Raw genomic sequence first — 523545 nt, 5'->3', positions numbered from 1 at the left:
GGGAAAGGAGAAAAGGGAGAACGGGAAGCAAGGAGGAGGGGAGCTGGAGGGATGTCACAAGCTTAAAACGTTCACCTTGATGGGCTGTGACAGCTTTAATTTCCAGAGTACAACCATTAAAGTGATGGATGGGAGGCGTCTGTCCCGCGCCTGCCACACGCAGGGACTCGGTGGCTGCAGGAGGGGTTGTTTTGCTGCTGTTATTTATGAGATTGTTTTTGCAGGAGCCAGGCACTCATCCAGTGCTGGGGGACAGAGGAGGGGTTGCGGCTGCAGGAGGGGTTGGGGTGCTGATTTACAGCTACTCACTCGGATGACTCACGGTGTAAACACCGACAAATGCCATTAAAGCTGCATCTCCTCCCTGCCTATGCCCCAGATCCAGCAGCCCTGCTCTCTGCCATGCTACACCCTGAGGGGTTGTACAGGTGTTCCTGATGGGGACATGAAGGTCTCCTCTGTCCCTTCACCCATTTTCATCCAATTCCGGAACTGCTTTTGGCAGCGGTCACAACTTGTTGCTTGGACCACAGGGTTGGCTCTGCCCCACTGAAGTGCAGTCCCATCCCCACGCCAGTGCCCTCCAGCCTATTGCATCCCACACAAACGAGGTACTTCCACACCTGAACCCCACAGCCCTCTCTCCCACTCCTCCTGTGCATCCACACTTCTTCACTGCACCTCTGCTTTCAGCTTCATTCCATCTTTGCCCCCTCTCCAGCACCTACCCTCATCTTCTCTTTCCCTTAGGCTCTCTTGGACGCCCCTCCACCCTCCCTTCACCTCAGCACCCCTTCATCTATCCTCGCTCCCATCTGCTCCCTGTTCTCCCCATCTGCACTCTGCACCACCTGCACCCCCGTCTGCCACCATATGCATTGTGACCCCCTCCATCTCCATCTTCCTGTCCTATCTCCTGGCCTCCATCTCCCCTCTGCACCACCTCCCCTCTGCACCACATCCCACATTTGCACTTCCTTATCTGCCCCTGCACACTTTGCATTTCCGTGTATGCCCCCTAAACCACCTGGGCTCCCAGATACGCTTCCTGCATCCTCCTATCTGCACCCCCCTAGTTGCCCCCATGCATCCCCTATCTGCCCTCTGCACCTCCTATTTGTCCCCATGCATTCCATCTGCACCCTGAACCCCTATATTTGCCCCCATACACCCCTACCCGGGCCCCCTACATGTCCCACGCACCCCCCATCCGACCCCCCTCACCCGTCCGACCCCCCCCGCACTCCGTACCCTCTCCTTGTCCCACTGCTGCCCCCTGGCGGCCGCAGACGCGCGCAATTTGATCCGGGGCGGCCGCCGTCGTTGCTACGGGAGACGACGACGCCGCGTCCGGTTGCCATGGCAACGGGAGTGATGCTACGTGGCTCTGAGCCGGAACTGGGAGGCGAGGTGGGCTCAGGCAGAGGGAGCCGAGCTGTGCTCCCGAGCTGTAGGGAGTGGGGCCCTGCTGCAGAGCACTAGACAGGACTATAGAAGCAGTATAAAAGCCTGCTTTCCAAGCTGAGAGGGGCCCAGCTGGGAAATGGGGGGTGTCGGGGATCCCCGAGGAGGGGTGGTTGGGCCCCGGGGGCTCCCGGGTGCTGGCAGCAAGGAGCCTGGCAGAGGAGCAGTGTGTGCAAGGATGCTTTCCTATCATTCCTCAGATGCCGGCTCAGGTGCAGGAGGAACCTCCCAACCCGGACCCTCTTCAGAGGCGGTGCTGCGGCTGTGTCAGGAAGGTGAGTGCTGGAACAAAGGGTGTCGTTGCCATGGGTGGATTTACCAGAACGGCAGGGGAAGGGAGACAGCTACCGTCTCTTTAACCCCTGCTGCTTTAGTTTCTGACATCCAGGAGGACCCTACAGAGCTTTGGGGACTCCTGGGACCCTGCCACGGGGTGGCTCTACATCCCTTGCCAGGGTCACAAGCTTTTAGAGCAAGGCAACAGCTGTGGGGGTGACTTCTCCCCCTTTCACAAGCTGCTGATGTTCCCCTTGCAAATTCCTAAGCCATCCTCAAGAAAGGCAAAGAAGAAAGGCGTATTCTGGGGCATTGAAGTGGCAGAAACACTCCAATGGCGTGGCTGGGAGCTCGGAAAAGAGGTGATCAAACATCTGGTTCTGAAAAACGTTCATGAGAAAACCCAGAAGCTGAGCTACAGGTGTGTGGGAAGTTTCTTCTCCTTTTCCTCCTCACTCTCTCGCTGTATCTTCATCCCTCTACTCCATCCATCACTTCAGCACCTGCTCTCCGATACATCTGCCCCTCTTCCCCTGGGCTATGCACTGCAGGCTGTGTGCACGCTGGCGCAGCAGGGCAGAAACCCACTAATTCAGATGCACAGCCCTTGTTCCCAGCAGGAGTATTTAAAATGAAATGCCTTTTTAAAATTCGGTTTTGCTGATACTTCTGTCTGTGAGGCATTTCCAGTCTAGTGAGATTTGAATTGTGGATGTATGCCAGCCAGCCACTGGTGTGTCCTGAAACCATGGCTCCAGGGAGTCCTGCTGAATGTCAGGCCATGCCAGCACTCCCTGTGACCCTGCCTGCTCTCAGACTCAAATGTTTCTGCCCTTAGTAAGAGTTTGGCTCACACTGTGTGGCCTGGGAATGGAAAATACTGTTTAAGGAAGGGGCAGGTATTTAGAGCTGGGAATAGATTTTCAGGACACCTGGGTTCTGCCTCTATTTGCTGAGTGACTTTGGGGTCAGGTTCTAAGTCACTTCTAACGGTGGGGCTTTGGAACCTTTTAATACTTCATTGTCTTTTCTGCTACCTAATAGAACAAACAGAATGTTCAATAGAACTGTATGGCATCAAACAAAATGTCCTGTTTTAATCTCGTTATCCAGATGTCCTTCCACACGGTTCTTCATCACTGTTTTTCCCCAGCCAATTGCCCTGAGCCCTGGCATGTCCTTAACCCTGCCCATCATTTTCCGGCCCACTGAAAAGGTAAAGTGGCAGCATCACATCTGCTCTCAGTGCCCTGCTTGGCTTTCAGGGAGGGAACCTGTCCTTTTGGGAGGTTCTAGTGTAGGACAGCATAACCCTCCTGCAATCTCTATGCCTCCAACAGCTGGGGGAGCAGTTTGCCTGTGGTTATGACTGGCAGTTAGGAGAGGGCTCCTTGCATAAAGTATTCCCAGTTTTCCCATACTGCCTCTCACCAATGTCAATAAAATAAGGCATTTGAACTACTTGTCCCTGGCTTGATCCCAGGGATCAATGGGATGAATTCAGTTCAGAACTCAGCTCGAGGGAGCCCATCTGACTGCTGTCTCCCCTCACTTCTCTATGCAGAGGGATTACGAAGACAGCATCTGCTTTCAGAAGGCTGAGGGTGAGTTCTCTGTTGCCCTGCGCGCTGTGCTCCCACGCCCCTGCCTGTCCTTCCCAGATGCTGTCCGGTTGCCTCTCTGTGCTGTGCACAGCGCCGCGGAGACGACATTCACTGTGCGCAATGTGGGGTGAGTGCTGTGTGGCTGAGCTGTCCCTCTTGGTTTGGTCAGATATATGACCACCTTCTCGCTCTTCCCATTGAGTACAACTCCCCGATGTGTTTGGCCAGATGCATTAGATGTTCTGACGTTCACCATTGCTTGTTTCACATCCTAACTGAGCAACCCATAGGGAAAGGCCATCCTATGCACGACTGCACAGGCAGAATGGCTCCATTCATCTTCTCCAAACGTCCTTGCTTCCTAGTGATCTCATCACGGTGTTTGCCTGGGAGACACCCAGCCCCTTCTACATGATTCCTGAATACGGTGTGCTGAGCGCAGGTGCTGAGTGCACCATTAAGGTGCTCTTCCAACCCAAGGCAGCTGCAGTGTGCAACGTAATAGCAACGTGTTGGTTTGGTGTTGAAGAGAAGCAAAAGAGAACCATGCAGCTTAGAGCCCAGGGTTAGTCATTCTTGTGTTTAATGCTCATTAACATATATTGTCTCTAACCTTAGGGCAGCATCCCACAGGGATACACAGAGGTGCTGTGCTTGGAGGTGATGCTGCGTATTATCCTCTTTAACAGCCAAATACCCCCATCTGCAAGTGAATGTGCCAGGGGAACAGCACAAAGGTGGACAGCCTGGCAAATTACAGGATGTGCTGTACTTTGGATCGGTGCCAGTGGGCACAAGAGTGGAGAAGTGTGTAGAAATCCTCAACATGTCTGCGGTATGTGAAGAGGGAGACTGCTTCTTGTAAGAGGATGACAAGTTGGCACGTGTCCCTGGGGGATGTGGTTTGGGAATTTCCTATAATGCTGTGAAAATAGCCTAGGTGGGAGTGTGAATAAAACATGATGAGCCTGTTTCTTGTCTGCTTGCAGGTTGATGCACCATGTATGATAGAAAGAGCAAAAGACCCTTTGCTCCAAGATCACGTCTTCTCCTGCAACATGTCCCATGCTGTTGTCCCTGCCAAAGGGAAGCTGGCCTTGTGCATACGGTTTCAGCCACAGGCAGTAGGAGAGCACAGCACGGATTATTTCACTGTCACACCCACTGGGTGCCTCCAGCAGACCGTTCTAAAGATGGTTGGCTCATGTAAAGGTGAAAGCTTCCCACGTTTCTGACTTCCTCTCAGCTCTGCAGGGGAAGTACTAGTGCCTGGGGAAGAGCTAGGGACTGTCCCAGCCCTCGTAGATGTACCTTCTATTGCCATCCATGCCATTTCTGGGGCACTGATTTAAGTTTACACTGTCTTGAGACAGATGGGAGATAGTTGGAGGTGAATGTGAAGCTGTTTACTGGGACTGGTAGGTTTGCTGGTGAAGCCATGCTGGCTGGAAAAGATTGGTTGTGTCTTGTTGTTGTTCTAGGCCCTTTGGTGTCCCTGCACCAATCCTCTGTAGACTTCGACTGGATCAACCTTGGGGAAAGCTCAATGCAGACACTGAAAATCAGCAATGTCTCAGATGTCCCTGCGTACTACCAGTTTGATATTGATGGCAGGGGGAGCGTCTTCACTTTGGATCGTCCCTGTGGGGTCTTGGAGGGCACAACAACCCTAGTGCTGAAGGTGATCTTTTGCCCTGCTCACCCCATCAGCTACCACAGAAGAGTGGTGTGCCTTGTTCATCACCAGGTAAGGGAGCAGCGGGCAGTATCACCACTGTGAGAGCTCAGAGGGTTTTTGCAGTGTAACCCACCAGGGCTCTTGAAGCTAGTAGGAAATCCGTATGTCTCTGTAATCTATAAGGTAACTTTCAAGGTAATCATAGAAGGGCAGCTTACTTTGTACAAGAATTCCTGTTGTTTTCCCTAGGGACCCCTGTATGTGGACTTCTTTGGTACCTGCCATTCAGACACCACTAAGCCAGCCATCCTGCAGGCGAGACACCTCTCCTGGTACCGAACCAACACAGTAAGGGGGCTGACCTTCTATCCCCCTGATATCCTGAGCGCGATGCTGAAGGATGGGAAGTTGCAGATGGATGAGAAGAGGGCCCTCATGCTCCTTCCTGAGGTATGAGCTGCCCTCCCTGAAGTCCAAGGTGCAACCCTGCACACACTAAGATACTCCTATCTTGTAGATCCCTCTGGACGAACCCCCCAAGGAATACACTGAAGCCAGCTCCATGAGTGAATATTTCTGTGATGGCATAAACAGCGACTTGGCCTTGTTTCCACCTCACGTTAGTGTCAGCCCCAGGGAGCATGATTTTGGGTGCTGTGTGCCACTCCACAAGGCAGAACCACTTCCGCTCTGTGTCACCAACCACACCAAAGGAAAGATCACCGTTGTCTGGACTCCAAGCCACGGCAGTGCTTTCCAAGTGACCCCCGAAAGCTGTGACATCCCACCTTTGAAGTCTTCAGCCTTCCGTGTCCTTTTTCAGCCCACCCAGCTCAACAGCCTTTACGCCGCAGAGCTGGAAGGTTTTGCCTTCTACAAGGTTAGTAGCAATGGCCAGGAGGTACCTTGCTATGCTCCTCTCCCTCATGCACTCAGCTTTGTCTCCTCCATGCCTGTAGGTTCTGAGACAATACAGCAATATTGAGGAGGATGCTACCATCTGCCCACCCTGGTGCCTGACCATCAGGCTGAGGGCGCACACATATGAAGCAAAACGGGAGCATTTCATCCCACAGTACCTCCTAGATGTCCCCAAGGTGTGTGGACTTAAAGAAATTGGAATTTTGCATAGATGCTCAGTGTTTACTCATGAACTTTTGCTTTGCCCCCATTGCAACATCCTAAGGCATGTCTTGGATGATTTACTATGATGGGGAGACTCCTGGTTTGGGAAAAAATTGGAAGTCTTTTGTCCTGTGTTACTTTCCCAAACTTCAACATGACAGGTTGCATGCAGCATCTCGTCAGCTCTGAGTGGAAAGCTCTTGGAATCTCCTTCTTGCCTGTTTAAGTGGGTGTAGGCACTGACAAGAGTGCTTAGTCCCCTCTCAGGTGCCTTAGGCACTCCACACGCACTTAGACAAATGGAGAGCGGAGCACAGAATCCATAGTTTTGTAAGAGGCTTGCAAGGTGGAGTGGAAGTTTTCCTGCTTCTCCCTGCTGCATTTGTATCAAAATAAATCCCATAAGGTCAAACAGTGATCCCATAAGATCAAACAGTCCTTCTTGTTTGTTTCCTCCAGACTTTTCCTCCTGTAGCTTCTGACACGGACACCTACTGCAGTGCTCTGCTCTCAAACACTGGCACCTCAATGATAACCTTCAGCATGAACCAAGTTGCTTGTCCCACTGTTTTGGTCAAGCCCAACTCAGGACACATCATGCCAGGAGGCCACCAGATTTTCTTTCTTTCAACTCGCCCACTTAACACTCAATCACAGCAGCACACCCTGTCCTTGCAGCTGAACTCCTATCCAGGGTACACCAAGGTAAGCAGAGGGTAGGATAAGCTTCTGAGGATGATTTCTTCCACTGTACTCATCTTCTTCTCAGTTCTTCATCCACACTACAGATGGAAGATGCTCATGATGCCAGATACTCTATATCTCCTCTTTTCTTGTGTCTCTGTCTCCTGGAAAGCATTATACGATGCTCAGAGCTCTTTCCAGGGTCCTTCCCTCCTCCTTCAGCCCATTTGTTCTGGATTCCATCTTGGAAGAAGCAACCCTTTTCAAGGTCCATCCAAAGGTCAGCTGAGACTTCTGGCTAACATCTATTGTTTTTCCTTAAACACCACAGGAGATCATGCTCCAGAGTTGTGCAGAGTCCCTTCTCTTGCTCTTAGAAGGTAATGGGAATCTATACTTCAAGCCTGTTTGCATAGGGACCTCCTCAACACAAAGGTATACCATAAAGAACTGCACAAGGCTGCCCATGGCCTTCACATGGAAGATCCACCACTCTGACAGCAAGCTTCTGTCTGTCAGACCAGCAGCAGGGCTCCTCCAGCCCTATGAAGCCATGGTAAGCTCAGGTTCTATCAAAATAGCATTGTAATCTCTATAATACAGCTCTGGAACTCTCATCAGTGTTATCCTTCCCTTTGTGGTTTCAGGCTCAAGCATGGACTTTTACCCCTGACAATGTGACCAAGTATCTCCTGCGAGCTGCAGTGTTTGTGGGTTGGGAAAGCCCAGCACCCGTGTCACCCCAAAGCATCCATTATAACTTAAGGATTGTTGGAGAGGGGGCACTGGGCACCATCAGGGTAAGGAAATGGGGCCTATAGCGGGGGCTGTGGTGAGATGTGGGTCTTTGGCTCCTCTAACACTCCCAGCTCTCTCCTCCCATTGCCTGCTCTCCTCTGTTTGTTCTGCACATGGTCCAACGTGGTGGCCAAGATCCAAAGCGGTGGCTACATTCACTGCTATGCTCTACATTTAATGGTGACCTTTGCATGATGGACTTGTGTTTCAGGCACAAAAGGAACACCTGGACCTTGGAAATGTTCTGGTTGGCAACCTGAAAGACTGCAGCATGGTACTTCTGAATGATGGGGTCTGTTCTCTGCAGTATATCCTCAGTGTGGAACAGCTGATCACTGGGCTTTGTGACCCCAAGGAAGTCTGCAGTGATCCGATAGGTACTGGGGGAAATTAGCCTGGGATGGGGCCTTGTTCTTCCCCACTTTTCTGCAAAACGGTGCTAGCATGTGCTCAGAGGTTGAACTGCTTGCTGGCTAACTTGCAACCATTCTCATAAGCTGTGTACAAAATATTTGTATGCTTTAGGATACACTGGTGATGCCCAGAGCCCATACCATCTCCTTTCTCCTACAGCTTTGGAACTGGAACACTCCAGAGGGACAATCCCTGCAAGGTCAAAAGCTTTTGTGCGAGTAACAGTCAGGCCAGCCCGGCAGCTGCACTACACCTGGTCCATCAGCTGTGCAATCTGCACCCCCGCAGGTGAGAAATGGGTGCTTGGGGGAAGGGAGAGAAGGTGTTCCCTCCCAGCCAAGCAGTCTATGCTATAATAGACCAAACTGCAGGACTGTAACCGTCCTGACAGCAGAAATCCCTCTGCTGAGCAGTCCATCCTCTCCTGCACACTCTCTCCCTTTTGCTTTACTTTTGTCCCCCAAGTTCCAGATCTTGCAAGTACAAAAGCAGAGCAGCAACTCCTTTGCTGCATAGAAGCAACAGGCGTCCACCCAACGTTCCGCATTGCTGACGCCTGCTCAGCAGGGAGTGCCAGCGGCATCAGCAGGCTGCTCCTCTGGAGGCTGCTTTCCCTGGACACACTGAATGAATACCTGCAGCGAGACCCAGCTCCCAGTGAGCTCACCTGCAGTGTTCCCACCAGGCACAGGTGAGGTGAGGGGTAAGCCAAGCAGTACTCACAGATCCTCCATGTGTCCCATACATAAAAGATCAGAGAAAAATCCAAAGGCGTTCCTTACGCACAGCATTCTTTCTCCAAAAAGAGCTGAAGGATTAAAGAAGAATTATAAGGAAGGTAGATAGCACAGAATCATAGAAGGGTTTGTGTTGGAAGGAACCTTAAACCATCTGGTTCCAACCCCGCTGTCTCAATTTAACCTTTTCTTTCTCCCTGCTGATCAGCACGTGCTTGATCCCCCCCATATACACACCTCTCCTGCTTGATTTCAACTTTGGAGCTGCCCCCGTAGGCTCGGAGCCCGCCCTTGTGATGCTCCTGCTGGTGAACAACGGTGTGGTGCCTGTGGAGTGGTAAGCGGTGCTGGATGGAGCTCATCCTTCTCTTGGGCTCTGCATGTGGAGATGGGAATGCTCACAGGGGCCATGAGATATTAGAGAATGAATGGAATTATGTAGTTTGTGTTGTGAGGCTGTGAATGAGGCCTGTTAGTGGGTCTGGGTGAAGAAGCCTGGCTGGACTGAACACACTGACCTGGGCAAGCTGTCCGTTCCTGCCACTGACCAGCTCATTGCGTTCCTAGGGCCTTCCTCTTTCCTTCTGACCAGAAGATGGATATGGAGCACTGGGCAGAGGATGCAGATCTCAGCCCGCAGGAGCTGCATCAGATGAGAATTCAGGATAACCAGCTCTTCAGCATTTCCCCTAAGTCAGGGAAGCTTCTTCCAGGACAAGAGGAAGCTGTCCAGCTCTCACACAGGTGATGGCATCATCCTGCATGCCAGGACAGCACCTGCTGGCAGAATGCCCTCCTTTTCCATGCCAGATCCTTTCCCTTCATATGCCTCTTGCCCAGCAGACATTGGGCAAGTGCAAAGTCCCTAAGCTGTACTTTCTGCAGTGATGACTACACAGTGATATTCTTGTCTTTGCCATGAGCTAGAGCCTTCTGTGCCTGTGGGAGGTTTGCAGGCAGTTGGCCAGCTCTCCTTCTATAACAGACCTGATCTGAGAAGCACTGGTGCTTCATATGGCCTAGAATCTCAGGTCCCTGCACTGGTGTATGATTAAAACCAACACTGCACCGCTTGTTCCCACCCAAGCACAACTGCCCCCCTCCCTTTCTCAGAGGCCCTTACGCAACAGTGATTCTTTAGCAGGGAAATGAATTGTCTCTAATGTACTGTGTGACCCTGATTCTACCACCCTGGGCTTAACGTTGGTTTCTAATTTTTTTTTTTTTCCCTATTCTTCTTACACTGCTAGACACGATTTCATTGGCACTGATCACCTGCCTGTGTTGCTGAAAGCTTCCTATGGCCATGAGATTCTGGTAAGGCAGCAGGTGTCTGCTGTGTGTGTTTGCAGAACAGCATCAGGTAGGAGGGCATTCCTCCAGGAGCTGCATGGGCCAGGAGCCTGGGGCTTTCTCCTGCACTCTGAACCAGACAAAACAGAGACATGAAGCCAGCATCGTGACAAACTCCAACCCAGTAGGCATTCTCTGCACTCCTGGTTGGCTGTTCCTGCTGCAGTCCCAGCCTTAGTCCACCCACTTCTTCCTCCTTGCCAACAGCTGAGGAGCCTCCCACTCATTCCTCCTGCTTTGCCACTCGCTAAAACATCCCAGAGCTGATCTGTTGTGTGTTATCCCATGGCATTTCCTCAGGCTTGGAATGAGTTTTTCTCTCTCCCCCTGTCTCAGACTGTCAGTTAGAGTCAGAGTCACCTTGTGCTCTGCTAGGCACAGCTCATGCCCATCTGAGCCTTCCTGTCTGCCTCTGAAGTTTCCTGTGAGACCATTGTGTTCACACATCTCTTTTATTTTTCTTTTCTTTCAGGACTATTGTTAGCTGAAAATCCAACCCTTTGACCAAGCTGTTCAAACAGTGGCTTAACTGTGCCTTCCCTTAAAGCCCTTGGACGGGCTCCCTGTGTTCTGCCTGCCTGGCACAGAGAGTGGCAATGAGCATTTCACCAGCTGGCTACTGAGCCATTAGGCTTTGGGGGGAACAGGTGCCTTTAGGTTGGATAGAAGGAAGTTGTTTACAGAAAGGGTAGTGAGGCACTGGCTCAGGCTGCCCAGAGCAGCAGTGGGAGCTCAGTCCCTAGAGATGCTCAAGGTCAGGCTGGAGGGGCTCTAAGCCCCTGATGGATCTGTGGGTGTCCCTGTTCATTGCAGGGTGGTGGACCAGATGGCCTTTGAGGTCCTCTTAAGTGATTCTCTAATTTTGTGACAGCAGCAGAGACCTGAAGCAGTACAGGTGACTGCAACAACCAAAAGATGCACAGCGCCAGAGTGCCAATATCTGAACACAGGAGTGGGAAAGGCTCTTCCTTCCACAGAGAGGGCAGCTGAGGGGCTGAATGCAGAGTGTTCTCCTTCCTTGCATGGATATGGAGTGTAGAGCCACCACCCCCAGGGCAGAAATCACCATAATCCATTTGTACAATCAATAAGTGTACAGAGGTGTACAATCAATAAGTGTACAGAGGTTAGTCTAAGTAGGATTACTGCAGTGGAAAGATAATAAATGAAAAATGCTCACCAATGTTGTAGGCTCCCAATAAACTCCACAAGAAACAATTTCCAGAAAGAGATCCTTCTTTAGTGGCAGTTGGCACTTAAATGGGATCTAGGAGAGCCTGGCCAGGCTCCACCCCTTTTGGTAGCACAGCTGAATTGCCTTCACCTGTGCTCCCAAGGCTGACTCATTGCTTGCCTCAGATGGTCAATTAGAGGTTCAGGCAGTGATCAACAGTTCCCATACACCCACTGAAATCACCCTTGCCATTGCTGTTCTGATTCTCATCTGGAACTCAAGAGAATCTTACAGAATATATGCTAACCTTAAGGGAAGCAAACGCTGTCAAGTCACCCCAGAAGTTAGGATTTGGAAATCTGATATAGCAGTGACACAGAGGTGGAGACCTTCAGGCTAGCATACTGCCTGGTCCTTTGTCAAATTTCAGACTGCTTCACCTCAGAGTAATGATGTTATCCACCTTCAAGTAATATAAATGGGTGCTTCGCTCCCAAAGTGCAGGAGGGTTTCTGATCCATTTCCCCTTTGCAGTTTGGAAACAACAGCTTACGTTCTCCTTTTACTTGCACGGTATCTGGCTTGTTGAGGGCCCTGGGAGGATGAATGCTCATGTAGTGCTTTGAAAAGATGAAATAATGAAATCCCATGCAGGTTTTTGTTAGCTTTGTATTTCTAGTCCTCTCTCCTTTCTTACTTTGCTTATGGATCTGAACTGGAAGGAGCTCTTCTGGAAGAATCAGCATTCTCTGCTCTTGTTTAAGCTGCTGATATGCACAGCATCTCCCTCGGATGTCCATCCAAGCCTTCCAGCTATCATCTCTAGTGTCTTCCTTATCTTCTGTGCGTGCACTTGGAAAGTAGCCGTGCTTTAGGCTAATGGCAAATTGCAGTGACTTATCTCCCTTTGTCCATGCAGAGACATTATGAGCTCTGTGATTCCATCTCAGCCCGTCTCCAGGCAGCAGACAGCTTGGGGGTGCTTTGAGGTGATCCTGCTGGAAACCTTGCACCATGACTCATGTGAGCCTAGCCACAGCTTTCTCAATATGCAGAACCCATGTCTTTTCCTTTCCATGAACCAGCTCTGTAACTCCATCTGCTTTGCACGATGTGGTGGCCGCTTTACGAACAGGATTGAGTCATTACTCAATCACCTGAAATTCAGCTGGGAACTTCAGCAACCTTTGGGCTCCATGTTGGTACCTGATGTAAGAAAAAGAAACGCGTCATATGTGATACAACCTGCAAGCCTTTCAGAGAAAAGTCAACAGTTGAGCAATCTCTTCAGCTCCTTGCCTTTGCTCACTGTCCTGGTGTTACCAATGTCAGGCTGTGAATGGATTGCCCTCAGCTTGCAAAGTATTTGTGTCATCAATGCTGATGGGGCCAAAGCTTTGTGTGACTGCATTTCTTTCTGCCATAGCTGAACTTCAGAGGTGTGACGGTGGAGAGGGAGCAGCGGTACGTTCATTTTGCTTCCTCCAAACATCTCTTCATGCCCATTGCCATTGGGACATCCCACCCCCCCATACAGGTGAGTATTCTGGGGCCAAACCCAGCAGCAGTTGCCTGGAACTGGGTGCTGAGACGGTTGCAGGGGAGGCGTCTCTCCTTACCTCCAGTTCTATGAGATTTGGCATTGGCTTCAATCAGAATGCTTATAGAGTGTGTTGGACTCTTCCCCTGTTCTTTTGTGTTGGATCTGAGTGATGACTTGCCTAGCTGCTCCAGGCACTCTGGAAATAAATCCTAATTAGTTTCTTAGTAAATTAATTAAACTTCCTTAAATACTTATTCAGCAAAAAAAAAAAAAAAAAAAAAAAAAAAAAAGGAGGAGCTTTGATTCTGTTCTGCCTAATTTGTTTGGGAAATGAGCAAGACTGAATTGAATTAAAATCACTTTAGTAAGAGTGTTCTTGCATTTCAAATAATCCCCTTTACAGTGATTCCTTTAGCTAACTTGTATTAATTTTTTCCTAGACTAAATTCACAGGGCACCACTTGGAGAGGCATTGTAGTCATCAGCATACATGTGCAGTGATAAACCTTCAGCACAGAGCATATTAGAGCCTCTGTGATAACTCCTGATGTTACGAAGTCCCTCATTCTTAGGAGATGGGCTGACTAATTAATTACTAATTCTTATCAGAGTCCTCTGGGGAAGTGTTAACTGGTTTAACTTGTGCAGGGTTTTCATGAGCATTCCACTCTGTGATTCACATTAGATTTATGAACTTTACAACGGGAGCTCCATGACAGTGATGTTTGAGGTTCAGCTGGACAGCATCATGAGGGTGCAGAAGGACAATTATCAGCATTGTGTATTTATCTGCTTGACTCCCAGAGGAGAAATCGCCCCTGGCACTACAGGTCATATTGAGTGGATCTTCTCACCACTGGAAGCCAGAAAATACTTGGTAAGGCCTTTCTCATAACTGCCAAGTACCTTTCTGCTGTCCTACACCTCACATTCTTTAGATTTTGTACTGATTTTTGGTCTGTGCAATGCTACAGCTGAATTGAGCTCCATCCCTCCAAGAAGCAGAATCTGAGAGCAGGTAGATAGTCTCATAAGCATCTCCATCCCAAAGAGCACATTTCTTCCACAGCCAGAGGCATCACAATATATATTTTTTCAAGGATCTAACAGTACCTAAAGGGTATAAACAGTATCTGGTCGGATTTGTGGTTCACTGCTGGCTTCCAATAACTCCCACAAAAGAGACTGAAGCTGAAATATTTCATCCCTACAGTGTGCACTACTGAAAAGAAAGTAAAAGAACCTGGATTTCTCTTCACGTATGAGTGTGATTTACATAAACCAATTGTAGTCTGTTAGCCAGAGCACTGCCTTTTTGCATATCTTTTCTGATCACAGCTATGGACTTCATGCTCTTATTTTGTCCACGGCAGGTTGATGTTCCCATCCACATCCTGGGGGGTGAGTCAGCTCTGATCACCTTCCAGGGAGAAGGCTACGATCCAAAAGCCACAGAAGAGAGTGCCACTTTTGGAGAAGTTATGTCCCCTTCAGTCCTTCTGGGTTCCACCAAACTAACTGTGACTGGGCAGGTAAGTCCAAGTGCTGATATGAGCAATATGGTCAAACCAAAAACATGTGAAAGATCCGCTTCCCCAACACCAGCAGAATGTCCTGCTCCTTGCTTCCTCAAATCCACTGCAATAGGTCCGTTTCACTCTGCTTCCTGCAGGCTGCCTCCTTATCACACCACAGGATTTGCATTGGGAATATCCCAAACTGCACCAGAGCCAGCCGACTGGTCTTTCTCAATAATATCTCAGAGAACAAGGCAGTTGTGTTCACCTGGAGGACAGGCAGCGTGAAAGACAGTGAGGCGAGTCCTTTCTTCTTTTTCCTCTACCCTTCTCTACCCTTCTTTACCCTTCCTCTACCCTACCTTACCTAGAATAGCATGAGGAACCCCACAGATCTGAATTTCCTGCAGGGAGAGGCACATAACAAGGGCACAGGACAAAGAAACAAATCCTCTGTGGCTTTTTTTATTTTCCCCACAGGTATTGCAGGTTGCCCCAGAGCAGGGAGTTGTGCAGCCTGGAGGGAGCACCCCCTGTTTCATCACTCTGCAGCCTTCAGGGAGAGTGTCCTTCTACAGCACAGACCTGGTGTGTGAGGTGAGAACCAGGAGCCCGTGTGCTCCTGTCACCTGAGCTAGCCCAACAGTCTCCACCTTCAGGCTCTGTCATTTGCAGCTCCTTTCCCTGCTCCTCAATCGTGGTGTGCTCTGTAGGTGTACATCCAGGAGTCCCTGGTTCAGTACGAGAGGGACCTGCAAGAGTGGGAAAGGGAAAAAGAACGTCAGGCAGTGGAGTTCACCATCACAGAGCAGGACCTCAGGGCTGAGAGGAAGCCCAGGCCATCCGCTGGGGTAAGTATTGCAAAGGGAGGAGCTTGAAAATTACTTTTCTAAACGCACTGCAAACTCTGCATTTGCTAACAATCATCTGAAATTTGGAGGTGTATGAGCAGCTTTAGGAAAAAAAACAAAACCTGCAACTCTGGAAATTGGTAGTTGAATTTGTAAACATGGGTAAACAGTGGCATAAAGCATGTAACTACCATGAAGAATGTGGCCAGTGCAGAATGGGAGGACTGGGTCATTGGCTTTCAGCTGGGGCAAGGTAAAAGAGAATCCTGAAGTCTCATTCAACTCCTTATCTTTCCATACACTGTGATTTCTCTCTCTTTCTTTCCTTTTGTCTTCTTTTTTCTTTTTAGAAATCACCAGATTCTGCTGAGACAGAAAATTTCCGTGAGCCCTCAGCAGTGGTCAGGAAATTCAAGGTAAGTCAGGCCCGGCTCAGCAGCTGCAGAATCAAACTGGCTGTGTTAGCACAGAGGCAGATGCTGTGTGGGAGCCCGGGCAGAAAGCACAGGATTTGTAGATTCAAGGCTTTGGGACACAGACTGTTTGGAAGAGCCAGGAGAATCAGACTGTCTGGCTGTGCCCCATGGACTGTAACTTTCCAACTGAGGGGAATGGGAAGGGAACTTGGAACCCTGTATGCACCCACAGCTGCAGCAACCCTTTTTGAATAGATTTAGAAGGTTTTGAATAAGCAGAAGAGCTGCATGTGGGCAGGGCAGGCAGCACCTGAACTGCTGTCACATTGGGGCAGCAAGGCTATAAGATCAGGGCATTCTCTGGAACAAGCATAAAGATGGCTGGGGAGACATGAAAGTGGTTCCACTTAACCCAGTCCCGTGGCTGGAGGAGCAGTAAGAATCTGTATTTCTTGCTCTCTGACAGACGCTGCCCCCCATTAAGAACCACCCTGTGGCCAACCTGCCTGCAGGACACTTGCAGAGGAAGCTGCTGTCAGACAAAGAAGCCAGCCATGTGTGGGTCAAGCCAGAGCCTCCTAGGCCCATCCTTTTACACCTTGATGTGACAGCAAGGTCCCACTCTACTGAGGACTTCTTCAGCAACTTTGCCTCGGAATTCCCCAAATACTTCTTGCCCCGGTAAGGGACTGGGATGAGAAGTGGCCCACTGGGAGATACGGTCAGAGCATAGTGCTCCTCTGGGAAAGTGCCTCCCCAGAAGAAGCTCCCTGCTTCCTGTGGTGCTGCTGTTCAGCCAGGAGGCTGCAGGCCTGCAGGAGCTCACTTAGGAAGCGTGGCACTGATGGAACATCTCCCTGGTTCTCAGCCCCAGCATCCACCAGCTGCCATTTGTGGATGGGAGTGTGGACAGAGAGAGGATGGAGATGGACCACAAATGGCTGTCCCTAGCTACTGCTTCCAAAGAGGAGTTGCAGATAGTGATGGACATGCTGATGGGTGTTATCAGGTGTGTTCCCCTTCATCCTCACCCATTTTGCAGCCCCTATATTCCACATTCTCCCTCTGGCTTGCTCTGGCTTACAATGACCCTCTGGGGTCACTCGGATACCTGATTTTCTGGGACTCATTCTTTTCCTCCCCCCAGGGGCCTCTTGGAGAACACCCAGTTCCATGATGCAGTGAGGAAATGCCTGCAGGAGCCCATCCCATATTTCTCCCAGTTTCAGTGTGAAGAAATGGCAAAGACCCAACATAGAGGACAGTGCTCCACCATCTCCTCCAGGCTCTCTGCTTCTCCAGATCTTTTCACCGAGGAGAATGGAGAGAAAAAAGAAATGAGCCAAGAATCCTCTCCCAGCAATGATTTTCTGGGCTCCTGGGAGGGGCTGAGTGAGGTTTTTCATCATGAGCAGCTGAGGGAGCAGAAGGCGATGATGAAAGGGTGAGGAAGATCTGCACACACAGAGCAACTGTTTGTTGGCCTCAGCATGTATAAAACTGTGTGCTCTGCTGCTGTGCCTGTTGTGTGCTGGGAGGAGCTGCAACAAGCATCCTTCCTTATCGACTGTCTGATAACCCCCAGGCAGCCAGCCTTCAGGAGTCTGGTGGAGATGGTGCTGGAAAACACACTGCAGAACATCCTGGTGGAAGCCAGCTGTGGGGAAGTGGTGCTGACAGCCCGGCCCAGGGTCATTGCTCTGCCCCCCAGCCCCTCCCGAAGGTAAAGGACCTGTCCTTAATCTGTCAGGCTGAGGCACAACCCATGTTCTAATTTAGCCAGGTTGAAGTCTCAGTGCCAAGGCTGCCTGTGCAGAAGGTGGAATCCAACCGCAAAGCCTCTGCCTGTTGTTCTATCCCAAGCCTCCTGTGAGCCCAGATCTTCCTTGGCAGCATGCTCAAACAGCTCAAGGAGCAGAAAGCAGGCCAAGCTCTCCTGGTCTGAGATAGTGTGGGATCCAGTTAGGTGGAGGGAATGGCCACAGTTGAATAGGAAGATGTGGGGCTGAGGGCAAAGAATGAGGGTTTGTTCAGTCCTGGGGATAACTACAGGGATTTGGGATCAAGGGCATTACTGAATGGAGATGTCATCTCCAGAGCTGCAAAATTCTTGTGCAAATGGAGGTGGGATATTCCCTGTGATCTCCCAGAGATGGATGGTTGTCTGGGGGTAGGTGGCAGCAGACTGCACTCTCCTTAGCCCAAAGGCAATCTCTTCTCTTTCAGAATTGCCAGTCCAGCACCCTAACCTTCAAGAGCACAGCTGTGGCACAGCATTCTGCTTGAGCTCTGCAAGCACATCGCATCTCCACTCTTCATCCCATCCCCGTGATGGGCAGAGCCGCTCCAACCCTCTCACCCCAGGACTCGATGCCAGCACGCTGCCTGCCTCCAAGGCTGTGCATCCTGACCATGTCCCCAGCTCCACTTTGAATCTTCCAGCAACTCTGATGGCTGCACTGCAGCTCCTGCAGACAAGGGCTGCAGCGTTCCCATCCACCCAGCAGCCCAATAAAAGGAGCTCAGCCTCTGCAGGCACAGACATTGGTGTGCAATAGGATGTAATCAGCGCGTCTGGGTTTAGTTGTGCCCTGGACGAGTTCTCCCCTTATAAATCTACGAGGTTCTCACTGGGGGAACAGGGTGCCTCTCAGCTTTGGCTTCCCGTATGGCTGTGACTGTCCCTTCCCACATGTCGCATTGTCACAGCCGGGAGGTGGCACTGTGAGTTCTCAGAAAGCTCCGGTGCCGGCACAGGACTGGAGCCGCTCCTTCTCCCTTCGCCGTCCCCAGGAAAGCCACTCACTGCGGGGTGCTTCAGCCCTGCTTGGCAGAAGGCAGATGCCGGCTGTGCCCGGAGGTGCTGCAGCTCTCCCAGAGCTCTGCTCGCTGCAGGAGCCCTGCGTGCGTAACGCGTACTGAGCCCCAGGGCCAAGCTGTTCCCGCTGTCGGAGATACTGCGCTGCCAGCTCAGAGAGCACACCTCCTCCTCCCTCCCCAGCAAGCTGGGTGCCAGATCTTCCACGGTAGCTTCTCTGTTTTCCGGGCCGGTGCCGAGCAGGGGCTGGGTGCCACATCCCTGCAGCCCAACAAGGCAGCAGCAGCTGTTCGGTCCGTTTGTGGTGAATCTGCCAGGTATAGGCCCCTCACTAGGATCTTCTGAATACAGGTCCCACGCTGGCTTGCCAAATGGGCGGCGTGAGCAGCAGTCTCACCGTCCTCCTAAAGCAGATGGGATCCAGCTGCCTGCAGAGCCCCGGCACTGCCCGGAGCAGTGGGGATGGGGTAGGTGACTGCATACGTCCCTGGGCCCACTGCGTGATGATGAGGTCTGGGAGCTGTCTACACATCTGCAAGAGAAATGTCTCTTCCCCTTGCAGTGAGATGGTTGTGTGTTCCCCATGGCTGGGATGCTGGGGCTGGCCGCCAGGCTGACTGTAAGGATGTGGTCAGAGGGAAAGTTTGGCAAACCACGGGTTCCCCGGTTATCGGGAGTGCTCCATGGGTAGGCAGTTTGTGCAACACACAACAGCCCTTTTCTTCTTGGCTGTTCATCCTGGGAAGGGTGGAATGGCCTTGGGGCAAGTGGGCGACAGAAGCCATCCTGAATCCCATTAAAACATTTAACACCTGCTGAATCGTGCCTTTGTCTGGGAGATAAAGGGAGGGGAACAAAGCTGCTGTTGGTCTTCCCTGCTGCGGTGCCTGCAAGGCACGGTTATCCCATTTCCCTGAATTCCACCTCGTGTGACCCCACATCCAGACAGGAACAGTGCTGGAGAACAGTCCCTTGTGTCCCCTGCTCCTAACATTGAGTATGAGGAACCTGGGCAGGTTCTGCCGTGAGCAGCCTGCACAGCCGGAGAGAAAAGTGGGCATGATAGTGACAGGTTGACAGCTGGGCTTAAGAATCATAGAGGTCTTTTCCAACTCTAATGATCCTATGATTCTCACAGCACTTGGCAAAGCAGGGTAGGGACCCTTCACCTCTCCTTTCACGTGTTTGAGATACCAGGCTTTGCTGGCTCAGCTCTGTCCCCTCAGTCACTGGGGACTTTTCAGTCCACAGTGAGGTCAGGTCAGGACACCGAAGGTGGCTCCTGTGGGACAAGAAAGAAGCTGCCATGTAAGCCAGTCACTCTGACTCCGGTGGGAGCCCTGCTTGCTGCCTTTCCCACACCAAGACAGGAGAGGCAAGCAAGCTCCATACAGTGTCAGGAGGAGAGGGAGCATTGCCTCGTCTCTTAGCATCATACCCAGGGCAGTGATGGTTCTGCATTTCCTTTTCTGGCAAAACTACTGGGAAAGGGGTGAGGGCCACCAATGCCAGTGCTCTGGAATTTCTCCAGCTCCTGGCCGTGCCAGGCTGGGCCAGGCAGAGGGCTGGGCAGAGGGCTGGTCTGGCAGCCTGTAGGATCAGAGCCCCAGGCAGGAGGGATGGATGGAGCCCTCCTTTCAAATCTGGCTGCCAGGGACAAGGATGAAGAGCTGGATGGCAGCAGCTGATAGGGATCTGCTGCTATCCATTTACATGTGAGAATCCATTTACTGCAACCTCCAAGTAAACTCTTGGTATGGAAAGGGCGAGAGTGGTGGTTTCTAACGCACTGCCGGGAGATAGGATATCTGTGGGTGTCTGTTGTGGGGATTAAAGCAGCACCCACAAATGCCCCCATCTGCACAAACAGCCCAGTGCACCCGCACAATGGAGCTTCTCCTTTCACCACAGTTGTACTTCATGCTCTGTTATCCAGGGAGCTGCGAGTGCCAGAGAAACTCAGATCTATCCTGGCTCCTGCTGGCTTGGAGTGAGATCAACAGAGGCTGCTGAGGCCAGAGAGCACACCTACGCTGCTCCTGTGGGCTCTGTATGGGGATGTCGGTGCAGGTTCCCCACTGGGGATGCCTTGCAGGCTGATGGATGCAGGAAGCTAGTGCAGCTCTGGAATGGAGTGACCCCAGGGTAAGGCATATGCACAGGGAGGGAATGAAACACATCCTGTTCCCAGCGCTGCACCTTGAGGGCTGGCTGCCAGAGAGAGAGAGCAGAGGTGTTGCTGCTGAGCTCTGCCTCCTGTACACGCGTTGTATATCGTCCCATCCCAGGGCAGGGTATCCTCACACCTTCCCCTGCCCCCCCTGCTCTGCCAGCCTGCACTCCCCTCACCCCCGGCTGCAAAGTGAGCAGGGCAGGTGGGTGGAAAAGTGACAGCTGGTGTTGTTCCAGTGCAGGTTAATGAATGTCTCCTCCTCTCCCCCCCCACACCTCCTCCTCCCCACCGCCCGCCCCAGCACCCAGGCTCCTGGCTCCTATCAGACCATCAGGCTCCCATTAACAAAGGCAGCCCTGGAGAGTTTGCATAGAGACCTGCTCTGCCTCTAATCGAGGTGGGCTAATCGCCTCCCTTGCCCAGCCTGCCTTCCCTGGGTCAATATTTGCTCTGAGCAAACACAGAGCTGTGACAGGTGTGCTGGGAGAAGGCTCGCCACGGCCAGCCCAGCCCTCTCGCCTGTCTCTGCTCAACCCCATCTCTCCGGCCCCCCGACCGACAGCCAGCAGCGCTATTTTTATCAGGGCTATAAAAGCCCCATCCTGCCGGCGTCACCCTCATTTTCTGCTTGTGAGCCAGCAGGAGAAGGAGAAGCCACTCACCTGCGAGCTGCCAGCGTGTCAACGGAACCAGGTGAGGAGCTGCAGCCCAGCACTGGGCCGGGTGCTGCCTGCCTGGCGGGAGCAGGTGCTGGGCATGGGGTCCTGTTGGAGACAGCAGGAGACAAGCCCAGAGGAACCCCCGCAAGGGGAGGAGATGGGCTCGGGGGCACTCTCCTGGCTGTCCCTTAACTCATCTCTTCTCTCCCACCTGTATTTTCTATTCCTTTCTGATCCCCTCCCCTCCTCCCTTTACTTTCTTCCTTTCTTTTTTCTTTCTGTTTTTCCACCATCTCTCCCCACCCTACGGTGCCAGCTTAACCCGCCCCACTCTGTTTGGCTTTCCCAGGCAGCAGGTGTCAAGCATCCAGCCACCTCTTGGACTTTACCCCCGAGCAGCGGCTGCAATGAGGACACCGGCTCCCAGCCTAGAGGGACTTGGCCGGGAAGGAAGGATGGGAAAGGGGCATTCTGCAGCCTGCAGCATGGAACCTCCCAGCCCAGAGCGACTCTGCACTTGCCTGGCGTCGAGCCCCACGTGCAAGACCTGACCTGAACGTTTTGTTCGTTCGGCTCGCGTTAGGCAGGTCCAGCCTGTCTGCAACACGGGCACCTGCAGCCCACCAAAAGCGCACTCCTGGCAGGCAATATCTGTGCAGGATAAATGTGCTGGTTTGCAGCACATGTAGCGTGATGAGTGCACATGGGACGATGTGCACACGACACACAGTCCTCGCACAAATGCACAGCGTTCAAGCCATGAATGGAGCTCACACAAAACTATCAGTGTATAGAAGGTGCAAGTTGAATGCGTGTGTGAGACCATGCACATGTGCAGGACACATGGCACTGATGGCACTCAGCACTGCAGGCAGTGACAAACAGGATGCACAGTACGTGTGTCTATGGCACTGTGGCACACAGGCACAGGGCTGGCTGCCCTGCACAGTCGGGTGCAGCTGCAGGTAGGTCTCAGTGGTCTGCTGACACCAAGCAAAGCCACTGCTGGAAATGGGGAAAGACAGCAGGCGCAGGGCAGAGGACTGGGGGATTGCATCTTTTCCCTGCCTGTACATCTGCATGTGGTGTTGCTGCTGCAGTCCCTCTGGCCATGTGTTGTGGAAGGGTCTTGGGGAGGAACTGGGATTTCTCCTGCAGGCCAGCACAGAGCCCCGGGCTGCTCCTTGCCTCATTCAGACAGTACGGAGTCCTGGAGAGATGAGAGATGAGGCAGTGTGAGAGCCCAGGAAAAGGGCAAAACCAGACCTCAGAGCTGTACCTGTGCAGCTCCAGAGGGAACGGTAGCAATTGAGTGCTCAGAGATGCTGTGATTCCTGCTGCTTCCCCCATCCCCATGCATATAGGCTCAGCACCCTGTGCTCCAGCGCAGGTCGGCTACATCCCTGCACTGGATGGAGCAAAGGCACATACTGGGCTTCCTGAGTGAGCTTGGAAAGTTTCCATCACATGGTGTGGGGACGAACCAAAAGCTCAGAGCAAAGAGCCCCCCTGGAGCCAAGTCCCCTACACTGCTCCTGGGCCCCCCTGGAGCCAAGTGCCAACCCTGGCTTGGGGACAGCCGCACACAGTGTGTGACACTACACAGAGCCTGGCCAGCACAGCCCTGCAGCCCTGTGCTCTGTCTGCTGCTGCCAAACATGGCCAAGTGCAAAAGCCAAGAAAGCACTACACACAACCCGATGTGCACAGCCCCTTGCAGCCACCCAACCTGGGATCAAACAGAGTGTGATTAATGGTGCTGAGCAAAGCCAGACCCTGCTGCCCGCATGCTCCAGCCGCTGCACATGTCCTCCGATGCAGATGCTATCTGGCACAGTGAGGCACTGTATGCACTGGAAATGCTCACCCCGGTGTCTCCATGTACCATAACGACACGTGCTCCCATAGCACAGCCTGGGGCTATTTGAGCCTGTGAGACCCTCCTTGCACTCTGCAGGTGGCTCAGGTACTACAAAAAGCCTTTGGTTTTGTCCCAGCAAGAGCTGGAGGCAGACTTTGTGCACATGTCCCAGTGGGAAAAGGGGACACCTGAAGCATCAGCAGGAGCAGCATCCAGATGAGCCCTGGAGTGAGCTGCTCCCTGAGTCCCATGGAGTAGGGATCTGGCCTCTGTGCTGTCACCTTGCTTCTGGGTGAATAAAGCAGCTCAAGCTGCTTATGCTCTGTGCCCAGCTCCATGTCCAAGCCAGCAGTGGTGAATCAGGCTGGCAGGGGACAAAGCACAAGAGTCCAGTGTCACCACCACTGTCCCACAGCCCCATTTACATCACGTTGGGCTCTTGGGGCCTTGTGCTGGGGATTTGCATGGTGCAGCTCTGCACAGGGCCAATTTGCATGGGGAGGGCAGGGTGCAGGGGGAGCACTGGGGAACAATGTGTGCTTCAGCGTGCATTTGCATACAGGTGTGTTTGCATTCAGATGTGTGTGCATATATGCATTCATGTTCATTTGCATATGTATGAGTATATGCACAGCTCAGTGTGTGTGTATGCATTCTTGCTGACCTAAAGCTGTGGACCTGGTGATTCCCCTGCCACACTCTCTGCTTCAAGTGCCCAGAGTGCAGGTGTGGGTGTGCACTGCTGCTGTTTCCCCATGGGGTGCTGCCAGCGCACTACATGTCCTGCCCAGCCCGGATGCTTTGTGTCATCCCAGGGCAGGTACCACTTTGCTGCAGGATGTGGCAGCTGGCTGCTGCCCTGTGCATGCCAGTGTGACAAAGGGGGACAAGCCCAAGGACCTGCTGCTTTGTACAGAGCCATTGGGGCTGTGTGGTTCTGCCATGCCTGGACGAGACACTGAGGCTGAGCAGGGGCTCCCTGATCCATGAAGGTCACCATGCCCCTGAACTGGCACTGCTGCGGGTACCCAAACAGCTGGCACAAGGGCTGAGCTAAGGAGGCTGAGGCTGTTGTGTCCCTGAGATTGGATTAATGTAGGAGGTGCACACTAAGGGAACCAGTACCTTCCTCCAGGACATGTAACTATGGGGAGCCCTGAGGATTCCAGGCTGGGGACATATGGGGCAGTGGGCAGGAGGCTGATACCAGCGGGCTGTGCTTCAGGTCAGGCTCTGCACATGAGGACAACCAATTCTCCTGCCTCACTGCCTGGCATCCCCATGCAGGCAGGGTGGGATAGGTTTGGGGTACGCCTGAGGCTGGAAGGACCTGTCACCCTTTTGGAACTCACCTGTTGGTCATTGTCATTCTCCCATAGGACAGAGCTGGTGCGGAGATGCAGCACTTGCCACCTGCTCACACCCAGGCTGTAATCCACAGGCAGGAGGCGAGCAGCTGGCGGAGCCTCCCTGACCTTCAGGTGGGATTAGTCCCCATGGGAACAGCAGGGAGCAGGCAGGTGAGGCCACTGCTCCTGCAGCAGTGTGGGGACCCAGCAAGGCTGCAGGGTGACTGGACATCACCCACAAAAGGCACAGCCGGACCCCTGCTGTTGGGGTCCATTCCCAGTGCCAGGTGCACTCTCACTATTGGGCTCCATCTCCATTGTGTGTTCACCCCAAGACCCATTCCACACTCAGAGCACTGCAGAGGATCTGGGGCACACACGGGGACCAGCACAACCTGGCAGTGCTCCGGGGACCCCAGTACCTTGGGGCAGTGTGTGTGCAAGCTGTGTGTGGGAGCTAATCCCAGTAACATCTGCCAGACTGCTTGCCATGTTTCCGGCTGTGGGCAGGGAGCAGGATGGCTGTGCAGGGAACACGTGTGTGAGGGCTCCTGCTGGCAGGGGAGCCTGCAGCACCTATTGGCCAGCCAATTGTGTGCTGGCGCAGGTGCCATCCACAGCCAGCAAGAAGCAGAGAGGCAACAAATGGCACTGAGGAATAATGAGCCTCAGCTATGGGGTCTGGGTGTCTTTGGACCTTGGTTGGGGTTTACCCATCCTCCTTGTTCAGGAAGATGCTTGAGGACAGCAGGACGTTATATGCATCCTTCCCAGAGAAATGAGTCTGTGGGAAAAAATGAGGAAAAGGGAGCAGGGAGGCTGGGTGGGCAGATGATATGTTGCCCCCGATCTCATCAGCCAGCCCCTGCAAATAAAAGCCACCTGTTTCAGCCCTGGCAGCAGGAAGCCATCTCCAGAACAAACAGAGCACCAGGCAACTGGGAGAAAGGCAAACAGGGGCTGGCACCAGCTCCATCTGCTCCCTCACAGTTCCAGTCCTGGACCTCTATCCCCAGGCGTGACAGTGCAGCCCCCACAGTGATGGGGCAAGGGGAGCCTGGGGGGACTGTCCTGGTCCACTAGCCTGGTTTCTTAAAATAACAGTGGGAAAGGCTGCCATGAGCCTCAGATGTGCACCAGATGTGGCAGATACCCAGGCAGAGCCATGTCCCCTCCCTTGGCAGGCAGCCGATACAGGGCACGGGCTGTGCCCACGCGGATGGGGAGCACAGTGGGGGAGCGACCCCGTGCTGGGGCTGGTCCGGAGAAACCCGATCTGTTTTGCTCCTGCAGGGAACAGGATGAGCCGGGAGGGACACGGGGCCCTTATTAAATTAGCCTATGCAGCAGGCCCTGAGCGAGTGTTCAGCAGCTCGCAGAACCAATATTAGCAGCTGCCCTTGAGCAGGCTCACTGTCTGCCCCCGCCTGCCTCCCCCTGCCCATATCCCCATCCCAATAGATGTTGCAGGTGACCAAATGACATGTGGGGATGCTAGTGGCAGGGACCGACTAGGGCCACAGAGGATGCCTGGGGCAGGGAGGGGGGGGGGGGGGAACGTCAGGCAGTGTCAGAACCCTGGGGTGCAATGGGGAAGGGCTCTGACCATGGGGATCCGCTCAATCTGCTGTTCCCATGTGGGGCTCACATATTGCTGTCCCAGTGTGCAGGGATGTGGGAGGGAGCAGAGAAGCAGGGATGTGGCACAGCCCCTACCTAGGGGTCAGTTTCTCCCCAGTTCCCTCCTCCTCCCCCTGGATGCTTTTGTCTGAGAGGTTGCACCAGGCTTCCTGTTACGGTTACATGCCCATAAGATCGCATCAGTGCTCAACAGATCCTATAGCACAACATTCATTACTCCCTACACACCTCATCCCATATGGGATGTTCAGCCTGCATTCCATACACTCCAGCGCAGGGGCAGGGACTCCATCATATACCCCACAGCACTCCATAGCCCCAGGCTGTTCTACAATCCCATCTCATCCCACCCCATCCCAAACAATCAGTGCTCCACGCTGTATCCTGACATAGAGCGATGGGGCTGCTCATACCCAGGCTCAAACACTTCGAGGAATGTCCCCAGGCCACCTGAGCAGGTGGAACGCTGTCACCCCACTGTGCCCTGCATAGAGTCAGCAGTGCTTTATACAGCCAAAAGAACTGCTGTACAACGCTGTCGCTGGGCAGGAGCCGGCTCCAAGCGCTGCCAGGCTGCACCCTCTGCTGGGACCTGGAGGCATCGGCACGGCACGATGGGGACAACGCTGTCCACGCTCCACAAGGCGGCCGCAGGGGACAACGAGGCTCCGCGGGGGCTCCGCACTGCCGATGCACGGAGGGGGACAAGAAAAGCATGCTGGGTGCTGCCACCCCTCAGACCCCAGTTCTTGCCCAGAGAGACAGGGATGCTGCAAGAACAAGGCCACTGGGAGGCTCCGTGTTGTCCTCACCCAGCCTCTCCCAGGATGGAAGGCCTTTTGCCATGCTGGGGCAATCGTGAGCAAAGAGCGTGGAGCACTGTGGGGACATCAGTTGGGGGTGCTGCCCATCTCCCCAGATGGCTGAGCCCCAGCCATACCAACGCTGCTGCTGCCCGCCACTACCATCCCTGGCACAGGCTGCGGGTGCCCTGGGAAAGGCAGTGCCCCTAATCCCCAGGCCAAGCGGGGACATTGTCCGGGGGCAGAAAGCAAAGCGACGCGTCAGGCCCTTTGCCCATTGTGCCCTGAGCCCCTGTGCAAACACAGCCCAGCGTTTTCATTGTCGGCGGCGGGGGGTGCGGGGGGGCCGCTCTCGCCACACTGCCTGAGTGGAATGGACAGCGGCAGCCTGCCCGGTGGGTGCCCTGGCCCCCCCGCTGACACAGCGCATAGCCCCCCGGCACAGCCCCGCTTCACCGCCCGCCTATATAGGGCTGGGGAAAGCCAGCACCAGCACCACCACCTTCGCCTCTCTGCCCTGCGACCAAGTAAGTACCAGGCTGTGAGCCCCCGAACCCCAATGCACCGCTGCTGTCTTCGCCCCTCGCGTGAAGCCCCCATGGACAGCAGGAGGGTGTGGGGTTCATCCTTGCAAGAGATGTGCCATCCCACGCGGGTCCAACAGGCACCCAGTCCCCTCAGCAGGCAGGGCAAGGGGCTTGGGAGCAGCCCCACACAGTGGGCATATCACATGGAGAGAGAGGGAATTGCAGCTGGAGGGGCCTTGAGGTCACCAGAGACCCCGCAGCTGTAAGGGAATGGGATGGGAGGTGTCTCCTGACCAGCCTGGAATGGGCTGGTGACACGGGATGGGATGACAGCTGGGTGACACCGGAGCTCTGCCCGCAGCTGAGCTCCCCGCATGACCAGCGAAGCCATGGACACTCTGGGACAATACAAGATCACGGTGTGGGAGGAGGAGAGCTTCCAGGGCAAGCGCTGCGAGTTCCTCATGGAGTGCCCCAGCATCATGGAACGCGGCTTCCGCAAGATCCGCTCCATCAAAGTGGAGTCCGGCCCGTAAGTGCCCCCCAGAGCCCTCTTCACCACCCCTTTCGCAGGGGCTGCCTGAGAGATGTGACACCCAGGTCCTTCCTCTGCATCCCTTGCGTTGTGCCTTATTTTCCCCATCTGCAAAGCAGGGAGAGAAGCCCTGCAAAGCCAAGGTGTTGGTAGGGAGAGGCTTTGCCTGCAGAAGAGATGTTTGATGCTGGCAAGGACCTGCACCCTGAGTACCCACCCCCTCCTCTCCCGCAGCTGGGTGGGCTTTGAGTACCCCGAATACCAGGGGCAGCAGTTCATCCTGGAGAAGGGTGACTATCCACGGTGGGAGGCTTGGAGTGGGAACAGTGGATACCGCACCGAGCACCTCCTCTCCTTCCGACCCGTCAAGTGCGCGGTGAGTTATGGGGACAGACGTTTGGGCCAGCAAAGGACAGCGGGGATTGAGGGTGGACGTGGGATGCATGGGTGGATGGATTACATGGGGATGTGGGATGGAGGGGTGGCTCTCACCTCCCTGCAGGCATCCTGAGGTGTGCACTGGGCTCATGTTTAGCCCCAAACACTGCCTCAACTCCTGCTCTGTGCATTGCAGAGCCACCCCCAGACTGGGTACCCCAAGACTTATCCCATTAGCCTGGGATAGGGAAGCAGATTCAGGGAGATTGTCAGGAGTGAGGTTCATCCCCTCCCTGCCAGTACCCAGCCTCAGCACAGCCGCAGCCACTATCACTCCATCGCGGGGCTGTGGGTGCTTGCAGTGCCGGCACGTCTGTGCCTCCATGTGCCCCCCCACAACTTTTAATAATCACCAGGCAGATATGCTCGGGCTTTAATAAAGAGGACACGATAAGATCGCTCCTCGCTGGCAGGACCGCTCTACAGTGCAGATGGATGTGCATGGGGGCTGGGCATGGAGGGGGGGACAGTGCCGCATCGGGCTGTGTCCCAGATATTAACCCCTCAGTGCCCAGCATCTAACTGAGCCCCACAGAGATGGAGAGGCACTTCCAGCAGCCTATCTTGCCCTGCAGCCTCAGGGAGGGTGAGGATGCTGAGCAGGAGAACCACAGAGACAAGAAAGCAGCATCCTCTGGTCAGCCCCAGTGAGGCTGAAGGATACTTCATGGCTCACAGCCCTGCACCCTGCTCCCCCATGCCACATTCCCTCCCCATGCTAGCTGCTGACCCCAGCCCACTCATCCCACAGAACCACAATGACAGCAAGGTCATCCTGTATGAAGCGGAGAACTTCCAGGGGCACAAGTTTGAGCTGAGCGACGACTACCCCTCTCTGCAGGCCATGGGCTGGGGCAACAAGGAGGTGGCATCCATCAAAGTGAACGCTGGAGCGTGAGTCCCACTGCCTGGGGGTGGCAGAGGCACAAGATGGGTGTTGTGGGACACTTCCAGCCCAGAGGATAGGGGACCCCAAAATGTAGGGGAGTCCTTCCCTTGGAAATCTGTGCCATGCTCACCATGGGGCCAACAGGAGGAGAGGATGGGAAGCAGGGGTTTAGGCTCTGAGCCAGAGATGTCCCTGCAGGTGGGTGGCATACCAGTACCCAGGATACCGGGGCTACCAGTACGTGCTGGAGCGGGACAGACAGAACGGCGAGTTCAAGAAGTACAGCGAATACAGCAGCCAGGCCCACACCAACCAGATCCAATCCATCCGCCGCATCCAGCACTGAGCGGGGGCAAAGTGCGTGCCCTCGCAGCCTGCGGGCTGCCGTGCCATAGACCTGTACCTGGTAGCAAATAAAGGCATTTGTCAAAAAATGACTGCTCCCCTCTCCGCTCTGCCACAGGGCAAGACACTTGCCTCAGCCCCACTGTTCCCCAGCATCACGCAGCCCAAAGTCCTGGGTGGGGTTTCCCATTCCTCCCCCCCCCAGGTCTGGCCACGCCAGCACATCCGTGCCAGCATCCGGCTCCAGCTCCGCCTGGGCACACCACGAGCCCCACCCTGCCTCCTCCTCCTGCACCCTTTCCAAGCCTCCTCATCCTCCTGCATCCTGCTCCAGCACCCCCAGCTCTCCTGGGGGGCATGCCAAAGTTCTCCCTGCCCGGGGGGCATGCTGAGGTGCTCCCTGCCTGTGGAATGTCCACTGCAAAGCCTCAGAAAGGTGGGGCACTGGGTGTTGGGTCCCCAGCACAGCTGGCGTTGGGGCTGGGAGGCTGGTGGGGAGTCTAGAATGGGGCCACACCTGTCTGTGTGCAAACCCTGCACCCAAAAACCCTAGCCCTGGGGTCTATGTGTGTGCGCATGTGCACTGAACAGGAGCTTGCACCCAATGTACACGTTCAAACCTTACAATTCCACACTCCTCTCATTCCACAGCAGTAAGACCCATGTAAATACCCCCTGCACCCATGCAGTCTCCCAGTGCCATGCTGCAGGGTGTCCCCACTGAGCCTCTCCCAGCCCTCTTTTGTCCCCACCCCACCACGGCCCCACGGCTGCTCGGCCTCTCCCCCTGCACAAACACATTCCTGCACAGCAGCCGGGCTGCAGGGAGCCCAAGGCCACGTCAGCTTGCCACTGCTTTCCACGCTGCTCACCTGCAGGTGAAGACCTTCTGGGCACCGACCCACAGGGCTGTGATGGGGGGAACTGCAGGGTCACGGAAGATGTGGGGACTGCTCTGCCCTAACCTGAAGGGGTGAGATTGCTGGATTGGGGTTGGGGGGTGAGCCATCTGCTATTGCCAGTGGGGTGCTCCAGGGGTCCCAGATCCCTCACCAGGAACCCTATGGACCCGAGCCCTTATCTCCTCCAGACATCCCCCGTCCCCTGATTGCCCCATGAACTTGGGCCCCATCCCCTTTATTCCTCCTCATCCCATGGGTCTGTCTCAGCTCATATTTGTCCCTGCTCCACCATAAACTCAGGACAATGCCTCTTGAGTCCCCAAAGCCTGCCATCCCTTGGCTTCCCCAAGGACACAGAGCTCCCTAAACCCTGGCACGCCAATCCCCCTGCCCTTCTGCACCCCTCGGGACTCTCCAGTTCCATCACACCTTCAGCCCCATGCTCACTGTCTTCCCCCATCCCATCTACCTCCCCCTGCACCTCCTGCTCACACAACCCTAACGCTGCCTGCCACATGCCTTTTGTGATGCAGGTTCATGGCTGCAGGATCTTCACCACCAGGGAGGCTGCCAGGAGAGAGAGGCTCATGGCTCTTCCCCCCACCCTGCTGTGTCCCGGGCTTGTTTTCTGTTGCCTGCGGTGTGTTGCAGTGACTCAGGCAGCGAAAGCAAGTCTGGGAGGCTGTGGAAAGGCTGCAGGGCAGGCAGAGGGGCTGTGGTGGGCTGGGTGAACAACCAAAGTTGTTTGGGGATGGAGGCACTTTTTAAGGGCTGTTGCATCCCAGCGGCCCCCTGTGGCTGGGGGAGTTTCGTGGGTTGTGCGGTGGATCGAGGTGGACAGTGAGGGTGGAGGGTAAGAGATAGCTGAGAATACACAGTCCCCATTTCAGCCTATGCTTTGGGCACCCTCAGCCAGGAGGAGCTATTGGCCACCAGCTGTAGGATGTCCCAGCCTAATCCCACCCTCCCCATGGGCTGCATGGCTGGACTGTGGTGTCTCCTCCTAAATGGCACATTTGGACTGCAGTATGAATAAAAACCACAGGTCTGGCACTAACACATCCTGGTTTCCATTGGATTTACACCTCGTGATGAAGAAATGCTACTGGGTCCAGAGTGAGAGCTTTAATAGACATCAATGGAACAGCAGAGGAGAGGTTGTGGCAGATGAGCAGCTTGCTAGGTGGCTGTGCAACGCTGGGACAGGATGGACAGCAGCACCTCTGGGTCTGTTGGGAAGGAAGGTCCATTCTTGGCTGAGGGGACAGAGATGGCACTTGGATGCAGCACCTGTGGCTGTGGGTGGTGGGGCTGATCTGCCCAGAGGAGTTCTTTGGGATTGAAGTTGCCCCAGCTCCTTCCCCACTTTCAAGCCCTTTCCCTCCTTGCCCTGAATCTCCCTCCAGTCTTCACAATGCTTGCAGAGATTGAAGGCACCTGGAACACCTGTCTCCCAGTGCCAAACTGGGCAGCACCAGCTCTGGGATTCAGCAGCCAGCAGAGACTCCCACAGGCTGATGGAGACACGGCCGTGCAGGTTGGGTGGGTGCACAGAGCCCCCCAACTGCTCAGAACCTAATGAAGATGGGAACAGATCCGTGCAGCAGAGGGGTGCCAGAGCCGAGCCACATCCCGGTGCCACGAGTGCCTCGCACTGAGCTCATCCTCCCCAGGGCTCTGGGACCCCCCCAGCTGCACAAGGGTCCCAAGGGGGAGGACACGGTGGGACCCCGCTTACCCACGCCGCGGGGGCATGGGGTGGTGCAGCGAGGGGAGCCCGGGGAGGGCCGTGGCCCGGCGGTCTCCAGGCAGTGTCCGAGCCCCGCTCGCAACCGGGATGGCAGCGCCGTGTTTGCGAAGAGTTAAGGAGGCGGAAGAGGCAGGAAGCGGCCCGAGCCTCTCTCCATAGAAACCCGCGGCCGTGATTAAAGTCTGATGCGGGCCAGATAGCGGGCTGGGTTGGGAGGGGATGTGGGGGGGGGACGACAGCGCCCGCTTTAATTACAGCGGAGGAAATTGCTGGAGCCGGGGCCCCGAGCCCCTGCGAGTTGCCTGGAAACTCCCCCTCCTCCCCGCCTCCCTCGGCCCCTGCCCGTCCCCTGCCCGTCCCGCTGCCATTTATTCGCCATCAGCTGCTCCCTGATAAAGTGGAATAATAATAATAATAATAGGGGCAGGAATATTAAAACATGCAGCCCGCGGGCCGCCCCCACAGCTGCCATGAGACACGGCGCCGGAGCGGTGCCACTGCTGCTCAACATGTACCTGCCAGGTACGGGCGGACCCCCCCGCAACACAGCGCACCCCGGCCCCCGCCCTGCCCCGGCCCCTGCGGCACCAACCCTGCCTTCCTCACGTACCGTCCCTTCTGCTCTTGCAGCTTTTCACACCTGCACACCCTTCCTTTCTTTCTTCCTTCCTTCCTTCCTTCCTTCCTTTCTTCCATCCTTCACCCACCTGCCATACTGCTGCCCTTCCATCCAGCCAGCCACCTTTCTGTCCTTCCAGCTCACCTTTCCAACCCATCCTTCCATTCACCCACCCACCCCACCCACTCGTCCCTCTTTCTGTTGCCTCTGTCTATTCACCATCCCTTCCATCAGCCCATTTTCCCACTCTTATCCATTAGCTGCCCCTTCATCTGGCTCTCATCTTCCCTTACCTCCCTCCCTCCATACAGCCATCTATCCATTCACCCATTCATCCACCCATTCATCCAACCACGCACCCCTCCATCCAACCACCCATCCATTCATTCACCCACCCACCACTCCTTCTTTCCATCCACCTCTTTCTTTCTTTCTTTCTTTCCCTTTCCCCACTCCCCAACACCCTTCCTTCACTCCCATCCACCCGACCCTCCGCTATTCCATCCATTCACCCATCCTTCCATCCCATCCACTCCTTTCACCCTCCCCTCTCTCCCTCCCATCTCCCTACCTCAGCCTGTGGGATTTTCTATTCCTATATAAAAGCTTCCCCAGCTCTGTCAGAAATCGGATTTCCTTTTTCCTGGACGCGTTTCCTGGCTTCACCACAGCGGTGAGGTGGGCGAGGGGGAGCGGCTGAGGGGTCACAGTCCCGCCTGGCCCCAGCCCTCCCCACACCCGCACCCCTTTTTTTCCCACAGATCCAGTGGGGGAAACTTTATTCAAAGACGGCAAGAGCCAGGCGTGGGGATCCCTCAACCCGGGTGTGCAGAAAGGTAAGAACCCCCAACCCTTTCCCTACTCCTTGTCCCAAGAACCTGCCTCTCTCCCTGGCATCCTCTTGCAGCAGGGATCCCTGGGACACTTTCCCCTCTGCATGTCCCATCCACTGGGGTTTCCCGTATGGTACATGATGCCCTGGTGCTTGCTGCCTCAGATTGGAGCTACTTCACGGGGAGCTGAGCTCCCAATGGCTATCCCAATGCACAGGCGTGGAATCCCAGCTTGGGTCCACACAGCACTTTGGGGACACCCGATGGGTGTGTGGAGCCCATTTGGGGAGTGGGGAAATGGGGGAACCACCAGGGAGGGAGCTGCTGGGGCTAGGGCATGGGATAACCAGGAGAGGATGGATTTCATGGGGTCCACCCATCCTTTGGGAAAAGCCATCCAGGGATGCAGGGGAGCAGCCCCAGAGTCACTGGACATAGGGCTGATGTGAAACAAGTGTTTGGGACATGTTTCACCCTCCTGGCAAGGAGATGGATATCATGATTTGGAGGGGTGGGAGATCAGTAAAGCTGGGGCTGAGGGTGTCCTTTTGCCTCTGCATTGTGGACTCTGCGCAGCTGTGCTCTGCACACCGCACTGCGTGAGAAGGAACCTTTTGGGGTCACTGGACGTTTCCCTGGGGAGGCACAAAGGATGAAGCCCTGCCACACCATCTGGCTGCTTGTGTGGGGTGGGGCACACTGTGGGGTTCACATATCAGCTTTGCTCAGAAGTCTGCAGAGAGGGCTGTGGAGATGGGGTGAGGACTGTGAATACGGCATGGAGATGAGAAATCACCCATTTTGTTCTGCTGGTGATGGCAGAGGGGTCTGGAACAACACAGTCCCTGCACTGGGCTCTGGGTGTCTGCAGGGCTGAGCCAGGGCCACCATGTGCACTGTGTGAGATGTGAGTGCCAGGATGCAGGGGAAGGAGGAACACAAAGGAGTGCAGAGAGCAGAGGTGTGGAATATCTTGTGCCAAAAACACAGCCTTGGGAAAACCTGAACTCAGTTGCTTGGGTCAGGATGTCTGAGTGGGGTCTGACGGGCAAGGGTAGAAGAGGAACAGTTTCTCCCTGGATCTGAGGATGGGAGCAGGAATGTGCAGGGGGAACTGCATGGGTGTGAGTGTGGGGGAAATGGGGTGTGGATCTGCAGGGTGGCTGTTCCTGCTCATCACCCTAGGGCTCTGGGACCCTTTCTGTCCTCCCTCAGTGCAGCTGCCTGTGTGCCTCACTGTGGGCACACCCAGGTGTGCCAGGCTCTTTTGGGCACCGGCATCCTCAGCCTGGCACAGGGGCATATTGGGTATCCTCAGTGCAGCCTGGAGGTGCAACATCCTCAGAGAGGACAGTTTTTACTTGGAAACAAGGAATGTTTGTACCTGACAAACCCACAATATGTACTACCCTGTGCTGGGTTCTCTGGTCTCTCTTTTCATGTGCCAGGGTTCAGCTCAGAGCGCTGTTGCACCATGACATCACTCGCCCTGCAGGGATCTCTGTCCCTGGAGATGGGCAGGGCTGTGCTATGGCACCAGCCTCATTTTGGGGCAGAGTACAAGTGAGAAATATGGGATAGGAGCTGAATATCCAAGCAAGCAGGTACCCACTGGGAAATGGGAAGGGACAGCAAGGCAGCAGTGAAAGTGGTTGGGACATTTCCTGCTCCCCCTGCTCTGACCGGGAGCTCTGACCTCTCTGGGGCAGGCAGTGGGCAGATCCAGCTGTGGCAATTCCTGCTGGAGCTGCTCTCGGACCGGGCCAACCTCAACTGCATCGCCTGGGAGGGCACCAATGGCGAGTTCAAGCTGATCGACCCCGATGAGGTGGCACGGCGCTGGGGCGAGCGGAAGAGCAAGCCCAACATGAATTACGACAAGCTGAGCCGGGCGCTGCGCTACTACTACGACAAGAACATCATGACCAAGGTGCACGGCAAGCGCTATGCCTACAAGTTCGACTTCCATGGGCTGGCACAGGTCTGCCAGCCAGCTGCCCCTGATCACACCCTCTACAAATTCCAGGGCAATCTGGCCCCACTGCCCTTCTCGGGCATCTCCAAACTCAACCTCATGACCTCTGGGGTGACGCCGGCTGGTTTCTCCTACTGGCCTGGCTCCAGCCCATCTCTTTACCCTGGGCACAGCCTCCAGCCCTCAGCCCCGTTCAGCGCCATGGCAGCCTCCCACCTCAACAACATGAACAACCACTACCATTAAGGCTTGGCAGATCCATCCCGTTGGTGTGGGGTTGGGGAGTTTGGTGGGGAAGGGTGGGGGGTGGGATGCTGCCCTGCTCCAGCTGCCCCTGCTGAGGTTTAAAGAGCAGTGATTCCCTGGTATGGGTGGTTGGAGGGCAGAAGGTGTCTATCTACATTTAGATTGAGGAAGGATCTTTCATGAGGGAATGCACAGGGATGCTTAAAGTGGAGGTAAATGGGAGGAGAAATCATGCCCCATCCCACAAAGCCCCCTCGTGCTCAGCTCAGCCTCTAGCCCACCCATCTCCGAAAGGAGAGGGGTCAGGAGCTGGAGACCCCAGAAAGCCTTGCCCAAGGGCGAGGGATCCTCCTTGCAGCTCCTTGCTTCCTGCCTTCATCCTTACCTCAAGGTAAGGCTGGGTAAAGGCTGGGTAAAGCAGGAGTGACAGCAATGCTGGGAGCCCAGGGCACCAAGGGGCAGGCCTGGTGTCCAAGGAAGTGCCCCCACCCTCCAGAGCAGGACTTTGGCCCAGTGGATGGAGAGGTGCTGGGCTCTGCCAGCTGGGGAGGGATTTGTCTTCAATAAAATGGAGAGGTGCTGTGAGCTGTGTCTGCTTCTGTGTGCAGGGGGCTGCAACAGGGGGCACTAGCCAGCAGAACCCCCCCCCATCTGAAACTAGAGCACTGTGGGGCTGGAATGCAGCCACCCTGACTCATCCTGCAATCCTTGCTTTCCTCAATCACCACCTCTGGCTCTTACATACAAGAGATAGAGGGAACAACTGGTTTCTTTGAACACCCCTCTGGGGCAGCTGCAGGTGGAGCAAGCCAAACCTGGGGGTCCTCAGTGCCATAAGGGGTCTCTGGGAAGGTTGCAGTGTTCATGGAGCCAGGGCTGAGGCCAGATTGATGCCATGCAAGCACATGGGGGAGTGGCCAGTCCTTCTCCCTGTGCCCCCCAGGTCACAGCAGACACAGGAGGGATGGCTGTGCTGCCCTCTGCATTCCTCCAGGGTCCAGTCACTCTCCTGGTAGCATCTGCTCAGCCATATCCTCTCTCCTCTAATCAGCTTAAGAGAGGGGATCTGACAGTAGTGTATCTTCCAGGGAGGGCTCAGGCTGCAGTGTGGGGAGCCTTGGGGTCGTGATGCAGGGAGCCCATGCCTAGAGGGGTCGAGGGGAGACCTTCCTCTGCTGTCCCTGAGCCTTGCACAGGCTGGTCCAAAGAAGTGAACAGGGGGAAGAAAAGAAGCTCCCTCCATTCCAGAAGCAAGAAGAACTCATGCTGGAGACTCCCCCCTCCTCTCCAATTTTGGCCTCACAAAGGTAAATGGTAGGGAGGGGCAACTGGACATAGCTGGCTTCATCATAGCCAGAGCAAGGATATGAGTCCTCACTAGGGGAGCGGACGTCAGGGCTTAGGAAGAGGCATGACGCAGGGGCAGGACTGGGATTAAGGGATGTGGGTCACTAGTAGCTCCTCGCCACCATACTACTCCTGTCCCTCTGCCAGCACCTGCAGCAGGGAAGCCCAGGTGAGCCCAGCTCCTTGCTCATTCCCAGCCCTACAAGGACCCTGCTGGACCTAAGTGTGCTGGGAAATGAAGAAAACACTACCCACCCTATGTGACAGGCTGAGGGTGTGCTTGGCTCCGCTCTGAGCTCACCCAGGATCCCCTTGTTTGGATTCCCCCTACAAGCAGGGATCATGCACAGAGGGGGGCAGACAGGAGGGAGGTGGAGTACCCATGCAGGACTCTCCAGCTATGGAGGATACAGTGCTGTCACCGTGGCAACCTGGAATGCTCCCATCCACAGACCCCACTGGGCACAGTTCACTCCATGTGATGCTCAATGGAGAGGTCCAGAGCATTGCCCCCCACCCAGCACAGCTGCTCTTCACTCTGCATCCCCCTGCCCCAGCCCTGCAATAGCATTGCTCCTTTCCGTCTCCAAAACCATCGGTTCAGAGCAGACTGCAGCAAAATCCTACCAATGGCTGAGCGGGGCTGAGCCCAACACGTGGCACCGACCGTCCCCAGCCCTGACCGGGGGTGCTCAGCCCAGGGGAGTGACGTGGAAGCATCATTCCCAGCAATGGGCTGCAGGCTCCAGACTTACCTGCTGCCTCAGCTGCCATGCTGCCCCTTTCATTCACACACAGCAGAAGGAGAATGAGTACTGCCTGCATCCATGAGGTTGAAGAGGAGCTGGAGGGAAACACAGCTGCAGTCCATGCTCTGCTGCTCACCAAATGCAGCCCCAACCCTGGGTGCCCTGTGAGGAATGAGGTGGGGAACAGGGTCCCAAAAGGCCTCAGTCTGCACATAGTCTCAGAGCTGTTGGTGCTGCCTCATCATTAAAGGCAGGAGGAGGGTTTTATTCTGCTATCATTTTTTTCGTCTGTTTTTTCTTCCTTCTGCTTAAGCAGCAAGAAGGAGGGACTGAGCCCTGTCCTTGGCAGTATAGGATGTGGACCCCCCCTGCCCCAGCTCCCCCACATTCTCACAGCCCCTCTGTAAGGGATGGAGGATCCCTCTCCCATTTTAGACTCATCACCACGTGTCTCATTTCTCATGCTGGGAAGAGCCTTTGCAGCACAGCTAGGTGACGTCTGCCTTCCTGCCCACACCTTCACCTCCTCTAGCTCTCCCTCTTCCCACCTTTTTTCCCCTCTCCACATGCCAACTGCTCTGCCAGCACTCCTGTGCTGAGCTGTTGACTCACATCCTCCCTCCAGACACACAGCCTTCCTTCAGCCTTGCTCTCTGCATGGACTGCATTACTCCTATCATTGCTTAGGGGGCTCAAGCCCTGGCAGCAGATCTAGGGCTGTGCCCTGCTGCCAAAGCCACCCTGCATGCCAAGGACACCTTTTGAGCCTGGCCAAGCGATGTCTCCATGCACCTGTTCTGCAGACACCCTGAGGAAAGGAAGGAGCCAGCCAGCCCCCAGGTGTCCAGGCTAGGAGAGCATCTCCTGCCCAGCTGAGCACTGAGACCTTGGGCCGGATGCTGCAGAGGGCACAGGCTGGGCTGTGGGGAGGACTGGATTAATGCGCTAATGCCAGATTAAGCTGTAATACAGGACTTCTGACGAGGGAGCCCAGCCCTGTGCTCCCCCCACAACCCAGGGTCCTGCCCTGAGACAGAGCTGAGTACCCCTGGCTGTGCATCCAGCAGCTGAGTGACACAGACAGGGAGGCAGCAGCATCTAGCAGACCCCCTAGACTCCTGCAGCTGTGACCTAGCCTCACCTGAACCCATAAACCCTCCCCACTCAGTGGAGCAGCAGCAATTCAGAGCCACAGTGAATCCAGTGTCCAGACAGCTCCCACAGAGGCAGGAGAGATAGATCCCATTTCCATCTGCCTTGAGGAACACATTATCCATCATCCATCGTTGCAACCCAAGGCTGCAAGGCAGCAGGTGTTGCAGAGTACTGGTCCCTACCCAGCCACACAGGCTAGAGATGGTTTCTCCCAATAGAGCAGCTCTGAGGAATGCTGCCAGCTTTTAATAGCTAGAGCACATTTTCTTTGCTGTCTGTCCATCAGGAGGCATAGCTCACCAGGCTGGCTGCTGCCACAGCACCCCTCCTCTGTACCCTGTGTCATTGCCATGAGCACATCAAGCACACGGAGCATGCACCACAGGCAGAGCAGCAGGGCTGGGGGAGCACACAGAGCTGTTGCTTTGTGAGCGGTAGGCAGAAAAAAAAAAACCTTCGTTGGTGATTACACAGCTTGGAGGGGACACGTTGCACACTAGTGGGAAGCAACAGAAATATGCTGCAGTCTCAGGAGGAGCTGCACCCAGCAGCCTGTCCCTTCCCAGTAACACCCCCGTGCTGGTCTCACCTCTATCCCAGTGGGAGCAAGGTGGTATCTGCATTCCCTGTTCTCCCAGCAGCCACACAGGTTGCTCTGGGGGAAGGGAAAACCAGACATCTCCTGTCAGCAAGGCTGAGGCTGAGCCGGTGATGCGTATTTAAATGCACAGGAGCATCTGAGCTTGTCTCCCATTCCTTGACATTTCCAGAGACTCCAAGCTGTCTTCAATTACCAGTCTGCAATTAGCTCTTCCTAAATCCCCCAATGAGGCCCAGCACTCTTAATCAATGAAACACAAGGGAGGAGGAGAAGGACACAGCCTCTCCGCAGCTGGGAGCATTTTACATGCCAGGACTTGAGGCTGAAAGGACTCTGTTAGTGGCCCTATGGGGGATCTGTAGGGTGGGAAACCTTGGTGAGCACTGGCACCTTGTGCAGCTCTGAAGCTCTGCAGTCAGGGTAGGTGCCCTAAGGTCTGCAAACAGCCTTGGCTGAGGATAGAGATGGCTGGTACCCTTGGATTGCATCTCCCATGTGGTTGAAAACCCTTCTTGCTAGACTTCATCACATGCTGCTTCATCACACTGTACCTCAGTTTCCCTCTCTGTAAAATACCGGTAGAGAAGCATCAGAATTCCCCCTGCAGCCCCATAGGAGCTCTAATGGATCTGATTCCAGGTCAGTTTGAGACAGAGCAGGTCAGAGCTGCCCCCCTCCTCAACACAAAAAAGGGGTATAGCCAAATTCAGGGTTAGATGAGGTTGTGAGTACATTTTGGCCAAGACAGCCCCCCACAAGGTCACACAAATGTCAGTATAAAGAAGGGATCAGAGCACATAGTAGGGACAGGGAGGATGGGAGCAGCAGAGGTCTCAGTGGGTGCATGCAGCACAGAAAAGCTTTGCACAGCACCCTGCCAGCTCAGACCCCGTCACAGGGACATCTGTGCTGTCTTCCTGGCTGCACAGCTTTGCCTGAATGAGCCAGATTGGGCCTAATTAGCAGCTCTGCTGATGCACACAAAGGTAGGGAATCCAGCTTACCCTCCATGACCTGCAGAGCCAGCACAGCTCTTCCTAGCTGAGGAGAACCCAAGGGTCTGGCTCAGAGGAAGTGCTAGATGCAGACCCTGATACAAGGGCACACGCAAGGGATCCTGCTTGAGGAGCCTCCAGAAAACTGAGCAACTGGAGGCATAGCAACCAGCTCTGAGAAACTCCACCCTGCTCCCTGGGGTCTGCAGAAGTACAGGGCTGTTAATCGGGCTAGCAACACAGCTCCCACAGCCTGCTGCTGCCAGAGAGAGCAGTCTAGCCCTGCAGAGCACAGGCAGGAAGGAGGGAGGGTGGGGTATCTTTAGGCAAAAAAAAAAAAAAAAAAAAAAAAAGGAGGTGACGTGAGCTGTGGGCTCCTGGTTACATTCATTGCAGCAGACAGCAGGCATTCCATCTGCAATGGAGGAGGCCAGGATTGCTCACAGGGAGCCAAGGGCAGACACGGCAAACAGTGGTGAAATTTTGACCCCCCCTCCCCAAATTGCAATGGGGAGGAAGGCTCCCTCTGAGAATCAACCTCCCACATCCCCATGGGGAAGAGAGGGGACACCCCCAGCTCCCCTTTGCACCCCACAGCCCAGCAAGTCCAGGGAGGCAGCACCAGGCCCATCCAGGCCACCTCTTTATTCTCCAGTGAAGCAAAGCAAGAGGAGAGGACCCCTCCCTCCCCAAACCCAGAACCCCCACCCCAGCCCCCTAGGCCTCCTCTGGCACATACACCATTCCCCACAGCAAGTCGAGGTGGGGAGGGGGATAATAAGGGTAAAGGGGGACGCTGCTCACCCCACAGGTGCCCTTCTTACGGGGCTATACCTTGGGGAGTTGGGGGGAAGGGAGCAGGAAGCGTCCCCTCCCAGCCGCTCAAACAAAGGGACGAGCAGGTGGCCACCCAGCTGAAGGACCCACCACACCCGGGGGACTCCCACTCCCTTGGAGGACCCCCCCCCTCCCCATAACCGGGCAGCGAACAGCGCCGGTGACACAAAGGCCCGCGCCCCCCCCCCCCCCTCCACCCCCCAACCCGCCCCCCTCCTTCCCCGCCGCCCTTTGTCTGCTCGGCTCTGCCTCGGCGGCGGATTCAGCACCACGGACAGCTCCAGCAGCGCGGGGCCGTGCGCTGCTCGTGGCTGAGGGGGAACGCGGGGACACGCAGCGGCTCCGCAGCCCCCACGCCCTCCTCCCTTCCGGGCGGCGTTGTTGTTGTTTTTGTTTTTGTTTTGCTTTCCTCTCCTTTTTTCCCTAAAGAAAACATATCCAAGAGCCTCCGCACCTTGGCAGCCCCCCCCCTCCCCGTCGTGCAGGCGGAAGGCCAACCCCCTCCCCCCGGTCTTCGTCGCTGTCTCGGTGTCCCGGAGGGCAGAAGGGGGGAGGGTGGGGAAGCGGCCGGATCCGGAGCGGGGAGGGTACAGGCAGCGTCTCCGCGAAGGGGGTTAGGCGAGGAAGATTGGGGTTGGGGGGGGGATCCAGCAGTCTTTCGCCTCCCCCGCCCCTCGGTGCGCGGCCCCTTCCGTCCCCGGGGGCCCGGTACCTCCCTAGCGGTCCAGGCTGATCGTCCAGTGCTTGGACCCGTCTCCGCCCTCGCCCTCGCTCTTGAGGTCCTGGAAGAGTTGCGTGAAGTAGTGCGGGTCCGCGTTGATTCGCAGCATCTTGGCGCTCAGGCGCTGGATGATGCCCAGGCAGCGCTCCCAGAAGCGGCCCTTGTCGCCCTCCACCAGGAAGGGCTTCAGCGGGTAGGAGATCTCGTTGCCCATGTAGGAGTAGGCGAGATAGAGGCAGGTGAGGAAGGCGGCCTGCAGCTCGGCCTGGCTCCCGATGTCTTCTCCCCGCAGAGCCTCCCGGCACAGCAGGTACACGAACACCAGGTTGGCCGGGGTGATGAAGCCCTGGTCCTGCCAGCCCTGCAGCAGCAGCGAGCGGTCCACGCTGCGGAACCAGGAGATGAGCTCGCCGGGGCTCAGCTCCTTCAGGCGGTAGCAGCGGCGGCACACGAAGTCCCCCAGGCAGCGCAGCAGCTCTCCGGTGGACGCCTGCACGACCACGCGGCGCGGCGAGCCCGGGGCGCGGCTACCGGGGGGCGGCGGCGGTTTTCCCCCACCGGAGCCGGGGTGCAGCTCCTGGGGCGCCGAGGGCACGGTGGGCACCGGCACGGCCAGCGGGCCCTGCTTGGCTCCTTCGGACGGCCCTCCCAGCGATTTGCGCAAGTTCTCGCGGTTGCGCTGCACCACCAGCGGGTCGGGCTGGGTCCCGGGAGGGGGCCCTCCGCCGGGCTTCGGCGTCACCTTCTTGGTGCTCTTCTTCTTCTTGGCCGAGGCGGCCACCAGCCGCTTCCAGGTGAGCGCCGAGATAAGCACCCCGGGCCTCTTCAGCCGGCTCTCGCCCTTTCCCGGCAGTCTGCCCGGAGCCTTATCGGCCAGCAGCCCCCCGCCGCCGCCGCCCTTGCCCGAGGAGGCGGCGGGGGACAGGGAGAGCACCGTGCCCATGCTAACGCCGAGCGGGACGGGCGTGTGGGGGCCGGGACGCCGGCACCGCCCATAGGAGGCCGGGGTCTGCGGGGGAAGCGGCCCGTACCAGGGCCGCGGTGCCCGAAGGATGCTTCGCCGCGCCCGCTCTGGGCTCCGCGCCCTCCGCTGCAGCCCAGCCACCGCCCCGCCGCTCCCCGCCTCCCCTCCGACAGCCAATGGGCTCCGCACGGGGCTCCGGTACGGCCCGCCCCCTCGCCGGTGGGCGGTGGCGGGGGGGTTGGCTGGACCGGCGCGTTTCCTTTGGGCGGCGGCCGTCCCGCCGTGACCTTCATCGCCGCCACGACGGGTCCCGCGGGTTCCAGACTGTGTTCTGGAGCCGTGGGGAGATGGCTGGGATGCAGGGATGGGAGAACGAGAAGGTGTTGGAAGCCCTCCAGGATGCGGTCGCCCCCCCCGGGTCCTGCTCCTTGCTCGAGAAGGCAGGATGGACCAGCCCAGCCCAGCCCAGCTCAGCTGAGCACCCAGAAGTGGTGCTGGGTGGAGATGCAGCTGGCCACAAGAGTGGGGAAGAGCCCTGTGCGATGCCAAGGGGAGAGGAAGATGGGAGATGCATGCTTGAAGGCAGATGGATTAGGTTTGGGAATGGGGAATGGCTGCCCACATAGAACCATCATGGAGGGGTTGGGGGATGCGGTGGGAAAGCCCCAGGCTCAGTGAGAGCCAACCTACCCCCTGGGTATCTCTGTAGGGTGCTGCTCCTCACTGCCTGCTCCAGGCTGGCGAGAGTCCCCCTGCACCAGCTGCGCAACAACACAGTACATCTTCTGTCTGCCTGTCCTATCCCCATTCTGCCTTTTCAGCCACAGAGGGGAGATTTTCAACCTCTCTGACCATCACCAGCATCAGACAAAAGTCAGGGTGCTTAGAGATAGAGGATGGAGGGGGAGAATGCTGCACTTCTGCATCACTGCAAAATGGTGTGCGATCAACCAGCCGTGTGCACACAGCCTGCTTCCCCCCTTCTAGATCTGAGCACGGCACGGATGGAGCCTGCACCCCCTGCCTCCCTGCCCATCGCGGCTGGATCCTGCTGTGTTTCTCTGGAGCTGGAGGACAGATCCTGCGGCTCTGATGGCTCCAGCTGGTGCCAGGCATCCATTAGGAACACAACGCCCCAATTGCCTGGACTGCTCCTGCATGTAAATTGCCCAGGAGCGACGGCTGAGAAATGGTTCAGGGAGAATGTATCGATGATGCATTTTGATATAGCATTTTATCCGTGAAATTAACACGTCAGTGCCAGGATGTAGCTCTTGCCAGATAGATCCAGGCTAACAGGCAGTAATGAATTATCAACCAGGAGGAGCTAAAGCAGCTCCCCCTTCTTCCTGCAGTGCTGATGCTGGAGGTGTTTGAAATGGAAGCACAGGCTCAGAGCTGGCTTCATCCTCCCAGCGGGGCCTCCACATGCCTAGGGCTGATGTGCCACACTTGTGACCCTCTGCCAGAGCAGAAAGAGGGGTAAAGTCCCATTCCTACGTATCCCCTGCTGTGGCCAGCCATGTGCCTTGGTGGCCTATGCAAAAACATGCACGTGTACACAGACACACAGACCTGCTTCAGGAGCAGCCAGAACCCAATTAGATCTGGGTCAGCATTGCCTACCCAAGGCCTACTGAAAACAGACAAACAAATTTGGATAATTTGGTGTCAAAAAGGGAATACGGGATACAAATGAGAAGGAACAAAGCCAGGACAAGGTTTCTGAAGAAGATTAGATTCTCCAGCTTCAGCCTAGCAAGGATGGAAGGGCTCCAGGCCTATGGAAGGGATCATTCCTTGTCCTCTTTCCATGCTTGAGGATGGACTGATTTTCCAATTGCACAAACTCATCAGAAACCACAGCTGAATTTTGCAGGTGAAGCAGCAGAGCCCTTCCTGCATGCTGTTCTCTCCTCCTGGAGCAAAATCGCTCCCAGATTGCTTCATCTGAAATACATGAAGCCGCCCCCACCCTCCATGCACTCTCCCAAATTGGCATCCCTGAACTCATTAAGCAGGGCTATTTGTATTCGGCAGCCATGAGCCAGGCTCTGCAGCCTCTCCACAGAGAAGCAGGCAGAGGCTCCCTCAGCCAGGTCTGCAGTCATTGGCCCCAAGCAGCAATGCATGAGCTTCCCAGGAGAGGAAATGGGGCTGAAGCCCGTACAAACCCCAGCCTAGGGCCAGCTGTTCCCCTTCCCTGCAGCTGCAGCATCATGCTATGGAACCAGCTCCCAGAGGAACAGCTCTGAGATGCAGGTGGTTGGTGAGACCTTGTCCTTTCCCATCCCATGTGTCACGCAAACACCAGGGAATTACCCTGCAAGAACAGAGGGACATTTCTCATGCAGGTAAAGAAGCGGCTTTGCAGCTTACTTGGGAGGCAGCTGCTCTTCCACGTGAAAGAGGAGAATCCTTTTCCCCCTCTCCAGTTTTATTCTTCAAGCTTCAGGCCTGAGACTGACAGGCAATGATACAGCACAAACCACACACCATGGCTGGTCACCTCCCAGCGGTTTTGGGCAGTAAGGAAGGCACAGAACAGAAACAGAAGGCATTAACAGACCCCCTGCTCCAAAAGGTCACCCCAGTTAGGACAACACATACATCAGCTATGTGCCTGTGCCAAAAAAGGGATGTTTGCTTGCCCAGGCCCCTAATTTTAACTGTGTTAGAAGTACCCCTATTCCAAACCAGGGATGATCTGGATGGGGAGCTGGAGCACACTGGCAGCCCCACTGTGATGTAGTCCCCTGCTCCAGGCTGCAGAGCTACCAGGCACGAGCTTTCCTATGCGTCCCGACAGAAGGCAGTTGGCACGTCCCCCTGCCTGCTTCACAGTGATGAATGAGCGACTGGCTGGCTGGAGCTGGTCTCTAATGGCTCACTTGCTGTGCCGTGGTCTGTCTGCACTGGCAAAGACAGCATAGTACAGTCCAGGGTGGGGACAGCAGCAGGTACCGGGAGGGCCTCGTGCAGCCCCTGCTCTGAGGTCAGTCATGGAATCACAAAGCAGAGCACAGCCCCCAGGGAACAGCTATTTCTGTCCTGCTGTTTGCCAAATAGCAAAGGTAGAAAAAGTTCAGGGACCCTGAGAAAGACTGCTCTTCCAAGTGGAAACCACAGTAGAGAGAACTGACAGGGAAAAACATCAGAGGATCCAGATTGCTGGGCAGAGAGAGGGGTCCTGGAGCAGCACGGAGTGGCAGAGGGCAGTGCCCAGGCTCCGCTTTGCCGATACAGAGCGAGAATGGGGATTACTGCAGCACCTGTCCTTTTCAGGGCTGCTGCTAAAGCCAGCACTGGGAAAAGGTTTCAGCTGTTTGCGGGACGACCCAAGCACGAGTCGTTCCTTGTTAGGGTATCCATGTAGTCCTGCAGCAGCTAAAAATTCGGGAGAGCTTAATGAATGGGCTAATTACTTCCCCCCTTCCCCCCTCCGCAGGCAATTAGGAAGTGTGGGGCTCCACGGGCTCGGCCTCCGAGCTGCACCCCGTGCCGGTGCTGCCCTCTGGCGGCCCCGGAGGCTGCACTGTGCGGGGGGCAGATCGCGGAGTCCCGGCGGGGGAAGGGCTGCTGCCAGGCGCTGTGTCCGAGGAGAACCCCGGAGAAGGGCTGCTCATCCGCAGGCTGACCCTGCCCCAGGCACCTCCAAACACTGGAACAGTTCGAGCCCTGGAGTGAGGCCGCCGGCCACTGGCCCCAGTTCCCAGAGATTCCCCACTGATGGGGAAGGCAAAGCCATAGGCTTCACTTATTGAGTCCCGGTGCTGGTGACCGTGGGGACCCAGCGACACACGCGGGGAGGATCGCTGCCCACCAGGTGGAGCTGCACCCCGCGTTTTGCTGCTGCTGAGGTGGCTCCGGATCAGCTCCTCTCTCCCGATGTTTTTCCCTACCCTGGCCTTCCCCGGCCGTCTGGGTAGTGCGTGGATGAAGGACATGCGTGTCCTGTACGGATGTTCTGGAGACAAGCCCCCAGTGCACACCTCATTATCTCCAACAGCTGAGCAGCACAGTGAAGTCGTCCAGTTCCACTGGCTCAGTATTATGGGAACCTTCTCCCCAACAACCTGGACAAGGGGAGTGAGCAGCAAGAGAATGGCCTTGGTGCTCTTCTGGCCTTTAATTTTCCCAGTACCCGGGGTTCCCTGCTGCCCTATGTCCCTTTGGTAACATGCTGCTTCCTCAAGCTTGCATCACATCTGTTTGGGGTCAGAGCTGTGTTTGGAGGAAGCAGAAGTAACAGTTGGCACCTGGTGGATCCTACACTGCCAGTGTAACCTCCAGAATTTGACAGAACCCCATGAAGCTGGGTCTTGGAAAGCCCCCTGGTTGAGCAACCCAATGCCTTCCCCAGATTCTTTTCTCCCCTGATATCTGCCATCCCCAGTCAGGAGTCCTGTCATGAGGGGCCACGGCCCCAGGCAGTGCAGGATCTGCTGAAGCTCCCTTGGTCTCAGCCAGCCTGCAGGTCTGCTCCCTGCCTGGTGCGATGCTGTCAGGCCAGGCCTTTAGTACGAGGGAGGCAGCTGTACAGGAAATAATCATGGCTTGTTCAAGATTAAATCACTGGCGGGAGTGTGTGAGGGGATAAAAGGAACCGTCTGTCGTTAGAGGGAATATTAACCCGGCAGCAAACTGGGAGGGGGAAGAATTTTATTCCCTATGCTTGCTGCCTGCCAACCCCACAGTGTGTGCTGACAGCAGCTCTCAGCGGGATGCGCGGCTCAGCCCCGGCACAGGGATGAGGGAGGACTGGAAGGAGAGCTGCAGGGGAGGGTTGTGGGAGCAGCAGAGAAACTGAGGCAGCATATGGCACAAGTGCACCGTGTGCCTTGGAGACACTGAAATCCTGCTTTGCCCTGGCCAGGCTTTTGCCCGGCTCCTCCAAATGAGCTCAATGTGGCACAAAAAGGTTCTTGTTTGGTCTGGCCCTTATCAGGGATCCTTGGGGTCCTTCAGCATGGGAGCCGTGCTGGGGCTGCAGCAGGTGGGGCTGGGAAGTGAGGCAGCGGACAGGGAGAAAATAAGAGACCAGCTGCAAGGGGGTGAGCCGGCAGGGAGATAAGATAGAGGGAGAAATGCAAAATATGACGGGTGCCGGGCGGGAGGGAACGTGGGAAACTGCAGGGCACCTTGGGTCAGAGACACATCAGGGATGCCAGCTGTGGTGACAGCTCCCAGCACCACTCCTTGTCCTTGGACTGGGACCTCCTTTGCAGCCTGAAGTGGCTGAGACCCCAGAGCCAAGCTGTCCTCTTCCCCTCTAAGCATGCTGTATAAGTTCCAAGTGGGGCTGTGAGAAGCAGATGGGGGGACGGGGACACCTTCCCTGCAGCCCTGCTGGCTGTGACCAGGCCTGGGAGCCCCACTCCCCTCCTTACAGGCTGCCCTCCCAGCCCCGCTGCTGGGGCGGCAGTGGAGAAAAGCCGCACTCTGCAGGCTGGCTCAGGACTGCAGTTTATGGGCTCCCCCGTGCCAGGATAAACAGACCCACGGGGGCCAGGGTTTGCAGCGAGTGGCTCATAAAAGCCTGCAGCCCTTCTCCTAGGGCTTCCTTCCCTTTGATGGAAAAGCCCCAGTGCTTTCCCAAGCTAGAATATCCCAGCTCCTTCCCCCTCACCTCCTTTCTTCCCTGCACCAGCCCACTCCCCTCCAGCTGAGGCTGAGATGGGAACATCAGCCATCCTTGGCTGCCTCCCCTCTTCCAGCCTTGAGGTACTCAACAGAGCTGAGCCTCGGACTGTGCAGCCCATGCTGGCAGCACCAATAGTTGCTGGTGACTGCCCCCAGCCTGTCTGCCCCTCTACTCCAGGCGGGGTTCCTGAGATGGGTGGAAATCCTAAAAACTCCCCTGGTGTCTCCCACAACACCTGGGGAAGGTTTGGCCCCACTGCACACACACCCCAGGACGCAACCGTTGCCAGGATGCTGCAATTTCCAAGCTGACATCAAAAAGCAGCTGGGGATTGGCTTGTGAGTGCTCCCACACAGCATATCCTGTGTGTTTTATGAGCGATGTTTTACAACGTAAGTGCTGCTATATTAAGCCATACATTCAACTGGAAAAACAGGAGACAGTGAGGCGAGCATGGCTACCTCTGTGCATGCTTCTGTAGTGCTGCATGAGCAGTCCTCTCCCTGCTCTGCCTCATGCAAAATGGGGACCGTCCCCATCCTTTAGGGCGAACTCCTGCCTGGCAACAAGATGTCACAGCCCTTGGGCGGGGATTTGGCTTCAGCTGGGTTCTGAGTAAGGGATGGGCACAGGAGGGAGAAGGGGCTCTCTTCCCCCAGGAGAGGGTGCTCTGTCCCCACAGCATCCCAGCATTCGGGGCGCCCAGCATTTCGGGGTGCCCTGGCCTGGCAAGAGGGAAAAACTGGGCTAAAATACCCTCCTTTTGCTTTCATTCTTTGCTACCCCCCTAGGCAAAGAGGTTTGCAGACGGAGGTTTGATTTTTGGGAGCTCCTATTACCATACATTGGGATGGTAATGCATTCATGGGGATAGACATGAGGCTGTGCCCTCCCCAGGGAAGACAGGTCCCTGCCTCACACCCTCTGGTGAGCCAGGACCCTTGTGAGAGCAGTGGAGGTGATTTATGCTCCTGACATTTCTCTCCCGGTCGAGCAGGGCTTTTAATAAAGAGTGAGTGATTTATGACTCCTTTTAAGTGGGAAGGAATGTTACCTAAGGCAGTCCGCCCCCTGACACCCCTGCCTCACCGTCTCACTGAACCCCCAGCATCTAGGCTAGTGGGAAGAGACAATCTGCCCTTATCTTCTCATGGAGACTTCCTATAGCATCCTGCCCCATCCCTGCCCCAGGATGCCCTTCTACCCTTTGGGGAGTGGCACTGCCCCTACCCCAAGGCCCAGCAGCAGCATTATGGGGTGTACAACAGTGATTCAAAGAGTGATGCTGGCCCAAGACACCTCCACCAGGACCCCTGTGGTGGCTGGCCTGGGGACAGGATGACAGCTCTGCTCCAGTTGTCATGGTTACTGGGTATTAAGGGATGCAGGCATGAACGCTCTGCAGTGATGAGCAGCCCCAGAAGGGAAGAGCTGCCCCTCCCAGGGGGCTCTGCCATGGGGCTGCCTTCATCCCCCTCCCCAAAACCAAAGCCTGCTCTGAACCCAGTTGTGTCATCAACTTGCCTCTCAGCAGGCTTCTCAGGGCCTTAAAATGACTCTGAGGTCTTCCAGAGGGAATAAAGAGAGGGACTTGTCCTGTCCTCTCCCAGTCATGGGGCTGGGGACACAGAGGCAGCAGGCCTGGGGATGTGGCAGAGGTACAGGACACCACCAGCCAGCCTCTTTCCCTTCCCCTCTCCAAAGAGCTAATGAGTGAGGACAGGGGATAAGAGCAGGGGCGGAGGAAGCTTCGCCCAGACAAAAGCCGCCCCAAGAGGCTCCCAGCTGCTAATGAAGATAAAGTGCCCAGTTCCTTTTTCTTCTCCGAGTGAAATCTGGTGGCTAAGGGGAAAAAAATGCTTTCAAGTGTATTCATCTATAACACGGCCTGGGAGGCAGGGATTCCAGCTGAGACACTGATCTCACCATGCACACACGTGCACACATGCATGTGAGCACACACACACACACACACACACACACACAGATGCAGCGTGCGTGAAATACCTGCAGAGCTCAGCATGCACCCGCGTGCACGCAGACATCAAAAGCACGGCCTTTCTCTGAATCAAAACCGCAGCTGCAGATGAAGGCATGTGTTGAGCAAAACACGCCCAGCCCACGCAGAGCACACGCACCACACTGGGCCGCCAGCTCGCACACGTGCCCTGCCATGCACATGGCAAGCACAATGCAAACACAGGTGCACGGAGCGCCAAGGGTGCCGGCACAGCTGCGTGCATGCATGCACGCATGCACACACATCTGTGCTCTGTCCTTTGTGCAAATGCAGCCCCCAAAGCAGCGTGGCTGTGTCTGCAGTGCCTGTTGCCAGGTGCTCTGCAGGATGCTCCAGGCACAAAAGCTATCGCAGTACAACGAATGAGATGAACCCAGCACGGCCCTCTGACCCTGAGGACCTGTGCCACGGAGCAGAGCAGACCCCCTCCAGGCTGTTAGACACATCCTGCAAATGGGTGGCCTGTCCACTAAGCTCTGCTGGCACTGTCCCTGACCTGGGCTAGCTCCCAAACCAGGAGCAAAATCTTGCCCACACTGAAATGACACAAGGCAGTGCTAACAATCCCACGCGGACAGTCACGTTGCCGTGTCTGGGAATGCCCTGGGACTGTTTGCTTTAAAAGCGCAGACGTAACCAGAGATTTCCCCCTCCTTCCTTCCAGAGGCTCTGAATTAAGCAGCCCATTTACAGGCTGGCCATGAGGGAGTAGAATAAAAGGCATGGTGGGGATGGGGATCTCCTCCCCAGCACATCTGGATGTATCTCAGACCCTGTGGAGGGTCCATGGGGAGCAGAACACTTGCTCACAGCTCTGGGTAGACAGGGGTGCTGCAGAGAGGCTGGACCCAACTGCAGGGACACAGTGCTACCCTACGCCTATCCATGCAGCACCCTGTTCCCAGCACATGGGGCCTTGCCTGGCTGCAGGGATGTGGGGACAGAAGACAGCTGGGGTGTATCAGTACCCCCATGTGGGATAGATGGCACAGTGAAAGGAGGCAGTGATGGAGCCTGGGCCAGAGGGAGGCAGAGCACCAATGGGGGCTGAGCTGCTCGGGCAAACTCAGCAGTGGGCAGTGAATGTACATACACATGCACATATATGTGCACATCCTTGAACACTTGTGCACTCCTGCACCTGCATGTGCATGCAGGCACAAAGGACCCTCCTACGATTTGTCACACGTGCAGCCACATCTTGTGCCATGCCACCAGCACAGTGACACTCTGTGCTGCAGCCACCCTGCAGCCACAGCAGGGAGATTAGGCTGGGACCCCATCCCAATCAGTGCCAGGGGGCAACAAGGAAAAGGGAGAGAAGGAGCATGGAGTCCCCTCGCTGTCAGAGAGCTGACAGGTTTCAGGCACTTTATCCCCCTTGGGGGCAGTTCTTCAGGACTGTGACCACCCTGCACACCCTGCATGACTATAGGCACTTGGTGCTTTGTATGCTGCCTGCATGAGGGTGCACAGTGCCCTGGGACCCCCAGCCCTGCACTCAACCTCTCCCCCAACAGTCCCAGCATCCTGGCCCAGATGTACTGAGGAGAGGGAGTGGGCAGCCCTGGCAGCTGTGGAGCATCCAACCCAGATGTGCCAGACACACTTTGCATTGCAGAGACCACTGAGCCCAAGAGCTGTACTTATCCAGCCACAACATGGCACAGGAAGAAAGGACATTCCTCCCTGAGGAACAGCTTGCATGCATGGCGTCATTCCCTCCTTACTGAGAGGGAAGCCACAGGGAGGGTGTTCCCAGCCCCCCTCCTTGGGCCAGGGATGCTGCCTGTGCCATCCCATCCTTGACAGCCTCTCTGCTGACTGTGAGGGCAGGAGCCACCCTTTCCCATTTCGGCTGACTCAGCACTTAGGGCTGTCACTAAGCCCAGGCAGGCGGAGTGCACCGGAGCAATGCCAGATGCTGGCTGTGCATGCCTGCGCTGGCTGCACCGTGCTGGTAGCTCTTTGGCAATGGGCATGAGCCTCCAAGATTAATTTTTTCAGCTAAGGGACAATGGGGCAGGGAAGAAAGCTGCCCCCCAGCTGGGCTTGGGGGACTGTTTGAAGCTGTGTGGAGATGGGGCGTTTGCCCTGCATGGGATGTGAGAGATGGGACAGAGATTCAGAGCACCAACGAGGAAGGGAAGCTTGGCTACACAAGCACTCCTGTACACCCAAGGGATTGCCTACAGCCAAAGGATGCTAGAGAGCTGTGGGACAGGGAAGGGCAGAGCATCGCTGCTCTCCTGGAGCCGGTTTGGTCCTGTATGAATCAAAGCTGCCTCGGTGCTCTTTGTGAAAGCCCCACGTGTTTGGTGTCTCACCCTGTGAAGGGCAAACCCTTACATCAGTCCCGCAGGTGGACGCAGCTCCCAGCTGGTGTGCGGGGAAGAACAAAGCCAGCCCCTGCCCAGAGACCACAACCAGTGGCAGCGCTGGGTGTCGGGAAACATCAGAGCACGTGTCTCCTGTCCGCACAGGCGAGAGCGGTGTGTGGGTGGTGGGGCACACCTGGCCAGAAGAATCCCAGCAAATTGCTTCTCCTTGATGTCTGCCAGCTCTTCACTGTACGAGAAGTTGAAGCCGAGGCTGCTGCCAACTCACCTGTCTCTGCCCGCGCGCCCCAGGGCTGGTGAGATGGGGGAGGCAGCTGGAGGAAGCTGGCCACAGCCAGGCTCTGCTCCTGCAGATGCTGCTGGGCCTCAGAAAGTGCAAGATGCTTCCATTCTCACATGTGTTTTGGGTTCCCATGGGAACTTCACTGTGTTGGAGATGGGGAAGTTGTCTCAAATTAGAAAGAAAATGCAGTGGATGAGTACAAGGGGCTGCACCACAGGAGCAGAGTTGGTCACAGACCCCAGGGTGCAAGGCATACAGATGCCATGAGATGCTATGCAGCCTCTTGCAACTTGAGAGGACATTGCATAACACAGGCCACTCCTTTCTGCTTCTCTATTCCATGTGAGCTAGCAATGTCATGGATCAGGGGGACTTGGAGGAGCTTCTGCACTGCTCTGCAGCCATACAAGGAGCCAGGCTTATACCAACACCGAGCACAGAGCCCACAGCAGCTCCCCTGCACCAGGACCTCCCCTATGCAGCCACAGCTGAGGAGCAGATGGGGACTGTGCTGGCAGAAAGGTCCTATGGTGAAAGCTGTGTCCCAGCCTGGCTTGGCGGGGGCAACTGTGTGAGCTGGCCCCTTCCTTGTCCTTTTTTCTTTTTTTTTGTAGGGTTTTAGCACAGAGGATTGTGTCTGGTTCATGGCAGGGGTGCGCTGGGGATGTGACTGCAGCTTGCAGCAGGAGGTCAGCAAGGCAGTGCATGGACCCCTTGCTAGTGTGTCCCAGGGACACATATGAGCTTACATGCAGGAAGGTGACAGCCAAGTCAAGTAGGTGACGTGCAGGCTGGCAGCTGCTGGCAGTGAGCAACAGTGAGCAGACAAGCATGGCGTGTGTGCATCAGTGCTGGGGGTGAGGATGAGGGCAGGTTCTACCTGTGGGACAGGAGGTTCTGCCTCATGGTATGAGGCTCTGGGTGCCTGGGAACCAGTGCGGTGCTGTGGGTCTGCCTGTGGACAGTGTTGTTGGAAAGGTGAAGGCTTGGAATGGTGACCCTGGAGTCACCTGTGCACTTGTATATAGCCTGGGTGTCTGCTGGCTGAGATCTGATGCAAGGAACCTTCTCTTTTCGGCAGTGGTGGGGATGTTGTGAGTCCTCAGGAGCCCTGTGTGGGAAGCCAGTGTAGACCAAAACTTCTGCCCTAGGTGATGTTCATGCTGCAGCCAGGACTGTAACCAAGGTGACATCTCACAGCGTGGTACTTCTGCCCCAAGGAGAAAGCAGCCCAGGACACACCAGGTTGTGATGGACAGCTGCAGCCCGACTGTGCCCCTCCCCCTGCCACAGTCTGACTGAGGCAAAAGCACTGGGGAAGGTTTTGCAAGGCTCTGCACAGCACCCTTTAATCAGGGCAGCATGGGCTGTTAACTCATTGCCACAAAAGCCTGGGGAGATAATGAACAAAGCCCAGCTTGTGTAAACCACGCCAACCTTGGTGAGGTGTCTGCCACCTTCCTGGCCTTCTGCCCTCTGCACTCAGCCTATCTCAGCCTGCATTTAACAATTACCTCCTCTCCGTGCAGTTCCCAAGTGCTCCCAGTTCTGCGGGCCAATTCCCCGCTGGCAGCTCCCAGCACTGACGTCAGTGGGGTGCCGGGCATATCCTCCCCACAGCACCTGGTGGTGGCACCCAGATACAGCCAGCACCTCCTCAGTGTGCATGGGTGGGCATTCCTGGGGGGCACCAGCTTCTCTTGTCTCCCTAGATGATGAATAGCAAAGAAGGGATTCTGACAGGTGCAGGTGCCCAAGCTAGTCCTGAGCTGTGGATTTAACACTGATGGATGCATGAGAGCAGTACCATGGCTGGCTGTGGCTGTCTTATCCCTTGGCCTCTGCTGGCATCACAGGAGAATCAACCATATTCCTAGCCAGGCAGGATTCATGTCACCTCCTTCCCCAGAGGGAATGGCTTACCCCTCCTCTGGTACCCAAGGGACATCCAGGTAGAGTTGGAATGGGAGCAGAGGACAGGGTGGGGGACACGGTATCATGCCTGTGGGAGAGGTGAAACATTCTGAATGTGATGGTCTGGGCTTTCTCTGCAAGAGGTGACACCAGTGAGGAGGTCACCTTACATGGGCAACCAGACCTTTCTAGTTGGTTCCAAATGGTGCCCATCACAGAGGTATGTGATGGACACCTGCTCCACTAGCTCTAGAGCAGCCACAGCATTGGAAGGGATGGTGCAAGGTCACCCCTGGAGCTCCAACCTTCACCATCTTTTGCCGCACCTTCACCCATCTCAGCTAGGGAGAGGGAGCCAGAGGCTGGCCTAGGGGCTGGGAAGGGCAGAGAGGCTTCACTCCCCACTGAGGGGTTGGAATATGGAAAGGTGTGTTGCTGCTGTCTGCCATCTTCTACCCTGCTCTGCATCAAAAGACCGAGATGAAAGCCTCTGGCCACAGCCCTTACTACAACAATGCGGACCCCCTCCCGAAATTACTGCTCCCCTGAAGGAGGTTGTTTCTGTGGTGGAGGAGAGTGCCGTGTTTACATGGCATGGCTAACCAGCTGCCTCACTGTAATTATCGCCATGAGGAGGGGATGAGTTGCTGCGGCTCAGTGCTTGGGTGGTGGTTTGTTTGTTTGCAGCCTGACACAGGCAGCTGGCGAAGGAGCCCACTGAGCCAGCAGCTGGAGCTGGGCTCGCTCACGCAGCGTGCTGCTTGGCTGAGGGATGCTGTGGTCCATGGACAGTGCCAACAAGCCAGCCTGGGGCTTCACAGAAGCTGTGGCTGCAAAGAGAGGTGCCACATGGAAAGGGCATCACCACACAGGGACGGGGAGGAGCTGAGTCACGAAATCCTAAGGAGTTCCAACTGCTGACTGGTGGCATCCCATCATGGGTACCCAGAGTGGGCAAGGATATGTCGGAAGGACATGGCTGGAGTCGGGCACGAGGAGAAAAGCAATACTGGCACGGAGTAACTGGAAGGGCTGGGACTGTCTCCTGAAAGGCTGTCACCTCCATTGACTCAAACCCCACCAGTACTGCAAGCTCCCAATTGCTGGCTGAATGCACTCCATCGTTCTCATTGCTGGGAACATGCCTTTAGGATGCCTCCAGGGATATATTCCTGGACTGAAACTGCAAGTGAGCAGAGAGCCTGGGGCCTCTTGGGACAATATGCTCATGATCCGGTGCAAATGGTATGAATGAACAGCGGCAGAGGGCTGCAGACTGTCACATCCAGCAGGATCCTGCAACAGCAGTGAGCTGTGGGTGGGCAGCAGGAATGCAGGTTGCATGGGTGGGTGTCACATGGATGTGTCCCCATGCTTGTGACAAGCATGCTGTCCATGGTGCCCAGAAACTTTTATATGCAGCAAGGCAAGTTACCCAGCACTGCTATTTGTGCTGCTCTGTCTTAGTGCTGCCACACACACCTGCTTTCTGCTCCTATCTCAGCAGCCCCATGGCAATTCATTCAAGCAGAGATGCTAAGTCTGGAGGGACCCAGTGAGGCCACCCAGCCCAGCCTGCTGCTTTGTGCCAGGCCAGTGACACCCATTCGCCAGGGAGAAAAGGAGCATTCCTCCAGTGAGGCCACGCGTTGTGTGCAGGGTGTGATGGGGAAGGGGGCTGTGGCCTGGGGGAGCTCACCATTCCCAGCAGGGGTGGGAGGGTGAAATGGGATGAGCTCTGCTGCAGCACCACCGCCCAGACTTGATGGGGCGTGTGCTCCCGCGCCACCTGAACACGCCTTGGGTGCCTCCAACTGCCTGGGACAGGTATTCGTGGTCCAGTGGAGCATGCCCTATCATGCCACTGTGCCATGGCACTCCAAGCACCTCCCCTCCCTGCAGCTGCAGAGCATTGAACTGGGGAGGGCTGGCTACCCAAGGTCACCCCCTGCTCCATGGGTGCTCTGCTCATCCCTACCATGGCATACCTCTTCCCACTACAGGGGCTGGCATTTCACCACTGACAGCTGGCAGCGATACTGGGACTCCTATGCAAGTATAGGAAGTGCCCAGGAAGCTGCACACTTCCTTTCATGTGCATGGAGCCAATGGTTGAGACTCCATGACAGGTGCAGAGCATGTAGGGATGGTGTATTAGGGTCGGGCAGGACCTTGGTGCCCCACAGCATGTCCCTTTTTTTTGCTGGAGGACAGACATTCTACAGAAAGCCAGTGCACTTTCAGAGGTACTGAAATAGATGGGGGTTGTTGGGATCTCCATGGAGATGTGATACCCATGGAGCTGAGATGACAGAGCTCTGTGAGAGGCTTTGGAAGGAAAGGGTCCTACTGAGAGTGCAATTCTCTCAAGGGACTCAGGGGAGATGTGCTGCCAGGCATCCATCTGCTTTTGTCTTGAAGAAGGGAAGAGTGCAGAGGTCAGAGGGCGGAGGTGGGTTCTGGTGCTCCCCATGCCCAAGGTCCCCTCTAGATGAGCCCACTCAAGTCACACAGGCACACAAAGAGGATTGGCACAGCAAACCTTAAACAAAGGGAGCGGACTGCCACGGGAATGAACTCTGTTGCCCTGCATGCCCCAAACTGGAGAGTTCGTCATCTCTAAGGAGACATACATCCTCACTGCCCGCAGCGTTCAACGGGAGGCTGTCCAGCAGCACCATCCTTACAACTAAGTGCCCCACTCCAGTGGCCTGAACTGGGCACAGAGAATGGAGATATCCCAGGTCATGTATTTACTGGGAGGGCTGCTTCCACAAAGTAAGTGACCCAGTGGGATGGGTGCTTGCTTTGTCTGTTAAGTCCTGCTGCACACTTGGTACCCCATGCCAAGCCTGGTGGCCAGGAGGTGCAATCCAGCACTCGATGAAGAGAGAGGGACATGTGGCCCCCACACCCACACCTGTGCCCTAGGATGCCTCTATGGGGCCTCTATGGAGCCATGAGTGATGCTTGATCCAGGCGCATCCCACCTGCTTGACATGTGCGTAACCACCTTGGAGCACTGCCTGTCAGGATGCTCCCTAGGGCAGAAGACAACACCCCTGCGGCTGGCCCCAAACCCAGTGGGATGCACACTGGGGTGCCCTCAGACCCTGCATGCGCCAAATTTCGCAGGCGATGGTTAAGTCATGTGTTTTGTGTTGGTTTCTCCCCCTCCTGGAAAGTCCCTCTGTGCGGAGCAGTGGGGCTGAGCCGACCGCACACAGCTGCGGGCCACCACATGAGAGGAGGCAGCTCCCCGGGGATTACAGAGCCCCGGGAGCCCCAGGGAGTAGGCAGGAGCACCCGTGCCGTTGCTCTTTCATCTCTCCCCTGCCTCACTCCCCCTTTCATGTCTGCCTCTCTGGACATGCTCTCTTTCTCTCTACCGCCTTTGCTCTCTTTGCACTTGGCCTCTTTTCCCTGCCTTCCCCCCACTCCTTCTCTGTTCACCTGGCTGGCTGCCTCCGCACCTCTTCCGTGTCCTCCTCCCCGGACCCTGTACTTTCATCCCCCAGCTGCAGTCACCTGCTCCCACCTCCCCAGCACTGGCTGCCCTCTCCTGTGCCAGTTCTGCCCCGTGTGATCTCCGTCTCCATCCCCAAACTCTCTCACCTTGCCATGGTGGGAAGGATGGCAGTGGCACAGGTGGAGTCCCCCCTGGTGTTCTCCATTCGTATCAGAAAATCTTTTCTCCTTTCTCCCACCTGTCCCTGCAGGGCTACCCCCATTCCATGTGTGCCCCACACTGTCACATCCTCTTGCCCCTTCCACCTGCCTCATGAAAGGAGGGCACTGGAGATTCTGGGGGACCCTGACATACTTCCCTGTCCATGGCACCTGCCTTCCTCTTCTTAAACTCTGGATGGTGGACCAAGAAAAGCCAGTGTTGCCCAACCAAGGCAAATCTCGGGTCAACAGATAAGAAAAAAAGAGGGTGCTCTATTCTCAAGGGTCACAGGTCTGTACTGGAGACTGTTGTGTTCTTCTGGTGTTGGATGATGGGATGTACAAGATTGAAAGCATCTCCCCACAACCATGGCAATGGGAGCACATAACAAGGTGGTGCAATGCATAGGGCATTGTCTTTGAGTCCACAAACTGCCTGTGTTGTGAATGTGTGACACAGCCCTATGTCCCAGGCCACTCTGTCATGATCTTGTGCCATGAGGACTGAGTGTGGTTGAAGTACTCCCAGGGAGTAGGGGCAGTAGAGTCAGGCAGCTGCCGGCCTCCCTGGTCACTAAACCAGAGTCTTTGTGTTGGGCATGCCTCCTGCTCTCACCTTGTAGGCAGTGTCACTAGGACACCATGCAAGGGGGTGGCTGGACCTGGAGTGGTGAGCACAGGGCTCCTGGGTTCCTCTCCTGAGCCAGCAGCTGCCTTGCTGTAGGTACTTTGCCTTGCCAAGCAGGTCAACTAGGGCCAATTTTTTTTTTTTTTTTTTTTTGGGGGGGGGGTTGCTGGGGGGGGGAGTTGCACGGGTGCTAGTGCCAAGCACGACATGTTGAGGCTGAACTCCAGGAAAGCCTCGGAGCACTTCTCTGCAGCTCAAGTTGCAGCATGGTGCCAGCCAGGCTCTCAGGAGAGTTCTCAGACTGTGGCCACCTGCCTCCCACCCAGAGAGCTTGCTGGGGGCAAGCTGTCCAGAGCAAGGCAAGGAAGAAGTTGCTCCCCTCAGAACAGCAGACTAGCAGCCAGGATTTATTCTCTGCTTGCTTCCATAGCTCTGGTGAGGGTTGGCAGCCCAGCATGCTCTACCTGCCAGCAGCAGGTGCTGGTGTCCCTGCTTATGCCACCTCAGTGAGGGGACGGGATGGTGCAGGGGTGCCAGAGGGCCATTCCATCGTGGCTCTGCTTCATGTAGGCTCTGCTGGGAGCAGCAGTGGAATTTCGATGGGGCTGGGCGTTCCCACGTAGTGATTCCCCCAGGCAGGATCTGGCTGTGATGACTGTTCTGTGCAGGGAATAAATACCAGAGGAGTTACTCACGACTCACTGGGGCATGATGTAGCAACTCCTCGCTGGTTCCCCCCACCCTCCAGCCAAAGTTCCTCCTGTGATCTCCTGGGGAAAGTCCCAGCCCCCCCATTCTCTCCTGCCACCCCCCGAGACCTTCCCCACCCTTGATGGAGCTTTCCAGAATCAGGAGACATGCTGGGGTTTGGGGAGAGAGGAAAGGATCAGCTCAGCCTGCCGTGCTGCCCCCATGGCTCTTGCATGTTTTGTCTGGCAATGGGCACAAAGCCAAGCTCTGAGATAACATCAGCATGGGGTACCCACACCTGGGCAGCCACACATCCAGCTCCAGACCTGGCAGAAGTGCAGAGTGATCAGCTCAGGTCTCTCGATTGCCTTGTTGGTGGTCACGCTAAGGTCAGGTTTCCCATTGCTCTCCACAGTTGCGTGGACAAGAACTGAGATTTACTTTCAGTTTGTTTAAAGGCACTGGAAGGCTTTCCTGATTCTGGAAATGGGGAGTTCAAACTTTGAGAAAGCCACCAGCCTTTGCATGACTCCAGCAAAGCCACCCAGCTGATGGTCCTTCTGCAGCAATGACCCCTGCAGGTGGAGGAATCTCTGTAATACATACAGCACTGGGTAAGTTCCACCTGTTCATATGGTTGGTTGGGAACAGTCCCTCCATGCAAATGTGAGGAAATCTGACTCTTTGGTGGGACTGGGACCAATCCTATCTGCCAGCCAAGAATGAAGCAAATTGGGCAGAGGGACATGGGGAGAGCCCCCCGTGACAAGTCAACCACATTGAGTTCCCCAAGTCAAGGGAGGATTGCATTTCTGTCCCGGAGAAGGAAGAAGGCTGCACTCAACCTGAAAGAGATTGGGTTTGAGATACACAGTGCCCAGGGAGCCCAGTCCTGTCTAGAAAATGGCTCTGGGGGCTCAATAGTTATCATGGGAGAGGAGGTGTCCTGCAGGCTTCTTGTGTGGTTGGAAGGATGGGTGCTTGGCGGCTGGTTTACCAATTAGGGAAACACAGGGACACTGTCTTTGCAACCACAGGCTCTCTGGCATCTTGCCTGTGGATCCCAGATGCACAGCAAGGGAAACTGCAAAGCAGATCCTGAGTGTTGGTATTGCTCATGGGATGGTCCCATGAGAAAAGGAGCTTCTGTGATAAGGCAGCACACGCGTTGGAGCTACCTGCACCCTGAGCTGGGGTACGAGTTATGTCCTTGGGAGAATGGTCCACACCTGCAACCCCTCTCTGCATCTTTAAACACATCTTGTCCCATGACACATTTCATGCCCAGCCAGCAGCAGGGCTCAGGGTGCCCGCAGCAGCATTATGAAACTAGAACATAGGGCTCCTCCCTGCTGCACCCGGGGCACAAGCTTCCTCCCAGCCTGGTATTTTCCCCCTCGATTTTTTTTCTATTTTTTCCCCTTCATTTATTATTTTGCATAGCCTCAAGGGGCGCAAAGCTATGGGAGGAGCAGGGAAGCTATCAGCCGGGAGATACCAGCGGTGTGATTCAGCAGGCTGGATGGGTGCCCTCCCTGCCACTGCAGCGGGGTGCCTACAGGAGGGATGGCTGCAAGTCTGCAGAGCCTCGCTTCTGTCCCGACCCTGCCCCAGGCATCTCCCAGCAGCACGGGAGCAGTAGCAGGGCTATGGCGCCATTATCAGAGATTTCCATGGCTGGATGGAGTCCAGCATTTGCCCAAACAACTCCCAGGGCTGTGATGCCAGCAGGGCACCGTGGGGGGCAGTCCTGAGGGCCCCAACCATCCTGTTGGCACACGCAGGAGCAAAGCCCTGGACAGGAGGAAGAGCATTCAGCACTGTCTCCAATCCACTTTTATTCACAATCAGGAAATAACTTACCATACAATAACACAGGCACGCACAGCACAGTCCCGGGCACCCTCCCCTCTGGCTGCCACTGCACTAGAAGAGGCAAGACCAATCTGGGGGGCTGTGCCCCCTCCATCCCATAGGATGCTCCATCTCCATCCCAGGGATGCTCCGTCTCCATCCCATGGAATGCTTCCATCTCCATCCCAGGGATGCTCCATCTCCATCCCACTTGGTGCGCAGCCCTGCACACAGCCAGAGGAGCCTGTGTGCGATGCCGGTGCATCCCCCTGCCCTCCCACCCCATGCCCCGCCATTCCCATCCCACCCCACCCCATCCCAGCGCCCACCCTGTGCCCCCCGAGCGGTGCTGGTGTCGGCAGTCTGTACAGCGTGGCTGTGCGCTCCCGGTGCTGCGGGGCTGGGTGGGCACAAGCAGCCCCCACCCTGGGTGACAATGACAAAGTGCTGGTTTCGGAGGGCCCTCGTGCTGAGCGTCTCCGGAGCGGAGGGAAGCGGCAGATCCATCACTCCCCAGCGCCAGGGCGAGCTCGTCCCAGGCACCCTGGGGCGAGTGGGCAGCTACTTGCAGACGCTGACCCACTCGGTGATGCGGCACTCCTCGCACGCCACGAAGCAGCACCAGTGGAACTTGCAGTTGCAGCGCTCGCTGCGGGTTTGCCGCAGGATGTTGTGCCCGCGGCCGCAGCACAGGCTCTCGCAGTTGTCCATGCCCGGGCTGGTCTTGTTGCACAGGCGGCCTTGGGTGCCCAACGAGTCCAGCGCTGGCTCCCGCTCACAGAAGTCGGGTGACTTCTCAAAGTAGACCAGCTCGCTAATGCCGGCGCGGCGGCGATGCCGTGCATGGCCCGGCTCCAGCTGCCCCGCATTGCGGTTGTGAGGCCGGATGAGAGTGGCCCCGTAGAACCGGTCCTTGAGGAGGGATCCCACCAGGCGGAATTCGGGTGTCACCTGCCAGCAGGTCTTCAGCTGGCAGCTCCCTGAGGTGCCGTGGCATTTGCACTTCCTCCTCATGTTGTCCATCACCACCTGCAGGATGGACGGGAAGGCAGAGGGGTTAGCAGGGAAGATGTGGCATTTGGGGGATGGAGAAAGCAACACAGAGCTCCTTGGGGATGGGCGATGTGGGAGTACCATGTCACACCAAGAACCAAATTTCAAGCAGAAGCCAGAGATGATCACGGTCCCAGCCTATGATTTGGGGAGGCCATTGCCATGTGTCTGCTCCCACAAAAGTCAGCACTCTAGGAAAAAACACTTCTCAGAAAGAACGGTGATGCACTGGCACAGACTGCCCAGGAAGGTGACGAAGTCACTGTTCCTGAGGTGCTGAAGAACAGTGGAGATGTGGCACTGAGGACATGGTTAGTGGGTACAGTGGGGATGGGTTGATAGTTGGACTAAATGATCTTCGTGGTCTTTTCCAACCCTGATGATTCTATGATTCTATACAGTTGTGTTGGTTGAGGAATGTGGCTAACCAAGAGACAAGGAGGACCACGGTAGCTGTGCCAGGAGGAGGGGACAGTGCCAGCAGCCAGGGTCTGCCATCCCAGACAGGGATGCTGCTTTGGCCACGCCAAGACAAACAGCTCATGCCCAGTAATCCATGGGCACAGAGCTGCTGCAAACCTCAGATAGAAGCAGCTTGTGCCGCCCTAGGCTCCATAGGCTCCATCCCTGGCTCGGGGACGGAACATCTCCTGCTGCTACCTCAGAAGCAGTGAGGAAGTTAGCAAGCCAGTCCCCATGCCCCACTTTGCACCCCTTGGCCCAGAAGTAACTACATAATAAGGGAAATTAGCTCCAAATTACAAAGCACAGAGAGATGGAAGGCACTTTGAAGCACTTTGCCACCAGCTTTGTCGTGGTTGGGAGGCAATTTCCTGCACCACCTCAACCTCAGCATGCGGAGAAAGAGTTTCCCTATGGGGTTGCCTGCCCCCAGCCCCAGCAAATCCCCCTCCCACGGGGACATCCCAACTCCTCTGGGTGCCCAAGCCACGCTGAGGCTGCCACACAGCATCCCACACATGCTAATAGGATCACATGTTTATGCTCCACAGGGGCTTGAGGGGACACATGGCCCCATGCGAGGCCACATCCCCTGATGTCCCAGCTATGTCCTGGCCACCCTGCTTTGTGCTAGGTGCACTTTGTCTGTTCCTGCTCCATCCCTGGGGGAGATGCGTGCACAAGGAGTGCCTTGTTTTGGTAGGGGTGGGTATTTTTTGCAGCTTGTTTTCTTGTTTTTGAGTAAATCTCCCCGTTGCTAAGCACTTATGGTAATGAAGGTAGGTCAGGGAAACACGCCTGGAGCTCGGGGCACATGGCACAGAGGTCTGGGCTGGGCTGGAGGTTGGCTTTCATCCTGCAGAGAGACCTGTCTCCTGCTGAGAACAGCCTCTGCCTCGCAGGCCATGAGCTGTGCCCATTCGCTTGCCATGCCCTGGGTGTGCCAGCAGGGAACACCAGCTGCTTCTGCCATCCCGGGAACATGCTGTCATCATGATCCCTTCCCTCTCTTTCCACCTCCTTTCCCGTGGCTGAACCAGGAAAAGCCATATGTAAAGCTGTGGTCCTCGTGGGGAAGGAGCGTGGATGACCCACCATGGACCATCCAAGCCACCATGCCGGGCATCCCAAACCCTGCACGGCAGCATCACAACCTGCAGACAGCTGCTCCTCCTTCTGCATGGGGAGCAAAAGCCCACTGCACTTATAAGTCCCAGGAACACCTCTGCCACCATCTCTCCATCACACACCCCTACCCTGGCCAGGTCCTTCTTCCATCTCACAGACACCCGCGTTCAGCACATGCCCAGACTCGCTGGTGCTTTCTTTCACACATTCCCAGCTCCTCCCAGACACGCTCATAAGAGCTTTATCGTAGCCCTTTGTTGTGAGGGTAATGGGTAGTTCCAGGCTGCCTTTCATCCTCTTGCTCTGTGATCTGGCGGGTTAGGAGGGCTTGCAGAGCCTCCTGCATGTTATGGGCTCTTCAGTTTGCACAGGAAGCTCCAAAGCAACCAGTTTCCCTTGGGCTCTCTATACAAACTCAAGGGCATGATGACCAGTGCCCATATGGCTTGGAGGATGCTGTGCTTCACTGCTGGATTTGAAAAATGAATAGGAGTGTTTCTGCCTGGTTTTGAACCAGGGATCTTCCGCATGTCAGGCAAATGTGATAACCTCTACACTACAGAAACCCACATGCCACTGCCACTGACAGTGGCCTTCTGTGGATTGTCATCTACCCAGGCAGTGCAGGGTGTGAGCTGGTAGCCAGACATATGCTGACCCTCTCTACATGCAGAGAACCCTTGTGATGCACGTGCTGAGCATCCTCAGTGGTGAAGATGCAGTGGTTAAGGCTGGTGCATGGAAAGGGACAGTACTCTGCACATGATGGCCAAGCACTGCTCGAGGGATCAGAGCTCAGTGTTCCCACCCCAGGAGAGAAGACCGCAGAGCTGCTGCACCCAGCACTGCCACTCCTTCCTGGGGAATTCCCAGCAGATTGCTCCTTATTTGTGCAGAAAGATATTCCTAGGAGTGAGGGCATGGCATGGCTTTGTGGAGGTCAGTGTGCAGAATCCATCCCCAAGCAGTGCACTTGGCTAGACTCAACCCCAGCAGGAGCTGTGGCACCCAGGGGCAGTGGCCAGGCATGGCATCACCATCCTGCTCCCGTTCATGGCTCCCATGCACAGCTCCCACAGTCATTAAACTCAATCTCTGAAGGGCCTGCACCCTTATTTCTCCAAAGATCTGGAGCTGGGCACCCTGCCTGACCAATGCTGCCTCACTGCCTTCCCTTCCTTCATCCCTTCAGCCCTCCTCTTCCTCTTCTTTCAGCTCCAGCCTTCTCCTGCCCACCCAGCTCATGTCTCTGAAGCCATGAAGTGAGTGATAAGGCCATTGCCAGTCCCGTGCCACCATCTGCTTGCATCTGGAGACAAGCAGACCCTACAGCCCAGATCCCTGAGGTGCTGTATGGTGTCTCTCCTGTCTGTGGGCATCTCCTCTGGCAGTGAGGATGAATGCCCAGGTCGGGAACCGGAACCTGGGATTGCTGTCCCCGCCACCATCGCCCTGATGCCGCTCACCTGCCGCCCCACGCGGTTGTTGTGCAGCCTCATGCGTGAGTGGATGTCCCTGTAGGTTTCCCGAGAGTCAAGGAAATCCTTGGAAAACTTCTCCCCATAGTCCACGTCAGGGCTGCACCCGCCCCACTCCCAGGAGTCCTGGAGGCCGGGGGTCTCAGCCGGCATGTGCTCCATGTGCACACCGTGCACCATGCCTTTGCCACGGTTCATGGCCTCCAGCTGGAGCCGGTGCAGCTTGCGGCGGAAAGCCTCCTCGTCGCCCCGTCGCTTCTGGTCACAGCCACATGCCTGCAGCTTGCCGAGGGCGCAGGCATTGGAGACAGCATGCACCACACCAGCGGCCGCGATGGCGTAAGCGAAGGCGCTCTCCCGGAAACCTGCACGGATGGAGAGAGTGGGGCTCAGGGTGGGCTCATGGAGCACCAGCAGAACCCCTCTGGGTGTGCTCGTGGCCCATCCCTGAGCCCCAGCACTGGGAAGCGAGGAAGGGATGGACCCGAAAGGATGGTCACCCCCCTCCCAGCTGCAGAAATCTCTTATAAATGTGATACAACGCTGGAAAAATTGCGCATCCCCACTTTTAGAACGTGCCGTGACCACACCATGCCCTGCCAGGGCAGGCAGCTGGTTGTCATTACACGCCGGGGAGTGAGGACGTCCACATGTCATTAGCTGCAGATGGGGCGGCCAGGGACAGGGACACTGCCCAACGTGTGAGCTCGTTGCTGGTGATGCTCGCCAGCACGCATGCCTCCTCCGTGGTTCGTGGCCGACTGCTGAGCAAACGCTATAATCTTATTAAAGGGAAATGAAACGCATCTCGGAAACCTGCATTTAAAGTCGTGCTGCTCTTTTGTGTGCTAATTTGACACCGCTGCATTTAAAAAATTAACGAGGTGCTGCTTAAAAGCAACCGGGAGCCTCTCCCAGCTTCTCTTCAGTCGGACAAGCTTGCTCTGAGCCAGTCCCTTCCAATGCACAAGTTGAACAACATTTTTCATCAGGCAGGTAATGGTGCAGCTCCCAGGGAGGCAGTGCTGGTAACACATCCACACCCGAACAGCCCTGTGCCCCTCTCCATCCCCCAGCCCCTCTGCCTCCTCCCCACTCTGTGCTCCTGCCTGCCCCTGCCCATGCCCAGCTCCTCCACCTAGCACCACGCTCTCCACCCCAGCCTTGCCTTTCCGTTAGCCCCATTCTCAAGTTCCCCCAACCTAACTCCCAATTTCCCATGCAGCATCTCCTTAAAATGCCTTCTGGAGACCAGACAGAAGCACTACCCCACCCATTTTGTCTACCAAGCCTGTCTCCTTGCTGGTGAAGAGGCTGAGTTGGTTCAGTGACCTCCACAGCTGGGAAACCCATGGGGTTGAGCCCCAGCTCTTCTCCATCCCTTGCTGCCCTCCAGCCATGCAGGAGCTGACGGACGAGGCTGGGGGGGTCTCTGTCTCCAGAGCATCCATCCCCCAGGCCCTGGATAGTCAATGCTCTGGTCCCCAGGCAGCAGCTGAACCAATATGTTTCTGCATCCAGGGTCATCTCATGGTCCTTGCTCTAAGAGCCCAGATGTGGCAGCAAAGCAGTGAGCAAGGTGGCTGAAGGTGACAACCACAGACACCACAATCTGGGCTAGGGAGGATTTTCCAGGAACCACAGCCAAGCGTGGTGTGCATCAGCCCTTCAGAGGGAGGCTCTCCAGCTGCCCAAGCCACCTAAGACCTTGATGGTAACAAAGCCACCAGATCCCTCCAGGAACTGCAGAAGAGGCTGTAGCCATAGGAGAAGCAGGGAGAATGGCTGTGGGAAGCATTGTATCCTTCTGGGAAGAGAGAATGGAGGTCAAGACCCTGACAGCACGACCAGGACCCAGCCTGCCATGTACTTAAAGGACTGTTGGGCACCCACTAAGAGATCTTTCTTTACAATGTGCAAATGATGGGTCCAAAAAGTTCAGACCTGGGATGGGTCTCCATGTCAAATCCCAAAGTGGCTTCCTTAGCAGGGAAAATTCTCCATCATGGCTCTCTGCCTCTGGGCACCTCAGAGATGGGGGGCATTTAGTGGGACCCCAAGATGCACTCCGCCATGAGCACAGCAGCTGCTCCATCTCTCAGGAGGGTGTGGGACCAAGGAGGTGGTCACAGCCCAGAAGTGGCCATGGGCTCCATGGGCTCCTGGGGCAACGAGAGCTGGACGCTGTACACCATAAAACTCTTCCTAGCTCTTCTCCCACCACCTCCCACAAGAGCCGGCTGGTCCCAACATGCCGCCTCTCCCCCAGTCCCGCTCCCTCCCTCCCTCCCCTTTCCCTAATTAAACTGCAGGTGAACCTGCCAGGCTCTGGCCCCTCGCCAGGTGCTAAACGGCTCCCTGCAGATCGCGACTTGCCTCCCTGCACCTCCCAAGCGTGCCAGGGACAGCCTGGAGCCCTCGCTCCGAGCATGCAGCTCCCATCCGCCCGTGGCACTGCCAGCCAGGAGCTCCATGGGCTGCGGGAAGAAGAGATGCTGCCCATTGCCAAGGTCATTGATCATGCCCATCTCCTTGGGGGAAGATCCAGGGACTGTGGGCACCCACACAGATGCGGCTGAGCAACCATAGCACCTGAGTGTGCTTTAGGGCCAGGTGGGCAAAGTCCTCAGCTTGCTTGAGGGTAGTGAAAACCCAGCCAAGAACCCAGCTGCAGCTGTGCCTGGCCAGGCACTGTGGTCTGCGGGCACTGGTGCTTGGCTGGGGCTCTGCGTGGCCGGGCGCCGGGGTCCCAAGCTCTGGATGGCCATAACAGCACCTGCCTGCCGCACGCTGCCTGCACCAAGTGCGGCTCACAGCTGGCTGTTCCCCAGCACCTGGCTCTCCCAGCCTGGCAGGGAGTTCTCCCCTCCTTGCTGGGTGAATCAGGCTTTGGCTGGGCCCCACAGCCCCCTTGGCACCTGGATGTCTTTCCAGGGAGGACACAGGCTTGCAAACCTCACCAAGCCTCCAAAGGCTGCAAAGGAAATCAGAGGGACACTGCGCTCCAGGACACTCAGGGTGTGGTTCCCACTTCTTTCAGAGCTGTAAATAGATGGGATTGGGATGAGCCAAGAGCACAGAGAAATACTGGACTCCTCAGCACCCCTCAAGTAGCCTCTGCCCCACAGCCAGGCAATGCCAGTGTAGCACTGCGCCATGGGTGCATTGGCATGTGCAGGACCAGGACAAGGGTCACCTGCAGTGAAGCTTCTGGCATACAACCATGCATGGTGCAGCCCAGCCAACAGCCCCTGGGTACCAGGGACAACCCACAGCCCATGGCACATCTCTGTACATCTGCCCCTGCTGGCCATCAGCATCCTTTTCCCCACTATTCTGTCCAGAATAGGATTCCCACCATGCCCAATGTGAAGCCTCCCTGCTCCTTCCCAGCTCCCCAGGACTTGCATCAAGTCTATGGGACCAAGCTCCAGCTCTGTGGGACTGAACTGGGCTGGATGTATGGTGCTGAGTGCTGGGGAGATGCGTGAGATGTGGGAGGACAGGGCGGAGCAGGGAGAAGCGGGGAGAGCAGGAGGAGAAGGCAGCTACAAATAATTTAAAGTGAGGTTCACGCACGGCTGAACTGATGGCAGAAGAAGTGGGAAAAGGAATGAAAGATTAAAGGGGTCTGTCACTTCAGGTTACAAACAACGATCCTTCGAGCGCGCTGCGTTCCCAGGCACGGCAGGGATGGGGCAGAGACCTGATCCCTGCAGACCAGATGCATTAATGCCTGCGGCACGGAGCTGCACACCTCGCTTCGCCTCTCCTCCCAGCTGCAGGTGGGAGATGCACCCTACATCCCTGCTCCAATGGCTGCTCCATTCCTGTGTGTCTCTGCAAGGCAGAGCCCAGAGCTCCAGCTCCAGTATGAGGGATCTGAGTGGGCTGGAAGCAGATCAGGGCATCAGCCTTGAGACTTGCTCTGTGCCAAAATGATTCTGAGCAACCACATAGGATGGTGCTCAGAGCTCATCCTGCATCCCAAAGAGGTGCCCACCTCCCAGCATCCTTATCTCCATCTTTCTCCTGGATCACAGCAAAATGCTGGTAGCAGGAGACAGAAACATCTCCATGCCTTCACAGATGGTGTCCTGGGGCTGAGGACCTTGTGGTGCCTCTTTGCCACTTTCTGCTGGAGATTCTCACCACCCTGGTGGGATGCTAGTGGCACCTCACCTGGGTGCAGGAGCAGCTCAAGCCAGTGAGCCTGTGTCTCTGCCTCCTGAGAAGAGCAGAAGCATATGCATTCCTCCAAGACCTGGAAAAACCATGATGCTTATCAGGATTGCTGGTCCCCACCCTCCCTGCCAGGTGCTAACCTAGGCACTGCTCACTGAGGCACTGGCACTGCCACCAGTTCTGCCTTGGTCTCTCCCATCCATGGCATGGACCAACGAGCACCCTGCTGTGTGCTGAGCACCAGCCCCCATGTACAGCAAGAAGACACACTTAAGTCCTACAGATGGTCCCACCGTCAGGCCACCAGCCTGAGCTGCACTGTGCAGGCAGCAGAGCTCCCAGAGGAGCCTGCCTGTCCCCAGTGATCCAACCTCCATGCCCCACAGTCCTACAGACAGAGAGCCCTCGCTCTGGGCAGCCAATGCCAAGGCAGGACACCAAGATGATAGGCTTACAGACCTACATCTCATTGCTTCTGCTCACCATGATGCACCAAAACACTGTTCCTGTATAGGAGTGGGAGTGAGACAGGACACTCAGTCCATCCACCGAACCGAATCCCAGAGTGAGGCATCCACCTACATCTATGGGGGGGGTGGAAGCTGGAAAGTTTTGGGCAGCTCAGGACAAGGGCAAGAATGAAGACACGTGCAGAAGAGCCCAGATTTGCTGCTGCTTGCACTGGCAGACCTTCATGCTTCTTCATATCCCTGCTTTCACCTGCAGGATGCTGACCTGGTCCCCTGGGCTACAGAGGAGATGTGGAGTGCCCATGGGGAGTCTATGAGGCTCCTGAGAGCAGTTTCTGGGCAAAGAATGAGGAAAAGGAGAGAGTCCCCTTGGCCCTTACCTCTGCTGAAGATGATGCTCTCATAGGGGATCTTGTTCTTGGTCTCGAGGCTGGAGCAGTTCCAGCGCTGGTCCCGGAACTGGTGCTGGCACTCGTGGATGGCGATCTGAATGCCCTGGATGGCTGAGGCTGTCACGTCAGGATGCCGCACGCACACCTCCAGCTGCCTCCGCGTCAGCCCCGGCAGGGTCAGACACACCGTGTTGGCGTTCAGCACCGGCTCCGATGGCAGCTTCAGGCCCAGGATCTCATTGGAACAGGAGCTTGGGGGAAAAGGGAAATGTGTGAGCATGGGGTGAGCAAGGTACTGAGAGCTTGGGGAGGGCGGACACCTTGCGGGGACACATGGGAGGGGAGATGCTCCTCTCCCCACACAGTGCCTGCTGCCTGCGGGTGACAGCAAATCAGCAAGCTGCAGGTTTTTCCCCAGGCTTGTCCATCCACAGAGACTCCAGAGCACAAGATCCATCCCAGATCTGTCTCTGTCCATGCTGCACCCCATATGGCACTGATGCTCTTCACAAGGGAGGTGACCAGAGGGACTAGCCTTTTCTTGGCTGGGAAAATCGGAGATGAGAACCCTGATGCATTACTCACAAACTTCCAGCAGTCATTCCAAACCTTTCCATAGTCATATCCCAGCCCCACTGACCATGATGGCAGTCACTGCCAGAGCAGAAAGCACTGGCAGGTGGAATGGGGACAAGGTAGTGGGGTGCAGGTACTTCTCCAAGCAGAGATGCTGTCTTGGGAGACAGGGAGGTGGATGAAGTGTGGGAGACAGGAGATGAGGGTGGTATGGCCAGCACAGGCAGATGTGGAGAAGATGGGTAGGACCCATAGTGTTCAAGCTAAGGACCTGCAGGGTGCACAGCAGGTGGCAGGATGCCAAGGAGCACCCTGCACCTTGCACCAGGGTTCAGCACTTCTCCTCACTCAGGACAGCTTAAGTCTCCAGACAGGGATCCCTGTCCCCCAGAACAACCAGGAGTTGGGATCTTAGGAGGAGCAGGGTGCAGGAGCCCTTTGAAGCTCGGTTACAGAAGTGAGACTTGGAGGGGAAGCGCTGCAGGAGGGACTGCAGTTCCCACATGAAGCAGCCAGGCCCTGGGATGGAGGGCTGCTCTCCCTCTGCTCCCTCAAACCCTCCAGGTGAGGGAGAGAAGCAGCATTGGAGGCAGAGGCTGACTCCCCCAGCCAAGGAGGAAGGGCTCAGCCTGGTGTCCCTGCAGAATTAAAGCTTGGTCAGGAGAAAGGGAGCTGTCAGCATCAGGCTGTTGCTGTCTGCAGTTTCCCATCCCACCACTGCCATGGAGTGATCCATGGGTCTGCCCCAGCACAAATCCACACTGACTCCAACAGGGAGATATAGGGCAGGTGGGAGCAGAGAGGAACACAAGGGAGCACATTTGTCCATAGCACACAAGAAGGACCCTCTGCTTGGCTCTAGCTTCCATGCACACTCCCTGGCTGACACCAGCTGTGAGCACATCTGTGGCCAGCACCATCCCCAGGCCCAGCAACTTCTTCCCCAAGCACAGCAAGGACCTTATCCCCTGGTGTCCTGAGCCAGCCCCAATGCCTGCCACCTTCGTCCAGCAGCACCCTGGAGGACGGATAATGTTGTCACTCTCCCCATAGCACAAAGGGGAAACTGAGGCAGGGGCCCTTCTGTAGGGCATCAGGAGAGGAGGGCAGGTCCTGCTGCCTCTCGCTCCTCCCAGAGCTCATGGGAGCGAGGGACCCGCACGGGGCTGTCACTGTCACCGTCCCTAGGAGGACACAGCGCTCCCCCCAGCTCTCTCTCCCCTTGAAATCAGGATTTAAACTTGATTTCACGGTGACAAGCCCCCGGGTCACAGGCTGCAGCGGCTGCTGCTTTAATTAATACAAGGCCCAACGTTAACAAATTATATTTAAAGGGGCTGGAGGGAGGGGGAAGGGCGGGGGACTCCCCCCCACCAGCAGCAGCGTTAACCCCTGGCTGCCTGCAGCGCACAAGTTTCGGAGCGGGCAGAGGGGAGCTCCCACTCACCCCGAGGGAGATGGAGCCGGACGGGGGCGGTGAGTGCTGGGGGGGGCCGCGTTCTGGAAGGCAGGCGGCCCCCAGCCGTCCCAGTTCGCCTTCGGGATCGGCAGAGCCGGGTTGGGGGGGAAACCGGCCTTTTCCCCCGCCCCGGTGCGCGGTCCCCGGGTGCAGGGTCCGAAGGCACCGATGCCGGCGGCACCTCTCCCTCGACGGCGGCAGCGGCCCCCAGCGCCGCTTCCGCATCCCCCGACCTCCCGCGGGGCAGAGCGGGGAAACTGAGGCAAGCCGGGCAGCCGCTGGGGCGGCTCGTGCCGGGAGGATAACGAGAAGCACCCGGAGCGGGGGTAGCAGCGGCCCTGACAGCGCCCGGAGCGCGGGGAGCGGGGCGGCGGGGCGCGTGGGGCGGCGGGGGGGACCGCACCGGGGGGAGGACCGCAGCACGGGGAGGACCCGTGGAGCCCCCTCCGCGGCTCGACCCCGGAGCGGGACTGTGCGCGGGGGCTTGCCGGGGGTCGGGGCGCTGGGGGTGGGGGCAGCTCCTACCTGGGTACCCAGAGGCTGAGCAGCAGCGAGCAGAGTCCGTGGGCCAGGGCCGGGCGCATCTTCGCTGGGGCAGCGGCTGTGCGGGCTGCGGGCGGGCGGGCGCCTTTGGGGCAGGGGCGGCGGGGCTCGGCGCTGCTCTCTGCCCGCTTTGTTTGTTGTGGGTTGTTTGCTTGTTTGTGTTTTCCCCTCTCCTCCCTCTCACTGGCTCCCTGCGCGCCGGGGCTCGGCTCGCCGGGGCGGCTCTGCCATCCTCCCGGGATGCCCCCCCCGCCGCCTCCCGCCGCCCCAGCGCCCTCCGAGCCCGGCGAGGGCTGCGTGCCCCCCGCCCTGCCCACCGCCGCCCCGCCGCGCTCAGCCTCCCGCCTCAGCCCCCCATAGCGGCGCGGCCCGGGGGGCCGGGGGGGCCCTCGGCCGCCGCTCCCCAGGGCGCCCCGAGGCTCCGGGGCCGCGGCGGGCGTGGGCAGGGCGCCCGGGGGGGGTGGCCGGGCGAGCGGCGCGGGGGCTCCCTCGGGGCCCGCAGGCACATGGGGAGCCGCGGGCCCCCCCGCCGCCCCCCGCCGGTGTCGCCGGGCCGAGCGGGCAGGGTCGCGGCCGGAGCGCCCCGGCAGCGCTGGGCGCGGAGCGGCGGCGGCGGCGGCTCTGCCTGGGATCGCGCTGCGCCGAGCATTACTCAGCGCCCGGAGCCCGAGTCCCGACACGTCCAGACAGGAGCCCGCGGGGGAAGGACGGGGCAGAGAGGGTGGCAGCGGGGCGGGGAGGCGGCGTGTCGCACGCAGCCTGGCGGGGAGGGAGCGGGGGGAGCGGGCACGGAGCGGGGAAGAGCGTGCGGGGAGCCAGGATGGGGAGTGCGGGATGGGGAAGGGTGCGTGGGGAGCGAGCGGGGCGTGAGGGGTGCGGGGGTCGTGTGCACAGACGTTGGTGAACGGGGTGCAAGGTGAGTGTGCACGGTGCGAGGGGATCGGGGAGTGCGCATAGGGCAGGAAGCTGTGGGCATGGGTGAGTGCACGAGGAGTTAGGTGAGTGTGCAGAGGGTGTGCATAGAGCGTGGCAGAGTGTGCGTGGCTTGGGATGAATGTATGCAGAGTGTGGGATGAGTGTGCACGGTGTGAGTGTGCACAAAATGCATGTGAGTACACGGGGTGTGGGTGGGTATGCATGGGGCACGAGCAGTGATTTCATGAGTACAGAGGAGTGTGTGTAACACAGAGTGAACATGCATAGGGTGTGGGGGGAGTGTACACAGCACGAGTGAGTGCATGGCAAGAAGTGTGTATGCTGCATGGATTGTGCATGGTGCAGTTAGTGTGCATGGTGAGTGTGCAAGGAGCGTGGAGAAAATGGGAGCAATGGGGGTGAATGTGTGTGGAGTGTATGGCAGCTGTGCACAGCTGGTGGGGTGAGCGTGTGCTTGGTGTGAATGTGCATGTGTGGGGCATGCTGTTCGTGCAGAGTATTGGTGAGTGCAGTGTGAGTTGGGTGTGTGTTGCATGGGGGAGCGTGTGTGGCAGAGGGTAAACAACTGGGCCATGGAGTAAGCACGCACAGAGAGAGCTACACACAGTGGGCTGTCAGTGGGCACCGTCTGCTTTAGCGCGTCTCAATCCTGGCAGTAGAGACAGTGCTGTCCCCTGAGCTCAGTTCCCTGCCACGAAGCCCCTTGGGAGCCAGCAGGTGCGGGTCGCCGGGAGGGGCGGGCAGTGCCCCGCAGCTCCCGCTGTCCCCAGCCACCACAGCCCACGCCACGCCGGCAGCAGGCTGCATGCTTCCCCCAGGCGGGCACCGCGTGTCTCTGTGCCGGCACAGCTGCGCTGGCGGGGGCTGCCAGCTTCGCCGGCGTGTCGGTTCCTGTTTGCACCGGGGAGGAAAACGCATTTCCTTTGGGCAATGAGTTGCGAGCTGGTGCTGGGCCCCAAGGCCGTGCCGTTTCCCGTGGGGACTGTGGGAACCAGGGGTGGCATCCCCACCGAGGTCCGTACTGCAGCGGCAGAGCCTGTAGAAAGCGTCTCCCGCAGTTCCAGGGTCCCCAGTGCATGGGCTGCGGTGGCGCAGATGTTTGTGCGCTCGCTGGGATCCTGCACACAAATCAATGCCAAGGCAAACCAGAGGGGGGAACGCTTTCATCCTCCTCCAGCCCCTAACGACATAACTGCTTCCAAGAGTGAGCGTCTCACCCACATGTTCCCACTGACTGCGGGAGGAGCCCCACGTCCCACCAACTCAGTGCTGGCAGCAGAGGTGGACGGGGGGGAAGGTTGATCCTCCTGTCCCAACAATGTCCCTGGGCTGAGAGAGAGCCAGGTGAGCCAGCAAACCCCTTAAACACAGAATTAAGCATTTGTCATTGGCTTGGGAATCATGGATAAGAGCCCATGGAACTGGATCGGGCCTCTCTGAGCAGGGCTGTATGCAGAGGGCACAGGGCTGGCAAGAAATGTGGTGGATTGCTGGCACAGGGCATTGTGGGCTGCACTGCCTGGGCTAAAACACTTCAGCAATTTTTGTGGTACATGAACAGGTGCTCTATGCAGGGGCTTGGAAACAGCTATCCTCCCCTCACCACACACAAACCGCCCTCCCTCCTTTCCTCCCTCCCTCCCTCCATCCCTTTCTGTCCTTCCCATCCTCCTGCCCAGTCAAGCTGTCCCCTCCTTCCCTGCTTCTTTCTCTTTCCCCTTTGGAAGGGACTATGAAAATCTCATCCAACCTCAATGCCATGGGGAGCATCTCTCAATAGATCAGCTTGCCCAGAGCCACATCCAGCCTGGCCTTGAGCACTGCAGGGATGTACATCCACAGCTCTTCTGTGCAACCTCATACTCTTTAGCCCCTTCTACTTTGGGACAATCTATCCCCAAGCCGTACAGCTCAGAAACCAGAACCATTCCATGTTCTGGCACTGGACTCTGTGGAACCCATGGGGATTTGGGATGTCCATGGACAATCTCATGGAGGTCAGTGCAGGAGGGAGCACCAGGGAATCCCTGAGTGTGGATGGATGGTGGTGAAGAAGCACCAGCCTGATGCCAGCAGCACGGGGACCTGGAGCAGGAGGAGGAGGAAGGAACCCATGCAGCTCCTCAGCATCTTCCTACTTCCCCTGCCTATGGGACTGGAGTGACGGCTGCATGAGTCAATGTTTGGGGTGGGAACAGGATGACCATGCCCCTGGCAGTGGCATTACTCACCACAGAGCCTCCAGCATCACTGCCCACCCCCTGGCTCATGGCCGGCGACCTGCCTGGGGCTGCTTGCCATGACTCAAGTGCGAGCCACCCGGTCACACAGCCAGCCCAGCCTGTCTGCCCAGCTGCCAGGGGCTGGGACAGCCTGCAAGTTGGGGTGTTGGTGTGGCTGGGAAGAGGACCCATGTGGCGGTGAGCCCAGAGCCCTGCTTCTGGCAGGGAGAGCACGTCCCAAAGGGCCATACTGGTGGCTGGGGTGGTGATGGGGACATAGGGCTGGGCATGTGCTGGGCAGCTCAGAACGGATGGGATCCCATGGCTGTACAGGTGACATCTGTCCCTGGAGAGAGCAGGGACAGAGCAGGGTGGTGGGAGCAGCTGCCTGGAGGGGCTGGGAGGATGTGGGGACCCCCAGGAGAGCAGTGCCAGGGTGGTGGGAGCCCTGGCTGGGACTTCTCAGAGGTTGTGGATGGATGGTTTTGGGTGCTGCCATCTGAGCTTTCCCTCAGCCAAGCCAGTATCCGGGTTTCCCATCCTCCCCCTATCTGTATTACTACGAACTTTCCTAAAAAGCCTTTTTTTTTTTTTTTTTGGCCAAAACATTCTATTTTTTGGTCTCTATCCAGAGGGGATTTTTTTCCCCCAAGTTTGATTGAATTAATCTGTCTGGCTGTTTTCAGCTCAAGCAATTGAAGGGAAAATTGTTCTCATCCCATTTGAAAAACAAATAAATAAAAATGAAGCCATTAACATTACAGCATTTGGGCATTGTTGTTATTATTTTTAACCAAAATACTGTCAACTTCCCTTTTTCCCTTGGGAAGCTTTGTAGTTACACTGCCCAGCACCAAGATCTGGGATCATTCCCCCCCACACCTCACCATGTCCCTCCATACACAACCAGCCCGTGCCCACCCTCATAAGCCCCCACGCACCCCAGCCCCCCCCGCCGTGCCGTGGCTCCCCCTAGCGGCCGTCCGGCGCCCCGCAACGCGCCCCGTCCCGCACCGCGCATCCCGCGTTGCCACGGCTACGGCAGGGATGCTGCGGGGGCTATGGGGGCTATTGGGGGTCTCTAAGGAGGGTCTGGAGAGGAGAGGATCTAAAGAGCCCCGGGGCACTGCTAGGCGTCTGGGGGCTGCTAGGGAAATTAGGTTTCCCAGGACGCTGGGATCTCTGTTTTCCAGGTTCCTCTTCTTCTGGCTTTTGGGGTTTTCAGCCTCTGGGGAAATGGCAGGAAGGACACAGGTCAGACCCCATACAACAATTTCCTGCCTTCCCCAGGCTTTAGGTGGCATCCAGTCTTCCGGTGCCATGCATGTTCAGCCCACTGTGGGGAAACTGAGGCAGCCCCCAAGGAAGCAGATTGTGGAAGACTGGGATGGAGCCAAGGAACAGTGCTCCCAGCCCCAGCACAGCCTCTGCACTCTGACATCTCCCAGCGAGTCAGATTCAGAGCAACTGGGACAGTGTAGAGGGAGAACAGTGGTGACACAGAGCTAAGATACATGCAAACAAACACATGGGGTCACCGACAAATGCATGCTGACAATTTGCCATGCACTGACGGACATGCATGGAGCCACATGGGAGAACCTTTCGCACACACACAAGATTCTCACACACAGAGCAAAGGGTGAATGCATGGAATCGGATGCCCACGTGCAGGCATGACCATGTGTGGGCGTGCAACCTGAGCGTGCACACTGCAGCTGCCTGCTCACACACGCATCTTGGCACACACACCCATGTGCTCCAGGGCCGTGCGTGCGGCCGGGAGTTCCCGGGAGCCCCGTGTGCCGCCCCTCTCCTGGAGCCAGGAGGGAATTTCCAACTCTAAAGCTGCAGTTGACATGTAGATGCTCCCGCCCCAGCGCTCCCTGGGCCAATTTAATGGTTCGTCGGCACCCTGATTTCTGCTTGATGGATGGGGCAGACAAGGAGCGTGCCGCCAGGATCTGCTGATGGGCATTGCTGCTACTCCTCGCCCCGCGTTTGCCCAGCAGGGTATGGGCTGCTCAGGTTCCCCGCCTGGCACTGTGCCGCCCAGATGAGGCTGCACGTGGCCAATGGCATGCCAAGCAAATGCCTCGCATGCCACCAACCCCAGGTGCCAGCGGCACTGCATGGGGCTCTGCCATGCCAGGCCCTGCAGCAGAGGTGACTGGAGACAGAGTGAGAAAAACAGGGGATGCCGGCAACATGCACAAAGCCCATCACCACCGTGTTGGGGCGGGTGGCAGTGCCTGCTGCGGAGAGGCGAGCAGAGGGCACACCGGCTTTAAATAGCTTTATTAGACGAAGCTCCGAACTGCAGCCCCACTGCAGGGCCGTGGGGATGCTGGGTAGCGTCCCCACGCTGCAGGGACATCCAACCGCAGAGCTGGGCTCACAGTCCTCCATCCCATAAGGTCCCACTGCGTCACCTCTCTGTGTCCCTGTGCCCTCGGCACCATCCTGGGGGCGGCTCCCCAAGTGTCCCCGCCCCACGGAGAGGCCGTCAGATGCAGAGGCTGAGCTCCTGGCGGACGGAGCACTTGCGGCACTGCACCACGCAGCACCAGTGGAAGCGGCACAGGCAGTTCTCCTCCAGCACCACGGTCTCATCGCGGTGCCCACGCCCGCAGCACAGCAGGTCGCAGCCGCTCGTGTCCATGGCCGTGCTGTTGCAGACGCGGCCCCTTGTGCCCAGCGAGCCCGTCTTCCGGTTGGCAGAGCAGAAATCGGGCGAGTCGGCCGAGTAGATGAGGTCCTGCTTATCGGGAGGTTTGATGTTGTCGCCCACCGGGATGAGGGTCTTCCCATCATTGCCCCCCATCACCTTGAAGGCGCCGTTGAAGCGCTCGAGCAGGCGGTCGCCCACCTCGCGGAAATGGGGCATCTTGCGCCAGCAGGTGCGCAGCGTGCAGGAGCCCGAGAGCCCGTGGCATTTGCACTCTGTCCTCATGTAGCTGCGCACTGCCTGCAGACAGACGGCAGTGCTGAGTCCCCATTATTCCCCTGGTACCCACCTCTCTACATCCCAGTATCACTGCATCTCAGTATCACAGCATCCTGGCATCCCAGCATCCCTGCATCTCAGCATTCCTACATCCCTGCATCTCTGAATCCAACACCCTTGTATTCCTTCATCCCTGCCTCCCTGCATACCCAGTCTAGTGGTATCACCCAGGGAAGGATGGACAGAAGTCCCAAAGGACTTCCAAACCATACTGGGGTCTGTAGGGATGATGCTCTTGATGCTCTGTTCTTCACCCAAAGGAGTGTAAGGTGATGCTAAAGGGAGCAGGGAGTGCATAGAACCTTACCAAGCGCCCAGCCTCGTTGTTGTGCAGATCAATGAGTGCACGGATGTCATTTTTCCCCTTCTTGCTCTTGGCGTCCATGAACTGCTGCGACTTCTCATAGCCAAACTGCACGTCGTCCCCACAGCCCCCCCATTCCCAGGCTGTGCCCTCGGTGCCCGGCCCAGCTGTGGGTGATGGGGGTGCCCGACTCCGTGTCAGCTCACAGCCACATTGCAGCAGCTCGCCCATGCTGCAGGCCTGTGTGATGGCGTGGCTGACACCGGCCGCTGTGATGGCATACACGAAGGCTGTCTCCCGGATGTCTGCAGGGAGACAGAGGAGGACAAGGTGCGAGGTGACAGTGAGGATGCCATCCTGCCTACTCGCTTTGCCATGGGGCTCTGCCCGCCCTCCTCCCTGCTCCAGCACAGCCTCCACCCCGCAGGATTATTTATTATTAGTATTTGCTCTTGTCTCTCTCTGCTCCGGGACACAAATTCCAAGCATCCTTCCCCTGCCCGGACCTGCCGCTCGCAGCCGCAGCCAGCGGGGGATTCTGGCAGCGGGGGTGCAGCACCATGCTGGGGGGCTCATGGCTTACCCTGTGCCAGGTGGGTGCCAGGACAGGGCTGGCAGGGGGTGGGGACACATTTAATTAGGGTGGCATGGGGACAGAGGGGAAGATCAATGGCAGATGTAACTCTTTTTGCAATCCATATAGAGAGGGAAAGGGGACTTGGGGAGGTGCATCGGTTTGGTCACTGGAGTCAACTCTGATAACAGAAGCAGGAACACAGTGTCTCTTCATATCTGTGGCAAAATTTGGGAGCCTCATCTTGCCAGGAGCAGCCCCAGCACCATGGCTGCACCATGCCCCACACGTGTCCTGACCCACCAACATATCACACATGTGATAGAGATGTGTCACACGTTCTCACAGTGACCCCATCCCTGCACACATGCACAGCTGCTTGCTCACTGCAGCTCTCAGGTTGCCCCTCAGCCCTGCACTGTCACTCATTCCCTACAGCTGGGACACAGCTGGCCAGGGGATGTGTCCTTGCAGTGCTGCAGGGGAGTGCTGTGTGGTGCCAAGGATGGGCCAGGGAGGGAAGGACAGCACACGTGGCCTGCAGGAGGGCTGTTTCCACATCCCACGCCCTGAAATGCTCTCAGAATTGGGGGAGTCTGTGGGAAGAAAGGGAACTGGGCACATTGATGCTTTTCCAGCTGCACCACCTAGGAAACAGCTGTCCCTCCTCTCCCCAGCAATCAGCTCCAGGGGCAGATTCCTGGTCTTGCACTAGCACCCATGTTCTCCCCAGCACAGGGACTGATGTGGAACTGGTGCCCATGGAAGTGATCCTGCTAGCACAGCACTCTCCCCTCCGCTTGATCTCTCAGCCCCCCACCCTGGTGTTGCACTGGCGTTGGGTTGGACCAATGGATGGGTTTGGCTCATCCTGCCCTACAGCCATGCCTCAGGCACGGGAAGTGCACACAGAGGTGATGCCCCAGGGGCAGGACAAGGGGTTTGCATGGTCTAGGCACCTGCGGGGCCACCTCCCACCCAGGCCCCCTCCCCTCCCCACATAGCAGGGTCCTGAGGGAGCAGTAAATCACTGCCAGACGAGGGTGCATTCTTGGGCTGTGTGCAGCCCCGCGCTGTCTGGGAGCATCGCTAATTGCTTCATTACAACACAGGGAGACATGTCCCGGCAGCCTGGCTGCACCACAGAGCTCTGAGCAACCCCCTCTGCGTGTACACACGTCCGCACGCTCCGGCTCTGCCCCAGCTGTGCCAGGAGGTGCAAAGCCCAGGGGCTGCAGTTTTTTAAGAGTTGTGAGGCTGGACCTTACCCTGCTGCAGGATCTTGCCGAAGTACTTGCTGTGGCTGGTGCAGTTCCAGCGGCGGAAGCGGAATTGGTACTGGCATTCCCGCACGCCCAGCTTGGTGCCCTTGGCCACCTCTTGCACGATCTCTGGCTCCAGCTGGCACAGCTCCGCCTGCTTCCCTGCCAGCCGCTTCGTCTTGCGGCAGATGCTGTTGGGGTCCATGACCAGGGGGCTCCCCACTGCCCTGCAGGAGGGACAGCGAGCAGAGCAAAACCAGCACCAGGCATGGCCGGATCCACCACCGGGGATACCCAGCATGTGGGGGATGCCGTGCCCTGCAGAGCGGGCCAGGGATGGGGCAGAGCCCAAGCTGTGGGGCTGGAGGGTGGTGCTGGCTCTGCTGATCCCAGCGCGGGAGGGCAAGTCTCAGCTGGGGCCCTGCCAAAAGCAGCTCCTCGCCAGCACAGCTGGAGAGCCGTGCACGCATCTCAGGCTGGAAGGCAAAGCCTGAGCACAACGGCACGCCGCCGGCTACAGAAATTCCTGTACTTTCCCCACACATTTTGCCCAGAGTGCCCTCACGCAGCTGCACAGCTGCCGGCACCGTGCCCCGTGCCCCGTGCCGGGGTGGGCAATGGCCCAGCAGTGCCTCGGGCACAGGGCGGGCATGCCGTGTGCTGACAGCCTCCTGCCCACGCTGCCTGTCCCGCAGTGCCGGGTACCTCTGGCCAGCACGTGGCCCTGGGCCACCTGAATTGCAAAGGGAAGGTGCTGTGCCCCAGTGCTGCAAGCCAGATCCTCTCAGCCTTGTGCCAGCAGTGTCCCATCCCAGGCACTGTGTGCCATTCCCATCCCCTCCTGGTGTGGAAGCTCCCAGGCCATGTTTTTGGGTGCAGCCCCGCTTGCTGCTGAGTGCTTCTTCCAAACCCAGACAAGCCTTTATAGTCTGGCCAAGCCCCAGGGGCTCAAAAATCACAAGATGAATCTCTGTGTTTAAGTATGTCCTGGGTTTCCTTTTTTCTCTCCCTCTCTCAGCTTGGGGGCTGTGTATGGGACACGAGGCTGCAGGAACCACAGAGTCCCTCCTAAAGCCTAATTTTGGGGTGCAAGCTCTGCGCAGGCTGCCCTTGCCCCACACCTACTCTGGACCAGGCTGACCCATCCCTGGAACAGATAGGGACAGAGGTTGGGATGGGGACATTGCGAGCAGGGCTGGGTGTGGGTTGACATGTCCTCTCAGTCAGGAAAATGGGCCCTGACAGTTCAGCTGAACGTTTAAAGGACTAAAGCAATGTACAGTCTGTGAATCTGGCTGCCAGCAGAGAAACTGAGGCAAGTCCATGGGCCTGTGGAGGAGCTTGCAGCCCACAGTTTGGTGTCCTTTTGGTGGGCAACTGGAGGAGCATCATGGGACAAAAAACGCCCAGTTCCCTTCTAAGTCATCTGCAGATGGGGAAACTGAGGCATGTGGGCAGCCTGTCTCATCCAATCCCACCCCGTCTCATACCATCCAATCCCATCTCGTCCCATCCCGTCCCACCCCATGATATCCATGTGGCCATTCAAACTCTCATCCCAGGCTGGGAAGGCTCGCCTGGCTGATCCAACGGGGTGGGGAAGAAGGGGAGCTGGGGATGGGACTTTCATTAAGCGAGGACTCTTTGTACATCTTATAAAAACGATGCACGAGCCCTCGGGCCCTCAGATCAAATGCTGAACTGCGGCTCACCCCGGCCGTGCCGGATCAGAGGGGCCGGCAGGATGGGGAGCGCTCAGCCCCAGCGGCACCGCGGGGGTCCCCACCCCTGGCCATCAGCCCCGGCCGACCCGGCGAGGCGTGGGGTGGGCTGCCTAAGTCCGGTGCAATATTAATTTCCGCTGGGCTCTGCTTTTTCGTGAGGGGAGGCTTCTGGGAGCCCGAGAGCTGTTTTCCTATGTGGGGCTGGGGGGGGGGGGGGGGGGGGGAGACGAGGGCAAGAAAAATGCTGCCAAACTGCTACTGCTTTGGCAAGGGCTCCGGCGCGGGGCCCAGATCTGCCTGAGCTTGTCCTGCTCCAAGGCCTCCCGCATCTACAATTAAGGTGCCCCACCTCTGCCGCCGGGCACTCCTCCCCCTGCCCTGGCGATGAAGCTGGGTCGCCAGCGTGCCCCCCCAGCCCACCCAGGGCACTTCAGTTCTGCAGCCCCTTGCTGAGCTCGGTACCCCCATAGCATTCCTGCGCCCACTACTGGAATGGCACATAGTGGCAGCCCCTCAGAATGCGGACTGCAGTGATTTCTGCAGTGCTTCCTAGCAAGGGATTCAGCCCCCATCGCCAAAAGGGGAAAATGAGGCATGGCAGAGGACCTGGACCTGCCCTAAAAACCTTTCCTCCATTGACATGCAGCTGCCACCCTGTTGGCATCAGGAAGCCCAAGTTGCAGCTTCTGGTGCAAGCCCTGTCCTCAGGGTGACGGAGACTCCAGCCCAGTTCCGAGCCAAAATCTTAGACTGAAGGACCTGGCACAAATCCCGCTCACCCTCAGGCACCCTGGGCAGCATGGAGCAGGGCTCCTGTGCAGGGCACTATGCACAAGGAGAGCCCATAGGGTCTTTGTTTGCATGCAGGTGATGGAGGGATGCTCCAGGGATGCTAAGGTGCATCTCAGTGTTGCATTTGGCTTCCCTGCTCCTTTCCAAAAGGGCATATTTCCATCCCACTGGCCTGGGGCTGTGCTGCTGACATGCAGTATGGAGCAGGGGCATAGGGATGTCTTCTAGCAATGCTGGCTGTGCTTTGGGTTTCAGTGCACCAGATAATGTGCTTTTCCATGGAGGAAACGTGGGACCCTTCTGCAGGGTGATGAAGGCACAGTTCGCCTTGCACCCATGTCTCCATCCCAGCTAAAGGCTGCAGCAACCTGTGGTGCCCAGACAAGCCCCTGAGCCCAGAGGTGTTGCTGCACCTGTTTGCGGAGAAAAGAGCTGTGGGATATGAGCACTGAGAGCTGAGCTCCTGGAGCACGCACCCATGGAGGTGGTGGCCACAAAACTGTGTCCAAGCCTGGAATACCTTGGGATGGGAAGAAAGGGATGTTTGCTCAGTGTGACTGCCCCACAGGACAGGGCACCCACGCTGGCCGTGCCAGGGTTGGGGCATGCCCGGGATGGCCTGCAGGCACTGGGGGGCTGAGGGCAGCCGGGTGGCGGCTGTGGGTCCATTGAGCTCAGCAAGTGACTCACAGTGCTCACTCAAAGCACTGCCAGTCCAGCAGCCTGCCCTTACAGGCTCGGCCGTGCTCTGTACCAGTGTGGTGCTGGTCAGGTGGCTGAGCAAAACAGGAGGCTGCTGGTGCACGGAGCCCACAGTGTGTGGCTCTGGGGAGAGGGACCACAAATCCCTTGGTAGGGTGTAACAGGGGGAGCCCATGGGTGCCAGACAGATCAAGGCACTGCAGGGATTCTTTTCTTCCTTGCTCTGATGCTGGGGCTGTTTCTTTTATCTCTTGACTTTGTTTACCCCAAAGTGCCTCTATGAACAGCTTGGTCAGGCTGGGGGGGCTGCAGGTGAGCAGGAGCTAGCAGCAATGGTGACACATCAGCAGGAACAGCTGTGAGAGTGGCCGGGGGCAAGCGCACAGACTGGAAACAACCACAAATCCCCTCAGCCAAAATCTTGCCCTGAATATGCCTTCGGTTCCTAAGACCACAGCCTGGTGCAAACTGAGTGCCCTGCAGCACGATGGCACAGCTTCCCTGTTGACACCACTCTCCCCTCTGAATGCGGAAGGTCTGTGTGTCTGCCTGTCCCTCTGTCCCCTGCCTCTCCTCAGACACAGGGGTGCAGGGCACAGGGGATGAGCGTTCCTGTATCTTCAGCGATCCCTCTGAGGACACCCGACTGCAGTAAGGATGCTCTTTCTCAGCTCTAAGAGTTCTTGTGCCAAGGCATAACGCCGAGACCCCCACGCACGGGGGACAGCAAAGAGAAGCTCTCCCGCCGCCACCAGCCCCCGGGACGGATGGAGGGACAGCCTTTTGCGTGCGCAAAGCAGCGGGCTGAGAGCGAGCCAAGGAAATAACGCAGCTCTCAGCCGGCGGGAGGGAGCGTGCTCCGGGATGGCGCAGATGTCCGGAGGCGAGCGGTGGGGAGCAGGGAGCGCGGCACGCACCGTACCCTGCCGGGGCTTTCTGCACCGAAACGCCACGACCCGATTTAACCCCTTCCCCAGCAACTCTGCCAGCACAGCGCCGGCACCATCCGTACCCACCGAGCCCCCCCCCGCTTTGCCCCGCGCTGGTGGAGGGGATGGAGCTGCGGAATAAATCAGTGCCGGGCGTGCGGGGGAACGGGAGGGGAAAGGCTTACGGAGAGCTTTATTTTAGGGGTCAAAAGAGTGTGACAATGTGGAGACGAATAGCCTCAGATAATGAATGATAGCCCGGACGGCACGCCGGGGAGCTGGAATCTAAGCACTTAAAACCGGATAAAGACAGGCTGGGTGAAATTCTTAATAGATTTAAATAGTTCATGTTTCGACAGATACCTGGGTTTTCCGAGGCTGGGTCCCAGCTCTGTAATGAATCCCCCACCCCCTCCGGGATCCTGCGAGGCACCGTCCCTGCTGCCTTTGATGAAGGCACCATTACAAACGGGGGTTTTGTCCCCGCTGCGGCCAGGGGACGCCGTGGGGACCCTCGGGCTTTTAATTAAAGTTGACTTACTGGAGGGGTCTGGAGGCCCCTCCCTGCCCCGAAGGCACTCAGTGCTCGGGGTGCGGGGAGAGGCTGTGGGGGAGAGGCCTCGTCCCCAAAGCCTCCGCAGTTCTGACCCCAACACCGGTTTTGGGGATCCCAAACCAGGCAGCGCACACCCCATAGGCTGGCTCTGTCCCACCGCTGTCTCCACCGAAGCGGTTACCCGAGGGCTCAGTCCCCGAACCAGCGAAACCTTCGGCAATCCCCCTCCCCGTCCGCCCCCCCAGGATGCCCTATACTCACCACCAGAGCCCGATGATGTTGGCGGGGCAGAGGAGGATGAAGAAGAGCCCCAGCTGGGTCCGAGAGCGGTGCAACATTCTGCCAAGGTTGGGGGCCAGTCGGGAGAGCCGAGCCCCCTCCGAGCCCCCCGGAGGGCTGCGGGGCTGCCCGCTGCCTCCCTCCGCCAGCCCGGCGCAGCGGGGCCGGGGGGGGGCCGGGCTGGGCAGGCACCTCCGGGCGGCTGGAGCGCGGCGAGGAGGCTGCTCCGCAGAAGGAGGAGGAGGAGGGACAGGGCTGCGAAAGCATCTGCCTCCAACAGGGAAACCGGAGCCCGGGGGGACGGACAGGGCGGGCCGGGCGGGGGGACTCCGGGATGCCAAGCGCAGATCCGTGCACGCAGACCTTCGGCACGGCGTGGGCACGGACGGTGGCAGCGGCTTGCCTGTCACCACGTCCCTGCTGCCGTGCTCGGCACAGCCCTGCCCGGGCTCCTAGAACTGCCCTGCCTTGTTCAGCCTGCCCTCGAGGTGCCCGCTGCCACCTGCACCCGTTCCTGGTGCCTACTGCCCACACCTGGCAACCCTGCGGTGGCCTGGTTTCCTCTCTCCTGTGGGGTCTGCCTGTCACAAACCTGGCACTACTGGCATTGCATCAGGCTGTCTCATCTGGGGACCATGACAAGAGACACCTCCAAGCGCCTCTCAGCACCCAGATCCACTCCTCTGCAGAGCCACCCCTGGGGTAAAGGGGTGACAGGGCAAGGAGCTCCCCAGGAGCAAATAGTGCAGAGAAGGTGCAGGAGAGGAGCGTGGGGGGGAGCAGCTTGGTTAAGGTGATCTCATTTTAGGTGCAGCTGGGGCTGGGAGGAAGGCAGCCCCAGCATGGCTCCAAGCAGGCAGCAGGACCTACCCAGGGGGAGGTGAGGGGTTGGGGAGGGAGCAGGGGTGCACAACAGGGCTGGAGATGGGATGATCAATGCCCATAGGCTGCCACCTCAATTTTAACTCCCCTAAACAGCCTTGGGAACAGTTACCCGGGGTTCAGCCCAGGCTCCCCCTGTCCTTTTGCCTCCAGCTCTGCACCCCTGGGGTGGTGACCAGCCTCGAGTTCTCCTCCCTCCATCCATGGGGACACAGGGTCCTGAGCTGGGGAATACGTCTGCACTTCAGCACCGTGTCCACCTCCTGGAGTCTTTCACTTTCAGCCACCAACTTCTATCCCATCTGTCCCGTGAGTTCCTTGTTGCCTTGAGTTTAGGGGGGACACATGGATAGGCAGCTCCTGGGGAGGGGACATCCCTGTTGGGCTGACACTGTGCTGCAGTGACACACAGCTCATCTGCCACTGTGTTGAAAACGTCTGTTGTCCCCCTCCCTGAGCTCCCTGCTGCCTTCATCTGCACCGCAAAGGGAGCACGGGGCAGGTGAGAAGCCTTTATCTGATTTCCTAAGGGCAGAAAAATCCCTTTGATTTCATCCCGAAAAGGGGGGGCCCACCCCGACAGCAGGTGCGTGCCTGGCACACAGTGACTCGCCTTGTCACGTCCCCACTGCCATGTCAGACATGGGGTGAACTGTCTGTCCCCTGTGGGGGTATGGGGCTGATGACTCACCATTCAGAAAGGGAAACTGAGGCACAGTGATGCTGAGACCCACGCAGGGAGCCGTGGCACCATGCAACCACAGGCCACCTCCTCTGTACTGGGACCCAAAGGACCCCATCCTCTGGGGGACCGCCACCAAGAAGCAGCCCTCTTTGCCACAGCCAGCCCTTTGTCTCAGCCTTCCCTCGCCTCTCACAGCTCATCGTTCCTCCCCCCCCCTCTGGCTTTTGTGTTATTACAAATTATAAAACAATTTTTTCCTGCCGTCCTGCATTCTTCTGCCTCCTGCAAGAATTTTAATGTATTTATTTTTGCTATCAGGGGGAAAGCGCTGTGTTTCTCGGCCACCCCCCCACCCCCCCGCCCTGGACCCTCTTGGCCACTGATGGAAATTAATGATGGGAGGTGCTGGGGGGGACACAGCAGAGATGGGGAGCCCAGGTGCTCCCCCCCTGTTGGCTGTGGGTCCCCAAGCGGTGATGCCGTGGGCTGCAGAGGCACATGGGTGCTTCAGTGTCCAGCTGTAGGGTGTTGACATCAGGGCCCCCCATCCACAACCAGGGGGCCCATGGGGGGGAACGGAGGGCACTGGCCCTCCCTGCTGAGGAGAAAGTGTGGCCATTTCCAACCCAAACAGCGCGGCGCGCAGCAGCCGCATACTTTTCCCAGCATCCCTCCCCGCCTTCGCTCCCGAGGACATCGGTGATCAAACCCGGCCTGGCCCCATCTCCCACTCCTGCAGTGAGGTCATCGCGCTGTGTTTGTGACATCCCGGCATCCCCATGGCAGCGCCATGTGATGTCATCAGCCCGGGGTTGCGACCTCACGGCGGGAGGAGAATGATCTTATTAAAACAACAAGGTCCCCTTCTGCGGATGCGGAGTAATGGTGTGGAGGGGCAGGCAGGTGCTGGGGGGACACAGGGGCTGCATAGAGACAGAGCCCAGTCCACGCCTTCACATCTGTGCATACATACCCCTAAGAATACCTCAATGAGGGCATCTCATCTCCATGTGACAACATTTTGGGCACCCATGGGCACAGAGATTCTCACAGACTCCTGCTGTGGCCTTGGGAGGCCCCAGAGATCCTCACTGCTGGGTTTCAAGATGTTTCTGACCCTCCATTGCCAGCCTCAGGGATTCCTGCACCCCAAAAGTGTGAGAGCAGCTGGATGTCAGACAGAGGGGACAATGATGGATGGAATGATGGAGGGATGGAGGGATGAATGGAGGGATAGGTGGATAAAAGGATGGATGGATGGATTGAGGAAGGGAGGGATATATGGATGGATGGATGGATGGATGGATGGATGGATGGATGGATGGAAGGAAGGAAGGAAGGAAGGAAGGAAGGAAGGAAGGAAGGAAGGAAGGAAGGAAGGAAGGAAAGGATGGTGGGCTCAACACTCTTTAGAGAGCCCTGTGGCTCTGGATGCTGTTCTTTTTCCCAAGAGCCTCAGTTTCGTGCAACAGCACAAAACAGTTCTGTCTTGGGAGAGACAGGAACATCCATGTCCCAGAGGGAGAAAATTTGTCTTTCACTCTGAGCAACAACTTGAGGAGGGCCTGACCTTGTGCTGCTGAGCAGCCCACACTCAGTGCTAGCACAGCCTCTATTCTTCACACTCCATAGGGAAAAACCAAGCCTGGAGGGTCCAGCAGAGCCGAAAACACCTCTTCCCAGACAAACACAGTGCTGGGGCTGGTCCCGCTCCCCCAGCTCCCTGTGTGCCATTCTGCCCATCACAGAGGGCACAAGATGCTGCCCAACATCAGGCCAGCAAGGAAGCACATGGCTTGGGCAGGCTGGGAGCAGTGCCGCTGGGAGGGGATGTCCTTGGGCCCCTGCGGGCCGTAAACATGATGTCATGTGGCAGTGTACACAGCTCGCTCTGTGCACGGGTCCCCCAGTGGGCTTTACAAGTCCTGCGTAGGAGGAATCAACTATGGCCCACAGCCAAGGGAACTGCAGTCAGGAGATAAAATCAGGTTTGCTCTGGGCTGGAGCAAACAGCCTTTTGCAGCGGGAGTGAGGGACAGAGAGAGGCAGCTGGAGCAGGGAGCCCCTCATAGGGCCACTGGGAGCCGTGGGGAGCAGAGGTGATGGGGAACCAAGTCCCTCGCCCGACGCCGGTCCCAGGCTGGCGAGCTCGGATCCCTTCACGCCCACTTGACTTAGAATAACTCCGTAGGCACTTGAAGGCACTAATCAGCCTGGCCCACTTAAGAGCAGCCCAGGCTGCCTCCCGTCTCCCCGATAACAACCTGCCTGTGTGCCCGCTGCCGGCTCCAGCTCTGCTCCAGCCTCTGGCCCCACAGCCTTTGGGGCACGGAGGTCAATGAGGGTGCTGAGTTCTACACAGCTGGGCTATCCCAGTGGTTGGTGCAAAACTCAGCTCTAGAGCAGCTGACCCAGATCTGGGACATGTCCCCTTCTTTCTGGATATGCCATGTCCCCATTGCCAGCTGCACAGCCCCACTGACCCTGACACAGACTGTGACTCAGGCAGTGACAGTGTGGTGACACACAGCTGGCGTGTTGGCCATCTCCACATACAGACTATTGATGGTCCTGGGACCCTTTCTTTCAGCCTGGGCTTTCCTGGGGGTGACTCAGGGGATGCCCTCCCATGAGACATCCCCATCTGTGCGACTGTAAAGCGAGGTCAGCGGATGCAGCCCTGGGAAAAGCTTGCAGCCAATGGGTGATACTGCACGAGTCACGGAAAGAAGCTGCAGCCAGGACCCACCACGTTGCAAGCAGCACCCAGTGCACTGTGTCTGGTGGGTGGGGTAAGGGATGCTTGCAGGGGGACTGAGAAGGGCAGCGGTCCCACAGGTCCATCCCCACAGATTAACACCAGGTTGGCTCTCCTACCTCTGCCTTGCATGCCCCTTCCCAGAGCCCCTCCAGTGCAGTGACACTCACCTCACCTGCAGCCCCTACCCATCCAGCGAGCTGTCCCACAGCTGGAGCTGCCCCAGGACCCTCACAGCATCCTCCTGCTGAAGATGTGTCACAGCCCAGCCACTTCCTTTTGGAAGTCCCCACCGGGCAGCCTGACTCACCGCCCCTCTCCTTCCCGCACGGCCTCCCCCGCAGCCCTGGCAGCCATCCCCGTGGCCTCGGGCCTCCCGCTGCCACCGCTGCCCGCTGGTGACTCACAGTGCACCCCCGGGATGGGAGCGGGGCGAGAGGAGGAGCAGCGCTGGGTGCTGCCACCCGGGGGTATCACGGCTCGGGCTGCGGAGCGGGACCGGGTCCTGCAGCGGGGAACGGGGAACGGGGCTGAGCGCGGCGGTGGGAGATGCGGGAGCACAGCCTAGCGGCTGCCGGGGTCCTCTACACCCAGCCCCGGCGCTGGGATCTCCCCGCGGGATGGGATTGCTCAAGAGAAAAGGTGGGCGCTAAGTGCTCCCCAGCAAAGGGCAACGCATCCCCAGCAGAATTGGACAGACGGGGCCCTGGGGGGCTTCCTAGTAGTGAGATGGCTGGGAGCCGCCATCAGATGGCGGCAGGCGCTCACACTTGTGTGACCCGTCTTCCCGGTGCCGGCAGGCACGCAGCTCCCTGCTCGCAGCATCTCCAGTCCCTGAATGGAGCACATCAGAAGCCTGGAGCCCGGCCTGGGACATCCCCTGTTCCCGCAGCCAGGACGTGGTGGGACAGGGACATGGTCATCTATTGGGTTCCGAAGTGTCCGCCTGTCCTGGGGACAGAGTATCTCCCTCCAGGACATTGAACCAACCGCGTGATAAGGGTGGTTAATGATTAACCCCGGGATGTTCCAGCCAGAGGCACAGCAGCCTGGAGCAGGGCAGGTACCTGAGCACAGCAGTGGCCCATGGCCCTGGTGGCAGCGCCAGACCGGCCGTGTTCTGCAGTGTGGGCTTGTGGGTTGGGGCTTGTGCCGTGTTCCCTCATCACTGTAACAAACCAAAGCCACCTCCAGCAAGGTGCCCGAAGCCAAAATGGGCATGCTAGGCTCTCCCAGCTGACAGCCCCATCAGCTCCCCTGCGGTGTGGCTGTGCCCTCCCTGAGCTCCCAAACCCTACCCCAGGGAGGGAGGGATGGACGCTCGGGGCAATCTCAGCTTGACAACACCCCTGTCACTGTCCCTGTGTCCTGGAAACCTTCCCAAGGGACCCTCCGGGGTTCACAAGAGGTTCCAGGCTACTGCAAGAGATGCACTGCTGTGGGGGGAGCAATAGGGACAAGGATGGGCAGTGGCAAAGATGGGAAGAAAAATGGGGCAGAAATAGGAACAAAGAGAAATATGGTGATGGGAGCCAGGCGGGAACAGGGAACGATGGGTGAGATTGCCGTGTCTAGGACAAGGGCAAGGACAGGGCAGGCCAAGAGGGACAGCCATCCCAATCAGTGCACGGCACTCAGTGTTTCCCGCACGGCGCTCGGTGCGCAGCAGCCATCACGTAGTGCCCGTTGCCTGAAGCACGAGGCACACACCGCACCCGGTACCCTCTGTGCATCTCCCGGTACCCGGCACTCGGTTCGCGTTGCCGCTTCCCAGCTCCGGTGCCGCCCCCTCACCGCCCCCCGCACCGCCCCCGGTGCCGCCTCCCGCACCGCTCCGCACCGCCCCGTCCCGTGCGCTGCCGACGGAGCATGGCGGGCCCGAGCGGCGGGGCTCGGCGGCTGCTGCTGCCCCTACGCCTCCACCCGCCGCCGCCGATCAGCCCGGGGCCGCCGCACAGGACCGGCAGTTCGGCGGCGGCGGCGGCGGGGCCGGCGCGGCTGAAAGGACCGGCGGAGCTGCCGGGGCCGGGGCTGCTCAGGACTTTCGTCTGGCTCTTCCTGCGCGGCTACCTGCTGCACACGCACCGCCTCCAGGTGCCCGGGGGGTCCCGGGGGGTGTGGAGACGAAGGGATTCTCTGGTGGCGCGGGGGGGAGTGATGCTGCGGCAGAGGTGTGCTGGGGACCGGCTGGGGTGAGCGCTGAGTGACTGTGGGGTGATGGCGGTGGGCAGCGTTGAGGGACGGAGCACCCCGCTGCCCCTGGGGTGATGCACAGAGAGGGGCACCGAAGGGTTCTTCCAGCTGCCCCCAGTCCCTGACCTGGGCACGGCAACCTTCTCCGATGGTCTGGGGGCTGTGTGCAGAGTCCTGGCACCCCAAACCAGAAACACTGGTGTTACATGTGGGGCAAGTGGTGCCTGGGAAGGCAGAATAGAAACAGGCAGAGGTGTTTGTTTTCTTCTCCAAACATTTCCTCATACATCAGATGAAGCAAGCCATGGGCTTGGCTGGCCATGAGCCAGGAGGCATCCATCCTCCAGCGGCTGGGAGCTCCGACCTGCCACGTCTGGGAGCTGAGTGCAGGATGGGAACAGGCGGAGCGCAGGATGGACCCTCCCTACACCACGAAGCGGCTGGCACTGCTGTTGGGGAAGGGACTGTCACAGGGCAGCAGAGGTCAGGGAGTGGGCACAGGTCCCTGCTGCTCCACAGGGCTCCGAGCAAGGCCCGGCTTCGCAGACAGCTTCGGAGGTGCCTTCCTTGGATCCCAGCAGCTTCTCCCAGCCCTGCTGCACAGGGCCTGCGTTGTGTTGGGTTGTGGTTGTGAGCACCCGATGGCAGAGAGGCTTTGACCCTAACCCACAGCCTGGGTGACCCTAACTCTGAGGCCCCTCTTCCTAGGGTGCTGCCTGCAACACTGGGGTGGCTGTCCCTCCCCCTCCTGCTGTCACCATGCACGAGGAATGTCTGTCTCCTGGCGGTGACGAATCCAGATGAATCTGGGCTCAGACTGCGACGCAGTCACCAAGGGAGATTGTACCACGTGCATCCCAGCAGCCAGGGGGAATGGGGACTGGGGCTTCCCTGTAGGGTGCTCACAGTTTCCCAGGCTCAGCCCAGCTCCAGAGGGGCCTCTTGGTGCCCAGCAAGGTGTCACATACCCCCTGGAAATGTCCCTGTGGATGGCAAGGGGGTGCTCAGCTGACCCCAGAGTGCCTGGGGTAGTAGTGCTCTGAGAGGACCATGGCTTTGGTAGGTGTGGGGTTAGGGTTAGATTTAGGGTATGAGCACAGACGAACTTTGAGCTCAGAGAAGGACCCCTCAGTGCTGGTGGATGTTCCCTCGATGGTACGTCCCCAAGGCCTTGTGTGGCCCCAGTGCTGTGCCCAGCGCTGATCATTAACCACCCTTATCGGCAGTGGGTTCAAGGGCTGTCCTTGGGTTTAACAGAGTGTGGATTGGGTGATTCTGTGGATCTGCTGACAGCCACCGCAATGGGCCTGCATCTTCCTGCCATGTGCATGGCAGTTGTCCCCTGCTATCCTCTCTGGGTCTTGCCAAGGCTCTCTACGCATCCTGGGATGGATGATGGATGCACCACTCTGTGCCATGCACCAGTCTGTGCTCAGTGCTGAGTGCTGCCCCCTGCCCTGATGTACCACTCACCCTTACCTTGTCCTGTGTATCCATTGCAGCTGATGTCCCGGCGCATCTATGGACCCATCTGGAAGTCAACCTTTGGACACTACCAGAACATCAACATCGGGAGCCCGGTGGTGCTGGAGCAGCTGCTGCGGCAGGAGGGCAAGTACCCGATGCGGAGCGACATGGCCCTATGGAAGGAGCACCGGGACACACGACACCTGCCCTATGGACCCTTCACTGAGTGAGTCTGGCCCCACAGTGATGTGGGGATGTGGATAGGAGCTCCCTTTGCTCCTTCTACCCCGAGCAGAGGGGCACGGCCACGGAGGGTGGACAGATTGCCAGAGATCGGGGTGGCGTGGTACAGGACGCTCCCATGGATTGGGGATGCAACACTGGGGTCCCATCCCCATGCAGGGAAGGGGAGCGCTGGTACCGCCTGCGGCAGGTCCTCAACAAGCGGCTGCTGAAGCCCTCGGAGGCGGTGCTGTACGCGGATGCCATCGGCGAGGTGGTGTCTGACCTGATGGTGCGGCTGCGGGACGAGCGGAGCCGCAGCCCCTCAGGGGTGCTGGTGGGAGATGTGGCCAACCTGCTGTACCGCTTCGCCCTGGAAGGTAGGGGGTCCTCAGCCCCACTCTGCTCCCCCCATCCCCACGGGGCTCTGGATGCTGCCTGTCCCCCGCAGGGATCTCCTATATCCTTTTCGAGACCCGCATTGGGTGCCTGAAGCAGCAGGTCCCCGCTGAGACCCAGCACTTCATCGACTCCATCAACCTCATGTTCAAGAACTCTATCTTTGCCACTGTCCTGCCCCGCTGGAGCCGCAAGGTGCTGCCCTTCTGGGACCGCTACCTGGACAGCTGGGACACCATTTTTGCCTTTGGTGAGCCATGGAGATGGGATTGGATCCCTGTGATCATGAATGGGGAGCAGTGATTTTGGCCACCTGGGGTTCACCACCCGCTATGTCAGCATCGGGTGTCCATCCTTGCAGGCAAGAGGCTGATCGATCGGAAGATGAAGGAGCTGGAGGGGCACGTGGAGAAGGGCAAGGAGGTGTCTCAGGGCTACCTGAGCTACCTGCTGGCCAGCGGCCACCTCAGCCTGGACGAGGTGTATGGCAGTGTGGCCGAGCTGCTGCTGGCCGGCGTGGACACGGTGAGGGCCACCAGGGTGTCCCAAGAAATCTCAGTGCTAGGGGCACGGGCAGGGAAGTAGTCAGTGGAGACCCCATGACCCCCTCTGCCACCTGTTTGCTCCACGCCTCACTTTCCCCATTCTCAGTGCTTCTCACCCATTTTCCCTCTGCACCCCCAGACCTCCAACACGTTATGCTGGGCCCTCTACCACCTCTCCCGGGACTTGGGCATCCAGGAGACCCTGTATCAGGAGCTGAAAGCCGTCGTGCCCCCAGACCGGTTTCCTGGTGCTGAGGATATCCCCAAGATGCCAATGCTCCGGGCTGTTATCAAGGAGACACTGAGGTATAGCCCCTTGTTACCTCTTGGGTTGGGATGAGTAGTTGGATTGTGGATTGGCACAGCCTGTTCCTCCACATGAGGGTATGTGCTTAGCAGGGGACCCAGGGAGTGGGACATAGGAGCATTGGCTGGGGTGCAGAGCTGGCTTACAGCCCCTTGGGGCCGCATTCAGCCGCCCATTTCCTCCCTGGAAAGGGAGATGGAGCCGCTGAGCAACAAGAGATATTCCCCCTGATTCCTGCCTTGGGCTTGGCTGGGTCCATCTCCCACAGCACCTTTCCCCCTGTCCTGGCTCAGGGTGTACCCCGTGGTGCCCACCAACGCCAGGGTCTTCTACGAGAAGGACATCATCATTGGAGACTACCTCTTCCCCAAGAACGTGAGTGGGGGCTGTGCTGGGGGTACCCCACTGCATCCAAGGACATTAACCCCTTCTCACCCCACAGACCCTCTTTGTCCTGGCGCACTATGCCATGTCCCACGATGAGACCTACTTTCCCGAGCCGGAGCGCTTCCTGCCCCAGCGCTGGCTCCGGGGACACGGTTCCCCCCACCACCCCTTCAGCTCCATCCCTTTTGGCTACGGGGTCCGTGCCTGCGTTGGTCGCCGCATCGCTGAGCTGGAGATGCACCTGGCCCTCGCCAGGGTGAGTGGGGTCTCCCATCCTGGGAAGCTCACCATGAGCTATACTGGATGGTCTGGGGTGGTCCCGAGGCACTGCTGCCCTTCTGTCTGCCCCAACAGATCATCCAAGCCTTTGAGGTGCGGCCGGACCCCCGCGGCGTGGAGGTGACGTCTGTGTCCCGCATCGTCCTGGTGGCTGACAAACCCATCAACCTGGAGTTCATCGCTCGCCCAGGGGCCCCCTGAGCTCAGGGCATCGTTGTGCCTTTCACATGCCACCGGGAGTGCCCCCATCCGCCCCATGCCCAGGAACCAGGGGGCACAGGGAGGGGTTTGCAGCCATTGGGTGGGTGTTCTTCGTCCTGTGATTGTGTTGCTGCGTGTGGAGCTGTGCCTGGGGTCCTGCCTGAATAACTGACCTTGGCCCCAGCCCCTTCTCCGTGCTTCAGTTTCCCCTCTCCTTGCAGTGCAGGGCTGAGCTGCCAGCAGGGTTTGGGGTTGAGTGGTGGGGTTTTAGGGTTTGTGTGCAGTCCCAAGGGATGGAGCCAGGTGACCCTACAGGGATGGGTGCTGGCACCGTGTCTCCTGGCAGCACCAGGACTACAGAGCACAGGGGATCTTCTGCTGTCAACTGTCCTTCCCCAGAAATGTGGTTATGGGGGCGTGGGCAAAGTAGTGGGGGAAGGATGGGCTCAAGGATCATCTCAGCACCAGTGAAGCCATTGAGCTGCACACCCCAGAGTGAGCCAACATCCCCATCCCTCTGGCTGTGCTGATGTGGGCACCCCATCCCCAGCCCTATCCCAAAGAGCTGCCAGGCTGCGTGCCCAGAAAGGCTACAACGCGGTGCCTAGGGCAGGCTGCTTTATTCCAGCAAGGCTGAAGAGACTGGTAAATAAATAAATATCCCCCCACCCCCCTATCAGTGTACAGGGTCCCCTTGCGAACACCTCTACCAGGGTGCTCCAGCCCTGGAGACCCTACAAAAAACAAGCCTGTGCGTGCAGCTGAGCCATGCGCTCCTCCCAGGCACCCGGCACAACCAGTGGGACCTGAAGCACTGGGGTCTCGCAGCAGGAGGGGACAGCAGTCGCTGGGAGGGGGGGGATGTTGCAGGTCCCACAGGGCCATGCAGGTGTCCCTGCGTCCAGCTGCACAGCTCCTGGTAGCACAGTGCCTACTGAGCATCCCTGTGTGCTCACAGTCTGGAGGCACCCTTGGACCCTTTTTCCCCCGCTCTGTTCCTCCCCAAGCTTGGCAGGAGTTGGCCCCAGGCTCAGAGTGAATCCCAGGGCCAGGGCAGGTGGGCAGCCCCCCCCATGGAGAGCCCCTGGGCCCCAAGCCTCCTTCCATGGCCCTGCGGTACTCAAGCAAGAGGCCCTGTGTTGGATGAGCCTGTGGCACTTCCCTGGTGTCCTCAGAGCGAGTGTCGGTCAATGCCTGCAGGGCGAGAGAGTGTGCAAGGCCATAACCCCCCTGTGGGCATGACACCAGGTTGGGCACCCTGCAGCATAGCACTGCGTCCTGCCCTGCAGCCACAGGACACAGAGCACAAGGACAACCTTCATCCCGGACTTGTGTGCAAGCACTGGCGAAGGAGATGGGGTTGGTCTGGAGGGGGATATACTGCTGGTCTCCCCCTGACACTGCTACCCACGTGGCCACTGTGCAGGTCCCATGCCTGCTTAAGGTAACAGGGCTGCATTATGTACGGGGCACTGCTGGGGACCAGGTGGGCATGAAGACCAGGAGGCAATGCCAAAAGGATGGATTTTGTCTTGGGCTACATCATGTCCCCAAACCATCACCCAGCCCAAAGAAGTGTGCAACCTGCATCCCACCTAGAGACCCTGGGACAACCATCACCTTGGTCCCGCTGTGACCACCTGGGCACCCCCAGTGCCCCCAGACCCCCCTCCCTGGCCAGCTCTGCAGTGGCAGAGGGGCAGCGCCTACCTGAAGTGGAGAGAAATGGAGGGTGCGAATGGAGAAAGATGGAGCGTCGCGGGCTAAGAGTTAAGAGCATCGATACCTGCGGGAGTGAGCACCAGGGCCTGGAGGATGTCAGAGAGGGAGACGATGCCCCGCGGGTACCGGTTCTCATCCACCAGAACCAGACGATGGACCTGTGGGTGCACAGTATCACAGGTGGGCAGCGAGCAAGGAATGGCATGGGTGAATGGAAGGGATGTGCTCCCGCCACTCACCTGCTCCTCGGCGATGCGGTCGATGATGTCCTCCATGGTTTCATGGGGGTAGCAGGTGAGGACGCCCTCCAGGCACACGGTGCGCTGCCGCAGTGCCTCCCGCACACTGATGTCCAGGTTGTTGTAGGTCTTCTGGGCTGCCAGGTGCTGGGAGGAATGATGATGCTCAGAATGTGCATCCACTGCCACCACGGCCGTGCCAACATGCTCAATACTCACAATGACATCAAACCTGGAGTAGAGCCCAACTACTTGACCTGTAGGGAGATAGAAGAGGGGGTGAGGAGGGGATGGCAAGAGGGGATGTGGGGGTGCGCATAGGGTAGGAGCTATAGGATACCTGCAGCATTAACAACGGGCAGCGCAGAGACACGGCGGTCCACAAAGATCTCCAGAGCAGCATACACAGGAGCATTCTCAGGTACGACAGCCACGTCACGGAAGGTGCCGACACACAGCTCCTGCACTGTTTTCTTTAGGAAACGCGGCTTGGGGATGGTGGAGCCCTGAAGCAGGCAGTGCACGTGAGCACACATTGTGCACATACCCTACCCTGCGGTGACAGACTGCCCCATCCTGTTCCACCTTGTACTCACGAAGATGTGGAGGAACTTGAGGATGCGTTTGTGGGTGAGGATGTGCAGCACGTTGCCTGAGATGGGCTCAATGACAGGCAGGCGATGGATCTTGTGCTTGATCAAGGAGTAGACGGCGTCGAAGAGGCTGCAGGTGGGGGGATGTGGCTGTGCCCAGAGGCCCCCCAGTGCCCTGAGTTGGTGCCCACCCTCGGGTGGGGGTCTTGCCAGATCTCCCCCCTGGGCAGGAGCTCACCTATCACTTGGGGAGATGTAGACCAGTGGCTTGAAGGAGCCCTGCAAGTACACCTCTGCAAAGGGAGACAGCTGCAAGTCGTGTCCCACAGTCCTAAAGCCACCCCCACATTGAACATGACAGACGTCCCCAGCCCAGACACTCCCCGTCACCTCCAGCTTCTACCTCTCCACGTCTCAATCTTGTGCTCCTCCACCTCGTAGATCTGGACCTGAGGGCAGGGAGATGCCCTACTCAGGGTGGCATGGCTAAGGGCTGCCTCATTCGCCCACATCCCTCCCATCACCCTGGGTGCAGGATCATGCCCATCACAGTCTGGGGCACTCACCAGAGGCGAGCGGTAGTAGCGGTGCAGGATGTTGATGAAGTCAGTGATGGTGAGCATCCCTGCAGAGACATGGGGCTGCCCACTCTGCCCACATCCCATAGCAGTCCCTGTGCTGCCCTGGCTGCCCTGGAACTTACCCACAAAGCTCTGCATCTTGCTGTCCCACAGTGGGGCTGCCCGCACCCCGTTGGCCACCAGTGCTACAAAAGCCTTCTTGATCTGCCAGCAGAGAAGGGCAGGGTCAGGACACTGAGGACTGCCCAGTCTGTCCCCAGAGATCCTCGTGGCCTCACCTCCAGTGTGGTGTCGAAGACAACAAGCTTGCAGCTGGTGGGGACGGCATCATAGCAGCAGTGACTTCTCATGAAGTGCATGTAGACCTCAGCATCAGGGCTCTGGAAATTGTTGTCAGGTTCCAGCCCCAGGATCTCATTGCCCAGAGTGAAAGTGATGGGCCCGGAGCCCTTCTGCTTTTCCTCCTCTTCCTCTTCCCCCCTGGGTTGTAGTGCCTCTGGGAATCCTGTGGGCACACCTACCCCAGCAATGAGCTGAGCTGCTGGGTCTCAGTGCAGCAGAGCCCTCATACCCCACTCTGCAGGGACAGAGGCAGTGCAGAGCACAGCAGCTGTTCAGCCTGGAAGGAGTTGAGTGGGGTGACATGGGCTTCCCAAGCAGGCCAAGGGCTTATGCACTCATTGCATGAGTGAGCCAGCCCCACCTACTATCCATATATACGCTGCTTGTCCCCCTGCCTGCTACCCACCTTCCTCCATGGGGCGGGCAGCAGCATCCAGCAGCACCATCTGCAGGGGCATGCAGAGACAGGTGGGTCAGCAGCAGCTACCCACCTTGCCCCCACTTCACCCCAACCCAGGCTGCAGCCCCCAGAGAGCTCCCTGCCAGTATAGGCCCCATTGGGACAGAGCTTGTCTACTCCTGGAGGATCCCATGTGCAGGGCATGGGATACCAGAACACACAGTGCTCCCTTCACTGTCTGAGCTGAGGCAACCCCGTGCCCTTCCTCTCCCTCCCCTGGTCCCCAAGGTGTAAATCCCACTCCAGCTTCCTCTGATGCTGAGAGTCCTGCCAGCCCCACCTGCCACACGGGTCTAGGTATGCCCAGCCTCACGATGAAAGATCTTACTATAACAAAGGGGCAGCCTAGGCAGGAGGGGGGGACAATCAGAACCAGCCGGTTGGCCCTGTGCCCCCGTCAGCCCCCAGGAGACCCTACCATAACAAAGCAGCACAGACCATGGGCAGAGCTGGCAGCAGAGCCAATGTTTACATGCCACCCTACAACAACAAAGCCACACTGATTGCTCTCTAAGGAGGCCAGAGCTACCCTGGCAGGGAGGTGACCTTACACAAATGCCCCCCACCCCAATCATTCCCCAGCAGCTGGGGACAGTGGGGGAAGGCAGGCAGGCTTGTCATGCTGTGCCGTGCGTCTTTGTCCCCACCAATCCAGCCATAGAAGAGGTGCCACCAACCCCCCACCCGGCATAGCTGGTCCCAAGTGGGGGCTACCAAGCCTGGCCCCCCACCCGTTCTGAGGGTACCTGGGGAGCGGCAGGGCTGGAGAGTTGCTCCATGCTGACTGCAGGGCAGCGCTGCTATTCTGGGCCCGCGGCTGGCTGGGGCCTGGCAGATAGGGTGTCACTCAGCAATGCCAGCCATGCCCCCTCCAACGGGGGGGAGGGGGGGGGCACTGCCACCAGGCAGCACTCTTAGTGTCACTCCTTCATCTCAGCCTGCAGCACCTGCTGCACCTGAGGACACAGGGGATGGATGGATAGCCAGAGGAGGAAAAGCTATCCCCAGCCCACCAACCTTTTTTATCCAGAGCACGACTCACCACCACCAGGATGTGGCTGCTGCAGCAGGAGCAGGGGTACAGCACCACACGTACCGCAGGATGTTGGATAGGTGGCCCCAATGGCAGCCAGCACAGTGTGGGACACAGGGACAGCTTGGCTGGGCACTCTGTCCCCATGCCATGGCCCATCCTGGGGTCCTGCTGCCATCCAACCTATTCCCAGCCCCCAGATCTCAAGTCCCCAGCCCCAAAACCTCTTCCTTTACCCCACTGGTCTACCCCCTCCCACTCCATGCTTGCTCCCAGCTCCCAGCTCCACTTCTATTTCAGGAAGGTTCAAATATCGCCTGGCCCACTGCCGGGCCAGACCCAGAGCAGCCGTGGGCGAGCGGACCCATGGCCGGCCATAGGGACAGGGTGGCTCCAGCTCACCCTAGGAGACAGCTGGACCCTGGTCAAAGAAGGGAGCAGGGCTGTAGGCCCCCACATAGGTGCCAGGCAGATGGTTTTAAATCACAGCCGACAGCTTCCCAAAATACCCATGGGATGCAGGGGCGGCCACAAGCACCCCCATGCACGTTGTATGGGTTGCGAGGAGCAGAGAGAACTACACTGAGAGCTATAGCAAAGGCATTACCCAAAGGCAGGGAGAAAAAGAGGAGGTATGAGGGCTGGGCACGAGCCAGCGGTGTTGGGGTGACACAAGGGTTCCCCCAGGCTGCCTCACTACCGTGTGATACTGGCCTGCAGATGTAAGTGTCCAGCCCCAAGCGGGGCAGCCTGACTCCAGCCTGGCCATGACGGCGGTGCTGGCAGCAGGCATCTCCACTTTCGGTGGCTATTTTCAGGTGCTGGAGAGAAGCCGAGGAGCGATGAGATTGTCACCAAGGAGACCAGAAAACAGGGCCTGCTGCGGGCATGGGGGGCTGCAGGGAAAGCAGAGGGAAGGGCTTTCTGCAAGCCTCAGCCACAGGGCACTCCAGCCAAGCACCCAATGTACCCTCACCACGGAAGGGGCCACCAGGTGTGATGAGAAAGAGAGGGCACAAGAACAGCCATGTGCAAAAGTTTAATGGAAATTCTTGAGAAATGAAGGGAAAAATAGAGAGCAGGAGAGTAGCACCCATCTGCAGTCCCCAGTGTGCATGCTGCAGGGTACCACAGAGCCAACAGCAGCAAGGGGCTGCCCCCTCCTCAGCCCCACTGCAGCTGGGAGCCAGGCCAGGGCTTGGGGCAGCAGTGGGCAGAAACCAGAGGATGTGGGCACAAGTACTCAGATAGGATAAAAACCCATGGGCTGGAAGGCCCAAGCCCTGCTCCTTCCAGAAGAGCAGAGTAGTAGCTGGCCCTCCCCTGTCTTGGCCTGCAGTGAGAGGGGAGCAGCCAACTTTGCTGGCTCTCTGGAGCTCAGGGTTAGTGCAAAGCGACACAGGCAAGGAGGGGTTCAACCCATACTGGTGAGGGAAGGAGAGAGGAAGCCGACGCCCAACTCCGTCAGATCCTACACAAGGAAACCATCACCACATCAGGCTTGAACAACAGCCACAAACCCAAATTGGCCAGGTTTTGCCATTTGTTTTAAAAACTGAGTCACAAAGCTCTCTCCAGGAACAGCCCACTGACAAGTGTGCAGTGCAGGGAGCTTCACAGGACTTGTACTTGTGCTCCAGAGCCAGCTTCTCTCTCTTCCTTTGAGGTAGGTTGAGGTGTCCCCAGGGAGGGAAGGCAGCTGCCTGCTCACAGCACCAGGGCAGTGTCTGAGAGGCAGTCACCAGGTTTCTGGTCAGCTCCAGCAGTGCATTTGTTGAGAGGTAAGCTCTGAGCAGGGTTGGGCTCCAGGCATCTCACAAGGTCTCTGCTGTTTGGTGAGAGGAGGTTGCTGCAGAAGAAATATTAGGGTCAGGGGTTGGCCTTTCCGGCTGCATAAAAACCCAAGCACATTCTGGTCTGTGCACAAGATCTCCTCTCCATTAACTCCAGAGGCCAGGTGTATGCCTGCACTCCATCTGGCTCACTCAGAGGAACCACAGTCTTGTATCAAGCTGCCCAGGCCAGTGGCACCCATCCTGCAGTCAACTTCATTCAGTGAAGCTGGCAGAGCACAGCAGCCCTGCAGCAGACCTTGCTGCTCTCCCAGCCCTACACTGGGGCAAAGCCTCTGCTCTCCATCAAGGTGGTACAGGTCCCTGTAGGACACATTTTGTCAGCACGCCCTGGACCACAACAGTCACTCTCCAGACAACACCCACTCCAGCTGTTCTGGGGCCTTGCACCATCTGAGCAGGGCATACAGTGCCAAGGAGACAAGCCCAGTCTTGTAGACATTATGCCAGCCCTATCAGTCGCTCTCCATAAATGAGATGCTGGCCTCAGACTCTGTAAGCCAACCACTTTCTCTCCCCCCTGAAACAAAGCTGCTTTTCCTGTTGCCAGTTCTCTCTGGACACCAGTCCCAAAGCCACACTGTGCATATCCCAGCCAGGGAAAACTCACCCCAGCCTGTCCAGTTCCAGTTTGCTGAAGCCATTTGATTGAACACTGCTTTTCTGGAGGAAGAAGGACTTTGGCAACGACCACTGGAAAAGGAGAGAAAGACAACCAAAAGGCTATTTAAGCTATGACAAACTCCCCCAGCCTACAGTGCCCAGAGAACAGGCAAGGATCTGCTGTAGGCTGCCCTACTGTGCTTCAGCTTCAACTGCCTCACACTGCTGCGCATCATCACTGCCACCAGACTGTTCCCAGAATAGCAAACAGAGCAGTCTTCACTCCCTGCTTAATGAATCCCTCTGCTGTAAGTGGGAACAGAGCATCCTGAGGTCATAAGAGTGGGTTTCTTCACTGGATCAGCCTGCTCTAAGGCACAGGAGTGACAGACGGAGATTGTTCCCTTACCAAGGGGAATAAAGGGCAGGCTGGATGCTAAATATGTCAGGCTGTGCCCATTGTGCCGAACGATTTTTGGATGCAAAATATTGCAATTTGATCTACTGCGCAGATTTTATTAGTGTGGGAGACAGAGAAATGTGGGTTTTTCCAGACTGCTGGAGGCCTTAGCAGAGAGGGAAGAACAGCATGAACAGGTAGGGCAGGAGACACAGAAAGTGGAACAAGCAGAAAGAGCTCCTGAATCAGACAACCCACAGATTCACAGGCTCTCTGCCCCTCTCTTCACAGCAACCTTTCTCTGGCTTATCCATAGCTATGCTCACCATCTGGGCCAAATCCGTCCCTGTCCCAGTGTGGTAGCCTTTGACACACCATTTCTTCAGTAGCTCCAGACCTGGGAGGTGACAGAACAGACAAGAAGCAAGAATGAATTGGGAAGCTCATAGACAGCTACATCTCCCCCAGCTTGGGGAACACAAAAAATGCTGCACGGAGTGAACTGACCATGCACTAATAACTTGAATGCGTGCCTGAGCCCCAGCAAACACAGGGTAAACCAAGGGCATTCACCCTTTGTATGAGCAAGCATCGCGGAACGCTAGCACGTGGGCTGCTGCAGTGCCTGCCTTCCTCCCAGGGAGCCAGACACACTGAGCAGCAGGCTCAGCTACACAGGGAAACTGGGGCAGCACAGGATTTGCTGATTTGGACCAGACTGGCAGTCTCTTGAGCCTGGTGCCTGCCAACAGCAGCACCTGATTTGGGTTGGAGTGGTGAAAGTTCCTCCAGTGCAGATACAGAGCAGCTTTGCAGTCACCAGCTCCTTTCCCAGAGGACAGCAGCTCAGGTAGCTTCCTCCGTGCACAACATTTACCAACTGCATCATCTCCTTCCTGCCCAGAAACATCCAGGCCAGGCAGGCACACACAGCTCAATATGGGCTGAGACCAGGGCTCCATTCCTGGCATAGATGAGGCTAAGGTGCCTTGAGATTCATGAGCCAACAGAGCAACAGCCAGGAACTTGATGCTCTCCAGCTGGGGTTACTGTGCTTTGCTATACGATACCAACTCTGGCTATAGGAGGAACCCTTGCTTCCCAAACTGTGCTCCTCAGTGACCTTTCAGCATGCCCCAGGACCCTGGAAAAAACCCATGTGTTGGGGATTGAGAGGAGCAGGACAGCTGGGCAGTGCTGCCCCAGCTCTGGGCACCAGACAAGGCTCTGAACTTATTGGCCAGGGAGAGATGAGGGCTGTGAGGAATGGATGTGAAAAGGAAGGGGGCAGAGGCTGGTTTTTGCTCATAGATAAAGGGCAGCAAAGGGGTAAAGTTGTTTGCTGGGGTGCCAGGAGGATGCTGGAGCACTAAGCCAGGGCTCAGTCTGAGTAGCAGAGCTCTGGGCAGCACTTCAGTGAAGACGATGACAGGGTCTTTCTTCCAAAATGACAGAAGAGCATCCAGAAAAGGCATTAGCGAGGCAAAGAATGACACATGCTGACAGCACAGCTGGAGAGGGCTACGAGGTTATTATCTCTGTGAAAGACAGTTACTGACCCCTTTGATATTAGCTTAAATACCACTGAAGAGTGACAAAAGCTTTTCCTCCCAACCCCCCCACCCCGCCCCTTTTTTTTTTTTTTTTTTTAAATTTGCTGTGCATTATGTAAAGTCACATTAGGAGCACATACAGTTGTATCAGTGGAGGGTCGGCTCCTTCAGAAACCTCTCCAGTTAAGGCTGGAGCTTGAAGGAGAGCCCTGAGCCACAGGCTCTCTCTGTGTTCTCTAACATCTCACACAACAAATCAGTTTTCTCTCCTGAACAGCGCCTCCTACTATCCCAGTGACGATCACCTGAGTAGGAAGGAAATGGTCTGGCCCAGCAAACTTCACTAAAAGATGCTTTTTGTTGGAATACAGAGGTGTCCTGGGAAAGTGGAGATAAGAGCTAGATTTTTTGTATTTCAGAAAAATGCCCCTTTCTCCTGCATGCACACTGGTGCTACTTCATAGGTTAGAACGCAGCAGTAGACTCAGGGAACTGGCCTAATTTTGCCTTCACTTCACAAATCACCTGTAAGGGACAAACCCTAGTGACTCAAGCTGTTCCTTCCTCAAAAAAAGGCACAGATATGAAATAAAAAGCCAGAGTTGCAGGGTGAAGGCAGAATCTATGCTGCTTTAGTTGTGGACTAGGATATCCCAAGTCACCTAGAAATGCTTGATTGTGCTGGTAAACTCAGCACCAGATCTATGATCAACTCAGAATAAGCTTTTCCTGACATTTGAAGCATTCTGAGCGGGGAACGTATTTCCTAAGGGTAGAGTGGAGGCAGGCAGCTCCTTCTCAAAATGCATAGGTCAGAAGTCTCCCACGGCCTCAGGCAGGCAATTTGCCCGACTCAGGTAACTGTGCCAGCTCTCAGATGGTGGTTACCTTTGTGTTTATTCAAGTAGTACTTGAGCTCCCACTGGGTCACCAGGATGTTGAAGTAGCGGGGCTGCTCAAAGAAGCGCAGGTAGCGCATGGAGATGTGGGTGGGAAACACCCGCTCAAACTGCCCACGCCGGGAATACTCATCCTCTGTTTCCACCAGGATGCGAACATCATCCGGGGTCAGGATGTCCAAGACAGAAGAATAAAAATCCTGCAGACAAGAGCATCTCAGGGTCAGGGAGAAGTGAATTACGTTTTTTCAGTTCCTTTTTCCACCTCTCCACTCTCCAAACCCTTCCAGGAAGAGGTCTCCACAATGAGATCTCTGGGACACGGGCCATTTGCAAAATACAGCAATCTAAACTCAGTGCTGACATCAGTGCTGCTGAGAACCCCACTTCTGCCACTCAGCCTCTGCTACAGAGGCTGCACACAAGGGAAGTGTCCCAGCTAACCTGTATGCAGTCAACTGACAAATGCAGTGAGAGCTGCAGAGACATATGAGAAACAGGTAGTGTTCAGACCCTATCTGGGGACCAGTGGATACTGTTCCCCCATCAGCACATATCCACTTCAATGCAAATATGAGTCAGGGCAACAATGGTTTAAGCAAACCTGACTTATTTCTGCAACCTTGTGACCTGCTGAAGCCCAGGTGCTCCCCACAATCTGGGTGTCTCCACAGTCAGGTACAGTCAGGAAACGGGACTGAGACAAACATGGAATTGTTTGAGACAGTGGCTTGGCAGTACTCTGGCAGTTTTGGTACCAGGGACTGTTGTGTCATACCTGGTCAGGTATCTTCTGTGTCAAGTAATAGGCCTTCTTCAACTTCTCTGCTGTGAAACACTCAGAGGCTGGTCTGGGCTTCTCCTTCAAAGCACTGCCCTGACTAAGAACACAAAAAGGCAGTAGAATATTTAAGCAATCAAAGCAAAGCGCTGATATAGCAAGGCTCCTCTCAGCATGACACCTTCATGAAGATGTCATCAAAGAGAGAATGCTTCCTCCAAGGACTTCACTATTTCTGGGATCAGTGATAAATCCACAGCCTTATGCATAAACATGGGATCCAGGTAGGATGTGAGCAAGGCAACAAGGGAGATCCTGCCAGCTCCTTGCTCAGGTCTTACAGTACTCCTTCACCAAAAACATTAACAATCACCTCCCACCCATATAGAATGAAAAAGGGCCAGAAATGCACTGTGACCTGACTCAGAGCACTTGAAGCCTGGAAGGATCTTAGGTTTATATTCCACCTGAGATGCAGCTCCCTAACCACGCTGGGCCTGGGTGTACTTCTACTAAGTACTGATACTGTACAAGAAAGGGGAACACTGGGGGATTAATGCATTCATTCATTATCCAAGAATTCCCAATACTCAAATGCATTTCCAGCTCCACGTGCCATGGGAAACCCTGGTATTTTGTATGTTCTGACCAGCAAGCATCTCAATTATTCTGAGCACCCAAATGAACCATTTGGGGATGCCAGAGGCTGGGAGATACTTGCCCAACACCTTTTAACACTTATATCAAAACAGCTAACTTGTTCTGCTGCCACAAAGATGATTAGTAGTGCAGTGATCCAAACAGAGCCCTGAGGCTACACTGCATGGTTCTTGGGAACACACAAATGTACTGGAATTATGCCCACATGCAAAAAAAAAAACACCTTCTCACATCCTTTCCAGGGCAGCAGATACAGTTAAGCAAGCCTGTCCCTGGATGCAGGAACTCTGGTAATGCATCGTCTGAACCATGTTAAAGATCTGGTTAATCCCCTGCAGGTTCCTCCAAGGGCACCTGCCCTTCATCACCTCAGTCACAAGCTGCAAACGAGCCTGTGATCAAAGTGCCACAGATGAGCTGGTGAGAGCTCCCTGGGCTGGAATGGGCCCATGCTCCAAGCCTCTCTCTCTGCTGAAGGCAGAGAGCCGGCGGAGGGCAGGAATCCCATCTTCCTTTATGCTCATACATCACTATGTGCTGGTGTTCAACCCAGTAAGCTGCCCCTTCAGTAGTGTAATATACCAACCACTCTGCTGCAGAGAAGGGCTGGTTCCTTTTCCCAGAGCACAAGGTCTGAAACCAGTAAAAGCCCAAGCTGTGGTGAAACAGAAGGAAAAGAGGCCTGGGTGCATACATGCTCAGAAATTAGCTTTATGCAAAAAAAGCATTCGTTTTTTTCCAAGACAAGACTGTACACCCACAACCATAGGTCTACCTCCTCTGACACCTGTAATTCTGTCTAAGGAACAGATTGCTCTACCCTTTGCAAAATAACAGGTGCTCCTCTTGCTCAAGTCGGCAGCATGTCAGCTCTGGGGGATGGGGTAAGCAGATCCAGCCCCAACACAGCCAGCCAGCCCTTGAAGCAGATGGAGAGGCAGTGCAGCTCAGCATCATGCTAGTTCTGGCAGGGGGAAGGAGGACTTGACTAACTGCAGAGCAAGCATGAATTACCCTGGCCTACTCTCACTTCCAACTATGGACTTGTAAATCAGGCATAAATCCTTCCTTGAAGAGACTGCAGGAACCAGATACCCAGGGAATAATGCAAGTTCCTCAGACATCCAGCCAAAGGACTAGCAAGCACAGGCTCTTGACAGCACAGAAACTAGTATCTGTTGCTCTGAGAGCAGCCTCCAAATGAAATCCTCCAAGAGAAAACCTGCTTTGCCCTTCTACCCTGAAAGAGAATGGGACTGACCTGCAGGTGAAATCAGTTCCAGTCTGAGGCCTTGAGGCTACGCTGTCCGTGCTGGGCAGAACAAAGCCAGCGAGGTTAAGCAGGTCCCGGATCATCTGGCCCTTGATGCTCACATCCAGAGGAGAGTTGGAGTGAAGGCTGGAAGAAGGAAACATCACAGCAGTCTGAGTGCTAGAATGGAGGTTCTGAGCCCAATGGCCCTGAGATCACTCCCTTTGGAGTGTCCCTCCCACCAAAAATGTTTTGCTTCTGTCCCTCCACCCAGAGGGTTGCTAGAAATTGGCAAATCCATCCCTAGAGTCCTGCAATCCCTACTGTGTCTGGTTCATGCCCATCCAACTCTAGTAGGCAGGATAGGCTATGCCCAGGCACACCACAGCTCCCAGCCCTATCTGAATAGCTGAGACCACATGGCCAGGTGGAGCCAGGGAACAAGCAAGAGAGGAATGAATGGTGTGTGAGGCAGCAGAGCTGCCAAGCACTTCTGCCCACACAGAAATCTCTGCCATCACCCATTTCTTACATGACACATTCTTCCTTGGTCTTTTTTTTTTTTTTTTTTTTTTTTAAATGTACTATTCCCTGGCTCTAGCTGAGGCATGCCCAGCACAGGTTTCTGAGGTATGGATGGATGCTGCTTTTATGGATGGATGCTGCTTTTATAGATAGGAAGGACTTTGATTTCTGCGGGAATAGGGAGAGGGAGTCTTCAAAGCAGTCGTTCAGTGCAGGGAACATCATAGGCCAGATTTACTTAACGGTAAAAGAAAGGCTGTTATTCACCTCCACTGGCCCAGAGATAAGACTTTGGAGGAAAAGGTGCTTTACCTTGGGGAAATGTTGACCTCTAAGATCCAGGGCTTGAGGTTTTCATCCAGCATGATATCAAACCCAAAAAGCTCATGGCAACAGTACGGCCGCCGCACGTACATCTTCACAAGGCTGTTCACATATGGCTCAGATCTGTAAGCCAAGAGAAAATGCTCATTTCCAAAGACAGGCAGCAGAGACCTGACTGCAGCACATTGCCAACTCAGAGAGTGCGTACAGCCACATGCTGTGGAATGGATGGGCTGAAAGACCAAAGCAGGCCTGCAAGCTGCTGCTGCACTGCATATGAATCCAGTATCAGATCCTGAGCAATCTCCCAAGCCACGCCTCTGTCAGACAGGATCCACTTCTGAATATAAGATTCAGCCAGCACTAAGGGACCTTTATTCTGAAGCATCCTGCACAAGTGGTGCAGTGGGTGCAAGCTGGGCAGAGTGCCATATATGCTGCACCCTCCTGGTCCTCCCCCCTGCACTTCAGGTGGATCCAGGAAGTATCAGGTCTATTCATGCCTTGCAGCTACAGCAGTAAGAACACAGCTAACAGGTCATAACAAAAGATTTAGAGAGAGACTGAAACCAGCAGTGGTGACAGCACTTAGATTAAGAGCCAAAGGACCAGACTGAAAAGCCAGAGGGGCCAGGGGTGCACTCTTCAGTCAGGAGCAGAGCAAGGAGCACCAAGACTCACGCAATTATGGTTTTGATAACGATGTCCTTAATTTTCTCCCAGATGGCCTCGCTGTTAACTCCCTTCTGGGTCAAGTAATTCCAGAGAGCTTTGAGCGCCCTGGGAGACAGAAAGCAAAACAGATTGTTTTGTAGCCCCTTGCCTGTCCAGCCCTGTCCTGCCAGGGAAGTGAAAACAGCAATAGGGAGCCTTGGCAAGGCTTTTAGCTGGAAGCTAAGGGATGTATCTCCACTTTTCCTGACCACAGCATCCTTCTGCCATTCTCAAACCACTCCACTCCTGGTTGCAACTCTCCCCAGCCTGGCCCCTGTTCTTGCAGGACCAAGCTACCAGAACCATAAATCTGTCATAGATTTGTCCCAGTACTGGAGTACTAAGTCCCAAATTAGCACATGAGCATGGTACGTCAGCTCCAGATCTTCTCTTCCCTCCCCCTTTGTGTCCTTAGCAAACCTCCCCTTCTTGCAGGCCTTCCTCAGGAGTACTGCAAAGCAGCTCGCAGGAATCCATCAAGACCCCCAAAGCCATTTAGCTACAGCCACTTCACTGAAGCTTTGGGGAGTGGAGAATTTTTTTTCATAAATGTGGCAAGAAGGATGGTGGGGGAAGAGTGTTTGTGATTTTGTAGGAGTTTCCCACACCACACCAAGCGCTGCAAGTTACCCTGACGCTGAGCCAAGGATGCTCAGATGTTGCTTAAATGAGACTGTGTGGCTAATGGCCAGGAATCCAAAGGTCAGGCTTCCTGCATACAAGATGGAGTTGATTACAGCCACTCATCTTTAATGTGGGAGCAGCCAGTTTTGACTTGCATGGTGGTACCAAAAAACACATGAACTCAGTCCCACAGGATTTCAAATGCTGGGGGACAGCAGACCCTTCTCAATATACCCACAGAGGAACATACTACTGAGCAGCAGGTCTAGGCAATGCAATTTTATTACACCAAATCACTCTCCACAGCTCTCTTTGAAGTGAAAAAGACCAGCCCAGGCCCACAAATTGAGAACTCTATCCTGCACTATTTTTAAGAGTTTAAACATCACTGTGGAATCAGAGACAAGTGCCTAACTACTTGGATCAGTCCACCTATAGGACAGCAGGGAACAGAAACTTTTGCAAGACTGCAGCCTTCTTCTGAAGTGACTAGAAACAGCACCACTGCTTCTCAACACCATGTCCTGATAATTCAAATCACTCTTCTGTCCCCATTTCCCCTGGCAGGAGCAGATGATACAGAAGTTTTGGGTACCTTCCAGTTTGGGGTAGTAATACTGAAAAAAGGCTTATTTAACAGAGAACAGACAGAGTTGACCCTGTGCACTGAAATTTCCCCCCTCACAGCACCTACCACTTGTGTCCCTGGCAAGCAGTCTCATCCAAGTTGGACTTGTACTCAGTGTTCTTCTTGTTCACGCTGTAATTGGTCAAGTGCACGAACTTGTTGCTGAGGCTCTTCATTGAGGAGGAGTACCTAGAGAAAATGGTAGCAGCACAAACAGTCTGAGCTTGAACAGGTTGCCTCCAGACCCATGGTGCAAGGAGCTCTGTTCTCGTCTCAGACACCACCTTTCTGTTTGGCTGCACACCAAGTCTGCTGCTGCCTTTTCCCAGGGAGCCTGGAACAAGGCTGCCTCCACAATTTCTGTCCCCACAGACCCAGAGCTAGGAGGACAAAGGATGAGGCACAGAACAGGCTGCCCTGGAACTGAGGGGTGCAATCCTACCCTCAGAGTCATAAAAAAAGACCAGAGCATCACTGGGCAAAAGCAGTGATGGTACTACAGCAGCACAAGACAATACAGTCAAAACTGGATGAAACATCTAGATTTCCAGTACATCCACTTGAAGCACAGACTACACATTACAAGCAACGCTTTACCCTGAGCTGATCTTGACTTGGAAAAGGTGGATGCACAAAACATCCTCTCACATTTCCTTTCACCTGCAGTGAACCTGTGCATTTCAAGACTGCTTCTTCAGCAAGCAAGCTAGAGCTCTGAGCATCCACCATACACAGTGTGACTGCCTCCTGCCCAAGCTGAGGTGACTGCCACAGTCATGAGTGGCTGATGGAGGAAGATCCCCTGTACCACTGTTGTACAACCTACTTGCAGCTAGCGAAGCGAACCAATCCATCCTTGAACAGGTAGACCCTGAGGGGATCGTAACAAGTGACATACACATAAATCCTCAGGTCGAATTTTCTCCCATCAATGAGGTAGGGTTTGTGCAGATATCTGCAAAAGAAGCAAGCAGAGTTACCATTTCTGCATGCAAGAGCACCTCTTGGCCCCACCTCAGAAGGCAAAAACAGGAATCAACTTGGAGAGCGGGTGAAACCCAACTGTAGCTACGTTTACACAGAAATAGCAGCATCCCTGTAAACCCAACTACAGCTGACAGAGCCACACTTCCAGCAGCACCATTGCGCTCAGCCTGTAGAGGTGCCCAGACACAAATCAGATGCTTCTGCTTTGCTGGGTAGCAACAACTGCCCAGATCTGGTCTGAGACTAGACAGTAGGAGGTCCCAGGCTGCCTGTCAACTTTGCTTTCTTTTGCTCACCTCTGTACCAGCAGTGGCCTCCTTTTGGGTAGTTGGCTCCATTTGTGGATAACCTGGATGCCAATGCCCCTTGCTGATGCTGGCTGCAAAACAAACAAGAATGGATCAGATCTTCTCCTTGCAGCTATGCTGGGATCGGGTGCCGAGTGCTGCTTTTCACTTACTGGTTTCACAATCCATTTCTGGCGGCTAGCTCCTTCCTCCCACGCTTTCCTGAGTAATTTGATGTCTTGGGGCAGGATGAAGGACTGGGGGAAGAAATTAAACTCCTTCTTCCCACAACGAGTCTGCATCTTCAACAGGTTGCGCCACAGACGGTCCTTTCTTCCAATTTGAAATGAACCAGGGAAGTGGTTTAGCTGAAAAGGAACCCAGATCCTGTGAGATACTCCTGCCTCTCCACGTCACTCCCTGACCAGGGAATACACCCGCTCTGAACCCAGCACTGGCTCAACTCTGTCAGTGGAAGGATTACTTCAAACAACAATAACTGTGGTTAGACAAAGCCACAAGTGAAGACAGCTTAACTACAGCCTTGGTCTGTACAGGATAAATGTTCACAGCAGAGACGTTCACCCAGTTCCCATGTGTGCCTGCCTCCTGCATTCATCTCCCAGAACAGAAATACCAGCTGCCACACAGCTAAAGGGACACCACAAGGACAGCCTGCACAACGAACACCTGGCTCTGAGGGGAAGGCACCAAACTGCTCCCAGCACACTCTCCACACACAGAAAGGAAGTCAGCACAAAAAACCTCCTACCTTCTGGTGCTCCCTGATGGCTCTGAAGCCGGGCGACTTCATGTGGTGGCCCCAACAACCCAGCCAGTCATTGCTTTCTACAGGAAAAACAATAGCCCATGACTGAGTACCCTGCCACCCACAACACCTTCTCAACCCAAAAACATCCCCTCCCTTTCCTGGAGGGAGTAGAAGGGTGCCAGGGATAGTGCACAGCAAAAGAACAAAGCAGTCACACTAGCACTACAAAACTGCCAAGCCAAGGGCTGTGAGAGGGATCCAGTTAACCAGGGGGGGGGGGGTGTCATCTGCCCGCAAGGACTGATGCAAGGATCTGGCCAGAGAGAGAGCGAGAGAAACATTTAATCCCCCGAACACCCTTACCTTCCTGTTTTCCAGCAGGAGAGCGAAGCAGTTAGCTAATCAGCTCTGCCCTGCAGAGGGATGTGTAGGATTGCGAGGCATTCTATGCTTTGGTCTGCCCTACATGTCTCATTATAGCCTCAAAATGAACTGAGCAGAGGTCTCCTGATACACAGAGAAGCCCTGTTAATACCATTAGGAGATCACATGCCAGAGTATGGATCATAATTGTGAACGCTCAGTGTGTCCCCAGCCCTCCCCTACATGTCTTTCCAGTACCAAGATACCAACTCATGGAATTCCCCAGTTACAGTCAGAGTGAAGGACAGTTTCTTCTTCAGTATATGGAGACAAGGGACAGTGGTGCTGGTGCAGGCACTAGAAAAGTGTTACCCGCCTCAGAGTGCCAGCACCACCTAGAGGCACAGCTTAAGCAAGTCAAAGTGCAGCTCTGCTGCCCCACATACTGCCCCAGAAGGGCAAAGAATAAGTCCTTCTGGTTCATACTATTGGCAAGCCAAGAGGGAGACTGGGCTCTGCCCAGACTCCAAAAGTTCACATACTGCAGGCTGGACAGGCAGAAGCAGGAACACAGCATCCTGCAGTGCCTATATCACTCCTGTTCTTCTCTTCACAGGCAGTCTGCCTTCTCACGCCCACAAGCTAGAGGCGAGGGAGGACACGATGTATCAGATGATGCCAGCCTCCCACAACTTACTTTTGCTGACTCTGAAGTGAGATCTGCTAATGGTTTGCTTCACAATATTCGGCGTGACCGTGCACATTTTCCATCGCAGCAGCTTCCTCTGCTCCCAAGGCAGCTTTTCCACTAAGACGACAAAAAGCGAAGGACAAAAGGAAACCAAACACAATACCTTGATTAGATACAGCACTTCCTATGTTCTGCTGCACAGCCACTGGGCCTGCAGGGAGGGTATGTAATCCTCTTTGCAGAACTAGCATGCAACAGAAGATACAACAGCCAAAGGAGATCCAGGATGCTGGAACATGGCATGGCAACACATCGTAGCTCACCTCTCTCATCGCGAGTACTGAAGTAGATGGTTGGAGGCACGTTAGGGAATAAACTGCAGACAAGAGCAGGTTTGAGCACTTTCTCCTGATCCTCAGTGGGCTGGGCCAGGCACTCGAGGCATTTCCTAAGAGAGACAAAGCAGGAGGCAACTGGATAAAGGTAAAAACAGCATGGGGAGCACCTACGCGTACAGTCACACAGAGGCTGGTTTACATCTCAACATCCATAAACGCTCAGAGACCGTACTGCCCATAATTGCCACAGAGCAATGAAATGAGCTTCTGGTGCTTTTGCAAAAATATATTTAAAGGAGGGCAGTAAAAGCAGTGACAAGGGGACAACAATGTCACAGACAGGAGACAGGGGCAAAAACTGCCTGCCAGGCAGGAAACAAGAAGAGAGTCCTCAGGAGAAGGTTAAGACCCCAAAAGGACTGCTGAAGTCAAGGAACCTACAATGAATCAATAGTGCAAGAAACTGGAAACAGCAGATGAAATGGAGCCACATCACACTGATGAGAGTGTTCTGCACTGCCCCTTGCCTCACTGAAGACAAAATGCAACAGTGGGGCTGGAGATCAGAGAAAGGAAGAGAGGAGCCTGGAGGGAAGCTGGGGTGTTTCATAAGTGTTTATTTCTATACAGTCATTTTTTTCAATACCAGAATTGGTAATTAAAAGTTTATTAAACAGCAATAAATCACACTGATTGTAATTCCTTGGCACAAATCTGGTTTTAGTCCACAGCAGATGAGATGGCTCCAGAAGGAGCCTTGATCCTGCTATCAGGAATTTGCATCACTGTAATGTGGTACAAGCAGTGGGCATAAAAGCCAGTAACCAGCCTGCAGAGACAAGGGGTGGAGTTTGCAATAAATAAGCGTGCCAAGCATTATCTTCTCCTGTGTCTTGCAGGGAAGTTTGTTACACAACAAACCCTATAACCTGGACCACAGGAACATGGGCTAGAGATCGTAACACAGACACCTTTAAGTTGTCACAACCCTCTTAGCTTTGGCATTTTTAAAGGAGAAAGGAGGAGTTTTATTGAACGTACATACATGTTCTTGCCATATCTACACACTAGAGAAAGCACTTTCTGAGAGAAAGCAGAGCATTAATAAACACATCTATTGCTACATATGTGTATCACACACACAATCACAGAATGGTTTGGGTTAGAAGGAAACTTACGATCATCTAGCTCCAACCCCCTGCTATAGGCAGGGACACCTCCCATTAGACCAGGTTGCTCAAAGGCCCATCCAGACTGGCCTTGAATGCTTCCAGGGAGTAGGCATGATAATGCTAAAAGTAGAGTATGTAACGAATGTTGCAGAGGCGAGGGCTAGAATGAATGAAGCATCATTGGTGGGAGTTTGGTAGCAGGTGTGGGTGCAGTGACTTCTGGAAGAAGGTGAAGGACTGCCCAGTACTGGAGGTGGCACAGGTCTGACTGCATGCAGTGAAGGAAGTAAGGATGAAGGAGAAGCAAAAGAAATCAGCATATCAGTATTCCTTTATCTCCTTCACCACAGTTGCAAAGAGCAGCACTGCAGTATGGCCAAGGAGAGATCCCACAAAGGTCTGCCAGGAATCAGAGGCAGGGCTCAGATGACCACAGACTGACCAAACCACATCCAAACAAACCTCTTTCCAAAAGCTAAAGAAAAACCCAAGCTGTGGCTCGTGTCTCAGCACTGCATCCTAGAAACAAGACCTCATGAACTGTTTGCAGTCTCTGGGCCCAGGATGCCTCCACTCTGCTTCATCTGCACAGCAGTGACACTGCAAGATCATAATGTAATCCAATAAACCTAACCCAGCAACTGCCCATGGCAGTGAAATTAAGACCCCTGTTTTGCTGTGGTGGATGCACCCTCAGCACTCTACAGGCTGCTGTCCATAGCTTTATCTTCAGGAAGCTAATTCTGATTGGGAAGCTGGCTACCATCTTCACTCCATTCCCTCACATGCTACAGCTCTCTTCTGCCACCAAGAAGACAAAGATGCCAAGCTGCAGTGCATTATTTAGAGCTACTAACCTGGATACAAGAGCCACAGAGTCATTAGACGACATGCCAGTGACAGAGGAAGCATCCGAGTCACCTGCAGAAGGGAAGAGAAAAAACAAATGGTCCTGTGGACAGATCCTTCACAGCTGTTCCAAGTTCTCAAATCCTAAATTCACCCACTAACCCACTATGAAGAGTGGGACAGAAGTGGAGCCAAAAGCCCTTCACACAGACTGGAGCTGGGCAAGTTTAAACCCTACTCCATTCCCCACAGGAACCTCCACAACTCCTTCTTGCTGCTAGATTGATTTTGGCTTCCACACAATCTCTAGGTCATCCCAAAATAACAGCAAGAACATAAGACAGTGTGCAGTCACAGCTTTCCTGCTGTGCACACACCCCACTCCCAGACAATCCCTGCACACACCAAGGGACAGAGTTTAGCTCTTCCTGGGGAATGGGCACTCACTGTTCTCTTCTTCCTCCAGACTGCAGCTCTCATCCAGGCCACCAGGAAGTTCTTCCTCCACATCGTCCTGGGGATGGCTCAGCTCCAGCAGTGACTCCCCAGCAGCACCACTGAGATAAAGGACATCACATTAGAGAGTGGTAAATACTTTCTAAGCCCAAAACACCTAGAAGCCCACAGTGCTGCTCCATATTCTCCTTGTCCTACATTGACGCCAAGTTACTTTAGGAATGCACAATTCTGCCCAGGGAAAGCTTTGTTGGAGCTGACCTGACAGCAACCTTTACCCAAAACATGTGCAGAGCCTGACAAGCAGTGCCCCACCACATTTCCATGCTGTGGCTGAAAAAGGAGATGAGAGGGCTCAGAGCCACCAAGGGCCTGTGTGACCTGGGATTGAAGAAAGGTTCCTCCTGCAACAAGATGTTTCACATGGGTTTGTTTACAGACACAGTCACCCCTGCACTGCCCTAAGTATAGCCTTTTTCAACACAAGCCCAGAAGAAAGCCAGTCCAACCCCACCTCCCCACAGCCTCTCTCATTCCCCATGCTCTACTCACTCAGGCTTTTCTGGGAGCACTGCGTGGGCACACTTCTTCTTTTTCTCCAGCTGGATGCTGGACATCTGAGCGGCCACTTCAGAGATGGCAGCAAGCTGCTGAGGCTCTGCTCTGGTTCCCTGCTCACTGCCATGCAGGGGCAGCGTGTTCATGAGCCGGCAGTTGGAGCTGCGGTCAGGAGAGCTGGCACGAGAGGCCAGGAGATGAACACTGATCCGTTTAGTGCAGACAACAGCACCATCAGTGCCTATAAGGCTTGAGTTACCATTAAGATGATGGCTGCCCATCTCCAAGTTTGGGGGAGCAATGGTTTCCTCTGGAGTGAGGTGTGCTATGATGCGATGCCCTGATCTGTCCCTGCTGGACAAGCCACCTGCATTCCTAAGGCCAGAGCTTTTAACTTCATGTCTGAAGCCATTGCAGGTGGCAGTCTGTCCGACCAGTTGCTGCACAGCTGCTGTGAGGCTGATCTTGGGCTCTGCCTCACACAAGCTGTGTGCTTTCCTCTCAATGTCTCCCAGTGGCCAAGAGCAGCGCTCATTCCTGAGGGTCACACTGCTGGGCACAAGGGTCAGGGAGGAGACAGAGGTTTGTTCCCAGTCACTGCTTTGCACTGCAGAGCTGCGGGGAAAGCAGTCTCCATCAGCCCTAGAGTGTGGCCATGAGATGGTGGGAAAACTGTCGGTGTTCTTCAGCTTCTTCATTTCTGGTGACTGCAGCAAAGGCACTTTAGCATTGCTTGGCTGTAGGAAGGAATTGCTGTGGAGCACTGGTCTGCAGGAGCTGGAAGCCTGCTGAGGGCAAGCTGAGCCTAAGCTGAGAGCAGAGCCTTTCAGCCCAGACCCCGCATGCTCCTCAGGCAGCACTGGTGGCAGGCAGGGCTCCATCAGCAAGGAAGACATTGCCCTTCCTGAGGCAGGGGTGGTGTCCTGGGGGCTCCGGAAAGGAAAGCGGTAGGGTTTGGCTCTCAGGCAGGAGCGCTGGTAGAGCAGTGCGCTCCCACACAGCTCCGGGCAGGGCTGGGAGCTTTCAATGGGATGCGACGGGCACGGTGCTGGCGGGTACAAGAAGCATGATTGTTGCAAAGGGATCCCTGAGGACGGCGGGCCGAGATCCTGGTGGGCATTCACATGCTGCCCCTCCAAAGTCCAGATGGGTTTCGCCTGCTGCTGAGGGGCGAGGCACCACACTCGGCGTTGTCGCGGTCGTTCTGCTGGAAGGGTGTCTGTCCTGAGGACAAGGCTCTCCTCCTGTCTGGGGCCCAGGTTATTGTGTTGTGGTCCTGCTGAGGCCATGTAGAGCCATAGCACGAGGCAAGAGCAAATCTGTAATCTACTGCAGCACCTTCACTGGCCTGAAACAAAATGACTACATGAAACACAGTGACTTGAGCAGCACACCTGCTTTCCTCCTTACCCCACAGCTCTGCCACAGCAAAGCTGGCCTCTTACAGGATGTCTCTGCACCACTGGGCTTATGAGCCAGGCCCAATTCTGCTGCCAGGAGGGCACCAAGTAGCATCAAAACCCACGTCCCTCCCTCTGCCAAGGCTTCCCAAAGGTCTCTCTGGACCAGATCACAGCAAAGAAAGAGTTGGCATCTCACTTGACACCAGAGGACATGAAGGACAACTTACAAAGGGCCCTGGGAAAAGTCCTGTGCACACAAAAGCTTTGACTTTGTGAAAGCAAAGGTTGCCCTGGCTGCCATAGCTAACCTGGCAAGGCAAGGCAGCTCTCCTGGCTCCACAGCAACCCCCAAATGTTTCTTGTTTTTCTCCTTTCCTTAAGGCTCCAGCTCCCAAGGTCACACAGTTTAGCAAGAACCTCAGCCTTCACTTTGACAATAAGTTTCTTGCTTTGGTAACTCTACAGAAACAGCCCAGGAGTGAGGAGGCTGCAAACAGAAAACACAGGGCTCTTCCAACACCATCACCTGTGCCAGGCACAGACTGCCTACACCACACGTGCATTCTTTTTAATAATGGCCCTACAGAAAAGTCTCTCAGAAGGAGCAGCCCGCAGACCAGAATGCTGCACAGCACTTGGTGCCCTAAATCCTCCTCAAACAATTGCACTGTGCCTGTATGATTCTTTTGCCTGGGGAGGAGAGAAAACAAAGCACGTGCCAGATATTTGCCTTGCTTTAACTCATGCCTGGAGGGCCCCTGGATACAGCCACAATAAGAAATTGCTTTCAAGCTTAATGAAGAACACCCAAAAAAAGTAGCAAAAGGTAAGCAGGGCATTAACCATCCCCCCACTCCCTTCATTTTCTTGCAATGCACACACTCCTTTGTCACCTGAAAATCAAGCGTGGGCTGCGGCACTTGAAATGTAGCTTCCAGACCAGAAGTGCTGCTCTGCAGCACCATGAGAGCAGTTCAGGTCCACCAAAGGGCTGGGCCAAGCTCACCCCTACCCTGTGCAGGCTCCCAGTATCCCATACATGCTCAGATCAGGCCAACAGCATCCCAACCAGATGCTGTATGAGATGGAAACATCCTGCACAGGATCTTACAGGAGCCACTACCCTGTCAGGATGTACAGAAAGCCTCAGCTCCACTCCATGCTCAGAGCTGTGGGTGAGTTGTGCCAGCTTCAGAAGGCAGCAGAGGCACCACCAGGATCCTGCTAACCTGGGGATGCTTGGTTCTGGTGCCATGGACACACCACGACTCACCAAAACACTCCTGCAGGAGCTGCACGCACCCTCCAGAACTGGGTCGTGCCGTGTCACCCGATCAGTGTGCAGCGAGCAGCCTGGCCGTGTTGTGACATTCACGGCGATTAGCACAGGGCGAGGAGGCTGTGCTCAGATGCTGCCACCTGCTTGGCTCGAGTTCCCCCAGTAAACAAGTGTCTGAGTTTGGCACCTGCATGCCCAGCCAAACAAGCACACTCAAACCCCAAAGCAACCCCAGCGCACCAGGAAAACAGATATGAAATTCTAAAATTAAAATATTAAGGTTAACGGAGGCATCCCCAGTGTCCTGGCCTGCAGGGGACTCTTACTGAGAGGTCACCATGCCTTGCTGGCAGCTCGGCCATGTGTGACCACCCAGCAGGAGCAACCCGTGCTTCATCCCTCCAGGCTTTGCAGCTATGCCTGCCTCATCTCACTATAAAAATAAAAGTGATTTGTCCTGATAGAGCTGTAACAAGGGATTTGGAGCGCACCAGAGGCTTACACATGGTGGTACACCAGCTGCAGGACAAGGAGATGCATCAACCTGATAGGGAAGAGGCTTGCTGGGCTCAGAAACAATGCCCAAGCAATGGGCATTGAGTATCTCCCCAGAATTCCTCCACTTTGGGTGACCTAAGAGACAGCTCAGTGAGGCATCTAATGAACATCCAGAAGAAACAGTGGACACCGCTGGACAGCAGCTGCCACAGCCCCATGGCTTCAGACAGCCACCACGTCACTGCTGGGCACCCTTCAGTGAGGTTTCCCCTTTCTGTTTCACTCACCTGTGCCTCTGGCAGGGGTCTGGCCAGGAAGGTCAAAGGGCAGCAGGCCCCACTGGCACTCACAACAGCAGTACAACAACATTTGGAAGTTTTATTGTGGAAACATGAGCTGGGAAAAGCCCTGCTCCACTCCCAGGGTGAATTGGCAGGGCTGGAAGTCCAACCCAAACATCATTAATGGTAATTAATGGATTTTGGCCTGGGCTTATTGACACACAATAAATAAAGAGGCCAAGGTTGTTACATTATGCGACTGTAGAGCTGCACCTGCTCACAGTTATTCAGCTAGCACCTTTTATTACCACACAGCCTGCTCGGGACGTCAGCTGGAGCGCAGCCACAGCCCTGACGACTCACACACTGCAGGGACCACCACATGCCCCAGCCCTGTGTACCCCACTAAGAGGCAGCTGTGTAGCAGAGCTTCTCCAGCCCTACCCTTGCTGTGCTCCTAGCAGAGCTGCTTCTAGAGAAAGGATGAGCCCCAAAGAGCCCAGGCGTAAAGCAAGCCTCCGACACGTGAGTTTAAGCAGGAAGGTTATTTTAAACTCAGCTGTGGTGACACACTTAAAATAACAAGAGCTTGCAAATGCATGGGCTGTGAGCTGACCTGATAATGTGCTGTCAGCCTCATGCATCCAAAAGTCACAGGAGTGGAAAGGAAACAAAGTCAGATATGTGTGATCTGGTGATATTTTCTATGCCACGCTTTCAGCCTGCACTTTACAGTCAGAAAGGATCAAGTTTTTTTATAAGGGAGATCTGAGGTCACACCACATCCCTCACTTGAAGCTCTACAACATTCCATTAATACCTGAACAAGAGAGTTAACAACAATACAACACAAACAAAAAGGATTTAAAGCCAATACCCATTTCATAAGGACCTATTCAGCTTAAAAAAAATTAAAGCTTTCAACAAAATCAAGCACTGTGATTTACTGTGCGTGCCTGAGCACCTGGTATGCCCAGTAACAAGATGCAAACTCATGTTCCAACAGCACAGAAACCACCCTCATTTAGGTGAGCTCCAAAAGACAAGCAGCCCCAAATTCAGCATGGGATTGCATAACACCATACACAAACACATCAGGCCACCTGTGAGCTCCAGGAGAAGATGGGATGCTGCTGCCAGCCATGAAAACAAGTGCGCAAGGACAATGAGGCTTAGATACAGCTCAGCTGCCTCAGGAACGCCCATGGGACAGCTGTCCTCTTTTGGGTGCAAAACCGAAGGTGTGGGACAATGAGAATTCCTCCCCTACTCAGAGCAGACTGCAAGATACCAAGTTTGCATTTGGCTGCTCTGGTCAAGGAGAGACACCAGGGAGAAACCAGATGCGGTATGGATGCATCAGCAAATTCCACCTGCATCCAGGGATTGCTTGTATGCTGGGGCTGTTCACTTCCATTGAACAGCTGTGACTTTCAATTCCACACCTAACAGAGAAACTGCGAGAACGGCACCGCTCCCCAAAGTGATCCTTTAATCACACAGCCCTGCAAGGCAGGGGGCTCACAAGCCATGCAGTGGCAAGCCAGGCAGCCATAGAGGCAGCAGGCACCAGACGAAGAACTGGGCCCAGCCAGGGCCTCACCCCAGGGCATAAGCAGGCAGCTGTTCCCTGCGCAGGTCAGGGCCTACCATGGTGCACTGGACGACAAGGGCTCAGCTGCCTGAGTCACAGGGGACTTTGCACGTTTCTCACTGCTTTCGGGACGTCAGCGCATGGTGCCAGATGAGGTGAGTGACTTCAGCATGATTAGGCAGAAAAGCTGTGGCTTCATCACAGAGGGAAAGCTGAAATAATAGAGGGCTGACTCCGTGCTCACTGGGACACTGCTGGAAGCAGTGGGCTGACCGCTCTGTGAGCACAGCAACAATGACAGAGAACAAAAAGTCCCGAACATGGAACAAAACTGGTAGCAAGCAGCAAGGCTGCCACTCTACCCCACCAGCTCTAAGGGCTAGGAAAGGCATTTCCCTGAGCCTTCATAGCAGCCTTCTGGTATTGATAGCACAGAAATTCCCTGCCCACAGTCCCCTGGCCACCAATGGGGGTCAGGGACAGCAAAGCAGAGAGCTCTGTATTTTCTCACCAGTGAAGCTGGAAAGTCCCTGCCCTAAATCATACCTCCTCACCCTCTAGCTGATGGTATGATGCAGCTGAGAGCGTGGAAATGAATCTGGATTAAAAATAAGCAGTTAAAACATGCAGCTTTTCACAGCCTTGACAATGAAGAGGTCCAGCACCTTCCTGCAGACCCTGGCAGAGCAAGCTGAAGGCACAGCACTCACCATCCAGCTTCACAGTGGGAGGAACAGCAGGAGAGAGCTCAGCCAGCAGCACAGGTCGTTCTGCTCTCACGCTGCCTGACTGTGCTCAGTTTGTGGCACAGGAACAATGTAAGCATGGAAGTCTCGTAGTGAGCGGTGAAAGTATAAAATAACAGTGAACAGGGAAACAAGAACTGCCAATTAGCTCAAAGCACACCAATTCTTTGTCCAGCCTCTTTTCTTAGTATATTTTGGATAAAAACAAAAATAATAATAATAAAAAAGTCCCCAGATATATGGTGAAGACCCTTCCCAGTCGAAACCGGAGCTTCAGCACTCCTAGAAGAAACACACCCTGCAACCGCCCCACCCCACACGGCTGCCTCTCAGAAGCAGAGCTGCCTGCGTCGAAAACACGCGGAGAGGCAGAGATTCACGTGGGGAAGCAGCCCCCAAACAACCCCCGAGCGGCGGTGCCGGAGGGCCGGGCTGCCGGGCACAGCACGTGCCGGGCCGGGACACGCGGCAGCGCAGCCCGCAGGCGCACTTCCAGCCACGTGCCGAGAAGGCCGCGCCTCAGCCCTCCGGCCGCCCACAGCACAGCGCGGCCCCGCCGAGCCCCGGGGCGGGCCGCGACGGAGGCCTTTCCCGGGGGGGGGGGGGAGGGGAAGCCCTTCCCGGGGGGAGGCGTTAAAGCGGGAGCCCCGCCGATAAAGGAGATCGGGAGCGAGGGGACCCGCTCCTCACCGGGAAACGGGGCGCGGCCCTCAAGAGGGGTGCGGGGTGTTCCGCCCGTACTCACCGCCCGCCGCGCCCCGACCCGCGCCGCCCGCGGACGGCCCGCCGTTACCATGGGGATCCCGGCCGGCGCCGCGCTGCCACGTGACCGCGCATCCCGGCAACCCCGCGGGCGACGGGCAGGACTACAGCTCCCGGCGTGCACCGCGTCCTGCGGCGCCCCCTGGCGGCCGAGTAGGCGGCAGTCAGAGAAACGCAGAAAGGACGGCCGGCAGGAGGGGGGCACGGCCACCGCCCAGTGCTGCGGCCCTTAAAGGGTGCCCAGGTCCTGGAGATCGCAGCCACCTGTTCCGAAAAAAGCTCCACGTGGGAAGGGTTCTTCGGTACCACGCCCCAGACTGACGCTTCTGATCAGAGCATATGCAGCCCGGGTGTGCCACAGCAACGTGCTGAAGGTGTCCTCATCCTCAGGTCTAATAAGTGCATCCAGAGCACAGCCCAAGAGGCCAGGCAGAGTTCCCCGGGGCAGCCAGTAGTCACTGGGGGTCAGAAGGAGCGTTTCTCCCACCCCAGCATCGGGGCAACTGCTGGCTTCAGCCCTTTTCACCAGCGCAGAGCACGAGGCAGGCACACGTAGCTTGCACGGACTCACTGAGCTCCCTCAGGTGCTCTGCAGGGGTGTGAGGAGGCGGATGATCTTCTGGCAGTGGCGTGCAGATGAAGGCCGGGGGCTGCCCCCAGCCGTGGGCCAGGAGTCACTGCCGGCTAGCGCAGCCAGCTGGTCACTGGCCCTGAGGGAAAGCAACACCTGTGGACAGAGGCACAGCAATCAGCAGTCAGCCCTGCACCATCCCCTCAATGCCACCAGCTGTTTCACAAGAGGGGTGAGGGCTGATACCTGCTGTATACCAGGGTGCTGGCTGACAGCGCACAGAGCCATTAGTGCTCCCTCCCGCACACTGGCCTGGGGATCCCGGCAGGCCACCTCCAGAAGGATGCGGGGGGTCCCGCTCTCGATGAGCAACTCCCCGAGCTCTGCCGAGCGCCGGCCCAAATTGCCAAGGGCTGAGGCTGCATTGCAGCGTGTCTTGGCCTGCCGATCGCTCAGCAGCTGCGTCAGCCTGGGCACAGCCTTGCCCAGAGTCCCGGATGGGGAGGATTCATGATAAGCAGCATTACCCACTGCAAAGCTGGCTGCCTTGCGCACAGCCTCATCCTCATCAGCCAGGCACACCAGCAGGCCCTCCAGTAAGTCAAGCTGGTTCTGCAGCACCTGGGGAAAGCCATGGCTGTGTCGGAGCAGGTTGCCCAGCAAATTGCAGGTTTTGGCCCGTATGGGGTGTTCCTGGTGGCGGAGTAGGTGAGTCAGTGCCTGGTAGGTCATATCTGAACCCCCTAAAATCCTCTGGAGGAAGGGCAGGTGCTCCGGACAGGTCCGAGCCACATGAGTCAAGAGAGACAGGAGGTCAGTTGTGAGCGTGAGGCTGCCTGAAAACAAGACAATACTCAAGTAGGCAATGATGTGCTCTGAGGCAGCAGCCTCCCTTGCTATTTGGTCTGTGACCTGCTCATCGGAGACAACAAGGCGGCATAAGAGGCTCATGGGGAGCTCAGTGTCTGAGAAAGGCAGATGGTGACAGCAGACCTAAGGAGAAAGGAGACACAGTAGTGCTGAGGGCATCATTCTTGCACTGAGGGCTGTATGGCACTCAAGTGTTGTCCCCACCTGGGCACAAAACAGCAGTGCCAGCATGGGCTGTGATGTGGGGAATTGTCTCCAGGAAGGAGGGGAAGATAAATGTGGGGGGTAGAAGGGTACCTGCAGTAGCTGGGGAGGAATCTGGGAGTCTCTCACTGCCTCGATGACTAATGCTATGGTGTCTTCATCCACATCCAGGGCAAAAGGAAAACAGAGAAGCTGGCAGGCCTGCATCACTACAGCTGGGATGAGCTCAGCCTCTCCATTCTCCCTTGCTTGCCTGAATTTGTTAGAGACTGGGCTTAATACAGAGATGATGAGGGGGGGAAAAATAAAAAATTAGCTGTTGAGCACTGCTCACTTCAGCCTTCCCAACTCACGTCTGTGCCAGACACGCCAGGAAGCGAGGAGAGAGCAGTGTCTTCAGCATCACCATGAGGACACCATGGGACTGGGTGAGCTGAGGCAGGCACCGGTGGGTCTCATGAGTGAAAATGAAGAGGGCCAGGCTTAAGAAAAGCAGTGTGCCTGCAGGAGGAACAGCATGGCAGAGAGGCAAAGGGAGGGAAGACTGAAAAAGTCTCCTCTCTTCTGTTTGCCTGTGCTGCATAGAGCCCTCACTTTCTGGAGAAGGTCAACAATCCTCAAGAACAATCCCTGAACCCTCTGGCCCTAGGGATCAGTTGATGATAGGGACAGAGATGTGAACAAGCCTGAGAGCAGGATGTGGAGTAGGGTACAGGACAGATGCCTTTTTCACCCACAGCTCCTACCCTGAGGGGAGAGAAGGCTCCAGTCTGGCTCTGCCACAGGGGCCCCTGCCTCTGGGCTGTTTCCCTCCAGTGCTGCTCCACTGCCACCCATGCAAAGCACTGCAGGAACACAATACCACACCATGCTCCACAACTCTGAGGCAGCAAAGCTCTGTTCCACAGCCACATCCTCCTACGTATGGGGAAAAAAAGTGTTAACAGGCTTACAGACTGTTCTCCAGGGCTCCAGTTCATGATTCTACCAGCCCCATGGTCCCAGGGAAGCCAGGGCTGGATGGTCCAAAGAGTAAAGAGGGAACCTAGCAGCCCTCCTGCCCCTGCTGATAGCACCAGTCTCAGGGCATTTCTGTTCTCTCCCACTCTGATATATCCATGAATCACTCCTCTCTGCCTATCAGCCTCCCATTAACCCTCCTGAGCTCCACAAACATGAAAGGTGACTTTCATGGGGTTGCACAGTTCAGCTAAAGCTCTACAATTTCCTTTTTTTCCCCCCATCCTTCACCATCAATCCACACTCTGGCCTCTGCATCCCCACACCCAGCTCAGGCAAAGGGTGAAAGGAAGGCTGGTACCTGTGCAAGCAGCTTTAATAGGAGGAAAATGATCCCATCATAGAGACCAGCACCCATAGGCAGGGAGAAATGCAGCTGTAAAAGAATGTGGGACAGGCTGGATCTGAGCACTGCTCTGAGGGAAGCACACCAGACCCCATACCTTTCTTAGTCCATCTTTGCCTGCAAACCTTTGTACTGGGGTGACAGCAAGGCCCCCCTGCTCCTCAGGCCCTATTCCATACCTCAGCAGGCTCCATCAGTGCGCTTGTCATTGCTGGTAAGATTTCTTTTCCCCCAAGTGCAACAGGCACCCCACGCTGATCAAGCTGTGTCAGGAGGAATGCTGCAGCACCCTGTGAGAAGAAACAGAGTTCAGCACCTTTAGGACTTGCCTATCCACTCTTAATCCATTAGACCAGGGCAAGGACAGATCAGCTGCACCTATCCCATCCCACCCTGAGGAAGCAACAGTAAAACCCAAATGGGATGTGGGGCTCTGCAGGATTCCTTGTGGTACCTGTGGCAGAATGGACAGACCTACCACAACAGATATGACAGGAGACTGAGTGAGCAGATCCAGGGCCAGGGTAACCACCTCCTCAAGCCTGAAACACAGGAATCAGAGGAGAGACACTGGCAGCTAAGCCCTCCTCACAGTACTGTATTTCCAAGCCTCTACATCCAACTGAGCAGCGGCATTCAAATACTCCCAAGGATGGGAAGAAGCCACTTTGCAGGAGGGCAAATGATTCCTCATTCACAGAGCTTCATTGCCCATTCTGGGTCCCTAGTGCATCCCCCGCATCCATCTACGCATCAGGATCAGAGGGATCAGCAGGACCAGAAGCCTAGCTCTGAGTAAGGTGTAGGGCAGAGACTTGTACAGGACAGGGAATGCTCTACTTTACCCACAGATAAAAGCTGGTGCTTACCTGGAAGGAGAGGCCTGGGGCTGCAGGGTAAGCAGGGTCAGCAGGTATAGGGAGGCCTCACAGGCCACCCTCTGAGTCAACTCCGCCATGGGGACCTGCCAAGGGAGCAGGAGTCACAGGGGAACAGCAAGACTGGGAGGGGAGGAGGGAATGCTTCTGAGACCTGGAAGGTAGACAACAACTGCGCTCTGCAGACTGAGCTCCATCACACACTTTTCTTTCCACAACACCCAACCTGGTGTAAGCAGCACCCAAAGAAATGGGTCATGCACTCCTACCCAATCACAAGGGCCGCAGTGAAGTTCTACCTTGCCCTTTGAGAGCTGCATGAGGAAATCCCATACTTGCTGATTCCTACCCAGGTGCTGGCACAGACTCGGGCTGGCATAGCAGCCAGCATAGAGGATCTGCAAGACAGAAGGGAAAGCTGTACAGCTGCCCAGATGACAGAGACACAGTGATCAGGCCCATCCTAGTCACACTCCATGGCTACTGTGAACTCAATTACTCAAGGAGACCAGAGTTATTAAGTGCTGAACCTCCAGCTCCCACTTCCCCAAGTTCTTAATCCTAGGCCAGGAGACTGGACACCTTTGGGAACAGCCAGATAAATGGATGAGGTCATTACCTTGAGAACATTCAAGGAGCAATTTGGGTTCTCCAGCTTCTCCAGCAATTTTCCAAGCTGCTGGCACTCTCCATCCATAAGCTTTCCAGCTATCTCCTGAGCAACCTATAAAAATCAGCCTGTTATATACTTCAGGCACCTGAAGCATTGCACAGACTAAGAAGTTCCATACTAGCAACAGGTTAATAGAAGAAGGCATTGCTTCCTACACAGCAGTGCCTGCTTTCAAGCAGGCACGCTCATCCATCATGACCCAGCACTGCCCTGATGCACAGTCCCTGAGCTGACATGAGTAAGGTAAGATTCTTGCTCCACTTCTTTCCATGTTGACTTAGAGTTGAACTCAATTATCAAACATAAATGTGTATTCTTGTTTTCCCTCCTATTCAGTTTGATTTCAGATTTTTTACAGTTCATATCAAAAACTTACAAGAATCCTTTGCATTTCTCTATTAACCTAATCTTTTATTTAGCCCTTCCCTATGTCAGACATTAAGTGTGAGTCTTTTAATTGACTCAGGAATCCTTAGACTCATTTACTTAATGGCTAATTTCAGGCAGACAGGAATCATTAAGGGCTGAAGCCAGAGTTTCCCCTCCCCCATGTTCCTAACCCCAGTTCTTAGACTCCTGAGGCTCAGCTCTTAGATCAGGAAGAGCAGCCTGCAAATTACAGCCCCTCTGCCAGCAAACTCGGAGCATCCCAGCCCTACACTCTACTGCTGAAAAAGAGATTCTCCTGGAGAGGGCTGTTGCTCCCTACAAAGAGAAGTGGCCTGACCTGCTGCTTGGCTTCCCGACAGCTGTTCCGTGCCAGAGGGATGCTGCAGGCAGCTGCCAGTGCAGCTGTAGAAAGGTCTGCCACGCATTGTCTCTGGTCATGGGCTGACTTGGCCTCCATTGCTGCACCTGGAAAGGACAGAGCTCAAGAGACACATCCTAAGCATGAGGGGTGCTTAGTAACAGCAGGATGGAGCTGAAGGCCAAGAGATGTTTGGGTAAGATCTGCAATTGAGGGAGAGAACAGGAGAGCCACAGGTGGCAGATGTTTGAGGGATTTGGGCAAATAAGCTCAGCCACCTTCTCCTGGCAACAGCAGTTAGTGCTCTGATAGAGCTCAAGGGCTTGAAAGAGAAGGAAAGCCTGCCAGGAAGCCCTGTGAGTAAGTGGTAAGCTGCCATTAGAGCTACCTTGAAGAGCAAGTTGCTCAGAGATCAATTCCTGAAGGAGTCTGTTCAGCAGGGGCTCATTTTCCTCTCGCAGGCTGGCATAGAAGGGGGCAGAGATAGAGGGGCACATCGCATCCAGGCTCTCACAGAGCAGGATAAAGCACTGAGGGAGACACAGAGGTTGCTATTACTGCAGATAGAAAGTGGGAAGGTAGAGACAAACAATCATAGAGGAAACTAGGGAGGAACAGCAGAGATGGGAGAAGAACACTTGTGCTTGAGCTTCAGGGACCAATGTCTCCTCTCCAGCCACTCAAGTCCCACTGTTATTGCATAGGAGCCACATGCTGGCTGAGAGAAGGGTACGCATGGAGGTACAGCCAAGGAAGGTGTCCCTCAGAGAGATTCTTTCTGCATATGATCCACCCCTCAACTCCCCCAAAAAATTAAATACAATAGTGGCCCTGACAAGAATGCATCAGGCCACATAGCTCAGAGCAGGCAGCTCTCCCCACTAATGCATGCACTGAAGCCCACAGCTTTGGTCAGGGGAGGACAGAGTGGGGAACAGGGAGACTGGGACATTCTTACCCGGAGGCTTTGCTGGCACAGTCTCATCTCACTGTCAGCTGGCTCAGCCAGCAGATCTGGCAGCAGGGCAAGGAAGTGGTTGGCACTGTCCTGGAAGGTCTGTAGGCTTGGGAAGGCAGCAAGTACAAAAGAGAACAGATAAACCTAGTCACTGGCTATAAAGACAGGATCTGGTCACGTCCTTACAGCCCTGGCTGCAAAGTAGCACAACTGAACTCATCAGCTGTGCCTTTCCCCACATGACAGTTTCTCCTTCCTTCCTACTTCTCTACTGTGGCCACAAAAGACCTCAGAGTGTACCATGTTGCCCCACTTGCCCTGCCCCTACCTGTCCTGCCCACTCTCCTCCAGGCTGCATTCACTGCTGAAGTAAATTGTGGTCACCATGATGAGGTCTGTCAGCACTGTGATACACCAGGGCTGCTGCAGGAAGCAGAAAGAAACATGAAGTGGCAATTGCCTGCCAGCCTGACACCACTGCAGCAGGATCCTTCCTTGCCAAGATCTTCCCCCTTCTAAACAGGGCCTGGAAGAGACACTGGTCCTGTGAACCAGCTCCGGCAGGACATAGAGACCTGTGATAGCACAGGCACACTGCAGGACTGAGGGAGCCACAATCTGCCTGGGGTTCTACACCCACCTGCTTTGTACTGCCACTTTCCAGCATCTGCTTGGCCAGATGCAGCAGGGACAGTGGCACATTCAGCTCTCGGCAAAAGAGGTTCAGCAGCTCAGAGTCACAGTGGGTAGCCAGAAGATTTCCCACAACACGAAGTATGGGACGGAGATGGGACGCTCCCTCAAGCATCCCTTCCAGCACCTGGCAGCAAGAAGCCAGAAGGACTCATGATCAGCAGCACTTATGGCCTCTCCATCAGTCACATGGCTGCCCCCCAAGGACAGTGGAGAAGCAAGGGACAATAGTGGAGGAGATGACAAGCTAAGTGTGTGAGGCAGCTCTGATGCCTGGGGAAGCAGCAGAACTCCTTGCTAGCTGAAGCAGGGGATCTCCCAATGCTCCCTACCCAATCCCAGGAAAGAAGGCAGCATCCATGTCCCCAGTCTCAGTCAGCTGGACCAGCCATCACTCACTTGCTGAGCAGATTCTTCAAGCCGGGCTTGGACACGGTGCCGGAAGGCTGGGTCCCTCAAGAGGCTCAGAGGCGTGCTCAGCTGCATGGCCAAGGGCTCTGTGGCCTCGATCAGATGTTGCCACTCCTCATCACTCTCCAGCTCCTGACCATGGAAGAGAGAGTTGGTGCCACAGATTCTGCCTATCCCAGAGTCTAAGTACCAAGCCCTAGGAACTGGGCCCTGATGTCCTTATCGCAGGACATCATCTAACCTCGCTCTTCAGGTCCACAGCCTCGATGCTTTTTCTGCCTTGGAGCTCTGCTCTGCCAACACCAAGCTGCAGAGGTGCTTCTGGCTGGGGAAACTCCCGCTCATAATCTTGTGTGATGCTGTGCTCCCTAGGCAAGGAAACAGCCCAGTCAATGAGCTACCCCACTTTCCTCTCTTTTTCCCAGTCCCAGCCTTCCCTCACCGTGGGCTTGGAGGAGGCTCCTCCAGTTGCCAGTCTGCCATGCTGTTCTTTCCTTGCAGGACACCTGAGTTCTTCTCTTTGAAGGATGCTAGTAGCTCCTCCTCCTCAAGGGCTGCCTTTTCAAAAGCTGCTCTGGGTTTATGTCTGGTGTGTCCTTTGCCAGAGTCCTTCATAGATGTAATGTTTGCCTTCAGTTGCCCCTGGGAGATGGCAGAGAAGTTTGGTCAGGGAGACTCAGTGAGAAGAGCCCCACCACAGCAATGATCCCCAAATCCTGCCTTGTATGTGGCCATTACACCAGCCTGGCCCACCTTCCTTCTGTCTTTCCCCTCGGTCCCATTTAAGAGCCCCTCCTTTGACATAACCATGGGGTGCAGTCCAGAGAATCCCACACTTTTCTCCACCTTTTTCTGTGCCTCCTCAGCCATCTTCTGCCGAGCCTTTCTCAGGATCCTGGACTGGCCACTCCTAGGGGCCAGGGAATGGGCTTGCTGCTCCTTCAGGGCCTGTAGCTCTGGTGACAGCTTGGTGGTGAAGGGGTTTGAGATCCCATGCTCTTCTGAGTCATCAATCACTGAGAAGGCAGGAGCAGAATTTCAGCAGCTCTTTCTTGAGATGCAGGGAGAGCAACCAGCTCTGCAATCCCAGGAGAATCCTGGGGGACCCAGAGCAACCCCAGGGACAGGAGCTAGGGGTTGGTGGAAGCTGAGAGGAAGGAAGCAAAAACCAGGGTAGAAAAAAAAAGAATGATAGGGTGGTGCTCCCAGACTCCAGGCAGTAAGAAGGGGAAATGATTTGGTACTCACCAGTAACCCGTCCAGCAACAAAGGGGTGGGAGAGCAGTTCTGGCCATGACAGGCGCTGGCGGGGATCCTTCATTAGCAGCCCCTGCAGGAAGCTCTATAAGGCAGCATAGTGCCAACGTCAGACACCACACATGCAAAAATGAATACAGCGCTCCCACCAGTCTCCCTCAGAAAGAACACTCAGGAAGCCTGGGTTTTTTTGTCTCGCCCTGAGAAACAGCATGTCTGGTGTTAATGGCAGACAGGCAGTGAGAAGACACTTCCCTTCTTAGCGCAGTAAATCATTCCTCTCTTCTCTGCCTCAGCTTCCCAATTTATCTAGGGATAGCAGTGATAAGGGCTTCCCCCCAAGGAGGCCGAGACCTCATCCCTTCACTGTGTTCTGAAATCCATGTTGGGGGAGAGAAAACCTAAGCATAGCCAATCAGAGCAGCACACAAAGCCAAAACTGCTATTGCAACAATGGGTCCTACACCACAGACAGGGCTTTGTTCCTTACCTTGAAGGCTGGGCTTATGGCCTTAGGCCATTTGACAGGGTCCTTGACAATGAGGCTGACAAGCTGGAAGATGCTGCTGGTATAGAAGGGAGGTGTGCCCATGAACAGCTCATACAGAATGCAGCCCACAGACCACAGGTCTGCTGTGTGGTCATACGGCCGCTCCTCCACCAACTCCGGGGACATGTATAACGGAGTGCCCTTGATGGAAGTCAGCACCATGGTGTGGATGCTCATAGCACGTGCAAACCTGCTCAGAGCAAAACACAGGTGGCCATTTCATTCAGGAGCAGCTCCTAAGGAGACCCCACAAGTCATCAATATCCTGTCCCCTCTGGAGTCTCAAATTCCCCACCCCTGCTAATCCCTGAATATGTGCAGAATGCAAATCCCCTTCCACACTTCCCCTTCTACTCTACAGCTCCAGGTCATTCCTTGGATGCCCCAAGCCTACACATCCTCCTTAGCAGGTCACCCTCACACACCCAAAGTCACAGAGCTTGATGACGCCGTCTTTGCCCAGGAGGATGTTCTGGGGTTTCATGTCACGGTGCAAGATGCGGTGGGAGTGCAGGTAATAGAGAGCAGAGACCAGCTGGGCAGCAATGGTCTGGACCTGCCAGAAACACGAGAGCTTCGTTCCAGTACCCCAACTCTTGCCTTTGCCCTGTTTGGGGCAGGGTCCTGCCCCACCCTTGGGCCATCAGCTCCTCTCTGACAGAGGAGTGAACCAAAGGCCGAGGCAGTAGCCATATGTTGTGGCTCTTGTAGAAGGAACAGGGAGATCCCCAGGGGGAATCACTGTGACCCACTGCCTGCAATCTGGCTGCCTTTTCATCCCCTTCAGAAACTCTGCCAGCCAAAGCCTCAGAGACACCTTCATCCCCTTGATATCTCCAGGCCCACAACAGACCCCCCGCCTGCTAAAAAATCCTGTTCCCTCCATCCTGTAGCAAAGCCTGTGTAGCCAGTCACCTGGTCCTCGGGCAAACTCCCATCATCCTCCAGGATCTGGAATAGCTCCCCCTCTGCATAGTCAGTCACCACCACCACCTGGAGGAAGGAGCAGTGTGGAGGCATTAAGCACACCCCCAGACGCATCCCTACCGAACCTCTGTAGCTTTACTTATCTGGAAGACACAGTAGTCAGGGAAGTGTAAAGGAACAGGACAAGCATATTATGGTATTTCAGAGCCCTGTGGTAGAAATACTCCCTTGAGCATATTTTTGATCTACTGCCCAATTACTGGAGGCCACTGGTTAACACTTGACCAACCAGCAGGCTGAGTTCCAGTCCTAAGACAATTCCCTCATAAGGTCTCTCCATATCCAGAGAGCAGGAAACTCCAATTAGGCCACGTGAGGGAGAAGAATAGGCTGGAGGCAGATCTGCAGCACTCAACAAGAGTGGAGATACAGCTGAGTACTGAACAAACCTGGCTGGCTATAAATGCTGCTAGAGCCCTGGAAGGCTGTAATCAGCATCTCCTGAGACAGAGATGACAGCAGGTGATACCATACCAGCCCATACCCCCTGCCCAACCAAGCCAAAGTACCTGCCCCATGCAGGCCCCTTTACCTCTTTGTCAGTCTCAAAGCTGTCGAGCATTTGGATGATATTAGGATGATGGAGGCCTCTCATAATCTCAATTTCCCGCTGCAGGTTCTTCAGCTCCTTTTCAGATCGCCCCACCTTGGGGATGAATTTCAGAGCCACCACCTTCCAAAGCAGGCAAAGCTGGGATCAGAGCAGGGTCCCACCCACCCTGGCAGGAACTGTATTTAACCCAAGTATTTCCTAGGTGAACACACAGACTGAGACATGTTCATAGGGCCCCTTGAAGCTAGGGCAGCAAGGAGTACAAGCAGCCCCTGAGCTGTATTAACAGGACTGCAGGCAGTTGCCTGAAGGAAGCGATTCTCGCCCTTTACTTGGGGCTTGTTAGGCTACAGCGGCCAGTTTTTGGCCCAGAAGCACACTGACAAACAGGAACGGTCCTAGCTGAGGATCACTAGGATGGCAAGGTGGCTGATGCACGTGGCATACGAGCTGAAACTGGGGGATACGAGCTTCATCAACCTGGAGATAAGCTGAACAACAACCCTACGGCCGGCAGTAGGAGGCTTCTAAGAAGACGGAGCCAGGCTCTTTACAGACGTCCCTCCCAGTACCCGCCTCACTCCTCACCTGGGCGCTGCACCTCCGCCGCCCTTTGTACACTCGTCCGAAGGAGCCTTCTCCGATCACCTCCAGCACGTGGTACCTCTCCATGGCGGGGCTCCGAGGTCGGGCCGAGGCTCCCCGGACGACGGACCGACGACTTAAGGCCGCGGGGCCGCAGTAAAACCCGGCCCGAGCTCGAGCCCGCCGCGTTAGGCCGCGCCGCCGCGTCGCCTAGCGACAGCCGAGGCCGCCGCGCTTCCGCTTCCGGGCCGGGAGGCAAGATGGCGGCGGCCGGCGAGGAGGTGGAGGCGGCGGACTGGTAATGGCAGCCCGTCCCCGCCCCGCCCTTCTCCGGGGCCGGCGTCTGGGGCCGCCTGACCGCTCGTGCTTCGCAGGGCGCTGCCGGCCGAGGTGGAGGTGCTGGAGTCCATCTACCTGGAAGAACTGCGGGTGGTGCGGGGCCGCGCGAGGTACGTGCCGGGCCCTGCGGCCCCCGGGCCCCGCTCCTCGGCCGCGCCTTACCTCTGCCCGCCCGCAGGTCCGAGCCCTGGGAGGTGAGCATCACCCTGCACCCCGCCACGGCCCAGGACCAGGACTCGCAGTTCGTGCGCTGCACGCTGGTGCTCGCCGTGCCCCCCCAGGTAGGCTCCCATCCCAGCTGGGCCTTGCGGCCCCCTATCTCTGCTTCCCTCGGTGCGTTTTGGGTTTTGTTGGTTTGTTTTGTTTTCTAGTATCCCAACGAGGCTCCAGACATCTCCATCAGCAACCCGCGGGGGCTGTCAGATGAGCAAATCCAAAAGTGAGTGCCCCGTCCCTGGAGGTGTTCAAGGCCAGATTAGACGGGGCCCTGTGCAACCTGGTCTAGCATTAGGTGGGAAGGTTGGTGGCCCTGCATGTGGCAGGGGGGTTGGAGATTCATGATCCTTGAGATCCCTTCCAACCCTGACAATTCTATGATTCTGTGAGAGGGGAGTGGTGGTGTTAACAGCGCTTAGAGCCTTCTCTGAATGCCTGTATGGTCCTCTGTTCTCTTAATGCATACATACAGCTCTCAATTCACCTTGAGTTAAATCTTATGTCAGCCCTGATGCTGAGTTTGACACTGAGGAATGGTTTGTTCCCTTGTGGTCCACCTGAAACGTAACTGAAGTCTCCCAGGCCTTCAGAGATGTTGGTCCAGCTCTGACAGAGACAAGACTGAACTGAGTTGCAGTGTTCAGGCAGCCTGCTGCTGCCTGTGTGCTCCTGTCCTTGGTGCAGCAGAGATCCAGATACCAGTCAGCAGCACAGCATTAAAGTTGCTCCCACTGGATCAACAAAGCCTTAGATTTGCTAAAGCTGAACAGTACTGGGTGAGCTCAAATTGAAGCAGTTTGCAAACTCACTCTCGCAATTCCTCTGAGGACAACCATTTCCTGCACACTTGTTCACAAGGAGTTGGGGACAGCATGGGAATATGCGCTTGCATTTGTGCCCATCCCACACTGTAGGCAAACCCTGGTGGATGATGTTCTTTTTATTTCTCTTGTTATTATGGTGGGGTGGCAGGCATGTGGAAGAGTGAAAAGGTGTGGCAAAGTTTGTGTTAAGTATTTGTGCTGCTTTGCTGCAGGATTTTGCAGACCCTCAGAAATGTTGCTGAAGCCAGGCTGGGGACAGAGGTGCTGTATGAGCTGATTGAGGTGAGAGCTGGGGAGAAGGGAGGCAGGCAGATACACACATCGTTCTTTGACTCCCTTTGAGGTGGGAGAGCCCTGAGTCTGGCCCTATGTGGAGGCCAGTGAGAAAAATGCTTGCTTTTCTGCTTTGACAGAAGGGGAAGGAGATTCTCACTGACAACAATATTCCTCATGGCCAGTGTGTGATCTGCCTCTATGGATTCCAGGTAGGAATGTGTATTCAAGCCATTCAAGCTGGCTGAGAAGTGAGTCAGATGAAGCCCAGTGGAAGAAGCTATGTGTTTCTGCCATCAATAACATTCCTGCTGACATGGGAGTGAAAACCCACCTCAGCTAGGTGCTGGGAGCACCCTTTAAATGCCTTTCTCATCCACAGGAAAGGGAAGCCTTCACAAAGACCCAGTGCTACCACTACTTCCACTCCCACTGCCTGGCCCGCTATGCCCAGCACATGGAGGAGGAGATTCTCATGCAACAGGAGGAGAGAGAACAGCACCTGGCACCTTCCCCCAAACAGGTATTGGGCTTTGATCCCCTGCACAGGCCCTCACGAGTTCTCTGTCACTCCCTGTGGGATGTGGAACAAAGGCCATCCTGACTCAGCAGCCATGTGCAGCATGGTTAGCATTGTGCCTGTGCTGAGAGACTCAGTGAAGATTGGACCAAGTGAGTTCCAGGAGCCCTTTCCAACCATAATTACAAACTGGAATCTCCCTGGACTTCCCTGCCTTAGCAAAAAAGTGCTTGTGATTAGTTGAAGGCTGCCCTGTTTGTTTCACTTCCAGCCTGGGGATTCTCTGGATGTGCGTGGGCTGGGTTGCTGCCTAGGGTTTCACCTCTCACCTCCCTGCAGAACGTCGGTGTGCAGTGCCCTGTCTGCCGGGAAACCTTGGTTTATGACCTCTGTGCCCTGAAGGCAGCACCACCACCACAGCACCCACTGGTAAGAGATGGGGATTCATCTGCCTCGCTGTGCCCCCTCTCTGGGTAGCTTCAAATGGGACATTTTAACACATGAACAAGTAGTGCCAGCTGGAGCTGATTAACATCCTCTGCCCAGTACTCTAGGAAAACACACAAATGTCCAAATTCCATCTTGTGCTCTATTCAGAGGGGACCATTGGAGCCCTTCTGCCATAAAAAAGGCACCCACCTTCAAACGTGATAGGCAGAGGAAAGCAAAAGATATATAGCTGTTGCATTGGGAGGCAGTGAGGACATGTAGTGTTGTTGGCTTGCTTTCCAGAGCAAGCAGATGTGGTAGGGAGAGAGAGACTTCTGCCATCAGGTAGAGTGCCTGAATGGAACGTCTATGTTCTGTCTGCTCTAAGAAAATAACTATAGCTTTCCTTAAATATGTCTCTGTACCCACTGAGATGTTACCAGTTTCAGGTGAGTGACTCCAGCTTATGTGGTGAGTTCTGGGGTTCTTGATTTTTAATTGCTCTGCATCTTGCTCAGGCAGGCAATGTAGGGAATAGTGGGTCTGCAGTGACATGTACCTATACAGAGACAGGGAATTACACGTGAATCTGTAGGCTCAGTGGGTCAAATGTTGCAAACAGACAGTTTGCTTGGGTGCTGTGTGATGAAATGAGGGTTTGGGGAGTTGCTCATGACGTTGCTAACTGACTGCCCATATAGATAGAGCCCTTAACCCCTCTTGCTGTCTGCCACTCAGGAGCCATACAGGCCAGATGCCAAGATGCTGCAGCACCAAGAAGAACTGCGCTTAATTTTCAAGAAACAGCAAGAGAAAGGGGGCATCATTGACCCCGAAGCAGAGAAGAACCGTTACTTCATCAGCCTCCAGGCGGTATGGCACTGGGGGCAGAGAGCTGCTGAGCTCTACACCAGCAAGGAGGTCCCTGGACTTGAGGGCCAAACACTGTCATCCGCTTTGGGACTGTCCTGTCCCTTTCTTAACCATTGGCTTCTTTCTTTCAGCCTCCAGCTACTGTTGATCCAGGCCAGGCAGCTGCTTCCTCTGAGCTGCTGGTGAGTGCTAGTGATGTGGATGCACCTCAGGCACCCTGCCAGGCCTCAGCTCTGGAGCCAGCCAGGGCTCCAGAGAGCAGGGCAGAGCCTGGGCAGCCAGAGAGGCTTACTGTGCCCAAGGAACCCCAGAGCAAGAGGGAGAGGCACAGAGGGGAGAGGCCAGGCCCAAGAGGCCAGGGCAGGCAGTCCTGCAGCAGCTCTCAGGAAGCGGCAGGGGAAGCCTGTCATCTGTCCCATGGCTCCAGGGTGCCCAGAGGCTTTGGTCAGAGACCAGAGAGAAGACCTGGTGGGAGGCACTGTCAGGAATTTCCAAAGCCTCACAGCAGAAGCAAGGCAGCTGCGTTGGTTGAAAGAAAGGAGCTGTTCCCTGAAGATCCTTCACCAGTAGTGGGCGCAGTGGACTTGAAAGAGGAACACCATAACATGGAAAGATGGACCCCGGAGCAAGGTGCTGAAGCCCAAAGCAGGGAGAAGGAGAACCTGGTGTTCAACCGCAGCGAGCACAGAGCAGCTCCTGGCTGGCAAGGCCACCATAGGCCCTGGGATTGCGGGAGGTGGGAAAGGTCCAGAGTGCAGGGTCGTGGCTCCTACCACAGAGCACCAAGAGGGCGAGGGGTGTTCAGGCCCAGTGGACATCGAGAAGCCCATTTTGTGGAGAAGGAGAGCAGTTCCTAGCAGGAGGGGTAAGGGGCTGGGCTGGGAGAGGCTGTTAATAACAAGAATGGCAAAGACTGTGGTAGAGAAATAGCAAGGAGTCACCATGCAACTTAGGAGAGAGGAGCAGTTGGCACAGCTTGGGACAGGTGAACTCTCCACGGTTCATGTAGAGTGAAACATCAGGCTGTCTGGTGTGAGCAACTGGCTGTCACCACCACTGGAGAAGCTGACTTCTGTCAGGTCACGGCAGCCTTGGTCCTGAAGGATGCAGGGGGCAGAGGAGGGCTTGACCAGGGACCAGCATGCATCCATTGTTTGTTTTTGTGAGCCAAGAAACATACATACCTACAGAAGCAAGTGGAATTAGCTTGACATGGTGATACAGCAGCCAAAGCTCTGCAGGACCTTCTCTGGAACTGAGCATCCCTGCAGAGCCACGGTGGCACCAGGCAATGAGGCTGTGCCAGGGCAGCAACCTACAGCTCATCTTGTTTCATCCTTTGGTGGTTCTTTGAGTACCTTCTCAGCTGCTGTCCCTGCTCCTTAGAGATGACTTTGTTTCTTCTGTGGTGCAGACTGCTGCTCAACTCATAGGCTTGGCCAGGCAAGTCCTTTGTATAACATGACTCTTCCCAGCCCTAGCCTGAGCTAAGTTAAGTTTAAGCCAATGCTTTAGCAAGTCAGGACTATCCAGTGACTGAGGCCTGGTGCTGGCTCCTGCTCCCCATGGAAGCTTGAGTTTAGCTGGAGCTTCTGCCCTGTCCTTCAGCTGCTTTTTTGCAGTTCCTTCTGCTGCTGTTTCAGATTCAAACCACGTCCTGTTGCAGAGACATGACAGGAATCCCAAATTTCTGAAGTGGGACACTGCTATTAAATTAATCTGTTGGGTCTTCTCTGGAGCCTGTTCCTTTTGTTTTCTTTGCCCTCCCACTCCTATTCTTAGCTGTTTGGAGCAAAGTGTTGATCCCTTCCCTCCTATTCCGTACATGCAGGGGAAGTCTCCTGGATAGCAGGATGCTAGCTCCCTGCTTTGTCAGTGTGAGATGTCTGGCTCACCTAGACCATACTCATTTCTTCACACTTGCTTGTGCCTTGTGACCCCATAACACACCCCTCTTCTCACACAGATAATTATCATCTTCCTTTTGCTCACTGTGCTTTTAACAGATCAAAACTCACAATGTTCCAATTGCCAAGCTCCTTGGCATCCTGCAGCAAGTCAAATTTTTCTTTCTTCTTGTTGGGAAAGCTACTGTGTCACGGTTGGAGCATACGAATTCAGCCACAGAAATTAAAGTGAGCAAGGTCTTCAGTAACTGCTTGTTAGAAAGGAAGGGGTTTTTTTTGTTTGTTTGTTTGTTTTTGCCAGAGAAGGGCTTAAGGGTGGGCTCTCAACTTTCTGACTCACTTGCTGTTAGCCTGGAGCAGAGGAAATTCTGCACTAGTGTGTGGAAATGAATTTGGGCCAAACATAAATTCAGAAAAGTCTTGGCAACAGCAGGTACAGGCTGTCAAGACAGCACTTAACTCTGACTTGAAGAGGATGGTGGGGTGTTCTGGGGAAGAGCAAGGCTGTGATATGCCCTCCCTGCTCTATGTCTGAGAAACTTCAAAGCAGCAGATGTTCAGTTCCTTTTTCTAAAAGTTTGTCCAAGATTTAGAGTGAGGGAAAAATGGAGCCTGCACCATGCCCTGAGGCTTCTCACTTGGCATTTGCTTACATCCCTACTCCCAAGGTGGGGCTGTGCTGTTACTGACCTACCTCACAGGGCTGTTGTGAGGCTACACTGGCAATGGTGCTCAGGCTGGGCAGAAAGGCACTGATGGTGGCTGTAACATTAACACTATTAAAAGCAAGTAAAGTGACACAAGTTGCTTCCTGTGCTCTTGTGGTGGTAGTGGAGGGGGGGACTTGGGTTGGTGGTGCTGGTGATGGAGCACAGAATCTAGCTGGATCAGGCCTCTCCTCCGAACTGCATTTTCAGGGCTGTTAGCAAAGGATTTCTGCTCTTCACACCAGCCTGGCCTGGCTGCACTACTGACCACACCACTCCCTCCCCTGCTCCCTTTTCAGGGGCACAGATTTTGATCAGCTTTAAAAAGTAAGCCTACAGCAGCCCTGCCACAAACAGAAAGAGAAGAAATAAACCAGCAGTGCAGGGTAAGCATATTCCCTTCTCAAAGCGGTTACTGAATTATCTCCCAGAGAATCAGATAATCCCAGCAGGACCTGAGGTGCCAGAGACCAGACTGATCCTTCAGCTCAGTCTCTCCTTCTAGCACTTCTCAACATACCAGGAACTGCACCTTGGAGACAAGCCAGGATCCCTCCAGAACAGGGATCCAGGCCTCAGCAACCCTGAGAAGTGTCTGGAGCAATGCTGCTCCCATCTATCGAGGTCAGAAGGGCTCTAGCAGGTGGGTGGTGGGACAAATAAAAGGTAGAAGAACAAAACCAACACTTGTCAGCATGCATACAAAAGCAATGGGACTGGAGGGCAAAGAGCCATGTTGTGCACTTTACCTTACAAGGCTGTTCACAGATCAATGAAGACCGCTCTCTTTTCAAAGACCATCAGCTCTCTTTAGCAGTGTATCACCCCAATGTCCTGCCCCTGCAAAATTCTCTTTTGGAGTATCAGTCCAAGGAAGAGGTTGATAAGTTATGGTTTCACATCTGGAAGCCTCAGCAGCTTCTCACAATCCCAGCACAAGGGCAGTGAACAGGGTCTGTATAGTAGCACCCAAGCCTAGGCAACCTAGGCAGCAGTAAGAGCCGATCCCCTCACTCTGTTGCAGAGCTGGAAGCTCTGACTCCATATATTTTAACAAAAAGACAAGGCCTTGGTGAGGTAGAGGGAGAGACCTGGCCCGTGTGGCAGGGCAGCTCCACAGCATCCCCAGGATGGTCCAAGTCCTTGTCCCAGTTATCTCCAGGCCTCACAGCATGGCAGGGCAGAGCTCACCTTAGGTCACGGCAGGATGGAGTGTATGTTTTCAATGGCTCCCCCAGGATCTGTCTTGTAGAGCATGAAGTGGCCCTGTACCTGGGCAGCGCTGATCTGTTTGGAGACTGCCAGTGCCTGCTCAGCAAACTGCTCAGCTGCAGCTGGGGGCTGCTCAGGATAGAAGCGCTGGAACATGCGGGCCAGCTGTCCTCGGGAGCAGTGGCCCACATACTGCTTGAGGTCCACACGTCCAGGCCGCACCAGGGCTGGGTCCAGCCTGTCAAAACATAAGTGTGCCTTCACTATCTGACCACAGTGCCTTTGCAAGAGGGGTCTAGCAGAAGCACCCCTCCATGCTAGCACAGCCAGCATCCTATCTGCAAAGCCCTGTGCACTGTGGTAAAGGTAGGGAAGAGGTTTACTCCCACAGTCAAGGTAGGAAATCAACCCAAAAGAAAGAAGGGAATGGTAGGCTCCTGAGGGTGACAAGTTGTCAGTTCTGCTCATCTGTGTCCCATGCTGTCTGAACAGTGATCTAGGCTACCTCAATCTAGAGCAAGCAAAGCCCACCACAGCAGTGTCTGAAAGGTACATAATCTGGCTTCCTGAACACAGATATGTGCCATGAGCCCAGGCCACTGCCTAATGACTGAATGGATTGTATGGAACCAGCTTCTCACTCAGCACAGCCACAACCCTAAAACCCACAGATTCCTGCAGGCAGGAGGCTGGTACCTCTCATGAAGGAAGTATCCAGCACAATACAATTTGAGCAGCGAGGAAGAGGCCCCAGCAAGGGGTTGTTCTGATTAGGGGTTTGCATCCTGAGGGAGGATCAGGACACCCGCTATGCGGCTAACAAAAATTTATCTACAGTCCTCACACTTGAGGATGCACATAGCCCTCCATAAAGGTCACCAAAAAGGCTCCACAGAAGGAAGGTTTTCCCATGCACCCCTCCCTGCTTCTTCCCAGAGTGTAGCTCTGACCTGTCCACATAGTTGGTGGTCATGAATACAATCCTGGCCTCTGTGGAGGCCACGCCATCCAGGGCGTTGAGGAGGCCGCTGAAGGTCAGGCGCCCCATGCCTTGGTACATAGCAGGGTCTGTGGATAGAGATGTTTGAGGTCATATCCATCTGCCACTCACCTGGCAGTCTTAAGGGCTACCTGCTTATAACCTGAGGCATAAGCCAAGCTTTCTGCTCCCTCCATCCCCCTAGGCTGACCCTCTGCCTCCTCTTGGTTGGCAGCCCATTCACCATCCCTGCCTGGCAGCACCCCTGTGAACCCAAAGGGAGAATGAAGAGGAAGGCCATCTTATGCTGAAAACAGCCAGATTTTCAAACAAGTGTCTTTACCTGAGATACCTCTGGAATTGTGGACCCAATGCTCCCTCCATAGGGCCAAGCCAAAACAGGGTGAACTCCAGCTTGGATCATGAGACTGCTGAGAGCTGCCCCCTTCCTGCCTGCCGGCACCAAGCCAGCAAATATCCCAATGCCTGGCCCAGGAACTGATCACCACTCACTCTCAGCAGCGAGGTCCCGACTGATGAAGGCAGCATCCACATCCTCCAGAAGGATGATACTCTGCTGTGGTGCCACACTCAGGAGGTAATTGAGTCGGTCATCAGAGAGGCTGCGGTCGCTGAGGCTCAGTAGGCAGATACTGTGTTGCAGCTCCCCAGCCAGGGCTGTACTGGGAAGGACACAAATCACAGCAGTGAATCACAGGAAGAAAGTCTGGAGCAGAGAAAGGCAGGGGAAGCTGAAGAACGGGCTCTCCCTGTCCAGTAGGGGACCTCCCCAGTGGGGATCAGGCAACGACAGTAGATGTGAGCCCTACTGCCAGACCAGCCTGCGCACAGAGCTGTCACTCTGACCTATAATAGTGACACAACCCACTCCTTCATTGCTGCATTTCAAACCCAAGCCCATCTACTTCTTCTCATCAGGGACTGCTGCACATCAGAGCAGGCAGCTGGCAAGAAAATTGCTGTCACCCAGCTAGCAATACTCACATGAAGCTGCTCTTTCCACAGCCAGGAGGACCATATAGCAGGTAGCCTCTTCTGTATGGGATCCCTAGAAAGACAGTGTCCTTTTAGGAATCAGCTGTGTTACTTTTTGAGCCCTCTCCCTCGGAGCCAGGGGGGCTGGCCGAGCATGAACAGAGGATGTACCAGACAAAGGCAAGAAGCAGTAAAAATACTCTCTGCAGCCGTCTACAGAGAGGACTGGCATTCAAATTCACCCCACAGCAGCACTGCAGGAGCAGTGAACTCCATGGTTCTGTGGTTCCCAAGACTGCAGAACCTGAGCAGGAAGAACCTACTCCCAGTAGTCTATCTAACCCCTATACACGGCAGGATGCCAGAGAGCTGAGTGTATTTGGGTGGTAGCTCACAAAGAGATTAGGCTGATGAACACAAGGCTGGAAACTGCTATGAAGCAGGGCTGCAGCAGGCACAGCAGCAGAGTGCTGAGAAGCTGCAGGGATGGATATAAGCAGCAGCCTCTGCTTGGCCCCTGATTGTGCTTGTCCCTTCCTTTCTCCCCTGTGCTTGGCTATATTAAGGACTCTTTGTTAAGAAAGGAGCAGAGCTGAAGATGAGTGGGTACAGCATGGTCACAGTTGGGGTAAGAGCACTGCTCTGTGCCCAGGCTGAGGGGCTCAGACATACAAGGGACTTTGCATGGCACAGCTGGGCTATCTGTGGACAGGGGTAAGGTGCTGCATTGGGCACAGCACAGAGGACACCACACTGGAGCCTTGCCTCTCTCGATGTACCACTTCGGGTTGTCGATGAACTCCTTCACGTCCTCAACCAGCCTCTCTGACACACCTTTCTCCAGTACCACAGAGCTGAGAGGCCGCCGCCGGCGTGGGAATCCAAACTGCCGCCACTCCGTTCCGATGGCTGTGTACATGATTGTCCTCCCCTCCTGCTGTTGTAAAGCCAACTCCCGGGCTGCAGAAAGAGGCAGAGGGGATGGCTGGCAGGGAAAAGGCTCTCTTATGAGGCCCCAGGTGCCTCCAGGAAGGGGCTGTTCCCAGTACAGTCCCACACAGCTGCCTACAGACCTTCCTGGAGGATGTTGAAGAAGATCTCCCGGTTGGTGCCCAGTGCTGTGAAGGTGACAGACTCCCAGGCAGTTCCTGTGTTCAGGTCAATCATCTGCCTCTCCCGGTTGCGCTCAATGCGAATCCACTTCCTCTGATACCTGGAACAAGAGGACAAGGTTGAGGGATGAAACCCACCTTCAGCCACAAGCCACAGCTCACACCAGCACATAACCAAGCACAAGTTTCAGCCTCTGCCTTTCACCTCTCAGCCAGATCAACCAGGGATGGTGCTGTTCTCTGTGCCCAAAGCAGGCATGGTAGAGCTCAGCAAGAGGAACTCAGAGCTAGCATGTTCAACACTGGCTATGCACAGTAGGGTGGGATAAATCTTGGGGTCCATTCCCATTTGTCTGCACCCAGACAGAGGGCATAGCCTGGGGTCACCTCAGGTGAAAAAGCAATTTCAGATTGGTGCAAACTCCCTAAGCTACTTCCAATCCCCTCTCCTAATTCAGACACAAGAAGGAGTAGAAATCTCTGCCACTAGGGGTCCACCAAACTGGACTTCCTTTGCCAAAATGAGGGCAACCCCACGGATTACTTTTCCCTCTCCCTCTGATCTTCCTTACCAGATGAAATGGTTTCCAGGGCTGGGGACAAAGTCAAACTTGGTGCTGACGCGCCCACTCTCATGCTGCAGGTATGAGGTCTCAACACTCAGGTGCTGCGTGCGCTTGGCATGGTGTGAGATCCAGTTCAGCAGCCACTGGTAGCTCTTATCCTTGCTGGGCACCTCCAAGGTGATCATATAGTGGCGCCTGAAAGCCACCAGCCCAAACTGAGCTCCTTTCCGAGCCAGTGCCATGGCTGTGCCCACCCCGACGAGGCCAAACCCAGCCCCAAAGTAGGGGTTGTCCTTCAGTGCCACAACAAAGTCGCTAAACGGCATTGTGGGAGGTTAACGTGCTTCTTTCCACAGTATCTCCACACTCCATCAACCAACCTGTGTGGGCAGAGAAGAGTGGAGAAGGACTGAATGATGGAGCAAAGTACTGCAGCAGCAGAGGGCAAGATGAGTAGCCTGCAGATGCCTGGCCTTTACCGTGGTCTCTTCTCAAAGTATCCGTTGCATCTTCTGCCACAAGAAGTCTCACATTTTACACCATTTTATTATTTAAATAATTGTAAGTTCCCATGCACTGGAGTGTCGGGGATTTACTGCTTGGAAAAACTCAAGTGTGTCCCCAGACTGAGCTGAGAGTACGTTCTTTGCTGCTGGCAGCTGGCACAGGCCCGAGGCAGCAGCATCAACATGCCCTGATGTCAGGGAGCCACGGAGTCCCCAAGGGGAGCATAACTCTGTGTGCCACAAAGCAGAGAGGCTGAGGCCCCAACCCCAGGGCTCCCCTTGCTCAGCTGCTGGCGGGTTTGAAGGCCACCAGTGCATTTCCCCTCCTCTCTCCTCTGGGCAAAGACTCTCAGTCGCAGACCTCCAAGCTCACCCTCTACCATTGGATAAAGGCCGCCAGTCGGGCACCGAGGCGAGACCCTCATCCCACACCGGGCCCCGTCCGGACACAGGGCGAGTGCACTGCCCACCCGTACAGCCCCACGCCTACCCGTACTAGAGGGCCCGGCCCGGCCCGGCCCGGCCCCGCCCTGTCCCCACCCCGGGACGGCCCTCGACCCGTTCACTCTCACCTCCACGCCGCTCTCCCCGGCGCCGCGCCGCTCCGCGCCGCTCTCTATGGTTCCTCCCGCACTTCCGTTTCCGGCGACTCCCGGCACTCACCCGCCGGACGGGGTCGGGGGAGAGGAGGAGGCCGTAGGGAGCGCCGAGGGTGACGCTCTGTGCTGCGGGTACCATCGAGATGCGCTGGGCCGGACCTGCAGGTGGGAGCGGGGACGATGGGGCGGGGGCAGCTGAAGCGTACTGGGGGGCACGGGGTCGGGGCTAGGCCTGAGCCCTGCGTTGCTCCTGGGCTGCGGATGAGGTGTCCCGGCTGGCTGCAGGCCCTATATGAGGCTCCTGTGTCGGGGCACGGGGGCAGGTGGTGCTGGGGCCCTTGGTTCACCCTCCGGAATCCCTCGTAATTCGATCTCGTTCTTCTCTTCCAGAGCCAGGGAACCCCCGTGCCCCGGCTCTGGCTAAGGGGCAATGAGCGCAGAAGAGGCTGCACCCCCTGCTGTAGGCGAGGAGATGGAGGCCCTGTGTTCTGAGCTGCTCCTGCCCTCTCCGGGGGCAGTGGGAGCAGCAGGGGCGGTTGGAAGCCCTACTGCCACGGCTGGGGCTGCCCCACTGCCCGCGAGCCAGGAGTTGGTGCTGGCAGAGGCGTCATTGCCTGGGGAAGGGGCTGCGGCTGAAGGAAGTAACGTAGAAATCTTCATCGAGGCTGTGGCTGGCAACGTGACTCTGAGCAACACGGCCAATGGCACCGGTACTGGGTGTGGGGAGGGGGGCATGGACACTTCGGTGCCAAGCAGTGGGACGGGGGGTCAGCTGGACCTGTTCCTTCTGGTCAGCACCCTGGGGATGTCACAGTGCCCTTGGGTCACTGAGCCTGTGTGCATCATGAGCAGATGCTGCCGCTCACTACGGGTCTGGCACAAGGTGGGGGAGGACTGGCCCAGGGAGCCTTGGAGAAGGCTGTGGGGTTGCTCTGAGCCTTTGAGAGGATGCAGGTGGAGATCTCCATCCTGCTGCATCCCCCAGTATGCTCCCCACCTGGGGCATCCTTCTAGAGAGAAGGCCAAACAATATTTCTTGTGCCTCAGAGGTGCTAAGGGACGGACCCACTCAGTGTGGTCACCTGCACGATGATGCTCCTCCTGCAGTATGACTGTGTGGCATGGGATTCCCAGGGCAGAGGGGAACTGTTGTTTTCAAAGCTGTAATTCATGGCAACATAATTTTATTGTTCTTGTTCAGAGCTGGAACTGAACCACCAGTCCCAAGCTCTGGGCCTGGTGAAAGCCCTTTCTCACAATCATCCTTGCTCTGTGCAGAGGTGCTGGTCAAAGTGGTGGAGTTGTATTTCTGCGAGAGGTGTGGCCAGAGCTTCCAGGAGGCTTCCTTGCTGTCCCAGCATGAGTGCCTGCTACTGCCACCACCAGAGCACTTGCGGCTACCTGGAGTGCTGCCAGCACCCACCAGTAAGGGCCAGAATGAGCCAGGGGACTCAGAACCACCAGTAGCAAGCGTGCCAGAGGGCTCGGCTCTTGAATGCCTGCTGTGCCCCATCTGCCAGGAGGCGTTTGCACAGCCTGGTGAGCTCAAGGACCACTTCAAGACCCACCGTGGCCCGCAGGGAGCTCTGCCCTGCCCTGAGAACGGCTGCTGCTTTGCCACAGAGGACCGCAAGCAGCTGCGCAGCCACCTACGTCTCCTTCATGGGACTTCCCCTGTGTCCTGCACCTACCGAGCCTGCCCCTTGCTGTTCCCCAGCCGCCCAGCCATGGAGCAGCACCACCGCACCCACTTCCCCTTCCACTGTGACCATTGTGATTTTGTCACAGCTAGTGCCAAGCTCTTCTGGCAGCACAGGAAGAGCCACGTTGCGGAGACATCTGTGATGAGCAGCATTCCCGGCTCAGCTCCCCTCAAACAGCTTCACATTCTGCCATCAGGTATAGCTGAGTTAGAGACCCAAGCTGGGTCAGGAGCCTGTGGGTGTTGCAGGGGCTGGGTTTGGAGTTAGAGCTGTGGGGAATGAGGGCAAAGCTGTGCTGCTGGAGGGCTGAAGAGCCAAGTGGTCCAGTAGCAAGGTGCCCTAGAGAGCCAGAGATTTTTTTATGTGTATGGGTTAGGGGTGGTGGCTGCTTCCTCCCTGCAGCATCACGGTCTCTTGTCTTTCCTCCTTGACACAGTAGGGCAGAAGGAGGCAGAGAATTGCCACCCTGACTGGGAAGCTACCTCAGAAGAAACAGGGACAGCAAATCCCTCAGGCTCCTTAGAGGAGCTGAAAGTGTCTGCCAGAGAAGAGGATTCAGAGAGTGATGAGGATGATTCACTGGAGGAGGATGGAGAGAACCCCTGTGAGGGCGAGGCCAAAGAGAACAGGAAGGAGGCTGCTGACAAAGCCAAGGTGACCTGGGCTCAGCACTTCAAAGGTATGATTTTGAGCCTGTGCTCAGAGATGCTTGGGCCTATTGCTTATGAGCAAGTAGTACAGCATAGTGGGGCCAAGAGGTCCTATGCCATCCAGCAGCCTATTTGCCCATTAGGTGCATTCTTTCTCTCCTGAGGAGTTTGCTTGGCTTTGGGGGACGTACAAGCAAGTCTGATTTAGGCTGCACTGGATCACTTTTGTAAGTGTTGAGCTGGAAAGAGCCCACCCAAACCATTCTGGTGGCTCAGGATGGGGATGGTCCCTGCGGGTACCTGGCTGCTGCATGACTCTATGTGAGAAGACTGCCCCAACACAGTAGGGTCAGGGAAGGAACATCTGCCTGTGCTTGTGTCCTTTCTTTTTCTTGCTGATGGCTATTCCTTTGCTCTCACAGGAGATGTTGCAGAGGGCTCAGAATACATCTACAAAACCCACATGTGCCCCGAATGCAAGCGGTGCTTCAAGAAGCGGACACACCTGGTGGAGCATCTCCACCTGCACTACCCTGACCCCAGCCTACAGTGCCCCAACTGCCACAAGTACTTCACCAGTAAAAGCAAGCTGAAGATCCACATGATGCGGGAGACAGGTGAGAAGGCGCACCGCTGCCCGCTCTGCCACTACAGCTCGGTGGAGAAGAATGCCCTTAACCGCCACATGGCCAGTATGCATGAGGACATTTCCAACTTCTACTCCGATGTCTACTCTTGCCCCGTCTGCAAGGAGAAATTTCGCCTCAGCCAGGCCCTCAAAGAGCACTTGAAGACTCACAAAGCTGAGCCCAAGAGGCTGAGCTGCTTCCAAGGGGGCTGCGACTACTGTGCGGAGGACAGGAAGGAGTTTGTCCGTCATCTCAAGGATGCTCATGGCATCAAGGCAGTGGAGTGCAAGTATCATGCCTGCTCACTGCTCTTCGGCACTGCTGAGGCTATGGAGGCTCACCGGAAAACCCACTATGCCTTCCACTGTCAGCAATGTGACTTCATCTGCTCCAACAAGCATGTTTTCCGGAAGCATAAGAAGCAGGGGCACCCAGGCAGTGAGCAGCTCCAGTGTAGCTTTTGTCCCTATGCCACCTTCAATCCTGTGGAGTATCATGACCACGTGGGCAAGATGCATGCCAATGAGAAGATCCACAAGTGCACCGAGTGTGCCTTCGCTACTGCGCACAAGAGGGTGCTCATCCGGCACATGCTGTTGCACACAGGTGAGTGCCTGCTGCGGGGCATTTGGAACCGAGCTGGGACATGGGTTTGTGCTGGTCCTGGAGGTCAGGGAGGGCTAGGTCAGGATTCCCGAGTCCCATCGATGGCTCTGCCACCCACCAATCCTTGGGTGAAGTCACAGTGTGTCCCCATCCCTGCTGTTATCCCAAGCTCCTGCGGAGCTGGTTACCCTCAAGGAAAGCTGCCATATCTGATTATTGTACTGAGAACATTTCTCTTTCCTCTGTAGGAGAGAAGCCTCACAAGTGTGAGCTGTGTGACTTCACATGCCGCGATGTGAGCTACCTTTCCAAGCACATGCTAACCCATTCCAACGACAAGAACTTCATGTGCACTGAGTGTGGATATATCACCAAGTGGAAGCACTACTTGAACGTTCACATGCGCAAGCACACCGGTGATCTTCGGTACTACTCCTAGGCTGGTTGGCCTGGCAACATTGTTAGGGCTTCCCAGATTCTGCTATAGGAGTCTGCTGCTCTGGGCTGCAACTACTGCCCATTCTGTGTGGCACACAATAAATGCAGTCTTTGAGCTTGCAGGTTGTTGTCAACATCGTGTTGTGGAGGCAAAGGTATCTCAGGTGCCTCAGTGTCATCATTACATTAGTGCAGCTCTAAACCTGGGTTCTTGCATTCTGCTTATGTTTTTGTGCCAAGGCCAGTTTGAGCTTGTGCAGGACTCTGTCAAAAAATGTCTTTACTTCTGCACTATCACCTTAGTATCCTGTGAGTCTAGTCTGCCTCCATGGATGCTGGAGGTGCTTCTGCTGTGAAGTGTGTGTCAGGAGTGACAGGGTCACTTTCTGGGGTACCCAGGGACTCTATCTCCCATCGCCAGGTTGGGGATATAAAGCACCAGCAGTGCATGGGATGCAACAGAGAGGAATTGCTTGTGGTTTGAGCTGCCCAAATTCCAAAGGTTAGACCCAGCAAATCTAAGAGCACCCCTTCCCCAGGTATCTGAGAGGGGGAAGCGGAGCTCCGTATGTCTGACAGGGTTTGGCCTGTTCTGGTTCCCCACACTGCCTGACCAGTTCTGTTTTCCCCACAGGTACCAGTGCAACCAGTGCTCTTACCGATGCCACCGTGCTGACCAGCTGAGCAGCCACAAGCTGCGACACCAAGGCAAAAGTCTCATCTGTGAGGTGTGCGGCTTTGCTTGCAAGCGCAAGTATGAGCTGCAGAAGCACATGCAGGCAAAGCACTCGCAGAATTACCAAGTGCCCATCTTCCAATGCCAGTACTGTGCCTACCAGACCAAGTACAAGCAGGCATTGCTGAACCACGAGAACTGCAAGCACACCAAGCAAAAGGAGTTTCGCTGCGCCCTTTGCTCTTACTGCACCTTCAGTAACACCAGCCTCTTCTTCCACAAGCGCAAGATTCACGGTTATGTGCCTGGTGACAAGGATTGGCTGGAAAACTATGCCAGCAAAGAGCTGGAGATCAACTCATCCGAGTCTGTCTTTGGCTACGAGCTTGGAGCAGCCCTGCATGTGGATGCCAGCTCCCCCTTCTCTAGCAAGGAGCAGTGGGCAAAGGTGAAGCCATCCCAGCCGGAGTCCCAGGGGGAAGAGGGCTGCCAGCAAGCGTCCATGGTGCCCCTTCTGGGGCAGGATGCTGCTCCGCCAGAGGGCAGCAGTAAGGCTCAGACAGCTGTGGGCAAGGGGGAGCAGAGCTGCATGATTGATGACAGCATGCAGAGTGACAGTGCTGCAGGCCCAGCTGAGCTCATCACTTCTGAGGATGTGGCAGAGAGCTGCATGTTGCACTTGGAGACAGTAAATGTCTCATCTGATCCCATCCTGGAACATTTGACTGGAAATGCCTGCATGGCACAGCCGGAGAGCATGGAAATGCTGTCCTGCAAGGAACCTCCTGCTGCCTATGAGATGCTGGGCTCCCAGGATGACCTTGGCTTGGAGGACAATGACAGTGCACTTGAAGACATCCCAGATTATAAGAAAGAAGGGGCAGATGTATGCAAGGATGAGATGTTGAGGCTGGAGGACAGTGCAGCAGCAGGTGCCAGCCAGGAAAATGACACTGTAGGAGAGGCCACAGGCCACCTTGAGAAGTCATGTTCAGACCACAGCAAGCTGGATGCAGGCCCAGAGATGGGAGAGACCAGCCAAGGTGAACCACCAGAGGCCTGGCTCGGTGTGCTGAAGACTGCTGAGCAGAGCCACCCATCTGTCCCAGAGGATGCGGCCACCTCCCACGATGACACCAGAAACAGTTCAGAGTCAGTGCTGAAGGCACTGCGGAAGCAGGACAAGGAGCAGGCAGAGACACTGGTGTTGGAGGGAAGGGTCCAGATGCTGGTGGTGCAGTCAGAAAGTCAGATCTTTAAGTGTGAAAAATGCTCTTACATCACACGGAAGGAGAAGTCCATGTCACTGCACTCTAAAGCCAGCTGCCAGAGTCACCGCACCCCACTTGTGTGCCGTGAGTGTGGTGCCAGCTTTAAGCAGCAAAGGGGACTCAACACCCACCTCCTCAAAAAATGCCCAGTCCTCCTGAAGAAGAACAAGGTCCTCAAACCAGCTGTTGCAGAGGCAGCTGGGTCGCACTGTCCTACTGAGCAGCTGGGTGATAATACTGCAGAAACAGCAGAAAGCGACAAGGGAGGCATGGAGGAGCCTGGACATCCTGAGTCCCCCTGGGAAGCTGAAATGATGCCTGATAAAATGCAGGAGTCAGATGGTCCCTTTGCTGGGGAACATGTGTCAGGCTGTCCTTCCCCTGAGAAGTCTCTCTCTGGTGACAGTGCAGAGGTGGCAGAAGAGTCCTCACAGCAAGGGGATGGAGCTGAGACGAGCAGAACGGAGTGTCCTTTGCAGGTTGGGAAACCCTCTGAGAAATATCGGCTGGAGGGTGGGAAGCTGCACTGCAATGCCTGCTCCTTCGTGTGCTCCCGGGTCTCCACCATCACCTCCCACGTGGAGGACGGCTGCCGGAGCCTGGAGCAGTTCTGGTGCTCACTGTGCCCTGAAGCCTTTCGCTCTCAGCGGGCCCTGAAGAACCACTGTGCTGAGAAACACCTCCCATATCCCAAGGACAGACCCCACAGCACCCAGCTCTTGGGGGGGCACACAGCCAGCACTGAGACGGAGCAGCCCGGTGACCCTGTGCTAGATGCAGCCCCCCCAAAAGCAGCACTGCCCAAACAGAGGCGTTTCACCTGTCCCACTTGCCCCTTCACCTGCCACCAGGAGCGGGCCATGAAGACGCACAAGAAGAGGGGCTGTGTGACACTGGGGGAGTTCCGCTGTGCCTCCTGCCCCTTCACCTCCAAAGTGGCCAAAGCCCTGCGGCTGCACCGCAAGCTGCACCGCAAGCACTACAGCAAGCGGCCTCAGCTGCAGTGCCGCCAGTGTGAGTTCACCTGCAAGCAGGCCCGCTGCCTGCGGCAGCACGTGCGCATCAAACACGAGGGGGTGAAGCCTCACAAGTGCCTCTACTGCGAGTTCAGCACCACGCGGCGGTACCGCCTGGAGGCCCACCAGTCCCTGCACACCGGCGTGGGCCGCATTGCCTGCAGCATCTGCAGCCAGACCTTCGGCACCAACTCCAAGCTGCGCATCCATCGCCTGCGGGTGCATGAGAAGACACCCACCCACTTCTGCCCGCTGTGCGACTACAGCAGTTACCTGCAGAACGACATCACCCGCCACGTCAACAGCTGCCACCGCGGCGAGCTCAACTTCGGCTGCTCCCGCTGCGAGGCGCGGTTCAGCTCCGAGACGGCCCTCAAGCAGCACGTCCTGCGGCGGCACGAGGAGAAGGTGTCCTACGGCTGCCCGCAGTGCGGCTTCGTGTGCCACAGCGAGGCCACGCTCAAGTGCCACGTGCAAAAGCAGCACCCGCACCTGGAGTGTGGCACGTGCAAGGAGAGCTTTCCCAGCCGCGATGCTCTGGAGGAGCACAAGAAGCAGCATTTCAGCCACCGCTGTGAGCTGTGCAGTTTCGCTGCTAAGGAGCGGCAGCAACTGGTGCGGCATTACGTGGAGAGCCACGAGCCGGCCGCCCCCCAGGACAAACCCCTGCAGTGCCCCTTCTGTGACTTCGCCTGCCGCCATCAGCTCGTCTTCGACCAGCACATGAAGGGCCACGGGGGGACGCGCATCTACAAGTGCTCCGACTGTGAGTACACCACCAAGAACAGGCAGAAGATCACCTGGCACATCCGCATCCACACAGGTGAGAAGCCGTACAAGTGCCACCTCTGCAAGTACACCTGTGCTGACCCCTCACGTCTCAAGGTGAGCATCCTGCTTGGGGATGGCTTGGGAGATACACTGGGATTTGGGAATGAAGAAACTCACAAGGGGAAGTATTGCCCTCTCTGTTCTTTCCTGAGTTGTATATGGGAATAGGCAAGCAGGTGGTGCTGATGCAAGGCAATGTGATACTGGGGGACAGTGACTGCACGTTCTTTCTGCTCCGATTTGTAGGTGATTATCATCTTCTCACACTAAAGGGCCTTTCCTAGAACAAGAGAGTCAGGCATGGGGTAATGGAAGGAAAATGGCCTGTCTTTACTAAAAGAGGTATTGACTTTTTTAATAGCTGAGCTGGAGCCCTTTGGGGTCACCTGGGCGAGGCTGCTGTGATGCACTCTGTTCAGGGCTAGCTCTGCTGGTCTGTTTTCAGCTTGAGCTGTGTCTCCTAAGTGCCAAACTATGAAGAAAATCCTGTGTCCTGAGACAGAGTGCACTCAGCAGCAGCAGGGTCTGATCCTGACCCTTCTGTGGATCACCCCATGGTCAGGCTACCATACAGCCCTCCTGGCCGCTTGCAATTGCTGAGATGTCAGACTTGCTCCTGAGCCCCACGCATCACAGGGCCCTGCATGCCCCTCTGGCAGGTGGCATAGCCTTGTCCTGACTGTGCCCCATATTTCTCTGTTCAGTACCACATGCGGATCCACAAGGAGGAGCGCAAATACCTCTGCCCAGACTGTGGCTACAAGTGCAAGTGGGTGAATCAGCTCAAGTACCACATGACGAAGCACACAGGTGAGTGTGGCCATGGGGCACCTCCAGCACTGCTGGCAGGGGAGGGCCATTGGGTTGCATAAACCCAACTCCACGCTTCCCATGTGAGACACGGTAGACACTGTTCAGTATGTCCTGGCATGCTGATGGATTGGGGATGGCTTGGGGCTGCACCCCAGTTCTGGGAAGATGATGAGAAGAAAAGTGGGGTGACACAGACAGAAATGAGGGAGCTGTAGGGGGCCTGCAGGGGAGTAGGCACTAGCGCCAAGGATAGGGTGTAGGGAGGGTCCTTGGATCATTATGGGGATGTTGAGACCCCATGGGAAGGGCTGTGAGAGACAGACACCATCCCCTTGACCCCAGCACTATCCCCATTGCTGCAGGGCTGAAGCCGTACCGCTGTGACGAGTGTGAGTACTGCACCAACCGGGCGGACGCACTGCGGGTGCACAAAGAGACGCGACACCGGGACGCGCGTTCCTTCATCTGTGAGCAGTGTGGAAAGGCCTTCAAGACCCGCTTCCTCCTCAAGACCCATCTGAAGAAACACAGCGAGGAGAAGCCGTACGTCTGCAATGCCTGTGGGCGGGCTTTCCGCTGGGCGGCCGGCCTGCGGCACCATTACCTCACCCACACCAACGAGCATCCCTTCTTCTGCCGCTACTGCCCCTACAAGGCCAAGCAGAAGTTCCAGGTCATCAAACACATCCAGCGGCACCACCCTGAGTGCGGGGCTGGCGACCCCAGCCAGGGGGTGGGCAAAGACCCCAGCACACCCACCGTCCACCTCCATGCTGTGCAGAGGGAGAGCCCAGCTACGGGGCCACCAATGCTGCAGCAGGAGGGAGAGTGCCTCACAGAGAAGGACAGCATCTCCCAGTGAGTCCTGGCAGCTGCAGAGATGTATGTGTGTGTATAGGCATATATGTATATGGGATGTAAGATATGTGGCTGTATAAAAGGAATCTCTCGGCTCCTTTTGATCCTGTTTCTTTGGGGTTCTCCTAGCTGCACTGAGGACCAGGGTGCTGGGAACTGTGGGAACTCCAGCTGGAAGCCCTCCTTGTGTGTGTGGCAGCATGGAAGCAGGTTCATAAAGCAAAGGGCATTGTCTGCAGGGAGAAATCACAAACCCCACTCCCTATACCAAACACCACTGTACCCAGACTGCTTGCTGCCTCTCACTGAACAATTTATTAGATTGCTTACATAGAAATGACACAGCAAGGGTAAGTAACATGGCACTGGGCAGGAGCACCACTGTGGCTGTGTAGGCCAGGGGCTCTGACTGGCTCTGTGGGTCAGGGGGCAGTAAGTTCTGGCTCCTCTCCCAGCTCTGCCTGAAGCTTGCTCTGCTCCAGCCTTGCTCCCTTGGCTTTGGGGACCAGCCCCATGCTCCAGCTCTCTTCCTCTTTGTGGCCACGTCCAGCCGTACATGGAGGGACACACACCAGCATACCCCATACAAGTGCCTGGGAAGGGAGGGCAGTAGGCAGCATCCCAAACCTGGCATGGAGACATCACTGCCTTTTCTCAACCCCCAGAGGCCACTGCAAAGGGGACACAGCAGCAACAATAACACAGAGACTACACAAACAGATTTGACTACAGGGTGGCATGGTCGGCTCTGTGGCCACAACTGCACGGGGCCAAAACCAGGTCAGCCCTATGGCTTCTATCCAGGTCCCGCTGGCACTGTGGGTTCAGTCTTGCTCAGGGCCAGGCGGCTCAGTGATGCGGATGTGGACAAAGAGCGAAGAGGGCGGGATGCTGGTGCCATCCTTGGAGAGGAGATGGATGTGGCGGTATCCTGCAGAGGGGACAGCAAGGCCGTGGCTGATCACCCCACTCCCTAGCACCTAACCGAACCCCTCAGCATCTCCCTGCGTAACTGCAGCGATCACTCACCAGGTTTGATATTGGCAAAGGCCAGGGTGAACTGTCCCACAAAATCGTTCCTGGAGGTCTTGTCATAATCCTCCACCACAAAGCGGACAAGGGCCAGCTGGGGCACGTGAAGCTGGAACTGAAGGGTCTCGTCCCAGTGGGGGTTAAACCCTGGTAAGGGAGAGCAGGCACTTGTGGGTGACAGGGCAGGACAGGCACAGCAGGTCCCTGTAACGCAGGCTCACCATTGTTCTCAATGTACTTGGTCTCCTGGTGTGCCTGGTCTGCAGGCACCCCATGGATCTCCACGCGTACCAGGGGGTCAATGATGGCTCCATCCTTCGTGTTGGCCACTTTGGGCAGCTGCTGTCCACTAATCACCTGTGCAGAAGGAACATGCAGGATGGCTCTCTGCCCAGCTGGGACAGGCAGAGCCCCAGCACACTGACGCCGCTCCCCAGCATCCCTCCTCAGCCCATACCTGGATTGTCAAGGTGACAGGGCCAGTGCCCTGCCAGGTGCTGGGATCATTGGGATTGAAGAGGGTCCCTTCATCTCTCATGAAGGGTGGTTTAAGCACGTAGCCACAGTGGCCATTCTGGCTGAACAGCCCATCACACAGGTCCATCTCCATGCCAGCTGTTTGGAAGTTCAGGGCCACTGGGGGAAGGTGGCCAGGAATTGGTTCAGCATGGCACAGGGCAACTTGGAGACCCCACGCCTTGCTTTGTAGGCAAGAACCATCCTGTCCCCATAGCCAGAGATGCAAGGACACACAGGGGACAAGGCACTGATGTCAGGTGTCCCTGGGCCAGGGCAAGAGATACAGCCAGAGCTGGCACCAGTTGGCACCAATGCCACTGATGGTGCTACTTCACGTGGGACCCAGGGCACCTCCCCAGCCCAGAGCCCTGATTTACACATCCCATACCAATCTGACATCCTGCGTTCCACATCTCCTGGGGGCTGTAATTGGAGGAGTCTGTCCGCATCCCACTGGGGTAGATGCGTGTCAGCTGCCAGGTGTTGTGCCGGACAAACTCATTCCCTAGGGATGGAGCATGTGGTCATCCTTTGGTCTGCCCAGCCACGTGCATTGCCTGGCCAACCATCTATCCCTCCACTGGCCATCCCTCAACCCATTCCTCCACCCTTCTCTTCATCCATCCCTCCCTCCGCCCACCTATTCTCCCCCCTCTCCCCTCCAAGTAGCGCAGGTCTCCTGCCTCACTATCTAACCCAACAAAACCCAACTTCCCTGCCAGCCCCAAGTACCCCACTTATGGCCCACTTTCTCCAAACCAGAAGGAATCCCCATGTTTGAGTGCTCTTGCCCTACACCCAGAACACACCCGCCTTCCGCCATAGTCCACTCTCCACACACTGCTGCCCCTTCCACCTCACCTGCATCCCGGATGAGCTTCCTGGCCTTCGCCTCAGAGAGGGAGGAGATTTCAGAAGGCCGGGAGTGGTTGCGGGCCTCCTGGAAACCCCGGAAGGACACATTCTTGCAGTAGACAACGCAGTCAGACAACGCCTGTGCCAGGCTCTCCCTGTCCTTCTGTAAGGCAGAGCTGTGTCAGCACCACCAGCTCCCCAGGATGGAGCAAGTGGGGAACCCCTCAGGGTGCAGAGAGTCCCCATCCCAGGTCACCCACCTTCATCCTCCGCTTCTCCTCCTCTGCCTCTGCCCCATTGTCGTCATCAGACACATCGGGTGCCTCATCCCCTGGGCCATCCAGCGTATCCTCCAGCCGTCCGATCTTCTTCCCCTTCAGCAGGATCTTGTGTTTCAGCTCCTGTGGGGTCAGGGATAGAGAGGTGTGGACCCTGGGATGCTGAGCTCCCCTCTCCTCCTTATGACACTGCGCTGTCCCTGCTGCTCAGGGAAGATGGTGGGAGACAGCAGAGCCACCTCCTCACCCTGCTCCGCCCCTTACCTCTGGGGATGGGAGCTGGGTGGGGACGCGCCCGTCGGTGGTGGCGGTGAGGAGCTGCTCCCCCAGAATGTCCTTCAGCTGCTGGGCCAGCACCTCCTGCTGCTCCATGCTGCAGTGGTTCTCCAGGGACAGGATTACTGGGAAGTCGGAAGCCTGGGGAGCAATGGGTGCTTCTGTCCCCCCTGGCACTGAGGTGAGCAGAGGTGTGAGGGGACAGGGCAACAGCAGCGACCTCTGTGGGGCTGCGAGGGACAGCACAGCTCAGCTGCATGGCTAGAGCTCAGCTTTGGTGAGGTGGGCACAGCTGCCAGCTCTCAGATGCATGCTCAGTACCAGAAAGGAGCTCACCATGCCCTTGGATCCCCCTGAGACTTTCACTCACCCCCCTCCACCACCTCAGTGCCCCTAGGACCCTCCTTCACTCCCTCTCACCCCTGCACTCCATCAGATCAGCTCTCAGATCCTGTATAGCACAGCACAGGGCTGCAGATCAGTGCTGTTCCCAGGGTGTGGACACAGCCATCATCCTCACCACCACTGCCCCATCACTGCCCCTCACCCCAACTGCACTGAGGGCCACCCAGTGCCCTACCTGGAAGGCGTACTTCCCCAGGGTGCTCACCACCTCCCTGAAGGGGATCTTGGAGGTGAAGGTGTGGCCGTGGTACACTATGGGCTCCCCATTCGGCCCGTCCCAGCAATCCACCTCCAGGCAGCGGCAGCCCCGTTTCAGAGCCCTATGGGTGGGCAGTCATCCCAGTACCTCAGCCAGGGCACCAGCCCCCAGCCCTCCCTCTGGCTGTGGTATCACCCCTGCAGCATCAGGGGATATGTGCCAGGGTGAGGATACACATCTAGGGATGGACGGAGGGAGGGAAGAATGGATGGATTCAGGAAAGGAAAAATTGGGCTTAGCATCTCCAAAAGGGACCCTCCTCCTGGGCACAGCCATGCCACTGGTGGTGCTGAGGGCAAGAGGGAGGGAGCAGCCCATTACCTGATGTAGCCTTCAATGCTGCTCTGACCCCGGATCTGGTCCTCTATCAGGTAGGTGTTGTGAGAGGAGGAGATGAAGTAGTGGCAGAGAGGTTGGGTCATGTCCTGCCACAGAGCCCGGTGCTGAGAATTGAAGATGGAGCCCTCCGGGGAGCAGAGGTACATGAGGAACCCATCAGCACTCAGCGCGTGGCGAGCCCTGGCTGTGAGCAGACCATGAGGCTCAACCAAAGTCAGGGAGGAGGAGCACAGGGTAGGAGCAAATGAGACTGCTAGTAGCTCCTGGCATCCAGGGTTAGGCCGGAGCATTAGGAACAATGGAGGTGGCCCTGGGGATGTGGGCCCCAAAGCCAAAGCTTGCACACCATGGCTGGCCAAACTCTTTCAGAAGAACGGACCAAACAAAGGGAGAACCGCACTCAGATCAGCAGTGAGCCCTTTGCCTATGCCCAGCCCTCTCTCCAGTGCAGAGCACAGCTATTTTCCAGGCTCTCACCTGTCTCTGAGGGCTCATATTTGTCAATGAGCTCCATAGCGAGCTCCTCCGTGCCCTCCTCCTCCAGCTGCTCCTGCCGCAGGAAATCCACCAGCTCCAGAAGCGTCAGCTTCTTCCCGTCCTCAGAGAACTCCTGGAAGAGGCTCTGCACCTCTTTGCGCTCTGTGAGGGCTTTGTAGAAGAGCACAAACTCTTCCCCTTCCAGTGTCCCTGACTCTGACTTGTCGGCAGCCTGCAAGGAAGCTCACTCAGCATCAACAGTGTAGGGTGCCCAGCCCACAATGGGTCACCACTGCCAGTGGAAGGCACAAGGAAGGGAGGAAGGAAGGGAAGAAACGTGCAGCCAGCTCCAGCCCATCCTGCCCTCAGGTGTGGTGCTTACCTGGAAGAGTCGCAGGGCATGGTCCTCATTCATGTCTACATTCATCATCTTCAGGAGACGCTGCACCTCCTTGAAGTTCATGCGCCCGTCCTTGTTCTTGTCAGCTTTCTGGAACCAGTCACGAATCCATGTGCAAGAAACCAGGACAGATGTTAAGGGAAAGGGCCTTGGATAAGAGAGCTGGAGTGGGGGAGCATCAGATCTTTTACTTTTGGTGTAGGCTCCCCTCCCCTGATGCAGATGGTGATACACATAAAATTACATGCTAGGACAAGGCTGGAGATGCAGGGCTTGGGGGAGCAGGGAGTGGGGCAGGACAGAATGTGAAGGGCAGTGCAGCGCCCATTGGAAGGATATTGGTCTATTCTCTCCCTCTGGTCCATGCTGGTGGCCACTTCAATGAGCTGGCGCAGGCCCTGGACCCAGCACTGCGCCTCTTCCTCTGTGCCAGCGATGAGGTCCAGATTGCCCCGACGCCCGTAGAAAACAATGGTGAAGCAGCGCTCGGGGGGGAACTCCTCAGCCAGGCTCTGCAACACCTCTGACTGGTGCCCTTCCCGCACTGTCTCCACATCGCTGATGGAGACTGGGGCAGAGGGAGAGGAGGTCTGTCTGTGGGGGACAAGGACCGCAGGGCAGGGGGCACTGCCCACAGGCATCTGTCCTTCCAACCATCTCTTCTTCTGCTCAGCCATCCAACTGTCCACACACCCACTCATGGACCTATTCATCCATCCATCCATCCATCCATCCATCCATCCATCCATCCATCCATCCATCCACCCACCCACCTACCAGTGGAGCTACTCATCTATCGATCTATCCATCCATCCACCCATCCATCCATGGAGCTATTAATCCATCCTTCCATTCATTCCTCCACCCATCCCCGTGCTCACCCACTGAACTACCCATCCACCTACTCATCCAGAGAGACGTGGATGAGAAGAGTCTGACACAAACAGAGCCTCTCTTGAATCTCAGTAATCTCTGCAAGCACAGTTTCAAGGATCTTCATACTTTAACCCTGCTGTTCATTCTGAATCCTACTAACGGACAACACACCACAGCTCGTACTCACAAGCAGACTCAATTTTGCCCGTCCTCTTGGACTGGTACCAGATGGTCATGCAGTCATCCTGCAGCTTGAAGTACCTCTGCTTCTTCCAGCTCTTGGATTTGACTTTACGCATCAGTGTCCCTTGCTGCATCTTCTCCAGTGTTTCTGTGAGCTGGATGCCTGGGGGCAGAGTGGGCAGCATGGCCAGGGGGACCTCACTCCCTCCAGCCTCTGGGACCCAGGATGGAGGAGGAACGGACTCCACCCAGCGCCCTGCCGCACGCACCCCTCTGCTGGGACACTCACGGGCGTTGCACAGCAGCGATGCCATGGCTCTGCCTCCTCCGTGTTGGCACTGCTGGGGAAGGAAGAGAGTGCTGGGGAGCAGGCCTACCCACTGCTGAGGGGTCTGTTCCCAGCACCTGCGGGTGATGTATGTGTGTGCCCTAGTGTGAGCACACCTGCCTGTGCCTCCTGCTGGCTCACCCTCTTGTTAAGTGTCAAGTTCGTCCCGTTGTTCTTATGAAATATTAATTGTGTTGCCGGGAAGCCAGAGCTTGAAAGGTGTGGGGGGAAAATGGAAAAACTTGTGAGAGCAGCCTCAGAGCTGGGAGGGGATCTGAGCTCTCCCTCACCCTGGAAGCTGGCAAAACACGGAGCCCGGGAGAGCCCTAGAGCTGGGGGACAGCCTTGCACCATATTTGGAGGTAGTAGTGAGGAGGCTGGGTCAGTGACCCATGGTACCCCAGCACTGTGGGGCCCTGGGGATGAGAGCAGAACATCAGCACTGCTGGAGCGAGCAGGGACATGAGGGGCTATAAATGCAACCAGACTGACAATAAGTCCTTGATGAGGCTGTTAAGACTTTAATTAGACCAGAGATAAATTGCTGGATGTGCTCATCATCCGGATGCTTGAGCAGCCCTCAAGGACCAGATAGCGCAGCTGGCGGGCAGGGATGTGGGTGCAGGGGAAGCCCTGTCACAGGCTGGGGTCCCACCCAGGGCGAGGGGCACAGGGTCTGGCTGTACCCCAGGCCCCTGACTCAGCACAGCACCAGCACTGTGGGGCTGGGAATAGCGGGTGCCGTCAGCGTGCAGGCAGCTGCCAAGCCCAGCTGCCAGACCTGTGTGAGCACAGGGTCTGGATGGAGCCAGGCATGTTTCTGGGAAGCCGGGGTGAAGGGGAGGTGTCAAGGCTGAGGAGACACCGGGACAGGAACCGGCTTGGTGCCACCAACAGGGCTGAGCTCAGCGCTCGGTCACACAGGTAATGCGGGCAGTGTGCAGGGGGCTGCTTGCTGGCTGCTGGGCCAGCAGCAGAGTTGGGGTTTTGGACTAAATGAATATCCCACAGTGTCAGCCCCTACTTTGTGCCAGAGAGATGCGCAGGGAGGCACGGCCCAAAGGTGTGCAGCCCATCTGCAACCAGGGCAGCAGGGGCTGCCTCACACACACCGCAGCAAACCTCTCCCACCGCAGATGAGACCCTGTGATTGCAGAGCAGGACCGCGGCTCTCCATCCTCCCCAGCACACCCGTTGCCCTCGAGGACCCCTTGCCGTGCAGAGCTCGGCTTTGACTCTTGCTCCTCTGTCGAGGAGAGAGGGAAAGGAGCCAGGGGCTGGAGCCAGAGCTCTCCGACTGGAAATCCGACCCGAGAGCTTCCCGCAGAGCTACTGCCTCCTGCCAGGGCCGCTTCTCCCCTCCCGGCCAGCGGCGTGGGGCGGCGGGCGGCCGCGCTCCAGCGTCCGGAGGTGTCAGTCCCCGCGCATGGCGGGGGGACAGCGGCATGAGCACCCCAGCTGTCATCCAGAAGAATTAAATGCCACCCAAGGGACGGGGACAGCACCGCACCAGGGGTGCAGGGCTCAGGACTTGGGGTTACACCTAATCCCCAGCAGAAGAACAAGCCGGCACTCGTCCCCCCAGCCCCGCAGCTCACCCGCCCCGCAGCCCCTATTGCCCCCCGTTCCGAGGACGGCCCAGCCCCGTACCAGCTCTCCGGTGCCGCTCCGTGCCGCGCCGTACCGCCGGTGCTCCTCCGACTGCGGCCGCACGGGGCCGGGGCTGCCCGGGCTGCCCGCCCCTTGGCAGCGGCGGAGCGCCGAACCCGCCCCCACGGCCCCCGCACGCCCCGCGCCCCGCACGGCCCCGGCCCCTCAGCCGCGCTCCCTCAAGGTCGGCCCGGATTAAGGTCACGCCGCCGCGTTCGCCGCTCCGGGAGGCGGGGAGGCTGCAGGGCCCTGGACGGGGGTCCGGCTGCAGGCTAGCCCGTCCGTCCCCAGCCCCGGACTGAGTCGGGGGGCACAGGGAGACCCAGCGCATCCCGACCCCCACCCTTAGGCACCCCAAGCCCTTGGATTAGCCCCAGAGTGGCAGCAAAACTGTCAGGGCACGGAACCCTGTAGTCCCAGCACAACCCTCTCCCTTGCACGGCGGGCAGATTTTAGTGCAAGGGCTGCAACGCTGGGAGCAAACCTCGTGGCGATGCCCGCCTGCATGGGAAGAATGGAGCCGGGTGGCAGCACAGCATAAAGCTGCCATTTCTGGGTACAGCAGGGCCAGCAGGGACCTGCTGCACCCTCAGCCTGGCCTGGGCCACCAGCCTTACGCATCTCCTTCCCTGCCCGGCCCAGCAGCAGAGGCTCTAACACCACAATAAGGGTGACAGTGTGTGCAAGGGAGCGGCTGCAAACACACTCTGTAAAGGGGGACCCAGCAGCAGCCCTTGCCCCACACCCTGGCTTCAGCATCCCAGCCACGTTACCTTCTTGAAGAGATTGTGAGACTTCCAGCAGCTTGGTGACAGCCAGCTGCCCTCAGAGAAGGCAACGAGCACCCAGAGAAGGGCAGTGAGGAGCTGGCACAGCCCTCCTTTCTCTCACCCACAACAACCTCCATGCCCCGCTGCCCTCCCAAGAGACCAGGCCAGGAGCAATCTGTGCTGACTGGGGTTTTATTATTTATTAACCTGAACTTACTTACAAAAACAGAAGCGTTTTCACACTCTGTCAAGGTCAGGGTTAGGAGAAGGGGAAAAAAAGGCGTCAACGGCTATAAAATGGGACCCAAGGGCAAGGAAGAGGCCAGGCTCTGCCCTCGTTATGCAAAGGCTGAAATGGGAAGAGGGAGGGGAAACCAGATGGGATTTAAGACACTGTTGGCACAACACTGCAGATTATCAGCAAAATAGGCTGCCAGAGGGGGATGAGCGGCTGCCCAGGCTTGCCTGCAGCCAAGCGCCAGCAAAGCTGGCTGCCGCAGCACAGCCCCAGAGCTTCATAGCTGCCTCCCAGAGCCCGCCCTGCCAGGGCCACACCACCCCTCCACACAGGGAAGGCAGGTAAGTGACTGCCAGTCCAGACAGTTTAATTGCAGGGGGGTTGAGACAGACGCCAAGGCAGGTTTGAAAGCTGAAATGGATGCACTCGGATGGTAAAGCTGAGCTGGGAGGCATGTGATCAGGACTGAGGTGCCTGGCAGGCAGCGGGGGAGAGGGGAGCCGGTGTACCTGGAGCCTGCAGGATGCAGCTCCCTGCTGTCCTGCAGTAGGGGACTGGTAGTGGTGGCTTGCTGATCACTGGCAAGCCAGGCAGCAGCTCTGCTGGGCAAGAGCTCTGCTAAATCAGTGGCCAGCATGCAGCAACCCTCAGCTGCTGGCTAGCACTGCGTCAATAGCTGCAGGAGCAGTGCACTATTTACAGCACAGGAACCACAGGCTTGCTGTCTTCTCCTCCCCCCAGAACCCTGAGAACCAAGCTGATGACACACAGGTTCATTGCAAGTAATCTACCCCTTCTCATGGGGCAAGCACTACAGCGCCCAGCTCCAGCTGCTGCCTTTGTGCCAAAGGAAAGGAAAAGAGAAGCCTGCTGTGCTAGCCGGATGGATGAACAGCAAGGATGTGCCTGCAAGGAAGAAAGCTGTCCCCAGGCTACCTGCAGCTGAGCAGCAGTCTGTACAGGGAATAAAACAACTAGATCAGCTTTTACTCAGCTCACTCATCTAAGCAGATGGTAAACAAGAAGTGACAAGGAACTGGAGGGTTGTGGCACACACCCATTGTCACACACTATTTGCATGAAGTCTGAGCTAGCTGGACGAGTGGATGTCTGTACAATCCTCTGCCTGTTGATGCAGGGATAGACGCCAGCCAAGCCTCCTGGAGAGATGGGGATCTTTACAGATTGTTTTTATTGATTCTTTTTAAGCTGTGATATCAGTATCTGCTGGTGTTGTGATCCCCAGAGGCATGCTGCATTGCTACACAGCAGCCTTTGGCTGGGTGGAATGGTCCGACAAGCTGGCAGACTGAAAGTCAGCTGGCATGCCCAGTTTGTTACAGAAGAGGTCATCTGTTCCTAGTTCTTTGTAAACCTGAGCTGTTTCTTCCCCGATCTCCCACCCCCCCCAGCAGTCATTGCGGAGGAAGGGGGATGCCCCGTGGGTCAGTGACCTGACCCTCCTGCAGGTTCTTGACGAGCTGAGCCAACCAGCGCTTTGTGGTGGTGTCATCCTTGAGGACCTGGGCAAAGGTGGTGTCCTTCAGTTGGTCAGGAAGGCACTGTCTGAGAGCTTCACGTGCCCTACATCAAGAGACAAGAAACAGGGCCCAACAAATAAACTCACAGGGGCAAGGGGGGAGCAAATCCCACTGGGAACACAATGCCAGGCCAGCCAAGGAAATCACTGAGCACATGGTGCTCTGCTGACCAGCATGGCTCCCATCCCTCAAGATCTCACCGAGCAAACCCCTGTGCCTGTCCTAATGCCCATCAGCTAATAGCAGCACAAAGCCAGAAGAGGCAGACAACAAATACTCACTCAGCAGCTTTGGGTAGAGCTGCTGCAGCTGAGGAAATTTGAAATTCAGCATTCATGCTGAATTTCATCGATTTACTGCTAACAGCTCACATGATGCAGAAGAGGGAGAGCATAGCACACTTTCCAGCTCAGTCCTCCTCTCATACCCAGTCCAAGCAACGTTTGAACTCAGGCAGCTGTAACCTGCTTGAATCTGACCAAGCTCCAAAGCACTGTTTCTACCACATACCATACAAGCTCCTGGAGCTAGCGAAATAAAAAAAATAAAACAAAAAACCCACAGTATTTTTCATAATTAGCTGTTTTAAGGGCAGATAAGGAACCTTGACTCCAGGTGGGCACTGGCAAGAAGAGCTGTACTTGCAAGCAGACAGGAGAAGCCCCGGCCCAAACTCCTTAAATGTTTACCTGGGGTTATCAGAAAGGCGAAGGTAACAGCGGACAACGTGTTTGAGCAGCCGTGCTGACGGCTCCTTGGAGAGCTGCAGGACCATTTTACCCTGTGTGACAAAGGCCAGTGCCAGCAGTTAGTGTTTGAGCAGTTTCACGATTAGCAAAGACTGGGAAAGACCATTAAATCACCCTGGCCTCCCACCCAACAGAGCCCACTACCTTTCAGCTGGACAGCCCCACATGGAGCCCAGCTCCTTGCCTGACAGTGTGCATCTTTTTCTCACAGTGCGTAGGACTTTGCACGTGGCTGCAGCCCTGAACACACCCAGCCTAGTGAACACTACAGATGTCTTCACACACCTGCCCTGAGTCATGATTAGGAGTCAAATCAGATTTGCCCAGCAAGTTTTTTCCCCACGAAACCACACCGACTAGCACTAACCATTTTCCCCATTAGCTAAATTCACCTGTGTTTGGATTTTTAGTCAGTTAGCAATTAGTGGGGGCTGCCTCATCTGCCCTTTTGGAAGCTTCCTGTTCTTAGCTATCCCCTGGATACCAAGATTTCTTCAAAATAAGGTCAGAGAGCTCCTCTGACAGCTCCTGAACAGGAATTATTAACTTGCCCTCCTAAAAGCTTCTAATACGTGCAGAGCATCTTGCACATTTATCAGCAGACTAGGAAGCAACCCAGTACCCTCAGGAGACAGGAGTACATTATCCCTATTTTTGAAATATAGAACAAATGTCTTATGAACATTTTTATCTTTATCATGTCAGTGTTTCAATCTGTTGTGGGAATACACCACAAACAGAATTTCTTCCATGCTAACATACCTTCACATCCACGTCCGTCTGTGTTCATACCCTTCCCAGCCATAGATTCTTCCGTGGTCTCCTTCTCCCCCCCCTACTTCAGGGCTTCTGTTTCTAATTGCTTGCCTCTGAGCTGGATGTACTTTCAGCCAAAGCTGATCCCATCCACAACTGCAGAAGTCGTATCACATGGGATATTTTGGACAGCTCAGAAGCATTCATATTTCGCTGTTCACGTGCGAGTTAGGAGTTAGTTTGGGAAAACAGATGTACTAATAAATATTCCCAATGAAAGCATCAAAATTTAGGCACAGAACCAGGACTACAAAGTGCTTAACTTAATGCTGCATTTTCATCTCTTGAGATTGGCTCTGTACAAAGCAAACACTCACAAAAGTGGGGTAATGGCTGTTCCAGAGCAGACACATATTTCTCTTTTAGCAAGCTGAAGGAAATAATCCACTAGGGCTATTACTCTTGGGATGAACAAAATAAGGATACCTACAGCTCTCCTTCACAGGGGACAAAAAGGAATGAACAAACTGTCTGCTCTCTGTGCATTCTAACACAAGATCTAAAATCATATGAAAAAATTAGTAGGAACCGGGTTCAAAACAAACTGGGGTTGGCCTTCCAGGCAGCAAACAGGAAACCTGTGCAAATCCTTGGTAAAAGACACTGTATATGCAGTTCAAGAGGGGGACTGGACAAATACTTGGGGTTACTGCATAGAAAATCCACAGCTGGTCCTGGAAATCCAAAACCAAAAAATAGCTGGCAGCTGGAAGGCTGTTAGAAGGGCAAGTATCATACATGCTTGCTCTGCTCTTACTCCTTTGTTCAGCCTCTTATATTCCTCTAACCTGCTGTGGGAGACAAACAGGGAAAGCAAATCCACAAGTGGGGTGTCACCACCTTTACATAAAATTAGACCAATTCACCCCCTTCTTATTCTCTGGAGATGTTTACCTGATTTACCTTGAGAACTTCATATATTACAACTAATATCTGTTCTCTTAACAGGCAAACCAGAACTATAAACAAAACAAGCAGGAGCAGAGAGCTACAGAGCTACAAGCAATTAGCCGAAGAACTGCTTGTCCATCTCACCCTGTGCTCCAGCCAGAGAGCAGTACAATAGCTGCCGAAGAAGTTAACTGCTAGGGCATATATGTAACTATTTGTTTTGCTAAAGCAGAAGAAACAATCTTACCAGTATCATGGCAACATGGGAAAACCGCTCATATGTTTGACAGATGTATGCCAGCCCTGTGTCATCCAGAAGGATTTTCTGAAGAATAAATGTAGCAACCTAGAATAGGAAGAAAGCAGAAAAGAGAACATGTAAAACAACTCATCTATCCCCAGAAAGAACAGTCTTTCTGCTGTGTTCTTTTCATGCAGTCCCAGAGCTGAAAGGCCTTTCAGAAAATGCCGTACTTGATTTTAAAAGTTTAAAACCAAAATGAAATACAGGATACTGCACAATGGTTGGCATCTTTGGCTAAGGAAGAACGATAGATACAAAGCACTGCATACCAGATGACTGGATGAAGGCTGCATGAAGTAGCAATTATCATGAGGCTGCTCAGGACAGCCTCAAATTATGGCCACACTGCTCTGGTCACACAGAAAAGCAGCTAGCCCTTGGCCCGGCTGTGTACACAGCAAGCTGGTTTCAGTTTTCATCTCAAGTATTACTGATTCATGACCAGACATGTGACTTCCTGGAAGAGCCCTGGTCAGGTATGTCACCAGGCTTCACTAGAGAAGGACACAGACTGAAACCTGTGGCCGGCCTACCTGGGTCATCCAACCACAGATCTGAACTCGTGGTGGAAAGCAGCGCTGATCAAATCGGGTCACCAACTGGTCCAGTGTGATGAACATCTCTATAATCATCACCACCAGCTGTTGCTCAACCTGAGCACTGAGTAGTTACAGCATTTGTTCTCTCAGACAAAAGGAAAATTAATCCAGCTCAGGACTGAAGGTTACTCTGCTGAACTACAAAGCAGACCAGGAGCCGAAAGCAGACATGATCTCTCCTAGCAAAGCTGCCATGCTCAAGGAACACTCAGCTCAGTTTGTATTTTGAGGAGGTAAAACACCACCAAGAGCTGCCTCACCGTTTGCAACAGGATATCAGCCAACTCTGCAGGTTACAGAGTGCCTGGTCAGTTGGATATAAACAACAGAAACTCTTAAGAAAAACAACAGGTACCGTCTTGGAGAGTTCACTGCCAGACTCCATAATGCGTAAGCACAGGGGGATAATTTCTGTTGTTAATAAGAAGTTTATCACTTCTTGCTCATCAGTTTTCACCAAGGCTCCTTGAAAGAAAAAAACAAAAAGCGAATTTAATAAGTGATAAATTGTTTAAAAAAAAAAAACAACAACAAAAACCCCTTGCTTATCAAAGATGGTCTGTACTGTGTCCTGCCAGGAATCATTAGATATGAATGATTGACAGAGCAACTCCCATCCTAAATATGCTGCAGCATGTGGAGAAGATATCATTTTGGCAGCATAAAAGTAATCGAGCTGGCTTTGGAGGCTGGTTGTTTTTCAGAAAGGGGATACATTCTTGGCTCTCCCCCTGGTGGTAACACAACCTCCAAGTGACTCAGCCACTCAACAGAAGCCTCTCAGAAGAAGAAACCTATTTCAAGACACTCTGTGTGTGCATTGAGAGAAACACACTCTGGGCAGAAAAGAGGAAAAAAAGTGGATGATGGGGCAAATATACCCAAGACAACGAGAAAAAGCCAAAGAAAGCTCAATGTGCACCCTCCCATCCCAGTCTCTAGTTAGCTGTGCTAAGGATGAAGGCACTTCAAAATTGCAGATACTTGTTCTAACAGCAAGGAAATTTTTGGCAACAGACCTAGACTTCAAGGTTTTCTTATCAATGGAAAAATTTCACTTCCTATCCCAGATCTGACTTAAGTTGTGCAGGTTTCTATACCCACAGCTTTAACAGCCAGTTCGCTAGGAAACCAGTGCTCTGCTTTAGTCTTCCTGCTTACCAATCACTCCAAGGCTTGTGAGCCGCAGGTACTCAAATGGACGTGTCTTGCTAACTGTGTGCAAGAAGGGGTACAGGAAGAGAGGGATGTGAGCTGCCAAAAATGCTGACCTGTAGGACAGAGAACACCCACAAGAGACAAGGAAAACAAAGTGAGCACACAAACCAGAACTATCATGCACAGCTTCAGACTACTCCTGACAGACAACATTGCTGCTGCTGCTCCTCAAAATTGGGTAGCAGTTCATTCTCTGATGGTAAAGTATGAAATTAATTCTGCACGGGGCCATGTTTGTGCATTAACTACTGATTTGGGCTGAACTAACACCATCTTTTTCCTTGCTGACATGTGCAAGACAGACTGAGAAAACTTGGAAGTCAGGCAGTGGCTGCAGGTTGCAGGTGTGGCTTTGCTTTTGCTCCTTTTGCCACAGTCTCTTGGAAAGGCAGTCCAGCTCATTCCATTCTTTGGGCAGCTGGTCTAAATAACTGTAGGCTCATTAAAACAAGGATCCTGCATGTAACACTCAGCACAAAGGCAGCCTTGTCTCTGGGTGAGCTTCTAGAATCTGTCACAACCCAATATTTTGGGAATTTGCAGGATGATTCAAGGGATGATTAAAGGAATGCAAAGCATTCAGGACCACAATAAAACTGTCATCCTGGTAACTCAGGCAAACAAGTGAAAGCAGCAGTCAGTTGCCTATTTTTCAGCTCTGCCTATTTTTCCACTTCTCTTGGTAAAAGAGCAGAAAGGAATTTACATGCTTCCAGAATCAAACAGAATGGCAGAACTGTCAACATCAATAGTCCAGAAAACTTTCATACTTGGAAACACTCACCTTGTTTCAGGATGAGATGCAACACACTGTAACAGAGCTAAAGCATTGCAGACTCTGTTGGACTGATGGGCAGTCAAGGTTGGAGGATTGATTGATGGATAAATATTTACAATTTCCTAAAAAAGTAATAAGTGAAGAAAAGTTAAAGGAGGAAAAAAAAAAAAAAAAACAGCAAGCTGCACAAGAGCATTTGCCCAGCAAGAAACTATGGTGCCATGAGATTTTAGTCTGCTTTCACTAAGCACCACTCTCAAGTTACATGGCTGACACCATGCTGCAAAGCAAATGGCAGAGTTATGCCAGAATGAGTTCAACAAGGAGTCACACAGATACAGACAAACTTTAATTTTAGCTCCCCCCTCAAAAAAGGGCTCATTTGGTTTCCTGGCACTTTGTGGATGTGGGGATTACTTTGTTTTGAACTTCCAGAGCAAGGAGGAATGCTGTTCCCGTGCCTAAAGGCAGAGCACACCCATTTCCTTCGTACCATTGCTGCTAGTACTCTTCTAACTCAACAAAGGGGAAGCAGCTGAAAGTGAGAAATCCAATTCAGAAAGCCATCTGCTTCCAGCTATGGCTCCCTTATGATTTTCTTCACTTGTTTCAGGGCCACCCTGTTTTCACAGTCTAGCATCACCTATCCTGCACAATTTTCTTTCCTTCCCCAAATGAAATTACTAGATTCAGCAGAGATGGGCAGACATCAGCTGTAGTTTACCCGGAGGTCAGCTGAGCCACTCTGATCAAAAATGCAGGTAGTTTTCTTTGCAAGGTACTCTGGAGTACCACTTCCATGCTGCCCCGATGAGGGCTTTCTGTAATGGCAACCTTTTGACCAAGTAGAATCATAGAATCACTCGGGTTGGAAAAGACCTTAAAGATCAAATCCAACCATGACCTAACCATACTACCCTAACTAACAACCCTCCGCTAAACCATGTCTCTGAGCAGGTAGTACTCAAACTCATGGGAAAATAAAGAAAAAAACTCCACAACACAAAACAGAGATCTTAGGAGTAAAACTACTGTAGTTCTGAACGTTGTCTATAGGAAGTTCATACACAGAAGAACTTGCCTGCTCCTCTTTAAGCTGTATAAGCTATCTCATCAACAATCTTAGGGCCTACTCTCTAAGAACATCACCTTGCAAGTGATGATTAATGGGAAACACTAGAAATGCCCTCCACGTGTGGTTCCCTTCACCACATGATCCAGCAGACATCATACACACAGAAATGGCACGAAGGGATGCTATCATTGCCTCCCCAGATTCACCCCATGGACACACAGATCTCTGCAATGTAGCAGTGCTGTGCCACAGAACAAAATTGAGCTCTGCCCTACCCACCTGAAGGAGTGCCGCAATCGTGCCAAAAGAGTGCCACAGCATGGGGGCAAGGTCAGGCACAGACTCGCGCTTCTTGCTCAGCTCCAGCAGTGCATTCTCCCTCGTCTCAGGGCTGGACAGCTCGTTGATCCACTGGTAGATCTTCTCGCGGTCCACCTGAGCCAGCGCTGTAGGCACAGGCTGGGAAGGAGACAAGAAATCTTCAGTCACAGCTACTTCAGCCAAGTGCCATCCAAATGCTTTTCACAGCCTCAAAGGCAAAGCAAAAAAAGGGCTCGAGGAAGTGGCTGGGGGAGGGAGGGACTAAAGCTGCATTAAGAAGCTGTGGATATGGACGATCCCTTAGATTAAGCTTACTACTTCACCTATCTGAAACACAGATGTTTCACTTTCTGGCCTGACTTATTAGGGCAGTCTCCTTTAATTTGCCCGCCAACCATTTCCTTACAACTTCATTTGGTGACAAAAGAGCTGTGCTGCTGCCCATCTGTGTCAGCAGAGCTCCTGGGGAGGCCACACATACTTTAGCCACCTATCACCCATTCTGCCTGCATTGACTTCATGCTTCAGATGCAAGATCCCACAAATCCCAACCAAGTAATGCAGATGCTGCCTTTTTCTCTCCAAAAACAACCAGGATACTCAATGAATCCCATTGACAGGCTTCAATGAACATGAGAAAAATGTTCATACAAATAACAGAAAAATTCTCACTACACCAACGTCAACACAACACTGTGGGGCAGACAAAAAACACAGCCAGTAATTTAACACTGGTGTTACAGACTCCTCCAATTCATCCCAGGTATCTCCTTTAGCTGCATGGAGTTAAAAGGAAATGTTTCAAGACTCTTTTTGTGCAGAAGTTCCTATTCAAAAACAAACAACCCTGAGAAGGGCAGATGTGCATTCGTGGTTAAGACACTTTCTACTGCTTGGGAGAAACGCACAATTTCTCTTCTGCCTTTCTAGGAACATGAGGGGAAGAACAACATCAAGGCCAACAAGTTTTCTGGGCAAAAAACAAAATTAGGGAGGGCTGAGAAGAAAGGGATAGCAAGCAAGTGGCACTGTAACAGTTTCTATGGAAATGGCAAGGAACAAACTTTGCAATGAAAGCCTGTCTCACGCCACTGCTGGCACATCAAGCACTCAGGTTGCAAGCAGGCCTCCTACACAGACAGTGTGGTGATTCAGACCAACAATTTGGAGGCAAACTTATGCATTAAAGTGAGTGCTTCATGTCCTGCACTGCCAGCAGTGCTGCTAGCAGCAGCTCCTTACTGAACACAAAAGAGTTCAGGAACTGACAGCAACTGGATCCAAAATGAAGTTCCCAGAGCTGCATTGCTCTGGAGGGAGACCCTGTCTTTGGGACACACCCCCAGAGCCTTCCCTCTCTATTGCTACAGCAGTTTCCTTGCTCAGCTATCCGCATTATATTCATAATCATTATATATACACAAATTACATTCATAATCACGTCCTAAAAAACCCTGTGGGATTTACAGTGGATTGAAGTTGTAATTTGTAATCTCTTTCTCTATGTAAGTTAGGCTACAATATAATCTGATGTGCTGTTACCAATCCCTACGTCTCAAGCCTCTAATACCTTGTATCTGCTCACCTTCCCTCCTATCCCCTTTTTCTCTTCTTGTCTACCCTATCTTATTTCATTTTTTCCCCCAGAACCTCATACTGAAACAATAAACCTAACAATTTTCTGTACAAGGAACACAGTTCCAATGTGATACCAGAGCTGGGAGAGAGAAGGTGAACAGACTGAGCTCATTTTTTTTCATTTGGGATGGCAGAGTGACAAGCAGTGCAGCAGTAATGTTGTTATAATTGTGTTATCTAAAGCTTCCATCTATTTTTCACTCATTCTAAGTTCCAGTTCCTGTAAGCTTAAATACATCGACCCTTTAAAAGCACAATCATGTGTCTATGATCCCTAGAGAGCACTAAGCAGATTTTCCAGACAATTAAGTTTATGATGCCCACTATCAGTCTTAGTGAGAACCAGTTACTGGTCACAGGCTCTACAGTTGCTCAGTAAACATTCTAGCTGAAATCGAAAGCCGCATTTCCTCCTCATTTTCTATTTTGTTGTTGCTTCCCCTCTTCCCAGACCTAAAACTGTGGGGAACCCCAAGGGCTACACACAACTTCTGCACACTCTGAGGCAGCACCCTACCAAGCAGGCCTTCCTCTGCACAAAGAGAAAGCAGGAGCTCCCAGCAGCGTCTCACACCACAGGACTGTGCCACCTCCACACCACTGACAAGAACAGGTGCTACCTCAGACATCCCTGCTGATCACATCCCCTGCAACAGCCGAACAACCTGGAGAAAGGCAACTGGCTTTCTCCCCTAGTGAGCAGCAGCTGCTAGGCATGCTGAAGAAACAGCCAACCACCAATGCAGAATGCTGCCCAATTAGATACACATGCTTTTAAAGAAATTTTAGTTGATCAGCAACTCAGAGAACACCAACACGAACTTTGAACTTAACTATCAGTGAATTCACTAGTTCAATCTGGATTTCCCGTGCCTTACTGCTACCTACAGCTACAGTAAAACTGTATTTTTTTTCTTAGTTTATTCTCCAGTCTTCAGCATCTAACGCTGCCTTCAGACCTGAAGGCAAAGTGCCAGCTCTGCCACCAGCACTGCAGGGAGAACAGCGATGCTCCTGCTTACAACAGCTTCATCACGAGGTGCTCACAAAGCCTCCAGGAGCTCCTCAGCCCACTCACCGTCCCACTCAGAGCAGCATTATTTACCTTTGTTAACACAACTCCCAAGGACTTCTGCAGACACGAATGCCCCTCCTTCTCTCATTCAGCCTACAGCGCACCGATCGTAGTAAGAAACGTTTCAATACAGATCCACCAGGCAGCACGGATTGTGACAAATTAAATACACACTCAGACGAGCCCCAAAGTAAAGCTGACTTCTAATCCTGACTTCGATTACATCGTTAAAACTGCCTTCAAAGAAAAATCCTCTTACAGAAGGATGGGTGGCACTCAGATTAACAGCAACCGTAACAGCACCTCGTGCATTTTGACGGCTGTTCTGGAATTAGAGAGCCTTCGGGTCGGAAGGAACCTTTAAAGGCCACCCACAGCTCCATCAGCGCTCAGCCCTCTCCAGCCTGACCCGCAGCGCCCGCAGGGATGGGGCACCCACAGCCCACGCCATCGCCCCGCCACAGTACACCACTCTCAAGAAGTAAATGCTGATTAAAAGCAGCACGAGCTCGCGTTCCCGCCCGCGCTTCAGAAAGCAGCGCTTCAAACCCCATCAAAAGCATTCGCGGGGAGGAAGGCTCAGGAGCCCGCTCAGCTCCCGCTGCGGCCATTCGCGCTCCTTACGCCGGGCGGCATCGCGGCCACCCGCCGCCCGCAGCGACCCGCTCGCCCCGCGCCTCTGCCAAGCGCCCCGCCCGCAACGAGCGCCGCTCGGGGAGCCGAAAGGCCAAAGGGCGCCCGCCGCCCACCCAGCCCGCGCCCCAACCCCGCCCCAGCAGCGCCGGTTCCCCGAGGGACGCTCGGGCCTGCCGGCCTGCCAGCCTGCCTGTCTGCCTGCCTGCCTCCCCCCGGCCCGCGCCCGCCCGCCGTCTCCTGAGAACGAAACGAGGAGCTCGACCACCGAGCGGGCCCCCGAACCCCCGGTGCTGCCGGCTCACCGCGGCCGTGGCCAGGCTGTGCATGGTGCCGGTGCCGCCGGGCCGCGCTCAGGAGCCCGCCGCCATAGAGGCAGCGCCGCGCGGGGCGCCGGGAAGGGGACGCGGCCTCGGGGAGGGCGAGGTGCGCATGCGCGCAGCCGGCGGCGGGGAGCGGGCCGTTCTCTTAACGGCGCCTGCGCGGCGGCGGGAGGAAAAGGGGCGAGAGCGCCGCCGTGGAGCGTGTGCGCGTGCGGGGCGTGCCGGGAAAGGCGCAGCGGCGCTGACGTCAGCGGGGCGCGCGCGCCTGCGTGCCGTGCGTCGCGCGGGGAGCCGGTTCCCGCCATCCGCCGCCGCGCCCCTCCGCGGGCCGCAGGTACCGGGAGCCGCCACCCTTCCTTCGGAGCGGGGCCTCTCCCGGCGGGCGGGGACGCGCGGTGGCGGCCGCAGCTTCCGGAGGGGCCGCCTCGCCCCGCAGAACCGCCTCGGGCCGCACTCCTTCCCCCCCCTCCCCAGACGCGGCGCCCGGCCCCGCTCGCTTCCAGCGCGTCTCCGGGGAAGGCCGCGGCCCCGTTGGAGGTGGGTGCCCGCCGCGCTGCACGCCGTCTCTTTCCCGCAGGTTCCGAGGCGGTGCCGGCTGCGGTGAGGCCCCGCCATGGCCCCGCTGAAAGTGCACGGCCCCGTGCGGATGCGCAGCATGCAGACCGGCATCACCAAGTGGAAGGAGGGCAGCTTCGAGATCGTGGAGAAGGACAACAAAGTCAGCCTGGTGGTCCACTACAACGTGGGGGGCATCCCCAAGACCTTCCAGGTGGGTGCAGCTGGGCCGTGCCCTTCCCGACTGTCGGGTGTCGCCACTCTTCTGCCTCCTCCCTGAGCGCCATCCCCCGGTTGTAGCCCTGCCTCGAGTTATTCAGGTGTGGAGTTACGGCACCCGCTGGATGGGAAGGGCCGAGCAGCAGGTGTAGAGCTGTGTGACTCACGTCTTGTTTTTTTGGAGTACCTTTTTGTTAGGATAGGTGTGCAGCCTGGAGGTGATGTTGAGATCTTTCCTTGCTTTTTAAAAGAATCCGTATCATTTAGCAACTTTCAGATCAGTTTGGTTTGTAGCAGTGCTGCCTCTGTGTTCTTACATCACAGCTGTTTTCTGACTGTGGTGTATCACAAACTCTGATCCGTTTGTTTCTGCCTGCAAACTTAATGAAAAAGAGAACGCATTGCATTTGGAATACCAGGTTTTGCTCCCTTAGCAAGCTGAGAAGTCTCAGCAAAGAACCTGAAAGCCTGTGTATTGTATTGGAATTGGGGTGTAAGAGAGGCGTGTGTTTTGATTACTTCATACCACTGTGCCTGTGGACTTGATAATGTCAAGACCTGCCCACCTTGCCACACGCAGTGCTGTGACTGTGCTTTTGGTGGTATCCCAGTGTTTGACCACGGTGCTGCAGTCCCTTATTCCCCTTGTGCTTTCCCAAAGCTCTTGTGTGTGCTCTGTTCTGCCAGGATGAGTTTTTCTGTGGCACTGTAGTGCCTGGAGCTGTGGCCCTGTGGGAGGGTGAGCCTGCCCAGCAGCTGTCTATGCCTGCAGGGACAGGCTTTACTCCTGTCTCTTCTCTGGCTCTGGCACTCTTCGGATCTGCGGGAGCTTTGAGAAGGGTTTTCACTTGGAGGGGGCCAAACAGCAAGTCTGATGGACAGGAAAGTGTGGTGCTCTGCATCTAGGGGCACAGCAAAGAAGGGAAACAAGCAGCCCAAGCTTTAGAGCAACTAGTTTCATTAGGCCAACAGTTATTTTCCAGCTGGAGTTGCTCTCTGGTCTGCTCATGGTGAGGTAGCACAGGTGCTGGCAGCAGGGGGAGTGCGCTGCCCCTTGTGCACCTGTGCCAGCTGGTCCCAGTCTCAATGCCCTCATTACAGGTGTGCCAAATACTGGGTAATTCTGCTTTACAAGTACAATTCTCTTGTTTGCTTGCTTTTTTCCCCGGCAAGTTGTTCTGAGAAGTTGTGGGCAGTTTCCCCACTTCTTTGCTTTGCTGTAACGGAACATTCAGGTGGATCCTGGGTTATATTTCTGTTGCTGTTATTTGATGTTTTGATGAGTTTGCTAGATACGAAATACAGATTATGTGAAACGTCACTTATTTTCACCTCCCGAGGTGCTAACACGAACTCTTTGGTAAGAGGTACACAGAGACTGTGCTTGGAGTCCTCTCATGTGAGCATTTTGAATTGAAATACATTGTGTTGCACTGAGATGCCAGAATATCTGTAATCTATGTGTGTTGACCTCTGTTTTAAGAGAGAATGAAAAACTTGGAGCCTGTTTTCCAATATGTAGGGGAGAAAGAAATCTCATGAATGAGCACTTTGTAAAGGAATCAATTTTTGTTCTAAGCTTGAGTACAGTTTGAAGGGGACAAAACAATTGTATAGTGAAACTGAGGTTGCCTTATGATTGCTGTTCATGCCTGTTAATTGGATTTCATTATTTGGATCAGCTGTGTGGTAATACACAGGTGGTGCAGCTTTAGGAGGAGGCTCCAATCTGATGGGCAGCCTCTTGCTCTGCAGTGCCCAATAGCCTTGGATATGGTTTCAGCTTGCAATGTAGTGATGTCCTGGCAAGAATGTCATTGTGTAGCAGTGCCTGGTTCTTAGGAAAGGCTGCAGAAGTGGCAGAAAAATGAATAATTAAGTGCAAAAGGATGCAGAAATTGAAAATGACTTGTGTATTGACATCTGCATGGTTGCTTTTCCACAAAACGTACACCTCCTTGTGAGTGACTTAGCAGGAAGCAGCAGTTCATGTTGTAATGTAGTGGCACAGCAGAATTATTGGAGAGAAGGAGCTCTTAAAATTACTCTCATGCATGACCATAACCTCAAAACTTTTGACACTCTATAATTGTTGCCGTGTTCTACAGAGACTAAGCGTATTTCTTTCTTACTTACTACCCAGTGAAGTTTTTTAAGCTTTGTCAAGTCTGTTTTCCTCTGAGAGAATTATAGGGTGAGCATAAGTTTGCGCACAATATTTAAAACTCAAAACTTTTAAACTTTTCCCATCTTGAAATAATATTTTGAAGCGGATGGAGGAGTTTCAGACAGCTGAAAGGGACTGTAGGATGTCTTCATTCCTTTGGTTTAGAACTATCGCCCTCAACAGCAGAGCAAGTTTCAGAAAGCTTAACCAGGAATGCAGGGATTGATGAGCCATAGCAGTGCTGTCCTTTGGGTTGTGTCAGCTCCCAGATGACTGATAGCATTAATTCTGTGAGGCTTAATGTTTGCTGAGAGTAGAGCAGTGGGATGTATTTCTGTGTAAGTGCCTCTTACCCTCTCTCTCGGTTTGAAGTGTTTTGTTTGAATTTGTGTTTTGGCCTTTCTAAAGCACGTTGATGATGATAGTCATTTCTTTGCTTTCAGCTAAGCCATAACATTAAGTCTGTGACCTTACGACCCAATGGCAGAAAGCTGTGCTGCCTGATGCTGACACTGAAGGATACCAGCTTCCTGACCATTGATAAGGTACCGCTTAAAGACGCGAATGAGATGCGGATGTATTTGGATGCGGTCCATCAAGACAGGGTTCATACTGGTAAGTGCCATAGTAGTAATTCACATCACTGACAGCACAGAGAAGATGCAAGACTGTGGTGTGGATTTTTTTTTTCCCACCTTCAGCCACCTTTCCTCCTTGCGTTACTTTCTGTGCATGTTATATTTGTGCAAATCTTTCTGGCTCTGACCCCCGGTTTTTGTTGTGTACCTTTCTCATAATGTGCCTTTGTCATGCTGAACAGTAAGCAGAGACGAAACAATCAGGAATTGTTTCTGTTGTATGCACATCAGTATTTGAAAAACTCATGTCTTTATCACACCTGCATAGTCTCTTTCCTTTTGATTTTTCCACTTATTTTGGTTGTTTTAAGGATAGGAACTTTTCTTCACACTGAGTAAATGGCCAATATAAGGGCAATCCATAAACATGTGCTTATGTCTATGCACTCAGAATGTTGTACTGTCTGTTGGCAAGAAATTTGGTGTGTCTCTTCCAAAACCAACTTCAGAATAGCATCTTACACATACAAATGCTGGTCAGTGAAATGAGCATCAAATCAAACGTTGTGTACTTTTCCTGTCAGCTGGGAAACCCTCTCAGGGATCTGGCAGCTTTGGAGGTGTGCTGGGCAGCAGGACCACACAGAAGGAAGCTAATAGGCAATTCTCTTATATAGAGAATCAGGTTTGTTCAACTGTTCACGTTTTTCCTCTTCTCTAATTTTATTTCATTCATTTCCCCCTCTCATTCTCTTATTGCATGTTGTAATAACACCATAAATATTTATTTTGCACCCAAAATCTTTGTGATCTCCAGGGCTTGTAATAGATATGTACAGGATGGTTGGCAATGGTGCTTCTTGCTTGTAAGGAGGCTCATAGTCTCCTTGCTTTAGGAAGGTCAATGTCTGTCTGTAGAAAACCATGTAAGTTCTTCAGACTGAACTGTATCAGTCAGGCAAAAGAGAAGCAGCAATTGAAGGAAAGTGGTTGAGTCTTGCTTCTCAGTTTTGAATATCTTTGTTTATACTGAACACCTTAAATACATGGCAGCAGAGCAAGCTGTGATCAGTGCAGGTCTTAATGAGTTTGTACACATTTGGCTAAAGCGCGCTACTGAAGAGCTGACGGCTGAATTTTTGTATTGGAATAGAATTACTGAATCTGTGCCATTCTGCTTTTTCTCTGTGTGTATATTTTGCAGACTTCTCCCTGGAAGTGGTTTTTCTTCAAAAGACTTTAGTTCTTCCTTCTCCCCCACTATGGTGTATCTACCAACTTTAATCTGCACTGTAATCTCTGTGAATATATCTTTATAGCCCTGAGGACGAGTATTTTTTGACATTGTCCCAAAACAAATTTTACATGTTGCTTAAAGGCAATTCACAGTAAAAACTCTTAAGGTTGCATGTACATTGGTAAGATTAAACACATTTAGTTTTCAAGTGTAAAACTGACACGCGTTCCTTAGCTTGTTTCTTTGCATTGGCCCAAGGCTGTCAAGGCACTGTTTTAATTATGTGCCTTTTATATACCTTTTTTTCTTCTTTTAATGCCACCCAGAATTGATATGAGGGTGGTTAGGAGTTGTGCTTTGTGTGTTTTAATCTCAAAGCACGTAATGGAGATTTAAACGTAACCCAACTGACTTGTCATTGGAACGTGAGAAATTTGTTACTGGTGTGGAGTTTCATGTTCATGACTTCAATCAGTACAGTCAGAAGTTTGATAAGTCTAATTAATGTAAAGCTCTTGCTCTATCACAAGTGGCACTTTTCTGCTGTTGGGTACTACACTGTGGCAAGTCAAGCAGTGGTGTAAATGCTAAGTGTAGGCTCATGGTGGTGGTCATGTTTTTCGCTGTTTTTATTGTCACTGTTTTGCTTTTGCAGGCTCCTCCCAAAAGGGTGACTGTGGAAAGTAAGGATGAAAATCCATTTCGCAAGGTGCTGGGCACCCCAGCTCGGGCATCCGTTAAGAACTCCAGTGGAACTGGAGCACCTGGCAACAGGGGGAATGTTGCAGCATCTCCAACATCATCAGTCCCTCACAGAACAGGCTTGCTGGAGAGCCGGTAAGAGTGCTTTCCACCTTGTATGTGGCATTGTAAAAGTTTAGGTCTCGAGAGAACTGCAAGTAGAGTCGCTACATCCTACCTAGAAGGAAGAAGAGAGTATGCTTCTTCCTCTGGTTTTGCTGTTACTTTGACAAGGATGTTAAAATGTGCTTTTCCAGCCTCTTGCTGGTTACAGGCACTTGAGCTTTATGAACAGCTTAGGAGGTGAGCAGACCATAGAGTTCTCTGTGTGCTATGTTATAAAAGTGAAAACCGTGGAAAATAAGCATTGAGAAATGCTCTTCTGTTGGAAGAGGATTATTTACTTGCCTTTCTGGAAGAGTGACCACTTCAAATTCTTTCCTCATTAGTGAAAAGAGGAAAAGAGCACAACCTCCAAGTTCAGAAATGAGTGAAGATTATCCCAAAGAGAATGATTCTTCGACGTAAGTAACTGTTGTTTCTACTTTCTTATTTAAACTCTGTGCCTTTGTAAAGGTAGGTTCTTTTTCTGAAGAGAGTTTTGGGTGTTTCTTTTCTTGACAACATAGTACAGGCCAGCTGCTAGTTGACTTCTGAATATGCTGAATGCTTGAAATGGGATTTGCATTCAGGGTTAATGAGGGAAATACAACCTGATATAGCTGCTGGTTTGCAGGAGGCTGTGCAAATTTTATGCTACCTTTCACAAGCTGAATCTGGATTGTCCCCTATATAGCTACATAGTTATAGGTAGCTTTTTTTTCTTGAACTTAGTTTGAGTTTTTTTTAAGACAAATTTCATAAATTGTTATTTGGAAAATATGGTCTATGTGCACAGCTTCATTTAATTGTAAGTAAAAAGTCTTGTTTAAATAACTGGTTAAACTTGTGAGCAAAACATACCTGTTCACTAGCCCTAACACCCTTATTACTTGACATAAACACTTTAAAACAAGTCATAAATGTCAACCAGGCCTACCCTGTCTTTTCTGTAACATCTCTGACTTGCACTCTTGTATATCTACAGGAATAATATAGCTATGAGTGATCCAGCATGGAAGTACTTAAACAGTAGCAGAGAGAAACAGTTAAAACTGAAGCAAGAGGATGAAAATAGGACGTCAGGTAAAATAAAAGTAAATCCAGATGATACCTGCTATTTGCTGTGTTGTTCATAGCTTAGAAAGTTGTTTCAGAGGTTGTTTTCCTGATCTGCTTTCTTTGTGCCACCAACATTCCTGCTTCCTAGAGAGCCATATCTAAGATATAGGCATCTTTCCTTTGCTTTTAGAGCCTACTCTGGCTTATCTTTCACTGCTGATTAGTGTGACCCTGACCCCTGTACTTGACTGCTGAGGCCAGCTAGTGTGTGTGCCTGTTTGAAAGTTCAACAAGCAGCTTCATGCTTTGCTCCCAGTTGCCCTTCCCTTTGGGAGGGGTGTCCTATAAACATCTGATAATTTCCTCTCACCCTCTTTCTTGTTTATCTTCAAAACTCTTATGTGCTATTAATGCCCATGCAATAATATATTGGAAATTATTAGTGGGCTGTTAGTGAGCATTGTGAATCTTGTATATTTGGACAAAAGGTGGTGTTGTCAATCAGTTAAAGCCTTTTAAATGGTTAGTGGTAATTACTTCTAAGTGTCATATGTTTCAGTGTGGATGTGATGGGGATTGTAGAGTCGTCTTCTATGGAGATACTCAAGACCCATATGGATGCCTACCTGTGAGATCAATTATAGGGAGCCTGTTTTTAGCAGAGGGTTTGGAATTGATATAGAGGTCTCTTCCTACTCCTGCAATTCTATGATTGTGATATGAAATTCAGTTAAAAATCCAGGGTCCTCTTGTGTACACGTTATCAGTATTTGTGTTAATACTTCTAAGATACTTGCTTTAATACTTTCTCTAATGTATCTGGAGGATAGTTTTTTTTTAAGAACTTTGAAACCTTCTGGCTATGTAATTTGAAATCGTTAGTGTATCATATAAACATCTGAGTTATGTGAAACAAAGTGACCTGCTTCTCTATTTCTTTTTATAAAGGTGTTTTACCGTTGCAGTCATCATCCTTTTATGGTAGTAGGTCCTCATCAAAAGAGTACTCCACTAGCAGTTCCACCCTGGACAGGTAGGACTGATTCACTACCCTGAGCTGTAAATGACAGTCCTTTCTGTTTCCTGTGTGTTTATTACGTGGTACACAGCTTTTATGCATAAAATGTGTATAGCTTAAAATCCCAAGCACTCAGTGCGTCTACAATTGCTCTTCTCATACCTCCCAACTCCAGTACTACTTTAAATAGATGGACTGTCTAAGATCACTCTTTTATAGTCATTGTGAACGACTGATCCTGGTGGTACCTGAAGTGTAGTTGGTTCAAGTGATGCTGCACACAGTCCTGTAGATGTAAGGAAATTTAACCAAGGAAAGTGTTCTGGACAGAAATTTGCCTTTTTGTACCTCTTTGTCATTGTGATAGATGCTAGTTGTCTCCCGTGACTTTGCTAGTCCTTGTCCTCTGTGGTGATACAGTTGTGGTGTCCTGAGGTGTTACTGTTTAAGGCAGAGCAATATAAATCGTTCACTTCTTACTCTTTTATGGTTTTAGGTCTACTGTATCCAACCAGACTACTTCAGCCAAAAGGAGCCTGGGATTTCTTTCTCAACCTGCCCCTCTTTCTGTTAAAAAAATGAGATCTAATCAAGATTACACAGGGTGGAACAAACCCCGAGTGCCCCTTTCCACCCACCCTCAGCAGCAATTACAAGGGTAGGTTTAATTTTCTTTATTTAGCATGCATGCCTTTGTCATTAGAACGTGCATGTTCTTGTTATAATTGCTTGGAGGAGGAAAAAATGGAGGAAAAAAATAATCTTGAAATCAATGAACACCGAGACAGGGAATACATTTCCTAGCTTGGAAAATATATGTTCTTAAATTCACTTCCTGAAAATTTGATATATATGTAATAACTTTAGATAATAGGCATTTCTTTCATACCACTTCCATGATCACTTTTGTATCTTGTGCACATACACAAATCTTAATATTTTGATTGTTGTAACTCATGGATGCATTCCTAACAGACATTGCTTCCTGTAATTTTTCAGTTTAGTGTGAAGGGCAGAAGGACAGCTCCTCTAAAAGCTATGTGGGGGATACCTGGGGTGATGGATGGTCCTATGTGGTATCAGTGCTGTTTAACGTGGGCACGTTGACACATTTGTGTACGTGCTATGTTTAATTTTCTGTTTTTCAGGTTTTCTAACTTAGGAAACACCTGCTATATGAATGCTATTCTACAGTCCTTGTTTTCAATCCAATCCTTTGCTAACGATTTGCTCAAGCAGGGTATCCCATGGAAGAAAATTCCACTCAATGCGCTTATCAGGTAGAATTCACTTTCTGAGAAGAATGTTTTCTCTTTCATTGCTGAGAAGCTTGTTTCCCAGTATTGAAGCGACTTTGTGTAGAGGGTGATGTATGTGTGTCCACATAGTTGTATGTGTCTGAATTCTGGAGCTTTACTTAGGAGATAGGCCTTTAGGAAAAGTACTGCTGAGAAGTTCTTAGTATGTTCTACTTCTAGTGGTAGGTTAAAATGTGCAAAAACTTTATTATAGATGCAGAATGACTACTTAAACCATTATCAGCTAGGGTTTAAGCTGGTCACCAAATCCTGCTGTGTGAGGGATTATGAATTTTTGGAAGATATGTTTTGTGTGGTAGCTGTGAAAAGTGTTTGTGTTCTGCAAACTTAATCTTACTAAATTCAGACAGACCTTATGTCAAGAAATTCCGAAAGCTTCTGTCATGTGTAAAGTAGTTTTTTAGAATTTATGAATGAATGAATTTAGAATTCATTTGCCGTTCAGATTCTGTTGTCTGTCTACCAAAAAGACAAACTGCCATTTGGATTTGCACTGTGCTCTCTGCTGTTCAGGATTTTTGTTATATGTGCTATTGTACCTCTTATTTTCCTCTTGACTAACAAGATTCAAAACATCAGAACTACATTCCTGCATTCATTTCATTGTCATTGTGTTCTTTGGAGTCACTTCTATTTTTGCTGTATCTTCTTGAAGTCTTTCTATGCCGCTCAGAATCATAGATATGATTGCATTGCAGTGATGTACATTTTGGGAAGTCCATACATTTTGTAAAAACACTTCTTATGCTTGTGCCTTGTATATCTAAAGGCAAACTGTGGACAGAGCTTGTGTAACAGTACAATAACAAAAAAAAAACATAAGGAAAATAAGGAACTTTTAACCATAAAACTTGAACTCAATCATTTATGAAAGGGCACCAAAACAACACGATTCCTATAAGTGTTTTCAAAAAGCATTGGTTTTAATCTTATTGTAAAACCTATTGCAGAAATAAATTAATAGAGCTTTATAGGACTCTTTACCTTAGAGTCTGGATATTTTCATTTGGCTCCTGTTCCAGTGGTGATCTCAAAATACTTGAAATGTAAAAGATTATTTTCCATTTCCTGAAATATTTTCATATGAAACTCCCACACTGCTTATCACAGGGTAAAATCTTGTAGAAGCCCTTAAAATAAGAAGCCATGTGTTTTATTGCAATTGTCTGGTGTCCTGGACAGTCACTCATTGTCTCACTGCATTGACTTCTGCAGACGTTTTGCCCATCTCTTAGCCAAGAAGGATGTCAGCAGCCCTGAGGTTAAGAAGGAGTTGCTCAAGAAGGTGAAAAGTGCCATTTCAGCTACTGCAGAGAGATTCTCTGGGTATATGCAGAATGTAAGTATTATATGGTCTAGAACCAATTGTGTATGTTGTTTGGACTGCATTGAATTCCTGTCAGGCTTCATCTCCATTTGGCAGCGATTTGAGCTTTTGATTGAATGATAACTGTTGCCTGCCCTCTGTTAGATCAAAACTCTCTTAGTATTGCTGTGAATGTAATGGACAGAAATGTGATTTCCCTCATCTGCGTATGTGAGAGATTCTGCATGGGGTTTCAGGAAATGATTTTGTTGAGATTACCTTGTTTCTAGGATGCACATGAGTTCTTGAGCCAGTGTCTGGACCAGCTGAAAGAGGACATGGAAAAGTTGAACAAGACTTGGAAGAGTGAACCAGTCCCTAATGATGATAGCTCACCTGGACGGGCTTCTGATGATCTTTCAGCTACCAAAGTTTATACTTGCCCAGTTATCAGTAACTTAGAGTTTGAGGTTCAGCATTCTATCATTTGTAAAACGTAAGTATGCTTCAGAGCTTTTCTCGTTAGGAAGAGCTTGGGTTTTCTGTGACTTCATCTGCATGCTGTAAATAGAGCTAAGTTAGCAGTATGTTTTTGGTTGTTTTTTTTTTTAAGTTACTGAAGCATCAAAGTTAAAATCCTCAAACTCATCTTTATCATAAGCATGAAACAATTTCATTCTGATATGGGTGAAATAGAGCAAGATGTATATATTTTCTGGGAAGCTACTTTAGCCTGAAAAATATAAATTGTTGGTAATTTCAAATTTTATTTTTTATCAGGCTTACATAAGCACATTTCTTTTTTAGATGTGGTGAAACGGTCACCAAACGGGAACAGTTTAATGACCTCTCCATTGACCTTCCTCGAAGAAAGAAATTGTTTCCATCTCGGTCAATCCAGGATTCCCTTGACCTCTTTTTTCGGGTACATAGTTCATATATGTATATAAACAGTAGACTTGTAGGGAAAATATTGCTCATCGTTCTTGCATTAGCAGATGTGTTGTCAAATTTTAAGTTTTGTTACCCATGCTGCCATTGGGTGCTCTCTTGTATTAATCTTCAACGTAATCTAACGACTTTAGTATAGCTGTTCTCTTGAGGAGCTTTTAGGACAGCCAAAAGAGATGTCCTTCCTGTGAAAACTGTGTGATGCATCATTTGTTCCACTGGTCTTTGTTCTGTTTTAACATAGGCGGAGGAAATTGAGTATTCCTGTGAGAAATGTAATGGAAAGTCTGCTGTTGTCACACACAAATTCAATCGGCTTCCCAGGTAACCGTTGACGTCTGTTCCTTTCTTTCCTGGAAACACATCCCCAAAAGTGCATGCAGAAGCTCCTCAAAGATGAAATCTGTAATAGTGGATAGGACATCATGTGTGGTGGTGGTATGTGAGGAAGATCCACATGCAAGCAGTAATTTCTTCACTGTTCTTCAGTTTCTTTGTTAAAACCTTCTATGTGCTGAGTACCCTTTGCAATGCTTCTTCCTTCCTCTATCACTACACAGGGAGGTCTGAGTTTTCTCCTTTTATTATATTCTCGGGAGGGAGGTATGAACAGTAAAATAAATAAATAAAATTCTATACACTTAATATTTAGTGCTCAGTTAACCTGATGTGTCAGACTGAGCTGGGGACGTTCTTATCAGAAGTTGTGGAGAGAGTTTTGCTTTGTTCTGCTCTTCTGTGCTGATCCCTGGCTTCTCTCTTAGTAAGCATGGTGCTTCAAGAAAGAATGCAAATGCTCTGAGGGTTAATGGCATGCTCAATAATTCCAGACCTCGTGGTGGTGTTCAGTTCATTACTTGATGGTAGGGATCATTTTCTCATGGGATGTAAAGCTAAAAGAGAATGTTGGATGCCTTTACTTGGCCACTGTCCTTGTGCTGTGGTGCGTGCTCGTACAGAACATGGTAAATTGATGTTCTGCTAAAAGCATAGCTTGTAAGCATAGCTTGTGTTTTTCTTAATGAGCTTATGTACTATGACAGTGTTGCAAAACCTTTGTCAAAATATTTGGGTCTGAACACAGTGTAAATGATGATACAACTGCTTGATCTAAGTAGTTGGTACAAAGTACAGCATAAGGGAGAAGGCTCAGTGCAAGGAAGTTTTTTCAAACTCTTTATACTGTTCTGATCAAAAGCTGTTCTAAAAAAGTGTTATAAAAGATAGAAAGAGTACATGTCTTCCATTGGGCACAGCTCCTCTTCAACTCTAGGAAGCTGTGTGCTTCCTCTATCAAATATCTACAAGTAATATCATTCTGGCGTGTTGAACAATAATACTGTTTGTTTCTTGTACCTGTCACCATGTTGTAGGAATAATGTTTGATAAGAGCTGCTTGCTTTGGCCCACCTGAGGAGCAAGATGGTGCAGGATCAAAGCAGAAAGCCTCTTGGCAGCCTGCATTCTGCACCTTGTGCAGAGTTGGGAGGTGGATGGCAGAGTGATTATGCACCTCTTACCAGATAAGAGATAATGCTTCTCTCTTTCTCTCCCAAGTGATGATCTGCTTTAAAGCACATGGAATGCACTTCTTGTGAACAGAACAACTTGGATTTTTAACAGCTTTTCTAACTTGTATCTTGAGATTAACATTTTGTACTTCCCTCATGTTTTTCAGGGTTCTGATTCTTCATCTGAAACGATACAGCTTCAATGTAGCATTGTCTCTCAATCATAAAGTTGGGCAACAGGTGGTTATTCCGAGATACTTAACCCTGCTTTCACACTGTACAGAAAGCACCAGGCTGCCACTGACGCTGGGCTGGAGTGCCCATTCTGCAATGTAAGTGTACAACCTGAGTTCAGCTTGTGCTGTGTTACGTGCCCACAGTGAGGTTGTCAGTTGTCAGATCTACTCTATCTGATGTCTGGATAAAGAACCACCAAAATTATGCAGCCTCAGGTGCAAGATATCTAATCTAGCCTCTTGGTACAAAATCTAGATTACCTTTTGTTTGCAGCATGCTTAATTCTGCTGAGAAGGCGTAACAACATTCCTTTTTCTGTTTCCATTTGCACACCTCATGCTGTCATTCATTTTTCACTATCTTTACTATGTTACTATAGTATTTGAGGACTTCATGTGTTGAAAATAATCTTCTTTTCCCCGTGGCAGTTATTTTGGTACAGCTGCTCGTCCTAAGATATTAAATGGCCTAAGAGATTAAATGTGCCAGATGTCACACAGATGTGGCAGAATAAGGAACAAAAAGCCCTTAGGTCCCTTGCCTTGCATTCTGACATACTGTAAATGTAGTGAGATAGGATACATCTGGTATCTGTTCTTTTGCTGGATACTTAATGGAGTTTGAGATTTACCTGGAAGTTTCTCAAGAGTTTGCTTTCAGAGTAGAAATCTTTACCTCCTAAACGTAATGAAAAGCTTAAGCTAACCAATGCAGACATGCTGTAAAATGTTTTAAATGGCTTTACGGTGTTTTTTGGTTTTTTTTTTGTAATCACTGAAACCATTCTGATTAATCCAGACAGTGAAAGGGTGCCAAAGCTGGGGAAAAGTACCCCTGACTTGAGGAGAATTATGGAAATGGTTCCTGTATTGGTAAAACCATATGTTAGATGGGTGTAGTGGTAGCAGTGGACTTCAAGGAGTCCACAAAAGGATCGAGTGGAGCAGAAGATTTGCTTACAAGATCTAGCTAATAGAGGAGAAACGGAGAAGTGGGACGTGCCAGAATACCAGCTAATCCAGACACAGGAAGAGACTGGTTTGGGAGCAGGAACTCAAGTGTTGGTGGGAATCAGGGGAAAAAGGAAAGAATTCCCTTGACGTGGGAGTCCAACGCCTTTGACTTGTGAGCTTGTCCCTAAGGGTGCATTGCTAAGAAGTGAATCAAATTTAAAGGATTGCATCTGGTTTTGAACTGCTGTTGAGTATTTATGGCATCGTGGAGTTATTACTCTAAAAACAAGCAATTAGCAAATACGTAATGGTATTCTACTTGCTGCTTTGAACATGGATTTGCATGCATAGCAGACATGTAAACATGTATTATTTTAAAGACTAACTGCTGCAATAAATACTTTGTTTTTTAAATAGTTCCCGTCCACTGAAAGCCTCCCAAATGGTGAATTCCTGTACTATAAGCACTTCTACACCTTGTAGGTAAGTTCAAGTTCTGAAATGCTCTCTTGGCCTGGCGTTTCATGGCTTTTAAGGCAGTTTGGATTTGCATAGTTTTTTTTCTTTACTATTTCTACTTTAAAAAAAAAAAATCTTGTGTAAATTGCTTTTAGGTACTGTTTTTTCATATCTGAGCTTTATTGGTGTTACATGTTAGCTGAAAGAAGCATTAATGCTATCATTTGCCTAATTGACACAATCCTGTTAGCATTTCTCTTGAGAACCTTTGGGAACTCGGAAGCAAGCGAAGAGGAATTTTTTCATGGAGAGGGCTCGATGGGATCTGGTTTGTACAGATGATTGGTCAGGGCCAGGTGTTTTAAACTGCCTTGCATTTGTTGCTGCAAACCAGACATATAAGAAGCAACATGTTTTCTAATTCTGTAGTTAAACATTTTTTTCCTGTTTTTATTTATGGAGCTGCAGTGAGTTTAGAGAACAGGTGGTTGGTTCCTTAAGCTTGTTTGTAAAGATGAGAGGGCATTATTATGGCCTTCATAGGCTGTTCTGAGAGGCCAATTTTTGACATAGTGGGAAATCCTGATTTTGCAGTGGTGAGTTTTCCATTTTGGAATGGATGTAGAACAAATTTCCAAATTTGAGCAGATATTTCAGACTCAGAGTCTCTTGTCTTCTGCTCTAAAGAAACAAGGATTTATCCCAGTGAAAGAGCAAATGAATAAACAAAACTGTGCAGACTTGTAACTTTATATCCTAGTATTGATGTGAAAAGTCTTGTGTCCAGCTTAGTAAATTTCAGGAGTCAAGTAAATGGTTTCTGCTGAGTTCTACATGTTAATGTGGGCTTGTCTCAAATGAACGCTGTTCAAGATTATTGTGTGATAAAGTGCAGGCTCTTGGCTTGTGAATTTCTCTAGTGATTGTGCTACATCTTGTAACAGGTGTCATGTGAGAGAAAAACAACACTTGGTAGGTGCGGAGTAAATAAACTATGAAGTGTTTGTTTATTGCCTGCTATCTTGGTAAATTTCTGTATTCAACATTAGCAGCCTGTTCCCTAAATTGTGCCTCCCCACAGCCTGAAAATCTGCAGTTATTTAATGGTTTCTATGAAACAGATTTGTACAGTGCTATGAAGTTCTATAGCTGTGTTTTTAATTTACAGAAAATATACTTTCAAATCAAAGAGCTCTGCAGCTCTCTGTGTGGATTCAGACAGTGATGATGAGCCTCTGAAACGCTCTGTTGCCAATAGCCAAAGGTTGTGCAACATACAGAGTAGAGATCAGCAACAACTGCAAGAAGAGCCAGAAAAGGTAAGGGAGGGAAAAAGTAAGTACAAGCTTCTGTATGCATAGGGGCTGTATGTACTTGTGGCTTGCCTATGTTTTTCTTAGCATAATGAAATTGATGTAAGCTGTTTTCTCTCCTAATTAGCACTGTGATGCTAGAAGGGAGTGCTTTGCCATGCCAGCTAATTGACCTCTTTACAATTGTCTTGAGTTCCCACTGGGAACAGAGGTAATTGTGTTATAACTGCTCTTATCTTGCAGGGTTGTGTATACCAGCTGCTTAGCAGTTTTGTTGGTCCTTTGGGCAGCTTTCACTAAAGACTTTTCCATACAGAATTTTAATGGACTGTCAATAATAAAATTATGCAGCAAAGCCCGTGATTAAATTAGAGCTAGTACAAATTGGGCTAGAAAAAATAGTCAGTTGAGAGAAGTTCTTGTGGCTGAATAAAAACATGCAAAGAAGTGGTGGATGTATGCAGCTTCTCACCTAACAATAGAATCCCAATCCATGTGATATTTAATAAAAAATAAAATAATGGGTATTGAAATTCCAGAAGACAGGTTGGGAAACACTGCAAGTGTGCTGAAGCTCAGAAGTACAGTTAAAATGATCTTGACAAATCTGAGAAACTGCCTAAAAATAGGAGGGGTGGTTCAGTATGAGCAGGCTAAAGACACTAATCTTAGCAGGGCTGACTGGCTGTAAATGCAGGATGAGAACAGCTGGGAAAGCAGTGGGCCTTCAGAAAGGAGTAAGGGGCAACAGTTGGTCAGAGTAGTAGGCTGACTGAAAAGGTAAATATTTAAGGGAGGAATAGCCTGCAGGGTGAGTGAAATCAGCCTTTGTTTTTTCCTCAGCATCGATCTTTACCTGGAATGCTGGATCTAGCATCCAGATCCATCTGGAATCCAGATTTGAAAAAGAGAGAATAATTGGAGAGAAGCAAGTGAAGTGAAACGTGAATAGTCAAATGTTTGGAAAGGAAGATTTCTGAGGAAAGAGTGGTTGAGTGAACTTGGGTCCTTTAGTGAAAGGAAAAACCTAAACAGTGTGTATCTTCAAGGAAGGGAAGGCAATGAGTGGAAGCACTTGGGCTGTTTTTCTTGGCCTCAGTGGATGGAAGCAGTAGACTGAAATTGCAGACAGTAATTTTTAGATTATACTTCAGGGAAAACTTCCTGATGTTCAGGATATTAAGTGATGGAATAGATTGCTTTGGGAGTAAGCAGAAAACAGCTTGCTCTCAGAAGTAGAATGAACAACTGCTATCTTGCATAGCACATCTGTGGTGGCTGTGGGTGGGGAAATTAAACTGACTTCTCTTTGAAGTGCTCCTTCTGTAAAGAGAAACCTTTCCAAACTGTCTTAAATGATTCTTCAAATTTTGTTTGTGAGGAAGTGTAGGTAATCTCCATCACAGCAACGCTGTGTGCAAAGATGGTGGGAATAAAGCCTATTAATTTGAATAGCAAATTAATGGGAGGCTTTCCAGCCTGCTGTGGGAAAGAGACAGTGGTGGAGATGATTCCACATAAGCAACTTGACTTTTTGCAGCTGTGTGTTTTGGGCACTCCCCACCACAGACCTGAGCAGCCATCTGCTATTGTTAACCATACTGTCCTGGTAGGACCTGGTCCTGGTTCTTGGTGTGGCGTCGCTGCTACTGCAGAGCTACTATCAGGATGCTTCTCATTGCAGCTGTGTTGGGATGATCATGTATCCCATGCGTGGCACTGCACAAAAGCAATCCTGCCATGTAGGAGAACAACTGGGATACATGATGTTGGGCTCTAGGTGCGAATAGCAGTTACCTGGCTAATGAGGGCAAAGCTGTGATTTCTGGCTCTGCAGGTGAAGTGGTATTTAAGTATTTTTCAAATACATTTATTTAAAGCAGCCTGAATTAGAGCCTAAGCTGCTTAAAATCCATGCAAATGAATTGTAATGGAAAAGTTGTATTCAAGTAATGCACTGTTGTTGCCAAGCCAAGTCCAGCTTCTGAATTAGAGGAGGCTGTTGTCAGAGTCCCTGGAACCACAGTTTGCTTGAAGAGCTAAATCAGTTTTGACAGTAGTGGTCTACAGGTGCAGAGAGGAGTCAGAAAGCTTAGAGTTGCAGGTACTCTGATTTTCCTAGTCAGTGCACAAATAAAATGGGAGGAAAAAGAATAAAAGTTGTCCGTTCTGATTGTTGGAGGTGGTGATGATTCAAACAAGCAGTTCAGTTGGGTAATTCACTTGCTGATCTGGTTTGATAAACCATTTTTAATGCAAAGAGTTTGCACTATAAAACCAGCCTTACTCATCAAAAGCTTATTTACTTACAAGTAAAAAAAAAAAAAAAAAAAAGCAGCAGTATGGTGGATTCTTGTTTGTTTTAATGAAGTTCTGAGTTGCAACCGAGTGAAATTTGGAGAAAGACCTGGATAAATTCGTAAATAATAATTAGAAAACCATGATTTGTAATATACAAATGCAAATATATACATACACACAAATACGGTAAGTAGTATAATCATTTAAATATGTATGCTTAGAGGTTAGCCTCCTGATTAAACAGTTGATATCACAATGATGGAAATGCCTACACTGGTTATAAATCAGTATGGCTTTGGAGTAGATGAGCATCTGTTTTAGGAAAATAACTACAACAATAACATAACAATAGAAAAAGTTGGATCAGGAGTTTTTTCCTTTCTCCTGATTTAAAGCCATTTTGTTCTCCTTAAGAAATATTATTTCCCCACTTTTCCTGATCTTTCCTTGACTTGCTGATCACTGTATTGTTTCCCTTACCCCCCTGTGATTTCTTATGGCAAGTCTGCACTGCCAGACGTAATTTTAATTCTACTTCTTAGCAGCCTAATTTCAGTTCCTGTTTTTCCTTCCTTTCTACAAGTTCCATTCGGGTACTGCTTCAGCCTGCTGTGTTAATAAACTTGCAGTTTTGCTACTTCTGCCCTCAGGGTTTTAGCACTGACTTGCCAGGGGCTTGGAGATCCATCAGCGCCTAAAGGTAGAACGTGTGTTGAAGGAGATGGGAAGAGTTGCCTTGGCTGTATTAATCCACAGGGCCTGTAAAAACTGGTTGTAGTTGATATTTAAATATTGTTCCTTGGAGTGAATGTAGCTGCAAGGGTAGTGTCTCCATTGAAACTCACAGAACTGCCTGTTTAGCCTTGACAGAGCCAAATTCCCACATCCTGGAGTTAAACAATAGTAATAATAAATCTATATGGAAATGTAAAGCTGGTGTTATATACCTGTTCATTCAAGTTTTTAATCATAACTCCATTCATCTCTAGAGTTCAAAAAGAAGTAAAATGGAGGGTGATAAACCTGAGCTGGGCAATGCTGGTTTTGATGGGATGAGCGAAGATGAGCTGCTAGCAGCTGTTTTAGAGATCAGCAAAAGGGAAGCTTCTCTGTCTCTGAGCCATGATGAGGATAAGCCCACAAGCAGCCCAGACACTGGGTTTGGAGATGATGAAATTCAGGAGTTGCCTGAAAACCTGGAAACGATGGAGACGGAGAAACCCAAAGCACCATTAGAATCAGGTAAGGCAAAGTAACTGCCTTAATTGTGCTGTGATGGACTAAAGCAAGTTACTGATAGCAGTGGGCTGGTAATATTTGAGGGCAGAAGCCAGATGCAAGCATACTGCTGAAACTGTCTGAATTTCTCAGAGTTTTCTCATAGTTTCACAATGTATAAAGTTTGTAAGAAAATACATTTTGCCATTTCAATGAATTACATGTCAGTCACTGCTGTGATAAAGGTAGGTTGTCTTCAGGGTTCATTGCCATCTTTTCCCCTTCTGATTACCGCACACTTTCACTCCCTGCCTTACCAGACAATTCAAATTATGAAGATTTGGCAGTGTCTGGGCCCTAATCCTCTGTAATCAGCAAGTAGTTACATCTCTGCAGCTGCTGCAGGATGGGCAGTGCGGTAGCAGCATTCAGATTGCTGAACTTTAAGAATGATGTCTGCATTGTGTGAGACCAAACTGCTTTTGTTAATGCAGTTGTTTTTTTCACTAGTTACTGCTGAATTTAACTCCATCTCTATTTATTCTTTTGTAATACTCTGAGTAGTGAGCCTAAGAGACTCAGCATGCAAATCGTAGCCAAAAACATGGTTAAGTACAGGAGGAAGACTCTTTGATCTCCTTGTGGGGAAATTGTATCTCACAGCTGAAGGAGAATTAAGTGTGCATGTGCTACATGTTTTCATGCAAATGTTTAGTGCCACTAGCCTGGAAAAAACAGGGAAACAACATCCTTTCCTTCTCTTCTCAGAGCCAAAAGGTTAGGCGTTAACGAAAATACTGTTCAGAACATCAAGCTTGAGAAGAATTGTCCAGTGAAACAACTTTCATGTTGGAAGTTGGTCTCTAAGAAAACCAGATGTGTAGTCAGCCTTGCATGTGCTCAACTTCACGTACTTTGTTACTATGGTTGTGAAAGGCAACTGTGAGAGCCTGGCAGCAGAAATGTCTCTTCAGGTTCTCCTTGAAAGATGTAATGCAATTACTTGAAGGCTGTGATGTTTAAGCAGAAAGTATGTTTAATAGACATCTGTAATTTCTGATGAAGAATTCAGTTAAACACGTAGCATTGAATTTGCCTTTCTGTATTTGTGTATGGTCAAAAACACAAGTACTATTCAAACCATAAAGTTTGGCATTCAAATGAGATGTGCATCTTCGTATTTCAAGTTAGCATTTATGGCAGCTGAATGTAACACCTAATGAGTTCACAGCCCTATGTTCTATTTAAAGGAAGCTCAAAGGCAATGGATGTTCCCCTTTATCAAACAAAGTGATTCTAAACATGAAAAATCTAACTTGCTCCAGTCTTTTTTTTATCATTAGTAATCTTTTTTCTTGTAAACATTGAATTGTTTGTGGTGCTTTAAAAAGAAACAAAAAAAAAAAACAGAGGGTAGGACCCTGGCAAGTTTAAGTAGAACAGATGTCTCTTCTGCTACAAGATCCTGAAATTAAATCAAGTATTTCTTACAGTAGAAATCTTCAAAGATCATGTAATAAATTCTGTTTTGTTATTCATCTTAAGAGGATTAGACTGGTGGATTATAGTTTTGGTTCTAGTGGTCTTATATGTAAGAGGTCATAGCTAGTAAGACTCTGCCTTGTGTAGTCCTTGCCAGTAACTAATGAACAGATGTTGAAGTCTGCGTAGGGCAAAACTCTAAAGTTTCACATGTTGCTGCATGATGGCTTTTGGAGCAGGTTCTAATTTTTTCAGCTGCAAGCAAATGGGAGAATGAAAGTGTCTTGCAACGAGATGAGATGTGTGCAGTAGTTGAATGTGAGCATTCATTTCAGAAATAGTCCAAAAACAAAAAATAAAACAAAAAACCTAACTTCTGACATGTTGTTTATTTTGAAGTTCAATTGTGAAGTTTTAATCTTTTTGCACTTTTAAAGATTTAGGCTGTGTTCACAAGGTTGAACTCTTAACTGAAAGAGAAGCTGACAAATTGAAAGAGTGCTTGAGATTTGTTTCCCACTCTCATACAGATGATTAAACTTTAATTTGTAGCTTGGCTTGTAGTATTCTGAGGTATAATATGCAATGCAAACCTATTTTTTTTCTAAATCTTTGGTTACTTCTAGAAAAATGCAGGTGTCAGCTTTGTGGCTGTAGGAACCTAGTGGTATGTGGCATCTTCCTTTTAGTTGAAGTTGCTGTTTGAGTAAGCATAAAGGAAGAGGATCGTTTCAGGGATTAATCAAGTGGTTCATCTTGTACCTCTTAAAATTACAAGACTCCTTCTTCTGGAGCTTTTTCAAACTGTTGACATTTCTGTTTTTGTTTTCATGGCTGAGATCTCCTTGTCAATAGATGTCACTGTGCTGCAGGGATTGTAGTTACAAACCCAGGAAAGCATAACTGTACTTTGCGATCCTTCAGGTCCTGCCAATTTCACTGAGATAACTAAAGATTTTGATGAGAATAAGGAAAACAAAACTCCGGAAGGCTCCCAGGGAGAGGTTGACTGGCTGCAGCAGTATGATATGGAGAGAGAGAGGGAAGAACAAGAACTTCAGCAAGCACTGGCTCAGAGCCTTCAAGAACAAGTAAGAAATAATTTGCTCTCTCAAGTTACTTCCCCAGCACTGGAAAGCTGATGGCTGAAGAAAACCTTGTGTTCACACAGCAACTGAAAGGCGATTCTGCTCTGTGTTTGAGAGAATCTGATGTTCTAGCTCCACTCCTAGCACGGGGTAGATTTAGGCATAGTTTTGTGTGTATTTTGGGAACGATACTATATCACAGACACGCAGATCTCTCCAAGCTCTCTGTGCATATTTATACATAAAGCTGTGACATTATATAAACATAGTGATAAACTGAAGTCTCACTAGCTCTCACATAACACTCACGGGCTCACCCCTAGCTTCCCTGGAAGTTGCTTATTGCCTGGAAGCCCTACAGCATATTCTGCCAAGAATCAAAGTGAAAGAAACAACAGATTTTAAAGCAAAAGCTGGGGATGGCCTTATCAGGTCAGCTTAAAGATGTGTCTCGTTTGGTACACTGTTTCTGGTGATCATTGGTAGGAAATGCACAGCAAAGAGTATGAGAGCAGAACAATGATGTGATGTTTTCCTGTTGTAAGTTGGAAAAAGGATCTCCAATAATTAAGTCTAAAAACAGTCCTTTAAAAAGGACTTGGAAAAAAATGGGATCTTGTATGCTAACAATCTGTGTTCCACTTGATTTACAAGACCTGTAACTATTTTCTACATGTTTAACTGCCATGAGGAAGAAGTAAACACTTTGTCAGGTCTGTCTTTAAGTAGATACCCTTGTCTGCTCTCTTTTAATACTAAAGCTGTCATGGTTTTCCTTATGAGATCTGATGTTTCTGTGGCTCTTGGATTTTTCTCTCCCATTTCTCATTATAAAGTGCTTGTTGGTGTGTTCTGTGCCAGATGTAGCTTTGATTCAGTACCACTAAGTAGTTCAATGAAGATCCTCAAATACTTTAGAAAAAGTGAGATAAAAGGCCTCATGTTAATAATGTAAAACTGCCTTTTGTGTGTTGCTCTGCTATGATTCTGAAGTGAAAATCTGCTATTCTAATGAATCAGACATGAAAATGTGGTTATCTTGGTTTGAAATATGTAGTTAGGGCTTTGCATTCAGGTGCACAGAAAGCATTCAAGGACTGAATTAAGAAGCTAGCACAGTAAGTGTTACTGTGTACTGAAAGCTGCTGTAGCTCTGAGCTTTTGAGAGTGCTGGGAGGAGCAGGAGCATGATGCTATCCAAAAAATTGGAAGGACTTGTTGACAGACTTTTTTTTGCATCCTGCCTTTGTGAATTACACCTGTTAAACAGAACATTATCTCTTTCTAATGGCCAGAAGATAATAAAATCTGTCCAAGTTTAACAACTCTGTCTACAGTTGGCTTTGGACAGAAATCTAAACTTTGCTCCAGTGTGAGGAGCTTTGTGTGAGACAGCTTTCCTTAGCAAAGGGTTGCAAATTCATTCGGATGCTTTTCAAATTAATGATCCACTGAAAGTGTTTGGTGTTAGTGGGGGCTTGCTCTGCTGCATACCAAGCTTTAGGAGCTTTGACAAGCCTTAATGAAGGTTTGTCCCAGGTTCTGTTGGATGAGAACATTGGACTCTCGCTGGTTGCAAACACTTCTTCACACGAAACCTTTAATTTACAGTGTCAGGTTTGTTGTAGAAACCAGAGCAGCACAGTTTCAATGGAAAAAAAGCACCACAAGAATTTTAAACAGTGAACTGTCTCAGTGAGCTAAGTTTTGTTCTCTTCCCATCAGGAGGCACGAGAACAAAAAGAGGATGATGACCTTAAGCGAGCTACGGAATTAAGTCTACAAGGTGAAGCTTATTTAACTTTTCCAGTATGTTGCTTTTGAAGGAAAATAGACCTGTATGTATGAGTGCAGCTCCTCACTGCAAGACAGCTGGGATTTCAGGCCCTTTTGATGTGTGCTTAATTGTACTTGGTTTTGCTCGGGTCTCTTGTTCTCAGTTGTGGAAGCAAATGGCAGGAAAAAATTAAAATAAAAAATGACCTATTTAATTCTTTTGAGTTTTTAGTATGGTATGTGTGTGTGTATATATATATATATATATATATATATATATATATATATAGCAAATGGACCATGGAATTTTGTGTTCCCAGAAACCAACATGGCTGTAGTCACAATTTAAGGATCATCAAGTTTCCACTGGTATTTTAGTGCATGTTAATGCACTGGCTTTGCCTAAGAAAATAAGTACCCTATCTGTCTGACACGGGGGGGAGAGTAGATAAACCCTGCTTCTAGGTATAGCACTTGGGGAATGGAGGGGGCACCCAACATACCATCTGTCCTTCCCAAATGCAGACTGTGAGCCTCAGGTGTGCTTAACATCTGTGTGGGGCTGGCAGGTGAGTGGTTTCATGCAGCCTGGCAGGGCAAAGCTTAACAGAGGAAATTCCTACTCTAAAAAGGGAGTGGTAACAGTTATGAAGCATTGTGGTAAGGTGCTCTTAGATGCTTGGGCACCTTGAAAGGCCCTCAGTGGTTACCAGATGAGCTTATCAGCTTCTGAAGAGCAATAAGTGCTGATGTCTTTCTACAAAAAAAAAAGTCGATCCTGAGCAGTGTCCTGTTAATCACAGCTCCTCACCCACCCAGCACTTCACAGCTTTCATTTAGCTGTTGAAAGCACGGCCACTTCTCCTAATGAGCACTGTACAAACCCTCGCATTAGTCGGGTGGCTGCAGAATCCCAGGAAGTTAGGAACAGTGTGTACAGGGAGCTGTGGTGCCTTCCGGCTCTTTGCAAAGCGCTGCCTGCATTCTGCTCAGCCAAGCAAACTGGAAGTTCCTGTGGTGAGCAGCCTTCTTACCACTGAAAACAATGAAAAGATGCCTGCTGCCAGCAGCAGCGATTGGATGCCAGTTTAAATTGAAAAATGTACTTTGTTAATGCAACTTATAGTTTAGAACTGTAATTCATAGCTCCTCCTTGCCCAGCTTGCAGTTCCCTGGCCCAACTGGCCCTGCTGCTCTCAGGATTGGGTCTGGCTTCCTGCTCTGGAGTGAACTGGGTGTTTTCCTGCTTGGGTTCTCATGCAGTGTTGTTGTTTCTGTGCTGTTTAGAGTTTAACAGCTCTCTCCTGGACAGCGTTGGCTCTGATGAGGACTCTGGGAATGAGGATGTGCTTGACATGGAGTACTCAGAAGCTGAAGCAGAAGAGCTGAAAAGAAACGCTGAGGTGTGATCTATGATTCCAAATGTTAACTGAGAAGTTCAGCCCCTTCTTTGCCATAGGCTCAGTGTTAGGTAGTTTTAAAGAATTCCGTTCTGATGAAAAGGGAGAAGATAGAGTACTCAACTATAAGGGTCTGTTCTATTCTGTTGTTTTTCTTTTATAGCTGCAGAGAGACCTCTCTGAGCATCTCTAAGATATGAATAATGATGAAAAGGAAACAGTAATTTTATATGGGGAATGTTCCAGTGGATGGAGCTCCAGACTCCATGCAGCAATGTTGGGACAGTTCCCCGTGCCTCCCTTCTGGAGGAAGGCTGTGTAAAGCGACAGAGGTTAAGACTTATATCTGAACTTACCTTGAATAGTTCTTATTTTCTTACAATTCTTCACCAATTTTCTTAAACCAAGAATTGCATTTTAAAGCGTTGCCAGTGAACTGCATCAACAAGGTATCCTGGTCTGAGAGTTTGAAGCAGTAATTACCAAAAGCCAGTCTCCATCATTTAGTTTTTTGTTCAGTGAACAGACAGAGTGTGTCTTTTGCATGCAAAAGGGTATTGTCTGCTGACATTGCAGGTGCAGGATGAGAGTCTGAGCCACGTATCTGGTATTAGCTATTAAATCTGTATATCGTTATCAAGGATAAAGCTTTAATATTTCAGAATTAAATGTGCTGTTCCCTTTTTGCTTATCTATGTTTATTTGGTGGATTGATTCTGACATCAGTGGAAGCTGCTTAGGAAGTGGTTGTTTAGAGAACTTTGCAGAGTAGAGCTCATGTCAGTGTCTGTTCTGAGGTCAGAGTGACTGCTTTGTTTTGTTTTGTTTTTTTTTTTTGCTTGCTCAAAGATCAAATTAAAGTCAGGAGCTTTTCCCCACTTCTTGAAGGACTCTTCATTGGTGTGAGCCAGGGTGTCTGTTGCTGTAATCCTTTTGCAGCTTTAAACACAATAGCCAAAACCCATATTTCAGGTATAAATCACCTTGTCCATGGGTTACATGGGACAAAAGTGAATACTTAAACTTTAATTGGACCTTGTTTTTAGACAGGAGAGCTGCCTCACTCCTATCGCCTCATCAGCATTGTCAGCCACATTGGAAGCACATCATCTTCAGGTAAAAGACATTGTTTTATTCTTCGTCTCTTATTGAGATTAAAAATCTGCAAAACAAAATTACCATATCAGGGTTATTTGTAGAGAGGAGTTTAGGGTCAGCAGGAGCAGAAAAGAAAAAAAAACAGCTCTTTAATTGTGGGTTGCTGGCACTGAAGTGGGGTGAGGGTGTCATTGTGCCTATATGAGGCATCTGGGCTCAGTGCTGGCTATGGGATCTGTGGCATTGCTAGTGCTTATCACTAGCTCACTGGCTAGCAAAGGCAGAGCATGCAGGATATTAGGGATGTTTTAGCATTTTAAATCTGAGCAAGGCATCCCGCTAACTAGCTTACTGGCTGAAGTGCAGCATGAAAAGTATGTTCTGTGTTTTTAAGGTCACTATATCAGCGATGTCTATGATATCAAGAAGCAATCCTGGTTCACCTACAATGATCTGGAAGTGTCTAGAACTCTAGAAACCACTGTCCAGTGTGACAGAGACAGAAGTGGCTACATCTTCTTCTACATGCACAAGTAGGTGGCCTGGGGCATTCTGGTACTGTTTGTTATAGCAGACCTCTTCTTCTCTATTCTGCTTTGATGGGGTGAGGAGTGTCTCTGTATATGGGTCAGAAGAAATTAGTCAAAATTTTATACAGGCATGACAAATTGAAGTGCAGTGAGTTTGTTATTATATGTCACTAGTGTATAGTATTTTAACAAGGTACATTAAATCATCTTTTGAAAAGCTGGATTTGGTGTCTCAGCCATTCGTTATTTGTACCAAGATTCAAAATGGAGTTTGGATTTTGTCCTTACTTGCGGTAAGATTTGTAAATACCCTTATCCGTGCTTCTAGTGGTTGTGTTGTTGCATCCATGGTCATCTCAGGACATGAGCAAGATGAGATTTGTAGATAAAAGTAATACTTTATCAGGCACACAACTGATGAAGGGCTTTTGTAACTCAGTTTGTTCCCTTTTTATGTGTTTTCTGGTCCCTGTAGTAAAAGATACTACACTATCTCTGCAGACTGTGTCTTGTGTTCCTACAGATCCTATTACTAGCCTGGACTTACTTTAACTGTTGTTACTGTTCTCTGGAGCTTACCAATGGTCTTATTCATTGTAATAAATGAAAAGAAAATGCTTGGGGATTCAAGGAGCCTTTCTGAGAAATGCCAGATAAGACACCTTTCTCTACCAAGCGCTGTGACGCTTGAGCTTTGTGGATTAAATCCAGTTGCTGATTCCCTCAGGGCTGTCTCGCATAGCGGTTGCTTACTGTACGTAAGTTTCACTGTTGCTCTTCCCCTGTGTTTTAGGGATATCTTCGATGAATTACTAGAAACAGAAAAAAGTGCACAGCCACTTAGCATGGAAGTAGGCAGATCGATCCGTCAGCCGCTGTGAGGAGTCCAACACCTCGTACCTCTTGAGGAGCACAGAAAATCCTGAACTTGTGCCAGACGTGCAGGAGTAACAAACAGCTCAGGGCCAAAACAACAGACAAATGGTAGAAATACGGATGCTCACATTTTGCAGAACCATCTGTGCAAGTCCTCGGCCCGAACCACAGTTGTCAACCTTGACATCCTGGAGCGATCCTCCTGTGGTGAAGTTTTTATTGTTCCTCAAACAATTTTGTCAGCATGGAGCCTTAAAGAGTTGCATCAAGCCACAAGACTACAGCTGCTCACAGACTGATTTAAAAGGAAAAACTGTGCAAAAAGAGACTCATCTTCAAAAGCCCATTCACTGACCAGATGTGAGTGGGGAAGATTTACATATCACTTGGCTCTTTTCTGTTGTTTTTTTTTCCTTCTCCAAAACCGGTTTAAGCAATAGATTCTGTTAGCTGGTGTGTGTTGTGTTGGTGATTTTCACTGGCAGCCCAGCTCCCAGAGTACGCTCTCAGCAGTCATCTCGCTGTGCAGTCGCTGAACTGATGTGTTTTGACATTGGTGGGTTTGTAAGCGCTCTGCTGGTGACATGCAGTTCCAGGAAACAAACTCTTGGTGCTGTGGAATGTATTGCATACCTGGTGGCAGCTCTGTCTCTTTGATGCCATTCACTGTCATCCTCCTTTAGTGGTGAGATTATACATGTGATTTATTTTACAAGTATTATTATTTGATTGTGTTTTCTTCACTACGTTGTTGTGTAAGTTTGGAGAAGAGGTGTGCAGTGTTCCTTGCTGAAGTTATGTTGCTTAGGGCTTACTTTGATGTAACTGACCCAAGCTTGCTGGGTGACACCTGGAGTAGGTAGAGAACAGGAGCTGAACCACAGCTGCTTTTTCATCTTGCCTTGTTCTGTGCAGCCGTGAGCTGTCGTGAAATGGAAATGATGGGAAGAAGGCAGGGCCTGCAGTGCCTTGCTTGCCACTCTTTGCTTGAACCGTGGTCTTTCTTTGGTCTTCCCTTGTCACAGGTGCAGAAAAAGGGATTTCACTGCAGCTCTGTGGCTGTTCTTACTGAGGAGCGCAGAATGCTCCAGCTGTGTGACTAAAGCAGGTGGAAAGCTTTCAGAAAGCTTGTGTTCAGTGCTAACAGGACAGTTTGGGAGCATGTTTAATGAGGCTAGCTCCAAGGTACTCATTTTATAGCTTGTTTCAGTGGGGAGAAAAAAATGCCTATTGACTTAAATTTTTTTTAGCACCTTCGCACTTATTTAGCAGGGGCAGATGTTTCCTTTTGCTGGCATTTACTTACTTCAGAGAAACTGTTGCTATTAAGCAGAGTAGTTGATCTTGTTTTGGCCTCTAGTTCTGGTTTTTGCAGCTTGAGTTTTAGAGGTGAAAGAATTCTTTTAGAAAAAAAAACCACACAATACATTTTTTTTGCTGTCAAGATAGTTTCTGGGTTTTTTAAACTATTGTTAGGAGTTTCTCAGGAATAAATCAGCTGAAGCAAAGCAGGCAGAACCATCTGTGCAGAACTGACAGCAGGCACCTCTTCTTGTGGGCACTTCCATACCAGGGCTTGTCCCAATGGGCTATTATGGGGTGCTGCTTCAGTGACCTCTCCTCCCCTCCTTGTGCAGCAGTGAGGGGCAGCAGTGACAGCCCTTTAGGAAGTGAAAAGCCCCAGTGACCTCCTGGTCCCTGCTTAGGTGGGCACGGCCAGGGTGACATCTTTGTGGTTTCCAAAGGAGGAGTGAATGTTTGGTTGTAATCTCAATCGTGTGAGATGCAGCCGAAGCAGTGTATATGTTAATTTATTACAAAGCATTATACTTTTCTATTGTCAGTCCTGATTGTGGTAGGATTCTGGGTGATGGGAGGATGAGGTGAGGCACAAGGTATCCTTTGAACCCATTGCTCCGGCCTCTGGAGAAGTGATTGGTTGCTCCATCCAGGGGGCAGATGTTTTCCCCAATTGCATCCTACACTAGTGCTGTACATAACTGATGGTGTTCCTGCAGGATCAGCAGTCAGCTCTCCTTTCTCAGGACGGTTTTGAAGGCACTGTGCTCCATTTAATTTATAATAAAAGCAAACATTGCCCAAATTCCCAATGCGCTAACTTTTGTTTAAAACCGATTTTTTGCTTGGAATGAGGTGAGAAAGCTGATGCTTGAATCCAGCAGTCCATGTTCCATGAAAACAAAGTTCTTGTTTATTATTGTAGCTGGAAAGAATTTGCAAACATCTGTGAATTACTTCAAGCTTTTTTTGGCACATGGCGGCTTGGTGGCATGTCACCCTGGCAGCAGGGGCTGCAGAGCCTCTTCCTTGCTGCTGCTGAGCGGTAGGGAATGGGGGGTGAGCAGCCTTCTGTGCTCAGACATTTCTGGTACAGCAGAACACTCAGCTTCTCCCTGTCCTGGCTTGTAGGTGGGTAGAGATGCTCAGTGGCAGTCCCCTAGTGTGTGCAGGCTTCTGGCATGGGCTGCTCCAGAGAGGAAATGACTTTAGAGCCCTGCAAATGCTCCTGGCCCTTAGCATAACAGCAGCTGTTTGTGCAGGCACTTTGCTGCCAGGGCATAGGGCTCTTTGGTGCAGAGTGGGGATGGATCAGGACTGGCTGTATGCAAGTGACAGGTCTGGCATGTTACAAACCCTTCTTTGGCTCTTCCTCAGTTCTGCAGAGTTGGGTTAAACATTGACCTGCTCCTGAATCAGCTTAGGGTAGTCAAAGTGTGATTCAGCTTACAAACCCAAGGAACTGCCATCTTGCCTTTCCTCTCTCCCTGCACTGTATGACTGCGATGATTTGATCCAAGTTTGCTCCTCTGACTCTGATAGATGTGAGAATGCTCATGTCGATGGACTGGAGCCTGTGCTGAGCAAGGACTGACTGCAGCTGCTTCATGAGGAGCAGGGCTCTGAAGTTTGAGGCTGTGACATCACCTTCCACTTCTGCTCAGCACTGGTGATAAATGCCTGCTCACCTTTCCTCCCATCCTGTGCAGCACAGTGACTGGGGTGTGTGTCCAGCACACTGCCTGTAGCAGTCAGCATTGCTGCAGTTCACCCTGGCACCAGGCATGTGGGGACTGTGTGCTTCAGTGATGGAGGAGCTGAGGAGACTTGGGAAGAATTCAACTGTTCTGTTTTCTTTTCATGGAGCTAACTATCCCTGTAACTGCCTGCCAAAGAGAGATAAAGGAGTGTGGGACCCCAGTCCTGCTGGGTGCTGCTGGGATGCTGAGGGATATGCAGCTGAGGACCTGCTGCAGAGCCACCCCATCCCAGGGTTGGTGTCTGCCTGCTTGCAGCCTGACTTCTGGTTCTTTACACTGTTGATGTGGAGCAGCACTTTTCTCTGTGTTTTAGCAGACCTGTTCCTCTCTTATTCTTTACAGATTTTGCTCTTGTTCCCCTCCCCCTGCCTTTTAAACAATGTGTAGATAGATTTTTTTTGTGAAATTAAAACCTTTATTAGCCCTCTTTTGGTTTGAAATCTTATTGCTGCCTGCCCCAGTCCAGCTGACAGCATTCTAAAACCCTTGTAGGGCATGTGCTGCACCCCACATTGCTGCCTCTGTGACTCTGCTCCCCCATTGCCCCCCTTAGGCCCTGCCCCATGCCTGCTGTCCCAGCAGGTGCTGTCCCTGTGCTTCCCGTACCATGGCTTGTCGCTTTTACCTTTGATACTGCCAAGTATTTACTGAGTTTTATGCATGAGCTCACTGATAACAGAGGGAGTGCCTGGGGCTGTGTATGAGACCTTTAGTCCTGAGCTGCAGGTGCTGGGGTGGACAGAGAAGCACACAAAGCCCCATTCCAAATCCATTTTATTTAGTAAAAATAACCTGCTTGCTTGGGATGGCTGTAGGCTGAGCCTCCCCTCCTAGAAGAGTCCTTTCTCCTTTTTGAGGTTCTGCTGTTTCCACAAGGGCAAGTTGGCAAAGGCAGAGCGGGTCATACCGAAAACAGCCTTGAAGTCCTCATCAGAGAGGTGATTCTGGGGGAAGGAGACCTTGAGCTCAAGCCGCAGGGTTTCCCCCAGCCATGGCCTCCCCAAGCCCCCCCCAGCTCACCTCCTTCCTGCTGGGATCCACACCCCGGGGCAGGTCCTCAGCTGCAGTGTTCACTAGCACATCCAATGGGAAGGTCTCCAGCTTGGTGGGGACAAGTGTGGTGGTGGCTGTGAAGACCTCATTCTTGGAAGTGAGCCCCTGGGTGGGAGGGACAAAGTCACATCATGGACTGACACCTTTGTCCCTTCATGTGAAAATATTCTTGCAGCTTCTTGTGCCACCTGCCAAGTGCACTAGTAGTCCCTTCCCCTGTTGCCTAGAGCCCCCTCTTGCCCCAGGTGTCCCCTCTCCCTGTGACACTCACTGACACAAGGTGCCCAATGCTGGCGTTGTCCCCCAGCTCAGCTTTCAGCTCATCATAGGATTTCTTGTCCTGCAGGAATAGAAGTGCTCAGCTGGGGCCACATCCAGGCTCGTCCCCATCTCCAAAAGTCTCCTTGCTATTCCCACCCCCTGACTCACACTCCAGCAGAGGGGATCCCAGGCCATGAACCAGCCGGTGAAAGTGGGGGGCTCATAGCCTTGCTTCACCACAATGATGGGGGTGTCGAGGTCACGGTTGCCAGGGTGGCTCTGCAGGTACTCCTGTGCTGTCACTGCTGCATTCTCCTTCTCTGACTCGTTGGCACCTTTCCCGATCCAGAAGAAAACCTGCAATGGGGCCACCATGTCCAGTACAGGGATTGCTGTTTTGGACCTCACCCCCTGTCCCCAAGGATGGGTGCTGGGAGCCTATCCTCAATGAAAACCATGTGGATTGGGTTTTCATGCTCCCACCCCACCAACTCTGGTTGCTGCAGGTCCTTCATCCTGTTGGGGACGTGAGCTTGTCCCCAACAGGACAAGCCCTTATGTCCCCAGCATACCTGGTCCCAAGTGTCCAGCAGGTAAACATCATTCTCGTCCAGATCATCCTGGGTGAAGTCGACAATTTCAGTGGCCAAGAACCTGCCTGTCTTGTTGGAGCATTCAAAGAGCCGGGGGGGCACAGAGGGATTCTCCTCCTGTAGCCTGGTGGGGAGACGTGGTTGTGATGGGAACTGGGCAAGGGCTGGGGGCAGTAGGAGAACCCATTGAGGGACTGGGGACACAGAGCTCGTACCTCTTGCTGTTGGCGTAGCTGGTCTTGCCGCCCAGAGCTACCCAGAACTCAGGTGGCTCCTGCCCTTCAGCGACCACTGGTTTCTCAGTTTTGGAGATGATGTCGGCCACCATCTTGCCCATCTCACGCTCATCCCCACTGCAGCCCTACAGCATGAGCGGCACAGCTCCAGCACTGAGCCCACCCCAACCCTTGGAGGACATAGAGGAGGAGTTGGTCGAGGCCATACCCACCTTGCCATACCAGAGGTAGCAGCAGCCGGGTGTCTTGAGCACAAAGACATCGTTGGAGTTGAGAGAAGCAGCTCGAACGGGCACCTCGAAGGCCTTGGTGTTGTACTCGTTGGTGCCGTGCACGTGAAAGAGCCGAGTGGAGGATGCCGGCTCCGTGTTGCCTTCCCTTGAGGAGCCGTTCTGGGAACAGTGGGGATAGGAAGAGGTCACACAGCTACCAGTTTGCCCACCCTGCCACCAGCCCCGCACTCACCTCGTACACCACCATCTTGCCCTTGAAGATTGCCATCAGGTGGGCTGGTTCCTTGCCCATGGTGACGCGCACCTGCACGGGCTCGTTGTTGTACTTCTGGTCCAGGATGACAGCTTGGTAGGCTGAGGCGGCCAGCTCATCCGTACTGGCGTGGCGGCCCTGCGTCAGGACATTCTCTCTTTGGGAAATGTAGGTGGGATGGGGAGGCCATGGAGGGGTAGGGAATGACCCCAGGGGATTTGTGCTTGGAGCCATCTGGCTGGGTGGCCCTGTCCTGCACTGTCCCGCTGAGGATGAGCCCTGGGTAGGAGACAGGGACTCACCTGCCAGATGTAGATGATGCGGTTCACCTTGGGCCCCACGTAGTAGGTGTAGAGCACCAGGTAGCAGTCCCCACCGTAGAAATGTCCCAACCACCGCTTCTCCACGGGCACCAGCTCCTGGTTCTCCACCCGCCAGACCTGGTGGGATGGTGTCACACTGCATTCCTGGCCCCACAGCACTTGCACTCCCATAGCATCTTCCAGCATAGCGCATGGATTCATCCCACCTCTTTCCCACAGCCTACCTCTGCCTCCCCAGATCCATCATCCACCATCTTCTGCTGGGCAGCCACTTCAGGCTTGACATGCATTGTGGTGGCATCAAACTTCACCTGCTCCACCTTGGCTGTGGGGAAGAGTGACGACTGAGCCAGGCGTGGGGACCCCCTTCAGCATCCTCCCAGTCCTCTGGGGCCAGCACCCTATGGCACTCACCCACTTTGCCCACAGTATGGGTCTTGCCCAGCCCGCTGATTTGGTTGGGAACAGTCCATTTTTGGAAGAGCTGCCTGAAAACAGCGGACTCAGACCCATCATTTTCTGTCTCCACGCTGGTGCTGGCCGGGTAATTCTTGGCTTTGATGAAGCCCTGAGGAGAGCCAGTACCTGGACATGGAGTACCCACCCTCTCCTAGGAACAACAAACCCAAACCACCACCCCAAGCACTCACCAGGGCCCTGCTCATTGCCTGCTGCTTCTCCTCCTTGTTGGCATTCTTGCCCTTCCACACAAAGATCTTGAGACCAGCTTGATCAAGGATGTAGCAGTCCTGGGAGGAGGGATGACAGCAGAAATTAGAACCTAGGGCAGCTTCAGTCTTTCAAAAGGCACTTTGGGTGGGCACTTGAGTTAAAGCTGCCAAGGAAAATGGACACTGCTCTTGAGCATCTCACCTCATGCTGGAGCATGTCTTGAGTCAAGGGGCGAATTGCTATCTCTTGTATGACCAGGTTCCCACTGGCATCAGAAACACTGGTGGACACAGAGAGAGGAGAGAAAGGTAGAAACAGTTCTGAAAAACATCTTTCCCAATGCTACCTAGGGGTGGCGGGGTTGGGGGGCCCAGCTCTACTTCCATCTCTATCCACATCACTTCCATTGCCATCACCTCCATCCCCACTGCCAACCCAAACATGGAAGAGCTGGTGAGAGACAAGGGGATGTCAGATGGGATGGGGACAGTCAGCTCTACTAGGGACACGCCTCTGTGTTAGAAAGCATCCATGACATTTGCAAGAGCACCTCTGTACTAGCTGTTAGGTACCAACCCCATTGGCACTGGGGGATCCCACTGCTCCCACGGCACCCAAAGGACCTGTTCCTCTGTGGTGGCTTTGTCCCTTCTCCCTTGCCATCCATAGGGATGGGACTTGTGAGACTCCCTGCTGCCAACATCATGGTATCACCCTGACACCTCACACCCCTATGAGATGCCTCCATAGGTATGGCCCATCCCCAGCAACTCACTGGTAGAGCTTGAGGGCACTGTTGAGTGCCTCGTGCACTTGGTCATCAGTTGTGGCTGCCTTGATGTTCTTCTTCTCCCCCAGCACGTGTGTCAGGGCCTGCATCAGCTCAGGTGAGGCCCCCTCGTCCTCTCCTTCCACCACACCAACCTTCGCACGTCCTGCACGCTCTCGGTCCCGAATGTCCTTGGCCAGGGTCATCGCCTGCACCCAGGGAAAGGATCAGAACGGTGAGGATCCAGCATGGGGGCTGGAGGCACAGAGCAGCCGGATCCCCCCATACCCTCAGCCTCTCAGCACGATTGCTCTCAGGGCCGTTCCACTGAATGATGAGCTGGCCAAGGTCCAACAGGAAGACATCGCCCAGGTTGAAGCTTTTCCAGCTCATCTCCACCTGCAGCAGGACGGAGTGGGTCAGGCACACACAGTCCCCCTGCTCAGCAACCCTCCCACCAGGGTCTGCACTCCTCCCCATTCTGCTTGGGGGTTTGTGGGGTGACCACATCCCCTGTCTCACCTCTGCAGCCACCACGTTCTTCTTGCCCTTCACATGCAGCAGGCGCTGGACGTTGTAGGTGTTGGTCTCTACGTGCTTCATACCTGAGGCCACCCCACCCTGCTTATAGCTGAGGGGACATGGATACGACATAAGCCTTAGGCCACCCTTCCCACTCCAGCAAGGATCTTCTCCTGCTCATATGCATGGCGACCACTATCATTACTGGTATGAGTAATTGACAGAGTGAGATGGAATCCAGGTCAATATCCCACCTCCCCACAGTAGAGACGTTCCCATGGGGTCACAAAATCATTAAGGTTGGAAAGACCTCTAAGATCATCCAGTCCAACCATCAACCCATCCCCTCCGAACCACAAAACCATGTCACTCACAGTGTGACATTTATCCTTTTCTTGATGCAGGGATAGCCTTCCCATTGCCACTCTCACAGAGACCTTTCTGGCAAGGCAGGAAGGATAGCAGTGGGACACCCATGTTGGCAACTTACATGAGACCCTGCTTGAAGTACGCACGAAACGTTTCGCTCTCATGGCCCTGGACCTCACGGTGCTGCACAGCCACAGAGCCCAGATACTCGTCCATCTGCGTGGTGTAGATGGCGGCTGCCCCCTGCTCATCCTGGCTTGAGTTCTTACCCAGCCAGTAGTGGATGTTGTAGCTGAAGCCGCTCCCAGTCTTACGTGTCTACAGGATGGGGAACCCATTAGGAGCCATGCACCCTGTGTCCCCAGGTCTGGGGCACCCCACAGCACCCCGAGTTCCTACCCCGCCCTACCGACAGCAGCACATAGCAATCCCCCTCGTAGAAGTTGCCATAGCTTTTGGTGGGCACCGGCACCATCTCCATGTTCTGTTGGAAGAAGGGACACGTGAGCAGAGCAGCCCGCAGGGTCCTAAACCCAAAGCCTCCCATATCCGCGGGACCCACCTCAATTCTCCATATCTGGATGCCTGGTGTGGTCTTGTCCAGCTTCCCGGTGACCTTTTTGCTGAGCTCCACCATGGTGTTGGCTGCAGGCAGGGGGACCTGTTGCCGGCACCCTTGTTAGGGTTAATGGCAGGCAGCCTCATTAAGAGCTGGGCTGCAGCCATCTGCTGTCCTACAGCCAGCCAGGTAGTCAACCCCCCTGGAGCCCTGGGGGGAAATGGGGAGCAGGGTGCAACCCCTCCTGGTGATGAGTGGGGGTCCTGGGTCATGCCAGGTGTGAATGGGAGCAAGGTAACCGTGGTGTCCCGCTGTCCACATGTCCCCATATCCTGCCCTGCTTCCTGGGCACAGGGCCAGGCTGTGTGAGCCATTCCTCCTGCAGAGCCACACCTGGGTGACAGCTCAATGCCCTTCTCCCTTTGTCCCTGCTCGTGGCATGGGCATCACGATCCTACATGGGTCTGTGTATGCACATCCATGGATGAGCACATGTGCAGCCTCCACGACCCCAACATCACATACCCTGTGCTCATGGCATTGCTGGGCCATGTCCTCCTCCTCCCAAGCCCCCCACCAGCTCCAAGTCCCAATCAGACAGAGCCCCTCGTGAACCCCAGCAGGTCTCTTCTCCCCCCCATCCCAGTGCCACCTACAGCACTGGCACTGGGATGTGCTGTCCCCTCATCCCCAGCCCCTCACCTTCCCCGCAGAGCTGAGCACAAGGTGCGCGTACCTAGGGGAAGTGCTGGGGTGTCAGCAGAGAAGAGACCTTTGTCCCCAGCTGTCCCAGCCCATATTCACCATATAAGGGCAGGAAGAACCTTGAGTCAAGGTCCCCACATCTCTCAAGGTCCCCCCACAGAGCCCCGTTACTCTCGGGGTAATGACACCTGGGTGGCACCCACTTCCCATGGCACTGAGCCACCACGATCCCAACCCACGCATGGGGAGGGGACAGGGCATGTCCCAGTGGCGCCATGTCCCCATGGGAGATGGGGACCGAGCAGGCTGCAGAGATGCTCCCAATCCCAACCATGGGGGATCCAAAGCAGCCAAAACGTATGGGGCTGTGTTGGAGCCACCCCCATAGAAAGGGGCAATTGTCCCATTTGCCCTACCCGAGCATGGGGCTGCCAGCATGGGGCGGATCCCGCCTGTAACCATCCACTTTCTGTTTCATTCCATGGCTTTGCTGCGTGCCAAGGCATCACCAGCCTGGCGCTGGGGGTCCCCATGGGTTGGATGTGGCCAGAGGTCCCTCAGTTGGAGCAGGTGATGGCCAGAGAGAGAACACCATGGGGACTGGGGACTCTCCAGGAGAGTTAGAATGCAGTTGTTCTGATACTCCTCCAGCAACAACTGGTATTTTGAGACTGAGCTATCCCTAGCCCTTTCATCCCTGCCCTTTTCCACCCTAATTCTGCCTGATAGCGTTTGGGTGGCCCTGGAGGTGCAGGAGGGGCTGTGGAATGCTGGCACCAAGGCGTCACCTATCCCAAGCTTATCACAGCACTGTCACAGCATAATTGCCCCCACCCTGCTGAGCCAGCACTGTGCCACCAGCAGCACCCTGTGCCCTTGCAGCCCCAGGGATCACCAAAGGGATGGTGATGGCTCAAGCATGAACAAGAGACACCCGAGGCCAAGGAGATGGGCTCCCCAACGCCTTCTGTCCCCCCAAACCCTCCCTCTCCACAGTGCAGTCCCACACCAGTGCCCCCTTACCTGAGTGCGCAGCCCCCGCTTGCTGCCCGTGTCCCGTCGGTGTGGCACAGGGGACAGCAGCAGTGAGCCCCTTCCTTGGGCCCCACGCAGGGCCGCTAACGAACTCAGCAATTAGCACAGCTACCGGGGAGGAGGACAGAGGCTTCATTAAGGAGGAGAGGCGTGGGGCCAAAGAGGGCACTGGTGACTGTGCTGGGGGGGCACGCAAACTCCTCTTATTGCTCCCCCCCCAACACTGGGCGCTCTGGCACCTTAATGAGTATGGGAGTATCCACAGTCCCCCTCAGCATCCAATGAGACCCAAGCAGGGGTCCCTGCAGTGGGCATATGCTTTGCATATGGGGCTTGCACACACCTACATACAGCAGAGAAGTGTGCGCAATGCACACCTGCACGCGCACACAGGCCACGATTGCATACCCATGTGCACACACACAGCTCAGCACAGCCCATTTCCAGGAGGATTGGACAGCTTTAATCACACCAAGGCACTTACTGGTCCCCAGCCCCCCCGCCCCCACACCCCCAACTCCAGCCCCCCTCCCCCCGCACACCCAGGGGCGCACCCGTGGGTGCTGCCTGATGTGGCCAATAAAGTGCTGAGTGGGACCCCGCTGCAGGAGCAGGGTGCAGGGTGGGGGGCATAGGCAGAGCCGGGAGGGCCCTCACCCTGGCCCCCAGCATTTGGAGAAGGGCAGCACCGCAGGGGCCGGACGGACAGTAATGGAGAGTTAAAAAAGCCCTCCCCCAAAAGATTCCCCCATTCCCTGGCACAGCGGTAAAAAGGCACCCTTGATTATTTGGGAGACCGTTGCTTTTCCCCCTTTAAAAATATATCATTGTCCATAGATTGACTCTAAAAGATATGCTCTCCCTCCACTTAAAAATCGCCCCCCTCCCTGAGAGCCCTCCGTCCCCTCGAGGCTGGGAGACCCTGGCAAGGGGAAGGGGGACAGGGCTCACGTAAGGCCATGGAGAGGGGGGTGAGATATTACATTAAGGCTTCTACGGGCCACCCCCATTGGGAGTCACAGCCTTTGGTGACACTGAGAAGGGATTGGGATAGAGGGTGTGTGGCCCCCCCACAAGGCAGGGGAACCCTGCTGGTGAGTGAAGTGGCCCCATTGCCACGGCAGCACTGGGGGAGGGGCTGAGGGGTTTGAGGCCACCAGAATTCCCACCCCCACGGGAAGAAAGTGAGGTTGGAGGGGGTGATTTTGTATCCCCTCCCCAGGCACCTCTATTGCAGGGGGGACACATACAGACATGGTGTCCCAAGGCACATGGAGGCATTGAAAGCCAGGGGCTCAGCCCCCCCAAAGCGCACCCTGGAGGTGGGGAGGGGGCACCAGAAGGCACAAGGGGGTGTGTGGAGTGGTGCCTCCCCGAAGTTATCAGCTGCACAGAAGGCAGAGCTGGGGACATGGCAGTGACATCAAGACCAATGGGACCCACACTTGGGCTGCCAGTCCCCCCCATTGGACAAAGGCTGTGGGGACCAGGTTCCCCCAAAAGGCAGTGGAAAGCAGCAGCTGCTTAACTCCCCTCCCCACTCTGGGGGATGCAGAGGGGAAAAGGACCTGAGAACCATTTTGGGGAGGGGGGAGGGGGGGCGGGCAGCAAGAGGACGGGACCCCTCCAAACATGTCCCCAGCGGGTCACCCCCGGGCACCCCTTCTGCGTGGAGCACCCACCGTGACCATCGCAGCAGGGAATGGGGTGGTGATGGGGGGACACTGGGACTCCCGTGGCCCCCCAGTGAGGCTGCCACCGGGCCACCACCGCCGGCCACGCTGGGGCACCACTAGCTGTTAGTCCGCTGTTTCTTGAGCACTGTGTAAACGTCGTCCACTTTGCTGAGTCTCTCGAAGAAGGGCAACAGGTCCAGCAGCTCCGTGTCTGCCATGTTGTCGAACCATGAGGCCACCGGCACCTGCGGGCACGGCCACCGACTCAGGACCTTGGATCCCTTGTAGCCCCATTGTGCCACCACCCGGACCAACCCCACCCACAGGGTACGTACAGCGTTGTCGGGGTGGAAGATGTAGGAGGCGGGCGAGTTGTCCACTATGATGATGCGGCGCAGGTCGCGGCCCAGGCGGCTCAGGTCCTTCACGTAGTTGCCCCGGTGGAAGACACAGGACTCACGGAAGAGCCGGGCACGGAACGCCCCCCATTTATCCAGCAGGTCAGCCACGGGGTCCGCATACTGCGGGGAGAGGGGAGGTCAGCGGGTGGCCAAAGGGAATCGAGGTGGCCAACATGGCAGTTAAGGTTCATTGGTCCCCATGGGCGGTTGGGCAAGGGAGATAAATGGTGGCCAAAGTCTGGTGGTCCCAAGGTCGATGGGTGGGCGGCCAATGGGGACGCAGTGGTGCTCATGGGTGGTCACCAAGAGGGACCACTGACATCCAGTGTCCAGAGGTGCCCATGGGTTTGTCACCAAGGGCCAGAGGTGGACAAAGGTCCAGTGATGCCCATAGGTGTGTGGCTGTAGGGGAACCATGGTGCCCAAAGAAGGGGACAACAGTGTAACTGGAGCTGCCACTCACCTTGGCCAGGCTGGCGGTGAAGAGCACGCACTCGAACAGCTCTCCCATGCGCTGCAGGAACTCGTCCACATGTGGCCGCTTCAGCACATACACCTACAGGCACAGGCACTGAGGGACCCAGCGGCACATAACCCTAACCCTAAGGGGGTTGCCAGTACCACCCCTGTGTGACCACCCTGGAAGAGCCCCGCACCCCAAAGGGCACCATGTCTTGACCCCAGTCAGCAGCAGGGAGGAGACATGCCCTGTGCTGGAATGAGGGGACACCACTTGGTGACAGTCAGGGGGTGCCCGCTGTCCCTGGCATCTCCAGGGTGAAGCATCGGGCAGGCTCCGGAGCCAAGTAACCTAGAACAGGCTGACTGCCAGACCACAGCCTATCCTGGATTACTTGAACCCAGCGCCAGCCTCTTTGGGGGGCACCCCACCAGACCCCCAAACTCCTCCCAAGCCCTCACCGCACAGCCCCGTACCTGGTGCATGATACCATCAATTTCCACCGGAATAATGAAGTCAGCGTTGTTCACCGGCTGCAGAGAGCACAGCAGGGTCAGTGTGGGGTGGGGGGGCTCTGTGGCCCATAAACCTCCCTCCCACCCCAATGGTGGTGCTCCCACCTTGAAGGAGCTGTGCACCAGTGTCTCATCCAGGTCGATGACCACGCACAGCTTGCTGGCGTCCTGAGGCTTGATCTCGGGCAGGAGGTGCTTGACTGCAGCCTGCAGCAGGGGGGCACAGCCAGGGGGTCGGTGGGGGGGGCAAGGGGCACCCCCTTCCCTTCTGCCTTGTGCCCAGGTCAGGCAGCAGCGTCTCCTTCTTTAGTTATAAGGGGGCTGGGGCACGGTAGCCGAGTGCCCCTGGAGCCGCCCCCATTTTGGGGTAGGAGTTCTGGAAAGGGGTACCTTGGGCACGGTGCCATTCTCCTCCACCAGCAGTGGGGCGTTGTTGTTGACGGAGAAGGGCTCAGCATCATCGTGGCACAGGCAGCAGAAGAGGGACTGGAGGATGCTGCGGCCCCGAGGCTTCTTGGCAGCGGCTGGGGGGCTCTGGGCACCTGTGGGTTTGGGGAGCAGGATAGGGGTTGGGGCACCACCAGGATCCTACAATAGCTGCCCTCTCCTGAAGCTGGGGGAGAACTCCTCGAGGTGGGCAACCCCCCTGGGGGGTGCTGAGACCCCACGGACACGCGTGGGTTGTGCCGTAGGCGGGGCCTAGCAGAAGGGGAGGGGCCTAGCCATCCTTCTTCCCGCCTCCCCGCCAACAGTTCAGCTTCCTCACTGGCTGGTGCAAACGTCCCGGAGGCGAGGAGCCAATCGCGGTGAAGCACACCCCCCTGGGTGCCGTTGCCTGAGCCCCCCATTGGTGGATCGCAGGGAAACTGAGGCACGGACACTTTCAGCGCGGCCGGATCCTGCCCCAGCCCAAGCCCGGGGGCCGGGATGGGGCAGGGATGCTCCCGGGGGGTGGGACGGCCGCCGACCCTCACGGTTCTGTTCCTCCGAGACTCGCAGAGCCCTGGGAACCCCCACAGTGGGACAGGGGCTGCCCCCCCGTCCTCCCCCCCGCGATCCCACGCCGGGACCCCACGGAGCCGCGTCTCTCCGTGCTTCAGATTCCCCGCGGCGCTTCCCCCGCCCCGCTCTCCCCGAATCGCCCCAGAAGGGACGCAGACGGGGAATGACGCGTGGAGGAGTGCAGACGAAGCCCCCTCCCCGTGTCCCCGCGGCCCCGTCCCTGTGCACGCAGCCCCACGGGGCCGCACTCCAGCTGAGGCCAACCGCAACTCATCGCACGCTCCGCGTCCGTCGCCGCGCACGGAGGGGGGGGGAAGGGTTGGCGCGTGGGGGGCTCTGCGCAACGCGGAGCGAAGCGTCTGACCCTTGGCCCTATAGCAGACATGGCGGGGGGGGGAGGCTGGGCTGTCACCGCGTACCCCATAGTGCCATGCAGCGGGAAGGGAGGGAGGTTGAGGGGGAGTTGGGGGGGAGGGGGTGGACGCACAGCGGCGGTGGGGGCAGAGAAGTGATTTTCCAGATTTAGCCCCCCCGACCCTCCCCTAAAGCAAAGCCCACAGAGGGAGGAAGGGGGGAGGAGGGGATGTGGGGGAGTCCCGATGCCGGATTGTTTTGAGGAGGGGGGCATTACCTTTCTCCTGCAGCGGGGCGGTCACCTCCTCCTTGCTAACCTGGGTGATGATGGACTGGTGGTCCATGGGGGGGGAGGGGAGGGGGGGGCAGGAGCGCGGAGCTGCCCCCCCCCGGCTCGGCCCCCCGGGGAAGAGGGGGAGGGGGGGGGGGCGGGAGGGGCGCGGGGCGGGGAGGGGGGGGCGGGCGGCGGGCGCGGGGCGGCGGGCGCGAGCGCGGGGAGCGGCGGAGGAAACTTTGTTACAACATGGAGTTTCCTCCGCACGGTTTTTTGCTACAAACATGGAACCCGGACGCGGTTTCAAGGAACCCCTTAAAAGGGCAATGCCAACCCCGTAGCCCAAACCCGCTCCCCCCCCACCCCCCCTTCAAACCACCGTCCCCATCCGGCCCACGCCCCGTGTAGGAGGAGCAGGGGGTCCCCGCTGCCCGCATGCTTCGGGGGTCTCGAGGTGTTGGCGGAGGAAGGAAGTCCCCCCCGCAGACCCACCCCCCCACCGCCCCGCTCCCTCTGTCCCCACGTTGTCCCCACCCCTCAGCAGCTGCCGAGGATGCACCGCTGCGGTTTTCTTTCCCTCCCCGGCAATCCGCAGGGAACTCGGGGTCACCCCACGAGGACGCGCCGTGGCGTGTCCCCGTTTGTCCCCTCCCGGTCCGGCCCGGTGGCGATGCCCGCGGGTCTCGGCCGCCCCGTGGCTCTGAGCGACCGTTCGGGGCGCGCTCCGGTGGGCTCGGGAGCAAAGCCGCGTCCCTGCGCGGTGCCACCACCGACCCCACGGGGACACCGGGGGGAAAAATCCCCCCATCCTGCCGGGCTGGCAAGTGTGATAGCAGGCAGTGCCACCAGCCCCGTGCCCTGAGGCTGCGACGTCCCCCGTCCCCGAGGAGGAAGAGGAAGGAAGCGGCCGTGCTTCCTCCGGGCCCTATTTCGGGCCGGATCCCGCCGCTGCCCGTTCCCGTGCGGGGATGCCGAAGCTCCGGGCCCGCAGGGGCACACGCAGAGGCCACACGCGCTGCCCGCTCTGCGATCCCGCACGAGGAGGAAGGCCTCGCGGTGCGGTGACAGCTGGCGGCCCTGGTGACCGCGGCGCCGGCCCCAGCACGACGAGGCCCGGCTTCTAATTAATTAATTAATGCAATTAGCGAGGCTCCGAGGCCAGGCTGGGCGTCAAGCACTCGAAGCATCCCTCCAGCCGGCTGCGCGCTCGGGTACAGGGTGGGGGCTGGGGACGGGATGGGGACACGGCGCTCACGCTGCACGTGTCACTGTCCCCAAAAGGACCACAGCGTCACCGCAAGGACCTCTCCGTCCCCACGAGGACCAGGCTGTCCCTCAGGCTCTTAGAGAGCCATTGCTACAGCCGCCCCCTACTCTAACCCTAACCCAGCCACGAGCTCAGCCGCCCTTGGGACACCCCGTCTGCTGTCCTTATGCTCTCAGAGCTCCTCCGTCCCCCAGGGTCTCTCTGCCCTCCCCACCCCGTGCAAGGGAAGCCCCTCGCGCGGTCCCGAGGAGGTGTGTGTGGGGGGGACACCCGGGGACACCCTCGCCCGGCGGTGGGCCCCACCGGCCCGGCTCCTCCTTCAAGCAGCCCGCAGCCGGGCCAACGCGGAGGCGGAGGGGGGGGGGGGGGTGAGGCACCGCCCCACCCGCTCTGCCATCGCCCTTTTAAGGAAGGGGAAATTCTTCACATAAACAAGCGCGGTGCCCGGGGCGGGGGGGGGGATCTTTACCCGAGGGGGGCTTTGGCGGGTGGGTCGGGGGGGGGCAGGCGGCCGGACCCCCAAATAGCCTCCGCACCTCAGTTAGCGTCATTTGGGAAGGGGGACTTTGGGGTGGGGGGGCGGGGGGGGGGGAGCCGTTGAAAGGGGGGGTGGGGGGGAGCCTTGAAACAGCCAGGGAGCGTCTCGCAAGTGCGGGCCGCGGCGGGGGGCGCAGCGCTGCGGGACCCCCCCGCCCCAACACAGAGAGGCGGAGGTGCGTTAATAAACGTCACGTTTATCGGCCCCGAGCCCCCATCCCGCGCCGGAGCCCCTTTGGAGAACCCCCCCGGGCCCATGCGGGGACAGCCGACGGGCGTCGCCACGTTTGGGACCGGGGGGGGTGGGACACACACGCACCAGGGCTGGGTCTGCAGGCAGCGAAACGGGCGGAGCGGAGCGGGCTCCCCCCGGCTGTCCCTGCGGTGCCCGGCGGTAATTAGCGGTCCCGGCGGTAATTAGAGGAGCCTCCGCTTCCCGGCGCTAATGAGCAGGGGAGGGCCCATCCCGCCCCACCGCTGCACCCAGGGTGGAGGCGCGGCCCCCTGCCCCCCGGCGCCACCCAAGGAGAGGCTTTTGCGGAACCCTCCGAGGGCTGTTAACCCCTTCCGTGCTGGGGGCGGAAAGCGTCGCCCCCCGTACGGCAGCAGGGCGCCGTGTGCGGGACGGAGCCCATCACTGCGGCCCTGCCGCCCCCGGGCCGGCAACGGTGAGATCGAAGCTGAACCGGTTGTAGCGTCCCCTGGGCAGGAACCGCGCTCCGTGCGCGATGCTGCACGTCCAGAGCTGAAGGCAAAGAGGGCACTCGTTGGAGGCACCGTGGCTGTAGAGGAGTCAACCCCCCCCCCCCCTCCCACACACACACACACACCCCCAGCCACCCTCTGCCCTTACCAGGTAGATGACAAAGGCCACGTAGGCCACCAGCAGCAGCCCCAGGGGGATGAGGTAGCCCAGGCCCCGCAGCGTGGGCAGGAAATCCACCACGAAGTACACATTGATGGCACAGACCAACCCCGTGATGAGGGACATCAGCACCTTCCCCAGGCTGCAAGTGGCAGGTGGGTATCGGCACCGGCGCTCTGTGCCACCCACCCCAGTAAGCAGGGCAGCGAGAGCCCAAACAGAGGGGTTGTGCAGCCCATAGCCACACTTCACCCCGCTCTGGGGCCACCGGGGATGCTGAGGACACGGAGGTGTTCCCCCCGCCCCCACGCACCCCAGCACTCACAGACCGTTGGCGAAGTCATGCATGAGGGGGCGCAGGCTGGTGAAGGTGAGGACGGGCAGCACGGCGAAAGGCAGCTGGAATTGGGTCAGGGTGAGGGGGGCACAGCGGGGACGGGGGCCCGGCTGTGCCCACCCCTCACCAGGATGCTCTGCAGCACGTTAAGCAGGTCGTTCATGCCCGTCAGCTGGCTTATGTCCCTAAAGGCAGCCACGAAGAGGGTGGGCAGGATGGCCAGGGAGCGAGTGAGCAGCACCCGGGTGAAGCGGGACCAGCGCAGCTGCAGGAAGCCCTGGGGGTGAGGGGAAAGATGTGCCATCAGCCCTTGGCGTGCTCCCAAAATTCTGTAGGGCCGTGTCCGTCCCCCCTCCCCTCCGTGGTCCTCAGCTCCTGCAGGGCTGCAGGGCCCCGCTAGATGTCAGCCCCTGCTCGTTAAGCAAACAGCTCGTTAGGGAAGCAGGGCCTCACATGGGGGACTCACGGGGAGGTAACTGCCGAGTGGCAGCAATGGGTGGGCACTGACCCCATCCCGGCTCTCAGGTAGCCCAAGTGAACCCTCTGCCCAGAAGAAATCTCCCTGCCAAATGCCCCTGTTGGGGTCGGGCTGTCCATAGGACTCCTGCCCAGAGCCCACCCTTGAGTTACCTCTCTCTGTGTTCCCCTCTCACCTCCATGACAAACTGTCCCGCATAGGTGCCTGTCATGGTGGAGCTCTGCCCTGCTGCCAGGATCCCCACGGCCCAGATGTAGAGTGCTGCAGCCCCAAAATAGCAGCCCAGGATGACACCCTGCATGGCAACACTCTGATGGGTATCCCGAAGTACCCCCCCGTGGCATAGGGAGGGGTTGGGTTTGGGAGACCAAAGGCAGCTCGATGCCCTCAAAACAGCCACCAAGGCTAGCTGGCCATGGGATGCGACTCAGTGCCACTCACTCCCTGGTAGATATCCACAGAGACCGTCTCATTGTTGATGGGGAAGATGTTGGCATAGTGACTGACACTGCTGTTGACACACTTGTTATGCTGCAAGACATGGTGAGCATGAGTGTGGCATGGCTGTGAATCCAACCCTCCACCCATCCATCCAACCCAACCCTCCACCCATCCATCCATCCATGGCTAAGGAGCGCTCACCCTGCCCTTCTCCACCCCTGGTGCAGCTGCCACCTCCCTGGAGGGACTCACCACGTCCTCATTGCACTGGTGGTAGAAGGCCTCGCCAAAGACAGCCATGACGAAGAGGTTGATGAGGAAGGAGACAAAGAGAGCCAGGCAGGACTCGGTCAGGAAGTACATGTTGGCCTCCTTCACCTCCTCCTTCTTGGAGCGGTTGATCGCCCGGGTCTGGACACGGCAGGTAATGTGCTCCATGGGGATCCATTACAGCCCCCCATGGGGAAGTCATTCCCCTACCACATCTCTGCAATGGGGAACTTGTCCCCTGCTCCCTTCTCACCTTCACCAAGGAGGAGTGCAGGAAGATGTTATGGGGCATGATGATGGCACCAACGATGCCCACAGCCTGGAGCAGCTCCTCTCGCCCACAGCCCGGGCAGTAGGGCAGGAAGATGCCCTTCAGCACCTCCATCTGCGCTGGCTTCACCACCACGTACTGGAAAGGGGCTTTGTGAGCTGCCCCTGCCCCAGCAGCTCAATTGGATCATTACAGGCTGGGAGGCCTTTACCTCGTAGCCAAAGGTCAGAGCCATGATGGTGATGAGGAGGCCGAAGAAAGCCTCCAGCTTGCGGAGCCCTGCAGAAGGAAGAGATGAGGAATGACACACTGGTTCCTGCACCTCTGCGGTGACACCTCGGGGCCTGGATGATTGGCCCCCATCCCAGTGCCCCTGCACTCACCATACTTGTCAAGGAAGAGGAAGAAGAGGGTATCTGTGATGGTGATGAGAACACCGCCCCAGAGCGGGATGCTATGGGACAGGAGAGCAGGGATGTCAGCCAGGTTGGTGGAGCACTGGGTGGGCTGTGTCCCTCATTGGGTTGCAGGTGGGACCTGGCAGCACCTTGCAGGTAATTACCGTCCAGCTGAGAGCAGGCTGAAGGCAATGGCCGTCCCAATCACCTCCTGCATGTCTGAGCCGATGATGGCAATTTCCATCATGAGCCACAGCAGCACGCGGGGCACCTGGAGGGGATGGGGATGCATGGTAACACGCCTGAGCCCTGTGGGGATCTGGCCCTGGGCTGCTTGGGATAGATGTGATGGGTAGAGGGTGCATGAGGGGGCTGCAGAGTGCAGGGAGAGGGAGAGTGCAGATCGGACGGGCAGGACGCAACTTGCAGCCGCTTCTGACGCTGGGACTCAAGCGTCCTCACATGGGATTGGAATGGATGTAGCTGTCTCCATGCCAGGCAGTAGGGTGTGTGGGGCCAGAGGGGGTCACTGGGGCTGGGGAGCAGTGGGAGAAAAAGGGATCCTCACGCACACCGTGATCCCCCTGGGTGCTCACCCTGGGATAATAGAGGTAGCAGATCTCTGCCAGGTCCTTCCCCGTCACCACGCCCAGACGGATGGCCAACCTCTGGCACAGCAGTCCCAGCACTGTGGCCCACAGCAGCACCCACAGCAGCTGGGGGGGCAGGAGAAAGGCAGCAGAGGCTGGTGGTGGGCAGCACCTCGCACCCAGTGGGGTCACCCAGCAGCTTGGGGCTCACCTTGAAACCGGCCACGGCTCCACACTGCAGGTCTGACTCCACATTGCCTGGATCCAGGTAGGCGATGCTCATCAAGAAGCCAGGGCCAGTGAAAGCCCACAGCTTCCTGAAACTGAAGCCGGGCTGCAAAGGGGTGGCAGGTCACGGTGGGGCAAGTTCCGTGGGGTCTGGTTGCTCCCATTCAAAACTGGTGGCTCCCAGTTGGGCAACTGGTCGCCTATTTCTGGGGAGCCCTGCACTGCCACGTGGGCACATTTTGTGCATGGATGGCATTTTTCTCTCCCCCAACTCCCTCCCCATGCCCTTCATCACTGGGATGGACAGCGAGACTCCAGTGTTGTTTGGGCATAGGATTGGATTAAAATTTGTTGCAGTACAGATGGAGCTGCCACCCTTCTTGTGCCGTTAACAGCACCTTGTGCAATCCTACTCCAGTGAGCTACTTTCACAACTCCATTCCTTCCCCTTCTCCCTTCCGCTCTCAGGCAGCAGCTGGGGCTGGAGGGGCCCCAGGCTGCTGGGTAGGGCCATGGGGCTTGGCCACCCCCTGGGACAGGAACCCTGGGAGATAGGGTGGCCCTCAGAGCGGGGCATCACTGCCCTGTGCCTTGATTTTCTCATTGGGAAAGCTTCAAGTGTGGGAATGGGGCTGTAATTACTCTGCTGGAGCTGGGGCTGTGGATACCAAGGTTTCCAGTGCATATCCCAGATGTACTCAACTCAATGTCCCCAGCTGCACCTACCGCACTGCCTCTGGGGATGCTGATGAGCTCATCCAAGTAGGTCTGAGCACGAGGGATGGGGTGATGCGGGGGGACAGGGATGTTGCTGGGGTCAGTTTGGCCTTGGTTCAGGGACCCAGTGATGCCTGGGAGGGAAGGAAGAGGACAAGGGAAGGAAAAGCAGGAGGGGATGTAGCAGCTCACTGTGTATAAGGACAATGCCAGGTCCCAGTTTCATCCCAGAGACATCTTCCCAGGGAAAAGTCCCACAGCTCCAGGGGGCTTGCAGCCACTGGGATCAGCAGTGGTGGCTCTAAGCAGCCAGATGCCACCTCCAGCACAGGAGTCCCTCAAAGCCCTCTCCCCAGCCCACCCGTCACCAGCCCCACTGCCACAGGGAGTGGGTGCGGAGGGTATGATGTAACCAGCCAAGATGGGACTCACCTGGCTCCAGTGATGCCATAGCAGGGCTGGATCCAGACATGGTGCTGGCGAACCCCTACCTCTGGGTGCTGCACCCAGTGCACAGCTTTTATAGCTCCCAGCCCCCCTCCAGGGAAAGAGGAGGAGGAGGAGGAGGAAGTGCTCCTTTCCTGCTTGCCACAGACCTAGGCTGGGAAAAGGCCTCCCGGGGGGCTGGGTCTCAGTTCCCCACCCTGAGCATGGAGCACAGCAACCTCCCTTTCATCTGCAAACACGTATCCAAGGGTGGGCACTGTGCCCATGTGTCACCCCCATAGCATGTGTCAGGGTCCTGCTACTTGGAGTGGGGAACACGGGCAGTTTCCCACGATGGAGGAGTTGCTGACCCTGTTGAAATGGGGGAAAGGCCAAATGGGAGTGAGGAGGAAGCAGCATGCATTGCATGTGAGCAGGGCAAAATGCACGCCGGGCTTGGAGAAGGTGGTCTGGAGAGTGCTGGGTGCTGGGGTGGGAGACACCCTCACCCAGAAGACTGGGGAGCTTAGTGTTGGTGTGAATCAGGCTACACCTCACAAAATACCTGTGGCTGTGGAGGAACCTGGGGTGACACCCCTAGAGGACACATGGAGTGGTGGCAGGGCACAGGGTTCTGCCCCACGGTAAGCCCTAGACAGCCCATATCCAAAGGGAAGGTTTTGTTGTTGTTTTTTTTTGTTTTTTTTTTTCTTTTTTGTTTTTTTTGGGGGGTGGCGGGTGGATAAGCCCTAAACAGCCATGAGGGGCTTATAGACAGCTCAACCTCCCAGCCCTTCCCATGCCTCAGTTTCCCTAAATCACACGAGAGAACTGCAGGAGCAATGCTGATACTTTAATCCCCCTGAGCTAGGGGGTTGGGACAGGAGATGCTGCAGAAGGGGCTGGGGGATATGGAGGAGGCAAAGCTGGGCCCGGGGGGCTGGTGGCGGGCAAAGGGGGCAAAGAATTCAGCAGCAAAGAGGATGGGGTCGGGGGGCTGGCGGAGCAGCAGGGCCTGCAGGAAGTCAGCCAGCAGCGCAAAGAGCTCGGGATGCTGCTGAATGTAGGTGCTGTGGGACGCTTGCAGCTCCTCCTGTGGGATTGAGGGCAGGGTTGTCCCCATGCCAAGCTGGGGGGAAGCCTGGGTCCTTCCCCACTTTCACAGATGGTTTGGAGATGCTACGCCTCTTCCCAGGGGGAATCCTGCTGGAGAGCAGCATAATCTCATGTCTCTCATCCCCAGGCACCCCCTTCACCTTCCTGTCCAGGAACCAGGAGCACAGCTGGGCATCCTCCTCCCAGTCCAGCAGCTGCTTTGGGAAGAGAGGCTGGGGCTCTGCACCCATGCCGCTGAGAGCGGGTGCATCCTGCAGCACAGCAACCACTGGACAGCCCACCTGCACCCGCCGAGCCAAATGCCTGCAGAAGGGCATCAACGCTGAGTTCCTCCATCCTGGTGCCAATACCCAAATCCACCCCACCCCAGGCTGGCACCATACCCGCTAGGGAGGAGGCTGTAGTGCCACACCATCGGAATGCTCTCGGCAGTATGCAGGGCTCTCTCCACCACCAACACCTCCCCCTGTGCTGAGCCCACCGGCTGCTGACGCATGCCCAGGGAGCGCTGTAGGGACACAAAATCACTCTGTGCCCACCTGTCATCCCCGTGTCCCCCATCTGTGCCCCCCAGGGTCTCACGTAGGTGGTGGTGCAGAGATGGCCCTCCTTGTCGATGGCTGGGAAGGTGATGCTGGGGGGCACAGCACGGTGGCACGCCAGCACCCGCAGCAGCAGCAGACTGGCAGCCTCCCCCAGCAGCCCCTCCAGTGAGGCCCAGCTATAGGAGAATGCCTGGTGCTGTGGGTCTGCCTGTGGTGACACCCCATGGGACACCCTGGAGGATGCATCCCAATTGCTCTCCAGGTAGGAGGGAAGGGTGGGAGGAGGTGGGGGATATCACCTCTCCCTCCCTGGTAGTGACAGTGACGGTCATCCCATGTGGGTGCTGCACCATGTGGATCTTCCTCTCCATGGGGTGTGCTCCAAACTGTGGGGGAAGCAGAGCCACCCCAACACCCCTCTCAGTTGGTGCAGGGGGAGAGGGACCCCAGAGTGCCATAAACAGGTGCACTGTGGGAAACTCCCCATCCCCACTGCCACCCAGGGTAGGGAACCAGCATGGAGGGATGGCTCAGGTGCGCAGGCAGAGGCACCACCTCAGGACAGAGGAACTAAGGGACACGTCTCCACCACAGCTGCCTGCTTACCTCCAAGCGCTCATGCTGCTCCTGCTCCAGCGTCTCCAGCTGCATAGACACATACCCTGTGGGAGCAGAGCCCTGTGCACCCCGGGACAGGGACACCACTGCCCCCAAGATGCCATCCCAGCCTGTGGGATGGTGACATCCCACTCCAATGCTCCCAGCTCACCCGTGAGACTGCAGGAATACGGCACGCCATCCAGCAGCCCCTGGGAGCCGGCCTGGAGCAGGAGGCAGCTCCTCACCCGCTGGCCCTCCTGCTCATAGGGTGCATGTCGGGCTCTCACCCAGAGGTGTCCCTGCGGCTGTCCTCCCGTTGCCACCAGTGCCAGTGTCTCAGCGAACAGGCAGCGCTCCAGCTCCTCCGGCCCTGCGCAGGGATGGTCACTGAGCAGCAACCCAGGCACTGCTCCCCTTGAGGTCACCGCATCCCAGGGAGGGTGGGGGGCTGGCACCCACCGATGCGGTTCAGGAACTTAGCAGCCGCCTGCATGGGGATGGAGTCTTCTGATGGGAGACAGCAGTGATGGGGGGTCCTCCTGAGAGCCTTTCCCCCTCAGCCTCCACCCTGGAGAGGAGCAGCGGGCAGTGCTGGGGAGCAGCACCCCCAGTGCCCCCCTGGAACCCTATGGGAGAGCACAGCTTCCACTCCTTTCCTTCCCTCCCCCCCAAAGTGCTGCGGTTCCCCCAGATACCCCTTAAAGAGCAGCAGCCCCAAACCCTCATTCTCCCCCTGCCCCATACAAGTCCGGGATCTTCTCCCCCCAAACTTCCCCTTCCCAACCCTCGGGCTGCCCTCCTCCTCCCCCCAGCCTCAGACCTGTACCCGTCGACCCGAGCTTCCCTCCCTCCCCTTACAACGCTCGCAGCCGTTGGCATAGGAACGACCCATCCCCACCTCTTAAAGGGGCCACAGCCTCACAGCGATGAACAGTTTTTTTGGGAGGTGGGGGCAAAGGGGTACTCCCCCAGACACAGAAAAAAGTGGTCGAGTGGGAACAAATCCGATTCAGACTTTTATTTGGGGGATGTACAGGGGTTTCCAGTCCTCAGTACAGAAGTACTACCTGCACAACCCCAGCACTGTGTCCGCCATCCCAGTGTATGAGGGGTGGATAAGGACACGGGGGGAGCCCCAGGGAATGCTGGGCACCCAGGCTTCCTCCCTCCCCTTCCACCCCCACAGGGAGACACAGTAATGAGGGGGACGGGGGATTCCCTGAGCGCTGGGTGTGAATTGGGGTCTCCCATAAAACAGGGGGAGGGAAATAAGGAGAGCCCTTAATGCTGTTACTACAGCCCCAGAAGTGGGGCAGGGGCTGCAGACCCCCAGAGAAGGGATCATGTGGGAAAGGGGGTCAGGGGGAGGGACCACCTATGAGGTGCACACATGGGGTGTGTGTATGGGGGGGGGTCCATCCTTTCCCTGTATCTTTCAGCAGGACTAAGGAGGAGGGGAATTCACAGCAGAAAATCACATAGTCCGGAAGGCCCCCACATCCAGAGGGAGGTCATGAGGTGGGAGGGTCACTAGGTGGCCTTGTAGAGATCCTTCCTCCTGCGCACCTCCCGCAGGACGCGGGCCCGGAAGGCATCGTGGTGCTCCCCGCTGCCCCGCTGCAGCCCCAGCGCCTCGTGCAGCTCCCGGCGGTGCGTGCGCAGGAAGGGGTTGTAGGTCCGCTCCTCGCCCAACGTCGAGGGGCACTGCGGGGTGGAGGACAGCGTTCAGCCATCGTCCTCCCCACAGTCACAGATAGGGCCGTGGGAGGGGGCTCCTCACCGTGCTCCTCTTCTCCTGCCGCTGCTGTGTGGCCCAGAGCAGCTTCTGCTCCAGCGCGGGGTTGTCCAGCTCCAGCAGGCGGGCAAAGCTCAGGCACTCCAGTGCATACTCGTGGCCTGAGGGCAGCACCTCGGCATCACCACAGAGCGATGGAAAGGGGCAATCTGGGGGTTTTAGGGTAGGGGATGCTCACCCGGCCACAGCAGCGTGTCCTCTCCCAAGCCCACGGCTGCATCCAGGGAGGCCAGCATGGTTTCAGGGGAGCCCTCAAATAGTCTTCCTACAGCCAAACACACAGCCACCGTCACTGGGGGAGGGAGTTCAACTGGGGTGTCCCCTCTTGCAGCCCTTCAGGACTCCAATGCCCAACATTTAGACAATATGGGACTGCTGCACTCACCGCAGCCGGCCAGGAAGAGCAGGTCCCCGGAGAACAGGCAGGGGGGGCCCCCGAAGGGCCCTGCATCCAGCACATAGACCATGTGCCCCACGGTGTGGCCTGGCGTGGCCAGTGCCTCAAAAGTCAGGCAGCCCACGCTCAGCTTCTCCCTGTCCCCAACGGGGCTGTGTCGGCAGGGAGGGGGGGCACAGTCACATCCCAAAATACCCAGCGCTCCCAAAACAGCCCCCACAGGGTTCGTAGCATGCCAGGGTGCTGGCATGGGGGGAGGGTGACCCAGATAGATGGGAGGATGACTGTGACACTTACTGAGTGAGCTCAGGGATGGCATCGACGGCACTGCCATACACCTTGCAGGAGCTGTGCTGCTGGAGCAGCGCCGCGTTCCCTCCGCTGTGGTCCCTGCAGGTGAGCAGGTCAGTGCATCCCCATTACAGGTTAGGTATGGGGGCACACCTTCTCAGCAACGCTTGGAGCTGAGGGAGCTCACGGCCTGCCAACCCCAGCTGCCCCACTCCCACAGTAGCAGGCTTTGCTCTGGAATCCCCACCCCAACAAGCATCCCCAGCACCCCTAATCACTCTCCAACCCCCCAGTACCTCCTTACCAGTGTTTGTGTGTACAGAGTATAGCCTCAAGCACCACCCCCTCCTCTTCAATGGCAGCCTGGCAGGACAGAAATTTGGGTGCACGTGTATGGGGGGAACACTGCTCCCTGCTCCCTGTCACCCTGCTCTGTGCATTGTGGGTTTCGGATTAGGGGCAGATACGCTCCCCACTCCCAGGACACCACAGTACAGCACTGGGAATGGGGGGGGGAAATCCCACCTGCACAGCCAGTGGGTCAGAGGGGTCGACCACGGCTGCATGGCCAGAGTCTGTGTCGATGACCAGGTAGCTGTAGTTATTGGAGAGCACGGGGATGGGCACGATTTTCATCCCTGAAAAGGACAGATGGACAGACAGACAGACATCAGGGTACAATGCGGCAAGGCTGAAGCCCCCTGCCCAAAACGCGGATGAAGCTCAGAACTCACCATGGAAGCCCAGCGGTTGGGACACCGAGTGGCCGTGGGGGAAGCGCTCACGGGCCTTCTTCACCTGCCGCTTGTAGAAGAGGAAGCCGAGGCGTGTGCGGGCGTACAGGCTGTACCTGTGGGGGGCACAGGGAGCCCCCACGGCGGGGTTTAAAATACATCCCTTTCTTGCAGCCCTGTATACCCACATGGAAAAGTCCCGGTCCCACCATCTATCCCCAGCCGTGAGCACGGCCCTGATCCGAGGTCGATCCCACACTGCAGTGCACACTAGGTTCTGGAATCAGGGGGAACACACAGTGCTGTTGGGTAACGAGGAGGACAAAACAGAAGGGGCTGCAGAAAAGGGAAGCGAGAAGCACTCCCATTCACATGCCACGTAAGACCAACAGGCGCGGGAGTAGCTTGAACTCCTATTTATACAGCAGGATTTCAGGGCTGGGGACAGATGTCACGAAGGACGTGAGATGCTCGAACCTACATCTCTACCCCATCCTCATCCGCAGGGCATCACCCAGCGCGCTACACCGTGCTTATCCTCGTAAGGGCACGGTGGGGGATGCGCCCGGAAAAACGGAGGTGGTGGGTGGAGACCGGCACTGCTCGGCGGAGCGAGGGCAGAACAAAGGGGAGCAGCGGGGGCGGCCCCACGCCTTCAACCTTTCCGCTCCCCCCGACGGCAGCGATTCCGGCGTTCCCCGCCCGCAGCCTCCCGCCGGGGGAGCCCCGCGGATCCCCACTCGGACGGCCGGGAGAGCCGATCCCTCCGTGCGAGGCGACCCCTACGGCCCGCCGGCACTCACCCCAGGCGGAAGAGCAGCGGCCCGGCGAGTGCCATGAGCGCGGCGGAGGCGCGGCGGGCGATGCGGCGCACAGCCGGGCAGCGGCCGAGCCAGGCGGCGACCACCAGCACGCAAGCAGCGGCCCCGGCCGCCACCGTCGCCCGACAGCGCGGCCCCGCCATGTCCCTCGCCCGCCCCCGCGGGGCCACGCCCCCCCCGGCAGCCAATAGGGGAGCGGCGTGACTCCGGGCCGCGCCCCCTCACGGTTCCCGCCACCCCGCGCGCCCCCTGCCGGAGGGTTTCCCCTCGTGCGACGTAACTGGCGGGGAAGGGGGACCCCTGCGAATGACGTCAGCCGCGGTAGGGGTCCCCCGTGGGGGCGGGTGCGCGCCTTTCTCCCCGCGTGGCCCCGTGGAGTCCGGCCGGAGCGCGGCACGGTGCGGCGTCCCCGCGCTGCCGCCGCTGACCCCGGGGGAGCGGCGGGACGCTCCGTCCGGCACCGCCACCGCCATCGTCCACCGCCGTGCTGGACCCGCACCGACTGCTGTGTGGCGGAGCCGCCGCACGAGGGCGCGGCGCAGAGGGGCGGCCCGAGGCGGGGCAGCTGCTGTCCGTCCCTCCGGACCCGCCCCGACCGTCCCGTCCCGGCCCGTCCCGTCCCGCCCCGGCCGAGTTCCAGCCCCGCGGAGCAGCACGCAGCAGGTAGGGGAGGCCCGACAGCCCCCAGCTCTGTCCCTGCGCGAGACTGTGGCACGAGTGGGACCGTGGGGAGCGGGGAGGGGGGCAGAGACGGAGTTCCTCGGGTCCCCTCGGGTGCCCCCCAGCTCGGGCGGGGTCTCCCGGCTCTCCCAAACCATTTCCGGTCCCCTGTCTGTCTGCCCGCCCCGCCGATGCCCCCCAGCCCAACCCCGCTCTGTTAACCCACCTTACCATCCCCCCGGATCCTTCCCAGACCCCCCCCCCTTCTCTGCCTATTTCCTCCCCTCCCTCTTTGCCTTCCAAATCCCCGACGTCACCCCGCCTGCCCCCCCCCTCGCCCTTGGAACCCCGCAGCACTCCCTCTGTGCCCCGTCTGCCTTTTCCGGTGTCCCAGGAGGGGGGTGGGTGTCCCAGGGACTGGAGGGGACCTGCCTCGGGGCTGGAGGTGCTGTCCCCGAGCCTCGAGGGCACGCCGTGGTTCCACGGATAGATTGCTGCGACGTGTGGCCCTCATCTGCCGCCTTCCTCTGAACTTCCCGGAACTGATGGGAATTTGCTTGGATGGGGTGGGGGGTTGGACTGGGGGGAGCATCCCTGTGTTCCCCCCATCCTTGTCCCCAGTGCTCTGTTCAGGGGCTCTGTGCCCGTGTCCCACCCCAGCCATGGTGTCCCAATCGCTGGGTGGGAAGGGGCTGCCAGTGCGTTGTGGGGCAACCTGTGGCTTCAGTTAAACGGGGGCAAAGTCCCAGTCTGCTTGGCACAGGGACAGCGGTGGGAGGGGGTTCCCTGAGGGACTGTGCTGTGACACCCTGCTATTGGGAGGGGTGTCCCATGAAAGCCTGGTGCTGGACAAGGATATGGGGTGGTATGGGGTGGGCACTGTAGGGCATGGAGCCGGCTCTCTGCATAGAGACATCCGGGTTGCAGTGGCTTGGGGACAGGAGGTGACAGCTGGCATACACACTTGGCACCCGTGGGATGGGGCGGAGAGGGCTGCAGGGCTGAGACCCTGCAAACTCGTGCCATGGGTGAGCTGAGCTGGGCAGCAAGCCTGGAGGCATAGGGGCATCCATGCTGTGCTGTGCTGTAACAAGCTGTGCCATGCTGTACCGTGCCGTACCAGGCTGTGCCAAACTGGTGCAATTTGCTAAGCTCTTCCAGGAAAGCAGTGCCCTTCCAGGGCTGCTCCACTCTGGGGAAGCCCCAGAGAAAGTGGGGAGTGCTGGAACCCTGCCCTGCTAGGTGCTGTGTGGAGCACACCATGTCTCCATTGTGTTGAGGTCTCCCCCCCACCAGCTGCCTGCCACTTATCAGTGCTGAGTCACGGTACCAGGCAGAGCTGTGGGGACCGGGTGGTGGCCACAGGGTCACTGAGCTAGCTGGGGTGGCCCTGTGGTCTGGCTGCTGACCACAGGTTTCGGTGCCCTGTTCTGAAAGAGGAAATGGGTCATGTGTTGGGGTTCTGTGTCCAGAGATGGATTCTGCCATAAGTGCCACGGGGAAGTGACCCCGTGAGGTGCGTACATCCCACGGTGTGGGGCTCTGGGGGGGGGATGGTGGGGTTTAGCGCTGCTGGGTGGGGCTGGGACCCGTCGGGCTGGTTCCTTGTCTCTGCTGAGGCTGTGCCTGGGCATTGCTCCTGTTGGAGGCATTCACCTGGGCTGGGTCTCATGGCCACACTGAAGCCTGAGTGGGGGCTACTGGGTGCAGGGTGGGTGAGCAAGGGATGCCAGCAGGCACTGAGTGGTTTAGGAGAAACTGAGGAGTGTTGAAAGCGAAACTTTGGAGACCACATGGATGGGTTATTTTCGGCACCACCATCACCATGATGGGAAACATGACGGCATGGCTGTGGGGCGGGCAGCCGCCCCCACTGGGATGGATGGATGAATGGACTTTGAGTGTTCCTCCTGTGTGCCCCCCCCATCCCATCCCACCCAGCACAGCACTGGCACAATGCTGCAGGAATCTCCCAGTCCCACCCAGTTCCCTTGGGGCCAAGTCCAGCTCACGTCACTGCTGGTGCTGTGGGAAGGCATGGGATGAAGGCGGGGGGGTCCCCTGCCAGCGCCACGGGTGTGGGGCAGGGGCCTGGCAACAGCTCCTGGCAGCGCTATTGTTTTCCTGGCCTTGGTGTTCCTGCCTTTCTCCTCCTCCTCCGCCTCCTGCTCTGGGGGAGTCAGCCCAGCGCTGGCCCTGCTCCCAGCACAGCTGCTGGCGGCTGTTGGGGATCTGCAAGGGGAGTTCAGCATGGGGTCCCAGTGCCCCCACCTCTGCAGTTGTGCCCGATGGGGGTTGGCACCATCTCTGATCCCAGCACTGCGGTGGCATGTGCTGATCCACAGCCCCGTGCCCAGCTCTGAGCCTCGGCAGTGTTTGTGGGGAGCAAAATAGAATTCCTGCTCACTGGATGGTGACTGGGAGGACACCGGGGTTGCTGACCCCAGTGATGGCAGGGCCAGCTGCAAAGGTCAGGTCCCCAGCATGCCTTGAGTCACCGCGTGGCCGTGCCCTGCCCGCACCACTGCCTGACGTCACAACAGGGACTCAGATCATGGGAATGTAGGTGGCCCTGGGCTCTAAGTGACCTGGTCACCATGCTTCCCGGCCCTCATTAAGCAGAGGTCACTATTGAAGAGCGGTGTTTGTCCTGCACTCAATGCAGGGCACGCCATGATGACTGTCCCCTGTGTCCCATGTGTTCCTCATCATCAGGGGATACGGGCAGGGTGACATCCTCTGTTCTCCCCTCCAGGTGCCCAGCAGGACAGCTCGCAGCTGGCATGGCGCAGCCCAGCGCACCCCCCCCGTATGACGACAAGAACCCCCTCTACCCCCCCAGTGCCTACCCCCAGCCGTCCCACTATGCTGGAGGGTACCCACAGCCAGGGGGGTACCCAGCACCTGCGGGGTATGCGGCGCCGGGGGGGTATGGGACACCAGGGGGATACCCGCAGCCAGGGATGGCCATGCCCACCATGCCCATGCGTTTTGGTAAGCTGGGGAGCTTTGTTTTGGGGTGGGGGCATGGGTGCTGGGGGCTCCCAGACTCTCTGTTCTGTGGAGGGTGTCCTCTGGTGTGCTGTCATATGGGATGAGCTGTGGTGACCTTCCCTGGCAGGTGATACCTATGGAGGTGAGGGTATGGGAGGCAGCTCCCCCATCCAGTCGGCTGACTGGGATGACAGGAAAGTACGGCACACCTTTATCCGCAAGGTGAGTCTGGGGCATCCTTTGCTGGGGGGGGGGGGGGGGGGCACAGGTTGGTGGCAGCAGGCTGAGTGCTGACTGCTTGCTGCCACCTCCCACAGGTCTATGCCATCATCTCGGTGCAGCTGCTGGTGACGGTGGGGATCATCGCAATGTTCACCTTTGTGTGAGTGAGGTGGTGATGGGGGGGGGAAGGGGGCTTACCCTAGGATCTGGGGGGAGCATTTTGGTTCTAGGCGTGGGAGAACACGGGGGGAGCGCGTGCCAACCTCATGCCTATCCCTGCCACCCCACAGCTCACCTGTCCGCTCCTTTGTCCAGAGGAACACTGCCATCTACTACTCCTCATAGTGAGTATGAGGTCCCTGTCACCCTCTGGGTGAATGTCACTCCCCCCACTGCAACCGGGTCCCTTGGGCTGAGCCTTCTGTCTCTCTGCAGCGCCGTCTTTCTGGTGACCTATCTGGTGCTGGTCTGCTGCCAGGGTCCCCGGTGAGTGCTGGGGACAGCGGGGGGGGACACAGCTGTCTGGAGGTCCCCTGGGCTTTGAGGAATGGGGATAGTCTGCACCGGTATGGTGCCACCCAAGCCCAGGAACCCCACCTGGGGTAGTCCCTGTGGAAGGTGAGACAGGGGCTTGGCGTCACGAGGACATGAGCACTAATACCATCTCACTGCTCCTCAACTCTCTCATCCCCAGGAGACGCTTCCCGTGGAACATCATTCTGCTGAGCATCTTTGTGAGTAGGGGGACATGGGTTCGGGGCTGGGGGGTGACAGCAGAGACGTGTCCCACAGAAGGGACGGTCCCTGCTGAAGAGGCTTGAGGAGCTGGCAATCAATCTGCCCCTGCTTTGCCATCACTGACTCAGCCCTTCTGTCCTGCAGACCTTGGCCATGGGCTTCATGACGGGGACCATTGCCAGGTATCCAGTACGGCTCTGGGAGGGTTGGAGTCCCTGTCCCTTGCCATGCCTGTGATGACATTGCTGTCTCCTCTGTCCTCAGCATGTACCGGACTAATGCCGTCCTCATTGCCATGCTCATCACTGCCATTGTGGCCATCATTGTCACCATCTTCTGCTTCCAGACCAAGGTGAGGAGGGGGTGTGCCCTGGGGTGGGGATGGGGACATGGGAGTGCCTTCCTGGGAGGGCCCTCCTGTGACACTTCCTCCCCCCCAGGTTGACTTTACATCATGTCCGGGGCTCTTCTGTGTGCTGGGCATCGTGGTCATGGTGACAGGGCTCGTCACAGTCATCGTTCTCTCCTTCAAATACGTGAGTAGGGGGCTGCAGGGGGCTGCTTTCCCCTGGAGACAGAGGGTGGAATGGCTCATGTCCCCATGTTCCCTCCCCATGCAGGTGCCCTGGCTCCACATGCTGTATGCAGCCATCGGCGCTATTGCTTTCACCCTGGTGAGTTTCACCCTGGTGCTCCCCCTCCTTGCCCCATGCTGGGGAGCCCTGGGGAGATGTAGGGCTCCTCCTCCTGACCCCCCCATGTCTCTGCCCCCAGTTCCTGGCCTATGACACACAGCTGGTGCTAGGCAACAGGAAGAACACGCTGAGCCCCGAGGAGTACATCTATGGAGCCCTCACCATCTACACTGACATCGTCTACATCTTCACTTTCCTCCTGCAGATTGTGGGCCGAGACTGAGCCCCTGTGTGGGACCCCTTACCCCCTCTTCAAAATGCTTCTTTCTCTCTCCTCCCATTGGCCAAGCTACTCCTCTTCCAGCCCCCCGGTCACCAGCCAGGCTCCTGATATCCCCAATTGGGATATTGCTGGCTACCAGGGCTGCAGCCCCTCTGCCACCCCGTTGTCCCCATGAGGCCACCCACTTCCCCAGAGCTCCAAGGGGCCAGGATCAAGGGTGACGCTGGAGTTGTCCCCATGGCTGGGACAGGCAAAGGTGCTCCCAGCATGGGGGGTGCTCTGCTCGCTTGTAAATAGGCTTTGAAGCTGGTGCCTGTGTACAGTTCTGCCTGGTGTCCTCAGTGCTTCAGCACCCCCTGATTGTGGCCTGCTGAAGGGGAAGGGTTCCCTGTGTCCCACACTTGGGCCCTGGGGCTCTCTGGCCCAGGGGGATTGCCAGCAACCAATGGGACAGTGCTGGGCTGTGCCTGGAGCCCGGGCTCCATTCAGTGCCTTAGATGCAGCCTTGGCCTTGCCCTGGGCACAGCTGGGCCTGGTAGGTCTCACTGCAGGCCTGGCCTCAGGCCACACTCAATTGTTACACATGCTCAATAAAACACTTTAATTTTCCAGGTGGCCCCAGTGTGATTCAGGCAGGGCCCTGTGCTGGGGGTGGGTGGAGGTGTCCCTGGGTCGGTCCCTGCGGTCGGCCGGGTCCCAGCTATGCACCCCGGCGGTACCGCTCCGTCTCGTAGTCGCCCACGTTGGCTCCCAGCATCTTGCGGCGGATGTGGAGCTGCTCCAGGCGGTTCTTGTCCACCTCTCTCTTCACCAGGAGGAAGAGGATGATGCCGCAGGGCAGCCCGATGGCCCTGGGGACAGGTAAGGGACAGAGCCCTGTCACCACGGGTCCCCTGGTGCCGAGCCTCCCACCCCCAATCACGCGCCTCCCCACTCACCAGGCCACCCCCACCGGCTTCATGGGGTTCTTGCCCTTCTTCCGCGTGGGGATGTATTCCACCCCCTCGGGGAGCTGCCCTGCCGGCTCTGGTGGCCTCGGTGGCACGGGTGGCCCCGCAGGCCGGTGGCAGCTCTGTCGCCCCTCAGCCCCCCGCCCGGCCATTGCTAGGAGCCCTGTAAGGAGAGAGGGCGCAGGGAGGTGGCAGGGGGGGGACACACGTCGCCCCTGCTGCCCCGACCCCCGCCCGCCCCGCACCCCTGCCCCGGCCGGGGGGGCGTGACCAAAGGATGGGCGGGGAAACGGGAAAGGGGCGTGGCTTAGCCAAGGAAGGGCGTGGCTTCTGCTGCCACTCTCGTGCGCCGGGTGTGGCTGAGACCCTGCGGCGTCGGGGGCCGCCCTGGGCACTGTAAGCCGCGGAGAGCCGCGGCGTGATCACCCGGCCCGCTGCCCGCCCGCTACCCGTCTTTACCGCGCAGTCCGCCGAGCGCCGCCGCCATGCTGGACCGTGACGGACTCCCGCGGCCCCGCTGCATGCCGGGAGGTGTGGTCCACAGTGCTGGAGCTGCCGGCGAATGGCGCTGTAGGGAAGGAATAAAAACTGCATTTCCCAGAGCGCACCGCGTGGGGCGGAAATCTCTTGTCGTGCTGGAGGAAGGGGCGGGGACGCAGGTGAAGACGCGGGCTCGGATTGGCTAGAAGGGGAGGGCGATGGGCGGGGATTGGCCGAAGCGGGGCTGAACGGCGGAAGTAGTAGCTGTGGCGGCGGGGTGGGGCGCAGGGGCAGGCCGGCATGGAGCCCGCGGAAGGGCCTGGCGCGTTGGACTTCCACGGCGACGAGGAGATCATCGAGGTGGTGGAGCTGGGCCCGCCCGGGCCGGGTGAGACGGGTCCCGCCTCCTCCCGGGGCACCGGGTCGCCCTGCCCCAAGGCCCGGTCCCCGCGGGCAGGCCTCGCGTCGCGTCCTCTCCCCAGGGCCTCCCGGGCACCCAGGGACCCACAGCCTCCCCGCTGGGGCCTCCTCCGCCCGCGGGGCCGGGACCCCTTCGCGCTGGGCTGCCCCTGGGCCCGCGGGGGCTGAGGTGGGCGGGGGTTGACCTTCGCTCCCTGCAGATGACCTGGCCGCAGAGGTGGAGGACGTGGACTTCGAGGACGAGGGAGCGGAGGAGCCCGACGGTGAAGCCTGGGAGACGGAGGACGATGAGGGGTTGGAGGACGGCATGGAGGCACAGGATGACAGTGAGGTCACGTTCTCGCTGCACTCGGGTGAGCCATGAGGTTTCCCTGGGGGGAAGCTGTGCTGTGTCCCTCTCCTGGTTCTACCAAGTGGGTTCGAGGAGTCTCTGACAGCCGTTGTGCCATGGGGGTTTGCATCTGGGGAACATTCACTGAGGTGTGAGCATCTCCCCACTCTGCAGCCTCAGTGTTCTGTGTGAGCCTCGACCCAAAGACCAACACACTGGCGGTGACAGGTGGGGAAGATGATAAAGCCTTCGTGTGGCACCTGAGTGATGGAGAGCTCCTGTTCGAGTGTTCAGGTGAGAGACTCGGGCCAGGTATCCCTGCTCAAACGGGTCCTGCAGCCCTTCCTGGCTGCATTTGCTCCTCCCCAACTGATGCTCCTGTGGAGCTGGGCTCTCGATTGTTTTCTATAGCTGGCACTTGTTAACAAAATGGTCTCTGCTCCTTGTCATCTCCAGGACACAAGGACTCTGTCACCTGTGCCGGCTTCAGTTATGATTCTGTGTTTGTGGCCACGGGTGACATGTCTGGTCTTATAAAAGTGTGGCGGGTGGAAACCAAGGAAGAAGTGTGGTCCTTTGAGGTGGGGGACCTAGAGGTGAGTGGCTGAAACCCTGCTCCTGCCAGAAACGTGGGGGCTGGTAGTGGGACCCAGCTCTGGCTCTCCTCCCTTCTGCGAGGATGCAACCCTGTGACACTGCCTGTCCCCTTCTGTGCACAGTGGATGGAGTGGCACCCTCAGGCCCATGTCCTTCTGGCGGGCACGGCTGATGGCAATTCCTGGATGTGGAAGATCCCCAGTGGAGACTGCAAAACCTTCCAGGGCCCTGCATGCCCTGCCACGTGTGGCAAGATCTTGCCTGACGGTGAGACACAGGGTGCTCCTGTGCTAGGGGGAGGCAAAGGATGTGGAAAGCTCTGCCTCTAACTGCTGCTTCTGTCTTACCCAGGGAAACGAGCCGTAGTGGGATACGAGGATGGGACCATGCGCATCTGGGATCTGAAGCAGGGAACCTCACTGCACGTCCTGAAAGGTGGGAAAGGGGTTTTTCACTTGGGGTGCATCCCCCATGCATTGAACTCTGGGCTCTGTCTTTGTGAAGAGGCAGCACACACACAGACACCAGAGGCTGTCAGGCAGCACACACAGAGACACCAGAGGCTGTCAGGTGCTGAGGGGGCTGTCCTTGTGGCAGCTGTCCCCTGCCGTGGGGCTGCCACCATGGGATGGGTGCAATGCAGAGACTGAAGAGGGAGGTGTGCTGGGCTTCAAGGTGTGTGGAGTTTGGCAGAGATGGGTGTAGCTCATGCTTCCTATTCATTTCCACAGGCCAGGACGGCCACCAGGACCCCTTGACATGTGTGGCCAGCAACCAAGATGGCAGTTTGATCCTGACAGGCTCAGTGGACTGTCATGCCAAGCTGATCAATTCTGCCACGGGCAAGGTGAGTCCGTGCCCAGCTGTGGGGCGCCGTAGTGGAAATGAATGACCTGTACAGGGCAGGATGGTGCTGGGCTTTGCCAGCCGAAAGCAGTCTGCGATGGCCACCCGGGGCCAGCAGGAGGCGTGCTTGGCCACCACTACCACCATTTCTCTGCGACTGAGAGGATTGGGCGTGAGGACTCACGGCGTTCCTCCCCCAGGCGGTGTGCGTGTTCAAGATGGAGAGCGTGACTCCCAAGGCTACTGCAAGTGAGGGCGAGGAGGCAGAGTCCAATTCAGTGGAATCGCTGGGCTTTTGCAACGTGTGAGTGGGGCATTGGGACAGGGTGTTCTGCAGACACAGCTATGGGGGAACTTTCTTACCAGTATGTTTTCTCCCTTGGGAACTTTGTGCTGCTTGCTGGCTCTTGATGTCTTGGTATTTTCCTTATGGATGTTCTGTGGTTCCATCTCTGACCATTGGGTTGTCCCTCTTCATTTCAGTGCTCCTTCAATCCCGATCCTTCACACACTTAATTTCCTGCTTGCTTTAGGTCCTCATAAAACTTGTTTCTCTCTCTGCAGGATGCCACTGGCTGCTGTGGGCTACTTGGATGGTACACTGGCTATCTACGATCTCACCACACAGAGCTTGAGGCATAAATGCCAACATGAGGTACTGCCCTATACCTATTCTCCAAGCCTGAGGGCATCTCTGGGTCCAGCTGACACCTCTGGAAGCCCAGCGTTGCCTCTCTTAGAGCCTGGGGGCTTTCCTGGGTCTAGTTCCCCATTCATGCTTCTCTCTGCTCGTGGGCTTCCCCAGTGGTAGCTCTGGTCCTACATAGAGGATGTGCCATGTCTTGGTCGTGAGGGCTGTCCCTTTGGTATGGGAACAGTGGAGAGCACTGGAGGGAGGGAGAGTGGATGCTCATGATGTGCTGCGACTTACTGACTGTTATTCCTTGTGCTCACTCTGCTTCCCCCCTGTATTCCAGTCAGGAATTGTGCAGTTGCTGTGGGAGGAGAACTCTGCTGTGGTGTATACCTGCAGCCTGGATGGGGCTGTGCGGCTCTGGGATGCCCGCTCAGGGAAGATGATCAGCGAGTACCGAGGGCACTCTGCTGAAATCCTCGACTTCACTGTCAACAAGTGAGTAGGGACCCCTCCTAGCCCCGTCCTTCCCTAAGGCTGCTGGGATGAGGAAACCCCTGAGCCCTGGGGTGCATCCTCTGGAAGCGTAGATGCTGAGATTGAAGGATCTCAGGGAATAGAGAGGTGGTTACAGCTATGGCTGTCCAAAGCCCCCAGCCCCACTGCTGAGCCCTCTCTCCCCCCCCCAGGGATGCCTCCATTGTGGTGACGACCTCCGGCGACCACCAAGCCAAAGTGTTCTGCGTGCAGCGCCCTGATCGCTAGGGTCAGTGCTGAGGGTGGTGGCCTGGCTCTGCTAGGCAGCTCGTGTACAGCGGGACAGGGGAGATGGGTTTCACTACTCTTCTCCAGTACGTGCTTTGTAATTTTTCAGCCTGCCCCACTTTGCCCTCACAAGTTGGGGGCTGAGTCTGGGGTTTTGTATGAAAATGTCTTATAATTATATATAAATTATTTCACTTACCTGGATCCCATCCACTCTGCTTGCTGGGGGGAAGGTGACCTTAACAGATGTGATCTGTCCCCATTGGGATTTTAGGAATTAGCTATGGGGGCTGTTCTTCCTAACCAGGCTGGCCCCAGTGCTCCTTAGTCCCAGCCCTGTCCCAGAGATAGGTAGGCTTTTTTCTTCTTTTGCTTTTGGAAAGGAACCTTTTGTGCCAATGCTATCATATGCTCTTCAGGAGCACGGCTGGACCTGGTTGCCTACATGAGAGCCAGCAGCCAGCTCTGAGCTGAGGGGCATGGGTGGATGGTTTTATTCTGGGCTGACTGGAGGCAGAGACCTGCACACTAGCCATTCTTAGCAGGGGAGACATGGAGATTCCCTGAGCAAGGCAGAAGGCTATGAGCGAAACGTATGGATTGCTGGCTGAGGGTAGGAGGGCTGTCGCAGCCTGTTAGGAGACAAGTGACACTGTATACAAGAGGTAGTAACTAGGTGCCAGGACACTACAACACTGCCTCTCAACCTGGCACTGCTGAGAGGGAACCAAGCTGATTCCAGTCTCCTCTTCCTAAGAGAGCTGCTCCTTCTCCCCTGGCTCACTAACACAAGAGGATTTTCACTAGTACTGGGCCACTGCACCCACACTTCAGCCCCAGACTGAGAAGAATGTAATGAGCTCCAAGCCACAGTAATTGTCCCCATACCCCCAACCAACTTCAACACCCCCCTGCGCTTGTCTCTCCAAGCACCCTTTCCTTGGCAAGGCCACATATATTGACAAACCAAAAACTTACAGCTCCTTAAGATAGAAAGATCTCCTTTATTAATGAACCCCAACAGTATTTCTTCAGATACAGGAGTTTTGAACTCAAATACTCAGAAGAAAACAAGTTAATATTGCATTATTCTCATAAGAAATACTGCAACTTATTTCCGGTAACATATTGCAAAGCGAAACAGCTTGAAAAGGAAAAAAAAAAAATTAAAAAAAAAGAAAAGAAATTAAGTCAATCAAACTGGAATTAAGGTTTGTTTTTTGGAACGATCGAGTCCTCGCAAGCACAGCTCGTTTCTGCAGATTACTTCCCAAACTGTCATACAAACAGACCCCGATTGCTTGAATTCCTTATGAGCCCACAGAGGTGCAACATTAAAAGCTACGATTATCAGGTAGCAAGTGCCCCAACCTTCATCCTCCACGGCAGCCTCAGTGACCCTGGCATTAACGGGTTGTGAATGTCTTCCCCCTGAAAGGATGCAGAGAGAGGTCAGTGCGGTCTTCAGAGGTGCTTCAGGTTGCCTCTGGCTTTTCTGGGCTGCCCCAGGGTGACTTTTGTGGGCACGTGCTTGCATTGAGCTCTCAAAGACATACTGGTACTGCTGGTTCAGAGCTCACAGGCATTGCTTGCAGCAAGACCAAGCAACTGGATCACACAGCTATGGGGAAGGGCTGGCTTTCACAAAGGGCACAATCCCAATGCCCCAGAGCAGAAAGCAAAGAGGAAATACCAGGATGCACAGAAAAAGGATGCAAAGGAGCTCTGGGATCAAGAGGCCAGAGTCACGAGGGAAACATGCTACACAACCACTATCAGTGGCGTGCATTGCTCTGGGCTGCTTTATTTGCCAAAGGGAGCCAGTTCCCAGGAATGCTCACAGCCTGAGTGAGATAGTGGCCGCAGGCTCTGGGGAGTTGCAGACACACCAGGCAGCAAAAACATGCTCCAATGGCTGCAAGCCTTTGGGAAGGACCTGGCCACCCTCCCTGGTGACCTGGGCAGCAGTCTGACAGTACAATAAGCCCCAGTGGGGAGAGCCATGCCACGCTCACAGCAGGAAGATGCCCTGCAAGTACTGGACATCAAGTCACAGTACAGCCATCCCCTAGTATCCCAAGCCTAGGAGCAGAGAATGCTGAACTGTGAAGAAGTGAGCTTGTGGCAGACAGGGAAGCCTGATTAATAAGGCCTTGCTTTGCTACTCACGTGATTGTTTTCATTTCTTTCTTCTCTGCATCTGGACGGGCACGGTTCAGCACCTTGAGAAAATCTGATGTTTTTGCCCTCATACGTGTGTGAATATAGGCCTGCAGGAACAAAACAGGGATCCTGTGTTCACAGCCAAGACTTCAGGCAAATCTTTCAGCTAACCACAAACCACAGCTTCGGGATGCTCATGGCTGGCTTTGGACCGTGAGCACAGCAGCAGAGATAAGCTGGTATGCAAGTGATCTGGGTAAGGGCTGTCACTCCTGCCAGCCAGGCACTGCTCACGGCTAAGTTCCACAGGAGCTGGAAATGGTGGGAGACCTGCCCCAGGGCCAGCTGCTGCTGTAGGGCACAGGATTACATTTCTGTTCCTTGATAGGAAAGCGAGTAGCTCTGCACAGCTACAGTGAGTACTCAGCCTCCCTGGCATGCAGTATGAAGGAAGCTGGGGAGCCAACAGTAAAAACTGCTGTCTGAGCTCTGGTCAAAGGCAGGTTTCTGAGTAAATACGCTTATTTTTGTTCCCAGAAAGAAAACCACAGATTGAAAAGGGAAAAAAATAATCCTACTTTGCTGCTAGGATGGGAGGCGAACAGGCACTGCCTGTACCAAGGAACAGGAAGAGGGCAATGACGCACCATTTGCCAACCTAGCACGACTGTGGAGGGCAGTACTGTGCAGTAGTCAGTTCTCAGGGTGGGGGAATGAAGGTACTCCTACTCCATGCTTCTTCCTTTTAGTCCCCCCAGGTGAGATGAGCCAAGCATCCCATTTTTCCCAGCCACATCCCCTTGGTACCTTTGAGCACTTGATGTGATAGTGCAGGTAGTCTCGGAATGTGTGGATCAGGTTTATGGTGTTGTCTCTGGCAGCAGCATTGGTGTGACGGGGGAACAGCACTGAAAGGAAAAGGGCCACACAAACTGTTATTGCTTCCTGAAGCTATGAATGGGCTCTTCAGGGTCCTCTGGTGCTGCACAGGCTGTAGAACATGCTGCTCTGAATGCCTGTTTACTGTGCCCATTACTGAGACATGTATCAGGATTAAGAACACTGGTGATTTTAAACACAAGGCTTAGCAGCACTTTCCCACCCACTTTTACACGCTCAAGTCTCTCGAAGCAGCCTGGACACAGCTGGAGGACACAGACAAGGCCAAATGCCCAGAGATGACGACACCTTAGGAAACTGCACGGATGCTACTTCAGTGCTGGTGTTGTGCTAGGTGTCCCAGATCCAAGGGCTGAAAGACCTTTTGTCTCAGTGATGATCTCACCTGGGACTGTCAGATCAGATAACAGAGAAACTGCCTCTAGACAAGGAAGAAGTCTTACTGGCAGTCCAAGAACTGCCATTAGGCAGCTCTGCTGTGACTGATTAAGTGCCTGAACTCAGGGCACCGTTCCCAGCGTGGGAGGAGAGCAGTGCTAGCTTTGCATTCCTCTGCAGTGCCTGTGCTTTGTCTCTGAGCTCCAACCTGCAGGCATGCTGGCCTGGGAGACCCTACCAGCATATTCAACCCATGGTCCCAGTTTCTCTGTAAAGAGATCTCTCCCTTTGAACAGGGGCAGGGTTTGGACTCCTCAAGTCAGTCATCAGCACTACTGCCCAGGAGGAAATGACTGCTGGCCAGCAAAGCAGCACCTTTGCAGGCAGGTGAAGGTATTTCATCAGAGATAGAAGTGTTAGGCTTAGAAAAGAGAGGCAGCACTGGAGAAGCACATCTTGCAGCCCAGGCATCTGCAGTTACAGATTACATGCCCATGAGAAAGGAGCCTCCAGTTTCCACGGTATCACAACAATGCCAAATGTCTCTTACTCCCACATGCTAAACTCAATTTATAGGCCGACATCATATGGCTTACTGTCAACTCCCTCACTGCCCAGAGCAGAGCTGAGGTTACTTGATGCTGCAGGAACGCTGACCATTGCGGAGAAAAGAGGACATACAACAACAGAATGCAACTCCAGAGTCCCTTTAGAACAATAACTCGCATGAACACTCAGGGAAGGTGAACTAGGTTTTCATGCAGCAGCAAGAACCTCTCTCTACCCTGAGCATCCCTATACCACAAAGCTGCCTGCTTACCAAAGGTGATGTAGCCAATATTGTCGCCGATGGCTGCGTCTGTATCTTTCAACTCCAAGGGTGGCTCCCTGTGGCTGAAGAGCACCTGTGGGGCTGTGTGACTGGCCCGGCGACCCTCCTTGAACTCCTGAACAAAACAAAAATAAGGTGAGTCCCACTGTGGCACATCAGGCAGCACAACAGAAAAGCAAATAATATTTTCCAATTCCACAGGGCATCTAAGCAGCAGGTTTCCCAACTTTCCCTCTATGGGCCAATCTAAACAGGCCAAGCCTCTGGAAAACAATCGCTTTTTCTCCAGCAAAATCAAACCAAAATGCATGGCTCTCCCAAGTTTGTGTGTTCCTAGTACAAGCCCTCAGCTTGTGCAGATTTCAGCATCACATTTATTGTCATGGGACATAGGAGTGTTTCATGGACAGGACACCTCAGGCTGAGCAAGCAGATACGAGACAGCACAGCTCCTACTCCACATACTTCCAGTGAAAGTGGGCAGCAGCCATCATTCCAAAAGAGGGAAAAAATTCAGAAAGGGCTGCAGAGTCATAACTGTGCCAGTTTTAAAGGCTCAGCCATTTAAGAGAAGCATCTCCCACCAAGTATCTTTACCTGGGCATTAAAAGGCATGTAAAGGGTTTGAAGTTTGTGTGTGAAACCTGCATCTCCTAGCTCTTCTCTAGAACAGCCCTGAAACAACACTTGGATGCAAAGAAAACCATTTCCCACTAGGGAGCCTCTCTGACAGCAGCACCCATCTCACATGCAGTGAGTTTCAAGAGCATCTCTAAACAGGGCTCAGAAAGTCCAGACTCCATTTCCCTGCCCCAAGGCAGCACAAACACCCCTCTGCCTTGCTGACCTGCCCAGCCTGTGCACTGCCAACTTTGGCCTCTCCTCCCTTCTCGGGACAGCACAGCACAGCACACCCCAGGAAGGGCTGGAGCTCTCCTGTTGGAAAGCCAAGTTTTTCACTGGGGTTTCCTTCATGAAATGCTTAGCTTGCACTTCCGCCTGTTTATACCAGAGGGTGAAGTGGTTCAAATGGCTTTGCTGGTTAGTTAATGGCCAGATTTTCTCCATGAGGGAACAGATATGCAGCTGCCACTGCATTACGCAACAGGAATAGCTGGAGAAGGAGCCAGTGTGACTCAGAGTGGAAACTCTTGTGGCCAGGCAGGAATAAGGTTTGCTGTTGTAAAAAACCAAGAACTTGGGACATGCAGACTCTGTGACAGCTGCTTCCCTGAAGCTTTGCCATCTCCCCCAGAGCCTCACAAACCCTGTTCTATTCACCTCATGCCTCCCTCCTGGATTTATAAAGCTGAATTTCAGGCTGTGGGATATGCCGGTGGGGAAAAGCCAGAACAGATGCCCTGGATTTAGTTACAACATGCAAAGAGCAAAGCTGTGCAGTAATACAAACCATTGCCACTACAACAGATCCTGTTAGAATGAACTCCAACATAGGTAAACTGGTATCCAGAAAACTGGGCCAGCAGCATGCTGTCCACAAGCCCAACAGGAGACAGGTGAGCTAGACAGGCAACATGGATGAACACACAAATCAGCTCGGACTGAGTCAGCCCCAGCTGTCAGCAAATGTCTCAATCTCTGCAGGCTGGACCCCATCGCTAACAGAAGTGCGAAGTGTTTACTATGGCCCTCTGAATGCTTCCCAGCTAAGTGGCAGTTGCAAAGGGCAGCTGAATCCTGAAGTATTTGGCATTATGACAGCTGATTCAAGTATGTAAACTAAGTAAATTCATAGCTTTTCAAAGCTCAAATCCAAGATCCCATTGCTGCACATGAGAACAGTTACACTGAGCTGCTCCTGGTCCAAGTATTTTTGCAGCTTTTGAGAATCAGCAGAAACAAACTCATAGCACCTTCTCAGGCATAGCACAACATTACCTCACCCCCTCTACTCCTTCTATAGCCTCCCTGCCATGCTCCTCTCCTCAGCTGCTTAGTGATCCCTGCACCACAGCCAGTTGTGCGACGGGGCCTTAGTGTGGATACTGTGGTGTTTTTCATCTGCAATACATAATGTGTTTGATTGTGTACATCAGCAAGACATCAATAATTAAGAGGACAATGCAAGAGCCTGGATTAGTAGTTACATTCCTGTGTCTATTAGCACATTCTTCCATCCCAGGGCAGAGCAGAGCCCTGGAGAGCATTTACATGCATTAATCGCCTGTGAGATCCCTTCTGTCTTACATGTGCTTGTTCAGCACTGCTGATCCAAGTGAGAAGTGAATTGAGGATCGGATGTTTTCCCCAGTTTCCATACCTGCATGAACACCTTTCCGATCACCACATCATCATCATCCTTAAATACCGTGCTGAACACAACCGTGACGCGGTCCTTCTTTGCCTCAACATACCTGCAGGTGGGCAAGAAAGAAGAACTCAGTTGTGAATACAACTGCCAGAACTGCAACTGGATGAGGAAGCAACTGCGTGACGAGCTCAGATAGATGCTGAAACGCTCCCCCCCTTCCTCGAGACACTGTTTACAGGGAGCAAAACACTTGATGGGAGTGGCTAATTCCTTTTCTGCATGCAGCCACAAGTGCTACTGCTAACAGAGACTCTTGTATAACACCTCTGCAGCCTGAGGGGTGAGCATTACCATTGCTGGGTACGCCTTAAGAGCCTAGGACAGGCCCTTATTACCATTCCAAAACACTGAGCAATAGGATTTCCCAACTTTCCACTGCATCCTACAGCTCTGAGTAGAAGCAGAGGGGATAGTGACAGCTGTCAGACTCCAATCCTGTGCCACTTGAACACTTACATCGTCTCATCATCTCTGTAGTGGATGACAGCTCTTTTCTCTCCTTCTTTGCCCTCTTCCTGGAATTTGAAATACTTCTCAAAGACTGAAGCAAAGCAGTTGCGCTTCAACATGCCGGCTTGGTGCACAATAGCATCTTTGTCTGCAGGAAGGTTCTCCAGGTCGTAAAGCAAAGAGACATTGTAACCTGGTGAGGAACAGACACCAACCTTAATAATCTATGCAGCGTCTTAATACAACTAGAAACATATTTTCTGGAAAAAAAACCACCCACAATCCAAGCATGGCTGCTACAGTCCCACCTTTGCCTTAAGGCCTTCCAAAACCCCAGGGGTGACTGCTTTCAACAACCACCACTGCCAGAAGACGTGCCTGAACTCAACGTGTGACCATGGAAACGTTCCCAGGGCTCTTTCTCTAGCTCTGAGACACACATGCTGGCTGCACTGCTCCTAAGTTTTCACAGTGAGTAGGAAGAGATGCTGTCACAGGTAACCATGGTTTTCCTGTGTCTCATGAAATGTCTTTGAGAAGAACAAAGACCCCAATTGTGAGGAACAGAGGCTTTCTGGAGGAGGGCTGCATTGAGAGTTACTGCTTATACTGCAAGGAACTTCAGCCCTGATGTAAGACACCTTTTTTATTGCCACTCATTGTACAGAAAGCCCCAAACATTAAGCTCTTGACATGCAGCCTTCGTCTGAGCATTCTGGAGTTTACTTAAGCCATTTTAGAATTGCATTCATATGCACTGTAAATGTTACAGCAGGGTTACCTGATTCAGGATTTACTAAGTAGTTTCCATAGACTTTCTTCAACACCTAGAAAAAAAACAGACATTGTAAACAAGCTATCAGAGCTGTTTCCTCCTGCATTGCCCAGACGATGCTCAGTCTCCAAGTAAAAACATCAAACTACATGCATTTGCCTCTCCTACTCTAACTGAACTTGGACAAATATTAAGTAATCAGCTTTTAGTAGTACTGCCTGCTCCTACTCTCTGATCTCCACTGACAGGGAGCATGCTACAGGACAGGAGTCAAAAGTAGAACTTTCTAAAGCTCTTGCTGGTCTTGAACTTGCACTGGCAAGAAAATCTCTTCTGTATGCCTTGTATCTTCCAAGGAGAACCGTCAGCAGGTTGACACAGCAGCTCGGGGGCTACAAACCTCCTTCCCATACCAAAGGCAGCTCCCAGGGGTTCAGGATGGGAGAGGCACCACAAAGCAGACCCCATCCCTCTCTGAGCACATTCAGAACTGCGGCTGGGCAAGGCCTGGCCAAGCAATTGCCTGCCCAGCCTCAGCCTATTCCTCAGGACAGATGGGGATGGAGAGGAGACTGCCAGGCAACTTGGATGCCTCCCAGAAACAGACGCCCACAGCACAGCAAAAACCTTTCTTTAAGCATAATCACTGCTGAATTTTACATCAATGGCAATTTTCAACTGAGCTGTAGCACTGTGGCAATGAGGGGGCTGGGAACAGGAGGTATTTCACACAGAAGAACGCAATGGCAGAACTGGCCCTCCTGGGATGACACCCTCCACCACGCAAAGAGAATGCATAGGCTCTCTGCATGCCAAAACCTCCCCTGCAGAAAGCCTGCCTGGCCCAGGGAGATGCTGTCTCTTAGCAGGAACCCCACTTTGGCTTCTCACAGCGGGGTTTCACCAAAGACCAAGTGGAGGAAGTGCAGAAACAAGCTCCATCTTCTCCACGGAAGCACAGAGACGCATAGTTTCTTGAACAGTGGTTTAAAAATATTATTTCTATTTAGTCAGCACTTCCAAGGCAGTCCTGCAAAGATCCCATCTTCCTCTCAGAGCCTAACAAGCTGGCTGTCAGCTGCCCTCATCCTCAGCACAGCAGCCAAAGTTGAAAAGCAATACACACCACTACTCAGCCAACACTGTGACTATTGGTGTAAGGCTGCTACCCTGCTACAATGCAGTGAACATCAGTCCCTCACCCACCACAGCACTTCTCCTGGGATCATCCACTGTACTGATCCTCGCTAAACGTGCTGGGAAGCCTCCAGCATTTCTGCTGCTTAGCTCTTCTGCTTCCCAGCAGCAGCACTTGCAGTGGGGCTGCTCCCACAGTCCTGTAGTATAGGAGGCAATGTTCGTCCTAGAAAGCAGAATGCTTAATTACATTTATTCTAACTTCAGTAGGTTTTGTAGCAACTTGCAGGAATTCACTTTGGGTTCAAATCAAATGCCAGATTCTCAATAAACTCATAGAGCAGTTTCTTTGTTTTCCTCCAAGGCAAAAACCTGCAGGGTGAACCCCACTTACTAGCATTAGGAGATTTGAAAACTAACTCGGGAACTGAGTCACACTTCCTGCCTTGCGACCCAACCACAGCTCAGAGAGGCGCCTTCTTTCTACCATAAATGGCCCTCTGCAGCCGGAGCCCATTCAACAGGAACTGAACCTGCTAACTTCACACAGCAGCAGCAAAAGGGGAACCAGACAGTCTGTAGATCAAGGTCTGTACACACAGCTGGGGCCTATGATTTGCTCTCAAGTGTGGTTAGAGTCAGAAGAGCACTGCTGTGGGACTCCAGATTTGATTTGGTGCTTTCTCTTCCATTGCACTCAGAGCATCAGCCAATGAAACTATTTTTGCCAGGCCTCATACTTGTTTTGAAGGTACTTTCAAAATTAGTGATGCTTTGGCCTTTCATAAAACATGACTTCTACTTCACAACGGATTGGGACAGACTCTGTCTTTGTGTTCCAGCAAAGCAAGACTCCTGATCAGCACAGGATTTTCAACATGAGATAGAAATACAGACACTTCTCTGTACATTAAATCTGAACATCACAAGGGCTTGGCCTCTTCTGATCAAGCATTTACAGTCTCAAAGCCCAGGATGCCCAGAGATGCTCACTCACCTCGTCAGCACCATGTTCTTGAAGTTCTTTGTAGAATTTCAGAGAAATACTGACCATCACTTTTGTCTTATCTCCATTGGGATTTGAAATATGGTAAAGAACTCCATCAAAGTCTACAAAGCAAGTGAGACAAACGTGAGGAACTTGAGAGGGATCAGTTCCTATTTCTGAGGAAACAATGGTGTTCTAGGAATTGCACAGTGACGTGATTCCCTCTGCCTCAGCCCTCACAGACACATGACAAAGCTGTACTTAAGTAGTGTCACATAGGGAACCCTGTTATCATTCCAAGAGCTGAAATAGTTATGACACCTGTCCATCATGGGAAGATCTAGTCTAGTGTCATTTAGCATCCCTTTCAAGTCTGCTTGTGTTCACTGCACAAGGACACAAATACACAGAGATGGGAGCCTTCTGGATGCTCAGCACACAGAGTGACTGACATGCCCACCAGGCCAGAGCTGCAGCTTAGAGGAGGAAAAAACCTCCATCAGCAGAGCAAAAGCAGCTCAGGCAGTGCCTGCTGAGACAGCTTTCACTTCACTGCAGAACAGGCAGCCAGGGCAGGAGGCAGAGAAAGGCAGCCCTCCAGCTACCTCAACTTCTCCACAGAACTCCACAGCTTACATAGATCCTTGATAACAGAAGCAAGACATCAGCTACTGAATGAATGCTTCTATCTCCTTGACACTTCCCATTCTAGAGAGCAAACTTCAGGCTATAAATTCATCCTGCCTGTCACCCCTAGCCAGCTTTCTAACAATCTTAACCAGACAGTGCTAAGTCCTAATAACAAACAGCACCAAGTGCAGGACTGGGGAACAGGCAAAGTAAAACAGCTATCCAGCACTCACATAAAGCAAAGTGGGCACAGCCTACTCTGACCGCTGAACTCACTGCTGTGGGCTAAGTCCCGGACAGAGAAAACAGGAGGGCAGCCTACAGGAGACTTTGCTCCTGCAGAACACAAACCATCAGCTTTGGGAAGCATGTGGTGTTCACGCAGCCTGTCCATATGCAGCTCTCCCCTGCCCCCCACCCAACTGGGTTGGTTGAATTTGAGTGCACCAGGCATAACCATGAGTAGGTCTTTTGAGTTAGCTCCCCTGTTTTTCAAGTTAGGAGCATTATGGAGCTTACCTGCAAATGTTACTTCTACTGCCTCTGGTTTATTTCTAAAAAGCAAAGAGAACAAAAGAGGTGAATGAGAAGTCAAACAGCAGTCTCCAAGCTGTGAAAGAAAGATGATTCATTTCATTTCTCACAAGCAGTTTTACCTGAAAATTCCTCTGGACCCTGCTGTTCAAGCAGCAGATAACCTTTGACAGCTTGGACTATTGCTCATTCCTTAAAGAATGTCTAGTCTTACTAGAAATGATATAAAACAGTCCTGGAAGCTGGCAGAGATCGCTGTTTGTAGTTTATTAATAGAATTTGAGACCACATACTGCAGATTTAGAGTTAGAAATGTCTGAGAAAGCTACTCATCACTAAGGAGCTGGTTTTAACAAGCCTGCTCTCCATATACAACTGCTAAGATGCAAGTTCACAGGACTGGCTCTTCTGCAAGTTCCACTGACACCAGATGATGAAATGGACATAGTGGCTAAGCAATCCCTCCTCACGTGCCCCCCTTCACCATCAAGGGCAGCTCTACCCATGGTTTGACACAAATTACTTTTAGAGCAGACCCACCTCCAAGTGTGGGGCTATCAACTGTCAGCAGAATTAAACTTTTTTGATTCACATTTCATCTTGACACCCTATCCTTAAACATCCCAATGACCACTGCAGGAAAAATCCTAGATCTGGATTTGCCCACACACAGTTGTTTCAGGATCAGCAGCAAGAGCATCTTGCAAGCCTAAGGCACACAGCCTCTCATGTTTTAGGTATGAAGATTTTTATAACATCTTACAGTTTAAGTGCCATAGTCTACAATCTCTAGAAGAGCTGGATCCTGTGAACAATCAAAATGCTTCCGAAGATGAATTTGTTGAGAACGGCACTATGTAAGTGCTTCAGCAGCTCCAAGAGGACTGTTGTTAATAGGTCATCCTGCACGAGGGACCGATGCAAAGGACTGAGAGTCAGGGTGGAAAATGAGAACAGGGTCAAAATGCCTACACACAGCCTACATCCTCTTATGTTTCAAAAGCATCCAGTACAGAGTACAGGCTAACGATGCTGGATCTGTTTTACAACCCAGGGAAGTCTCAGCCTTCATTCACACCTACCAGAACCAACTGAGAGCGCTCCCCAGGTCAAGTTAGCCTTGAGTTTGCATCTACCCTAACCCAGAGACCAACTCCAACCTTATCTGGGTAGAAATGGAGGTGTTAGCCACCAACCAGAGATTGTAAGTGGAAAGGATGAGGTGTTGCTGCTTCTTGAGAGTTGTTACAGCTGTGAAAAGCAACAGCCCTTTTTGCTGGGAGACAGGAAAGCCTCTGTTTTTTTGTGCTGCATCACTGAACAAAAAACCATGAACTTGAAAGCAGCCGTGTGAAGGCACCCAAGGCAGGTTTCTTAATTTGAGCCACAACAGCTACCTGAGACCTCTCTCACTCTTATCCTCCCCTTCTTCCCTGCTGTCTGGAGATGGAAGTCTGGAGCCTCCCCCGAGGCACATTTAACACTTGGTTTTGAAAAGGGAGCAACTCCCTAGGTTGCATCTAAGCTCTCTGAGGACCGATGCAAGCAGAGGTGGAAGAAAATCCCACCAATATCATACGGTCAGTCGATGCAGACGTATTCTTCTTTTAGAGCACCACACTCAGATTTAGGAATTGGCTTGGATGGCAATATACATTTTATAAAAAAAGAAACCTATGTAGGAAGCTTTAAAGATAGCACAGTCAGGCACATAAGAGCTAGGAATATTAAAGAGGATGCACCCTTAAAGCTTACTTCCATCACTCAAACCCAATTTCACATGCACACAGAGCTGACATCCGGCTCTCAGCAGTCCCTCAAAATACAGCACCTCACCCTGAGGAACTCACGGAAACAATTACAGACAATGAGTGACAGTAACTTAGGAGACAACAGGATAACTTGCCATGTTATTTAGGGAGCTGTAGCATCACAGACCCAAAGTTGGTTAATAGCTGTGTGCAAGAGCCTTTGTTCTGCACACAAAAGCTTACGGCAGCCATGACGTGACTTCTGCACGTTCCATTGCGCAAGCATGAATTTCTCAGAACTTATTTTTGCATGGATTTCCCAAGTGGCTCAGTCCTCATACTTGAGGATGGGAAAGAGAAGAGAGGTTTAAGGGAGAAGCAGGTAACCGAACAGAACTTCAGGGCCCTGAATATTAACCAGCTTGCCGGCACGCAGCCTCATGGAGGAAGTGCTCACGTGAGCTGCATGCAGAGCTCCTCACAGCCACACCGACCCTGCATGCTGCAGGATGCTCCTGCCTCGTGGGGCACACCTCTCCTCAGCCCCAGCCAGCCCAGAGGGACCCAGAAGTTTTAAATGCTTCAATTTATTTCTCTGGCTGACCTCACCAAAACTATTCTGGCTATTTAAAACATTTCTGCAAAAGGGAAAAAAATCACCTCTTTCACCCATATTAAGAAGTACCCAGACAGAGGAGGAGCCTGAACCATCACCCCAGTGCAGCAGAGGAGCTCTCGCACGCTATTACCTTGTTGGGAGCTCCTTGAACCTGCACCACCCAAATGGCAGCCTTCCTCCATAACCAGTAACATCCACTCTCCCACCAGGAACAGCTGAAGATGGCTCCTCTCTCTGCTACACACCAAACCCAGACCTTTCTGCAACACCGTGCCTGAACTCTGCAGCTAAAATGGCAGTTGCTCCAAGCACAGGCGGCTGCCCATTTTCTGATAACACTTATCAGGTTTGAAGTCAAATCCACACCAAATCCCATCTGCTCCCTGCTTATAACAATAAGAGGCCTTGATGGGTTTTTATTCCTTCTTGCCTGCACCCTCCTTATTCATCTTTAAATGGCTCCTGCACTAAGTCCATCAAATACAAAGCCAGCTCCAAATCAGATTTTTCACCCCAGCAGCGGATCCAAGAAGAGCCACAGCACCCGTGGAGAGATGCCAACAAGCACTTAAGAGCAACAGCAAATCTTTTTTTTCCCTGACAGCAGTTCCTCAATTTTGATTCGGACAACTTCCAAACTTCCCTGCCTCGTTCTCAGGCCACAGAGGCTCTCAGCCATATGTTACAACAAATTTAAGAACAGAAGAATGAAGGCTGTGTAATTACACAGAGCCCTCATCTTCTGCATTAAACAGACCTGCATGCAAATGTGAGCTTGGCCAACAACCGCATCGATAGATGACTAAAGCAGCTCCCACATCGCAATTAAGGTCTGTACCCAATAAAGGAAGATGGCAATTATTTTAAAAGCTGCAGGCATGCAGATACTCTAATATCTTGCTCCAGAGGAGGGGAAAAAAAAATGAAAGGAGTGGGGGATTTCAAAGCTTCAAGCTTCCAGATCTGAGCAGAGCCTGCAGATCACTGAGTTGATGCACTGTTAGAAGAGAGTGAGCCAGATTCAGTGACAGACTGCAGGCTCTTGCTACAGAAAGGTCACCCCAATAAAAAAATTATGAGCAATGTCTAAAATTATCCAAGCAGTTCCTCCCCCCCTGGGCCCCACTCGACTAACAAAAGCTACTTTGCGTGAGCTGCAAGCGTGCATGAAATCAAAGAGCTCCCGCAGCACGCCTGCTACAAACTTGAGAAGCGCTCTGCTGTGAGGTAACAGCAGTCCCCACATGTGCCCACCCACAGCATTGCTGGGAGCAGGGCTGGGACCCGCTGGGATCCGGGGGGTTGTGCTGGGGACTGCCCACAGGCAGACTGCCGGTGGCAAGATGGCAAGACATCCAGCACAGAGCAGCATCCAACAGCTCCCACTGTCAGCATAGCAGCCAGTCTGCAGGTTCTGCTGATAGTTGCTTGCCTCTTGCACTAAGTGTAGGAGCTGCAGGAGGTACTGATGATCTTGTACCCAATGCCAGCAGCATCACCTGAGCGCTCCTCACCTGCTTCAGGGTGAGGGTTGGGCTTTCTGCAGATGCTGGGCTGTCCGAGCTCCTCCATCCTCCGTGCTCTCCTCAGCTTCCCCACAAGGAACTTGCTCACAGGCCACATCGCCAGCGCGAAGGTCATGTCACCCACCTTCACCCAGCAAGGCCATAGCACTCTGCTCCACAGCAGGCGAGCACCAAAGTGACCACAGATGGGAAATACCACAGAGCATGTGGGTGCAGTTTCAGCCAAACTCTCCAACCAGTCTACAGGAACTGGTTTACAGCAGAGAAGTTGAAGCTTCAGCTGTTTTCCCATTCAGGCAGCACTCATGAAACCCTGCAAATTTGTATCTATTGAAAGCTTTACAGAATCCTAAAATTTAATGAGATATTTTTCCCTCCACCTCCAACCAAGGGAAAAGTCACACTGTTCTCCACTTACACAAATTTTTCCTTTGCACATCAGGTAAATAGAAAGTAACAATTTGATACAGATGATTAATTTGCTGGCAGTTTAGGGCAAGCTATATATGGCTGAAAAACCATACCCAGGAACACAAGCCCTCTGCCACACTTTTGCTGGGATCAGTTACATTAGAGCAGACCAAAACTGGAGGGCAAATCTGTTTTGGAAGGCAGTTCTCCGCTGTGTTTTAGAAAGAACTGAACACAGGAGACAGAAATATTTTACATTATTTTTCTATCTGTGCAGTTAGCAAAAGGAGACAAAAGAGAAACAAAATCTTCCAGCTGGCAGAGCTCACCTCCCAACACCTGAGCTTCCAGCTCAGGTCTGTTTCTTCCAGCTTCCAGGCAATTAGTCAAGTCAAAGAGAATTAGTCAAAAACTTACGGAAGAGCTTATTCTTTTGACACCTGCAGAAGCCCAACTCAAGTAATGAGCTGCCTGACTCTGACACATCTGCTCTCGGATTCTGACCAGATATTCCCCCACTTCAGCACTTTGACAGTCTAAGCTTTCAGCAGTAAATTCTTCACTAGACATATTTCAGCAGGTTCTGGTAGCTTTTGGATATCATTTAAAAATGTGTTTGGCTTAAGGAAGCTGATTTAAAACACGAAATTACAGTCTTAAGAAGTCCACTACACGTAGTCACCTTGATGCAAACTCCCTTGATGCCTAGTGGTGGCTGTCCAAGAAGATGAGATTTCCATGGGCTTTGCACACAAATACTACTTTTGGAATTGACTGTGACTTCTAAGAGTAACCCAGCTCTACACACTATGGGGAAATGTGAAGCAACTCCCAGCTGAAGGCCTGGGGAAGCTCTGCAGGGAGCTGCTGGATCCATGGCACAGTCACAGAAGGAGAGGGAAGTGCTGCTGCTCACATCATGGAGCAAGTCTGGATAAATTGTGTATCACATCTGCCCAATACAAGTTTCAGAGCAAGTAACTCATGGCCAGCTCTCAGTGTCCAGACTTGCTCCTCTCAATCACTGAATTGGGTGGACAGTCACCCAAACAGTGAAATACTGCAAATCCCCTCCTGCCTCCAGGCTCAGTGCCACAGGATAACCCTGGAACCCTAACTGGATGGAAAAGAAATTTCTCATGAATAAACATGGCATAACATAGCACCTCTACCCAATGGACTTGTTCAGAGAAGTGGATTTCCATTTTTCTTGTTTTCATCTCTGATCTTCATCTATGTCTGGTTCTTGCCTGGACAGCCCAAGTACAAAAGAAAATGCAGAAGTGAACTACTTCCTCCTCTCCAACAACATACTGAGGGCACAACACTTATCCAGAAAGAGCACCTAGCTGGTCCTCTATCCAAACAAAAGAAAGGACAGCCTGTAGAACAAGAGGCAGAAGCAGAATGTCATTGGCCGTGCTCACAGTAAGAGGAATTGATCCAGGAAGGATTGGTATGCCAGGCAAGCACGCTGAGATAGTTACAAGCTTTGCTGTACAGCAAAATGGAAACTCCACGAACTGGAGGTGAGCGAGCAACCTCAGCTCTAGCTGCACTGAGTCAGGGCTTTGAGGTGCATTCAATCTCTTGGTGGCTGCAGTGCCTCCATTCACTGCTGCTGCTGCACTTGTACTGATGCAAGGACACGCACACAGGCTCCTACCAGCAGAATGCCTCCATATGAGCTTGTGGTGAATGAGTGTTTTTGACACACACTATTAACCTCCATATAGTTAAGTTTCTTCTAATAGATGCAGCTGCAGCACCCAAGAGCTCTCTCCTCCCAGCGTGGTGCCAGTGCTTCGGGAATACTTGTTGCACTAAATGATCACATTCAAGATGAATAAAGAGGCTGACTGCAGAGAAGAGAGCAGCTTGGCATTCCCACAGGGCAACACAGCCTAGGAGGTTATTGTATGAAATAAAAGAGCAAGAAGTCAACCAAAAGGAGAAAATGGAGGAAACGGCCTCTCTCTAAGGTCTGCACACAAAAGGCAGAACACTTCAAAAGCCACTTGTGGAAAAGGTGACACACAAAAAGGCCTCGCAGGGGAGTCCCTTCCCAGAGCAGCTTAGGCTGTGCTGCTTGCAGAGCCAGGGACAGGCTCCACCCCATAGATAATAGCGCTGTGCTTTGCTTCTCTAGACTTTGTCCACACACAAAGGTGCACAGCACTACTCAGATGCAGCAAGTGCATGGTTGCAGATAAAGGCATTCACACGAGGTGACTCCCCCAAGCTGGACTGTGCTCAGACAAGTGTCTTCATGGCCCCAGTGCATCGCTGTCAGTAATGCTCAGGGTCTCCCCAGGGACTGCACTTTCCCAGCTGAAGATGCAGGTGCAGGTCAGCTGCCCTACAGCCTCCCCAAGGCCAAGAGGCTCACCAGCCCTGTGCCACTAGCCAGGACACATGAGTCCCAGGTCAGGACAGCGGAAGATGCTAACAGGAATCTGCTACCCACCCCCAAAGAAACAGGTTGAAGCTGCTGCTGTGCCACAAGTCACCTCCCCGTTCCTCCATTCTACGTGAGCCGTGACACCGCTCTGGACCTGCTCTGATGAAGGCTGCCAACACCTTCCAGCCCAATGGTCCACCCCAGCCTGCCTCAGCACCACAAGCTCCATCACCCTCATGCAGTTCCAGCCCTCAGCACCCCATCAAGCCCTGCCTCATGCAGCCTTCCATTCATCCGCCCTAGCCTTACTCAGCCCCACCAGCTCAGCCCCCCTCCACCCCGTGCCGCAAGCTCCTTTCCTCCCCTCCCGGCCCCATCCTGCCCCGTCACTGCCCCCGGCACCACCCTATCCCACGCTGCCCTCCTCCCCGCCTAGCCCTGCCATGCCTCACACCCAGGGCCGAGCCTCGGTGCCACCCCGTCCGCCCAGGCCTCTCCCTCGGCCCCGCGCTCCCTGGCCCGCTCCCTGGCCCGCTCCCCTCCCTCAGGCCTCGCAAGGCCGGAAGGCTTCCTCCTCCGCTCCGCCCCGCCCCGGCCCCATTCACCGGCCCGGCGCCCGGCCCTACCCGGCGGCCGCGCCCTCGAACTTCAGCGTGAGGGTCTCCTCGATGATGCGGTTGTTCACCTCGAGCAGGATCATGTCGGTGCCGGGGATGGGGAACGGCTCTCAGCGCGCCGAGGCCGGAGGGAGCCGAGCCCGCTGCGCGCACCGGGGACCCGCCCGAGCTTGCGCCGCCGCTTCCGCTCTCGCGCCCGCGCGTCACTTCCGGCCCGGCTGCCGCGGAGCCGGGCGGTGGCGGCGGTGATGGCGCATGCGCGAAGGCCGCCGGTCTTGTCCCCCCCCCGTGACGTCACTCGTTGCCCCCGCCTACCTCCCGGGGGGCGTGGCCGTGCTGGGTGGGCGGGGAGAGGAAGTGCGGGGTGCCGGTCGTGGTGTGCGCGGGGAGATGGGATTAGGATGAGCCAAATGGAGGCGAAAGCTGAGGGGTGCTCAGGGACTGGGGGCCCTCGCAGCCTGGGGGTGCCCACAGGGGGTGGGGTGCTGCGGGGGCCCCAAAAATGTAGGGGGAGACAGGGAGCAGGAAGGGGTGCCCTGGAATGGGGAGTGCCTATATGTGGGATGATGCCACAGGGATACGGAGCCCCAAAAGCTGCACCCAGCCGGCTCCCTGCAGCTGTGGTGTCACCGATGATGTGAGAGTGCCCCAGAATAATACGGGAGTGTCCCCGGAGTACAGGAGCACCCACAGGGATGGAGTGAAGCCCTGCAGCTATCAGAGTCCCACAAACAGACAGCACCCCACGCATCCCAGGTGCGGCGTGCCCTGGGCTGGGGGTGCTGGGAAGGTGCCCCCCCAAACCGCTGCTTCCTCTTTGCACTGCAGAAGGTTTTGCAACCTTGCTTCCTCCCTGCGCTGCATAAAGCAGCAGTGTCAGCTCTGTTTCAGGGTCACTTGGCAGAGGTGTGGGACCCGGTGGCAGCAGTGGGCCCACGTCTCCACGCTCCCAGGGGCTCCGTTTTGGGGTGACGGCGGGGGACATCCCGTGGCAGCGCTCAGCCAGGCCTCGGAGCAGCCAAATCTGGGAGCTGGGAAGGGGAGAAGATTTGGGGTGCAGCAGAGGCAGCGACTGGTGGGTGAGTGCCTGGGATGCTTAGCTTTGGGGTGCGATGGGGCACCCTGCTAACCTGGGCAAGAGGGCTCCGCATAGAGTAAACCCAACTCCACATAAGGTAACCCCAACCCTGGGGGGACCTGGTATCCCCAAATAGTTCTCTGTGTGGGATTGGGAGAGGAAATGGGGACTTCCCCTTCTGTGGGCAGAAATCTGGCCCCAGAGGAACTGCAGGGAATTTGGGTGGGGAATCAGAAAAAGCCAAAAATACAGTGGAGAGAAGTGTTTTTCCTCTGCTCCGGGCACTGTGGTGCGTTCAGGGAGCTGGCATGGGAACTGTTTTTAGGGAGAACATTGGGATTCAAAGGACTCACACCAACCAGGGGGACTCAGGAGCGCTTCTTCACTGGGGATAGACCTGGAGGGGACAGGAGAAGGGCAGTGCTGAGGTGAAGCGGTGCATATGGGGCTATTGGGCAGGGGGACGTGTGGGGATGGTGTCCAGGCATGGTTCATTGTGTGGTGCAGTGAGGTTATGGGGTGTGGGAGAGCAATGGGAACTGGAAGTGCTGGAGGTGCCCTGAGCCCACACTGCTTTGTGCTTTGCAGGCAAAATGGGGACATTTGATGCTGACGAACTCTTCAGTATCTTATACAACTATACTTCTGACTATGGCAACTACAGCCTGGCTGTGCCGGACATCGATAGCTCCTCTTCTCCATGCCGTAATGAAGGCTCCGTAGCCAACAAATACTTGGTAGCCTTCATCTACTGCTTGGTCTTCCTCCTCAGCATGGTGGGCAATGGGCTGGTGGTGCTGGTGGTCACCTCTAGCCACATGAACCGCTCCGTCACCGACATCTACCTGCTCAACCTGGCTGTGGCCGACCTGCTCTTTGCGCTCACCCTGCCACTCTGGGCCGTCTACTGGGCCCACGAATGGGTTTTTGGCACCGTCATGTGCAAAGCCATCTCGGTGCTGCAGGAATCCAACTTCTACAGTGGCATCCTGCTGCTGGCTTGCATCAGCGTGGATCGCTACTTGGCCATCGTCTACGCCACCCGTGCTGTCACCGAGAAGAGGCACTGGGTGAAGTTTGTCTGTGTGGGAATCTGGGTGTTTTCGGTGCTTCTCTCCCTGCCCGTGCTGCTGTTCCGTGAGGCGTTTGTCTCAGACCGCAATGGCACGGTTTGCTACGAGCGCATTGGCAATGAGAATACCACCAAGTGGAGGGTGGTGCTGCGGGTGCTGCCGCAGACCTTCGGCTTCGCCCTGCCCCTCTTGGTCATGCTCTTCTGCTACGGTGTCACCGTGCACACCCTCCTGCAGACCAAGAACGTCCAGAAGCAGCGTGCCATGAAGGTCATCCTAGCTGTGGTGCTGGTCTTCCTTGTCTGCTGGCTGCCCTACAACATCACACTGGTGAGCGATACTCTCATGAGGACGCATGCCATCAGCGAGACCTGTGGGAGGAGGAAACACATCGACACAGCTCTCTCCATCACGCAGGTCCTTGGTTTTGCCCACAGTTGCATTAACCCCATCATCTATGCCTTCATTGGGCAGAAGTTTCGCAACAGCTTCCTCAAGATCCTGGCACAGCGCGGCTTCATCAGCAAGGATGCTGTGGCACGCTACGGCCGCACCTCCTACACTTCCACCTCTGGCAACACCTCCACCACTCTCTGAGCTCCACTGCTCCCCAAGACCCGGTGCATGAAGTCCTGGCACCCCATACACCCCAGCATCCTAACCCCAGACACAGCCTTGGGCAGTGGGTACGGCTCCCTGGCACACAGATGGGTGTCACTGTGGGCTGCACACGGTCACACTGCGCACGTCAGCATGGGGGTCTCAATGGAAAGATGCTGACCACTGCATACTCTCCCTGCGCTTTGGGATAAAGCTTACGACTTTGAGGACATCATGGCCCCGGTGTGGCAATGATAGCTGCCCAGCAATAAAGGAGGTGGCGAGTTTTTCCACGCTTGTATGGCTCCTGTTGACTGGGGGGTGATAGGAGGGGTTGGGGCACGTCCCCGGGGCACTGCTCAGCCACGGCATTTCCTGGTGACAGTGAGTGCGGGAAAGTGCTGTTACCCAAGAGGCTGTTGCAGAGGGTTTGCATCCTGCACATCCCTCAAGGGGACCACAACCTGGCGTCACTCTGTGCCACCACTGAGTCCTTCCCTAGTATGGGGTCTCTGTGTCACCTCTGCGCACCTGGAAACATGGCTGAGGTCAAACTCTCACCACCCCCTTCCCAGTTCCATTTGAACTCAAATAAAGCAAATCCCTGCAAAATCCGTTAGTGACTGTTCCCTGTCCTTGGTGACACTGAGCCAGCCCTGTCTCTCCCCTGCAATCCATGAAGGTGGTAGCACCTGGGACACCCCCTGTCCACAGCACTGCATTGTGCAAAGAGTCAGGAACTGCCCCTTACACAACTGGGATGGGGTGGAGGGAGCTTTTCCGCACTGGCTTAGGCAACTGGGGCTGGTACCAGAGCAAAGAGGGGCTTGTGGCCCAGGTTGGGTCCCTCCTGCCATCCCATATGTGATCTGACATCATGGTGTCTGCCCCAGCGTTCCCCAGCATTTCTCTATTGGGGTCCCACTCCACTCCTCTGTCATCCATACCACAGCTTCCTGGGATCCTTAATCCTAAGGACATCAGGGATTGTGGGATAGGAGTGAGGCTGGGAACAGGATATGAGGGTTCCTGGCACCGAGGGAGGAGGAATTGAGTTGGACAGAGACAGCAGGGGGCTTGCAGGGCAGCAAAGCAGCAGATCAGGGCCAACCCATCACCTTTATGTCTGGGAAAGGTCTTGCTCAAGCGGTGCCTGGCAGGAAACCAAGGCTGTTGGCTAAGAGCCCTCTCCCCTTGCATACTCCCTGCATCAGGATGGGGTGAAGTCTTGCCTCGGCAGAGACACCCCATAAACAGACAGTCCACCCAAGGAGGGCTCAGACTTCCCCATAGCAGCATGCCCATTCCCAATGCCCCTCAGGGCATCAAAGCAGCAATGACGGATTGATGACACTGGAGCCACTGGGATATCAGCACCGGGTTGTTTCTTTCTCCATGGGCCAGCCATGCAAAAGACATCTCAACCCTGAAAACCAGAGCAGCAGGACCTACCCGCCGGCCCCATGTCCCAGCAGGTTGGATGTCCTCCCAGCTCACGTAGCCTGTGGGTGCCTTTGCTGGTAGCAGAGCAGGCAACATCGCCCCTGCTTCCCCATGTCCACGGAGCATGTGTGGCACACCTTGCCCTGGCACAGCCTGCTGAGAGAGCAGACGGTAGGTGTGTGGTAGTGGTTGTTGTTCCTGCTATGTTCCCCCGTGTCCTCCCGTGCCCACCTGCAGCTGTACCGCCGGGACAGGAGGCGAAAATCCTTGCCACAACGGGTGCACAGCCCCACATCACGGGGCGCCGGGCTGGGTGCCTGTGGGTCAATGCCCTCTGTCTTCTGCCACAGGGCATCCTTCTCCCTGCAGGGAGGGGATGGGTCACCCTTGGTGGGATACTGGGCCACTGCGGGTGGGTTGCATGTGCAATCAGTATGTGTGTGTGCGTTCCTGTGTTTGATAGGCTCCATGCAACAGCCCCTCTGTAGCTGCTGTGCCCAGATTTATCCCATAACCCACATAATATTTATCCCATAACCATACCTAACACTGTGAGCAGTGCAGAGACAACAGCAGGGACACTGCACTGCTCACAGTGTTAGGTGTCTGGGAACACGACCTGATGTGGGTGACATAAGGTTGGCACCTAAGTTGGGCACCGAGCCTCCCCAAGGTGGCAAGTGGGATTTCCCTGGGCTCTGGTGCCCTCCTCTGGGCAAAGAGCTTTGGGAGCAATCGAGTGTGTGTGGCTGCACACCCACTGGAGGGGGTGGCAGGATGTGTACAGAGGGCAGGTGAGGGGGCAGGGCCCTGCTCTCACCGCAGCAGTTCCAGCAGCCGCCCCTTCATGTCGCGGATGAGCTCCTGCTGCCGTGCCTGCTCTGCGCCACGCATGGCCTCCCGCTCCTGCACCTCCCGCTGCGTCCGCTGCAGGGCTGATGCCCAGCGCTCCCCGTCCTGACGAGCCCTGGCATTGGGGCAGGTGTGGCACCTTTGAGCCCAGCCCCAGGGTGGCAGTGGGGAGAAGGTCTGCCTGTCCCTCTGGCCACCTCTCCATCCATTCCTAAAGCCATTCAGCTCTCCATCCTCACAGCCATCTTAACATCCACCCTAGCTGTCCATCCATCCTTCCCCAAAGCCATCCCTTTGTCATTCTGCCCATCCATCTATCCATCCATCCCTTCATCCATCCATCTATCCATCCATCCATCCATCCTCCTCTCCATCTGCTCACCCAATCTTCATCCCTTCATCCCTCTGCTCACCCATCCAATCACCCCAAATCACCCCATTTCTCCCTCCATCTGCTCACCCCAGATTAATTCCCCCATCACTCTCCCCACTGATGCTTCCATCCTTCCACCTACTCATCAATCTCCAAACTTCTACCTGCTTCCCTTCCCAACTCCACCTCTCCCTCTCCACATCTCTCCCTCCCTGCCCATCCCCTGGATCAAAGTGGGGCACCAAGGGGTGACCCCTGCAGCATGTAGGGCACCCTGCAGTTTGTCCCCTCCCCACCTGCTGAGCTGCTCCTGCAGCCGCACCACCTCCTCCCGCAGGGCCTGGATCTGCTGCCTGCTCTGCAAGGCTTCCTCCTGTGTTGCTGTGACCAGGGTCACGAGGTGCTGGGGGATAAGCAGGGCTCAGGCCTTTTAGACCCACATCCCACAGTGGGGCACCCCATGGCTTGCCCGTACCATTGCCATGCCAGCAGCCGTGCTGGGGTCCCCCTCTTCCTGATTGTCCATCAGTGGGTCACGGGAGAGCTCCAGTGCCCGCCGCAGCACCTCCTCCAGGGCGGCCATCTGGGCTGGGGCATCTGTCTGTCCCCGTGCCTGCATCGCAGCCTGGCACTCCTGCAGGCGCGAGGTCAGCACCGCCACCTCTGCCATTGCCTCGTCCAGTTGTGCTGCCCGCTCCTCCGCCACCTCCTGCCACCGCCGAGCCTCTTCCTGAGCCTGTGCCAGCCCCCCCGGGCCACCCGCCGCCTCGGCCAGAGTTCGGCTGAGGAAGGCGTTGGTGTCCCGCAGTGCCTCGGCCTCGTGGGCCCACAGCCGGACCTGCCGGGCACTGCGCTCCTCTTTCTGCCGGTGCTGCCGCTCCTCCCGTTCCAGCTGGGCACGCCAGGCCTCCTCCTGTCGTCCCAGCTCGGCACGCAGCTGGGACACCTGTGCTCGCAGGGATGCCTCCATCCCACTATAAGCTGGGGAGCCAGGAGTGATCCCCGGGTCGGGTGTTGGGGTCACGTTGGGATCTGCATTGGTGCTACACTGTGCCTCGGCAGTGCTGGGCATGTCCTCCTCCTTTTCATCGTCCTCCATGTCTTCCTCTCCATTCTCTTCTGCTTCCACATCATCCCCCTCCTCACCCCCTGCCTGTGGGCTGGGACAGCCTGGCACCCTGTGGGGCACTGCAACTGGCTGGGTGATGCCATCAGGACATCCATGTACCCCTGTGCTGCTACCTTCTGTTTGCAGGGTCATCTTCACCACACTGGGCCGCACCAGCGTCCTAGAGGGGACATGGGGCTCAGGGCCACCGAGGCAGTAATGTTGAGCCCCAGGTGTCCCCATTCTCTCCGGCATTCCCTCATGTGCCCAGGACTCACTCAGAGAACATGGGCCAGGCGGTGTCCAGGTCAGCCCTGTGCAGGGCCAGGTGGAAGGTGATGCCATCCAGCTCATACAGGCTGCCCAGTATCTCAGCCCGCCGCTGGGGGCTCAGGAAGGGGCTGCGGGCATAGTACCACTCACTGCAACCAAAACAGAATCTCACACACCCTTTTCGAGCGCACAGAGCAGTGAGCCATGCCTTGTAGTGGCACAGCCACCCCTGTGCTCCCCATGCTCTCACCTGAGGCTCTCGGGGTCGATCAGGCAGAGCTGCAGGGACTCGGCCAGCTGCCGGTGCACCAGGCAGTAGCGCAGGAAGGCACGGCCCCTGCCCACAGGGGTCTTCAGCTAAAGGGGAGCAGGGGTGATGCAGCACTGCCATGCCAACCTGCACCCCCAGCATAGCCCGTGCACCGTGTGTCCTGCATCTGTGACCATGCCCACCCAGTGGGTGCCCCGTGAGCCCCCTCCGCTGGCCCATGCCCACCTTGTCCAGCGAGATGACGAAGCGGATGCCTTCGTGCTCCTGCCGACGCTGCGCCAGGCCCTGGCACAAGAAATCCCAGTAGTCCTTGCGCTGCCCAAAGAAGCTCTTCTTCTCCTTGAGGTCAAACTGGAAGAGACACGGGCTTGCTAGGAGGGTCCCTGTGCTGCCCAGCCTGACTCTGTGGTACTCAGCTGGCTTCCCCAGTTGAACCCCACATGTTTGGGAACAGCTCTATTTGCTGGCTTTGTGCCTCAGTTTCCCCTTTTGTTGCACACACAACAAAAAATGCTCCACATATGGGTGCAGGCGGGGCCAATCCTTGTGCCCACACGCCTGTATGGCTGGGGATGCCCACGAACAGATGACATCATCCAGGGTTCCCCAGAATGCTTGGCATGAGGACCCTCTACTACCAGTGCCCCCCAGGGAGGGGAGTACCTGCAGGAGGAACTCCAGCTGGGCACAGAGGCTGTGCAGCTCCCGACTGCCATCCGTCACCGGCAGGTTCTGCTCCCTGTAGCTACAGTTCAGCTCAGCAATGGTCTCTGCAGGGCAACAGGGATGAACTGGCACGGCTTGGGCAGCCTGCCCAGCCACACATCCTCCCGGCTCCCAGCTCGGGGATTTCTGCCCGAGGGCGAAAGAGGAACCGGCAGAGGGATGGAGAGGCGGAGCGGTGGGAGCGAGGGGCACAGACAGCAGTGGCTGCGGGATGATTTGAGGGTGCCCGTGGGGACATGCTGGCACGGGACATGCTGGCACGCTTACTCTGCAGGTCCTTAATGACGCGTCTGAGCTCCCCGTCCCCTGCCATGGCTCCAGCTCTGGACCTCTGCAAAGGCAGGGACACCCATGAGAGGCGCTGAGCTGGCTTGCACTGCTGCATCCCCAAATTCCAGCTTGGCCTCCCACTGCCCCACTGATGGAGACTTTCACTCCCCTGGCTCTACACTGGGGCTGCTTTCTGCTAAGGTAAGAAGAGGGGTAGACTCAGGCACACCCTTCCCTGCCCATGCCACCCCATTCACGTGGGGCATTGAATGGGCGAAGGTGCTCCACCATGTGCCCATTGGCTGTCCATGTGCCTTGATCCAAAATGCCTGTGGGCTCTGCCCCATGGCATGCCCAGCTCATTCTAAGCCTCTGCCCCATTCCTCAGATGCTACAGGGACTGAGCCCCCCACCCTGTCCCCATTCCTGTTCCCAACCCCTTCCCCTAGGATTCAGGATGTGGGTATGGCATGGGGGAAGCACTGCTTTTGTTTCTGCTCTCACTTCCCTTGCTCACCTCATGATCAGTGCATGGGACCCCTGATTCCCCCTTCCTTGTCGGGAGGAGAGGGCACAGGCCCACAGCATACAGACCCTCAAAACCAGTCCCCCGCTGGGCAGAGTCCCCCTGGCACAGTATGCTGCCTGCAGGGCTGGCATGGCATGGCATGGCATTTGGGAGTGTGGTAGACTTGGTGTGGGGGGCACAGAGCTGGGGGGTGGCACCAAGGGGACAGGATGAAGGGCAGTGCCCGTGGGGGTAGCACATCTGTAGGGCTAGTCACTACAGGTGGTGGCTGGCCATGGCAGGGAGGAACAGCAGGACGCCTGGCTTCCCGTCCCAGTGCCCTTGGGTGCCCTTGGATGTGTGTTCCCTTCCGCCTGCCCTGCCCATGCCTATGCCTATGCCTATGCCTATGCCTATGCCTATGCCTATGCCCATGGCCATGCCCATGCCTCAGTTCTCCCTGGGCAGAGCTGCCCCTTACCTGGAGAGCTGTGGGTGCCCTGAGGTGCTGCTGGGTGCTGCTCTCCTCTCACTGCTCCCCACGCCCACACTCCTTCTCCTTTTGTACCTTGGCCAGGAGGAAGTGCTCAGGATGGGAGCGGCTGAGTCCCCCCCATGCCCCACACAGCCCCACATCTCTGCCCCACCTGCCCCAGCTCCCAGGTTTAGGGGTGCTGAGTTGGTGGGTGCTTCCCCTACCAGCCCCTCCTGCCTGGTGTTCTGGAGTGGGGAAAGCACATTGCCAGGCCTGGAGGGACCCCAATCCTTCCCATGGCAGGGGGGGGGGGGCACGTGGTTTGCGAATGCTTTGAGTGTCACCTTTCAGCTTCTGGGGAGGGGGCTGAGGAACCATGCTGAGTTCACGGCAGCCACAAGAGCTGCCACGTCCCTTGGCAAAATAACCCCCCCACACAAAAGCCCCCAGGAACAACATCCCTTGGTTACAGAGCCCCCTTGGGAGAAGCAGCGCTCCAAAGAAGGCCCACAGCCCCCCTACATCCTGCCCCCTGCCCCAGCACCCCATAACCCTACCTTTAATGCCGGGGGGGGCCGGGAGAACCACCACCCCCATCCAGGGCCTGAGCTCGCTACCAAAGTGAAAGCAGGAAGTGGTGCTGAGTGGGGGCTGGCCGCTTTTTTGATGAGTGTCAGGATGTGAGGTGCCCCCCAGCACAGGGCAGTGCCCCCTTGTCTCCATCACCCCACATCACCCTGCAGCAAGGTTGCACCCTACTGTGGGGGGGTCAAGTGCTGTGTGTATGGATGCACACGTGTGTGCCGTGGTCCCCCCCCAGCATCCCATCCCCAGCTCCTCTTCTCCTGGATTGCCACCCAGTAGCCGTGTCCCTGAGGGGGTGTGCTGGTGGGCCGTGGGGGGGGGGGGGGGGCACACATTACCCGCCCGCCCTTGGCGCGGGTGCAATTCAATTAACGAGGCCTGGCCCGTGCTCAGCGCAGCCAATAACGCTAATGGCCCCGCACAGGCCTGGCTCTGCACAGCGGGGGGGTTCGGGGGCCATCTGCTAATTAATTAAATGGGAGTGGGGGACAGTGCAGCCAGTGGTGATGTCACTTTCCTGCTGCTTGAGGCATGGGGCTGCGCCCTGGTCCCCTCCGCTCCCGACATCATCCCTCTGCCCACCCTGGGGCACATAAAGGACTCCCCAAGTCCCTTCCCATCTGCCCCTGCAACGGGGTTTGGGGGTCTTGGGGCCAGGGGGGCCTGAATGATGGCAGGAACCTCCCCTCCTGTGGCTTGGGGAGAGCCATAGGGAAATTGAGGCAGAGCTGAGTGCACAGAGGAGGCTGTGCTCAAAAAGCTTCACAGCTCTCACACATCTACAAGACAAGGGGCTGGGGGAGCACTGCCAGCATCCAGCACCCACCCCATAGAAGGACCCGGTGCGTGCAGAGGGGCTGACAAAACCACGAAGTGGGGAGGGGGGGTTAATACAGACGTGAGGGGGGGGGGACGCGGAGGAGGAGGAGGAGGAGGAGGAGAAGGAGGGGGAACGTGGCGGAGCTGGCTCTCTCCCAAGCACTGCAGGACATGGGCGGGCACGGTGCTCCCTGCCTGGCTGCCAGCGCGCAGGCGACACTGGGGGACCAGAGGGGAGGGGGGGGCAGGGCCTGGTGGGACCGCAGCCCCCAGCCCATTGCCGCACAGCCCCGTGCCTATTGCTGGGCACCTCGTGGGCACCTCCAGGGCACCGCAGCCCGGCACAGCCGGGGGGCACAGCCGGGTTTGGCTGGCTCCCCGCTGCCATCAGTGCCCCCTCGTGGGCTGGGTGACCCCCGCGCAGGGGCACCATGACCCGCCTGAGCTGGTGCTTTGCCACCTTGGTTCGCTGGGGGAAATACCTGGTATCCTGCCTCCTGCCCTGCCGCGCCTGCCGGCACACTGAGGTAAGTGGTGCCACGAGTGCACGGTGCCCCGGGTCGGGGTGGGGGCTGCAGGGGGAGCATGGAGCTGGGGAGGGCTCTGGGGGTGCACAGAGATGGGGTGGCGGGAGGGAGAGGAGGGGAGCTGGCTGTGGACATCAAGGGGTTAAACCATGTCTATGTGTGTGTGTGTGCCCCCCAGGGGCTGGGGGCATGTCCTTTGTCTCTCCTTGTGTCTCTCCTGGCACAGCACTGTGACCCCCCCCCACTCTATAACCTGCATCCCTGTGCTCCTGCAGTGCCTGGCGTGAGCTCTGGGATCCCTCTGTCCTTACAGCATCTAGAATGGGGGAACCTCGTGCACGCTGTGAGGAGAACCTATGAAGCAACCGGTACCGGGGGGGTCCCCATTCCCATTCAATGCCAGGTGTTCTCAGCATCCCTGTCCTCAGCAAAGTGCCCTGTGCCTGAGGGCACCCAATGCGTGCAGAATCCCTGTGCCAAAAGATCACCCTATGTGGGGCATCCATGTCCCCACCATCACCCAGTGTGGGGGACACCTGTGCCCACACAGCACCCTGTCCCCATTGCTGTGTTATCCTTCTGTGTCCCTTCATGGAGTGTGTATATGAGCTTGTTGGTGTGGGATGCCTATGTGGGCATGCATAGGACATGTGGCATACACCTATGTGTGTGCAGGATGGGTACCCAAGGGCAGTGGGGGGCACTGCTGCTGGAAGCAGGTGGGGGTGGCTTGGGGACACAGTGGCCGTGGGCAGGACCCCACCAATGACACCCTTATGCTGCCCTTATGCGTGGAGGGGGGTGTGAGCATGGGGTGTGTGCCTGCCTCACTGGTACCCACGGGGGGACTCTCTGTGTAGTGCACCCCCGCTAGGAAAATGAACCCTAAATCACGCTGACAGGCAGTGTCCCCATGCCCCTCCTGCCCCCCCCCCGTCCTCGCTGCATGCCCCTGTCCCTGCCCTTATGCAGATCCCAGGCTCATCCCGGCGCTGAATGGGACGCCGTGATTTATGGGGGGCGGGGACCCCGTTTTCCCCGGGGGCTTTCATTTGCGGGCAACAACGAGAGGCTGTAGCGAAGGAGGGGGGTGTGGGAAGATGTGTGTACGGACGGGCGCTCCCCGCTGTCTCCATCCCTTGCCCTCCGTGTCCCTTGCCGTCCTGACTCACCCCCCCGTGCTGCCACCCGCCTGAGCGCAAGGCTGCGGGACTCACCGCCGGCCTCCTCCCCCCGTGGCTGCGGGGAGGTGCCGCTCAGCACCCCAATCCCACCCTATAGAGCTGAGGGGCTGCCCAGCCGTTTCCCGTCCTGCCCCCCCTGCGAGGCCCCCGGCTCGGCGGAGCTTTGGCACAGCGCTGCTCCCTCCTCGGCTCTCCCATCCCGGGACCACCCAGGGGACAATCGTCCCCCGCACACCCCCACTCCGCCGCCACCGCAGCCTTTTGGGAAGGGGGAGTGGGGGTCTCGCTGCCAGCCCCCCCCAGGGCTCAGCGGTGGGTGCTGCGGGGGGGTTGCTGCGGGAGGGCGCTGCCCCCTTTTTGTCCCCCAGCTATATGGGGGCCGGGGGGGGTTTGGGGCCGGGGTTGGGGGGGTCGGGGGCGGGCCGGGCGGGCGGAGCGAGCGGGACGGCTGCGGGCGGTGCGGCGGGGCTGCGGGGCAGCATGACCGGGCTGTGCCTCTCCTGCCTGCTCTGGGTACGGCTTCGGGACCGGGGCGCGGGGTGGGGAGTACTGTCGCGGGGAGGGGGGGGGCGGGGAGCAGCGGCGGTGGTGGAGCGGGAACGGGTCGGGAAAAGCGGGACAGAGCGCTGCGCTGGCACTGGGACCCCCCTCCCCCGCAATCGGTGGGGGGGCCCGGGGGTGGGGGCATCCGGTGAACGGCTGGGGCTGGGAGGGGGGGTGGAACAGCCCGGGACTGCGTGGCGGTGGGGAGCGGGCGGGGGGAGCGAAGGACGCTGGGCTGGATGAGGAGGGGTCTCCGAGGGGGGGTTGTTGGGACTGGGGGCTGTTTCCCCGTTACGACCATCCGGGATCCCATTGCGGTCCTCGTAGTCCGCTGTCCCTCGGCACTGGGAGGCGGGGAACCGGGCAGACTGGGAGCTGCCGGGGAGTGCTAGGGGCTTGCGGCTCTGAGCCCCCAGCCTCCGGGCCGTTTGTGCTCCGGTGTCCCCCATGCTCCGGGTTGGGACCCTGGTGCCCTTCCCCCCCTCCCCCCCCCCCCACCAGCCCGGCTTTGCAGCCCCAGCAGAAGCGGATGGAGCAGGCGGGTGCCCCGGTCCCCCGGGGGGGAGGCAGCCCCCCCTCCGGCCCGCACCTCTCTGCAGTGCTGGGCAGTGAACCCAGGCGTCCATGCAGCTGGCACCTCTCCCCGGGGCCTCATCCAGCCCATGGGGCCCCTCCCAGCATCCCTGGGTCCCTCTGCTTGGGGGGGCCGTGGGTAGGTCTGTCTGTTCCGTCACCCCTCCTCTCCCCACCCCCGCACCATCCTGCCTATTTGGTGATATGGGTCTCAAGGTGACATCCCCAGACGGTCCTCACCCCCCATAAGTGCCTCCCAGCCCTGGGGACAGGGATGATGCTCAGATCCTGCCAGCTAGGGGCCGGATCCCGTATGTTCTATGGGTTGGGGACACCCCCACCGGCATTTTGGCAATGTGACAAATGGAGGGGGTCTCCATGGGCTGGGAACAGAGGGGGCTGCGCTTTCCCTAATGAGGATAATTACCGTTAACAAAGCAGAGCAGGGGCTGAGGTGGGGATGTGCATGCGGGATACACATTGGCATCCCCGGGGGGTCCCTGGGAGCGGGGGGCACTGCCTCTTCCCGGGGCACCCTGCAGCAGGGGGGCAGCCGCTTTGCATATGCAAACGAGCTCATGGCATCGGGAGGCCTCACTGTCACCCAGCAACTGTGGCGTGGGAGCCCCGGCTGGGGGGGCACGGAGCTCAGGGGCTTGGGCAGCCATGGGGGGATTTGGCTGCTAGGGAGGATGTCCATAGAATGCGCACATGGTGCACTCACACACATGTGCACGGCCTTTGTGCCCCCACCTTGTGTCCCCGTGTGCGTATTGGGGAAACTGGGGCAGGAGGGGGTGGTACCCACACTTGGGTGTTCCCTGCAGTGCTGGCCCGGAGGGAGTGGGGGGTTGCGGGGCCTCTGCTTAATCCTATTAGTCCTGGCGTGAAAAGGCGTATTTGTGGCTCTCACATCTTCATCGGACGGTGAGTGGGTGGGCATGGCTGGCGCACTGCCATGGATGTCCCCTCCCCCAGTCTGGGCTTTCCTCTCTATCTGGCATCCCATGGTCGTACCAGCATCCTTGTTTCCTGCTGTCCCCGTGTCCTGCTGTCCCCATACCCACACTCACGACTCCCGTGGGCTATAGTGGGCAGTGTGGCCATGGGGGCACTTTCCAAAATGTGCCACCCCCCTCCCCCACCATGTCCCTGCCCAGCACACATCTGCAGCACAGCTTTACACCATGGTACCCCCTGCATGCACACCGATGGTATGTGTGCATGCTTGGGTGTGCGTGTGCACACACACTGCACATTGACAAAAATGCAAATGCATGTGTATGCACATGTGCACACGTTTGTATGTGCATGCTCACTGTGCTTGCACACCAGTTTGCACAAGCTTCTTGATGCATTCAGGTGTGCTCATACACGTGAGCAGACCTGCAGGCATGCACTCGTGTGCTTGCACACACCCCCAGGAGCACAGATATGCACACACACTGCAGCATGCAGGGACATACCAACGCACACGTATGTGCACACATGTAAGTATATACGCACATCTGCGTGCAATGCACCCACAATACCAATTGTGGACATGTGTGCATGTGGGCGTGCCCGTGTGTGTGCACACGCGTGTGCACGCACACACAAGTGTTCGGCACACCGCCAGGGGGCGGCAGAGACTATTTAAAGGGGCCGCGGCTCCGGGGGTGGTAGTTGGCACCCCTCGCCGTGTGGCCGGGTACAAGGTGGGGGTTACCCCGAGGGGGGGGAAGGTGAGAGCAGATGGAGGCAGACCCCAGCCCAGAGGGAAAGCGAGCAGAGCAGAGCTCGGCATAGGGCGGGACAAAGGATAGGGGTGCTGATTTGTTCCCGTGTCCTGCAGCCCCAGGACCTGGAGTCCCCTCCGGCGCACGCCTTCAAGATGACGAGCTTCAAGAAGGTGAAGGCATGCGGGATCTGCCGGCAGGCCATCACGCGCCAGGGCAGCACCTGCCGAGGTGAGGGGACGGGAGTGCGTGTGAGCGGGAGGGTGCAGCGATGCTTTTGCACGCTTCTGCATGCGGTTGTGAGTGAGACAAGTGTGCATGGAGCGTGCAGTGGTGTTGATCGAGGATCACGTGCGTGGATGCTCACACCCCTGCTCGTGCTCGTGGCCCTGTCCCCCTCGAGGCCCCAGTAGCACACGCGGTGACGTGTCCCCTCGCACGTGTGTGGCGGTGCTGAGCCCCGTGCGAGGGGTGGTGGGAGGAAACGTTCCAGGTCTCGGGAACAATGCGGCTTCCTGTGTTCCCTGCACTGCAGGAAATGATCCCGGGGGGGATGGGGCCTCAGGGAGGGGGGGCAGTGTGGCCATGGGGCATGCTGCACAGGGACCCTTGTGTCCCTTTGGGATGGCACGCTGGGGAGCGCCTGGTGTTGCCGGTGGGTCAGCATCCCATACAGCCCCACTATGCATGTGCACAGCTGCACACAGCTGTGTGCACACGTGTGCATGTGCAAGACATCGCAAGCTGTGTTTGCATGCATTTATACTATTAATCTCTGAGCAGAGGCACAGTGCCTTTGGCACACTGTCATTGTGGGTGGATGGATCACGCATGTGGTGTTCATGCATCTGGCTGTGTGTGTGCACATGTGCAAGGCGTGTGCATCTGTGCACCCCCAGTGTGCATCTCTGTGCTCTGCCCAGTACTGTTGCTGCCTGTGTCCCCACGTGGGTGCCACCTTGTCCATTCCCCGTGAGCAGCCCCGTGGCCATGTCCCCACTGACCCCTTCTCCCCTCCTGCAGGCTGCAAGCTGTCCTGCCACACCAAGTGCCAAAGCAAGGTAAGGCTGGCACCTCGTGGGATGCCCCACTTTGCATGGGAGGGCTATGGATGTCTGGGGGAGTACTGGGGTCCATATCCCCACTGGGTGGGTGCTCACATTGGTGTCTGATCGGAGTGGCACTTGTGTCACCTACGTGTATGTCTGATGATGATTCTCATGTGGCTGATATGGGGTTGTGTACCAGTAGGGCATTGCACCCAAGGTGCTGGTTCTGTGCGTAAGGGAAGCCTGTGGCTGGCTGCAGTTTGTGAGCCTCCGTCACCCTTCCTGTTCTTGCTGGAGGCTGGAGAACCTCCATGCGGTGCTGCTGGGGGGGGTGCATGCATGGAGCTGAGGCCTTCTGTGAAGCTCTGCTGGGTCAGTGCCCAGGGAGGGGCTCCTTGGGCCAGGCGAGCAGCCAGCTGACTCACACCGCTTGTTATTGTAGGGTCTCCAGGGAGGGCATGTGTGGGGAGGGGGCTTGGCACAATGAGAAAACAGCCTCACGTCCACCTGAAGCACCTCACATTTAACCCCTGAGCCCCCAGAATTGGGGAATGAGACTACCCCAGGATGTATGGTACTTTGTGCCTCAGTGCTTCCTCCTCCTGCCCTGGAGATGCTGCTGAATCTGCGGCACCCCTGTCTGCTGCTATCTCTGGAACCCCCCAATATTGTTGTGGCTACTCCACAAGTTATTTTGGGGGGACCTGCCCTTACCTCTCCTGCTGCCCCCCTTTTGACCCCATTCAGCTAAAAACTCCACGTGGACAGGGTACAGTGGGAAGGGGGGAGTGTGCTGGGGACCCTGGAGTGGCCATGGGGACAGTGGTGGCAGGCAGGGCTGGCAGGGTGCCCGCAGCCTGTGGGTGGCACTGGGGGGGCCGGGGCAGACGCACAGACATCATCTGGGAAGCACGAAGCCGTTCCCATGCCCATGTAAGGCCCTTCTTGCACCCGGCCCCTCCACTCGGGGATTTTTCCTTGCTTAGCAAACCTTCCCCCCTCCCTCTGAGGGGACAGACGGCAGGACACTGACGTGCATTTGAACCCCACAGTCCACCTCTGCCATCCCTCCCTGCACTGAAGCCCCCTACCCAGAGCTGCAGCTTCCTTTAAAAGTGGGGGAACTGAATCACAGAGCCCAGCCTGGCCACGTGAGATCCCTTGGGTCCCATCCTCGTCCCTGTGTGTGCAAAAACATCTGTACAAGAACATCTCATGTGCGTGTGCACATTGCACGGCGGTGCATTGGGTTGATCTTTCTCCACTGGCCGCTCTCCAAACCCAACTTGTTTTTCACGTACCCCCTGCAGGGGCTTGGAGGGGGGTTTGTCCATCATTAAACTGGGTGCTGGAGCAGGGCCAGGGCCGGGCAGCGAGGCGCGTCATGGCCACAGCTGTAGCTCCCAGTGCCTGCGGCACCTATTGTTCCCTCTCATGGGGACCAGGTCCTTGGCTTTGGGAGGGGGGATATGGTGGGCTGGATGTGGGGTGATGGGTAAGCTGCGATGTATGGGATATGTCTGGGTCTGGTGTCATGGACAGGTAGGGAGGACACGGGGAAGGGACAGCAGTGTCCAAGTCGTGCTGTGGGACAGGCTGTCCATTCCCCAGCCTCTGCGCCTTGCTGCTTCTGTGCTGCACGGATGTGTCCATTGCACTCATCCCTGTCCCTAGTGCCCCCATTCAAAGCTATCCTGCCTTTGGGACAGGTAATTTGCAACACCTCTAGGTCTGCACAACAGAGCAGGGAGAAAGAATAAGGCAGCAATGTGTTCTTGGCCCTGGCACGGGCCCAGTCAGGGTGTGGGATGGGGGGCTGAGTGGGGCAGCACTGCCCCCAGTCGTGGTGCTGCAGTGGGTCCAGGAGGGGATCGGGTGTTTTTTTTTTTTCATTGCTGTTTCCTTTTTCCCCTTCTTGACGTCACCACCAAAATATTCAGCCTCTGTCTCAGCTCTGGGGGGGTCAGATCTGCTGCTGGAGGAGCTGGGGCCCTTCTTGTACCCTCTGGGAGGGGAAAGGGAGTGGGGATGCTGAGCCTGCCCACAATCATTGCACAAGTGAGCAGCGGGGTGTGGGGCATGGGGAGCCTCTCCCCTGGCTCTTCGTCACCTTGTCCCCTTCTTCTGCTAGCACCAGGGGTGAAGATGCTCTCCCAGGCTGGGTGCTGGCTTTGGGATGTGGAGGAGCTGTTTTTGGGTGGAGGTTACTGGCAAGATCTGGGGGCGCTGGGGGTCTTTGAGGATTGACACAGGGCTGAGCACTGAACCTGCTTCCACCACCCTGAGATGGCTCTGGGATGCATTTGGTGTTTGGCTGAGGATGGAGTTCAGGGACAATTTATAGATTTCAGTGGCTGTGTCCTGTGACGTCACCTCCCCGAGGGACAGCTCCGTTCCTCCTCAGGGACAGCTCCCGCAGGCTGGGGACAGGGATGTGCTGTCAGTGCACTGCTCACCCAGTCATCCTGCTGGGATGCTAATGCTTTACCACCTGGCTCTGGTTCTAATGGGAGCTGTCCTGGGGCCATGTCCTGGGTGCTGGGATTGTGCCAGAGCTGAGATTTCTGCCGTAGCTGAGCTGGGCCCTATGGCTCACTTCTAGCTCAGGGCATTAATTGCTCCTCTGTCTCCACTTCTTCTCCCTGCAAAACCCTCAGCACCCTAACTCCATCTGTCCACGCCCAGATGCTGCTGTGGATGTGGCAGGAGATGCTCAGGGGAGAACTGCCCCCATTAAAACCTCTTGCTACTCCCTTCAAATGCTTCCAGGGGAAAATAAGGCACAGGAGGGCTGAGCGCAGGTTGGGTCAGGCAGAATGTACTTGCTGTGGAGATTCATCCTACAGAGGCAGGTGGAAATCCCTGTGGTTGCACAGCTGCTCTCTGCCTCAGTTTCTCCATATGCAAGTGACACTCTCCCTGGTTGCAGTGGGATGGGATGTGGGCACTTCCTGGCCGTGCTGGCACAGGAGGTGCAATCCATGGGATGCTCTGGCTGATGTGAAGCTCTGGAGATCACTCCCACCCCGGAGAGAGGGAGGCAGGGGGAGCCCCTTGCTGCCACTCCGTGTCCTGGCTGCAGTCAGGGCCAGCACTGGTGTTCTGGCTGAGCCTATAGCACCAGAACGGAAATGCAAACAGGAACAGGGAGGTGTTGGGTGAGAAAATGTCAACAGTGCTGGGCCCAGTGGCTGGCTCACAGCCCCCCTGGCCTGTTTGCCTTTCTGTGGGACACTGCAGGGAAGGCTGTGCCATGGTCCTCAGTGCCCGCATGCCTATTCGCATGGTTGAGCTGGGGCTTGGGGTGGGAGAGGAGGAGTGGGGGCAGCGGGGCGTGATGTGGGGCCGCAGGGCACCCCCACGGTGCACGGCTTCTCCATCACTTTGCTTTCCATAGAGGAGGAGTGGTAAACCTTCACCCCCCTTCGGCACCGAGGAGGGTACCCAAGGGCCACTTTTGGGGCGCTCTCCTTGGACTTAGCGAACCGCCTCCTGACAGGGGGGGCCAAGCACAGAGGCCCCGAGCCGGGCCCCACGCCCGTGCCCCTGCCACCCCCCCGCCAAGGGCACAGGGACGCCGCGGCGTCACGCGGGGCGATAAGGGCCCGACCCCGCCGCCCGGGGCCTCCCGGCTGCGCTGCCCGGGGGGTGCGCTCCGCATTTCGGGGCTCGGGGCGCTGGGGGGGGGGGGGGCGGCTCCCGGTTGCCTTTAAGGGCGTTTTCGGGGGAGGCGAGGAAAGCGGGGCTGGGCGTGTGCGCGTCCGACTAGGAGCGCGCCGGAGAGAGGGAAGAGAAGAAAAAGGGAGAAAAGAGAGGAGGGAGGGGAGCGGTGGAAAAAAGCCACCCGGGACCCCCCTCCCTCCCCCAAGGCCGGGGCCGCTCCACTGCACCTCCCGGCAGCCGGCGGCCTTGGGGGTGCGGAGGGGCGAGGGGGGCTGCGGGGACCCCTCCATCGCCGGGGTCCCGCCTGCGGGGAGCGAAACCCTTCGACTCTCTCCCCCCCTCCCCTCTCCTTTCCCTCCCCTCCCTCCTCCCTCCCTCCTTCCTTCCTTCCTTCTCCGGGCTTGTCCCGGGGCGGGAGGGGGGCTCAGCCTGCAGTCCGCCTTCACGCCTGCCGACGCCGGGCTCCCTCCTGCCCCCGACCCCCCCGCCCCGGCAGCCTCCCGGCCGCCCCCCGCGCCTCTCGGCCAGGTGAGGCAGCGCTGCCGGCCCCTTCGGATGTAGGCACGAGAGACCCCGGATGGATTTCGGAAGCGTCATGAACCAGGTACGGCCACGGCGCGGGGATCCCTTGCACCCCCCTGTCCTGCTAGGGGAGAGAGGAGGGGTCCCACGCGTGACATCCGTGCGCTGCGTGGCCGCCCCCCGCCCGCTCTGTTTGGGGACGCCGCGGTGGGTCGGTTCCCTGCTGGAGGGGGTCCGGCGGGGCGTGGCGGCCTCGGAGGGGGATTTGGGGAGGGGGTCAGGGATGGTTCGCAGCGCCGGGAAATCCTGCGGGGGGGTCCTTCCCGAGCAGCCCTACCCCGCCCCGCGGACGTGTCCCCGCACAGCCCCTCCTTGGTGGCAGCGTAGGGGTTAACACCTCCTCCGCTCCTCCTGCGGGACCGTCAATGGTTAAACCACGAGTTAATGAGTGGTGAGGGGCCGAGGGGGGGGTTGGGGGGGGCACAGCGGCCACGGCTCCTTCGCCCCAATGCTGCCGGGCCCGCAGAGGGTTAAATTCGTCAGGGCAGGTCCCGGCGCAGATGTTTTTGGGCTGTGTTCCTGGGAGAGGAAACGGCCCGAGCGAAGCATCAGCCGTTTTGTTTTTAAGGGGAAAACAACAAAAAGAGAACTGCTCCGCCTCCGACAGCCGAGCGGGGGGCAGCGGGGTCGGTCCCACTGCGGGCCGGGTGCCAGTGGGTTGGGGCAGCGGGGACGGAGTTGGCATGGGTGGGGGGTGGTGGCTGCGTCCCCCCCTCTGGGTCCTTGCAGAGCGTGCTGAGTGCCAGCAGTTCCCGTGCATCCCATGCACTGTGCCTGCAGCAGGGGAAATGAGCCCCAAAAGTCCCGGCTCTGGAGCCTCATGACAAGGACGCTGAGGACTCTGTTAGTGTTCGCTGCTGGCCCCCACTCCAGGAAAGGCAGGGCTGGCCGTGATGCTCCATGGGGCTGCTGGCCCGCTGCCCCACTCCTCAGTGCTGCAGTCACCTCTGTTACACGTTTTTGGGGTCCAGAGCCTCACCTGGGGTTGCCCCACAACAAGCTGAGTGCTGGCAGCTCTTTTTGTGCCCTGACTTGGTTTTGGGGCTACTGGAGCAGAGCTGAGGGGTTTACATAGTGTTGTCCTCCTGCTTTTGCTGTGCCAACCTGGTGCACCATGTCCCTGTGGCACCCTGTGCTCGTGGCAGCTGTCCCCTGTGCCCATCTGCACTGCTCAGCTCCAGTGTCACCTGCTGGGGGCTGTGGGTGCCAAAGGAGGGCATAGTTTTGGGGACTGGCAGTATGGGGTAGCCCTCAGCCTGCAGTGGGATTGAGATCTCTGCCAACACGGTGCAGGGTAATGCAGGGCTCTCACTCAACCCGCTTGGGGATCCAGATGCTGGCCGGACCCATGTGAGGATCCATGCTGGGACTGATCCTGCAGTGGGATCCTTGCTCTAGTCAGTCCTGTGTGAATATTAGGAATCTGACCAATCCCATAGGAAAGTTCATAAATTGACCAATCCCATGTGGGAATCTCTGTATTGACTGTAGAAATCCATCTGTTGGCCAGTCCCACATGAGAACCCATGCACAGCCCAATCCCAACAAAGCCCCCTGCCCCCAACCAGCCTTGGGTGACCTTGCTTCCAGCCAATCTGGGGGAGATGGGGAACGTGGGGTCCTCCTCGCCCTGTTGGATAGAGCTGTCATGGGGCTGGGGACAACAGGGACCCTGTTACAAAGGCTCCAGCCCCATTCTTGCTCTTCTTAGGGTTCCTCCAGCAGCCAGGAGCATGCTGGGAGCAGGTCCCCATATCAGGGTGATGGGTGTCCCTACACTCAGGAATGGCAGTGCCCGCAGGTGTTGCAGCGCCTGTGGGTGACAGCTGGGCAGGGACAGCAGCCATGGGACAGACTTTGGGGACGCAGCCGAGCAGGCGCTGGCCTCAGGGCCGGAGCAGTGCTGGAAACGTTGCCTTTTTAGGTGCTGGAGCACAGCACATCTCTGCTCGTGGCCAGCCTCGTGCCGAGCCCAACACCCACGGGAGGAGGCAGAACAGGACCAGCCCCACTCTGGGGCATGTGGATGTTCCTCTGCTCTACTCTGATCCAAAAAAGCCACTTTTCATCCCAAACAGATCCAGGGATGCTGGCTTTCTCCCCCTTCCCCAGTTCCAACCTCTGCAACCTCTGGGCCAATGGCTCAAACCCCTGGGAGCCAAGAGCAGCCCTTATTTGGGTTGAAATCAAGGCTATTTTGGTGCTGCCGATTCAATTGAAACCAGCCCGAGCCCGAGGCCCCGCAGTTACCCCATGCATCGCCTTCCTGACTCAGTTCCCCTGCACTGGGGCTGCCGGCCTGACGAGTGACATGCCACCAGGAGCCCTGGGGCTGTCATCCTCATTGACCCCACTGCTGGAACACCAGGGTGGAATCCATCCCGGTTGGGTCTATCACCGTGGGGCGGCTGCACAGCATCCCTTCGCCTTCCCTTACATGGTGCCCTTGAGTTTGCTGCAGTGCCAGAGGCCGGGGACTTTTGCCGTGAGGGTGTTTATGGGGCCGGCACTCAGAGGTGTTTGTTGGAAACAGCAGCAAGGAGGTGCTGAGGCGCAAGGCAGGGAGCACGTTCCCAGTGTGAGCTTAACCAGGCACCCACATGTCATCGGGGTGGATGGCTTGTGCAACATGGTGACTCGGTGTGCAGTGCTGGAAATCACTGCTGTCCCCAGGGGAAGGATGGTGCTGGGGTCCCCGTGCAGAGCAGGACTCTAGTTATGGGGTGACTGCAGTGGGATGCTTGGAGGTTCACCCCGCAGCAAGCCTGCAGGAGCTCCTGGTGACAGGAGGAGAACATCTCCTGACTCACAAACCACTGGTACCTCTTGCACAACACAGCCACGAGGATGGGGTGCTGCCCAGCCCATTGCCTCTACCCTGCTCTGGGAGTGCCTGACTTGGGCGCAGCCAGGCTGCAGGGTCAGACACATGGCGAAGCTGGCGGAAGCGGGAAGGGGATGCTCAGGGGGAAGCCTGGGAGCAGCAAGACCTCTGTGCTCCGGCGTCCGCCCGGCTCCTGACTCACCCCAGCTGCCGCCAGAGCTCTCCCGGGGCTGCTGACACGTCCAACTCTCAGCAAAGGGGGGGAACCCACAAAGCTGCCATGCCGGGGTGCTGCCCCCAGTCCTGGGACCCTGTGCAGACAGCTCAGTGCTTTGCCCAACGCAGGGTGGGGCTGGCAGGGGGAGCGCAGCTGGAAGTGTGCCATCCTTCTGCCTGGGACTTGTTGCATAAACAGGAGATTAGCGGGAGCTGTGAGGGACGCATGGTGCAGAGCTGGGCTTGGCCACAGGAGCACGTGGTGGGACCAAGGAGTGGCATGGAGAGGGTGACTGTGTGCATCAGTCACTTTCAGTGCCGCCACTGAGCCACCCAGCCTTGTGCTTGGGGAGGTGATGCACAGCTGGGACGTGCGGTGACGCATGGCACTGAGTGCAAGGAGACAGCTGGGATGACATGGAATCTCCACTCAGCTGCCTCCGGTGCCACCCCAGCACCATCCTGTGGGACAGTGACCAAGTCACTGAGTCACTGAATCACTGTCCTCTTTGGTATCTTCCTGCCCACTACCACGCTGTGATGGGCTCTGCATCTCTGGGTGCATCCTCACTACAGTCTCAGTGTGGGGCTTTGCTCATCCCTGCAGTGCGTGCCGGGTCTTGGTGATCCTGGCACCGCAAGGGTCAGCACCGGCCCGGATATCGGACGGCTTGGGGATGTTTATCAGAGCTCCTGGGGAAGGGAAAAACAAAAACCACCACCCAAAGGAAGGGATATGCGTCAGCGATGGGCCCGGGCGACCCACCGGCAGCCGGATGGGATGAGGGCCAGTACTCACCCAGCCCTGTAAGCAGCAGCGCTGCACCCTCAGTGCCTGCAGCCCGGCTAGGGGGAATCCCTGCAACCTCCCAGCCCACCCCATGTTGAGCCAGACTGCTCCCTCCAAGGAGGTTTGTGAGGCGCTGGGGGAAGACCTGTGGGGATGCTGCGGCTGCGGCAGGACCTGGAGGAGGAGGAGGGAGAGGAAGGCTCTGGGAGGGAGGTGTGTGCCGATGGTCATGCAGGACACGGGGACAGGGCTGTGGCATCCTGAGGGTGTGAAGTTGTGCAGGTGTGGCAATGGGAGATGGTTGGATGTAGAGAGCTGGTGGTGCTCCACGTGCCACCCCATACGAGACATTAGAGAGTCCACATGGACTGTGTTGGAAGCTTGGGCTGTGTGCATTTTGCTGCCCAGCCTTCACCCAGGAGGAGATGGTGAGGACCTCTGGGGGGCCTGCGACTTGGGGGGTGTGGGGGGCTGAGGGTGGGCAGCCACCCCGCTGTGCCTCGTTCCTCACATTCCTGGGCAGGGCTGCCGGGCGGAGGGGTCGTGGCGGCGCGAGCTGTGTGGCAGGAATGCAAACACCGGCACGGGGAGAAGAAAGGCGGCTGTGTCTGCTGCGGTCAGGCAGAACTGCCCAGGGGGTGCGCGGGACCCCCCACCTTTCTATGGGGGACATAGGGGATGGCGGTGGCCCTGTCACCTGCGTGGTCTGCAACGTCTCTCTCCATCTTCCTGGGGTGCTTCTGTGTGCCTGCATCAGGAGCTCAGTGTCCCAAGGAAGGGCTAACCCTATATTAGACATCATAGAATTAGGGAAGGGAGTCCCACCCCAGCCACCCCACTTTTGTCCATTCTACAGCTGAAAACCTCCAGGTGCAGAAGGCAAAGGCTGGATGGGAAGTGCCCTACCTGCCCTCAGTGTCACACAGTTGGGGGTCTGCCCCATCCCCGGCCTCAGGAACTGGGGGGCTGGGCTGCGGGGGAACCCTATGCGAGCATCCCTAGGGGGACGTGGGGTGCAGCACGGCCCTGTGCCGGCCCCGTCCGTGGCCGCATTGCTGCCGGAGAACATTCCAGGGAGGCTGGCGTGGGGCCAGCGCCGCGGGGCAGGGAAAGGGGCCTTTTATGGAAGCGTTTCTGCATTAGAATAAAATCATAATAATAATGCGCAGGGGAAGGGAGCGGGAGGAGGAGGAACCCCTGAACAAAACACAGAGGCGGGACGGGAATGCTCTGGCGGCTTAAGGCTCTCCACCATTGGGATGAAATGGGATACGGCTGTTGGGAGTGGGGTGTTTGGGGGCAAAATCCCCATTTTGTGGTCCTCTGCCAGGGAGATGCTGAGTGGGGTGTGAGAGGTCTCCATACCACGGTGGTGGTATATTGCTGAGCGTGTCAGCGCCTGGCATGGGGTGACTTGTAAGAGGTCCAAATCTGAAGATGCTTTTTGGGGTGGAGGGGATGAGGTGCCCCGAATTGCATTCTCCCGCCACCACTGCCATCCCCAGGCTCCCACCAGCCTGCAATGCTGTTCCTGTGTCCCCATGGGCACCACCACCAACCCAGCGCTGCCTCTCTCGTTGCAGCATGCTGCTGCTGGGGTGCACGCAAAACCCAAGGTTAATTGCCAGTAATTGCCGCTGGTAATTAAGGTAACAATAGCCGAGCTGTTCAGCTGGCGTCTGCAGAAGTACTCAGAGAAGGCTGGGCTGGGTTTTGTGCCAGGTGCTCCTGGCATCAGCCTTACACTGCCCACCTGGGGCTGAGAATGATCATCTGGGGTTGTCCACCTGGGTCTGGGATTGCCCACCCGGGGCTGGGGCATGCTCAGCTCTGTGCTCTGAGCAGGGGATGTTGCACCCTTCCTGTACCTGGTGCTGCAGGGACTAATGGGTGCCTCTCTCTGCTCCCTTGCAGGCTGCTACCCCGTGCTCCCCTGCTGTCAACTATGAGCTGGTAAGTGATGACTCTGTGGTGAGCTGTCTCCCCTTGGGCTGTCAGAGGGACAGCAGTGGGATGTGACCATCCCAGACTCTGGTGTCCCTCCTCCTGGCTTGGAGCGAGGTGTTTTTTTGCATGCCTGGATATAGCTGTAGCAGATGTGTCTTTAGCTATGGGCTCCCAAAGTCAAGTGTGAGCATCCCCAGCTATTGTCACCCCCTGCTTTTTGTCCCTCCTGGGGATATTTAGTGAGCAGCCAGATGTGTGTGGGTCTGAAGAGCTGCTGGGGTGACAGGAGCCCTTCCCACAGGATATGGGAAGCACGGGGTGTGGTGGCAGGACAGGGCTGCAGCCGTGGCATGGTGCTGGGTGGTGTGCTGTGTGACCCCAGCTGGGCACAGTGGGTGCTCGTCTCAGCTCCTGCCAGCTCATGAGGGCAGCACATGAGCCCTACTATGGTTATCTGCCCTGGGCTTAATCTCTGCCCTCACTGCCACAGGCACTTATCGCTGGCAAAAATGTGTTGGCTTCGAGCTGTGACCGTTACTGTGGCTTTGGGAGGAAATTGAGAGGGTTTTGCCCTGTCGTCTGTGCTGGAAATGGCAGTGGCCCCCCTTCTTGGAGCAACTGTAGCAGGAGGGCACAGCCTGGTCCTGGCTTCCCCCTTTGTCTCCTGGTCCCAGGGCTGACATCCCCCTGTGTGCCACCTGACTGGCTATCCTTAGGCAGTGACTGTGTCCCCTGTCCCTATGCTTGGGGTCGGGAGACCCTTCCACAGTCTCTTCTCAGAGCTCTCCAGAGGCTGCCAGTGACATCTCACTGAAATCATTCCTCCCTGAGCACCCCCTGCTTGGGACCCTGGCCATCCCGCTGTGGCACTGCATTTATCTCGGGGAGCAGTGCCTGGAGGTGGGGCTCCACTGTTGTTTACCTCATTGCACCACAGCCCTGGTTTTGGGGCACAGCTGAAGCTGGGGGCTGCTTTTCTTGGAAATGACCTCCCTGCTGCAGATGGGGTGAGGATGGGATGGAATGGGAGTGGGGTGCTGCCATGGGGGATGCAGCGGTGATACAGGAGGGCAGTGGCCCCCAGTGGGGCTCTGCATTGCCCTGGCGCTGTACTTGGGTTTCGAGGGATTCCTGGCTTTTAGGAAGAACAGGCACGTGGAGGAAAGGAAGGAAGCGGCATGATGGAGCATTTCCTAGGAAGGGCCAGAAATAGCCAAGGGGAACTTATGACCCCAGCTGCCCCTCCGCATGTGTGCATGTGCCTCTCAACCTCTCTCTCCTTTTCTTTCTCTCCTTTTTCCTCACTCTCACCCCTCCCACAGCCATCCCCAGGGCAGAGCATCACCAAGCAGGTGGACACCCCGGTAAGTGCCGTGTGGTGGCAGAGACTGCTCTTCACCTTGAGACCTTACTGGGGTTTACTTGTGCCTATCCCACAGCTAAAAGCCTGCTCCTTACCCCATGACCCCTGTGTGCTGCTGGATCCCCATTCCAGGGCCGCACTGATTCCTAAGGTGATGGGCAGAGGCAGTAGCAGAGCCCGGTAGAGGCCTTGGAGTGGAAGCTTTTGCTGTAAAGCCGGCTTTCCTGTCCATAGAGCTAGGGATCCGCTTTTTAATCTGTGGACATGAAATTGCTAAGACAGTGTAGACAAATGCCCTGCCAAAGTCAACGCAGACGGCTTCCCCCTGCTCACCCGCCTCTGCATGCACCAGGGCTGGAAATGTCCAGTGAGGAGTCAGGAACCCCCTTTGTTGCTTTGTTTCTCTGGAGGAATTTCTCAGTGTTTCTGCATCCTTCCCTGTGGCTGAGGTCACCGTGCCAGTGGCTGGAGGCAGGGAGGACCTATGGCTTTTGGATGATGCCAGGAGCATGGGGATGTGCTGAGGTGACACAGGGTGGGAGGTAGGTTTGGATGGGGATCTGAGGCCCCTGCTCCAGGCGGGGGTCTCTGCAGCATTTCTTCCATCCTTTGGGGTTAGTGGCACCTCCTGCAGCCCCATGGTGCTCTACTGGTTGTTGAGGTTTGGATCCCTCCTAGGAATCAGAATGCACCACCCGTGCTAGATGAGTCTTTAAAGGACTCCTCCTTATTAGTAGGAGATCCTAAAACTAATGAGGTGTGAGTGTATTTTCCCTTAGTGGTTTTTTTTGGAAACCTTGCTTTGTTTTTTGGCTGAGGTCACAAAGTCACCCAACAAACCGACTGCAGATGAAATTCTTGAGGCTGGAGAACATGCATAAATAGAAGTTTCCTGCTTGGAGAACTCAAACATTTCCTCCCAGCTTTTGGCTTGGCCAAAGCAAACGGCAGTGCCTGGCCCCATGAACCTCCTGTGGGCTGCAGACCTGCCCTGTCCTATGGCCAGGTGTTATGGGGCTGCCATTGTGCTGTCCCCAAGTTTGTGCGCACTGGGGACTGCTTGTGTCAGTGTGGGGACATGGTGCCACCAGGTTGTTCATTGGATGTGATTTGGTGACAGTGTGTCAGGGATGGATGCTCCAAGCATCACCACACTTTGTGACCTGTGGCTCCAGAGCCATGGCAGTAACTTGTTTTTCCTCTCTTGTTCTTTAGGACGCCACGAGGTCCCCCAGAGGCGGGCAGGCACACCGCAAAACAGCCAGGTAGAGCCCAACATCTGCACCATGGGGATGGGGACCTGCAGGCAGCGCTACCTGGGAGCAGGAGGAAAGCCTTAGGGTAGCCCTATACCTGCATCCCCAAGCATCTCAGCCTGTGTCGCTTTACCCAGATGACCACGGTGGTGGGCAGGTGGGCAGAGTCACCATGTCCCTTCCTTGATGCCTTATCCTGATGGCAGTCTCCTTCCTTGCTCAGGAGCATGAGTGTGACAGTGGCCATGGAGAGCAGCTGTGAGCTGGACCTGGTGTACATCACAGAGCGCATCATTGCCGTCTCCTACCCCAGCACAGCTGAGGAGCAGAGCTTCCGCAGCAACCTCCGCGAGGTGGCCCACATGCTGAAGTCCAAACATGGGGACAACTACGTGGTGAGAGGACCTGACAGCCTGAGTATGGGGCTGGGATGCTGTTAGGGAATGGATGCCACATCCTCACCTCCGGTCAGTCTCCATCCTGATGCACTGAGCTGGAGAGTAAGGATCTTTGCACTGACACAGATGGTTTTTCATTTCTTGGAGGTTTCCAGCCCCTTTTAGTCCCCATGGGAATTTTTGGCCATGGTTGTGCCCTGTGGCAGGGCATTACTGGGGTTAATGTGTTTGGGGAAATGGGTATTTGGGGAGGCTTGAGGGTGAAGAAGAGGTTGGGTGGCATTGGGAAATAAGACATCTCCTCACACTTTCTTTCCTCTTCCCCAAAGCTTTTCAATCTGTCAGAGCGGAGACATGACATCAGCAAACTTCACCCCAAGGTGGGTCACAGTGGGGAGCAGAGGGTTTTGAGGCTGGGGCAGGGCAGTGGGATCAGCTCCCCAGTGCAAGTTCCCAGGGCAGGAACAGCTACCCTCCTGCCTCACCAAGCAGCTGGAGGGGCAGGAAAGGGAAGGCCCAGAAAAGAGCACCAGGACTTCCCCCACCAGCCAAAGTTGGCATCTCTTGGAGCGCTCCCTTGTTTCCCCTGGAGAATCATCTCCATCCCTGGGAATGTGGGGTCCCCGGAGCAGCTGAGATGGGTGTTGGGGAGCTGGGATATGGGGACCGAACTCCCAAGCTCAGGACAGGGTCTTGGCAGCAGGAGAGTTGATGGACAGCCTGGAAGAGGCATCAACTGTGCACTGCAGAGGCAGAAGTGATGTGGTTTTGACTCTTGATTGTCTCCCTGCCCCCCCCCCATTCCTTGCCCAGGTGCTGGATTTTGGATGGCCTGACCTGCACACGCCAGCACTGGAGAAGATCTGCAGCATTTGCAAAGCTATGGACACGTGGCTGAACGCGGCGGCTCACAATGTGGTGGTGCTGCACAACAAGGTGGGCTGGACCCCAAAGCGGGGCTGCAGGGATTGAGCTGAGAAAGCTGAGAGGTATAGGGAACCTGGTGTTTGGTGGCTCAGTGTTCAGATTGGGCTGTGTGTTGTAAGATTTGGGAGTGTGGGGTGCTGATGGGCACTGTCACCCCTGTGATATCCTTTCTGTTACCTGCAGGGGAACCGAGGCCGCCTGGGGGTAGTTGTGGCTGCCTACATGCACTACAGCAATATCTCGGCCAGGTGAGAACAATTGCACAGTCTCAGAGCTTCCCTACCTTCTGCCCAGCACTGCAGTGTGCTGATAGCAATGCTTTCCTTCCCTTATGTAACCCCTTGTTCCCTCAGTGCTGACCAGGCTCTGGACAGGTTTGCCATGAAGCGCTTCTATGAGGACAAGGTGGTGCCGGTGGGGCAGCCCTCTCAGAAGAGGTGTGTTCTGGGACGTGGCCTTGGGTTTGTCCCACGGTTGGGGCTGTGGGACCTGTCCCTGAGCTGCCTGTCCTCCCTTCCAGGTACATCCACTACTTCAGTGGGCTCCTCTCTGGCAGCATCAAGATGAACAACAAGCCCCTCTTCCTGCACCATGTCATCATGCACGGCATCCCCAACTTTGAATCGAAAGGCGGTAGGTGCCCCGGAGCCTTTGCTCCTTGTTCTCCAAGGGGGTTACTTTACACAATACCCTGGGCAGTTTGAATGCTTTCTATCCTTTTCCTCTCTAGAACTGTTCTCTTTAGTAGGGTGCTACCCTGCAGGAATGCACTCTGGGGTTGCTCCCCCTTAGGACTAAATACTGATCAGCAATAAGGATTTTCTGATGGCTTTTTGGAGGATGGCACTAGACTGGGTTTTGGGCAGGGGAGGCAGTACATACTGGATGTCAGTGCCTGCTGGGGCAGTTGGAGGAGATGCCATACTCAAAGCCCATTAGGCTCCATCTTGCCTCTGTCCCTAGCCCCACATGTGTCCTACAGGACCCAGTTGGGCTATGGGGACTCCCACACTGCTCCCAGCCCTGTGCAGTCAGGAGCATCCCTTTCTGCCCATCCCAGATGTTGCCCGCTGCTGGAGGCCTCACCAGTGCGGGCTGGCTGGGGTGGGAGTGGCTGTTTGCCTTGGCTCTGTCCCTGTTTGGATTTCTACCCCGTGACTAATCCCTGCCCCTCCACCCTGCCGGCTAACAACATGCCTTCTCTCCCTCATTGATGTCTTCCAGGTTGTCGGCCCTTCCTGAAGATCTATCAGGCCATGCAGCCCGTCTACACATCGGGGATCTAGTAACTATCTCTGCACGTTGGGCAGCGTGCCCCCCTTTCTGTCCAGCTGGGGGGGAGCTTGCAGCTTGGAGGTGGGATGGAGATATTTCAGGGCCAAATCTCCAGTGCTCGGTCCTCTTGATTCCTGCCAGCTGTGAAAAAAGGGACTCCCTACTTTCTTGGAGGGAGGAACTGGCCATACTGGGCTGTACTGGCCTGGCTGGAGGGCTGGAGTGACTTCTGCTTCTGCTGGAGGGCTGTAGTGACTCTGAGCATCAGCAGAGGGAGCCTGGAGCTGTGCAGAGCCTGGGGCTGGGGACACCTCACTGTCCCCTGGGGGCAGAGGCGGTTCTCCTGCTTCTGGCCAGAGACATGCTCCTCCTGCCAGGGGTGCTCCCTTCCCGGTAAAACCCATCTCTGTGCTGGAGCATGATGTGAGGCACTTCTCTAGTAATGGTTCTCCCTCCCTATAGGAATCCTGCAGGGCTGATGCTCTGCCAGTACCCCGCTGGCGGGCACTTGGGTACAGAGCATATTGCAAGAAGGTGGCTGTGAAGAGCATCTTCTTTAGAGCCTGCAGAATAGTCTCTCTCTCCTCCTCCCCCAGAATAGTTTTCCACTTTTTAACCTCCGCGCTATTTATCCCAATACCATTTTGCTGATGCTACCACATGGAGCTGGGTTTGTGTCCCCATTCCCAGCACCAGGGCCCCTGGGAACAGTCAAAGAAGCTCATTTCTCTAGCTGCCTGGATGCTCTGCTGGGGCCGCATCCTATGTGGATCCCCCAGCTCCTGGCCCCACACCCAGCCTGCAGATGGGCCCCTTTAAGGGGAACAGAGCCCGTTGCCTTTGGGGTATTCCCATCCCACCCCCCTGAACCAGGAACTCCCATCCCCGCCATCCATCTATCCCCGTTAGCTGAGATTTACTGCCACCCCAGCCTCGCCTTTCAGCTTTTAATAGACTGTTTATGGGATGCCGGTAATAAACTCCAGGTTTATCTTGCCTGTGAAATCCAACTCCCTTCTTCCCGCGTCCCCTGTGCTTGTCCCCTACCGCTGAGCGCTGACGCCACTGCTCACAGGAAGCTCCCTGGTGCATGATGGGGCTTCAGACAGGAGCGAGGGGAGCCCTGTGCTTTGGGCCCCTGACTGGGGGGGGTTGGGTGGAAGGGGCCGGTGGAGGCTGGGTGTTGTGGGGGCTCGCATCCTCACACTGTCCTTCTCCACAGCAACGTGCAAGGGGACAGCCAGACGGGCATCTGCATCACCATCGAGCCGGGGCTGCTGCTCAAAGGCGATATCTTGGTAAGGAGCTCACCCCATCCCACAAGGGGAGCTTGGGATCAGTGGTCCTTGTGCCCTAAGGGCAGGCTGACAGCCTGGAGGCTCATTTAATCCCTGCTATCCCCACAGCTCAAGTGCTACCACAAGAAGTTCCGCAGCCCGACCCGTGATGTGATTTTCCGCGTGCAGTTCCACACTTGCGCTGTGCATGACTTGGACATTGTCTTTGGCAAGGAGGACCTGGATGAGGCATTCAGAGGTAACTGTGCTATCTGATGCAGCCTCTTCCTCCTTTCTCCCAGTTTTCCAATCCTGCAGCTCTGGTGCTGCTCTCAGTGTCTGGGAACTGTTGAGGTATGCAGCGCCCACTGACCAGAATGACTATCCCCCATCTGCCAGGCTGCGTGAGACTGGGCTTTCCTGCTGATCTAGTGAAGGGTTTGGTGGTGGGTAGCCCTTATCCCAATCCTGATCATGGTGGAGATGAACCAGGGCCATCCTGCTCTATGTGATGGGTGTGGTGCCAGGTGGGGAGAGATGACAGCATCCCAAAATGTGGATATCGTTGCCCAAGGATAATGCTTGAGCTGGCTGAGGCAGTCAGCTGGCTGGGTGGTGAGGTACTGGAACAGGTTGCCTGGACAAGTTTTGAATGCCCCATCCTTGGAGGTGTTCAAGGGTAGGTTGGATGGGGCCCTGGGCAACCTGGTCTAGTGGCTGGCAGCCAGCCTATGGTTGCGGGGGTTGGAAGTGGATGATCTTTAAGGTCCCCTCCAACCTAAGCCATTATGTGATTCTGCAAGGCAGGTGCCCTGTGCTTTGTGCAGGTTTGTTGTGCTTGTCCATGTGCTGTTGGGAGGACAGATGGTGATATCCTTTTGCTCTGCTCTCTCCGTGCTAGATGAACGCTTCCCTGAATATGGAAAGGTGGAGTTTGTGTTCTCCTACGGCCCTGAAAAGATCCAAGGTAAAGCCAGCGCAAGGAGGATCTGCACCCCAAAAAGTACAGCCCTAGGGCAATCCTTGCCCATAGAACCATAGAATCTTTAAGGTTGGAAAAGACCTGTAAGATCAGCCAGTCAAACTGTCCACCTATCACTAATGTTGCCTGCTAATTGTGTCACTTGGTATCATGTCTACCCTTTTGTTGAACACCTCCAGGGACGGTGCTCCACCACCTCCCTGGGCAGCCTGTTCCAATGCCCAACCACTCTTTCTAATAAGAAATTCTTCCTGAAATCTAACCTGAACCTCCTCTGGCACCACTAGAGGCCATGCCCTCTGGATCTATTGCTAGTTACCTTGGAAAAGAGGCTGACCATCCATCTCTCTATCCCAAGGCAATTCACCCACAACCCTCCTACCTTATCTCCCCTTTTTCCATCCCCTGTGCCATCACTTGGCCCCATCCCTCATGTGCCAGGTCTTTTTTCACCCCAATGGACTGTCCTTCGTCCTCCCAGGCATGGAGCACCTGGAGAACGGCCCCAGCGTCTCAGTGGACTACAACACATCCGACCCGCTCATCCGCTGGGACTCCTATGAGAACTTTAACATCCAGCGTGAGGACAGTGCTGAGGGGGCCTGGGCTGAGCCAACGCTGCCGGGGAAACATCTGGAGAAAGGTCAGAGCCGCGGGTGGCCAGCATGGCTACGGGATGTCACCGTACCTTGCGGAATGATGGTGCTGCTTTTTGTGGGGAGCGAGGCCAGGTTCCCTCCTCCACAGCCCTATTCCCTCCCTCGCTAGGTCTGGCTGCAGCAGGCTGGCATGGCAGCTGTAGGGCTGGGGCTGCCGGTGTCTGAGGCGGCAGTGCGAGGGGGTCCTTGTTTATGGTTGTTCTCGCCTTATTTGGTCAGAGAATTGCACGCCAACATTTTTGGCACACCAGGCGCAAGCAAGCGGCGGTGGTGGGGCGGGGGGGGGGTGGAGGTTGGCACGGGGCGGGGGGGGGGACACGGGACCAGCACCGGGGTGGGATCAACCGCCGCGCTGCTGCTTTGCCACTGCCGCTCCCTGACGCCCGGCGAAGGCTCCCGGAGGAGGCGGCAGCCTGGAGGTCAGGATCGGCTGCGAACCGGTGGGTTCCCCTTCTCGTTCTGGCTCTGTTTGGGGTGCATGCTGGGTGCAAAGAGGCTGCTGGGCTGGGGGGTGACCCCATGGTGGATAGCAGGGGATCTACCGGGGGTGGTGCCTGTTCTGGTGCTTGCCACCTGTCTGCTTATCTTCATGGGGGAAACAGATGCAGCGAGATCCTTGGTTGACTGAGCAAACATCCACATCTGGCTCTCTGGCCCAGCCAGGCTGTTCCACAACCTGCTCTGTTGGCTTTATCCATGTCCTCGTCTGGCCTGGGCTGCTCTGTGGTTATCAGTGAGAGTGGGGTGCACTGGGACCCCCCCGTTCCCATCCCACTGCATATCATTGGTTCCTGCGTAGTGGCTTGCAGCTCCGCCTGCCCTCCTCTCTCCTCCTCAAGGAGGCTTGGTGTCATTCTGGCTCTGTAATAAGTTCCCTCCATACTTACAGCAGCTAAGAAAGCTGAGGAAGGGGATGGCTGTTATTGGAGTTCAAGTCTCCCCTGTTCAGGGTGGATGAAGGATGTTCTGCTCTTCCTGGTGGAGTCAGATTGGGTCCAGGGAGCAGCTGGAGCACTGTGGGTTTTGCAGCTTGTTGGAGAGTTGCTGCAGAGAGATTTTTGGGGTACTGCACACTGGCAATGTAGATGGGGAGTGATTATTCCCTGGTTTTGTTAAGATCATTGCTAGCGGAGTGCTGGGGCTGGCACAGAGATGGTAGGGAGTTATCCCCAGGACCTGGATGTGTGGCTGTGGTAGTACAGAGCAGGCGGACAGAGGTTTCTGGCATGCTGGGGCAGCGTGAGGTTGTGCCGAAGGACCATGTGTGTCCCTGACCCAGTGGGTCCCATAACCACTGTCCCTTGGACCCACTTACTCCACTGAACCTGGTATCCATCCCTGCCTCCTTCTGTACAAGCCGTCTCCACTGCTGGAATGGGGACTGCTGAGGCTGGGCCAAGCCCAACATCTGTATGGGGCTTGCTAAATCCCCACCTGAGTAATGCTGCTGGCTGTGCTCGTGTGCCTATACTTCACTACCACCATGCCCGTGTCTGGGATGGCACAGTGGGGGTGTGAGTGGGCATGTTTATGGGGGGTGCCAGCCACTTGCATCAGCCCTGGCTGAAAAACATCCTGGGATGATGCTGGTGCCCTCCTGCCTCCTTAGCCCATGCAGGGAACAATTTGGGCATCAGTCCTGCACCTTTCCATGGTCACAAAGTCCCTGGATTCGGTCAGTGCCATAGGTTTGTCCCCACCATGGGGTCAGTGCCAGAGGTTTGTCTATATGGTGGCGTGGGTGGCATCTTGCTGGGCTCCTGCCTTGGGCCTGCTTGGACAGCTAGGGCATACGGAGCAGCAGGCGAGCCGAGCTGTGTGAAGGCAGGGAGCCAGATGGGGCAGGCTGGGGCTGTTAAAGCCATCGGTGGAACACTGAGGCTCTCCCCCCTGCGCCTGGCTCTGTCCCCTGGCTGGGCTCAGCAGGGAGGGAGCCGCTGGCTCTGCTCTCGCTTTCGCCAGCTGACTAAAGCTGAAGGAATCTGCTTCCCCCTCCCCATCCCGCCCATCTGCGCTGCTCTACGCTCCGGCCGCTGCGAGGTAAGGGCTCAGCGGGTGGGTTTTGGAGGGCACAGAGGGCTGGGGCTGGATCCAGGGGCAGTTTCTCCACTTTTCTTCTGGTTATTCCCCATGGGGTAATGGTGAAGTATCCGTGGGTTGGCTGGACGGTCGAGCTGGAACATGGGGGTTCACAGCAGGATGCAGGAGGGGTGCTCGGCAGGCAGTAAGAGCTCAGCCCCGTCTCTTTCCTCTTTAAACAGTCCTTAAACTGATGGAGTGTGTCTGGGGTGTCCTTGGTGTACCCAGAGCTGTGGAACCAGGGGTGAAAAATCAAAAGGTGGAAAAGCAAGCAAAAAAGGTGTGCAAGGATGCATGGTGCACGTCGGTGTTTGGGGAAACCAGGCTCTGACTTGAGGGCTTGGGTGCAAATGCTGCTCCCGTCGTCATTCGTGGAGGTATGAGAGATGTGCATTTTGGGGAGAGTAGAGAGAAGGTCAGGTTTGGCCAATGGGGCCATTGGAAGGGTTTCTGTGCCTTTTGAGCCGGGCACTTGTTTAAGAAGGAGGAACTAGCATCTCCAGCCAGAGCTTTGGGTCTGCCTCCTTAAAGCATGACGTGTGGCCCCAAAGGCCACCCCCCTCCTCCCACATGGAATGTGTCACTTTCTGGGGACAGGTGTGACGTGACGCCAGAGCTAGGCAGGGCTGGGGGGGCTCTTGAACTGGAGGGTCCTTGGGCTGGGGGCCTCCTGCAGTGGGCGATACTGTGGTGTGAAGAGAGTGGGCTGTATGTCTGGCTCTTTTTGAGGAATCTGTCCATATGTCTGCAACGCCGAAGAAATGGTTAATGCAGCGCTGCGCTGGCTGCCTCTGGAGGAAGTAGTTAATATTCATAACCAGGAGCTGTCTGTCCGGCTGTCCTCCCTGCCCTCCCTCCATGGCGGCTTGCCCCTCGCTGGGTTAAACAGGGCTGGGGCTCCAGCAGCCCCCAAACGCCTCCCCACTGCCTCTCCTCTGTGTGGTCTGGGCAGAGGGGAGGGAACCGGCACCTCCTCGCCTCCAGCCTCCTCTGTCCTTCCCTCCTTCATCCCGCCCTCTCTCCCTGCTGCTGCGCCAGGTCTGAGCCCTATGGTCCCCCTACTGTGTTTGGGGTGCCCCTAAATTGGCCCTGGAGACACAGCGTTACAGTGGGGAATAGCTCTGTGAGAGGGAAAGCAAAGCCGAAAGGACAAACGGCAGCCCAAAGCCAGCGCCGGCCATCAGCTCCTGTCCTGGACAGACGCGCAGAGCCAGCTGCAGGCGCCGCTCGAGCTGCCACTGTGCCAGGTCCCCTGGAAGGAGTGAAGGAAAGGGATTTTGCTGCCCGCTCCTTCTCTTCGTTCAGGATCTTTTCTTCTCTGTGCCTTTCGGTAAGTCCTGTGCTTGCTTTTCTTTGAGCTGGATGGACTGGGAGAGGAGAGGGCTAGAGGTATGGGGGTGGAATTCATGGCCGTGGTGACCCCTGGCTCAGAGGCTGGGGTTACTTCTTGCTATCGTATCTGGGCACGTGAAATAGACCAGAGCTGGGGAGAGGTGAGCTCTTCCCTGGTTTCTTCATCCCATGTGGTCCTGCCTGCTGGGGTGGTGGCAGCAGATGGGATGCTGCTGGGGACTGGTTTGGGGGAGATTTCTTAGTATCCCAGCCTTGTCCTCGACATGAGTGCAGGATTTGTGTGGGAGCATGGTGCTCCTGAGATAGGGTTCTGGGATCTTGGTTATGCATTCTTTACCACCCACTGGGCTGAGCCCCTCTCCTGATGTTACTTGCTGTGGGCTGGGTTTTCTCCCATTCTGAGTGAGGGGGGCTGCAGGAGAAAGACCCCCCAGGCTCTATGCCAGCCAGCCCTGAGCTATACCAGGAGCTGAGCTTGGGCAGACGCGCAACCCTCTGGGCTGGAGTTGTGCTGACCTTCAGGACGAAGCCTGACCTTGCCGGGAGCTGTGGCCACTTGCAAACAGAGAGTTGGATTCCTGCTGCTTTGGATATGGCAGTGTTGGCTGAGGCAGCCTGTACCCTCCTCTCTTGTTTGGTTCTGGGGCAGTTTATTTAATTTCTCATCACAGTATGGTCCTGGAGTGCTATGGAGAGGTGGCAGGGAGCAGCAGATATTTGCCTCTTGTCATCAGAGGCATGGGGTTGAGGACAGGGTGTGCAGTCTGGTGTGGGGCAGGGGGCATGGTCTTCCTCATTTGCCACTCCAGTGCCACTCTTGGGATGGAGGTCACCAAACTGCTGTGTCCTCATCAGGCTGAAGGGTGCACAGCAGGTGGGACAGGCACTTACGGTGAGCTGTGCCCCTTGCAGACCCTGCTTTCGAGATGTTTCGCCCAGCAGTGGGGCGGTTCCCAGCCTACGGACTAATTAAAGCCTTTCCCATCTATTTTTTTCCCTTGGAGCCACGTGCTTCCATTTATATTTATTTATTCCCTTTTCCTCTCTATTCTCTTGCCCTATTTATCCCAGCCCCCTTCGGCTCTTGCCCTATTTCTTGGGACTGGCCAGCACCCGTCACTGCCATCAGACAAGGGCTGGGCGATGTCCCAGCTCTAAGCGATGTCTCAGTCTCTCCGGTGTTAACGCTGCCCCTGGACACGATACTTTTTCCTTTCTTCCTCCACTGGAAGGGATTCCCTCCCTCTTTCTCCCTTTCCCTGCTGTGAGTCAAATGCTGCCGGTTCCTGGCTGCATGAAGATGTGTGAAAATTCTCATCCCTCCACACTGCATGCCCAAGAGGGACTCTGCTGTCCCTGCTGCATCACCCCACCTTTGAGGCCAGGGGGATATTTGGGGCTCAGCTGCCTTCCTGGGTTGCCAACGGGGACGTGAAAGTGGAAAACTGATGCTGAGAGCGCTTTTCTTGGGGTTGAAACAGGCTGGCTGGGTAGGTTGTGTGCTGGGCATTGTGCATGGTGAGGAGGGGTCATGGCATGGGATGAGTGCGTCCCCATGGGCAGACAGGGATTGGCTGACACGGCCCTGTGCTCCAGCTCAGGACTGGCTTTCGGAAGTGTTTTGCTCACAGATAGGAGTGCTCTGATTTCACACTATCGCATTAGGGCTGTCTTCCGCTCCTGAGTCAGCCGCTTGGCCCCCAGCCAGCGAAGAGTCATTTTTTCCTCCAAAAGAAAGTGTTTAATGCTGCTCACAGCCCCTTCCAGGAAACCTTGTCGGGGAGCTGGAAAAACAAGAGTCTGTAGCCCAGCCGGTGCTGTGCGTGCTGCTGGGGGGAGACAGCCATGGTGAAAGGGGGCTGTACTCAGTGCCACCGTGGTGGCCAGGGTCTCGCTGCATCCCTAAGGATTGGGTGACTCATTGGGATGTGGTGGTAGTGGTGGGATCTGGGGGGCTTGGGGTGGGGTATGAGACCAGTGGTGACATTGCTGTAATGTGGTTTTGAGTTGTGCGGTGTCTTGTGCTTCCCCACGGAGGAGTTGCTATGTGCTCGGGGTTGAGAAGAAATACTGCTTGTGTGGGAGCTTCTGGCCACTGGAGTAGGCCTGGAGCAGATCCACCCGCCCTGAAAGAGGAAGGGAAAAAACTGAAAGGGTGGGAGCCTTGCTGTAGCCAGGGAAGAAAATGTCAAGGATGGGTGGCTGGTCTGGATCCGTGCATGGTCTGTGAGGAGAGTGGGAGGAAAGAGGAGGCAGGAGGGGGCAGATGGGTGTTCGGTCCCTCTGTCTTCCATGCCAGACTGAGTACGTCTCCTCCTTGCCTCGCCTCCTGTGGTCTGTGTGCATGCATTGCCCCCATGGTCCCCGTTTGCCCTCCAGTGCCCCAGTGCGTCCCTTTGGGTGGAGCCGTTAAGCGATGTCCAATGGTATCAGCAGCCCCAGCCCTCCCCACCGGTGGGGCCGGGAGGAGAACAGCCACGGACTTTGCACGGAGCCGGGGGGCTGTTTGCTGGATGTCGGCGGAGCATGCGGTGCTTGCAGGGCAGGGAAGGACGGCGCGGAGCCACGGGGTGCGGGGAGGGGGCCTGGCACCGGTGTCTGTGCATGGCGGCGCCCGCGGGACCGCGCCAGGTGCGGAGGAGACGGCCATGCTGGTAGTTAAGCACTCTGGCGGCACGGAAGAGATCGAAACCACCGGCTAATGGGACCCATTAGCTACGTGCGGAGAGCCAGCCATTGATCTGGGGTCTCGTGTTCGTTTCTCCCCTTGCAGAGGTTGGGCACACGCAAGGGCCCCTGGACGGGAGCCTCTACGCTAAAGTGAAGAAGAAAGACTCCCTGCACGGCAGCATCGGCGCTGTCAACACCGCCCGCCTCCCCCTCTCAGCAGCCCCCAACCACGTTGAGCACACACTGTCGGTGAGCAGCGACTCGGGCAACTCCACTGCCTCCACCAAGACCGACCGGACGGATGAGCCAGGGGCTCCCGGGGCACCCGGTGGCCACGCGGTGCTGAGCCCTGAGGAGAAGCGGGAGCTGGACCGTCTCCTGGTCGGCTTTGGCTTGGAGAGCGCGGCACCCATGCACAACCACGCACCGGGCCCCGCACCTGCCCGCCTGCCCGCCGGGTCGGGCCGCCACGTAGTTCCAGCCCAGGTGCACGTCAATGGTGCTGGCACACCACTGCTGGCCGAGCGGGAGACGGACATCTTGGATGATGAACTGCCCAACCAGGATGGGCACAGTGTGGGCAGCCTGGGCACGCTCTCGTCCTTAGATGGCACCACCACTGCCAGCGAGGCTGGCTTCCACGAGGCGCCACGTGTGGGCAGCCTCTCTTCGCTGCCCAACGGCCCGGCTAGCTACAATGGGGCTGAGAAGATGCTGAAAGAAGGGCTTTATGAGGCTGAGCCTCTCTCCAACGGTGCCTACCCCTACAGCAACCAGAATACCCTGATGGGCCACCACCTCCGTGACCCGCTGGCTCACTTACGGCCCTCAGCATCCACGCAGGAGCACCTGGCTGGGTACCCGCAGCGGCAGCCAGCTTCAGCTTCACCGGCCTGGCTCCAGCCTCCGGTGCCACAGCCCTACCTGTACGGTTATGACTTACCCAGTGCCCACCGCTCTCAGTCCTTCCCGGCTGTGGGGACAGCCAAGTACGAAGCGAACCCGGCATTACCGCAGGCTCCGGCTCGCAGTACCAGCAGTCGGGAGGCTGTGCAGCGGGGCCTGAATTCCTGGCAGCAGCAGGGCGGCAGCCGACCACCATCCCAGCTTCATGATGGTGGGTTGGAGAGCCACAGCCCCAGCCTGTCCAGCTGCAGCCCCCAGCCCAGTCCGCTGCAGCCCATGCCCCCGCACAGCCACAGCATGCCCGAGTTCCCCCGGGCTCCATCGCGCCGGGAAATTGAGCAGTCCATTGAAGCACTTGATGTCCTGATGCTGGACCTTGCACCCTCCGTCCATAAGTCACAGAGTGTCCCCTCCGCAGCCGCCCGCCAGGACAAGCCGGCTGCCATGCTCTCCTCATTATCTGCACAGCCACTCAGTGGTCACTATGCTCAGCCAGCCCCACAGGTGGTTCAGCCCAGGTCCTTTGGCACCTCTATAGGCACTGATCCCTTGGCCAAAGCCTACTCTCCTGGTCCACTGGTTCCTGCGGCTCGAAGTACTGCGGAACCAGACTACACTGTGCATGAGTACCGGGAAACCTATACTCCCTATAGCTACCAGCCAGTGCCAGAGCCTCGGAGCTATGGCAGTGCACCAGCGAGCATCCTCCCACTCAGCGCCTCGTACAGCCCTGCAGGGTCTCAGCAGCTTCTCGTCTCTTCCCCACCATCCCCCACTGCACCAGCACAAAGCCAGCTGCCCCACAAGGGACTGGAGAGCTATGAAGACCTGTCGAGATCGGGAGAAGAGCCTTTGAATCTGGAAGGGCTGGTGGCCCACAGGGTGGCAGGTAGGATGCTTTGATTCCTTGGGGGGACAGGGAGGGGACGTGCGTCCCGAGCAGCTGCAGCCCGCAAGGGTGGTGTGGGGATGAGCTTGGTGTTGGCACCTTGCATGGTGGCAGTGAGGATGGGGGATGATGACTCCTCATCTGTGCTGGATCAAAGCCTGGGACTGAGCCAGCACAGATCCTGGGAAGGGGGCAGCCTCTTCTGCTTGCTGAGCGCCCACTGGCACAGCTCACCATCTCAGGGTTGCCATGAGGCTCTCAGCTTTGTGATGGAGCAGGAAGGGGCAACAGCATCTGGGAGACTGCTCTGATTGCCTGCCTGCCCTCGTCTCTAGCTCTGGGGGTTTTGAGGACACAGAGGGTCCCACCCAACCCAAGAGCTGCCACAGCACTAGTTCCCTCACTTCTGCTGCTCAAGTGAGCAGTTATTTCATTGCGGAGCGACATTTGGGAAAGTTTGGGGATGCGTCCAGGCTTGGGGCCAGCTCGTGATGCTGGGGCTTGGCAGCTCCGTCCGTTCCAGCACTGCGCTCAGTCCAGAAACTCGCCTGGTATTGAAGGGAGGGGGAAGAGGGCTTGGCTGGAAAAATCCAACAGTGGCAACCCATCCAGCACTGGGGCTGAGTCACCACTGCCCCAGGGTGGGGGGCAGCACTGTGGGGCAGAACAGGGATGAAGTTTGCATCCATTCAAACCCTATCTTGAGAGTTCAAGATTCACAGAGCTATTCAGGGAGCCAGGGCTTTAAACAAACCCAAGGGTATGGAGATGCCCAAACTTCACTGTACATCTTGGCTGAATGTTTTAATAAGATCCCCCCTGAAATCCACTGAGCAGCTATGAGTAGGGGAAGAAGTAGAATGGAAAAGAGGAGAGCCCTAAGAGGAGGAGGAATAGTGTTTGGGGTGGGTGGGAAATGGTTGTCTGGCATCTATTGGAAATCCTGCACCAGAGCAGGGGGTCAGGGCAGGGTCCTGGGTACTGGGCTGGGCTCAGTCCCACCTCAGTGACCCATGGAGGAGAGACGAATGGGGACGGCCCCAGCCTGTGTCCACCTGTCCCCAGTCTGGCTGTCTGTGCCAGTGGGGACAGAGCGGGCGGGCTGACCCCTGGCCAGGAACGAAGTGTCCCCAAGCCAGCGCTGGGCCTGGGAGGGGACGCTGTTGGAAGTCAGGCACGGATGGGTTTGTTTACATTCTCTGCTGCTATAAATTGCCTGTGTGTCCTGGCGCAGTGACGAGGAGCATCTCGCACCTCCTCCATCCCCAGCACCCCAGTTCTGCTGTGCTTCAAGTCCCCGTCCTCTATCCTTTCATCTCATGATGGATGGGCCCTGTATGGTGCCATCCTCAAGGGGATGGTGTCAGGGCTTCAATGGCATTGCACAAGGCCGTGTGTGGCTGGGAGCCACAGCGTTCCCAGTTGGTGTACAAGCAGCCCCTGGAGCTATAGGGGAGGGGTGAAGTGAAGCAATGTTCCTGGCAGTTTGGGTGATGTGAGGGCAGTTCCAAGTAGGGCTTAAGCTCCCTTGGACCCCAGGCGACCTCAGGCTCATTCGTGGAGCCCGACTAATCATCTCTTGTTTTCTCTCTCTCTGTCTCCCTGTTGTATCTCGTGACATATGTCCTGTCTGCCCCTTCCTTTCCCCATGGGGTCTGTGTGTGTCCCTGTGACCTCCCACACACCTTGCACCCTGTCATGGTATGCTGGCAGAGTACAACGCCAAGCTCAGGGACCTCAACAAGAGCACCAAAGCCCCCCGTCCTCCTCTGAACCAGCAACGGTCCTTCTCCTCCTCCGGTTTGTTCATTCCACCTCCCTCCTTCCTCCTTCTCAAGACTTCTTTCTCCTTTCTTCCTCCTTCCTTCCTTCTTCCTTTTTCTCCTTTCCTTTTCCTACTCCTCTTTCCTTCTCATTCCTGTCTCCTCTTTTGTTCCCTCTCTTTCCTCTTTTCCTTTCTTCCCTCTCTCTTCCCCCTCCTTGCCTGCATGCCGAGTGCTCTGTGTGTTGCATGAACATGGGATGGATGGAGGGGAAGCCCCACAGGAGGATGGAAGAGGTCTGAGCCTACCAAGCCCGTGGCACAGGGGGACGTGGCTGAATCAGTCCTGAGGTTGTCCCCAATGGGGCTGGGCTCTGGCCTGTGGTGTTGATGTGAATCCCTTTGGGATGGACTGGAAAGTTGAAGGCAAGGTTGAATGCTGGAGCGTGCTGCTCGCAGTAGGGACGTTGCATCAGTGCTGTGGTGCTTTTTGGGGTGAAACATTGATGCCACATTGATGAAGCACTCTAGGATGGAGGAGAGCAGTAGATATGTCTGTGACCAGAGGGATGGAAAAATTTGGGTCTTGTGGTGAGCACTGCAGGGCAGAGTTTGCTGCTGTTCTCCATGCTGAAAGGGAACAAGTTTTTTACCTCTGTCTGCTCCTGGGAGTGACATCATCCTAGGGAACGGACAGCAGTATGGGCACAGAGTGGGGGCAAGATGCTGTATTCCCCATTTTTGGACACTCTGGATGTGCCGTGATAAGGCATGCTGCTCCTGCAGGGGGACAAGGCGTCCTTGGGGAGCTGCTGTGTGGCCAAGCAGGGCTGCACATCTGCCGAGGGGGCATGGCTTTGCGGGAAAGGAGGGTTTATTTTTCAAGCATAGTTTCCAGTACATAAATCACCCAGGGGTCGGGAGGCTGTGCGCAGAGCCTGGGTTTCCTCCAGGCTTCGCTCGGAGCAGCCTGTGAAGTTTCCCACTCCCGACTCCTGAACAATGAGTCCCTTTTTTCCCCTCCTCCCTCCCCTCCCTGCCGTCCCCGTCTGTTTTCCATTTCTGGGGAGTGGAGCAGCAAAAAGCCTGTGAGCTGCTGGGCATCTGAGCGCTGAAAAGCAGCCTGACCTTGGGACCGGCCCCACATTCCCCTCTCCATCCCCATGCAGCAGTTCAGGGTTGGGACACCCCAGTGCAGCAGTGCTGGGGGACAGCCTTGGAGCACAAGGTGCCCAAAGCAAGCCAAGGCAGGCGAGTGCAACTGGAGGAGCCCAAGGAGCCAGACAGAAGGTTTGGGGTGTCCTGGTGCGATGCTTCCCCTGCAGTACAGCATCCCGGAGACCCCCCCATGGGCTCTGAGCCGCCGGCCCCCGAGCACCTGCAGAAGGGATTGAGGAGTTGTGTTTCAAAGCCGCTCCGAGTGGAATTTTCCAGGCCGCCTCCGCGGCTCGAGCCAGCCCCGTTGGCTCGCGTCCCCCGCCTCTCAGCCGGGCCGCTGCTCCCCAGAGCGTTGATTTTATTGTTGCTGCCATTAACTGCACTGATTAGTTCGAAATGCACCCGGCCACCTCCCTCCCTCCCTCCCTCGCTGCCGGAGGAGCCGGGGGCTGCGGCAGTGCGCTAAGCGAGTGCAGGGGTGGACGGGAGGAGAGGTCAGCGGGCGCGAGTCGCGGAGCGCTGATGAGCAGGAGGAGCAGCTGATGGCCGCCTGCACTCCGCCAGCCCGTGGGAAAGGAGTTGGTGTTGGAGAAGTGCATTTCCTGGAGCGTTCTGCTGGCCTCTTGTTTTTCAGTTGTCGTCTTTTTTTTTTCTTTTTTACTTTTTACTTTTTTTTTTTTTCCCGTCCCTTTTTCTCTCTTTACCCTCCTGCAATGCCTCTTTCAGCAGGGCGCATGGGAGGAGTAGAGGGGACAGCGCTGTCACCTTTGCCAGTCCCTGTGTCACCTTGTCACCTCAGCAGCGTGTCTGAGGTTGGGGATCTCCTTGCTGCTATGCAGGCCCCCAGGACAGTCCCCAGAGGGGCTATGAGCTGTGCTGTGCATGGCCCCCACTGAGCCCTCTGCACCAAACTCAGCACCACAGCCACCCTGGGCACTGCTTTGTTGGAGAAGCTTCATTGCTGGGCTGGGTGGAGTGAAGGTTGTGTTTGGGCCTTGCCACATCCCTCACCCCCTCGTGAAGCTCCTTTGTCCCCATTCCTGGTTCTTTCTCCCAGCCCACTGAGATCACTGGTGTGAACTAACCAGCCTTAGGCAGCCAGGACCTTATGTGCTACACTGAGCTCTGGCTTGCTTGCAGAATGCTCTGTGGAGCTCACACCTCACACACCTGATGCTAGGGAATGCTATGGACTCAGCTCAGGACTCACAGTGCTTGGTTGGGATAATGCAGTGAACTAGCCACAGCCTTGGCTTGCTTTTTCTCTTTGCCCCTTTGCTGCTGCTGCTGAGCAGATCTGATCTGGCTCAAAACTAGCTCCGCTGCCATGGGATGGGAGCAGCTGAGTGCTGAAGCTGCCGTCCCTGCTGGGCAGAGCCCCTTCTCCAAACCATCCTTGGATCAGCCATGGAGCATCTCCCAGCCCTATCCCAGCTGGCATCTCCTCACCCCTCTCCCGTGCCTTGTGCTTGCCTGTAGGGGTGCAGTCCCGGGAGAAGTCCCCAGAGGAGAGCACTGTCTCTGCCCGAAGGCGAACCCCCAGTGACAGCCACTATGAGAAGAGCTCGCCGGAGCCCAGTTCTCCCCGCAGTCCTACCATCCTCTCGCCCGAGGTGGTCAGCACCATCGCGGCCAACCCCGGAGGGAGGCCCAAGGAGGTGCGCTGGGTACTGGTGCTGGGGGGTGTGGGTGGGGAGAGGAAAGGCTGGGAGGCAGCGTTCTGGAGGATTGGGGGTTTAATGATGCATTTTTGGTGAGGAGGTGAAAACTTTCCATCTGGAGGTTTGTGCCCATTGCACAGATGGGACCAACCCTTTCTCCTGCTCTCCCCCCAGCCTCACCTCCACAGCTACAAGGAAGCCTTCGAGGAGATGGAGAGTGCCTCCCCCAGCAGCCCGACCTCCGGCGGTGGTGAGATTTCTCCCCCAACCCCAGCCTTCCCTGTCTCGCCACAAACCCCTTACTCCGACTCCCGTAAGTGCCGCGGCTCCGGGAGGTGGAAGGGCTCGGTGGGTGGCTTTCATCAAACCAGAAATTTGCCAAGGGTCAGACAGCTCCGGGCTCCATACACCCACTGCCACGATTATCGCTCACTCCTCTTTTCCTTCCTCCTCCTCCTCCTCTCTCTTCCACATCCCACCATCTGCATCCCACTCTTGGCACCGTCCTGTTGGCTTTTCCCCATCCTCCACTCACTGGGGTGTTTCTGCAGAAGGGATGAGGAGGGGGGCAGGGTCAGAGAGATGGCACCATCCCATTCCTGCAGCTCCCCATCTTTTCTACCAGCATGGCACAAAAGCTACAGAGCATTAAGGGGACAGTAGGGAATGTAGGGTCAGGGGCTCAGGGTAGACTCTTGCACACTGTCCCACTTCCCACTCACTGTTTTTAGGGCAGGAATGGCATAGGTCTGCAAAGAGTGTTGCATGTGTTCTGTCTCTGCTTCTCTGGCTCCTTTCTGACTAACCCCAGCTGTGCAGTTGTGGTGGGTTTGTGGGGACCGGGTTTGTGTGACCGGCTCTGGTGATGACCCCCTGTGCAATGGAGCAGCTGGTCAACTGGGAAACCCATCGAAAAGATGGTAACCTCTCTGCCCTCCCAAAATAACCTTCTGTAGGCTGACCACAGAAGGATGCTTTAGGGCTGGCAGTCAGTCTGTGTCCTGGTCCTACTCGGCAACGCTGATGCCCTTTGCAGATCAGGCTGCTTTCCCCACGCTGCTGCTGTCTGTCCACTGATGTTCCTGTTTCATGGGATGCAGTGATCAGAGTGTGGGAATGTCCCCGGGGCATTTGGCAACTCAGAAATGGCCTCGTTGTTCCTCGGACCCAGCAGGCCCTTGGCAGAGGGACAGTGACTCATTTTGGGGGATGAGTCACTCGAAGAGGTGACAGAACAGCCTGGCAAAGGAGGTGGCCAGAGGCAGGATTTCTTGTCCAGTGAAAGTCAAGGAGGAAGTTTGAAGCTCAAGCTCTCAGGCTGCACTAGAGTTTCACTAGGGGTGATGCAGGAACTGTTCCTCTCCACGAGAACACTGCTGTCCCTGGCCCTGGGGAGAACCCCATAGTTTGTCTGCCAGCATTGACAAAGAACCAGACTGGGGGAAATCAGTTTTTGGGAAATCAGCCACCTGCCAAAACTAGGTTTCCCAGTGACTTGGCTGCTCCAGACTGAGGCTGCTCTGAGATGTGGCCTCAGGGGAGGGGGTTGCCTTTCCTACCACCCACCGCCTCCTGGCATCCCTGCTGCAAGTTGGGATGTTCAAATGCTGAAGAAGCTTCAAGGTGAATGCTGGGGAGAGTGAGCAAGCTGGGATGTTGGCAGGGTTGGTGGAATGCAGCACTGAGGAGATGAGGCAGATCTGTGGGGTAAGAGGGGATAGGATGCACAACCATACCCCATTAATCCCAACCATCCTGCGCTGCTGGTGCAGGCATAGCCATCGCCGTGCATACATAGGCAGCTCCCACTGGTATGTATGTATGAGCTTGGTGGGTGCAGAGCTTCTACGTGCATTAGATACCCTTGGGGAATGAGCTCTGTACAAACATAATCACCTGCCTGTCGAGCTGTTTTGTGGGTAATAGATGTATTACCAGTCCTAGATCGATGGGGTGTACTGGGACATCCAAGTGTAGGGGGGAGCAGAGGGGTGGATTGAATGGGAGGGCTGAGGAGGGGGAATGGGATGATGATGGAGGTTTCGTGCCTATGGTGGGACAAAATTGAGAGATGGGGGCTGGGCCTGCCCTGTTGGGAATTGCCCCCCTTTTGTGTCCTGCCATTCCACAAATGGGACAGACTGCTTGTGTGCACTCTGTCCTTTGTGTGTCTTCATGTGGTGATGCTGTTCCAAACTTGGGCATCCCCTCTTTCTGGCAGTCCTGAGCTCAGCCAGTGGGTGGGATGGGGCTTACCTCCCGGGCAGCACTAGCTCCAGACTTTTGGAAGCTTCCCCTCTTATCCTGCCCTTAATGCTGTTGTTTCCCCCCACCCCGGTGCTGACAGTGCGCTCTCCACCTGGCCTGGCCAAGACCCCTCTCTCAGCACTGGGGCTGAAACCCCATAACCCAGCCGACATCCTGCTGCACCCAGTGGGAGGTGAGTGCAGCGTGGGGACTGCGGGTGGCTTTCCTTGGGGGACATCTGTGAGGACACCTCTTGGGTGGAGGCTCCATCAGATGCAGAAGGCACTTCCTCCTCTGTGCTTGGGCCAGGCCATTGTGGGGACCTTCCCATAGGGATATGGGTATGCAGGCTTCTGGACGTCATTTCTGAAATGGCCAGGCTGGATGCTAGAGATATATGGGGTTGGGAAGGTGTGGGGCTCTCCTCTGCCTTCTGTGTGCTCCTGTTGCAAAGCAGTGCTGCTTAACTCAGATTTCTCTCTCTCTCCGTCTCACTCCTCCCTTTTTCCACCTCTGCCCTGCTCCCATCACTTCCCTCCATCTCTCAGAGCTAGAAGGGGAGGCGGGAGCTGACTCTGAAGAAGGTAAGAAAGGCTTTTTTCTTCCCTGGCTCTCTCTCCTGTGAGTGCTCATCACTCAGAGCACCGAGGATGCCGTGGTCTGGCCCTGGGGTCCTCAATGCCTGGGTGCCCCCCAACGATGGTGAGGCTCTGGGGTGGCACATGGCCTCGGGACAGAGCGCCTTGCATTACCCAAGTGCCGCCTGCAGTTGTTGGGTGGTTTTACTTTCTTCTTTAATGAAACTTTGGGCCCTCAGGGCCAGAATAGGGAACGATTTGTTCCAGATCCTTCCCAGGGAGGGGACGTCTCCTCTCGGTGTGTTTGCTGCACTTCCTGCGGCTCTGTCAGCATTTCTCCCTGGGAGTTCCTCAAAATGCAAATAAACCCAACCTGCATGTTGTGTAATGCTGGAGAAAGTGTTTGCTTCAGGAAAACAACACAAATATTCCAGTCCCAGGGCTGATTTCTCAGTGATAGCTTCTTGGATATACCAGAGGAAGAAGAGCTGGGACAAATCCCAGCTTTTTCCTCCTGTGCTGTGTCTCCCAGCCCGTTCCTTCCCACTCTCTGAAGCTCTGCTTTTCCGTTGCTTGGTTCTCAACCCACTTTGTGTGTTGGTGGCTAGCCCAAAGCATGGGTGTCCTTGTGGCTGTGCAAGTGGCCACTGCCAACCTCTTGCTTTACTTCTGTCCTGCAACCTCTTGGATAATGTGATGGTGTCTGTGGGCTGAATCTGGTGTTTTGGCTTTGGGTAGGTTATGGGAAATGTGGAGATGACAGTTTGAGGACACAGGGACAACCAACAAGATAGAGAGGGCTTGGATGGTGACATTGCTCTGGGCTGGTTGGGAAAGGAGATGTAATTTTGGGTGCTAAAAGAACAGTGTGGTTCACCCTGCGGCATTGTGGCTTGGATGGGGGAGGTTGGACGTGGTCTGGGGAGGATATAGCCTCCACCAGCAGCTCCCCTGAGCCCAGGACACCCTCAGCACGCTGCTCTGTGGGGTTTCCATCCCACTGGGACCAGGGGGATGTGCTCAGCCCCTCCTCATCCCCTTAATGGGCAGTGCTGGAGCATAGGGCTGCCTGCACCCTCCGGAAAGGCTTTAGGACAGGCTTTGGGCACAAGGTTGGGTGTTTCACAGCCCTGATTGGGATTCCCAAATCACTACTCACCCCCTGGATGACACATGGCTTCTCTCTTCCCCTGCTGTCTTCCCATCTCTGCAGCCTCTTCCGAGAAAGCACCAGGAAGCAAGAGCTAAGTTTTCAGCGTAGGAAAAAAAAATCCTGCCCCAAACTTCTCTTTTTCCTTCCCCCACCCCCCTCTTTTTCAATACTGAACCAAACAACTCCAACATGTGTCTGCAGTGTCACATGTCACCATGGCACGTATACGTGCACACACGTGGGCTCTCCTCTCTGCTGCCCTTGTCCCCGAGTCCTGTTCCTGCCTCCCTGCAGCCTCCACGTTTACAGGAGGGATTGGTATTTTCACAGCCGTTTGCTCTTAACCTCTTGCAGGCTGACTCATATGTACTGTCTGGCTAATTTTAGGCTGGGGTGGGGAGACGGGTGGGAGATGTGAGTAGCTGCAAAATTAATTTAATTACCCAAGCAGCGCTGTGTTTCTTGCAGCTGCCCTGGCTGTTTCCTTGGGCACTGCCTTGTCCCTGTCACTCTGACTGCGTGTCCTGCCGGGTGCTCAGCCCAAGCTGACGTCTTCAGTCTGATTTTGGCTCTTTCCTGGGCTGGGCAGGGAGATGAGCCCTGCAGCATCGATTCCTCCTGCGGGCAGATGGGACACTGGCATGGGGACATAGAGTGGATCGGGGAACCTATGACCGTCTTTTTCCTCGCAGTCCTGAGCACAGAGCTGTGCATTGGCCTCACTGGCTCTCTTGCCTATGGGATTAGACAGAGCCTGGCTGTTATGACTAATAATAATAATGTTTGTAATGCTAATTAGTGCTGCAGAGTCCCCTTGGGCACGGCCAGCCTGGAGCTGGCCTGGAGCTGGGGACATGCAAGGATGCCCAGCCCAGAGTTCCTGGCACGGGACAGCTCAGTGTCTCCAAAGGAAAACTGCTTTTATTGGGAGTGCTCACAGGCTCCAGTTTCAAGCAAGGATAGGGGAAAATGTTGGATGCTTTAGTGGAAATAGATGAGGCTGCTCTCTGTTCCCAGATGCTGGAGGTGCTGGGGGAGGTGGGCTGTGCAGGGCAGCACCCTGGTCCCACTGTGAGTCAGTGTGGGCTGTGCCGTGCTGTGCTGTTGGCTCTATTTTTAGGGGCTGAGGATGATCATGGAGCACGACGTGTGCCCTGTGGCATCCCAGCCTGGGAGGGACGCTGATTCCTGGTGGAGGGGCTGTGGCATGGGACTGAGCGATGATGGGTCGCACCACGTGGCTCTGTGTATTGCGTCCCCTTGGGGATGGGACTGGGCATGACCCTCTCATCTCTGTGCCTAGGGTCTTCAGTGTGACGTGGAGGAATGCTAAGGCACAGATGAGCCCCATGTTTTTGCACAGTCCATGGGGGGTGGAGGAGCTCAATTCAGGCATCTCCTCTGGCTCAAATGGGGATACAGGAAAGGGCATGGCTCCATTTCCATGCCAGCTCATCTCTTTCCTCTTTTCTTTCTCTGCAGAGCCCAGGAGCTATGTTGAGTCAGTGGCCAGAACGGCCACAACGGGCAGGGCAGGGAACCTTCCAACTGCCCAACCTGTGGGCCTGGAGGTGCCTGCCAGGAACGGTGCCTTTGGCAACTCCTTCACTGTGCCCAGCCCCATCTCTACTAGCAGCCCCATCCACAGCATGGACGGGTGAGTATGGTAGTGTAGGTCCACAGGAGGCATAGGGTCTATGCTAACCCCCTAACCCTGGGAGCTTTGCTCCCTTGTAGTGAGTTGGTGCCATCCATCCCTGTCCCTTCCATTCTGCCCTGTGGAGATGAAAGAACCAGGTGTTTTGCTGGAAGAGGAACTGGGAAAAGGCTCTCTCTCCCATATTTTGGTGGAGAATTGATGCATGTGGGAACTGTGAAGCTGCCTCCAGTTGCTTCCTGTAGCTGGCAGGGCTCATCCCACCGCTGCTATCGAGCAGCTTGCTGGTGCCATGCCTCAGTTTTCCTGTGCCTGCTTGGAGGAGGGGCCCAACCAGCAGCGGGAGTGCAGTGGAGCTGAATCCTCTTCTTCCGATCTCTCCTCAGTGCCTCGCTCCGCAGCTACCCATCGGAGGGCAGCCCCCATGGCACGGTTACACCTCCCCACGCTGTGGCTGAGCCAGCTTACCGGTCACCCATCGTCTCGCAGACGCCCTCTGCTCACAGCAGCTACCAAACCTCGTCTCCATCATCCTTCCAAGCGGGAACACTGGGCTCTCCCTATGCCAGCCCTGACTACCCTGATGGCCGAGCTGGCTTCCAGCCAGATCCCCAGGTTCGGCAGCAGCCGCAGGTCAGTGTGGTGGGTGTCCATGCGCTGCCAGGGAGCCCCCGCACCCTGCACAGGACAGTGGCTACCAACACGCCGCCCAGCCCTGGCTTTGGGCGAAGAGCTGCCAACCCTGCTGTTGCCAGCACGCCCGGCAGCCCTGGGTTGGGCCGGCACGCCATGTCCCCCCATGCGCCACCGGGGAGCCCCAGCCTTGCCCGGCATCAGATGGCAGCCGTGCCTCCTGGCAGCCCCATGTACGGCTACTCCAGTCCAGAGGAGAGGCGCCCGACGCTGTCCCGGCAGAGCAGTGCGTCCGGCTACCAGCCTCCCTCCACACCATCTTTCCCCGTCTCACCGGCGTACTATCCTGGCACCAGCACGCCGCACTCCTCCTCCCCGGACTCCGCCGCCTACCGCCAGGGCAGCCCTACTCCACAGCCTGCACTGCCTGAGAAGAGGCGGATGTCAGCCGGCGAGCGCTCCAACAGCCTGCCCAACTACGCCACGGTCAACGGCAAGGCCTCCTCGCCCCTTTCCAGCGGCATGTCTAGCCCCAGCAGCGGCAGCGCTGTGGCTTTCTCCCACACCCTGCCGGATTTCTCCAAGTTTTCCATGCCAGGTAAGGGATGCCGTCACCACCATCCCTCTGCAGCTGCCTGCTGTCCCATGTCCCCTTCTCATCACTATCCCGCGGGTTTATGTCCTGATGTACTTCTGCCCAGCTGCAAAATCGCAGCACCGCTGAGGCTTGGACTGTTTCCTGCTTTATTTTTTTTTTTTTTTTGCTTCTCAAAAATGGTGAATCCAAACAGGAAAAATACCGATTCGGCATTGGGAGCATGCTGTCATGCTGGTATAAACAGCGTGGGGATTTGTATATGGGGAAGATCAAAGCGCCTGCAGGCAGCTCGCATCCGCTTGGCTTCTCTTTGCTGTGGGGACGTGCTGACCTCCCAGCCCCATTCCTGGTGTTTGTGCCCCAGGGAGCTCCCAGTGCTACGCTCCGGGCCCCCTCCTTGTTTCCGAAGGGGTGCTGTGCCCTGTGTGCTGCCACACCCGTATCACCATCCCCTGCTCCCATTACGAGCCGCCACCATGACGCCGAGATCGGGCTGATAGGAGTAGGGAAATAAAGTGCTGGGGCAGCAGTGGCTCCAGCTGCCACTTCGGTTTGGCTGCCAAGCAGGTGACCCTTTGTGGGCACGCTGGCACCTGCAGTGGCCTCATGACTGCAGTGGCCAGGAGCCACCCTAGGGAGTGGGGGCCTCTTCATGTTGGCATAACAGTGAGCGCGATAGGAAGCACTTGAGCATCTCCTACAGATCACAGAGGGCTCTTCCCAGGCCCCATACTGAACTTTTAAATAGAGTCATAGCATAATTAAAGTTGGAAAAGACTACTCAAGTCATTTAATCTAACCATCAACTCATCTCCACCGTGCCCACTAACCATGTCCTCAGTGCCACGTCTCTGTGGTTCTTGAATGCCTCCAGGTATGGTAACTGCACCCCCTCTTTGGGCAGCCTGTGCCAATGCATTAGCATTCATTCTGAGAAGAGCCCAGGGGAGACATGAGCTACCAGTGAAGATGAGATTGGGGTTAAGGTGACATGTTGGGGCTGTGTGGAGGTGAAGGTACCTATACTCCCAAAAAGGTGGGAGTTGCCCAGATCTCACACAGAGTTTTAAATAGAGTCTCCTTTGACTTTTTTCTTCTCTTCTTCCTTTCCTGCAGACATCAGCCCTGAGACTCGTGCCAACGTGAAGTTTGTGCAGGACACTTCTAAGTACTGGTACAAGCCAGACATCTCCCGGGAGCAAGGTGTGTAGGTGACATGTGACAAAGGACTTGGAGTGAGCTGGGGTTTGCCGGCCGGTGTTGGAGGACATGCTGCCTCTCAGCACGCCAGGTCTGACCTCTCCCCTTCTCTTCCCCAGCCATTGCACTGCTGAAGGACAGGGAGCCAGGGGCTTTCATCATCCGGGACAGCCACTCCTTCCGGGGAGCCTATGGCCTTGCCATGAAAGTAGCTTTTCCGCCTCCCACCGTCATGCAGCAGAACAAGAAAGGTATTGTGTGTCCTCCTCCTTCCCACGCTGAGATGCTTTCTGTTGTTTCTATTGAATGGGCAGCCAGGGCTACTGAGCCAGACTGCCCTTGGGTATGCGCTGATGTGGCAGCATCCCTCCCTGCCAGCCTCTGCCATCCCCCGGGTCATGGGGGCATACCAGACATAGAGGGCTGGGGGATGTCTTCCCCTGGGCTTTGGCATGCTGAAATGGGCACAGCCCACCAGCAGCACAGCTTGGGGTGTGCAGAGGATCTGGTTCCAGGAGGGAGACTGTGGGTGAGCCAATGGGATTGCAGTGGGATGGTGGAGGGAGGAGAAGGATGAGGACAGCTCTGGTGTGACATTTGGTCTCTTCTCAGGAGACATCACCAACGAGCTGGTGAGGCACTTCCTCATCGAGACCAGCCCACGGGGTGTGAAACTAAAAGGATGCCCCAATGAGCCTAATTTTGGTGAGTACCCCAGGTGTGGTTGGGATGCCTTTCCTTTGCTGAAATGTCTGAGCAGAGCAATCAGGTATCTGTAAGAGCTGCCCCTGAGCTTTCTGGAGGACAAGTGATGCTGCTGGGCAGGGTAGAGATGAGCCCCCATGGGCATAGTGGCTTCAGGGAGGTGAAATGCCATGTGGTTCTGTCCACCCAGAGCACTAACACCTTGACAAGCTCCTGTGCTGGGTAGGCTTGTCCCCAGCCCTGTGCTCACCTTCTCCCTCTCTCCCCAGGCTGCTTGTCGGCTCTTGTCTACCAGCACTCCATCATGCCTCTGGCCCTTCCCTGCAAGCTGGTCATTCCTGACCGAGGTAAGAACCAGAGCCAGCAGCATGGGGTGGCACTGCCCCTCTGCTCTTCATGGTAGGAACTCCTCCTCCAGCCAGGAGCCACATATGGGCTGTGTTTCTCCATCTGGACCAACTGTAGGAACACGTTCTGCACTATGAGCCACAGCTCATTCCTTGTGCTCAGATGGTTCAGAGCCAGGCTGGGCTTTCACCTGTATCCCCAGTGTCCCATCAGTACTGGTATCCAGTGCTCAGCACTTGGAAAGGGGATAGTGCATCTGCCCCCAGTACCTGGTAGGTTTCCAGGCAGGGGGCAGCAGCCATATCTCATCTCTTCTAGATCCCATGGAGGAAAAGAAAGATGCTGCGTCGACCACCAACTCAGCCACAGATCTTCTCAAACAGGGTGCGGGTGAGTAGAGAGGGGCTGCTACAGGGATGCTGTGGTCCAGAGCAGTGGCTGACCCCACTCCTGCTTTTTCCCTTCCAGCCTGCAATGTCCTCTTCATCAATTCAGTGGAGATGGAATCGCTCACAGGCCCCCAGGCCATCTCCAAGGCTGTGGCAGAGACGCTGGTGGCCGACCCCACGCCAACTGCTACGATTGTCCACTTCAAAGTCTCTGCACAAGGCATTACCTTAACGGACAACCAGAGGAAGTAAGAGCCCCTGCTACCACGTCCTTGGGTCCCCAAAGTCTGGGCATGCGTGGGACATGGGTGTTACACTGGGAACATGAAGGATGTCCCTCAGGGATGTGAGCTTGGTCACAGACCTCGGCCTTAGCTTGTGGAGTGTCCTAGGGGACAACCAGGGGAGCTGTGATGGGAAGAGGTGGGGGTTAACTGGCTGTGACGCTCTGTGCCTTGTGTTTCAGATTGTTCTTCCGGCGACACTATCCTCTCAATACTGTCACCTTCTGTGATTTGGACCCCCAGGAACGAAAGTAAGTGCCCTAACCCTTGGGGAGTATGTTTTCCCTTGCCCTTTTCCCTCTCCCAGGCCACTGTGCTGCTTGGAGCAGGGTCTTTGCTTTTATCTGTCCCCCTTGCTCCCATAGTGTGCAGGAGGCACCATCCCTAACTCTTGTTCTCCTTGCAGGTGGACTAAAACTGATGGCAGTGGTCCAGCCAAGTAAGTGTATGCTCAGTCCCTCCCAGTTGCTGTCAGGGTGGATCCCACTTGGGTTTGAGCATCACCTCCAGGAGCCCCTGGCTGGGGGATGCCCCCACATGGTAGACTTGGTTGCCTGAAGGATGGGCTCTTCTCCTTGCTATGGGAACTTTTCACCCAAGCATGAGAGCACTGCTCCAGGAACTGAGCCCAGTTCCAGGGGTTAGTTCCCACTAATTTTAGCTATTGTGTTAGCGAAGGAGTTTTTATTAGGATGTCCAGCTGCTGGGATGTTTCCTCTCTCCAATTAGAAATGCCACAGCCTGGGCCTGTCTCACATTCTGTTCCCCCATATTTATAACTTCAGTTTGCACGTTCTAATTAAAAAAAAAAAAAAAAAAAAAGACATTTCATTTATTGAGGGAGAGACAGACAGAAATAAGCACATGGTCTCATCCAGCTCTGTGGGCAGCAGTGTGTGGGTCTGCACTCTCGGTGTCCCTGTGTGCCCTTTCCAGTGTTATGGGATCCCTCACGTGTCTCAAGGTCCTTGTTTGGGGACAGTCGTGGGGTGAGTGGCAAGGATGGTCAGAGCAAAGAGGATTTGACCAACAGTGTTGGTCTTCAAAGAACCAGCAGCAAGAGGAGGATTAGGCTGGTCTTTGTGTGGGCTCTTTGGAGTATAGAATATTTCCTTGTGGGCCATGCAAGATGAATGTTGAAGAGCAGAGGGTTGACATGGCCATACTGGAAGAGGGTTGTGTTCCTTGAGTGAGCAGCGCTGGCAAACCTCACTGAGCCTCTTGTCTTCTCCCCACCCAGGCTCTTCGGCTTCGTGGCCAGGAAGCAAGGGAGCACCACAGACAACGTCTGCCACCTCTTTGCAGAGCTGGACCCGGACCAGCCAGCTGCAGCCATTGTCAACTTTGTCTCCAGGGTCATGCTTGGCTCTGGCCAGAAAAGATGAGCTGGTGCTTGCGGGTGATTCTTGAATTTTGGAGAAGGACTTGGAGCTGATCCGAGAAGGAGTGTGAGGAAGTGCATTTGTGGGAGAGGGAAGTGAATTGGGGGGGGAGGGTAAGGGTTGGAATTGTGGAGGAAAACAGCAAACGATGACAAAAAAAACCCCAAAACAAAACCCTAAAAACTCGACAGAAGCTAAACACACACATAGAAGAATCAAACCACACACCTATGTAACAGAGCCATGAAGTCAACACCAAACAGGGAGAGGATGCGGATGCATGTCCCACTGCAGGGAAGGTGACCAAAGTGAAGGTGGCAGCGAGAGGAGTTCCCAGCTTTCGACATTGCAGTCCTGAGGCCACACCAAGTGGTGATGTTTGCTCCAGATCCAATGCGTGGTCGTCATTTGGAGGGGAAAAAAAAAAGAGAGACAAAACAGCAAAAGCTATGGAAGAAGCCTTCATCGGTGAACATCTGCTGCATGTTTGACACAGCCTACAGAGAATAACGCCCTGCTGCCGTGTGGGCCCAGGTCTGCAGGACACTGAAGGAGATGCCTTTGGAAACCTCCCCTTGCCGTGCTGCAGCAGAGGGTTCTGCCAGCTTACACCGAAACCTGCTGGCCACCCTGCTGGGGTGTGCAACGGCTTGGTCCCAAACCCTCTTGTCCCCTGGGTGCTTGGCTTTGGGCTACCCTCAGCTGCTGGCCCAGAGCCCAGCACAGGTGATGCATCACAAGTCCACCCACAGAGGGGCAATGCAGCATCTCCTACACTCCTGGGCAGCTCCTGCGCTCCATGCCTGGAAGAGGAGGATACTCCTGGTCTGGTGGAGGAAGGAAGGCACCTCCTCGCTCATCTTCCCCTTTTACCTCCTGTCACCAATCCTCTTTAACAGTTTTCTCCTGTGGCCTGTCACACGTTCTCTTAACAGAAAAGAAAAACAAAAAAAAGAGAAAAATGTTATAATAATAATAATAATAATAATAGCAGATGCTTGCACAGGTGGGTTTCCTGTGTGGAGCAGTGGACCCGTGGCCGGCCCTATCTCTCTCCTTGGAGATGTGCAAGCAGTTTTTAAATTGCATGGACATTCAAGTTGCACGAAAGGCGAATAACTACAAGTAACTCAGGCGCTTTCTCTTGTTTTTATTTTTGGAGGCCACGTTAAAAAAAAAAAAAAGAGAGAGAAGGAAGAAAAAATATTTAGAAAACAACAGCAACAACAAAGGATCAGCAGTTGCTGGACAGCTTTGGCTCGGTGGGGAGGCCACAGGTCCTCTGAGAGCCACCCTCTGCCTTCCCCATGGTTGAAGGTGTGCACCCTGAATGCACTGCAGGCTTTTCCCTGTGCATGGGGATGTGCAGGGGCTGGGGGCCCTGTGCCCTTATGGCTGAGCATTGTGGTGTTGGGGAGCAGAGGTTCCAGCCCCAGATATGGCTCTAGTGGTGGTTGGTGGGGAGCAGTGTGCAGGTTTGGGGCAGAGCTGAGCACTGTGCTGCAAGCACAGGAGTCCAGAGGTTGTTTTTTTGTGGTTTTTATGTTTGGAGAAGTTTCGGTGCAGAGTGGCCCAGATAGCCTGCTGGGGGCAAACAATTAGACTCCTACTGCTGCAGCCCCCCAGAGAACTCACCTCCCTCGGACCACCCTTGCCTTGATAGCTATAATATATATAGGAGCTATACTGACGAAATACTGTAAGCTAACAAAATTTAAAGGAGGAAAAAAAGGTTAAATTGACACTCTGAAAATATTTATTATTATTTTTTTTTTGCCATATTTTGCTTTCCGCGCATCGATTCTCCCCCTTGTTCTATCTGCCTTCCCCCCCGCCCTGGGGGCAAACACCTGCACGTCAGAAGTGAATTGGGTGCAAGGGAAGCGCCGATGGGGCGTGCGGGTGCCACGTGGGGGACATGCGTGTGACCGTGTGCGTGTGTGTGCGCGAGAGAGCGACGGCGTGGGCGCGGAGGGGCCGGCGTGGCCGGAGGCTGGTTGGTGTATGGCAGGTGATGGATGCGTAGTGGGGATTTGGGTGCGAGACTGCGGTGGGATGCATGGAGGACGGGGCCTTCCCCCCCCTCCTGGTTCCCCCTATCCGCATGGATGCGAAGACCTTTTCATATTTTATCTTTTTTTTTAATGATGTTTCTAAAGCGATTCCCTCCTTCTGCAAAATTCAAGTGAGATGAGAGATGATCTCACCTGTCATCTCCTCACCCTGCCGGTAACCGATTAGAGGAAACACTGTGTTTATAGATATATAAATATATATTTTTTTGAAAGTCTCTATTTTTCAGACTTGGTTTTCTCACTGCTAAGAAAGAAAAGAGATGATAATAATGTAATTTTATTTTAATCTGCTGCCTCAGTGCTTGAGCCTCCCCTTCACCTTCCTGTCCCATAGGGCGAAGCAGATTGGAGCACCCAGAGGTGCTGGCAGCAGCACGCCTGCTTCAAGGCTCCACATTGATGCTCAAGCTGGAGACATAGCCTGTGTCTGAATGGCAAACATTAACCATTGTGTAGTTTTTAACATAGAGCTTCCAATGATGTCAGCAGGCATTTGTCAGCTCCCTTTAAGGCACTTTCCTTCTTTATCTCCTTTTAAAAGTTACATTTTTTTGGCTGTAACTCCCCACCAGTTGGGCTGTCGGGGACCCAGCACTGTGTCAATGTTTTTCTTTACAAAAGGGACGGATGAGATCCTTTGGTTTTTCTTTGGCTTTGCCATGCAGTCGCGGTATCAGAGAGCCGAGCTTGTGCGCGTTCACCCTGCTCGTGTCCTATTGTAACCACACCACCAGGCGTTCTCTCTCTCTCACACACACCAACACATCCCTCCTTCCTGCACAAAGAACTGCATATATTCTTGCCAAAGATATCCTTAAAAACGCACTTTTCCCCACATTATATATATATATATATATAATTTTTGTGTGTGTGTGTGTGTACATTTGTCGTACGTCACCTTTTTGTGTTGATTTGTTCTTTGGAGAACCTTCCTGTTCCCACTCCTCCTCCCTTTGTTGTCAGTGTTGCTGCCTTACAAGAAGGCTCCTGGGGGTTTCCCATCCGACCCGGTAATTATCTGGGAGTTTGGCTGTGTCGCTGTCTGCTGGAGGGATGCACCCTTTGTGCAATAAGTGGTTCATTCCCATTGGATATAACCAACCAAATGAAGTCAGGTTTTGGTTGTTCTGGATGAAACATGTGCTGATCAAACCAAGCTTGGAATATCATAGAGTTGTGGAATTGTTGGAGTTGGAAGGGTCTGGTGGGGAGAAAACCTAGTTCCAGCCCCTCCTGCAGATTGATGCTGTGGGAAGGGGTCCCACAGGCAGAGCCAGGCTTTGTCCCAGCCTCCAGGAAACACCTGGATGTGGCCATAGCCTCTGGGCGTTGATTTTTTAGCAGTGAAGCAGCCAAACTGGAGCACACCCTGCCCAGCAGGTTGGGCAGGTACGGAGCCGGCCGCCCCAAAAACCCAGACGGCATCATCGGCAAATGGAACCCTTCCCGTTGGAGCAGGCAGGGAGATCAGACAGCAAAAGAGCCCGCAGGGGCTTGTTTGATTCCGTTCGTTTGTTTTGCAAATTGCGAGGTTGGGTTGGGGTTACTATTTTTTTTTTTCTTTTCCTTAAAAAGGAGAAAAAAAAAAAAAAAAAGGAAGCAACCCACCATTTCTGTTGGCGGATCCAACACCGCCGTGTTTTGCGTGGTTTTTTCTTTTTCCTGTTGTCTTTGTTACTTTGGGAATGTTACAGATTTATTTGCTAATCAGTGTTAATGAACAGTTTAAGACTTTCAGACTTGCCCCTTTCTGTGTATTTATATAGATGGAAAAGAAATATGTTATATTTTGTATCTTTGTGCCCATGGTGTCGTCGCGCGTGTAAAGATGACTTTGGTCGCACCGTGTCCACGTGTGAATGTGACTCTGCTTTCGTCTTCCCCTTTGTACAGACGTCTGATTCTCCGCAGTTCATTGTATGGCTTTATAAAGTGGTAAAAACAAAAAATCAGTTATATAAAATATACTGTTGCTTGGAATGCCAGTTTGGTGTCCGGGTCGCTGGGAATGTATCTCACATTCTAAGGGAGCACGGGAATAAATGCTCTATTCTTTTTGTATGGGGGGGGGGGGGAAGCCCAACAACCACCACCACCACAGCGGTGCTGTGTTTTCTGCAGCTGTGCCCCCCCAGTCCTCAAAGTTGGGCTGGGGGAGGTGTTAACTACAGTGCTGCTCACCAGATGTGGGTTAACTGGGGAATGTTGGGACTGCTGTGTGGCTCCAGCTCTGTTCTGGCTTTGACAAGGGGGGTCCCTCTTTGCTGGGGCTCCCTTTGAGCAGTGGGGACTCATTGCATCCTGTTATCTCTGGCACAGAGGGGGGTGATGAACAATGTTCCCTCTAACCCAATGTCACCATTAGGGCTGAGCTCTGCACTTCTCAAACTCCATTCACTACCCCTTTAGGGACAGTCCTGCTCCCCCACTCCTAGAAAAACAAAGCAGTCCCCCCTCCCCAAGTCACATCCCTGTCTTTCCCTGGGCTCACAGAGTGATTCCCAGAATCAATCAGAGCCCCCAGCTCTCTGCTCTGCTCCTTCCCTTCCTTGCTGAGTTGGTGGCCAAGCCCCGGCCCCCGGGATGGATTGAGTTTAATTAGACAAGAAATATCAGCCAGAGCAGCAGCAGTTTCTCTGGCGCCAGCACTGCTGCGGCTCACAGGCTCTGAGCTTCTCCTGGGAGCCGGCAGCACTAAAAATACCTCCTGCCTTCCTCCGAAATAGCTGTGGGGCGAGGAGCGGATGGAGGGGGCTGCTCAGAGGACCCCGTGCTGAGGGGCCTGTGCGGAGGTGGAGGGGTAAAACAAGTATAGGAGAATAAAAGGTTATGGGCACCCCAAAACCAGCAGTAGGGATGCAGCCGGGTGTGTTGTGCACCAGGGGATGAGAGTGGCTTGCTGTGAGCCAGCAAACGCCATGCCTTCCTATTCCCTCTCTGCTTTTTTTTTTTTCCTTTTTTTTTCTTTCTTTCTTTCTTTATTTTTTTTTTTTCTGCAGTTAATTCCCCATTTCCTTTCCAAAATTCCTCGGGAGCTTCTGGTTTGTGTTTTTCCTCAACATGTTCTTATCTGCCGCCCGCGCTCTCTTGCTGGGCTGCACAGTGCTGGTGTTTTGGGGCTCCTTCTCTGCAGGTTGCCACTGTCCCCAGGCCAGGCTGGTGACCCTGGTGTCACCATCACCAGGCACCACCAGATCCACGCTGGGAGCCTCTGCTGCCTCCCCCCTGCCCACCAGGCCCCTTCCTTCAGGTTCCTAAAGCTGAGATGTTTTTTCCCCTCATCTTAGCTCCTGCTCAGTTGTCTTGGGGCCACCCAGGAGAGTTTCTTGGGGGGGTTCTTACCCCTCTACCGCCCACCTGCAGAAGGCAGGGATGAGCACACTGGGGTAAAACCAGGTGTTTCCTCTTCTTTCTCATTTACCCTCTCCCAGACTTGCTCGAAGTGCTGGGACCTCTCAGTGGTGTTCCCATGGGGACAGAAGATGTGACCCAGCCCAGCCTTTCACGGGCATCATTTATGGGCCGAGAGCCAGCTGGCATCTCCAGGGTGGAATGGGTGCAAAGTATCCCACATAGGCAACACATACAGCACCAAGGTTCACCCAGGTGGACAATGCCAAACCCAAGCAGACAAAGCTCTGCCCCTGGAGACGCTCAAGGCTGGAAGGGCACTGAGCACCTGATCAAGCTGTAGGTTCTCTGTGGGGGGGTTGGGCTAGATGGCCTTTAAGAGCCCCTTCCAACCCAAGTGATTGTATGGTTCTATGATTCTAAGCCTGTTATAGAGCTGCTGGTGAGAAAAAAAAAATCACTGAAACGGCTCTAGGGCTATAATCATCATCTTGGGGAAGTGTCACTGCTTGGAGGTGGGCATAGACATGATCTGTGGTGCAGCAGTTACCCATTCTCCATGGCCACAGTGGACAGAAAATGGCAACGAAAAGGATCAGGGTTAAATACTAAAGAAAGAGGGATCGTATGGACTTCTGCGATCGTTCACCTGGAGAGGGAGTGGAGCTGGAACCCCGGGGGTGACCGAGGAAAGGGAAAAGACGGGCTGCGCCAGGTCCCGTCGAAGCAGGGCGGCTGTGGGAGGTCCCTGGGAGCCGGGCGTGGGTATCGGGCCGCGCGGTCCTCTGCCTTGTGAGGTTCGGGCTCCATCTACAGGGAGGTGCCTCCAAGAGGCGGATGGAGCCCTTGGGCTGACGCATGCCCAAAACGGGCCTTGCAGGAGCTGATGTCTGCTTGCCTGCTCGCGGCTTCTGCAGCTTTTCTTCTGCTGTCCTCCTCTGAACCGTGCTCCCGTTCTGCACTGGTGGGAAGAGCTCAGGTGCAGATAGGTCTGTATGTTGCTGCATCAAGGGGCTCGTAGCATGCAGGACCGAGGTGCAACTTGGAGCTGGTTGCAGGGTGCTCCAGCCTCTGCCAAAGCTCACCCGTGGGCAGGGTACCCCCGCTAAACAGCCTCAGCTCCCACAGGACAGATGCTCTCAACGGAGGACTGTGGTTTATTGCAAACGTGAAGTCCTGGGCTCAAGGGTTGAAGCCTAGAGGATCCCCCAGGGGTTGCAGCCTGTGGCAGGTGATCAAAGTAATATCGGGTCAAAGTCTCATCAAGGCAGCCTAATTCACATGCTCAGGTGTGATAAAGCCCTACGAGGCACCTCTATTCTCCCTAGTTAGAAGAGGCTCAACCTCATCCTTCCACCTGCCAGCAATTGTAGGTGGGCGTGAAGTGTTAACAAGTCCAGCTTGGTCCACTTAGCTTAATAAAAGCAGTATTTAGTAAAGGTATAGGTAGCCCCTTGTTCTCAGTCCCTCTGCCCTAGCCCAGGATAAGGAAAGCTTTCAATGCTTCTTCTGTGTTTTTATTTCCTACCTCATTCATGCTCTACCTCCTGTCTGTATTGAGCTGCAGTGCCAAAGGACTCCAGTTGGATGCACCGATGTGTCTTTGTGGTGGGATAACCAAGAGGGACTAAACTCTTCCTCATTGCAGCCCCCTGCTCCTAGGGAGATGTGCACCCTCCTGGCTCTCACCCTGCATTTCTACCGTTCCATTACTCTGATGGCAGCTGGATCCAGCAGAAAATTCTCAGCTGATGGTAAGTAAGATAGTTTTTTATCTCCAAAACTGGGCTCATCCTTTTGGATGTGGGACTCCCTTCTTCCATATTTCTGCCAGTCAGGCTTAAGGGACAGAGGGGTGCATCTGTCCTAATCATACTGGGACAGCTGTGTGACTGTGGTGGCAGTTTTCTGTTCCTGGTGGTTGGGGTTCTCCTCTGAGTTTTGCTCCAAGTCGGGGAGTTTGTAGTTAAGTATGGAGCTTGTAACAGTGCCAGACAGCCTGGATGGTCCCTGGAGAGGGATGTGCAAAGCACGCACAGGTATGCTTGCATGCATCTATATTCAGTACAGAGCAGAAATGCCCCTCTAGTCTCTTTTTTCCCGTCTCTGTTAAGTCTGTGTTCCAGTACTACCCACTCTTTATTCCCCCCTTCATTCTGTAAGAAAGAAAAACAGAAGGAGAGGAATGCAATATTTGCAAGCTCATTGTTTCCAGCCTCCATCAACTGGATAAAACAAGCCACCAGCAAGCAGCTTCTCGTGACTGTGCACAGAGCCCTTGCCAGAAGAACAGGGCTGTAATGAAAGCCGTATGCAGGAAAGAGCAGGAATTCAGCAGTGCCCTCAGCAGAGCTCTGCTGGGATGTGCTGCAGCCACTTGGGAGAGCCATGGAGAAGGGCGATTTGTGGCTGAATGTCCTGCCAACACTGAGGCAATCTGGAATGGCTTTGGCTTATGTGGGCTCCCTCTCTGGGCTGAGATTTTGCAAGTGCAGTGGGATGGCAGGGCAAAAACAAGGAGGAAAAGCTCCAGTGGGGTGGGAACAAATGGTTGCAATGACTCAGGGTATGGTCTTTGTAATTCTTTTTCCTATATGAGACAGCTTAGATTGACCTACTTGAGATACTGGCACCACCTTTGGACTTGGTCTGGTCCCTCTAGGATTCTACTGTGGCATTTGGATGACCTTCATGAATTGTATGCATAGAATGGCTTCCAAAGTGCCACAGATTTGTCTGACTCTGGCTTGTCATGAGTATTCAAACCCTATGGCCATGATCACCTCACCTGAAATCTCTCCTTCAAATGATACAGAGTCAGGTTAATTCCTTCCAGCTTTGTTTTGTGCTCCTCATTTCCTTTGTACTCACTCAAGGGAGATAAAAAGGAGGTCTGTGCCCACGGTTTGGCCAATGCTATCTTCTAAAGACCTTTACAAGCATACCCACAGCTCTTATATGTAGCACCTTGGGAACCTCGCTCCTCAGTGATGGTGCTCGGGGCCCTCCCTTGAGAGAAGTGGGGAGAGGCTCTTGGTGGGGGTAGCGATCCCCTGGGAGCACTGGAAAGATTTGTAGGACGTGCCTGGGATGTGTGGAGCAGACAAGATGACATTTTGGCACTGTGCCTCTTGGTAAGATGTGAGGAGAAGAAGAAACTTGTGCCAAGGTCTTATTTTGAAGCAGCCCCCTCGAGCCCTTTGATACAGATAGTTTCCCTGGGGATAGGGTTTCACACTTCTTTATAGCTCACACTCCCATGGGAGAGAAATCCCAGCCTTGCTCAGGCAGGCTGCTGTCTGCCTCGGCTGCTGGGCTGCAGGCAATGGCTGTCCTTCATCCCTAAGGGTCCTGGCCTCAGCCATCTTATGTGCTCCCACAAGGAGAAAGTGCTAGATGGTCTTTGTGGTCTTTTCTAATCTATCATTGATTCAGTGACTGTGAGCTCCCACTGGACCCTGGTACGTGTTCGTCTTCACACTGCTGGGATATGTGGAGCTTTTCCCGAATGACCATGTAGAGCAAGGAACATGAACAAAGGATACTCACCACCAAGTTCAGCAACCTGCTGTCCCATCTCTGCTCTCTTCTTCATTTGGACCAAGTGCCATCACAGAGCCATTGGTCTTTGGGGACCATGAGCTGGAGATGCCGAAGGATTTGGTAATGCAAAATCCCAAGGCAACTCAAAAGATCTGAGCTCTTGGAGCAGCTTCCCTCCTGTCCCCCGTAATGCTGTCCTACCCATTTTCTCCTCCCTTCCCCCCTCCCTTGTTTTTTGTATCTCTGGATGATCAGAGATCTCCCCATCACATTTCATAGAATCATTAAGGTTGGAAAAGACCTCTAAGATCATCCAGTCCAACAATCAGTCCATCACCACCATGCCCGCTAAACGTGTCCCTCAGTTCCACGTCTCCAGCTGTGTGGGACCTTTCATTACTCAGGGAAGAAAACTCTGCATGTGTAAGGTGCTCAGCTCCAGACCTGGTCTCTCTCCCAGCCTAGATGCTCTTTGCACTGTGGGCTCACACCACTAGAGGTCGGCCGGTCCCTACCGATGGGGCCGCTGGAAGGAGGCGGAAGGGGCAGCAGGCCAAAAGGACTTGGCTGATGGAGCCTTGTGTGTGTGGATATGACAGATACTTCCTCTCCTATTGACATTTCTCCCGGCCTCAGGCCAGCTTTCCAGGCTTGGTGCTGCTCCTCATATAGATCAGTGTATTTGACACGCAAGAAGAAAGGCAGGTTTTTAGGGCAAGGGAGTGCTGGGACAGCTGGAGTGCCAGCTTTTCCTGGAAAATAATGAGAGAAAAAAGAAAGATTCGTTCAGTCAGCCAGTGCACACAGAGCTCTGGCAGCTCTGTCATTGGAAAGGTGAAGAGTTATCCTCAGCCTCATGGAGAGGGGCTCGGTGCTGGTTGAACTCTGTATGCTGCTCAGTGATCCACAGGAACTGGTGACTTCTTGTCATGTCGTCAGGATTTTCTGCTGAGTGTGAAACCTCACACTAAGGGCTGAGTCCCACCTGCTGTCAGTGCAATTAGCACTAGCAGGGTGGCCAGGGAGGTCAATGAAGATTCAGCTCCTGCTTTGCTTGTTTCTGCCCATCTACAGAGAAGGGGAAGAGGTTGGGTTAGCATAGCTTGCAGCTGTGCTGAGTGCTCCGAAGTGGTGGTGAGGGCATGGGAGGTGGCACGTTGCAACTAAGCAGCAGGTATTAGTCCAGCAAAATTGTGAACAGAAGGTGACAAGTTGGTTGTGAGCACTGTATTAATGGGATAAGGACAAGACCTTTGGTACACCAGATGCTGTCCCCAGAGCCACGCAGCTCTCCTGTCTGGTTGCCATGTGCCCTTCTTGTAGGTGCTGTATTCCCATGCCAGGTCAGATAGGCCCAATGCTTTATAAGACCCTAAATTGTGCTGAGGCTACGGCACAGGTGACATATTGGTCCAGGACTCAGCCACTTTCCACCATGGCTGGAGATGGGCTACAGGCCACACCATAGGCAATCCAGACACCACACCAGTCTTTCTCTGTGATTTTTGAGGTTCAAGGATCGTCTTCCCCCCCCATCTGGAACATGACCCCCAAATGTATGCTTACAGCTGAATTCAGCTGAGAGAAGTTTGGCTTTACTTTTATTTCTTTACGGGATGCTTGTGTGCTTGCACATCTGAGCTTCTATTACTGTCTTTGGTTTCTCAGCTGCCATGCAGGATGCTGCTTGCGCTGTCCACAAACTATGCTTCAATGAAAAGCCCATAGAATGACTTTCACCTGATTCTCTGTTCTCAGGGAACTACTGGAAGGTAGTGTACTTTCTTCATTTACCTGTCCAAGCTTTAGGTCACTGTGGGAGCGAATCGCTCAGAGGATGTGTCTCAGTCCCCTGGGCAGCAGCCAGCCCTGATTCCATCCAGATGCTCTCCAAATGGCTTTCAGCTGTCTCTCCTTGATGAGAACAGCTTGGTACCTAACACCCAGCTCAGTGCGTGGCTCAGACAGGCTGCTCCCCGCCAGGGCTTCCAAGAACTCTGCGATCCAGCGGCTTCCTCCAGTCGCCAGGCATTATGCCCTGCCAAATCTTCTCTGAGGAGACGGTGATGACAGAGTTCGCTTTACGGAAGGGGAGAAGCAAGCCTACCTCCAAGCACAGAGACCCAGCCAGCTGTGGACAAGTGGGTGAACGGAGCTACAAAGCTCTGGAAAATCAGAGCTCTGTGCTGCATGCGGCCATTCCAGCGATGGAGGGAACTCACTGGATGGAAGTCAGCCTTCTGCTGCTCCTAACTTCAAAAAGGGCCGAGCTGTAGCTGGTTTGAACTCAATATCTCAGTTCTTCCATTTGTTACCTAGAGGAGGCCAATTTTTATAATTTTTGGAAACTCATTTCATGTAATCATAACTCTACGGTACAAGAAAAAAAATACTTTATATAAATACCGACGTGTTTTGTGACACAAAAACCAGATACAGTATATGGAAAATATAACCTCCTTCCCTCTGGAAATGGCTTGGGATTATCTACTTCTTGTAACTCCTTCTCTACATGTCTTTGCTTCAAGGGTGATTTACTGCAAATATCTCTGTGTTCCTTTTGCCATATTGATTCATCAGAAATCCTTTCACAATGAAATCATTTTTTCCATGAACAACAACAACAAAAAGTCAGATAGAAGATGAAGAATATTATTGTAACAGGAAAATGGTTAGGACAAAGAAAGCTTATAATTTTGTAAACAGAGGTTGGGAGGAGGCTTTTGGGATTGAGTTTCTGGGCAGCGAGTCAGAGGGTTTTTCTTTTCTTATTTTGAAGACTCTATTGGCAATGTCTATAACCCAGAAAAGAATAAACATAAACAAATTTCCCTTGCAACGCAGTTCTGATAGCTCAATTAGCAGAATGGATAATCTGGTGAAGGATGTGCCCAAGAGCAATGATGGTCTGGGAGAAGTGTTTTAAAGGTCTTGACATCCCTGACACTTTGCCAGAGAGGATTTAGCATGATGCTATCTTCTGATGCTGAATATTTAAGTGACCAAAGCCAGATGATTTCATGCCAGAAATGTGATGGGGTCACCCATTCTGAAGGGCAAAGAAATGATGAGGAGAGCACTTTCCAAATAAAATGAAAGTTTGAGAGTTAAAATTCTTTTTTTTTTTTTCCATTGGAAGATAAGGCAACAATCTCCCCTCCCATTAGTCACAGTGAGTAACTGGGTGAAGTGGCTGATGGTGCTGGAAAGGAATGACATTTGGCTAAGAAAAGTAGTTCATGGTATTTGCAAACACTTAGCAAAGCAGGTGATTACTGTTGTTTTGCTTGCTGAAACCATTCTTCTCTTTTGGACAGCCTAGCATCTTTTAGTGGAACAATCAGAAAAATGTGCAGGAAATTGTGAAATTTTTTTCTGCTATTTTTGTCCAGTTTTACCATTGCCAGTGATGACCAATTTGGTTTCTAAACATTGCCACTCTGCTGGGATAGCTTATAGGGAAGGCATGCGTGGAACGGCTTCTCCCAAAGGAACTACTTTTAGTTGCCTGTGAATCCTCAGCTTCAGCATGTTTTGGCACCAGGGAACGTGGAGAGAGAGAGAGAGAGAGAGAAACTAGCAAGCAGTTTCTGGGCAGCTCCATGCAGCTCACCTGGAACTGATTTTAAAGGGACTCATAGTCATCTGATGTAAATCAATGCAGCTCCATCTTTGCTCTGTTGAGTTATTTTCCCAAAGTCTTATATCTGGGCAGGAAAAAGGTCTGCATGTCAAGTCTACTGCCCTGCATGTGCCTCCTGAGGCTGTGTGCTCTAGAGCTGTTGCAGATACTCATGAGCTCTGAGTCTTTCTTTCAGGTTTCTACCCGAATGAGGAAGGCAGGTATTTGGCTGGGAGATCTTATGTGTGCACAGAAAAAAAACCTGCTTGGGTAGGACCAGGGAAATGCCTTTCTGGGGCACAAGCTGCTTCTAGGTTTGATGCCAATGACACTTTTGGAGCTGCTGATCTGGAGCTCTAGCTTTTAAGCTCTGGCTTTGGTTTCACAGCTTTTGTGAGTTGCTTTGGAAAAGCCACAGACCTCCTCATCCAGGTCCACCACCTCCTTTCCCAGCTGTGAAAATAACCCAGGGTGAGACAGAGAGCTACACCCTCTCCTCTTCCCGTGGATCTCAGCAGATGTGATGGATGGTGGAAACCAACCCTGTGGAGGTGTCAATGGAATTTGGCTGCAGAAGGAACTTGGTTTATTCTGCCATTCATTGGACTGTGATTGCTGCCTGAGAACTGGCAAAAGCAGCTCATTCCATTCAACCAACAGTGAAACTCGAAATCTTTCTCTATGCTCTACTTGGAGGTCTTTTCAACTGTCTGTTCTCTGGCTGGCCAGAAAGTGAAGCTTCAAACAGGTGATGGGGGCTGGCTCCAGTTCAGACAGATACAGGGACAATGAGTCTTAGATCAGTTTGGCAAGGATGACAAGTCACATTATTCCTTGCCTTTTGCCCTCTTTCCTGCTGATGGGATTTGTTGAGGTCAACTGTTGCTTCTAATGTGGATCTTGTTAGCTGCAGGAGGAAATGGCACTTCCATTGTTGATGGCTGTCAGATTCCTGTACCATCTTCATCCATCTCGAATCACAGCTGGTGCATCTGACTTTGGCCTGAAAATATAGCTGCAGTGGGCAATCTGACAGAGAGCAGGGGAAGCTGCATTGGTGAGGTCTTCATGGCTTTCCCCCTCCAGCTCCTTTTCCAATTGTAATCCCACTGAGATGCAACAGAGTAATGAAGCAAAATGCAGAAGATTTTCTCAGTCATCCCAAGCTCTTTCATCTTTCACTTTGAACATCCTTGGAAATGATGTTTTGATCTGTGAGGCCAGGCTGCCTAGCCTGCTTCCTAAAGTTGTAGGCTCTGACTCCAAGCTGATGGTTATCCTTGCCCACTCTCCTGTCATCACTTGTGAATCAACACCCAGGGCTTCTAAGGGAGAGATAAAAATATCATAATGCATATAATTGAGCAACACCATAATATAGGTACAGGGAAATCCCGTGATGCTGCATTTTGATCCCAGACTAGTGGTTTGGAAAAGGTTTGTCAGCTTTGGATGGCTTTCAGGCTCTATTCTACTAACAAGATCCCTGCTCATGTCAGAAGATGTCTCTTAGTGGAGCTGACAGGCGACATGAGCTCGTGGTCAGAGCACTTCCTCATAATTGTCTTGACTTTACCCATGACCCCATTCAGGCCTGAACCACCCATGGAACTCCACATTTCCTGAAGCATCTCTCCAACTCACTTGCCTCTAGCTCTAAGAAATGGGGCTGCTCAAGTAGGAATAAAGCCTGGGTTTGCAGGGCATCCTGCAGCAGGACTGCCTCCAGCAGGTGCTGCCTGGCCACCACCCTAATGCTTCCATCCTTGTCCCTGTGATGGCCAAAGCTGCAGCAGTCCCTTTGCCTCTACAAGCTGGTCCAGGGAATCTGGTCTCTGGGGTCTGCAGTGACGGTAGGGACCTTGCTCTTGTGTAGACAGAAGAGGAACATGGAGGGAGAGAAAACCCACAGGAGTGGAGCTCAGATCTCTAGTGACCCTTGCTTTGGGGCCAGCTGGGGAGCTGGTGGCTGACTGTGAGGGCTTGCAGAACTGTGCTTGCTCATCTGAAACAGTTCCCTTCAGTCCATTCCCAGCCCCCTAGTTCTGCTGTCCCCATACTTCCCACTCTGCCATGTGCCTGTCTTACTGTCTAAACAGATGTTTCTGGGCATCTGAGTGAGCAGCATGTTCCTGCCTGCAGAATGCAGCCCTGAAGTGGTATTGCAAACAGCTGATTGGGAAGCATAGAGCCACGTTTCAAATGTAGACCCCAAAGTAGGGTCAGATATGGGGGGGTTTGCACAGGTAATGGGTGGTAGCCTTCAGGTCCAGTGCGTAAAGATTATAATCCAGGATAGCTGTCTCTCTTCATGGGACTGGAACACTGGCTAACTGAGATCAAAAGCCCTGCTTCCTCCCCCATTACCTTCAGTTTCCTTCTCCAGATACTTTCTCTTTTTACATTCCTTCTTCTTTAGCACAGTTTCTGCCCTTCAGCCTAGCCTGGTGGGCATTGCAGCGTGTGTTGCATCATTAATTATTAGTGAACATGTTGACATCTGCCAGATTTTTTTCTGGATACCTGCATTAATTCAGGATGGACTTTGATTCTAGACAGAAACTGCTGATCACCTACAAGGAGCCCTGAAAACCTCACATGGAAGGAGGAGGCCCTCACAGGAGGAAACAGGATGAGAGGGAATGGCCTCAAGTTGTGCTAGGGGAGATTCAGAAAAACAACTTCTCAGAAAGAGTGGTGAGGGATTGGCACAGGCTGCCCAGTGAAGTAGTGGAGTCACTGTCCCTGGAGGTGTTCAATAAATGTGGAGATGTGGTACTGATGGCATTGTTTAGTGGGCGGTATTTGTGGTAGGTGGATGGTTGGATTGGATGGTCTCAGAGATCTTTTCCAACTTTAATGGTTCTATGATTCTGAACACTGAGATGTGTTCTTAATGCCTATCAAAGTCATAGAGCATTGCATTAATAAAGTGGCAAAGCTGATGTTTGGGTGATTTTTTTCCATGCTCTCAAAGAGATTTTCATAAATTGTGATTTCTTGCTTGGACTCTTCATCTGATTGCATGGCCAAGACCATGCAAAACCATGGAAAACCACATTTCTATCACTTTCTTAGGCATTGTTGAAAACTGTAAAGTAAAGAAAGATTATGTGATGTATGTGGATAGGTGAAGATAGCGAGGCCATGGGTAAAAGCAAACTTCTCAGGGCTCAGCATGGTGTAAATGAGAACTACAAGTCAAGAAATGATAGAAAGGGCAGTATCAAAGGAGAGACAGAGGGATGGGTGCAAAGAGCACTGTGGGCGGAGGAGAGAGGTGGGGAAGAGCAACAGAGCAGGAGGTGGATGGCTGGTAGAAGTGGTAGGATGGAGAGATGTGAGGGCACCAATTGTTTTGAAGTAGAAGAGGAGTAGTAGATGGAATATACAGTCCTCTTTTGCAGCTAATATGGGAAAATGGTGGCGAATGGGCTGGGAGACCTTCAGTCTCCTCTTGAGATAATAATGGTGATTTGTTAGAAGAATGTCACTTCTTTGCTTTCAAAGCCCATCCCATCCCCATGTAGGACAGGTGGAACGTGCTGACTCCCAGCTGCAGAGAAAGACACCCTAGCCAAGGAGTACCTGGGAAGTTGGCAAAGTTGTGCCTGGGAAATATCTCCCAGGAGCAGATGCCTTTAAAGGAAAATAAAGAAATAAAACATCCCAAATCCTACTGCTAGAGGAGGAAAGAAGAGAAGTCCCTTCAGCTATCGAAACTGCCTTGTCAGCATCCATGAGTGGTTGGCTGGCTTGCTGGCTCTGACAAAAATTGATTGGGACCATGTGGCAGTCAACATAGGAGAGGGTGGGAGGGTGCCAAGTTTTCCTACGTATGTGTGTGTGTATATATGTGAGTGTGTATTTATTATCCCATCTCTTCTGCAGTTCCCTGTGTGACTGGTGCCAGCAAGCTGTGGAGATGTGGCCTTTCCCTGGAATGAGGAATGCGTCAAGGAAAGTGTGGTTGCATATACTTATGAACATATGGAGGCCCTGGAGTCACGCCACATGGTTTGCCACTAATTGAAATGGGCTGACTAACCTCTGATTGTGGCCACCAGGAGCAACCCTGGGGGAGGGCATTGCATGGAATGGGCGCAGTCTTTCTTTCAAAGCATGACTCCTCAGATCCTGATGTATTGTGAATGGATGGCACAAGCTGGGTCTAGGTTGAGGGGCTCCTTCTGCATTTGGAGTGCTTGGCTCTTCCTTCAAGCCTCCTTGCCTCTGGATTTCCTTAGCATATCTTTAACCCTTCACTCCTTGAAGAACTCAGTCTGTTCTTAAGGAATAACTGTGGGAAAGCACCGAGGGAAGGATCCTCAGAACCTCTGTGATTTTGCCAGATATCCTACTGTAAACCTGTAGAGCTCTACTGGATTCATCAGGCCATCTGCACGTGTCCAGTTTCAAGGCATCTCCAGACCCGTGTCCATGGAACAGAGACAATGAGCTAAAACTGAGACAAGATCTGAATTACTTGTGCAGTGAGAATGTAATGTGTAAGGAACAAAGAAAGACTGTGTTTTTCTAGAAGAAAAATCCACAGGAACAGAGGAATTTACATAGTGAATTTCTAGAAATAAAACGAGATCCCACTGTTATAAGGGAAACTAGGCTTTTAAAGTAAGGGTTCTGAAAAAAAAGTCACAAACCCTAACATCTAGAATATGCTGCTCTTGTATCATCAATTGCTCAGAAACAAAAGGCTTCCCATGTGGTTAACTGTTTGGGTGTAAAGAGAAACAACGTGATTTTCTGTCTTATTTATGATTCTTGTAACAAGATGAAGGAGTTTTTTCCTTGAGTTGTTCTAGGAATTTGCTTACTGAAAAAGAATAACATCTGATTTTGATGTATGACATTGTTAAAATATTTTAATGTAGGCTCAAAGTGTTTTCTAAAACATACACAAGCTGACCCATTCATCATCAGGCACTCAAGATGTGCCCAAACTATTTCAGGGTACGTCACTAGTGATGGTGTGAAGATGTACTTTGCAGTTATTTAACTCCATCTTCCTTGGGCTGTTGAGTCTCGGGTAGAGCTCTAACTTTCCACTTACAGCTATCAGCATCTGAAGTCAAATTTCACAGTGCCTTTGAATGGAGAAGAACATATAAACATCACTACAAATATGTATATTGGGAAGCAGCTGAAAATTCCTACAGGCCTACAACCGTCCTTATTTAATCTTTATGTCCCACTGATCTAAGAGATGAGAGACAGCAGCTGGACAATGGGGTAAAAGAGAAGGGGGAGGTGACAAAGATTGGGGGACCAATAAAAATGATGGGACGTGCAACTCCCAGCTGGCAGGGGATGGCAACCACAGCTTGCCAATACACGTTACACTTAATAACCCACAGCACACATTTCCAGTATTTCCTTTATCATTAAAAACATTGGATAAAAACAAAACAAAAAAAAGCCAACAACCTTTATTCCTCTTTCTTGTCATACACATTTATGCCAGGTCCGTAAGGAGGTCGGGGAAGGAAAAGGCTTGTTGCACTTGGCATAGCTGCATGAGGAAGCCCAGGATAAAGTAGCAGAGGTGGCATTCCAGGCATTAACATGTGAGGAGGATTGAATGTGTGATGGGAAGCAGCAGGTGGGATCACCAATCAATTCCTCTGCTGTATATGGCCACGCACTGACTGGTGGGTTGTGCTTGTGTTAGGATGGCACAGTGGTTCTGTGAATGATGACCTGCAGCATTTAGTCTGAGATACTTTCCAACCTTATTTAGTTTGCTTTTCTTTAAACACTGCTTTATGTTCCAAAGGAAATTGCACTGCATCTGTAAGTACATGTTTTCTAGGCATATGGATTCCTTTACACTAGAGCTTGTGGGATGAAAAGCAAACAAAAGCAAAAATGAGATGAGTGTGCCCAAATCTGCATCGTTCTTTTGGGGTTTGAGAATTATATGGATTTTTCCTCTACTACTTTCTGAACAGGGTCTCCATAAACCTTGCCTGCTACTGACCTCATATGTCATAAGCACAGGTAGGATGAGAGGGAATGGCATCAAATTGTGCCAAGGGAGGTTCAGGTTGGATATTAGGAAAAATTTCTTCTCAGAAAGAGCAGTGAGGTGTTGGAGCAGGCTGCCAAGGGAGGTGGTGGAGTCTCCATCCCTGGAGGTGTTCAAGAAATGTGGAGATGTGGTCACAGTCTCCACATTTCTTGAACACCTCCAGGGATGGAACTGGAGTGGTCACAAGCATGGGCAGATGGTTGGACTAGATGATCCTATTAGTCTTACCAACCTTAATGATTCTATGATTCTGCATCCTGCATTGCAACATTTTTTGGAAAATCTTGATCCGTCCCTCTCCCAGCCTGAACAGATGATACCCTGAAGGATAAAGGGATTAGAAGGGCTTCTCTTTTCAAAATGTGATGCCTAGGGATGCTCTAAATCATGGTGTGAACAAGGATGCCTTGTAGGTGAGCACCTCTGTGGATTCTCTGAAGCCTTTTAAAGGTTTGAGCTCATGCAGCAGTGGATGTTTTTATAAGACTTCTCTCTCTCTTTTTTTCTGCACTTGGCCAAAAAAATTGCACAAAACTCATTGTCAGTTCCTATTTTGGAGACCTATGTACTCTTTTGTTATATTTTCTTAAAACTGGACTGTGAGTTAAAAAGCTGCTAGGAAGGACCAGACAAATGCATTGGCAGACTAAAAGGCACTGTGATCTCACATGCCTGGTTTCCTAAGTAAACCTGTCTGAAAGCCCCAGGGATCCTTAGTGCATCATCTGCTATTTCCATCAGCCTTTTTTTTTTTTTTGAATGCAGGGCTGTGATTTCTCCCAGAGCAAATGGGACCTGGCATCTTGTTAGAAAGATTTATTTGTAGTGACCTGTGCAATATTCATATATCCCTCTGGAAACAGCGAAAAGGAAAAGTAGCTTTTTTCTTTCCACATTTCTGGCTACTTTAAGCCTAATGTTAGAGGCAGCTAAGCTAGCTTGCAGAGCCTGCACTAAAACTGCTGCAGCTCACCACAACTCCTGCAGCTTTCTGATAGCTCAGCAGCCACAAGACATGCTCCCTCCACTGTGTGACACCAGGAAAACAGTCCTCTGGCACTCTCTTGTGTCTGGAGACTTCCCCATCAGCTCTATTTTGGATTCATTTGCAGGAAAAGTCCCTGCAGAAGGAGTTCAAGTTCCAAGCTCGCTCAGGAGGTGCTTTCTGCCAGAAACTTCCCCTGGGAGATTTAAGAAACAAACAAACCAAGCAGCCCTCACAACATCCTTATGACAAACAAACAAACAAACAAACATGCACACACCGTGTTCCTGAATGGCATTTGACCCTGCTCTCCAGGGCCTGGAGATGGAGTTTGTGATTAACACAGAGCATTTGTATCAGGGTGAATATTTGGAGCAAACTGCAGAGCACTGACTGCTTCCCTAGGGAGGAGTAAGAGGAAAGCTCTAGCAAAACCTGTTTCATGGGTTCAGCCCATCTAAAACAGAATGGGAACAGTAGGTCGTTCCTATAGTCACCATTTCTTACAGAGCCAATGCTTGTTTCCTTCGCCTTTCCATGGAAGAGTGTGCGACAAAGAAAGACATTATGAACAAAAGACCTGGCAAATGAGTAAACAAGCTCGGCAGCTACTTGTGCCAGATGTAAACACGCACAAGGCGCCTGGTTGGTACCTGTGACCAAGGGGTTGTTGCATGGGTATAAAAGGTTGTAGGCACGTACAATGAAGATCTTTGTTCTGCACCAGCAGCGGAGTCTGTGGCTCTCCTGCCGCAGAAGGGTGCTAAAGACATTCAAACACTGCGTCTCTGCTCCTGAGCTGAAGGTCCACCTTCTCTTTTCAGCAGAAGTAGTCCAGACCTTGACATGGCAACATGAGGCCATCCACGGCCATACTCCTGATGTGCCTAGAGGCTGCTGCGGCTCCTGGGAAACCCAAAGGAAGGACACAGCTGTTCTCACTGTGCCCTTGGAGATATCTGAATCAAGCAAGCTGACTTCCTGGAGGATGCATGATGGTGGTGGAGAAGGGAGTGAAATTTAACTTTCTTGCAAGCCCTTTCAGGAAAAAAGAATTCAGGTTAATCTATTCCTGGAGGAGCCAGCTCCAAGGAAGGCCACTAGCCTCTAACGAGCATGCCCATACAGAGCTTTGACACAGGTTGTTGGAACCAACACACAAATTAAAGCAGGTGGCCTTTAGTGATTAGCAAGTGCAGGTGAAGCTATGCCTACAGCTCTCTCACAGAGGATAAGGAGCCCAACTCCAGGTTGCACCTCAAGTGCTGATGTCTGTGCAGAGATGTTATGTATTGGTTTCAGTATTCTCCTTACCAATAATACAAAACCCATAGAGGAAAACCAATTTCTTCTACTCTATCTAAATACGCTGTGACATTCTGGATGTTACTGAGAAATGTGGTTGAACATCCTGGGACTATTTTGACTTTTTATGTACATGTAGAAAAGACATTAACAGGGGACCTCATGCAGATCTAGCAGAAGTGCTTGGAGATTACTCCTCCCAGCTGAGATGAAGGAAATGATTTTGTAAGCTGTTCCGTCACAAAACCAATGCTTTACTGAAATCACTCCTCTCTTAACGCCCCCCTAACTCCAGCTTCTTGATACAGAAGTTCCTCTATACCCATGATAGACCTGGAGCTACTGGTTAATTGCCTCAATGAGCCTCACCTGGGACCACCATCACACCCTCCACCCATGCTGGAAGAGCCCCATTTAAGCTCAGCCCTGGGCTTCTGGGCCTTTTTGAATTCTAGTGTTGGCGTGCCTGCATCTTGTCCTGTCTCCTAGATGGACTACAAGCCTCTGCTTCAGGTAACTGATTTCCTATATTTATTTTTTAAATGTGCATTATGGCTTGTAAATCTAATCCTGTTTGGTTTTATTTTAGTTGCTGCTTTTATATGATGCTGGTTTGTTTTATTTTCTATGTAGAAAGCTTTCTGTGGATATATTTGGAAGATTTTCTGCATTGGATTGGGATTTCCTGTAATGTATTCAGTGAAAATCTTGATGTTTCAATATGTAGAATTTTTGTTGACAGAGTAGCTGAGGCCTTTATGACCTTTCATTGGGGCTGTCCTGGGATGAGGAATCTCTGGTGCCGTCTGTGCTTTGTGACCAGAGATCACAAGTGTGTCTTACTGCTCTGTGAAATGCAGGATTTAGCAGGGAAGGCTTTATTGTGTTGGATTCTTTTGTGTTTCTTCTGCAGTGCTGGTTTTTGTACTGTGCTTTTGTGCTGTGGATGTTCTTGGACTGCAGATGCTGGTCTGTTGGTATCCCACTGCTGTGGGGTGGAGAGAAGGTGGTGGAAGTAAAGGTCCTTAGTCCAGCTGAGGCTGCTAACAGTGTGTGCTGTGGGTGCTGGGCAAGGCTGAAAGTGAGGATGAGGTAGATAGATAAGTGACTTCTGTTAGGCGATAAGGCAAGTGGGTATGGCAACAAAAAGCTGTGCAGGCGTGGATAGAAGCTGCAGGGATAAATATATGAATAAGTGGTATGTGGATGGATAATGTGGGAAGAGCTGATCGATGTCACTATCAGAGACCTTGTGCCTACCCTATACCATGCCCCATCCAGCCCCCGAGCCTCAATTGATGTTGCCCTTTTTGGGGCAGGCAGGAGATAAGCAGATGTGGAGCACACAGTGGATTTTATAATAACACAGCGGTTATAGACAATTGCTTAATGGGGACCAGATGGTCAGTTTTATTTTAAGTTGCCCTTTAACAACATTCCCATCTAAGCTGTGTTTTTTAAGTAATAGGTTTTTAATGAGATGCCCATAAGATCTTACAACACATCGGGTTTTAATCATGGTGGCCTATTTAAATGGCAGTGTATGTCTTTAGCACTCCTGCATTTTTATGGTGTTTAATTCCTTCCCACCACTGTTCCTTACTCCTAACCTCAAATGGGCCGTGTCAAAGGGATTGTTCCTCCCAGCAATGGATTCTGCCCCTGCTGAACCCATCTGTGCCTTTCTACACTAGGACTGGGGACGGACCTCCTTCCAGGAGAGACTCTGTGGGTTCAGGGAGCTTTCCCTGGAGCCAGAGCAGCCTTGTAGGGGAATGATGGTGGTTGAAGAGGAGCACTGTATGTATGTTTGGCACAGAGCTAAGGCCCTGTTCTCCTTCCTCCCCCAGCCCCCAATGATGGGGCATACATCCTGCAGACACATGGAGTCAGTAATTTGTGGTGAGCTCCGCCGCCTCATAGCGGATGGAGGGGCCTCAGCACAGCTGGGAAGGAGACAGACATAAGAAAGTGGCAGCTAGGGAAATGGAGTTTGGCTGGCAAAGAGGCAGAAGTAGAGAAAACTTGGAATACTAACCCACTGGAGATGACTCTTGCTGGGAAGGTGGCTTCACTGGAAGATGCTCCTTCATGCCCACAGCACCTGGTTCATGGGTGGTGCCAAGAAAGGGGCTGGATTGCTTGGCTTTGCACTTCAGTGGTGTGAGACAGAGCTGATGAGCTCAGCCCATTCCCTGAAGCCAAGGCTTGTTCGTTTTATTTCATCTTCTTGTTGCTGCAAGGCAAGGGTGGCAGCTTGAGAAACTTTGTCTCAGCTGATGGTTCTGTTTGGGCACATCAGGAATGTCCCCAGGGCAAATGAGGGAGTGCTTGAAATGGTCTTGAAAAAAAAAAAAAAAAAAGGATTTAACAAATTGGGTGATGTCAATGCCAGTGTTGCTGGGACATGAGCTTTGCAGCAGCAATAGTGCTCTTCTGGAAAAGCTGGCAGGAAATCTCAGTGCTAACAGTGCAGGACCTCTGGCTGAGTGGCTCTGAGTCCAGCTGTGCCATAGATCCGTGCAGCTTGTTGTTGCCATAGCTCAGCAGCTTGTTGTTCTCTTCTTTTTTGATGATGAAAGCATTGCACCATTTTGTCTTGTCTTGTGGGAAGAGAGGGGGAACCTGCTTCTCATCAGTGACCAAGACCACCAGACGTAGCCCTGAGGCTTGTTGCGTGTTATCTTGTTATGCTTTGAGGTTGTGTCCTCTGTCTGGATGCTTTCACATATTCAGCAGAATTTTGCATCTTTGAGATGTCTCCTCTTTAAGCAAACTCACTGCAAGGGATTTACGGGCTCCAGAGCGGCGGAGGGAGAGAGGGAGGGAAAGACAGTGTGACTTGCGGGTGCTGAGACGGAGTTAGCCCATTCATCTAGAGAATGATGTTAAAACTAAAAGGCACATTGCAAAATAGGAGGGGTTGGAAGGTGGGGTTCACAGGAAGCCTGGCAGCCACTGGACTCTTTGATTGCTTGGTTTTGGAAATATAAAGCAAAGCTGTCAACAAACAATAGAACATGAGACCTTGCCACCCACCCATGTGTTTTATCCAGAGAATAGGGATGTGGAAACTTTCCCTTTCTGTCATTGTTCCAATGGAAATGGTTTGCCCCCTTGACCCTCATCAGAATGGATGCATCGTGCGTGTAATTGAACCGCTGCACAAAAGCTATTTCCTTTCCTAGCCAAAATCTTTCCACTGCAGTTTGGCTTGAACAGTGATGCCCTAACTCTTTGCTGTGCTTGGACTGATCCACTTCATTTATTTTCTTGCTGTTTGGGTGTGCTCTGATGCTGCTGCCACTAACCATGTTGTGCCTCGCCATCCAAGAGGTCATTCTGCTCTGTGTCAGAATGGGACAGGGCAGTACATCGGGTATCGCACTGCCTCGCAGCTGGCTCTCTGGTTTCTCGGAGGGGTTTGGTTCCTGCTGAAACGTGTCCCACAGCTGAAGTTCTTCAAATGATGTCTCATGGAGATCTGATGTTTAGGGCTGAACTCCTTATTGTCCACAGAGATATGTGGTGCTCTGGTTCCCACCTTGATGATGCAAGTTGTTTGGCCGGTGGAACTTGCCATGACAGCTGAGGTTCTGTTTGTGTTACATGCAAGGGATGTAACAGAGAACAGACACCAGAAACTTTTGTGAACAAAGCAGCTTGTAACATGGTGAAGCACAGATGTGCATGTTCATCATGTCACCTGAGGGAGCTTGCAAGCACTCTGAAGCATGTCTGTATTTGTAACCTCTCCTTCAAATCTGTCTGCACTCATGGGTTGGTTGCTGTCTGTTGTGACTGACCGCTGGGATGGAGTGTGGTGGGGAGATGCAGCTAACAGATATGTAAGGAGGACTGGAGTTTGTACTGACAAGCTTGGCAGGTTCTTGAGACAGGTCTTGACTGTACACACATAAACAGGAAGATGTGAAATCTTTTGGCTCTTGAAGTGGACTGGGGAGACTCTGGAGAGCTGGGTTCTGTTCTTGGTCTGCCTGTTTCTCTAGTCTCAGAGTGATTTTTTTAAAACATGCCTTGCCTCAGTTTCCCCAGCCTTCTCCTGCAGTCAAATCACAACTATATTGACAGCCTCCCTTGCAGATGGTGATGATTGAGATAACTGGTGGTGTGTTGGCAGGCATTCCTGTGGCATTCAAACCAGATGGCCTCTGTCTGTGTCCTTAGTTTAGCATACATCTTAGATGGAAATGGGCAACATGTTTTTCCCAGAGGGACTTCTGGACCCCTTCCAAACATAGCTGAAAGCCATTCCCCAGGCCCTTGCACTCACCAAGGGCTAGCTGCCTGGCTCTAAGCTTCTGACTCCGTTTCTGGGCCTTGTCTGATTACATGTCCTTCCTCTGTCTATGCCAGGATCTTGTCCAGGGCTAAATGACTGCAGGATCACAATGACATCGATGCCTTGCCATGTTCTGGAGGGTACCATCCTCAGCTTTGAATAGGGTTTAGGAGTTCAGGTGGAGGAAGGCATAGTTGAGTTGGAATCTGTCCCCTCTGAGAGGCTCCTTTGCTTGGAGTAAAGGTGAACAAGAGATTGTTCCCTCCATTGAATCAAACCATTCTATTACAAGTTCTGTGGCGTGGCAGGAAGAACACAGAAACATTTGGAGCTGCATGACAGAAGAGTAAAGTAATGAGATCTCAGGCATTAGTGGAGAGATCATCCTGGGAGCCAGGGAGGAATTAGCTCATTCCTCTGCTCCTTTCAGCCACACAAAATTGGCCAGGTGCACTGTGGCAGTTCATTGCTTCCCTCTGAGGCATTAACTTTTGGCTGCCATCAGAGAAAGGATATCAGCATGCTGGTTTGGGATGGAAGCCTCCATTCTTGTGAGTGGAAGCGCCAATATTTCATAGAGTAAGAATATACTGGGGCTGGAAAAGCATTATTGCCTCAATGAATTTACTTCTCCCAGGAAAAGTCCCTCTCCATCACTTCCTACCTGCCTTGTTGCTGAGTGGGTGTTTGCAGAGCATAGGAACAGATGATCCTGAACTTTGTCTGATTCCTGTTAGCCACCTTAGCTGTGTATCTGAGCCCTTTTGGCCTTGTTGGGGTCCATACAGAGTTTATCTGAACTGACAATGATTCCAGTGCTTTGAAGTACTTCCTTGTAAGGGAAAGTCTGTGCTTATGTTGTGTGTTCAAGTCTATTAGAAGTTCAGAGTATTTCACTCTTCTCACTCCCTTGTTTTTTGACCTCCTCAGACACTTTGTCATCTTCTGTGCTGCGAGTCAGCCTGTGTTGGTGTTGCTGTATAGAAGATGAGAGTTACTCCCAGGCTCAATGTTTATTTTCTCTGCATTAGACTAAAACGAAGCAGCTTATGTGCCCCTATGTCATGGCTGTGCATAGTTCTTATGTGCTTTAGTTCAGCCCTTCAAAATACGTAACAAATGCTTTGGGGAAAATGATGTGATCTATCTGATTGCTTTTCACTGCAAAATTCATGGCTTTTGAGTTTTCCTCCTAGCTGTGTTGTGAAACTGCAGATTAAGTTGGCTAGTCACTGGACAGTCGCATTGCCTTACTTAAGTAAGAAGAGCAAACACTTGAGAAAAAAACTCTGCAAGTAATTCATCTCCAGCCCTGAATCTCTGCAATCTGCTCACCTAATCAAAGAGGGATCTCCTAGAGATAAGCTCATGGTCTGCTGCTAAAGAGCAAAGGTTAAAACTGCTTTCTATCACTTCCAGATTAATTAAAGAAGGATAATCAAACCAACTCCACTGTGACTGGAGGTAGAAATACCTCTTGAAAGTGATTCAAGGGTGGAAATATGTGCATGTCTGTGGTGACCTTGATGCCACGTGTCAAGGAGAGGGGTGGCTTCAATCACAGAACAAAGGAAGGCCAAATTAGAAATGGGATGTGTGACTGTGGTGAGTGGCGACTGAAATGGAGAAAGGGAGAGTAGGTATAGAAGAACAAAAGCTGGGTTTGGATGAGGAAGGGTTGGCTTGCCATGTAATTTTTTCTTCCCCAGTGCTCCCCAGCTCTAATTTGTACAATATAAATAATTAAAAGCTGTACAGTCCCAGTGCTAATCCTTGTGGTATTCCACAAGCAACTTCCTTCCCACTTAGAAAGGATTCCATTGAGAGTTGTCTGGTTCTGGCTCTGCAGCCAACTTTTCCACACCCTTCCACGAGTCACTGAGTAGGACCTGAACTCTCTCTTCCCTTGGTCAGCCTTTCCCAAAATGCGTGGCAGAGAAATCCCAGTATGGGAGGCCTGTTTCCTCTAGCGCTGGAGATAGCTGTGCTTGCAACAGACCTGGAGGGAAGAGGAGGGAAACTAATTTCTGAAACCAGCTTCAACCGTACCACATCCATTTGGGCACGTAAATCAGTTCTGCAACAATTGTGCCATGCCACAGCAGCTGAAATTGGAGAGTCTAAATTGATATGGCAGTGTGGCATTGTCCCAGAAGCACAGGGCACTAATGGAGACCCATTTAATCTTTTCATATGCATGCTGTGGGAACTGCAGTAATAGGATGGGTACTCTGGGATAATGGAGGAGTCATTCTTTCTTCCTTTTCCTGTACTAATGGGCTAGGTATGCTTTGTTGTTACCGGGTGTATGGATTTAGAAGGGGTTATGGAGACATGTTTAGTCTGTGTCATGTATCCTGTGTATAAAATGGAAGATTTCCATGGTGCTTTGGGCAAGGCTGAATACTTCTGGTCTGACGAGAGTTGGGATGCAACTCTGAAAAAGTCTTTGTATCTATGGTCCGTGTTTCTTAGGGATGGGGACACAAGTTTTAGGCAATCTCAGAGAGAGAGCCAAACCTTGAATATCATCAGCCATGTGTTTGGAAAAGCACAGATAAGTGTCGATGCCAACATTTTGCAATGGGGGAAGGAGGAAAGAAAAGCACATCTGTGGAGTGTAGTTGCAAAAGCTGAAGGGGGGCTTTTTCACACAAGAAATTATGACTATGAGTGAGGAGAGGGTTATCATGCATTCAGATATTCAGGACCCTTGCTCTGCTCAGGCTTCCTCAGAGAGAGGGAGTAAATTCCTACTGCTGAGTTAGAGATTAGGAGTCAAGAATTTGATATGAACTGGCTCAATTGCAAGAAAGGTTTTCAACAGCAAACTTGAAAATCATGTACTGTTTCAGCAGCCAGCTCTACAGGACTGCACCAACCAACCTTGTGCTGCCTGTATTACTCTGTTCTTCCTGATGTATTTTTGTCCAAAGCAGAATAGCTCAGGAGCTTGGATTTTCATCTAGGCCAACAGATTGTGGTATAAACAATGGAACACAAACTGCCTTCTGACAATGAATAAGAAAGTGATAGTCTCTGTGCATCAGGGCTCCTCTGAGCTTTGTGTAGATGGTTGGGCCACAGTATCATCCCTAAAAAATGTGATAGGTATTTGAAGAACCAAATATTCAAATAGCCTGTCCTGTGGGAAGGGTACATCTTTGATTTAAAGAAGAATCAGGTGCATATCTTGCCAGGTTACATTCCAGATTATAGTCTGTCACCAACAACAGGGCAAGATCTGCTAGACCAGCAATGTCTCTTGCGTTCCCTGCCATTTAAACATTTGGCAAAGCAAAAATAAGATGAAGACAATATCTTTTGACTGAGGATTCAGGTAGGGCGGTATAGTGAGGTCAGCCATAAATGGAAGCACATCGGTGTTTCTGTGGTGAGGACAATACAACTGATTCCATAAAAACCCAGGAGGTGTGCTGTTGTTGCATGCTCTGGCCAGACGCTGCTAATGAATCATCCAGCTCCTGGATCATTCCCATGAAGGGGATGGAAAATGGATCCCATCCAGAGATCTTGGGAGTTCATTGCAATGTGATAACCCTGTTTACTACTTCGAGAGCTCCAGAAGTTCAGGAGGTGCTGGCGGAACATCTGCTTACTGCAGGATCTTGCCAGCCACTCTTTGGAGATGATATCTGTGCTTCATTTGTCCACTTCATCTGCCTCAAACAGTGTGATGCAATGTCCTGAGGAAGAGTAAATGGGTTTGGGGGGGACGTAACTCTGCTTTACTTCTTGATGGGAAGATGGGAAATGGACCTGAGCCCTGCAACCCTAACTGGGGGACATCTTTACAATCATCTCATGTGCTGTGTTCACTGCTACAGCCACATAGTGGCCTAAAAAGCACAATTGTCCTTGATGTCCTGAGCAGAGCTGCACTGGGAGTCCTTGGAAGAACAGAGAGATCCCAGTGCTATGGTGGGGAGGAGCAGAAGGTGCCTGTGCAGGGTTTGCCTCCAGCCTGCTGTGTGCTCCTCCATGCCCCACCGCCCAGGGAAGGGATGCTGGAAGCAAGAGGACTCTGTGGCTGTTCTGGGGGAGCAAACGTATCATTTAAGGTCAGCCCTGGTGCCATTTGGAGTGAAGCTCGTATTTCCTCAACTGAAACAGCGAGTTCTGAATGTAATTACAGGATTAAAGGCGTGTTCTGGGGCTGAGCACATGATTTATAAGCAAAGGTTACACTTTCAGACTGTTTACAATGTGCTCTTAGCCCTGCTTAACCCTTTCTTTGCTTAAGACAAATGTTTGTGTGTTGTAGCCATGACAGCAGCTGTGATACTTTTCCAGATGAAATGGGAATTCAAATACTTTTATTTCTGTTCTGATTGTCATGGATGATGGTGATAAGATGTTGAAGGGTAAAGGAAACACTTGTTGTTCTCCAGTGGGGGTAGATCAGCAAGCTGTTCTGTGTGTTCATTCTTCAGCAGGGGAAATCTGATCTCTGGAGAGAAAATAACCAGAATTTCTTACTCTTTTTGCATTTGCAGTGATTAAATGAGGCACAAAGAGTAGGCCACCTGAATATGGCCTCATCCTTGTTCTGAAGACTCCAAATGAAGGAAAATCTGTTGTAGCCCCAGTGATCTTATTCCAGAAGGGAGGGTACAGTATTCAGAATTCCCATTTTATATCCAGAAAGTGGTTAAATCTTGCAAACTGCCATCAGCTTTATGGATGGCTGTCCCACTTTCCTGCTTACCATAGCATTTCTTTAAGAACTGCAGTGATTTCTAAGCTATAAACCTCCTACTTGCTGCTATGTTAGGTGGAGCTGCACTTGCTGAAGACCTATGGGTTACATTTTTCCATGCAGGAGCACAGATTAGAAACAACATTCTTTTCATGTAGTTTGTAATTTGCAGTTTTCAGATGGTATGAGATACCAAAACAACTCAAGTATTTTACTGCAGGTTCAGGGCTGTGAGTTCAGCTTCTTCTTTGCACTTATTGCAAAGGCTCCCTGCCAAACTGGGAGTCAGATGGTACCGTGTTGTTCTATCTGCAGGTCAGAAGTAGTGTGATGTGAAATCAGGCATGCGTGGTGTTGAGTGCTCTATGCACATAGTTCTGGCCATAGAGGAGGATATACCTTTCACAGGGGAAAAAAAAAGTCTGAAAAGAAGTATCTGCAGTTAACAAGTGGGAATGCGATTTACATTCTTTCCTTCTTTCCTCCCTTGAACTTTGTCTCCTACGTAACATTTCTGGAGCTGCTCCTATACTCAGGGAAGAAATTGTCCTCTCCATGCCCTGTCTTTCTCTGTACTCTTTTTGAAATGAGGGTGATGGACTATGGTTAACACAATCTTGCAAGAAGCAAAAAGGAGAGGAGAGATACAGGCCAGGGAATTCATGTGGCTACTGGACCAAATTGATGTCATGCTCCAAATGTGAGAATGCTGGTGTGGAATTGATGCCTAGAGCATTTTATTGTCTGCTTAATGTGTGTGATCTTCCTTGTATTCTTATAAATGAAAAAGGATTTATGGATCTGGGAAGCCTTGCCATTTTTATCCAAGATAAAGAACATTGTCAACACTAAGAGAGGGGCTATATGTCATGTTCACTTTTTCTGTTTAGGTTGTTCAGGCGTGACTAACTGACAACATCAAAGTTATATGCAGTTCCCAATATCCTGTTCATAGATAGGCTTGCCATACTGGGGGTGTGTTTGTTGTAGGGGCCACGCTGATCCAGGTCAGTCCTGGTAGGACTTATTAGGAAGGTTGCAGCCTTATGCTGTATCTGCCTGGTCCCTGAACACTTGGATGGGAATATAAGAGTTTCTCAAGAATTTAGAAGTTAGCCATTCTTGGCTTAAGTTGTGGCATTGCTCAGCTATATTTCTTGGCTTGGCATGACTCCAACCATTTAGTCACCCATCTATTTTGTTACTATAGCACCAGTGCCCCTAGAAGCCTAGAATGCGAGATTGCAATCAGGAAGACCTGGACTTCCAAGAAATGATGAAGCAGAGGAGATGAGAAACCCTGTAATTTGTGTGCCAGGGTAATGTACCATAAGCTTGAAACTTTGGCTGCTAATAACCAGCTGAACAGTGGTAGTTGGTTGTATGTGGAAGTGGCTTTTAACAGGACCACATGCATGGTCTTGTAATCTATGAACAAAGAAGGAAAGGCGAGCTGGGGTAGGGGAAAGGAAAAGCTGTTCTCCTGGAGATGATGACTATGCAGAAAATAGGGTTTATAGTTAATATCAGCTGAATGCATGTTTCTAGTGCAATGATGTAGTTACAAGAGCTGAGACAATCCTTTGAGTTACAGATGCTTAAAGGAACTCATTTGATATTACATCAAATAGAACTAAAGAAAACAGAATGCTCTGCTTGCAGAACTGAAGTGAGGAGATCAGAAGTGTGTAGGAAGAGGCTTTCTGTGCAACCCTTGTTCAGACACAATGGCATAAGACTTTCCACCGAGGTCCTTAAAGAACTTAGTGCACGAGTGGACATAGCTCCCTGGTGATTGTGCAAGTAATGGTTCAGCTCTCCTTATGTTGAGCTCTAGAATGATTTCTTGATATTGTGCTAAGCCAGAGCATAAGCGTTTCCAAGTGACTGCCAGAAACTGAAAAACATGGGGGGACTGCTAGTGGAAGAATCTTCAGATGACATTGCCCACCTTGATGCTCTTCTACCTGGTGTGGAATGAATTTCAGCTTCCAATTGCACCCCTCTTAGTCAGTGGCACTGATAACCTGATGGCATGTTGAGTTGGTACATTCCTTCTCTGAACCTGCAGACCAAATGGGATGCAAAGTGATTAGGTCATGGTAGCAGTGAAAGCCCTATATATGCCGTAGAGATGAACCCCAGCATTACTTTTCCCTTTCTGGAAGGGAAATTCTTGGAGGCCTGCGGTGCCTGCTGATGACCAGTAAGCCAGGGATCTTGCAAGCCTTCTGGTGGGGTGATTGCAGAGGGGGAGGATGATCCTGTGGCTCAGCTGCTAGTCTGGGTCTTGGAAGCTGTGATTTGACTTCTTGGCTCTGTTGCTGGCTCCCAGCAGGCAAGGCTTGGAGTGACACACTAGTTCTGCTCCCCAACTGCTCATTGTATGGTATCATGTTATTTTAAAACCCCAACCCAGCTGCAATAAAATACTTCATATTACATGACAACCCACAGTTCTGCTTGTCTTCAATGGGTAATTTGCAAAGGAACATAGGCCCCAACCAAAAAATCTGAAGCCCCAGGCCCCCTGACATTGGTGTCTGAACACTGCAGCTTTTGTGCTGTTGGAAATGAGGTGCTGCAGTGGTTGAGTCAGCGATCTCTGATAATGCTTTTGTGGTGAAACTTCCTTCTTTGCCCAGAGTTTGCATAAAGACTGCTCAGTACTCAACTCTCCCTTAATGCCACAAAGTACAGCTTGAGTTGGAGCTCAGCTTGAAATGAAGTTCAGCAACATCCACGATGGGGTGCACAGATCTGGGTGAGATAGGTTTCTCCCATATAGCATAGGAGAAACAAGCCGTTGGAGATTGTTACTTTAAATTATCCATTGATCTGGAGGGGACCTTCAGTAACCTGATTCATTCCCTTCCTAACACCTGTCTACTTTTAATATGGGGATTTAAATAGCTCCAGGTAAGTGTAACACCTTGCACCAGCGAGTTTATTGTCTCAAGCAAGACACAATAGGCAGATATGGAGAGATGAGCACAAAATGATATGTTCTTGAGCTTTTCATGAAGATCTTTGAGTATCTTTGTCTTGGAGAAATATAGGGAAGGATTTGTCAGAGCTGCTTCTTACAGCCACACCTGGATTACGGCACTCTGCCTTGGGCATTCTTTTGGCAGAGAAGTACTGCCAAAGTGGGGAGGAAGGCAAACAACAGCTGGAAGTAAACTGGAGAATGTGATGGGTTGATGGTTAGACTAGATGATCTTAGTGTTTTTTCTTCCAACCTTTATGATTCTGTAAACTTATGGAAGAATGATGTGAAAAATCAACAAATTGCATGACAGTTGACTGGGGAGAGATGTCACAAAGCTATGCAGTCAAAAAAAGGCATAAGATTCACCAGAAGGTGATGAGAATCCAGAAAAGAGTATAGTTTAAGAAAGAGGTGTAATACACACGTGGCCTGGTGACAAAGCCAAGCTTCCTCTCTTATAAACTGAGTCAATATCTGTGGCACTAAATGGGACAAGAGTTTTTCAGCTGGTGCTGGGGCATGCCATGACTGTTGTGCTTCAGTGTGTGAGTTGTGGCCCCACTGAGGTGGGATGAGGCTAAGCCTTCCCAACAGAGGCTGCTAAACATGATCCTACCGAAAGTATCAAAAATGTGCTGAGAGGTCTGAAGGAAGCTGAAGGGACAACAAAGTCTTGTCTGCGTGGATAGAAGCAGAAGGCAGATTTCCTGCCATTGTATTTTCTGCAGAAACCCTCTCTTTTCTAGGGAACTACCATCATTTGAACTATTTTAAGACTAAACTGGATTGAGCTCTAGGAAATATACAGTAAGAAGCTGTCCCAGGACTGGCAGGGAAAGATGCCAGTTGGTCAAAGCCTTTTCAGTACTGTCACCATTTGTATGAGTGTTTATACTTCCTTGCCAGCCTTGTGGACAATTAAGAAAAGGCTTGGCTGAGATGTGGGCTATCATTATTGGTCTAGACATTGGATTGACTCCACATCATAAAAATCCGAAAGATGGAGAGAGATATATGAAACATTTATTTTCAAAATGTACAGCGTTCTATGAATCTGTAAAGGTGACCAGCCAAAAGAAAAGAAGGATACTCCTGTACATCTATGGCTGATAGCTTCACTGAGTGGTTGCATGTCAGTCAGTGGGAGACCAGTCAGCACCTCCATTCCTATGCACTTGCTTAAAAAAAAAAAAAAAGGCAGCAGTAGCTCAGTTTTCTTCTCTGGCTTTGTTTTGAAAGCGTGAGCGTCTGTGACTCCAGATCCTGTCAAGCACTTCCAAGAAATTTTTAGCCAGGGTGGATAGGTCTGACCACTGGAGGGGGGCTGTGTCTTACCTCCATCGTATAGATACACAAGATGGAGGAAAGTTGGAAGGGGAGGCCAAGGGTAAGTGAGTCTTCAGTAGCCACTCAACCATGTCAAGCACTGTTGGGGACCTGGAGATAAATCTAAGATAAATGGCAACCTGATCTGTTCTCCCCTATTTGGTCGCTTCCTTGGCTTTGGGGAGCAAGTTGTTAGCACTCAGTGGCAAAATCTCTGGTTTAGGTGCTTGTTTTTAGTTTCCTATTTCCACTATGTTGGTTAGCAAAATTTCCACCCAGAAAGATGTCCGAGATTTGCCTGGAGTGAATGATGTCAGCCTGATCTCATCTCTGCTCGCTTATCCTTACTGGTTATCTCTGGCTTCAGTCTTAACTCGTTTAGATAACTGCATACACTCTCCTCTGGGACTCAGGAGTCCTGTCACCAGCCTTGCCAGCAACCCCCTTGTGTTATCTAGTTGTTATTCATGCTAACAAGGAGCAGGAGGAAACAAACTAGGGCAGACTGAAACTCAGGAAGAGCTTTGCCTCTACCAGTCTCTCTTGGTCCTCTTACTGAACCCCATGCTTTGTCCCACAGGGATTTCTTTGGCAGTTTACTTAACTGCTCTTAAAGTGGTCCTTTGTCCTGGGAGATGGTGCTGGTGGATGGCTGCATTAATTTTGGGACAAAGTATCTTTAGGTGTTAGGACTTCCAAGTCAGCAGACTATCTGACATAATCTTGCCCTATGCTTTATGGCTCTCATTAGTTTCTACCTATGCTGTGAATCTGGAAAAAAGGATAAATATCCTTTTTATATAGGTTTGTGTTAGATGGTGGTGTGTTTGTGTAAGTGTAGACTTGAGCTCTGCAGCAGTGAAGTATATACTATGTTGACTTGCTCCAGGTGGTGAATTTCATTCAAATGATGAATTCCATACCTGTTTCCACAACACTTTGTTTTAGGCTCCTTCAACAAAGATGATCAGAACCAGAGAAGAGCTTTTGTGAGAGAACTCTACAGCTGGGAAACTGTGGCCAGTTCTCTACACAGAATTTAGCAGAGATCTATAAAGGCAGGAAAGCTATGAAGGAAGCAAGCAAGAAAGCAAACATAGTGAAAACAAACACAGAAGAATCCCATAAATTAACCAAAGGAGTTCATTCCCATAGGAATCTATGAAGGCTAAAAGTTGGCATGAGTTCATAAGTGACTGGAGTAATAAAGGACTTCTGAGCACAAAGCAACCACATTTGATCATTGGAAGGTGGGGGAGTGCTTCAGGGAGTGTTTCTCCTCTGGGCACCTGCTACTGCCTAACGTCAAATAAAAGATACTGGGCTCTTTGGACTGATTGGATCCCTTGCCTTAATGAAATCAGCACACTCCTGACTGTGGAGCAAGTGCTGAGGATCTGACCCAAAGCATGCTCTTGCAAGGTAGCTTGGAGCAATGTAGAGAAATCAGATTTCACTTGCTTAAAATCAAAACCAGGCTTAGAAAGTAATCCCAGAGCAGGAGCACTGTTCTCCAGGAAAGATTCCAAAACCAACTCATGGCCTTGGAGAATAACATGGCAAACTACCAATAAATAAATAAATAGATAAAGAAATAAATGCAAAACCTGTGTAGAAAGCTCCCTGAACAAATGGCAAAAATATTTCCAGTTTTCAGGCCACCTGCTTGTCATCTATCACTTTAGAAAAAGAGTGTTCTTTAAATATTTATATGGGGAAAACAGAGCCACCCTCCTGGGTTTGCATGGTGATTTATGCTGCGGCATTTTCAAGGTCATCCATTGCCTAAATCCTCCGTCTGTCTGAGGCCTGGGTCCTGCAAGGAACCTGATCCCCATGATCATCTAGATTAGAAGGGCTAGGGTCTGTTTCCATATGTGTCTTAGTGTTGGCATCTGAATTTCAAATGAATTTGCTGATTTCTCAGTCTGTAGTCAGAAATCAACATTCTCCTTTGGCTCCTCCAACAAAAGTTTTTGTATGAGGAGTTCTCGGTTGAGGGGCTTTCAGTGGCAATATTCTGAAAGACACATCTTGGAGTCTCATTTCAGGCTCTCTCTCATGGCCAGCTCATAATCTCTCCCTGTGGGCTGGAACTTGATACATCCAAGTTGTTTCCTCGTTTGTGAGGGAAGGGAATTGTATTCAAGGAGTTTTCCACTTGGAGGGAATCAGAAATAAGATAAAGTCAGTATTTGTATCTTCCAGTACATTTTTTCCTTGTTTTTCGACCTGATATATAGATGTGATGCTTGGCATAGGAAAGCTTGGGATCAATGAATGAAGAGTAGATTGAGTAGACTGGAAGGATTTGTTCACTTTCAGGAATGAAACAAAGGAAGCTGAATGAACTGATTTCTTGAAATAATCTCTTTGCCTAAAACCAGACACTGGACAGGTAGGTATAACGTTAATCAATTCTGCCCAGGTGTGATGGTAGGTCTCTGGAGTCCTACTACAGTTTGAGTCGTACAAACAGGTCTGTTACAAACAGGTTAAATCTCTTCACAGTCTGCTGGGACATCTAGAAATTCCCCCTTTTCTAATAACGTGCACAAGGTTTTCACAGAATAGGCTTCACCTTGGAGCTCTTAGCAGAGAAGGGTATGGTCAAATTCAGTGGCACACATAATACCTTTTGCTTGTAGGATTTGAGGTGTATCATGCTGTACCTTGTTTCATTTGCTCAGGTGGAAAATATAATGGAAGGGGAATCCCTAGGTCTTTTTTCCTCTCCTCTTTCTCACCCTAATTAGGTGAAAATCTATTTTGTCAGTACTTTTTTGTTTCTCATTAGCGTGCTTGAAAATATACCTGTAGTGGACAGACCTCAACACAGGCTTTTGTGTTTCCCTTTGTATAGACAAAAACAAACTCCACAACACAAATATTAACCCTTTCTGGAATAATGCATCAAGTTGATATGAGGTGCAAAGAAAGGGAAACATGCACCATCAGATCCTAAGGTGCTGACCATGGACAGAGGGAGCAGAGCAGCAAAGGATATTAAGAGCAGGTGGGAACCAGGTAGCTCTGGAAATTGCCACCTGTAGCTATGAGTTTGCCCTCAGCATGGAGGTGGGGCCAGAGAAGGAAGGCATGTGGCTACAGATATATTCTTCCCAGGGCAGTTGTTCATGGATGAGTAAGAAGGATCATACCCTGAGCTCTTCACTGTACTTGAGCAGAAGATACTCTAAGGGTGGGGAGGACTGACAACATACTCTGTTTTATTGTGCTTTCTGTATTTTTTCCTCCCTTACAAAATAGAGCTTTAGGAAAGTTGGCTTAATTGTCTGAGTTCAGATTTTGGGCATTCTAACTGAAGCTGGCAAAAATGAAGGAGTTTCTTTGTTCTCAGCATTGCTTTAGCAGGAGAGCTGAAGCAAGTTCAGGGCACTGGAAGGGAGATGCTGTAGTTGCTCATTCTGTACCCGCTTGTGATAACTGCACAATGTACTGCTATAGGTCTGTCTGAAGCTGTAGCTGAATCCTACTTAATGCCCTCTGGATTGAGAATGTATCTACCAGGCTGTGTGTTCTGACTGACAAAAGCCCCGTAGCATACTTGCTATGCTGTGATCTTCCTATCAACAGATTGCTTGTTTCTTTCCTTAGTTCTGTCCTGGGCCAGATTCATGATAAGTCAGTCACTTTGCCTTCAAAGCTGCAGGCATGTGGAAAAAGAAATGAACCATATTCAGACGTGAGGAAGGAGGGAGGTATGAGTCAAATAGAGCTGGCAGGGACCATCCTTTGACATAAAAACAACCTGTTGTTCCCACCATGCTGGAGGATCTCGCTCTTCATTTAGAATTACCAAGGCCAGCTTTCTGTATAGGATGAGCTGTAGGCATGAGGCATTGCAAAATTCTCCTCCTTTCTCTACTCTGATCTAGAGAGACAAGGATTCTACTGCTGTTCCTTTGAAATGTGCTTTGCTCTGAGCCACCTGCAAATGAAAGAAACATGTAGATGTGGTACTTAAGGATGTAGTTTAATGGGTAATATTGGAAGTAGGTGGATTCAAGAATCCAGTAAGTGATCTTAGAGTTCTTTTCCAACCATTGTGATACTATGATTTGACACTGAACTTCTTCAAAAAAAAAAAAAACAAAAAAAAAAAAACAACAAAAAACTGAGGTAGGGTAAGATCACAGTTGTGCAGCCTGCTGTGTAAGGCTCCAAAATCTTAGTTAGAGTAGCAGCCAGCATATAAACTGCCCACCTCCTATTTTTATCTTTATCTATACATGTATTTGGAATTGTCCATGTTTCAGTGGGGCTTGCAGCAGAAGCAGGCCTGTGATGTGCCTCAGCCAGCCTTGTTCTGCTGACTTCCCGGGCTCCCCACTTTGTTTTTCCTCTGCCTTGGGATTTGGCCCGGATTGTGCTTGGACTGTGAATGCTTCCAGATGTTCTCAGCCCTCGGGGGGACAGAGGCACGCCAGGCCCTAATTGGTATGCAAGCAAGACCTGTGCAAGGGGCATATAAAACATTACCTATCCCTTGGCCAACGCCACTTGCCTTGAGGCCTGCTGGTCGCTAGTGGCAAAGGGGAAGGAAAGTATCACAGCCTGGTGGAACGGTTCCTTTTATTACTGTATCCCTGGGCAAAATGGCCAGTGTGCTAAGTGGCACCTGGATGAAAGGACAGGAGAATGCAACAGGAGGAAGCAGTGAGAAAGCAGTCCAAGCCAAAAGCATTAAAAACCTGAAGGAAAACATTACCTCTCTTGCTGCTGCCAAGTTTATTTCAGTATGTGGCAACCTGCTGAAGTACGTTCCTTTATAGAGGAGGAATTAGAGAGGACAAGACCTTAAATTCCTCCCATTTGCTCAAGAACTCTAGCAAACACCTCCTCCTTCTTCCCCCTCCTGCTGGTCCGATTTTAAGGAGATTTTAATTTGAGCCCAAAGTGCTGGAACATAGACAGGAAACTGCTTATAATTTGCAAAAGTGTATATAGTTTCATGGAAAAGCAACATATATACCAAATCCTATGCCTTTCAAATTCTTCCCGGCAGCCATCTCTTCTGGCCTCAGGACAATGAAGTCTCTGTGTTCAGGTCTGTTTTCAGTCGAAATGGTGCATGACTGCTCTTTTGTGACCGAACAGAATGCAAGGGCGAGTTGGAGTGAGTGCTCCGTGCCTTAATTGCTTTGGGTCATGTGGCTGCCTCTGCTGCTGCAAGTGGCAAAGCACATGCAACTGAGGAGCACCTTTTCTGCTAAGGGTGGACTCAAAAACAAAAACAAAACAAAAAAAACAACAGGGGAAATTCAGGCCTCTATTGGAAATCAGAGACAAGGCTCCATCAGCTTTGACAGAACCAGGACCTCAGCTATTGTGCTGTGGCGAATGGATATGTGCTTGCATTCATGTTTACTACAAGGTCGTTGTGAGATGGAAATGCCCTTGGCTTCAGCTGCTAAGAAAATTGGGAGTCCAGCCTTTTCACTTGCCCTAGAAAGTTTGAGGCACAAAGACAGAGTAAGCAGACAATGAGTTGCTTGACTGGCAAGCACAAATGTGAGCTTTTGCATGTACAAAGGATTGTTTGTGCAAGCAGAAACTACATGCAGGATGATGAGCATGTGGGCATGACAGCAAGGTCTTCAGAATGAAGAAATCATATCCAAACCCATCACCAGTTTGATTAAGAAAATGAGGGCAACATTTTGAGTATCGTGTAATTTGGCTTTGGAGTGTAAGAAGTCTTTTGCCTTGGGTAACCAGGAGGCACATTAACTCTTGGACAGTGGGGGCTGCAAGAAGCTGACAATGCTGCTGTTTGCATGGGGACACTTAAAAGAAACCATCCACATAGAAGACATCATTAGAATATAGGCCACATTGCAGCCTGTTCAAACATTGATGGTCAGATACCGTTAGCAAGCAGTAGCCTGGAACCAGATTCTCAGACAGTATGGATGTGCAATTGTGCATGCAAAATGCATGTCTAATTGCTCAACTAATTGCTGTGAAGCTATCAGAATCCCATAAAATGGGGAATAAACAGAGACTTTACTTATTCTTTGCCACTACACTTGTTGTACACTTGTAGTAGTGGCTCAACTATGCTAAATATTCATTTGTGCCCTATGTTAGATATCTCAGGCAAGATATGGATGGACCAGAGTATTGTACTGGGTTAGTTTTCTGGGCTGTAATGTTATTTGATTTTTTTCATATGTACTTGACTGAAAACTGTGAAATCCCAATTTCAAAACCAGCTCTTCAGAGTCCTACCTCCAAGTGCTGGACTTTGTAACGCAATGTAACATAAGTTATTTGCCCAAGGGCATCTTAACTTCCATGTTTCCCTCCCTTCTTTTGGAAATTGAGGTTAATTATGCTTAACTATCCTCATCAGTTAGGCACAACTCATGTGAGTTAAGTCTCATGTTTTCATTTGCAAGGAATCTATTTCTCTTCAATTTACAGTTCCTTTTTGTTGCCACTGAGCTAGATGCCCAGTGTTTAGCTACCACAAGTAATATTTTAATCTGTCTGTGACCCCAGCTGCTAGCTCTTACTCCACATGTGCTGAAGATGTGCTGAAACTCTGAAGAGGGATGCTTGGTGTTTGCTGCCAACGTTTTGTGAGTGAGCAGGCAGGGTTGCTGTCTCACCTTGAACAGAAGGTGGTGGTGTTGAGATTTTGTCTTTCCTTGAAAATGCTCCTCCACCTAAGCATAAGCGGAGCATTACCAATTCCTAAGCTCCAAATTTAGGGATTTATAGCACAAATCAAGAACTAGCCATAGAAAGCACTGAAGATCAGTTGGTGCAATGCACCTGTGCATCACACTACTACCATGAATCCCTTTCTATGAATCTGTGCTGCTGGGAGCACAGTCCATCATTCCAAGATGCATCACAAAGGTAAAATGTGTATTTAGAAGAGAGGTGAAAAAGAGGTCACACAGCCTTTCAGCATGTGGTGAGATCCAGAGGTTCTGCAGCTGGGAGAGAGGACAGTCTCCAGCAGTTTGGGTTTACTGATATGCAGAAGTCAAAAACAATGGGATTTAATGAATCTGGTCCGTTTTAAAGTCAGCATATCCTCTCAGCTGGGCGGAAGTCAGGGGTGTTCATAGTTTTGGACTTCAGAGCAGCCAACTCATGAATTGGGTCTGCTTCCAGAATTTGGAAGCTTTGGAGCCCCTGGGTGCAGCCCTGTCACTTCTAGTTATCATAATACGGTTCAGATCTCCAAAGAAGCCAAATGGGGCCCAGTTCTCAGCAAAATTCCGATTACGTTTCTGCTGAAGAAAAGTCCAGGGACAGTCAGTCCATTTGCAAATATCTGTTATAAGGAGAGGAGAAACTGGATTAAATCCTAGCCCTGGAAAGCTGCAGAATGGGTTTCCTGGTTCTTATTTCATTAGCTTGCCTAGCCCTCAGAAATGCATCTGAAATGATACAGAATGTCACGAGGAATGGCTCATTGACTCCAGGGACTTGTGCACAAGTCATCAATTGCAACAAGGTGCTGGTGTTTACTGACAAGATGGATGGCTTCTTCTTGATACTCTACTGACATGTAGTTGATGATGGTGATGCTGATTTTTTTTTTTTCTTCTGTAATGGAGTGGCTGAAAAAGTGTTCTTGAAAACAGTGACAAAAAGGCCATGGTCCTTTCATGGTAGAAGTGCTATTTTACCTCTTTTTCATGGTTGGAAAAAGAAAAATAAACCCCTTCTGTTCTAAGCCAGATGCTGCTGATTGTCCTTCCTTCCTCTCCCATTCTAAACCATTCAATTCCTGGTATCCACATGAAAAGCCAAGGCCTTTCAATAAAAATACACACCAAGAAAATGCTGCTGAAGCTCTCTAGGTTTTGGTAGGAGACTTTTCATTCAGCCTTCTCTACTATCGAGCTGAATCAAGAGGTTTGGTAGCGGGTTCGTAGAGATCTTTCTGAAACATTTTAAATACAAACAAGGAGGTGTTTTGCTACTTTCCATTTCTAGTGGCAATAACCAGTTCTGCAGTGCCATTTCATTAAAATAAATGATGTAACTCTACCCTTCTCCTCTACTTTCAAATAAAGGGTCTTTCCTATTGTTCTTAACCCATATTGGCCAGACTTCATCCAAGTCAGTTCCATCAAGTGCCCTACTTCTTCTGCTGTAGGAACTGTAGAAAGGGCTGAACAGGGTCATAAAGTCTTAACTCCATTGTCACAGCTAGAATATCTCACATGCTGGCTCCTGGAGAGTCTATGGAGAGGATTTCTGTAATGGCAGAAATCTGGATTCTGTACCACAGTAGATCCCTTCAAGTCCTTGCACTACTGCAGGGATTCAGCATGGCCCCAGATGTGAAATTTTGTGATAATCAATGGGACTGCTGCAAACCTGCAGGGAGAGAACTTTGTGGCTAAAGGCAGAAGATGGAGGGAAGTATTTAATTTTTGTTTTTAAATGCGAAACTGTAGGGTACTGTGAAGAGCCTGAAGGCTGTGAGGTTCTGGGAAACACCTGTGACCTGAGAGTCAGATGATGCTCTGCCTCTTTCCACTTCTCTCAACACAGATGTGGCTGGAGGCAATCCACTATTCTGTTTCTAGGCTGTTGTGCTCTGAGGAGTAAGCCGCAGAGGGTGCTCTTGCTCTGCCTGAAAGCAAAAAGCCCGTTCATCTCATGTTCCATCTCTTCCTCCTTTCCTCTTTTCCACCCCCTCCTTCTAAATACAAGCAAACAAGCAAGCTTCGTGAACTTTGTGTTGGAACCACGGAGTCAATGGCAAAGAGCCTTTCCCAAACACCCCCTTGCCTGTATTGCAGGGAGGCTGGGATTTAGGGCTGAGCTCTGAGGGGCTGTGCAAAGGAGAGCCAGGCAGGAAGGGCAAGTGGATGTTTGTTGTCATCTGTGCCCAAGGGAAAGGCTGTCAACAACAGGCTGGCCAAAAGGAGAGCTGTTCCCCTGTTCCTGGCCTGGTCTGATGCAGAAAGGGTGTCCTGGCAGACCTTGAGCTGGATGCTCAGTCTCAGGGCTGAGGGTTTCCCATTGTGCTGTCATCGTACTGCTGCTCTGTTCTGGGGAGGTCCGATATGCCATTCTACAGGAGAAACATGCTGGTTTCCTAATCCTAGATATGAGCCAGGATATTTACTATAGCAGCTTGGGGGTGCCTCAGCTTTTCTAGCTGCTGGGCACAAAGGTGATGTGTATCCTGCTGCTGCGTGCCTGTTCAGAGAGCTGCTTTCTCTTCCCCAGGCTGAGGCTGGCATCTGTGGATGCTCTGTTTTTCTTGGCTTTTGTCTTCTTGGGAGAAGGAAGTACCCAAGCGCTTGTCCATAGGCATTCATCTCCATCAAAATCATACCTTTCTTCATATGTTCCTTCAGACTGAGTACTGCAGTAGCTCAAAGCCTTACCTGTGGTGGGTTTTGCTTCTCCCTTCATGATAATGATAGGGTCTGTGATGATAACCATAATGAAAGTCTGTGTTTTGGCCACCAGAAAAAAAACATTCAGCTTTCTAATCAGGAATGGCAGTCTGTCAAGAAAGTGTTTGCCTTAGGTGCTACTTGCTTGTGGAATGCCTCCGTGCAGGGCAGCTGCTTTGTGCAAATGTACCTTGAGTGTTTGGGAGTATAGGGATTTTTTTTTTTACAGCCACAGAAAACAAATGGGAGGGATCTTTAGGCGCATTTCAATTCATTGACCTTCCTGAAGACAATAGCAACTCAACTAAAAGCAGTCTTTGCCTGGACTGCTCTTAGAATCCCCCAGTGATTGAGATTTCACAAACTTTCCATCCTTCTGTTCCAGAATTTCACTCTTCTTACTTTGTTGATAATATCTGGATTACACTTCCCATTCATCACACCTCTTGGCTAATCAGTCACCAAAGAAATGTTCTTTAGAACATTTTCTCTCTGTTGTGTGAATCTGCACCATAATTAGAAAATAATACATCAGTGTCACTTTGGATCTGTATGCTGATATAGGGACTGGCTTAATATGCTTTGGGCACATCAGCAACTTGCATTTCTTGATGCGTAGATGAACATGCTGCTGCAGTGTAGTATTGCTCACAGTGTAGACTCAGCTATTGAAGGGGCCGTTGTGGTGAGGTGCTAAAAATTTCCTTGACAGTTGTGGAGATTTATTCTTCCTTAAAAAAATGCTCTGCAAGGATCTCATATAGGTTAGGACCAATAATACTTAATGATATCCTGGAGAAAACGTTCTTTTAGTGCAAATCTGTGTAATGTCAGGAGTGAGAAAATGCTGCATAGGGTGGAATTTATTCTATTTTGTCCTAAGCTTTACAAAAATTTAACAATTTTCAGCTAAGTTCATGCCACAGTCTACAGTGAAGGGCTAGCTCCTCCAGAGGATGAGTTTCTTCCTCCTAAACTGGGTGTTTAAGTTAGGTGGTAATGGGAGGAAAATGAAACCATGTTAATCTATTTTTCTTCTAACGTGCTTCTGAACTTCGTAAGGTTTCCTATTTACTAATTTCAGTTTAGCTAAACGGTCAAAAGCTATCAATAATCTAAAGCTGCTGGAGATATTTATAATTTATGGAACAGGAATTGCTTGCTTAAGAAATTAACAAATAAATCCCCATACCAAACACTTCAGAGAATACTGAAGTCTTGCTCATGACCATTTGCTGAGAGAAAAAGCCGCAGTCACCAAGTAAATCTCTTGTGCCTCATTTAGACTTCTATTATATGTAGCTAGCCCTTGAAAATAAGCTGCTTTCTGCCATCCCCTGAAGACCTGTGGTCATGGAACATTTATCCATTTTTCTACATGATTTCAAAATGTATTATTATTTACTTTGATGAACGCTCAACATGAATACCATGTTTATGGAATTAACTATACCAAAGTAGAGATGTAATAAAGCTATTAATCTTTTCATCTGTTCTCTGTAGCCAGTGAAAGGATTAATCATTAATTATCAGAGCCATATGATTAGTTTAGCTTGGAATGTTTTAGAAAGTGGGAGCAGTGATTCTTTTTTCCTCTAAAGAGACTAATCTAAGGCTGTCATTAGGTCTAAGGATGTTTAACTTAGATCTTTTACCAGGAGGCACTCTGATACTTCTGGTTAATCCATTTTGAAAGTGGTACAAATGAAAATACTCCTTCCAGAGAAGGGGATTCTTATGAAAGTAAGTAATATGCTTTTGTACATTAGTCCATTGCATGCTCCAGCTTGGTTTTCCTTGAAGAAATAAGGAACTGAAAAATGAACAGAATCATTTATCTACTCCCAAACTTTCCTTGTCAGCTCTAACTAGATGGCAATTTCCATTTGGATTTATTTCTACTTATTTCCATCCTGGTGCAAAAAGTTCTTCTCTACCCTTTTATATTGCAGAAAGGAGTTATTTTCTTGCTAACTCAGACACATTTCTGGCAGAAACAGTCACACCTACCTTCTCTCAGTAACTTTCAGTCCATCACGCAATACCCAGTAACCTACAGAAGGCAAACACCTCCTTTGTAATGTCAAATTTTACATACTGAAATCTTCAGCTGGAAGGTCTTCATTTAACACTCTGAGATAGGCTTTGAAATACAAGTTTATCGTGGGTATCTAGCCAAGCAGTTCCTCAGCCCCGCTCAGTGTCCTTCCTAACTTCAAGTGTTGGCATCTTTGACTTTTTATGCAGTGAGAAATGTGTGGAATTTTTGAAGGGCGGATGGATGAATGGGTGGACAAGATCACATATTCTAGGGCTAAATGCTTGAGGGGTCTCATGACATAAAGACGTCTATTGCATCTGTTTATTTATCTAGAAGAGAAGGAGTCAGAACTGTTGTGGGAGAGTCACTTTTGCAGACTCAGCACAGACTTTGTCTTCTGTAATTTGGAAAAGACCTCTAAGATCATATCTAACCATCCACCTACCACCAATTGTCTGCTAAACCATGTCTCTAAGCACCACAACTACACATTTCTTGAACACCTCCAGAGAAAGTGACTGCATCACCTCCCTGTGTAGCCTCTTTCAGTGATGATTAAAGGTGTCTCACAGGTTTCTGAAAACTGATAGGAAAGAAAAGATGAAGGGATGTTTCTCTAGTTCTTTTCCATCTAAAGCTTTGCTCCTTGGGTCTCTAGTAGCAATATACTACAACAGGATCTTTTACCTATATGAATGTAACTACTTTGTCAGTTCTAGGCAGTGATAGATGCTTCTTCACAAGGCAAAATACTTTCCAAACAAACAAACAAAAAAAAAACAACAACAACAACAAAAAGAAACCCAACAGGGTGGTGGGAAGTCAGAAAGGAAAGTCTTTAAGCATTGAAACCTGGTGACTACTCTTGCAACACAAAGTACTTTAAACCAAAGCAAATAAGAGAAAGGTGGGAATGGGCTGTGCAAGTTTACCTGTTTCCTTATCTCTTCAACGTTACTGTAGCCCTTCTAGCAAGGGGAAGAATTCAGTGTACTTCACGTTCTAGCTCATGCTTTCTGACTTCTGAGGCACTTGGGTCTCAGTCAACAACTTTCTACCTGCAACTTTCTGAAAGATTTCATGTAAACTCCAAACTCCCCTAAGGAAACATGGGGCAGATGTCAACATTTTTGTAGTTATTCACCCTCTGCCAAAGCACACACATGACTGGGGCAGCAGAATGGTAGCAGTAAAATCTAGCAAAGCCAACAAACAAAAGCAGCACAAAGTCAATGTCTTTGCTGAGCCCTCTGGCACAGAGACTGGTGAGGGGTCAACTGAAGTTAGTCAGATTCAACTCTCACTCATGGGAAAACTTCGAATGAATCTTGTTGGTCTGGGCTGATAAGGATCCTTTTCAGCGCGTTTGCGTTAGCAAGATGGAGCTAGAAATGTGACAAATGTGGCTTTAACTTACAGAAGGATCAACTTTTAAATAAAAAGAGACTGCCCTCTCTTTTTCTCTGGAGCAAGTCCTGTATCCTGCCCTGTTTGCCTTGTCCCAGCTGCAGTTTCTATGTAATACTTCTTCAGGCATCTCTGCAGCTCTAAACCATGAAGCTATGGGAGAGTTAAGAAGGACAAGCCGTGTTGCAATTGAGCAAATCTCTGGCTGGGATTGCTTTGGTCCAAGATGACTCTCAGGAAAGGGGGGTGGAGAAAAGGGACTGAAGCAAGCATGGTTGTTCTTAACAGAAAGGAGCAAGGGTGCATGAAGTGTTGGCCACGGGTTTGTTGTCTGCTGAATCCAGTTTCTCGCTTGTCAGTCAAGTCTCCTAAGGGTAGGTTCCTGTCTGATCCAGTACCTTTTCCTCAAGGTGTTAAGTCTCTTTGTTCTTCCCTCATGCAATAGCCCTTCTGATCTTGCAACGTAGTGAGCCTACTCCGGGCTGTTTTATTCAGGTTTCCATGTTCCTTCCCCTCTCAGCAGCCTATTTGTTTGATAAGAAGCAAACTAACCAGTCTTTTTCCCCCGTCTCTGCTCCTGTCTCAACTGTGTACTACTGAGGACTGAGCACAAAGATAAGCAATAAATAAATTGTTATTTATCATTAAGGCATTCAGCAAGAGGTTGAATGACTTCCCAGCCTCTCAATGCAGAAATCACTTTGCACAGTGGAGAACTGCTGCCGGGTGGAATGTGTCAGCTGCTTACCAGGTCACAGGCACGTTACACAGCCATTGGAGAAGCAAGCTGAAGCGGTGGTATGAACACAACCATATGCTTAGCGTTAAGCCAGTGAGAAATTCCACTGAAGTCAAGGGGGTTTTTGCACGTGCTTAAGGGCTTTACTGGATTGGGGCCTACTGAGGGAAGAATGGACTGTTGGTCCATCAGATGGGATTGGACCAAGAATCTTGCACCCCTCCTCTTGCCAAATCCCAAAGGATGACTGTGATTCACAAGTGAACTGGGTCGTTGGAAAGAACAGAACTCAGCTGGTCAGATGGCCATAATTTTGCTGGTTGGATGCGATCAAAAAAGTGACTTTCTTTTATGGCTGCTTGGGTGCTCCTTGTAGGGTTTTTGTTTGTGCATGCTTTTTTTTTTAATCAAACTACCCAAACTCAGGTAACACACATGATGGAACACGATCCCTCATCATAGTTGCTTGGCTGTTGATACAGATGAAAAGCCATCAAACCCTGATTAACAACAATATTTGCAGAGTCAGCAGCTAAGTTCCCTGACCTGCTACAGTTGTAAAGCAACAACATTGCAGCGGGCAAAAGATTAACCACAAAGATTGTTGAAAAGAAAAGAAAAGAAGAGGCAAGATTTGTCAGATCAAAGAGAATAAACTTGATGATACTTAGAGATTAAATTGTCTCAGGATGATATATGTAGCCATAAAAGTCTATAGGAATAAACTGGAACTCAGCTGCCGAGGAACTGTCAGCAGCCTGAGGACATTGTGTGGTCTTGACTGAGTAACAAAGAGGCTAAGAGGAGAAGAGAGATTTGTAGGCTCAGATCCGGGGCTGAGTTTCTCCATGTCCACAGACACATCACTTGTGGCTCCCTTTCTCCTTTCCCAGCCAAATCAATAAAATAAAGAAATAGGAAAAATGATTCCATCAGAAAAAAATTGTTTCACATTTTCTAGTCTTTTTGGGTCCTAGTCCTCATTTGGTTTGTCTTGATTTCAGTGATAGTGTTGTGCATAGAGAAAAAGCTTACTAATTATCTTTGGGGTGCTTTGCAATCCTCTTCAGAGTTTGCTGTAAGGCAAACCTTGTTTTCCCTTCCAGAGGTCAATTCAAGAGGGAAGGAGATTTATCCCAGCAGTAAGATTTCAGCCAGTATCCTAAACCAGGAGGGAAGGACTAGGGTCAAATCTAGCAAATGAGGTTGGAAGAAATAAGGTCACGGTCAGTGTGTTCTTTCACAAATGGATTACAAAGGTTTTGGAAGCTCTCTAATCACAGAGGTGGTGAAATACTGCTAGTTTGCTATAGGCGGTGTTTAATCTCAACCCCATCCATCCTTTTGTGAAATTAAATATACAATTATTAAGGCTTCAAGTAACTCATGAAGAAACAGTCATAATTTTCCAGCAGTTTTGAACAAAAAGAGAAGGACAAAGTGTTGGCACTGTGAGCAGAAGCACAGGCGTGTGAGCTCAGCTCAGAAAATGAAAGTCAGCCATGAAGATAGGACTAGGAAAGTTTGGCAAGCCATCTAATTCCTCTCACAAGCCACTTGTGTGGAGCTGACTTCTCATCCTGGAGGGGATACTGTAGCATTTAAAGAGACAAGGCTTTGAATGGTGAAGTTTTGTTGGTTTCAAGAACTGTTGACAAATTTGGTAAATATAAGAGATGGGGAGGGATGGGTAGATATGGAAAAGGATAAGAGTGAGGAGTCCAGTTCCTGATTCAGTCATGGATTTCATTAGCTTAGAAATATCACTTAGCTATGGGATTTACTGTCTACAGACTAAATGTCTAACTGAAAACTGTACTGTAGACTCCTCGTTAACACCATAGAACAGTTGAGGAATTCAAGCTATTGGAGAGTGAAAGGTGCCTTCAGACCTTTCCCCTCCCCGTTGCTCCTAGGGCAGGACTAGGGTTTACTGTGGGAAAAAGCCAGTCTGTTTTAATTGTAGTATCCTCTCTGTATTGTTATAAAGTCCTCAGCATGAGAATCCTTTCTTGGTGAGTCAGTGCATAACTCATTTTGTCTCTGGGTCTTTGCTGGCTTTTTTGTTTGTTGTGGTAATAGTAGCAGTTATTCCCTGCTACCCAAACTATAAGTCCTGTCGAGACAAATTGTTTGTTTCCATATTTGTTTCTATTAAACACTGGAGAAAAAGAATATAGATTCCTGGTTGATCTGAGTGTCTCTTCACTTGCTCCTGTATTCTGTTTCTTTTAAACTCTACTAGAAACAGAAGCACTAAATATGTCTGGCCAGGCTATCCTGTAGATCTACATTTCACCAGCTTAGTGGTTTGGAAGAGGAAAGAAGCTGTCTCCAAAGAGTCTTGTTGTGCAGTGTGTGTGTGTGTATATATATATGGCAATACAAATAGCCTGAACATCCCATTCAGAACAGATGTTTGCAGTATAGGCTGCAAGGAAAACTGTCAAGTTTTCTGTTGGATGCTGAAGCAGAGGTATCTCTGTGCACTCTGAACTTAGTTTATGGCTTGCTTGCAACTAGTTCAACCAAGTGAGTGCTTAGCATCTCAGTACAGCACGAGAGCTCTGAGATTTGGGTTGATGTAGCATCCTAGTTCAGATTGCTGTTCATTCAGTAGACAATGAAGAAAAACAGATCTTTACCTTGAAGGGATGTACCAGTACGTACCTAACTACCTATGTGCTGTGATGTCCTGCAGTGACTGGGGCTCACATGAGATACTTAGATCTTTTTCTAGGGACACCTCCTTTTTGAATGCCCCGTATCTTGTTCATATTTCTTGAGATTTAACCTTTGATACGTGTGGGGACACGTTGCAATTGCAAATGACTCAGATACAGGAGTTGTAGGTAGCCATTGCCTCTCTGTTTCAAACAAAAATGCCTTGAATCTTCACATTAACAAAAATCCATATGATTTCTTCCAATGTGGTGTCACATGGAAAGGCATCTCCTCACAGTGCTGTTTTGGAAATACAATAGTCATTTTTGTTTTATCTGCTATGCCATCAACCCCCCTAGCTGGGGACTCAAACATGCATTAATTCTGCCTGCAACTGCCAGGAGAGTTTGTTATGGCCAACAGCAAGAAGCGTGTAGGAATCTGTGAGGTGTGTGTGTTTCTGCTGAAAAAGAGCCTCAGTCCCAGTTTGCTGTCAGCTTTCATTACAGCAGGAGAAACTTCTTGATGGAGAGTGGATCGTGTAGTAGGCAAACATTGCACAAGACGGAGATGCCAGGACTGGCTCTAAGGCTGTCTATTGTAAAGGGAGTGGGGAAGAAAGAGAAACTGGGAGCTGAAAAGCAAGAGAGCTGAAATACAAGGTAGATCTCAGGAGGTTCAAATGTTAGGCTGACAGAGAATGGTCAGCTCCTCTGAATGAGGACCTTCCCCCCCATTTCTCCCTCTTTATCACCCCTTTTTTTCCTCTTTCTCCTCTCTCCATCTTTTCCCTTTTGTGTTCATTGGTACAAGTTTGGGAAGGATTAAATAAACCCAATGAATGCAGACTGACTTTTTCACCTTTACTGAAGGCAGCTGTCTTTCTGCAGTTGAACCATTGCATTGCTCTGGATGCTCAGCATATCTCTGCCTGGTTTGCATCCAGACATCCAGAATGTTGTGGCACATTTCCTGTGACAGTGCTTTCTTTGGAGGGGCAGAGCACCGAGTGGGGGACTTATCAGAGGGAATCATTTTGGGGAGGCTATGTCCAGCCTTGTTACTAAAGCAATATATGAGTTTGTCTTTCTTCGCTTGTAACATCATCTCATGTGTAGTGGATCAATGGAGAAATGAGCGTCTGGCTGGAGGAGGAAAGCTCTGTCTGGGGAAAGCCAGGGCATGGGCTCAGCCTTTTCAACCATCAGGTTGGGTGATGACTCATGAGGCAGAAAGCTATAGGAAACCAGGATTCATCCATCATCCTGGCTGCCTAATGATCTGCTTAGTTACTCATTACCTGCTGGCTAAGCTAGCCTGACTCCATCCAGTAGTGCCAACCATAGGATGCTTGCTGGGATCTCACAGTCAAGAGTTTTTTTGTTTTGTTTGGATTTACCTGATAAGAACTGACACGAGGTGGATAATCATGATTTAGTCCAACAGCACTGTTTGCTCGTTCTCATTAAATGCATGAAATACATGTCTCATCCATATATGTATTTGGTGAGGTATTGGAACAGGCTGCCCAGGATTCACTCAGGTGGAGTCGCTGTTTCTGGAGGGTTTAAAAAAAAAAAAAGGAGATGTGACAGTGAGGGACACGGTCTGGAGTAGTCACAGACATGAGTTGATGGTTGGACTGGGTGACCTTATTAGTCTTTCCAACCTTAATGATTCTATGGTAGTATTTAGCTCTGAAATGCTGATTACTGCTGCTCACAAGATTACAACCATGTTATGCCCTACGGTAAATGCAGAGAGTCAAATGCTGTGCCAGTTTCCTCATTGCTCAGTGCTGAAGTCCATGGTGTGATTCCTCTCTGTTTCCTCGTTGCTCTTGTCACTCAGATCTCTGTCAGACATTGGTTCTTACAGACATATTCCTTGGATTCAGACACCCTCCTTTGTGGATAAAGCCTTTATTTGAAGGTTACTTCGCTCTCCCAGGAGTCAGCCTGGAGGTACAGCTCACACCCCCACAGTGCTGGCTCCTTTTCTCTCTCTGTAACTGTCTTGCATCTTTGCAGTTCCTCCTGCAGACATGGTTTCAGTCTGATCTTTGTCCAGACTTGCTGCTGTGGAATGTGAGGCCTTTATTATTATTATTATTTTTTGCTCCATAAAACAAAAATATGAAGCTAAGTACATCTTGTTGAGACTTCAGGCTTGCGTTTTCTGTCTGTGTCCCCTACAGAAAGTAAGAGCTGTACCTTGTTTATCCCTCTCCTTTTTACCTCCTCTTTGTCCGCCTGCCCTCAGAGAAGATTTATGCCCTGTTGTGAAAGCGCTGTACCTAACACAGCCAGCTCTCACAGCTTCCCTTGCTGTGCAATTCCAGTATGATCTTGCTTCAATGCATACTTGATTCAGGAATACTGGGGTGTGTTCAGATGGATGGAGCTGATCAGACCTGAGCCAAACTCTTATTTTATTGCAGTTTATTTCTTTAGGAAGAGCCAGGGTTGAACTAGGAGTTCATTGAGTTTTAAGCTAACACATTTGCTCTCTCAGCAGGAGCAGGCCATCGGCATATATGGTTATTTACAGCAGCTCAGCTGAGGGAGAGTAACCCATAAATAGCAACTTCTCGTGTTTGCTCACAAGCACATATTCTTAGAGAAGGCAGAAACCTCACGTTCCAGCCCATTCGTTAACATTCAGCAATAGGATTTTTGAAGGAGAATGTCTCCCTAGATAGGATATCCTATAACTCCTGACCACAGGGGTTTCCTGCAGCTTCACCTCCAGCATCTGGTGTTGTCTATTCTCAGAGACAGGCAGATGGGGTGGATGGACCCCTGATCTGATTCAGGAGGACAGCAACTCCCATGAGCCAAATGCAACACCGGAGAAGTATGTCAAATGCATTCCAGATGGATGTCCCTGGAGAGAAGTGTCTTAATTCACAGACCAGGCAACGAGACTCAAAGAGGAAATGGCTTTCCCCATCACAGTGGGGAGCCTCAAGGAAGGAAGGGTAGCTCACCTTCCTAGGCTAAGCTCTCTGCCTTGGTCTAGTGGCTTTGGTGTCTCTGATCTGAACTGAGATCTCTTCACAAGCGTATTTCATCGTGATACCTCCAGACAGTCCTTACCGGTGTCCTCTTTCCATTACTGGTTAATTCAGAGCAGTGACTAAATATCCTCTGCCATAAATGAGGTGTCTCCCGAGTGAACTCTGCCCATTCTGACTTTTCTGATCAACAATACAGCTGATTTTAGAGGTGAATCATACCAAGGGCAAGTATATGGGCAAGTTCTTTTCTCTCAGATGGACTCATCTTTCCCTTATTTACAGTGAGGGTACTTTATCTTCTGTCTCAGATAGATGAGTTGTTCTATAGGAAAGATTTATTGTGCTGCCATTTCTCTATCTAGCTGATGTTTTATTGCTGTTTCACAGATCTGTGAGATATCCTAGACCTCACATTCCCTCTTTCCCTCTTCTCTTTAGGGTACATGTTCATATGCTTTATTAACAGGTGCAGTAGACAACTCTTTGGCGACCAGCTCTCTAGTCATGCATTGACAGTACTTAAGCCATTTATGTTGATTATTTGGGAGATTAGTCCCGTGCCTTGCACAAAGACACTCTGCTTAGGGCTCACATCTCGTAGCAGGATTCCAGATTGAAATGCACAGACAATTCCAAAAGCAAACACCAGCATAATTTTCTATCGGCATAACACTTAAAAGTTCTTGTGAACAGGAAGGTCCCACTGTGCTAGACCCTGCCCATAACCAAGGAGAGAGGCTGAACTCTTCATTTCAGAGTGTATTAGCCAACCTGGTGGAGCTGGAGAATAAGAGTTTCAGAGCAGGGACTTACCCAGGTAATAGGAAAGTTGTGAAAAATAAGATGTAGTACAAAAATCCATCTCCATCTAATAGTAAATACAGGAGAGCTACACAGATGAGGTGCCCCCAGTAACCTCATTGCTGCCTTCCAAACAATTGGGTCATGATCCCAGCAGCTGATGATTGACGTCCATCACAGTGAGAAGGCACAGCACGTGCTCACTCAAACACTGCACCATTGATGAGGAACAGATTTTTCGCTGGCAGTATTGATTCAAGAGACGCCAAACACGTACAATGGAAAGGTCGGATGGATCTTAGGAAGCACGTACTTTGGAGCCTCACTTGCTGCTGGCTAGTCTTGAACACGTTTCTGTCCTCTCTCCTTATAGAAGCATGTTTTTATGTGTAGCAATAATGTGTTTTCCTTCCCATGGTATTTACAGATACGCACTGCTTTCTGGCAGGTTGGTTGCAGATGACAGGTTGGGAAGGATTTCACTTTGCCTGTGTTTTCTCTGAGAGGTTAGACAGTGTGTGGGGGTGGTGTTAGATTCCCCATCTTTTCACTAAGACCTTGTGTTAGAGGATCAGGAGGATCATTGACAGGTGCTACAAGATGGTCCTCTAAAGGGGATTCTGTTTGTGTACTTGTTAGGTCAAGTGGTGTTATTTAAGCATATGTACCGTGGTGGGTGTTGCAAAAAAGGTTCTTCCAAGTTGTTCACGGCAGTGAAAACCATTTCAGCCGAGTCTTGACTGTGTTGCAAACATTTTGTGTTGTGGAGGTTCAGGTTGGCTATTAGGAAGAGCTTCACCAAAGGAATGGTAAAGCATTGGCACAGGTTGCCCAGGGAGGTGATAGAGTCACCTGGAGACCCTGGAGATGTTCAAGAAACGTGTAGATGTGACACTGAAGGGTATGGTTAGTGGGGATGGGTTGAAGTAGATGAACTCAGTAGTCTTTTTGAACTGTAATGGTTCTATGACTATGATTCAGCAGAGAGACATTCTGGTTATCAAGTGCCTTTTTGTCACGTTAATGTTCATTGTCAATGCCCTTGCTGAGGTCACAGGTCTCCTACTTTGACCAGTAGCTGCTCCAGTCAGAAAAAAGAAAGCCAAGAGGTTCTTCAGCCTCACCCAAACATAATCTTCAAAGGTTGGTGAGGATAGAGCAATAGTTGAGAGAGTCCTGAGAAAAATGATGATTTAATGTGAATCTCCAGCTAGCATAGTAGTTATAGGTAAAGGGCCCTGGAAGATCTGTGTTATTAGCTCTGGATCCCATTTAGTGAAATGTAACAGTAGATAATTGCCTGATGCAGTCAAATTCACAGGTTAACAAACTGGTGGGATGGTAGGCAGGGATGCCCTTCTCTGAAAACATGACAGTTAAGTATTAAGTAAGAAATCTGAGGGAGGTAAGGATGCCTGTCTAATGCCATTGTGCCAGGAACTGACATTTTGCCCTCATAAATTCAGTACATGGAAATTTCCTGTGTCTAAATAAGCCTTGTCAGAATGTCTCAGATAAATACAGAGTGGGATCCTTGCAGCCTCAGAGATTACTAGGATAAGGTGTGAGGGCTTTAAGTAACTAAAAGAAATAATTGCTGGCTTGAGGAAATGGCAAAATCAACAAAAAAGACCCATTTTTTCTAGTCCTTATGACAGCCAGGAAAACTTCATTAGTCTTAAGAGCTCTTCTTTACCTTTTTATTTCCACCAAAAAGCTGAATTCCCCCTGCTTGTGTGTGGTTAGATTTCTTTATTGAAACAGCACTGTTTTTATGGTATTTTATTATTTCTAGCACTGTTGAGATATTGCTTCTGAACTCTGTGTGGGGAATGGATTTAGCTGCTATGCACTGCACAAACTCAGAACAAAGTCATGATCTCCTTCCTAAAGATTGCACTTGAGGCATGTGGAAGTGGGAGGGGAACAGAGCAACAGGTGAAAGGGGCACCTGCAGTCCAGTCTTTGTCATGGATCTCAAACTCCTTCTACCAAAGAAAGGGTGGTTTCTAGCATTCAGAGGCCTCCTGTGATCCCAGTGGACCTACATCATTATTGATGAGGAAGGAATAACGATACCAGCCCCTGTCTTTTCCTTGGGGGCACTGGAAACACAAATGCAGTGAGAGCCCATGGGGTGTGCTTGGATATGACTGTCTTGCAGCCATCCTGCTGCTTCAGGACTGGGCATTCCCAGCTCAGTGCTCTGTGCAGCCTGTTACACTGTTTTTGATGTCAAGCCAACATTGAATATTTCAAAAACGTATCCTTTTTCCCCTATGCTGCTCAGCATCATAACTCAGCTAGGCCTTGGCATCAGCACTGCATGATGCAGGGGCGGAAATTCTTGTCTGATCCCAGCTGATGGACCGCCCAGACCTAGGAACAAGAGGATTGATGGCCTCAGTAAGCATCTTAGCTGCTAGCTCTGCTGTCTGTGCTGCAGAAGGATCCCTGCCTGTCCCTCTGGGGCCTGTTCTCTCCTTCCTTGCCTGGCGCTGATGCCTTTTAGCAGCTGACAGATCACTATTCCTTTGCCTCTTGCTCTGAGTGAGACATATTTCACTCGTGGGGAATTTTCAGTGTGAGGAAGGCTCTGAGACCCAAGCCTCATCTCATGGGGCATCGCTGTCTATATGGGGTTATTTTTTCCCCCTTCTGTTCTTTTAACTAGTGTTTTTAAGAGGGATAAGAGATGAGCCCAGAATGTATTTATTGAGCCCAGGGGAGGTGCATGCATCTGTAAAATATTATTAAGATATCACTGATGAGTTGGTTTCACCTAAAGGCTGGAAGGAGTGTGATGCTTACACGGCTCCTGGGGGATGGAGTGGAGCAAGAGAAAAAGCTCTTTGCTCAGCGATACTCCTTTCATATTCAAGGAATGAATGGCACATAGGCTCTAGTTCTCAAAATACTGAATCTTCTTTTTCTTCTGGCTGCACTGGGTGGGAGGAAACTGGGAGCCTACATACTAGGCTCACCAGCATCACACACAGCAAGATTTCCATCACTTCTCTCTTCTGATAAAGCCTCTGATGTGTTTGCCCCACTCCTCTTCTGCCTCCTACAGAGATGTACTTGCTAAAGATATCAGTCACAATTAGCAGTCTTTAGCCTTCTGTTGTGCGATCTTCTAGGGTGCTGTTCTCATCACCTGTACAGGCAAGCTGAGCTTTATCTATGAGTAGTGAACCATCTGAGCTCTAAGCCCCCAAAGATACTCCTTGTAGGTCTCGTGATGTTTCTGGAGAAAGATGAAATTTAGAATCCTAAGTAGCACCTCTTACAGTGTGTCTGAGCACCTTTTGACTAAGCTGGAACTAAAGCAGATGAACCCAACCAGCCAGGCTCACTAGCCAAGTCAGTATCATTGCAACAAGGCCTCCAAAAAGTTTCTGGATGTTTCAGTAGCAGAAAGGCTTCAGAAAGCCAACAAGAGGCAAAACGCTGGCACCTTTTGCAGACTAGGATGGTGCAGCTCATCCTAAAATGGGGAGTCAAAATTTTGGTGATTTATATCCTCTTGCAGCCATTCTTCTCCCACTGCCTACAGAAACGATCTGAGAACAGATCTTCGTCTCTCAGATCACCTCAGCTAGGTTGGAGAAATCCATCAACCCCAATGGTCCCCGCTTGTCCCAAATGATTTTCCATCCCAGTTTCAGAGACCAGTCACTGGTCAAAGCACTGCACCACTTTTTGAAGAGTCCTGCATCCCAGGGCAAGGTATAAAACAATCTTTTCCTGGATGAGACCACCATCTGACATTGATGTTTTCAACCCCTTCCCTGAAAGTTAAATAAACAGTAACTATAGTCCTGTTGTGACAGGAAGCAATTTCAACCCTCTGCTCAAGAGAAGGGTAAGTGTCTTCCCCCTTTGGGCCTTCATTCTCTTTATGCTTATGTAATGACTGAAAATCCTGACAATAAAGTATAATATTGAAACCATAAAGAGGTAGGAAAGGGGAGAGAAATTCATCTTTCAAAGTAGTCTCAATATTCATTCGATCCTTTCAGTCTTTGCAGGGGGGAGGACCCATATCCTATCACACACCTGACGTTGCCTCTAGCAAAATTAGTCACGATGGCCCCATGTAGGGTTTGAATTTATTGTTTGCAAATTTGGCTAGTCTGACCACTGGCCTGAACACCTGTGGAGCCTCAGAGTCCAGACTATTAGATTAATCTGTCAGTCACTTTATATAACAGCCTGTCCTCCTCTCCATTCTGGTCTGACACTCCCTTCCCAACTTGGTGTATAGCTCTGAGATCCAGTTTCACCGGAATGTAAACAGTGTCTGAATCCCCCAGCTTCCCCACTTTGCTTCCGTTGTGAGTGCACTTCGGGTATATCGGCTGCTTGAAAAGTAATTATCCTCACTTCCCACCTGATAAATTAAAGACCCCCAGGTTCTCTGCTTAATGGTGCAGAGCGGTCCAAAAGTGATTCTCCTGCAGAAGCTGTTAGGAGAATGTCCTAGCAACCCCACACCCCTCTGGACCTCGTTGTGCTGGGATGACAGCCCATTAATCAGCCCGACCTGGCTTGGAGAAGGCAAAGGTCGTGCTGCATGGAGTCTAATTGGAAAAACAAATTCCAGCCCTCTGGAGCGCTTCCTGGCAGGGATGAAGGGGGGGGGACTTGCTTCGTTTCACACTTAAGTACCTTAAGTATTTTCCAAGACTGGAAGACCACTGATGTAAAGGGTTTGTACTTCAAACAGAGGAGCACAGATCCCTAGGGCTGTGTCTATGCTGCTCTGAAGTGTGTTTCTGGGAATGACTGGGAGAACTAAGAGCTCCCATATCAACCTGCTTCGTGTCTGCTCACTGCTTCCCGAGGAAGCAGAGATTAGACCTGTTGGAGCATATATAGGCCCACACTTGGTGAGCATGACCTTGTACTGTGCTGGCAGATTCACTGTCCGCAAGCACAGATGAAAAGAGTGTTGTCAGACTCGGGATAGTCCTGAAAATGCAATGTGGCTTGTTTGTGGTTTCCACATAAGAAAGGCTGAGCCACATCAATCCAGAAGTGCAGTTGCCCCAAACCCTCTCACTGACAGAGGCACGTACTGGATGCCTGGGGAAGGATGATGCTTCCCAGAGGCTCAGAGGTGCTGTATCTATGATTAGGACCCCTTGATGGATTGTTTTTCCATTAATCTATTCATTCAGGTATTAAGCCCATGCAAGCTTTTTCTTCTGTTAGAGTTGCATTGCTCAGTGATGCATTGTGTGCCTCTTTTTCTTCATTCTGTACCTGCCTCTTTTCAGCAGTACATTATGAGGGTCAAACTATAATTATCTCCTATTCATCTTCTCTGTTTAGACCTCTGCAATGCCCTCTTTCAGTTGTAGAGATGTGCTTTCTCCTTACATGTGATGATATTGGAAATGTACGCCAGTTTTGATTCCAATCTGTACTACTCAGGAGGCTGGAATGGTTTATTGCAGTGGTCCTAAAATCCATGAACCTAGGAAACAATAACATAAATTAGGTTATCTGTCCATGAAAATATCTCCTCTATCCTGGCAGGTGGTGGTGTTCACAATTTGATAAGCCAAAATAAAGTCAAGCCAGGAAAAACAATGGATAAGCTGCAATATATTCTTGTGTTGGCTTAGTACAGGAGGAAAAAAAAACACAATCCAAGAACCAAAGAAAAAGACTCCTGGTTGTCAAATATCATGCTTGATCTTTATGGCCCCATAAAGGAGTCCTGTAGATATAGGATTGAATGCACTGGCAAGCAAAAAAGTTGCTGCCATTTGGCTCAAAGACAAGAATAGCATTGTGCTACAGTTGTTTTCTGATAGAGTCTGGAGTAACTGCATGCAGTTTATCTTCTGATCCTTTGGTGTAAAGTGGCATATTCCTTCATCACTAAGAAAAAGGCTCTGTAGCACTGACAACACTACAGCTGCATCACTATACAGCACCTCCTTTCCTACCCATGCTGGCAAGTGTTTGCATATATTTAGCAGCAATCATGTTTCTATTGTCAGGAACACAGATCAGCATTTGTCATTTTTGCTGATCAATTTAGTTTGCCCTTTTTCCTTCAGTAGTTTCAGGCTCTTGTTTTTGCTGCAGGTATAATGCTATTGAGTCTGTAACACCAGCGTGTTGGATGACAGCTGATGATACTGAGCTGTGCTGTACCCACCTACACTCCAGTAATACAATGCTAACTTTATTCTGATATAAGAAAAGCAGTGCACAACTCTCCATCCAGCCTTTTAGACCAGAAGACTTTCCAACTAATTCTGTTTTTGTGTTTCTTTTCTTTATCTATTTATACCAAAGTTCTTCTGATTGGTCTTGAAGTTATACTTCTTGAGTTGTATACTTCTCAATTATGTCTCATCTCTGCGTGAGCAGAGAGATTCGCACAATAGCACTGAGACTCAGAGAGAAATGTTCCGTGTTCAGACATAGCCGTGTCTAACTGCCTTGGCACAACATTATCTTTGGAGCTTAGGGCTGTGCCACCCATCTTGCAGGGAGCTAACAGAAAAGACTGAAGTAGGCAAGAACCAGTTTCTGGAAGTGTTGCATGAGTGAAAATTGCCCTTGTGCATGGGGTGAGAGGGTCACTTGGAAATTTCTCAAGGAATGGTCTGTCTTCATTGATACAGGATAAAATACATGTAGGCTATTCCATTCTGCCCTGCTTCAGCTAAAGCACATAAGGCAAGCATGGGGAACATAACAAGAGGAAATTCTTTATGAAAAGAAAGAAAAGTGCTTTTCTTCTGCTCTGGAGATCTGGATCCCCATCTCTCATCATTTTCATGGGCTGGCATCCCGCTGGCTTGCAGCAGCAAGCTTGGTTAGGAAGCTGGTCCTTGTTGCAGTTTGAGCAATTCAGAGCAATTGTTTTTCAGGTGGACAGAGCTTAAACCTCAGTTTAAACCTCTTGTAGAAGCCTTTTCTGTGTTACGTGTCCTGGTATTGGAATTATCTGAGAAAATTCTTCTCCTGGGCCTGAGAAACAGTGATGGGTGAATACAAGCCCTTGTCCTCGTCTCTGAGCTGACCTGAAGCTCCCCGTGCCCCTTTCCCCCCAAGCTGAGAGGAGGCCAGCAACTGCTTTCATGACAATCTGCTGTGAGGTGTGCCCAAAATGTTCTGATTACAGGCTGATCTTTCAGTGGAGTGGGATGAGGATGTATATTTACATCTGCCTCAATTTAAATTTATCTGTGGAAATGGCTATGCAGTTTCTGCATGGACCACTACTTGTCCATGAGAGCGCAGAAGGTGGCCTATGAAATAGCAGAGAAACAAATGAATACAGCAAACCCACAGATACTTTCTTGCAGAGCCAAGGTTCAATTACTTTCCTGGGAAAACACAGAGGAGGTCTGAGATTTACTGGAGCCTGCCAAATACGAAGGGTCAAGGTGCCAGTTTTTGCTGAAGGCTACCCACAAGAGAGAAAGGAGGGGGAGTGTGTAGAGAAGAGCTTACCAATGAGTTAGGGAACTAGAGGCAGATTTCTGAGAAGCTCAGAAAGTATTTTGAAAATGGAGACCCAACCCAGAGTGGTAAATGCAGCATGACCTGCTCTAACACAGCATGGGGAAGGCAAAGAGCAGCCCAGCTGCTTGGATACTTGACACCAGGATCACACTCAGCTGCTTGATTCCCTGATGCTGCATGCAGTTGATGACTGAGGGCCATTTCCAGCATGGGATTTTACGTGTGGAGCCCATTCACTGTATGGCAACTGCTGAGATTTCCAGAAGGGGTGACTTGGTTGCAGGCCAGAAAATGAACACAGAGAACTGTTGCTAGAAACCAAGCTGAAGCACATGAAAATAATAAAATAGATGTCCAAACTGGGACCTCTCCTGGGGCTGTGTGGTGCTGACAAGCTGACCCTGGATGTGTCGCATCTCTCAGCTTCACAGCTCTTGACATACAGCACCAGCTCTCCCATATGTCAGGAGTCACATTCCCCACTGTTGGAATGCAGCCACCTCTGGAGCAGAACCCAGCAGCTGTTTAAAGAATTGACAGAAACAAACCAGGGACAGGATGCGAAGATGTAGCCAAAGTACAGGGGAAAACAAGGGAAGGAAAAATGTCAACCAAGTCTGTTGGACAAGTGTGACGGTCATTATAACATGGATTAAACTCACAATTAAATGATAAAAAGCATTGCAAGTTACCAGGCATCAGCAGAGCTAATGTACCCGCCTAAATCTTTTCCTACTGGCCTAAAGCTAGCTCAGAGGAATACTAGTTTGGACCCTTCCTTTATGTGTTATGCTCTACTACACTTAGTAACCCATGGCTCCATAATAACCTGAAGAGAAGCATGATCCTATTTTCTCTGTTGGACAAAAAAATGTGGGTTTTGGTTTCTCCCTTCAAGCCAGGCTTACCTTAAACTCAAGATGTTCACCTATTTCCAGCTTTCCTAACGATGCTCATCAGACTCTTCTGGATTCTGAAAGAGGGATAACCTGGAAGATAACTTAGAAACACCCTAGAAGACCATCAGAAGAGTCAGGAATAGCTTAGAAGCAAGGGAAGGACCACTGCGTGTGTGTCATTCCCCAGTAAGCTGTCCCAGACCTCTGCTGCAGAGAAGAGACAACAATGGACCATAGGATAATTCACATTGGAGGAGTCCTTAGTAGTCCTGTTGATCTGCTTATTGACTCTGGAGCACCAGTGGCATCTTAGTCTGGCACAGCGGAGCTCTTACATACTTCTGTTCCAGCCCAGTCCTGCGTATTCATTGGAGTCAGCCGAGAGTATCTGGACTGACAATTACCTTCAGACTCCAGTTCAAAGGGAATTAATTAGAGCGGGCACCAAATGAATCCAGCAGAGAAGACTGCTCTCTGAAGGCATCCGGGGTTTTGTGTGGTGCCCATCTGAACACACTGGCTCTTGAAAGGAGGCGGAGCAGGGAAAAAGGGACAGAAGGTTCTGGGATGGATAATGGAAGAATGCAGACACAGGAAGCCCTGAATTCCCACATTGCCCCTGCCATTTCAGCGGGGAGAATGTCTTCTGCTCCTGGCATGCAGACTGCCCCTCTCCACCGTTGTACTTGGCTACTTGGAAAGCCATTTGCAAGCCTTCCCCCACTGAAGTCAGTGTGCAGCCATAAGAACAGCAGCCACCTGGATCCCCTCCAGCTGTCCAGTGAGAGACAGGGAAAAGCAGTTAGTAGTAGCGCAGAAAAGGAAAGAAAAAAGAAAAGAAAAGAAAAAAAAAATGAAGAAAGGCCAGAAATCTCTTTTCCTGGCACACCATGACGCACAGATTTGGGAATGAGGGTTGTGAAAGCTTTTTGTTTAGCTTATTCTTTTCTGGTCTGACAGATGATAAGTCCCACAGCTCAGAAACATCTGACAGGACTGGCTGAAGTCAATTCATCTTTCATCTGCCCATCACAATCCTGAAGCGGAGAGTGACAGAGCTGTTTCTCCTCTGTCTGAACACCGCTCTCCCTCCTTCTCTTTCTTTTGCGTGATGTTGTTTGGAGCTTGGGAAAACCAGTTTCCTTCCTGCCTACAGCCTTCTCCCCAGGTTCAGGGCAGCGTCCGTCTGCCCCTGCACCTGCTTCGTACAGCTGTGAGCTGCCTCTGCTGAAATCATTTGCACCCGACCCAGCAGCAGGCTGATGGGGCCCCTCCGGCTTCCCCTCGACTCCTTTCCCTGTCATATTTTCCTTGCTGCTCTTGCAATTAGCGCTCTTGTTCGTCACTCCTCTCACTAACTCCTTCTGCTTTCTTGGCACGCTCCACGTTTAACCTCCCCCGACTCCATGTGTGCTCACTACACCAGTGCTGCTCAGTTGGAGCCACTGAGACATTGCTCCCTTCTTTTCACAAAACTCTGAGTGCTCACGGTTGTAGGTGCAGAGATGGAGTCCTTATGTCCTTCAGTATCTTCCAATGAATGGACAGAGAGGATCACAGAATCATTTGATTTTGAAAGAATCTTTTAAAGGTCATCTGGTCCAATCCCCTGCAATGAACAGAGACACCTACAGTTCCATCAGATGCTCAGAGCCCCTCCAGCCTGACCTTGAGTGTCTCCAGGGTCATCTACCACCTCTCTGGGCAGCCTGTGCCTTGCCACTCTTATTGAAAAAACTTCTTCCCTATATCCACTCTAAATCTTCCCTCTTTTCATTTGAAACCATTTCCCCTTGTCCGGTCACAACAGACCCTGCTTGAAGAGTCTGTCCCTTCCAGATCTTGGTTGTCACATAATCACGAAGCCACCTGTCCCATAGCCTCCTATCAGTAGGGAGATAACCCTGGTGTCAACAAGCCCTAGTTGCCAGGTTGGATCAGAAGTCTTTTCACTTGAGGTCATGCATCACCCAGCACTTGAGGTGCGGGTTGTTGGTAGATCATAGAATCATTTTTGCTGGAAGGGACCCTTGCAGGTCATCCAGTCCAACTTCTCAGTGGGAGATGAGAGAGGCAAGGTGGGAAAAGAAGAGCCAAATGCCCCAAGCTACCAAAAAAGGTTTTTGTTTTTTTTTTTCTATTTCAAAGGTGAGATTTTTGGCTAGAGATTGTTGGAAAACAAAATGAAGGGCACAATTAAGAGGAAAAAAAAAAAAAGAGATTATTAATGATTAGACTTACAAATAGTACCGAACTTCTATGTAAACTTTCACGGTTAGGAAAAATAATAAAAAAAAAAATAAAAACAACTCCCCAAACAGTAAATTACACTCTACACTGCTGGGAAATGTTGTTTTGCTTCCTGCAGCAGAAAATCAATGATTTAATTTCACTTGAACTTGATGGGCTGCATCTCCCAAATAAGGAACTCCAATTGGACACACTTGGAAATGAAAAGTTCTTTCGGCAGACTCCTTGTTTTGCATCACAAGGTGGTCATTTTGGTCCCCAGCAATTTGTTTTCTCAGGCATGTGTTTTTCTGGAGGAAAGCAAGCACCTGTTTTGCAAAAAAGGTCCTCTAACATTTAATTTACTCATCTCTGCAAACAGACTCCACATTCTGATTTTCTTCTGCAGTCTTTGCTCCCACAGTGCCTCCATTCCTCATCCCTTCCCAGATGCAAAATTATGTGGCCAGGTTATGTCTGGCCACCAGCTGGGTCCCAAAATCTGTGCAAGAAGCTTAGTTGAATCCTCTACAGATCGCATGGTTGGTCTCAGAATATCTGTTTATATCCTGCAAATTTGTGCAATGTGGCCCTTAACCAGGATCCTCACAACTTTACAAGCAGGGACACAAGTCTTGCCAGCCAACAGCTTGAAGGGGCTGATAAAAGTGGTGGTAAAATGAATCTCAGCTCAGTGCTTGGTTGTATCTTCCCAGTGTGGCTTTAACAACAGAGCAAGGAGAGAAAGGAAGGGGGGGGGGAGGTTGTGGAGAGAGAAAGTGTCTCAAGCATTTTGTTGAGTTGCCGGATCTGGTTCAGCGCCATTAAGAAAGAGGATATTGAGGAGTGCTTTTCATTCCACCATTTTGCAGTGGGTAATTGCTTTCCACACGGTGCATTGAGTTTTGATGTGAGTCCAGCTGCAGTAACGCAAGTTACGGCAAAGGCTGTTCCAGTGCAAATGTGTTATTTGAGTGTCTCTTTGCTCACACTATGACTAAACAGAAGCAGCTGTGGCCAGAGGGCCATCAGTGCTTTGTATCACACAGTCTGGCATTTCGTGGAAAGTTTTCATGTTTTCAGCTGGAAAAACTTTCTTCCGTGGCTGGAAGTTTTGAAGAAATTTAAATTTTTTATGATACACAAAACAATTGTTCTTTCCAGAGGAGATAGAATCCTGGCAGCATGTCAGCCTCTCCCATATTGTAAGCCTCGGCATGCCTAAGAGCTACCATTGTATATTGGTCAGGAAAGCCACCTGTATGTTTCTTGAGGACATCAGTTTGAAAACATAATAAAACTGGACTAAAGACAGTTTGGGATAACAAAACTGCATTGCTAAGTCAAGATGAGAAGATCACATCAGTATGTGGCCTTATAATCTGTGGGGATGAGAGTTAGCCAAGTCTTTCGGCAGTCATTTTGTACATGGAATCTTAGAGTCACTGTGGTTGGAGAAGACACTGAGACTGTGTAGTTCCAACCATCAGCCCATCCCCACCATGTCTGCTAACCGTGTTGCTCAGTACCATATCTTCATGGTTCTTGAAAACCTCCAGGGACGGTGACTCTACCACCATGAATGTGAGCATCTCCTGATTTTATTTATTTATTTATTTATTTAGAGATTATTTTCAAACTCTAAGGAAAAGGACATTATTAAGTGGTCTACTTAGTACCATGACAGCTTGGCAAAGTAGGTAAACAATGCAAATGGATGGAAACACAAAGATGAACCTTCTATACAGCCCCATTTTGCATGCATTACCCTCCTTGAAAAGGAACACGGAAACAAGAAAGATCTACTCAGTAGAAAATATGTTTTCCCCACAGGTCTCGTATTCCTTAATTGCAGCTAGAAGCAAGTGACTCTCTGAGGTTTGGTGCAATGAGCCTTTGGGAACCACTGGGATTAAAACTCAGGATCTTGAATCCAACTTTTATTTCCCCCTTGAAATCCTAGACCACACAGCCTTCTACTTGCAAGTGTATGGGCATATCTATGCACGTGGAGGGGGAGCTCGGTATCGCATAGGTGGTCTGCTCTCTCTGAGAGGATACACATGGTAACTGAGATGAAAACCATGAGTCACTGTAGGGAAGAATGATACTGGTTCTGACAAGCCCGTCATCTGCCTGTAACTTTCACCTTATGTACCTTATGTCTTTCATTTCTCTTTCAGTCTATTTTTTTAGCTTGATGCTTAAACCATAATTTACCAATAGCTCTCCTTGGTAATTCATTTCACACGTTCATTACAGTCTGCTTGGCTATAAACACGTATGGATTTCCTTTTTAACTCTTCATTTCCTAAGTTTTCGATAGAGAGGTTCTAAAGCTAAACCACAGGAATGGTCTATGCAGCTCTAGTTTATTAAATCTACCCCACTGTGTCAAGTATCTACAGCACGTACAATTACTTTGGCCAAGCTACAGTTATGAGAGAATTAATTTCACCCAAGGGTGGATTAAGTCTGTAGGTGTTTTGTGTCAGAATGGTGATATTCATATTGCAACATGAGATGGAAATGCTGAATTCTTAGGGTCTCCTCAGATCCCAGCTCACACTCTGGAGTTCATGACTTCTAAAGCCATGTTCAGTCAACTACTTCCTCTCCATATATACTGCATAATCCACGTGCATAAGACTACATTAAAAAGCTGTGTAGGCACCAAAGGTCATGGTCCTTTGGGTGCCTTATGAGAAGTAAAGCCAAGGTTCAATTAACCCCAAATAGGCAGAATGTCTGAGTACATGAAACAACAACAGATGGACATATGTACAGTCAGCTTTATCAGTAACCGTTTTATACTCTTGGATGCTAGACATTTGGGACTGGTCTGATCAAGTTAGCGAGGAAACGGAAGGATGTGAAACTTGTCAGTTTCTCAGTCTGATCATACATGGTATTAAAAATCCAGGAGGCAATTGAAACTACTGATTGTACTACTCGAAACTCTGAAAGAAGTCCTAGGGTTTGTTCCTGGAAATGGTGAAGCACTCCAAGGAATGAAATATTAAGAGATTCTCAGCCTGAAAGCTTTTCTAGTCAGATGCTTCTGCTATCAAATGTAACTATAAAGAAGCACTCAAAAACCAATTTATATATCTGTCTTTCTCACATGGGGCTCTATCATGTTTCTCTTTTTGGAACAGGTGTTCCATTTTGCAACACCTGCCCCATAAAATAAAATGACAAAAGAGCATCTCCTTAGTGTGGATGGAATCCATAGTCAGATGAATGCAATCAGCTGTTTGGTTTCCCCACTTAGCACTTTATTTATTTATTTATTTTGAGGAGTATATTTGCTGATGGGAGTTCTATTCTAGTCATAGTCTTCAGAGGATCAGACTGGATGGCAAGTCCAGAGAGATGGCTCGTGGCTAAATGTGAGGAGATTTGGACTCAGGCAGTATTTATTATGATAGACAAGAAAAATAGAACCAGATCTTTTTTTAAGTAGTTATGCAGTGGTATCCACAACGATCAGTTTAGTAGGAGATCTGAGGTCTGGGAAGGAAGATTCCTTCTGACAAAACAAATAGTTCACCAGTTTTCCGTGTTGTGCTCTGCTGGTAGAACATGGCCTTCTAGCTTGGAGTTGCAGCCCCCCAGCCATCTGTTGACTCACCTTTTCTGAATTTCTCTTATACTGAGGATCCATAAGTGTCCAAAGGACTTCAGATGGAACCTCTTGAGTAAAGAGTGAGGGGAAATGGTGTTCTTTAATAATTTAAAGTCTTGCCTCACTGTCTCCTTGGCTGTCGATCCTTTTCATAGATAGTCACTTAGAGTTGCTAAGTGCTGTGCAAATCTCTTTTTATTTGCCCCCAGACTTGAGCTGCCAAAGAACCTCCGTCCATCACTGTTACAGGCTGCAAAGACCTGAGTATTTCCTAGTGGTTTATGTCTGGGCTGATTTTTGCTGTTTGTATGTTGTATTAAAGCTCATTAAATCAATAGTTGTGATTCACCAGGGAGGAGGGAGGCTAGCCAGTTGTCTAAAACCTAACCTGTAAATTTCCAGGGGTGTGTTTTGCTTTGCTTTTAGCTGCCAGACTGGACAAGTAAGATGATATTTTTTTTCTGTGTGTATTTGAAAGGAGAGAGGTTTCCATATACGACTCATACTACGTAAAACTTAACCTTCTCCCTCAGCCTGGGCAGAGTTTCATGAAGTTTCATGATAGACAGAAATCATCTTAATGGCTCCTCCTGTCCATGGCAGCCACAGCCGCAGCTCCGAGTCTTCTCAGAGTCTGTCTCCCTCACAGGAAACGTCCCACTGCCTGACAAGCAGATATAAGGAGACAACATGTTCTCAGATAAAATGTTCCAAATATAACAAGTCTATTTTTATTAAATTTGACCAAAGGGCCTCCCTGCTTTCCAATCAGAGAGCCTGATTGCTGACTCCCCCAGACCTAGCTGCCCTGGCTCACTACAGCTGTATCATGAGGTAGGATTACATATTTGTAATGACTCAAATCTTTTCCCAAGTCCTCAAGTATTTTCACAAAAAGAAAAAAAAAAAGAAAAAAAAAAGGAAAAAAAAAAGGAAAAAAGGAAAAGAAAAAAGGAAAGAAGGAAAAAAAAAAAAAGAAGAAAAACTCCACACACCCTCCTGTAAAATCCAGACACCAGCCCTGAGTTGTGTGTGGTCTTCTTTAGCCTTTCTTTTGGCTTCCCTCAAGACACGGCTTATTGCATTGGTCTGGATGCCGTCCTACCGGTACAGTGAGCTGGCCAAGCCCTGATCCCAACAACAAAATCACCTTGGCAGGTGCCAAAGTAAATGGCGGCCTCCAGCTACCTGTACCCACTGCGCTGTGCGTGTGCAGGACACGTGGCCGGAAAGGCAGTGCCGTCACCCTCCATCACTTTGATGTGCATCAGGCCTTGGACTTCATCTTTTTTATTCTGGCAGCCTCCAGGGCACTCAACCTGGAGAGCTATTTTTAAATGTCCTTTATTTGGAGAAGTGTGAAGTTGTTCAGAGAGGACTGGCTGTAGAATGTATGAGGCTGAAAAATGTGCGCGCGATAGGGAAGATGAATATGTGCAAGCATGGTTCATAACTTCTACCTTTCTGTGTAACTTCAGCACATCTGGGTGTGAGTGTGTACTCATCTACACAGTCTGTGGTTTGTGTGCCTGTGGGATTACATCAAATGGACCCTCTTCTGATGTCAGCTGTGCTGCTCGCAGCTGGAAGTGCTCCTCTAGGAGCCGATCCAGGGCCTTTTGATCACACAATCACCTCCATTGGATTTACAAGGTGCAGCTAAAATTAGGAGCTATTCAAAGTCACGCATGAGGTGAAAGGGGAAGTTACAGGTCATGCTGAAATTGGTCAGATAATTACAAGGGTCGAGTAGAGAAGGGGTCCAATGCAGCCCCTTGCATGCACCAAAGGGGCTGAGGCAGTGGGGCTGGCAGGCACACAGGAGCGCCGCTTTGTTCCCCTTCATTTTACAAGCTGCAGTGGTTGTTTTTCCACATTCCGCTCTATAAAATGACTGGGTCTCAAAAATCTGCTTCAAAGTCAGTTGAAAGACTGCTAATGACTTGCTTGGGCTCCAGAGCCTGCTTTATTCGTATGGCTTCAATTTGAGTCCTGCCTTTGGACTTTGTGTGAGCAGGCAGACCTGTCTGGCTCAGGAGCCTTGTCCTGCCCTGGATACGTGCCATAGCTGCCCAGCTGTTTCTTTCAGGGTCCACTTGAATCATTCCTTAAAAAAGATGAATTTCAGTTAAAACAAACAAATGCGTAGGGTCTAGAAAAGCCTAGCACTTTCCCTGCCTGCACCTCAGCAGATCTACCTAAGGTTACCACGTTTCAACAAGTGAGGGAAAAGCTAAACTTTGGAGATGACTTCCAAAACGTATGCAGATGTTGGACAGTACAGATAATTAAAGATAAAAGTGAATAAAAAATAGTCCAAAAATACGAAGTTAAAAAAAGAGAGGGTGAGGAAAGAGAAACAGCAGTTTCTTTTTTTCCCCAAAGACTTGTGGAACAGCTGACTGAAATGTCAAAGGGATGCAGGTTTTCAAAGTTGTATTTCAGCTCCGCAAATTTGTTCCTGTACCATTCCGTGGTTCAACATCTGCAACCCATATTTCATCCCTGTAGCGCTCATTGGAGGACTTCATTTCCCAAGAGTGGGAAGGTGACACTTTACGTTTAAGATACACGGGTTCGAATGTGGACTGGAGTTCACGAGGGGGACAGCTTAATTGTTTCGGACGAGCAACAAGACCTGCATATGATACTGGGCCCAAGCATAATGCTCTGAAAGCAGGTTCAGAAATCCTACCATGAGTGGAAGCTTTGGTATGATTTATACTGGGCCTGAGGATTTTTCTGCTTTTTTTTTTTTTTTTTTTCTTTAAGCTTTGCTTCCTAAAGGAGCAGAGCCTATTCCAGCCCACTTGGTGTTTGTGCTCATATAATTGTGTGTGTCTGCATCTGTCTGTCTGACTAACTGGGCCATTCTCACCCAGTGCCATTGCACTCAGCCCTGGTGAGGCTGCACCTTGAGTACTAGTAGTGTTCGCTTATGGGCCCCTCCACAAGAAAAACATTGAGGTCTTGGAGCATGTCCAGAGAAGGGCGATAAAGCTGTGAAGGGTCTGGGGCAGAAGTCTTGTGGGGAGCAGCTGAGGGAACTGGGAATGTTCAGTCTGGAGAAGAGAACCCTCTTCTCCTAGTAAACAACAGAATGGAAGGGAATGTCCTCAGCTTGCATCAACGGAGGCTCAGGCTGGATATTAGAGAAAATTTATCAGTGGTCAGGTATTGAAATACCCAGGGAGATAGTGGAGGTGTCACCCCTGGAGGTATTAAAGAAATGTGTAGATGTGGCACTGAGGGACATGGTTAGTGAGCATGGTGAGGATGGATCAGTGGTTGGACTGGATATCTTAGTGATCTTTCCAACCACAATGATTCTATGATTCCCTGGACTTTTGAAGCCCTGATTTCCCTCCTGTTTGCAAGAGGAGCAGAACTCTCAGTGATGTTAAATTCCTAAAACTTTGATAAAACCCGGTAGCTGGCAAGAGCAGGGCTGTCACTGTGGTGCATGAGAATGCTTTGCCTCAGGCACCACAGAGACATTTTATCTTATCTATGGGGAAAATTCTGATGGGAATTTGCATCGTAAGGGACAGTGGTGGAAAGCAGCATTATCTGAAATTAGCATCACCAGTGCCAGCTCTGACTAAGCTGCTACAAACAACATGTACTGGGAATCACAAGAATATATGAAAAATGGCACATCGGGTGCTCAGCCCCAGAGTGGATGGAGGGCTTAACTTCCCAGGCCACCAAGATGGTTTGGAAAGTTTTATTGCTAGGCCATGCAGGCCCAGAAGCAAAACTGCCACAGTTTATTTTCTTCTTGGAGAGATGCAAAAGAGCAGAGCCTAGAGTTAGTTAACCGAGAGCCACTTACAAAAGATAAATCTGTTGAAAGACAGTATTTCCTTAAATCAAAGAGCTTGTGGGAGGTTTTTCTCCTTAGGAAAAAGAAAAAAAAAAAAAAAGTGCAACTTTTTGTTTAAAAAATGGTGTTTTTAACCTGATTTTCCCATGCTTGATTCCTAGCAAAGTAGCAAATGCTAGTGTTTAATAAATCTCTATTTTAATTTTCTTAAGTATGAAGGAAGGAACAATTCAGTGTTCAGTGGCAGGAAACCACAACAATTTGAGGAGCATTTGGGTTTCTCTCTAAACTAAAATGCATGAAATAAACAAAATAATTAATTAACATGTTTTTCACATAGGAAAATCCCAACTGTAAGGAATCAGATTCACCTATGCAGGTGAATGTGGTTGTCCTCAGTCAGAGACTCATCTAGGTTGAAAGAGACCTTCAAGATCACTAAGTCCAACCATGAGCCTGACCTACCAAGTCCCATCACTAAACTGCATCCTTAGTGCCACCCCTACCTCTCTGAATAGCTCCAGGGACAGGGACTCCACCGGTTCTGGGCAGCCCCTTCCAATGCTTCTGGGGAGCAAAAGGAAGGAGAGTTCATTTCTGAGATGGAAGGTAGCTAGCAGGCAAACTCATGGTGGTGATGTGTTGATGATTGGACTAAATGTTCTTAATGGTCTTTTCCAACCTTAATGATTCCATGAAACTCCAAGAATAACCATACTGTCTTCTCCAGGAGAAAGATTAGACTTTGCTTGGCTCCTTGGTTTCTTGCTGTTCTTGTTGTAAAGACCAGCAAAGCCCCAGAAAGACACAGCAAAGCTGTGAGCAGATGCCAAAGCAAAAAGCAGAACAAAATCCCGTCTCATAGAGCTGTCTGTGTTTGCAGATCTCCTGTTTTAGGACTTGTTTGGGAGCCTGGTCTTATAGCTGTGCATCCTTCATGATCTGGCAGTTTCATTTCTCTATCCTAACAAGTGATTCCTTGCATTTCTGCAGCTGAAAGCTGATATAGCAAAAGAGGAAAAAAACAAATTGAACAGAGGAAGTATGTTTCATTTGACAATGGGTCTTTAGAGTATGCATTTTTTTAGAACTAGATTCTTGGAGTAAAAAAAGGAACGACCCGTGTCTGAGATATGTGCAAAATATAGCTCAAATCTAAAAGCTGTAACTGCGTGAGAAAAGTCAGATGTTAAACAATCACAGTTTTATTCCTCCCAGCAAGACAGCCTGTGCACCTGTAGCTGTTATTGTCTCTACTGTATAAAGTGAAAATGAATATCACATTGTATTGAAAACCCTCATGGAATACAATTACTCAACAGGAACTGTCCTAAATCTATCAGCTGTAATTCACTCGTAATTTTGTGGGACTAATGCAGAGAAGTGTTTCTCCATGCATGATTTGCCCCCAGCCTTTCCCCCCATTAATACATTTCATCCACTTTTGCTTACAATGGCTAAACTACTTGTAAGAGATTAATTACCTATGGGAAGTGTCTGTCTTGGTCTGTAGGAATGACATTATGCTGAACATTAAATGCTGACACTATTAAACTCTGCCGGACATATTTTGATATAATAACTCTGCAGACCACAAGTGAAATGGGTCCCTCACCAATTCACTACCTCATTGTTTTTCTGTCATCAGAAAACTTCAGGATATAGTCTCAGCTGACATAGCTCAGAGTTTCATTCATGTTAGTGGAGCAGCTTATTAGGGCTTTGTGTTTCCCTGGAAGTTTTCCTGAGTTACCAGATGCAGACAGGAATCTTTGTTCACCAGTAACTTTGAACTGAGGTGCAGAAGCTGCTGTATGCTGACTGATTGGGAAACTGGGCTTTACATTTGAAATCAACAATTCAAAACAAAACACATCTTCCTTTCAACATTTATTTTTGCCACCTTAGAAAAGAAGAAAGTTGTTTTGCTTTGGTGTGCAGATGTAGTGGGTGGCGGTTTGGAGGATCCTGTGTTTTTTTCTCACTGGAAAGAAAAGCAGTAGAAATCTGAAAGAAAGGTCATAAAGCAGTGGTGAAGGGACTCTAACTTTTTTTTCTCCCCAGAATGGGAAAAATTCTTGAAAGAAGTTGAAAAGATTATAAAATCTGAATTCTTTTACTCCAGTCATCCCATTTGTAATTAGCTCATGTCTTATCTTTCACTTTCTAGTTGTTGTCAGTCTCCTGTTGATTTGTTGACTTCTCAGCGCTTTTGTTGAAGAAGTGAACCGTGCAGAGTAGCTTTAGCCCAATGTATTTTGTTTTGCTTCTGTTACTGTTCAAAATGCATGTGTGGAACACAGGTTGAAATCCGATTTACACTTGGGAGCAACTCCCATGGCATGCTGTATGGCTCTTTCTTCAATGGGAGTTGGAGGCATCTTATGTCTTTGTTAGCATTCCACCCATGGTGCCCTGTTTGCCATTAGGGACTTCTCCATGAAGGACCAGAAATCAGCACAGCGTCAGCTAAATCAGCAGCACACCAGCATGGTACCCACCATGCTGCACTGCTGGGTCCACCATCAACCATCCACTGATGTGTTCCTGTTGTATGTGCAGGTTTGCAGGCTCAGCAGTAATTAAAACCAATCCCTCTGATTCTACCCCTGGGTAGATTAAGCGTGAATCCTGCTTGACTGCAAATGTACTTGCATAGAGCAAGGAGTTGAGGTGAGTAGAAGGGAACATGGTGCATCTTTCAAGGATCCGCATTTTAGATTGCAAACCCTTTTGTTCTGTAATCTGGGATATTCTCTAGCAGCCGAATTCAGAAGAAAAGGGGCATTGTCTGATGAGTGGCTTCATCACTAATCTCTCCTGGATGCACTTTAATTCATTTTAATGACTCTGCCTCCTGTCAGACCTTTCATTTGTTAAAGGGGTTTGTTAAAGAGATTAAGTGCAAGGGGAATATGAACCTCAAAACACTACATCTCTTCCCCTAACCCCTCCTCCTTCTCCCCCAAGATTAATATTACACCAAAAGGAAGAGAAAAGGCATTTTCTGTGAAACACATTACAAGACCTTTAGAAGAAGAGGGAGGGAGGAGGAGCAATGGAGTATGCTGGACTTGTTTAAACCATGGAAGAGCTAGATGATGTTATCGATATCAGGCTTTGCCAGCCACATTGTTTCCCATTCATGTGTCTATTGAATTTTTGTGCAAACATACCTGTTTATTAGGAATGCCAGTTTAAGGAAATACAGTCTGCCTCAATTAGATTCTACTCCTGTCTTCTACTTATACGGGAACCTTGAAATATCCTCCTCTGCCTGCAGTAGGTGTACTGCATAAAAACCTTTCAGCTGAAACCCAAGCTTTCAGCCAGCTGGAGAAATAAGAGAACTTTTTGGTTTCCTACGTCAGCTTCCTACCCAGGGATCTCAAAGCTTTGCTTAGTGTAGGAAGTGGCAAAGTCAACAGAATCCCTGTGTGGAACTATGAGTTTATTCTCAAAATTCATGATCTACATAGATATCTTATGACATTTGTTTCATGAATGTGCTAGAAAAAATTCCCTTAACTATCTCAGTGAACTATTTCAGTCCTTCTCTTAGTGCACAAGACCTGAAACTAATTTTCTTATAGCCCTATAGACTCTTATCACCTCAGGGTGAGAATGGGCTTCAGAAGTTCATGAGAAGGATAAGATGAAGTGCCACACAATAGCAGATTATAGTAGATTATGTTTAAGAAGATAACTTTCTTCCCTACATCCCTCGATGTTCCTCTAATAGCCAGTTGGTTCATAGTACAGCATAAGTAGCATGCATTTTATGCAAAAAATGAAGATGCATCATATTGCATGCTGTAATGTCACTACAGATTGTCTTCTTTCTCTTGGCTTTGAAGTAGAGAGTGTCAGTTCTGCTAGCAGAGGGAAAATAGGACATGTTTCAAAAAAGAGGCACGTGAGATATAGCCCCTAAGCAGAATGATTAGTTGAATTGCCAGAGGATGGAGTAGAACAGCTTAGAGCAGGTTGGAAATTGGGCGTAATTCAACACAACAATGCTTTGGGGGAAGGAGCAAATGGCATGTAGTGATGGATAAGTGGGAAAACTACCTCTAAGTATGAAGCAATTCTTCCATTCTTCTTGCCATTAGTAGGAACTCAAGATGGATGCTGTGTGCAGTTTTGGTTATGGCTTTTCAGGAAAGATGTAGACCAGCTGGATAGCAACAGGAATGATTGAAGACTTGACTTAGAAAGAAAAAATTAAAGAAGTAAGGTTGTTTAGTCTAGAGAAGAGAGGCTGAAAGGATCTATGATAGATATCTGTGCACACACAAAGCTGCAAAGGAAAAGGAACATGTTTTGCTTGTCAATGCAGGTGGGGTGAGAGGTAATTGGTTAGAACTGAAATAAAGGAGAATAGGTTGGAAATAAGGAAACCTTTCACAAGACAGCATTGTGACTCGAGGGAGGTGCATCAATCACATGGAGAGATGCAACAGTACTTGTGGAATGATCAGTCCTAAAAGCAGGAAGAGGAAGCTAGAAAAGGAAAAGGTATAACTATCCCATGGTGGAATGCTGTGGGTTGTTTGTTTTTTTTTTCTCCCTGGTGAATTCAGGAGGCCTCTGGCAGGCTTGCTTTCTACAAATCTTTGTGCGTTCCACACAGGGAATCCAGAGAGTCTGATGAACCCACTGATGTTCTAGTTCTAAGGGTTGAACATACTATTGAAAAAGGACATAAATGATTATGGATTGGTTTTGGATGAAATGATAGCTATTCAAGAAACAAATCAAAACTTTAGAAAGTCCATTGGAGAAAATGAAAAATCTCTCCATCTATTACATTTCTGTGCTGTATTTGAAGTTGCAGCGGCAAATCCATCCTGCAAGACATCTCCACACCCTTACAAAACCAATATAATGAGGGGAACATGGTAGCAAACCCTTTGGGTTTTGTTTTAGTTTGGAAGGCGTTAAAAGTGTTGTGCAGAAGGAATGGAAATGTTGCCCAGATGCCAATTCCACAAGGGTGTGTTCTTCTAGAGCCAGGTATGTCACTCAATGAAAAGCAGTGTTCAGATCCTGCCATGGCTTGGGGGTTAGCCAAAGATGTTGGAGAAGGGTGGCTGGAAGGAGAAAGGAGCCTGGTATTTTTCACTGCCAACTTTCTGCTTTTTGTCTAGCTTCCCCTGCACAAATGACATCTGAAATGTAAGCTGGCCTCTTTCCGTTATGGAAACCTCAAACTGAATTTAATAGTAGGGGCTTATATTCAAATGTCCCATAAAGTGTTGTAGAGAACTGTATCATCATTTGAGCATTTTGTGATGTGGTTCAACCTCTTCAACCTGAAACTTTCCCCACTCTAGAATTTTAGACTAACTGAAGTGATTTGGACACATCTTTTATTCACTCATACAGACGATGTTTGTATTAATTTGTGCTACTTCACTGGTTTAGGTCCTATGAATTAAGTAAGAATCCAGTATTTGAGATGATGGCTAAGATGTGACTACATCCCATAAGGCTGTAAGTTGGTGTACATGGTAATGGATGAACATATAATGGTAGATTGATGGGGAACCCAGATAACACATGGTTGTGCTCAACCTGCAAGGGAAAGATGGACTGACAGATAAAGGAGAACAGTGCAGTTCCTTCCCAACTTGGGCTGGTTTTTATCTTGGGCTCGGAACAAGCAGAACATAGGTGGCACTGGATGCCTGCTGCTGGACTGAGCTGTGTATGACATATGTCTGTGATATTTAATTACTGGGACAATGGATGAATCTCCATGCTCCAGTCAGCTTTGAAAATTTCAAGCACTGGGGCACTTTCCCTCCCTCTTGACATCCATAGGATCCGAGAGCAATTTTCCTACAATACCACTCAATCCCTATGGAATCCCACTGCTTTCACCCTTATTACGTGCCGCAAGACTTTCCCACAAGGGTTTAATCTTTTGCTGCCCCAGCTGAGAAATCTGTGGAAACAGAAAGAGCACAAGACAGACTAAAGAAGAAAGAAAACAGTCGGGAATTGTTCAACCCTGTTCCAAGATGCCCTGTCTCCCTACAGCTGAGATTCTTCTGAAACTCACTGGTACTAACTAGCATTCATCACTCCAACCCACAGCAATTTACTGGTGGCGATTTTCTGCTTCCAGCTGGTGACTTCCTGACCTCAGAGGTTAAGACAATTTTTATTCATGCTACTGAACTTGGCATCTGAATTTTAATGTCATGCTTTTTGCCTCCCCGCCCCTCTGTTTTCCTGATGGAGGCTTAAAGCCTGTGAAATCTTTTCAGGGCAAACAGAGATGAAATGTGCCATCCCAAAAGCATGACAGCACACAACATGGCAAAAAAATTGCCACACAGTGGTGCATATTTTTAGGTGAGTGCTAAGTTGCTAGGAGAAACTGCAAACCAGTGTTGAGTTGAAGTGGGTTCCCCCTGGAAATTTTTTTTTTTTCTGGTGCTTTTAATTTTATAGGATCCAACAGAGAGCCATCACTGTCCAGCTGAGTTGTCTGATGTCTTAGACATGGGTTATGCAATGTGGAAGAGAAGTGACTGTATGTACCAATCAGCAGACACTGAGAAAAAAAGATGATAAAAAATGGAAACATCAAGGTGATGAGTTATATTTTCAACAAACTCAGTGCTCTCATTCAGTCATCAGGGAGCAATTAGCACCAGTGGCAGTTAGATGTCATTATCTTTAGCATCCAGAGTTCCTACCTGGGGATGTACCAGTGTTTTTGGAACCCAGGACAAAAATGTTGACCCTGCCTACCTTTACTAGGCCATATCAAAAATAAGATTTTGAGTATTTGAAAATCTCTTCTTTCTTTGAAGTGCCTAGGATCTGACCTCACTTTCTCAGCCATAGCTGTTGCTCACGACCAGGGCCTTCTGAATTCAGTAGTTATTCATAAAAGAAAAAAACCTGAACAGCAACACCAACATTTACTAATTTTTATCTTTCACACTAAACAGAAGATTCCCTTTCTGTGTTAAAGCAGAGTCCCCAAAGCTGTGAATCTGAAATGAAAACAGTCATCTGTGTCTCCATGTGTTGCCCTGGCCTCCCCACTCTGCTCCAGAGTAGCTGAATATCAGAGCAGATCAGCTCTGGCAAGAAAAACAAATGCCTCATTCGCCCACAGAGTTATGATGGGGTGGGGTAGTTCATGCATTGCCAGTACTGATTGAGAACAGCAGAAACAAGAAAGCTAACACAGGTGTCTGCTGGGAGAGAGGAGTAAGCTGCTTTGACAACTCCTTCAGTTATATTCTTACTCATTCTAGGTTTTCCTGGTACATTAATATCTCAAAACGTTTTCTTCTGTGGACATATATGCTGTACAATGTCAAGGTCTTTGGGAGCTACCAAGGTGAAGGAAAAGCTAAGGTAGTGCTGAGAAAGAAGAGTAAATGACCAAAAGTTCTGAGCAGCCTGGTCTAGTGTTTGGTGACCTTCTATGGCAGGGGAGTTGAAACTAGATGATCTTTGATGTCCTTTTCAAGCCAGGCCGTTTTGTGATTCTGTGAAAGGACCCTCAATGAGATTTCTAAATTTCATCAGCATAGTGAACCCTTCCCCATAACTCCTCTCTCTGCTTTTCATTTCTGTCCTCCTTTCGCTGCTAGGAGGAATTCTCTGAATTTCCATTATTTTGAAAATAGTTAGCTTTAGACATGCTTCGTTGCTAACTTTCACCTGGTGCTGTCATTTAAGCTAGAGCTAAATGGGTTGTCATGCACTTAGCGATCAGCAGAAATGCCCTGGCATCAAAGGTTCGTGGCCACAATACACCAGGCTGCTTCTGAAAGGACGCAAGGATCAAGTCCATTGCGATGCAAATGCGGCCGATTCCCTAGCTGGTATTTTGTTTCTGTCTGGGCTTAGAGAGGGAAGGCTGAGGACAAGAAAGGAAATGTTCTGTGGGAAGATGATCTGGCATTTTTTCTCATTCTCCCCACACACGCATTCCAGAGAGTTACACACCAGATAAGCAGCAAGCACTCTTTGGCCAGCTAACTACTACACAAGCATTATGGACCATCTGGGGACTTTTAAAGCCTGCAGAATATGAGTCGAGCTTGTGCTGGAAGTAGGAGCTGAGCTGGTATCCTGTGTCTAAATACCAACACAGCTGCTTGGAGCAGGAAAGGGGAACCCTCCAAAGGAACAGTGTAGGGGCTTTTCTTTACGGAGGATATTTTTCTGGAGTAATTGAACTGATTGAGACTCCTTCATTTGAGCCTGTGAAATAAGATTCTCTCCAACTGGAGCTGTGGGGATACAACAGCAGACTCACAGGCTTTTATTATTGTTGTTGTTGATAATATTTTCGCTGTTGTTTTCTTTCTCAAAGATCCTCTGAAAGGGCTTTTCAGTGTCTTGAGATGTAAACTCAGCACGGTATGCTGGCCCTGGAAAGGAACCAACGTGCTTCAGCTGAGGGGAGGCTGGAAAGACAGCCTTTTCCCATAGTCTTTCCCATAGCTTTTCCAGTTTGTTGTCTTTTGCAGGGCACTCGTGTTATGGGCACAGCAGTGCTATGGGTACAGTTTCTCATAAGCTTTCAACAGGTGAAATGGGCTGAGCAGGGTGGAGGAGTTAGTCTCGAAAACAAACACATATCTGAACTTGTGATATTTAGGAACAAGAGATGCACTCCGGGCGCTGGGGTTTGATCTAAAACAAACAGGGTCTTTAGTCACGTCTGGAGACCTTGTTAAAATTCTTATTGCTTGCAAATCCTTCTGATAGAAGGGAAGCACGCTTACCTCCAATGTGACCTCGCACCAGGGTTTCACCAGGTTTGAATTTGCCCCTCAGTGACTATTTTCTGAATCCTAAGCACATACTGACTTTTAAGAGACCTTTTCTCAAAGCACCAGGCTCTCTCTCCTCCAGCTGTACCGCTTCATGCTCCAGCCTGGCCTCCCCTTATGGAGCTCTTCACCAATGTCATTCATCCAAATGTTGTAGTCTAATACTAGGCTCAATTGCTAAATTGAGTCAGTGCCTGAAGCAGATTCCAAGGACAGTTGAGGGCTCATTGTGTTGTGCGCAGTGTGGGAATGGGGCAGAGCAAATCCCTGACTTGAAAGAGGTTTCAGGCAGGGAGAGAAAGGTAGTGCTCCTGGGAAGTAAAGGGAGATGCCTGAGATCACTTAAATCCCTGAAGAGTCAGACCCTTAGTTTGCCAGTTCTTGGTCCATACCATTCTATTTCAGTTAACAGCTGTATAAGATAGAAGGTATGTAACCACCTAATGCAGACAACTGGCATCACAGTAATTAATTTAGGTTTTACAAGCAGTCTGCTCTTGACTTGGACAAGGAGCTTGGTAGATCGCATACACTCTGAAACCAATGGGGTTCAGGTGAATGCAATTGTGATGAATAACCTTCTATCATCTTTTGTTCTTCGTAAGCGTTGAGTAATTTTTTCAGCAGAGACAAGTCTCAAGTTCTAGGGAAACCCTCAGCCAGATTACAAAAACTAAAAAAAAAAAAAAAAAGAGAGAGAGAGAGGGAGATCAGTCATCTGTCGTATCATTTCCAACCAATATTTGCAAAATAAACATTGCAGGGCATACCTCTTTTGCGGACATATTTCCAAACACCGAATGTGAGGGAGCCAGCCGTACCAGCGCCAGTGCACTTCAGACACAGGCTGTGCAAAATGGTTTCAGATGAAGTGCAGAATTTGGTCTCTCTGCCCCACCAAAACGCTTATGGGTTAGGGCTATTGTAAGTTTTTGGACAGTACTTCAAAAGGCACTTCAGTTGAAGAAATAATTACTATATAAGTTACAGCTGAACATTTATAGCATAATTGCCTTTCCAGAAGTGTACCTCTAACACACCCTGGCATTGATGTTTTCAATTCTAGGGTGAAGACCAAAACTAAATGAGATCAGCAGGAAATCCATATTCATTTCAAATTCATTTAGCTACCCCAGGATACAAAAATAAAGTCTTATACAGTCAAAGACAGAAGATCATTCTAATAAGAAAAATGTGGGCTAGATGAAGGCAAATGATTAGGTATGTTTGGGCAACGATGGGCTTTTCAGAGGGAAATCAGTCAAGATCTTGTCTTTATTTACAATTTCCATGTTTAAATAAAGCTTATTATTCTATATAATTAAAAAGATCTTCTGCATCTCATTTGGGTCAAGCATTAGAAGTATAAGAGGAGATATTCAAAAGGCAGAAGAATTGGAGGGTATCATACAGCAAATACAAAACAAAAACTTCATCAGAAATTGGTAAGCTGTGGAATTTTTTGCTGCATAATACTCTGTGCTTTTCTTCCATTAGTTTATCTAACTTGAGTCGAGCTAGGACTGGTCATTATGAAGACACCATGAGTAGTTCAGGAAGTCTGCAAGACAGAAATGTCAGGAGCTTGGGTTAGTGTTCTGGGGAGGTATCAGCACACCACTTGCTCTCTTGCTGTGCACCTTCACAGAGCTTCTTCCTTGCTCGTGGCCTGCTGGAGAGAGGGCCATGACTGGCATGAGACAGCAACAGATTTCCAAAAAAAGCTCCACAAAGGAAAAGCCCTTTTAGGCATTGTGCATTGGTGCTATCTTCAGTCCAAATTTCCTTATCCAAACTATGGATCCCCTGCATTTCAGAATTGCAAGTGGAGAGGTTTAGTATAGGATCACCAAGTGGAGCCAGTATGGGCCACGATGCCAACAACCACTTCTCTGCAGTGCAGTGAAGTTGAGAATACTTCCTAAGTACAAGCACTACGTGATGGGAAAAAGGTATCTGTTCAGCTCAGTGGGCCCATGACAGACTTGTGTACTGAAAAGATAATCTAAAGTGGTTCCACATGGGTGCAGCAGTCATAGGATGTACCAAGTTTTGGAATATATTTTGTGCATCCTCAGGGAAGAGCTCTCTTTTGTGGCTTTACCTGATGAGAAAGAGCATGTGCTCTGCTTGAGTGTTCCATATGGATAGCCACCCTTTAACCAAACACTAGGGATTGGTGTGTTCCTGATGAAGTGAAGCTCTCCTTCTGTGAGCTCATTTTGCTCCAGAGAGTGTTGCTGCTTTAGTCTGGATAGAAGTGCAGGGGATTATGTTAGAGTTTTAAAAGTGCTTTATGGAGGATGGGGGTGAGAAGCAACATAATCACTGTTATGCAGATGGGAAAGCTCTTGGCTCCAGATGGATTCCCCAGAGAATCAGATAAGCCATTTAGAGCACTTGTTGGCTCCTCATCCATTTAAATTGCTTTGCAGCTGGGTGCTTCTCCCAAGGACTTTGGAAAGGCAGGTTATTGGGGATAGGTCAATGCCACAAGTCCAGCCAAAATGGAAGATTTTGTTCTGACACATGGCTGGGTCTTAGTCCCAGAAAGAAACATATGGGGTCACCAATAATATTTATTAGAGAGGAAGAGCATAGGAGTGGTGCTGCTTACTTAGAGGTAGCTGCACAACAGCTTGGGAATGTTTCTCAGGCCCTGCTCTGCAAGCAGGTGGTGAAATACTCCCTTAGCTCAAGTTGCAGATGGATCTGGTGTTTGCAGACTGAGGCAGGCTGAACAGCAGCTACAGAGGCTTCCTTCTGGGCAGCAGATTTCACACATCAGTGGCAGCAGTAGCTGCTGTTTCTCCTTTCAGGCTGATAGATTCAGAGATCTTCTTCCATTCTCTTCCATTTTCTAAGGTTCTGGCCTTAGGCAGAAATTCTGCAGGAAGAGGAGAGTTTAACAAATTTCAGGATGGATTCTGGCCAGATTGATGACCCACCCGATCTACCTCAGATATTCCAGGTTCTCTGGCTCATCTTTGTTGGTCTTACAATGTTACAAACCAGACAGTATCACAAGCTGGTACTCACATTTAGGGGAGCTTCCTCATTTCAGTAATCAGCAAGGAAAGCATTACCTGGAAGCAGGAAGTCTGAGAAATATTGAAGACTCTAAGGTTTAGGGCCAGTAAGTGGCTGTTTAGACTAAGCAAATAAGAGGAACATGGATTGATATATTGCCCATTAGAGTGGAAGCTGACAGCTTTGTGCTCTGCTTTCTGTCCCAGTAAATCATGTCAACCCACTGGCATGATGTTTCTTCTCATTCTGAAGTGGGGAGAAGGCTCCTGGAAGCACAGGGAGCTGTGTAGGTCAAAGTCATTGTTCTACTGGGTGTTGCACTTGCTCATGTGATGGGAGCTTAATAACATCATTCTGATTGCCCCCCAACTCGCTCAGTTTTCTTTTTCCTTATAAAGGAAACATAAAAAATGCTGCTTCTTATACATGAATAATCACTTTCAAATGCCAAATCTCAGTCCAGAGCCTCCTGGAAAGGAGTCAAGCTCTAAGGAGTCTGTTTTCATATATTTTCTCTTATCAGTCCTCATCACAGATCAGGGTTTGTGGTTTTACAGCTGATGGCATGTTGCCTGCATATCTCAGGGCTGAAATGCAAAAATAAGCCAAGCATGAAGACAGTATCAGCTTGACGCTACATGCCTTTCTAGGGCTATTAGATAAGAGATACTGTTTGTACAGAGCAAACCTGTTACCTCAAGAAAACAAAACTGCTTTTAACTGTGGCTTGCTTTAACTCTCCTCTTAAAAGATTGCAAAGTATGATTCAAATAAATGGACAGCCCGATCATCAGCTCTGTACCATTGCTTCCAAAGCAGCAGGATCTAGCTGTCAGTGTGTTGAAATGGTTGCTTCTCAGGATGACCAGCTCTGTCCCTTTTGTTTCTGAAACCTTCCCACAGGTCTCTTCCTGAAAGTTTCCTTTCTGCCTCTTCCCATATTCTGTCTCCCAGCTTACACCCACTCTGCAAGGTGTCACCTTTTCTGCTTTGCACACGTATAGCACCAAGCATGGTGGAAATTCTGATGTAGACCTGAGGCACTTTGTAGGTAACCACAGTTTTTTTTTCTGAGGGGCTCACTACCAGTCTGGAGAAGACCAAACTTCATTTGATTTTAAGCCCCAAGACTCTTTAACGGTGAAACATTCCCAGAAAGTGGTCCTGATTCTGTACACTGAATGTGTGGGGAGTGCTCTGTGTGAGGAGTACACACTGGGGTCCTTGTTCCTTGATGGGCCATCCTGAGCATATACACTGGCTTCCTTCTGGCCCACATTCCTGGTTTTCTTCCCATGGAGATGATGGTACCAGGGCTGCAGGGAGGACTGATGCACACACAAATCTCTCTCCAAACCACATGGTCCAGATTTGTCCGGGCACGCTTTTGCATTCCCCAATTTAAATATAGCCTGAGTACACTTCTGCTCTGAATCACCCTTTCAGAGAGTCCCTCCTTCTCCCTCAAATCATTCACTCTAGACAACATGGAGACCTCTGAAATGTAATACAAGGCTTTTTATGCACTCAGTGTTCTTATACATTACCCTTCAGGCAAATAACATTTTTTTCTTTACCACAGTTAGCTACTGCTTTAGGAACCATCATACCCAACTAAACCACAAGAGGTTTTCTTATCCCAGGTGAGCACATTTTTAATGGGAAAAATTGGATTCTATATTTTTTCATTTCACCTGCGACCCTGCACTCCTTGCACACAAGAAAGATCAGCTCTGAAGATCTGTGTCCAGAGAAAGGTACTTTGTGGCCAGACATAAAGATTTCTGCTGAGATGAGTTCAACAGACTAGCATTTGCTAAGAATCACGTTAATTTCCTGGTTGCTCCAGCCTCTCACACTTTTCTTTAAACCTAATTTTATATGTGCTTTTCCAGTTGCAAAAGCATAGTAAGAGCCTTTTCTTAAAATGTCTTGGGATCAGGCCTCATTCTGAGGGTTTCTACAGCTGATCTGGATATGATATTATATTTGTATGTATCATAAAAAATTTTGACTTGAGTTGAACTTAAAAAACTTTAGTCAATGCATAGAACCAGAGAATCATAGAGTCATTCAGGTTGGAAAGACCACTAAGATCATCTAGTCCAACCATCCCTGCCGTGCTCACTGACATGTCTCTGAGTACCACGTGTACCCTTCCTTGAGCACCTCCAGTGATGGTGACTCCACCACCTTCCTGGGCAGCCTTTACCACCCTTTCTGAGAAGAAATTTTTCCTAATATCCAGCCTGAAGCACTCTTATACCACATTGAAACGATTTGCAGCATAAGATAAACTTGATAGATTAAGGCTGACTGGTTCTCACAAAACCTCTTGGAAGACAGTTCAAGTGATTTGGCAAAGTGGGTAATGACTTAAAACAGTTTCTCAACCTGGAGTGAGATTGATGCAGTTAGATCATGGGTGTCTAATCTTTTGGCCACATTGAGTGAAGAGGAATTGTCTTGGGCCACATATATGTAGCTTGCTCCAAAAGTAATGTCTCCTATTTATTTCCATGGAAATGACAACAGATACAAAGATCACAATAATACAGTTTGAGCAAATTCTCAGCTACAAAACACTGTTTTTCCAGATAGTCAACACCATTAGCTGTACTTTTTTGCCAGTGATGAATGAGAGCCTGCCACTTGTAAAAATCTGTACCAGCGGAGGTGAGCCATTGTCACTGTTGTCACTGGTGGGATGGTTCAACCTGTACTGCCATATCACCAACATCCACCTCTGACATAACGGGTCAACATAATAAAATAGGAAGCATCACTTTTGGAGCAGCCCTTATAAAATGTGTAATATAATTAATGTGTATCAAACAACAAGAAGAGCCGCTGCCATGGTGGTGTGGAGCAGGGAGGGGGTGGCTGCAGTGCAGTGTGCCTGAGTGAGGTGGTAAACACCTGATAGCCGGAAAAAATGTGGGCATTGTGGTTGAATTTGGCTTACCATGTGAAAAGTGTCTTAAGAGTTTAAACTCTTGGTAAGGCTCTGGTGTGCTAAGCTCTCGTCTCCTCCATCAGTTTTAAGATGGTTTAAGAATTTAGTGTCTTAAAGCAGCATGAGCTGCTAAACTGCTTTCAAGATTTAGGAGAACTTAATTGTTTAAACCCGTTTAATATCTTAACATGGCTGAGCCACTGCTGCTGGCTTACAAAGTTAGCAGAGTTGAGGCTAGGTGACGTTGGAGAGATGTCGTTTTTGCATAAGATCGGATCAGACCAGTGCAGTGCAGCCTTCTGGCTTCTCAGTCTCTGAATCTGCTGTATGTTTTTCAAGGTCATTGCTCAAACAATTCCAAGCAGTTGGCAAATAGAGACTGGGACTGTTTGCCAATCAAATCTAGTTCAAGTATTCTTTGAGTCAATATCCAGCCATTGTGTTGCTTATTTGTTCTTCTAATCTTCCAAATCCCCCATAAAACCTATATATTTTTGCTCTACCCTCTTACACTTCAATGACAGAATGTCTGCTATTTCTGGAGCTCCTCAAAAATCCATGCCAAGATTTCTATTGATGCTAGGTCCTTCTCTCACCCCTATGCCTTCCTGTAGGAGACACTCTCCTTTTTTACACAACTTTTCACTCTGGGAGCATGATCTCAGCTTTAGGATCTGTTGCCTGACAATAAAAGGGGGTGAGTACAGGGTGGACAAAACAGAGGCATCTGGAATTCTCTTTCCTCTGCTTGTCTCTGGCAGGTTGTTTGTAATGCCTCCTGCTGTAACCAGAGGGATGGAGCGAACTCCTGGTTCATTTGAACATGAAGTTGTCTCCACTGATGATCTTTCCTCTCTGTGCTGGGAAAATTCCTAGCTGTTCTTCAATAGGCAGTGGCTTAAACCTTCAGCTCTCAGCATCTCAGTCTTCCTGTGGCATGGAGTCACAGTGTCCCATGAAAACAAAACATTCATTTATTTTCATTAAGATGGAATTTGTCAGTTTTCTGTTCCCCTGGCTGAATATTCTATCACAAGAGAGAGAGAGACAGACTGTCTCTTGTAGGTTTGTCTCAATTATTTTTAAGTGTTACTTTAACTCACCTTCTGCTTGTGATAAGCAACACTGTTCTTTTCACTTTCCTTTTTGTGACCTCTGTGGGACCCAGGTGTTCTCAGCATCTTTGAATCTGAGGTCCAGACATGGAAATAAGAGTCCTAGTTTAGAAAGGTTATATTGGAAGCTGAGGTCACAGCCGTACTAAGCAAAATGTAGTTGCTTTTATCACCAAACAGCTTTAGTTCCTCACTCCTAGTACCTAGAGTAAGAATCATTAAGGCTGGAAAAGACCACTAAAATTATCTAGTCCAACCATCCACCTCCCTCCAATATTGCATACCATTGCTGTATGCACCTACTGCAGTATTCACGCTTTGGCCACCTGAAGTCTGATAGCATCTTTTTAGCAAGTCATAGGGAAGTGTTGTCTCATATTTGTTATATGACTCTGGGTAGGATGAATTGCTTCCAGAAGTTGAGCCTAGGCTAGAAGCTTGATTTTTTAATGACTGAATTAGAGAAGAACTCAGTTCTCCAGGCTTTAGTGATATGGTTAAAAACAGCAGCTTCTGTTGGCCAGTTGGCAAGTTCAGCAGATGGCTTGCTGGGTACAACTTTCGAGGTTATGTGAAACCCTGCAAGCAGCTATTCACAGGGGTCTGGGATCAAGCTTTACCTGAGCCAAAAGTAAGGGAAAACATAGTAAAATAGGCTTTGATACTTGTTGCTTAATTATCACTGAGGTTTGTTTATGTGCTCCGGAGGAAGGCAGAACTGTCTGTTTGGATCAGCCAACTGTGTATCCTCTCACCGTCCCCTGCTATGGTCATGGTCCCTGAATTCATTGTCATGTGCTTTCCTCCATCCTGAACGGGTGCACAAATTGTCCAAACTGTAGCTCTCTAAAGAACGGCCAACAACCGGATCTTCTTTCAGGGAAAACAAAACAACCTCTGGCTTTTTTGTTTTATTATAATCAGAGGCTCCCTTTTTAATCATTCCTGTTTCTAGTCACATGGAACATGAACTGTCAAAGAAAAACTTGAGGAGAGAGGGAAAAAGAGAAAGGAGTGAGAGCTTAGACAAAAAGCTTCCTCACTGGGGACAGGAAACCTCCACTGCAAGGCCATGGGACAAGGACCTTTTGCCTTGAGGTCATGGTTTCAAATGCATTCATCAGTTAATGGTTTTGGGAGGTTGTTCCCCTAGATTGTCAAGAACATGGCATGGACAATATCTATCCTTGCACTCTTGTTGGGTGCAGTTGCTCTATCTTGAAATCCTGGAATGCAGTTTGAGGCTTTGTCACCATCTTTGTAAATCCCATTTGCCATCAGATTTGCCTGCGTGATTTGTCTGCAGAGACCAACATGGATTTTAAGGCCACCTGTGAGAAGAAGGGACAGGGAAGGATGTATAGATCTCAGAACAAACTCCAGACTTTTAATTTATTCATTGGAGCCTGGAAAAATGCTTTCGTCTCTGTTTCTATAATGTGAAGAATTATTTCCCTTATCCTCAAGCATAATGAAATTTTGGCTCCACAGCCAGCTTTTCAGAAATGCCACCAGGATTTCACAAATTCTTCTTAAAGATTGAACAAACTTTGCAATTCTGCTGGACTTAAAGGCTTCTAAGGACAGAAGGCCCTCTCCAGTACTTTGTGGACAAGGCTGAGAGATGAGTACAAACCTCATAAAGTCTAACAACTAATTGAAAACATTATCTAGTCCACCTAGCTGAAGCTCCCTCAGAGAACAGAAAGAGCAGAAAAAAACTCATTTGCATGCTTATTTCCTACTTGAAAACCACTGATTTCTACATCTGCTATTTCTGATGTGGCTGTATGCTTAACCTCACTTGTTCTAGTAGTTCACCTTGAGCCTGGTAACGTCTTCCCCTAACAGCCTGTACATCAACCCCCCGGAGCTGAAAGATGACTCTCATTTCCTTTAGCAGGGTCCCAAACCCATGCAAATCAGTGTATGAGGCCAAAGACTATCACGGCAGCACAGGACCTCACTTGAACAATGCCTCAGGTCCCTTCTCTCTGAGCCAAGAAGCTCATGCTTAACCATATTTAGCAGGTATTAGGAAGGCTGCACACGTAATTTCTCTCTTTATGTTCCCTGATTTGGCCTTTGTGTCTGCCAAATGTTTGTGTAGCTTCCTCAGTCCCAATCAGACACATTGGCACACAGGTTAGATCTAGCTGTGACCTGTGAGAGTGATGGGCATTGCTCTGTGATTCTGCCAGTCCTTTCCCTCTGCTCACGTCTGCAAAATCTTTTCTGTTCATGTATGCAGAAAACGAGTCCTTTGCTCCAGGATTGGAGAGGTCATGCAGCCAAGACACCAGGGCAGTCAGGGGTACCTCCCAGCGGGCCGATGATGATCTGGAAGACATTGCTTTCACCAGTTTATCTGGCCCTGTGGTTACCATGGGATGTCATATTTCAAGTTCACTTGGGCTGGAACCAGAGATTGTCATCCCATGGCTACAAATGATAGAAAATCCACCCTGTCCCTTGGGGTGCAGCTCCCCCTGCACTACATTACTCCTCTGCACAGAAACGTGCCACGTATTTCCTCTGTGGGCTTTGCTGATTTCCCAACTGCAGCCCATGGAGTCTTTCATGCCTCTGGCTGCTAGATCAAAGATTCATTTTTATATTGGAGTTTTTCACTCCATATGTCCCCTAATCACTTATTAACCTATTAGCCCATTTGCCATCTCTCAAATTGCTCTCCTTTCCTCTCTCACTGGTGAGCATGTTTGCCAGACTATAAATCTTCCTGGCAGCTCTTTTTTGAGCTCTCTCCAAGTTTTCTTTTTAAAATGCCATCTCCAAAACTGGACACAAGATTTTATTCTCACATGTTTGCCAGAGGTTGTTTTCATAAACTCATTTGTAAATACATTTTCCTTCTGTTTACTTCTGCCAGTTCTGGGTGAGAAAAGAGAGAGGGTGAGGGAAAGTGATAGAGTATGAGATTGTTTCTTTCAACTATGTGATTCTAACGTGAAGGAATCTTTCAAGGCTTTCTGGGGACCACCCAGCAACTCTTGGTGTAACCACAAATAGCAGCAATAATCTTATCTTCATGAGACTTGACAGCAGATGTCCAGAAAGGAGCTGGTTTTGACCAGAATCAGCATCAATCCCACCTCTTTCTCCAAAAGAATGGATGCTATAGTATTCTTTCCCTCCCCTATCCACACAATATGAGCATGCTGGGCCAGCCTGGTATAAAATGCCATCCTTGTGGGATGCCTCTTTGGGCCCCAGGAAAGCTTCTTTGGTGCTTGGATGCCACATGCCTGATTGATTGGTGATGCACTTCCCAAGTCTTCATGTACCCATTCCTGCTCTGGAAATCACCGTGGGGCAGCCGGGCATCTCTCCTCTTGCCCAGGAGAAGGTTGAAGGGCAGAGGCTCTTCAACCACCAGAGTCTTTAATGAGCAGATGTTGAAAACAGAAAGAACAAGCTTGTAAGGTCAGGCTAGGCTGAGAACAAGCCTCTAACACAGCAGGGAGGAGAACTTGTATAGTTTCCTATACAATTTTTTTTTTTTTTTTACTTGAGAATTGGAAATGTTTCTAGTAGTCTCCTTTTCTCTCTCTCTCTCTCATATATATGTATATATGCGTAGCTGAAAAACACAACCCACAACTTTTGGTTTGAATTTGATCTGATGATATCCCTTTAACATGAAACTCTAAAGCCGTAATGGATACCCCAGTTGGACATTATCACAGATTATTTCCTGTCTGTGTTTTGACTGTCCTGGTCGAACGGCTTCCAAACCTAACACAGAGTCAATGAAGAGAAACAACCCTCAACTACTATTATTCCTGTTACTCATTCTACCAAAATAATAAAAATAATGAAACCGCAGCCTGCCTTGAACAGTAAAGATCTCTTAAAAGCCCTTCCTTGACGTACCTTGCATACGTTAGGGAAAAAAAACAAAGTTGGTAAGGTTGAGGGAGGAATTACCAGTGATGTTCTTTGGCTAGGCTTATATCCACACTGTTCATAAGCACTGTCTTGGGCACAGACGTGAACGTGGGGAACTCCCTGTCCCACCCAGGGCTGACCACCCATCTGTTGGCCATGCTCTGGCTCTGCCACACCACTGCAGGCAACCCAACACACGGCAGGCCACGTGTGAGTGGCTGTGTTTGTGACCCTGTTGTTGATGTTAGAGATAGCAAACCTGGTCTTCAGGAGGACACTTTGGCAAAGAGTTACGGGCTTCTCCTCCCAACTCTCAGCGTGGGTAAACATGGTGGGTAATGCTCAAGGTACACAGCAAACATCAGACAGCTGCAATGCCAAAACTGAGCTAAGTGAAGTTTTTCATCTAGAAAAAAAAAGTAAAAAAAAGAGAGCCTCTCATGTTTTAGTAGTACCAAAACGTTTTATGAATTCATGTCTTTTCCCTTGAGTAGATCATTTAGGTACCCAATAATAATACCAAGGCCCCTTCTTGTCCAATCATTTCATTCCAATAGGGTGGAAAATAAATGTTTTCCATTATTTGCCTTGGAAATAGGTTCTCATTTAAAAATAAATTAGTAATTTTACCTTTCTGAATTTTTACATGTGTTTAAAGATGGTTAACACTGAACTTAAAATGTTAGTATAAAAATGCTTGTTTATTTTAGTTCCCATTTGGTAAAAATCTTAAAAAATCATTTAAACAGAAAAGGGCCTTTTCAGTGCAAAAGGGAAGCACAAGAAAAGAGAGTATCAAGGAGAGAAAGAGACTTTGGAAAATGGATCAAAACTGATCAATTTTGTTAATTTTACTCTAGCAACTTCATCGACTAATTCCTAATTTTTCAAGAGATGTAAATGAGACTGATTTCCAGTGCCATATTCAGCTCTTTTGTCCCTTCAAATTCAGACTTAGTTTTCTAAATTACTCACAGATTGTCTTGAGAATCTTGCTTAGACATGACCTGCAGTCCCAGATTTTCCTCCATAAGGAGCATCTCCCCAGGCCAGGAGAGAAAATGACGCAGAGATTTTTTGGCTGAGTGTAGTAGGGTGAAAGAAGCAGAGGCTGATCCACTGCAATACCATTCACATGCTTACCTGTGATTTCAGCATCTGGCAAAGCAGCTAAACTGGAGCAGCGTTTAGAGCATGGGGACTTAGTGCACACCCAAATGAACACACAAGACTTTTTACATGCATGCACACACCATACCATGCAAACCCTGAGACATCCAGGTGAGGAGCTGCTCCATACAATGTGTTGGGCTCCTGCATGCTAGGTTTCTTTGGAATCATTTCCTTTTCTTTCAGGAGAGGTGCCTCTCAGGAGCCAGGCCTTAGTCATTTTTATTATGTCATAAATATATATTTATATTATATTGGAGTTGGACTAGATGACCTTTAAGGGTTCCTCCCAACTCAAATAACTCTATGATTCTATGATTCTGAGGGCATAAAACAGAAAGGCCAGATTCACATTGAGTGAAATGCCAGTTTAGTGTGGTTACAGCTGGTAGAATTTGTCTACAAGAAGTTAAAAGTGGGAAAAGCTCTCTGAGATCATTGAGCACATAATCCCTCATGGGAACGTCCAGTGCTGACCAAGCAGGAGAAACTTCAGGGCAGCAGAATGAAAGGGAAAAAATAATGTCAGTTCTCAAAATCTTAAAGCAGGGAGGGAGGACAGTTAGGGACTACTAAATGAAATAAACCAGCATCACACGAGATGCAGTAGGAGAAGGTTGAAAGAAAGTGAGATGGATAATTAAGCAATAAGACATGACAGGGTAATTATTGCATGCCTGCAATGATGTTCTTTAGAGCAAACTTTTGCTGCACAAGGACTAGAATCACCCCCCAGGGACAGGCTGGCAGGAGGGTCTAATTGCTGTTATTACAAAATTAATTTGGAAATTAAAATAATAATAATAATAGGAATAGAAAGATACCACTTCCTTCTGCACCATGTTGTTTGTTAGAACGTGTTATGGGAAAGAAGATGATATCCCCTGGAGCTGGTTGTTGAAGGGAGGGCAGTGACATCACTACCAGCCAATCCTGGCTGTGTCCTGATGCTGTGCTGACTTTCAAGTGGTTTTCCTTCTTTTTCTATTCCTTGGCCTAGGCTGCCTGCCTTCAGGTCACTGTGCCCAACTAACTTCTTGTGTCAGTAATTTCTGTCTTTTATCCCCTTCTGAGAGTTCTGCTCCTTGCCTTATTCTGTCTCCCTCTTTTGGTAAAAAGAATCATAACTGTTTGATATGCAGAAAGCGATGCATACCATGCTTGTGGTTCAGGAGCATTTCTTTGGCATTTCCTCTATGAAGATCTTTCCTTCTATTTAGACACCCTCCAACTTCTACCTACCAACCTTGTTCAGTGAACCTGTAAATAATTGGGTCTCCATAGTATTGCTCTATTGAATGGGAAGGAAGTGACATGACAGAAGAGAACGGTTTCTCTTCTTTAGCTGTGTAGCAGTGGATAGAATGTATGGAGCTTCATCTGCACCGAGTGGTGTGTTTTTTGAGTTTTCTATTTGCACACAGAAATTCTCAGTGTGGATATTGGAGTTTTGTTGGGAAAAATTCCATATTAAATATATTATGTTTTCAGAACCAAATCTCCTATCCCTATGTTTCTGAGCCTTCAGGAATCCTTACTCTAGAGAAAATTGGCAATGGCAACTTTAGATTGTTTTTTATTCATTTTTGCAATGGAAAAGAATTTCTGTGATCTCTCTAGGGATGGAATTCCTTTTCTTTGTAGCTGTAGTTGGTTATAGCTCATTCCCAAATAATCTGCTGGCCTAACAAAGATCTTCTGATCAGATAATTGCTCAAGAACATCTAGTTGCCTTAGGGATATATCTCTGAGCAGTGCTAGATTTAGAACTTTTACGTAGCCTTGAAATTTACCTTAGAGGCATGAAAGATACAAACAAAGCGGTATGATTCCTTCAAACTGATCTCCAGCCTCCACTGTCATTCATTCCCGCTGAGACTCCAGTATCCAGTGGGAAGCTCTATATCATAGTCTGCTGAGTGGTGCTGATATCAGAACACTCCTCATGATAGCTGCCATACAAAACAGGAGATAAGCTAGGACTAGATGAAACAGAGGTCAGTAAGAAAAGAAGATGCACAGGGAAGTGACATACTCATGTTCACATCAGAAATAGAAGCAAGATCAGGGTTAGATTTCAGGACTTCTGAAACTCAACCCAGAACTGTGCCATTTGACGATATGTTGGCTTGTTGTCAGGAGATGTGCAAGAGGACAAATCCAGCTCAACTATCTGCCCCAAATCCCCCACATTTCTCTATTTCTCCCCCCCTCTCCTTCCCCCCCAAAAGTTACATTTATCAAACTGAAAATTTGGTCAATAGAATTGTGTTCTCAAAAATTAGGCTTTGTTCAATCAAACAAACAAAAAGCAGTTTGAGCTCTATAGCTTCATTGTACTTGTTACATTAGGAGATGGGAAGTTTTTCACGTGCCACTGCATATTATAAGCATCTTAGCAAAGGGATGAACCTGTGACCTTTAAAATCAAAGCCTTGGCTCCATCAATATCATTAAAGAGAAACCTGCAATACATGCTGTCCTTAGGTGATGCAACCAGAGTAATGGGAACATGAGGTTATAAATATACATTTATGTATATATGGGTGTGTGTACATGCATATTTATATAGGTGTGTTTATATATATAGACATGCAAATACATACACATTTATATACAAACACACACGTAAATAAAGACATTTAAATATATAAATGCACATATGTATATATACTGCTGTAGAAAGAGGAGAAAAATGCATTTTAGGAGAGAAAGAGTTAAATGAACTAGCAGTAGGTGAGTGCAAAGTTGCTTATGCAGACATCTTCTTGCAAAGATCTGGTCTCTGTCTATACATTAAGAACATGCAGAGACTTGCTGTATCCAGGTTGACAGCTCTGGCATTATACATCTGTGAAGAAAGGTTAAACAGCATCATGGCACCACTTGGAAAGACTTAATAGATGGAATTGTACCTTCCTAGTCTCCCACGTTTTCAAAGGTAAACTGAAGTGGGAAATTCCACAGGACTCATAAACAAATTTCTACCTCATGGATAGTGTTAAGCTATCGTGTCAGAGGGATGGGAATGGGAATGGATACTCCCAGTTTGAAGGGAGGAAAGAAAAATAGGCAATATATATCAAACAAAGCAATTTTTTTTCCTTTTCTGGTGTAGGGAAGAAATTCTCTTGACCCCTCTCAACACAGTTTGTTCACAAGGAACCAAAGGCAGCAGGTCCAAAGGCAATAAAAAACAAGAGAGACGGGGTTAATATTTGTCATCCTTTTCTGAGTACAGTTTCACAGATACTTAATGGAAAGTGCTTCTTTCCTTTTGTCACTGTCCTCCCATCCTCCATGCCTAAGCACACTCGGACCCTTCAGAAAGCTCTGGCTCATAGTTCGATGCATTTTCTAAGGTTAGGCTTCAGGGTTGCAACATGGCAGAGCAAATGAATTTGGTTTTGGAAGGTTTCAGGCCTACTGCCAAGGAGGTCCTGCTCACCACCATGCAGGAGCAAGCGTAAAAAAGAGATGAATTAGAGGAGGAAGAAAAGGGTGAATGAGTAGACTGGTGCACACAGAAGAACAGAGGTGGAGATTGTATGTGTTTCTATATTTATTTCCAATTACTGCTTTTATTTCCACTGTCTGCTGCTATAAAATAATAGACTTGCTGCATCTGTGAGCAAACTAATCAAGCCAAAGTATCCAAGTTCGGTATATAAACCCTTCTCCTCTCTCTCTTCCTATCCTTCAGGCATCTGGTCATGGGAATGGGAGTGTCCAGAGACCAGAGTCTGCAGGGTGCCCATCAGAGACTCTTTGCTGCTTGTGATGTAGGCAGGAGGTGACAAAAAGATCATCTGGCAGGTGTGTTTCTATTTGTTGAGGCAGATGGGGCCAAGTGAAAACAGAATTGAGCCCTAAACTCAGTTCAGTGGAGGGATGCTGGAAATGAGATGCTGAGTTTCGATTGTACTTGTGCTCTGCGCGTGGGCAATGTTGCCAGAGCATGGTGCTATTCCTGGTATGTTGGTCTTGATGGGGCTGGCATGCTCTGACTGGGAGCCAGGGCAAGTTATCGGGCAACACTACAGGAGAGGATTGGGTTCATCCTGTCTCAGAGACCTGGCGGTACAGACCTCTCTTTCAGGCCTCAGAGCAGTTTATGCCTTCAGAAATTCGGTAGGAGAAAATCCAACTGAGATATCTGCAAAACAACATAGCCATTGATGGTTAATTTCAATTCCACTGAAACAAATTACTCTGGAAAACACTTTTTTTCTATGTCTTTGGGTTGTTGTTTTTTTTTTTCTCACTTGAATTTGATTTCTCCTGGTGTCACTGGAATCTTGACTGAGATGATTTCCCTACCCCCTTTTTTCTCCACTTTCATAAAATTGTTTGATCTAGTTTTCTTTCTTCCATATTACTTGAGGCTGGAACCAAACTGATTAATTTTTTTACCAGGTGGGAAAAATAATAAAGAGTAGTCTGCATGTCTTTCTGAATCCACCAGAACGGCAAAAAAAGAGCAGGGAGCATCTATCTCCTACCTTGCCCCCATTAAATATTTCTTGTAGTTTTCAGGTCAAATGTATATTTGGGAGCTTCAATTAAAAAAAAAATAAATTCAATTTTACTCATTCAAGTAAATTTTCTTTGCAAGCTTTCTGTGTAGCCTGAAGCGCAGAGCTATTTTTGATCTTTCTATCTTTTTTGAGGGCGAGGCAGAGTCAAGTTACCTTGTCATCAAATTCTCATTTTGGCAAGGAGGGTGGTGGGGGTGAAGAAACAGAAGACTTCATAGCAATAATCACTAACCAAAACACTTCAGAGTGCCTGAACTTGTTACTGCGTCTGTTCAGTTCTTCGACAATATGTCAAGCAGAAAGAAAACAGCTTAATTTTTTCACAAGCCTGGTTGCTTTCTAAAGCTCACAACAACACAGCAACTTGTTTGAACTAGTGAATGGAGGGAACATGCTATTAAAACCAGTCACAGTGCCCCGTCCCCCACAACTCACCAGATGTCTGAATTTAAACTGTCACCTCACGTATCACATCAGTTTCTACGGACGAAATCTTGGTCTGTGTTCCAAATGCCTAGGAGGCACTGAGCTGTTCTTGCATGATCTTTGATATGGTCTGTTACTAATATGGTTGTAAAATGCCATGTGCATTTATGGTGCATTATTATTAATATAGCTCCACTTGCCATCATTTTTTATTATTATTTATGCATTATTTCCTTTCAGGCAACTACATTACTCTGGAGACTGATCCGTTGGGCAAGTCTTTTCACTTTTTAATCAGCACTCTGAGCCACATTTAGTAACTTGCCTGCTCCCTTGTTGGTACATAGTATGGCACAGTTATGTGTTCACATCAAAAACTGAAGTGTATCAGAAAATGGAGAAGGATTCAGGGAAAATGCGGAAGGAAACCAAAATAGACCCATTCCCCCTGGAATTTGGCTGTGGAACTTTTTGAATGTCCTAGTTCATATCCTGTAAAAAAAAGACTGAAAACTCCCAAATGTTTAGGCCAAACCCTTTATGGTCTTAGTCAAAATTCCTGTGGAAAGAAGGCCCTTTTCAAGAAAATGTACATTTCATCAAAACTTCATTTTCCCAGCAAAGCCAGTGTTGACTACAGCTGTGCTTAAGCTGAGAGAGGCTGCTGGGCCTCCTGCCCAATGATTGTTCCAGTTCTCTTGACCTGGGGCTCAGTGGGGAGAAGTTTTGCTCATATGAGTAGTCAGCTGATAAGAAAGAACATGGTTGATGGATGGGGAAGGAAGGTGAGAAGGAGATGAAGAGAAAATAGAGCCTATGGGTCATGGAGAAACTGTAGGGAGGTAGAAGGCCAAAAGGATAAAGAAAGGCTGCATGGGGGGAAGCTGCCCTTGTCCTGTGCAAGTTCTTCCCAACATTTTGTGATAGTGTAACCTCCTAAACAACTCTTTTACCTCAATGGTGTACAACTTCCCTGGGACCTCTGCTCTAGTGAAGTCACCTATTGCAGTCCAAGAGTCTTTCCTCCAGTGCTGCTGAGAACCAAAGCCATAAGTTCTGTTTCCAGAGACCTCATCCTGCAAGTACCTGTACACAGGGGCCAGTACCACTCCCTGACATACTGCATTTCTTCATTCTTGATGGTTTCTTCTCTCTCTCTCTCTCTTTTTTTTTTTTCCCCTGAGATCTAAAATTAAGACATTGAGCAGATGGAAAACATCTGCCTGCTCTTTGTGCATGGAAAAACATAACACATAGCAGGGATGATAAATAATAATAAATAATGATGATGATGAAAGTGTTTTGAGAGGCGCAGTTTGCTCCGGTTTGATTTGTCCGGAGCAAGCATCACACACTTTCTGTAAGGGCTTCGGAGGATAAATAGATTGCTGTGGTTTAAAATTTTGCAAATGGCAACACAGTTTTGAGGCATTTAAGAAAAGCAGATGCTGAGCATGTCTTGGCTTTTCATGAGTTTGTGCCTAGGAGTGCAAATGGAGCTTGTGCTCTTCTGAGAGTCCTTGGAGACACTCAAGGTCAGGCTGAGCAGGGCTCTGAGCAACCTGATGTAGCTGTAGGTGTCCCTAGTCATTGCAGGGGAATTGGACTAGGTGGCCTTTAAGGGTTCCTTCCAACTCATACAATGATTCTATGATTCTGTATACATATGAGTTGCAAATCATTGTGCCTCCTAACATCAACGCAGCTAAACTCAATAAGGACACAGACTCCCAGTGATGTAATATTCTTCTTTTCTACCTTGTTACCAGATACGGGGTTATGAAATCTAATCCATGCAACAAGTCATATATTTTTGTCCCTGAGGTTATCTCAAAAAAGTTGTAGCTTTTCACCCTGAATACATAATTCCCCAGACATCCATGCAGAAATCAGCTCATAATTGTATCCCTGCAGACTTCATCTAGACATTCACCTAAAAACTTCTTCCAGGGTTAGGTTGTGCCTGCTCACCTCAGGCTGTAGGTAATGACATTATAAAATCCAGTGAGTGTTATCCAATGAAGAGGGACCACAGGGATTATTTTATGAGTTGTTGGGTCTCAGGCGAGTTTCCAGAATGCAGGTGCTCTACTTAACATCTGCCAGCAGGCTGGTGCTCTCCCTGCATTTGCAAATAACTAGGCCCAAATGACTTCTAGCTTTGAAAACATTTCAAGTTGTGGTCTGTCTACAGACAACAAAGTAGAGATGTTTAAGGAGTGCAGTGTACAGTCAAAGGAGGGTTGGACTGGGTGACCTTGATGGTCTTTCCAACCTCATTGAATCTATGAATCTATATCTAACTATGAAGAGGCATTCTGACCACAGAGAAGGTGATACATATATATATATGCATGCAGGTCTGAATACTGGCAAAGAGATTGTGCAGGGACTGGGTGTATTTATGGCTGACAATGAGACACCAAATGTATCAAAGGACAGGGACAGTCTCACTTACCTTCAGACTTCATCTGTTTAGAGGAGGTACCTCTGAGATTAAGATCTCTTCTCCTGGGCAGCCAACTCATCATGTGTCAGGCAGGACAATTCATGAATGGAAAAAGCCCACCACTAAGCTCATGACAACCCATAATGTGTACATAGATCTGTGTGCACTTTGCTGGCACTTTTTCACTTTTTGTGTGAGCATTCAGAGTGTAAACACGGCATAGCTTTTTTATTTTTTTAATTTTTTTATTTTTTTTATGCTGGAATGATTGAAGCTGAAGAGAAAAAAAAAGAGAAAAAAAAGAGAAGGAATTGGAGCTGAGCAACAGGAGAATGATGATGCAATGATATTGCAGCAGCAAAAGCAAAACGATCTGCTAAAAATACACCAGAGGGATCTAAATATTTCCATAAACAGATGGAGGTCAGAGCCCAAATGGAAGAAAAAAATGCAAGTAAAGGAAATTATATTTGACAACCATAAGGGCCTTATAGTTCTTCTGTGTCTTTTATCCCAAAAGGTTTTTTTTTTTTTTATAGATGCTCACAGTTGGGTAAAAGAGGAGTCTGATCCCACAGTGCTTTTCTCACACAAGTAACCCTAATTTATGTTCATGGATTCACAGGGGCCAATGGAACCACCATGTGAGCAATAGTTTGCATGAGCTCTTTTAGAGAAGGCATCTGGCAATGCTTTATAGTGAAGGATGCAGAGCAGTTTCCATGCTAAACCTCTCTTTTATTCATTCTCATAATTTTTTTCCTCTGTTTTAGGGCATTTACATTTTCAACTGAAGTTTTCCAAATGTAGTCGAAGCCTGAATGTGAATTTTATTGGGATGCATGAGGAAGAACAGCCTCAGCCAAGCTGAAAAAATGTGTTTTTCCTTAAGGAAAAAAGTCTGAGCCTCTTCCTGTCCCATCCTCCCCCTTATCTAAACAAATAAGAAAGAGCTAAAATTTCATTGTGTTGTCCTATGGGGAGCCAGTGACGGTGAGATTCAGTGAGGTTACAAAATCAAAAACACCCAAGAAAAGGATTAGAAGGTGAATTTGTAGATACCTGGTATCCAGAATGTGTTCTGCAGTAGTGAAGTTTCAGCTGCTAAATGTAGGGTACCAGAGAGCTGCATGGCATCTGCTCCTTTGAAGCCAGAGGCTTGTGCTCCAGTCTTGCTTTGATCTTGCCCACGTTTACCCAGCTATGAATGGGAACCTGACTGTGACTGGGAAACCAAAACCAGGTGTGATACCAGCTGTAGCATTTTCCTGTGGCCCCTGTGGGCTGGCTTGACTTTGTACAGATCATAAGCCAAATTAGGAAGCATCAGCCAGGTCTGCTGGCTTTACTCAGGACTCTTAGTTTGCACCCAAAACAGAGGTGCCCAGTATGGAATGTAAGTTCTTCTGTTCCACCTCATCTTCTGGTGGGGATGAAACCCTGTGAATATGTGCCAAGAGACAGAGAGTGGGGGCAAACAGAAGTTTGAAAGCATCTGGGGTTGGTCTCGATGATCCAACCTCTACAATTCTGTGATTCTGTGATTTGCAAAGAAAAAGCTTCTTCTGCACAAATGTTTTTTTCTGGGCATAGCAAAATAGTTCACTTTCATAAAGTCAAAAGTGATTTTGTGTTGTAGTTGTTGTTTTTGTTTTTTGCTATTCTGATTTTCAGCTCTCAGTTGTGTGTGATAGCCATCTTGGTTACAGGGGGTAAAAAGTAATTTCAAAATAAATAAAACCCAAACACATGAAAATGACACATTTTGGGAATACTTGGCTTTAACATTCAGCATTTCACACTCTTCCTTCTAAACTAGCATCTGTCCAAACCAAGACATTTCTAGGAAAATGCAGTTCTTTTAAGTGAAGTTCTTCAATAGGAAAATATCTTTTCGGAAAAATATTTGTCCTGAGCTCTTTTTTTAGGCAAACATTAGTGACCATTCCATACAGTATTACAAAGGCCAAGTTATTCTGTCCAGCCATTCCTACGTACGCCTCCAGATACTTTAGTGAATATGGTTTTACTCAGATTAATCCATGCTTTGTACATTGCCCAATACTTCTTTGGCACATCATACGAGTGTCCTAAGCTATAGAAATTGGACCAGAAGATCTGCTGGGTCCCTTCCAATCTAACTTCGTAATTCAAAGTACAGCATACCATACAACACATAGTAAACCCATCAAACTCTCTGTGTCCTACTGAGGGCAGTGTAACTTAACTGTGTTCACAATGATGAGAACTACACACCTGTAACTATGCATCCTAAAATGAAGTGGAGATTATCAGATATGAGGCTTGAAAGGCTTACTGCAAGAAATTCATGGTAAAAGGACCTCAAGTACAATTTTAATATTACGAATAGTCAGTGCAGTGCTGCTGGGGCAATAACAGACTGGAATACCCTGGCTTCTTATGTCTCACTTCTTAAATTTTTTTAAAAATAAATATTTAGAGAGTGGCCTTACTGAAATACAAACTATTTGCAACCCATAAATATATCTGAGGATTTGTCCTAAGGCAGGAGTTTTCGCCCACAGTGGCAGGACTGATCAGACTCCTGTGTGGCCCAAACCCAATCTTTCTGAGTCTCTTTGCTTGGTATATTTTTACTGTTGTGAAGCTGAGGATATCTTTTCCTGTGCCTGCTCTGCACTCTGTGCTTTGTCACTACTGGGTGATGCCGTTGCCCATAACCTTGGGCAGCACAGTGATAGGAAAGAAACTATATGAAAACACAGCAAAAATGGGTTGGTGATACCCTGAAGCCCAGTGCTGGGAAAGCCCCAGTTTGTTGCAGACAGCTCAGCTCCCTTCACTATGTGCCGAGGTAAACTCCCAGCCTTGGCTTGGCTTGCTCTGCCTTGTGAAGAGTCATTGCTGATGTTGATTTATTTAGCGGTTGAGTGGTAGGTTTTGGAAGAGGCAGGAGGAAGCTCTCCCTTCCTGTTCACACACAGCTGTTCTCCTCTGAGACCCATCTGGATTCACTGGAGGACCACTGGCCTCTTTGCCAGAGCTCTATCACAGGCGGTGTTTACAGCTGTCCTGCACAGACAACCAGTGTGTGGTCCGAAGCTATCAATGAAGAAGCGAGACAAGTGCATTCCATGGAATTTATTCTCTCCTCATCTCCCGGAGCTCTGAGAACTCCCTGATATCAGCTGTCACGAGCCTTCAGGCCTGGTGGAGGCAGGGCAGCAGAAGATGGGCTGTGCGGTGCTACTGGTACTGTCGTCTTGCGCACAAGCTGTGTCCAGAGGGAAGCACTGCAAGCCAGGCTTTGCCTTTGGAAGCAGCCAGCTCCTGTGGTATCTGGAGCCTTATAAAAAATTTTGAGGCAGAGGGGAAGCTGTGTGTGTGCATGATTTCTCTGTCTCTGTGCATGGGAAGGGTTACAAGAGCTTCAGGAGTACGCCTGTTTTTGAGTAACCTGCCAAGAAAGAAAGGGCTTTGCAAAGTTCACGTCTTTAAAATGTAAGAACAAAATAAAAATATCTTGCCAAAGCTTCTGGTCTGTGAGGATGAGGAAGAGCTGGAAGCAAGGAATTCACCTGCGGTACCGCGTGGGGGACTGCTGCCCTCACTCATTCCCTTGTGATATGGTGGATCTCTTGGCCCACTCTGTAGGCTACAGATGGGCCTGATTTCAAGACCCTTGAAATCCAAACCTTACTACTCACAGTGAGTAGGAAACATTAGGAAACACGGAGCCAGATTTCATTGGTGCATGCTTACAAGCTGCCATCACTGTGCTATTAGCAGTGGCTGTACCACACAGGTAGATTCCAAGCCTTCTAAAAGAGCATTAAATCCAACTTGCTATCCAACTCGCTGAAGCCAGGATCCCAATACAGGCAGTGGCTTGTTCCTGGTAATTCCTGTGGCAAACCACATCATGTAAGGCCTGCTCTCCCACTCAGCCAAGTGGATAGGCATGCTACTGTAAGACAAGTCACCAAGTTGCTCACATTTCATAGAGAGACAGAATGGCTTGGGCTGGAAAGGACCTTAAAGATCACCTAGTTCCAAACCCCCTGCCGCATACAGCTGTGCTGACAGATTGCTGACCACTGGTTGAAGCAAACAGAATCATAGAATGGCTTGGGAGAATCATAGAATGGCTTGGGAAAATTCTGCCCCAGGATCTCTGCCTAATTTTCTCAGGAGCTTCTGCCTAATGCTGGGAGCTGGACAAATTGCAATGGCCTTGCTGTCCTTCTGATTCAACTTTCACCTTCTCTCCATTTGCTTATATTTTTTTGGATCAAAGGTACTGTTGTGTGATGAAGTCTGAAGAGCTGGGGGATTCTGGTTTTCTGGATTGTTTCAGCATCAGGACCTGGGACAACTGCAAAAGTTCACTGCTCTCAAAGTCCTTCATTGAAATTTACTTTCCTGTATTTATACTTTATTTTCAGAAAAAAACTCCAAAATACTCTCAGGGGAGGTGGCGTAGACAAACAGGAAGATTTGTGGAGGTCACCTCAGGCCTCGGTGGGATAGAGTTACAGTTTCTGTCTTTTTTTAATTTTTTTTTTTTATTTTTTAAAACAAACAAAATGTGCAATGCAATCCATATTAATGTAAGGACACCTGAAGCACACTGATGATATGAGTCTGTGGGGGCCTGCTTGATGACTCTCAAAGAATAGTCCTTCTGCCAAACCAGAATTCAGAAGGACTTCATTTCATCTGTCAGGAGACAATGTCTAGGGCAGGTTAATCCATCTCAGTTTAAACCACTCCGTTTTATGCAATTATGGTCCAGTTCTGCTCCGAGTCACACCCACTGACTTGCATAGTCACATGAATGTTAACAACAAAAAGTAAACAAAGCAGAATTTAACTCTATTGATTTTAATACACTCATCAATATATGTTACAAATGTGAAATCCCAGATGCATTAATTCTGGAAATATCTGTCCACATTAGTCAACATAATTCACCAAATGGAAAGATGGAGGTTTTCCAGGATTAATAACATGGAAAAGTATGTTATTTGATGTGACAAATATTTGGAAGACAACTTTATTGTCAGGAGTATAAAGACCCACCCGTTACTTGGAAAACCAGGACAAAGCAACAGAAGATCTCACTTTAAGAAAAACATCAAGGAGAAAAAAGGAAGTTATCCAAGAACTGGGGAAACTTGACCAAGGCCTGTAGGGATTTTAAATTGCAAGACTGTTTGTTGTTTGAACTGAGTCACACCAATGCAACAGAGAATTTGTCCTTGGCAGCAGAACTGTTAGAATGGAGAGTTAATGCTCCCTTGTGTCAACCCACTGAATCCGGGTCATCATGTCTTAATTAAATTGTACATGCTATGAAATACCATTGAACGTCAATCCAGTTCCTTAGTGTATAGAATATTATGTTTATTTATGGGGTTTGGCAGTCACTTCTGGAAAATAAAAAAAAGCTATTAAAATATAAAGATTACCCATTAGCAAGAGAAAACAACTGTCATGCCCCCGATTATCTTCTCAGTTGGTTTTGGTGAGATTCCTGCCCACGGGTCATCTTTTCACACATTAAAGGATTTCTTCACTGCCTTGCCATGTGCAATTCAGTTTTATTGGGATGATGATGCATACAGAGATAAGGCAGAATTTTGTTTTGGAATAAATCTACTATGATGGACCAAATTGTGTAGCATGAACTAGGAAGCTATTTGCAGACTCTCTTCAATTGAAATCTCAGGCATATCTTGAGGGTGCCCAACAAGTATCAAAAAGTTGTGGGGACAGGGACACATGAAGGAAAATGTTTTTCCCCTCCTCTCTCATGTTACACAGAAAAGAATCTCAGCTCTCAGTATCTGGCCAACCATGGAGGAGAAATCCAGCAAAGCCTAGAAATTCAGTGTCCTCAAAATCATTCCCTAAAGATGGGGTGTATAGAGGATGCCCACAGAGGATGGGCAAAGCAACAAGAGTATTGATCATGTATGTTGAAATATTGCATACATCTAAGGAATAGCAGTGATCCGGCCAAGAAAAACAGCAGAGCAAGTCAGATTGGTGAAGATGGGATAGATAGAGAACATGCCAAATTAAACAAGGTTTGGTTATGGCTACACGCTGTCCTCTGCCTCTAGCTTTCTCTTGCAGGGAATTTCCTAGAAGAAGGCCAGAATAAATGGTCTTGTCTAGCTTGGTAGTTCTCTGGACTTAACCCTTTCCTGGCTTGTATGGCTGTGTTCCTCAGTTGGCTGTAAAACATACACAGCTAAGTCTGCTAAGTTCTGCTGATGTTTTTGAACAAGTACTTTGCCTCAACACCAAAGTGTCTAATTTACTCTTCAGCTACCTTAGGTTTTTTTTCTTTTTTTCTTTTCCTTTCTAACTAGTAAGAACATGTATATGCTATTGTATTGTTATATTTGAATTGGCTTTATTGCATTTGTGGGCAAGAGCATGCAGTCGCCAGGACAAGGTAAAAAGAAGGTCTTTGTACCTTGTCTGAAACAGCCCCATGCAACAGCTCACAGGGTGCATTCAGAGGTGGGGTGCCTAGGTCACAGTAATGACCCCTTCCATGACCCCTGCAGCTTTATAGCTTCACAGTAGCCTATGAATTCAGACAAAATTCTGGATTGCCTTAAGAACAAGCTTAAACTGGACAAGAAGGAGTCTCCCTCAGTCAGCTAATAAATGTCACACAGTCCATCTTTCTTCTGTCTCTCGCCAACCCAATTAAATACATAAACCGGACTTTGCTCTGTCTCTTAAAGAGTACTTTTCCCAAAAGTCTGAACTGGAATAATGAGAACAGTGGAAGTGCAGGCTCAGGAATGATTCATTAACTGCAAAACAGGGGAAAATTCATACCAAATGTTCCTTCTAACTGCCCTGCTGCTTCCAACAGCCTTTCTTGTGTCCTATAACTGAGGGGTCAAACCCAATGTTAAACTTTCACATGAGATCTGTACACATGAGCATGGAAACTGTGTGCCTGCAAGATGCTCCCTGCAAACACATAAAGCCTGCTATGCATTGCTTTAGTAGCCAGTTCCTTTAGTTTCCAGATTCCCTTGGGAATGTAAGTATGGCTGTACAGATTCAGGCAAGTATGTAGGCAGATAACTAGTGCATGAAGAGGAAAGACCACAGCAAGTGCACAGTGACCCATCCCAAAGACCCTCTGCAAGATTACGTAATTCCTACCTTAGGGAAAATACCTCAAATTCACACCTGGGAATTTCTGTGCTAAACAGTGGATTTATCTCTCAAAGTAAGCTGCAGAGATTTTGAAATGCTTCACTCTCAATGCCTTTAAGATTGTGGCCAAGAGAACTTCATCTCAAGACCTAAGCTAGGATTGAAGCAGCTGTAAAGTCTGAGTTAAAGAGAAACATGAAAGAATCAGAGTCCCTGAAACCTTAGCCTGATTTTTGGTAGCATATAGAGAAAGGTTGAAGTAGGACAGCTTCAGAAGGCTGCCCATGTTGAAAGTAGAGCACATTCATAAATCTCATTTTAGTGCCCATCCTCAAGGGAGGGTGGTGATGGGGAATATCTTTGCATGCTCTGCAGCCCCGATCCTTCCAAGTGCAGCAATGCTAGAACTATTGACACGTCTTCAGAGCTAGAGCTGTTAATAGAGACCTTATGCGACACTGTAGCTGTTTTATGCAAAAATCCATAAAATTATTAAAAGCTTCTGCAGAATCAAAGAAAACTCAAGATGAGAAAGGCCAACAGTTTCTTGGATCAAGCAGCGTTGTCAGCTCCAATCTTGTTGCCAGGCCTGCCTTTTTCTCTGCTCTCTCTATTAATTTGTTCAGGCTAGTTTGAAATGAGTCAGTGGTGGTGCTTCCCTCAAGTCGGCTCGGCAGCTTCATAGCTCTTGCTGGGAGAAACGTCATCCTCCTGTTTGGCCTGCCTTTTATTTAATGATTAACCCAAACCTATGCCCTTCCATTTTCCTGGCTTGTGCTGAACTCTTTCAAAATCCCACCCTTTCTCTTTTTTAGTGTCTCCAAGAAGCTTTTGGTTATTATTACCTTTTCCCATCACTTAGGGCATTTCTACACAGAGAAATTGGAATAGCTTTACTCCTTGTCCAAGCTGTGGCACATGGTGATTCTGTTCCAGAAGCCATGTACCTGCATTGCTGAACAGGAGCTTAGGGTAAGAAGCCAAGCTAGGAGGCAGGATATGGCTTAGTTTGAAAGCAATATTGTGCTAATGCATATATATACAGCTTCAGAACTGTAGCATGGCTGTTACAGTGACATCTAAGGTTTCCCTTGACATTCCTGTTCTTTCCACCCTGTAATTTTATATAGTGAGCCAGTAAAATAAATGAACAGCAGACACAGCAATCCGCTTGGAAGCATGGTGATTCAAGGGCTGAGGATCTGCACTCAGCTATGTTGATTTGCTTAGAAACTGGTCTTCAGCATTCCTATACTTACAAGCCCTCTTCCTGATTTCATATCTGCTGAAAGTACTCTTCGATTTTTTTTTTAATGTTTTCATTTGTAGATCTCTTAGAAGCAACACACAAGTTGGAAATGTAGCCCACAGAGGTCGCTTATCACTGAACCACTCAGCCTATTTCCTTCTTGTTCTCCCCCATTTGTGCTGAAGACTTCACGGAGTGTTAAGCTTGCAATTAAAAAACACAGCAACAGATTTATTAGCCCTGTGTGCCATCTTGTTCTCCCCATGTCATTTACTTATGATAATTGGTCAGGTATTAAAGAACAAACACAGCAATTAATTAGTGGTCTTATAGGAATGAGAAAGAAATAAAGGCCTTTCATGAGTGTCAGATTTGAGTCACTCACAGAAACTTACAGAGTGAAAAAATGAAAAAGGATGAATCATGGTCAAAATAAGCATTTTCAGCCATGCAGTATGGCATCCAGATGTGCGAGGCTTGACTACACTTTTAGTTCAGGGCACATTCAGTCCTGGAACAGACATTTCTGTTATGGGTTATTCTGCTAAGCACTCATGGATGGTCTGATAGGGAGCAGTGACCCATGAAAAGACCGTGCTGTTTGTGGAAGTAGGAGCTCAGGTATTCAGGCAGATCATCTTGGGAGAAGGAAAACAACTTGCCCTTGAAGCAGGACATATATCACATATATCAAGGTCAGCAAGAGCCGCAGTATGGCTCATGTCTCAGATGTCCCTGGATGAAGTACCTGTTGCCTGTATTTCCTTATTGTAAAACTGTGTCCTCTTCAGAATAAGGTAATTTTATTTCCATGGTGTGAAGAGTAGAAATTGCAATTGCTAAGGAAACAAATAGATCAGACCAACTTAGTAACAACCTTCTTCCAGAACTCTCTCTCCTCTTTTTATCATAAGCCACATTGTCTTTAAGAGCTAAGCACCAATGGGTCCACATTTGGAACACCAGAGGACAACAGGAAAAATCTCCCACTGGAAACATTGAAAGACTTGTTCCATGGAAGGGGGAGATGGCAGCATATCTGTGAGCATAGGTTGTGTTTTCTGTTCATTTCAGTGTTGCATCATGCTTGAATGGATCCCTGATGAAATATTGGATGAAAACTTTCCCTGTCCTGAGAATCCATGTCACCACTTTACTTATCGCTTAGGTCTGTTGTTTTTGCTGCTCTGCTCAGAGATGAGTAGGGATCACTAGGTAACCTGAAGGCAAGGAAGATGTCATCCTCTCTGAGTATGGTTTTCCCAAATGAATCAGTGTTCAGTTAAGCTGTTTAGCTGCCACAGGAAGCAGAGAACACTGAAGTTTTACACTTGCAAATTCCTAGGGAGACTGGACAATAAGATAACTGAACTCCTGTAGGAATCCTTGAAGGGCTTTAAATCCAGAGATACCGTATCCTGAGCTCCCTTGTGATCCCATTGGATCTCCAGTGGCTGGAGGCTAGCATGGTAGAGGGATATTACTTCTGTTCTAATGTCCTTCCCTAGGCATCTGCTTATGAATACTGTCAGAGGCAACACATCCAAACAGACCATTACTCTGACCCAACATGGCCACTTTGATAATTCAATGGATGGATCTCCTCTTCTGTCCCACTCCATGGTTCTCAGCCTAAGTGTGAGTTGTTATCTGGAACTCCTATATATATATGGTCTCATTCTTCAAGGATTTTTGCCATATGTAGGAATCTTTTCCTTCAAGGATTTTTGCCATATGTAATTCCATTAATTTTTCACATAACAGTAGGGCATTTCTTTATCCAGGAGAAAGCTTTAAGGGCAAGCAAGGTTCTTTGGAGTATTTCTACACTGAACAGTGGCATCTTCTGATAAAGGAACACATAATCAGATGCAGAATCTTGGATAGACCTGTACTAAAAAAACAGGGCTTACAGTTTTGGGAGTGACTATGTTATTAACGCAGGTTAGGATAAAGTCAACATTTCTACATGGCCTTATGCCATGTGGATGTCACACCCATGGGTCCTAGTCAAGGTATCCCTATCCTTCACTTGTTTTCCACTGAAGTTGTCCTTCAAGTTATCCTTGAATTGCTTTTGAAGTCTATGACAGTTTTGGTGCTTACTGTTCACAGTCCTTGATGATCATTTGGGAAAAGAACTTGTGCTCCATAATTATTGGCCCACAGAAGGATTGTTAGGATTCATCTTACTGCAGAAAGATGGAAGTGTTACTGAGGGAAGGCAGACCAAGTGCAAACTTGCACTGAAAATGAAAGCATTCACTTAGGCATGCAAAACCCTTACAGTCACCAGCCAGCACTCACAGCTCAACACATGCACAGCTCAGAGGTTATTTCAGGTGATCCAAAATGGTCCTTCTTGGCTTTGTAGTCCATGACTCCACTATAGAAAGACATCACACCAAAAAATGCCCTGTGGTAACCAATCCAGGTAGATAATGAGTCACCACAGAGATAACAACCAGCAGAAAGCAGGATTTCAAGTAGAGGCTTCTGATGGCTACAGACAGAAGGAGCCAAAGCTGAATGATGAGAAATTATACAGTATGAATACATACGTGTCCCTGAAATGAACAAGTTGTTTCAAACCTCAGGATGTTACATTTTTTTGGCTGCTCCTGTTCAGAGTAAAACCTCTGCTGAGCATTTGAGCATGCTGCTGCTGCTCTAAAGCAAAGCAATAAGGAGAACCAGAGGAATCTGGCGTCTACATTGCCGGCCAGAGCACAGTGCAAACATCACTGGATATGTAACCCAGCAATGACCCGCCAAACAGCTGAGAAGGGTAACAGATCTGATACTCACCCAGGGAAAGGTTGCTAGCCCCACCTGTTGCTACTGTTGCTGCTACTGCTATTTTTCAACATCCCATCTGGCCAGGGTGATCTCCATCCAAACATTACCTCCCAGAGAACGGCATGGCACCTACAGAGCTGCCAAAGCAACAGCAGTGAGCACATCATGGAAGAGTTTCAAGGAGCCCTCCTCCTTGCTTCTGTTGCACATGCTGTCTGGGGAGACAGAGAGGGAAAGCAATCGAAAACTTGACCAGACTCAGCACCCAAACAATTTCCTACTCAGCAGAGAAGCAAGAGAGAAGGTCTGAGAGGTTTGAGGCTGTGCCTGAAGATGATATAGGCAAGCAAGAGCTGAAGCTGCCTATTTGTGGAGGCAAGGACCCCCTTGGTCCACAGCCATCATCCCCTATGCTGACAGCTCCTATGGAGATCACCTCAGGCATAGTGTGGAGTTCCCATTCCTATCCTTGGGAGCTGAGGGAGCACAGTGTGATGCAGGAATGAACCCAAATAAAAGGTTTCGGCTCAGTGAGCAACTTCAGAGGATGTGGGCCAGAAATCAGTCAGAGAAACAGCACTCCTTGGGGTCAGGCAGCTGTTGCAACAGATGAAATCTCACATGGGTGAGAGCGTTGCTATGACTTCAGCACTAAGAAAGTTTGCAGACCGTCTATTTCTTGTTTTAACATCGACATGGTTATTAACAACAGAATTGACGTGAATTTAGGGCAGACATGAAATGAGGCCTGAAAAGAAAATGTAAGATGTTTCTTTTTTTTCAGTTTACCAAGACAAGACTCCAAAGAGCCTGCACTCTTGGTCAGCTCCTGAAAAATATTCCTACCCTTTTATTTCTATTAAACTTGCTAGCAGAGCAGCAATTACTTGGATCTGAAGAAAGATTTCAGGATGTATGCTTCCATGCAGGTAAATCCAGCTTAACCCAAGAGAAGTGTAGAGTCACAGAATCATGGAATTGTTTGAGTTTGGAGAGGTTCTTAAAGGTCATCTAGTCCAAATCCCAGCTTGCACTGTGGGCCTCAGGCATTCTACATGATCTATCTGAGATGGGAGCAAGAATCTCCTCAAGGCAGGGAGAACTGCAAGAATTACCAATGCTGGAATTTAGCTGGGACACCAAAGTAAATTTTCTTACCACTCTGAAAAGTAGAGAAAGAGGCATGTGATGAGCATTTTGAGTGTCCTCCAAACATAGCCAAAACAGCTCCCCTCTCAATGCTGGGTGAAAAAAAAAACAAAAAAAACAAAAAAAACAAAAAAAAAACAAAAAAAAACAAAAAAAACAAGCCTGCCTGAGGAAGGCAATCTACAGAATCATAGCTAATTTCTTGATGGCCCTGGATCCAAGCATTAAATAGGCCTGACATCGTTAGTATATAAGAGCTGATGTTTTTGCAGCTTGTAGTGGCATGGCTGGGAGCCATATATAGAATTATATAGACAGGATGAAAAGTTTCCAAGGGAAAACATGCACAGTGAGAATATGCTCTGTTCTTCCCTAAAGCAACAGGCACTGTTGCCAAGCTATGCTCAGTCAAGCTGCTGTACATACCAGGAAATAGGCTTCTTTCCAATGTAAAGCTATAAAACAAGACAGATAAAAGGGTTTGAAATCAAAATAAAGGGAAAGTGGAAATCTTTTCCTAGCTTATATTACTCTCTAGACAGAGCTAGCATTTGGAAGATGCTTCCATTACTCTCTGCACCATGGGATTTGTGAGCTTCTGCCATGCCAGCCTGTGGCCTAGCTTTTGCAGGGTGAAATGGGTGCCTGAACCAACATTCCAAATTGTGCTTATTTTGGAAAGGGGATAGGTTTGGCAGAAAGCATGCTTTCTTCACTCAGGTGATAGTTTCCTATCTCTGAATCATGAAAGAAACAACAGTATGCCCTTCAACTATGCTAGGACATGGTCAAAGTCCACAGGAAATCATGACATATTTTCTTCTGAGTAATATTTCTCAGTCACTGGTCTTTTCGGGTGGACTACTCCTCACGTGCAGCAAAAGGATAACAGAGTGAAGGCACTGGCTCATGGCTTCATTGACCCTGTCCATCTCCCAATGCTCAGTAGATGCCCACCCATTCCATGTGCCTGTGTGGTACTCAATGCCTTCATAACTAAGCATGAGAATTGACTCTCCTGAAGCAGACATCTTTTATTTCATGAGCTTTCATAAAGTTTTGAAAGAAAAAGGTGAACATAATGGCTCTCTGCATTGCCTCATACAAAGTCTAACTATGGAAGAGTCACCTCCCTTCCCTCTGCCTCAGGTTCCCTGTTATCTGTTGGGCATGAATACTTGACTCCAGGGCAATGTAGGAATGGAAGACTCAGTAATTGCACAGCAGTCTCAGCATGGCAACTTACTAACACATCATCATTAATTTTGCCATGTCTTCTCTTCCCCCAGCACTTGTTGAATTCCAGGATGAAGTGAAGGGAGATGCACACTGCACACAGAAATGCACTCATTTCCCTTCAAAGTCCTTCAGAGGTTAAGCATGGCATAAATCAGTTATTTGCTGTTAAGCATAACTGGTTCAACACAAACCTGTCTTTGTATGGATTGTGGTGCTATTAACAATGGGGAGGGAGAACAGGCAATGAATATATTCTGTCTTTGAGAGAAAAAGATGATTGAAATGGATAGATTCTGCCCTGCAGAAAACTCTGGCATTTAGACATTTGTGTTCCATCCTGAATCAGTCCAAAAAGGTCAACATTTCTCTATTTTTCCCCCAAGAAAAAAAAATTCCATTTGAAAACACCAGAATTACACAGTTTAATAATGCCAAAACACTGTACTGAAGCTTTAAATATAGCAATGCAAACACTACATAGAAAGTATCAATACACATGGCACCTTCTGACCAAGTATAAATGTGATCTGGGCAAAAACAAGTTGGAACTGAATGATTTGAGAAACTTGGAATGGAATAAGTCCCACTTGCTGTTGTAGCAGTCTGACATTCTTCAGTCACAAATTTACCCAGCATCACACATTCCCAAGAAACATTTTGCCTTGAAATGGCCCTTTCCAATGGAAAACAGCTTCTGTCACAATTTCTCCAGCAAGCTTTGGTTGTTGCCAGCAAAGCCCCATGGGGATTCTGTGGGGAGAGCTGTGTATTTGCTTGGGAGTACATCCTTCCTTCAAAAGATGGTGCTGCAGATTAAGAATAGACAGCATGGTTCCCATGCAGGTCTCTCCTGCAAAAAATAATAATAGTAATGATAGAAGGAAGAGGATTTTTCCCTTATTTTTTTGGCATTGTTTCAGTACAGTGCCAGGCTATTCTAAGAACATTTGTCAGCACTGCTCTCCAAAACCTGAGGCATATGCATGTGTGGTTGAAACTGAGGTTTGACATCTCAAGAACCAATGCAATCCCAGTGGAACTAAATCATTAAATCAAGCTTTGGAGGAAATTAAATAAAACAGGTTTTGAGTAGGGGAATTAACAAAATCAAGGACATAGAGGCTTAAGAAAGGAGACTGAAGCATTGAATTCCCTTTCATTTAAGGAAGTGCAAACTTACGTTAGACCAATCTGTGTTTGGGACTTTTGTGTTTTGTGTAGATTTTCTGATATTTGTTAAGGGTTGTACTCTCTTACAGCCTGTCTTGAGAAAGGACTAAGAACACGATGTTATTCTGTAAAAAGGCATAAAGAATAGGACACTTCCAATCCGTGCTCCTCTCCACCATGGCACTAAGGAATTCTCTGGAGAGGGCAGATAGACAAACTCATACACTCATATACCAAAATAAAACACAGAGACAAGATCAAAATATTAGGAATAACACAGAAGTTATGCCTTCTTCAGTAGAACATCTAAGCCTATAAAACCACTTATCATAACCTGAAGTATATTCAGAAATGGATGTGTACATTATAAATTCCTGAATCCTTATTTGTCTTCCATGTACGGCCTTCCTTACATGGAGGGCCATCTCCCACTGCAGGTGATGCACTGCAAAAGCTTTTGCAGGTGAAATCAAGTTCTTGAGAAGCCTAACACAGGTAGGGTTTATCCTTTGCTTACTCAGGATGACCCAGGAGGGAGATAGAGTATTGTGACAGGTCTTGGATGTACTGCACACTCCAAAGAAATGCCGCCATGTAGAATGAATGGGAAAAAGCAGAGATACAAAGACCAGTTGTAGTGCTGCAGATGCCTTTCTTGTTTAATTATCTATTTTCCAATGGAGGATTTGTGGATGGGAAAGACAGAATCAAAATAGCCCTTTAACCTATCAGCTTTGGGACAGTTGTTTGGGCATGCAGACATTTCCCATTAAAATGTAGGTTATATGCATGCGTCTGTGTATGTGAGTCTATATCTGTGTATAGAAATTCCTATCACTGCAGCTGGCGGATGGCTACAGAAGGCAGCTGGGAGGCAGTGGTGCCACGAGAGTCCTTAAGGTGGGAAACCGCCTGACAATGTCCTAACCAGTTTGTGTTGGCCTGAGCCAGGAGGAGAGCAGGTTGCAACATGGAGCAGTCAGTTCCTCATCCTGCAGCCAGCAGCTGCCAGAGCATCCCCCGGGCAGAGCAAGCCATGCTCTCCTTTCCCTCACATAACCTCATTGCAGATGTGTCACGGGCCAGGATGCACGCCGAGCCGTGACTCAGCGGGAGAACAGGCCAGTGCAGGGAGAAGAAGTTGAGGCTGTTTCAACAGCAGATGCAGTCCAAGCCCACAGCAGAAATCAATGATGGGGGAATCAGGTCTACAACCACCACCCTGGGGGACTTCTCTGCTTCTGCCCTTGGAAATTTGGCTGCAGCTGGGAACAGCCAAGGCTGCCACCAGGTGCCTGTTCTGCAGGTGGGCATGAATCCTCCCCAAATGTGAAACAAATGTCCCTGCTGAGGTGAGCAGCGTGACCTGACCTCGCTGAGGTTATGCCAAGGGTGCAAGCATAGAAAACAAAGTGTGCATTCCTAGGAGTTGCTTATAGGTTTAAGTCTGGGCTTATTGCAAAGATTTGATTTACATTTGGAAAATAAGAAATGCACACACCTGGGGATTTTCTACTTACACCTATGCTGTGCTACACAGTACTCTCTTAGCAGGCTCGTGAGCACTCTAACAGCACTCACCCTCCCTCATTTTTTAAGCTGCCCAGAGGAGAACACCAAAGAGGAGTCATAGAGGTTTTTTCCAGGCCTATTTTTTAGGACTCATTTTTTTCTTCTTGTTCCTTTTGTGATACAAAGACCCAGAACACATTGTGGAGTAAAGCAGTACAGGCACTAAGAAGCAAGATTGGAGATGTGGAGCTAGGTTTGCTGGCTGAGAGGTTTTTTCTCTAGTTGAAGTAGTTCTGCATCTTTAATAAGAGAAAATCCCTCCTTTCAAAAATATTCTCAGACTCCCAAGTCTACGTACTGCTGCTAAAGCAGAACTTTTTGTGATACTGACAGACTACAAAATGAAATGTGACCTGTTATGAGTGACAGGGTTTCACTTACAAGTGACTATATTTGGGGAAAAAAGAGAAAAAGAGGGGCTTAAAAAAAAATGCAACCAATAATTAATACAGGGATTGAGCTTGCCTGAGGTTAACATAAGAGGCCCAGAGCTTAGGAGAGATAAAAGAGGATTAGATGCTTCACTTGTAAGAACAGCATCCATCAGCTCCAGCAGATAAGATAATTAGTTACAAGGGCCATCAAGCCTTTTGCCGGCGGCATTAGCAGCATTGACTGGCAGCTGAGTCAGGTTGCTGCCATGCAGCCACAAGCAGAGCACAATTAGTGAGATGCAGGGCTGCCTTCCTTGGAACGGAGCTGGTGACTGCGGCTGGTTGCCAGGAACTGGGAGGTGAGTCTATGCTATTGGGGTAATTGAGAGGAACAGGACTGGTTCTGCCTTCCTGCCTGCACTTTGCAGAACTGAGGGGCTGGAAGCTTGGAAGCACTTTTGCACAGTTCCTTTTGGTGACATGAAATGACAACTTAGAACTGGGTTGGAATCAATTTGTGTGTGCTTTTATTTGTTAAGCACAGCATGTAGGTAAACTGCAGAGCTCTCTGCCATGGGATATGTCTCCAAAAAAAAATCAGAGAAGTTGATAGAAAACAAAAAGTTTGCTTTTTCTATTGAGTAGAAGTTTATCCACAGTTGCAGGGATGACTGTGATTTTTGGAAGGGATGTTAGACCCACTTGGTGCACGGCACCAAGCAGTTGGGATTATTAAAGATCAGATGAAGACCTGATTTAGGCTCTATTGTTGTTTCATCCTGTGAGGGTGATTCTACCATTTAGTTTTTCCTGGGGAAAGATGTTGTTGGTATTGCTGACTGCTAGAATCAGGACGTGGTTCAGGATCTAAAGAGGTTCTAAGAAAGAAGGGGTCAGATTCTTTAGCAGGGTGAGTATGATAGGATGAAGAGAAATGGTTTCAAACTAAAAGAGGGGAGATTCAGGTTGGATATAAGGAAGAAGCTATTTACGATAAGGATGGTGAGGTGCTGGCACAGGTTGCCCAGAGATGTGGTGGATGCCCTGTCCCTGGAGGCACTCAAGGTCAGGCTGGAGGGGCTCAGAGCGCTTGATGGAGCTGTAGGTGTCTGTTCATTGCAAGGAGTTGGACCAGATGGCCTTTAAGGGTCTCTTGCAACTCAAATGGTTCTATGATTCTATGGTATTAGACAGACCTTCTATATGATCCTATGAAACAATCTGGCCTATCTCTCCGGATAAGTTTGAACTGCATTCTAGGGTTGGGTGATATTATGTTTCAAGAGTCCCTCCTCAGGGAGCTGCTGCCATTTACCTGGATCTGTATCCCCAAAATGCATCACCGGTGGGAATTCTTCTTCCCACTGACAAAACCTTCCGTTTATATCACAGTGCTTACTCATTTCTTGGAAACCTGAACGTACTTTGCCCTCTAAATCAATTTTTAGAAGTGGCTTGGTGCCATCTGCCCTTCCTTGAGCCTTCCAAAAAAAGAGATTCCTTCCAAGCTGGGCAGAGCTGTTCTCCTTTGTCCAGCAAATTATTTATTTCTATTTTTTTTCAGGACACAAAATCTCTCTATCCAGATCCCCAGAGCTATATATACTTGGTATGCCTTGTTCTCATATTAGGGTTTGCAAAGAAGGAAAACATCTTGCTGTGCTGGATCAAGCATTTCACCGCGCCGTGCCCTGGCTCCCAAGACCATTTCTCTCCCTGGCCAGCTGCCTCCACATGTGGGTTCGGTTGCATCAGCCCCTACACCCGCTCAGCAGTTAGTGGGCCAAATTCTGTCTATTCTTGGATCCAGGGACAATCTCAGTCGAGTTGCAGAGGTAAAAATGAAGCTAGAACTGGGCCTCCTTTCCTATCCTCCTTCCCTCCCTAGAGAAGCAGAAGATTAATGGGAGTCTGCTTTGCCTGGTGTTTTCTGTCTGAGAAAAGTGGTTCACCTTCTGGGACAGTCAGCCCAGGACGGTTCAGGTCAGCACAACTCTACCAATGCTTCCTTGTTGTCCAGAAAAGCTTATTTTGAGCATGCATGCTGAAGTTACATTCTTTTAAAACAGGCATGGCCACATTACTTGTGTCCTCTAAAGGTCTGGAAGTTTATTTCAATACATTGCTCTCGGAGGCAGGCGATTCTTCATGAATTTCCATTTTCTTCACAGCTTCAGTGGAAACCTCAAGGGGGAAAAAAAATAAACCCCTTGCAATGATTGGGAGAACAAATCTCTCTGTCAATGCAATACTTTTTAAAGTCCTGTAGCTGTTCCAAAGTGACTAAGAGTTAACAGTGAAATATTTTAGTGTTCAATCTATATCCTTAGTTAAGAATTTACTACATTGCATAAGCTTCTTGTAACAAGGTAACCAGATATAAATTAATTGCTAAAAATAGCTTTATTGCGTTAGTCAATCCCTAATTAATTTGCTTCAGCTGTCTTCAAAGATGCTATTTAAATCCATCCATCTTCTAGAGGCGTGGAGGATACAGATATGCAGACAGGGGTGCATGTCAGCTCATGACAGTTTGTGTTAGTTACTGGGCTATATGTGTATTTGAACACAATTCTGGGAATGATGGAAATCAGCCTGGAGGGAAGGGTTTGATATCAGCTTGTCCTGTGATTCTTCAGAAGAAGAGAGAAACTGAAATGCAGAAAGGAAATGGCTGAAGGTGTCTTCAAGTTCTGGTCTTTGCAATGGTGTAAAATGAGCAGCAAAAACAAACAAAAAAACACAAACATTTTGCTTCTCATTGGAACTAGATCTCACAGATAGATTGTCCTTCAGTCACAGAAAGTCATGAAAACTTTTCCTGTGGATTTATGCTCAGTATCACCCATTCGTTCTCCTCCCTGCAAAAATCTTCTCTTTCATGTCCCTTATAACAACATGCTCTGTTCCCACATCCTGCAGCACCTCCCTCATCTTTCTCCTGCTCCTAGATCTGGGTAAGAGGTTGCATTGCATCCTCATAGTTGGTTCCAAACTCTGGACCTTCTGGCCAAGCACAGTAGATAATTACTGAGATAATGCTGCAGTTTTTCCCTGGACTAAAGCAAAACAAAAGCACACACACACATACACACACAAAAAAAACCCAACAACCCCAAAATCGCAACATTATTTGACCACTGTCCTCTAAATTGCCTTTGTTTATCACAGCCCCTTATACCCCACTATGTGAACATACTTGATGTAATCACGTGGCCTAAATGGAAGCATGGACTTAGAGACAATAATTTTGAGATCACTGATATTGCTTCCCTTTAGAAATCAAGGCTAAAAGTTTAAGGCAAAGCTGGGAGGGGGAAAGACCAAAGCAAGGAAATCAGTGACTCTGGAAAGGGGTTTGGAACAGTCATTTGAATAAGAGTGTGCTGGTTTTGCTGTTGTTTTTTAATACTCAAAGGAACAAACCCTGGAGATGTTAGCAAAAATAATACCAAGGCAGCCTAGGGGAAGAGTATGACCTTCTCATAAATCACACTCATCTGCCACTGCCGCTGGGACAGCATTTGCTTTGGTTGTCCACACTTCAAAAAAGGCCTCCAAGAACAGAAAGGAGAATTCAGAAAACATCCACTTTTTGACTCAAATTGTGAGTAGCTTGCTATAATGGAGAGAACAGACAGATGCTGTCTGCGTTGGTGTTCCATATAACAGATGATGTGACTTTCAAATATCTGTATGAGAACAATATTCCAGAGAGCAAATAATGCTCTGATGTAGTATAGAATAATTAAGGTTGATAAAGGCCACTAAGATCATCCAGTCCGACCGTCAGCCCATCACCACCAATACTGTCCATTAACCCACATACCTCAGTGCTTTGCTCCATGCCCTATATAACAGTGCCTCAGAGGTCCTACTTTGTTAGTATTTCCATACTGCTGATCTCTCATACAAGTCAGAGATTGGATGTGCAAAGCAAAATGCCAAGACTTTGTGAAAAATCTTTTCTAGGAAACAAATCCAGGCTTTTTATCATGCTGTTTCAGGGGTCTTCAGCTGTTGACTAAGAGGGCCTTAGTGTGGGCTCAGAACCTAATTCTATATGGCAGCACCTGAGACATTCACTCAGCAACTGTTTCACAGCAAGGCTCCTACTTGTCCTGACCCCTGCTTAAAGACTGTATGACTGTAGTAATCAGAGGTGGACGAGGCGCCTTTTGGAAGGCTCTGCAGAATGACTCAGCAGCTCAGCTCCAGTTACGTGACCCAGAATCCACTTGGCACAAAACCTTTCTGTTCTCACTGCTGGACCACAGCTCTGCTGGCTGCAGAACAGCTTGTGCTAGCCCTTGCTCACCCTGTTCCTTGCTCCACAACTGTGCTTTGCCTTCAGTTTTGCAGGCACCAAAGTGGTTCTTTGCTTGGCCTGGGTTCTTCCCTTCCAGCTCTTCCAGGTAGGACGGATCCAGATGAGGTTGTGGTCTTGGCTGAAGACAATGGGTAGAAGATACTTCTTCCCCTGCCTCCTGCTACCCTTCCCACACCCAAGTTCCTGCTCTGCATCAGCCCTTTGGAATTCTTTTCATCCTCAATCCTTGCAACTCAACCGCTTCTTCCTGTCTGGATTGCAGTTAAAAGCTCCATTTGTTTCATTTGGCTTTTAATTGACCTCATCTAGCAATTGCTGATGTCTCAGCTAATCTCTGTTTCTCTGCTGCTTATCTGGTGCAGTCCTTTGAAGTTCCTGACACGATAAAGTGTCCATTAGAAAACAATGGGATAACAATTCCCATCTAGCTCTCACTATCCAGTCAATATTTTAATTATCCTTAGCTTTGAGGCAAGAAGAAGGTGGGAGGCTACTAAGGAAATATATCAGTAACAACTGAGATCAATCACATGTAGCTGGGAATTTTTGTGATATTCTCTCCTAAATAATTGCATCAATCAACTCTCCATCTGTCAATAAAAGCAAGTAGTATGAGCCTGGTCTCGGCGGAGGGGTTGTAGAAGAGTTCAGATGATGTTGGGTGGGATGGAAGAAAATATACTGTTGTTTGCAATGACCAGGTTGGCCTAGGAAAGCCTGGGGTGGAGGGTAGATGTGTCTATGCCACTGAATGGCAGGTGGGAAGAAGAGATGGATGGACATTAAAGAAAGCACCTAAGGCTAACTATTACTCGACCTGTTATCTAAGCTATTCTCCTTCAACCTCCCTGTTTTTGGAGTGGAGTTTGTCAACCTCCCTTCCCTTGCTAGCAGTTTGAGTGAAGAAGCTGGGCCAGGTTTGCTTCTGAATGGCTCTCCATTCAGATAAATGCATGTCTGGGGCAGTGAAAACTCAGGATCACCTCTTAAATGCAGATGCCACCATGTCAAGTCATCTGGCTTGCTCTGAACTCAGTACATCTACTGGAAGACAAAGCCAGGAAGCTTGGATTTAACATGGAGGAATATGGACCTTGAGCTGCTGCTAGATACATACAAAACATTAAAACATTATTCAAGAGTCTGCAGTTAGTATCTAACATTCACTGAAAATTAATGGGATTATGGGCTTGTAAGTAAGAGTATGTTAAATAGAATGTTTTAAACCTTCTGATTTTCAATGTCCAAAACTGAGAGACAAATTCATCCTAAGTGTAATGGGTACAGGTCCTGTCGATTTCGGCTTTTTGGAGATTATAGTTATGAAAGTGCTCTGTGCAAACTTTGTAAAGAAGTTAAAGACTTTGCAGAGACACAGCAGGAAGCATTACAAATCAAAGGATACATTCTGCAAAGCTGTTTGCTCATGAGTCATTGTATGAACAGAGTCCAGGGCCCAGAGGAAATGAAAGGGTCTTACTGCAAGCAATACACCATTGAGTATGCTTGTATATATATGCAAAATTGAATCTTAGCTCCAGAACCATCACAAAGATTAGAAATGGCTGTGGCAAGAATTTAACTCAGTTCTGTCAGATACAAGCCTGTTATTTTCATCCTGAGACACTGAACTCTACTGTTCCCTGTGCAACTCAATTCTGAGCTCAAGAGCTTGACATTCTGAGCTATTCATTGTTGATGTTATTTACTCCTAAAAATCACTGTCTGAGAATGCAGGGAAATGCATTAAAAAGTGCAAAGCAATGGAAGCATTGCTTCCAAACTCAGGCTCAAACTCAGATCTGTGCCAGGAAAGGGAAAGGTCCCAGCCCTGGGTACATTACAGATGTGCTCAGCAGCTATAGATGGAGACATAATCAGGTTTTTTCTTCATCTTATAGTGCCTCGTGCAAACTTTTTGACAAAACAGCAGCATAAAGTCCATTGCCAAAGGGCACAGTGATAAATGTTTCAACTGAAATAATATGTCCTAAAAGCAGTTTTCTGCTGAGTCATTCAGTGTCCACTTGAGGGCTTAGAGAAATTTAAAAAACTGTATGAAAACAACTGTGCTCGCTACCTTTGCAACTTTCAAATTAGGATCTCCTGAAACAGGTCTTTTCTCAATGTCTCTCTTTTCATATTTATTTGCAGTGCGGTTTCTGGAGGAGAAGGAGGGGAAAAAAAAAAAAAAAAAAAAAAGATGGTGCCTTCCTACGTTCCCCCTCATAGATACCATCTGGATTGCAGACAACTCACCCAAATAGAATATGAAGCTTGGCAGGAAAAAAAAGCCCCTTGTGTGTCTTTCCAAATTGATATTTCAATATCTCTGTTTTGCACCAACTGAAACAAGCCCAAATTCTCTGGTAGAGAGTGTGTGCTAACATGGCCTCTATTTTATTAAGAACAAACAAACAACAACAACAAAAAAAGCATGGCAGTCACTTAGCTGTAATGGCCAAGATATAAAATGTCAGTTTTATTTATGGCAAGTAGCTGGGTAGAAAATATGTCCTGGCATTGCTCGGGATTTCAAGAACTTTGTTTTCCTTTTTCTCTTGCTGCATGAAATAATGCTGTGTTCTTAACAAACAAACAAAGAAAAACAAAGAAGAATACAGCCCCCTCCAGTGAGAAACACCATGCTATTCTCTTCACGGAACCAGAATGAGTGGGCCTGTGAGAGATATAGGGACATGAAAGTCAAATTGGGTGCAACAGGAACTCAAACCCATACTTTCTGCCTCCATGTTCATGTGATAATCACTGGGGAAATCGGCACGCTGGAGTTACAGTTTTCTGCTCTGCTTCTGACCAAAAGTTTCATGCTGGAACAATGGGACTTCACACTAAGACCAACAAATGACAACATCAGGCTTTGTGCTACTGGTGTCAGAGTGTAACATGGCTGTGGCTGCTGACTTGTGCTTGGATGAGCCTACACAAATGCCATTAAGTCATTAAACGTTGCTTGAACCAGCTTTCTACACAGCTCTAATTAAAATTAACCAATCTAATCAATGATCCTGCGGTTTACTTTTGTATATGGTATCTCACTTTCATCCAGAAGCCCTCCCTAAGGGACCACCGTGTCTCTGAATGCAGAGCAAGAAAGCCATCCTGGCACACTCCTCTGATCTGGATGTGAAAAGTGACATCAGCCTGAGCTCTGCCTCTCTTAACGCTGGCAAATTAGATAAGCCAGGTTCTGTAAACATCTCTTTTTTGTGCGTGTGTGTGTGTGTGTGTGCTTCAAAGAGGCTTTATCAGTCCAAAAAGAGCCGAGTATGGATTTCTAAAAGCAGGCTTAGATCTCCCAGCCAAGCACATGCTGAACCCTTAGTTCTTGCATCCTATGACAGCACAATTATAAAAAGCAAGGCAGAGCCTGCTACTTGTTAGCTGCTGCTTCTCCTGGCATCCCAGGGTTTCCTTTTCCATGCCAGCAGAATTTTGGCTCAGGTACCAGAAAATGGATTCTCAAAATCTGTATCTGTACAGCGTATACTATGTGCACATCTCTGAGCTCGTTGGTCAAGGAGGTCAACATGACTTTGTTAGCAGAAATGACATGGCTCAGTGGTTGTGATGTGGTTTACTGGCAGACTGGTGGTGGGTTCGTGATTGGACTAGATGATCTTAGTAGTCTTTTCCAACGTTTGTGATTCCTTGACTGATATAGAAGGGAGAAGTCTTGGTCACAGGCCTTGGGAAATTGTGCAATAACCATTCAGGAGGTGTTAGGATTGACAAAGGCAGAGTGAGTGGGTCTCACCTTAGGGCAGGAAGATGAGCTAGAGGATTTCTTGGAGTTTCAGTTTGCAGAAGACTTTTATTAATGCAAGACCTGAATTTAGGGAATGAAGACCTTACATAATCCAACCACTGAAAGCTGAGTAACAAATTGAGGGCAGAAATAAATTGCACATTTTTTTTTAGCACTGGAACAATTTATCTAGGAATGGTCTGGGTTCTGTTTTGTTTGATGCCTAAGACAAGATTAGATAGCGTGTTGATAGTCATGAGTTCTCAACAGAGCAATGAGCTGGACAAAGATATATGAGGTCTCCTGCTCTCCTTACGTGTTGTTGCGTTTCATTTTTATCTTCAAATAGATTATTGGCCCAAATTAGTTCATTGCTTAAAAGGGGACTGTGAAGAGATTGTAGTAGAAAGGCAGTAAACTAGATAGCTCGTGGAAGCCAAATTTGCCTTCACTACAGAGCACAAAAGAACAAAAAATTTGGTTATGAAGAAAATGTTCCCCTTACCAGTTTCTCTATCAAAAGCAGGACTCTGTCTGTCACCTTTAAAGTGATGGACATAAAGGGGCAAGGGTGTTCTTCAAGATCCAGAATGAAGGCATTCCCTACAAGGCTGTGCTTCAGTAATTATCTCAAACAGTGCAATCGTTTAGCATAACAACAACAACAAAACCAAATGCCCACATCTCAACCACAGCTGATGCCTAACATGAATGGCTGGAATATTTACAAGGACTGAATTTATACTGCAGTCTTTCCAGTTGCTTTCCTTGGTATTGCAGTCCCATTTACCATGGTGAATGAATGTCATTTACCATGGTAAATGAGTGAGAGAAGAATTTGTTAGGTCATAAAAATAATGGATGTACATATTATGTGCGGTGAATGGTTGGTGAGGAGCTATCACACTCCTCAAATGTTACCCCACCAAATTTCGTATCCCAGCCACGAGGACTGATTCAAAGTAATTACAGGCTATGTATCTGTACAGTGTTTAGGTATGGAATATTAATAAGTGCAGTGGCAGTGTGCAGGAATGTATCTTGCTAGATGGCACGAGTCACTTTCCTATCTATGTAATTTGAGCTTTGCTGGGCCAGTAGATATCTAAATTACACCATGTCGATCTTGAGCAAGTGATAAAATTTCTCTGATTATGTTGCTGTCAGAATTAATCCTAATAAGCAAAGGGCAAAAAATAATTTTAGGATTACTTGGTGTGCACCCACTTTTGGGAGCATATTAAACCAAATAGCAAGATATCTAGGTTAAATTGTTGCTGTCAGTTTTGTAGAGTCATCAAAGGTGATGTACTGTCTCTTATCTCCTAAGTGGAGATTTCCTCAAGAAGTTGTTCTGCAGCTTGCAAAGGGCCAGGCTAGGTGCAATCTGCAGAACAGACCACAGTAAAGCAACCTTTGGTTTCTGGAGGTAAAAAATGCCTTATATATACAGTTTTGGTACTGAGAGCAAAGGTTTTCTGTGTTGTTTCAGCTGAAGAACTGTCATAGTTTGAAGATATTTTTCTCCCCTTTAGGTCCTGGTTCTGCAAAATACTTCAGCACGTAGTTAATTGTAATCACTTAAGTCATCCCATTCAAGTCAGAGCGTAAACACTTTGCTGAATTGTGTTTAAAGTGGGAAATTGAGTGCTTGAGTTTTCAAAAGTCCCTAATTGCAATTAGCTATGCCAAGAGTAGTTTTTCATTTGATTTCTGTATTTGGTGGACATTTTGCATTTGGAAAAAAATGGCTGTATGTCCTGTTCTATATACAAAACTCCTTCTGACTTCATGATGTGAGACTACAATGCAGGGTTTTGCTTTAGCATAGTTTGCCCTGGAATCTATTCCAACCCTCCAAAATAGAAGCAAAAGTTATCTGAAAATCCCAATCTGCTTTGTGAGAGCCTTAGGTCTCAGACTTATAATTAAGATACTGTGGCTTAACAAGTTACCAAGCATCCGTTAAACTGAGGTAATTGTCTGGATGCAAGCCTTACAGCTAATGCAGAGCCTGAATGCTGAGTCAATTTATCCCTGAGCAAATGCAGAATAATGTAATTTAACACTTCAGAATAAGTTAAAATAAATCACTGTGTGTTTGCCATGGCCAAAGAGAAGGAGTTTGCCACTTCTGAGGAGAGACAGGGTTGCCCCCAACCCTGGTCACTTGGTGAGAGGTGTGAGCCCTTTCACATTGCTGGGAATGGGTAACAATTGGTGCTTGGCAGTTCTCTTACATTCTACAAATGTTTAATAATTTACTGATGGAAGGAGATAGTTCAAATCCAGTACATGTAGACTAAGATGACCACTTGAAGACACATAAGGATGCAGATGGTCCTCAGAGCATGCTAGAGGGCATCTAGAGGGCATGCTCAAGTCTGAGTGTGCAGTGGAGGCTCATCGAACTAGCTGTTGCAATCTGTACAACCTTTGAAAGACATCACCTTACTTATAAAGTGATGTCTTAGCAGAGAATTAGGGCAAGACTGGGCCACAGGGGTGAACTCATCTTTCCCTTTAAACCAGAGGCATTTAAAGGAAGCATTTCCTTCAAAGCATGGGTAAAGTGCTCCAATGTGGTGCATTGGGGGGAGCTATTCTGCTGGGAATTTGGCAACTATGCACAGTCATCTCTCAGGCCTCTGGGGTTTGCATTTGATGGCTGCATTTGATTGTTGCTGTCAGTTTTGATGGGGGTGAGAGGCAGCTGCATGCAGATTCATGAGTAATGAGGTCAGGAACGAAAGCGATTCCTGCCAGATACCTTTGCTTGGCAATTTATTCCTGCTGTGTAAGCATCCAGGAGAACTTTTGTAAGATATTTATTGGGAATCATTAGGTTTGATTTACAGATCATGATAATTGAACACATGATACTGGGAGTAGCAGAATAGTCTTCATATACTACTTTGCTATTAAAATAGGAAGGGTAATTGTCTGGTGTGGTTCAATAACAGACACAGAGAATCTTTTAAACTATCATTTTCTTAAAGAGAAGGGACCAATATGAATAAGCATAGCATCAAATGAACCCCACTGAAGTTAAAGACGTGCTTAATGAGAGCATGACATTCTAACTTCTCTTTCCAATGGTTAAAAGGTTAAAATGTTAAAAGTGAGTTTAGCTTGAGCCTTGAGAGTCTGAAAATACTAACACAGCTGCTGGTGATGAAGTGGAGACTGGGGCAGGAATTTGCAGAGGTCTTCCCAGTCAAAGCAGTGGAATTAAATGAACGTGATTTTTTCCCCCCCAGTCATAGTTTTCTGCTTATGAAGGGATATTCAGTGGCTCAGATGGAAACACACAAGATGGGGAATAAATGTCAAGGCAGAAGTTCTGTATTTCCCAGTGCAAGTTTGGAAATTCCAGACAGAATTTGAGGCTGCTCTGAAAAAATGGATGCATGAAGAGCAACATTGACCTGTCCTAAGAAATAATCTTTGGCTTGGTATCAAAAAGTTCTTATTGAAGCACAGTATTTTTGTATAGGCATCACACTCCAAAAAAAAGGACAAAGCCTTTGATGACATCCAGAGGAGAAAGACTGATCAATGATCTATACATATAAATTGTTCCTAGGGTCTCTGGAGAGCAAGAGAAACTGCAGGCTTAGATAGGCAATGTCAGCTTTGCACTGGGAAAATAGCAATGACAGTGAAGATTTTAACTGCCAGCCTGGTAAGCTGAGGTGCTTCCATTGTTGAGGTCTGAAAGGACAAATTTGAATGTGAGGAATGATACAGGCAAGGTGTGTGCACTGCAACAGTGTTCACGCAGGGAGCTGCTGACCACAAGTTACTGCAATGGAGTCATTCCCTCCTAGAACCCATTCCTGTAGCTGACACTGTTGTACCATTTAGAGTGGGCTAGTGGGCACTTCTGTTATTTAATTTGCACTGATACCATTCTTGGTTCTGAAGCCATGAGTTTATTAGGAGGTGCCTCCCAGGATTTGTGCAGTGTGTAACTTGACATCAGGACAAAGAAACAGTACTGCATACTAGAAGAAAAGCACCATTTCCCCCCCTCTTTTTGCCAAGTTGGTATTTTCAAACTTAGTAATTTCAGCTTTCTGCCGTGTCAGAGGACTTTTCACAGTATCTGATTAATAAAACACTTTTTCATTTACTTTTTTCATTTACTCTTGTTTATATGACCCCCCTATTCATGTGATTTGTTGGAGGTGTCAGAGGTGACACATTTAAGCCACCCTCGGTGACAAATGCCTGCATATTTATAGGTCATTTTAAATCAGCTCCTGTCCTTGGGTGCTATATATTCAGCTGCACAACCACTTGCTTTGTGCATTCTGCAACTGTAAATCTCCTGGTGTCTATTGATAATGTTTTTTATTGTTGCTCACATAAGGCCACTAGTATCAACAAGCCTGGTTGTAGACACTCTGATGGAAACTACTCAAGGATGGGGACAGGAAGACATGGTGAAATGTCCAAATTAACCCTTCTCTTCTGCTCAGTGCTTACATCTGGAACAGAGTAATTGCAGATGCTCTGTGCATGTACTAAAGAGGTCCTTCCTAAGGGATACAAGGCAAAGTTTGAAAATGCTAATGTCACTCCACAGTCTAGGAGAGGATCCCTGTCAGATAACAGTTATAAGGTGGGAAGCAATTAAATGTGATACTTATTCTCTCTGCAAGGAAAGACTTACACATTTCCAGTTCTGTTCTCGGCGATAATAGGAACGATCTCTCCAAATTAAAGTCACAGCTTAACTCCAGGATACCCTGAAATAGGCATTGGATTGCTACATATGACAAACCACATCTACGTTGTTTTTGAGTGTCCTGGTGTTAAGCTGTGATAGTAATGTTCAGTTTGACCACCCAAAAGGACACCTTAGGTTCAGAAAGCAAAGCAGTTGCTTAGTCTCCCATCTGCAGGGTTCCTTTAAAGAAAAATGAGTGGTTATATCTTTCAAGAGGCATAATAAAAATGTGTTTTATTTTCTATCCTTTGGGATGCCACGGGGAGATAATCATAAAAGTTTGTGGATCATTCAGTTTATGGCTATGATGGAAAACATATTAAAAGTTCCCCCCGAGATGATAACACTCACTGGGGTCTCCAGCCCCCTCTCTTCCCTGCTGTCAGTCTCTGGTGATGAGTTCAGGTGCAGCAGGCATGTCAGAAAAAGTTGTGTGACAGCAGGTTTAATATCAGTTGGGGACTAAGATGGGGCCAAAGCCCTTAGAGGTGATTTAAAGCAGGTGGGGTTGAACCTGTCATGAGTGTTTCATAATGCTGTGTTATTCTTAATGTATGATTACACTAGTCCCTGTGGATCATCCCTGGATTTACAGTGTTTGCATAAATGCTTGGCTGTAAATTAGAAGATGTTTTTGAGTGGTGCTTCACTAGCTGGAAGCCATAGATTTGCAGTCCCTGCTGAGCCATCAACCACCCTAGGGGAGATGAGCCAAGAAGAACTTGACTTCTGGGCTCAGCAGCCGTGGTGAAACATTGCAGGCTTGTCAACATTTCTGTAAGACATGATGTCTATTTTGCCTGTTAGTTGTGTGCTGTGCTTGGGCAGGGAGAAGGAAGGTGGGAGGCATTTGGTTTTCCAGCTACCTGTTTCTGTGGTTAAATGGACAGCCTGACTGAGAGTGGATGGTGTCTGAATTTGTATCTTTGAATTCAGAATTGAATCTCTTGACAGTTGCAGGAAGTCCATTTCCAGGGAGCACCATTTCAGGTGTGTTGCAGGTCCTGCAGGGTATTGTGGCAGCGGGTGCTGGGTGTGATGCTAATTGAATCTGTTTCTCAGGCTACAGAAACTAACACCTATCCGTGCTGCCCTAATCATCTACTGAGCCTCAGGCAGACCTTTGAGCTATTTGTTCAGCTGGGGCAAGTTTTCCTTCTTAATCTTTTCAGCTTGGCAGGAGCACTGCTGAGCACACAAGGAAGCTCATCAGCTGCTGGCTGGATGTTTGGACAAGGGGATAACTCCTGCTGAGGCTGGTGAGCTCCAGTCCTGTCTAATTTACATTGTTATTTATTCTGCAAGCATTCCTGTGCTTCCTGAGTACAAGCTGGCTTTTCAGCACGTTTACAGCCACACTCCCACAGAGAGTTCGGCAGTGACAGACAACTACACACAGAAGCAACAATCCCCTTACATTCAGGAGGACCAGTACACGGAGGCAAGCAGGAAAAGGCCACCCCGTTGTCCATTTGCTTCAAGTTCTGGGACACTACATTTTGTTCAGGCTGCAGTACTTTTCAAAGCCACTGTTTTCCAGCTATGACACTTCCCAAACAACCCTGGAGACAAGGAATGGGTTTGCTCCTCATGTTCTAGATGCGATTGAGGTGACTTGGTCAAGGGCCTGTCAATGACAAAAACATGCACAGCATCTGCATGCAGAGCGTGGTGAATTCTCACCAGTTGGCAGGAGGTCATCTGTGGGGACTGACAGCATGGCCCAAGCATATGCTGCTTATAGAGTGGCACGTAGCCAGAACCTTAGTCTTTGAGCAAGGAAGCCTCATCTTGCTAGAGCTGATGTCACATCTGAGGTTTAATGAAGCTGTAAGGAGCACAAGGATGTTATACTAACAGCTGCTCCTTGGTGCCAGAGGAAACTATCCCCACTACTGGAAGCAGATCTCACAAATATGCAGGAAGAGACAGAAATCCTTCACAGCTTGAGCTGAAGGGACCAGCAGGAATGTTACCTGGGGCTGAAAGAAAGGAACAGCTGCTCTATTACTCTCAATGGCTCTCCATATACTCTCAGTGCTAGTTTCAGCCAGACCTGCCAGGTGATGTTACTGGGAATTCATACCCATGTGCACTGCAGTTGGGATTGGGCACCTCAGATCAGCTCCTAATCTGTATTCCAAATCTCAATGAGACACTTCTCAGTTTCCCCTGTGCATGGTGAAATGAATATCTCTTCATTCAAAGAAGCGTTCTATAGGAAAATCCATTTGCTCTCTCAAAGTACTTGAAACTCTTCAGTGCTATGTGGTCATCTGAATGCCTCTTTAGAGCAAGATGTTCTCCAGTAGGAATGAGCAAGAGAAAAACATCACCATAGGTTCCTTCAGCCAGTAAAATACATTCTAGAAAGTCTGATGGCACTGATCTAAACTTGTGCTTACTTCTACTCACTGACATTCTCTCCACTCAGAATACTGCAAATCAGAGATGTTACTCAAGGTGATCACAACCCCTTGTCTCTGGGAATAGCAAACCAAATGTTGGGCAGCACAGAATGTCTGCTGAGATAAAGTCAAACCTTAATAGGGGGAAACTACTTTGGTGTCTTCTTTGGCAACCAGCTGGATCTATCTGAAAACATTTCCTGAACCATTAAGAATTGTTAGACAAAATATCACAGGATGGACACAACCTGCTGTAAGAAAAATAAAAATAAAAAAAAATAAAAAAAAAAAGAATGGACAAAAGGCTGTCTCTTGCAACAGCAGCTGCCAGTGTGGGCTTGCTGCTCCATGCTGATTGTCTCCTGGGCTAGATCTGCTGGGCACATAATGCTTGTGATGGGCTTAAGCCTCAGACCAGGAACTGCTGATCTCCATAGAGTGTCACCTGGGAGGTGATGAGCACAGACAAAGGCACCTCTTTAATTTTTATAGTGCTGCTAAGCCTGCTCTTTTGTAGGGTTGGATTTAGCACAGAGCCTATGGCTGCCTGATGACGTGTGAATGGGATGTCGAATGGGAGTGGAACTGACCTTAGAGCTGATGACAAGTTGTACTGGCAAAAGCTGGTGTAACTGAGTGAGGGCTGAAGCCTTGTAGCAGAAAAACCAAGACAGGCTTGGACCAGGGTGCAGGAAGCAGGCACAAATATGCAATATGGCAACTACTTATTGAAACAGCAAACACCATGACAGAGGGGTGATTAGGGCACAGATGGCTCAGGGAGAGCATTGTCTTAGAAGAAGCAAAACCAAACAAGGTATGGCACTGTGAAAACCAAGCTGAGCTCCCACATGGGCTGTCATTATATTGCACTCCTATTTTAAGATACATTTACAACAAGAATTGTGCTTTTGTCCCTCCTCCTTTTTTTCTTATGGAAGTACTTGTTTTCCTTTACCTGGGAGTAGAGGAACCTGTCCATAAATCTTTATGGCTCTCCTGCTGTTTTATATCACTGTATAACTGCAATGCCCTGATTTGTCCCTGCCTTCCCTAAGGAAAATTCCCCCTGTTCAGATTTCTTTTCAAAATGACCCAAGCACTTTTGGGAAGCGAGGATAATGATGCTTCTTGTGTTATTCCTGTATTCTGGGCAAAGATTTTCATGTCATCTAGAGAATTCATTTGTGTAGTTAGACATACATGTGCATAGGTCCACACAGCCTTTTGCAAGCAGGCAGGACATTCTTTGCCCACACTGCAGTCTGGTCCACCAGCCATGGAAATGCAATCACAAGGTGCTGAGTGACAACTAATATACCCTACTTCTCAAAAGTGCTTAATAGCTAGGCTCAGCAATGCACTGAAATGACTGCACTATTTGCCACATGGAGTTATCTTCTCTGGGGTCAATTCAGAACACAATATTTCATGAGGACAGGCCTGACATTTCATCCCATAGAGTACTGACTTCTTTTAATGAAGTTTATCAGATTCAGATATAAAAAAACAGAATCACAGGAACAGAAAAATCCCCACAGACCACCAGCCTGGAGATCATAGCTGAAGAACATTTGTGTGAGGACTAGCAAGACCCCAAAATGAAGTGAACGAGACTGATGTTGACAGTTTATTACAGTTCTTGGCTGGATTAGTGAACACATATATGTTTTTTTTTTCTTTTTTCTTTTTTTTTTTCCTTTGGTAAGGCATTGTATGTTAAGCCAAGATCTGCTGTAATTTATGTATTACTTTAAATTTGAACTAGAGCTCATTCGTGTGTTTTCAAAATAAGGAAATTTCACAGAAGTGTAGTGTTCTGGAGCCAAAGCATGTCACAGAGATGTGTATGTCTCTGACTACTACCCTGAGTCAGGGTGAACTGAGCCAGCATTAGTCTGCAGGGGTAAATCCACCTACCCCGCATTTCTCTTATTCCCTCTCCTGCTCTTATAGAAGCAGTGGCATATGTGTGGTCTCATGACGAATGGGGCCAGGAAACTGATCTGGCTGAAAAAGAGTGAATGCCTAAAAGCAGTTCAGTTTCATCTGGTTGAGTTTCCCAGTCTTAATTATCCTGCATGCTGGGGCAGGATCAGTAGCTCAGCTTGCATTGGGTGACTGACCATGGAACTAGGCTCAAGTTTTCACTAGGAGTGCTGAATAGATCCATGACACTGTGGTCACGTGTGGTCACCATGAGAGAGAGATCATGACACAACTCTTTTTGAACCAAAAATAACCTGCTTAATAGCATTTTGTCCCTAAAAGATATTCAGAATTCTCTGTTGTAAATTTTTCCTGCCATCTCCGAAGGGATATGGTTAGGTTTCAAAGGATGGTGAGGGTAAACCATACCTGATGTGTTTACTGTTGGTTTGGGAAGGAAGCAATCAACTTTGCTCAACATTCCCATATGAAAAGCCTGCAACTGTCAGCATTTTCCTCACACATTAGGACATTCTCTCCTGAAACTCCTAAGGTTTCAGGATCAGCATCCTTCTGCCATGACCCAAGCCTTCCATCTAGACAGGCAGGCAGCTGAGGCTTTAGCTGTGTTGCAAGGATTTTGTAGGCCCCATGAAGCTCCCTAAGACCTTCCACTGAGTTTCTGGCTGTGCTCTCTTGTTCTGCCCTTTCCTAGGGAGTCAAAGAATGACTCTTTTAGTAACAATGAGGCCAAGCCCAAGGTGGCTGTCTGCAGAGCTGGAAGGAGAAAACAGGGCAACTGGGATCTATCTTACCCATTTTCTCGGCCCAGACTGACCTCTTGAATTTCGCGATGGAGAGGCTAAGTGCTGCATGGGGGTTCTGCCTTCCTATCCTCACCCCACCTTCATTTTTTCTAATTTTGCCCCCAGCTGCTACCAAGTCACTCTTTCCTGTGGAAGGGGTTTTATTATTTCTTCTTGTTTGAACAGGATCTGGCTTCATCTCTGAGAAATTCAGCAGGGAGTGTAGCTAGCACAGATGCCTGCAGGGCAGCGAATAAGACTAGTGTTCAGAGGTACTGTGGTGTGAGACGTATCTGACACAAGTTGTGCAAGCAAAACTATTTGTAAAATAAAGATTCAGAAACCCAATTGATTCAAAGCTTCTGGCTTCCCCGAATTCCAATCCTGCCGTATCAGAAGGTGGTAAGGAGAATAAATAGCTCTGGAGTTAAGACACAGTCCATAGGCTTGGGAAACCTCATTATGATTCTTGGCTTTACTAAGAACTTCCTTCCTGGCCTTTTCCAAGTGCTTTCATTCCTTCTGTGGAGCAGTGCTTATTGACAGACTCTCCTCAGTTTTGCTCAGATCCGGGCCTGAAAAGTGGAGACTTGAGATATTTGTCTGGTAAGCTTGGATGACAAAGGCGTTTGAAGTGTGGAAAATGAACAGTAAAAAAGCAATTAATCCCAAAGACATACATCCAGAATGGAAAACCTGAACCCGAACATTCAGCTTTGACAAAATCATCAAAATTGAGAGCAGCATGTGTTGTAATAGGACGCACTGGGGAGCCTGGCAAATGGCCAATGAGTAATAAGGTCACTGAATTTTTAGCACATTACCCTGATTTTTGCTGAGGTTTCTCAGTTCTGTTGCAGTACAAGTCATCCAAACTACAACACACAATGGACAGAAAAAAGCACACTGGGTGGCTAAAGTAATGTCTTAGTAGTCTCAAGCCACCATATGTGGTCAAATACATACCCAGAACTGCTACTTGTCTCCCAACACAATTCACATGCACCCTTTTGAAGTTTAGCACCTATTGTAAAATGCTCAAATGGTACATGGACCATCATGTACCCAGGCTGAGAGTTGGAACACGCTGTACTTCTGGTTCATAGAATCACAGAATGGCTTAGTCTGTGGCTGGTTGCCACCCACCAGATCAGGCTGCCCTGGGCCCCATCCAACCCAGCCTTGAGCATCTCCAGAGATGGGGCATCCATAACTCCTTCCTTTCAGAAAGGAGTTTATCATGGCGGGCATCCTGAAGAACAGGTTACACCCGTTCTTCACAGAGAAAAGCAAAATATCTCTAAAATAATGCACACCAGATCTAAGCAATGCCTGCCTTCCCCCCCAAAAGAAGAAAAATAACTGAGTTTCATCTGAGTGCTCACTGTGCTTTGGAGAAGCTCTCCCTACCTCCAGCAGCACTGGGATGCTTGCCACATATCCTGTCTCTAGCTAAACCCCAAAGTATCAGGAGAAAAATGCATAAAAAGACAGAGAATTTACTCCTACATGTCATGGGAAACAAAATGTTTCTTTTCCCTCTGTGCAGCTAATGGGAGTCTCATACATCTATAAGCAAAGGCAGTCAGTGATGTATCAATAAAACCTCCCTTTCAGGAAGACACACGTGTGAGCTTCCTCATGAAAATCCTTCTAGCTCCAGGACGGCCCTGATCCTGCCACAGGATCCTAACTTCATCAGGTCCTCTCTGAAACCGTGCACCTTCCCTTCCAGAAGGCTGCTTTGAATAGGCACGCAGGCTTACAGCTGTGAATGTTCCACTGCTTGTTTAGACTGCCGCTGACCAGGAAGCATCTGCAATGATTTTGTATGGAGGAGGCTTGGCAGCAGTAAATTACCATCTGACCCGATCTTGTGGTTGCTTACTTTTTTCCTTCTTTTTTTTTCTTGTTCCTCCAAGGAGATTTGGGATCCAGGACACGTTAAACATTATTTTGCTGACTTTAAATCGTTTTGCAATATTGTAGTCAATTCGAATGCCAGACTTATGCCTGTAAACTCTATTTTTAACCTTGACTTTGTCAGTGATGGATACTGTCATATCAAAGTATTTAAGGGTTTGTGGTAAAACTTCCTCAAACCAATTTTTGCTCAAATGAGAATAGTCTTACTGGAAGCCTATACAGATAGGAGCTATAAAAATTGAGTTTAAAATTGAATCAGGCTGCAGGAAGAAAACAATCCTTTTGTAACACAGCCGCATAAAAGCAGGCAGTTTTTGGAAGAGGGATGGGCTCTGTTCATTTCATGCACATCAAACCAGCTTAACTCTAACCCAATCCTGAAAGGATCCTGTGGTTCAAAGCTCCTGTTCTGCAACACTTTTGCAAAATGGTGCTTTTTTGGCTGTATTACTATAGCATAACAACCAGTTATCAGCTGAATTATTTGCCTTCTTATCCCTTCGGAGAAGGATGCAAACCATGCTTTGAGCACCTTTGTGGCACAGGCCTGGGAATTACAAGAAGGGAGGCTCACTCCGAGCAGGTGGCTGGCTGAGATTGCCTGTGGGCAAAGCCAGCACTGGAGAACCCATGTGGCTCACATTCCATGGCTGGTCAGCAGCAGGCAGGCTCAGAGCCAGCCACGTGGGACTGTGTGTATAAGCCATGCTACAGATCCAGGAGCACCTGCTTTTAAATTGAGGCAAATTACTCTTTGTTTCTAGGTATACAGTGTGGTCTGCATGAAGTCATCAAGCTATCATCTTCTGAAACAAGGGAGAAAATTACCTACCAACTAAGGAGTCATGGAGCACTCTCATGTCTTCAGTATGGCAAGCACTCAGTCCAGTAACTTCTTACAGAAGCTCAGGTCCACTCTCCAGGAATCAGCTACCAGAAATACCATGCTACATTAAATGTCTGAGCTGTCACTGTAGCAGAGTAAAGCTAACAACTGTGGTTTGAGCCTACTGCAGTTTTAGACATAGGCTAAGACTGGAGAGTTGGATGTTATTTACCTCCGGGATATATTGCTGGGAAAGTTGTCTCTAGTGTTTTTTTTTTGTTTGTTTATTTGCTGATTTGGTTCTTTATCTTTTGGCCCTTATAAAATACAAACAAACTGGAATTAGAAAGTTCAGGAAGAACAGTTTTTATCTGAGAACCCAAGAGAGCAGTGTGAAATTTGATGAATACTCTTTGCCTTGCCTGAAAAATAGACCTTCTCAGGATAGATCTAGATATCTACCCAACAACAAAAAATGTAACTGAGTCTCTCATGATTACCACAAAGCTGGTAGAAGTGTGAGATGTAAAGATGAGAAACTGCATTTGAATGTCACATCAATTTATGACTTACTCGAAGTGCATAAGCCTGCCAGGATTTCCCCACTGGACAAAAGGATACTATTATGACTAGATCCTTACTGCTGGCATTATAAAGTAGAAGGCCAAATAAATAAAAAGATGCTGAGATCAGGAGTAATAGCCTGAAATAACTCTGAAGAACATGTTCATTTCCTCAGGTTTTCATTCAGACAGGCAGATGATGAGTTGAAGTCTGGTTCAGCTTTTCTTGGTGCTGATGGGACTGCAAATAGTCCCTCTTGGTATCATGTGGTATTCCCATTCCACATAAGGTGTAGGCAACTTTCAGTTTTGCATTGCCCTCTCTTCTGTTTCAGTTACATATACACTGCTGCTGAGCAGCCAAGGGAGCAACCAGGAAGACAATGTCCTTCATTTCACATACTTGGCTTACTTAAGAGCAGGCTTCATATTGCATCATTTCTACCTTCCAGCTCTCTAGATTGCCTCATAGACTTAGAAGATTTTCACGTGGAATGATGCACAGTCTAAAATACACTAGGACTTGTCTTATCTGCTGGAAAGAGGCTCTAGTCCTCCAACGAACACATTGTTTCAGAATGGGACTCTAGCTGAGAGTTTGTAGGAGAGAGATAAAGTCCACTTCCAGAGCAACAGGCCCATTAGAAGGAAATAGAGCAATTGAAAGGGCTTGCCCTGAAAAATCCCATGTGTTCAAGCAGAGAGTATGCACATCCAACACAATGTGTCACAGCACACATTTGTGCTTGCAAACTGTGCTTACGCAAGAAAGTGCTTAAAACCTGGCCCAGGTCAAGTCTCAACTGTATGGAATTTACTGAAATGATCCATCTGGAGGTGTTCAACCTCCAGACTCTACTTCTGGGGTAAAAATGTTCCTGGCTTTGGGCACGAATTCCCAGGCAAGCCTAATGGTGCACAGCTGCATCACACCCCCATGAGAAGTATCATGTCTCACATCTGGATGCCATTGTGTCAGATATACCACCTGGCAACCTGGTGGTGGTAGGTACATCTTTCCCGTGTTTTCCCTCACTCTTCAGTGACCTCAGGGCTCTCTCTTATGATGCTATTCTCAAGTTACATATGACACAAAAATGGCATTTCACATATTTACACAATGCCATGTCCTCTTTCTGTCCAACAAGATCCCTTACACCAATCCTTTCTCTTGCTCACACAAGGTCATAGTTTTCTTCATTGGCTTTGGGCTCACCAAGTGGTGCTAAATCAGCCTTTGGGACCATTCACATGTCTGGTTTACAGAGTCTGGATTCACATCAGTAAAGCTGGGTCACATCCTGCATGACAGCCATGTTTTATTTCTCATACCAGCACCAGATGCCTCATAAACTGGACAGTCTGTGTACATGCCAAACCTCCTCTTTTCTTAAACCTCACCACAATTCCATCATCACCAAATGGGCTGGAGCATTCCTGTGAAGTGACCAATTAAACCACGTTAATTATTTAAAAATAAAAATAGACCGGGTGTATTTTTTCCCCTTTGTGTCCTCTGAACCAAGTGCCAGAAGGAATCTCCACCCCTCAGATGAAGATTTATTCTTTGAAAAAGCTTAAATTAGAAAAAAAAAAAAAAAAAAAAAGTGAATGACAAAAGTAAGCTCTTTTCTTTTTGTCTTTCCAACTAGCATTGCCTTTGATTAAATTGGAAATCACTCCTTTGTTATAGTTTTAGTTGGAGGTGATGATAGCCTGAGAAATCAAATTTGTTTGCATGGTCTCTGGTTGTAGAATGCAACGGTCTTTATTGTAAGTCTCCCTTAGAATCCTGGTTTGAAATACTTTTATTTCTACAGGGATGGGAACAAGTAATCTACAGAGGCACACCTTTTATTGCTCTTACTTAGCAAATAAGGGAGTTTGAGAAAGAGTTGTTTCTTATTAAACAAATCACAAAAAATTCTGGTAAAGAAAGGGACCCATAAACATTGCTGGGGAAACAATGTTGTGAACAAATGCATTCGACAGGAATGGATATTCCCCTCTATAAGACAGTGCAATCATTAGAGCAAATACCTAGGAATACATGGAATCTGGGAATTCAGTCTTTATTCTCTAAATTCAGTGGTGTATTGTTAAATTCTTCCAGGTCAGCTGAAGAATGTCAGTAGAACCACTTGGATCAATCTGGATGGTGGGTATATTCATTTCTAAACCTCTCAGAGAATGGGATTGTTTAGGCTGTGCAACCAGAGGGACCAAAGAAGCAGACATAAGCATAGCCCTTGAAATAGCCAGTAGAAACATACAAAGGTCACAGAGCAGGAAACTGTTGACTAAATACCATGTCATAAGAAAATGTTTCTCTTCCAGTTTTCTTCACCCAGATGTTACCAGTGTCTTTGAGATCTTGAAGTATACGCTATTTATAAGGTATAGTTACTCTTCCATGATCTTACATCTCAGCCTTCCTGATAGAAATTCACAGAAGCTTGGATCTGATGCCGTAAAGCTGTATGCAAAATGCCTTGCAATATAGGCACCCAGGAAGATACATCTGAGCTGTAAGATTTTCAAATGATGAGTTTCAGCTTCTGTGGGCTCAGATTGAAGGGAGATAAGATTAATGACTGAACCTCAAAGGTTGTTCTGCACACAAGGAGTTGGACAGGGAACTGGCAAACCCATGAGGTATAAAGTAAACCTGTGCAATATATAACACCCAGGAGAAGTCTCATCTGGGCCAGTTAGAAAATTCTAAATGTACTACATTTGTCTCACAGCTACAAACACTCTTCTTGCTTTCCCTCCCCACCACAAGAACTGAATACAAGGAGGATACATTCTCTTTCCTCCCTGAGCATGAGCCAGTGGAAAACAAAAGAACTCATTCAGCGCACATCTCTAGCAGGAAGCATCAAGAGAAAGGAGCAAGTTGCAGACAACAGCAGCCTGTGTCAAACAGAACTGCTCCTGATGAGCAAATGTTGTAAGATTTACTGGAAGACATCAACTGCTTTTATGCACTCCCATTCTCCCTGTACATTTTCTTTCCCTCATCTGGCCACAGAGATCTCATTCCATCATCTTTAATTAATTCCCTTTACTTTTCACCTCTCCCTGAGCTTGGTGCTGGGAATTTGCTACACCAGGCTCATCCTATTAGTCTATTTTTGTTATTCCCAAGCTCTCCCCATGTTAGTGTGGGATGTTCTCTAAGTTATGATGCTTACAGCCAATTGCTACTCTTTTATACAAGTCCCAGAGCTGTCTGCATTCACTCTGAATATGAGTGCTCAAGTTTTATGGGGAGGAGAAGAAAAACTCTGGTTCATTTTTCTTTCTGTCCTTGTTGCAGGACAAATGTTTAGCTGCCTTCCTGTTAGCAGTGTTCAGATAACCCTTAGAGAGTAGGTTTTCAGCACAGACCTGGGAGTGAAGATGAGAGTACATACATAAGGCTCTCCAGATTCCTATTAGCAGAATTGTAAGACTAATTCTCTGTGGTCTTCCCCAAAAGCTTGGTTCTGAATATTTATTTTTCTTAAAAAAAAAAGAAAAAAAAAGGAAAAAAAATCATTATTAATTTGGCTCTTAATTTGCCATTTCTGTTTCACAAATGTTGAAATGTTGACCTGTTCCTTCATGAGTTCTTCAGTAGTGTAGGCAGATTGAAACTTTAACCTTCCTGACCTACTTGGGAATTGAAGTCTTGTTTCTGTTCCTGCTTCTTCATCAAGTTTACCGGAGGTCTTAGAAAATACTGCAAACTGGCCATGGATACAGAGGAATGCATTGAATAAGCAATTGCCCCAGCTATACAAACAAGTTCCTACATTGTCAACCTGTGCTCGGAGCTTATGGGTGTCCCCCAAGTACCAGTGCTCACATGCGCTATTCTACTTGAGTTTTCAGTGACCCGAAGACTCCTTTTTCAGTGAAAATTCATAGAAAAACACACATCTGGATGCAGTCATAGGCTAACAAAGAGGATGACTGCATGAGGACATGGTGTGATGTGACAAAATGTAAATTGGTTTTCATTCCTGAAATTATTGGCTGGGTGAACATCTCACCATGGATGTATGTGCTTTTTGGTTAAGCTACATTTGCATAAGTTTCTTGGTCTTCTTTTGAACCCATATTCCTGAAGCTCAGGATGCAGAAAAGACTGTATAGATGTTATTCCTTGGGAAAGCTGCAGCTGGAGTCTGTTAGAGCAACTTCATAGAGTATGAAGGTGCCTCATTAAATCTTTGTTGTTCTGCAAATATCTTATTCTCCCGGAAAAGTTAGAGCTCTGATCAACAGTGTTGGGATGTTGTGGGATACATGGTATTGTTACCTTCCTCAAAACAGGCAGAAGTGAGAGCTGATCAAATTTCTGACTGGTTTTCTTTGGTGAGACCATTTGTAGCTCTGTCTCTAAACTACTTTCAGAGCAATGATTGGTTACTGCTTTTGGGTTTGTCAGTCCAGAAATTAATGCTAAATTGGGAGTGAGATTCTTTGAGTCCTAAGCCAATCAATCTTCAGATAAACTTTGTTTACTCCATATTAATTAGTCTCTTCTCTTAGGTGCCCTTACTCTTATTACTTTCTTCCAGGTCTGTTGTAGAATGACAGTAGAACCACCAATCCAGATGGTGGGTATATTAATTTCTAAACATCTCAGAGAGTGGGATTGTTTAGGCTGTGCATCCAAAAGGGATCAAAGAAGCAGACATAAGCTTCTTGAACTAGCTCTTGAAATAGCCACATACAAAAGTCACAGAGCAGGAAACTGTTGACTAAATATCTTGTCATAAGAAAAATGTTGATCTTCCAACCTTTTTCCTCCACATTTCTTTGAAAGAAAACATCACTGTAAAATACAACAAATCCAGCCTTCAATAACAGCACATTTCTCAGGTTGATAATGGAATCTCTGATCAAATCTAGATGTTTTCAGTTCAGAGAAGCTACTAATAAAGAGAATATGTGTCTTTAAATGAATGTGACCAGGTCTCAGATTAAGAAAATGAAGTTTTGGGGTCTTACCACTTCATTCATAATTATCAATAGTTGAAACTTCACAGGGGTAATGGCTCCCTCCCCAGCTGATCTCTTTGCTATTTTAGTCAGCTGACTCTTTTCCAAAGAGGAGAGATTGTTTTTGTTTGTTTGTTCAGGGGAGGGAGGGAAGAGAGAGCAAAAAAACCAAAAATCCCAACTAAATGAACCAAAACCACTACAAAAGGCTTAGTTTATCCTGTGGTGGGACATGAAAAATTTCTGAAGTCTCAGAAAATTTCACAGGATGAGAAAACCATTATCTGCAGAGATTTATTTGCAAAGAGATGTTCAAGAAGAAAAGGAATATGAACTAGCTTTTTTTGAACAGATTACTTAACTCAAAATAACTTTGACAAGTCGATTTGTTCCCATGGTCATTAAAATACCATCTTACAGACAGCTTTTTCTTACATTTAAGTCATCAAGTTCAGTTCCAAAGTGAATTAAGGTAAATCGGATGGAAGCCATATTTGTTCCAAATGAGATAGGCTGTCCAGTGGTTCAATGTAGTTTAACAATGAGCTTTAAATTCACTGCCTTGGTAAATTAAGATGAACCAAGCTGCATGTTCCTGTGTAGGCAAAACTGTTCCAGGAGCTTCTGACAGTCTACTAAAGTTCATCCACATGCGATATCATTTCCTGCTTGCTTACACCCTGCAAGGAATGTAGTCTGAAGCCAGCACTAGTAAATTATCAAGTAGTTGGCAAGATCATGTCAGATTCTTGTTTGCAACCATTGTTCTTCTTTGAGGGTAGATGGTGACAACCCTTTTGCTTTTATTCCCTTTTTCTTATGGTTTCTTGCTGGTTCTCTGGCATGCTGTCAGACTGTATTACCTTTATTCACGTTTTCTTAGGGATATATATATATATATAGTGCTGGCTTTATTTAGACTATCTACAGAACATGAGTCCTTATAGCTCAATAGCACAGAGCCATGGTTATCAACCAAAGCTTTGTGTTCAGGAAGAACTTGAGCATCTGGGATTGCAAAAGGAAATTTTGAAAATGAAATACATCCCACAGCTGTGGGATACAAACCATTCTCACTATTAAAAGTCTCCATAAACTATGGCTTTTGCATATGAGGCTTCTTGCAATTATCTCAGAGCATATGCCACTGGTCAACATGGTCAGACAGAGTAGGCCTTAGGATCAAGAGCTTTTTGGTGTGGGTGTGAGTTTCCTTTCAGTGCAAGCACCATAATCAAGTGCATTAACATTCAATATGTCACATCTTGGAGGTACAGTCCATTAGCAAATGCACAGTTGAACTTAAATGTTTCTCTACAGGTCTGTATTACAAATCTTAGATGTAACTTCCTGCCACTGTCAAGTCCAAAAGCAATCAGCTTAGTGCTCTGGCTTGCTAGCATAGAAGAATGTACTTCACATTTTTACTCACAGCCTCTTCTTTAAGTTGTTCAGCAACATTTCTGCTCCCCACAGCTTCTTTCCCCTTCTTGAAAAGCAGATGGCTTTGTCAGATAGTAGCCCCTCTGAGCCCACAGTATCAAATCCAAGTCTTGTTTAACAAAAATTTGGCACCTGTCTGTATTAGCAGGCTCTGGATAAAGACATGTCTTCCATGTCTTAGTTTCTATTAGTCTTCCAATTCTCATCACATTTCAGTTTTTCCTGGGTACTTACTGATGACAAGGTAGAACTCAGGGTCAAAAAATTGGTCTGTTATTGGGATGGTATATGAAATATCCAGGAAAAATGCTGATATCTTTCAGAATTCAGACCTTTGTGTCCTAACCAGAAGGTGGTCACAGAATGGACACACAACCTCACCTTCAACTATAGAAAGTAATATCACATCAGCTGGTCCCGGTTGGAGCACTAAGCCCTTTTTTTCCTTAAGAATTTTACACTCATGATTTAGGCAGGATTAAGCAACAAGGAGATTGCTCTGTAGTAAAGAAGAAAGCTCTTAGATGGAATTGCCTAGCTTGCAAAACTGTATCAGATAATGGAGGAATGGAATTAGAAAAGAGTTCTGTTTCAAAATACAGAACAAAGAGAAGAAATTCTCCTTCTCTGCCTGAGCCTGCAGAATGTTGCACTGTTTAGACTGTTGATCCCTTGGCTATCAGAGTTAATTCCAGGCATCACAATTACAGCTGAGAAAAAATTCCAAATCTCCATCCTTTGGGAAATTCTGACATTTTAAAATTTGCATTAAGTTCCAAAACAAGTGGTTAAAGAAAAAGAAAAAAAATAATACTTAATTCCTTTTCTGCATAAAATGTCAAAACCTTTCTTCTTATTATTATTTGTAAATGTCAAAACACCTTGTTTTGACATTTAAAATGTAAACAGTGAAAGCGCTTAATCCCTGAGACAGCCCACTGAGGATCCCTTCCTCTGAGGTAATCACAAGACTCAAATTCAATCTTCAACAATGCTTTCGTTGCCTTCTGGGAGTTGTGGTCCCAGCCCTTGCTTTCTCCCTTGGGCCAGTAACCAGATTGACTACACCTCCCATTAAGCTACCCAAACCAGAGTTGCATCATGCTCTGAAACAAAGGAAAAAAAGAATAGTATTTGCTTGCCTTGTGGGATATGTAGTTTTCTAGGAAATCTGCACTCCTTAACAGAGAACATGGGCACTTGATCCTCTGCATTGTACCATAAAGAAATATATGGTAAAGAAATGTGGATTCCTGTGTTGTTGCACAGATTTAGAGAAAAATTACAATGATATTATGCAAAGGAGGAATATCTACTTGATCAAACAAAGGATCATGCATTTGTACTGGAGCTGAATAAACTCAAATCCATTTTAGTATGATTTCCCCCCTACGTTTAAAATGGACTTTTTCCACAAAAATTTGTCATGCTCATGTGTCCAAGTGGAAAACTCCAGATACGCTTTCACTGTCTCATTTCAGAGATCATGATAGTAAATACAAGGCTACTGTTTAGCTGCTTCTGGTCATTCACTGCCTAAGTTGGGGGAAAAAAAAAGAAGAAAAAAGAAAAAGAAGGAAAAAAAGAAGCAGGGAAGATTTGTTGAGTTCATTCCTTGAGTAAACACTTAAACACTACGATTTAGATAATACAGTTACTTAGTGACTTGAAACACTCCACAAAAAGAAAGTGTAGATGTGTCACTGGGGACATAGTTTGGTGGGGATGTGTTGATGGATGGACTTTGTGAATTTGGAGATCTTTTCAAGCCTTGATGATTCTATGAGTCTGTGATAGGTATGGTGATGATGGATTGAAGGTTGGGCTTCATGATCTTGGAGGTCTTTTCCAACCTTAATGACTCTATGATTCCATGAAATTTCTTTCCATAAGTCAGAATCTCTTGAAGTTACATGCGTATCTGATTGTAGCTTTTGTCGTATTGATAATACTATCTCTTCTGGGTCTTCATTCTCACCCAGGAACCGCAATGCAGTTTATAAAAGGCAGAGAAACCAAGGTCTGGGTGACTTATCCAAGGCTCCATCTCTACCCACAGAGAGAAACTTCATCCTCAAAATGTGCCAACATCAAAGTAGCTGAGCACAAAACGTAGCAGGTGGGTGAGGAAAGCAGATCCCTTTAGCAGGGATAGATTCATATGCACACTCCATCAGCTGTGTCACTAGCATATGACTGCAGGCAGCCATTAAGAAGGAATTAATTGAGCTTGTAACTTGGAGCCTGCCCTTTTCTTGGTCAGGACAGTGCGAATGGGAAGTGGGAACATCACATTTGTTCACACTGTCTCTCTGGAAGAGGAAGAAGGCTTCCTCTCTTCCCCAAACAGTGCCTGCAGACTCCTCCAGGCTGACCTGCAGCAGGATGACAGGCCACCAGAGGCCCCAAACACCAATGGCTCTGAGCTGTCTGCCAGCAGAACTAATGGCCCTGGCCTTGCTGGCGAGAGAGCAGAGAGTAGTAAATGTCCCAGAGATGCTGCTGAGTTGATCCGTTTCCTGCACGCAAGCTGCACGTTGTAAAAACTGAGGCTCAGATTCTTTTTCCTGTTTGCACTGGAGCAGACCACAGAAATTGCACAATCCTCCAGACCAGACCCAAGGTGAATCGTGAGACGATGGATTCCAAGGCAATATTTCACACTTGCTGAAAAAGTGATACAGCCCATGGGAGGGGGCTGTAATTAGGGAGAGCAGTGGCAGCCCACAAACAAAGTAGTTCCATAAGCAGTGGAAGAAATGAAAGTTCATTTCACTTGCATGGATTCTCCAGTGCTCAATAAAAGGTGTGATCCCCAAGCAAGAGAGTCTCTCTCCTTTCTCCACTTGCTTATTTTGATGAAATATGATAGGCACAATATTTTATGCATTCCCCCCTCCCTGATAGGTTACAAAGCTGTTAGCTGGAGGTTGTATGGGCTGACACATAAACAACATGATCACATTAAACTCAGTTTCCTGGGGAAACCACTCTAATGTTTTGCTTTGGCGGAGGCATCTGCAGGAGTGGTAGGGAGGAGAGTAGCAACGTGCACATAGTAAGGAATCAAAGACAAAATGGTGTTACCTTTTTTATCGTTAGATGCTTTCTGGAAGACCATTTATTCAGTGTAGTGGAAATGCTAAGTCATGGCTTGAACCAGTGATTGAGCACCTGGTGGGAAGGCAAGGCCAACCCAAGGGAGCTCAGGTGCATGCAGTGCATTGAGTGACTGGAAGGGGTGGAGCCAGGATCCATCCCTTCCCAGATCTCATTTAAGGGTTGACAGTGGAGGTTCTTGGATGTTTGAGGCCTTCTGAAGGTAAGAAGTTTATTTCCTTTGTTTCTGTGTCTATGGCTGCTGCATTTGAGTATATTCTCACTTGCTGCAGCTTAGGACTTTGCTACCCTGCTAGGTAGGGACTAGTTTATAAGCCTTAGAACAGGGCGTGCATGATTGTGGTTGTTTGGACATCTTTCTTGAAACATAAAATGTGCAGGGTCAAGTCAGAAATGAGCACGTATGGGTGGGAACAGGACTAGTCTAGCATTATGCTAGAAATTTGTTTCAGAAGTCTTTTGTAACATTCTGGCTGTGAATGGATGGAATTCATAAAACACAGATAATGGCTGACAATGGTTTGAATGCAGCTGAAGTTCGAGACAAAAGGTTTTCTGTTGTCATCCCTGCATGCATAAAGAGCAACTAGTGCCATATGTTTTATCCTGAAAAACAGTTTTGGCAATGAAAACATCTGAAGTGACTCCCTCTCTCCAGAAAGCAAGAGTAGACTAAAGCAAAGTTTCTTCAAGAAACTGATGGGGGAAGAGTCAATCTTATATCAGATTGCTGAAAATCTGGGAGTAAAACGATTGCTGTAGATATCAACAGGTCAACCATTTAAAAAATAAAAATGAAAGGATCATGTGTGACCAGCACAAGAAGCCGTGTTTCCAGAAACAAACTGAAACCTGGAAGGTTCTTTGACAGAGTCGATGAAAACCATCTCTGGAGAGGCTGTACTTGAAGAAGATGATTGACACTAATACCTTGCACAGCCTCTCCTCTTAAAGGAGAAACCTTTTTGATAACTAATTCATCACATATGGCAGATACAATCATAATCTCTCCCTCACAAAAAGGACAATTTTTTTTCCTTTTGGTGTCTATGAAGTCTAAATCTTTTGCACTGAATATTTGCTTTCAAGGGTGCTTTGCTAGAAATAAGTAACAATTTTGTAGTAGCCAAGCAAATACCCTGGCTCCACATCTCCCTTCCAAGATTCAGTGTGAACGTAAACCAGATGTGATCCCAACAAAGAGGCATCCTCTGATGTACCAGATGGGACTCCTACATCACTTTCCCATTGACTAAATATAGTTGGAGGGAAACAATAGTGCCAACACAGAGCACTGACGTTGAGTGATATGAGGAAGGATTTTTTCCTTCATTCCAGAAGCTAGTAACAGATCTCCACACTGGCAAGAAGTAGGAAAACTAAGTGTACTTCCTCTTTTTTGCCCTATGTAATTCTTCCCCCTGGTTGGTCATTATGCCGTGCAAAGTATTTCCTAGCTTTAGTTTTGTTTTGTTGTTTTTTTTTTTAATAGCAATTTTCATCCTTGTTTCAGTGTTAACTGCTATTGTGGGTCGTTGCTACTGCTGTGCTATAGACAACGGCAGAAACAGGAATTTTAAAAATAGAGCAGGAAATTTAACAACTGTAAAAAAAAAAAAACAAAAACAAACAAAAAAAAAAACAACACAACAACAACAAAAAAACTCCTTACCCTGGAGAGGCATTGTTTATCCTGTTTATCCTCCTTCATGTATGCTAGCAGTAATTATACTAAAGTCTGGTTCGGAAAAGAGATCCAATCTACGTTAGCAAAGAAAATGTAATTTTTTCCCCTCCTAAACTGAAACGTGGCTTTCTGGTTTAAAAAACCAAAATAAAAAGCCTACCCATCAGAATTCCCATTCGAAAAAAATCCTTTCCCATCCAGATATTCAAGCAGCTGAATACAAACAATGGATGTCTTCCTTAGAAAGGGGGGAGAAAAATCCGAGATGACCTTAAGTTTCTCTCTGTTATTGAAGGCTGTTGGTTGAGAGACACCCCACAAGCATACCACATATTCCAACTTCCTGCATGTGTCATCCAAAGCAGGAACACCAGGCTCATCTCTGTTGTGTTTCTCTAGTCTACCCTTACTGATGAAATTACAGGTTTATTGTGGGCATATACCAGCCCTGGTGAGCATGTGCCCAGAAATAACAGCAAAGCAGTGGGAGGTCTGTGGCTGAGGGGAACGATACGGCATTCAAATAGTGACAGCAGCCTCACAGACTCAAATCAGTATTTACGTACCTCTTCAGGCTAACGCAGCTCTTTGCCATTAGGTTGGCCAAACACTTCCCAGCAATTCAAACAGAACATTCAGGCATGGGTTCTTCTCATTTCAGAGATGAATTTCACCATCTTGTAAGTCACAAGACATAATTTCTCATTGCTTGAATGGAAGTGAAATCTTTACCCAGCACAACAACCTCTCCTCTAAACATTAAATGGCTGCCACAGCACCAGAGCAATTAGGTTCTACTTTGGGTAGAATGATTCATGCTTCAATAAATTCAATTTCAACAAGACTCATAATTATGGTGAGTCACATAATCACAGATTAATCACAGCACCTCCCATTTAGCCGTCAAAACAGTGGAGGGTTCCAGATGGGATGCACGTGATGCTGCTTTTGCTTCACTTGATTCTGTTTCTGCTATGTAGCTTAATCTTGCACAAGTTCAAGAAGGCTTTAGGGGTTGATAGCATAGGTGTCAGATAGCATGGAAAGATAGCTACTGTTTTCCATTTGGTGAATGAACCTGAAAGAAAATGAATGTTGCTGTGAGTTCAGCAAGAACATGAGTCCCCTACTTGCTGCTGAGCAACCCTTGACATGATGCATGGTTAGCAGGGATTGAAGATGCTCAGTGCCTTCTGTAACTGAGCCCAAATGACTATACAAAGGAGATCTCACTCTGTGAATTCCTCTGTTGACTTGGTTCATCAGAACTGTAGGAGATGGGAAACCTCTTCATACCAACCTCTTAGTATCCAGTTCCTATCTGATGTTATTCAAATCTTGAAAGCATAATACGCTTTCCCTCTAGTAAGTGCTGTCCCTGATCATCTCTGTCTATACCTCTCAGTTGAGGTATGGTGCTGTTTCCTTCTCTCTCCATACTCCAATTTTTACTATCAGTGAATCTGGAGACTGCAACAGAATCATTTATTTGAGCTTGTGCTCAGATTGTCTCATTTGAACATCACTCTTAGCCTCACGTACACTTGCCACAAACCAGTGAGGGTGAAATTCCTTCTTTGTGATCAGACAATTTGCGGCTGCCCTTTACCAGACCTTGGGTAGGAATGTATGCAGTGGTTTTTCCAAATACTGTAACCCAATTTATTCTGTGTGATCAGCTCAGCTTGAATTGCAGTTGGATCATTTTATGGAATTGCTTTGCTTTCAAAGCTTTCATTCTCCAAAGTGGTCAGAAAGGGGTTTATTTTCTTTTCCTTTTTATTGCATTTATTTTTAAGGTGAGAAAGGCGGTGGGGGAACAGGACAGGGGGGTGTGTTTTTCGACAAGAGTGAGAAGGAAGATTATTTTTTGACATTTTGTTTTATACTGTCACTGAGTATAAAATTTGACAAGCTGATGTTTCTGATGTTTACTTCCCTGTACATCTTGAGAGTTTTCCCTAGAATTCAGTTTGGTTTTAAAAATTGGCCAAAGGATCTATGGAGCGGGTGGGGTGTTGATGGAGATGCTGGTAAATGAACATTGTCAGCAAATTAATAAGACATTTTAAAAGAAAAGCCTTCAAGTGCAAACACAAGGTTTCTTTAATCTCGCCCTCTTCTCTTTCTTTCCCTTTAAGCAAATCCTTTATTCTTTTTTTTTTTTTTAATTTCAAGAGAAGGTTAGCTTTTTTTTTTTCTGGACACCAAAGGAAGATAAACACTAGAGCATACAATTTCTGGAGAATTAATGTTCTGACAATCAGCAGGTGAAGATGAATTGACAGAGGTTGTGTACAGAGGAGTAGTGAAGGAACACCAAGTGGTGCTTTTATACAACATTAGTACGTGTATGTCTGAAGGTGGATGGTGAATGAAATGGCATAGCCATGTGAAGGGAACGAGATGTGAATGTGGGGTCTGTGTATGGAATGGTCAGCCCCTTGGCCATTCAGCAGGCAGAGTGCCATCTCAGCATGTATAATCTGCATCTTTCTGCAGTCTGCCCAGACTCCCTGGTGGAGTCTCAATGGTTTGTGGGGCAGTAACAACCGGAAGTGATGTTGAGTACCTCCATACTGGGAATTTCTGAACTGGATGGGAAGAAACCAGAGGAAGTTTCCAACTGACTGTTTATATGATCTAGCCAGGAAGCACAGGGTGGGGTTTTGAGTGGAGGATGTTGCTCAGGACAACTGTAAGCCCAAAAAGCCACATTTATTCCATGGCTAAAGCCTGTATCCACAGTCCCAGGAGATTATATTACTCACAGAAAAGCTTAATAAAATCTCCCATGCATCATAAGATATGCCACCCAATGGGAGGTGGTGATTCTGTCTCAGTGGCATCTAAGTTGTAGAGATGTCCAGATATGATTGTGTGCTCCCAGCAGGGCCTTCTAATTTCCTAGCTTTTAGATGCTACAACAACAGACATGAAAGGAGAAGTTGACTTTACAGATGTGGCCTCAGTAACTCCATGATCACAGTCTTTTCTCCAAGTTAAGCCTGACCCCAAATTAATGCTAAGGTGGTTTTGAAAGCACTGTGCAACTAAGAGGTCTGATGGCCCTTGAAAGACAGGATGTTTATTTTAACCTAGAGTCAAGATGTCATCCCAGCTAAGCTGCATAAATTCATTATAGATGATACCATCTGCTTCTTGAGCCCTCTATTGCATTCATTTTATAGATAATTCCCCATGATTTCTTCCCAAGTAATTCCCTGGAATTGTTGCACTCTACAAACCCACTGCATTCTATCTTCAAGACATCTACTACCTAGCTGGGATAAAGGGCAGTGACACAAAGACCCCACTCCTCAATGTGTCTATGGAGTCAGTACTCCCATCATTTTGGTTCACTTTTGCCAGATGGACTTTCAACCCATAAAACGTTTTGGGCCTACTTCCAAGTCATGGGTCCTTAAGAACAGAAACAATTCTCAAAACCCTTGGAAGTTTGAGGAGGGTGGTATACAATCACTGAGCCAAATCCATGGTCCAGTATCAAAAACAAGAGCAGACCTGGAAAAATATTACAAAACTCTTCCACTGGCACCAGTGGGTCAGTGTCATTACAGGCAGTGGTGTTGTTCTCAGATAGTATTTCATTGGCTTCCTTCTCCTTTTTCCTCTCCCTCTTTTAAAGCACTTTTTTTTCCCCTTGTATTGCACAGTAGGGTTATATCCCTGGAGATTCACAGTGATGAGGAGGAGTAGGCAGAGATCAAAAGCACTTCTAGCTTTGAAAAGATTATTCCTGGCCTAATACCAAGTATGGCAAGCTCCAATCCATCCATCTTGTTCAAATAGTGTTTCAAAACTGGTCACCCAACCCTCCTGGATACTGCTTCCCTTTCAACTTTATACAACAAACATAATTCTTTGATTTTTACCTTTTAAAGCGTGGCACTGAATTCTTTACTAGCACAACTGACTTCTCTTATTTTTCAAACTTGAGGCTGCAGGCTTCTCTGGTATTTTCAGTCCTTCTTGTCCTCTTTCAGGGCCAGAATCTCTCAGTGGCTTCTCAAACTAACTGCACCAATTTTATTTTATTTTTTTTAACCTTGGCTCATTGACCTTTCTAGAGAAATAAAGCTAAAAATGTTCCATGCATTACTTTGGAAATGTGCTTCTCCAGCAATCTAAAGTACTAAAACAAAAACAAAAGAGCTGGTGCTAATTGCAAGAAGTTCACAAAAAGATGGACGCAGCCTATTTAGAGATTGACACCGTGTGGATAACTTAATTTTAAGAGATGGGTGGGGGTAGCAGTGTCAATAGCAGGCAATGACTGAGTGCATTTCTAGTGTATATAGAATGTTCTGTGGTTTCAGACAACTTTGACAAGTGTATCATACAGGAAGGGATCAGCAGGCTTCATCTTGTCCATCTCTGAATAACCAGTTCAGACAGTCACAAAAGGAATTGGATGTTCAGGAGTCTGCTGTAAACTATCAGAGTTTCAAAAATCTCAAATTGTTTTCCTTTTTTATTAAAGTGTTCCTAGTTCCAAACTTCCTGAGGTAACAAGCACTTAGTAGTTTACCCATTCATTCATGACTGTTGTGACTAGTTAAAAAAAAAAAGATTTAGTTAGTTTTATCTGTGTATTATGGTGATAAACAAGTGCAAGTGGAAGACCTGTCTCAGTGTCACGTCTGCTGGATAAAACAGTAAAACACATCCTGCAAGTTATTCCAGGGTGATGGGTCACAGACCATGCACTGGTGTGTTTGGAAAATGGATGATTATCCAAGCTTATGGAAAACAGCCAGAAAAAACAAAATTGCTCAAGAAAACAACTCCTCGCTAAAATTCAAAATGTTCTGAATGGTTGAGGAAGGAACAACATCAGTTTAACTAGTCATTTTATTTCTCCTGTATGCCTTGGAAAGTAGTAGGTCATGAATAATGCCCTGTGGGTTTTAGGGATGAGATGTGAGCATCAGGAACTTTCAGTGAATGTAAAAAGTTTTCAGTGGTGAAGCTAAGTGCATTTAAAATGTGACTTATCCAAAGAGAGCAGCATGCTCGGAAAGAGAGGCATCTGTGGAAAGCAAGAAAGCATGGGTGAAGCTCACATGATACTGCAAGAGTACTGGAAAGGCCATTCATTTTCTACAGATTTTCCTACAGGAGATAAATTCAAGACTGTCACCGTATGTAGCCAAAAGATGTTGCTAAGAGAAGATGATAGCCAAATGAATATGGTCTGAGTAGATGCCACTGAAATAGCCACTTGTTCTGGTTTTTCTCTGCCCAGTACACGCTTGCATACAAGAAAAAGAAAAATGAACCGAACAAAAAGTAATTTCTGAGAGATTGGCCTTATTACCAGTAGATGAAGATGCTATTAACTACTGTTATTAAAGCCTCAGTTTGCATCAAGCAATAACTGCAATCCTGTATGTCAGAGCCCTGCTAAGATTCTTTGAGCAGAACCTGAAAGCTCAAATGAAAAAATGAAAAAGCTGAGCTTTTTTCATGTCAGACTTTTAATTTCACCTGGTAGGAAGACAAAAAAAAAAAAGTGTTAGCCATGCTAGATCATCTTATATATTTTATTGTAGTCTATTTATCAGTAAGTCAATCAATACCCAGGCAGCTAGACTTTCAATAAATTCCTTTCAAGAATTTTTCTCAAGAGGATTAACCACAATCAGAATGCAAAGGTCAATATAACTTGTTCAGAAGGTTACAGTAATAGTGTGAAACTGGGACATCTCGCATAGCCCTGGTCAGCACCAGACTGTTCTTAGTTATAAATTCTCTGAAACTAGGCCAGGTCATCAGGGTTATTTGATTTGACTGCCTTTGTGCTTCATTAATACAAGATGCATTTTTTTTCTCCCAGTCATCTAATCTAATAAATCTAATAAAACCCATTAACACAGCCAGTGAAAGTATACTTTCTAGACAGATGCTTGGGTCATTTTGGAGAAGACACAAAGCATGAGAGAGAGTTCATTGCTTCTGAAGGCAGATAACTTCAAATAGCTGACTCTTTTCCCTTCCCCCTTGCAGTTAAATAGCATGCCAACTTTTAATTCAACTCCAAGCTACTGATTCTTGTTCTGCATTTCTCTGTTGAATTAAAGACTTCATTAGCAACTGCTATTTTTTCTTTGGGAAGGTAATTATAGAGTAATCAAGCCAGCTCTCATCTCCCTAGTTGCCTTCATGATTAGTTAAACAGATTGATTTCTTTTACTCTCCCACGGTGAGGGGATTTCTCCAGACCCGAAATAATCATGTGGTTCCATTCTGCAAAGTCTTGGGTTTTGTGTCCTCTCTCAGGTGCGAATTCAGAACTGGACACAACAAGTTGGCATCAGTACATGCTATTTGAAGGGGTGATGTCATCTGTTACCATATTACTTCTTTTTTCATCATACCCTATGACCTCAGCAGCCTTGTTTAGCTCATTTTCCTAACCAGAGTGAGCAGCCTTTTTGCTAAATTGTACTTTAAGCTAAGACATTTGTACTGATGGACAGCCTTGCTGTAGGCATGATGTACTTATTGCCTTTCTCTTAGGCAGGAACTTTTACTGATTTTCTTCTTAATTTACTTAGTGATTGATTTTTACTATAAATCACTGTTCTATTGATGCTTGTGTCACCCTTCATCAGCAAGAATTTTATTGCTATTACTCAAGTAATACCCAGTAATGAAAGTACGTATGTACAATGAACCTCACCCTAGAGCAGCAGTACTAAAAATACAGTCGCTCACTCTTTTCCCCAGATTGAAATTTTGAGATCTGTCAGTCAATTTTTAATTAATCCCCACAGCCTATATTGTTCAGTGCTCACTTGTTTTAAATCAAAATATGGGACTCTAACAATTCAGTAAAACTAATGACAGTAATCCAAGCATATAACATTTCTAATGAGCTCTCTAATGAGCTGTGTTTAATTAATGCTGCTAAACAGTCACTGGATTCTGATTGCTGTTTTCAAAAAGTAGTACTTAGAAGTTCTGCCAAGATTTTAGGAGACACCTGTCTACTCACTGGGGTTGAAAGAAAACTTACTGTTTTCTGAGATGGCAAGTCTTTTGCATCAATACCTGTGGTTTTGGAGAGTCCATGCTCTACCCTCTGTGGACATTCCTGGTTCTCAGTTGTATCACCATGTTCTAACAGAAGATGTGGGACAGCAGTGAAAGGCCAAGTAGGTGGCAACAGCAGTGTTTTTTTGACTTATCTCATGCCTTAGCATGAGCATTAAACAGAAGGCTACCATACAAAATGATGCCATGTTTGTTTGATGACACTTTCCAAAGTGGTTTACTTTTTTGATGTTTCTTTTACAATTCTTTAATTGAGCTACTTTGCATACCATTTTTTTGGTGTCAAGTTAGTGGGTTAACATGTCTCTGAGGGCAACCAGAAAGTTTGAAACAGGTTCTGTTGGTTCATCAAAACTGGGCTCCAATGAAGAGAGCCATCAGGACAGTGCCCAGACCTGAAAAGATGATGCAATATTCAAATTGATGGGGTGTTACCACATTTCCATTAATGATGAAATGTCCACTGTTAAAAAAGAACAGTGAAACAAATGTTGGTAATGAAATAGCATTAGAAAGCTCTCAGGCATTTGCTATTTAAGATTAAAATGTCATTATAATTAAAATCTGACAGTGGTAGAATGTGGATGTGTCTAAAATATTTGTGGGAAATGATTTAGAAAAAAAAGAGCAAACTGCCTTTTGGATTAATGAGTTCATAGAGTGTCTGCAGTGCTTGAGGAATGAGGACAGTTCAATTTACAAGGTTAAAAACAGAAGGGGGGGGGGGGGGGGGAGGAGGATCCAGGTTTCTTGTGGTATTTTATTCCTCTTCAATTTTTAGACCTGGATATAATGTAACCCGTATCAGCTCAAGAAAATCTGTTCCTTAGGAATTTAATAACAAGATGATCTGAAACTCCCTCTAGTAGCAAAAGGGAAGACAAAGACCTCTGCAGATTTGTCGTAGTGGTAAGAGATCTCTGCAGAAATCATTCATTCATGCTGTGGGAGTGAAGTTGATGTTGATCAACACTCATTACTCAAACTGTTGAAAGGCCCCAAAGTGAAACAAGACATTGGGGAGAGTAAAACTGGTAATGGTCTCTGGGAAACGATGGGAAAGAGTGTTCTGATTGTCAAGACAGCCAGCCCCACAGAGAGTGGCAGGTGAGCATTTAAAGCTTACTGCGTAGACAAAAGGAGACACAAGCAGAGCATTCTCAGCACAGAAATGTGAAAGGCAGCTGTATGTGACCCAAGAACAAATGCTGACACTGCAAGAATCCCTCCTGTATGTAGCAGAGCTCTGTTCCCTTGCTGCTGTGCCATGGTAGCTGCTCGTCTCTGCTTCTTGTGCCATTCTCTATGAATAGACCATCAGCTTCAGATGAGAGGAAGCCTTGCAACTAAAGAGGGGTTCTAAGAAAAAAAGGGACAGTCTCTTTAGCAGGATCTGTTGTGATAGGATAAGGGGAAATAAAACTAAAACTAAAATAGGGGAGATTTAGAGTGGATGTAAGAAATAAGTTTCTTGCAATAAGGGTGGTGAGGCGCTGGCACAGGTTACCCAGGGGTGGATGCCCCATCCTTGGAGACAGTTATGGTTGGACTGAAGGGGATCCAAGCACTTCACTGAGCTGTAGGTGTCCCTGCTCATTGCAGGGGAGTTGGCCCAGGTGACCTTTAAAGGTCTTTTCCAACTTGATTTTGTGAACTGGAGTCTGTTGTGAGAATGCAAGAATTACTGCTGTGTGGAAGGTGCAAAGTGTGACTGCTTTGCTCCATTGTGCTCTGTGGAAACAAAGAGTGACCTTCTTCCAGTTAGTACCTGTGGTGGTTTAAGTGCTTACTGAAGGCCAGTGACTTCTTTAAATGGAGCAGACTTCCCTAAGTGCCTTACCATCTGTTCAGTGCTTTTGACAACGTGTTTATGTTGTCAGTCACAAAGGAGAAAAAAATCAAAGTGCTTCATATTTTTTGTTAATAGAATATGTTGAGATGACATTAATCATACAGACAGGGAACCTCTACTCATAAGTGAATGCATGCATTAAATGCTACAGCTGTTAATGGCCCCTGTTTCTGATCATGGCTGTCATAAGTGATAACAGGCCTGAGACCAATTAAACTGCTTTTCAGATTTTTCTTAAGGCAAAGGAGAGCTGGGAAAGGATCCTGGCTCCACGAGCAGTGCTGAGGTGAAGGACTGACAGGCTTAGTGCTGTGATAAAATGATCTCTCCATGCTTGGTTGCTCCCTTGCTCTCATTTTTCTTTTGAACCATATTGCTAGTGGGAAAGAGAAGGTGCATTCAAAGAAGCTTAATAACATGGTCACTTTGCATTTGTAAGACCCCTGTGTATAGCCAGCAGTAACACAAGGCAGGCCACTTTTGAATCAACAAGCATCTGATATTTGTGTGTTTATATGATAGTGTGGACTATATTTGGAGCTTGAAAGCCAAGCCCTTTGTTATGTCAGAGCACCATTCTTCAAAATGTATACATATACTCATGCAGCCCTTTACAGGGTCCTGTCTTGCAGAACTCAAAGCAAAAGCAACTTGAGAAAATATCCAGCTTCAGGTTGGATGTGAGGAAAAACTTTTCTGAAAGAGTGGTTGGGCACTGGGATGGGCTGCCCAAGGAACTTACGGAGTTACCATCCCTGGATCTGTCCATGAAATGTGGAGATGTGGCACTGATGGACATGGTTAGTGGGCAGTATCGGTGGTAAATGGATGGTTGGACTGAATGATCCTAGCAATCTTTTCCAACCTTGATGATTCTCTGATTCTATTGGCAGCTCTATGGATTCAAGCACTTCTTTACAGCTGCCTCTCCTGCCCTCTCCCAAATTACAGATTGTGTCTGCCAAGCACACTCCTGAGTTGAGATGGTAGCTCATTTTCTTGTATGAGGAATGCTGAATTTTTCAGCAAGCTGTGAAAGCCAAAGCCCTCGCCAACTTTCCTTTGGGCTTTTCAGACCCAGTGTTTGCATTTGCTTTCTGTTTCAAGTAGGGAGAGATGTGGCAGCCTAGCTAGGATCTCAGTCCCTTTGAAAGTCCTGCAGCAAAGCAGGATATTAAGGAAACACAGGAAAATATTGGGAATCACTTGCTAATATCTAAATCTGTGACTGCATGCCTTACGTGTATTTTCAAACTGTGACAGCAGTAGAAACCAAACTTTTTAAATGTTTAAAAACCAAGAAAGCCAGAGAGTATCAAACACCCCTCGTCCCTTATGTTCAAAGATCAGGTTTAAAAAAAACTCCTGTTATTTTTATGTAAGACATATTATAGGTTTATTTTTTTTTGCCTTCCAGGTTTTGAACCCAAGTTCATTGTTTGAACTAATATAAACTGTTCCTCTTGTGAAGGTTTTACCCCCAGAGGTCTTCAAAATCTATTGCACATTTGAAGAGTCTATTTAACCTTTTCTGACATTTAAAAGAAAACAGAAAGCAAGCTCCTGCCAGCTGAAAAGTGAGTTAAAGGAACCAGTCCAGTTTCTGTCCAACTGCATGAAGAAAGGATAGTCAAATTCCTTCCATTTTACACATAGTTAGTCATGAAATTGTACAAGAGGAATAAAGAAAAGACAATAAAATAGCCTTATTGTAACAGCTGAAGCGAACCTTGGGTGACTGTCAGCAGTGAAATGTCCAGAGAGCATTTGTACCATTCCATTTCATTAAGCTGAAGGGTGGGATTGTAGACTGTAAAAGATTATAGCAGAGCTCTTCTGAAATTTACGGCTCGCAGTGGAGCACAGGGGAAGTCTCCCTTTCTTGCGTACGCAACAGGGAGGCTGGGTTTTGTCTCTCCGATGATGATGATGTGTAGAAGAAAGAAGTTGCCAGAAGCACCAATGGAAAATGAAATGTGCTCCATGAAAACATTTTTTTTTTCTTCCCCGTAGCCGACAAAATGCATTTGCACAGTTGGTTTTATTTACTTCCCAAGCTTTTGACTTCACATTCTGGTTCAGGGCAGGAAGCCTTATGGCTGGTTTTTAGGACAACGTCAGATCCTTTGGGGGTACAATGCGTAACAGGAACAAGTGCAACAAATGTCTTGGGAGGGGGAACACATACCTAATTTCTAACAGTGCAAGCAGCAGGAGGCATTCTGTTTTCTACCAGCTGAGAATCTGGCCCCAGGAAGCTTAAATTCTGGGTAAAATAGGAATTAATATCTACTTCAACTGTAGCTGTACACCGGGAAACTAAGTTCTTCTTTCTCAGAAATCTCTTTGGTTTCAATATCTCTTCTCCCTTATGACAATGCATCTCCTGATAATGTGCAGGAGAGCAGTTATTCACCAGTAGAAGAGGTGCAAGGCTGATGGGTAGACAGTGAGAAAGAGAAATCATTGTAGCTGTGTTTAAACAAAATAACAGCCCTAAATACTTTTGTTCTTGAAGTTTGCCTTTAGTAGTTCCCTTGTCTGTGTTATTTCCCCAGTATTGCTGGGTTTTGTGCTTGTCCTTGTCAGAGTGGTAAGGTGTCGACAGCAGCAGGGATGGTCAGGAGATTTACAGTGGTGCAGGTTTCCAACAGGAATGGCAGTTCCCACCAAACTGATTTCCAAAAGTGAACAATTGTCAAAATCACAGTGGCGATAATGTAAAGGGAAATGATGCAATCTGAATGAAATGCAACCCACGTTCAGAAAAGATTGATTTTCTTTTTTGTTAATATTTTTTGTCTTAATTCATTTGCTACATTAATTTCCTTGTCTCTACATTGCCTTGTAGGTCTTTGAATTTGTAACTCTGTTCTCTTCTATAAACCCATAGTTCTTTGGAGGGCTGCAGTTCCCAAGATACAAATTGCATTCAGCTTGGCCTGTTTTATATGCTGTGTTGGGTACGCATGTGAGTCTAGTGCTGTATGAGAAATGGAATTGGGACAGAAAAGTTTAAGCATTAGGGAAACTGGGGGGGGGGGGGGGGGGGGGGCGGGGTCCTGTCTGCTTAACTGCACTGCCAGAATAGAGACAATCACAAAAAGTGAAGATTAATATTAACTGAATTTCAGGCAACTAGAGCATGTGTGGCAAACCGTGCAAACAGAAGGAAATGTTTCAATATAGGTAATTACTCATTCTTCTTTCTACTTCAGAACAATGAAAATGCCAATTCCAAGCAGGAATTGTAAGAAATTTCAGTTTTTGTGCAAATTTATTACACTGGAAGTTTTACTTCGGCTTAGAATAAGTTTTGACACGCTGGAAGTTCCCAAAGAGGAGGAATTCCAACTTTCTCACTGCTGCAAGTCCACATTCATTAATTTTCATGGTTTTTTATGTGCGGGCTCTCCTCTGTGAGTTATAAAGGCTTGAGCAGTAAAGCCAAAATCTTTACTGAGGATTTGTACATGGGTAATTGAAGGATTTAATTCTTGAAAGTGGGATTGTGTTTAGTTCAGTTTTATAATCTTTTTTTTTCCCCAATATAAATGGTATAGGTTAAAGGAAGATTTTTTTTTTTTAAATTGTGCTGAAGTGATCCCACCAAAAGCAACATGAACCAATGAAACAACCACTGAAGTTTGTAACAAAGCAGAGTTTGAACACCTCCAGTACCATTTCTTTTTAGGTTTATGCTGCAAGTGATTAGTGGCACAAGCTTCTTGTGCAAAATTGTGAGTTCATATTCGTTTCATGGCTACATCTTGGATATTAAAGGACAGTGTACATTCTGTGCATGCACTTTTGTGGAGCTTCTGTTTTTTTGGGTTTTTTTTCAGGCCTAGTCTTTTCCCCCAGCAGATCTGTTTCCATATTGCAGAAGTGACTATTTTGATCAACAACAACAAAAAAACACAGAAATTTCTAACATCCTCAAGAACTACCTCCCATCCTGCTTAATATCAGTCTGAAGTTCCCACACTGATCTGGTCTATTGTCAGATACGGATTTATGTGAAATAATCTTGATTTCAGATCAGACCTCTGCAGACCTCCACAGAATTAACAATGGGTACAAATTTGTTCACTGGATGATTTACCCTTGGGAAATTCCTTTTCTTCAAGTGAATTTAAAGGACTTTTAAAGCCTTAGGAACTCTTCTGCTTCTGTGTCTCAAATCAGCCATTTAAATTATATCAACAGAATTATACGATTGAGAGATCAGTAAGATATAACTATAAAGATTACCAGTTCTCTCCCAGCACCCTTCATTTGCCTGTCTGCGTTTTGGATGTTATAACAATCATAGTTTAGAAGAAGCTGAAGACAAAGGAGTGAAGTAATAAACACTTACTTACAATGGAGGACTCAGACCACTGTCCCTCCAGCCCTTTATTTTATGCACCTTCTAGGAATTAAAGAACCATCTCCATTAAAGAAGGATTCTTCTTGATGAGAAGCATGAAGATTAAATCTAGAGGGGTACTTGTTATCTTGCAAAAGACAATAACCAAGGCTATATTTTTTTTTCTAATGTGGCCCACAGTTCTCTGAATAAGGATGAAACTCTCCTAGACAGAAAATGCTAAGGATGGTTATTCTTAGTTCCTGATGCAAGTAGAGAACATACTTCACTATAATTCACTTCAATATAATTCACTCCTTGAATTGAATTTGACTCAAGTTGATTCTTTGTGTCTTAGTGGGAACAAAGCAAAGGAATTACAAGGGAAGACTAACACAACAGAAAACAAACTTTCTATGAAAAGATGAACTTATATATAATTCTATCAAACCTGGGTGCCTTCTGTGCTTTCATGAGAAAGATGAAGGATTCAGAATCCCAATCAATTGTCCAATAAGAATCACATTTTTTTCATTATGAGTAGATTAGTGATCACCATTGATTTTTTCCATGTCGTGGGACAGATTTGTCCCACAATCATCCAGAGACCAGGACAGATAATTCTCATGAAAAAGCTCTGCTCCTGCTGGCATCTAAGGTTTGCAAAAGACTCAGTGGGGCAGCGAGAACTGGTGGGCGAAGAGCTCTTTGTTGAAGTCTTTCATGTTTGTTTTTTTTTCTCCCTGCAACAGAAGAGAAAACTGGGGTATTGAGTGTTTGGTGGAAAGCAAAACAGAAACATAACCATGTCTCTACCAGGCCTGGATCCAGCCCTGTGACAGTCTGTTTTCCACTGGCTCTCAAAATTTATGTAAAGAATAAGGCAAAGAATGTAACTGTTCCATTGCAGCTTCTGCTTTGAAAATGTTCTTAATGAGTTCCCCTTTTTAACTCATCTAATTGTCCATCCTACCCTGGCGCTCCCTGTGCCTTTGAGACACCAGAGATCCCAAGCATCTGAAGACATAAAGCCAGAGTTAAATGGCATATTACATTCCAGGAAGCTCCCAGAGAGCCACCAATTTCCCCTCGCTCCGGGAGGCTTCAGAGAATCCAAAGAACAGCCCCCACTTTTCTGGGGAACCAGATCAAACCACAACACCAAACAAGCATGAAATTGCCAAATATTTTCTTATTGTCTTGGAAAAAAAATAAAATTAAATAATAAAGACACTTCTAGTTCTTAGTGAATTTCACATCTGTGATGCCAAGGGGAAGGGATACTTTGCTTCCATTAATAGCAAGGTACTGAGACATGAAAACTAGTGGAGCATTTCAAATCCCAACAGGAAGGGTGGGACAGAGTCCCTCTGTGGAGTGATAGCAATTGTCACACCCAGGATGGGGATAAAGCAAAACAATTAAGTAAATGGCTAACTCAGATTCAGTTTATGTATTAAATCACCTCAGTGCTTTTTGCTGTTTTCTTTTCCCCCCATTCATATATTTTGGCAATGCACCAATATTTAACTCCTCTGCCCCATCTCATCTTGGCCTATTTTTTCTTACTTTTCTTCAGTGGATCTGGATTTAAAATTCATTTGAAATTCATTGAAATGGGAGAAAACAATACTGAAAATGTGGGCTTGGACCCATGTCAGACCTGCCTCTGTTTTGGCTCTATCACTGTCCAATAGGTATGGCCAAGGTCCTGGTTTCTGGGAAGTAGATGTGGTTCTCCACTTATTACAAACAGAACATGCTGAATAGATAACCACCCTTTCTTCAATTGCAGATGACCCTGCAATGATCATCTTGCTGGATGAGCTGTACTCATCCACCGTCCACAGCTGTCAGCCTCCACAAGCAAAGTATTCATCCTTGAGATGCCACATTTTGGTTGCACCTTGGAAAGAGGGTGGGTAGCTGGAGAGGGAGGTGGCTGCTGGCAGAAAGGCTGCTAACTCTAAGCTCGGGCCCTAAGCTCTTAGATCAAAAAGATACCACTGAAATTTCAGTGGGGCCAGGTTTCACAATGAAATTGTTCCATCTTCCTACCAATTAAACCATCATGCTTCTGAGCCTTTATCTGAATGGCATATGGGTGCATAAAAGCAATGTTTCCTTATCCGGTCATAAACAGATGCAAGAAACCCTCCTGTTAGAAAAAGGAACGAGTATTAGTTCAGGAAAATGGCTTCATTTAGCAAAAGTACATCTGCATCTGATGACTTCTGTAGCAGATGGGGCTGAACAGGGTCGGTCAGGAGCAGACAGTGTGGCGTGGAGCAGAGCACAAGCACATATTCCTGTTTACAGAAGTGCCCGAAATGCTCATGATGAGCATTGCCAATCATTGTTTTCTTCAGTGAGATGCATCAGTCCCTTCCTAGGAAAATCACCCTGTCCCTCTTTTTCTCACGGACTGTAGCACTGAGGCTCAGCAGCATAGGAGCAACCAACGTAGTTTTAATTAAGACCCAACAAAAACAGCTCTTACTATGCTATAAATTCTATATTTATCCTGTAACACCAGCCCCATCCTGAGCCTTTCTCCCCCTTCTTTAATTGTTTGCAGAAATTTTTCCATTGTGTTTTTTTTTTCTCCATTTTTTAGGACCAGTATTGCAGTATAAATAGGTTTTTTTTTTTCCTTTTTTTTTTTTTTTTTTCTTTCCCGTTTCTTCTCTTTCTCTATTTTTGCTAATAGTTTGGTTTCTCTACTTGGCTGAATATACATGACTGAGGTTTCGTGATATAATTGCATGATTGCTTCCAAATTTTCCAACCAATGGGGCATCTAATCAGTTGAAAAATTTCATTATCCACTGATATAAGATGGAAGGAAGGCAAAAAAGGTTTCTTCATGTATCATTTCCTTCTCTCTCTGCACCCAGAGCAGGGAGAAAGTTAGCTCAGCTGCAAAAAAGTGACTGCAAATCTGCTAGTTCATTGCTTTTTGTTGTGCCATGCTTCTTCATATGGAGATAACCTACCCAAATCAGATATAAGGGCACTCCAGCTAGAAAAAAAATCTGAATGAGATCTGATGTGTGGTATGCAGACAGATATTACTTTTATTTTCTGTGGATCTCCGGCCTGAAATGTTTGATTTCACCAGGTCTGGTTGATTTATTCAGCCTCACTGTTGTAGCACAAGAAAAAGTAAGGTGTCTGACCTCAAGATGTTGCTACATTGAGAAAACAGGTTCAAACCACTGGTGAAGGATCATATTATCCTCTTCCTCTATCAAAACATTTTTCAGATTTCTTAAGGGGTGTAAGTGCACTTGGTGAAATAGGAAAGGAAAACTTCCTTTCTCTGCTTCTCATTGGCATTGAGAGAATAAAGTCTGGCTTTGATCCCATAAGGTCATTGCATTCCCCCCCCTGCTTCTCAAAGCTTATTTGTAAGTACCAGCATTTGTACTATCTTGCACATCCTGAACAATTTCAAAGTGTAGAATCTGACTTCCAAAAAAAAAAAAACCAACAAAAAACCAACAAACCAAAACCAAAGCAACACTCCTCTCCACCACCTCATTAATTTGTTTTTTAGTTAAAAACATCTCTTTTAGGTAAAATTTTCCAATCATTGTTTGCTACTTTCACATAAAAAAAAACCCTTCCAAACATTTTATAGAATAGAACAAAGTGACAATGAATGTTTCCTGGTCAAAGTTAGGATTAGACTCAAAATCTTACTTTAAGTCATCAGTATGTTTCATATATGGTTTCTCATTTGTAAGGCATGAGCTCATGTGTACTTATCAACCTACAGTACCAAGTCATTTACTACAGGTCTTTCTGAACAGGACTTTTCTATTTAAATATTCTTTCCAAGCTGCTCTCTGAAGTGCCCTGGATCTCATTAGAAGTGTGGTATTTTCCTCTTTCTCTAAAATTAAATTTAGTTTCCAATTAAAATCTGGCCCCTCTGACAGACACTTTGTTTCACTTTCACGTCCAGATTTCTTACCATGTTGACCCTACTAAATGCCTCCAGTGACTTGTAAAAATAATAAGGATTATGTACAGCTGCGTAGATCAAAAATTTCCCCAGCAGTCAATTGCTATCATGAGCCTTTTATCAATCTGCTCTAGAGCAAAGAGGGAAACAATTTTCCCACCCCATGAAACTGGGATTTCATAAATGTTCCTTTTTACATTATGATGAAAAGATCTTTCAAAGGTTTAGATTTCTTTTCTAAAAACAGGCTCCCACACCACAGGGGGAATGCTGACCAAGTGGTTAAGAGATTCTCCTGGGCTATGGAATAGGGTTTCCACCTGCAATTCTACATGAAAATAGACACTAAATTCAGAAGACTCGTGCTGGACCACCTGACTTCCTGCTGCATTAAGCTGGAACTGTCTCCCCACCTCTCTATTCCTGAATTCCTGATATCCGGATTTCTTGGTCTCCCATTTTCAGGATGACCTTTGTATGCCAAGTATGAAGACGTAAGGCAAAAGTATGGGCAGCTGTCACCAAGCATAAACCTCACCTCCTGAGCATGAGATTGCCAACACCAAAATCATGCTAAGAACAACTCCTGGCTCCTCAGTAAACTCAACAACTGCTTTAATTCATATGTAATTGAATTGTGCCAGCTAATTATTAGAAACATAATACCCTGTTACATAATCACAACAGCCTCAATAAATGTGGTTTGAGTTATTATGTAGTACTTCATTAATAGACGATAAACACACTCATAAATCTAAATTAAATCCTCATTTGGTAGGTGCTTCATTTTGAAGGGGCATCGGAACATGTCACTGAAGTCAAATATCAGCATATTTAAAGTCACATGATGAATCCTTGTCCAGATGTTTCTTCAGATCTTGTTGAAGGGACAAGTGGAAGAATGTCCTTGGAGAACAGCTTCATACAGCACAGTCTCCTCTGTTGCTCACACGTTCTTTCTGAAGGTCGCTTCTGGGCAAGATACTCAGGATGATCTGAAGCAACAGCCTGATGGTGTATGAGCATGTTAGTATTTCAAGCTGGATCTACTTCATCCTGTGGGATCCTATGAATAAAGGAAACAAAAACAGAGAGACTGAATAAGCCAAGAAATAAGTTATTTCTGACAACCAATTTAGAAAACGTCTGATTTAGACAGCCAGTTCTACTGAATTAGAGGTAATTTCTCCTAGGTCAGTTCTGAGGGTAGTAAGGAGAAATCGGAAACTATATGGGTGCTTTGTTTTAGTGTTCAATAGAGGAGACAGTGAAGATCAGACTAATGGAAGAACACAAAAGAAAGCTTACTTAGCTTGAAAACAGAATAAGAATGTGTGTAAATGCCAGGATACAGCCTGAGCTCAACTCTTAGGCAGTTGACTGTAGCAGAAATGCTGAGTCATGGCCTGAACCAGTGATTGAGCACCTGGTGGGAAGGCAGGGCCAACCCAGGGGAGTTCAGGTGCAAACAATGCGTTGAAGGGGTGGAGCCAGGATCCATCCCTTCCAGACCTCTTTAAGGGTTTGCAGTGAAGGTGAGGGGATCTCACTGGAGATCCCTCTGTACTTGAGGCCTTCTGAGGGTAAGTAGTTTCTTTTCTTTATTTCTTTTGTTATGGCTGTTGCATTTGGGCATATCCTTGCGTGCTGTGGCCTGGGCCTTTTCTGCTCTGCTGTTATTGCTGTGCTTTTCATTTATGGTAGTGGAAGAAATAGAATAATTAAAGTAATGAGACTCTTTAAGTATCAAGTATTGACCTACCTACTGAATGCTAGCTTAAACTAGGTTTGCTTAGAAGCTAGAATAGAATCGGCATCTTCTAGTAGAATTAATGGATGCCACAATCCTTCCTGGACAGAAGATGTGTGTGATTTATTTACTTTTGCTAATACATATAGGATGTTATTGTTTGTAGCAAAAGAAAAACTTCCTCAGCCCTAGGTTTACACCCACACTGTGTGCCAGGGACTGTCAGCCAGTGCTGGTAATAAGCCCTAAATTTCAGTCCAAAGCCTGCTGTTTAGGAAGGAAGATGCTCAGCCTGTAATGCTGGTGTCCTGGTCACTTGGACCACTAGCACTTCCTTTGGGAACTTGTTCAAGCAGTAGATCACATGCAGGCTTGGAAGAGAATTTCTCACATACTTTAAGCTCTGAGTGGTCTAGTAGAGATTTTAATAAAACGCAGATTTGCTTGTATTTCTGCATGCAACTGACATGTCCCTGGCATTGCTGAAATGTGTTTGAGTCAACACTATAGTTCTCATCCCTAAATCCATCACTATCTTTGATCTTTGTCTACCATGGAAACAAGTATCTCCCTTCCCTGCTTCTCCAGTATGTAGGATGCTGTTGGCGTGAACGGGACACATTAACAGTGAAACAGGAAACAACTTCAAATGTAGTATGCAGGGATATGCCAAACTCTTCAGCAAATGCAGAAGGCATGGGGATCATAAGAGGGCAGATACAACCTTGTGGAATTAAATCCTTATCTGCATTTAGGGCTTGATCCAAGGTCTTGCTAGAGTTGATGGAAAAATCTAATGGACTTCAAATAAAGCCTTTATTTCAAAAAGGAGAGAAAGTTGGGGATGGGGGGGGAGGAAGAACAAAGCATTAAAAAGCCAAAGCAAGAGAAGAGATAAATAACATTTGCCCAAAACAAACCAGATGTTTCACCTCAAATCCACTTTCTGTTTCCATGAGAATAAAGACAAAGAAAATAATGGCTGTTGGGCGTTTCTTTGGGTCAGACAGCAGGGAACCAACCAGTGAAAGACTCTGACACACGTGTCCTTCACAGGCTTCCTGTGTCATAAAGGAGTCATGACAGTAGCACACTCATAAATATATTGGAAAGAATAATGTTAGTCTAAATGGTTTGATTCAAGCAGTTAGAGGCAATAAAATGCAAGAAACATCTTCAGCTTGTCTGAAATGCCTGTCTTTCATTTTTCTTATAAAAAGAATATTATTTAATACAAATATTTATATGAATATATGTTCTATACATAAGAAAAGCTCTGAATTCCACTTTCTGCCTCAATCAGCCATGTGTTTGAGAAGCCAGAGGAGCACTGGGGTTTGCTGACTTGAGCTATTGAAGTTACAGTCTCTGTGGAGCTTTTAATATTGCTGAGGAAGCAGAGTCACCATGATTTCCCAAGCAGAGATGACAGGATGGAGCAGAGCTGCAAGCTGCATTTGGGAGGGTGGTAGGAGGGGTGTGCTCAGACACACTGCTTTCATGGGACTTGCCAGCGGTCACTGAACCACAGCTGAGCTGGGAATAGAGCCTTTGGGTCTTGTCATCCTTCAGTGCCTCCGGGAGCTGAGGATGAATATAAGGCCCTTGTTTTTCCTGCATTTGCAGGCAATAGCAAGATTGTCTTCATTTGAATGTGACAAGGAGTCTTCAGGAAATGGAGGGTCTTCAAACTCTAAATCCTCTATGTGGGTCAATGTCAGGATTTGGGCAAAGGGAAATATATTTGAACACAGTTCCCTAGAAAGCCCTATCAATCTGTATTTTGAAAGTTCAGGCAATGCCATAGCATCTAACTTTTTTTTCTCCCTTGCACAAAAGTCTTTGCTTTACCATTGCTTTTAAAGCTACCACTGAAATGGCTCAATGTGAATTTTTCCATTTCAGAACATCTGCTTCAAAATAGTTGCCTTTGAAGTTTCAGCTAGAACAGTTCAATTCCCAAGTGAAGGCATCTTTTTTGCTCAAGTGAGGGGAAAAAAAGAAACAAACTTAATCGTTCTGAAGAAAAACCTTGAAAATGCCTTTACATAGAATAGGAATATAACATTTGACAGAACAACTACTCTGCACTCAAAGATAGCACTTGCCCCATCAACATGAAAACCAAAAACCTGTGTAAATATGGTCAAGTTATAAAGTTCAGAAAAACCCGCCAAAAAATCCAAACAAATTTACCAGTGTTTGGCAGCTCATGTTTTCAGGCAATGAGCATACTCTGTGATCCCACTGCTCTCATATGTGCTGCTGCTCTCATGTGTAACTGCTTCTGATTTGCATATCAGCTGAGCTGGTCTTTTGTATGCAGGCTGTTAGGGACAACTGTGGTACTGCAGGGCAGGAGGACAGTATCATCTGTGCACCCACTTCTTCTCCTGTTAGCAACTGTGCAGACCACACATTAGGCAAATGCAAGGAAGAGTGCGTGAAGACTGTGATAAAGCATGGAAAAAGAAAAGGGGGAAAAAAAGCTGAGCAAAGCTTGATGACGATATCTTTACATCTGTTTTTTCTGAATTTATGAATGCTTCATTTTTCTGCTTTCCTGTAATTTTTTTTCTCCTGCTTTGGCTGTCACAGGTCCCTGAAACACTAAAGTCTGAAATCTAGACTGAAACAAGGAGGAAAACCTTTGTATTTGTAACAGGTCCCCAACCCCCACACAAATGATTTTTTTGGTTTGTTTTCAGAAGGGAGATGGGAGTATTCAGGGTGTCCCACTGCCAGCATTTTAATGGAGAATTTGTCTTTTTCCCCACCCTTTTCTGGGTAAGATGGGTGAAACTTCTTTTGCAAGAACAGCCTCTGGCTGCCCTTCTGGTAGCCTAGTTTGTTTGGCTTTGCTCTTGGGTAACTGCCTGCATGCAAGCAAAAGCATGGAAGCAGAAAGCAAGCAGCAAGCTGATGCAATGGACAGGGCCCTTTGGGATCAACTTTATGAGAGCTAAGCGAAATCAAATAAAATTGAAACAAGCTCTACCAAGCCAGTGGACAGGATTCCCCTCTTCCTGCTTCCAATTAGGACTAAACTAAAGACAGGGCATCAACAGCAGAACTTGTGCCCAGATGAGTGTCAGATGCTGCTCTGAATGCTGGGTGGGCAGGGAGGATAACCATGTGTGCTCCCCTTGTTATCTTATATGTCATCTACAGAGCTCAAGGTGCAGTACAGAGAGCTGTATTCCTGCTATTCTGGTGTCATGGAGGTCATTGTATTAAGAGTTTTAATATGCCAAATTCCTGTGCTGCAAATGCACGTGAAGTGTGAACCTGTTAGAAGAGCTGGGGCTGATAATGTTGGTTCCACAGTGTACTGTGTCAACTTCCTCCTCCCTCTCTTTTGGGATGTTTCCCGAGAGAGGAGTTTCTCCAAAGCCAGAGCTAGCTCTTTTTGGCACAGGGTGTAGAACCATTCCCTTAGATTTGGAGCTGATTGAATTGCAAACTCCATACCACAAGTAACAAGAGAGTGCCTTAATAACAGTGATGGACAGCAGTTCCTCTCCTTTCACAGCTTCTGTCCCTGTAGACCACTAACACAGCCCACTCTAAACTCCAACACTTCCACCTTCAGCTTTTAATTTATTTCTTCAGAGAAGAGTTTTTCACTTTTCAGAGGAAATTCCTGAAGACCCTCTGTATAAAACCCACTGCGTGCTGCATTCCACAGGTCTCACTAGAATTTGGGCTTCTTTGTTTTGCCTTTGAAAGCCTGCTCTGAGCCTCAAAAAGGAAAGGGAAATGATTGGAGTATTTGTGTCTTGCAGAAGCTGAAGTGAGATGTGCTTATTTTTAATACAGGATAAGGGATTCTTTTGACAATATCCATTCATTCTACCAATGACTGGATTAAAAAAAAAGTCTTTATTACCCCTCCAGTGGCTGCTGCACAAATTATTTTTGCAGATGTATGTGGGTCTGTTTCAAATTGTAATGGCACTACAAATGTTGACAGCATTGTTCTGATTTTGGGATATCCACCAGTAGAGGATGAATCCACCATTTTTTTCCAGAATTGTCTACATTTTCCCCTTCTAACCTTGCTCACTTGTTACAATTAATGTATAATTATGGCTACTCCTGTTCAAGAATGATGAAGCAGATGCAGGAGACAGCTTACACTTTTATTTAGTACTAGACTGAAGTCATTCATCAGGAGGAGAAAAGGGGTATTACAGCTGGAGTGAAATGTTTGCTGAAAAATGTGTAGGGATAAATGTACTAATAGTAGAGTACCAGGTGGAAACTGCAGAGAAAATATTTTAAAGTAACAGGAATAAGGTCCTTGTAAGCTCTTCAAGCAGAAGAAAGTATAAGAAATGGTTACAGTTGGAAGAGTTAGGACTTCCCAGATATGTCTGACACTCTTAACAGAGAGCTACACATGATGGCCTGAGGTCTTTCCTGGTTCTAAATTTAATATTCAGCTGTCTTTCACTGACATCCATTCCAGGTCCAGATCAGGGAGTTGACCTTCTTCTGGGCAGCACTGTTTAAATTCTCCCAAACACTCATCTCTTGGTTCCACATCTCTGAAAAGATGCAGATATGTATTTCCAATATGCTGCCATAGACCTGCAGGTCTATTGATGAGTATGTTCATGGCCAAAATTGAAGTTTCCATCATTTCAGAATCTTTAAATTTGGGATTCATGGCGGATGTGTAGCAGGAAATATCTTTTGAATACCAGGCTTGTAACACCAATAAAAAGTTCATTTCTAATCTTATAAATGTTCAAATCAACAGGAAGGAAACTGCTGAGTGTTCAGACCACTAAATGAAGTACAGAGACCTGGTGTTCATGAAGGATATTATATTGCAGGCTAAAGATCTTGCTCTTCTCATGATGGAAAAGCTGAGCCTGAAGTCGATAGAAGTTTCATCAGGACAGATCCCTTGGATTTACTGCAAGTCTGCACTCCTGGCAGAAAAGATGCCCCTACTATAAAAGAGAGGAATTCCTTTTAAAGCTCCTCTGGCATTGAAGCACACATCCTATTTTTCAATTATTAAGTAATCTTCTGTCTCACCTTGGTTACCTGAGAAGATTTTGAGTAATCTTGTCTTCTTTCCTTATCTGGGAAGGTGCTTAAACCTGTACTGTGGTCCAGCATTGTGTTGCTACCTCAGCTCCTCAGGAAGTCCTGGGGTGGGGGGGGAAGTCCAGCAGGAAGGTGAGATAACTTTTAATTCAGAAAAAAAAAAAATAATGATTTGAGAAACACAAGCATTTGGACTAGAACCATATGAATCTTTGTTATTTCTTATATAAGCATAGAACTGTATAGAACTAACACTTAAGCTATGCTGATCAATTTACCCAGCTCTGGATATCCAAAATCCATAGCTATCGTTTACTGTACTGAATAAAGTGAAAATCTTTCAAAAAACTGATTGTAGAGGCTTTTAAATTTAAATCAGTGTAGTTCACCTCTGCCAACTCTGCCCCTGCAGACCTTATGTAGGGGAGCCTCACCCCAGAACATTAAAGGAAAACTATTTCAGCCAATCAAATCTTTGTGCATGTATTTATAAATTGGCATGATTTTTGAGCTACTAAATTTAGATTTAGATCAAGCCTTCAACTTGGAAGTCAATAGGACTTGGTACAATGTGGTCTAAAATATACAGGGACAAACATTTTTGATCTTAACCCTTATGTCCAAAGGAAGTGTCAGTTCAGTGGTCACATTGGCCAGCTGTTTCCCTTCCCCTGCCAATTTCAGCCAGTTTCAACATTGGTTGACAGAAATATAATTTTACTTGTATTTGAAAGCCATTGTGATCAGACAGACACCTGGCTTGCACTCATGGTGGTAAGTCATCCTTAAGAAAATCAAGCTATCCACACAGAAGAATGGATTTTTAATTTATTTTTATTTTTTGAGCTCTCCTATTCCGAGTCACTTGTTTTCTTAATGAACAGTGAAAACTGAAGTACAGCATGAACCCTTTAGAAAGGAGGAGAGGTAGAGGAGCTACTGCATGAGCATAGCAACACAGGATCATCTTGCTTCAAAAACATTTTACTGTTTTGAAATAGTACACAAAGTCATAAAAAAAATAGCAATGGGCTGTGCCAAAAAGCATCCAGAAGAGAAGAGGCAAGGAAAGAACAGAGAAGGAACAGTGGAAATAAATCTTTCTAAACAAAGTGACAAGTCCAAAAATAATGAGAACTAAAGTTCAAAGAAGAAATCTAAACTGAAGTAAAGAGAGAACAACCATACACAGCAGTGGGAGGGGTGCACACATGCTGGTCAGGGGGTGCATAGCAAACATCTTGTGCTGCTTCCTCAGCTAGCGTGAAGGATTCAAACTGGGACATTAGCACTTGTTAGAGGCTTTTTTAGAAGTCCACGTTTATTTATCCTGCTACCATGTCTGGCCTTCAAAATTTTCAGATCCCATCAAACACCATCTGGATTGTTTTCTCCTGTGTACTCGATTGAGTTTCCAAAGCTTTTTTAGCCTATGCAGTGACAGCATCCCATACTTAACATTTTGACACCTTCCAAGTTGGTGGCAACTGGGTGGTCTGGCTGATCCGTTGTGTTTTCTCTCCCATAGCCGCACTTCCCAACAGCTTCCCCTCTCACCTTTTATTCTCTCCACAATCAGGATGGAAAGAAACAAAAAGCAGTACAAACTGCACACACATCACACAGAGGATGTGGTTAAAGGCAGAGCATTTAACCATAGCTTCTGAAAGGACCACAGGGTCGTAGGTAGTGGGTTAGCTTCTTAGGAAGGCACTACATTCCTTTGTTGTTTTTTTTCCCCAGCAGAATAAATACAACACAGGTGACTGTAGTACAAGTGCTTTCCCCACACGATTTAATACCCTTAGAGGAAGCACGTTTAGCAGCGTGAGCTGTATACAGAGCCTGCAGTTCTTTGCAGGGACAGATTATAAATTGAAAAAAGGGGTGCTGAGTCATTGAGCCTTGCTTTGGGTGCCTCTCTGTTCAAAAAAAAAAAAAAAAAGAGAGAGAAAAAGTTATTTCCTTTTCCAGTTATTTCCTTTGGAGCACTCAGGGCAGGCAAATAGCTTTCATGCATACCAAGCTGAGCTACATTCGTTGTTACAGGCAACATAACCTTCCCTGCTTGCTGCGAGGAGTGGTTCCTTTAGTAGCACCTCATAAGGGTTTAAACTTTGTAACTCCTTCACTTTGGGTGCTCTGCCCTCCACCCTTTGATTCAAAACGTGGATGCTAAAGCAGCAAGAGGTAAACAAATTTTAAAAAGTTTATTTTCTCTTGAGATAACATTTGTTAGAGAAGAAATAAGAGCTAGCCTGAAGTAGTATTCTCAGTAGTAAATTGGCAGCCTCTTATTGATAACTTGTTCCTTTCTTGCCTCCCTTCAGATTCATACAGCATAGACACCGAGTGGCTACAGCCAGTAACAAAGCTTGCCTACAAAGAAATTGGTATCACTATGACACATGCTGATTTTCATCCATTCTCTTAAAGAAAGGTCTCATTTTGTTACAGCAGATCTACCCCTAGCAATAGCTCTACAGAAAGGAGAAACTTTTTCAAAACTTCTCCTCCAAGTTAAGCACTTTCTTTTCCTCTTTACACTCCTCCCCCTTGTACTAGCAAGCTCTTTCCTTAGTAAGGCATCCTGTAAGCTCCAAGCTAGTCTGTGCTGAGGGTTAATATAACAGCAATGAGCTGCAGACACTGAAGATAACACTAATGATCTACAGATGTTGCCAGGCCCAGCTTTGATTTAATAGGGATGAGGCAGGGGGAAGGGACTTTTCATAGGAAGAGTAGGTTGGAATAAATAAATAAATAAATAAATGGGGGGCTCCTGAAACTTTGTGGTACTAGATAAAGAGCTGTGCTCTGAACTAGTGTTTTGCTATTTCAGTTATTTTTTTAACCCTCAGGAACTTGTTCTTTTGCTTATCAAGTCCAACTTTGTGTGGCACATGTCTAACTGTATATATAGTTTTTCTCTTATAAAACTGCTTAGATATTAGAATAGCCAGGCTATTTTTCTGGAGTTTAGATCTAAAGTAGATTGAAGGTAAATGGGGTGCCTAAGCTAATCTTTAATTCTTTGCTGTGCCTTGAAAAGGTTAAATCTGCAAGAGCCCTGGGCTAGATCACAGCACAACTGGTAGAACAGCTATTTTAGTGACAAGGGTTAGATGGCTCAAATGCTTAGAAATCTAGGCACGAAATGCAATTTATTAAGGCCTGAACTTCTGCTTTTCTGCTTTTCTGTTACCCTGTACTAAAGGGTAGTTCTTCCAAATAATGTGTGCTGGTTTTCCTGATGAAACGGCAGACTAAGCTATCTGAGTTACTAAATCAGTTGTGGAGAAACAACAGAAATGTCTTTATTTTTGCTTTGTAGTGGCAGAAGAAAGAGACATATGTTGGTTGACTTTTTTTCTGCATTGATTACTTACAGTCCTTGTTATAAAGACTGGCAGTTTTATTATTGCATCTCCTCAAAATAACAATGCTCTACATAAGAGAGAGGGAAAGAAAGACTTCTGACTTTGAATATTATTTGTATTAAAGTAATTCCCACAGGCACTGACAAAATCCAGGACTCTTTATGCTGAGTGAGGTAGGAATGCAGGATAAGAGATAGTCTGTTGTAATGTTAATATTTGCTTATGCTGTAATGAGACAAGTCAGGGGAATGGGAGGGGGTTGAGGATCGTGTGGGAGAGCCTGAAGTGCAAGTGGACTAAGTGATGTGCCAGATGTCACATGAGAATTTTGAGGCAGAATCAGGAGATTAACTTGAACCTCTTAAGTCCAACTTTGTGTACTTCATCAAATCTCTATTCCTTTTTTTCCCTTTAAAGGGCTCTAATAGTGCCTAAACACTGTCTCAGCTCACTAAAGCTAGTAGCTGCAAGTAATTCAATAACACAAATGTTCTGACAAAGTCATTTTTAGCTTGTTAATTATTCCCAATCACACATTCTTTCCCCTTTAAGTGGAGCTAGATGACATCAAAGCTGTTTGAGGGATGGAGGAACACTTGAAGTATTAGCAAGAACAATGGAACAGACTACTCATTTTTATTCCAATTCATTTAAAGGGGAAAAAGCTGGATTTTGGCCGAGCTTTACCTTGAGAACTGATAATAGAAAATTATTGGAGTTCTACTCTTAGACTTGCTGTGTTTGTTTAAGCTGTTCTTGTGGAAGTCTCAGATTATCCGCCTCTGCTTTCTTATATTGATAGGCTTGAAAGGGACGTTTGGGGCTGAAAAACATTGCTTGGAGGTGACAGTGGTCTCAAACTCACTGGGTTCCAATAAAGGTTCTACTGCACTTGACTGACAAGCTGGTATAGAGCTTAGAAGAATGCAATTATGGAGTCAAATATGGAAAGAAGGATCCTCCAGAGAAATAAAGGCTGCATTGCTTGAAGCTGTCTTTATAGACAGAACCCAGAAGCAGGAAGGGGAACAGTAGGATAGAGAACCAGTATCTAGAGCATCCAACTAGGATGAAGAATGCTGCTGGGAGTTCTGTTTATAACCTTCAGGACCTTACAGCATTACACTTCCAGCTGAGCCCCACAATTCACTGGTGGAGTTACCTTTTTGGTCCTGACTTTCTGAAGCCTCCTAAGAAGTCATGGACTATGTAAAATAGTGCCTGGACTGGCTGCTAGAAAATTGCTGTGTTAGGACTGAATTCTATCTTGAATTCATTTCAGCTACACAAACTTTTTAGAACTGGATTGAGCTATGTTAACCCCTTAATAAGGACTTAGGCACACTCAGTAAAGAGCAACATAGTTAAGTATGTTACTGCCCTCTCTTTCACCTTTCTACCAGTGCTGATTTGGTGGAAGAGGGCAAGAAAGTATTCACTGGAAAAGTAGAGATTTCTCTCTTTTTTCAGTGTTTCTTTGATGCAGGCATATGAAGAACACCTGGCTGAGTCATGCAAGGCCTAAATGCAAGTTTACTGAATCACCTCACTGCAGGAGCTGGGAACAAATTAGGTCTAGGTAGAAGCTGAAGGAAAATTGGACGAAGTGAGATGCGACAGATCATGTTTTTGTTAGCAGAAAGGCATTTGTATTATCATCCTAACCAAGCAACTCAGTCTTAGTGCTATGTTTTTTTAACAGGGGAAATCCATTAGTAGATTTTTTTCTTAATGTTATTGACAAGAAATACTCATGGAGAATGTTATGTGTACAGATATCAACAGCACTGAAATGAAAATAGGACTGTAAATTACATTCTAAGTGACTGAATGCATTTTATTTCTTTTCAGATCAAAACTGCATGAAACATCAACAGCAGAGCAGTTGAATTTCATAGTTGAGTGGCATCATACCAATTTCTGCATTTCTGGTTACTGGCTTAGCTGTCACAGTAATGTGATCAAATCACAGCTCTGCTTCTTTTTCAATTTCAGGATTTGCTGTTCAGATCAGAAGCTCTTGAGCTCCTGTTTTGATTAAAAAAAAAAAAAAAAGGACTCAAGATTAGATTAATTTTCTGAATGAACATTCTTAAATCTGATGCCTACAAAAAAGGCAGCCTTAAAATGATAAAGTATTTAGTCAATGTACTCCAAAACTATGTAACAATAGGGATCTTTGAAATATAACTTATTTTGTAACAAGGGGTGAGAGCCAACTCAGGGGAGCTCAGGTGCATGCAATGCACTGAGTGACCGGAAGGGGTGGAGCCCGGATCCATCCCTTCCCAGACCTTATTTAAGTGTAACCCGTGGAGGTGAAGGGATCTCACTTGGGATCCTTGCCTACCTGAGGCCTTCCAAAGGTGAGCTGCTTCTTTCCTTTGTATTTGTGTCCACAGCTGTCATGTCTGAACATATCCTCGCTTGCTGCAGTCTGGGGCTTTGGTACTACGCTGCCATTGTTGTTCTTTCCATCATGTTATAGTGTTATAAAGGCTTATCACTCTTCTAGATATTATTGAGTTTTGCAAAACCCAAAATGAATTTCATCGATTGAGATGGCATACTTTGAAAAAACAAAACAAAACAAAACAAAACAAAACACCAAAAAACAGAACTAGGAGATTGGTAACAAACCAATTCAGACAGAAATTGTCCTCTAGAGAACAGTCCTACCAAAGTGGAGACTATAACACAGCTGTACAGAAAACAGTGCTAAGAATCTGAAGTTTAATAGGGTATAACGTGGGGAGCTTGAACTTGAAGCAAATGCAGAAAACAGAAAGGAATAAAATAGCTTAATTCTGCTCTTATGAGCCCTAGTGGAAGCCTGGGCGTATTGCACAAAAGCCCTGGTGTTAAAGAGACTTTATGACTTTTGATTGGATCTCAGGATGATGCATCTCAAAGGTGCCTTTTTGCATACCAGGGTAGCACCCTAACACTGACATAAATTAGGAGGGCCCAGGAATTTAGCTTTGAGCTAAATGACAGCTGTGGCCTTGGCTGGTCTTCCATGTTGAAGGTGTAGGCTTTATTGATTGAGAGCTAAAGCTTCACACCCATACCAGCAAAAAGGAGACAGGTGAAGAGGACTGTGCTGCTAAAGATCCACTGGCTGGATCTAGGCAATGCATAAAGGTGTTTTTAGACATGAGCATGGGCTCTTTGGAATTGGATCTGAGCAAGTAGAAGAACAAGGCAAAGTCCCTGCAGCACCTTGAACTGAAGGTATGATACCCAGCAGTGGGGAATAAAAGCATCTGGAAACTGCTTGGAAAATGACTTTGTGTTTGGTTCTGGATCCATCTGTGATTTGTTCCACCAGAACCAGTTTTTGATATGTGAAATCATGTCCTATGCATTTCTTTGTATCTGAGAGGGAATAAAAACATTGCAGCAAACCTGAAAGAGGATTAATCTCCTCTTGTTCCTAGTGGCATTTTCTCATCCAACAATTTTTGTGTCCTTAGAGTTAGAAAAGAATAATATTATCTTATTATCTTGCACCTTCTTCCTTCCCATGGTGATGAGATTTTGTTCCAGTAGGCAATCTCCTGCAGAGGGCCACCAGAATATAGTTTTTTCAAGAAAAATAAGTTATTTTAAAAGATCAAAACATCCAGAAGGAATTATCTTGGCTGCCCTTTAAAAATCTTCCTTTCTCATCTTCTTCCTTTCTTATTTTTTCTCATTCCCCTCCCGTAAAATGAAGCTTTCTTGGCAGAAATGGTTGCAGATCTGAAATGTATGAGCTGAGGACAGGATATTGGATCCTCGGCAGGAGAGAGATAGAACCCAGTGCCTGCATCCATGTCTCCCTACTATGTTCTGCAGGGAAGTGACCACAGTGGAGCCTGAAATTAAATACACTGTTGTTGCTGTTAGTTTTTGTTGTTTTTGTTACAGTTGTTGTTCCAGAGCAACAAAACTGCACAGGGAAGATGGAGCAGAATATGCTGCAGATGGAAAGAAACTAAAAAAAAAAAAAAAAAAGTATATTTTGCAGATTAATTTAAGGGCTAGGAATGATCCACTAGGCAGGCTATCAAACCACAGTGAGCTGGAGAGCTTAAGGCAATTTGATGATGTGTAGTTTATAACTCCTGTAGCATTTCCAAGCTGAGATTTTGCCTAAAAGATAAGAGTTTTCTTAATATATTGAGTAAATTGAGGACATCTCAGAATAAAGAGAAGGGGGAAGTGGCAAGAAATGCAAAAGACGCTGGATTTCAAGCATGGCCCTGGAGTTTGTTCTGAATTCAGCATCGAATTGAGGTTGACCCAGACTTCTGCACCTATGAAGTTTTAGTCTGTAACTCTATGAGAAAACATTCTCTCCAGCACTGCTGGTCTCTGGCATGGTGTTCAGGATGAGATGGAGGCTTTAGATATGCTTATGGTGGCTTAATGTAGGCATAGGTGGATGTAATGGCATCCAGATATGGAAATGTTGAAAATAGACTGTCCCCACCAAGGAATTTGTCCTAAGGGAAGAGCAAATTGTTTAGCTATGTTGCTGTAACATGGCAGGAGGTCACTGCCTGTTAGTTGTGAGTGGATACTATGGGACCCCAGATGCTCTCTCCAACCTTTTATTGCTAAAAAACATTGGAAAGACAGTCTGGCTACCCAGTTCTTATTTGGTGTTGTTGTTCTGGAAGATAGAAATATTTTGATTCGTACTTTCTGAGACAGATTCTATTTTGTCAGATTTTCATTGTGGTGGAGAAAATGAATCAGGTAGAGACTGAACAGCTAGGATTTCTCTGTAGTTTCATAGCTGTCGGGGTAGCCAGCCACAGGTGAATGGTTTGACCTCCGTAGTCTTCAGCTTTGCTGCCTGTACAATGGCAATGCTGAAATCAGCTGCTTTTATAACCAGCAGGGAGATAAGGACTATCGGATAACAATCTTTCAATTATTATTAATTGCTCCCCTACTTTATTTGTTTTTAAACTATCTATAGTCTTGTCACTTTTTTTTCTCTCTTCAGTGGGGCTCTGTATGAAGTGATTGTGCTGGGACTAATCCAAAGTACAAGTCTTCCTCCTGCCTTATCATCGTGAAGTGATTTTGTAACAAATTATCAGCTCAGCAAGGCACGGTTGATTTTGAGTCCGTGGAAATAAGGGAAGCAGGGGGAAAATGAAGGAGTGGGAGGAAATGGTTTATTTCTCCGTGCAGTGACTTGGCAGTGCAGTGTGTTGAGGAGTTCCACACAAAACAGGATGTCCCAGACTGAGAAACCTCTCATCTAGGAGACTGCCTTTGCCTCCAGCTACTGCAGTGATTCTGCAGGAATGCCTGGACCCAGGAGAGTTTGAGCTCTCTCATATCTCCTGATGTCTGTGGTTAGCATCTTCTGTTTGCTCAGGGAGGTGCCTCCTTAGGACCCAGCTGAGAATTGCTGTTGCTGCCTTGTTCAGCAATGATTGTGCTGCACATACCTCCCTGAGGCAGGTCAGGCCTGATGAGGCCTGCTGGAATACTGCTTTTATCCCATGGTTTGAACTCTCTCTGGTGGATAAGGCATCATGTGTGTCCTCCTGTCCTGTGCTAGTGCAGAATTTCCAGTGGTAATCCATTAGAGGAACCTTCTCCTACTTGCTCCTGCCCCATGCCTATATTTTCCAGGAAATATTAGGGTGAATTTTACTTAAATTAGGAAAGAGTTCTTGAAACACCTGGATTTGACTTTTCAAGGCATAAACTACTCCTCAGTGGTATCTTTTTTTTCTCAAAAGCCCAGCTTTGTTCCTCACCACTTACATAATGGATCCACCCTGAATTGCATCCAGCTGAAAGTCAGCCTTTGAAAGATTGGAGGCACATTAGCATTCAGAGATTCTCAAGGTACAGAAATTTGGCAGCATCGGTGCATGTCTTCACACTCCAAAGTCCTCCCTTGAAAGGTGAAGGCCTGCCAGTTACTGAGTATTATTATACAATTAACCCTGTTGGGAGAAGTGTCCACACCATCGTGAATTGTAACTGTAAAGCTTGTAACAAATCACAACGTAATCAACCCCACCAGTGCTGAAAACCTTTCTGGGGCACTTAAAATGTCATTTGCTATGCACATTTTTTCCTTTATTTGCTTTATTATTAATAATAATACAATAATAATGAAAAGATCCTCGAGGAAGCCTCAGGAAAGGAATTTTATAAACATTAAGTTGGAATAAAATAAGCACATTCCTTTTTATCAGGACATTTTCCATTATAAATGGCCAGCTTTCTCATCACCCTGCCAACAGCTTTGCCTGCCATCTGTTCACTGATGTCATACTATGAAGTTCACTCACAAAACTGCTTGTTGGGAAGCCCAGGATTGTGCTAGAAAAGTTTTGTTTAGGAATAAATATGCTGGCATCTCTCACATATATATATATATATATTTTAAAGAATGACTTTTTTGTTTGTTTGAAAGTTCAGGTTGTTATCTTCACTATGCAAAGATAATGACCAACATTTTCTGAAGTTACTGAAGCTTTTGGCTCTTTCTGCTATGGAAGTATAAGTATAGGACATCTTGAGACGAGAGTAGTTTTCAAGAGATGCTGTATACTTCCCTTAATTCAGGTCAGCTTAGTTGGGCATCTGAAATCCTTACCAAAGCCTCAGAAAATACAGTTCAAACAGAGCTGGGTGGGGAAAAAGAAAGAAAGGAAAAAGAAATCCACTTTTGGGGGATGAAGGAAAGAAATTTAAAGAGAAGAAAAATAAATAAATGAATATAGTAATCAATCAAGCAGTCAGATCTCTTATCTCTCCAGTTTCTAGGAAAACCCAGAGAAATTTCTGGTGGGAAATTAAAATATTATGTATTTAACTCTTTCTTTCTCCCATAGAAAGAGAATAGTATTTGGAAATGATAATGGGAATGTAATGGAGATGATGTTAGGGTGTTTCTGTAGCCAAGCTGAGCTTTGGCTGGATTGTGTTTTCCATCATTCTATATCGGATTTATGTGACAAGGTTTTGGTAATGGGAGGGCTGCAAGGCTGACCTTTTTGAATCCAGAAGCTGCCCCATGTTAGACAAGAGCCAGCTCCAGCTACTCCAGAAGGGACCTGCTGCTGGCCAAAGCTGAGCCAATGAGCTGCACTGGTTGCACTTCTGTGAGAGCAAATTTAAGAAAGGGAAAAACTCCTGTGCTGGAGCAGCTCCTGTAGAATGGGCCCCATGGTATGGACCCACGTTGGAGCAGCTCTTGAGGAGCTGCAGCCCATGGGAAGCCCATGTAGGATCACTTTGGGAAGGACAGCATCACATGGGAGAGACCCCACGCTGGACCAGGAGCAGATTGAGCATGAAAGAGTGGCAAAAACATTATGGACTGATCACAGCCCCCCTTCCTTCTTCCCCTGCTGCTCAGGTGGAAGAAGTAAAAGGGAGAAGGGTTTTTTTTAGTTTACTTATATTTTCTCACTGATCTAGTCTCTTAGTAGGCAATAAATTAATTTTATCTTCCTATGCTGAATTTGTTTTGACTCTGATGATAATTGGAGAGTGATATCCCTGTCCTTATCTCAAACCTTATCATACTTTCTCCCCTTGTTCCTTTGAGGAGGGGGAATGAGTGTGATGTGGTGAAGCTTAGCCATCAGTGTAAAAACACCGCAGGCCATCATCACCGTTTTCTAAGTTTCTGAACTCAGAGAAGTAGTTACTTTTCCCTCTTCACCATAGTTACAGCAGCACCCAGAAGCACTGATCTTGTTACCTCTGCTCTGTCCAATCTACTGCTTACAAAATGCTTTCAGTGAACCTTCCTGAGAGGTGGAGGTTGCACTGTCCAAAAATTAGGCTGGATAGTGTGAGAAGCTTTTGTCATCTCCATTTGATGAGACAGCAGCTTTGCATCTGTCCTGTCCAAATCTGAAGAAGGTCTGCCACAGGATTTCCTTACTTGAGGAGTTATCTTGCTGTTAACATGAAAGGATGAGACAGGGATTCCCTAGTTGGTCTGCATCATGGAGGCTTGAAAGAGGCATGGACGAACATGCTGAGAGCTGACAATCTCAGAATACTGTTCTTTTGTGTAGAAACATAAAAAAAATACTTCTGGCATAGCCAGGAGGAGTCTTTTCTGTGTTTTTGCCCTCCAGGACTCTCTGTCTGATCATCCCCACACCAAATCCTGGTAACTCTGCATTTATGCTATTGCCTGCATACTTTAGCCAGACCTTTCTGCTTTATGACTAGACTTGCAGTCTATTTCTATACACATTAGGCACTGAGGTTAGCACAGGAATAAAAAAGTAGGTCCCTAGAAGAAAAATGGCATAGGAGACCCTGTTTCATAAGGGGAAGGAGGGAACTTTGCTTGCTTTTTCTAGGAAAACAGAGATCAAGAAAGAACGGCATATCTTTTCATGACTATTGTAGGATCATAGAATCATTAAGGTAGGAAAAGTCCTCTAAGATCATCTAGTCCAAGTGTTAATGCTGAGGTTGGAAAGAGTAAGATGCCAGAAAAGGGGAAAGAGCTATTTGTTTGAAAAGTTTCATACTGGAACACACAAAGATAAACGTGGCCAGGAACAAACTAAAACTGGAGAGGGTTTCAGTTCACTTGTGAAGTTTTCTGACTCCCATAAAGAGGAGTAGGGGTAAATATCCCAGCTTGCCCTTACGTGGAACTTTCCTCTATATGTGAAGAGAACAAGCTTGTTAGCAGAAGACATGCTGGCCCAGGAGTGTTGCAGTCCAGTTTGTTTGGGCTAAAGAGATATAATGAACCCATACTTTCTTTTCCTCTGCTTCACAAAGCCAAAGTGTTAGGCCTTGACTTCTGAATCATCTCCCTGCTGAATCCAGCATTGCTGCCTATCTAAATTGGAACACCACATTTGTAATTAAGTCTCAGGCAAGATCTTTATTCAGAAAGTGGTCCTAAAAAGCCTTTTTTTTTCCTGTCCTTGGCCAGATCCCAGATCATTGAAGAAAGCAGCACAGAAGCTAAAAATGATTCAATTTAGTAGAAAATGGGAAATGTTCCTCGGTCAAGTGTGCATCTGTGTCTTTGTATATCCTAGTCTAAATATAGGTGCTCTGAGGGTTTTATACAGATAACTGGAGAAAGGAAGGTGAAAAGAAAGAATTCACTTCATTTCCTCATGTCCTTTCTCCAGTCTACATAGTGTTTTCAAATGCCTGGGCTATTCCAGTTTAACCTCTTGAAGGCTTTGGACAGTGAAGCCACAAAAATGAGAGGACTGGAGGAAACCCCACCTGCAAAGTAGTGTGCCAAGCAGAGGCCTTTCAGTTTTAATCACCCCACTTAATCCTGCCATTCCTAAACGCTCTCAAAGGTTGGAGTTGGTCATTTGTTTTCTTAAATTAACATAAATTGGAATTTATGGGCCAGGTGATTCTCTTTGAAAAGGGTCCTTGTGTGCTAGGGAGGTGGGGGGGTGGGACTGACCTGTCAGCAGGGAGCTTTTTGGGCTACTCCAAAAGCAATTCTTTGTTGTTCTCTCTTCCCATCAATGCTACCCAAAGAAAAATAAATAAATAAAAGTACTCAGCCTTCTTTTAACAGCTGCTCACAAAGATTCCTTTCTTAATGCTTTTTTTCCCCTCTTTCTACTGGGCCTTCTGATACCTTGGCACAGCAAAGGGGGAAGAGAACTCTAGAGACAGAGGGATCCTCTCGGGAAAACTTTCTTTCAGTGTTTGTTTAACATGAGCTGGTCTGGGGACAAGTAGGTATTGTTTTTTTTCCCAAGGAAGATTGTATAGAATAAATCAAGGAAGCCTTGGGACTTGCAGTTCACTCCTATTAATTCTGACCTTGTATATCCTCTTTGCTGAGGAGGAGAAGTATGTTGTTTTCTGTTCCCAACATCAGAACAGCTTTCCATGGGCTAAAAACTCAGCTTCTCTACACTGCCTACTGTACGCTTTTAGTGAAGTATATTCTGATGTATTTTACCTTGTGCTGCCTGGGGCTAAGAAAGGGAATAAACTGTCTTTTGGCTCTTCTATAAATTCTGTAAGAAGTAAAGGGATTAAACTGAGAGAGTCAGATTAGACATTAGGAAACACTTTTTCACAGTCACAATAGTTAAATACTGGAACACATTGCCTAGGGAAGGGGCGTAATCTGTGTTATTAGAGATTTTTAAAGAAGAAGTTAGAAAAGTATTTGGCAGAAATGCTTCAATAGAGCTTAATCCTGCCTTAGGACAGGGGATCAGACTCAACTGGTTCCTCAGCCCCTATTTACCCTCTCTCAGTTCTTCCAAGGATGACTTCACCTTTCTGATCTGGGAGGAACCATAGTCCACCTATTACAGTGTTTCTACAATAGATTGCACTTCCAGCCTGCTGCAAACTGAACTGTTGTCATTCCTTTCCCCAGCTTCCTTACTTAGTCCCACATGTGGAAATGAATGTATATGATGGCAAATTAAGTTGTGATGTTTCTGGGCTACAGCCTGATGTATGCCAGACCATGGGCCACAGGCTGAAGAATGCTGGCTGTAGTGACCTCCTGAGCCATAATTGCTCTGATCCACTAGGTCATGTGGTCCATCATCATGGCTCTATTAACACATGATAATATGAGCTTTGATAATAATTATGCCCCTGAGTCCCAGGAGAAAAAAGACAGCTCATGGGTGAGATTGACAGTCTGGACACGTGACAAATAACGTAAAATCCCAATCTTTTGGTAAACCTGCTGTTGTAATGCTTGCAAGTCTTTCAGATCCAAACCTTCAGGTGTGCTCTTAGAGGCTGACACACACTGAAGTTAGACAGCCTTGCCTTTCCAGCCTCAGAATGCAAGTACTATTCCTGTTCAAGGACGAAGGAGAATATCTAAGACACTGTATGCCACCTGCAATGAATTGAGGAATCATTCATTGAAAATAGGAATAGACATACATATAACTGATTTACTTATCACTTATACTTTCTTATGCACGTATATAGCCAGATTCGTCAAGTTTTTAAAAGTTTGAAGTAGCACTTTTGATTAGTAAGAACATCCAGGTGGATACAGATCAGAATATTGTGTACCATTAAAACTTCTATAGCCTCTTCTAGAGAGACCTATCTCTTAAGAAATGTTTGACCTTTTTTATGTTTTTGGGACTTAATTCTGTAAAGACAAGTTTATTTCACCTGAGTTTTTTTAAAACAAAATCTGAAGCATACACATGATATGAACCAGTCTTGTTCTTTCAAGCATCTCCCACCTATATGGCTGAGACAGAAAAGTAGTTAAGGGTAAGGATGAAGTTAGGCAGTGAAAAAGTCAAGTAGAAACAGGATACTTCTATGTGTTTCCACATCTATAGAGAAAGAAGTTCTCTTTCACCCTCTAATCATGAGAGACTTTACCATTTGCTTTAGCTTAATGGTTGTCATCATCCAAGAGTTACGTTCGAGACTGGATAGGTGTGTAGATATCCAGAGAGGTGATGTAGCTCATGTAGCCCTTCAACAGAGACAGATTTTTTTTTTTCTGCCAGTTTCCATCATCTACCCTGCGGGAATCTGATGTATCCAAATAAATACTCTATGAATCATGGTTATCCATTCAAAGCCCAAGCCCTGAGGGCTTTCACTTCTCCTATGCTCCAATTCATCTGCTCACACCCGTTCAGCTCTTTGTTTGCCCTTGTGTTATGCCCCTCTTTCATCTAGCTCTAATAGTTTCTAGATGCTCCTTGTGAGACAGGAATGATACAGAACAACAGATATAAGCCCAGGAGCATGAATCAAACACAAAAAATCAAGCCAGATCCTCATATACTGGAAATGAGTTAGTTCCTCTGAGTGACACAAAGCTCTGTTTTTTATTCTAAAAGGATAAATGCTTTTTTCTTTCTTTCTTTCTTTTTTTTTTTTTTTCCCTGCCCAGGCTTAAGGACACTTAAGTTACAGGATTTGCACTGTCTGGGATATGTTTGTGAACGTCTCTTCCTTTCTTCACACATCAAATCCCTCAGCTTTAATGCCATGATTCCTGGCTCAGGGATTTGTGCGCCTTGTGTTCAGCACCACTGAATACAATTTCCAGTAATCTGTGGAAGAACCACATGCTTGAGTTCTCCTAACACAAGGTGACAAGAGGCGTAATTCTCCCTGCATGTTCCCAGAAGCTAGAGGCCTTCGAGGTCTTTGCATCCTGGAAAGGGTGTACGGTTTATGGTACATCATTTCTCCTTTGCCTTTGGGCTGTGCTTTGCTTTTGCTCTGCGGGGGAAACCCGGATGTTTCCCAAAGACAGAAGGAATCGTATATAGGTGAATGTCTGCAGGCTGGAGAGTGAATGGTATGCTAACAGGGAAGTGAGATAACATATTTGTGAGAGAATGACTGGGGCTGATGCAGGCACTGCATCTTCATGTTTGAACTGGAATCAAGATTATAATTTTTAATAAACTTTTTTTTTTTTTCTAATGGTTGCTGGGCAGTGCAAAGGCTAATGGAATATACCATCATTTCTGGAGCACAGGAAAAGGATTTGCTGACCTTCATAGAGGAAGGATGATTTTATAGGGCAGGCATCTGGATAGGACTCCTGAGACTCCTAGTTTTGCCACAGATGCAGGCAAGTCACTTAGGCCAAGACTTTCAGAAGCATTTAATGAAGAAAGATGGAGAGTAGCTCAAAATGGCAGTGTCTCCACCCATTTAAAGTGGGAACTGGCTTGCTTTGGGGACAGCTGACGAAAAGGATTTGCAAAGTAGAAGCTCAAAGGCAACAAGATGAGACTTTCTAAACAAAGGAAGAAGCTCAACACCTTTGCAAGGGAAGCAGGATAGACTGACATGACTGAAGGCCTGAGGTCACCTCAGTGACCTTTAGAAGAGAGAGGATCCTTTGATGAACCTCCAGCAAGGCTTATTTTTTAATACTTTTTATCTGATGCTTGTTTTCCCCTAAGAACTAAGCAATGACATGCTGCCAACCTCCCTAATATCTAATATACTAGGAAATAAGCATGGTGAAGAAGTCATGACTCATGATATAATCTCTTTTGCAAACTTGAACGCAGTACAAGTGGCTTTTCTGGTGCCCAATACAGCGTAACGCTTACATTTTTTAGCATTGACTAAGTAACTCTTTTCTAATGGGTCATCTATTTGTATTCAACTTAAAGTGTTTTGAGACCTCTGCTTATGAGCTTTAGCTTTTTCATGTCTCTAGTAACTGACCAAAGGGGGCAAAATTTAATCATGTGAGCATTGTTTCTTAGCAAAATTAGGCAAAGATTTATATGTATGGTGTATGAAAATGTATGATTGCTTTAGTCTTTAGGATCTGAAAAGAGTCAGGAGGTCCACCAAGACCTGCAGAGGGATGAAGTCAGTGACTAGGGAATGTCAAATTCAGAGCTCCTGTTCATATGTGTCAGAGCCTGAAAGTGCAACCTATGTGCCATCAAAATACAGAGAGAGAAAGCATTGTTTATAAGAATGGCCTGTTTAATTTGTGTCTTTTAACATTACCTGTCCTGATATAAGGAGTGTGAAGACTGCTGCATGGTTAACAGGTTACCTCCACAGCCCAGGCTTTGGTCTCATCTGTAGGCACTCAAAAGCACCAGGTGCCCTAACTGTCACCCTTCTGTGATATGGTAGATACAGGATTTTTAGTACCTCCTCTGAGTATGTTCATTTGGGATGTGGCTCTCCAGGCCCAAAAGCACATATACCTTCAGTCTCCTCATCTGCAAGACATGTTCCTTCCTTTTGTGCACGATGTCCTGGTGGGTAGGATACACTCCTCTGGGAAGAGACAGGGATTACACAAGCAAGAAACTATCCTTCAAACTTAATTTGCATGACAATGCTGGCCTGGTTACCCAGGGAGTTTTCACATGTGACCTCAGCAGGGTTTTATTAATGGATTTCTCATTTTGTTTTACTTCTTTTTTTTCTTTCCTCTAGAGCACCTTGGTTGACATGTATCTGTTTTATTCCTTTCACATTTTATACTAATGACAGGCTTCTTGGGGAGCAGGGTGTCTTCGTTATGTGATACCTTCAGATCACTTCTCTTGGCCATGGGCTATTCAAGCTCTTTCATATGAAAGGGAATGGGAGACTGGGTCATAACATATCTCTGTCGTCATCAACACTGCAGCTGCATTAAGCTCCACATGCTGACCAGCTCCAAATCTTGAGAAATACTTCAAGGTGGTAATCCTTAGGTGCTCTGAGCTGATATAGAATCACTGGTTTCTAGATCAGAGGCTAAACTAGTGAGTTCTCAAATCAATACATCTGCTTATAGCTTCTGAGAGTAAGTGGCTGATTAAATCCTCCAGTGCTTGTCAGTGTTTCAGCAGAAATATACTGCTTAAGGAAGGAAAGGACAGGGAGGGAAGGAGCTCTGAATCTTTGGGAAAGAGAATATGTTGTAAATAAAGCTGCATACCATTAATTAACTTAGCCTAATTGCCTTGTAATTGCATTGGTAATCATTTTATCTTGAGCTCAGACCAAAAACCTTAATGGGAAAAATCCGTCATATCCAATTTTTGCCCAGATGCTTAATTCCACCATCAAACTAATCCTAACTGTTCTGTCAGCTTCATTACAGTGCCGTTTGTGATAGAAAAGTAGAAAGTGCTCAAAACTTCTCTGCCTCTCTCCCCTGCTTGTCCCAACCAATGGGGAGAAAGAATGGAGGAGGAGAGGTAAAATACTGAGGTGACCATATTTCTAACTGGCCTTGTTAGTAGTTGTGCAAGAACTGTTTGGCAATACTTTGGAAGGAGATCGTAAGTAGAGGTCACTGCTGGCTCTGAATGAGGATTTTGGGGATTGATGTTATTCTCAGGTAAAGAGCTGGCATGAGGCAAACAAATTGCTTCAGTATTTCTAAAGCCTTTACACAAATTCAGATCTGGCAGCCTGGAAAATAAGAATGGACTTAAGCTTCAGTTAGGCTTCCTGAGAAAGTGCCATTTTTTTGTTGTTGTTCCTATGTCTTGTATCTTGACTTTAAATTATCACTTTATGTCTTGATTTGACCACTGTGGAAATGACAAGGATGTGGTAGAACAGAAAAAGAAATTATCTGTAGGCCACATGAGGAATGGGTGATATTTGGGTACTTGAGCATTCCTCTACATCCTCAGCCAGAAGCTGCTAGTTAACACAATTATTTGCATAAATTTACATTGTATATAACTGCTGCAGTCACTGAATACTTGAATAATTGAACAAATTGGTTGGTTGATTGAACAAATATATTAACTGAAAATGAAAGAAGCTCTTGGCTGAAGTGTGTTAATGCTCATAACTTAAACTGTCAGTCATACAGATTGTGTCTTGGTATGAGACAAGATAATTTTGTAAAAGATTTTCCCGATCTTTCCAGATTTTTATCTTAGCTTGTAAAAAATTACTGCATGTCAGCTCCGTATAGATTAGTCTATATTTTGCCTTGCTATTTTTTAAGAAAGAGACATTGCAAAATGAGGTCCTCTGTTGAAGGTGGAGTTCTTGTTCCAGAGAGGAATTTGAATGTTGGCAGCTTCTGTTTCATTTAGGACCTGCACCCTGTTTCTTCTTAATTCTTCATAAGCATTTGTGAAAAGGTCATATATACTGATGAATACATTCAGGTCTCTGCAGTTAATTATGGCTTTAACAGTGAACCAGCCTTCAAGAACCTGAAACACATCACTGCTTTCTTGAAAAACAATGTCTACTTCAACTTCAAATGCATTAATGCTATTCTCCTAAAATGAATTCTACTTACCTTCTCCCTTGTCATCTGCTTTCATTTTATTTTAGGGAATCTAAACTAAGCAAGCTACTGTTTTCTTCCAAAGAGGGATGCACTGAAATTCTGTTTGTTCTCTCCCGTATAAATTCATAGATCTAATTGTCTGAATTCACGTGCACTTCCTTTGTGTATTGTAAGAAATAAGGCTTTCTGCACTGGGGAAGGACATAGAGTCCTATGAACAGCATTTCAAAGTAGCCCTGAGAACCTGGACTGAACATCAGTCTGTGACTGTCTTCCCCAGTCAGCCAAAAGCAATGAATGGGAGAGCTGTGCTTATGGAGGGAACACTGGTAAACTAGAGAAACTAGTAATGGTTTCAGCCTCTGCAGTGTGTGAACCTAGAGAAGGAGAAGCATCCTCCATGCTGCAGAACAGAAAGTTACACTGCAAAGTGATCCACAGAGTATGGACTAAGTGAGCAAGCTGACTTTTTCTTCTATTAATTTGTCAACAGAGGTCAGCATTAGCTTCCTCTTCATCACTTTTTCTGCACGAAGTTTCATCAGCCCTTCAGGGTGACGAGGCTGAGGAGGCTGGGAAGATGTACATGTTTGGATGAGCTGTTTTATGTGCCAGAGGCCTTGCTGCTGCTCTAGTTGTCCAATATGAGTGCTGCTGAGGTGGAAACAGGCTGTCCAGGTCATTAGGTGCTGTGCTGTAGGAATCCAGAGCATCACAGTGATGTGCTTAATTGTGTATAGAGTGTGAAAATCCTCATGTTATCATAAGTGACCCCACCCCCATCTTTCAGGGCCTTGATATCACAGCCAAGACCTGGTCATAGCTAGGCCACATGGATCAGCCCCAGACTGCATTTAATACTGCCCCTCTCTGATGTTTAATAACCTTTTCTAGGAAGCTGATGACCCAATACAAAAATCTCTCTCCTCTCCTTGCACACAACAGAGGTGATCATTGGAGATTGTAGAGGGTATTTATTTAACAAGAGAAACAAACCTAAACACAAAAAGGGATGGTTAAAAAAAGAATTTTTAAACAAACTCCAAGAACAGCAGCTGATCCTTCTCTTTTGTAAACAAGACCTTACTGTAATCTTTTTAACTCTCACCACAAGCCAGATTTATCTTTGGACATCCTGCCCAGAAATCGTTGCACTTCTCTGCAGCAGAATAAACACTGGAGGGAACTGGCCACATGGACACACACACGGCGGAGGGGAGAGGGATCAGGGCAAAAATGTTTCATTGCAATGGCTAAAAGGAAAAAAACAAAACAAAAAGAAAAGAAAAAAGCCATGAAATCAAATTGTGTGTGGGTGGATAGCTCACTTCCTTCACACAGTTCTTATCCACTGATCCTGCATGCAGCATGCAAGTACTCCAGCTCCTGTGCCTTCTCATCATTTGACTCCTTAAATCACAGCAAATATATACAGGAGGAAAAAAAAAAAAGAAAAAAAAGCTGGCACAGAGAAAGAAACACGTCTTGCACAGCAGAGCTGTGGTGGTGTGACAACCTCTTGACCCCCATCCAGAGAGCTGAAGTGGCTGAAACCTGGAGCTACTGGGCAGTGGCCATTGGGTGCAGGCAGTGTATTCAGGGGGCTGAGGGGATGCAGATGTGTGCACTGCTGCTTGGATGTGGCCTTGGGACCTCTCTGTGCTTCTGGCCATCCTGGTAACAACATGAATCACCCAGAACTCTTCTTTCTTTTCTTTTGCTTTAAGGGCAAACTTCTGGGCAAGTGCCCAGACGATCATTGCTAAGAGCAGGAGCAGTGACCAATTAAAGTTCCTTTGTTCTACAGTAATGCTGAAATCTCCTCTACCTTTGGTAGAGGGGAGCTCACAGCTTTTCAGAAGGTTTGTATTAGTTGCTATAATGGTTTTCCTAGTAAATCCTGACATAATGAACCTAATACAGAAGCTGGTGGTAGGAGCAGAGTTATATACTGGTGGTTGCATTCAATTGATCTGAACATCAAAAATATTTCCAAATCACGCCACAGGTGGCCACGAAAACCAGTGGCATTCTGTCTGTATCAGAAATAGTGCAGTCAGCAGGACCAGCCAGGTGATTGTCCCTCTGTGCTTGGCACTGGCAGTTTTGGGCCTCTTACTACAAGAAAGATAACGAGGCCCTGGAGAATGTCCACAGAAGGGCAACGAAGCTGGTGAAGGGTCTGGAGTTCAAGTCTTATGAGGAGTGGCTGAGGGAACTGGGATTGTCTGGGGCTGAAGAAGAGGAGGCTCATGGGGGGCTCCTTATCACTCTCAACAGCTACATGAAAGGAGGTTGTAGCGGCCACTTCTTGTGGGTAACAGCGATAGAACAAGAGGGAATGGTCTTAAGTTGCATCAGGGGAAGTTCAGGTTGGATATTAGGAAAATGTTTTTCTCAGAAAGAGTGGTGAGACACTGGAACAGGCTGCCCAGGGAGGTGATGGAGCCACCATCCCTAGAGTGTTCAAAAAAAGAGTAGATGTGGTACCATGGTCTAGAGAGTTCACTGGCATGAATTGATGGTTGGACTGGATGATCTTAATGGTCTTTGCAACCTCAGTGATTCTGTGATAATCTCTTTTTACTGTGTGTAAAAATGTTTATTATGTGGACGGGTAAGCAGGAGCCTAGAGACAAAATTTCTTTCCAACTATCTGACACTGTGAAACAGTGGATGTGTAGCACGCTTTTGTCCTTTTACATGCTGGAGGAGAATAGAACTGAACAAGATTGATCAGGGAGACAGGTGGCAACATGGAACTGATTAGGAAAGAGATTAAGTGAATCAAATGCAAGTAGTCTGGGCACAAGTTCTTGCACTCTTGAAGCATGCACTGCAAACATGTCTTAATTACTGATGAAATTCACTTGATGTTGCGCTCGTCCCTGTTGCCAACCTCTGGTCAAGATGACATCATTTTTTCTGTGATCAACATCAAAGGAAGCAAAGAGAGGCCTAGGAACCCGATGTAAATCCGAGGGGAAGCAAGCAAAAATGTGTCATCAACTCTGTGGATGGCATGATGAGGAAAAACTTCTATTGCCACTTGTTTTGGGAGAATCTTTGCAGCTTTGCTCATTGCTCTGCATGAGTAATGTGGTTGTCCTGTGTCTCCGACAGTGGAAAAAGAATAATTATACTGCACTGTCACATATTTCCTCCCTTTTCAGTGAGTGAGCTGAAAAGCAACACAAATTTATCCAACTCCAACTGTATTTTTGTCATTCTTTCATTGCAGAGCTGCTGTTTGCATCAGCTTCCTGTTTCATGACAGGCCATTGATGGGGGCATTCTCTGTTTTTCATTTTGTTCCTTACAGATGAAAAACTTGGGGAATCTTCACAAGAAATCTGGAGGAATGAGTCTGCGGTAGAAAGGACAGTGCCTGTGAAATTATTACTTAAAACAGAGTCCAGAGTCTCAGGATGTTATCCTTGAGTGACCTGAGAAGGAGTGAACTCCTTCATAGCTGAAGAGCATGTGACGTTGACTGTTGTCAGGAAACTTGCAGCTGCAGGAGAATGGCCTGAAACATTTTAATGGGGAAGCTTCTTTTCTGTTGGCATACTTCTTTACTTTTAACTCAAAGATCCCTGTGATATTCTGTGTTTTTAGCACTTTGGCTTTCTGGTTTCATACTGCAAAACAGATAATTTGTAACTCTGCAGATCTCACCAGTGCCTCCAAAGGATGCATGTTGCCTCACAGACTTTTTTTTTTTTCCCTCTTTTATTTCTTTTTTTCCGGCACGTAAAGCTATAAACAAGCAATGAAGAAATCTATCCTTTAAAAATAGCTGGTGACGGTCAGAGCACATGTTTTGCTACTCATGCAGAAAAGGCAAGCATCTGCTTTGAAGAGAAGGCTTCAATGGCTCCAGCAGCAATTTATAGTCATGAAGCTGTCAGCTTGCACCTGCACTGCGAGCAGCAAAGGAGAAGGGGAAGAGGATGTCTTTTATTTTAAACTCAGAGTTATTCAATAGAAATCATTCTTTTGGCCCCCCACAATCTTAAAAGGCCCAATTTTAAAACTGTGGTGGCTATACTGAGATACAGTAGGTAATACGTGCTATTCTGATGTTATCTTGGACTGATCTTGAGAGTGGCTGGGGTGTAGGATGGGAATACAATTTACTAGCAATGATTAATTTTTCTGTGGTACCCTAGTCCTTTTAACCTCAAAAACTGTGGCTCAAATCTGTAGGAGAGAGGAAGCAAACTATCTTCTTGTCTCCCCCTACCTTCTTCTGCATCTTTCTTTTGCATGTCCCCATATTTGCACCTGTATCCAAGCCCCGGTGTCTGTGCCAACAGGGAGAGGATGTGAAGATGGATTTCAATCTCCAATAACTTTCAGTTGGATAGGTTTCCTGGCAAAGAGGAAAATGAGCCTGAAGTTTCAAACTATGGGAGTAAAGACTTAGCAGCATAGCAGTGACTGATGGCAGGTTTTTGCTTCTGAGAAGAACTAAGCTGAAGAGCTTTTCAGCAATGACATTGAATGAAAGACCAAACTGAGGTCTGCTGCAGGAGCAATCCTTTGGTTTAGAATCAATCTTGAGCTGAACGTTAATGGTGTGGCTATCAAGAAATAATTTCATGTTCTGTCAGATATTCAGAGAGGATTCAAATAGATTATCTTAGATTGACACAAATAATTAAAAACTCACTTAATACTTAGAATGAAAGTACTGCAAGACGTTGACTCTGAAATACCAAAATGACTGTGTGCGTGGGACTCAACATTTTGTTATAGTCTGAACAATATGCTATACATTCTATATAAAGACATAAATGGCTTAAGAAGTAGTTTTAACAGTATCTAGATATTTTAACTTGTATGAAAATAATTCAAATCAATGACAAGCTCAATGAAATGGTCCAAGGTAGTCCAAATAGAAGTCTAGTTTCAGAATGATTTACTCTTGCTGAGAAGATATTGCAGCAAAGCAAGTCTATTCTGTCAAGATGGCATTTGCAAATAAAAAAATACTCATATTCCTTTCCACTTCATCTTTTCTGATTATTGACCTGTTCATTTTTCTTACAAAACTGCAGATTTGTGTGTAAGGAGACTATTTTTCCCTCCAGTTCATTGGAAACAAGTAAGTTTCATTTCAATTTCTCTAGTAAAAAGCTTAAGCTAGTCTCTTTAATCATGCAACTCAGAAAATGTGACTGTTGTCAGAAGAGATTTCAAACAAGAGATATTGCCCATGGAAGAAAATGTAGTGTGCCAGGAACATGGAGATAGATTCCCAAAGGGGAAAAGAAATAGTGAAAGACAGAGCTAGTCTCGCAGAAGCACCGTTATGCTTTGGTCTGGGAAGTGAAATACCCAACATACTATTTCCTCTGTTAACTAAGAGGGGCAAGGATTAACCAGCCCTTGAAAAGGTAATAATTTAAGCAAGTGGAATGCCAGCAATGCTCACTTTCAGGGGAAAGTTTATAGTGCTTATATCCTGTCTGCTTTACTTTAATAAAATGTAAAATACTTTCAAATAAACTAATGGACTAGGGATACATATCCTCTGGCACTTTTCCCCCTGTGTTCACATCCTGATTGCTGTATAATTCAGTATTATTCAAGTGTAAGTTCAGTGTTTGCTCTGTCATATTTGGCTGTTGGGGGCTGGACTTAGCACTCAATCAGGGCAGAAGCATTGGTTCTTCAGAAAGGAATGATGGTGAGGTTGGGAAGGTTCAGACTGTATCCCACAAGCTTGTTTTGCTATAGCTATATTTCTTCACAAAGTTCTTGTTCTTCATCAGAGAACACTGAAGCACATACACAACAATCCAACACAAAAGCAACATGTGCACTGTTGTTTCCTTTGTCAAAGATAATAACAGAAGTTATGGCTGGTCAACCCTACAGTAACTGACTGGTAGTCACAATTCAGCCCTTAAGAGTGTTTATTTACTGATCTTATTTATTATGTTTGTGCACAAAAGATATCAAGGTGCCTTTCTGATAGCTCTTGGAAAGGCCTTCAACAAGAACAGGATCCTGCAGAAATGGAAAGCAGCACCAGTACAGTAATTTTTAATGAGGACTGCCTATCCTTGGTGAAAAGAACTTTATTTTAGAAAGCTTCTGCATTGTCAGATTTAGAACAGCTTTCAGTGGTTTGGGAGAAAACGAATATGTACTGCATGTTGGAGAGAGTCTCCAAAAGGCCGTTGTGGGTCATCAGCTACTCACAGGAAGCCTCGGTAACTGGCTCAACTTTATTCTAGAGCCAGTTTAGTTTTAAAACCATAGAAACCTGAAGTCCAGATTCGGAACCTAAGCATTGAAGCATTTTGCTATTGTGTAGTGGGGAAATGTTGATGTTTTTTTTCTTCTTCTCTTTTTCTTTTACATAACTTTTGTTAAAATGCCGCTCTTAACCATGTGAAACAGCACTGAAGAGGAGACTTTGGAGAGAAAGACTTTGACTTTCATGAGGTCCAGGCTTATCCCTTGGCTGCTGAGAAAAGTACTCTTGTTAGACACACTTGCACTAGGCTTCCATGCATGTGTTCTGTGCCTTAGTCTTTTGGAGCTTTTCTTCTGCAAAAGTGATAGCCATCCTGAAAGGTCCCTTCTGGAGACCTTGTTTTCTGCACAGCACCAGAATAAATGGGCAGCACATCCACATTGCTAGAGCTTGCTAGCTGCTGATGACAATAGAGAAAAGATGAGTTCTAAGCAAATATCTCCACATTCATCTAGTTTGGAGACTGCAGGATCCCATTGCAGCAAAGCAAAATATCCTGTGGGCAAAAGGAAAGATGAGAAAGTTAATCTGTTCTTCCCCCTCTGTCCTGTTGTCCATGTTACAGGCATATGACTTTTATTTAAAAGAAATGGGAAGGCATGAATCTCTACTGGTATCCTGCAGGTCTTATCATTTTTGTAAGGAGAAAAACCAGAACAGCTTTGAAAGGCAGGAGTTGTGTTTACTTCATTCTCTTCAGATAGCTGCTAAATCTATGTGTACAGTGAGGCTAGTCCCTGGCTTTCATCTGGCTGTTTTGATGAATTAGTCTAGTCATTGGCATATGCTGGCAGTGGGGTGTATGTTAAGACTCTTCTCCTGCCCTGAGCTCTTTACTGCTGTGCTTTGTTCCCCAGGTGTTCAGCACCCTAAATAGCGGAATTTTGTACATCCCTCCTCTCATGTCTGCACCTCTTGACA

The 523545-nt window shown here is 50.4% G+C and overlaps 28 protein-coding genes, 2 long non-coding RNA genes and 1 other non-coding gene across 98 annotated transcripts; 12 read left to right on the top strand and 19 right to left on the bottom strand.

Moving 5' to 3' along the window:
* Positions 1 to 1315: 1315 nt before the first annotated feature.
* On the top strand, positions 1316 to 18172 carry CFAP65 (cilia and flagella associated protein 65). 2 transcript variants are annotated; one of them, XM_031590503.2, is made up of 33 exons: positions 1316 to 1410; positions 1665 to 1739; positions 2010 to 2161; positions 2854 to 2956; positions 3305 to 3471; positions 3710 to 3909; positions 4034 to 4179; positions 4334 to 4556; positions 4826 to 5091; positions 5272 to 5472; positions 5540 to 5902; positions 5982 to 6119; positions 6607 to 6852; positions 7163 to 7387; positions 7479 to 7631; positions 7841 to 8006; positions 8203 to 8331; positions 8509 to 8734; positions 8989 to 9117; positions 9348 to 9524; positions 10031 to 10097; positions 12734 to 12844; positions 13536 to 13727; positions 14224 to 14382; positions 14523 to 14666; positions 14848 to 14964; positions 15081 to 15218; positions 15569 to 15634; positions 16101 to 16315; positions 16503 to 16643; positions 16782 to 17078; positions 17224 to 17357; positions 17861 to 18172. In XM_031590503.2, exons 1-32 carry the CDS (start codon positions 1360 to 1362, stop codon positions 17309 to 17311), a joined length of 5271 nt encoding a protein of 1756 aa, XP_031446363.2. In that variant the 5' UTR covers positions 1316 to 1359; the 3' UTR covers positions 17312 to 17357; positions 17861 to 18172. The 2 variants fall into 2 exon arrangements, with proteins under 2 accessions (XP_031446363.2, XP_031446362.2); XM_031590502.2 differs by having other exon boundaries at positions 17220 to 17357.
* LOC116227307 (uncharacterized) lies at positions 8592 to 11372 on the bottom strand. Its single transcript, XR_004166540.2, has 3 exons — positions 11314 to 11372; positions 8767 to 8851; positions 8592 to 8678 (listed from the first exon to the last, which is right to left on the bottom strand). It is a non-coding gene; the product is annotated as an uncharacterized LOC116227307 (long non-coding RNA).
* Positions 18173 to 26877: 8705 nt separating the features above from the next.
* Positions 26878 to 29736, top strand: CRYBA2 (crystallin beta A2). The gene is made up of 5 exons (XM_031590530.2): positions 26878 to 27465; positions 27827 to 27997; positions 28235 to 28376; positions 29190 to 29332; positions 29526 to 29736. Exons 2-5 carry the CDS (start codon positions 27840 to 27842, stop codon positions 29671 to 29673), a joined length of 591 nt encoding a protein of 196 aa, XP_031446390.1. The 5' UTR covers positions 26878 to 27465; positions 27827 to 27839; the 3' UTR covers positions 29674 to 29736.
* A 24-nt stretch (positions 29737 to 29760) lies between these two features.
* On the top strand, positions 29761 to 35997 carry FEV (FEV transcription factor, ETS family member). Its single transcript, XM_090143370.1, is given in 6 exon segments — positions 29761 to 29816; positions 29878 to 30027; positions 30383 to 30480; positions 30483 to 30543; positions 33700 to 33779; positions 35486 to 35997. Coding segments are annotated over 6 exon segments (957 nt in total).
* A 5888-nt stretch (positions 35998 to 41885) lies between these two features.
* CDK5R2 (cyclin dependent kinase 5 regulatory subunit 2) lies at positions 41886 to 43500 on the bottom strand. The gene has a single exon (XM_031590497.2). It carries the CDS (start codon positions 43343 to 43345, stop codon positions 42398 to 42400), a length of 948 nt encoding a protein of 315 aa, XP_031446357.2. The 5' UTR covers positions 43346 to 43500; the 3' UTR covers positions 41886 to 42397.
* Positions 43501 to 62378: 18878 nt separating this feature from the next.
* Positions 62379 to 74454, bottom strand: WNT10A (Wnt family member 10A). Its single transcript, XM_031590520.2, has 4 exons — positions 74136 to 74454; positions 71564 to 71826; positions 66517 to 66893; positions 62379 to 63436 (listed from the first exon to the last, which is right to left on the bottom strand). Exons 1-4 carry the CDS (start codon positions 74192 to 74194, stop codon positions 62969 to 62971), a joined length of 1167 nt encoding a protein of 388 aa, XP_031446380.1. The 5' UTR covers positions 74195 to 74454; the 3' UTR covers positions 62379 to 62968.
* On the bottom strand, positions 65544 to 65616 carry TRNAV-GAC (transfer RNA valine (anticodon GAC)). Its single transcript has one exon. It is a non-coding gene; the product is annotated as a tRNA-Val (tRNA).
* Positions 74455 to 78073: 3619 nt separating the features above from the next.
* Positions 78074 to 87682, bottom strand: WNT6 (Wnt family member 6). 2 transcript variants are annotated; one of them, XM_031590522.2, is made up of 4 exons: positions 87423 to 87682; positions 82465 to 82680; positions 80626 to 80927; positions 78074 to 80279 (listed from the first exon to the last, which is right to left on the bottom strand). In XM_031590522.2, the coding sequence occupies exons 2-4, from the start codon at positions 82661 to 82663 to the stop codon at positions 79818 to 79820; spliced, it is 963 nt and encodes a 320-aa protein (XP_031446382.1). In that variant the 5' UTR covers positions 82664 to 82680; positions 87423 to 87682; the 3' UTR covers positions 78074 to 79817. The 2 variants fall into 2 exon arrangements, with proteins under 2 accessions (XP_031446382.1, XP_031446381.1); XM_031590521.2 differs by having other exon boundaries at positions 82465 to 82685; positions 87423 to 87626.
* Positions 87683 to 93619: 5937 nt separating this feature from the next.
* On the top strand, positions 93620 to 98424 carry CYP27A1 (cytochrome P450 family 27 subfamily A member 1). The gene is made up of 9 exons (XM_031590515.2): positions 93620 to 93859; positions 95461 to 95651; positions 95828 to 96027; positions 96099 to 96296; positions 96408 to 96571; positions 96731 to 96897; positions 97192 to 97273; positions 97341 to 97541; positions 97640 to 98424. Exons 1-9 carry the CDS (start codon positions 93635 to 93637, stop codon positions 97763 to 97765), a joined length of 1554 nt encoding a protein of 517 aa, XP_031446375.1. The 5' UTR covers positions 93620 to 93634; the 3' UTR covers positions 97766 to 98424.
* Positions 98366 to 102620, bottom strand: PRKAG3 (protein kinase AMP-activated non-catalytic subunit gamma 3). 4 transcript variants are annotated; one of them, XM_090143804.1, is made up of 13 exons: positions 102449 to 102620; positions 101649 to 101688; positions 101179 to 101417; positions 101023 to 101104; positions 100886 to 100944; positions 100723 to 100768; positions 100558 to 100612; positions 100323 to 100449; positions 100067 to 100232; positions 99946 to 99983; positions 99727 to 99873; positions 99476 to 99645; positions 98366 to 98959 (listed from the first exon to the last, which is right to left on the bottom strand). In XM_090143804.1, the coding sequence occupies exons 1-12, from the start codon at positions 102479 to 102481 to the stop codon at positions 99529 to 99531; spliced, it is 1149 nt and encodes a 382-aa protein (XP_089999930.1). In that variant the 5' UTR covers positions 102482 to 102620; the 3' UTR covers positions 98366 to 98959; positions 99476 to 99528. The 4 variants fall into 4 exon arrangements, with proteins under 4 accessions (XP_089999930.1, XP_089999931.1, XP_089999928.1 ...); XM_090143805.1 differs by having other exon boundaries at positions 101179 to 101405; XM_090143802.1 differs by having other exon boundaries at positions 100886 to 101104.
* A 1151-nt stretch (positions 102621 to 103771) lies between these two features.
* On the bottom strand, positions 103772 to 126698 carry TTLL4 (tubulin tyrosine ligase like 4). 5 transcript variants are annotated; one of them, XM_031590509.2, is made up of 19 exons: positions 126571 to 126698; positions 120019 to 121372; positions 119458 to 119567; positions 119019 to 119082; positions 116975 to 117099; positions 116658 to 116768; positions 115598 to 115674; positions 114999 to 115193; positions 114835 to 114917; positions 114378 to 114506; positions 113618 to 113740; positions 112267 to 112365; positions 111574 to 111708; positions 110746 to 110883; positions 108822 to 108924; positions 108033 to 108243; positions 105918 to 105988; positions 105199 to 105281; positions 103772 to 104584 (listed from the first exon to the last, which is right to left on the bottom strand). In XM_031590509.2, exons 2-19 carry the CDS (start codon positions 121311 to 121313, stop codon positions 104443 to 104445), a joined length of 3294 nt encoding a protein of 1097 aa, XP_031446369.2. In that variant the 5' UTR covers positions 121314 to 121372; positions 126571 to 126698; the 3' UTR covers positions 103772 to 104442. The 5 variants fall into 5 exon arrangements, with proteins under 5 accessions (XP_031446369.2, XP_089999920.1, XP_089999919.1 ...); XM_090143794.1 differs by having other exon boundaries at positions 126619 to 126685; XM_090143793.1 differs by having other exon boundaries at positions 126516 to 126605.
* A 469-nt stretch (positions 126699 to 127167) lies between these two features.
* On the bottom strand, positions 127168 to 138413 carry STK36 (serine/threonine kinase 36). 5 transcript variants are annotated; one of them, XM_031590505.2, is made up of 26 exons: positions 137895 to 138413; positions 137286 to 137426; positions 136682 to 136759; positions 136192 to 136322; positions 135707 to 135956; positions 135208 to 135301; positions 134806 to 134975; positions 134402 to 134601; positions 134201 to 134327; positions 133948 to 134091; positions 133496 to 133675; positions 133184 to 133278; positions 132856 to 132961; positions 132286 to 132427; positions 131877 to 132004; positions 131096 to 131200; positions 130776 to 130874; positions 130468 to 130562; positions 130077 to 130140; positions 129778 to 129888; positions 129554 to 129628; positions 128979 to 129150; positions 128586 to 128733; positions 128326 to 128485; positions 127405 to 128151; positions 127168 to 127314 (listed from the first exon to the last, which is right to left on the bottom strand). In XM_031590505.2, exons 1-26 carry the CDS (start codon positions 137976 to 137978, stop codon positions 127168 to 127170), a joined length of 3993 nt encoding a protein of 1330 aa, XP_031446365.2. In that variant the 5' UTR covers positions 137979 to 138413. The 5 variants fall into 5 exon arrangements, with proteins under 5 accessions (XP_031446365.2, XP_031446366.2, XP_089999916.1 ...); XM_031590506.2 differs by having other exon boundaries at positions 133184 to 133275; XM_031590508.2 differs by lacking the exon at positions 127168 to 127314 and having other exon boundaries at positions 127832 to 127990; positions 128071 to 128151.
* On the top strand, positions 138105 to 144075 carry RNF25 (ring finger protein 25). 2 transcript variants are annotated; one of them, XM_031590516.2, is made up of 10 exons: positions 138105 to 138189; positions 138266 to 138340; positions 138409 to 138511; positions 138602 to 138669; positions 139483 to 139552; positions 139684 to 139755; positions 139926 to 140066; positions 140403 to 140492; positions 141231 to 141365; positions 141497 to 144075. In XM_031590516.2, the coding sequence occupies exons 1-10, from the start codon at positions 138152 to 138154 to the stop codon at positions 142220 to 142222; spliced, it is 1518 nt and encodes a 505-aa protein (XP_031446376.1). In that variant the 5' UTR covers positions 138105 to 138151; the 3' UTR covers positions 142223 to 144075. The 2 variants fall into 2 exon arrangements, with proteins under 2 accessions (XP_031446376.1, XP_031446377.1); XM_031590517.2 differs by lacking the exons at positions 138602 to 138669; positions 139483 to 139552; positions 139684 to 139755.
* A 918-nt stretch (positions 144076 to 144993) lies between these two features.
* On the bottom strand, positions 144994 to 149996 carry BCS1L (BCS1 ubiquinol-cytochrome c reductase complex chaperone). Its single transcript, XM_031590518.2, has 8 exons — positions 149923 to 149996; positions 148851 to 149224; positions 148240 to 148379; positions 147932 to 148126; positions 147176 to 147239; positions 146684 to 146853; positions 146142 to 146259; positions 144994 to 145429 (listed from the first exon to the last, which is right to left on the bottom strand). Exons 2-8 carry the CDS (start codon positions 149168 to 149170, stop codon positions 145177 to 145179), a joined length of 1260 nt encoding a protein of 419 aa, XP_031446378.2. The 5' UTR covers positions 149171 to 149224; positions 149923 to 149996; the 3' UTR covers positions 144994 to 145176.
* Positions 149981 to 159699, top strand: ZNF142 (zinc finger protein 142). 3 transcript variants are annotated; one of them, XR_016468196.1, is made up of 9 exons: positions 149981 to 150114; positions 150340 to 150659; positions 151228 to 151848; positions 152089 to 152331; positions 152725 to 153537; positions 153786 to 153963; positions 154610 to 157823; positions 158016 to 158111; positions 158474 to 158561. XR_016468196.1 is itself a non-coding variant. In XM_090143789.1 (9 exons), exons 2-9 carry the CDS (start codon positions 150380 to 150382, stop codon positions 159442 to 159444), a joined length of 5952 nt encoding a protein of 1983 aa, XP_089999915.1. In that variant the 5' UTR covers positions 149981 to 150114; positions 150340 to 150379; the 3' UTR covers positions 159445 to 159699. The 3 variants fall into 3 exon arrangements, 2 of the variants coding, with proteins under 2 accessions (XP_089999915.1, XP_031446364.2); XM_090143789.1 differs by lacking the exon at positions 158016 to 158111 and adding an exon at positions 158945 to 159699 and having other exon boundaries at positions 152092 to 152331; positions 158474 to 158579; XM_031590504.2 differs by lacking the exon at positions 158016 to 158111 and adding an exon at positions 158945 to 159698 and having other exon boundaries at positions 158474 to 158579.
* A 37-nt stretch (positions 159700 to 159736) lies between these two features.
* On the bottom strand, positions 159737 to 167427 carry PLCD4 (phospholipase C delta 4). Of its 5 annotated transcripts, none has more exons than XM_090143797.1 (16): positions 167318 to 167427; positions 165629 to 165680; positions 165344 to 165502; positions 164620 to 164848; positions 164263 to 164392; positions 163881 to 164112; positions 163386 to 163587; positions 162981 to 163125; positions 162389 to 162541; positions 162107 to 162247; positions 161853 to 162009; positions 161380 to 161496; positions 160930 to 161108; positions 160694 to 160829; positions 160470 to 160619; positions 159737 to 160371 (listed from the first exon to the last, which is right to left on the bottom strand). In XM_090143797.1, the coding sequence occupies exons 2-16, from the start codon at positions 165651 to 165653 to the stop codon at positions 160265 to 160267; spliced, it is 2262 nt and encodes a 753-aa protein (XP_089999923.1). In that variant the 5' UTR covers positions 165654 to 165680; positions 167318 to 167427; the 3' UTR covers positions 159737 to 160264. The 5 variants fall into 5 exon arrangements, with proteins under 5 accessions (XP_089999923.1, XP_089999924.1, XP_089999926.1 ...); XM_090143798.1 differs by having other exon boundaries at positions 165629 to 165677; XM_090143800.1 differs by having other exon boundaries at positions 165609 to 165680; positions 167318 to 167384.
* A 2071-nt stretch (positions 167428 to 169498) lies between these two features.
* CNOT9 (CCR4-NOT transcription complex subunit 9) lies at positions 169499 to 180418 on the bottom strand. 2 transcript variants are annotated; one of them, XM_031590524.2, is made up of 8 exons: positions 180269 to 180418; positions 176576 to 176755; positions 175228 to 175343; positions 174387 to 174496; positions 173581 to 173690; positions 172570 to 172668; positions 170556 to 170647; positions 169499 to 169909 (listed from the first exon to the last, which is right to left on the bottom strand). In XM_031590524.2, the coding sequence occupies exons 1-8, from the start codon at positions 180290 to 180292 to the stop codon at positions 169741 to 169743; spliced, it is 900 nt and encodes a 299-aa protein (XP_031446384.1). In that variant the 5' UTR covers positions 180293 to 180418; the 3' UTR covers positions 169499 to 169740. The 2 variants fall into 2 exon arrangements, with proteins under 2 accessions (XP_031446384.1, XP_089999914.1); XM_090143788.1 differs by lacking the exon at positions 180269 to 180418 and adding an exon at positions 179955 to 180015.
* An 88-nt stretch (positions 180419 to 180506) lies between these two features.
* USP37 (ubiquitin specific peptidase 37) lies at positions 180507 to 209891 on the top strand. Its single transcript, XM_031590512.2, has 24 exons — positions 180507 to 180620; positions 180864 to 181055; positions 183671 to 183842; positions 184390 to 184490; positions 185698 to 185879; positions 186233 to 186307; positions 186871 to 186968; positions 187893 to 187977; positions 188459 to 188620; positions 189111 to 189242; positions 190497 to 190620; positions 190878 to 191083; positions 191395 to 191512; positions 191783 to 191862; positions 193217 to 193381; positions 194657 to 194722; positions 195867 to 196017; positions 199302 to 199554; positions 201937 to 202103; positions 203826 to 203886; positions 205164 to 205279; positions 206323 to 206392; positions 206769 to 206907; positions 207698 to 209891. The coding sequence occupies exons 2-24, from the start codon at positions 180900 to 180902 to the stop codon at positions 207783 to 207785; spliced, it is 2967 nt and encodes a 988-aa protein (XP_031446372.1). The 5' UTR covers positions 180507 to 180620; positions 180864 to 180899; the 3' UTR covers positions 207786 to 209891.
* A 1705-nt stretch (positions 209892 to 211596) lies between these two features.
* On the bottom strand, positions 211597 to 218884 carry VIL1 (villin 1). 4 transcript variants are annotated; one of them, XM_090143786.1, is made up of 20 exons: positions 218411 to 218884; positions 216686 to 216798; positions 216533 to 216607; positions 216245 to 216441; positions 215755 to 215863; positions 215521 to 215631; positions 215239 to 215441; positions 214665 to 214743; positions 214442 to 214540; positions 214206 to 214359; positions 214016 to 214116; positions 213771 to 213908; positions 213448 to 213606; positions 213195 to 213374; positions 212962 to 213107; positions 212726 to 212870; positions 212322 to 212510; positions 212164 to 212232; positions 211860 to 211997; positions 211597 to 211783 (listed from the first exon to the last, which is right to left on the bottom strand). In XM_090143786.1, the coding sequence occupies exons 1-20, from the start codon at positions 218556 to 218558 to the stop codon at positions 211670 to 211672; spliced, it is 2667 nt and encodes an 888-aa protein (XP_089999912.1). In that variant the 5' UTR covers positions 218559 to 218884; the 3' UTR covers positions 211597 to 211669. The 4 variants fall into 4 exon arrangements, with proteins under 4 accessions (XP_089999912.1, XP_031446373.2, XP_089999913.1 ...); XM_031590513.2 differs by having other exon boundaries at positions 216686 to 216784; positions 217804 to 218547; XM_090143787.1 differs by having other exon boundaries at positions 216686 to 216784; positions 218411 to 218547.
* A 59-nt stretch (positions 218885 to 218943) lies between these two features.
* CTDSP1 (CTD small phosphatase 1) lies at positions 218944 to 223236 on the bottom strand. Its single transcript, XM_031590527.2, has 7 exons — positions 223108 to 223236; positions 221865 to 222016; positions 221580 to 221681; positions 221436 to 221492; positions 220963 to 221055; positions 220434 to 220619; positions 218944 to 220343 (listed from the first exon to the last, which is right to left on the bottom strand). Exons 1-7 carry the CDS (start codon positions 223172 to 223174, stop codon positions 220215 to 220217), a joined length of 786 nt encoding a protein of 261 aa, XP_031446387.1. The 5' UTR covers positions 223175 to 223236; the 3' UTR covers positions 218944 to 220214.
* A 1743-nt stretch (positions 223237 to 224979) lies between these two features.
* Positions 224980 to 230072, bottom strand: SLC11A1 (solute carrier family 11 member 1). 3 transcript variants are annotated; one of them, XM_031590532.2, is made up of 15 exons: positions 229936 to 230072; positions 229513 to 229637; positions 228770 to 228892; positions 228565 to 228684; positions 228133 to 228239; positions 227954 to 228024; positions 227782 to 227849; positions 227553 to 227708; positions 227282 to 227440; positions 227030 to 227119; positions 226764 to 226883; positions 226238 to 226387; positions 226099 to 226172; positions 225762 to 225915; positions 224980 to 225653 (listed from the first exon to the last, which is right to left on the bottom strand). In XM_031590532.2, the coding sequence occupies exons 1-15, from the start codon at positions 229973 to 229975 to the stop codon at positions 225543 to 225545; spliced, it is 1668 nt and encodes a 555-aa protein (XP_031446392.2). In that variant the 5' UTR covers positions 229976 to 230072; the 3' UTR covers positions 224980 to 225542. The 3 variants fall into 3 exon arrangements, with proteins under 3 accessions (XP_031446392.2, XP_089999903.1, XP_031446393.1); XM_090143777.1 differs by lacking the exon at positions 229513 to 229637 and having other exon boundaries at positions 229936 to 230005; XM_031590533.2 differs by lacking the exon at positions 224980 to 225653 and having other exon boundaries at positions 225790 to 225915; positions 226087 to 226172.
* A 570-nt stretch (positions 230073 to 230642) lies between these two features.
* CATIP (ciliogenesis associated TTC17 interacting protein) lies at positions 230643 to 233084 on the bottom strand. 9 transcript variants are annotated; one of them, XM_090143784.1, is made up of 9 exons: positions 233049 to 233084; positions 232650 to 232677; positions 232478 to 232560; positions 232197 to 232235; positions 231890 to 231976; positions 231628 to 231798; positions 231429 to 231553; positions 231186 to 231348; positions 230643 to 231022 (listed from the first exon to the last, which is right to left on the bottom strand). In XM_090143784.1, exons 1-9 carry the CDS (start codon positions 233067 to 233069, stop codon positions 230783 to 230785), a joined length of 957 nt encoding a protein of 318 aa, XP_089999910.1. In that variant the 5' UTR covers positions 233070 to 233084; the 3' UTR covers positions 230643 to 230782. The 9 variants fall into 9 exon arrangements, with proteins under 9 accessions (XP_089999910.1, XP_089999907.1, XP_031446417.2 ...); XM_090143781.1 differs by having other exon boundaries at positions 230649 to 231022; positions 232197 to 232252; positions 232360 to 232560; XM_031590557.2 differs by having other exon boundaries at positions 230652 to 231022; positions 232197 to 232252; positions 232360 to 232560; positions 232650 to 232694; positions 233011 to 233084.
* A 109-nt stretch (positions 233085 to 233193) lies between these two features.
* On the bottom strand, positions 233194 to 239244 carry LOC116227331 (putative thioesterase PNKD). Of its 4 annotated transcripts, XM_090143779.1 has the most exons (10): positions 239160 to 239244; positions 237321 to 237430; positions 235408 to 235523; positions 235199 to 235311; positions 234978 to 235036; positions 234680 to 234772; positions 234371 to 234534; positions 234164 to 234250; positions 233971 to 234086; positions 233194 to 233894 (listed from the first exon to the last, which is right to left on the bottom strand). In XM_090143779.1, the coding sequence occupies exons 1-10, from the start codon at positions 239217 to 239219 to the stop codon at positions 233721 to 233723; spliced, it is 1092 nt and encodes a 363-aa protein (XP_089999905.1). In that variant the 5' UTR covers positions 239220 to 239244; the 3' UTR covers positions 233194 to 233720. The 4 variants fall into 4 exon arrangements, with proteins under 4 accessions (XP_089999905.1, XP_089999904.1, XP_031446421.2 ...); XM_090143778.1 differs by lacking the exons at positions 237321 to 237430; positions 239160 to 239244 and adding an exon at positions 236211 to 236387 and having other exon boundaries at positions 234978 to 235105; XM_031590561.2 differs by lacking the exons at positions 237321 to 237430; positions 239160 to 239244 and adding an exon at positions 236211 to 236386.
* On the top strand, positions 236761 to 242369 carry TMBIM1 (transmembrane BAX inhibitor motif containing 1). 2 transcript variants are annotated; one of them, XM_031590565.2, is made up of 12 exons: positions 236761 to 236891; positions 239644 to 239882; positions 240010 to 240104; positions 240200 to 240264; positions 240395 to 240448; positions 240540 to 240590; positions 240799 to 240838; positions 240987 to 241024; positions 241107 to 241194; positions 241283 to 241378; positions 241463 to 241516; positions 241617 to 242369. In XM_031590565.2, exons 2-12 carry the CDS (start codon positions 239672 to 239674, stop codon positions 241758 to 241760), a joined length of 936 nt encoding a protein of 311 aa, XP_031446425.1. In that variant the 5' UTR covers positions 236761 to 236891; positions 239644 to 239671; the 3' UTR covers positions 241761 to 242369. The 2 variants fall into 2 exon arrangements, with proteins under 2 accessions (XP_031446425.1, XP_031446424.1); XM_031590564.2 differs by lacking the exon at positions 236761 to 236891 and adding an exon at positions 239229 to 239512.
* On the bottom strand, positions 242335 to 243257 carry LOC149917230 (uncharacterized). Its single transcript, XM_090143785.1, has 3 exons — positions 243170 to 243257; positions 242699 to 242873; positions 242335 to 242611 (listed from the first exon to the last, which is right to left on the bottom strand). The coding sequence occupies exons 1-3, from the start codon at positions 243231 to 243233 to the stop codon at positions 242461 to 242463; spliced, it is 390 nt and encodes a 129-aa protein (XP_089999911.1). The 5' UTR covers positions 243234 to 243257; the 3' UTR covers positions 242335 to 242460.
* A 163-nt stretch (positions 243258 to 243420) lies between these two features.
* AAMP (angio associated migratory cell protein) lies at positions 243421 to 247775 on the top strand. Its single transcript, XM_031590551.2, has 11 exons — positions 243421 to 243578; positions 243811 to 243963; positions 244116 to 244235; positions 244398 to 244537; positions 244661 to 244805; positions 244890 to 244973; positions 245270 to 245385; positions 245585 to 245688; positions 245949 to 246039; positions 246362 to 246516; positions 246708 to 247775. The coding sequence occupies exons 1-11, from the start codon at positions 243491 to 243493 to the stop codon at positions 246781 to 246783; spliced, it is 1272 nt and encodes a 423-aa protein (XP_031446411.1). The 5' UTR covers positions 243421 to 243490; the 3' UTR covers positions 246784 to 247775.
* Positions 247768 to 265434, bottom strand: ARPC2 (actin related protein 2/3 complex subunit 2). The gene is made up of 10 exons (XM_031590567.2): positions 265237 to 265434; positions 257888 to 257922; positions 256748 to 256860; positions 254620 to 254665; positions 253845 to 254031; positions 253338 to 253431; positions 251045 to 251171; positions 249754 to 249854; positions 248953 to 249053; positions 247768 to 248214 (listed from the first exon to the last, which is right to left on the bottom strand). The coding sequence occupies exons 1-10, from the start codon at positions 265308 to 265310 to the stop codon at positions 248190 to 248192; spliced, it is 903 nt and encodes a 300-aa protein (XP_031446427.1). The 5' UTR covers positions 265311 to 265434; the 3' UTR covers positions 247768 to 248189.
* A 95-nt stretch (positions 265435 to 265529) lies between these two features.
* LOC116227328 (C-X-C chemokine receptor type 1-like) lies at positions 265530 to 268267 on the top strand. The gene is made up of 2 exons (XM_031590550.2): positions 265530 to 266306; positions 266894 to 268267. The coding sequence occupies exons 1-2, from the start codon at positions 265769 to 265771 to the stop codon at positions 267973 to 267975; spliced, it is 1620 nt and encodes a 539-aa protein (XP_031446410.2). The 5' UTR covers positions 265530 to 265768; the 3' UTR covers positions 267976 to 268267.
* Positions 267612 to 275002, bottom strand: RUFY4 (RUN and FYVE domain containing 4). Of its 10 annotated transcripts, none has more exons than XM_031590544.2 (12): positions 274835 to 275002; positions 274284 to 274370; positions 273292 to 273355; positions 272962 to 273068; positions 272524 to 272649; positions 272278 to 272384; positions 272033 to 272176; positions 271122 to 271935; positions 270943 to 271049; positions 270242 to 270388; positions 269653 to 269784; positions 268477 to 269574 (listed from the first exon to the last, which is right to left on the bottom strand). In XM_031590544.2, the coding sequence occupies exons 3-12, from the start codon at positions 273335 to 273337 to the stop codon at positions 269472 to 269474; spliced, it is 1833 nt and encodes a 610-aa protein (XP_031446404.2). In that variant the 5' UTR covers positions 273338 to 273355; positions 274284 to 274370; positions 274835 to 275002; the 3' UTR covers positions 268477 to 269471. The 10 variants fall into 10 exon arrangements, with proteins under 10 accessions (XP_089999898.1, XP_031446404.2, XP_089999901.1 ...); XM_090143775.1 differs by having other exon boundaries at positions 272278 to 272364; XM_090143772.1 differs by lacking the exons at positions 274284 to 274370; positions 274835 to 275002 and adding an exon at positions 267612 to 267749 and having other exon boundaries at positions 269431 to 269574; positions 273292 to 273409.
* Positions 273364 to 327141, top strand: TNS1 (tensin 1). 21 transcript variants are annotated; one of them, XM_090143759.1, is made up of 34 exons: positions 273364 to 273495; positions 280343 to 280457; positions 281250 to 281287; positions 291265 to 291303; positions 292620 to 292661; positions 293876 to 293925; positions 294140 to 294311; positions 294644 to 294694; positions 295128 to 295250; positions 295425 to 295489; positions 295595 to 295678; positions 295762 to 295874; positions 296466 to 296526; positions 297739 to 297814; positions 297923 to 298052; positions 298695 to 298760; positions 299257 to 299418; positions 305640 to 307331; positions 309045 to 309131; positions 311731 to 311909; positions 312087 to 312162; positions 314260 to 314352; positions 314708 to 314743; positions 317373 to 317547; positions 317934 to 318778; positions 319895 to 319981; positions 320098 to 320229; positions 320591 to 320683; positions 320953 to 321030; positions 321350 to 321421; positions 321500 to 321668; positions 321887 to 321955; positions 322111 to 322143; positions 322945 to 327141. In XM_090143759.1, exons 1-34 carry the CDS (start codon positions 273376 to 273378, stop codon positions 323087 to 323089), a joined length of 5568 nt encoding a protein of 1855 aa, XP_089999885.1. In that variant the 5' UTR covers positions 273364 to 273375; the 3' UTR covers positions 323090 to 327141. The 21 variants fall into 21 exon arrangements, with proteins under 21 accessions (XP_089999885.1, XP_089999881.1, XP_089999880.1 ...); XM_090143755.1 differs by having other exon boundaries at positions 312087 to 312225; positions 321350 to 321415; XM_090143754.1 differs by having other exon boundaries at positions 312087 to 312225.
* A 129100-nt stretch (positions 327142 to 456241) lies between these two features.
* Positions 456242 to 461541, top strand: LOC116227282 (uncharacterized). Its single transcript, XR_004166528.2, has 2 exons — positions 456242 to 456698; positions 461307 to 461541. It is a non-coding gene; the product is annotated as an uncharacterized LOC116227282 (long non-coding RNA).
* The last annotated feature ends 62004 nt before the right edge of the window (positions 461542 to 523545 follow it).

This window comes from Phasianus colchicus, chromosome 7 (genome assembly GCF_987193195.1).
Source record: "Phasianus colchicus chromosome 7, bPhaCol1.hap1.1, whole genome shotgun sequence".
Classification (NCBI taxonomy): Eukaryota; Metazoa; Chordata; class Aves; order Galliformes; family Phasianidae; genus Phasianus; species Phasianus colchicus.
Note: the sequence above shows the minus strand (reverse complement) of the source record. Positions and strands in the feature narration are given on the sequence as shown.

Coding starts and splice junctions, on each gene's coding strand:
- STK36 (XM_031590505.2), bottom strand. CDS start 137,978: ATGGAGAGGTACCACGTGCTGGAGGTGATCGGAGAAGGCTCCTTCGGA. Junction 130,141..130,467: donor CCCCAGGCCTCTCCTTCCAG/GTAAGCACCAGC, acceptor CCTGTGTTTCAG/GCTTGAGGAGGTGGTTACCC. Junction 129,629..129,777: donor CACTGATGGAGCCTGCTGAG/GTATGGAATAGG, acceptor ATTCTTTTACAG/CTGCATTTCTCCCTGCCTAT.
- AAMP (XM_031590551.2), top strand. CDS start 243,491: ATGGAGCCCGCGGAAGGGCCTGGCGCGTTGGACTTCCACGGCGACGAG. Junction 246,040..246,361: donor GGCATAAATGCCAACATGAG/GTACTGCCCTAT, acceptor CCTGTATTCCAG/TCAGGAATTGTGCAGTTGCT. Junction 246,517..246,707: donor CTCGACTTCACTGTCAACAA/GTGAGTAGGGAC, acceptor TCCCCCCCCCAG/GGATGCCTCCATTGTGGTGA.
- CRYBA2 (XM_031590530.2), top strand. CDS start 27,840: ATGACCAGCGAAGCCATGGACACTCTGGGACAATACAAGATCACGGTG. Junction 27,998..28,234: donor ATCAAAGTGGAGTCCGGCCC/GTAAGTGCCCCC, acceptor CCTCTCCCGCAG/CTGGGTGGGCTTTGAGTACC. Junction 28,377..29,189: donor TCCGACCCGTCAAGTGCGCG/GTGAGTTATGGG, acceptor CTCATCCCACAG/AACCACAATGACAGCAAGGT.
- ZNF142 (XM_031590504.2), top strand. CDS start 150,380: ATGAGCGCAGAAGAGGCTGCACCCCCTGCTGTAGGCGAGGAGATGGAG. Junction 151,849..152,088: donor GCTTCACATTCTGCCATCAG/GTATAGCTGAGT, acceptor TCCTTGACACAG/TAGGGCAGAAGGAGGCAGAG. Junction 158,580..158,944: donor CCACATGACGAAGCACACAG/GTGAGTGTGGCC, acceptor CCATTGCTGCAG/GGCTGAAGCCGTACCGCTGT.
- CYP27A1 (XM_031590515.2), top strand. CDS start 93,635: ATGGCGGGCCCGAGCGGCGGGGCTCGGCGGCTGCTGCTGCCCCTACGC. Junction 97,274..97,340: donor ACTACCTCTTCCCCAAGAAC/GTGAGTGGGGGC, acceptor CTCACCCCACAG/ACCCTCTTTGTCCTGGCGCA. Junction 97,542..97,639: donor TGCACCTGGCCCTCGCCAGG/GTGAGTGGGGTC, acceptor CTGCCCCAACAG/ATCATCCAAGCCTTTGAGGT.
- SLC11A1 (XM_031590532.2), bottom strand. CDS start 229,975: ATGTCTGGATCCAGCCCTGCTATGGCATCACTGGAGCCAG. Junction 229,638..229,935: donor TATGGCATCACTGGAGCCAG/GTGAGTCCCATC, acceptor CTTCCCTCCCAG/GCATCACTGGGTCCCTGAAC. Junction 227,850..227,953: donor CCTCTTCCTTGACAAGTATG/GTGAGTGCAGGG, acceptor TTCCTTCTGCAG/GGCTCCGCAAGCTGGAGGCT.
- CDK5R2 (XM_031590497.2), bottom strand. CDS start 43,345: ATGGGCACGGTGCTCTCCCTGTCCCCCGCCGCCTCCTCGGGCAAGGGC.
- RNF25 (XM_031590516.2), top strand. CDS start 138,152: ATGGCGGCGGCCGGCGAGGAGGTGGAGGCGGCGGACTG. Junction 138,512..138,601: donor TGCTCGCCGTGCCCCCCCAG/GTAGGCTCCCAT, acceptor TTTGTTTTCTAG/TATCCCAACGAGGCTCCAGA. Junction 139,553..139,683: donor TGCTGTATGAGCTGATTGAG/GTGAGAGCTGGG, acceptor CTGCTTTGACAG/AAGGGGAAGGAGATTCTCAC.
- VIL1 (XM_090143786.1), bottom strand. CDS start 218,558: ATGAAGCCTCTGTCCTCCTCCCCGGTAGCTGTGCTAATTGCTGAGTTC. Junction 215,864..216,244: donor TACTTCAAGCAGGGTCTCAT/GTAAGTTGCCAA, acceptor ATGTCCCCTCAG/CTATAAGCAGGGTGGGGTGG. Junction 214,744..215,238: donor AGTGCCCTCAAGCTCTACCA/GTGAGTTGCTGG, acceptor TGTGTCCACCAG/TGTTTCTGATGCCAGTGGGA.
- CFAP65 (XM_031590502.2), top strand. CDS start 1,360: ATGGCAACGGGAGTGATGCTACGTGGCTCTGAGCCGGAACTGGGAGGC. Junction 9,525..10,030: donor GCTGTCCAGCTCTCACACAG/GTGATGGCATCA, acceptor TTACACTGCTAG/ACACGATTTCATTGGCACTG. Junction 16,316..16,502: donor CCCAAATACTTCTTGCCCCG/GTAAGGGACTGG, acceptor CCTGGTTCTCAG/CCCCAGCATCCACCAGCTGC.
- CTDSP1 (XM_031590527.2), bottom strand. CDS start 223,174: ATGGACCACCAGTCCATCATCACCCAGGTTAGCAAGGAGGAGGTGACC. Junction 222,017..223,107: donor CGCCCCGCTGCAGGAGAAAG/GTAATGCCCCCC, acceptor CCAAACCCACAG/GTGCCCAGAGCCCCCCAGCC. Junction 220,344..220,433: donor TCTTCCACCCCGACAACGCT/GTACGTACCCTG, acceptor CCGTGCCCGCAG/GTGCCGGTGGCCTCATGGTT.
- PRKAG3 (XM_090143802.1), bottom strand. CDS start 102,481: ATGGAGCAACTCTCCAGCCCTGCCGCTCCCCAG. Junction 101,689..102,448: donor CCAGCCCTGCCGCTCCCCAG/GTACCCTCAGAA, acceptor ATGCCCCTGCAG/ATGGTGCTGCTGGATGCTGC. Junction 100,233..100,322: donor TCAAGTTCCTCCACATCTTC/GTGAGTACAAGG, acceptor TGCCTGCTTCAG/GGCTCCACCATCCCCAAGCC.
- LOC149917230 (XM_090143785.1), bottom strand. CDS start 243,233: ATGCAGCGGGGCCGCGGGAGTCCGTCACGGTCCAGCATGGCGGCGGCG. Junction 242,874..243,169: donor GGCGCTCGGCGGACTGCGCG/GTAAAGACGGGT, acceptor CTCTCCTTACAG/GGCTCCTAGCAATGGCCGGG. Junction 242,612..242,698: donor AAGCCGGTGGGGGTGGCCTG/GTGAGTGGGGAG, acceptor ACCTGTCCCCAG/GGCCATCGGGCTGCCCTGCG.
- TTLL4 (XM_031590509.2), bottom strand. CDS start 121,313: ATGGCCTCAGCAGGACCACAACACAATAACCTGGGCCCCAGACAGGAG. Junction 115,675..116,657: donor TCACTTCAGAGTCAGCAAAA/GTAAGTTGTGGG, acceptor TTTTTCCTGTAG/AAAGCAATGACTGGCTGGGT. Junction 105,282..105,917: donor GGACGGATTTGGCCCAGATG/GTGAGCATAGCT, acceptor CTCCTTTTCCAG/TGGTCGTTGCCAAAGTCCTT.
- RUFY4 (XM_090143772.1), bottom strand. CDS start 273,409: ATGCAGCAGTGCAAGCCAGCTCAGCGCCTCTCATGGGTGTCCCTGCCT. Junction 273,069..273,291: donor CGTCATTAAGGACCTGCAGA/GTAAGCGTGCCA, acceptor GTTGCCCTGCAG/AGACCATTGCTGAGCTGAAC. Junction 272,385..272,523: donor TCGTCATCTCGCTGGACAAG/GTGGGCATGGGC, acceptor GCTCCCCTTTAG/CTGAAGACCCCTGTGGGCAG.
- CATIP (XM_090143781.1), bottom strand. CDS start 233,069: ATGCCAACGGCTGCGAGCGTT. Junction 231,799..231,889: donor TCACTACCAGGGAGGGAGAG/GTGATATCCCCC, acceptor GTGTCACCACAG/GCAGACCCACAGCACCAGGC. Junction 231,023..231,185: donor CCTGGTTCCTGGACAGGAAG/GTGAAGGGGGTG, acceptor TCAATCCCACAG/GAGGAGCTGCAAGCGTCCCA.
- CNOT9 (XM_031590524.2), bottom strand. CDS start 180,292: ATGCACAGCCTGGCCACGGCCGCG. Junction 174,497..175,227: donor GCATCTCATCCTGAAACAAG/GTGAGTGTTTCC, acceptor TCTGTCCTACAG/GTCAGCATTTTTGGCAGCTC. Junction 169,910..170,555: donor CGCCTTTCTGATAACCCCAG/GTAAACATTTAA, acceptor CTCTTGATGTAG/GGCACGTGAAGCTCTCAGAC.
- LOC116227328 (XM_031590550.2), top strand. CDS start 265,769: ATGGGGAGTGCCTATATGTGGGATGATGCCACAGGGATACGGAGCCCC. Junction 266,307..266,893: donor GCAGAGGCAGCGACTGGTGG/GTGAGTGCCTGG, acceptor TGTGCTTTGCAG/GCAAAATGGGGACATTTGAT.
- WNT6 (XM_031590521.2), bottom strand. CDS start 87,499: ATGTTGCACCGCTCTCGGACCCAGCTGGGGCTCTTCTTCATCCTCCTC. Junction 82,686..87,422: donor AACATCATCGGGCTCTGGTG/GTGAGTATAGGG, acceptor TCCCTCCTGCAG/GGCAGTGGGGAGCCCCCTGG. Junction 80,280..80,625: donor ACAACGAGGCTGGGCGCTTG/GTAAGGTTCTAT, acceptor GTCTGTCTGCAG/GCAGTGCGCAGCTACATGAG.
- LOC116227331 (XM_090143778.1), bottom strand. CDS start 236,371: ATGGCGGGGCCGCGCTGTCGGGCGACGGTGGCGGCCGGGGCCGCTGCT. Junction 235,106..235,198: donor CTGACCCACTGGCTGTGCAG/GTGGGATTTCCC, acceptor CACAATGCACAG/AGCAGGGTGACAGGGAGCAG. Junction 234,251..234,370: donor GCTCTTCCTGGCCGGCTGCG/GTGAGTGCAGCA, acceptor GTTTGGCTGTAG/GAAGACTATTTGAGGGCTCC.
- TMBIM1 (XM_031590565.2), top strand. CDS start 239,672: ATGGCGCAGCCCAGCGCACCCCCCCCGTATGACGACAAGAACCCCCTC. Junction 241,195..241,282: donor TCTTCTGCTTCCAGACCAAG/GTGAGGAGGGGG, acceptor CCTCCCCCCCAG/GTTGACTTTACATCATGTCC. Junction 241,517..241,616: donor GCGCTATTGCTTTCACCCTG/GTGAGTTTCACC, acceptor CTCTGCCCCCAG/TTCCTGGCCTATGACACACA.
- ARPC2 (XM_031590567.2), bottom strand. CDS start 265,310: ATGATCCTGCTCGAGGTGAACAACCGCATCATCGAGGAGACCCTCACG. Junction 251,172..253,337: donor TCGGAAAGGTGTTCATGCAG/GTATGGAAACTG, acceptor TGTTTTGTTCAG/GAGTTCAAGGAGGGTCGCCG. Junction 249,855..251,044: donor TATTGGCTACATCACCTTTG/GTAAGCAGGCAG, acceptor TTTTCCTTTCAG/TGCTGTTCCCCCGTCACACC.
- PLCD4 (XM_090143796.1), bottom strand. CDS start 165,041: ATGGATGGATGGATGGATGGATGGATGGATGGATGGATGGATGGATGG. Junction 163,126..163,385: donor AGCATTGAAGGCTACATCAG/GTAATGGGCTGC, acceptor GCCCACCCATAG/GGCTCTGAAACGGGGCTGCC. Junction 160,372..160,469: donor CTTTGCCAATATCAAACCTG/GTGAGTGATCGC, acceptor TCCCCTCTGCAG/GATACCGCCACATCCATCTC.
- USP37 (XM_031590512.2), top strand. CDS start 180,900: ATGGCCCCGCTGAAAGTGCACGGCCCCGTGCGGATGCGCAGCATGCAG. Junction 181,056..183,670: donor GCATCCCCAAGACCTTCCAG/GTGGGTGCAGCT, acceptor CTTTGCTTTCAG/CTAAGCCATAACATTAAGTC. Junction 191,863..193,216: donor AAATTCAATCGGCTTCCCAG/GTAACCGTTGAC, acceptor CATGTTTTTCAG/GGTTCTGATTCTTCATCTGA.
- TNS1 (XM_090143754.1), top strand. CDS start 273,376: ATGAGAGGCGCTGAGCTGGCTTGCACTGCTGCATCCCCAAATTCCAGC. Junction 295,251..295,424: donor TGGTGGTGCTGCACAACAAG/GTGGGCTGGACC, acceptor TGTTACCTGCAG/GGGAACCGAGGCCGCCTGGG. Junction 307,332..309,044: donor GGTGGCCCACAGGGTGGCAG/GTAGGATGCTTT, acceptor GTATGCTGGCAG/AGTACAACGCCAAGCTCAGG.
- BCS1L (XM_031590518.2), bottom strand. CDS start 149,170: ATGCCGTTTAGCGACTTTGTTGTGGCACTGAAGGACAACCCCTACTTT. Junction 146,854..147,175: donor TGTGGAAAGAGCAGCTTCAT/GTGAGTATTGCT, acceptor TGTCCTTCCCAG/TACAGCCCTGGCTGGGGAGC. Junction 146,260..146,683: donor TCGGGACCTCGCTGCTGAGA/GTGAGTGGTGAT, acceptor CTCTATCCACAG/ACCCTGCTATGTACCAAGGC.
- WNT10A (XM_031590520.2), bottom strand. CDS start 74,194: ATGCGCCCGGCCCTGGCCCACGGACTCTGCTCGCTGCTGCTCAGCCTC. Junction 71,827..74,135: donor CTCAGCCTCTGGGTACCCAG/GTAGGAGCTGCC, acceptor TTTTCCCCCAAG/CTCCTGTTCCAATGAGATCC. Junction 63,437..66,516: donor ACAACCGCGTGGGGCGGCAG/GTGAGCGGCATC, acceptor TCCATCCTGCAG/GTGGTGATGGACAACATGAG.